This window comes from Eleutherodactylus coqui, chromosome 6 (genome assembly GCF_035609145.1).
Source record: "Eleutherodactylus coqui strain aEleCoq1 chromosome 6, aEleCoq1.hap1, whole genome shotgun sequence".
In the NCBI taxonomy this organism is placed as follows: domain Eukaryota; kingdom Metazoa; phylum Chordata; class Amphibia; order Anura; family Eleutherodactylidae; genus Eleutherodactylus; species Eleutherodactylus coqui.
This window is the reverse complement of record NC_089842.1, coordinates 108,207,574-108,684,651: the sequence shown is the minus strand read 5'-3', so window position 1 is coordinate 108,684,651 and position 477,078 is coordinate 108,207,574. Positions and strand designations below refer to the sequence as shown.

The following is a 477,078-nucleotide window of genomic DNA, read 5'->3' as shown; positions in this document are numbered from 1 at the left end:
CTCCCTGTATTCTCAGCCTCTGTAGGCTGCCTGCACAGCTCTGTGAAATGTATCAGTGCTATAGAAAGAACTGCAAACCTCCCACTGCACCTTCTAGGGAGACAGAAGCCTGGACAGGACTCAAGAACTGGGTGATTCCAGTTTGGCTGTGGCCCCTCTGCCTCCTCCCCTGTCCTGCACACACCTGGGTGATGTCAGCACTATTACAGTCACTGGGCTGAACCAGCAGAGGAGCCGGAGACACAGGAAGTGAGTGCAGGGAGGAGAATGGAGAGTGCAGGCTGAGGACAGAGAAAACTGCAGCACATAAGATAACATGGAGGCCCCCAGGAGCCACAGGCATTGCTGCTAGCCCCAGCCAGGTAAGGGGAGGGGGTCTTGGCTATATACATCCCACTCTACTGCAGGGAACTTTCTGGCACACAGATGTCAGTTTCTAAGCTCCACTCCCTCCAGTCCTGGGAGTGATAAGTATCTGCAGCTCTCACTGCTCTCTTATTACTTGTTCTAATGCACACTTACAGCAACAATGATGAGGTTAGTAGTTCCCTCTTGGCTTCACAATCTTGCATTTTACCTGTATAGCAGAATGTTGCATTGTCCGACCACTTTTGAAGCGCTTGTTTTAAATACTCTGTAACTTTGTTGCAGAACTGAGATACAATGTCACTGAGCGGAATGATACTTTGTTGCTGATCTTATCAGTCACAGTGAAGCCATGGAGTACATTACTATTGGTGCTGCAGCAGAATTCTGCCATAAGTTCCATCTTCTCTTTAGACAAACTTACTATTGATTTGTGCCAAAAAGGAACAGATGGTGAAGTCTCACAAGACACTTTTCAAAAGTATCTAGAAAATGAGGTGGGGTTTAGTGGTTTACAGAGAAGATCTATCAACTGAGACGTTGCGCAAAACGTTAAGGCTTTTTAAAATGTTACTCCAGTAAATGGGTGGCATACAATGTATAGAGACATCTCTAGACTTATTTAGAAATGGGCCAATCTTATCATCATCATGTAATAATAAGATTAATTTGGTGTATTTTGTACTGGAGAGAGGGGAAAAAAAGCATACAGCAGCATGACAACTCCTGATGATAAATCTCTTAACATTCCACCCCCAAAACAAAGAAATAATTTTCAAATTAGATGTCAGAAAAGTGGTGCTTTGTATGTCACAAAAAGTGACCAGTTTGCACTGGCGTAAGTGACCAGTTTGCTAATTATATAGAATTTGCAATGTATTTAATGCTGTGGTGTAGCATGTCAATGCATCCAAAGACCATGGCTAATCAACTCACTCATGGTTGTGCCCTCTTGCCATGTATGACCACCATAAGGAAGCAGATGAAAGTACAGTTTGTTTATGATGCTATTGATGGCTGTGACCTTGATACTAATCTGTCCAGGGTACTACAGCGCCATATCGCGCATGAGTATTCATACCGTTTCATGGCGTTCAGGGGTGGAGCCTACTTTTGAAAGCTATAAGAACTGGTACTTGTGGGTTATCTTCACAATGTTTTGGAGTTCCCACGTGTACGCTATCTTGCAGGCTATTGTCGTGTTCATACCACCTAACTAGTTATAAATATTTATGTTTTAGTGAAACAAACAGTTTAAAGTCTCGTGTCCGCGGGTGGGTCGGATTCCGTGTTTTTGGAGCCCACAGTGGAATCCCACCCTGCTCACGGCCAAGGACCCTGCATACCTGTGCGGGTAAGTGGCGACGTCCACGCGTACTTCAGTACTTCCGGGTTTTCTGTACCGCTCACCGTCAAACGTGCGCAGAACGGATTTATTTTTATTTTAAATTTCCTGTTTTCCCACGGATTGCCAGTGTCAGCTACGGAAGGGCCGCAGATCGGACAGCTTCCATTGACTTCAATGCGGGAACTGCACAGAAATAGAGCATGCTGCGATTTGTTTTCCGGACCAAAAGGTCTGCAGTTCAAATCTGCATGCTTTAATTAATTTGCGGACGCACATGCTTCCCTATGGGCGGTTTGATTTGCGGATCTCCCACGCGGGTTCAACAGTGCGGATTTCGCAAATCAATCCGCCTGTGGACATTGGGCTTTAGAAATAGTAGTTTGTTTTTTTTTTGCACACACGTATATTGGTGACCAAATTGTAAAATTTAATTTTAAAAAGTGGTGACCAATAACCTACAAGTACCGAAAAACTAAATCCATTGTAAAATCATGAACTCCTAGTAGACAAGGCTTTCAGAACATGCTGAGAATTGTAGTTTTGCAACAGCTAAGGGCCCACAAGTTGTATACCCCTGCGCTAGTAGGAGCAGTGCACCATCTTTTGCTGTCAAATGTAAGATAAATCCAGTAATTCCAATGAGGTGACACATTTGGAAACTTCAGCGCTCGCACCGTGGAATAGGTGGAAATAGAGTATACTGAAGAGACTAAAGTTATATCACTTACTTCACTTATATTTTTATTTTATTTTATTTTATTAAAATCGTGGAACCTGTTCATCATTGTTGATCGGTACCATATTTGATACGCCTATTTGGATTAGGAGGCGCCTACCCTAAAGGCGCCTCCTTGAAGTAAGTGATATAACTTTAGTCTCTTCAGTATACTCTATTTCCACCTATTCCACGGTGCGAGCGCTGAGGTTTTTTTCTTTTTTTTTCTTTTATTTCATTTATATCTTCCTCCTTCATGCCATGATTGGAGTTTCCCTCTAGCCGCTCTCTCCTATGAGATTGTTTACAGCACCTAGGAATATTCGTCTTCACCTGGCAATCAAGACCCCTCACCTACTACACTTTTCAGTATCCTTCCAGTGAGCACCAAATCCTTACTCATCACATTTGGAAACTTGTGCGATTTGACTTTCAAACTGTAACAGTAAAAGCAACACAAACTTTATTTAATAAACATGTTTTTATTGGTATTGGTGCTCTACATTGGATGGCTGTTAGCTGAATGTTGGAATATTCTCCTTCTGACTGCACCTTTAAACATGCACATTTATCTTCATTTAGAGATAAGTCGCTGCCAGACTTCTATGGAACTATGTATTCACAGGACCAGTCAGCAGAAGGGGGAGCCTATTCCAATAGACCTCTTCTTTGCTGTTATGTGGATATGTCATCCTCTCTTCCAGATATGAAGGCAGAGACCCAGAATAATAATAATAATAATCTTTATTTGTATAGCGCCAACTTATTCCGCAGCGCTTAACCCAGAAAGGAGCTTCCCCAGCCCAACATTGCATAGTATGGGATGATTGGCCGCTGGGTTCACTTGTGATTGTTACAAAGTCCCAGCTTGCATGTAGAGACACTGCACCAGGTTTATTGTGTCACAGTAAGGGGATTTCTAGACTTCCAGTACTAGTCACTGGGGAGGGGGTTCATGCATGCTATTATATCCGTCTTTGTTTTGCAATGTCATAAATGCCCTCATACAGTATCATGTTGCATTGTCCACATATGAATTGCAAGTTTGCACAGAAAGGGTGTAGCCCTGATATAAAGACTCTAGTTTGTAATCTGAGATCCTGGTTTAAGGTCCTGAGTCATAAGGAAACAAGTTATATAGCCAGGCAGAAGTAAAGGGCCTATAGGAATAGGGGAGCAAAAATTAATGTACTGATCCTAAGTATATGGGACCAGTGAGAACTGTGATGTTAGAACTACTCGGTGTTGAACTGAAATTCCTTTGATGCACTGGAGATGTAGAGCCCATCCTCCATCTATACAGAACATATGCATGTCCCCTGTAATTGCACTGTAATCTATACTATGGTCCACACAGGATGTGTTGTCAATAAGATCTAACAGGTTATTTGTAAATCATCCTATAAGAAATAGACCCTACTGATCCAAAGTCACCCTGAAATTGGGTTTTCTGCTGGACCTTTGGGGTCCATTGTGTCAGAGCTTGTGTCTATAGGAGGATCCTCTGGTGGGCCATTCTGACCCTGTATATAATGCTTCTCCATAGTCGTGTGTCTAACAATTTATGAAAAATTGAGGTGTTTTTGAAAATTGGTGACCATTGGGAACAGGGCTTTTGTGTATGTACTTTGAGGGATTTTAAGTACCTATAAGATTATAGTAGCGTCAGAGGAGTCTGCCATGGCTTGTTCCCCACGCTAAGCATGCATGTTTATGGGGAATCTATCAATACTCTTTTGTTAACTTTATCACATTTATAGGTTTTGCTTCACTTGGGGGTGGTTATTGATAAGATCAAAGGGTGCATAGTTTGAAATTAAGTCTTAAAATATTGGTAGAAGACTTTTTTTTGTTTGTTTTTTAATCTTCCAACACCCCCTCCCCCATCCATTATCCCATAAACCTTGTAGCCATGGCCTAACAGATTGTTCTGCAATGAAAATCAATGCAGTTATGGAGTTGAACTTGGAACACACTCCGAATTCTTCTCACTTTATCTTCCTTGTTGGTATTTTATCACTTTAGAACTAAGCAGCGGGATAACCGTCCACTCTTCGGGACTTATTGCTCTCTGGTCTGTAGCTTCACTTTCATTTGAGGTTTATGATGTTGCTCTGTGTAATACTTCACGCTCAGAGCTGATTTCTCCCCCCACCCCCTTACTACATTGCTGACCTGTGTTCTTTCCAAAGTTATTCGGGTATACAAATAATGAGTTGGTTCTATTTTGTAGAGACAACGTTTTGAGATGTCTCACCGGTACTCCGATCCATCAGTGGGGGAGAAATCTTTCCTTCTCTTGGAGAAAAACCAATACCTGGACCTCAACTCCACTTCAAATTCTTCGCTTCAAAAAAAGCCTGAGAACACCATGGAAAACGCATCTTATGTTCCTGATCAGGGTCCCTCCCCAGTGCAGGCACATCGGATTATCCTGAGCACTGAGAGTCCTGCTGCACAAAAGCTTGGAACCCAACAAATGATCCCAAGAGGCTTGGCTATTGCCTCTAAAACCAAAGTCCCAAGACATCACAGCTTTGCTGCAACAACCTCCAGCAAAGAACTTGCCCGCAATGACCCTAAAAGGATATCTACTCCTGACCTCTGTATAGACTCCCCAGAAGATGAGACTGAGGGTGAGGGTACACTGAAAAGAAACTTAAGGAACCAGTCTTACCGGGTGGCTATGAGAGCGTTTAAGGATGATGAGTATGAGACTGCAAAGCCAGTCTGTTCCTTAATGCCAGTTTCAGAAGATCCAAATTCACCACCTCCAAAGAGCCCTGGAAGATCAAAGGTGTGTGTTTTTATAGTAATGTATATATTGAATATGCTGCGCATTCACATGGTATATGAGGTGTTGTGTCTTCAACTTGTTTCCTATCTGTATCCGTGTATAATCCACTAAATATTATCTCCCTCTCCCAACCTCAAACCCCCACCCCCTCCCCAAAAAAAAGAAAAAATTAAATCAAAGTGAAAGACTAACTATAGACCCAATCAGTAAATTGATCAGATCAGAACCTAAAGCAACTTTTATTGTAACTAAAGATAAAAACAGAGTAAGTAGCCAAAAAAGATACTTTCAACCTGAAAACACTATTGTTCCCACCATATAGAATAAGGTGCGTACTATGTGTTTTCTCAAAAAGGGGATTGCAAGGGCGCTCACATGACGATAATAAATAAATGTGCAGGAGCAACACCACACGTGATACAGGTAACTGTCCAAGCAGAAGGATGTATCCCAAAAAAAAAATTATTGCACACCCCAATAAATTGGGCATTGTGCAATAAGTAGTCCTTCTCAGAAAAAAAAGGACCTTTGAACAAAATGGGATAATAAACATTAACAGAAAGCAGGATCTAATGGAACTACCCAGGCAATTCTGGCCCAATGGGGTATCAATAAATACCAGTTTCTATATAGAACCCTATAAATTGGAACAGAGCCTGTTGCCCCACCAGCCAGACTCAAACTATCTTGGTTTGCTGAAGATGTCCCTTAGAACCAGGGATATAGTTGTGTCCCATTGGGCCAGAATCGCCTGGGTGGTTCTACTAGATCCTGCTTTCCACTAGTTTTTATTATCCCCCTTTTTTTGAGGGCTATTTCAGATGACCATATATCGGCTGGGTATTCAGTCCGGCCGATATACGGCATCTCTCTCGGCAAAGGGAGGAGGCTGGAAGAGCCGGGAGCAGTGCTCTGAGCTCCACCCCTCTGCACTATATGCAATGAGAGGAGGTGGGATGGGGGTGGGGCTAAGTGCCGTGAATTAGCTCCACCCCTGTCCCGCCTCTCCTCACTGCAAATAGTGCAGAGGGGCAGAGAGGGGGTGGAGAGGAGGCAGAGAGGGTCGGGAGCTCAGAGCACTACTCCCGGCTCTTCCAGGCTCCTCCCCCTGCAGAGAGAGACGCCGTATATCGGCCGGCGTGAATACTCGGCTGATATACGGTCGTCTGAAATAGCCCTAAGGTCCTAATTTTAGCTGGGAAGGGTTTATTGCACAATGGCCAAATTTATTGGGCTGTGCAAAAAAATTTTCTTCTGCTTTGACAGTTATAATCAGGTGTGGTGCCTATGAGGTGGGTTGTGGACTCATATCTTCCCTGTTCCACATCTATTTATCATACCTATGATGAACATCCTTGCAATCCCTTTTTGAGAAGACTCATTGTTGGCACTTTATTCTATATGGTGGGACCAGCAAGGTTTTCATGTTGAAAGTATCTATGTATCTTTTTGGCTGCTTGCTCTTTATCTATAGTTGTAATAAGGTTTATGTTTTAGCTTCTACTCTGATTGCTTTTGTCCTTTAATTTAGAACCTGTTCTGCCTTTTCTGAGTCACAGCCAATAAATTGGGATCACTGCCCTGCGTCATACAAAACACCCCAAAGGTTGAAACCTTATCCACTTCTCCCTTTTTGAGGCCATATCTTCCACCGCCCCTAGCTCTTTCATCAGCCTGCATTGTACAGTCAGCAATTCTAGGTGGTATAGAAGGTATTCATGGATTTGAGGAACAGGGTTGCTGATGATCGAGGGTCCTCTCTGAGTCAGGGACTTTTTGTTATGGCCAACTTCCTCTCCAGAGTAGGACCATGATTTAAAAAAAAAAATCTATACAGACATTTAGAGAGATTTAAATAGTCAAACTTAAAGGAAGTTTTTTGAAATTAGACAAACAATGGCTGCTTTCTTCACGCTATACAGCCCCACTTGACAATGAGTTGTGTCTGATATTGTAGCTCATCTACATTGCATTGAATAGGCCTGAGCTACCATATTATAAACAACTTTTGGACAGTCTGGGGGCTGTTTCTGATGGAAAGCAGCAACTTTTTTTTGCATCTTGGACATCGAACTTTAGGTCATTACATGAAGGGTCACATAGGTGTAGGCGCCTGGGATTGTCACCACTCCTTTACCTGTAGAAAAGAGAGGGGGGGAGGGTATACGTCTTCCACTTATTTTTTTGAAGCTTGTGGTTGTCCCTGCTTATTTTATGACTGCTCTGACCTTGTGTTGACAATGACTAGTAGTCCGCTGTACATGGTGCTGGTGCAAGGTCTATTGAAGGGGTTATTTTACCCTAAAACACGCAGTCTGTTTAATAAAGATACTTGTATGTACTATATCCTGGAAGACTACATTCTCCTGCTATTGGGCAGTGCTTTCCACACCGCTCATTCGAGTTTTTGCTTTTAAAAGGAGTGGTGTAGCAGCCGTAAGAACCCATGGAAGCGCAGAGCAACTCTCATGGTAAGTGACAGGTGCAACCTCGCAAATTGTGTATAGGTGGAGAAGGTTGTACTAGAGAGTAGATTTACAACGACCCATAGCTGTGCAGAAGAATGGTCTCACTTTGGCCAAGCATAACTTTATGCCAGACTACTCTAACTTCCTGGGTGGATCAGGAAAATGCGTTAGATATCTTACTTGAGCAAAGCATTTGGCAAAGCATCATAAACCATCCTTAATTTAAAAATGACCAAATATGGGATTAAAAAGGCAACTGTTAGGTAGATTCACAGCCGGCTGACTGATCGTACTCAAAGAGTGGTCATAAATGGCTGCACATCCAAGTGGAAGAATGTATCAGGTGGGGTACCACAAGACTCTATCCTAAGCCGTGTGGTGTTCAACATAAATGATCTAGATCAGTGTCCTTCCCCCCACCCCCCCCCCCCCCAAACTCCAGTCCTCAGGGACCCCAACAGGTCATGTTTTCAGGATTTCCTCAGTGTTGCACAGGTGATGTAATTATTGTCGGTGCCTCAGACATTGCCACAGGTGTTCTTACTATAGGAGATCCTGAAAACATGACCTGTTGGTGGTCCCTGAGGACTGGAGTTGTGGATCCCTGATCTAGATGATAGAATTGAGGGGAAACATGAACCAGTGACTCAAAGCTAAGAGGAATAGATATAGAAGGTATCCATAGATTTGAAGAACCAGGAAAGAGAGAATTAAAAATAAATAAAATAAAAAATGTAGACAAACTAGAACAGTGGGCTGTGACTGATTAGTGATATTTAACAGGAAGAAATGCAAAGTCCTACATCTGGGCAAGAACAACAAAAAAAGCACATGCACAATAGTTAGCATTTGGTGAAGGACATGTGAAAAAAGATTTAGGTATACTAATAGATCACAGACTGAACATGACTGAACAGTGTGGTGCAGCAGTAAAAAAAAGCAAACCCAATTCTGGGATGTATTAATAGAAGCATAGTCTAGCTCATATGAGGTAATTATCCTATTCCCCCTTCTCTTCCTTAGTATTCTAGATGAGGTCTAATTATGTCCAGTTCTGGGCACCCCAATTGAAAAAAAAGACCTTGATAAACTGAAACAAGTTCAGAGAGGAATTACAAGGATGGTGAGCGATTTGCAAATCATGCCCTATGAGGAAGGGTTAACTGATCTGGGGATGTTTAGCTTGCAAAAAAGAAGGCTGAGAGGAGACTTAATAGCTGTCTACAAATATCTGAAGAGCTGTCACAGTGCAGAGGGATCAGCCCTATTCTCATTTGTACAAGGAAAGACTAGAAGCAATGGGATGAAACTGAAAAGGAGGAGACACAGATTAGATATTAGAAAAAACTTTCTGACACTGAGGCTGATCAATGAGTGGAACAGGTTACCACAGGAGGTGGTGAGTTCTCCTTCAATGGATGTCGTCAAACAAAGGCTGAACAGACCTCTGTCTGAGATGATTTAGTGAGTCCTGCACTGAGCAGGGGGTTGGACCAGATGACCCTGGAGGTCCCTTCCAACTCTACAATGCTATGATTTTATGATTCTATGTCCTGGTAGGATCTCCAGCAAAGGTTCAGAGCCCTGGCCATTCTTCTAATTATTTATTTTTGATAAATATTTGCTTAAAGTATTTTTTTGTGAAGTTTAATTGTGTGCAGTTTTCTGTGATTTACTATGCTAATAAAGAAAATCCTGAAAGCTTGATTTTTCACACTAACCATTAAGCCTAATAGTAGTCTGATACTTCCTGTCCTGTAGAGAATTTATAATCACAGGCAAGATTACTATGAAAGGTAACACACACACATATACACAGGATCCACCATATACAATAAGTGATGGTCATATCTTACCTCCTTCCCCCTCCCTGCACAGTGACTGCTGCAGGAAACATGGAACATGTCCACAATACTCTCCCATAGAAGTCAGTCCCTTTCAGTGTAGTTGTTATGTTGCTGCTGTAAATAGTGACTTGGGGAAAATGACTGCACCCATAATTGTGTGCCAAAATGAGTAAAAAATCTACAATCTGAAAACAAAAGCAAATAAGCAAAAAAAATCATGTTTTAAAAAATATATGATGTATTTCCTTTAAATACTGCTCAGGAAGGTTATGCCACTAGTTAATAAAGCTTCTTGTTCAACTGGCATTCTGTGGACCCCTCTTGCATGTGGTCCTCTCCCCATTACAGGTGGAGCAGGGTCTCCTCCATGCTGTATGTAAATGATGAGCATTCATAGGAATAAATAACTGTATGGTGATTTACCCCTTGTAGATCATGGGCTCCTGTCCATTCAGTGAAGCTTCTTCCCTGCTTCTTAGTCCTGAGCCAAATCCTATTAGAAATATTTAGATTATTTGAAGTGCTTGGAAGTTCAGAAATCCAAACTTGTAAAATCAGAGAAGTAACTGCAGCGATAAATCGGCTACACTTGTGGGTCCCGAGGCTCATGTACACAGCAGAGCCTGCACGGTATTATGTCAAGAGCCTGACTCCATACTATATGTCTGTAGGCTCTGTGCTGGCATATGGTACCTCAGTGCAGCAGCCCAATACAGAGATATACTCCTCCTGTATGTAATATGGCTGTGACATTGACATTGTGTGTTGCTAGCAGCTTTAGGTCGCCTGCAGACGGGAGGAAATTCCGTGGCGGGATTCCCCGCAGAATTTCCGCCCCTGGACGCCTGCATAGGATTGCATTACAGCACACGCAGCAAACAAACCGCGACATGCTCTAATTCTGTGCGGGGCTCGCAGAGCCCCGCCCAGAAACGTAGCTCACCGGCCGCCAGCTCCGCTCTGCGCATGCGTCGGCTGCCCGGCAGCCGGCACATGAAAGAGCCGGAGTTGCGGGAGCCAGTAAGTCCGCGGTGCTCTCTACAGACACTTGGGTCGGGTCCCGCTGCGAGAATTCTCCGACCATTCCATGTTATAGCCACAACATCGAACCCCTGCAGTTCTGCTGAACAGAACTTGGATTACCATAGAACCCTACAATGGCCAAAGTTCAGCTCGCGAGTCCATGTTCTGTAGCTATAGGGGCACAACCATCTACTGGCAGTTGTGTTAAAATTCATTAAAGCTGCAGTATGAGTAGTTGGGTTACTAACAGTTCCTGGAAGCACATGGGCAGATTTGAGTTGCGGAATCCGTAATCGGCACCCACGTGGATGGTCCACTGTTAAAGTTTCCCCATAGGAAAGCATGAGCTTCCGCCTCTCCATGCACACATGCAGATCTGAATTGCGAATTCAAATAATAAATCACATCATGCTTCATTTTTAGCGCGGAAGAGCTCCATTCATCTCTGTGAAAGCGTTCGATCCGCAGTTACATTGTGGATGCATTGCGGATTTGTAAGCTAATTCTTTTCAGCTTGCTGGGAGACAAGGCAGGGAGGTGTGGGAAGGCACCAATGGGCTTACGATGATTTTTTTTTTTTTAATAATTATTTTTTTTTTCCATTACTCACGCGGATGATCTGCTGTATGTCCGTGCAGAAAAACTCTCGAATCCGAGATTGTCTGCAAGCATTTTAAATTTCCACAATAAATTGCAGGTCTTCCGTGGCTGAATTCCAGACATGCCGTGTGCAGGCGGCCTAAAATGAAGTTCAACACCCATTCAGAGTCGCATAGAAAGCATTTAGTGAGGGGAGCATGATAGTTTCCCGTAAGGTCTACATTCACTCTGTGCAGATTAGTGCATAGCATAGTATATAACAGCGAACATCAATTCATGTGCATATAGCAAAGCTGAGTTTGTCACTTGGGATTATTTTCTGTGCTACCACAATATGATATCTGTGGCTTTGGAGAGGGCCGCCCTAAGACTTTCAAATTCCCTCCTTCCTTTAACACATAATTAAATGCAAAAAAATCTGTCTGCCTGCAGACACCACTAGAGGGAGCTCACCTTAACAATTGCACAATTGAATATGTTAAGGGTTTTTTCAACACTAAACTATTGATGATCTATCTTCTAGATAGGTAATCAGTAGTTGTCCAGTGAAGGTCCACTGCACAAGATCACCACAATCTGCTAATTGAAGTGGCAGCAGTGCAGCCTCTTCAATCAGCGCAGATCCTGAACGCCAGACCCATGCCAATCAACTGTTGATGACCTATAATGATGATGGCTATCAATAGTTTAGTGCTTAACACAGTTTGAGATTTAACGAGTAATTTTATGTTCCACCCAGGAGATAGTAGGTAATATGTAAAACTGTATAAGCTCCACCCCTTAAAAAAAAACCCCACAGTACTTTTGGCAGGTATGTTGCATATTGCAGATGCCATGAAGAAAGCAATCAATTCCTTATCTGTGTTTTATTCTACAGAAAACCTTCGCGAAGAAGAGATTTCAGAGAAACCTGGCCGGCTCCTTTAAAGACGGTGAGTGAAAATGTAATTCTCTATTAGTAATTAAGCTGAAATCTAATAAATTTAGTAAATTAAATCTTTAATATAGCAGAAGATTAATGGATGAGGAGTGATCAGTGTGAGGAAACACAATTAAGTTATATGGGAGTTGGTATAAATAATGCAGCGAGTCATTAACACTGCTGAATATTTCATATAGTGAGAGACTGAATATATGGTCAGCGTACAGATAATTACAGAGATTTGTGATCATGTCGGAGATGATTCAGTGAGATTGTATATCCAGGAACTACTAGAATGTAGCTACTATAATACTGTCCCCCATGTACAAAGAATATAACTACTACAGGGTGGGCCATGGAAAAGTAGCCCACCTCTGACACCGTAGCAATCAATCGCAGTGTAGCTTTCATTTTATCTCAAACATTAGAAATGAAAGCTGTACTGTGATTGGGTGCCATTGTCAAGAAATACAGATTTTTCTATTGGCTTTCATAAGTGTGGTGCTCTGTGGCCATCACTGTCTATTATTACCCATTGCCCACTTCCACCATGTACTGTACAAGAATATAGCTACTACTGAACTGCCCCATGTACAAGAATGTAACTACAAGGCTTCATCCCGTAGGCAAACTATTGTCAATCTTCAACTTCCTTCATTAGAACCTTAGCATAGCTTTCACTTTACATCTAGAAGGATCTAGAATCTATTGCCCTTGCTGATAAGCTGGTCAAGATTTTTTATATACTTTATGCAGTGCCCCAGACCCAGGAGAGGGTAAGCAGCAAGGGTTAATCGAAATGGTAGTCTTGGTGGCTCTGCTCTTTCTCCTGAAAAGGTGGTAAAGGAGATCTGGGTATGGCATAACTGCAGTTGCAATATCTTGGCAGTTCTTATTGTGTGCTACCCACGGAGTTGGGTAGGGTAAAATGTTAGTTTGTCATGACGCCAGCTCATGCACAGGTAGGCACCCTTTCCGAGCAAAAAAAATATAAAAAATTGGAGAAATAAACAAAAATGGGGCAGTAGTCCTTGCTCTCCTGCAGTGTTGTGTGGTACCTCAGTGCTGATGACTTGTAAGATGAAATCCATTTAACACTTTGAGATAAAGACAGTTCCTGTCTTGGTAGCCGTTACAGCATTTGCATTACATTTGCATGAAGTAGATCATCACCGGCATTATTAGAACACAAACTCCACATGCATCATTCACTATAGCTTTAGTTGGCTGGCTTGGACGAGAAACGGTTGACTTGGTAATGGCTTGTTACTTTGCACTGACTGACTTCTGTTTCTTTCTACTGGTCTTTTCTCCTCTTCCCAGTCTCTCCCTCTCCTCTGTTCCAGAATAACTTGGCTTGGTACTCTCACTTTAGATGTCACTGCACTGACTTTTCCCCTTTACTCTTTGGTCTCCTTCAGTTGCCTCTCAACTGGACTGGTAAGACTACTAAAATAGACTTGGAAGGTTAAGTGAAGATGTTCTCCTGGTTCCCCCTCCCCGGCCTCGCCCATTGCTTTCAATGAGGCCAGCAAAGCATCATACAGCAGGTGAGGTGCATGCCAGAGCCATTTGATGATCCTCCACTTTGACTAAAAGTCGAAGGATCACTACTTTCCAGAAAAAAAGCACAAAAACCGCCTCGCATCCGCAGGGAAATTGCACCTTCCCGAGCGCAATATCGTGCTAAGTTTTACGGTTCAAAATCGTGCTTGCCCTTATGAAATTAGGCTTAAGGTGCAATCGCCCTCCATTCCGCTAACTAGGTGGGTGGGGAACTCTTCTCCCCTTAGGCGTGTCCAGAGCTTGGTATTCAAGTGGTTAATACTTCCTATGGGCCCTGGAGTAAACTTTGGACCTGAGCCTGTGACTTCGCTCCCCAACTTGTTTGGATTAGATAAGTAATAAAGTTAATAGAATGACATCCTCTAGTTGGAGTCATTCACTTTCACTTTTCTTACCTATCCAGCCTGGACTGCCTTGGTGACTTCCTTCTGTGGTGACTCATCTCTGCAGAAATTGGCAGAGACATTTTTGGGTCTTTGCACTTTCAGCATATTCCCAACTTTTCTCCAAATCTACACAAACACTTCATCCACATAGCCCTAGATCGTACTAGAGTGCGCCTCTTGAAGTAGTCATACCGACATATAGTAATAATACGGGTCTCCCTATTAAGCCTCATTATAGTACTGGTGCCCCCTTTGTGCCAACTAAAATACAAACCACATCCAGATGCTCACCGAATCCTTTTCCTGCAGAATAATAAGGGCTCGTTCACGTGAGCATATGCGGGTTTCAGTTGCGTAATATGCAGCATATTTGCGGAATTGAACCTTGCATATCCCCTGTGTATTTTGGCCCTTTGGCATGTAGTTGTGTGCGTAAAATATAACTTATTTACTTACGCACAGTAAAAAAATGCTGACAGGCCCACTGTTGCATAAATACAGAGATTACACACGTTTCCTGTATATCCACTGCATATTTACACAAGTCCATTTACTTCAATGGCCTCTATCGTTACCTAATAGGACATGATGCATATTTTTTCACGCAACCAAAAAATGCGTGAAAATGCCCTCATCTGAATGTTCCAATGGGGATTCAGCACAGCGTAATACGCTGTGTATATACACCCATGTGAACAAGCCTTAAGCTTGGCAGAGATGGCGCGATGCAGTGATGTTGTCACGCTGCCTTCACCTTCCGGGCAAGAAGCTGGCGCTCTTCAACAGCTGAATTTTCAACTGGATCTGCATTCCAAAGACATGGATCCAGTTAAAAGCGTTGTTCACCCGGGGATGTGGGCGGCCACTTTCCCCACCCGTCATGGTCACATCCCTCTGACCATGATGGCTATGACCTTGTATACAGTTCCCCATACATTATAATGGGATGATGGAACAATACCTCTGTAGCACCACTTATTGCAAGGCAGAAGTCAGTGTCGGCCTTTTTAAAACAAGCCATCAAAATTACAGGGAATGTGAGCCAAAGACAGAAGAACCATACACAGGCAGCTGTTTTGGGGAGATTGCCCATCATCAGTGTACATTAGTTTTCTGGCTTGGCTAGTGAGAGGCCTATAAATGTGGCTCAAGAAGGATATCATTTGTCCTTTAAAGAGAGCACCTAAAAACAACTTTCTGTGCATGGATATTATGGCTTTGGCTCACAATTCCCAGTCATTGCTCCTAAGGCCTACTGCACACTGCGGCCTTGGGAGCAGCGGCATCTGCGCGAACCTGGTTGCTTTTGGTTTCATCTGTATGGCGGATGGTCCACACGGCGCGCCGTCGAGCATGCACAGTAGATTTTCTTTTTAAACTACTGTATTTCCTAGCGATGACACGGAATCTGTGTCATCGGACCCATATATTCTGTGATAGCCGTGATACATGTATGAACTACTGATCCCGCACAAAATTGTGTGGTGTAGAGTTTAAGGATTATCCTATAGAAGATTTTGCGGAACTTCACAGCTTGTATTTCCATCTTCCTGTAGTAACTTGTAGCTGTAACACTGGTGCTGAACATGTCTATACAGGGAGGACAGAGCCGCATCAGGTAGAGCTACAGATCCTGCTCTCCCAGCCACATTCCTTTGTGGGATTATGTCTGTATTCAAACTGTTCCTGCTGTAGACAGTGACAGTCAGAAAGCGGGGAGGAGCAATCTGTGTCTTGTCAGTGTTGTGACCCCCAGATGTCCACAATCCAAGACTTCCCTCCACAAGGCCCCATAGACGGCGGCTCCATGTGCAGCATTGCTTGTGGAAAAACATCCATCAAACCCTTTCATTTCTGTTCTCCTAGGAGAAATTGTATTCTGCATCCTGAGCCTCCTGGTTCATGATTAGAATTCTAGAACTACAGTGAAGACTGACAAATAAGTGAGATGTAGTAGGAGAGGGGAAGTTGATTGTTCTACAAAGCAATGTAAATGTTCATGCTATGCAGGGTGTGTGGAAAGCTGGGTACTAACCGTGCTTGGTAAAATAAGTCTCTAGTTTCTAATACTGTAGCTGTGTAGGAGATAAAATCCAGTAAAGAATATTTAGAAATTGGCGAGAAAAACGGAACCCCTTGGAACGAGGCTCTTGTATTTCCAGGGTTTGGTGGTTTCACACCTGCATTGGGGATGCCGATTTCCTGCTCCGTTTAGGGACCAAACTGCATCGGATGGACCTCGTTGACTATAACTGCGTCCGGTACTGTTGTTCCTTGTCGATACTGGAAACTAGGGGTGTGACAGCACTTAGCAGGAGGGAACACCCCTGTCAGGCCCCTATCTTCCGATCGGGTAGTACTGTGGCAGTGAGGACATTGCTCCCGTGTAGCCTGCGGCCACTGCTGAAGCCAGGACCGCTGTCACTCAGCTCCGCGCTGCTCTTATCAGCGGACTGCCACCTCCACTCCCATTCCCCCCTCAGTGTGCTCCGGGCTCCTCTCCGCCGCACTGCCAATCTGGGCTCCCGTTCCCCCTGCGCCCACTGCAGCAGCGAGCGCTGTCACTGCGGTCCCCGCTGCTCTCCTCGCTGTACTCTCATCTCCACTACTGGTCCCCCTGCGCTGGAGACCACTAAGTATCCTCCACGCTCCTGTCCCCGCAGCACATGTGGTTACCCCTGCTGCAGCGAGCGGGACAAGAGCTGTTGTCCGAGATGATGGTAGGCTGCCAGGGACGGGTCGCCTAGTATGCAGCGTTAGGGTTAGTTTAAGTGTTAGCCTTTTACATCTAATAATGTAAGCCCAACACTTAAACTAACCCTAACCCTCCATCCAAGGCAAACCCTAGTCTTCACACTGCTAGGACCTTGCTCCAGGCAGTCAATCAGTTATGTTTGGGTGTATACAGCCAATCACTAGGTCTCTACCCATACTTGTGGTGGAGACAAGATACACCAGTACCACGGGATCCATTTGGTTTCCGCCCAGCTGCCCAACCTTTTGATGGAAGAAAAAGCACTGTGTGCGTGTAGCACTTTTTTTTCTGGCATTTTGAGCCGGATCTGTGATGGAACCTTCAGTTAGAGGTTCCAATGCAGATGTTAATCTGACCTTATCACATACCTTGCCCATTGATCTAACTCTGCAGTAGGGTGTTTTTCAGAGAAGGTTGTTGTAGAAAAGATGCATCCTGCAGAGCAGATCACACACCCTGGAATGTTTACTGGAGCTAATTCCTGCCTCCTTCAGCCAAGTGTTGTACTTCACAGCACGTTACAGGATTTGTAGCATGTGGTGACCTCTTCGAACGAGGGGGGAAAAGCTTCATTTTTCTAATTCAAACTGCTTTAAAAACACAAGTTTATTACAGTCTTGATTTTTAGATGCATAATGCTTTAGAGTCCTTTCTTAATATATCTCTAGGAGCTCCTATTTCTGCTGCAGAGCCCAAGATGGTTAAATGGCCATATTCTGTCTGCCATGATCCACCACTGCTTTATAGGGATTGACATTGGGTTCATGCTGCTGGTACCACAGACAGCATGAGCTCAGGACAAGGATGCCTGTTGCCCCCATGGGTGCTTTATTCTGAAACACTGCAGCGTTTTAGAATAAATACACTTTGAAGTTTGACTCTGGAAAGAAGTTCCGAGTCACATGAGCAGGCCATGCCTGTCTCCTGCTGCTGCAGAGTCACATGAGCAGGCCATGCCTGTCTCCTGCTGCTGCAGAGTCACATGAGCAGGCCATGCCTGTCTCCTGCTGCTGCAGAGTCACATGAGCAGGCCATGCCTGTCTCCTGCTGCTGCAGAGTCACATGAGCAGGCCATGCCTGTCTCCTGCTGCTGCAGAGTCACATGAGCAGGCCATGCCTGTCTCCTGCTGCTGCAGAGTCACATGAGCAGGCCATGCCTGTCTCCTGCTGCTGCAGAGTCACATGAGCAGGCCATGCCTGTCTCCTGCTGCTGCAGAGTCACATGAGCAGGCCATGCCTGTCTCCTGCTGCTGCAGAGTCACATGAGCAGGCCATGCCTGTCTCCTGCTGCTGCAGAGTCACATGAGCAGGCCATGCCTGTCTCCTGCTGCTGCAGAGTCACATGAGCAGGCCATGCCTGTCTCCTGCTGCTGCAGAGTCACATGAGCAGGCCATGCCTGTCCCCTGCTGCTGCAGAGTCACATGAGCAGGCCATGCCTGTCCCCTGCTGCTGCAGAGTCACATGAGCAGGCCATGCCTGTCCCCTGCTGCTGCAGAGTCACATGAGCAGGCCATGCCTTTCCCCTGCTGCTGCAGAGTGTTAGCCACCTCCCTATACACAATAGAGCAGAGAGCTGTCAGTCTTCATGTAGAAGGCGGGAAGAGACCAGCGTGGCTCAGCTAAGAGTCAGGCTTCAAAGTGTATCCCTTTTAAAGCTATATTCAGATTTCCTTAAAACTTTTTTAATGTGTCTGTTCCATCAGAGGAACAAAAAGAATGCTGTGCCAGATATGTCATATAAGGGACACAAACCGCAACCGGCAGCATCTATCGACTGTAATGGATTCTGTTGGGTTTTCGTTATATAATGAGAAAAAAAGTGTGTTGCTGTAATTTTTTTTTCTTGCATTTACAGCGGATTGCCATCTTTATCACCAAAAAACAGTGTCCTGTGTGTTTTTATTTATTTATTTATTTTTATGGCTTCAGAGGTGGGGATTAATAGTGTCTGATTTGACAGTTGTGACCCTATAAAGCTAACCTATCTACATAGGTATCATATCTCAATAGAAAAAATGTCCGTTGTAGAGCATGCTTTGCAGAAATCATGCGCAAACTGTATTTTCTTGATGTCTCCTTGTAGCTGCACATGTATGACTGCTGAATGAGCGTCCCTGGCGCTCTACTGCCATGCTTGCTAAAACTACCAACTGTATTTTACCTAATTCTGACACTACTGACGTTCCTAGTGCTGGGAAGCTTTGCAAAGGAGGAGAATCCAATCCAAACTGCAAGTGATCGGTTTGCACGAACGCAGTTTTATCATGCCAAAATACTGGCATTTGCTATTGCCAATTTAAAAAAAAAAACATTTTGCAATTTTATATATATTTTTTTAATTTGTATCATAGTACAACTATTGGCTTAGGCAGTGTTGTACCAGAAACCCTGGACGGAATTCAGAACAGAGGACTAAGGGGGCCTTCACGCTGGCGATAAAATTGCGTGATTTTCAGGTGATGCAAGAGTGAGTGAAAACGCATGATTATGAAACCAATGATTTTCAATGGTTTCCTTCACATTTGCGAAGTTTTTACTGTTGTGAGGAAAAAAATGGTGACATGCTCTATCTTTCTGCATTTTATTTTTTTTGCAGGTCTTTTTTGTTTTTTTTGTCTCCCACGTTTCCCTTTTGGAGCTTCCTTTTATCGCACCACAAAGCAGGAACTTATAATTTTCATGCGATGCATTTTTAATAGAGATGAGCGAACGTGTTCTTCCAAACTTGATATTCGTGCGAATATTAGGGTGTTCGGGATGTTCGTTATTCGTAACGAACACCATGCGGTGTTCTGGTTATTTTCACTTCCTTCCCTGAGACGTTAGCGCGCTTTTCTGGCCAATTGAAAGACAGGGAAGGCATTACAACTTCCCCCTGTGACGTTCAAGCCCTATACCACCCCCCTGCTGTGAGTGGCTGGGAAGATCAGGTGTCACCCGAACATAAAAGTCGGCCCCTCCCGCGGTTCGCCTCAGATGCGGTGTGAGTTAGATGAGGGACAGTGCTGTTTGTACCGGAGCTGCTGTAGGGAAAGAATTGGTAGTTAGTGTAGGCTTCAAGACCCCCCAAAGGTCCTTATTAGGGCCACTGATAGCTGTGTGTTGGCTGCTGTTAGCAGTGGCAATTTTTTTTTTCTCAAAATCGCCTCTGCAGAGCGTTGCACCCGGCATTAGGGACAGAAGTGCTGCATAGGCAGGGAGAGTGTTAGGAGTGAGTGTAGCCTTCAAGAACCTCAACGGTCCTTTCTAGGGCCATATTTATCCGTGTGCAGTACTGTCCAGGCTGCTGTTAGCTGTGCTGCATTTTTTTTTGCTTCTCAAAATCGCTTCTGCAGAGCATTGCACCCTCCATTGATACTGCAGGGAAAGAATTGTATAGGCAGGGCCACAACACAGTTATTATTCATTGAATATACGCAGTGCTGCCTTTTGCTTGTAAAACAAGTGAAAATAATTCTATTTGTCCAGCCTCTGTCCGTCCTAAGGGCGGTGGACACGTGTCGGCTGCGTGTGACACCTTTAAAAATCATACGCACCCAGCTACGTTTTACTCCTGGCCTCGCCATTTGCTTTCCTTAATTGGGAAAAAAAATACCTGCTCTGCCACAGTTAATAACTCTGCTACCCTCACGTTCTGTGACACATTAGCAGGGACACAGCACAGTTATTAAACTTCTCATGTTCATAGAATATACGCAGTGCTGCCTTTTGGTGCCAAAAAACGGAAAATAATTCTATTTGTCCGGCCTCTGTCCGTCCTAAGGGCTGTGGACACGTGTCGGCTGCGTGTGACACCTTTAAAAATCATACGCACCCAGCTACGTTTTACTCCTGGCTTCGCCATTTGCTTTCCTTAATTGGGAAAAAAAATACCTGCTCTGCCACAGTTAATAACTCTGCTACCCTCACGTTCTGTGACACATTAGCAGGAAAACAGCACAGTTATTAAACTTAGATTATTCATTCACTAGAGGCAGTGGGGCCTATCGTTTTCAAAAAAGGTAAAAAATTATATTTGGCCTGCAGTCTTGCGCCAATTTATTTCCTGCCTGTGAAATCAAATCACTGGTAATACAGCATGCTGAGGGGTAGGGGTAGGCCTAGAGGACGTGGACGCGGCCGAGGACGCGGAGGGCCAAGTCAGGGTGTGGGCACAGGCCAAGCTCCTGATCCAGGTGTGTCGCAGCCGACTGCTGCGCGATTAGGAGAGAGGCACGTTTCTGGCGTCCCCACATTCATCGCCCAATTAATGGGTCCACGCGGGAGACGGTTATTAGAAAATGAGCAGTGTGAGCTGGTCCTGTCCTGGATGGCAGAAAGTGCTTCGAGCAACCTATCGTCTACCCGCAGTTCTGCGCCGTCCACTGCTGCCAATCCGAATCCTCTGTCTGCTGCTCCTCCTTCCTCCCAGCCTCCTCACTCCACTACAATAACACCTGCTCAGGAGCGGGAGCACTCCCAGGAACTGTTCTCGGGCCCCTGCTTAGATTGGGCAGCAGCGGTTCCTCTCCCACCAGAGGAGTTTATCGTCACTGATGCCCAACCATTCGAAAGTTCCCGGGGTCCGGGGGAAGAGGCTGGGGACTTCCGCCAACTGTCTCAACAACTTTCTGTGGGTGAGGAGGACGATGACGATAAGACACAGTTGTCTTGCAGTGAGGTAGTAGTAAGGGCAGTAAGTCCGAGGGAGCAGCGCACAGAGGATTCGGAGGAAGAGCAGCAGGACGATGAGGTGACTGACCCCACCTGGTGTGCAACGCTTTCTCAGGAGGACAGGTCTTCAGAGGGGGAGTCAAGGGCATCAGCAGGGCAGGTTGCAAGAGGCAGTGCGGTGGCCAGGGGTAGAGGCAGGGCCAGACCGAATAATCCACCAACTGTTTCCCAAAGGGCCCCCTCGCGCCATGCCACCCTGCAGAGGCCGAGGTGCTCTAAGGTCTGGCAGTTTTTCACAGAGACGCCTGACGACCGACGAACAGTGGTGTGCAACCTTTGTCGCGCAAAGCTCAGCCGGGGAGCCAACACCAACAGCCTCACCACCACCACCATGCGCAGACATATGATGGCCAAGCACCCCGCAAGGTGGGACGAAGGCCGTTCAGTGCCTCCGGTTTGCACCCCTGCCTCTCCCCCTGTGCCCCAACCTGCCACTGAGATGCAACCCCCCTCTCAGGACACAGGCACTACCGTCTCCTGGCCTGCACCCACACCCTCACCTCCGCTGTCCTCAGCCCCATCCAGCAGTGTAGTTCAGCGCACCGTCCAGCCGTCGCTTGCGCAACTGTTGGAGCGCAAGCGCAAGTACGCCGCCACGCACCCGCACGCTCAAACGTTAACCGTCCGCATAGCAAAATTCATCAGCCTTGAGATGCTGCCGTATAGGGTTGTGGAAACGGAGTCCTTCAAAAGTATCAAGGAGGCGGCGGCCCCGCGCTACTCAGTTCCCAGTCGCCACTACTTTTCCCGATGTGCCGTCCCAGCCCTGCACGACCACGTCTCCCGCAACATTGTACGCGCCCTCACCAACGCGGTTACTGCCACGGTCCACTTAACTACGGACACGTGGACAAGCACAGGCGGGCAGGGCCACTACATCTCCCTGACGGCACATTGGGTGAATTTAGTGGAGGCTGGGACAGAGTCAGAGCCCGGGACCGCTCACATCCTACCCACCCCCAGAATTGCGGGCCCCAGCTCGGTGGTGGTATCTGCGGAGGTGTATGCTTCCTTCACTAAAGCACCCTCCTCCTCCTCCTCCTCCTCCTCCTCCTCCTCCTCCTCCTCCTCCTCCTCCTCCTCCTCTGTCTCGCAATCAAGATGTGTTAGCAGCAGCATGTCGCCAGCAGTCGGTGTCGCGCGGTGTGGCAGCACAGCGGTGGGCAAGCGTCAGCAGGCCGTGCTGAAACTACTCAGCTTAGGCGATAAGAGGCACACGGCCCACGAACTGCTGCAGGGTCTGACACAGCAGACCGACCGCTGGCTTGCGCCGCTGAGCCTCCAACCGGGCATGGTCGTGTGTGACAACGGCCGTAACCTGGTGGCGGCTCTGCAGCTCGGCAGCCTCACGCACGTGCCATGCCTGGCCCACGTCTTTAATTTGGTGGTTCAGCGCTTTCTGAAAAGCTACCCACGCTTGTCAGACCTGCTCGTAAAGGCGCGCCGGCTCTGTGCACATTTTCGCAAGTCCTACACGGACGCTGCCACCCTGCGCACCCTGCGACATCACTTTAAGCTGCCAGTGCACCGACTGCTGTGCGACGTGCCCACACGGTGGAACTCTACGCTCCACATGTTGGCCAGGCTCTATGAACAGCGTAGAGCTATAGTCGAATACCAACTCCAACATGGGCGGCGCAGTGGGAGTCAGCCTCCTCAATTCCTTTCAGAAGAGTGGGCCTGGTTGGCAGACATCTGCCATGTCCTTGGTAATTTTGAGGAGTCTACCCAGGTGGTGAGCGGCGATGCTACAATCATTAGCGTCACCATTCCTCTGCTATGCATCTTGAGAAATTCCCTGCAAACCATAAAGGCAGCTGCTTTGCGCTCGGAAACGGGGGCGGGGGAAGACAGTATGCCGCTGGATAGTCAGACAGGAGGGTGCCCTATTTCTCAGCGCGTACAGGAGGAGGAGGAGCATGAGGAGGATGAGGAGGAGGGGGAAGAGACAGCTTGGGCCGCTGCTGACGGTACACCGGCTGATTGCCTGTCATCCTTTCAGCGTGTATGGCCTGAGGAGGAGGAGGAGGATCCTGAAAGTGATCTTCCTAGTGACGACAGCCATGTGTTGCGTACAGGTACCCTGGCACACATGGCTGACTTCATGTTAGGATGCCTTTCTCGTGACCCTCGCGTTGCACGCATTCTGGCCACGACGGATTACTGGGTGTACACACTGCTCGATCCACGGTATAAGGAGAACCTGCCCACTCTGATTCCCGAAGAGGAAAGGGGTTCGAGAGTGTTGCTATACCACAGGACCCTTGCGGACAAGCTGATGGTAAAATTCCCAGCCGACAGCGCTAGTGGCAGAAGGCGCAGTACCGAGGGCAAGGTAGCAGGGGATGTGCGTAGATCGAGCAGCATGTACATCCCAGGCAGTGCAACAGTCTTTAAGGGCCTGGCCAGCTTTATGGCTCCCCACCAAGACTGTGTCACCGCTCCCCAGTCACGGCTGAGTCGGCGGGAGCACTGTAAAAGGATGGTGAGGGAGTACGTAGTGGATCGCACGACCATCCTTGGTGACGCCTCTGCCCCCTACAACTACTGGGTGTCGAAGCTGGACACGTGGCCTGAACTAGCGCTGTATGCCCTGGAGGTGCTTGCTTGTCCTGCGGCTAGCGTCTTGTCGGAGAGGGTGTTTAGTGCGGCTGGGGGAATCATCACAGATAAGCGTAGCCGCTTGTCAACCGACAGTGCCGACAGGCTAACACTCATCAAGATGAACAAAGGCTGGATTTCCCCAGACTTCTGTTCTCCACCAGCGGACAGCAGCAATACGTAAGCAATACGTAGGCTGCACCCGCGGATGGAAGCTACGTTCTCTCTCACCATCCAAAACGGGGACATTTCTGCTTCATCAATCTGTGTCTAATATTCCTCCTCCTGCTCCTCCTGCTCCTCCTCCTGAAACCTCACGTAATCACGCTGAACGGGCAATTTTTCTTAGGGCCACAAGGCTCACTCAAATAATTTTTCTGAACAATTTTTATAAGTTTCAATGCGCTTAAAAGCGTTGGAACTTTAACATGAACCAATTTTTCGTTACACTGGGCTGCCTCCAGGCCTAGTTACCACTTAAGCCACATTAACCAAAGCGATTCACCTGCCATCTTGGTTGGGCATGGCCAATTTTTACTGAGGTACATTAGTACTGTTGGTACACCAAATTTTTGGGGCCCTCACCTACAGTGTAATCATAGCAATTTGTATGTTCTTCGCCTGCACTCATGGTACAGAAAGGTGTGTGGGGTTGGCCTACACTTTAGCTACATAAATGTAACTTGGGCCTTGGCTATACTAAGGCTACTGACATGGAACGAAGACTGCGCTCTCGCTATACTGCTTCGGAATTGTTACTGGGGCCTGTCTTGAGTGCTACTATTGCTGACATGGAACGAAGACTGCGCTCCCGCTATACTGCTTCGGAATTGTTACTGGGGCCTGTCTTGAGTGCTACTATTGCTGACATGGAACGAAGACTGCGCTCCCGCTATACTGCTTCGGAATTGTTACTGGGGCCTGTCTTGAGTGCTACTATTGCTGACATGGAACGAAGACTGCGCTCCCGCTATACTGCTTCGGAATTGTTACTGGGGCCTGTCTTGAGTGCTACTATTGCTGACATGGAACGAAGACTGCGCTCCCCCTATAATGCTGCTAGTGATATGTTAGTGGGGCCTGTCCTAATGCTACGGCTGAAATGTTACGAATTCTGGCCTCTGCCTATACCGCTGCTAATGGTATGTCTCTGGGGTGTGGAAACAGAGGCTTCCCAAAGACATGATAGCGGCGAGGCCATTTCCCACCAACGCGGTTACTGTAAAGGTGCATATAACCACGGACACGTGGAGAGGACACGTAGTGCCTCAAAAACATCCCCCTCCTCCTCCAACAGGGAAAACATTCTTGGCAAATGCCTTTACATTGGTTCGTCTGGTGGCAGTCCAAGAATTTCACCTTTACCGACACAACGAGAGCCCCCACACATCCCCCCGCCACGGCCCACTTAATCCTGGCCGCATTCCGAAAACCAACAAAATACAACCGTGCTACTAGGTCCTCAGTCACCACCACATTACCACCAACGCGGTTACTGTTAAGGTACATATTACCAGTCTGACTGGGGCATGCAGACACCTTGACAGAATGAATAGTGTGTGGCACATAGGTTCCCCATTGCTATGCCCACGTGTGCAGCTCCTGATGGCGGTGGCACAGGATTCTATTTCTCATTGCTTCTGTACAGCATTGTGGGCTATCGCCCCGCCCCTTTTAAAGAGGGCCGCTGACTAGCCATGCCAACCCTCTGCAGTGTGTGCCTGCGGTTCCTCCTCATGGCAGACGCACTTCTAAATAGACATGAGTGTGGCGTGGCATGAGGGCAGCTGAAGGCTGCGCAGGGACACTTTTGTGTGCGCTGTGGGGGGGAGGGGGGGCGGTTGGTCAGCATGTAACCCAGGAGAAGTGGCAGCGGAGTGTCATCCAGGCAGTGATTGTGCTTTGTTGTAGCTAGTGTGGTGCTTAGCAAAGGTATGCCATGCTAATGAGGGCTTTTCAGAAGTAAAAGTTGTTGGGAGGGGGGGGGCCCACTCTTGCCGGTATTGTGGCTTAATAGTGGGACCTGTGAACTTGAGATGCAGCCCAACATGTAGCCCCTCGCCTGCCCTATCCGTTTCTGTGTCATTCCCATCACTTTCTTGAATTGCCCAGATTTTCACACATGAAAACTTTAGCGAGCATCGGCGAAATACAAAAATGCTCTGGTCGCCCATTGACTTCAATGGGGTTCGTTGTTCGAAACGAACCCTCGAGCATCGCGGGAAGTTCATTCCGAATAACGAACACCCGAACATTTTGATGTTCGCTCATCTCTAATTTTTAACATTAGAAAATGCTATTGACTTTCACAGCAAAATCAGAAATGGCAGTGATGTTTTTGCGAAAAACAGCTCTGATACTCAAAAATCACAGGAAAAAAGTCATAATTTTTGAACGGCGAGATCGTGTTTGTCAGTGTGTAAGCTCCATCAAGCATACCTGATTTGTCAGGTGACTTTTCTTCACAAGCTGCCATGTGTACAGGAGCAACTGCACTATAGCTGGCCGTTATACAATTTATCCTATTTTCTACCAGTTTTCTACTATGCAGGCTGTATATCTAATTGTCGGTTTTCCCTACAATGATAGGTACTTGGATGTGAATTGAGAAATTAACCAAAGCCAGCATGGGTTTGTAACAAACAAGTAATGCCAGTCAAATCTAATTTCCTTCTATGACAGAATCACTGACTGGGAAATGCAGTGGATATAGTATATCTTGACTTTAGTAAAGCATTTGACAAAGTATCTCATGCCATAATTACAGAAGAATGACCAAATATGGAATTGACAAGACAACAGTTAGGTGGATTCACAACTGGTTGAGTAATTGTACTCAGAGAGTGGTCATAAATGGAAGCTAGGGGATTGACAGGGGGAACGCCCTCTCACACCCCTAGCTCCCTGTTGGGTGACGTCATAAAGGTCCTACCACCACAGTGTGTATTGATTGCTGGCTGCCGTCGACTGTTAGGGATGGTGTTCCTTTTAGGCTTAGATTAGTTATAAATAATTGCATGTTACAAGATGAAAATATTAAAAAGTAATAATCTAAGCCTAAAAGGAACATCATCCTTAACCGTCCATGGCAGGCAGCAATCAATACACACGATGCTGCTTTACATGTAGCACTGCCGTGGAGATACAGCCGCCACCGTGCAGGACTCTAGGGATCTCGGGATCCGCCAAGAGGAGGCGGCACGGGAGCTGTCACGTCGGCTGTGAGCGGGGAGATGCAACAGCTTTCTGCATCAGCCGACTGAAACAGCAGCTGCACCGTCCGAGTGAAACAGCAGCAGCGGGGAGTGAAGAGCAGCATGTGCTAGCGTAGCGCCAAAAAGCAAACTGCTGGAGCGGCGATTACAGCCGCCCCCAGGACAGGCCAGCCACGTGGAGTTGTTTAGGAGCGTGGACGCCACATGCTATGCAGGGGAGCAGTATTACCAGCCGGGAAAACGCCTGCAGGGACCACAATTCACAGCAGGGGAGCCGGGAGCGGAGAGCTGTATGAACAGGTGGGGAGCCAGTAGCGGACAACAGCAGCAGTGGGACAGCATGGGAGCTAAAAACAGCCGGGTATGCAGTAGAGAAAGGGAGACCTGCAGTGCTGATTACAGGGCCGGGGCTGACACAGGGGACAGGATAATTTAACTTAGCTGGCAGGACCTGATGGCGAGCCTTCTCTCCAGCCAGTTACCTTCTGGGGGCGTTCCTAGGCAGTCTGGTCTCCACCAGGACTTCCTGGTGGCGTCAAGATACACTAATACCTGGTGGCACATCCAAGTGGAAGAATGTATCAAGTGGGGTACCACAAGGCTCTGTCCTAGGCCCAGTGTTTAACATTTTTATAAATGTTCTGGAGGAGGGTATTGAAGGGAAACCAATCAAATTTGCCAATGACTCGTAACTTGAAGGAATAGTTAACAGTAGAGGGGAGAGAGAATTCAAAAATCTGTGACTGAGGTTATGAATGGAACCTCCCATGCTGATATAAATGAGCCTAAGCAGTAAAATACTTCTAGCTGCAGCACCATCTTTCTCTCTACTTCTCTCTCCCCTACCCTCTCCATAGACTTCTATGGGCAAAATGTAATCTGATCTGTTGGTTCCTTTGAAGTAAGATCACCATTTAGAAGGAGGGGGAAGCACGATTGGAGGAAGAAGCATTTTTCACTAAAGACCTATATTACAGCATTTCTTGTATCCAGCTGTACTACTGATTTATGCTGTATATTTTTTTACGCATACTGATCTATTGAACTTTATTAGGTCACCTAAGACCCTGGAAAACGTGTAAGGTTTTTGTGTTGTAACTGTAACCTGGAACCCTATAGCGTGAGACACATGGACTGTTTCACTTGCTTTCTCACAACTTTATCATCATCCACCTAGGTCACAAGGTTGCAGAACAGGTTTTTCTCGTCAGAGTTTAATTATATATCTCGCAGTTCTCAGAATAGGAGTTTATCGGTGTATTTTGTATTTTCAACTTGCTTTCTATTAGAGTACTTTGCAATAGCTAATAAGGAAGAAATAAGTTATGAGTGTAGGTGGTGAATGATGATGAATACAGTCATTGCTAACTCTGAATCACCCTATGGATCAACTCTCGCCATTTTCATATCATGTACAGCTTTTTTTTTTTTTTTAACTGGCAAATTGTCATGCTAGTGTCTGCCGTGATTATGGCTAACCAGCGAGTTCTTTGACGGCCTCTTCTTCGAGAACCACTGACAAATCCCTGCAGAATATCTTTCTCCAGTCCATTTACTGGCACGATATGTCCAAAATAAAGTTTTTATTTTGAAATCTTCGCCTTCTAGGGATGTTTTTGACACAATCTACTACTTCCTTGTTAGTGTAGGTAGATACTTTTCCATAAACTGTTATTTCCAGGTTAAGAAACAATGGCATAGCTCTTTGATTGGTGGTAGTCCAATCTGGTGCCCCACTAGTCCTTAGAATGAGGAGGGCACAGTGCTGCCTTAGAACTGTGTCCCCTTCATAGTGGGTGGCCAGATCCACCTCTATGCAGGAAAAAGCAACTTTGTGGCTACCAGAATCACTACCAGAGGTCAGACCCCCACCAATCCTACCGTAATGCAATATCCTTGTGATAGGCCTTCACTTTTTAAGATGGGAATAGCCATCTTAAGGGTTGTTCCAACAAACAAGATGTCTCGTCTGTGGGAGTTTTGGAACTTGTTTGTCTTGGAGGAATGGGTCCAGGCCTTAATTTTAGTGGAGGAAAGTTATGGAAATGTTCAGGTAGTATCGTGAATGATGTAGTCTACTGGCAGTAAGATGACAGGCTGAACGTCTCTTTTGTGGGCACTTGTCTAAAAAGCAGGTTAATATACTGTAATGTGTCATCAGCACAGACTCCATGCCAACACAATGCAGTATCTAACCTTGTCCTGGCAATCAGTGCGTCTTATGGATATACTGTATGCTAAAACAATTTCAGCAATGTAACTTCACCAAAACTTTTACATTGCCATGATTGCAGCACAGCCACTTTCACACGGGAGCGAGAGTCATTTAATGAATAGAGGTGGGGTGTGCTGGAGATCTCCTCTGGTCGCCCATCTCCATTCTCTGTGAACAGGCAGTCATTTGAAGATGAACTGCCTATTTACACGGAGTGAGAGCTTGCTTACTAATCTTTCTGTATTTCAGCAATTTTTATTTTATTTTTTAAGCTTTCATATACATCTTTATTTGTATAACGGTGTCAATTTCTTGAGTCCAAGATGTTAAATTCAGCACTTGGCTAGAATTTTACTTTGGCGATTGAAAAATATGAGCTACTATGTGGGGGAATGTTAGATCAAACCATGGAGCAAAGCACAGAAGAGGAGAATGTGGTGCTGGGCGCTCTCCGGAGGCTTTCTCTGTCTGGTTCATCCTTCACAAGCAGAGACAATGTGACTGTTAAACTCCTGTCGTCTTTCAACAGAACTGTTGAGGACCACTGTGAAAAGAGTTTGCTGAGTGTTTCCATATTCCTCAATGGTCTTTTCTCTCCAGACCCCAGGTTGTACCAGGAGTACAGAGAAAGGGGGCTCAACTCCAACAACCAGGAGTCCGATGATGATCTTCTGGAGGAGAACTCCACCCAAGCTGAGCCCCAACCTGATGACGGCATCGTGGTTAAGAGTTATCGACCTGCTCAGCTCATCTGGAGCCAACTGCCACAGGTAGGAGCAATGTCCTCTATTTGCATACAAATAAAAGTTAAAACAATTATGGGAAGGGACCTTCACTGATCAGAAGCACCGTTGATGAAAGATGTGGCTTCTAACTGGGCAGAGCTGCTAAATAGTGTTTGCTGAAAATATTGTCTTTAGTAGATGGTACAAGTAGATCACTGCTCTGCCCTTCTGGGTTGTAGATTTGTAGTTGGAGCTTTTGACCTCAGATGCTCTTTGGCACTGAAATCTCATACAAGCCTGTACCATAGTGTCGTTGCTTCCAATTGCAGTTTATTATAAACCTTAAAGGAATTGTTCACCTTGGATAATTCCTTTCTATATTACCTGTTGGACCACACATAGTTCCTTAAGAGGCTCTGATTGTAGCATACCAAGCATGCCCTTGTATTACATAGATATTCATTGACCACACCATTACGATCTGCTCGTTATTAGGGACTGTAGAACTAAGTAGACAGAAGTGGCAAACAATCGTTTGTTTTTTAAAGCTTGGCCATATGCATTTTAGCTCCTGTTGTCCATCGCAGTCCTTCAAACTAGCTATGAGTGTTCAGTGACACCGGCCAATAGGCAGAACCTCTTTCTGGGAACATCCTTTCGTACATGAAAGATCTTTTATCCAACTACCGACGAAAAATTAAAGTGTGACCAACCTCTATCCAGACGACTGTCATTCCTCAGCCAGAACTATCACTTGTTAAAATTCAGCCAGCAAATGATCGTTTTAGCTGAAATTGTCCATTTCTATTAACTCTATTCTGTGTACGGGTTCCCCTGTATTTGCAGAAGGCAAGCGGACAGCTCAATTCTATCTGCAGTGAGCAGGCTTGGTATTACAGGTAAAGTTCTCATTCACTTCAATGATAACTTTGCCTGTAATGCCAAGCCTGACCATTGCATTGGCAATGGAGCTATTTGCTTCCAGCAGAAATCTGGTTGATGCATGAGCACACCAATCCAGTAAACAGCTCATCGGTGGGGATCCCAGGTTCCTGATCTACTATTAATGGCCTATCTAATGCTTCAGCTTTTTCCCTTGTTTCACTATGTTTGAGTGGCAACCTGGTTTGCAGCACCTGCACTAATCGTTTTATTTTCACAATCAGAGCCTATACCCTAAGCTAATGTCCAGGGCCCGGACCTTTTTGGACCTTGGGGGCAGAAAAGTTCTGCAATTGATGGTTGTTGCAATTCTTCTCCATTTTCAAAATGTCTGCAAATAAGGAAGATGGAACAATACCTCTGCAGCGCCACCTTTTGGAAGGCAATATTCCTGCAAATCAATGTCAGCCCCCCTTTTACAGGTCTTATAGAACCCCAAAACAGCTGCATGTTTGTGTGGTTTTGTGGCTTTTGGTTTTCAATTCCCAGTCATTGTTATAAAGGGAAAGTAAAAAATGCTTCTGCCTTCTCTCCTGGGGGCTCGTCAGTCTCTGTTGCTTGGGAAGCGGCTTAAACCTGCACCCTAAATATAAACTTGCACAAGTTTTAAGTACCAGGACCACCTATTGTAAATATACAGTGGACACTCCTTAAGCAGGTAATCCATGAAGCCACACTTTACCACTTCTCGTCTGGGGCATGTGAGACCTTTTTTTAAAATAACTTGTTTGACACCTCATTTTTCTAGTAAGGAAACCACATCTTACAAGCTCCATATAGTGACTAATGAACCTGTGTACATATTACTTTAGTAGTAATTCTGTTCTAGTCATTGTGTAACCTCCTGAAGATGAGTGACTGTGCCTTGTTTTACAATCCTACAATATGTCAGGACAAGTCTTATAATTGATAGTAAGACAATGGGTCGGTGTGTAAGATCACCTTGGTTATTACAATCCTACCCTTTGTCATCCGGCTTGCTGAATATCATGGCTGGACTGTTACTTACAGCTTATTTATATATTGCATCACATCTACAGGTGTCCTTATATTCGACACCTGAAGATCTGAAGATTCTTGCTTTAGCTCCTGCCTGGCTCACAATAACGAGTGCTGACACTTTTGTACTAAATTCCAGATCTAACTACAACTGGTGGACTTTAGGCATGTTAAATATTAATTTAGGGGGGGGGGGGGGGGGATTTGGTCTTGAAGGTCACTGCAACTGGTCATGGAAAATATTCTCATTCACTAGCAATAAGCCTTGGTCCTATTGTCTATGAATTGAAATGCAATATATTTGCACAAAAAAGTTCCAGAACTCATTGTACGATGAATAAGCATATGGTGTTTTCTGATGGCCTATCGCTGGGATAGGCAATTAATTTCTGATCATGGGGGTTTGACTGTCAGCACCCCTTTCCCCACCAATTGGCTGAACTTCATTGTTTACCATGTACATCATCATACATTTGGTTGTGCCTATCTGGTAAATAATGATGGGAACTGTGCCCCTTCGTTCAGCTTATCATCTTTGGTGTTGGAATTGGACCCCCAACAAACAGATGTTGATGACCTCTCCAGAGAATGGGCTATCAATACTGCAAGCCTAAAATGCTGTTTTGATGGACAACTGTGGGTTTCAATGTACAATATAAAACATTTCTTGCATTTCTACCAAAATTTGGGGGCATCTAGTAATGTGAACTTGTCATGCAGATTTTTTTTAAGCACCTTGTCAGCAGGAAGGATATAAACTACTGAACCAAAAATTATGTTTTTCATGTTTTTATAGGTACAAGAATCTGGAATTCTAGATAAAATCTCACCAGAGGAACGCAAGAGACAAGAGGTAGAACATTTTACTGTTATGTAAATTTATTAAGGCTGGGTTCACATAGCCTTTGTGTATATCCAGCCTTTCAGTCCTATTGTTCCTTCTGGAACACCAAAAAATGGTATCCAGATGGAAGCCTGGATGGAACCGTAGACTTTTATTACCAAAACCTAGTCAACTGCTATTCGGTCCGGCGCAAATGCTGAAAACTAACAGAAACCTGTTGTAATTAAGGCCAAAACTTGCAACTTTGGTCTCTGTTTTAGTAATGAAACTTATGATTCAGAACCACAGGATAGAAAAGCTGGATACACCGACTGTGCAAACCCAAGCTGACATCCAGTTTTGGTGGAGGCAGGCATGTGTCTGTTCTGTGGATCAGGAGAGGATCTGAGATACCCATACCAACGCACTCTGGGGAAGCTGAATTGGACAGAACAAATCTGACCTGCTTTATCTATGCAGGGTCTTAGTCTCCAGAGTTATTGCATAACTACATGTTGAGGCATACTAGAAGTTGTAGTTTCTCAACAGCCGGAGGGCTACAAAATCAACACCATTGACCTTGTTACCAGCCATACCCATTAAATGTAGCTGTTGATGAGGCAAGCAATCTCCAACTTCCTTGTGGGTTAAGGTTGTATTCAGACTAGTATGGGGAGGGATATGTACTCCCATAAGTATCTCTCAACTGGAGGCATGTTAAAGCATCAGTTGGAATCTAGAACCTCTTACTCCCCTGTTTTGAACTCTTGCATTCTAAGCCCCATTGAAGCTTTGTCTTTATTTTGATAAGTTTCCTAAAACCTACAATGGAATAGACAAACAGTTGTTTAAGGGTGGGATGCAATGTTTGCTCAGACTTTGCCCTGTATTTACCGTACTTTGTATTCTCTTTGCAGGCCATATTTGAAATAATCACCTCAGAATATTCTTATCAGCATAGTCTTGACATCCTTTTCCGACTCTTCAAAAAGTCTGAGGAGCTGAAGCAGACCATCAATGGAACAGACCACCATCATCTCTTCTCCAACATCGCAGATATCCTTGAAGTCAGCAAAAGGTAATCAAACTCCACTGGTATGGTAATATATTTTTCTTATTGTGAAACCGAACCACAGCCAGCAGTGATCATTCATTTTTGAACAATTGTACGAATTTTACCAAAGTAAGAGGTTCTTCAATTTAGCTGCCCACCATTCTTGGACAGGTCATTCCAAAATTTAACTCTAGCCCAAGGATGTCCAGACCGAACTCATTACGGACATCTTAAAGTGAAACGTCAGATGAAAATCTTACATTTTCTGGGTAGTGTTGAACCAGACCTCTCAAACTAAAGACTACTTTTCTTGGGTCCCGTGGTTCAGAGATGTATAGGCTTTTCAATGGATTTCATAACTTTTTAATGACCTTCTAAAAAGCAAATTGGGATCTACATACAAAAGGAATGTGCCTTCCAGTCCAGACTATTTCTTGTGCAGATTTCTGTGTTCCTCTTGATGGTCCTGCAAAGATCCAGGACCCCCAATATCTCCACATTGAGCGCCCATGCTCTATACAGAACATACGCATGTCTGATGTGTAATAAGAAAATTGGCACTTTAGAAATAGACCCTAGTACAAGTGATCCTAATGGTAGGGTGTCTTCAGCTAGGCCTTTCTTAGTAGGGGTTTTATCAGCGCTTGGATGGTCTCTGGTACTTTTGTGGGTCAGTCTGACCCCCTTTGAATTAAAATTGATATTTACATTAGAGGTGAGAATACTTGGCAGCAATTCAACCCCTTTCTGTATAAAATCCTTCTACTTTCAGGCTTATGAACCAAAATGTATGGGAGTTGTTCCTCTGCTGCTCACTGCAGCCAGCCCTCCACATCTCAGTGCGTCCGAGCTCTTGTTATAGCATGTAGTAGTAGGAATAAAATGAATTGAAAAGAAAAATAAAATCCTAATTCTATACGGAAATTGTCTCCTGGCCAACAGTTTCAATGGGATCCAGAGAGGAGGCAGTTTAATCCCAGTAGTGGCCCCAGCCCTGCTAATTGAAGCATCTACAGAGGTCAGAAGTGCTACAGGGACCCCATCACACAATAAAAGATTAAACTGACAACAGGAAGTTATGCAAACCCAGATGGGAGGAAGCTGTCTGCGTATTCTATAAAATCCGTAACCATCAGACTGACCTAATAATTGAGGGGGCCAAAACTTTTATCCTGTGTGCTATATTGGGTTAATAAGTCATACATAGTAACTCAATAGGTCTTTGGATGACAGTATTGTTTAGATAGGAATATTTTAACCATAAATGGTCGAATGACAACTTAAACTCTGCTTCATATATATATTAGATCACAACTGGCATGTTTCTGTGCTTGGAGCCAGATCTCTACAGTTTGTAGACGTAGGCATCGTCTATCTGCACTCTGCGGTCATTCTTTACATATGTAGCAGGGTTGAGTATGCCATTCAGCTGAAGTCGTTGTAATGTTAAGCGTTATCTGTGGTTTACATAGGACCGCAGGTGAAGTGCATGATGCACAAATGATGCAGTGAAGGGGGTGTTCAATGACAAAGTCCATTCTGCTACATCATATAATGTCCCGTAAAAGTGCAGTTCTCTTAGAAGATGTGACAGGCGGCATAAGCTATCCTGCCCCAGCCGTATTTACAGTATATATCTACTCCCAATCCCTGGACTGATGGTCTCCTCCTGGCTGTTGCTCTCCAACCCCAGAATTAATGTCTAGGTACAAGGCTTGGATCATTATAAATCTATATCTAACAACTTCTATAGATTTATGGACTGGCTGCTCCACTGATAATTCAGAATTTACAGGGTTAACATTCTTCTGCAGATGTAGCAGAGCTGGATTTGATACATAATTTTCCATTTTGTGCTTTGTAACTAAACCACAACTAAAATGTTAGTAAATTGAACAAAATGAGCCCCTTGGCCCGGCTCCCTCTGTATAATGGATGATGTGTGGTATCTGGCATTGGGTTGCAGAAAGCTTTTTAATTAAACAAGTAACCAGCAAACTTATGTCTGCACCATGAGATGGTCCCAATTCAGAAGGTACAGAGTGAAGGTATAGAGGTCTATATTGCACCTCACATTGGAGAAGGTGATCGATGTGTCCAGGCAAATCTGATGCGTTCTGCCTCTGGTGAAGCATGATACAGGGAAAGGATCTAAGAAAATCCTAGTCATCCGCCCTCAGGCATAAAACCGTTATTAGTTCTGCATGAAGTGATTGGGATTTCTGGATTTGACTTTTTTTTTTCTCCCTTTTCAGATTTTTTGAAGATCTGGAGAAACGTCACAAGGATAATCCCTTCATCCATGACATCAGTGACATTGTGGAGGACCATGCTTCGAACAATTTCCAACCATATGTCATCTACTGCTCCAATGAAGTGTACCAGCAGCGGACTCTGCAGAGGCTGTTGTAAGTTCAGGAAAACTTCTGGGTTTTGGGGGAGGTGGAGTCACAACAACCAATCAGAAACTGGCTTAGGTTTTGTAAAGCATGTTGAAGAGGTGATCTGACAGGTTTAGAGATGAGCGAGCACCAAAATGCTCGGGTGCTCGTTACTCGGGACGAACTTTTCGCGATGCTCGAGGGTTCGTTTCGAATAACGAACCCCATTGAAGTCAATGGGCGACCAGAACATTTTTGTATATCGCCGATGCTCGCTAAGGTTTTCATGTGTGAAAATCTGGGCAATTCAAGAAAGTGATGGGAACGACACAGCAACGGATAGGGCAGGCGAGGGGCTACGTGTTGGGCTGCATCTCAAGTTCACAGGTCCCACTATTAAGCCACAATAGCGGCAAGAGTGGGGCCCCCCCCTCCCAAAAACTTTTACTTCTAAAAAGCCCTCATTAGCATGGCATACCTTTGCTAAGCACCACACTAGCTACAACAAAGCACAATCACTGCCTGGATGACACTCCGCTGCCACTTCTCCTGGGTTACATGCTGCCCAACCGCCCCCCCTCCCCCCCCACAGCGCACACCAAAGTGTCCCTGCGCAGCCTTCAGCTGCCCTCATGCCACACCACCCTCATGTCTATTTAGAAGTGCGTCTGCCATGAGGAGGAACCGCAGGCACACACTGCAGAGGGTTGGCACGGCTAGGCAGCGACCCTCTTTAAAAGGGGCGGGGCGATAGCCCACAATGCTGTACAGAAGCAATGAGAAATAGAATCCTGTGCCACCGCCATCAGGAGCTGCACACGTGGGCATAGCAATGGGGAACCTATGTGCCACACACTATTCATTCTGTCAAGGTGTCTCTGCATGCCCCAGTCAGACCGGGCTTTTTAATTCATAGACACAGGCAGGTACAACTCCCTATTGTGAAGTCCCTGTCGACCCACAGCATGGGTGGCTCCCTGGAACCCACCGGCGGTACACAAAAATATCCCATTGCATTGCCCAACACAGCTGAGGTAGTAATGTCGTGCTTAATGCAGATGGGCTTCGGCCCACACTGCATGCCCCAGTCTGACTGGGGTTCTTTACAAGTGGAAACAGATGCATTTATAATTCCCTGTGGACCCACAGCATGGGTGGGTGCCAGGAAGCCACCGGCGGTACATAGAAATATCCCATTGCATGAGAAATAGAATCCTGTGCCACCGCCATCAGGAGCTGCACACGTGGGCATAGCAATGGGGAACCTATGTGCCACACACTATTCATTCTGTCAAGGTGTCTGCATGCCCCAATCAGACTGGTAATATGTACCTTAACAGTAACCGCGTTGGTGGTAATGTGGTGGTGACTGCGGACCTAGTAGCGCGGTTTTATTTTGTTGGTTTTCGGAACGTGGCCAGGATTAAGTGGGCCGTGGCGGGGGGATGGTGGGGGGGCTCTCTTGTAGTGTCGGTAAAGGTGAAATTCTTGGACTGCCACCAGACAAACCAATGCAAAGGCATTTGCCAAGAATGTTTTCCCTGTTGGAGGAGGAGGGGGATGTTTTTGAGGCACTACGTGTCCTCTCCACGTGTCCGTGGTTATATGCACCTTAACAGTAACCGCGTTGGTGGGAAATGGCCTCGCCGCCATCATGTCTTTGGGAAGCCTCTGTTTCCACACCCCAGAGACATACCATTAGCAGCGGTATAGGCAGAGCCCATAATTCATAACATTTCAGCCGTAGCATTAGGACAGGCCCCACTAACCTATCACTAGCAGCATTATAGGGGGAGCACAGTCTTCGTTCCATGTCAGCAATAGTAGCACTCAAGACAGGCCCCAGTAACCATTCCGAAGCAGCAGTATAGCGGGAGCGCAGTCTTCGTTCCATGTCAGCAATAGTAGCACTCAAGACAGGCCCCAGTAACAATTCCGAAGCAGCAGTATAGTGGGAGCGCAGTCTTAGTTCCATTTCAGTAGCTGCAGTATAGCCAAGGCCCAAGTTACATTTATGTAGCTAAAGTGTAGGCCAACCCCACACACACTTCTGTACCATGAGTGCAGGCGAAGAACATACAAATTGCTATGATTACACTGTAGGTGAGGGCCCCAAAACATTGGTGTACCAACAGTACTAATGTACCTCAGTAAAAATTGGCCATGCCCAACCAAGATGGCAGGTGAAACCCATTAATCGCTTTGGTTAATGTGGCTTAAGTGGTAACTAGGCCTGGAGGCAGCCCAGTTTAACTAAAAATTGGTTCAAGTTAAAGTTTCAACGCTTTTAAGAGCATTGAAACATATAAAAATTGTTTAGAAAAATTAGATGAGTGAGCCTTGTGGCCCTAAGAAAAATTGCCCGTTCAGCGTGATTACGTGAGGTTTCAGGAGGAGGAGCAGGAGGAGGAGGAGGAATATTAGACACAGATTGATGAAGCAGAAATGTCCCCGTTTTGGATGGTGAGAGAGAACGTAGCTTCCATCCGCGGGTGCAGCCTACGTATTGCTTAGGTATCGCTGCTGTCCGCTGGTGGAGAAGAGAAGTCTGGGGAAATCCAGGCTTTGTTCATCTTGATGAGTGTTAGCCTGTCGGCACTGTCGGTTGACAGGCGGGTACGCTTATCTGTGATGATTCCCCCAGCCGCACTAAACACCCTCTCCGACAAGACGCTAGCCGCAGGACAAGCAAGCACCTCCAGGGCATACAGCGCGAGTTCAGGCCACGTGTCCAGCTTCGACACCCAGTAGTTGTAGGTGGCAGAGGCGTCACGGAGGACGGTCGTGCGATCCGCTATGTACTCCCTCACCATCCTTTTACAGTGCTCCCGCCGACTCAGCCTCGACTGGGGAGCGGTGACACAGTCTTGGTGGGGAGCCATAAAGCTGTCCAGGCCCTTAAAGACTGTTGCACTGCCTGGGCTGTACATGCTGCTCGATCTCCGCACCTCCCCTGCTACCTGGCCCTCGGAACTGCGCCTTCTGCCACTAGCGCTGTCGGATGGGAATTTTACCATCAGCTTTTCCGCCAGGGTCCTGTGGTATAGCAACACTCTCGAACCCCTTTCCTCTTCGGGAATGAGACTGGGAAGGTTCTCCTTATAGCGTGGGTCGAGCAGTGTGTACACCCAGTAATCCGTAGTGGCCAGAATGCGTGCAACGCGAGGGTCACGAGAAAGGCATCCTAACATGAAGTCAGCCATGTGTGCCAGGGTACCCGTACGCAACACATGGCTGTCTTCACTAGGAAGATCACTTTCAGGATCCTCCTCCTCCTCATCCTCCTCAGGCCATACACGCTGAAATGATGACAGGCAAGCAGCAGGGGCACTGTCAGCAGTGGGCCAAGCTGTCTCTTCCCCCTCCTCCTCATCCTCCTCATGCTCCTCCTCCTCCTCCTCCTGAATGCGCTGAGATATAGACAGGAGGGTGCTCTGACTATCCAGCGACATACTGTCTTCCCCCGCCTCCGTTTCGGAGCGCAAAGCGGCTGCCTTTATGGTTTGCAGGGAACTTCTCAAGATGCATAGCAGAGGAATGGTGACGCTAATGATTGCAGCATCGCCGCTCACCACCTGGGTAGACTGCTCAAAGTTTCGAAGGATCTGGCAGATGTCTGCCAACCAGGCCCACAACATGTGGAGTGTAGAGTTCCACCGTGTGGGCACGTCGCACAGCAGTCGGTGCACTGGCAGATTAAAGCGATGTTGCAGGGTGCGCAGGGTGGCAGCGTCCGTGTGGGACTTGCGGAAATGCGCGCAGAGCCGGCGCACCTTTACGAGCAGGTCTGACAAGCGTGGGTAGCTTTTCAGAAAGCGCTGAACCACCAAATTAAAGACGTGGGCCAGGCATGGCACGTGCGTGAGGCTGCCGAGCTGCAGAGCCGCCACCAGGTTACGACCGTTGTCACACACGACCATGCCCAGTTGGAGGCTCAGCGGCGCAAGCCAGCGGTCGGTCTGCTCTGTCAGTCCCTGCAGCAGTTCGTGGGCCGTGTGCCTCCTATCTCCTAAGCTGAGTAGTTTCAGCACGGCCTGCTGACGCTTGCCCACCGCTGTGCTGCCATGCTGCGCGACACCGACTGCTGGCGACGTCCTGCTGCTGCTGACACATCTAGATTGCGAGACAGAGGTTGAGGAGGAGGAGGAGGAGGAGGGTGCTTTAGTGGAGGAAGCATACACCGCCGAACATACCACCACCGAGCTGTGGCCCGCAATTCTGGGGGTGGGTAGGACGTGAGCGGTCCCAGGCTCTGACTCTGTCCCAGCCTCCACTAAATTCACCCAATGTGCCGTCAGGGAGATGTAGTGGCCCTGCCCGCCTGTGCTTGTCCACGTGTCCGTAGTTAAGTGGACCTTGCCACTAACCGCATTTGTGAGGGCGCGTACAATGTTGCGGGAGACGTGGTTGTGCAGGGCTGGGACGGCACATCGGGAAAAGTAGTGGCGACTGGGAACTGAGTAGCGCGGGGCCGCCACCGCCATCATAGCTTTGAAAGCCTCCGTTTCCACAACCCTATACGGCAGCATCTCAAGGCTGATAAATTTGGCTATGTTGACGGTTAACGATTGAGCGTGCGGGTGCGTGGCGGCGTACTTTCGCTTGCGCTCCAACACTTGCGCTAGCGACGGCTGGACTGTGCGGTGCGAGACATTGGTGGATGGGGCCGAGGACAGCGGAGGTGAGGGTGTGGGTGCAGGCCATGAGACGGTAGTGCCTGTGTCCTGAGAGGGGGGTTGGATCTCAGTGGCAGGTTGGGGCACAGGGGGAGAGGCAGCGGTGCAAACCGGAGGCGGTGAACGGCCTTCGTCCCACCTTGTGGGGTGCTTGGCGATCATATGTCTGCGCATGCTGGTGGTGGTGAGGCTGTTGGTGGTGGCTCCCCGGCTGATCTTGGCGCGACAAAGGTTGCACACCACTGTTCGTCGGTCGTCAGGCGTCTCGGTGAAAAACTGCCAGACCTTAGAGCACCTCGGCCTCTGCAGGGTGGCATGGCGCGAGGGTGCGCTTTGGGAAACAGTTGGTGGATTATTCGGTCTGGCCCTGCCTCCACCCCTGGCCACCGCACTGCCTCTTGCAACCTGCCCTGCTGCTGCCCTTGCCTGCCCCTCTGAAGACCTGTCCTGAGTAGGCGTTGCACACCAGGTGGGGTCAGTCACCTCATCGTCCTGCTGCTCTTCCTCCGAATCCTCTGTGCGCTCCTCCCTCGGACTTACTGCCCTTACTACTACCTCACTGCAAGACAACTGTGTCTCATCGTCATCGTCCTCCTCACCCACAGAAAGTTCTTGAGACAGTTGGCGGAAGTCCCCAGCCTCATCCCCCGGACCCCGGGAACTTTCCAATGGTTGTGCATCAGTGACGATAAACTCCTCTGGTGGGAGAAGAACCACTGCTGCCCAATCTGAGCAGGGGCCCGAGTTCCTGGGAGTGTTCCCGCTCCTGAGCATGTGTCATTGTAGTGGAGTGAGGAGGCTGGGAGGAAGGAGGAGCAGCAGACAGAGGATTCGGATTTGCAGCAGTGGACAGCGCAGAACTGTGGCTGGACGATAGGTTGCTCGAAGCACTTTCTGCCATCCAGGACAGGACCTGCTCACACTGCTCATTTTCTTATAAAGGTCTCCCGCGTGGACCCATTAATTGGGCGATGAATGTGGGGACGCCAGAAACGTGCCTCTCTCCTAATCGCGCAGCAGTCGGCTGCGACACACCTGGATCAGGAGCTCGGCCTGTGCCCACACCCTCACTTGGGCCTACGCGTCCTCGGCCGCGTCCACGTCCTCTAGGCCTACCCCTACCCCTCAGCATGCTGTATTACCAGTGATTTGATTTCACAGGCAGGAAAGAAATTGGCGCAAGCCTGCAGGCCAAATATAATTTTTTAACTTTTTTTAAAAAGGAAAGGCCCACTGCCTCTAGTGAATGAATAATAAGTTTAATAACTGTGTTGCGGCCCTGCAAAAGTGTCACAGAACTTTACTGTTGCAGAGTTATTAACTGTGGCAGAGCAGGTATTTCCCAGGCAGGAAAGAAATTGGCGCAAGGCTGCACTCAACCGTAGCTGGTTGCGTCTGATTTTTTTACGTTCTCCACGCAGCACACACGTACCCAGAGCCCTTAGGACTGACAGAGGCAGGGCAAATATACTTTTTTCCCTTTTGTTAAAAAAGAAAAGGCCCACTGCGTCTATTCAATGACTAATAACTGTGTTGTGGCCCTGCTTACACAATTCTGTGCCTGTAGTATCAATGCAGGGTGCAATGCTCTGCACCGCCGATTTTGAGAAAAAAAAAAAAAGCAACACAGCTAACAGCAGCCTGCACAGTACTCCACACAGTTAAATGTGGCCCTAGAAAGGACCGTTGAGGTTCTTGAAGGCTACACTCCTAACACTCTCCCTGCCTAAGCACCACTTCTGTCCCTAATACCGGGTGCAATGCTCTGCACTGCCGATTTTGAGAAGAAAAAAAAATTTCTCCACTGCTAACAGCAGCCTGCACACACGTAGATGTGGCCCTAAGAAGGACCGTTGGGGTTCTTGAAGCCTACACTCACTACAAACACTCTCCCTACAGCAACTCCAATAGAACAGCACTTTCCCTCACTAACTCACACGGCATCTGAGGCGAGCCGCGGGAGGGGCCGACTTTTATACTCGGGTGACATCTGATCGCCCCAGCCACTCACAGCAGGGGGGTGGTATAGGGCTTGAACGTCACAGGGGGAAGTTGTAATGCCTTCCCTGTCTTTCAATTGGCCAGAAAAGCGCGCTAACGTCTCAGAGAGGAAACTGAAAGTAACCGGAACACCGCGTGGTACTCGTCACGAGTAACGAGCATCCCGAACACCCTAATATTCGCACGAATATCAAGCTCGGACGAGTACGTTCGCTCATCTCTAGACAGGTTGCTTACAGGGATTCTTCAAAGATACATAAAGTCTGTTCAATGGGGGGCTCAGCGATGAGAACTGGGGCCCTGTTTCTCTGGTCATCCTCGCTGTGGGCACGCTGCACCCCCTGCAGTGAGGAGGAGATTAACAGAAGCTTGCGTGGTGGCATTCTAACAATTTCAGTGGGAATGGGTAATAGCATATCTTGGTACAACCCCTAGTTATGCGGCACTAGTCCAGGGCCCAGAGCACATGACCACTCAGCTACCCGCAGGCTTCAGCAGCTATGGAAGAATCACTGCTGAAGCCTGTGAGTGGCTGTGTGCTCACATGCACAATGAATGGCACATGACCACTTGATGCTGCTTACAGGTTCCTTGCATCGGGCTGCAGCGCTACCAGATAAGTGAGTTCGTTTTCTCCATTTTAACTTTTTTTTTTTTGTTTAATGTACCAGAAAACCCCTTTAATGTTTTGGAGTGCAGCTTTCCTTTTAAGTAAAGAATTCTAGTCCTCCTGTTCTAGTTTTGCAGGTGGTTTTACAACTGTTACAGGCAAATCTCTTCTCTACTTTTAGCTTGTTCTCAATAATAACAGATTGTTGATGGTGACCGGTCAGACGTTACTACTAGCGTTGGTGCATTAGCTTATCAAGGGGAACTGCTGCCATCTGCTGCACGAAACTGGAAATGGGTTTCTGAATGTAGAGCAGCCGATCTAATAGAAGTTGTTCAAATTATACAGGTCATATGAAGGAACAAATGTGGGAGCCCAATAGTTAATAAGGCACATTTGCTTTACTTGCAGGTGCTGTGTATGATCCTAAAATTGTCCTCTAACCCCCTCTTTCCCCATCCATCCTCTCCACACACACACACACACCCCGCCCCCCTTGCTTTACAGCTCCTTCTGAAGAGACACTCGTTGACACCTTTGGGGCAACGTTTTGTTATTGGCTAAACTTAGCCCCTCAATCCCCCTAGTGATTTCTGACAACACTTCAAAAACTGTTCGAAACGCCATGGTAAAAAAAAGCCTGTGTGCTACTTGCCTAGCACGGTCTGGGTCCCTCCTGCTGGTCTGGGGAGTTCTGGCAGCTTGCTTGCAGTCGCCAACAGAACATTGCTTCCTGGAAACGGAGTTCATAAACCCCACCTCCAGGAAGCGATGGTTTAGATTGGCTGAGCCACAGCGCTCGATGAACAAATCACAGCCATCGCATTGAATGGCTGTGATGGGTTCATCGAGCGCTGTGTTGATTGGTTTAGCCACAGTGCTCGAGAACCAATCAGAGCTATCGCTTCCTGGAGGTGGGGTTTACAAACTCTGTTACCAGAAAGCAATGTTCTGTTGGCTGCTGAGGAATGCAAACATCTGCCAGAACTCAGCAGTATTGTTTGTTTTTTTTCCCCCCTCATGTAGTGTAGCTAAGGTTCATTTTCGGAGTAGGGCTTATATTTCAAGCCTCCCCCGAAAATCAGGGTAGATCTTATTTTTGGGGTACACAGTAGAACTCTCTGCTACTCATTTCAGAACCACGAATGTCCCCTTCAAAGAAACACTGAAACAGATTGAAATAAAGCCAGAATGTGGAGGTCTCCCCACGTTTTCTTTCTTGATCCTTCCCATGCAGAGAGTTACTCGGCTCCCCCTACTGATGGATGTGAGTATGGCATCTGTGTAATACAAATTACTGTGTTTATCGATAACCTTCAGTCTAAAGCTGCCTATCCACGGGCGGGTTTTCATTGCGTTCCCCACGGCGATAATCCGGCCACGGGTAATGCAGTTAAAGCTCTCCAGAATCATTGCGATTCTTTGCTCGCGGCCTGCAAATCGCAGCATTTGCGGTGATTCTCTGCAGTCAGTCTATCTATCAGATAGGCTGACAGCGGAGATCTGTCTGCTGGCTCCTGCTCCCGGGCGGCATCCCGCGGCGGCGATCTGCCGCAGGATACCACAACGCCTGTGGACAGGCAGCCTTAGGCCTCCCTCACACACAGCATCGGCAAAGCACCACGATTTGGACCGCCTTTTACAGATGCTGGTTGCTGAGCCCGACAGTGTTTTTTAATGCACCCCATCATTGTGATGGTTGATGAGGTGCGTTTAAAAAGCGCGAAAACGCCGCGTTCGAATGCATGTCTGTGAAGCCCCATTCAAATCAATGGGAGCATTATACCTTGATTACCGCGGCGTTCAGAATGCCGTGGTAATCGCGGTAGAAAGTGAATGTATGGGAGGGGCCTAATTTTAAAAAAAAAAACCTCTTAATCCCATATATAGTACTTTGTGTTCTGTTCTTATCAGAACATTTTTATCAACAATTGTAAATAATAGAGTTTTGGGCTTGTTTCTTTCCAGACTATTTGTCAGAAAACAGATCCCTATTCTCCTGAGTATGAAGCTTGTACTAGAGCATTGAAAGCCATCAGTAAGGTAAGTAGTTCTGGATTTTAAGCTTGTCTGTACTTCCATGTGGCTTTTCGAAATAAGTTGAGGTGTGTGTTCATAAGGAGTAACCCAATCGGGCCATTACATGACATGTATATGGCATTTATCACCAGTTTCCCCCTCTGCAGGCTGTATCTCTAATCCGCCGTTTTTCCTGAACTGGTAGGTGGAGACTAGTTGCCATGTTTTCCATACATTGCACACATAGAAGAGCAGGATATTCTCTTCACTCTCTCTCTGTAGTACACCCTCATATACAACAGCAGCATGGAAAACTGTGTACAGAAGTGTAGCTGTGAACCTTTCTGCCTCTTTCTCCCTCGTGCATCAGCCTCCTCCATCCTCTCCTTTCCATGGGCTTCTATAGGCAGCACGAGACATATCCTTCACCCCCACCCAATATCCCCCAGCACACACACACTCGCTTGTAAGGGGGTAGAATGCTTACGGTGCAATGGTATGTTCTATTTCCATGTTACACTGGCAGTGCATGTGTGAGTCTGGTGGGCAACTAGTATGGCACATCTCGCCCTGTTAGGGAGGTGCCTATAGGTGATACAAATAGAGGGGTGCGGCATGCAAGTATAGCAGTTGTGGCCTCTGTGGCTAAGTGTGCTGCTGTTGAGTGTGGAAGCATTTACAAGAGGTCTGTAAAGGAGTTGGTTCCAGCCAAAAAAAGTTAGTTGCAAGAAAGTAATGGAGCCTCCTGACTGTGGAGTTGAACGTATGACCCTACAGACTTAGTGTATATTCCCGTGTGCTGATGACTATGAGTTGAAGCCACTCGCGGCCTTCTTTGTTCTTTGAGACTAGAACTTGATCCCACAAGGTTTGTAAAGCAGAGACTATTGGCAAGATTGAAAACCCTGTTGCCAATTTCTAAATATTGTATTGTCACTGTTGGTTTACTGTAACATGTTCTGACTCTTGACCTACCTGCCTGAGGGGTCCCCCACGCATCCTGCAATCCATCTCGCTATCTCTTTTGCTAAAGACTGGATTTCATGTGACAGGCAGTGGACAGTAAAGCAGAAGGAAGGGAGACCCCTAGTGGCCAGCACTTTACAGGGATTTTTCAGCTCCAAAGGTTTTTAGGTAAATAAAGTAAATTGTAGTTTTGCTAGTTATCTCAAAGTGCAATTGCCATTTTAAAGATTCTCCATTGAAGTGATTATGGTTGGACTGTTATATCAGACTCTGCTCATGGACAAGAGTGGCGCTGTTGTAGCTGTAAGAGTATTTTATTTTTGTTTGTTTCGTACAGCCCTTTAAACCCAATGGGTCATTTTAATGTAAAACTATTTCAGAGCTACATTAGGAGTTAGCAGTAGTGGAAGTGCTTTAGTTGGAACCCCCACTGATTACTTTCAGATCTCCATAGGTCCTTTTTTTGTTTTCGTGATCAGCTGGTGTCGCATGTAATGGAACATTCGTGCCATCTTATGACATAACTAGTCTCCATGACCAAGGGATCGGTTTTGAATCTGGGGTTCTTCTGGGGCATTTCACCTGCAATTAAAAGCCAACTATTGTTCCAGTGTATTGTATCTGTATCTTCTAATGAAATTATGCTGTTAAGTCATAGACTAGAGAAAACACGGCTGTCTTTTTTTTTTTCCTCCATAAACCAGCACCGCACCTGTCCATAGGTGATATGTGGTATTGCATCTCAGCCCTGTTCACTTAAAGGGTGCTGAGCTGAAGTACCAGATACAGCCCGTAGACAGGTGTGGTGCACTTCTTGTACAACCTCTTTAACTCCAGTGTGAGGGGCTTGGGCTTTACTTTTACCTGCAGAGTCACATTTACTTGGACATGTTGATTTGGGTGAATGGACCCTTAGCTCGGACATGAGGATTAATATCTGACTAGCTCTGTTGGGGAATATTCTTTAGAATCTTGCATCTTTCTTGGAAGGCTACTTGGGTTTTAGACGAGAAATGATATCCTCCTTGTCTTATAGTTGGTCAAACTGTGCAATGAGGGGGCCCGGAAGATGGAGAGGACGGAGCAGATGTACACTTTGCAAACACAGCTAGAGTTTGGAAAAATCAAGGTAAGAGAAATGTCTGAGGAGGGTTCAAAGTGATCATAAGACACTACACGATGATCTGCAAGCACCGCTCATGTGGGCAGCACACTAACAAGTTCTGCAAAAGTATTATGATCTCATTAAACTGTTGCTGGAGTCCAGGTTTAGAGACACCGTGTTGTCCAATATTAGAGAATCACGTGTGCCATTGCCGACCAGCCTCATTCACTTCAATAGGGCCGAGCTGCAATATGCATGGACACTTGTGGTGCTTCTGGAAGTTTTTCTACTCCTGGTGGATCCCATTATGGTGTGTTAATGTACACAAAAAAATACCTAATAAAAGGTGGGGTGTATCGCTGACCATAAGAGTGGCAGAGGCAGCAACTATGCTGGAGGGTCAGAACGTTTCAGGTCTTGCTGGAGCCGTAATTTTATATAGACCATCTCTTCTTTTTCATAGCCCTTTCCTCTGATTTCTGCATCTCGCTGGCTTCTGAAGAGAGGAGAGCTCATGTTGGTGGAAGAGGCCGGAATATTCCGAAAAGGCTTTGGGAGAACCTACTGCTATCTCTTTCTATTTAATGATGTTCTCATAATAACAAAAAAGAAAAGGTAATTGGAAGATAATGATTATAAGGAGGAATCTGCTGCAATTTTCAGATGAATGTTCCCACTGCTTTCCAGAAATGCATCTAATAAGCTAAATAACCAAAAGCGTTATCTCACTATATTAAGGGCCGGCTCCTGGTGACTAGAAACCCTTAAAGGGGTTGTCCCGCGCCGAAACGGGTTTTTTTTTTTTCAAACCCCCCCCCCCCCGTTCGGCGCGAGACAACCCCGATGCAGGGACGTACAGAAAGCTTACCGGAGCGCTTACCTTAATCCCCGCGCTCCGGTGACTTCTATACTTACCTGTGAAGATGGCCGCCGGAATCCTCTTCCTCCGTGGACCGCAGCTCTTCTATGCGGTCCATTGCCGATTCCAGCCTCCTGATTGGCTGGAATCGGCACGTGACGGGGCGGAGCTACACGGAGTCGGCATCCTGCACGAAAGGCTCCATAGAAGAAAGCAGAAGACCCGGACTGCGCAAGCGCGGCTAATTTGGCCATCGGAGGGCGAAAATTAGTCGGCACCATGGAGACGAGGACGCCAGCAATGGAGCAGGTAAGTAAAAAACTTTTTATAACTTCTGTATGGCTCATAATTAATGCACAATGTATATTACAAAGTGCATTAATATGGCCATACAGAAGTGTATAGACCCACTTGCTGCCGCGGGACAACCCCTTTAAGTCTCAACTGCACTGAACTTCCTGTCTATGCCATCTTGGCCTTAACAGACATATAGAATGTTTACCCAGATCTTGTGGGGTCTGGTTTTTAATTCAATGTATGTTGTCTCTCTATCATTTTTTTTTTATAGACTCTTAATAGGCTTGTTCTAAGTGGCACAATGCAAGCTTATCTAGATCCATGAGGCCAGAACAAGATGAAAACTTTTCTTCCACTTGGTTGGTTGAGTTTACCAGCTTATAATATCAATGGGGTTGCCTCACACAGACAACCTACTTTTTAAAAAGCTGTTGGTCTGATGCTCAGCTGTTCATCGTCCTTCTGACTTTTCTAACCCCCTAATCAGCTGTTCCTGGGAAAAAGCCTTCTCTGACTAAACCTTTGCCCCACAGCAGCTGTCATGGCCAGAGGCGTAACTTGAAGCTTCTGGGCTCCAATACAAAATCTGAATTGGGTCCTCAACTATAATGCTTTATTCATCGTACTGGGCTCCCTATATGGAGAAGAGAAGCCTTATGGACCCCTAAGGCTCCTGGGCCCGGGTGTAACCGCATCCCCTGCACCCCCTATATTTCCACTACTGGTCATGGCCATCTATGTAATGTAGATCTCTCAAAGAAAGAACTATTCTTGCAGCTCCTAGAGGGTTGTTCTAATCCTCATTAAGGCAAATGCAAAAAGGTTGTAGTTACAATATAATCCCTTTTAACCTAATAAACTTCTGTATGAGAGCAGAAAACATCTTGTACATCTTAAGTCATACATTGTAAGGGTCAATAAACTTTCATCTTGTGGTTACCATCGAAATGCCTACAGAAATGTTCTAGTCAGTTCCTGTATATATTCTATTCTGAATGTGTACTCTCCAGTGAGGAAAGCTACACGGTGACGGACTATGTGAAGACTGATCAGTATGCAGTTGATTTGAATGACAATGAAGACAACCAGATCTCTGGATCCACAAAGACTGGAGCCATTGGTAACCGAAGTCCGACTGGGCTTTTTCCATTCAGGATTACAATGAGGAAGAACAGTGAAGGGCGACAAGAGCAGATTACCCTGGCAGCTGACACCATGTAAGTGCTTTGGAGGGGGAGGAAGACATCTGAAATACATACCTATAATAGAACTAACCATTTATAGTTTACTAGCTGACCCGTCGCGCGTTTCTGCGAAGACAGACAGACATTCATTCGTTTTTATATATCTAGATAACAACCAATCACAGCGCAGCTTTCATGTTACCTCAGTGGTATAATATATAACAACCAATCACAGCGCAGCTTTCATGTTACCTTAGCAGTATAAAATATAACAACCAATCATAGCGCAGCTTTCATGTTACCTCAGCAGTAAGAGAAATAACAACCAATCACAGCGCAACTTTTATTCTGCCTCAGCAATATAAAAAATAGCAACCAATCACAGCGCAGCTTTCATGTTACCTCTGCGGTATTATATATAGCAACCAATCACAGCGCAGCTTTCATGTTACCTCAGTGGTATAATATATAACAACGAATCACAGCGCAGCTTTCATGTTACCTCTGCGGTATTATATATAGCAACCAATCACAGCGCAGCTTTCATGTTACCTCAGTGGTATAATATATAACAACGAATCACAGCGCAGCTTTCATGTTACCTCTGCGGTATTATATATAGCAACCAATCACAGCGCAGCTTTCATGTTACCTCAGTGGTATAATATATAACAACGAATCGCAGCACAGCTTTCATGCAACCTCAGCAGTATAAGAAGTAGCAACCAATCACAGCACAGCTTTCATGTTACCTCAGCAGTATAAGAAATAGCAACCAATCACAGCACGGCTTTCATGTTACCTCAGCAGTATAAGAAATAGCAACCAATCACAGCACGGCTTTCATGTTACCTCAGCAGTATAAAAAATAGCAACCAATCACAGCACAGCTTTCATGTAACCTCAGTAGTATAAGAAGTAGCCACCAATCACAGCACGGCTTTCATGTTACCTCAGCAGTATAAAAAATAGCAACCAATCACAGCACAGCTTTCATGTAACCTCAGTAGTATAAGAAGTAGCCACCAATCACAGCACGGCTTTCATGTTACCTCAGCAGTATAAAAAATAGCAACCAATCACAGCACAGCTTTCATTTTACCTCAGCATTCTCAATATCCAGCAATTGTCTTGTGATACGTTCGGCGGATGCATCATTTTCTGGTTGAACACTCATCCCGTTGCTCGTAATGTCTTTTGCTTTCGTGCTTGAGATGGAAATCAAACGATCTTTGTCTGGGGGGCATAACTGTCGACGACGCTCGCACGCGCGCCACCTATCGTAGGATAGATGTACTATGCCAGTAACCTTCCCAGGAGTGTACTCAACAACTTCCCAAAGTCTCATGGCAATTGGATGAATGGTGTAGTAATGCATAAAGGACAGACAGACAGACAGACAGACAGACAGACATTCATTTATATATATCAGGAAGTGAGAGAATTAGATTCCGTACGTAAAATTTGGACGCTAATTCTTTTGCGCATAGAATTGAATAATCGAGTTGGGACCCATTAGCTTTTCCTATTTATGACCTATTCAATGCTTGTGCCAAATTTCAAGTTTCTATGACATTGGGAAGCGAGAAAATTAGATTCCGTACTTAAAATTTGGATGCTAATTCTTTGGCGCTTAGAATTGAATAATCGAGTTGGGACCCATTACCTTTTCCTATTTATGACATAATCAATGCTCGTGCCAAATTTCATGTTTCTACAACATCGGGAAGTGAGAGAATTAGTGACAATGATGGAAATCGAACGATCTACGTGGGGGGGGGGGTCGTAACTGTCGACGACGCACGCGCGCCATTTATCATAGCATAAATGTACTATGCCTATAATCTTCCCAGGAGTGTACTCAACAACTTCCCAAAGTTTCATGGCGATCGGATGAATGGTGTAGTAGCGCATAAAGGACAAACAGACAGACAGACACATACGCATACATTCAATTTTATATATATATAGATAAAGTGTGCTCTCCATTAGTATGTATCAGTGATCTTTAATTTGTGGCTCTTCAGCTGTTGTGCAAATGCAAGTGCCTGAAGGCTTTAGGGGCATACTGTAAATTTGCTTCATAATGGCTGCAGAGAGGTTAGAGATCACTGGTATCAAGATAAGGCCATATTCACATGGCCGAGAGCAAGTTGCGTCTGAGATTCTTGGGTGCAACTTGCATTACTTGTCCTAGTCTCCTGCCAGACTTGTATGAAAATAGGACATGCAGCATTTTTTTCCACTAAACTGGGATGATTGGTCCAAGTAAAAAATGACTCATGTGAGTCAACCCATTTGAATGAATGGGTTCATTTTCTGTGTGTATTCTGTCTGCCTTGACAGGAACAGAACTCGAATAAGAATATTGGTCGTGTGAATACGGCCTTAAGGTATTGGTAATACTAATACAAGAGTCGGTTAACTTGTTCTACAACCTCCAACCCCCATGCATATTAAAGTCAGGATTTCCACTTGCCTTCCTTTTGAGTTGTTGACACAAGTGGCCTTTTCGATCAAGCATCAGGCTGATCATATGGGACCTTCTTACCAAGGTTCACTAACTGTCGCTGCCTTGTGGGTAATCCTCACCTACCTCCTTTTTAGTTAACATGATCTATTCTTTTGCAGAAGTGACCGAACAAGATGGATCACGGCACTTGAGGTAAAGGAAGAGAATAAGCGCTACAGTAGATCCAAGACAGCAGGTAAGAGTACAACATTATAGCAACAAGAGGTTTTGTTCTGATACGGATCTCCAGATCCCCTACATAGACCTAAAGGGGCTTCCCGGGCATTTACTATTGATTTAGCTGTCCTCAGGATAGGTCATTAATGGTTGATTAACGGGGAGGGGGGTCCTCTGCTCAGGACTCCCACCATTCAGCTGATCCTCTGGCTTGTTATCAGTGCAAGCTGGACTTCCATATTGGTGGTCAGAGCCAGCAGTGTAATAGAAGGCTTTGCTTCTGTTGGCTTCACTCCCTTTGAAATCAATAGGAGTGAAGCCTTTCTATTGCACTTTCAGCTCTGACTACCAATGCAGACTTCTGCTTCAGTTCATCGGTGGGGATCCTGATTGACTGATCAATAGGAAGTGCCCGGAAAACTCCTGTAAGAATTTTGGCAGTCCGCAGTCATTACTAAGGAGCTTACTGAAGATGGGTTCATGTATTTGCTCAATGAGAGCTGCATAAATCCAAATGCAAGGACCTCCCCATAATGGCGACTGTGGGCAGACAGAAATGCGTCGCTTAAAAATGTATCTCTTCGTTGTCTTTTCTGACCGCAAAAAATTAAGTTCTTTGGTGTTAACGCCAACGTGGTATCACTACCAAATTTTTGCTTTGTTGTGCTTTGCTCTTATACTTTCCCTGGTGACACAAACTTTCCAAGTTGATAAGTCACCATCAGTCTTGAAGTAATTCATTGATTCTTTGGTTTTCTTAAAGTACCTTTTTAGAAAGGGTCTCTGGGATTTTTTCATCTGCATATGTGCATTTGTTTATTTATTAACCCTATTTAGCAATCCAATTCTATATTCATGGTTTCCTAGGGGGCTTTCTCTTTCTGCCATTATACAATGGCGCCATCTGCTGGCTAGAGCCAGTACTGCAATATGTGACATGCCAGAGAGGCCCCAACAACAAAGCAGCTGGCCATATATAGTAAGAATACCTTGCTGGACATCTTCCAACATGAGAGCTGCACAGGCTTCAATCACAATGTAGGAAGATGTCAGACGATGGATTGGAAAGGGTTAAAGATGGAGTTAAATAGTTCCTGGTTCATCATTGGGATTTCCAGATTGGGCACCAAATAAACGCCTGTCAGTAAGCAGATTTATTACTGCTCAGGATTTCTATAGCTCGATAACACATGTACATTTAGGCCTTTTTTACATTAGCGAGTGACATATATCTTGTAAAGAACTGACCAACTCCATTGTGCGTGCATGTTTGTGCACTTCACTTTTGTATTCGTTAGTTTCTGCATTTTTAGCATACAAGTGTCATCCATGTTCATTTTTCATACATGTGGGAAAAAAGGAAGGTGACCAAATTGATGTCCTTTTAAAATTCCCACTGAAGTCGATGGGTGAGCATGTAAAAAAAACAAAACCCTTGGTTGCCATGTGAGTGCATTTTTTTTAATGCACCCATTACCTTAAATGGACAATTCTGGTCCGAGAATCGTACCAGAAAAGGACATGCTGCAACTTTGGACCTCACCAGTCATAATCAGTAGAATCCATCTGATCAGAAGAGTGGGGGTACCAAAGGTTCCCATATGAATGGAGCAGAAGCTATACATGTGCACCTGCGTTCACTATAATTGGAGAGCCAGAAATTGCTAAGTGGAAGCACTCGGCAATCTCCGGCACTCCCATTGAAATGTGTCATGCCAATGTGCAATATCTTCTCCATTCATGTGGGGTCTCTGTGGTTAGAACCAAAGTTATTATCCTATCCGGAAGGGGAATATATATCTATGTCTCGGCACAACCCCTTTAATGACATTTATCGAAAGGATGGCCACGTGTATGTGGTGGTAGTTGGAGCAGCATAAGGGGTTAAGGTTTGCTTCTGTTCCATTAGGTTTCCATTTAAATTGAACGAAAGGCTCTGCAGACTGCGCCATTTGTTCCAATAGAATACCTAGGGCTAGTTTCACATGGGCAATCACGATTTTGTCATGAGAAAATCGAGGCAAATTTGCATCTTTGTCCCTGCGTTTTTTAGTGTTGGGTGTGTTTTGTTTTTTTTTTCTCATATCACTGCCACCTGCGTTAATATCACGCAAGAAAATCACGTTTTTTAACTTGAAAGTCAATAGGACTTCCCAGTGCTAAAATCGCATTGCAACGCAAGTTTGTTGCGATGCAATAAAAAGGAGGCTCCACAGGGAAAGATGGGAGATAAAAAAACAAAAAACTCAGAAAGATAGGACATGCTATGATTTTTTTTTTCACTCAACATCGCATTAATGAAAACATGGCATATGGGAAGGCAAGCATTGTACATCATTTGATTCATAATCTTTTTTACTGACTCGCATCAGGCAAAAATCACGTGATTTTTCACGCCCATGTGAAATCACCCTAAGGGTGCCTGTCCACTGGTGTGATTTCGCCGTAGGTAAACTGCCAGCGTATCACGCTGGCTGAAGCTCTCCATAGCATTGCTATGGAAAGTGCCGTCACCCCTATCCACGAGTGGAGAATCATTGTGATTCTCCGCTTGCGGCGGGCAATTCACAGCATGCTGCGAATTGCCCTGGTTCTACACAGTCATTCTATCTATTAGAATAGACTGACCGATGGAGATTTGTCTGCGGCTCCTGCCCCCCTGGCGACGGCTCCGCTGCGGGATACCCCAACGCCCGTGGGGCTTTGATTTCAATGGGTTTAAAAAAAACGAAACAAAAATCAAATTCAATGGGAGACAAAAAATGGAAACGTTGAATTCCATTTCTGTTCTCCAAAAAAGCAGAACAGAGATGCAAAGCCCTAATGGAGCCCCTTAATCATCATTGGCTCTTAGGATCTGAATTTTTACTTCTAAATGATGGAAAAGGGGGTTACCTTTTCAGCCAGCCTTCTTTTTTTTTCACCTTTTTTTTTTAAGCAAGCTTTTTCAGCCTTGTGTCTAGAAGGTAAGACTGATAACTATGTGGGGATGAATCCTCTGTCGAGCCTGGTGGAGATGGGTCCAAATGCTCAGCTCAACCTCCATGAAGCTTTTATTTAAGTGACAGATCTGTCACCAGCAGCTTGTTGATAGTTTCCAAACTGATAGTTCTTTAAAACAAACCATAAAGAAGTCCCATGCTACCTGCTCCTGCCTTATAATCGAGCAGGACCGTCTAGTAGAACATCATTCAATGTAAGGTTCCTTCTCTCAAGAGCCCAAACTTTGTTTGTTAAATACTCTGGATGAACTGTAAATGATTGACAGACCACTAAGCCTTCTCTTCTCTTTCAGAGCTGCGTCAAGTAGAAATCACAAAGGCTTACATGGCAAAACAAGCTGATGAAGTCTCGCTCCAGCAAGCTGATGTGGTTTTGGTCCTTCAGGAGGAAGAGGGTATGTGTGGTAGGCCATATGTCCTCGGGAGGCTGTTCTCTCTTCACACTCCTTTGGTTGTATTGATCCAATTAGTAGTTAGGACACATTATAATGCAGTTGCTTCAAGTTCTAGAGATTTCTATGGAGTGAAGGAAAATGTTCTTGTTTTTTATAAACTCTGGGGCCTTCAGATGAGCAGCTTATAATCCTGGTAAACCTCATTCTTTAGGTACTGTTATGTGCATGTAGTACTGTAACATGCTGTTCTTCGGGGTTGTGGACTTTGTAGTACATGGTGTGGTGAATTGGCAGATCGCAACACGGGGCAGCATTGCCATGCTCTCTCAGAATAGCTGGGCAACAGGAATGATGGTTTCCTGACTGCATACTTGGTAGAAGGAGGTGTCAGAGGGGGTCCAAAAAGAGCTGGACATAGACCTGTCATTGATATGCTGAAGCATTGCCCTACAATGCTGGAAAGTGGGAGCACAGGTGGTGTCAGACAGGAACTATGTCGTGAAATGGCATGAAGTGCCTGCACAATTTGTCATTGGCCTGAAATGGCAACGTGCTTCAGCTTACATGCTGAGGAGTGTGTTTGTGTGCTAAAGCGGGAGTAGGCAATGGTGAAACTCACGCTGAAGTTGCATAATAAGTCCTTGTATAGAAGTTCCAGAGCGGCACTATGCAGCATGGTCAGTGTATCATCATACAATCATAGATTGGTAGAGTTGGAAGGGACCTCCGGGGTCATCTGGTCCAACCCCCTGCACAGTGCAGGATTCACTAAATCATCCCAGACAGATGTCTGTCCACCCTTTGTTTGAACATTTCTATTGAAGGAGAACTCGCCACCTCCCGTGGTAACCTGTTCCACTCATTGATCACCCTCACTGTCCGAAAGTTTTTTTCTAATATCTAATCTGTGTCTCCTCCCTTTCAGTTGCATCCCATTGCTTCTAGTCTTTCCTTGTACAAATGAAAATAGGGCTGATCCCTCTGTACTGTGACACCCCTTCAGATATTTGTAGACCGCTATTAAGTCTACTCTCAGCCTTCTTTTTTGCCAGCTAAACATTCCCAGATCCTTTAACCGTTCCTCATAGGACATGATTTGCAGACCACTCTCCATCTTGGTAACGCTTCTCTGAGCTTGCTCCAATTTATCTATGTCTTTTTTAAAGTGCGGTGCCCAGAACTGGGGACAGTGTTCCAGGTGAGGTCTGTCTAAGGAAGAGTAGAGGGGATAATTACCTCACGCGATCTAGACTCTATGCTCCTTTTAATACATTCTAGAATTATGTTTGCCTTTTTTGCTGCTGCATCACATTGTTGACTCATGTTCAGTCTATGATCTATTAGTATACCCAAGTCTTTTTCACATGTGCTGCTGCTTAGCTCAATGCCTCCCATTCTATATGTGCTTTCTTCATTTTTCTTGCCCAGATGTAAGACTTTTCATTTCTCCTTGTTCATGCTTGCCCGCTCGCAGCTGTGGATATTTAGAGAAGGAATTCTGTAAAAGTTAGTTGCCTGGAATTGTTAAGCAGATTTATACGAAGTGGCTGGTATGACCCTGTGAGACTTACCTAGGTGGGTCAGGCTGTGGCAAAGCGTAGCCTTTCCCTTCAGAAACGCACAGCAGGACTGAAGGATGAGTGAAAGCAGTCAGTCACTTTTGGATGCAACCTGACTCTCGAGACTCTGTGGAAGACTGCGTAGTCCCCTGGTCCTGGTAGAAGTCTAATTCTAAGTGGTCCTCTAACTTTTGTAACCTTGTAAGTGTTTTGAACCACTGAGTGGTCTGAATCCACCAAGTATATATTATTCTACATTTTGTACAACTGTTGTGGAACAGTCATCTATTCAACCATTACATTCTGCGATCCTAAAAATTAGCATCCCTTAGAAGTTGACGTTTGGCCATGGCATCGAGGTGGGTCATCTTCAGAGCCCATACTTTGTAATATATAGTGTATGCACTACTCCCAGATCTGACCTGTGTTGAGTTTCAGAGTTGTTTTAAAGTTGACTATCTCCAGCTTCTCCCTTATTGTGCTGTCACTCAGCTGATGTAATCTTTTTTTGTTTCTGTCAGGTTGGTATCTGGGGGAGAGGCTACGAGATGGAGAAAGGGGATGGTTTACGCAGAGTTGTGCCAAAGAAATCACTAACCAGATGGCAGTGGAGCGTAATGTTAAACGAATGGAGAGATTGAGGATCGAAACGGATGTGTAGATGGAGGAGTTGTACTTTCATATGAACCTCACCACGGACTTCTCAACACTCCAGAGTAGAACCGAGACTCCAGCTGCCATGGAAGAATTGTATTCACAATTTCTGGTGGAATATTCCAGTTCCCAGGACTCTGCTCAGATTTCAAGTTTTCACATTTAATTTTATACATGAAGAATCCTAAGACTGATCGTGGTGCTCTATCCAAATCTCTCTGAGGACACTCTGGTGAATACAATCCTATATTACGGACTTCTGGAATTTTAATTGTCTTTATATCTGCTGTGCACATTTTATTGTATATTTTGAAGGGAACTTTTTGCATTATTTTTTTCTAGATTTTCTTCCTCATTTTTAATGTAGAAATGTATAACTTTCCTTGTTGACAGACGCTGACACTTGGGCCTCGCGCACAAGCTGCACAGATCTGGCTGCCAGTTAAGGGCTCCAATACTCTGCCTCAGATTTCACAAAATTCTATTATAGTCCTTATGGAGATACTCTTCCTATAGAACACGATTTGTTTGCACAAGGTCTAACTCTTGTAATGTATATAGTTGACATGGGTTTAATAGAACCACTATTGAGTAAGCACAGACTGTGTGCAGGTACTAGTAAAATGGTAATTGGCTGCTTCATCGCAGATGACCTGTACTCAATCAGGTGATCGAATGTTAGGTTTATTCCAGTGGGGAGGATCATAGTGTGACCTCTTATGTCACCTTGCTTAAAGAAGCCAAGCATCACATTTTATACTTCTCTTGGGCTTATTAATTAGGAATTTGCCACTCTGATACTTGATAGGAATGAAACTATAAGTGTGAAATATCTAAACAATTGGGGTGTTGGCTCCTAATAAACTGTTGACACATGATTGTATTATGCCTAATGCCAGGTCTATTCTAGAGGTCCAAATGTTTTATGGATGTGCATATTTAACTTGAAGTCATCATTTTAGCATCACAACGTCCACCTTTTTTATATCGTTTTTGCCTGCACGGACACAAATCATGAAAGTTATGCACCCATTATAGCTGTACTGTGGCTGTAGGTGGAGGGAAGAGTTGTATGTAGTAACACTTCTCTATCTGACTAGAGACGTCCAACACAATAAACTGATCTACTTCTTTTTGCATTGGGTGAACCAGACCCACATAAAACGCCTGCACCATATTTTAGGTCCAAGCTTATGTGATGACTAATTTCTTAATCCCTTTATAGCAGTCACAGACCTGTATATTTGATATAGCACCCTCTCATAGACACTAATATTACAATTTATGTTTGCAGCTACCACTAAGGAATTGCTCTGCATATTGTATAATTTGAGTTCAATGTATAAATCTATATAATAAGCTGCACCAAATAAAAGCTCAATACCACTCCTCATTATTAAACTGCCTGGTCAAGTTTAGGCTGATGACAATGGAGTTTGCTAAGGTCCCTGATTTCATAACTTGAGCCTCGTCCTCCTTTTTCTTTTTTTTTAATGTACAATGTGAATTAAATGTCTATAAAATCCTAATAAACACCATCTAGAACCCTGTGTGACGCATCTACTGAAATGGCATGGATGATATTTATTGTGGTGGAGCTGGACATGTGTATCTATAGCGAACTACTTCCATATATGTATCTGTATGATCTTGTGTACACCCATCTCAGTATCTGGCCAAGATCCACGGGCTCCTATGATTTCTGAAAGGGATTATAATTAGCAGGAAACTAATTACTGACACCACAGTTGCCACAAGAAAATCATGAACTCCTCTCTAAGTATTGCAGGTGTATTCTAAAAAAGCCTGGGTCTCTGAGCTGTATAAAGAGTATCGGGATTCCAGGGAGGAAATCCTCCATGGCTAAAGGAATGCTACTTACATTTCTGCAAACAGTTAATTCTTCTAATACTAATAATACACTCAGCAGATTGTTGTTTCCCCCATCCACCTCTGACCAAGAAATTGTAGTGCCTAAAAGTGAACACCAGGTGGCAGTATGATTCCATTTTTAAATGTTTCTCTTTGTGTATGTTGCATCACACAAGTGTATTTGTACAGTTACATATTTGTGCCTCTTACCACAATACTGCTATTAGGAATGATTTCTGAGACTTGTTACACTTTGTTAGTAACAGACTGTATTTACCTCCTCTTCTTAGCAAAGATCTGCTGTGAGGTCTTCACTCCCCGCAGTATATGAAGGCGAGCACCATAGTTAATGTTAAGTGTAAACTTAATGCAACCTTTCCATATGGATACAAAGAAACTCGCTCTGTCTGCCCACGATACAGGCATGTATACATGATATTAAATTGTTATAAATGTGTGCTCCGTACAGCTATGAAGATGAGATGTGTAGTACCTGAATGTAACCACAAGGAGGCGGCTTGGTACAATTTGTGAAATGTAGGATAATAAATAAAAATGTGTGCTGGAATCAGACAGGGCCCTCTCTGATATAAACTCCCCCTAATGGAGCATATGGAAGTGTCTGTCTTGTCTTTATGGGACTTGTTAAAGAGGCAAGCACCGTGATTAGATGACCCCCATGGGTCTGACTTCTCTCCCCCCTAGAGATGATGATCGGTGCTCAGCTGTTATCGCTGAGAGACGCCATGGCCAGCCACGTGTTTACAGCATGGCGCAGGGTGTGGGTCCTCAGTGCGGACCCTTATCCACTCTCGATGTACGGATACTGGGATAAATATTCCTTTCCCCTCGTCATGCTGACAGCATACACCTGGAGGTTGTCCGCTGGACACCTGTTGGGACAGGAAGCGAAAATACAAAAGGCAACTCCCACCACCGGCTCACCAGTGTCTTCCTGTCCCTACAGGACAGTCCAAGCGGAGCCTCGAGGTGTATGCCAGAGGTGAACAAGGAAGAAACTCCCAGCAGCCTGCCTGCCCGCCCGCGGGGGGGGGGGGGGGGGGCGTCCTCTCTATCGGGCTGGCAGGTTCTGCGCGGGTGAGACCCTACGTGGGGATCCTCACCCGCAGGATAGCATCCAGCACGTATTCCCCATGAGGGAAGAAACTCCCCAGGGCACTGCCCAGAGGGTAGCTGACTGGTGGAGGGACCCCGGCAAAAAGACTGCCTCTACTCACCCCGTCTGCAGCCCCAGTCTGGCAGCTGTGTGTAGGATCCCTGACAGCGTCATCGGCACTGAGGCAGCGGGTAAGCGCTTCTCTCCGGCACTGAGGTATGACAGCGGGGACGGCACGGCCGCGCGCGATCTACAGCAGCATGTGATGTTCCTACCTGGTGTGTGGCCGGCGTGTAACAGTGCATTCCCTGGGTCCCGCGTGGCGTCGTGACGTCAGCGCGGCCGCGTCACGTGGGGGGCAGGGCCTCGTTCGGGGGCGTGTCGGCGCCAAATTTGAAAGTTTAAAAGGCTGGATTGTCTTTTCATGGCACCTGTCTGCACCTTATGCTGGGAAGTTACAGGATGTCAGCCAGGGAGGACACAGAGAGCAGTCTACCTGTAAGTAGACTTTCTTATATGCTTTTTGCTGGGGTGAAGAAGGAAAGATAAGGCGCTGGAAGTTTTTTCTTTTGCTATCTCCGTTTTCCTAGGAAAGAGATGCGCAGAAGAGTAGAGAGGCGGTCTGTTTACGTCGGCTAGAAGAAAGCCATACAAAACCGCTGTGTACAGATTGTATGGCGAAAGTGATCCGTGAAGAGGTCTCCTCTGCCATGGCGGACATCCGGTCCGTAATCCGCGAGGAAATTGAAGCCTCTCTTTCCTCTCTCCCCCTTCCGTCCCGCACGAAAAGGGCAAGGCGGATGCGTATGGAGGAGTCTGACTCCGAGGAAGGACTCTTAGAAGACTCCCCCTCGGAATACATGCCACCAATGGAAGACGTGAAAAAATACTTCTTCTCATGGGTGGACCTAGGTCATCTGGTAAATGCAGTCAGACGAACCATGCAGGTGGAGGAAGAGGTTCCGCAGCAGCCATCAGTTCAAGATTTCGGGAACTCCAGCCTCAGCCTAAACCAACTATTCCAGTTAATTACATTCTGAAACAGTTAATCCTGACAGAATGGAAGCAAACGGAACAAAAATTCTTTCTGTCAAAGGAATTCAGGGATCGTATGGTCTTCACTCCGGACGATGTCGAGTTCCTAGAAACCACCCCCAAGGTGGACCTGGCCGTGGCCAGGGTTTCAAAAAAAAGCAGCCCTCCCCTTTTGAGGACGTCTCACAATTGCAGGATCCACTTGATACCAAGGTGGACTTAGTGATGAAAAAAGCTTGGGAGATTGCAGCCCTGACCATTAAGGCTAATATTACGGCCACGTCGGTGGCAAGGTCCATGACAGTCTGGCTGGACCAACTCCAGACGTTGATCACCCAGAGGGGTTCCAGGGAAGACATCTCCAGCTGCCTTCCCCTCCTCCAACAAGCATCCGGGTTCCTAGCAGATGCTTCAATGGAGTCGGTAAGGCTCGGTGCCCGTTCAGCGGCTCTCTCTAATACAGCCAGGAAAGCCGTCTGGGTCAAGGCCTGGGCGGGCGACAACGCATCGAAAAAGAGCCTTTTCAAGGACTTAGAATCTTTGGACCTTCCCTGGATACCCTCTTGGAAAAGGCATCAGACCAGAGCCAGGGACTACCCACAGAGAAGTCCTTCACGCGGGCTCCCTCCTACCCTCCATCCTTTATTCCCCCCAGGACATACAAGGGAAAAGGAAAAACTGGATGCTGGTCTTACCCCAAGGGAGGAAAGGGTGAGATACCGCCCTCAAAAACCCTACAGGTCAGGGGTAGACTGATGGGGTTCGCCCTCAAATGGAAGGAGGTGACCTCCAACCCCTGGGCCCTACGCCTAGTTACGGAGGGCTATAAAATTGAATTCTCCTCCTCCCCTCCTAGGAGGTTTGTAGTTACCCCCTGCCAGTCATCCTCGTCTTCTCAGGCCCTCCAGCTGGGAGTACAGGAGCTGTTATCCTTAGGGGCGATTGTTCAGGTTCCCACAGAAGAGCAGTACAGGGGTTGCTCTTCCCCCCCCCCCCCCCCCTGTTTCTCGTTAAAAAGCCCAATGGGTCTTATAGAACTATTATTAATTTAAAATTTCTAAATAGGTCCATCTCATACAAAAGATTCAAAACGGAATCAGTACGGTCGGCGATCCCCTTAATCGCACCGGATAGCGTCATAGCCACCATAGACTTAAAGGACGCCTACTACCACGTCCCCATCCACGCAGATTTCCAGCAGTTCCTGCGGTTCGCTCTGGTGGTTAATGGATCAGTCTTGCACTTCCAGTTTACGTGCTTGCCGTTTGGGATTTCTTCCGCACCTCGGGTGTTTTCTAAACTAGTGTTGGAGATGTTGGCGGCACTAAGGACAAACAAAGTGTTGATCGTCCCGTACCTGGATGATTTCCTTATGATAGGGTCAGCCTTAGAGCTTCGGTCCCATATTGATCTCGCTCTCCACCTATTTGAATCATTGGGCTGGATCATCAACACTGCCAAGTCTAGTCTCCTTCCCGAACAAAAGAAAAAATTCCTCGGGGTTATCTTGGACTCTCACCGCCAGTGCTCGTCCCTCACCCTAGAGAGGCAGAAGGCAATATTAGAAGAGTGTCAGGCACTTTTTCTCTCCACTAAAATCTCCCTTAGGAGAGGCATGAGGGTCCTTGGCCTCATGACATCCTGTATAGGGGTAGTCCCTTGGGCCCAATTACACTGTAGAACCCTCCAGGACTTCATCCTGAGTAACTGGGATAAGTTACGCACCTCCCTGGATCAGTCAGTTCTCCTTACCTCCAAGATAGAGATCTTTGGAATGGTGGATGTCCACTTCCAACCTCGCCAGAGCCACAGTTTGGTATCCCGCGTCCCCAGTTTCTATTTTTACTGACGCAAGTGCAACTGGCTGGGGGGGCCCCATTCAGGCTGTCATTACGTCCAAGGGGGTTGGAACTGGGAGGAAGCTATCCAGTCCTCGAACTATAAGGAACTTTGCGCTGTATGGAAGGCTGTCCATGGCTTCGAGACAGAGGTCAGGGGTAGACACACAAAGATCTTTTCAGATAATGTAACAACTGTGTCCCTCATTCGCCACCAGGGATCCATGCGAAACCCCCGACTTCAAGACCTGGTGGCGAAAGTTCTCGAATGGATAGAACAGCGGACACCATCCGTCACAGCGTTCCACGTAAGGGGCCCAGAGAACTCCATGCCGGATCCTCTCAGCTGCAGGAAAATAGATCCGGGAGAGTGGACTCTACATCCACATGCATTTCAGTGGATCATAGAGGAATGGGGGACACCGCAGGTGGACTTGTTCGCCTCACGGGAGAACACCAAATGTCCCCGGTTTTTCTCCAGGGGAGCAGACGAGGGTTCCCTGGGAATAGATGCGCTGTCCCAGGTCTGGGATTGGGACCTCGCATACGCCTTTCCACCCATCCCCCTGATCCCATTGGTCCTGAGAAAGATCCAGGGGTCCCCAGGCTCTGTCATCCTGGTGGCTCCATTCTGGTCCAAAAGACCCTGGTTTCCGCTCCTGGCTGCTCTCTCGACACAGGACCCTCTACATCTTCCACAGAGAGACGACCTCCTACAACAAGATCCTCTGCTATGCCCAGGGGTCTGGAAGTTCAGGCTGGCGGCCTGGAAGCTGAGCGGGTAAAGTACCTGAGCCAGGGGCTATCAGGAAGGGTAATAACTACCTTAAGCGAGAGCCTCTACCAGTCATATACGCTAGGGTCTTGGATACCTTTTCTAGGTGTTGGGTTATAGTATCCATGATCTCCAACAACCTAACATTAGCCAGATATTAGAGTTCCTACAAGATGGGCTAGATATGGGGCTAAGACCTAGTACCCTTAAGGTCCAGGTGGCCGCTCTTGGAGTCTTCTTTGACTCCCCCTTGCGAGACCATAGGTTAATTAGGAAATATATCAAAGGGGCAGTCAGACTTCACTCCTTGGTGAGGGAAACCATGCCTCCCTGGGATCTTAACCTAGTCTTACAGGCACTCTGCGCACACCCCTTTGAGCCCCCTGGAGGACCTATCGGTTAGGATTCTTTCCTATAAGGTAGCCTTCCTAGTCGCTATCACCTCCGCCAGACGGATTGGGGAAATCCAGTCCCTCTCTATCAGGACTCCGTATATGACTATCTTCCCAGATAAAATAGAGTTCAAACCTGACCCCTTCTTCCAACCTAAAGTCCTCACGGACTTTCACAGGGAACAATGTATATTCCTTCCCTCCTTCTGCCAGGAACCCCGTAACACCACGGAACAGAAGTTCCATAACCTAGATGTTAGACGAGCAGTCTTGAAGTACTTGGAGGTAACGCGTCCCTTCAGAAAGTCTAATAACCTGTTTACTCAATTTCAGGGTCCGGGCAGAGGAGGGGCCGCTACTAAAGACTCCTTAGCACGATGGGTCAGACGGGCTATAGAAGAAGCATACCAATCCCAGGGGATTTCCCTACCGGACAACGTTAAGGCCCATTCCACAAGGTCGAATACCCATACATTCACAAAACACTACCGCCTGTATTTAGGGGCCAGCCGAGATATGGCCTTCGGGCGTAAAGTGCTACAAGCGGTGGTCCCCCCCCCCTCCCTAAAAAAGCCCTCAGAAATATTGGCACTTCTCCAGGTGTATGCTGTCAGGATGACGAGGGGAAGATAGGAATTAGGTCCTACCTGTTAATTCCCTTTCTTGATGTCATCCTGACAGCATAGGGGCTTTTCCCTCCCCTTGAGTTATTTTTACGTGAAGTAACGTACTGTATTATGATTTCTGTATTCAAAAATATTGGTTGAGCAAAGCCGGGTCACTGTAGTCATTTAGTACACACTGGTGAGCCAGTGGTGGAAGTTGCCTTTTGTGTTTTTGCTTCCTGTCCCAACAGGTGTCCAGCGGACAACCTCCAGGTGTATGCTGTCAGGATGACTTCAAGAAAAGGAATTAACAGGTAAACCTAATTCCTGTCTTTAAAAAGGGGTTGTCTCCTCCTGATGACCCCGTTCGTATGCCCTAATAGTATACTATTTCAGTTTTCACAGTGACCATTAGATGTCGGCATAAAGGCAGCTTCACACGGGTGTAAGTGTAATTGCGCACACCTTAGCGCAACTTTTTTGCACTATGAACAAAGTTTTGGGTTTTGTGTAGAGATGAGCGAACGTGTTCTTCCGAGCTTGATATTCGTGCGAATATTAGGGTGTTCGTGATGTTCGTTATTCGTAACGAACACCATGCGGTGTTCGGGTTACTTTCACTTCCTTCCCTGAGACGTTAGCGCGCTTTTCTGGCCAATTGAAAGACAGGGAAGGCATTACAACTTCCCCCTGCGTCGTTCAAGCCCTATACCACCCCCCTGCAGTGAGTGGCTGGGAAGATCAGGTGTCCGCCTAATATAAAAGTCGGCCCCTCCCGTGGCTCGCCTCAGATGCCTGGTGAGTTAGATGAGGGACAGTGCTGTTTGTACCGGAGCTGCTGTAGGGAAAGAATTGGTAGTTAGTGTAGGCTTCAAGACCCCCCAAAGGTCCTTATTAGGGCCACTGATAGCTGTGTGTTGGCTGCTGTTAGCAGTGGCAATTTTTTTTTCCTCAAAATCGACTCTGCAGAGCGTTGCACCCGGCATTAGGGACAGAAGTGCTGCATAGGCAGGGAGAGTGTTAGGAGTGAGTGTAGCCTTCAAGAACCTCAACGGTCCTTTCTAGGGCCATATTTAACCGTGTGCAGTACTGTCCAGGCTGCTGTTAGCTGTGCTGCATTTTTTTTTACTTCTCAAAATCGCCTCTACAGAGCATTGCACCCTCCATTGATACTGCAGGGAAAGAATTGTGTAGGCAGGGCCACAACACAGTTATTATTCATTGAATATACGCAGTGCTGCCTTTTGGTGCAAAAAAACGGAAAATATTTCTATTTGTCCTGCCTCTGTCCGTCCTAAGGGCGGTGGACACGTGTCGGCTGCGTGTGCAACCTTTAAAAATCAGACGCACCCAGCTACGTTTTACTCCTGGCTTCGCCATTTGCTTTCCTTAATTGGGAAAAAAAATACCTGCTCTGCCACAGTTAATAACTCTGCTACCCTCACGTTCTGTGACACATTAGCAGGAAAACAGCACAGTTATTAAACTTAGATTATACATTCACTAGAGGCAGTGGGGCCTTTCGTTTTCAAAAAAGGGAAAAAATTATATTTGGCCTGCAGTCTTGCGCCAATTTATTAGCTGCCTGTGAAATCAAATCACTGGTAATACAGCATGCTGAGGGGTAGGGGTAGGCCTAGAGGACGTGGACGCGGCCGAGGACGCGGAGGGCCAAGTCAGGGTGTGGGCACAGGCCGAGCTCCTGATCCAGGTGTGTCGCAGCCGACTGCTGCGCGATTAGAAGAGAGGCACGTTTCTGGCGTCCCCACATTCATCGCCCAATTAATGGGTCCACGCGGGAGACGGTTATTAGAAAATGAGCAGTGTGAGCAGGTCCTGTCCTGGATGGCAGAAAGTGCTTCGAGCAACCTATCGTCAACCCGCAGTTCTGCGCCGTCCACTGCTGCAAATCCGAATCCTCTGTCTGCTGCTCCTCCTTCCTCCCAGCCTCCTCACTCCACTACAATGACACCTGCTCAGGAGCGGGAACACTCCCAGGAACTGTTCTCGGGCCCCTGCTTAGATTGGGCAGCAGCGGTTCCTCTCCCACCAGAGGAGTTTATCGTCACTGATGGCCAACCATTCGAAAGTTCCCGGGGTCCGGGGGAAGAGACTGGGGACTTCCGCCAACTGTCTCAACAACTTTCTGTGGGTGAGGAGGACGATGACGATCAGACACAGTTGTCTTGCAGTGAGGTAGTAGTAAGGGCAGTAAGTCCGAGGGAGCAGCGCACAGAGGATTCGGAGGAAGAGCAGCAGGACGATGAGGTGACTGACCCCACCTGGTGTGCAACGCTTACTCAGGAGGACAGGTCTTCAGAGGGGGAGTCAAGGGCATCAGCAGGGCAGGTTGCAAGAGGCAGTGCGGTGGCCAGGGGTAGAGGCAGGGCCAGACCGAATAATCCACCAAGTGTTTCCCAAAGCGCCCCCTCGCGCCATGCCACCCTGCAGAGGCCGAGGTGCTCTAAGGTCTGGCAGTTTTTCACAGAGACGCCTGACGACCGACGAACAGTGGTGTGCAACCTTTGTCGCGCAAAGCTCAGCCGGGGAGCAAACACCAACAGCCTCACCACCACCACCATGCGCAGACATATGATGGCCAAGCACCCCACAAGGTGGGACGAAGGCCGTTCAGCGCCTCCGGTTTGCACCCCTGCCTCTCCCCCTGTGCCCCAACCTGCCACTGAGATGCAACCCCCCTCTCAGGACACAGGCACTACCGTCTCCTGGCCTGCACCCACACCCTCACCTCCGCTGTCCTCGGCCCCATCCAGCAGTGTAGTTCAGCGCACCGTCCAGCCGTCGCTTGCGCAAATGTTGGAGCGCAAGCGCAAGTACGCCGCCACGCACCCGCACGCTCAAACGTTAACCGTCCGCATAGCAAAATTCATCAGCCTTGAGATGCTGCCGTATAGGGTTGTGGAAACGGAGTCCTTCAAAAGTATCATGGAGGTGGCGGCCCCGCGCTACTCAGTTCCCAGTCGCCACTACTTTTCCCGATGTGCTGTCCCAGCCCTGCACGACCACGTCTCCCGCAACATTGTACGCGCCCTCACCAACGCGGTTACTGCCACGGTCCACTTAACTACGGACACGTGGACAAGCACAGGCGGGCAGGGCCACTACATCTCCCTGACGGCACATTGGGTGAATTTAGTGGAGGCTGGGACAGAGTCAGAGCCCGGGACCGCTCACGTCCTACCCACCCCCAGAATTGCGGGCCCCAGCTCGGTGGTGGTATCTGCGGAGGTGTATGCTTCCTCCACTAAAGCACCCTCCTCCTCCTCCTCCTCTGTCTCGCAATCAAGATGTGTTAGCAGCAGCAGGACGTCGCCAGCAGTCGGTGTCGCGCGGTGTGGCAGCACAGCTGTGGGCAAGCGTCAGCAGGCCGTGCTGAAACTACTCAGCTTAGGCGATAAGAGGCACACGGCCCACGAACTGCTGCAGGGTCTGACACAGCAGACCGACCGCTGGCTTGCGCCGCTGAGCCTCCAACCGGGCATGGTCGTGTGTGACAACGGCCGTAACCTGGTGGCAGCTCTGCAGCTCGGCAGCCTCACGCACGTGCCATGCCTGGCCCACGTCTTTAATTTGGTGGTTCAGCGCTTTCTGAAAAGCTACCCACGCTTGTCAGACCTGCTCGTAAAGGCGCGCCGGCTCTGCGCACATTTTCGCAAGTCCCACACGGACGCTGCCACCCTGCGCACCCTGCAACATCACTTTAAGCTGCCAGTGCACCGACTGCTGTGCGACGTGCCCACACGGTGGAACTCTACGCTCCACATGTTGGCCAGGCTCTATGAACAGCGAAGAGCTATAGTTGAATACCAACTCCAACATGGGCGGCGCAGTGGGAGTCAGCCTCCTCAATTCCTTTCAGAAGAGTGGGCCTGGTTGGCAGACATCTGCCATGTCCTTGGTAATTTTGAGGAGTCTACCCAGGTGGTGAGCGCGATGCTACAATCATTAGCGTCACCATTCCTCTGCTATGCATCTTGAGAAATTCCCTGCAAACCATAAAGGCAGCTGCTTTGCGCTCGGAAACGGGGGCGGGGGAAGACAGTATGCCGCTGGATAGTCAGGGCACCCTCCTGTCTATTTCTCAGCGCGTACAGGAGGAGGAGGAGGAGCATGAGGAGGATGAGGAGGAGGGGGAAGAGACAGCTTGGCCCGCTGCTGACGGTACACCGGCTGATTGCCTGTCATCCTTTCAGCGTGTATGGCCTGAGGAGGAGGAGGAGGAGGAGGAGGAGGATCCTGAAAGTGATCTTCCTAGTGAAGACAGCCATGTGTTGTGTACAGGTACCCTGGCACACATGGCTGACTTCATGTTAGGATGCCTTTCTCGTGACCCTCGCGTTGCACGCATTCTGGCCACGACGGATTACTGGGTGTACACACTGCTCGATCCACGGTATAAGGAGAACCTGCCCACTCTGATTCCCGAAGAGGAAAGGGGTTCGAGAGTGTTGCTATACCACAGGACCCTTGCGGACAAGCTGATGGTAAAATTCCCAGCCGACAGCGCTAGTGGCAGAAGGCGCAGTACCGAGGGCAAGGTAGCAGGGGATGTGCGTAGATCGAGCAGCATGTACATCCCAGGCAGTGCAACAGTCTTTAAGGGCCTGGCCAGCTTTATGGCTCCCCACCAAGACTGTGTCACCGCTCCCCAGTCACGGCTGAGTCGGCGGGAGCACTGTAAAAGGATGGTGAGGGAGTACGTAGCGGATCGCACGACCATCCTCGGTGACGCCTCTGCCCCCTACAACTACTGGGTGTCGAAGCTGGACACGTGGCCTGAACTAGCGCTGTATGCCCTGGAGGTGCTTGCTTGTCCTGCGGCTAGCGTCTTGTCGGAGAGGGTGTTTAGTGCGGCTGGGGGAATCATCACAGATAAGCGTAGCCGCTTGTCAACCGACAGTGCCGACAGGCTAACACTCATCAAGATGAACAAAGGCTGGATTTCCCCAGACTTCTGTTCTCCACCAGCGGACAGCAGCGATACGTAAGCAATACGTAGGCTGCACCCGCGGATGGAAGCTACGTTCTCTCTCACCATCCAAAACGGGGACATTTCTGCTTCATCAATCTGTGTCTAATATTCCTCCTCCTCCTCCTCCTGCTCCTGCTCCTCCTCCTGAAACCTCACGTAATCACGCTGAACGGGCAATTTTTCTTAGGGCCACAAGGCTCACTCAAATAATTTTTCTGAACAATTTTTATAAGTTTCAATGCGCTTAAAAGCGTTGGAACTTTAACTTGAACCAATTTTTCGTTACACTGGGCTGCCTCCAGGCCTAGTTACCACTTAAGCCACATTAACCAAAGCGATTCACCTGCCATCTTGGTTGGGCATGGCCAATTTTTACTGAGGTACATTAGTACTGTTGGTACACCAAATTTTTGGGGCCCTCACCTACAGTGTAATCATAGCAATTTGTATGTTCTTCGCCTGCACTCATGGTACAGAAAGGTGTGTGGGGTTGGCCTACACTTTAGCTACATAAATGTAACTTGGGCCTTGGCTATACTAAGGCTACTGAAATGGAACTAAGACTGCGCTCCCGCTATACTGCTGCTTCGGAATTGTTACTGGGGCCTGTCTTGAGTGCTACTATTGCTGACATGGAACGAAGACTGCGCTCCCGCTATACTGCTGCTTCGGAATTGTTACTGGGGCCTGTCTTGAGTGCTACTATTGCTGACATGGAACGAAGACTGCGCTCCCGCTATACTGCTGCTTCGGAATTGTTACTGGGGCCTGTCTTGAGTGCTACTATTGCTGACATGGAACGAAGACTGCGCTCCCGCTATACTGCTGCTTCGGAATTGTTACTGGGGCCTGTCTTGAGTGCTACTATTGCTGACATGGAACGAAGACTGCGCTCCTCCTATAATGCTGCTAGTGATATGTTAGTGGGGCCTGTCCTAATGCTACGGCTGAAATGTTACGAATTCTGGCCTCTGCCTATACCGCTGCTAATGGTATGTCTCTGGGGTGTGGAAACAGAGGCTTTCCAAAGACATGATGGCGGCGAGGCCATTTCCCACCAACGCGGTTACTGTAAAGGTGCATATAACCACGGACACGTGGAGAGGACACGTAGTGCCTCAAAAACATCCCCCTCCTCCTCCAACAGGGAAAACATTCTTGGCAAATGTCTTTGCATTGGTTCGTCTGGTGGCAGTCCAAGAATTTCACCTTTACCGACACAACGAGAGCCCCCCCACCATCCCCCCGCCACGGCCCACTTAATCCTGGCCGCATTCCGAAAACCAACAAAATACAACCGTGCTACTAGGTCCGCAGTCACCACCACATTACCACCAATGCGGTTACTGTTAAGGTACATATTACCAGTCTGACTGGGGCATGCAGACACCTTGACAGAATGAATAGTGTGTGGCACATAGGTTCCCCATTGCTATGCCCACGTGTGCAGCTCCTGATGGCGGTGGCACAGGATTCTATTTCTCATTGCTTCTGTACAGCATTGTGGGCTATCGCCCCGCCCCTTTTAAAGAGGGTCGCTGCCTAGCCGTGCCAACCCTCTGCAGTGTGTGCCTGCGGTTCCTCCTCATGGCAGACGCACTTCTAAATAGACATGAGTGTGGCGTGGCATGAGGGCAGCTGAAGGCTGCGCAGGGACACTTTGGTGTGCGCTGTGGGGGGGAGGGGGGGCGGTTGGTCAGCATGTAACCCAGGAGAAGTGGCAGCGGAGTGTCATCCAGGCAGTGATTGTGCTTTGTTGTAGCTAGTGTGGTGCTTAGCAAAGGTATGCCATGCTAATGAGGGCTTTTCAGAAGTAAAAGTTGTTGGGAGGGGGGGGGGCCACTCTTGCCGCTATTGTGGCTTAATAGTGGGACCTGGGAACTTGAGATGCAGCCCAACATGTAGCCCCTCGCCTGCCCTATCCGTTTCTGTGTCATTCCCATCACTTTCTTGAATTGCCCAGATTTTCACACATGAAAACCTTAGCGAGCATCGGCGAAATACAAAAATGCTCTGGTCGCCCATTGACTTCAATGGGGTTCGTTGTTCGAAACGAACCCTCGAACATCGCGGGAAGTTCGTTCCGAATAACGAACACCCGAACATTTTGGTGTTCGCTCATCTCTAGTTTTGTGTTGTTTTTTTTTTTTTTTTTATACGTCGGCATATTTTGCTTTTTCAGCCCACAGATCATGTTCAGTGGTGTGCGGCAACCAATTTGAAATGGCTAATTTAGTTCCAGATGTGTTCTTTTTCCAGTGCAATTAGTGTTTCATGCTTTTTTGCGTATTGTGCGTATTTTGTGAGATAAAGAAGTGTATGTTCAATATTTTTTTTTTTTTTTTTTTTTAGTGTGGCCAAAAATGCACGCACAAAATATGTGCATGTGACTAAACCTATTGAAATCAATGGGTTCTGTTCACTTGCGTATTGCATGCGCAAATTTTGCACGCTAATACGTTCATGTGAAGCCATCCTTAGTCTACACTGCAGACAGGAAAGAATCACAGGGCCTCAGCTTTAGGCCAAATGCACACAGCCGGGTCGCATTCCGCATGCAGGACCCCATAGCAGAATCCGACCCGGTGCCTGGCAGGTGAACCCTGCGGATCCTTGCTTACCTGTCCGCAGTGTTCTTCATCTGTAATGCAGATGTGCAGTACAGATGATGCCGCTCTGTCGCTAGGCGATGACGTGGATTCCGCAGCCCCTCAATGGAAGCCATCTGTGCCAAAATAACGCATGCTGCAATTTTCCCTTCGCGAGCGGAAAATCGTTATTTTTTTCCACTCGTGCAGGAAAAAGCAATTTTTCTGTAGCGTACTATGGGCAGTATGTGCTGCGGAATCCAGGGAGAAACGCTCACTCCAGATTCTGCAATGCAAATCCACCTGCATGCATTGGGCCTTTGGTACCGATTCATGGGTACGCAGCCTGTTTGTGGCCATGGCGGCCAATACCTGCCCAATCATGCCAAATGTATCAGCAAGATAACGCTTCCACTGGTGGCCGCAGCTGAGCGAGGTCTCTGCACATGGGAACGCGGCTTTATGCACCCCGGTGCTGGTAGCTCAGTGGGAAGGATTACATAACATGATGGTTTATTACATAAAATGGTTGTTATTAAGATCACGTTGCATTCCAAATAATTGCATCATTCCAAACAAGTGAAAAAGTATAAATTATGTAATGACCTTGGGATTGATAAATACAGTACCTACATACATACACTTCATTCTCTTGTGCGCGGGGCGGTGGTGACCTAGACTTTATACACGGCTTCCTAAATATACATCAAGGGCTTCCTCTCAACACCTAGATCCTTTACCAACTATAAATGCATATTCAGTACATTCATTTAATACTAAGTAAGACAAGAAGTTGATGCGTTTCTGCAAAATCTCATTAGTGACCTTGTAGGACTCGATTTTGTGACCATTATAATCAGCTGAACCCTAAAACACAAATTAGTAATAGTGACCCCTGCTGGCCGGCGGTGGCATATATAATCTTTTTCAACTATGTTTTTACGTTTTAGGCCTATTGAGTTCACGCGAGATGACACAGTATTGTGATATTGTACAATGTAGGCCCAGTGGTTTGCCTTTTTATAGAGCAGTATTTTCAATTAGGCATCCCTGTCCCAGGTCCATGTTGGCCATGGTTTGGGCAGCTTGAACCTGGTGCCAGCATCCCTTCATTACCCCCTTGTATGTTTTATTCTGAAATCCTGTGGTGTTAGAATAAATCCACCTTGACGTTCGCCACATGGCCGAGTACCGAGTTGGACCACACCAACCGGCTGACAGCTCATACCCTATACATAACACGGGAGAGCACTGTCGCTCTACATGCTGCGGCCTATCTTCCATGACACAAAGCTTCGCTACCAAGTCCAACTTCAAAGTGTGTTTTTTCTGAAATGTGCAGTATTTGCCAAATCGGGCAAACTAATATCCGTGCATGATCATCAAATCGCTAGTCCTGCTCACAAAGCTGACTATGTTAATGTATCGCTGTATGCTGTCCATGAATTGTAGCACTAGTGCAAATATCCATCCTGATATCAAGGGGCCCAATACACATTGCAGAGCTCTTAGGGTATTCTATCCTCCTACCATGGAACATCTTTAGAGCGTGCCATGATTATTTGTGTTGGACATATATGGCGTAAGAGGTTATACACGTATGGTCGCCATATTACAGTGCCATGCAACACAGAACCGTGAGCCTCAGGCTTTACTACCTTGTACCTTTCCTATAGTGATGCTGTAAGCAGCACTTTGAAAAACTCCATATAGATGTTACCCCTGCTCAGATTTCAACTCCAGTACTGAAAGGCAGCAGTGCTAAAAACTGAGCCACCATGTTTGTGCCTCCTTCAGAGGAGGAGAACAAGAAAACCAAATATAAAAACTCCATACAGATGTTGTCCTGGTTTAGATTTGTTTCTAGGCCTCCAGCGCTGAAAGGCAACAATGCCCACTGAGCCATCCCATTTCTTTCTTTATTTTGGTCAGATTTGCACCTAGGACCCCACGACTGCAAGGCTAACAGTACTAATAAGTGAACAGCCATGTTTGTTCTTCATCCTTCTCCCAGAGAAGGAAGCTCAGTGGCTTGAACTGTTCCCTTGCAGTGCTTCGGCTTCTAGGTTCATATCTGACTATGGATGACATCTGCATGGAGTTTGTATGTACGGTACTTATTCTTTTTCTCCTCTGGAGAAGAAAGATCAAACATGGTGCCTAAGTTGTTGGTGCTGCTGCCTTGCAGTATTGGAGTTCTAGGTTCAAATCTGACCAAGGGTAAACATCCATGTGGGGTTTTTCAAAGTTCATCTAATGATGTTGTCCATTGTAAGATTTGAACCTAGGACACCAGCACTGCAAGGCAACAATGCTGATCCACATTCATTGGAGAGTTACCACCTCAGAGCAGAAAAAACACCTCTTTTTTAGCGGCTGCACAAGAAAACAGATTTGTTTTAACCCCTTAAGGACCAAGTACTGTAACTATATGACACTTGGTCCTGGGTTTTAATGCCCACCAATAGCAAAAAATATGGCGCAAGATTAAAGCCTCTGCTCCTGCAATCAAGCCGGAACAGGTCCGGTCCATAGCTGTAAGACATAGCTGAGACCCCCGAGGAGAATGGAGAAGCTGTTTTTAACCACTTCTGCTTTTCCCTTTCCCGGGTACATAATGCTCTTCCACTATGCGATCCGGTGATCACGTGACCGCCAGAAGCTTCCTGTTACAGCAGAACTGCAGGGTCAGGGCGGACCCAGATCAGCTCTGCCAGTGACTATTGCCACTACAGGGGCTCCAACAGATGCTCCAACTACAGTGGAAAAGTATGAAATTTTTAAAAAAGACAATATGAATGACCGACAGTGGTCTTATATGATGTCATGTTGGGTGGTGGTGGTGGGAGGGGGTCATAAATGGTTGCAAAAATACGTTTAAAAAAAAACTACAGAATAAAATAAAAATGTATATTCAAAGAAAGTGACCCAAAACGGATGCCAACAAAAACCAATCGCCGTATGAGCCCTGTAGTCCAAGACTATACAAATTAGGTATCAAAATGTCCAAAACAAAATGAGGAACACATTCCCATACTTTTTTAGCGTAAATATACGAATTTAAAAAAATATATAAATGTTAAATTTTAAAAAGTCAGTGAAAAATATAGAAAAAATAGCCCTATATGTTATGGGGAGCTGAATAAAAAAAAAGTGTCTGGTCATTTTAGGTATTAAACAGCCTGGTCCTTAAAGGGTTAAATGCTGAAACGCAAACATTGGGGAAAGGATTTTTTTTCTTTTTTTTACCAGTTTTATAAATCCACCAAAACATGCAAGAATGCTTCCATCACACTTCCGTTTTGGTGATTTCCCTTTTTTGTAAAACGAGATCAGTAAAAACAACGCTAGTGTGAATGCAGCTGAAGATCCATTAAATAGTGAAAACGCTCAGCGACTGTCACATCCTGTACCTAGCAGTCTGTATGAAGCTGAAGCAGCCTTATTGGCCAGCCAGGGGTCACTAGATAAGCCGAGCCAGCGGTGCTCTGCGGGGGCCGGCTTCTCTGTTTAACTGTTTCTGATCAATGAAGCCCAGTTTTTTTTCTTCAAGTACTGAGGGAAAAGCTCTTGTGTTAAAGCACCAAGTTTTCTGGACATTTTCCTCTTGTAAATTCTGAATAAGACCATCCAGTTCTAAAATAGATTAACCCCTCACACACACACAAACCATTATTCTTGCTACTCCGAGATGTTGGCTGTGGCCTTCACCACCACAGAACAGACCTTAGCAAAAAGCAACTATCTCTGTGCCCCCCCCAATGTAGTCACCACTGCTGCTGGCACATAAACTGGTCAAGACTGTAGGAACGTTATCTCCCTAGTGCTAGTAGGGCAAGACATGTATTGCCATATTCTGCATTTAGAAGCCTGGGGCAGCTGGTTCTAACCAAATTTCCTGGAGTCCTGAACTGTAAGTCTGCCTGGCTACTTGTACATCCCGTGTTCCCACATTGCTGCATAATTGGGAATACTGAACCATTTGGGGTTTTTGGAAAAGTCATGACAACCTCTCTCAGGCTGTAATGACAATCGTGTTGCCACCCACTTTTTCCATAAACATATTATGACTAATGAAAATGTAGTATGGTTCGATGAACATATTTGTACATGGAAAGATATCAAAACCTCAGATGTGATGTTTCTTTGATATTGCAAGATGTTATTGGTACCACATATGGTCGCCAGACGTATGTGACCCTTTGGTTGAGTCTTCAATAATCCATTTCATAAATAAGTCAACATAAATAGACTCCAACTAGGGATCAGGCAAACAAGTCATGAGCGGTCATGGCCAAGACGTTAATTAGATCATATAACCATAAAGTCAGGAGGTTTCCAAGGAACTGTTGGCTCATATTCAAAAATTGCAGCAAATTCAAGATAAATGAGGAATTATGTATCTTATAGCCGGTGAGTTTATGATGGCTTGTCTTGGAGCAGAAGACAGCAAGAGTAGACCATTGTTCCACAAAAGAACCTTGTGGTGGTCATCTTATGGCAAATGGACCAAACCATGAAATGTGAGTCGTCTTCATGATCTCCATGTTGGAGGGTGGTCAGGACGTCTTGTATGTTCAGCCCAGGCTTTGCCAAATGTTGAATCTTCCACAAGTCTTCATTCTAGAAACTCTCTCTCTCTCTCTCTCTCTCAAGTATGGACATAAATGAACACTGTCCCATATTAATAGTGGTTTTATGGTGGCACCTGCAATGGATTTTACTCCTAGAACAAGTCTATGGCCCACGTTTGATTGAATGTGTTAAATATCTAACTGAAGATCCATGTGATGGTCGAGGCTGCGCATCTGCAAGTCAAAGGTGAGAGAGTACATTAATATCAGTAAGTGGTAAACTCGCCTATGATTAATGTAGAAGATCTGGGCCAAGCCTAAACTATGAAACACAAGTGGTGGAATGGGACTCGAAATTGCAAAACCTTATCCTACATGATGCGATACTACACTACTGTCTTGGGCAGAAGCTTCAGAGGCAGGGACAATGTATTCACACGGGTAAAGAATTGGTTGAGCAACAAAACAGTTGGGCATGCTGCATACACAAAAGGGGCTAGTAGGACCCTATAGGTAGTAATGACCTTGCGGATGGGATTGAAAGTACAGTTAGAATTTTTTCCGCTCTCCAACTTTGTAGAATTCTTACAACTCAGCATGGCTGTAAAATGTTACAGAAGGATAAGCTGTCAGCATTGATAAGAACAGAGATGAATTTTAATATCAAGTGTAAAACGATGTGCCTAACCAGCAGGAATCTTATTACTGCATAGAGAGTAAATGGCATAGAACGAGGGGACAACCGAGGAAGAGGAGGGTGCGGGCATTCTGGTTACAAATAAACTAAGCAGCAGTACTCCTTGTCAAGCAGCAACTCCAAAAGCAAATAAGAGTTTGCTGCATATATAAGGAGATACGAGACTCATGATCCCAATGTAATAGTACCGCTCTCTAAATCCCTTTTTAAGACCACAGCTTGTGTTTAGGATTCAGTTTTGGGCTCCATACTCTAAAATGGATATAAGAGAGCTGGAGAGGGTTCAAAGGCAGTCAACTAGATTTATGAGATTGGAGGTGTCTCTTACAAGCAGTGGCTAGAAAAACTGGGCTGCTTCAGCTTGGAAAAGAGACTCTTTAGAGATGATCTCATTTACTCCAGTCAGTGCTAAGAACTAGCACGGCATTTATTCCTCCCAAGGACTGTACAAAGAACCAGCGAACATTCATTATGTGTGGAGGAAAGGTGATTTAGGCATCTATATAGGAAAGGATTCTTTACAGTAAGGGCTCTTTCAGACGAGCATATTATGTGAGCTTCTTTTGTGCACGTAATACGCAATATCAATCTCCCATTAACTTTCAATTGTGCCTCTTGTACAAAATGCGTGTGCAAAAAAACAATCGTGGCATGTACTATCTAGGCGCATAATATGTGCGCATACACCCCAAGATAGTGTATAGGAGATTGGCGGCACACAGCAAGTACGCTCGCCACTGTATACTTGCTGCAATTCATTAGAAGTACAGATGTAGCTGAGCTTCCATCCACAACCTAATGCTTATATCACGCAGTCTATCTTTTGAGCCAGAGCCAAAAGTGGATCCAACAGGAAGAATAGTCCTTCCTCTAATATTTCCCATGCCTTGCAAATCCACTCCTGGCTTTGGCTCAACAGCTGCATGTGTGATTCCAGCTAAAGATGTTGGACGTTCTTCAAATTGGACTTGTAATTAAACCCAGACCTTGGAAGAGGTGAAGGGGACAAGTCGTCTTTGAATTTGTTTTAGCAACTTCCTTTAAAATGAGGAAAACTGGCTTTTATCTCATTGGGGTTTTTCTTTTGCCCTCCTCTGGATTAATATGGAAGGTGTGGTAATAGGCTGAAAAAAGACATGTCCATATAGTTCAGCCTAAGGGCTCATTCACACGGGGACCTACGTATGCAAAAAACTTGCGGTTATTAGAACCAATGGTTTCCTATGGGAACGTTCAGATAAAGGAACTTTAGACGCGCAAAAAACATCTGAACGTTCCCATAGGAACCCACTGGTTCTAATAACCGCAAGTTTTTTTTAGACTTGTGACTTTTGCGTGCGTAGGTTCCCGTGTGAATGAGTCCTAACATGTTATGTTAACTTCTGCCCTGTGACTGCCATCTTTATATGTTGCACAAAACCCATTGGGTCTTCTAGAGAGGTAGTACTCCCAGTGAGGTGCTCCCATAGTGGTTGGTCCGGCCCAGCGAAGGACACTTATTATAAGGCCTTTCTATGGCTGCAGCAATCTGTGGGGGAGCAATATAACAGACTCCTTTTTGGAATTAAAGACATTCTGTCCGTAGTAGTGCCTAATCTACCTAGGGGCTGGGAGCAGGCAGGCACCATACCTTTACTACAGCTTCATTAATAAAAAATGTAACACTTATTTACTGGGATGTGTCCCCCTCCGCCACAAGTGCTCATTGGGCAGGACGTATTCCTCCTGAAGTGCTTTCCATTCTGCCCAATCAGATGCTTTCCAGCAATGAATGACAACACTAATATCCAATTAGGATCCTGCTACAGCTGTCAATCATTACTGTGGAGTATACGCTTGGACAAAGAGGAAGACGTCCCACCTCAGAGTGACTCTCGCTGATGGCTATAGTAAATGTATGATGCCGCCCCTACATAGATCTGTCCGCAGTGTTGGCCATGCAAAACTGCTGATGGGGTCCCATTTTTATTTATTATTTATATTATACAGAGTTCGGACACAAGTTTTTAGCCATCTTTTTCTACATTGGTCTGACCATAGATGAGACTCCAGTAGAAAAAAGTTTGAGAAGCCCTGTCCTCGGGTACCAGGTGGACCTGCAGCTTCTGTACCCCTATCGCTATACCACTGCGACCCTGCAAGTCAACTTTTTGTTCTTGTTGTAGGAAAACCTCTTGGCCCTGTACCCATTATGTATGACAGTGTGCAGAGGATGAGCAAAACCCAGAAAAAAGTTTGTTAGGACTTACTGAGAAGTGGCTGGAGCTGAGCCGAGATAAGCGGGGGAGGGCCTCCTGCAAATACAGCCAGGTAAAACCGGTTAGAGAATGGAAATGCAGTCAGTGATGGTAAGGAAAGGCTTTCCACCGATCTGTTTGCCAAGAGATGTGCAGATAAAATGTGTCAAACCTACTGCTGTATGAATATACCCCACATCTCTCCGCTACCTTACCCGAACCTACAGTAGCTTCAGAGGTGCTGCTAGTAATATATTCGGAATTTAGACTTGTATATTTTTTCAAGATCTCTACTTGCTGTCAGTGACTAGAGAAATGTTTGTGTGTCATGGGAAAAAAAAAACTGTTCCAAGTTTGTTAGTCACCATGTACCAGCACCTGGAAGTCCAGGATGTTAAGGACTTGCTCATATATGCGTATAGGGGCTGCATATTACATAACATGCGTAGTTATTGCATATTTGAAACCCCTATAGTCTATAATGCTTCTGCTGCATTCTATGTTCATGAGCATGAAAAGACTGCATGTCTGAATGCCCCAATGTAAATCAATGGACTTTCAGGACTGCATAATACGCAGTCTGCATATGCCCGTACGAATGAGCCCTAAGGTTGGTGTCACATGGGCGTAAGCACACTTGCGTGTTTTTACTGCACTTTTTGTGTGCATTAAAATAAAAAAAATAAAAAACAGCACACAAGCATGCTCCATGCATTGAAATAGGCAATTAGTTCCATTTCCAGCACATTTGCACATGGAAATGGCACATATTGAACATACTGCATATTTTTTGCACAAATGAAATGTGTATTGCACGGGCAAAACGCTGCATAAATATGACCGCTGTAGACTAGACACAGCGGTAGCATAACTTGCTCTTAGGCCTGTGTCACATGGATTGCCCACACTGATGCATTGTAAAAAAAACTTTCCAAGTAACTAGCTGTGGGTAGTTTTTATCCTTAAAAAAGAAAAAAAAAAAACCACATTTACTGACAGCAAGCAGAGATCTTGAAAATGGGGAATAACTGAAACGCAACATTCCCCCTTCAATCACCCTAGGAGACCCCATCCTGTAGTGGGGAAATGGGAACGTGTAATTTAAAGAACCTTAGCACCAATACAAAATCAGTATGATAAATTGGAGGTGGGGCCTGTTACAGGAATGGTCTCATGTGGCAGAGGACCCTTTAAATCTCCTCAGACCCCCGCCCTGGAACAACTGTTACTGCATCCCCTCTATAGTATGCAGTGTACAATTTGGCCTCCTGGGAATATTTCAGAAGATTCTTACCTTCCTGGCAGGTGGCTCCTACAAAGTGGTTGAGACAGATACAGCCTCCGGTCAGGGCATTGCACTGTGCGTTCCAGCCGCATTCACAGCTCAGGCTGCAGTTGGGTCCATAGTGATTTATTCTACAGTCTGTGGAAGACAAGTAGCTCAGTGCCATCTAGTATGGGGACTGCTTATTTAAAGGGGATGTGCAGAATTATAAAAACACAGCTGCTATCCTCCAGAAAAAGCCCCACACCTGCCTATAGAGTTCATCCTGTATTACAGCTCGGTCCTAATGCAGGCAATGGTGCTGAGCTGCAACGCCCTGCAGAACTTGTGGCTAAAGGCCCTTTTAGATGGGACGAGTGTCGGGCAAACGATGCCTGACATTCGTCCCCACACATACTAGCTCCCATGCTGCTACACAGGAGCTAGTATCGTTGGCTCACAACTTGGCGGCTGGGGGAGATTTCGCTCTCCCCCACCCCTCTCCCTTGCCTTAGCATAGTGGCCATAAACGGCTGCTATTTACATAGAATGCTCATCATTCAGCTCCTCATCCATCATTTATGCTACATATACGATGGACGATGAGCTGATCGTTCAGTGTAAATAGCAGCCATTCAGTACTGAACGTCCACTATGTTAAGGCAATGGAGAGGGGTGGGGGAGCGCGAGGAGAGAAATCTCCTGCTTTATGTTTGCATACATTAAATGTATGTCTTTCTTCTTTTTATTCTTTTCTTCTGCAAAAAAAAAAAAAAGCAAAGGAAGTTGTATTTCTCCCCCATGGCCTCAGACTGCTTCCTTTGGTTCAACAAACAATGAGACAAAGGGTTCATTTGCATAAAAATAAGTATACCTTATTCCAAATGTGTGGTTGTATTTAAAGCCGCCTTTACATGTAGTGTAATAGCAGCGGTCTTTCTGCAGCAGAAAATGTACAGCAATTATGCTGCGAATCTACAGGGGCCAAATCTCCGGCATTTTGGTGCAGATTTGACAGCATTATTCATTGTGGACCTGCTGCGGAATTTAACCCTTGTATTTCAAGAATGCTACAGCATAAATGCTGCAGGTTTGTTGCACAAATGTTTTGCACCATGTGACAGTATTTTTATAAAAATCCTCTTCACATGGCTTGTACTGTAAATAATGTACTATGGAATTTCTCCAGCATATGTGTAAAAGGTAGACTAGCTAATAATTGCATGCATTGAGGCTTATTTCCTAAGGACTCATTCACCCAAGCGTATATACCTCACTTATTGACCCATGTTGTATTTGTATGCGTGTAATATCTGTAAATAGAACACATTGATTTGAATGGGTTCATTCACATTTACGGCGTATTTCAGTCACCTAAAAAACTGCACACAAAAACACGCAATTGCCTGTGTATGCTGCACTTTTATGTGAATAAAACTGGCAATATGCCCCTGTGAATATACCCGAATGCTGTCTAAAAACCTCTAGTCTTAGGGTGCATTCAGACGACCGTATATCGGCTGGGTTTTCACGCCCGCCAATATACGGTGTCTCTCTCTGCAGGGGGAGGCGGCTGGAAGAGCCGGGAGCAGTGCTCTGTGCTCCCGCCCCCTGCACTATTTTCAATGCGGAGAGGCGGGACGGGGGTGGAGCTAAATTCTGGAACTTAGCCCCGCCCCCGTTCTGCCTCCTCTCATTGCAAATAGTGCAGAGGGGGTGGAGAGGAGGCAGAGAGGGGGCGGGAGCTCAGTGCACTGCTCCCGACTCTTCCAGCCTCCTCCCCCTGCAGAGAGAGACGCCGTATATCGGCTGGGCGTGAAAACAGAGCCGATATATGGTCGTCTGAATGCACCCTAAGCCTGGAATGCCTTAAAATGCATCAGATTTATCATGGTCGCTCTGATGAATGACAAATCTGTTGCATTTTAAAGATTTCCGTTTAAGTTTGCACAATTTTTGGCATAAACTAAGCCGATTAAAAGCTGGACTAAAGTCTTGGTGCAGTTTAGACCGTGCTTCCTTTTTTTTTTTTTTTTATGAAGGAACGCTCCTTTGTTGGACTCAAAAAAAAAAATTGCCTGCAAGTGTCTAAAACACATTAAATGTTGTGCAAAACATGTTGCACAGTTTTTTCTGGTGTAATTTGCACCATAAGTCCCACTGCGGCAGATTTACTATTCAAACTACAACAGTTTTATGGCTCAAATTGCTCCAGAAAACTGTAAATGTGGCACAAAGCATGCAAGACAAATGCTTTTGGGCAGTTTTTTTTAACTAGTCAAAAAACGGGCATGAGTTAGTTTGACTAGAGATGAGCGAGCACCAAAATGCTCGGGTGCTCGTTACTCGAGTCGAACTTTCAGTGATGCTCAAGAGTTCGTTTCGAGTAACGAACCCCATTGAAGTCAATGGGCGACCAGAACATTTTTGTATTTCGCCGATGCTCACTAAGGTTTTCATTTGTGAAAACCTGGGAAATTCAAGAAAGTGATGGGAACGACACAGCAACGGATAGGGCAGGCGAGGGGCTACATGTTGGGCTGCATCTCAAGTTCCCAGGTCCCACTATTAAGCCACAATAGTGGCAAGAGTGAGACCCCCCCCTCACTGTCAGCATAAAGATCGTTCTCCTCTGCCATAGCTGTAACAGCTGTGGCAGAGAAGAACGATGTTAGCCCATTGAATTCAATGGAGCCGGCAATACAGCCGACTCCATTGAAAGCAATGGGCTGCCGGCGATCGTGGGATGAATTGTCGGGAAGGGCTTAAATATATAAGCCCTTCCCTGCAATTCATCCAGAAATGTGTAAAAATAAAAAAAATATATATTCACCATGTCCCGGCAGAACGATGTTAGCCCATTGAATTCAATGGAGCCCTCAATACAGCCGGCTCCATTGAAAGCAATGGGCTGCCGGCGATCGCGGGATGAATTGTCGGGAAGGGGCTAGACTGCTGCCTCTCATTGGCTCAGTGGGACCAATCAGATTGGTCCCTGCGCTGAGCCAATGAGAGGCAGCAGTCACTTACCCATTCATGAATGGGTGTGTGAGGGAGATCTGCCTCTGATTGGTCAGGCTGTGACCAATTAGAGGCAGCTCATTCAGCAGGCGGGGATTTTAAAGCCGTATTGCCGGCTCCATTGAATTCAATGGTCAGTGCTCGTTTAATCGAGACGAGTACCGCGTGGTGCTCGTCTCGAGTAACGAGCATCTCGAGCACCCTTATACTCGAACGAGCATCAAGCTCGGATGAGTATGCTCGCTCATCTCTATTTATGACAAAACTTTGGTGCAATTTAAGCCACATGCATTTTTCACTAAGTCAACTAATTTGCGATAGTCATAAACTTACATTTTTTACAATTTTAAAACAGATTTGAATCTGGCACATTTTAAGTCTGTCTTAGTAATGCTGTCTAAAAGTTACGCAGTGCAAACTAAGTGTGCCCCACTGTGAACAGGGCCTTAATGACAATGTCCCAATCCTCTTAGAAGATACATTTTTCCTTCTAAGGTTTCAGGAACATTTCTTGAGACCAAAATGGCAGTTGGTAAGACGTTACGATGCCCAGATGGAGCTGTGAATTGTCTAATGTACAAATTAGCCAATCATTTTGCATAATCATGCCATAGATGCAAATATGTCTCACATCACAGAGTGCAGCAATTTGTTACTATCCAGCATGCTGGGACTTGTAGTTTAACATGAGCTAGAGAGCCACAAGTTGCAGAACGTTGGCCTATACAATGTCCTCCAAGCTAAGCCCCTGCTCCCAACCCGTAAGTTGTAGTTGTGACAAATTTTCAAGGACACTGGCATAGTACATTGATAGTACCTAGATCACAGGTTCCTCCCGTCTTCCCAGGTGGACAAAAGCAAAGTCCAGTCACCGGGTCACAAGGTCCGTTCCCATCACACTCGCAAATCTTCTCGCAGTTCTCGCCAAATGTGCCTGAGCGGCAGCCTGGAAGACAGAAGGTCCTGAAGTTGGAAGGGTAGAGCTGGGACAACACCAGGCTGGCTGGATGCTTAGTCTCCTACTTTACTATTAAAGGAGCAGTCGGACAGGGGCGATATTTGTGTTGTTACAACCCCCCTTACCATGTACTGCACTCTGCTGCGCTGCATTGTGACAAATGTACTATTGTGCTGAATTGAAAGATATATTTGCAAAATAGTGAAAAAGTACAACTGCCGTACAGACGCTGCACCAGCCGTCTCAGTACTATGCTGGTTTTTAAGCTGCAGGACTTCATATCATACTGCTGAATGCAGCTCTGGATGCAACTAGAGTATAAGATGTTTTAATTATCAGAATAGTGAGAGACAAGTATTTAAACTATATACATCTCCCTGTATATAGGAATAAGCAGCATGCTGGAATAACCGGGGTTTCTCCTGTATAGAATTATATATGTACAGCTGGAATAAGTTCTCACATATACCAACTATACATATATAATTATATATAGTACATACCTGACTACACTGCATGGTCAGCTCCCCTCCTCCACTATCTGACACCACCGGCCCGACCAATCACACGGCCGACAGCACACTGACTGCAGTTGTGACGAATCACAACTGCAGTCTCATTGGCAGGGGGGAGCGCCTGCAGGAAAAGTCCGCAGTGTAGAATTGGCTGGCAGCTGCCCCAGGTAATGTGCCTCCCCAAAAGTCACACACAGCCAGCACACAGAGGTGAAGCAGCATATGACGGGCCCATTAGCCGCCATTCGCTATACAAGGGTCAAATATTACTGCCACACCATAAGCACTGTCACAATAGTGACTAAATAATCTTACTATACAGGTACTGACCAATGATATTACAAATAATACCACTAGACAAGGTCCCAATAATGCCCCAATGAAAAGGCTTGTAGAGCGAGAAAAAATGGTAAAGCCAAACAATGTAGATTAAGTGGGGCTGTGGGCGCAGGTGTAAATGTGCCCTAATCCATAAAAATGGGGGAAAAAACAATAATAGTCCTATAACTATTACACTAGCCCTACAACGATAGTCATATATAAAATTCTGGTATACTATTACAATATTATTTCTTTTACCCCTTTTGGAAGATTTTGTAAGCTTTCTTGTTTCTGTAACATATAAGTTTGTGTTTTACATCTTGTCATTTTGTAGTTTAAGTCCCGCATCTAACACCGACCTGTTTCACATCTCTCTCCAAAGAAACCAGCAGGGCAGCGGCAGGTCCCCGCCACTGGGTCACATGATGCTCCGTTTTCACAATTGCACATTTCCTGGCATTTATTTCCATGGAAACCACAGGGACAAACTGCAGGAAACAAAGTAGCAAAAGTGAGTTTCACTCAAGTATCTATTGTGTTTGAGGAACTCCTCCTTGACTTTAGAGGAGTTCCTTTGTTTTTTTTTTTTCTCTTTTGCCAAAATTCTTTTTATTGAAGGAAACATTGGATGCAAACAGAGTTCTACATTTCAGAGCAAAGTTTTATAGAGAAACGCACAATAAAACTATATTGGTAGGAATTGGTAACAAGTTTGCAGATTAGTGAAAACAGTGTAATCTCACTGCTTGTTCCTTCTGTTATTTGCAAATCATTCCATAAGAAATAGCCACTAGTGACAAGTGATTGGCTCCAAGTCACCTTCAAATGGGGTTGTCTTCTGCTGATTCTTTGGAACCCAATATTTTGTCAGAGCTTGGACCTAGGGAGTACTCTATTGGGCCAGTCTCACTTTGTTTGCCCTTGAGTTTAGTTTCTATTCTCATCTTTGCTCCTCTCAAGACTTTTTAATCAAAATTGATGTAAAAGAATAAGTGAAGCAGTTTTCCATAGCAACCACTGGGGTTGCTATGGACAACTTCTCGATATAAACATCGAAGGGACCTCCTGAAGAAAGAGAGCTGAAATTTTGTTTGCAATGAGCAACTGTTCCACTTTTGATACATTGATTCTATAGGTGTTGTAAGGTATATTGTATAGTCCATTTAAAGGGGCATCCCAGTCATATGAATTTATCATATATCCACAGCCTATGCCAAAAATGTTGGAACCCCCAAATATCAGAACAAGGGTCCTTTTGTACTCTGATCCACTGTAAATCAAATATAACAATGTATATGACTGGACTAGCCCTTTAAGTGCTTTCAGATTAATTTCCATTTTAGATTGCCATTACTAAATGGAATCCTGTGTGAGAAGATAAGATTAGAGACTTGATGGACAAATGAATGGGATTGTAAGATTCACAGGTTGTAGCTCCTATTATAACAAAACCAAGCTTTGTAAGAAAAGCCACAGAGATGGCAGTGCATCTCCCACTAGGGACAGGGAGGGAATGTCACGGCACTCGGCACCTCCACACCCTCCTCTTATCACATATTTCCTCCTCCTGATGGACAGGCATATCAGGGCAGCTTACTGTGTTGGCACGCGTTTCCATAGAACCCTCTCGAGCATTGACATGTCCCAGTTACTTTGTCGCACGTCCCATTGTTCAGGCAAGAACATTCCATCCGACAGCCGGCTCCGTATTTCCCAGGAGGACATTCTGTAATAATTGACAGCAATTATCAATCAAGGAGTTTACAGAATACTTACACTCAATTGTCCTGCTGTAAATACCTATGCAAGAATCGTCATACTGGAGACAAACTGATGTGGTGAATGGACAGGACTGGATGCAGAATAGGAAATGTTAAAATGATGAATAATTAAAAAATACATTAATGTTATGAAATCATTTCACTTGTCAGAGCAGCAGTCTGTAATTCAGAGCTGTTCTTCCTACTATAACTGAGATCAAGGAGTTGCATTGCCAAGCACTGTGTTACCCAACCTACATACTGTGTATATAGGTAAAGGTAAAATCCCCTGGTGCAAGCCCTGATACATGACTGACACCTAGGGTCACTTCACATGGTAACCCTTTCTTAGCAGACTATTTTTGCAGGGTGCTTTGCAATTGTCTTCCCCAGTCCTTTTTTTAACCTCCCCCAGCAAGCTGGACACTCATTTTACTGATCTCAGAAGGATGTAAGGCTGAGTTAACCTTGAGCCGGCTACCTGAACCATGCGAGGATTGAGCCCACAACCTTTAAGTCATGAGCTAGAGTTTAGGACTGCATTTCTGCAGCCATAACACTCTGCGCCACATAGGGCTCATCACCCCTGTAGCTATGTGGATTAGTACACACAAATGCTGCAGTAGGAATGTCCATGGGTAACTATGTACCAATAGGTTTTACAGGAAAGGCATTGCAACTACTTTTACAAGGGTTGTCAAGTGTCCTTTAAATCAGTGTGATGGAAATGCACAGTATACTTAGTTTTAAGATCTCTGCTTGCTGTCATTGATTGTGAATATTCACTGTTTAAAAGACTTTCAGCCTGTGTATGTCCAGTAAAGTGCTTGTAACTGTACCAGTACTGAGGTATGCAGGCGAGAACCACACAACAAAGTCAAGCAGTCTTTACCGTAGTTTTCAGCTAGGTAACGCATACAAGTGAAACTCACTGAAATCATGAGCTACATCTCTACAAGCCATGTGGTTGGAAACCATGGTAAAAACACTCATCCATGTGATACACGGCCATAACATGTATGGGAACCAGGCAGGGTCAGAGCTGAGAGTTTGTTTTACTTGTAAACACTCTGGACTACAGATGGATACAATGTATCAGTGTGGGTAAATGTAACAAGCTGAGTGCCGGAGAGAGACTAGTGCTGGATTCTGGAGACTACATACACTTGTAACAGACTGGCGATTGGGATACCTTTTCGGTCTGAAAGTGTTTTAAAGCCTTGTTCATACAGGAATTGTAGATCCAAATCCACACTGGATTTTTCCAACATGGTGGCAGAAAACCAAGGCTGAGCCTCCAATATCTGCATAGAAACTTATACAGCTCTGCACACAGATTTGGCGCCTGTCAATGGGGTAAATGCACGAGGCCTCCTGCAAAAGTTTCCGCATCAAGAATTGACAGGTCAATTTTTTTTTCGCAATGTGGATTTTAAGATCCGTGTTGTACGAACTACTGTATGAACTTCATAGCATTCAAACAGAATGCTAAAATGGCGCAGATTTAGGTGTGGGATCTGCACAATATTACACCATATGAATGGCACCTAAGACAAGGAATACAATTAAAATGCTTTGATTTATAGACAGCAAGAAGAGCTGCTGAAGAGAGTAAGTGAATGTGTTAGCACAAAGTGTTACGCCCCTCTTACACAGCATTATTATGGTGCAACTAGTTTGTAAGATCAAGCAGTTTGCACAATAATTGTACAATGTGAATGCATGCAGTTGAAGACCAATTGATTAGATCTTCCGTGAAGACCTAAACCGCGTTGTTGGTGTGCCGCTGCATTGTTCTGTGTAAACAGGCCGTCATTCATCTATGAACGATGGCCTTTTACTGTGAATGGAGGCGGGTGGGCTGGAATGATCCCTGGCACACTTAACCTCCAACTACTGAGCTACTCGTCCCAGTAAAAAGAATCCCAGTATGTCTGATTTTCAGATAAAAAAAGCACATGTCAAAGTCCAGTGTTCAGCATACAGGTGAGATGCCGAACTGCTGTCCATGCGCGTGTATAGTCCTAAGGCCACTCTCACGCAACGCTTTCCGCGGCAAACGCTGTACAACGCCTCTATTGATATCAATAGGGCTTTGTAGACTAGCGTTCGCACACAGCGTTTTTAACACCATGATTTTCAAGTGGTGTCTGCTCTATTTTCGTTTATTTTTAAGTGCTTTTTAATGCACCTAATAACACATTACAATGATCGGGAGCGTTAAAAAATGCTGTACAGAATGCATTCGAAAATGCCGTTCAAAATCGCAGTAAAAGGTCGCGTTTGAAACGCAGCGGTTTACTAACAACGTGTGTGAGAGTGGCCTGAGGCTACATTCATATGGGTAAATGCGATATCGGGCAGGTTTTGGGCTTGCCAACATGCGTTTTTCACAGCAATGCATAGCGTGCTTGATTCAAATGCGCATCGCATCCCTTCTGTGAAATTGTGATCTGCACGCTCATAAAAGGATCACAAGCGTTTCCCATTGATTTTAATGGATGACATCACATTGCACTTGAATGCACATCGCACGGCATGCGAGTACCATGTGATGTCTTTTAAGGGGGGGGGGGAGTAAATCGCTAGTGTGAATAATACATTTCTTATTCGCACATCACATAAAACTCACACAAGAATATCACTCGTGTGAATAAGCCTTTAGATTACCTTCAAATGGGCAAACAGAATATTAGGCTGAGGAACCCGGCCCGATATCGCAATTGTGAACGTACTGTGAGGGTATATGTATATATTGCCATATGTTTTTTATGTTTTATACCTATATGCAAGTTCTATTCAATTCCAAATGAGAAAAAACTTAATCTGTCGCCTTACATCAGATATTCCAAAGGCCTTGCGAGACAAAGACAAAATGTATCTTAAAACCCAGCAAAGGAAGAACCAGACACAAGGACGCGTACTTGGCTGTTTTTCCAGAGGCGCCGTAGCAAGATAACGACTGTTCAACTATGCATCTGAACTTTCACTGTCTCAGGCCGGAAATCCGGACTTCCCATATATGGTTATGCTGTGAATTTTAGCCAATGAGCCCATCACCCATTCCTGGTGATGAGACAAAAGGGTATAAGAGCTCATGTAATCGGTAATAAAGGAACGCAGTCATGTCCCCGTGTGAGGAACTATACCAGACTTCCGTGTGTGGTGTCTCTTCTTACCGCCGGCAGCGGAGCAAGTGGGGTGGGCCTGATTGGTGCTGTACTTAGAATTACCCTGACAGTACGCTTTACCTGCAGATGCGAGGCATTTTTCATGCAAAAATGCCTCACATTGCTTTTGTGAAATTCCGATCCTGCAGGGCTTGTTTCATGCGCATCAGAGGATCGGCAAGAGTTTCCCATTGATTTTAATGTGAAACATCACATTGCATGGCATGGCATAATGTGATTGTTCTTAAGAGAAACCAAGTAATCTTGTAGATTTGATACCTTGGCATGCGATGCGTTTTACTATCCGATTGAAAACAATGGGCGATTCATTCCGAGGGACGCAAAAAAAATGGACATGCAGCGATTTCTTAATTTATTTTCCTTTTTTTACTTCACTTAACAGAATGGAGTTCATATATGTACAAGTTTTGTGCGCCTCGCATCGCACAAACTTCGCGTGAGATTCACACTTATGTGACTGCAGCCGTAGGTTGGATTCAAAATCCGTATATCGGCTCTGTTTTCACGCTGAGCCGATATACGTCATCCTCATCTGCAGGGGAGGGGAGGATGGAAGAGCCAGGAGCAGGAACTGAGCTCCCGCCCCCTCTCTGCCTCCTCTCCACCCCTCTGCACTATTTGCAAAGAAAGGAGGCGTGGCGGGGGCGGGGCTAAGTTCCACAAATTAACCCCACCCCCATCCCGCCTCTCCCCATTGCAAATAGTGCAGAGGGGCGGAGAGGGGGCGGGAGCTCAGAGCACTGCTCCTGGCTCTTCCAGCCTCCCCCCTTGCAGATGAGGACGACGTATATCGGCTCGGTGTGAAAACTGAGCCGATATACGTTCATGTGAATCCAGCCTTAGTCAGATGATATAAAGGGGCAGAAAAGCTAACATAGATAATGATTCTGCTTCTGTTATAAAGGTATCACCTCTAGAATATTTTTGTCTTTTTTATACAAGAGTATTTAACATTACAGAGATCTCTCTGGCCAACATGGTATGTGAGGCCGAAAAAAGACATATGTCCATTCACTTCAGCCTGTTACCCCCCCCCCCCCCCGCCCCCCTTCAATGTTGATCCAGAGGAAGGCCAAATATACAAAAAACAGTTAGATGACAATTTTCCACATTTATGGGGAAAAAATTCCTTCCTGGCTCCAATCTACCAATAATGTCTGGATCAACAATCCTTTTGAAGCTATTAATAATTATAACATGTAACATTGTATCGCCTAAAAAAGACACCCAGGCCCCTTTTAAACTCTTATCAAATTTGCCATCACCACGTCCTCAGGCAGAGAGTTCCATAGTCTCACTGCTCTAACAGTAAAGAACCCCCTTTGCTACAATGCTATTTTATGCTCTACATGTTATATTTCTATATACTGCTTATTAATCAGTGTTAAAGTGCAGCACATACTGTACCTTCTTCACATGTGACGCCCGTCCACCCCAGGCCACAGCTGCATGTCCCATTTGCTGGGTGACACAATCCACCATTCTTACAGGAGCAAGTCTGCTGGCAGTTTTTCCCAAAATAATTTTTGGTGCAAACTGAAATATAAAAAAGCAGCAATGCATCAGAGGGCCAGACATAGCGACAACATCAATCATGAAGCAAATGATGAATTAGTGTATTATGGACATCATCATATTTATTTTTCAACTTCTTGTTAAAGGAATTGCCATGTTTCCTATTAGGATATATAAAGCATATAGAACTGGGGTGCCCCCTACCTGTGAGCCCAACTGAAGATTTGCTACCAAGAGTCTTGCTAAACTACAGATACCTATTTAATTCCAAAGGAAACTACTATAATCAGCTCACTAATGGGTATGGGGTGCGGTAACCTGTCGAATAGGAAGGAGTTGTGTAAAGTGGCCACCCCAAGTTTTCTATATAACATGCTTGGTAGCAGCAGTCTGTTTATATCCATACCACGTTCACAGTTCTGTCCTCTTCTTCCAGGCGCACAGACACAGTTTCCAGTCACATGATCACAAGAACCATTAGGACCACAGCGACAAACATGGGAGCATCCATTTCCAAATCTCCCCAGAGGACACACTATAAAAGAACTCAATCATCAATTACTGTATATAATGTGACAATGTTAGTGTATGAGTATATATACCATTCCATCCCCAGGGCTGATGCTTACCAGTGCTGCAATCAGCGCCCAGATACCCTGGTGGACAGTAACACGCTCCTGTTGTGGCTTCGCAATGGCCTCCATTCTTACATTTGCATTCATGTTCACAGCTTCGGCCATAATATCCACTGCTACATTCTGTAATGTGAATATGTATAGAGTTCAGTGCGGGGGCCTGGTCGATAGGAACATAGCCTTTTATATAGGCTTGTTGGACAACAGGTTCATAGCAACCAGTCTGTCTCAGGTTACATAAATCTCCAACACAAGGATAAATTCACATTGATTTGAGGGCACAGATGAAACAAAAAAAAGACTCAATAGGATCTGCAAAAGATCCTGAAAACAATGAGGACAGTCCTATTTAGTCAGCAATGTTAAAGGAGTTGTTTTATGACTGCCAATGGTGGCCAACTTCTGGGACCCTTACTGTTGTCGAGAACCAGGTACTTACTTAGCTGACATGTGTTTCCGTAATAACCTGGGGCACAGATGCACTCCCCAGTCACTGGGTGGCAGTCTTGATGCTGACCAGGACACTGACATATTTTGCCACAGTTCAAGCCATATGTTCCTGGAACACAAGCTGGGGAGGAAAAACAAAAACTTAAGTAAAGTGAAAGGTCAGATAAAAAAAATACAGCTAATTAATACATTTGAGAACCTTGCTATTCAAAGACAAAAATTTCAGAAGGAAAGTAGAGGAGCAAGAGACACCGATCACAAACGAAAATGTTTCTACACAAATGCCCAGAGCATGGGAAACAAACAAGGAGAATTGGAGCTCCTAACACAGGAAGAGAAATATGATGTTGTAGGCATCACGGAAACTTGGTGGAATGATACACACGATTGGAATACAAGGCTTGAAGGATACAACTTATTTATAAGAAACAGACCTAAAAAAAAGGGGAGGAGGTATTGCGTTGTACGTTAGGAAAACATTCATCTCCACAGAGATTCAAGCTTCAGAGCATGGTAGATCTCTAGAAACTATTTGGGTAAGAATACAAGGAGAGAACAACAGAAAGGACCCCATTGTAGGCATTTACTATAGGCCGCCTGGATAAGCAGAAGATATTGTTGAACTCTTTCTACATCAGATAGCCAAGCTCTCAAAAAAGCATGAGATAGGGATCATGGGAGATTTTAACTATCCAGACATTTGTTGGGAATCTCTCTCAGGTAAAAATAAATTCAACAAATTCTTATTCATTCTTGCTGACAACTTTATCTTCCAAAAGGTAGAAGAGAAAACAAGGGGATCTGCTATCTTGGACCTAATTCTTACCAACAGGGAGGAAATGGTTGAGAAAGTAAGGGTGGCTGGGACCTTAGGAGGCAGTGATCATGCTATCCTTGAATTTTGGATAACAAGAAGAAGGAAGACTTGAGAAGACTCAGACCTCAAGGTTGGATTTCGGAATGGTAGATTTTAATGAACTCAGAAAGAGGATAGGAAGAATCCAATGGCTGGATGTTCTTAAGGACAGAAATGTCCAAGAAGGTTGGGAAATATTGCGAAATGAGATTCTCAAAGCACAATCGTTAACAATCCCTAAAAGAAGGAAGAATGGGAAGCATTTAAAGAGACCAGGATGGATGAACTCAGAACTTGTACACATGTTAAAAAGGAAGAAAATATGTTTATCAAATGGATAGAGGGGAGAATATCTAAAGAAGAATATAATGCGGTCTGCAGAAACTGTAGGGCAAGTGTCAGAAAAGCTAAATCTAATAATGAATTGAGGCTTGCAACAGAGGCCAAAAGCAATAAAAAATAATTTGGAGGTATGTCAAAAGCAAAAGAAAAGTCACAGATGCTATTGGATGCTTACAAGATGAAAATGGTGAATTGGTTAAGAATGATGTTGAGAGGCTGAACTTTTAAATTCCTATTTTGTATCTGTTTTCTCTCAAAAAGTAGATGTAACATAAACTGATCTTCCAATTGCTATTGGGAGGATAAAAGAATGCAGGCTATGTATAGGCAGAGAGATGGTGAGGGAACACATAGCTAACTTAAATGAATTAAAGTCTAAAGGTGCAGATAAATTACATCCTGGGATACTAAAGGAAGCAGCGGAGGTAATTGCTGAACCACTTGCCATAATCTTTGAAAATTCCTGGAAAACAGGAGAAGTCCCAGAAAAGAGCAAATGTCCCCATCTTCAAAAAAGGGAAGAAGATGGATCCAGGAAACTACAGCCCTGGGAGCCTGACTTCTATACCGGGAAAGATATTTGAACAAATTATTAAACAGCATGTATGCAAGTACTTGGATAAATAATGGAGTAATTAACCAGAGCCAGCATGGGTTTGTAACAAACAAGTCATGCCAGACGAGACTAATTTCCTTCTATGACAGAATCATCAACTGAGTTGATCAATGAAATGCGGTGGATATAGTATATCTTGATTTTATGGTTCAAAAGTTTTTTATTTTGTCTGTTATGCAGATATGAAAATTACAAAATTGTGGTGTCATTTTCATCAAACATTCTTACATTAACCTCAATTGTCTTCCTTTGTCTAGTTTTCTGTCTTATTCTTTGAAACAGACTTTTTTTTTTTTTTTAAATATAAGTATGAACTCTGATGCTATCAACATTTATAGCTTATAACTTCTCAGATTAATTTCTGGTATCTCTAGCTTCAGTTACTGATTGGTTAAACTGAGAAAAAGAAAACTTAAACATATCTAATATAACAGCTTCTTATGAAGAAAGATTGAGGAAAGAAGGGGGGGGAAGTAAAGAGGGCTGGAATGTTGAGAGTGGGGGGGGGGGGAGGCTTGGTCAGGGGCGAGAGGAGAGAAGAGGGGGGGGGGGAAGTCATCTCGTATCTTGATTTGAGGGTTACGTTTTCAGGGTCTGGTAGTATCCGAAGGGTCATTGGTTGTGTTTGTGTTGGGGAGTGACCCCCTTTCAAGCCATGGGCCTAAGTCTTGGGAGAAACGGAACTGATTCCATAGCGTCCAGGTGGCTTGGAAATTCTCTAGTTTCATCTCGTCTCTGGCACAAAGCTCCTCCATATATTTTATGTGATCTAACTCCTCCAACCACATTAGCCTGGAGGGGGGAGTTGATGACTTCCATTTTTTTGGGATTACCAGGCGCATTGCTTGAATGAAAAATCTCAATAGAGAACCTTTTGCTTGCTTCTGGGAGCCCGGGAACATTGAAAGTAATGCAATCTCAGGAGTCAGCTGTATTTGATTCCTACTAATTGCAGTGTAGAGGGAGTTGATCTCCCGCCAAAGAGGACAGATCAGTGGACAACCCCACCAGATGTGTGTGAGTGTTCCAGTTCCCGTCGTGCATCTCCAGCAGGTATCCGGATACTGGGGGAATATTCTCGCCAATCTCGCAGGTGTCTGGTACCAACGTGTTAAGATTTTATAGTTTAATTCTTGTAGTTTGCTGGACATGTTTATTTTGTGGGTTAATGTATAGGCCTTTGCCCATGACTCCTCTGAGGGTATGGTGTTCAGTTCCCCCTCCCACTCCCGCTCCAGCGCTCTGTTACAATGTCGTGTGTCTTCGGTTAGGAGCATCCGATATAGATTTGAGATTTTATGTTGATCTGTGGGGGTTGAGGTGCATAAATTCTCAAAGGGGGTAGTGGGCCGCCTCAGCTCTTGCATATCCCCCAGTGAGCCAATATAGTGGCCCAGTTGTAGGTACTGAAACCACGCTCCGGGATGGGGCCGCCTCCCTCCCAGGATCTCGCTTAATGGTTTAAGGCCAGTGCTAGAAATCACGTCTCGTACCCTAGGGATTGTGTCTATGGTCGTGTCAGTCACCTCAAAGCCTCGCAAAAATGGGGGAGCTTCTGGGTTTCCTATCAAGGGTGTGAGTGGGCCCGGTCTATGGATCAGATCTGTCTTAGTCGCAGGGCCCATCCAGGCTGTCACCATATCTTCAATGAATGGGGACAATCCCAGTCCTCTGTGTTTCCCCCTACCGGGTAGCCATATGATCCCTCTACCCTGGCCGAGTGTCATGTCTTGTTCCATTTCCACCCATATCTTCTGTGCTCTACCGTGGAGAAGATCAAGAATGCGCTTAGATAACGTCGCCCTATAGTACAGGGCTATGTTCGGGACTCCCATGCCTCCTAGTTCTCTCGGGCTGGTTAGGGCTTTCCATTTGCGTCTAGGTTTGGTGCCTCCCCATATAAAACTCATGATTACCTTTCTAACCCGTGCCAGGAAGGAGCCCGGTATAGTGATTGGGACCGTCTGGAGGATATACAGAAACCTCGGAAGCGCATTCATTTTTACTGTGCTGATCCTTCCGAACCAAGATAACGGGACTCCCTTCCACCTAGTAAAGTCAGACTCTAGTTTAGTTATGAGGGGTATGTAATTTTTTGCAAAAAGTTTGTCTGGATCTGTGGTAAGTACTGTTCCTAGATACCCCATCTCCTCCGATTTCCATTGGAACGGGAGGGATGGCTTTAGGGTCTCGACTTCTATGTTTGGTAGGGTTACATTGAGAATCAGTGATTTGCTTATATATCTTGATTTTAGTAAAGCATTTGACAAAGTATCTCATGCCATACTTATTGAAAAAAATGACCAAATATGGGATTGACAACGCAACTGTTATGTGGATTCCCAACTGGCTGAGTGATCGTACTCAAAGAGTGGTCATAAATGGCTGCACATCCAAGTGGAAGAATGTATCAAGTGGGGTACCACAAGGCTTTGTCCTAGGCCCAGTGTGGTTCAACATATTTTTAAATGATCTGGAGAAGGGAATTTACGAGAAACTCATCAAATTTGCCGATAACACAAAGATAGGAGGGATAGCTAACACTAGAGAAGAGAGGGAGAGCATTCAAAAAGATCTAGAAAAGCTTGAACAGTGGGCGGCAAACTAAAAGAATGGTATTTAAGAAGGAGAAACGTAAAGTCCTACATCTGGGCAAGAAAAATGAAAAAAAAGCACAAACAGAATGGGAGCAATTGGGCTAAGCAGCAACACATGTGAAAAAGACTTGGATATACTAATGGATCATAGACTGAACACGAGTCAACAATATGATGCAGTAGCCAAAAAGTCAAACACAATTCTTGGATGTATTAAGAAAAGCATAGAGTCTAGACCACTTGAGGTAATTATTGCCCATTACTCTTTTTCAGTCAGACCTCATCTGGAAGACGGTGTCCATTTCTGGGCACCCCATTTGAAAAAAGACATAGACAAACTGTAGTAAGTTCAGAGAAGAGTTACTAAGATGGTGAGCGGTCTGCAAATCATTGCCTATGAGGAACTGTTAAAGGATCTGGGAATGTTCAGCTTGCAAAAAAGAAGGCTGAAAGAAGACTTAATAGTTGCCTACAAATATCTGAAGGGCTGTCAGAGTGCAGAGGGATCAGCCCCATTCTCATTTGTACAAGGAAAGACTAGAAGCAGTGGGATGAAATAGAAAGGGAGGAGACACATTAAATATTAAAAAAACATTCTGACAGTGAGGGTGATCAATGAGTGGAACAGGTTGCCACGGGAGGTGGTGAGTTCTCCTTCAATGGAAGTGTTCAAACAAAGGCTGGACTAATATCTGTCTGGGATGATTTAGTGAATCATGCATTGAGCAGGGGGTTGGAACTGATGACCCTGGAGGTCCCTTCCAACTCTACCATTCTATGATTCAGAGTGGAGTCACATAGAGGAAGACTGATAATATCTATTTTTCTAATGACAGTATCATACAACAGAAAGTCCTTGTGACAGCATGTCAGGTGCAAAAGTTAAAGGCAATACTTTATTCTTCCTTCACATACAATGTTTCAACTTGATGGGTCTTTATGCTTGATGAAGAGCTACGAGGACGGAGCGTTATATATGAAGAAAGAATCAAGTTTTAATTTTAACTTTTGCACCTGACATGTTGCCATAAGGACATTCTTTAACTGATACAGATCTGTGAATTCTGGATCCTGGGGGCTTTGTATTGGGTGTCCACTGTGCTGTGCTTTTGATTAACACTGATCTTTCTAGAATCGTAGAAAAAATCTCCGAGCAGCTGCTACACCTGGACTATAGTCAGTTGATCTGGTCATTTACTAAAAATCATTACACCATAGCAACTAACCATAACTGTAAACTATGTCAATGAAGATGAATATCATCTATTCAGTTACATGCATACAACATAATGGGCACTTCATGTAAGACACACAGTAATAACAGTGGATTGAAAATTCGGCTTTTAACTCTTTCACACTTACTTTGGTCACATCCATTGCCTATAAATCCTGGTGGACAGCCACACTCCCCGCTGATGTGATTACATGGAATTCCGTGGGGGCAATTACAAAGCTTTGAACAGTTATCACCATATGAGTGCGGGAGACAAGCTAAAGAAAAATAAAACATAATGCAAAGCACTGTGCGTGAATTAGGGCAGTATTATAGTAGTTATATTCTTGTACATAGGGGGCAGTATTATAGTAGTTATATTCTTGTACATACGAGGCAGTTTTATAGTAGTTATATTCTTGTACATAGGAGGCAGTATTATAGTAGTTATATTCTTGTACATAGGGGACAATATTATAATAGTTATATTCCTGTACATAGGGGGCAGTATTATAATAGTTATATTCTTGTACATAGGGAACAATACTCTAGTAGTTATATTCTTGTACATAGGGGGCAGTATTATAGTAGTTATATTCTTGTACATAGTAGGGCAGTGTTATAGTAGTTATATTCTTTTACATAGGGGACAGTACTCTAGTAGTTATATTCTTGTACATACGAGTCAGTATTATAGTAGTTATATTCTTGTACATAGAGGGGGAGTATTATAGTAGTCATATTCTTGTACATAGGGGGCAGTATTATAGTAGTTATACTCTCGTACATAGGAGGTAGTATTATAGTAGTTCTATTCTAGTTTATAGGGGGCAATATTATTAGTAGTTATATTCTTGCACATAGAAGGCAGTATAAGAGTCGTTATATTCTTGTACATAGGGGGCAGTATTATAGTAGTTATATTCTTGTACATAGGAGGCAGTATTATAGTAGTTATATTCTTGTACATAGGAGGCAGTATTATAGTCGTTATATTCTTGTACATATGGGCAGTATTATAGTAGTTATATTCTTGTACATAGGGGGTAGTATTATAAAAGTTATATTTTTGTACATAGGGGGTAGTATTATAGTAGTAATATTCTTGTACATAGGGGGTAGTATTATAGAAGTTATATTCTTGTACATAGGGGGCAGTATTATAGTTTTTCCATTCTAGTTTATAAGGGGCAATATTATAGTAGTTATATTCTTGTACATAGGAGGCAGTATTATAGTACTTGTATTCTAGTACATAGGAGGCAGTATTATAGTAGTTATATTTTTGTACATAGGAGGCAGTATTATAGTAGTTATATTCTTGTATATATGGGCAGTATTATAGTAGTTATATTCTTGTACATAGGGGGTAGTATTATAGAAGTTATATTCTTGTACATAGGGGGTAGTATTATAGTAGTAATATTCTTGTACATAGGGGGTAGTATTATAGAAGTTATATTCTTGTACATAGGGGGCAGTATTATAGTTTTTCCATTCTAGTTTATAAGGGGCAATATTATAGTAGTTATATTCTTGTACATAGGAGGCAGTATTATAGTACTTGTATTCTAGTACATAGGAGGCAGTATTATAGTAGTTATATGTTTGTACATAGGAGGCAGTATTATAGAAGTTATATTCTTGTACATAGGGAGCAGTATTATAGTAGTTATATTCTTGTACATAGGGGGCAGTATTATAGAAGTTATATTCTTGTACATAGGGGGTAGTATTATAGTAGTTATATTCTTGTACATAGGGGGTAGTATTATAGAAGTTATATTCTTGTATATAGGGGATAGTATTATAGTTTTTCCATTCTAGTTTAGAAGGGGCAATATTATAGTAGTTATATTCTTGTTCCTAGGCCATGCAAAGGTAATTACTCAGCAGAGGGTGACAGAGAACATAGGAGAAAGCGGCTCCTAGGGTAAAGCGAATATATTGATTCATATTCGCTTAACCCTGAGAGTTAAACATCTAAAATCTTTTGCATAGTATATTTTTTCTTATCATGTTTTTCTTGTAGCTCAGTTTGCTGAACTTACGCTTATCACAATGTTTTCCTCTCCACCCTGTGGGGCAATCACAGGCACCAGTACTGTGGTGACAGGCATTACCATATCGGCATTCACATTTTTCCAGGCACTGGACTCCAAATGTCCCTCCTGGACAGGCTGCAATATAAAATGGGATCCATTATATTTCCTATTAATTAATTGTAGGTACGTAGCAATGCAGCAGGAATCACAGGAAGGAGTGAGAATTGTATCATACATATATGTCACTGCCTATGATTGTATTATCTCCAGGATATTCTTTACTGTTGGCTGACTTAACGGTGTTCTGAAACCTATGATCAGTACCTCCAGCTTAGCTGCACAGTTTATTGGAGGCCTCTGCCTTTCTCCTTGCAGCTCTGCTTGTTCTGATTAGCTTCTGTATCTAAGCACAAGCCCACCTAGAAGTCACCATAAAAGCACCCGATTTCCATTAAAAAAATAAGAGGATTGCAAAGTTCAAGCAACCAAACCACCAGGAAGACAAAGTATATTATCAAGTATCTCTCCCAGACTTCTATACGGCAAATCCTTCTTGGCAGATTGGTCATTTAAGACTACAGGGAAGCTGAGTAACAACCTCTTCGAGATTGGTGCCAGCAGCCATGTTGGTTGTTACGCAAGAAAAGAGCATTTGAAGAAAAGTTTTTGCAAACCTGTCACATTGAAAATGTAGTCCTACCTGCACATAAGCACAAGTAGTCTGAAAAGTCAGTGACCATTTAACTTTCCTATGTTTTGCTTAAAAAGGGTTGTCCCATCTGGACAATCTCTAAATGAGAACTTGCTGATGATCAGTTTATTGCCATGGCATCATCTGCTGAAGCCCCTGGCAATCAGCTGTCATTGTGGGAAACTGCAGACAACCAGACATTTTTCCTGCAGTGACCACAGGTATTCCATGGCAGCCATTCAAATCTAAAGGAGACCAAGTTATACATAATCACAGAGTCCTCCAGGGTGAAAGCTGCTCTTTGTAGTGTCTCGGGCTAAGACTCAGGGGTCCTGAGTAACGGATGCCCCCCCTCCATGACATCCATATGCCCTAGTAAGGGGGTTGCATTAGCGTTACCGCTTTTGCAATAATGTGGAGCCCTGCTAGATTTGAAGCCCTACATAATTGCCCAATGACTACAGTCCAAACAGAGCTGGTTTAAAGAAAAAATATGAAGCCCCTGGTTGAAATAAAACCTTGGCTTCATTTTCTTTGCCCTTTTGAATTTTGAAGCCTTATACAATTAGCTGCTTTGCCTCCTCCTCCATAAAGCAGTTTTCCAGGACTTTGATATTGATTCATGGAAATCGAAGTGGATTATAATACAATGGACAGCCATTAGCCAACATGCCAAGAGTTGGATCTCCACCGATTGGATATCAATAACATTTCCTGATGATAGGCCATCAATATGAAACCTCTTTAACACCCTGGTTCTACACCCCTGATCAGTATGTAACTCATACGGCAGCCATTGTGACCCAGCTGGTCGTGTATCCTGAACTGTAAATCAACCTAGCCATATATCCATAACCCTCCTCTACAAAGAGGTTATCACTCGTGACTGATTCTCTCATTTTGTACACATCTTTAATTTTCTCCACATTTCATGCCTTCACCTACCTGTCTGACAAGAGTCTCCAATCCACCCCGCTGGACACATACAAGCGCCTGTGCCGCGATCACATAGTCCCCCATTTTGACAAGTGCAGTTTTGCAGGCAGTTTCCTCCATATTTTCCTGGAGAACATTCTAAACCAGAAAGACCAAACATAAATGCCACTTTATGTAGCACCTGTGTATTTCCCCAGCAGTGGGATGACTGCAGTGAATGTGCATGGGGAATAACTCACCAAGTTCACACGCCAATCCTGTCCAACCTTTAGCACAAACACAGCGGCCTGTGACGTGATCGCACGTTCCTCCGTTTCTACAGATACATTGCTGCTGGCACTTTTCTCCATAGAAGCCATCTTGACAAACTAGACAAATGTAATCACTATAAAATTAATTTCAAATTAGCTTACAACTATGGAAATACCTATTGCATGTCAAGTAGGTAATGCTGCCACTCTTATGGGAAATCCTACTGGGTATGTTGCAGAGTCGCACTGTCCTTGGTTATTTACACCAAGTGCTCTTTTCCATCATAGAGGAACTGTGCTGCTGTTACATCACAACTGTACACTTCGGAGGAGGTTTAACCATTAACCACTTCAGTACTCTATACTACCAGGAATATTATGTGGACACTGAATACATTGCTAGCAATTTAAAGCATTATGTGAGTACTGTGTTGTGTTGTACTATTAGGCGTCATGTCCACCGGCGGATAAGGACATTACTGACCAGACCGGATGCGTGTGGGTCGTCCTTCGTCTCCTCCGTGCATGTGTTCGGGCACGCCGGCCGCACATGCGCATTGGAGATTTTTTTTTTTTTTTTAAAGCTCCTGCTTTCCTGCGGGACCCACAGCACACCCGGAGTGACAGTTCCTTGATGTGCCACAGATCAGACGGCTTCCATTGACATTGAGTTATTAGGTTCAATAGAACCTAATAGCTGCAGAATAACGTGGTAGAAATCTGTCCATGGGCATTAGCCCTAAGAAAGGACTGACTGCATCTGAAATGCAATAAAGGTCACACTCCAAGGATGTTGCCATCTACTGATCTTTCTTCCTAATTTCATACAAGCCCTTTAAGGACAGACATTTTTTTTCATGCTTCCCAACTTACCTTGCTGGCACGATTTCCCGGTCCATCCTGCTGCACAAATACACTCCCCGCTAACATGGTTGCACCTGGCACCATTATAACATTGACACGTCTTTTTACAACCTCTTCCATACGTGTTGCCTTCACATTCTACAGAACAGAACATGAAATATATTAGAACATTATCAAATCGTCTGAAACTTTCCAATATTTTCAGCATTTTCTCACAAAATAAAAAGCCACACTGAATTTAAAGGGAACCTGTTATCATCTATAAACTAAGTTATGGTGCTCATAGGACAGGTTCAAAGGAGTCCGTGAACATGCGTTGCATATTTATCTGGTTCACTGTTCCCACATTGTCCCCCATGGGCATCGGCATGCGGACATTGCAGGAGACTCATCGCTGTAGGCTGTATGCATGGACTCCCATAGAGAACAATGTATGTGTACATTTCATTACTCTGTAGTTCTTTTCCTAGAATAGTAGTCTATTGTGTCTATGATCACAAGGTGTACTGTTGTTTTAAAAGGCGGGTGCAGGGTGGGGGAGTTCAGTGATCCTAGAATGACAGGAAATGACTGAGGTTCTGCCCCCCGCCCATCTCCCCCTCCTACAGAAGGCCTAAAAGCAACTGTAATGCCCCTTTTACACTAAACGGGAACCCTTACAATTGTCATTTACCTGAGCACACGAGCTGGTGACATCATCACCAGCTCGTGACATCATCACTAGCTCGTTCGGGCAGCCTGTTTAGACAAGGAAAGCATCATTGGGAATCATGAACTCTTGTTCCTTGTCCTGCCTCCAGCACTGCCATCTCCACCCAGTTGGCCCATACCCTCCTACACAAGTCTGCAGAGATGAATCCACTGCACTGTTCACATGCTGACTTCCATGGGTGACAGGGTGGGAACAGCGAGCCGGGTAAGCATGCAAAGCACATCACGGACTCCTCGGGACCTGTCCTATGAACACTAGAATTTAGTTAGAGATGAGCGAGTATACTCGCTAAGGCTAACTACTCGAGCGAGTAGTGCCTTAGCAGAGTATCCTATCGCTCGTCTCTAAAGATTCGGGGGGCGGGGAGCGGCGGGGAGGAACGGAGGGGAAATCTCTCCCTCTCTCCCCCCCCCCCCCCCGCTCACCGCCGCAACTCACCTGTCACCCGCGCCGGCAGCCGAATCTTTACAGACGAGCGGGAGGATACTCGGCTAACGCACTACTCACTCGAGTAGTTAGCCTTAGCGAGTATATTCGCTCATCTCTAAATTTAGTTTATTGTGCTTATAGGTAATGGCAGGTTCCCTTTAAGCTTTTGAGTTGCCCTCCTCTATTAAATTGTGAAAACCTCTATTTCTTAGACTGGATTCACGCAGCCATATCTGGGCTGGTATAAGTTAGCTAACAATACAACATGCTAAACAACTCACTTTGGTTGCATGTTGCTCCTAGCCAACCATCCTGGCATGTGCAGGTCCCAGTAATAGCATTACAGTTGGCACCATTGGAACACTGGCATCTGTTGGCACAGTCAGTGCCATAGAATCCTTCTGGACATGCTGAAATAGGGTTAAAAGACAAATGTGAATTCACGCCTCTCATATCAATACAGTTTATGGACAGGTCTGCTTTAGATAACTCTGCTTCATATGCGCTATAAGAGCAGGTGATCATGTAAAAATGATAAAATGCTTTCATCAGAAGCATTTATCATTTTCAGTGAGCGCCATGCAATCTAATGGTTCCCTACAGTTCACAGAGACCCCTCCACATTTAGCTGGTTTACATGACGCGAATCAGAAAAAAGCATCTTATGTCCAAGGACCCACTTACAGAGCCCACCAGTTACCCATATGAATAGTCCCATTAATTTACAAAATCTGCTCTACAGGAATTTAAGATATGAGATAGCAGCAGCTCAGGCCTCCAAAGGCCCATCTTAATACAGAAGAACACTTAAAAGCTATGAACACCTTTTTTTGTGGGGAAAAGATGGGGGGGGAGGGGAGCAATTCTTTTTCACTTAAAATGCATATACTTTGACAATAATTTTTCAACATAGGTACAAATTAACAAATTGCACCACTTCTGCAGCTTCTACATATCCCTGTACAAGTGTATATAGACAGTACAGTAAGTCTCAACGGGATATCTGTTAGGGAGGCTGCACCGACGGCTTTACCTTCAGACCTTATCATACTTCTCCTCTCCTGCACTTCCTATCAGCTAATATATGAACACAAAGAAAGATACAACTTTGCTGTGGTCAAAACTTAGCGGATAAGGTGCAGCAGAGTAGAGGGCAGAGGAAAGCTAAGCAATCAGTCCAGCATCACTGACAGATCTATTAGGAGTTAGACTGCACTGTGTGTATATACGGATATATAGAAGCTGCAGAAGACAAATGTAAAATAATTATCAGCCCAAAATATATGCATTAAAGTGAGAAAAATCGTCCCTTCTCCAAGCTGTCCATAGCCTTTAACCCCTGTCCTGATCAGTTTTAGGAGAGAAGGGAATTCCCCCTTTCAAGGCTCTTTCTTGGCTCTTCCCATTCCTTTCTTAATTGCCAATATGTGCCCATTTGTAAGGGTGATGGTGATGAGCTGCCCCTTGCCTTACCTGGTGCTTGGTAGCAACTACAAAGACTTCCTCTGTGGCAGCCCTATTCCTCAACATATGGTTGCAGCACACTGAACTGTATACTCACAATGGAGCAGCTTCAGGGCAATGATGCAAAGCTTAGCAGGATGAGGACTCTTCATCCAAAAAGCATCCAGTAAATTACCATATTTTTGCAAGCAGCATCTGGGGTGTAATCCATCACAGGAACCACATCTTCTTATCAATCCTTCTTTATTGTATCATTATTGCATACAACAGGGACGTTTTGACTGTATCACACCAGTCTATCTCTGTAACAGCAGTCTCCAACATAAGGAGCTTCAAATGTTGCCCTGCTACACTTTCCATCTTGCAACGGTCCAACTGCGCGTTGAAGTTTATAAACCGTTGGAGAGAACTGCTCTGAAGCATGGACACCATTACACTTTCTTTGAATTCATCTCCTCTAGTAAGACTAATGGAAGCTGTGGTCTCCAACTGCTGCCAAACTGCAGCTCTTGGTATGTACTGGGCATGCTAGAAGTTCCAGTTCTGCAACAAGTTGGAGAGCTACAGGTTGCAGACCATAGAATTAGACACATGTTGTGCTTTTTAGGTTGCATCCACATGGGTGACTTTATTATACGATTTTGTCGCAATGCGACAGCGCTACAAATCGCATGTATGTAGAGCCCATGCTTTCCTATATTCTTCCACATGAGCGATGTTTTGTAGCTTGCAACATTTTGCAAATTTTTGAAGCCCTTGTTTCCCTATGAAGCCTTCCTTTCTGTTGCATCGCATGAAAACGCGGTTTTAGTGCGATGCAACTTTTACAGGAGGAAATCCTACTGTAAAAGCCCTAAACTAAGCCCTAGCTGCATCAAAAAAAAAAGGAAAAAAAAGCGCTGGCTCTGATTGGTTCATGAGCGCTGTGGCTCAGCCAATCTCAGACAGCCTTTCCTGGAGGCGGGGATTTTAGTCCTCCAATCCAGTAAGGGTTGGCAGAAGATTGAACACGAGTGCTGGAGCTGAAGAGGAGAAGACACATGGGGAGATGGCTGCGCCTCCTAGGTGGTATATTAGTGCAGCTAGGGATTATTTTCAGGGTAGGGCTTATACTTCAAGCACCACCTGAAAATCCTCGCAGATGGTGCTACAAAGTTGTGAGACTTTGTTGCGACACAAAATCACGTTATCATCACGAGAAAACACAGCAATATCGCATGAACCACTGATGCAATATTGCTGTGATTTTCTCACGTCCAAATCGTGTCGCTTGTGTAGATGCGGCCTTATGTGCATGGCATCACTGAGAAACATAATGATTGCTTAAATAGCAAAAAGCCAAAGAACAGTGGAATCTTTATCTATTTTCCCCGTGTGACTAACTTAGTTCTCAGCATCTGTCACTCGGCCCGAGGCAACCACTAGAAGCCAGAAGTCTTAATAAACTACTGAGATCCCCCATTTTACGATCTGAACCATGAAAAACAAGCTCATATAGAATTAACCATTCACATATTTACCAATTTCACAGTAGGTCCCTCGCCAGCCGGGGGCACATGTGCAGGCTCCACTCACGTGATCGCAGAGGGCACCGTTTTCACACTGACACTGGTGCCTACAGTCTGAACCATACCAGCCAGCCGGGCACTCTGTTTGCACAAAGAAACATTTCTGATTATTTGACTTTATAGACCCAGCCCTGGTGGGCTTATGTAATGTTATTGTCAGGACTGTAGGGCTGCACTATCCCATAGCCAAAGCAGGCACTTGCCTAAGGCGGCAGTTTCCTGGGGCAGCACATAAATAGGATTTTGTACTTGAAAAGAATTGGAGGTTCAGGAAGGAATGGGGTAATTAAGAATAATAATGCTAGGGGCATAAGTATCAGGGCCATTGGGAGATCTGCATTAAACACTATGGGTTGACTCTCCCAAACAATGAAACCATACCTCGCTCAATAAGTTAGGACACTCTTAAGGGACAAGATCTCTGAGACTAGGAGAATGCTCCCCCCATGTATCCAGTGGGGAGAGGGGGTGTAAGATAAATTCCTTGGTGGGGTTTGGCGAATTCCATGGTTTTCAATGGAGGGGCGTCAGGGTGGGTCTTGTAGTCTCAAGAGTCCAGTTGTGGACAAATGACATTGGTGAGCCTTGCTGTTGGGATCTGGTGGGACTTTGACAGCTAGTAAGTTAGATAAATGCTGTGGACTTACTTTGATCGCACTGCCTTCCGGTGTACCCAGATTCGCAGACACATTCCCCTGTCAGAGGGTTGCAGCCCCAGTCACTGTTGCTACAGTCACAGCTATTGACACAATTTGCTCCCCAAAAACCGCTGTCACAAGCTGTAAAGCAAAGACGTGTTATAAGCCTTGGACCATCTCATTTACAGAGCATCTGCTAATCCAGAAAAGAAAGATTCCAATAGTTTGGCACTGAAAGACATACCTTGGGATTTCCAGAATACGGAAATGGTGCAGTATAGAATTCACTTAAAAAGGCCATACTAAGGGGGATTTTAATTGTGGAATCTACGATTGCTGCTTGCATGGAATATCCGCGGTAAAATTTGGGCATTGAAAGGCATGGACTTTCGCTTTTTCGTTTATACTTGCGGATACGAAATGCGTATTCCGTGAGCAGAAGAAAACTCGTAGCATGCTTTATTTTAGTGCGGATTCCGCACTGACAGCCCCCATTGAAATCAATGGATGTGTGTGTTCCGTTTCCCATACGCAATTAACAATGCATATAAGCGGCGGAAACTTCAAAGGACAAGTTGACTGAATGGGAGAGGGGAAAATGGCGAAGATTTCAAATGATATTTATATGTAAACACTCAGCGTTTGAAAACATAAAAGTTGTTAATTCATTCATTCGCTCTAACGCAGGAGTCGCGTCATCGCTATGGCTACGGTGGGGTACCCTCTCAACTGCGCATGTGCCAGCCAGCACATTGACAGCACAGGAGTAGGCGGAGAAGACACCGGACAGGTAAGCAGGAATCTGGCATGCGAGGTCCGACCCGCCCGTGTGCAGGAGGCCCAAATAAGATAATTTCTTGCAGAAAGTTATCACAATCAGGTTAAGGCCCCATGTACACGGCAGAGGCGAATTTCCGCCATGGATGACCTGCGATTCATTGCAGAAAGTAAATTTTTGCGGGCGATCGCGGATTTGATGGTTTTCCCGCGACGATGCACAGCAGATTGTTCGTGCAGAAAAAAACAAAACAAAGCCCAATGGTGTCTTCCCCACCTCCCAGTCTGGTATCCAAACAACCTGAGAAGTATCCGCCTACAAATCCGCAATGTAATTGCAGATCGAACGCTTCCATAGAGATCAATAAAGCCCGTCCGCGTGGAATCCGCACAAAAAATGGAGCATGCTGTGATTTATTTTCCATTCGCGGAATCCGCAAATCTAATCTGCATGACAGCGTGGAGCTGAGGATGCTCCCTGCTTTCCTACGGGGGACTTGAACAGCAGATCATCTCCCACGCGGGTGCCGATCGCGGATTCTGCAATTCAAATCCGCTCGTGTGCATTTGGATCAATCAGCAGCATTTTGCCTTTCTGCATGCTGCTGGGAACAGGTGTCTGTGGCCCCTTGTACCCGGAAGGGCTTATTCAGACAAGTAATATTCTCGTGCAGGTTTTGTGCAATGCGATGCACATAAAACCTGCGCAAATATGAAATCCATTGTTTTGCATGGACTCACACTAGAGATTCCGCATTGCAGCATGTTCTATCTTTGGGCGTTCCCTTGGAATGCCTTGACCCTTCTTTTCAATGGGTCCTTAAAAGCCATGGCATGGCGCCCACATGCCGCACGATGTGATGTTTCCTATTGAGGATCGAAATTTCACAGCAGGGACGTAATGTGTTTTTTTTAAAAATCAAAAACGTTTTGCATCGACGTGAAAAACGTACATTGGCAAGCGTGATATTGGGCAGACTTTCTCGATCCGTGCATGTGGCCTTTTCAGTGATTTCTGAATGGACTTTATCCCCTTTTCAGTGATTTGGTGCAGTGCGGAGTTCCCATGTATTCTATATACCTTTCCTGCAGTTGTGTCCTGTAAATCCAGGTGGGCAAGTACATCTGCCGGTCAGAGGGTCACACTGGCTATCATCCTGACAGAGGCACCGTGACTGGCAGCCATGCCCAAACCAACCAGTGGGGCACCCTGCAGATAAAAAAAAAAAAGTTAAAGCATACAGGCAACCAAAAGAACACAGAGGCTGATATAAGCAATGCTACATTGCCCATAGCCCATGCCACACAGCTTTCCACAGACCTGGAGTGGCATGGACGGTAAATCTGCATTTTTATCCCCTTCCCACCCACCACTCTTTTCCATTAGGAGGATCTGGATGAACACAAATTAAATCACTTACTGTCCCTGCAGCGGTCTCCAGTGTAGCCCGGCTCACACACGCACTTCCCTGTGGTGGGGTCACAGCTGCCATTATTGTCACATCGGGGGCAGATCTCCTGGCAGCCAACCCCCCAACGTCCTATAAAGCAATCTGCAACAGACGCACAAAAATGGGAAAGACTTAGCAGTCCGGACCACAAGGCACTCGTTAACCCCTCGGCTCACACGGGGGCCAAAGCACAGCCGAGTCCTGCCAACTGCAGCTCGTTAGGGTTGTAGTAGTGGCCTGAGAGGGGTGCAGGGACCATAAGACCATGAGGCTTAGCTTCAGGGGGCTGCATTCAGAACCTGAATCACATTCATTGCTGGTTAGAGGGACACCTTAAAGGGGTTTACAGGATTACAAATACACAGCTGCTTCTTCCAAAAGCAGCACCACACCGACTCACAGGCTGTGTGCGGTACTGCAGCTCAGTACCATTCATTTCAGTGGCGCTCAGCTGCAATATCACACACAACCAATAGAGAGGTGTGGCACTGTTTCTGGAACAACGCAGCCAATACAGTGCAACTTGTGTAAAAGCGAAGCTTGAAAACTGACTGACCATATAGCCACAAACCAATTTGAAAACAAATAATGCTGGTATTTGGAAACCATCAATAAGCAGGCTAAGGCCAGTCTCACATGACTGGATTTGAATTGCGGATTCCGCGAGCGGTAATACGCGGGTCAAGTGGATGCATTGATTTACGCAGTACCGATCACATTAGTGTGTCAGAATTGCGTAATCCGCAAGCGGAAATTAAAATGCAGCATGTTCTATTTTACTGTGGATATCCGCAACATAGAGCCCGTTGTTCTCTATGGCCACAGATATACCTGCAGCCCATATACAATTATATTGCGTATGGGCCATGGGTATCCACATAATCGCTAAGCAACAGCACGGGAGATATAGACAAACAAGAAAAGAAGGTGTACTGCGCATGACCGCCTGTGGGAGTACAATTTCGTGGCTGTAAGCAGGATCACAGCCGTAAGCTGCTGTTGGTCTACGCAAGCGGATTCTGCTTCTGGCCGTGTGGGCCCGGCCTAACACTAGGGTCACAGCACGCAAATGCTGCAGAATTTCCGTGCTGACCCTCCTTACGCAAATTGCACGTACATTTTAAAATTGAGACCAAGCAGCAAAGTGGCCGAGATTTGCAAAAATCTCGATCACACGCTGCGGACCAGCCACGCGGAAACTGACATGCGATGCGGAATTCAAATCACTGTATGTCAATTTTGGCGCTGCTTCCGCTGCTGACTCTCTTCTCTCTATGGGGAGAGATTTCTGCAGCGGAATTCAGCTTGAAAAGCTGCCTTCCGCTGCAGAAATCTTGTGGAATTTCCATGCGGTCCCGTGGGACCCCATCCTAAATGCTGCTAACACATCTGTTCATTATATGCTGTGTCTCCCTACATACTGTATTTCTAGGATGCATGGTCACCATATGAATTGTGTTTGGGTCCGATTAGCTCAGGATTTGTATAAGATTATAACATGACCGCTTTCTTCCAAAAACAGCACCACCTTTGTCCACAGGCTGCATCTGGCATTACATCCAGGCCCATGAGCTTAAATGCAATACCCAATGACGGAGTTGGCTTTGCACTGGCAGTTGGTATTCTGACTTTGCTGCAGCCGTATTCCTCTGGGCATTGTGACTGCTACAAGATGTTACCAGAATATTTATCATGATATAAATAATGCACTGGAGTCTCCGCATCACATTAATAAGGATCTGTGTTCTCTACAAAACCTGAACTCTCCCTTCATTCCACAACAGTGGCAATATAATAACAGGGATGCAACCTGTCTGCGCCAATAAATCACTTTTAGGAGCTCAGACACGGCCGCTCCTGCTGCTAATTCTCTGATAAAATGGGGGAGATGATAGAAGTGCCAAAAAAGAAATAACCACATATATCTGCAAAATGCGGGGAAGGGAGATTGTCTGCCTCGTGGCTGAGCACCAGTAATTTGCTATTTTCCGCTATATATTTTTGCTTGTGTTTATTGGAACGATATACACTTATACTGTAGGTAAAGTTCCCGTAAAACGTACCCGACAGTCGCTAAGAAGCATGATGTAGGGGCATGTAACACACACTGACTCCATTAAATAAGGATACTGGCTTTGTTTTGGGCAGAAGAGGGTAGTAAATGCTATATTTTGATATTATGGAAAGTAGGGCGAAAAAGGGTAGTGGAAACAGTCAACATGTAGGTCAACTGTTGTTTCCATATCTCACAAGAGGTTGTGTGTGCCTCTGCTACTTTGAGGGCTGTGACTCTAGTTATTTACTATCCACAGTAATATTGCTCATTAACTCAGGAGTATTGTGCCACCACCAGTGTAACTATAGGGGATGCAGGGGATACGGTTGCACCCGGGCCCAGGAGCCTTAGAGGGCCCATAAGGCCTCTCTTCTCCATATAGGGAGCCCAGTACTATGAATAAACCATTATAGTTGGGGGTCCTGTTACAGGTTTTGCATTGGGGCCCAGGAGCTTCAAGTAACGCTTCTGCGTTAAGGAGTTAAGAGAAGTTGGGGGGCCCCAAGTTAAACTTTTGCACCTGGGCCCATGAGCCGTTAGCTACTCCCCTGCCTGCCACATACAGTATATTCATAGGTTAATGAAATGTAAAGCGGAGGCAAACTTGGAAGCCCATTTAGTAAATCAATGTAAGTTAAAGCAGGACCACAAGAGGCCAATTACAAAGATACGCAAGTAAGAGAGAGCCAGCCTGAGGTTTAGAAAACCCATTTTCCTACCCCCTATAAGGGAAATCTGAGTTAGTAGAGGGCTCTTCTGTTCAGGATCTTCATGTCTTGGCCTGAATGCAGAACAGTTATCAAAGAGTGTCTCTTGCCCTGCAGGATCTGTCCTGTCCTATATTACAGAGACAACCTATTTGAATGGCCACACTGTAATGCATCATTTACCCTGTGGAGGCACTGCAGGGAAACAGAACACTTAGGCTATGTCCACATGTGGCAGATTTGTAGGCGGATTTTCCTTGCAGACCCTCTGCATAGTAAATCTGCAGCATTTACAATAGCAGCAAAGTGGATGTGATTCTCAAAATTTCATCCACACACTGCGGGAAAGAAATCCACACAAAACCTGTGCAGGAATTGACATGCCGTATGAAATTTAAATCCACCGCATGTTAATTATAGCATCACATACACTGGGGAATCCACTTCTTCTACATGAGGGGGTAAATTCTGTACCAAAATCAGTGCTAAAATACGCACCAAATGGTTTTTGATCCAGAATTTTTGTTGCAGATTTGCTGCAGAAACAGCAGAATGTAAGCAGTGGACATCCCACAGCAAATCCATCCCATGTGGACATCGCCTTCTGCCAGGTTTTCTCATAGACTACAGCTGATTTCTGGGGGTCCCAACAAGGGGGCAATTTAATGATCCTCATTGTCAAGAAGCCCTTAAATCCAGTAGGAATCCTTTAAAGCAGAGAACCCCTTTAAAGTGGTTTCCAAGTTACAAACTATTGGATAGGTCACCAATAGAAGATCTGCGAGTGTCTGCCACCTGGGACCTCCTCTGATCAGCTATTCGCCTGGCCAATGTGCCCATGCACTGAGCTAATTTTTGCAGGAAGCAATCAGCTCCGTTCCCACCGCAGTGGCCAAGCTTGATATTACAGGAAAAGTTCCCACTGAAGTGAGAGAACTTTGCCTGTAATGCCAAGCCTGGCCATTGCAGTGGGAACAGAGCTGCTTGCCTTCTGCAGACTTTGGGTCAGTGTACGACTGCGCAGGCCCAGTGAACAGCTAAATAGCGGTGATCCTGGGTGGCAGACCCCTGCTGATCTCGTATTGATGGCCTATCCAGTGGATAGGTCATCAGTAGTTTATAACTGGACAACCCCTTTAATAGTTTCCAGGATAAATGTAAGGTGAATGGGGGGATGTGTGTGAAGAGGGGTTCCCCCCTACAATCAGTGCCTCACCATCCAGAAGAGAACCCCCTGTGGTAGGGAACAGTGTAGGGGCTAGGACTGGCCACCAAGCTCTCAATGGCCATCTTGGCCTTAAAGGAAATTAGGGGTGCACCATTAGTGTGTAGTGGCGGCAGCAGAGAAGAGAGAGTAGCGGGGACATTGCTGCTGTAGTCTGTTAGAGGTTGACCAGGGTGCTGTCCCCAGGCTGAGGGAGCAGCACAAGAATATGTAGAGCAGAGGCTGAAATAGGACAACGAAAGAACCCTATGTCCAAGGGGCTGAAAGACACAGACCATGTAGAAGGAGTGGGAGGTTCCCCTCCTACATGGGACTCAGTCCTGGAAAAGTACAGCGACATGGGCCCAAGCCGAAATAAAGGAAAAAATGCCAGACACGCGAGACCGGTCTCATATGACAAAGTGTGCACATGCTGGAGACACTTGACTGACTGACGGATATGATTAGTTGTCATGGGTTGATATGTAATGTCAATGATATGTACTATTTATATAGCGGTTAATGACAGCCATGTAATAGGATGGTAAAGCAGTTCACAGACCCACTATGCGCACAACAACGTTATGTGATGCACCACATTTAGTACGCCTGTATTTGTTGTATTGTACGCACCTACGGTGCAATGAGACCGCTTCCGGGGCCCAATGCAAAATCTGTAATAGGCCACCACCTAAGGAGTCGTTTGAAACAATAGTGTCTTCTTATGAGGCAGTGGGGCTGTTAGACCACCTCAGACACCAGGGCTCATACATCTGTATTCTCTATAGTGTTATTTGTCCATTGCTTACCTTCGGAGCAGTCCAAGCCAGTTTTACCAGCTGGGCAAATGCAAGTTCCATCAACATGGTTACATGGAGCTCCTCCACATGTACAGGACTCTACACAGTTCAGCCCATATGTCCCTACAGGGCATTCTGTATGCAGGACAGAAATAATATAGTCATAATATACTAGTATATTAAGCAGGCTGAGCAGTCTACAAAAACACCAGCATGTACTCGAATGTCTCGGAGAACACAAGGTTGGGTCCATGAGCTACACATCAGGATACATGGCATGTTTTGTTATCCTATTAAACCTATTGTAATGTCAATTAGTCTGGACTTCCAGGCCATAAGTTGTATCCACAAGAGAATCACATACATCTGACAGTTGCACAATTAAGCCATAAAGACTCGGTCAGCTCACCCTTACTACATGATAAATAAAGTATAGATCTAGATCAATTGTCTGTTCTATGTAAGCACAGCGCTAAAGCATTTTAATCGAAATTGCATTACTGAGGTCTGAATACAATCAATGGTCCCCGATTGTGCCATAAAAGTGAAGTGTCCACAGAACTTCAGTAGAAAACTTTTCTTATGCTTGTATTCAATATACTGTTCTTTTTTGCCAAGCTGCAAGGCAACAAGGGTGCAGTGATGCATCCTCAAACTTTCACTTCCAGGGCTACTTCTGTGCCTCTCCCCGACTCTGGATTTCTCTAGGACAGGTCAACCCTACCCCCCCCCCCCCCCACACACACACACACCTTCTCCACCTCTTAATAAACCTATTAACGTGATCATTTAATCTGCCTTAACCTACAGAAACAAGCCCTTTAAAGAAGTATTGTTGTCTCAGCCAATGATGGCCAAGGTGAGAATAGCATCCTGTATGCCATGAACAGGAGCATAGAAGCAGATGAGCAGGCGATCCTCCACAGTTTCCATAACTTCAATTCACTTTTATGGGGGGTATGAAGACAGCTCACGTCTGACCACCCACAGCCACTGTATACACTTGGGACAGGGTCATGGGAATTCAGCTCTAAAGATAAGGGCAGGTCCCAGAGGTGGGACCCATAACTATCAGATCTCTATAGCGTATTTTGTAGATAAGCCATAAAAGTCTGAGATGGTAATACTCCTTTAAAGCCACTTACATTAGCCAAGATTATCAAACATAGATCAGCTAATCATCTCTAAGCCGGATTCTTCCTGTGCTGATATCAGAGCTCCTTGGCAGTGATGATGCCAGGCATGCCAAATGCATTTGGGCAGAGAGCCTCTTTAACGTTTGCAGTATTACTGAATCAAGCATCAGCACACATTTACTATTACATACGGAAAACCATTCCCTGCCCTTGTCCTTCTGTTACCTTGATCACAATTCTCTCCATAGTATCCCTGCGGACATTGTTTCAGACACTTCCCATTTGCGTGGTCACATGATATACCTTGCTGGCAGGTACATATACTTCTGCAGCCAACTCCATAAAATCCTGAGTCACATTCTATGAAAGGAAAGATGCCATTCAGTTATCAGCCATGTCCTATCATGTATCTATCTATCTATCTATCTATCTAAATGCGCGTGTGAGTATATATGCATATTATATATAAAATCACAGTTGCTATACAATTGCATAATGATAGAAGGGCATGAATGCATTTTCCACCTGATCGATAATTCCTGCAATCACAAGCGTATTATCACAGTGTATTATGTGTGTAATACGCAGTACACAGCAAACACACATGCATATTTGTTGTGTATGTTAAATCCCCACAGGCTATATTGGCATGTTACATGGACCAAAATAATATGTTGCCTTTTTTTTCAGCTACATAGCACGTGCGTAAAAAAACGCAAGTGTGAGTGGCCCAATAGAAATCAATGGGATTTTAGCACTGCTTATTACACACATGAAAAATATGCATGTAATATGCACTGACAATACGCCCATGCGACCACTTAAAATCAAGGAACCATTTTATTCCTTATTTTGAAACAAAGTTGTTGCCTGGCATAAAGTGATTGGCGCCTTTTATTTGATACATACTCAGCTCGCAGGATGCTCCCCGGTAGCCCGGCTTACAGGTACATATCCCATCCCTTCTGCCGCACTCCAATGTATTGCTCTGCACACAAGTGCATTCTTTAGAACAGCCGGGTCCATATGTCCACTTTGGGCAGGCTACAATATAGAAACAGTGAGAGATAAATTACTTATAACGGATGACATTTTCTGTATTCTACTAGAATCATCCATTTTATCTCACCTTCCTTCTTCCCACCACCTAGAGGCAGCAATTCTAAATAGGAAGGCATAAGAACCCCGCTATGAGGCGGACGCCAATTGTCGCATATTTGTAGAAAAAAGCCTTCCTGACTCCAAATACAGCACACAGAATAATCCCCAGGTTCACCATCCCATGTCCGGAAATATAGTATCTATAACTTGTAATATTACTTTAAAGAAAGGCGTCAGAGCTCCTCATGAATTGGTACAATGAATCAAACATCATGTGGTAGAGTTGAAAGGTCTCACTGCTTTCATAGTAAAGGATCCCGTCTATGATAATGGACCCTTCTTTCCTCTAGATGTAAGGTACGTCACCTTATAGTTTCAGGCTTGGGTGTAAAAAGATAAGAAAAATTTTGGACTGTCCATCCATACATATGTATAATATATATGAGGGTCCAGAAAGTCCTCAGAACCTTTCACTTTTTTACATTTTGTTATGCTGTAGCCTTCTGCACAAAAAACCCCCCAAAAAAACATTTTCCCCCATCATTCTGCACGCAGTACCCCATGATGATTAAGAACAGAATGTTAGAAATCTTTGTAAATTTAAAAAAAATAAAAAACTAATATTTAGCATTGACATAAGTATTCAGACCCTTTGGTATGACACTTGAAATTTATCCTATTTATCTTGACCATCTCTGAGATGTTTCTACACCTTGGTCGTAGTCCACTTGTGGTAAATTCAGTTGATTGAACATAATTTTAGGAGCCATCCCCCTGTCTACATAAGGTCTCACAGCTTACAATGCATATCAGAGCCAAACCCAAGTCATGAGGTGGAAAGAACTGCAAGTAGAGCTCAGAGACAGGATTGTGTTGAGGTACAGATCAGGAGAAAGCTGCAAAAGCCATTTATGTTGCACTGAATGTTTCCAAGAGCACAGCGGCCTCCATAATTCTTACATGGAAGACGTTTGGAGCAACCAGGACTCTTCCTAGAGCTGGCTGACCCACTAAACCAAGTAATCAGGGTAGAAGGATATTGGTAAAAGGTGACCAAGAACCCAATGGTCACACTGGTTGAGCTCCAAAGATCCTGTGTGCAGACAGGAGAAACTTCCAGAAGGTCAACCATCACCTTAGCACTCCACCAATCTAGGCTCTATGGCAGAGTCGCCAGAAAGAAGCCTCTCCTCATTAAAAGACACATGAAAGCTCATCTGGAGTTTCCCAAAAAGCAAGTAAAGGACTCTCAGACTGTGAGAAACAAAATTCTTTGCTCTGATGACACCAAGATGGAACTTTTTGGCCTCAATTCTAAGTGTTACCGTGTTTCCCCAAAGATAAGACCAACGCAGATAATAAGCCCTACTCTGATTTTGGAGGGGGGCTTGAAGCATAAGCCCCCCCCCCCCCAAAAAAAAATAAAATAAATAAGCCCTAGCTACGCTACATTAAAAAAGGCAAAAACACAATACTCACTTAGCAGGCGGCATTCGGGTCCCTCATGCTGGCTTGCGGCACTCCAGCAGTCTTCCACGTAGTCTTTAGTGCTGAGAGAGCATTCTCTTCTTGGTAACGGGGTTGCATACCCTGCCTCTAGCAAGAGATTTCTGTGATTGGATCACGAATGCCATGGCTTAGCCAATCAGAGCCAGCACTCAATGAACCAATCACAGCCATTCAGTGAATGACATCATTGAATGGCTGTGATTGGTTTATCGAGCGCCTGCTCTAATTGGCTGAGGTGGTGTTCCTTAACCTGACAGAGCTAGAGAGGATTTGCAGAGAAGAATGGAAGAAAGTCCCCAAATCCAGATGTGAAAACCTTGTGGCATCATACCAAAGACAACTGGAGGTTGAAATCAATGCCAAAAGGTGGTTCAACTAAGTACTAAGTACAGGGTATGAATACTTTTTTAATCTGCACAATGCTACAACATAACAAAATGTAAAAAGGTGAAAGGATCTGAAGATTTTTGGACCCACTGTAATTGGATCGCCCCTAAGCAGAATGAGCATGTTATTGGGGAAGTCAGATATGAGCATGTTATTGGGGAAGTCAGATATGATTGGCTCTGCTCTGGTCTTTCTGCTTCATATTAAGGAATTGAAATAATAATCTTTATATATATAGTGCCAACATATTCTGCGGCACTTTACAAATCAGTGGGAACATAAACAGAGAAAATTAGACATAATATACAGCATTAACCCAATAAACAATTTGAATAGTAGGGGTGAGGGTCCTGCTCGCAAGAGCCTATAATATATGAAGAAATAGGGGTGACACAGAGGTAAAAAATGTTTGTTCTTCTGTAGTATACCTAATGCTGCATGAGCCGGCATCTGTGCATGTACACATATAAAGTACATTAGGGATGCAGGTGTACCATGGCCACAGGGTCCGACAGAGGATGGGCATGGACATGGCGAGCTCTGAAAGCCAGGCCTTCTTGAGATGTTGGAGGTGTCAGTGTGGACCAGCAATGGCCAGCATCCTATCTTGACCCTCCCACGGTTCTTAGGTCCAGCTGTCCAGTAAATATCAGAGGAGGGTCCAAGCTGGTGCATCGCTGCGGAATAATTCTTATTGTAACAGTGGGAGAACTGCTCTGACACAATAGAGCAGAGCAAATAAACAGTCAACTCAGTCTCTGTACTTGTTTTCTGCTTGAATCCGGGTCCTCCAGTTGAGCAGTAGTACTCCAGCTGGATGGCAGGGTTCACCCAGGCACATGCAGCAGGAAGGAATCCACCGTCAACTACTTTGGTCTTTCACCTACTTCTGCATTCTCACAAATAACCACCGGTGTGTCAGAAAATTACCGGTGTCACCGGAAACAAACACACCATCCATAGGAGCAACGTGGGATGCGGTCTCCTTAAGTGGAACAAATTTTCCATGGGTCAAAGTGGGGAAGAGGGGCGTGGTCAGGGGCGGGGCCTACACAAGGTATGATTTTACCTTCAGAGTTATAAAAAGGACAGGGCCGGTTCAAAAAAAAGGCAGGAAACAAATTCCGCAGCATTTCCGCATCCAAAAAACTGTCAAAATCTGTACCGTTAGTGTGGATTTTGACTGAAAATCAGCTGTGTATCTGGAGCTGATTTCATACTATGTGGCACTCCCCCTCACCTCCTCTATAGGCGTCCCACTGTCAGCGCTCCCTAGCTTCTGGTTACCAGTGGCCTGTGGCGGCATCACCTGACCAGCAGTGTTGCATCTGTCCAGAGGCCCCAGCAATATTAGTAAATTCCACAGAAGCCCCAGCAATAGTAGAGACCCCCAAAGAAGCCCCAGCAATAGTAGAGACCCCCACAAAAGCCCCAGCAATAGTACAGACCCCAATAGTGACCCATAGTATTAGTACTCTCCTATACCAGCCCAGTGATCCATATACTTACCCTCCTCCTGGTCTTCACAGAGCTGATGATCTTGCCAGCGCTGCTGCCGTTGGGCGGAGATGTGTGTGCACCTGCAGCAGTGCCTCCTTCCCTCTGCTCTTGTCTCCTCTCTAGCGGAAAGCAGAACCAAAGAGGAGGATCCCGAATATGCACACTGCTATTAGTGTGTGCATCCGGTCCGCAGCGCTGCAGAGTGATTACCAGGCAGGGAGCTGCAGCACCTCGCCCAGTAATCACTTTAATGGTGACCAGACGTTACCAGAAAGTGGGACAAAAGCAGGACAAATGCCTGTCCTGCTGGGGTCCCGGCGAAAGGTGGGACACAGGGTCCCAAAGCGGGACTTTCCTGCCTAAATCGGGACATCTGGTCACCTTAGCATGGCTTCTTCTTCCGCTCCCTGCTCGTCCAGGATTCCCCCCAGCACAAATCAAAAATGATAAAACATACAGCAAGCAGCAAGAAGAATTCTAGTAATGTAAGAGTAGACCAGAAAACACCCCTTACATGGGTCATATTTACAGCACTGAATATCATAGGTGCAATGGTGTGCATTCAATGTCCTCTTCCAGAAGCTTCATTAGATATAAGAATGTAACAACTTATTATTTTCGGCATCTTATATCATACCATCTTCATCTTACAGTGTTTCCTATAGAACCTCTGCATTACATATCAGTGCTGTGTAGTTGGGATTGGTAGAAGAAGAATTAACAAGATTTAAATGTGAGCTATCGTCAGACTACAGTACATACACTATGCAGGAAGCTGCCTCACCTAAATGGCAGTAACGTCCATAGAGGCCGGCCTCACACAAACAGGCTCCATGGATTTTGTGACAACGGCCCTTGTTGGCACAGTTACATTTTTTCTTACAGCTTTTCCCGTAATATCCTTTTGGGCAACCTATAAGAAAAATCAGATTGACATTTTAATAAACTAGAGGGAGCTTTGGGGCGGATTGTAATTTAGTTCACTATATGCAGCATATGCACTAAGCTATAATAGAAAAACATAATGGACAATATCAAGGACCCCATGTGGAGACCCTTACCATCTTCACAGAACTCCCCACTCACTCCTGGGGGACAGCGGCACTGGCCAGTAAAGACATCACACGTTCCTCCATTTTTACAGTTACATTTCTGGCTGCAATTCAGACCAAACGTTCCTTCTGGGCAAGCTACAAGAAAGAAGAGCAACCAGTATGAATGGCGGTACATGGACGCATCTGTAAGATATCAGTGGGCCATCTTGTAACGGTTTATTTTTAAGACCCTCAGTGCCAGAAAAGAATTAATTCATCAAAGTCCGATGTACACTGAACATGGCAGATGGAAATATTCATCATAAAGCAATAATGCCTTATACTACAATGAAGACGGGAGGACAAGGACTACAGAAGGGCAAAGGAAAAAATATGCTTAAAATGTATTCCTTTTTATTTTTCTATTGCCGTAGCTATGTGAGGTCTTGCTTTTTGGAGAAGGAGGGTATGTGCACCCAGGATTGGGCAGAGTAGCACTTCATTACAAAGAAGTATAAACCCACCCTGTTCATAGACCAGTTCACCAGAAAGTCCTGCAAAAATCAGTCATGAGTGTTGGCGAGTATGTCCTCAGGAACCCCCAGTGTACAAGGTTTCCAGGAGCTTTCAATGTAGCACTTAAAAAGGCTGTTGTTCATAGATGAACGACTGCCCGTTTACACAAGCCGTTTGCCGTTTGATGCCTCCAGAAACTGAAGGACAAACAATAAGCAAATGAATTACCATTCTTCATTCAGTCACTTGCAGCATTCACACTGACTGTCATCGGTCAGATTCCCGCGATCCAACAAGAATATGAATGATAATCTCTCCGCGTAAAAGGGCCCTTTAGGGAGTTGTTCCCAGTTATTGGTGCCGGGGAGAAGTAACTATCCTATGGACACGGTCGTATGTATGTACTGCATATAATCATATATGTATGTATAGCTGCTATACATTATACTGTATAACTTATACCAGCCATACAGAGCTATGCTACATGCACGTCACACACACACAACTCTGGTACATGCACGTCACAAACACACAGCTGCTGTACATGCATGTCATGCACAGAGCTCTGTAAAATGCAGGCATGTCTCACACACAGCTCTGTAAAATGCATGTCACACACACACAGCTCTGCTACATGTACATCACACACACATACACAGTTCTGCTACATGCATGTCATACACAGTTCTGCTACATGCACGTCACACACACAGCTCTGCTACATGCACACCACAAACACATAGCTCTGCTATATGTACATCACATACAGCTCTGCTACATACATTTTTCATCCCATACAACAGGGATCACAACTAGTATGGCTGGAGTCCTGCACACACTGATCACCCCCTGGTCATGTGACACCAGACTGCTCCCACACAGTTGACTGATCACATGATGGTGACATCATCACAAGTGCTGTAAGCACACGGCTGCTCTCTGGCTCTGCAGGATTTTAATAAAGTGAAAGACCTGTGATGATATCATCATGTGATCAGGGGCGGAGCTCAGAGCCCAAGTGACCGATCCCATGATGGTGGCATCTTCACATATAACTCATACGGTCACTCACTTACAGACAGCTGTTCATTAGTATTCTGTAGCCACATAGCCCAGGTGACTGATCACATGACGGTGACATCCTCACAGGTCCTGTAAGCACACAGCTGCAGTCAGGCTGTGCATGTTTTATGTTTAGGACCTTTGATGACATCACCTTCATGCGATCAGGGGCGGAGAATGTAACTCACACAGTCAGTCATGAATAGGTGATCATTAGTATTTTGATATATAGGAGATACTCAGTATATACCAGCATGCTCCATATCACTATATACAGGGAGATATATAACTTATACCAGCTGTACATATATAACTATATACCAAAAGATACCTAGGTTATACCAGCATAGTCTATATCACTATGTAAAGGCTCCTATGCCTTTGGCTATGCCCCTACTGCCACCCGACCCATTTCACAAAATCACCTGTACATGATATTAAGGTGCAGCACAGTACACCCAATATGCTACCGTATTAAGTCAGGGTGCAAATCGGTGACAATACACTATACAGAAGACAATCAATAAAATGTCCCTATCACACAGGCAATGGAATGGCCAGTAAAACCTGGATTACTTTCTAGCTCTGAGGAAACTGTTCACCATATAACAAATGCTGAAGAGGAACAATGACCCCCACTAGAATTTCATTTACTACATTATATAAGCAGCAACTAAACTGTGTACACTATTGCCAATAGTGACATTAAGCCTCAGTAATGCAGATATCTGCAAACAGTCAGGATGCTAACACTTAACATGTCATAATCTCCTTCATGCTAAACTAACCGTAAAGTTATTCTGCCAATTATTTAATGTAGGTGACAGATTTATAAACACGGCACTCAAGTTAGGGGTCACGAGCTAATCAAGGCAAACACTCGTCATGATAATAAGATTTATGAGCCATAACCAGTGAATAAAGGCTTGCATCCGAAACAGGCAAACAGACCCATCTCCATCATGTGAAAATGTTTTTGTATTTTTTTTTAATGGATTAATAAAGTTCCTGTTTTATATTTTCTGCTGCTGGAGTTTTTAGTTTTTTTTTATGTAGTAAGCAGTGTTCCAGGATCAAACCTATGTGGTAAGCTCAATTCTGGTCCTGTATCTTTGTAACAAGCTTGTGCAAGTGTGCATGTGTATGGCGGAGTCAGGAGAGACAGCTACTTGCCTAACAAGCATTTGGTTGACAGTTACCTAAACAGTTATCTAAGTTAGCAGCATTAAACTGACTCAATAGGGAGCATGAGAACTACGTTTTTTGATAAAGAGTTCCAAATCCCTTGCATAGAAAGTTAAAAATGATACAATTCCGTTTCCGTGCAGCCACCACTAGGGGGAGCTCACTATATACAGTTTTACTATTGAATTCAGTGTGTAATTAGTATGCAGTAAGCTCCCTCTAGTGGTGGCTGCAGGCAAGGAGAATTCTATCATTGAATTTGTCTATACAGGGAATTCGGAGCTCTGAATTTCACAGTCTACTATCCAGTTACCCTTAAATATGACACAAGGCTAAGCTCTGTCCAGACACGGATACTTCCAAATCTGCACAGAGCAATGTAGCAATGCAGAAGTCTTTTATTAGCAGATTTCTATATTCTGTAGAATGACTGCTGCGTCTGGATGGATCTTGGCTTGTGGACAGACATGGCCTTTGCATGTAAAGAAAAGATTAGATGAACAATAAAAAAATTCTTACTAAAATATTTTAGTAGAAACAGTTGACACAAATTCTTAAAAACCAGACATTGATACCACAGTACAAAGCGGCAGTACTTACATCCAGGACTCTGGTGTTTGGCACGGAGGAGATTTACATTGAACATAAACCAAAGTTTCACACAATATCTGCAACCACTGCTCCAAGCAGCAGAATATAATATCACTTCTATTTCTAAACATGGAAAGTGTCGAGACGCCAAAGTAATATACCAGTCGGAAGACAGGCCTGGATTCACAGATCTCTATGGCCAAACCAAAAGCAACAGACTGATACAATCCAGACTTCTAACAAAAGGTTCCATCAACGAGTGACTTGGCTTCTTCAGGATGAGACTGTGATGATGTGGCAACTTATTAGGGCTCTTTCACATCAGCATTAGGGTATACAGTGTTCCTGCACTGTTCAGGGAAAAGGAAAATGGCATTCCCTGCCGAACTGTTCTGTCTTAGGACAAAACTAAATGGCATCGAACAGCCCCCCATAGACTATAATGAGGTCAATTCAAATTCAGGCGAGCAGTCTGACATCTTGCCGGAGGTTCCGAACAGAACCTCCAACACTGATGTGAACAAGCCCTAACCACAACATATGAATTCAGCAGCAAGAAACACAGCAAAGTTAAAAAAATGTGTAACCACCACTATGTAACAATATAAAAAGCTATAGAGCAACTAGGACAATATGGTCTTTTTCTTACAAAACCAGTGCCATGCTGGTCCATGGGCCGCAACTGGCATTGCTGCTGAACGGCAGTCAATAAATGGGGCTGAGATGAAATACTACAACACAGTCTGGCGCTGTCCTGGGAACAAAACGAACATGTTTTCCGAGCCTCGTACAAACCTTTCAGTTTCTCAGTGATATAAACAGTTTGATATGTAGAAAGCAAAATGAGAAAAACATCCCCACTCATGGCTAAAGTACAGGGTGGGCCACAGAAAAGTATGTATATGTCCCTATGTCTAAACTACTGTCGTGACCAGAACCCTTCCTGTCCTCTGCTCCGTCCATTCAGCTCCACCATAGGGATACTGCGTGGATCCAAATCACCATTCACACACATTAATCTAGCCAGTGAGGATATGGATAGTGACTTGGATCAATACATTCCCTTACTATAGCAGACCCATAAAGTATTATTACAGACTAATACCACTGAACTTACTCTGATTGCAAATAAGTCCAGTCCAGCCCGCAGCACATATACAGCCGTCCTCCTCTGTGGTGCAGGTGGCGCCATTCTGACAGTCGTCACAGGTTAGCGTGCAGTCTGAGCCAAACGTACCATCGAAACACACTGCAAGTGCCAAACAAAGGAAGAATTAGCAACACTTTGGCATAACTGGATAGTATATGCCACAATATTTCAACTGCCAAGTCACACACTCTTAAAGGGATGCCAAAATCAGATATAGCTTTTTCATAATCTTTTGTGGAACACTTTTTTTTTACTTTTTAGGCAGGATTTTATTTTATTTTTTAATGTTAACCCATATGGAAATAAATGATGAAACAGAATATATGCTGACATCTAGAGGCTGGTCCTTTTTTTGGATTTTGCTATTAGTTCCATTTTCTTGAATAACCAACATTCCCTCCTAAAGCTAAATAGGAAATCTATAATATTCAGTTCATCACTTTGCAGTGTTATGACTACCATATGTACTAATATGTCAATGTAATTAGATAGATTATGTTACCATTTACTAACACTGTAATCCCCCAATGAGACAAGACCCCCGGTAGAAGCTAACTGGGGTGAATTCCAGTAATAACCAGTAAGTGGATACATTTTCATGGAGGGAAAGTATAATGCTGATTGATGTATAGTATAGCAAATTACGATGATCTGTATGCCTGGTTACCAAATGATTCAGACAGTGTGTGTTCTCCTCGCAATTCTGCTTCTTCTTCATCATAATCGTCATCAAATATCTGGGAGAATTCATCCCGCAATAAAGTCACCTGAGGAAGGGAGTGCTCCGTCGGGAGCCGCCGGGAATCCGTTTCCTCCATGCCTGGGAAAAGAGAGGGAGGTTCGGAAAACGTCAAATAAAATCCATTCAAGACATTAGTAAGAAGTAGAGGACAGATGAAAATAAATATAAATTCAAGATCAGACTACATTGGTTTTGTTTGCAATCCTTAACCCTTTCCAATTCACTGTCTGACATCTTCCTACATTCTGATTGAAGCTTGTACAGCCCCAATGTCAGAAGACGTCCGACAGGGTATTCTTACCATCTATTGCCAGCCACTCCACTGTCGGAGCCTCTTTAGCACACACACTGGTTTTAGCCAGCAGATGGCACTGTTGTATAACAGCAAAAAGAAAAAGCCTTTTAGGAAACCCTGCATCCAAAATTGGATTGGAAAGGGTTAATCATGGAAACACATAGGTCAGTTTAGGAGCTGCATACACAAAACAGGAGGAGATTTTTAATCAAGACTATTTTGCAAAGTTCAAATAGTTACATAGTATGCTAGGCTGAAAGAAGACAATGTACATTTAGTTCAGCCTGTTTCCACTCCCCCTTGTTGATCCAGAGGAAGGCAAAAAAAACCAATGAGGCGGAAGCCAAATTAGCCTATTGCATTACGCGAGCCAAGAAATGGATGCAAAGCGTAAGCCTTTAAAGTGATGAACACTCCAAACAAGCTTCCTATAGAGTACTTATAATGGTATGGTCCAAGTTGTGTATATTACCAGTACATCCTTTTCCATCTACATTCAGTCTGTATCCAGGATTGCAGCTACATTGGAAGGATCCAGGAAGATTCTCGCAAACTTGGTGGCATCCTCCGTTATTTAATAAGCATTCATTCACATCTATATGGAAATTAGTTGAGATTAGTTGAAGGATTTGTAACCGCCATCATACTCTATAACTGCTTTGGAGCTTATGGTGGGGGTGTTGCAGGGTTAGATACAATTAAAGGGTTGTACTAGGATCACAAATTAACTCCTAAGATAGGATAGAGGAGAACTTGTTGATCAGTAGGGGGTTTCACCTTTAAAACCTTGCCGATCTTGAGAACGAGGGACCTGTGTATCTCTCAGCCTGTCACTACAAGGGTGACATCACAATGGAGCACTGGCCAAACATGCGCGGCTACTGCGCCATTAGTTTCAATGGGGTTAATGGAAATTCCCAAGCGGTCGATGTTCGGCTATCTCCACAGTCCCATTGGAATTGAATGAAGCACTAGTGCATTTGTGTGACTGATGCTCCATTCAGTCTCCATCTCTCTGTGGGGGGTGAGCTGAGCTCACAATGAAGAGGACAGGGGATACGGGACCCCCATTCTCAGGATTCGTTGGACTCTCGGTGGTGAGACCCCCACCGATCAGCAAGTTATCCCCTTATCCTGTAATTTAGAGATAACCTGTGATCCTCCTGCAACCCCTTTAATCCCTTTACTCTTTCCCATGACAAGCAGATATCTGGGAAGAGCTCACCTCCTCCACAGGAACCTCAACATAGTATGGTGGACATGATCTAAGGGTCAACTATTTTTCTCTCTGACTAGTGGAGAGATAAAAAGCAAACAAGTGCTTGGAGCTCCCTGAAGGACAGGGCTGTTGATAAATGGACACAAAAAGATGGAGAAATTAAGGTTTTTGCTATGGACTGCCTCTCTACTACAGACATTGATGGATGGCCACATAATAATTTTGAAGTTAAACACCATAAAGCTTTTACCATCACATCCGCAGCCGTCAATGTTGAGCCGATAACCAGGATAACAGACGCACTCGTAGCCCCCGACATAATTAGAGCACTCTTGCTGACAGCAGGAAGCTCCGTTGGTGCACTCATTGGCATCTGTACAGATAACTGTCATGTTAGAAATTGCATCATTTACATACATATGTGCTACAGATAGGATGAGTTCCTCTTATAATGTATCATCCTTATAAGCTGCAGAGTTTAAGTTTACTGGCCTTTAAGACAGTCTTTGCTTTCTTTTTAGGGGGGGTCACATGGTACCCTATAGTGCCCACATAATGTTGCTTTAAGATGCCTGGGTGCCTTTCCATTGGTTTTGGCACAACAGGCCAGTCAGGGGTGCAAGCTTCTGGTTTCCAGGCTGCTTGTCCCTAAGGCTAGCCTTGCAGCCAGTTACCCATGCCAGCATTTATAGTCTAGGTCAAGAGCTTTTGGTCTTGTAGCGGTTTACACAGTCAATCGGCGTGACTACAAAAAACTTTCTGTCCTGAGATTTACCATAAATTTCAGAACAGATTGATTAGTTTACAGAGAAGTCTAGATAAAACAATCTGCACTCCAGGATGATATATATGTGTGCCTGCACTGATACATTGTAACAAATTATCAGGCCCGGAGGGAGATTTGTGTGATTGATGAGTAAACTCCCACAGGATTATCTAGACTAGACACAATTCTAGAAAACAAATTTTCCCACTTCCCAATCATTGGCAGTGAGCTGAGATCTTTAAAATGTGGAAAAGGAGAGATTTTTGCCAATGTATAATAGAAAGTTGCAGAGTTTCATTAGCATAAAACCAGAACATCCCCTTTAAGAGCGAGCAGCCAGATCTCCTCATCTGTGAAGCTCTCGGGGCTTGTTGCTCTGCAGTAGATTTGTAGACTCACATGACCTCCTGTTGGACAATCTTGGTTAAACAATTTAATTTAGCTGGTGGCAATATCTGTATCTGTCCAGCTGGTACGTGACTGGAGTGTGAAGCTGCACCAAGTGTTTGATCCTGGATGGAGCGAAGCATAAACTATCTCCATAAAGAGAAGCATCTGTGGACTATCAAGCAGATAAATAGTCTATGCGCTGCACCAACACCTGTGCTAAGCGGCATCTTGGCACCATCCAGGTGGATGTGTAATTGGCACCATTCATCATAAACCAGGGATTTCCAAGATGTGCGTCTGATCAGCTGCTGCACACTACAACTCTGAGCATGATGGGAGTTGTAGTTTCCCAACAGCCTGAGAGAGAGATAGCACCTATAAAGAAGTATATGCCAGTCCAAAAAGTATCAAAAAGTTTATCATAGACAAATGTTGGGGATCGCTGTTCTGGATGCTGGGGACTGTGAGAGGACAAACTGATTATTGGGAGATGGCAAGAGTCACATGACACAATGCCCCATTAGTCTTACTACAGCATTACCCACAAATGAGGCTAGGTGGGAACGCCGTTTCAGGCAGCACCCTCCTCTGACTACAGGGGGCAGCATTCTGGCACATATGCAGACCACCTCAGCACTTTCCCTCCTCCAATTTGGGAAGTAGGTGTGCCTTTACACTTTTTGCCAGTCAGCAAACACAGCGCATAGAAAACACATAAAAAACACCTTCTTACCCACACATGTTTTTCCATCCGAGTCCAGATCTAAGCCCCGTGGACAGACACACATGGGGCCAGTGCTGCTGTGGTGACATTCATGCGAACAGCCACCATTGTTGATCTCACAAATGTTAATAATTTCCATTTCTATCCCTAGAAGAAAAAAATATAGGAGATTGAAAAAAATATCAATGTGGAATTGTTCTGCCTTCCTGGTGCTGAACCTCATATGGAATCAGCGCAGTCGCAGTACGATCAAGAGAAACATGGCTGGCCATGTGATAAACATGCAATCTGGATGCTAAAAAGTGGCTGTAGTAAAACCTTGAGAAAATAGTCGCAGTGTTTTTTTAATGTCACTTTTTATCTTTTTCTCTATCTACAGCTGATTTAAAAATTCATAGCGCTGTCAGACAACTTTGCAACTGTCATCTAAGCTATCACAATGCACCTGTCTTTAGTAACAAGAGAACAAGATGTACCAGAAAACATCACATAACTCAAAATTATTACAAGATAAGGCCGGTTTCGCATCTGCGTCAGAATCTGCTGCTGGTGGTTCCTTCGCAGATCCGGCTGAAAATACCAGAAGAAAAACCACTGCATGCATCGCTTTTCTTCCATCCATTATAGTCAATGGGGTCTGTCCAGCGCTGTTCGGTTCTGTCCAGAGATGGAGTCATTCTGCTCCCCTTTCCGGTTCCCCGAATGGACCAGGAAAGCAGAATGCCCAATGCAGATGTGAAACCACCCTTAGAAAAGCAAAAGATTTACAAAGTTACCCAACAGTCTTCACAGATTTAAGGCCGTATATTACACGGACGATATTCTCACTCAAGTTTTAACCGTTGCGAGAAGCACAGAAGTCGGATGGAAATGCAACCAGTTATGGGTGTATCTACAGGTGCGATTTTTCTCTCGGAGCAATGCTGTTAGAAGGATCGCAGCATGTTCTATTTTTCTACGATTCCGCAGAAAACATACCTATTATTTGCAATGCGTAAGCTCAAAATCAAATTGCACTGGCATGTACCATGATGCGATGCGATGTGCTTTTCTCACAAAATGCATTGCACTTACAATGAAAATCGCGGGTTTTAGAGTACAATATCAATCCAAGTTTCTCAGACCGATGTCGCCCCCGACCTTGTAAATACAGAGTTACGGGTGAGATGTTGTAACCTTTGGTTTAAATGTAGAGTTCTCCTTTAAATCTATACATAGTTCTGAAAGTGAAGCTGCAATCCAACCAAAGATTCTGTAATTGTGTTTTTCTGGCAATAAAAGGCACCAAATATTTCACAGCCAAAACAGCAGATTTGATGCAGATGTTAGGAATGTTCCCCCCCGTGGAACACTTACTGTAGCACTGTTTCCCATCAGCTCCTAACTCATATCCAGGGCTGCAACCGCAGTGGAAGGAACCTCGAGTGTTGAGACAGCTGTGCGCACACATGGCCAAACCAGTCACGCATTCATTAATGTCTAGAAGAAGAAGCAGGGGATATTGGAGGGAGATTATTAAATGTGAAAACCAGGGGCTGAAGCATGGGAACATTCTGCCAAGAAGAAGAGTAATTGCCTCTTGCTACATTGTAGTGAGTTTCTTAATACCCGGTTCCACTTCACCTCCTCATACTATGAAGCTAAGCTATATATAAATGTACTATAAGGGACTACATACTATGGGGCCCATCCCTGAGCATCCCATGTCTAAGAGAACTAAATTTGTAGTAGAAAAGTAAGTGGGGAATTGTCCCGTGGGCAGTGATGTATTATAACATGGGCAGTTTGGGCAGCCAATTGGGGCCAAGGCTCTCGGAGGGACCAATGGCCTTCCAAGAATTTGTTGCATGTTGCGGTTTTGCAATGATGCCTGGCACAAATGTATGTGGCACCCACACAGATTAGGTCACATGACTATATCTGTGTAGGTCCTGAAGCCAGAGGGCAGAGCTGCAAGGAGACTTCACACAGAAGGAGCGTGAGCTGGCCTGGTGTCTGCAGATATTTTATGGCCCTCCCTGGGTTTCTGAATTTCAGGATCAGGTCTGTGGTTTGAATTCATTCGTGCTCCTATAGAGGCTGATGATTGCCACAGAATTACTCTGTAGTCAGAAGAATTTGTCATAACTCACGACCACAGATGAGGAGAGTATGAGCTGCTGTGGAAGGGTCTGGGATCTATATTTTGAGAGTCTGCATCAGTGAGAGTATGTATTAGTATATTTAGTGGTCTTGTTTATGGGTCTCTACTTGTTTTGGATGGGTCTAGTCTAGGGTTTGTATTTATTTCTGGGCCTGTACTCATTCTGGGTTTTGATCTGGGATCTGCATTTATTCTAGAGTATTGATTGAGGTCTGAATTTAGGGGTCTGGTCTGGGATCTATAATTCTCTTAGGGTCTGCTCAGGAGTCAATATTTGTGTTGCTATAGACACTGGTTGTGGCTATAGAAGCAAAATATGTCTCAGCAGTAAACTCTAGTTTTCAGGAGAATTCGTCATGGTGGTCTGGGTCAAATGGGGAGAAAAAGGAAAGAGAATACCAACAGACAGAGAAGACATCACATCTGAGCCACTGGATTCACAGCCAGTAGGCTCTCCTGCCTGTTTTAGTAAATTCTTCTTTTTCACAAAAAGTCTCTGTGTAGCAACTGCCTAATTGATACCTAGGTATTACAATTCCTTTTGTCATTAGGATGTGTCCCTACACAGCATGATACTATTAGCCATTATTGGACATTGTCAATGTGTAGAGACCCAGGCCTTTCAAAAAAGAAATGGTGACACCAAGTTGTCAATGCTAGTTTGTCACCTTAATGGGGGTCTCAATTTGATCTTCGTCATGGGGCCCCTCTCTTGTATGGTTATGCGAAAAAATAGACTAATTGGCCATCATGGGTCTCTGTGCTTTCAGGGAATACACAGATAGCACATGGCCCAAAAATACAGCAAGCAGCGTGAATGGGGCCTTAAACTACTAATTAATTAATAGTATTTTTATGTGAATAATAATATTAATGGGGCTACCACAAATAGTATTTTCTAATCCTACAATGGCTACTACTGATAATAGCAACAAAGATAAGAATTGTACAATTCCTAGTGATAATAACTGACGTTCTGCTACTAACACTAATAATATTATCACCAATAGTAAGTCTACTACTAGAGATGAGCATACTCGCTAAGGGCAATTACTCGATCGAGCATTGTACTTAGCTAGTACCTGCCCGCTCGGAAGAAAAGATTCGTCTGCCGGCTGCGAGCGGTGGGGGAGAGCGGGGAGGAAAGGAGGGGAGATCTCTCTCTCTCTCTCTCCCCCTGCTCACTGCCGCAACTCACCTCTCACCCACGCCGGCAGCCGAACCTTTTCTTCTGAGCGGGGAGATACTCGATCGAGTAATTGTCCTTAGCGAGTATGCTCGCTCATCTCTATCTACTACCTTATACTATGGATAATGGTAATGCAACAAATACAACTAGTAATAATCCCAAAAATAGTAACTGTACTACTCCCAAAAATGCTAATATTGTTATCATTCAGGCCAGCAACATAATTGCGTATTTCGGCTCTGTGTTTGTAATATGGAAGTCTGTCCCAAGTTGATTGTGGGTCACTTGAGATCCGCAGTCTGGCCAGAATGCACTTCTGTACTACGGACACAAACACAGATCTGATATACACAAGTGTGTTCCGGCCTAATAGTAATACTACTAGTAATAATTCTAATAGTAAATACCAATTTCGTATGTTCATGATGTACAACAGATCAATGAGGAGAGTGGATGTGGATATTGATGTGGGTGTTGATTTTGATGTATATAATGTTCCTATGACAACACTGAATTATTAGTGTACAGGTTGAAAGTGTTGTCATAGGGATAGTGCAGTAGAGGAGCTGTAGACTTTTTCACGTTCCACTGACACTAATGTTCCACCTAGGTTGTGTTCACACATGGTGTTTTTTAAAAACCACATGCTATTTTTTGATGCACTTTTAAATTGCAGAACAATCACAGTCTTACACATCTCTTCAGGTAATTGCATTTAATTTGGCTGAGCTGAATGCACGACAGATAGAAAAGATAGAAAGCATTTCACAGCCCATCCTCTCTGGGGCCCCAGGGACCATTTGGTTTACAGATCCAGATTTTACATTGCAATCCTATTGATAAAGCGTACTGCACCTTCACATGTCCTTCCATCGGCTGCCAGTCTGTACCCGGGGTGGCATGAGCATTTCCCCTGTCCTCCATCATTGGTACACTGGTGCATGCAGCCTCCGTTCCTGGTTGAACATGGGTTGCTCACTGTGGAAACACATTGAACCAATTATAGAGGAATTTTCTACAGATCTTTCTACTACTGAACTTTACGTTGTCTTGCAAAACCGGTGGTGGGGAGGGGGAGAGAAGGAATATTCAGAGTAATTAGAAGTAACAAGAGATAACAGGGAAATGTGCTACTGATAAGAAGCGGAAACATGAAGAATTGCTTACTGCTCAATCTCATTTCCTATCAAAGATGCAAAAAAAAAATTCCAAATATAAACATCACAGCATAATGTAGACCTCTTAAAATAACTGTAAAACTCTCCATCCAGTTCTTCCTGGCTCAGTCCTGCAAAGCATTCAGAATAATTAGTTACAATAAGGTACCCAGCGATCACCCATGGGCACTAAGGTACCCAGCGATCACCTTTGGGCACTGATGTACCCAGCGATCCCCCATGGGCACTAAGGTACCCAGCGATCCCCCACAGACACTGAGGTATGCAGAGATTACCCATGGACCTTGAGGTACGCAGCGATCACCCATGGGCACTAAGGTACCCAGCGATCACCCACGGGCACTGAGTTACCCAGCGATCATCCAGGGACACTAAGGTATGCAGCAATCACCCATAGGCACTGAGGTACCCAGCGATCACCCATGGGCACTGAGGTATCCAGCAAACACCCACGGACACTGAGGTACCCAGCAAACACCCACGGACACTGAGGTACGCAGCAATCACCCATGGACACTGAGGTGCTGTCATGTTGTGCTTCTGTGACGTGTAGTTCTAAGGGTTTCCAGGAGCACACTTCCACAGGTGGTACTAGTCATTTATTCCTTTTGCCATTTTCCTCATTCCCTCTCAGAAGTGTTTGCAGTCATGCATGTTTTGCTTGCTTGCATGAGGCTCTAGGTAGGAGTCTTTGTTGGTGTGAACAGCGACATGTTGAGTATCTGTGTAGGTGACCAGACATGAGGTGTGAACAGTTACCTGTTCAGGGTGGATGTCCCTTGTCTGTCGCTGTGTGTGAACGGTGTCTTGTCTTTTACCATCTAGGCTAAGCTAGGCCCCTAGGTTTCAGCACAGGACCATCCCTATTGGGACGATCGCCGTGCTTGCAGGCAGGACTCTATGGGGTTTAAGTTGTCTTCTTAGAGTAGGGACTCAAGAGACAACAAGGACCCTTGTCGTGGGCTCGTGACCTTAAGTATCTTTGCCAAAATACGAAACAATACCTTGTACGTACTTTAGCTATTCCATCTGCTTATGTGTGTTGGTATTCTAAGTGTTTTGGTGTTTGTCAGTCATTGTTGGATGTCTACTCGCAAGTACCGTTTGCAGTTCAGTTTCTTATGGTGTTCAGTGTGTATGCACGTTTCTCTATCCCAATCCTTTCCCTCCACTCCTTGTTTGGGTTATGTCCGTGAAGTCCATTGTTGCCTCAGCTTGCATAGATGTAACAGGTAGCCAGCATGCACTCACGGAGGCCGAGGTAGTCAGCGCGCACCCACGGAGGCCGAGGCAGCCAGCGCGCACCCACAGAGGCCGAGGCAGCCAGCGCGCACCCACGGAGGCCGAGGTAGCCAGCTCGCACCCACGGAGGCCGAGGTAGCCAGCTCGCACCCACGGAGGCCGAGGTAGCCAGCTCGCACCCACGGAGGCCGAGGTAGCCAGCTCGCACCCACGGAGGCCGAGGTAGCCAGCTCGCACCCACGGAGGCCGAGGTAGCCAGCTCGCACCCACGGAGGCCGAGGTAGCCAGCTCGCACCCACGGAGGCCGAGGTAGCCAGCTCGCACCCACGGAGGCCGAGGTAGCCAGCGCACACCCACGGAGGCAGAGGTAGCCAGCGCGCACCCACGGGCACTGAGTTGCCCAGCGATCACCCACAGGCACTGAGGTACCCAGCGATCACCCACGGGCACTGAGGTACCCAGGGGTCACATCTATAAAATAATAAAAGGAACTTACAGCCAAAAAAATTCAGGCTCCCTGTAAACACTGCAGTTCAGCACTGACATAACCTGAGACCGTGGTAATATGCGTGTGGTAGACGTAGTAGAACACCCATTGTATGTATTCAGTATGCCTCCATCTGGTCTGCTGCCATGACACCTGCAAACCCCCAAAATAATCTGAATATCGAATCACACATCATTACTGTCACTTACATTCACAGTGTTTGCCATCTTCCTTCAGCTGGTAATTGTGTCGGCACCGACACTGATAATGCGCCACAGTGATCTGGACACAATCGTGCTCACAACCGCCATTTGCCAGGGAGCAGGAGTAGAGAGCTAAGATGTAAGAAAAAAGGGAAGAAATCAGAAATACATTATAAACATTAAGGGTTGCAACCTACAGCATTGTTCAGTCTGATCAGCCTGTTTTTATGAATAGAATGTCAGAATTGTAGCTAATGGTGACTCTAAGGCCGGCGCCACACGGATGCATTTGCGCATGCAAAATTTATGCACGCAACATGCAAAGAATAGAATGGGTTCGTTCACATGCACGTATTTTCTTGTGCATTTTGGCTGCGCAAAGAAAAAATAGGCAGTATATTCTACTGTCCTCCGCATTTGCGCACAAAAGGTCCCCATAGAAATCAATGGGTGGTGCACAAATGCTCGTGCAATACGCTAGGAGATGCGTAATGTGCTTCAGAATTCTGCTGGAGGAAGAACACATCTGGAACGCATTAGACTAATTAGTCATTTAAAACAGGCGCAAAATCTAGAGTAAAATATACCGATGTGCATGCAAAAAAGCATAATTCGTTCTGCAAAAATGCTGCGCAAATGCGCATGCGCCCGTGTGATACCAGCCTTACATACACAGAGCAGTAGAAGAGAAAGTTGGGTAACTGCAGATTTATATACAATCCAGGGAATTAGGAGTAAGAAGCCCTATGGGCAATATAATGGCTGCCACTAGTGGCCTTCACTCAGCAGCCAGCCCAATGTCATATCTGTATCCCGCAACTATTACTCTTAGTATTGGACCTTCTGAGCCTATTAGGCCCAGATACAATCTTGAACACTTTAGTCACTGTAAGGCCTCTTTCACACAACTGTATGCGTTTTTATGCTCAGCCGTACGCTGCTAAAAAAAAAAATTGCATGAAAGAGAGATGAGCCGCGATCAAGTCCTGATTTTAATTAGCGTTTTCTTGTACATTCACACGGGCGTCGTATCGGCGAAAAAAAACATTGCAGCGTGGAAATCCCTCGATTAGCAGAAATCCTCTGAATGGCTGCTAATGCTTAAGTAAAGCCAGCTGTAATCTTTTCCCAGCGTTGGACTACCCTGGTAAATTTCCTCCCCTCCCTTTCTTATCCTCTCCCATAGAAGGCAATAGGAGCTGCCAGCATATGTTGGCAAAATATAGGGCAAGACCTATCCTCTCACACATCGTATAAAATTGGTCGCCGTTGTGTTATTTTTCCTGGCGCAATGCTTTTTACGCACCTAATAATCGCTCATCTGAATGAATACGTTGGACTCCAATGCTTTGGATGGTCACGATTTTTTTGGACACAGCTAAATTAGCTGGGAATTTCCAAATTATCATGTAGTTTTGAGAAATAAATGGCAGTTGGATTATGGTAGTATTTCTGGATTATAGAATGCTGGATTAATGGAATTGTACTGCAAATGTATTTTAGGTGTGTGTATTTTAGATAACATTCTTACGAAGCTGTCAATAGTGGCATAGCCATAAGGGTGCAGATGTGACTGGGCCCTGGTGCCGGAGGGGGTCCGAAGGCTTCTCTGCCACATGAGATGGCAGCAGTATTACAAAATGCACATGGTAAATTGGGTCCCATTACAGACTTTACGTTGGAGTACAGAAGCTTTAAAGTGCAACAAAACTTTTTAAAAACTTCTGACATACGGTATCAGTGACATGTCAGAAGTTTTGATTGGTGGGTCTGGATGCTGAGACCCCCCACGATCACTAGTAAGAACGGGCGGAAGCGCTCATCTTTGCTGTACTTGTTCAGCTGTTTCCATCATTGATTGCGAAGGTGTACGACCTGCATAGAGAGTCTATGGAGTCCGTGTACTGCTCATGATGACAGACCAAAGGGCACAGCGCTCAGATGACTGCTTCTGCCTGATTATTGGTGGGGGTCTCGGCACCCTGAGCTCCCCTACATATTAAAACTTCTGACCTGTCACTATGACATGTCATACGTTTAAAAAAAGTTTAGCTACACTCTAAGGCTGGTGGCACACAAACTGTTTTTGCTGTGGAATCCGCGGTCGGCGTCCGCATCGCGGATCCGTAGCAAATACCACTCAGAGCATGCAATGTAAAATCGATTTTTTTTCCTACACACTCATAGAATCAAATTGTGATTTCCGCTAGTGGAGGAAAAGTCGCAGAACACTCTATTTTCTTGCAGTTTCCGCGTGGACGATGGCGTGGCACAGGAAAAAAAATGAGCATTGCGCATATCCAACGGCGATCCATCTGGACCATCTGCAGTACGAATAATTCAGGTCAGCCGAGAACAGGGTCAGATTTCGCTGTGGGCTCCCGAATGCTGAATCCGACCCATTTGTGTGCCGCTGGCCTACGTTCTCGTGGTTTCACACCTGGGCCCGGGATTCCACTATCCTGCTCCGAGCAAGAAAAGGGAATTCCCGCGGCCGAATGGCTTTGTCTCAGGATGGAACTGAACAGAGTAGGAGGGACCCCTTGCAGCGCTTTTTCTTCCGGTATTTGGAGACAGATCTACAACGTTACCTCCGCAGATGTGAAAACGGCCTTACATCCCGGACTATTACCATAAAAATGAAATATGTATTTACCCCCCATGCATTCTGGGGTCCTATGTGACCCTGGCAAGGATTAGAACATGTGAATATAACGCGTTCAGCGATGAATAATCTGTATATTTATTGTACTTGTGGTGCCAACTCACGCTGAGGCAGAGCGTGGCACAATGCAGACCCCGATGAATAGATCCCACTGTTTAATCCTATTGCATATTCACTGTGTACACAAGAAGTTGTTGTGGTTCCTGCGGAGTGTTGTGCCGGCACAACTTCTGATATTGTTGGAGCGCTTAAGAATATAAATGTTAGTTTTGTTGATTATAACAAATCCAATACATGTCTGCGAGCAGAATTCTGCGCTGTGATAAGACCAGCGGGATTATGAATTCTTAAAGACGTCTCTCTGAGTAACTCATTTACTGCCAAGGATGGGCCTATTGAAAGCTGGGAATGTCTCAAGGGATACTGTATCTTGACAGCTCTTATGATTAACCTTGGAACGCCTAAGGTGAGTGAGTCTCTCAGAATCATGCCATAATGTTTTTGAGAATTTGCGGTATTTCCTTTTAGCGTTCTGTAATATCCCCTTCACTATTCCTCCTTCATACTCTTCCATATATAACATGATTTTGCATTTTCTTTCGAGATTATGTATAAATGCGATGACTTAATTTTGTTACATAGATACCTAGTCTGACACACTCAAGTTATTTCGCGGGTCACTTGTTCTTCCCGCCTTCATGCCTCGCTGGGGATAGCAAATATTGTTTCAGAGTGGTTTGGGGTAGATCTCACCACAATTGATGTTCCTCTTTCTCATGCTATCTGTTCAGATAGGACAATTGGCCAGGTGTTCCTTAAAATGCACTTTTTGGCGTGGGTATTGTTTCCTCTTGTTATGAAATCAGCGACTTGTACTCTTACACCCAATAACACGTTGTCCAAACAAGAGCAAGGAAGACGAGATTGCAGTTATCATAAGAGATATGTGGAGCATCAGTCCTCAGATAGTGGTAGTCGGTGAACAAGCTTGTGTCTTCAGAATGGTTTCCCTGCTGCTAGTGTTTCGGCATGTTGAAAAGAAAACCGAGTGACGCAAAAATAACTTGTTTTTTGTGGAAGAAGACAACAGTGACCTACAGTCTAGCGACGATGAATTCAACCCCAAGCCAAATGACAGTGAAGAGGATCACATTGCGAGTGAAGTCCCAGATGAGCAAAGTGCTGAAAACATTGATGACAATTTTTGAAGGTAACAACCACCGGCTGCTGAAAATTCCTGCTATGTAGGTCAAGTTGGCTTTCTGTGAAGCAGAAATCCACCGGCACCATGCAAAGTGAGACGATACAATATTATCAAGTCACAAACAGACAAGGTAAATCTGCTACCTTTGAATATATTGGAGAGTTCAGTGGGTGCTTTTGATTTGTACATCTGTGATATTATTGATACAATTGTTGAGTACACCAATTTGGAAGCAGAGAGAATTTCATAGAGAAAAAAAATCATTGTTCACAAGGCAATAATGGGATTCAGTAGAAATTAGAGCTTTGATTGGACTGCTGATCACTGCAGGTCACCTGAGAAGAAGTTTCTTGAACGTCCGTATTCTGTGGAACAAGAAGTATGGTCCACCAATTTCCAGCTCCACAATGAGTAAGGGAAGATTTGAATACCCAATGAACTTTTTGAGATTTGATGACATCATAAATCACTCCTGCAGTCATACCGATTCTGCTGTCACATGGCCAAATATGCAAATAAGGGAGATGGAATAAATCCTCCACAGTGCCACCTATTGAAAGGCAGCATTCCTTCAAGTCAAAGTCAGACTTTTTATACAAGCCTAGTATAAAAAGGATTTATTCCATCTCCCTTATTTGCATATTACCCAGAGGAGCGTGCTTGGCCATTTGAGTCTCCTCACTTAGTTTATAGTAGATAGTTGCTCTCCCTAAGGAGAAAAGAGCGTTTCTGATGGCCAAATATCTGACCATTGTCTATGTGTATAGCATCGCTCACTCTCCACCTCGCCATACCATGCACATCTCCAGCCCCTTTACCTTCTGTACCACCCCATCACTTGTAGTATGTAAGCTCATTGGAGCAGGACCCTCACCCCCATTGTTTCCATCAACTGATTACTATGTAACCGTGGTTCTGTAATTTTTGTACTTTTTGTCTTTCTGTATTCCCCCTGTCTATGTAAGTGCTGCGGAATATGTTGGCGCTATACAAATAAAGATTATTATTATTAAGAAGTGTTCAAAGGGCTATAGGCAACTTTCTACCTTTTCGTGAAATATGGGACCAAATAAATCACAATCTTCAAAAATACTACTTTCCAGGTGTAAATCTGACTACTGTTGAGCAATTAGTCCCGTTCCGAGGTCGCTAGTGCCTTCACCAGTACATGAGTTCAAAGTCAGCAAAATACGGAATAAGGACCTTCTGGATATGTGACTCCACTTTAATATACTGACAGGCTTGCTCTACTTGGGTAATGAAGGCAACGTGAGGGGAACAAATATTGCATTCAAGGTGGTGAATGAATTGGCAATAAGGTATTTCGGCACCCATGAAAATATTACCGTGGGCAATCTTTTTTTCAACAATGGAACTCGCTGACCACTTGTTGAAGAACGGGCTAGCGCTGGTTGGCACAGTGCATCAAAACAAGAGGCTCATTCCAAAGGAATCTCTTCCCAGTAAACAAGGGTCGGTAAAGTTATTTTTTCAGTTTCGGGAGAGACCAGTCCTTAGTGCCCTGTGTAGTCTTATTGGTGACATATCCTGACTGGAATGCGAATAAAAAGAAAACCAGAAGACAAATGTTCCTTACTGATCTACCTAAAGATTTGGTCCAGGAACATATCTTGTATAAGAAAAAAAAAATAATAAAGAGTTTCAATGATAACTTATAATATGTGTTAGTGATATTCTCAACCATTTAATGGTGAAATGGCAGAAAGTAACAAATCGTTGACAAAGTGGTCCTCTGAAACCGCATTCATAGTGAAACGTGCGATACCATAGAATCATAGAATGGTAGAGTTGGAAGGAACTCCCAGGGTTATCGGGTCCAACCCCCTGCTCAGTGAAGGATTCATTACATTATCCCAGACAGATATTTGTCACAGCCATGCTGTGAGTCTAACGGACTTAGGTTGGGGATCCACGTAAGACAAAAACCATAGGAGTTCCAGGGTTAAAGGAAACCGGTCACCTCCGAACAGCACAATAAACGGGAAGCTGGGATATATTCTTTTATACTCTCCCGATGCCCCGCTGTCTCTATGGCGAAATCCATGTGGCAAACAAAAATCTGACTCTTTTCAGATTGACATGCATACATTCTCCTATAGAAGAGCACATGCACAGCATTCTGAAAAGAGTCCCATTTTTGGGCGGTGCACGGACTTCACCGCGGAGACAGCGGGGGATTGGGAGTGTGGGTGAGTATAAAATAGATCATCGGGCTACCTGTCACCTCCCTGAATGGTACCACAACTTAGTTTATAGTGTACTGTTCAGAGGTGACAGGTTCCCTTTAAGCATGTAGTTAAGGGGTGCGCCCCTGGTGGCCATTGACATACAGGTAGAATGCGCTCTGCCCTGTTTTCTTGCTTAATGGTCATTGCTAAACTACATTATTACTTGCTAAATTCAGAAATGTGTCATGTTTCATCCATAAACTGACCCGAAAAGGTCTTGTACCGTCCTCTTCCTCCCACTTTGTAATATACTTTGTTTCAACTCTTCACCACTTTGAAGATTCCTGCCTGCTGTCAGTGAATGGAAATATTATTGTTTATATGGAAGGTTGAAAACCTGTGCTGACCAAATACTTCTCCCAACTGATGACTTGCTGCAATTGTATCCAGTCTAGAAATTGCTCTGTGAGATGAACCCATCAGCAGCAAAAATCCCTCTTGTACAGTATTATTAGCCTGTCACAATACATCAGCTTGGAGAACAAGCTGCCTGCTTCTTACAGGATTGTATAGACTGGAAACAATTGGCGCAAACAGTCAGCTGTGAGAGGTATTAGGCCAAAACAGGTTTTCTTCCAATTAACAAAGGTTGTTTCCATTCACTGACAGCAAGCAGAGATGTTGCAAATATTTGATGCACAAAGTAAATTACTTTTTCATTATGTGGTGTCTAAGCATGTCTTGTATGTGGTCGGACAATTCTTTTAAATCCTACATATTGTGAACGAGACAATCATGTAATGGAGCACCCCCTTCCATTCACTTTGTCAACCTTTGAACTCCAATATAGTTTACAAACCTACATTGCATTGCTAATCTTGCACTGATCCTGACTTATACTTCTGTATTTTACTCCAGAGCTGCACTCACTATTCTGCTTGTGTAGTCACTGTGTAAGTACAGTACTTATCTTGTATTTACCCTGAGTTACATCTTGCATTATACTCCAGAGCTGCACTCACTATTCTGCTTGTGGAGTCACTGTGTAAGTACAATTCAGTACTTATCTTGTATTTATTCTGAGTTACATCCTGCATTATACTGCAGAGCTGCACTCACTATTCTGAAGGCTTCAGAGCTGAAATCTTCAAGTATTGCCTGCTCTCCCAATGGCTACTCTGTGCTTGTTCTGACGATTTAAATTCTGGCAAGTTTTATCATTTTTCTAGGCACTGTATAGTAATCTGTAATAGTGAAAAGTAACTATCCTCCAGCACTAACGCGCTACAGCTAAGTTGTTAGGAATGTGTCTAGTAGTTGCTATTGGAAACAGTCAGCAAGCTTGCCATCAGAGCGTCAACTATGCTCATTGGTGGAGCTATTCATACATTTTCACCTACATTCACCAACCGGCTCGGTTATCGCTTGGAGACATCATATGTCTCCACCACATCCCAATGGGTAACTTATTATGGTTGGAGGTCCAATGACATTCTCTGCAGCCCTTACATTACACAGATCTACCATTCCGGATCCTAGCAAAGCTGAGTGACAACGGCCGTGACATTCTTAGGTTCATCTAAAGTGATGTTCTTCAGTAGTTTCTCCTGTTCTATTCCAACATTCTTGGCATCAGGCAACAGTCCGCACTGTCCACAGCCATTATCTTCTGTTGTCTTGCATGCAGCGACCCAAAACAAACCCGCTAAAGGTGCTAAGCTGCAAACTGACTGTTATTATGTATTATTACTGAACAGCTGCATTCCACACTGGAACAGCTAATAGGAACCAGAAGTTGAATTTGGGCACATCACTCTGTGAACTAAATATATTCATGCTGGCCGAGTGCCACCTCCAGCCCCTTTACCCGATAGTACCTCTTCTGGCTCCAGATCCACAATGTTAGCAATTTCTAGAAGTAAACTTGAGTCAATCTCAATTGTTTATCATAGTGAAAACTGATTGAAATCCACTCGCATTACTTCCATCCTCTCTAAAAAGTCGGGACACTCCGTGGGGGTCAGTAACCAGCTGCAAGACTTACAGTAGAACATTAGTGAAGAACAATCAGTGTTCTGTCAGGGTCAAACTACAACCACCATCATCCTTAGCCAGGGAGTACACAAGGAAGGGGGTTCTCATGGCCAGTGAACAAGGCGTGCTCCTCTTGGTGCTATTGATGTGAGTGATCCATAGAAGTCAATGGAGAGCCCAACAATATAGAAAGAGGCTCTCATGGCCAGCGAACAAGGGGTGATACTCCTGGTGCTATTAATGTGAGTGATCCATGGAAGTCAATGGAGAGCCCAACAACATGGAAAGGGGCTCTCATGGCCAGCGAGCAAGGGGTGCTCCTCCTGGTGCTATTGATGTGAGTGATCTATAGAAGTCAATGGAGAGCCCAACAGCAGGAAAAGTGGTTCTCATGGCCAGTGAACAAGGGGTGCTCCTCCTGGTGCTATTGATAGGAATGATTTCTAGAAGTCAATGGAGAGCCCAACAGCATAAGCAAAGCCACAGCCCTCAAAGAGTCCCTTGACTCTCTTCCATAGTATCATCAAGGTGCACATTCCCTGTTAGGGTGATCATAGACATTTGTTGGTAGATTCAATGATTTCCGATGGCATCGTCAGGCAATCAGATGTAAATGGAAAACCATGGATCACAGGCAAGGCTCTACTTTTCAATGAGGAGCCAAGGGACTGTGGCAAGTGGTGTAAGAGGACTATGTTTGTTGGATCAATACAGTGGTCAACTATATCTGCTCATACCTATAAAAGCTCCCCAATATCTGACCAGTGGTGTTACTTTGGAGGCCATGTTTTAAAAATCTCATGCTCCCTTGTCCTTGGATGGCAGTGAGACGTGACTCACCTCTATTCCTAAATGTAGGCAAAAACCAGCTATTAGGGTAGTAGCCATTAAGTACCTCCCACCATCCACAGTGTTAACTCAACACATTCCTACTGGATATGAGGCATGGTACAAGATTCTCTTGCCCATCCATACCACAGTCATCATTGCAATTTAGGGACCTGTTAGATAAGGGCTTCAGCTTCAATCTCAACTAAGTGCAAATCATTACTGTACAATTCAGTAATTCCCTTCCTTACAGCTAACGAGAACTTCACGATTCTTGTTTGCCTGAGTGAATGAGCTGGTGATGTCATGAGCTGGTGATGTCATCACCAGCTCGTTCAAGATCAGGCAGCCTGTTGAGACAGGGAAAGCATCATTAGGAATCATGAACTTCTTGTTCACTTCTACTTCAATGTTTTACATTCCTGTGTGAAATACTGAAGATGAGTGTTTAAATGTAACGAGAAGCCAACGAGCCGATGATGCTTTTTATGTTGGCTGAAACTGAACGATGATCCAGAAGCGCACAATACTCATTCATCATTGGCTCACTTTTAAACTGAAAAATTATCATTCACTTTTGTTGGTTTTAACGATTTTTGGAAGGCTAGTCGTCCGTCTAAACGCACCTTACATAAAATACCAAATTGCTCTTGTATCTACCACGGATCCCCCGATGCTCGAATACAATGGCATTCCTTTTGCTGATGTGATTTGGGACCTTGTGCAGACATTTATCTACTGAGAATGAAACCAAGTGTATACAAGCTGCAGCTGTTTTCTTTATTAAATCATTTGTTTGGGACGGGATTCACTTTGGGCTGTTGCCCTTTCCAGGGGAAATAGACAGACATGCGTGTATAATTTGGTTGTAGATGGGTTGCCAGAAGTGTAAAAAACACACACCCTATCCCTGCCAAAATGTTCGTAAAAGAACAACTCCAACTGAAAGGCATCATGTCCCCTGCTTAATCCCTTGCTTTATGAGCGGACCGAGGAAACAAGAAAATCAAGCGAGATACCCTTGTTTTAGTGGCAGACATACTGCCACCTCTGCACAGAAAAGTGCAGTTGGCGCGATCAATACATGATGCCAACACTTGTTGACGTGAATGTGGGAAACACATGCAGGTCTCCACAAGAACATAGACTGCATTACCTGTATTTCTGTGCAACATACTTGGCCCCCTGTTTAGCAAACAGCAAAGTCAAATAACCATTCATTCAGGAGTATTTCCTAGTCAGGGTTCCACAAAACTTTGGGTGTCCCCCTGGCAAACAGAGCTAGCAAACTGATTTTGGTAGGAGTTTCTCAGAAGATGACTAATTTTGGGGGGCATATTAGCACCCAGGGGCGTAACTATAGAGGGTGCAGGGGATACAGTTGCACCCGGTCCCAGGAGCCTTAGGGGGCCCATAAGGCCTCTCTTTTCCATATAGGGAGCCCAGTACTATGAATAAAGCGTTATAGTTGGGGGCCCTGTTACAGGTTTTGCACTGGGGCCCAGAAGCTTCAAGTTATGCCTCTGTGCAGCATGGTTTAGGTATGGGTACAGATAGAGGGGGGGGGGCAGCTCACCTTTTGCATCAGGGCCCCTAAGCCTTTAGTTATGCCCCTGTTAGCACCCCTTAGTCATTCATAAGAAACCAACTCATCATTGAGTTATATAGGAGCTGTATAACTCAGTGAGCTCCCTCTAGTGGTAGCTGTGGGTAGACATAATTTTATTATTTAACCAGGGGATTGTATGAAGGGAGCAGAGGATTTGGAGCTCAGTGTAGAATCTTTTTAGACTAATGCTGCCTGTCCACGGGCGATTTTTCACTGCATTTCCCACGGCGATAATTGGGCCGCGGGGAACGCAGAGAACGCAGTGAACGCTTTCCATAGGCTACTATGGAAAGCGCAGCCCTGCTGTCCACAAGTGGAGAATCATAGCGATTCTCCACTCGCGGAATTTAAATCGCAGCATGCGGTGAGCCTATCTGTCAGACAGGCTCAGCGTGAAGAGTCGTCAGCTCTCCCCTGCTCCCTGCCGGCGGCTCCCGTGGCGGAGATTTGCCGTGGGATATCGCTACGCCTATGGACAGGAACCCTAAGTAGAATTAAGTTAAAGGGACATGTTTCAGTGTAGATCCCCACCATTAAACACTCTGCTATTATAATCCAAGATGGAGATTAAAGAAACCAACTCCGACCACCAGAGATATTAGTAATAAGCCCATAGCTATCATAGACAACCATAGAGAAAAGAGATCAATATTAACTCTTTCAATACCTTAGACCACCAAGCCCTGCACAAACCTTAATCTAGCTCTGACTAACAGACCGGATCCATATTGCCACCAGCATTACTTTTTACTGCACAGTATGGGAAGCGGCCAACTAAAGACTCTTGTTTAGTTATTTGGAGACTCAGCAAAACCCGATATATTTATTGGCGTCTTTCTATTAAACGCTTCCTGCTTCTGATAAACACTCGAAGACTAAAATAAACGCTTCCTGCTTCTGATAAACACTCAAAGACTAAAATAAAGAACTTGCGAAACATGTGAGTAGCCGCCTAAACAGAGACACGTATCAGAGCTATTGTCCCGATACCTGATGTGGTTGCAAACTTCCCTCCCTGAAACGCGTCCCGCCACTTGTCACCTCATCATAGCGTACCAATCTTATAAATGAGGTGGGAGGCAGCGCTGGAGCAGAGATACTCACAATTAATGTCGTATCTCGCCCAGGACCTGATGTTTTACTTTCCTCCTCTCTAAATATTACAAGGAGTCGATGCAAATTTCAGCCGTATGACTTCATCCCTGATTTATCTTGTCACTGTAAGTAGAGAATATTTAGGCGTTGTCCTCTCGGGACTGTTGGGTCAACATACAAGTCTGCATGCTCACAGAGAACATTAAACCTCATATGCTTGGTCCATGCCTTGGGCAACCCAAATTGCTGAACTGTCCCTTGCCGAAGTCTGCATTGGGACTGGATGGCACATAAGTCGCTCATGCAAATCCATATCTTCTCACTTTACGAAATGAATCATAGGACTATTAGGGTTATACAGAAATATGGATGTGGCAAAGAATTCATACTAGTTTCTTGAGTGGTCCCATAAGTTTTATCAATATTTCAATCCCAAAAAGTGAACCTTTTAAGCCCCACCAACATTTCACTTCAGATCACAAAATCAAGACTGTTGGCCATGTGCATGTGAGCAAGCCACCATAGTAAATACATCCACAGTGCCCTCATAGCTTGATGCGAGCCACTTCAGGACTCCCCGTTTCTTAGTCATAGGGACTTAGGGCCCATTCACATGGGCATATTGTACAGTATGTTCGTATTCCTGTACATTCGTATTTTTGGCGGACATAATACGGACACAGCATATGACATCACTGATTTGCATTGTTGCATTCAAAGGACCATTTTTTCATGGATCGATCGATGGCTTAAAAACAAAGGCAGCATGTCCTATTTCTATCCGGATTTACGAACTAAATTCACCCATTGAAGTCTATGGAATTGCGTAAGAATGCAACAAATATGCAGTTGCATGCGTATTCACTTGCCAGGAGACAGTGAGCTAAAAAAGTGATATCAAATGCGCTTTCTTGCGTTTTTTTTTTTTTTGCACATGTAAAAAATGCGATGCAATGCAGACGTAAAAAGCGAGCACACATCGAAAACGGATGCAACATGCATATATACACAGTGAAAACGGTGCGCTTTTCACAGACCAAGACTGCATACGCCTGTGTGAAGGAGCCCTTATAGGAGAAGTAAGTCAGTCCCTGGCATTCACTACCAGCAAGCAGAGATTGTGAAAATGGTGGGGAATTGAAACGTAAAGTACAGTAAAAAGTTAAAGATGATGATGGAATGTTATCCAACAAGACTAGGATGTGGCAAGCTGGAGGCACGTGTCACTTCCAGCTCAGTATGGAACATGTTATACATGGCGCTGTGGTTTATGATGGTGAAGAACAGCGGCCATGTTTAAAGAGGGAGATAAAGATTGGAATTTCAGTGAAATCGAGTTCATGTCCGTCTATAAATGACTGTTAGTCTCAGCCATTAGTCATATGTACATCTGGAAAAAATAGGTGACAACCAATAAAGCTGCCATGCAAGAATACGCTATGTATATGGACTGTGTGCAGGCATATCATGCACAGTGATGTAGTCACACTATTATGAGTGATGGATTTTTCACTATATGTTCATTCTATGCAGTGTGAGCTCATCACATATGCCATCCGATTACGTCAGGGATGCACAACCTGCGGCCCACGATACCATTTACTGCGGCCCCCAACCATCTGGTTATACACATGCTTGTATGTCACTGGTTGCTGCACAAATCAGGTCAGAGAGAAGAAGAGAGGCACATATCACAGGGGCAGGGATGGGTAAATACTAATGGTGCCCTCTACAGCCATATTTAGGCCCTTATATGTTGGTGGTATGGGAGTCTCCTGACCACCATGTGGCACTTCTGAAAGAAGTAGAAGAGGTAGCCATACAGAATGCAGCTAACTTCACTGTAAGTTATGGAAGTAGTAAGCAATCAGTTGTACCAGGAACTCACATAAACTATAACGGAGAGAGGAACGTGCAGGGTCTCTCCCTTTCCGAAGTGCGAATAGCAGAATCCATTCTCATGATAGGTGGGAGTCCTGAAAGTATAGCTGACACCTGCAACACCCCAGAGGAGTACCCCGGCCATTTGACAAACGTGGGGAGCTGGGAGGGTTAAGTGCTGGCTTGTCACAGTGGCAACTACCAGGCTCCTTTCCCAGAGGGATGACATGTAGCGAAGGCCAGAGCTGAATTGCAGGCTACCGTTGACACCCCTAGGATAGGGAATGCCAATAAACAGGATGAGTGGGGTAGTAGTTGGCATGGGTGACGCCACCGTTCCTACACACCGGTATGTTGCACGGCGGAGAATAAACACAGACACTGATTTCCTCTGTACCTTGGGTCCCTGGGAATGGTTAGGGCCCGGTATGAACTTTACTTGGAATAATTTTGGCAAAACAATTATTACACAGCAATTCAGGTACGATTCTTCACAGTGCAAGTAAGAAAGGAAGTTCAGAGGTCAGGGAGGATACACAAGATGAATACGGTCCTGCAGTCTGCGTTATCTGTCAGGTACCGCTCTTGGACTGGGAGCACTCCGGAGGAGGAAAGGGTAGGGGTCACTCCACAGACACTCTGGTAGTATTATTTACTTTAAGGATTTGTACCCCACCCTGGAGATGTGTGGGTGTGACTTAGGAAAGTACTTCTACATGGTGATCCTGACTTTGAACAGCAGCATAGGAAAACTTGTGAGTTTGAATTAGTACCTCTGCACTGGGTCTTGTCAAGAAAAGTGATTACTTACAAAAGCTCTCTCTTAGGCTTGGGGCTCACTCCACTCACATTCAAAATGCAGTCGCTATGGGATATCTCTCCTTCTCCTCCATCTTCACCACAAGGAAGCTGAAGGTGCTTCCATGTGGCTCTGTGTTAGGTGGTAGACCGGTTGGAAACCTCTCAAGATGGAAATCACAGATTTAAGACGGAACTCCTTTCCTGCTCTCAAGCCCTCCTATTTACACCTTCACTCATACCACATGACCTGATAGACTAATACATCTACATGCAGGCAATGATTTTATTGAAGTTAACCTCTCAAGCGCCGCAGCTGTGCAACACCCATATTGGAAATGATATGACAGCGCATCTACATAATACAAACATGTATGACATTTATGGAGGGGACCAGGATGATATTCTGGGACACTAAATGCCTATCAAATATTTATGGCATAGATTTTCAATATGTTATAAATGTCTCACATGGTAATACCCTTTACATTTTATTGCAGCCCTTGAGAATTGGTTTAATCCAACAACGGTGCCCTCAGACCACAAAAGCACATGCATCCCTGTGTTATATCCTGAGTCCAGCAAGAACCCAGAGCTTTAGGCCTCCTTCCCACGAACGGATTTACGCCGCGTAAATTCGCGGCAAAAATCCGCTGCGTTGCCCCATGCTATTAGGTTCTATTGAACCTAATAGCTCAATGCTCACGATGCGGAATTCCACCGCGGAATTTCGCACCGTGAAATCTCCCGTCCTCACCCGCAGCATGCTCTATTTGCCGCGGGTGTACGCGCTGACGGCTTCCATTGCAGTCAATGGAAGCCGTCCGTTCACGCTATCTCCCGCTGTAACCAGCGGAAGATAGCGTAAAAAAACGCTTTCCCGCCTACCGCCGCCGCGTCATATGACGCGGCCGACGCGTCACGTGACACGGCCGGCCGCGTCATGTGACGCGGTGGGCGTGTCACATGACGCGACGGCGGTGGGCGGGGAAGCGTCTTCACGCTATCTTCCGCTGGTAAGTATGGGGTCTCTGGGGGGCGCCGTGACGGGCTTCACTGCGGAATATTACGCGGCGGAGCCCGTCACGCTCGTGTGAAGCCGGCCTTATGCTACATCTCTGTCCACGTCTGTTATATCCATGCACCTACATTCTATTTGTAAATACTTTTACATATTGGCAAGAATCCTGCACTTCCTCACACTGCAGTTACCAGTTTGCCCTGCAGGTGTCACTGTTGTAATTGGAAATCATTAATAAGATACTATTTTTTTTTCTACAGCTAAACATCTCCAGCCATGTACTGCACAGGTGTGAATAGACCCCTAATAATGCCTTTATCCAAAAGATAAATTCCTGTAATCAGTGAAAATGGACAGATACAAATATGCAATTAGCGGAGATGTTTACTGCCAGCTTGCAGCATGGCTCCAGCGATTTGAATGGTAATTGACCATAATCCTGTGTAGCTATTAATGCCAGAGAGGAATTTCAGCATCTCTTGTCTATGTGTCAAAAAACACCCCTAAACATGAAAGAAATTACATACAGTTAAAAAAGAAAGTGCATGACTTCTCTGGAAGAGAGTGCAAAAGAATGCAAGGGTGCAAGAGAGTGCAATGTGTGAGAGCGTCCTGGTCATTCCCCAGATCCTGGAAGGAGTTCAGTAAGACAGATGCCATTGACAAGGAATGACACACTAAAGGAATGACATCTGTCAGTGCAGTGTCTGCCAAGCCAGGCCTCAGCAGATTGCCGCACACTCCGAGGTTGAAGGGACTCATTTCATAATGACAGCAACAAAGCAACACTGAGCAAATGTAATGTGATGATTTCATGAGCATGCTTGCCAGCACAATTAGGAGAGTTGTGTTGCTATTTTTGCACGCCTGGCTGGCTGATCACTCAGTGTGCTGTCTGGCAAACTATTCTTGCAGCAGATTCAGCACTAGAGGGCGCTGGTGTCCCTTAAAGGGCAATTCCAGTCGCAACTTATACTACCATGGGGATAGGTGCACACTAGAGTATTCTGGGGCCGTGGGCTGTCTGTTTAATTCCATGGACAGCATACAGCCCATTGGGGCTGTATAAATGGCCGCTTTTCACACTGACACATGGACCATGTGCAAAAACTCATGGCAGGTCCTATAACTGTCAGTTTTACAGATGAGAAATAGGACATGCCAATGTCTCATGGGCGCAACTCACAATTAGGGCTAGTCTACATATAGCCTAAATGTTAGACATATGTTTTTTGCCTTTCTCTGTATCAACAATAAGCTGAAATGGATGGACATTTTTTTTTCGGCCTTACATACTAGGTTAGTATGTAAAAATTAAAGGGTATGCTTAAAAAAGCCATTATAAAGGGCACTTCTGGCTTCTTGTACCTATTACACCCTTTTTCAAAGAATATTGAGGAAACAATGGTCTACATTCATTTCCAGAGATGTCCAGGAAATGCTTTTGTGCTAGGTTGCTCCAGCTATTCATAATAGTCAGGACCCCAACTGCACTTTTCTAGGGCCCAATAAGTTGCAAAGGACAACAGGAATAGGTTGTAAGGGGTGAAGGAATAGCCTTCCTCCGTCAACAGCAAGGCTCTGTTCACATCAGCGCTGCAGGGTCTGTTCAGGCCTCTGTCACTAATTCCCCTGAGAGTTCGAGAAGAAATAACACAGCATACAGCACTATTCCATCTGGCGTGGTCAGCGGGTCCTGTTCAGCGCCAGCAGGTGCCGAATCCAGCACTTACGGTTTTTCACGCTGTTTGGTTCCTATAACGGCTCCTAGAGGGCTGTCTGTCGCACAAGTGTCAATGAGCCCTCATTTGGGGGATTATAGTAGGTAATTGTTCAAAACTGTTTATTAAGAGGTACGGTCATGGTTTGGAGTATCTGTTGGTGTGAAAGTTTCTGGTGTGGTACGGAGACCACAGGAGAGCTTGGAATATCCTGTCGCCAGACTTGAGAAGACTAACATTCACAGTGACTAATTGGCATGTGGTAGAGCCTCCCCTATGGGAAGAGTCCGTAGGAAGGGTATCAAATGCATGTTATGGCACAAATAGGGTTCGTGAAATTGACTGCAGTGGCGGATGGCCTGGAAAGTTGGGTGAACCCAGAGACAATCTGAAGTTAGACAGAGCTGCGATCCTGGAGCTTCATGGTTGCGGAGAGAGGGCATCTCCGACTGGTGTGACCTGAACAAAATGCACAAAAACCACCCCCTTCTCATGGTTGAAAGGCTGTGTAGTGGTGTAGTTGACCGTGTGTAAGACTACACCTAAGTATTAGTCCTGGAATCAGGAAGGAATTTTTTCCCTCAAATGGGTAAAATTTGCTTCTACCTCATTGGGGTTTTTTGCCTTCCTCTGGATCAACATTAGGGGGAATAATAGGCTGAACTGGATGGACATTTGTCTTTTTTCGGCCTTACATACTATGTTACTATATAGCGTTCCTGTGGTTCTTAAAGAAGAGGAACTGTTATTTGTACCTGGTACCTGACGAACTAAGAAAAAAGTTTTGCTTGACCGCGGTTTGTGTCCCATGTCTTTTATCACAGAACCAAGGTTTACCCCCAACGAGTGGTGCTCCTATCACTCCCCTTATTGTATGTATCTGTGTAGCATATTGCGACTTATGAGGGCTGTTGGGTTCTTTTTGAAACACTATGGAGCAGTATAGAGAGATAGGAGTAGTGGTGGTAGTACCTGTTCCTGCCTAATCACGATCTATTCTTACTACAACTATTTCTTTAAGTACCCCAGGTAGTTGAGTACTTCCCTAGGTACTAGAAGGAGAAGTGGGCATCCCAGCAGCGCTATGATTGGTTCTACCATTAAAATCTGTTGGGCATCACCATTGGTATCAGACAGGAATTAACACGAATTCATATCTTGCTCATGGAGGAGAATAGATATTCCCATTACTATGGCAGTTCTCAGGTGCTCAATGTCGCCCCCTCCTGTTGAGTGCAGAAAGTGACAACTGTTCTGAGCACATATCTGGTTCTGAAAAAGTTGATTATGTCAAGGATTCCTTTTTATTTGCCTATTAGAGCTTCCCAGAATTGACCAGAGGGCCACAGATGGACAGTGTCTCCTTTAGAATATAAGAGGGGCCAAAACGTTCATACAAAGAGAGAACATTTTTGCTGAGGACATTAACAATGACGCTCATGAATGTAGTTATGAACTGGCCATGATATACAGTAAATTAGGACGGCGCTTGAGCATTTTTGCAGGGTAAAACTTGTCGGGATTCCAAACAGTATGGGAAAATGAGCCCAGCTTGGTGCCAAAGGGATGAAAAGAGATTAGAAGCAAGAATGTAACAGTGGATAGTGATTACTTACTAATGCATGACCTGCTATCTGAATGGAGACGGAAGCCTGCTTTGCACTCGCAGTGATATGACCCCGGGGTGTTGACACACCGCTGTTGGCATCCTCCATTATGGACTTGGCATTCATCGACATCTAAAAAGAGAAGCAGAATGGTCTGGTGATAACTGAGGACACTGGACTGAAATTAATATACAAATCTAATAACCGTCTCTGAGCACGATTGTCCGAAAATAAAAGGAAACCATAAAAGAGGTAAAAGTTATTGAGCCAAATAGCGGGAGTTGCGGGCCAGAATGCATAGATTTGTTTTTTGGTAATGATCTTCCTAAATAAAAGACTCTATAGGGCTACAAAAAGGAAAATTATTTTTAATATAGCATAAAACTCAAATATCCCCTCCAGCAGATGGGACATTCTGGCTATTGTCCTTCCCCTCGTTAACCGTTATTTATTCAACACCAATTTTTACCTTGATTAGAGTCTGTGTCCAACCCCAAAAAATCTTATTCGCAAATGTGTGGTGTACAATGCTAAGGTCTTCAAAGTTTTCCAGACTCCTTTTTACTATATTGTAATAGTAGATTGATTCTAACTAGAGATGAGCGAGCATACTCGCTAAGCACAATTACTCGATCGAGCATTGTCCTTAGTGAGTACCTGCCCGCTCGGAAGAAAAGGTTCGGCTGCCGGCGGCGGGTGAGAGATCAGTTGCGACAGTGAGCGGGGGGAGCGGGGGGGGGAGAGAGAGAGAGATCTCCCCTCCGTTCCTCCCCGCTCTCCCCCACTGCTCCCCGCCGCCGGACCTTTTCTTCTGAGCGGGCAGGTACTCGCTAAGGGCAATGCTCGATTGAGTAATTGCCCTTAGCGAGTATGCTCGCTCATCTCTAATTCTAACCCAAATTTGTCTCATGACACTGTAATGGTTCAGGACCGTGATGCAATACTTCTCTTGTTTAGCCATTATCCAGCATGGGTAAGATAGGACAGCTTCCAACAGTGTAGGGGAAGGGATAATAATCACATGGGTGCCTATAGGGTGGTCATAGATTGGCTAATGTAGCCAAAAGACCAACCTCCAGTACCTGAAAAATCAAAAACACAACTTCTAATAGATGTAAAGCTCATAGAGACAGATATAGGGCATTCATCGGATTCCTTTGAAACACAAAGTCAGTGGGTGCAATAATACCAATTAAATATTTCCCCGACCCCTGCATCCATTAGAGCGGTCTTAAGCAAGTGTGTAAAGCCACATGGTTGGTTGAATGGTTATAGAGGTTAACCAGAGCGGTTTCAAGGCTCCTTTAAAATATGCTATACAGTTAGTCAACTGATCCAATCAGAGAAGAGCTTCTTACATTCCGCCCATGAGGAGCCTGTAAGTTACTCAGAGGGCTGTATTGGTCTCACTATCCTAATGTGTCCACTACATATGGTTAGGATGACAAACATCAGGTTATAAGTGAATTCCTGTGAATTATTACAATATTTGGCCACTTGCCACTTGTACAAGTAATTTATACACTATATAGCTGATCACCAGGAAAACCTTTTAGTAGCTGATCAGTTCAACTGCAGTATCTTTGAAGAAAAAGGTAATACCTGGGGTCCATTAAAATCACTGGACTATCCATATAATGTAAAGATGCCGTTATGGTCCTTCACTCAGGCCAATGGAGCTAGGTCCCAATAGGGTGACCCATATGTATTACTTCCATAGGCCATACTGTAGAATATATAAAGGGGTTGTCTAAGTAAGGAGTTGTACAAGAAGGACCACCCATTTAATGACCCATCAAAACTATAACAATCGACCAAAATGAGCACATTAATTTCCAATGGCTTTAGACACAGTTGCAGTAATTTAGTGTTAACGAACATCATATATGTCCGGCCAAAAGATCATGGATAGAACGGACAGAAAAGTTTCATTCTCTGTAGAAGAATTTTAGGGTGATCGTTAAGGTGAAGTAAGATCACATGTTGTGCAATTTTATGAAGACAGCGTGTCTCTGGCAGTCGCGGAATTTACTTCCTGTTGTCCTGGTTACATAAGGAAATGTACAAAGTTTATATTGCTTTCTTTCGAGTCTTCTACATAGTTCTTTAAGACCCCATCTTGTATCCATTTTCAATGCCTATCTAAGATAATATCTTCAATGCTCCTGGAATGTTCTCAGGAAGCGAAGCCTGGACAACAGCCAATGTGTTCTTCAGAAATGCCAGACAGCAGGGGAAATAAGCAGAAGTTGCTATATGATAGACTGTTATCGGAGTGGGGTTGTCTGGTCTTCTCCAAAGCTGTGAGTCCCAGCATTTGTCAGGCCGCCGACTAGCAGATATTGCTTATATCTGACAGTCTAGTATGTCAGAAGCATGTAATGCAACAGAGCCAAGTTTGTGATAAGGCACACTTCTGTGAATTTCCATATAATAGCAGATAAGCCTAATGAGTAAATGAGTTATCTTAGACCAGCTGCACACAACTGGATTTTAGTTGCGGCTGAAAAAACAGAACATTCGCATTGTGATTTCCACGAGTGGATTTAAAATCGCAACATGTTCTATTTTTGTGCAGAATCTGCACAGATGGCTTCCATTGAAGTCAATGTAAGCCATCCAACCCGCAGCCCATCTGCAATCGACATTGGGTGAGGGCTGCAGTGAGGCACTGCGGATTGCAAGGTGAGAGGAGAAGTAGGCCACAATCAGCCGTGGGTACCCGCGTCATCGTCTAGCAAAAGCATGGGAAAAACTAAAATTTTGAAAAAAATCTGTACTGTGCATGACCAATGGTGAGCATCTACGGTCATCTGCAATACAAAAAGAGTAGGTACGCAGAGTCGCCGGACGGGGTCAGAACCGGATTCTACTGCAACCTCCAGCATGCAGGATCTGATTCATTTGTGTGAGGCCAGCCTTAGTTGTAAATAGTTGCATAACATATACACATTATATTTTATATATATATATGTATGTATATATATATATATATATATATATATATATATTGTATTGGCTGCTAAGGGTATGTTCAACATGTAGAAGAAATGCTGCAGATTTTTTGCTGTGGAAAGTTCCGCAACAAAGTCCGCAACATTCCTGCTCCACCATTGGTGCAGACTTTGACTCCAAATCAGCTGTGGAGTGAGGGCTGAAATTTAGCTCCACCCCTGTCCCGCACGCTCTAATTGCAAATAGTGCCGAGGGGGCGGGAGCTCAGTTCCTGCTCCCCGCTCTTCCATCCTCCTCCCCCTGCAAAGAGGGACACCGTATATCGGCCGGGCGTGAATACCCGGCCCATATACGGTCGTCTGAATAAGCCCTTTGACTGTGTTTTTGATACAGAAAGGCTACAGATTTTGCTGCAGAATTTTCCACAGCGTAAAATCTGCAGCATTTCCACTATGTGTGAACATACCCTAAAGGCCCATTTAGACACAATTATCGCTCAAAATTAGCTCAAAAGTCGTCTTTTGAGCGATAATCGTTGCGTGTAAATGTGCCCATCTTTCACTTTTCTGCCGAACAATGGATTTCAGTCTGGCATGTAATCCATTGTTCGACAGAACAGTTGATAAGAAGGACCGCATGCTGTGTTCTGCCCGGGGAGCGCTGATTACATTGTCTCAGCTGTCAGCCTCCCAGAAGAACAAAGGGAATGTATTCAGCGAACAGTGGGTGGTCTCTTCCCTGAATACAGCTCCTGGCTGCTCACATGCTACTAATAGGCATTAGTACCAAGTAGTAGTTTTTGCAAAATGATCTCTCAAAAGCCATCTTTTGAGTGATCATCTTTGTGTCTAAATGCATCTTAAGGGGCTTCTTATCTGGGCAAATCTTGGCCTAATCTTATGAGCACTGATCGACAGACGATGTGAATCGGCATCTACAATTCTTTTCTATGAGTGGGGAATCACTAGTATAGGAACAAGCAATCACTACTATGATCGCTGTTCCCATAGAGCCGCCTGTGCATCTTCCCTTTCATACAGACAGATGTACAGCAGACCAGAGAGCATTTATAAAAAGCCACAATCATTTGCTCATTCGTTATCTTATCCTTGTCCCTTTTCCATGGCCCGACAATCAGAGAAACTAACATTTGGATGAACATTGATACCTGATAATCAGGATGTATGAAAGGACCTTCAGACAGTGTCCTTCCCCATGCTTTACACTGCAGCTCTGCTTGTTTAGATTGGCTGCTGTGTATCATTATATGCTCGGCAGGAAGTTAGTAATTATAGAACTTCTTTTCACTATGCAAAGAACAAAATCATTATAAACGACACAAAACTACCGTATACCTGCAGGTGAGAAAGATGCAAACTTCTGCACAAAGAGAATGACCCTCAATAAAGATGGAGTCTCCCGTACCCCCGCAGATAAACATAATCATTTGGGCATTATATATCATTTGCCAACAAAATAAATACTGACCATTCATTCTCTGCCATAGTAATAATCCAGCAGGCTGGTATGGCCATCTGTATCACTGGATCACACATTTATGACTACTCTGCAGTACATAACCAATCATCCTTATCTCATGCATTGGGTTTTATGAGATTGTTAATATGGGGCCAGTTTTAGGCAGAATGTGGCCCTGGGAAAAATTAAAAGTGGAGCCCCAAACCCTGCAATATTGTACCAAAAATACAGGGACATTCATTCATTTGAGAAACTGTATAAAGAGCTGCAGCGGTGACCGGTAGCGCTCCCAGGGCATTGCTGGAGTCTTAAGGGATTGGGTGCACAACTCCCACGGACTAGGTCTTGTCCCAACACCATAAAAAAAAAAAAAAAAATATATATATATATATATATATATATATATATATATATGTATATACACACACACATATATATATCTCAAACAATACTGCTACATCAGACCAAATATTACCACCATACACTGATGAACTATGATGGTATAAATGGGTATTATTTCACTAAGAAATACTCTAAGGGGCCTTTTAGACGGGCCGATATATGGTTCAGATTCCAGCGGGTTCTACCCGCTCGTTCGATGGTTCAGTTTCTGCAGGCATAAAACTGAACGACGATCACCTCGTATAAACAGGCAGTCTTTCATCTATGAATGACTGCCTGTTTACTTTGAATGTAGGCAGGCAGGCTGAACATCCCCGGTGCTCTCTGCTCCATTCACTAGGGATGATTGTACTTCTATAAAAGCACAGGAACAATCATTGCTGGGACGACCTGTTGGGCATCTGTACCCCACAAGTCACCCTGTGTAAAAGGGCCCTAAGACACAGTTACTAGGTTCAGAAGTAAGAAAATAGCAGTTTTAGCCTGCTGTTACCAGATAGATAAGAAGGCAGAACATAATAGGTCATATGACTAATTATACCATAATGGACAACCTCCTGTATGATGTAGTCTGGTCCTTGTAGTGATTGAGGGCAATGTCCTGTTCACTCCATGATGATTGCTAATACTCTTTTGCCACTCAATTAAGTTTTACTTTACAGAAGGCCATAAATAAACTATACAGCAGTGAACGGAGAGAGAACACTGCAGAACACGGCCGGGTCGGAGTCCGACTGTGAGATTCCGCAGCAGAATCTGCCTCTGTGCCCCGGCATTGACCCCCGCGTACTTATCTTGGTTTCTTCTCTCTGCTGTACGGGTGTACAGGCTGGTGCACCGCCAAACATGCAGAGAGTCACACCGGTGATGACGCAGATGCATCGCGACTCCACGCGGGACGGACAATCTCCATTGCCTGTGCGAGGCTCGCAGTAGAATAGGACATGCTGCGATTTTTCCCCAAGAGCGGAAAATTGCAATTGATTTCCACTCCTATGTATGGAAAAGTGTTTTGCTTAGCATGTCTATGGGGAGTATTTGCTGTCAGATTTGGGGGTGAATGCTCACTCTGGATCCCACAGTGCAAATACGCCCGTGTGCATTGGGTCTAAGAGTCTTAGACATTAACCCATGTTGTAATTCTTCATCTCTCAGGTTGGTTTCATTGTGCCATTTTCACCTGCTGCGAGAGCAGAATATGAAACCAATGACTTACAATGGTCTCATTCCCATCTGCGATGTTGAGGGGATACAAAATTGTGGCTTACTCTATCTTTCTGCGATGTGCGTTTTTTTTTTTTAATCTTCCATGTATTCCTATGGAGGCTTTTTTGTAGCGTTGCGATTCAATTTTAACATTTCAAAGTCCCATTGACTTTTGCGATAAAAAATTGTGCGAATTTATCGCAGGCAGCAGCAATGCGATGCGAGATTATTCTCCAAAAAAAGGATTGCTGATGCTCACAAATTGCAGTGAATAAAGATCCGATTTTACCTCAATTTTCTCACGGCAAAATCATGATGGCCCTGTGGAATTAGCCTCAACTGGTACCACTGCCTTAATGTGGAACTCGGAGTAAACTTTCAGGTGCTCTGCCAGATTACTCCGTAGTGTTACTAAACAAAATCCACACTACAAAAAGCAGTAACACCAGTGATGTCACTGTACAAGGCCCATGTAATATCCCCACACATAACCACAACTGTTACCACCAAGTAGTGACTGGATAATATTTTTACTATCATGTTACTGAACAAAAACCACTATACAAGGACCAATTACACCATGCAAGGCTCAAAAAAGCATGACCGCTACCATTACCACCATGTACTGACTCAACAGTTTTATCATTATGTTACTAACTGAAAACCACAATAGAAAGACCAATATTACCAATAATAATACTAGGCAAGGCCCAAATATTGTAATAGCGGCACACCACAACCACTACATAATGACCCAATAATATTACTGACAGAAAACCATTACACAAAGCCTAATATTACCCCCATATAGTGGTGGATACCAGTTTTTCACAGGTGTTCTATATAGTATAATACCACTGTACAATATAGTAGGGCCTCTATTATATAATAATGCCACCAACTATATAATACTGCCCCACTAGCAAATACAGGGTGGTTTAAAAAGAATGATGGAAACGTAAAGCTGATTTCTTCATTCATGAACTGACAACGGCCAGAATGACATGAAAGGACAAAAGCACTCTTTATGTTTTTAATACACCTTCCAAATGTTTGATGTGGATGCCATTGGTGACATGGTAATTATCCGTTCAGTCGCATCTGACCCTCGGTCACTTTTTTGGATCAATGTTCTCCACGCATTCCTGTCTTGCAGTTCCGCGATTGACATATTCACGGTGGCCTTGATTGTATCTAGCCATCTTGTTCTTTGTCGTCTTCTCTTTCCACTAACCTTGCCAAGCATCAGTACTATTTCCAGTGAGTTGGCCTGCATCACATGGCCAAAAAAAGAGAGCCGCTGTTTGATGATTTTTGCCCTCTAGTGATGTTTTCGGTTTGACATGATCTAACACTACCTTGTTCGTTGTCATGGCGGCCCAAGGTATCCGTAGCATTCTCCTCCAGCACCATAGTTCAAACACATCAATTTTCCTTCTGTCTGTTTTCCTGAGTATCCAACTTTTGCAACCATATGTTGTTATGGGAAAAACGATTGCATTGACCAGTCTGGTTTTTGTTGCAATGCTAATATCCTTACTTTTCCAGATCTTTTCCATTCCTTGCATTGCAATCCTACTAGAGATGAGCGAGCATACTCGACCGAGCTTGATGCTCGTTCGAGTATTAGGGTGATCGAGATGCTCGTTACTCGAGACGAGCACCACACGGTGCTCCTCTCGATTAAACGAGCACTGACCATTGAATTCAATGGAGCCGGCAATACAGCCGTCTCCATTGAAAGCAATGGGCTGCCGGCTAGCGCGGGATGAATTTTTGGGAAGGGCTTAAAAATATAAGCCCTTACCTGAAAATCATCCTAAAATGTGTAAAAAGTAAAAAAAAAAATATATACTCACCTTGTCCCGGCAGAACGATGTTAGCCCATTGAATTCAATGGAGCCGGCAATACAGCCGGCTCCATTGAAAGCAATGGGCTGCCGGCGATCGCACAATGAATTTTCGGGAAGGGCTTAAATATATAAGCCCTTCCCTGCAATTCATCCAGAAATGTATAAAAATAAAAAATATATATATATACTCACCTGGACCCGGCAGACGGAGTTCAGCTGCGGCCAGCTGGCAGTTCTCCTGAACTGCTCTGAACAGCTGTGAGTAGTATTCAGGAGCCGGGGATTTAAAATCCCCGCCTGCTGAATGAGCTGCCTCTGATTGGTCACAGCCTGACCAATCAGAAGAAGATCTCACTCACACCCATTCATGAATTCATGAATGGGTGAGTGAATGCTGCCTCTGATTGGCTCAGCGCAGCTCTCAGCTGAATGACAGCAGTTCAGCACCACAGTGCAGGGGAAAGCAGGAGAAGACACGGCTCGGAAGCTGAAGGGAGGTGAGTATCTATTTTTTTTGTTTTTTAAATCACTTTTAATTCATTTCCAGGGAATGGCTTATATGTAAAGCCCTTCCCTGGAAAAGAATTCAGGTGTGCCAGCGGACCATTGTCTTCAATGGAGTCGCCGGCAGCAGCAGCGGCTCCATTGAAGAGAATGCCTGCATTTTTATTTTTTTTTACACTAAAATCTTTCTTTTTCAGGTAAGGGCTTATATTTTTAAGCCCTTCCCGAAAATTCATCCCGCGCTCGCCGGCAGCCCATTGCTTTCAATGGAGCCGGCTGTATTGCGGCTCCTTTGAATTCAATGGGCTAACATCGTTCTTCTCTGCCACAGTTGTTACAGCTGTGGCAGAGGAGAACGATCTTTATGCTGACAGTGCGGGGGGGGGGGGTCTCACTCTTGCCACTATTGTGGCTTAATAGTGAGACCTCGGAGCCCGAAATGCAGCCCTGCATGTTGCTCCTCGCCTGCCCTATCCATTTCTGTGTTTTTTACATGACTTTGGTGATTTGCTCAGATTTTCACAAATGAAAACCTTAGCGGAGCACCAGTCATATACAAAAATGCTCGAGTCGCCCATTGACTTCAATGGGGTTTGTTACTCGAAACGAACTCTCGAGCATCACTGAAAGTTCGACTCGAGTAACGAGCACTCGAGCATTTTGGTGCTTGCTCATCTCTAAATCCTACCAAGTGTAATCTGTCTATTGATCTCAGGTCCAGATTGCCCATTGCAATTGATTTTGGATCCAAGGAAGAATAAATCTTGGACCGTCTTGACTTCTTCGTTGTTAATTTTTATGTTTACTGTACTGCCGCTTACTGTGGTCATGACTTCCGTTTTCTTGCTGTTGAGGTACAGTCCCATGTGTTCGCTTTCCTTTTGCACTCGTTGGATAAGGTATTCCAGGTCCCTTTCACTTTCCACAAGCAGGGTGGTGTCATCCGCATATCGGAGGTTGTTGACATTTCTGCCACCGATTTTGACTCCGATTCCTGATTCATCCAGATAGCATCGCCTCATGATTGTTTCTGTGTACAGATTGAGAAGGACTGGTGATAGAATGCAGCCGTGCCGTTCGCCTTTCTCAATTCTGTACAGATCTGTGTTTCCATTAGCTGTCCTGACTGTTGCTTCTTGGTTTTTGTAAAGCGACCTTATCAGCTGTTCAATATGTTCTGGGACGCCCATTTGCTTCAGACACTTCCAAAGCTTGTCATGTTCGACACAGTCAAAAGCTTGGCTCGACAAAGCTTTGGTGACATGCTGGATGTCAGGTGGGTAGTCCTGTTCTGTCCAAATGTGCCCCGACATATCGTCTATTATCGATTCCACTGTAGTAAAGGCATGTTATTTTAGGCCATCTTGTGTCACCAATGGCGCCCGCATTGAACATCTGTAAGATGCATTTTAGCTGCTGTATGTCAATTCATGTGTGAACAATCAGTTTTACTTTTACACCATTCTTTTTGAATCACACAACAGCTCCCTTTATGCAATAATGACCCCGACGGTATAAATACCCCTATTATGTAATAATGTCCCCAGCAATACAATAGTAGCCCCATTAAACAAGCAATTTTCAGCTAAAGTCATCCCAAGTAAAAGCGAGACTCAAGAAATCGCTCATTAGTCACTAGTTGCTTTGTTTCAGGCCACTGCACTGCAATGAAGGGATTAGTGAGCGACTTCAGAATAAACAGGTAGTTGCACATCTATGAATGACTACCTGTTCACGGTGAATGGAGATGGGCAGCCGGCTTGAAAAGATGTCCGATGCGCTTCGCCTCCATTTCCTGAACGACTCTCATTCCAATGTAAAAATACAGGGGCAATAGTCTTTTGGACTGCTTTCGGGTGCCTAAAACCACCCTAAAGCGCCTTCACACTGGCGTTAAAATCACGCAATTTTAGCGCAATGCGAGAATGAGTGAAAATACAGAATTATGAAACCAATGATTCTCAATGGTTTCCTTCACATTTGGGATGTTTTGACTCTTGCAATATTGCGATTAAAAGAAAATTGCGGCACATCCTATCGCGGTTTGCGTTTTTTTTATCTTCCATGTTTCCCTATGAAGCCGCCTTTTTATCGCATCGCAAAGCAAAAACTTGCGATCTTTATGCAATGCGTTTTTTAACATTAGAAGGCCTATTGACGTTTGCACAAAACAATTGAAGCAAAATCGTGCGATAAAAAAAGCGCAAGAAAATTCCAAGTGTCAGTGATGTTCTTGCGAGAAAAAGCAGCATTGACGCTTGAAAGTCGCGCAGGGAGGGAAAAACAAAATCACAATTTTGCCGCGATTTTCTCACTGCGATATCACGATCGCCAGTGTGAAGGAGCCCCAAGATCTGTGTTAATATCATGCTGTAGGGTGAAACAGCGTTATAAGGGCAAGATGGGGGTTGTAGTCTCATAATAGAGGAGACCTGTTTTTTTGCAACATTTTTCATACGCTGTTTTTATATTTGCACCCCGTCATTCTGCAGCTCACGACATGCACAGTTAGTAAATGTTCCCTTCTTATAACAATTAGGGGATCGTGCAAAGAGCCTCACATGAAGCTTAGAAAGCAAAACAAATGATTTTTTTTTCCAAACCCAAATTCCTTTCTAATTAATCTGTCAGTGCCTTGCACATTTGTAACATGTCAGGGAATGTTTAATGACTGGAAACCTAAATCCCATTGATTGTACGTTTAGCTTACCACCAAACATCTGCCAAGGTAAAAATAAAACTCAGCCCATGAAGTGAGCGGCGCATTTCCCTCCCTTGACTGCAGGGGGCAGCATTTAGCAAAAGGTTTTGCTGCTACAACTACTTCTAAGGAAAACCTAGACAGATGGGAAATAATGCAGTTCTTGAAAACTGCGCCAAACCCTAGAAATAACCAAGTTTACAGCTGCCAGGTCTCCAACTCAGGAAAACGGAGGGTTTTAAACTTCCATAAATCCGCACACTTGGTGTCTCTAATGGAGATGCCCCCCAAGGTACATATACAGTAATCTGTGTTCAGGACTACACTTGGTGCCCACATCAGCATTTTTATCATCGCATGCAGCGTTAGGAGTTCATTGGGCACGGTTTGAATCGGAACCAGCATATAATCCTCAGATTTCTTTATGGACTCTGTGATGTGAATGAAGCCAAACTCTGCCAGCTTCCTACATGTGTAGAAGTGGCTTAGGGCTAATATACTTATGGGTTTAGGCTTGTGAAAGAGTTAATCGTATTACTTGGGGTGGTCTGGGGCAGCGAAGGGGTTATTATTAGAGATGAGCGAGCGTACTCGGAAAAGCACTACTCGCTCGAGTAATTTGCTTTATCCGAGTATCGCTGTGCTCGTCCCTGAAGATTCGGGTGCCGCTGCGGCTGACAGGTGAGTCACAGCGGGGAGCAGGGGAGAGCGGGCGGGAGAGAGGGAGAGAAAGATCTCCCCTCCGTTCCTCCCCGCTCTCCCCTGCAGCTCCCCGCTCCGTGCCGGCACCCGAATCTTCAGGGACGAGCACAGCGATACTCGGATAAAGCAAATTACTCGAGCGAGTAGTGCTTTTCCGAGTACGCTCGCTCATCTCTAGTTATTATATCATTTCAAAGTTGTGTAGGGTGGTGAAGAGGTTAATGCTTGCATCCCTGATCGCCTATGTTCATTTTATTTTGGTTAAGCTGCATTAATTAAAACTTTGTTCTGATTAATTTCATAATATATATCTTTATAATGGCCAGAGCTCTGTTTTCCTATTACATAGCCCCTACATAGAGATAGAAGAATGATAAAATTTTGACTTCTCACAGCTGCCACTAGGGGGATCTTAAAGGGGTTCTCCAAATTAGATGTATATTATTTTAATTAGTGCTCCTTATAAAAAAAAGCATATTAAAACATCCTATACTCTCCCCTCCCGGCTCCCTTACAGCTCCAATCTCCCCTGCGATTCTGTATTTAAAAGCTGCAGTCAGCTGGGACATCAGATGGGACATTACAGGCTGCTGCAGCCAGTCAGTCAGTGCTTGAACGCTTAGGGTCGGTGATCGGCTGCAGCAGCCTGTGACGTCCCATAAACAGGCAGGCAGACTATACCCTGGCATGGAAAAAGGATCTACGGTGCTGGAGCTGCAGGGAACCGGAGTAGGCAAGTACTGTATAGGATGTTTTATTATTTTCAGGTATGAAGGGCGGGGGAGGGGTGGTAGGAATCTAAGAAAAAAAACCTCTGAGTACGCCTTTAATTTACATACACTTGTGTAGTCAACATAGAACACGGTAGTTGTATAATTCTGTATGCAGCAGGCTCCCCCTAGTGGCAGCTGTAGGCAGGAAGAATATTATCATTTAACTCTAAATCTGTTGGCTCTTCCAAGCAAAGATATAGAAACATCCATGCATGATATGGCTTTACTGTAGGTGCACCTTAACTGTGCTGTATACATCCACATCAGCTGGGTAAAGGTACAACATCTGCATAAGGTCTTATTCTCTGGAGTGCTGCACTGTCTGCCACTTCTATATGGATTCTACATTATACCTTCACCTAAAGCTGCTTCCTTAGAGGATGGGAGAGTGGAAGCAGCTGGCTCGTCTGTGTCAAGGGATCTTCACAGCTGTCCACTTAGTAGAATGTGTACTTATGTCTCACATCCTGTGTGATATACAGTATTCCACATGCTGGACCATGTCCGACTGACTATAGATTATGTCATAGTAACACAGTATGTAAGGCTGAAGTAAGACATATGTCCATCTAAGTTCAGCCTATATGTCATGTAGAGCATTCTGCTGCAGGAGCATAACTAGCGTTCTATGGGTCCTTGGGCAAAGTTTAGATCAAAGACAACATAGGTATAAAACAATTTTCTATGTAAGCTACTAAATAATAGTCATAGAAGTAAGAAATATCTCCATACTGTTATTGAACAAAACTCAGTATACAGTACCAAGGCCAATATTACCAATAATACCATCACACCATGACCATTACTGTTTCCACTATATAGTGACTGAATACCACCACTATACAAAGACCAATATTACCACCATCCAGTGACCATAGAGTGTTAGCAGTTCTACACTCTGCAGACCCCATAAGTGATTACAGTACACTTATATCCAGCAGCACACCAAAGTCCAAGTAATGGGGGAGACTAGAAAGTGCGCGCTCACCAGGGATCCGGACCGCTCAAATCCTCATCATCAAACAGGCAGAGAATTGTAGAAGAGCAGCGCAGAACAGGAATCTTCAAAAGGCTTCTGTTAATATCCAAACCGCCTCTTTATTGGATTTCCACTGGTTACAAAGTAAATTGACTTGCAACGTTTCGTCCGACACAGCAGACTTTGTCAAGCTCCCAAACCACATCTTTATTGGATTTCCACTTGACAAAGTCCGCTGTGACGGACAAAACGTCGCAAGTGATTTGACTTTGTAACCAGTGGAAATCCAATAAAGAGGCGGTTTGGATATTAATAGAAGCCTTTTGAAGATTCCTGTTCTGTGCTGCACATCTACAATTCTTTGCACTTATATCCTGTGATCACAGGTGACATCTTCTCTGATTGGAATTCTTCACTTTCCTTTTTTTCTCCATTTAGCCCAGACTACCATGATGACTTCACGCAGAGGAGCAGCTTTTGCTGTCCCTGAGCTACCTATGACCCGGAGAGGACACTGTTGTTACGGGAGAATTCCTTTCACAATGGTCTTTTACTCTGCAGAGTCAAAGAGTCCAGAAAACGATTTTCCTGACTCTGCGGAGCATCAATCTTGTCAGAAAAGTATGTCTGACCTCCACAAGCTCTGACGTAGTAATGTACTCTCAAGCAGGAGTAATGTGGCTTATCTCTGATCCACTTCCTATTCCAAAACCACAACCCAAGCATTTGTAGGTTATGGGAAAGCTGGTCATACCAATGACAATCACCAGGCAGAATAGGAAGGTGCAGCTATTTCTAAAAGACTAGCATGCCCATGTTCTTCTGTGGGTTGTGCCCCCAATAGGGCCATAAATGGAACCTGTCAGCAGAAAAGAACCATTTACATTATTTGCATTGAGGTTATTCCCTTCTTTCAGTTCGTTATAAACTCTATCACCTGTTTCTAGGAAAAATTGGATGACAACCAATATGGCTTTCTTAGACCCTTGAAGGGCAAATCTGCCTTGTTAGGCCAAGATTCAGGTCAAATCCAATTGCAATCCAAGACTCTAAAAAAAGGGAAGTGATGCCCCCTAACAGCAGCCTTGTGTTCATACCACCCGGCTTTCTTAGACTGCAAAATGGGAAGTTTTTACATTCAGCTTTACAAATAAAGTGACTTTGGTCCTGGACCAAGAATAATGGCCACACCACTTCTCTGGTTATCTGATGCACACTGTAAGCATCTGCAGTCTAAGGATACTTTTACACGGGACGACCTGTCGGGCGCAGATGCCCAACAAGTCGTTCCAGCAATGATCGTTCCTGTGCACCGCTAGAGAAGGGAGGCGGAGTAGGTCGGGGATTGTCCCAGCCTGCCCACCTCCATTTACAGTAAACAGGCAGTCATACATAAGTGACACTACATGCTGCTCTGACTTGGAGTGCAGCTCACATGGACCAACCAAAGCAGGTGTAATGTCTTAGACCAAATGATGCATACTAATGCACAGTGTGCACCAGGTAGGCAGAGAAGCAGTTGGGCCATGTTTCTTTGTCCATGGTCAAGTGATACACCCTATGTCAGATCTAATTGCTAATTGTAACCATATTGCAGGATGCCACCCATCGTTCCCAGAAACAGACAACTGAGAAATGTTGGGATTGTATTTACTGAGTATTTTTGTAATAATTATTTTAAGGAAATGCTCTTTATCACAAAAGTTATTATTCTAGAACCGAGAGGAAAGCCCCAGGAACTATGTTCACTGCTCCTCTACCTTTCTGCTTCACAAGGTACGAACTACTGTTCAGTGACTTAATGAATAGTAATTTCTATTCATTATGAATAATGGAGTTGATGTCTAATGCCAGTGATTGCACCCGCTGGGTATCAGCATGGGATCGTAGTTGGCTCATGCTTCAGGGACATCTTGGAATCTGCCAGTTCAATGTGTTTTCATTCTCTGCTGTTTCATATTGATTGATGAAGCTCCTTCAACTGTACAAAATGTAGCATGAATGCCTCACACATCTACAAGACTTGAGAATATCTACCATTATTTCTTAACAACAGCCAAAGATCCATTTTTCTTGATACAGAGTTCCAAATCCTGTGCATAGACAGTTACATGATAAAATTCTGGTTGCTTGAAGCCACCACTAGAGGGAGCTTACTGCATACTGGTTATACACTGAACTGCATAATAACGGTCTGCAGTAAGCTCCCCCTAGAGGTGTAGGCAGGTAGAATGAATTTCATTTCAACCTATATCTATTCAGTGGATTTAGAGCGTTGTATCAGAAAAAGAGCAGAGACTAATAGTTTAAGGTCACCTGCGTATGGAAGGATATTTACTGCAGAATCCACGGCAGGAGTCTTCACTGCAGATCCACAGCAAATACCAACCACAGCATGCTATGGGAAATTGTTTTTTCCTGCACACGAGTGGAAATCAATTGTAATTTCCGATTGCGGAGTAAAAATTGCAGCATGTCCTATTTTTGTGAGGATTCTGCATGGATGGCTTCCGTTGAAGTCAATAGAAGCTGTCCAACCCACAGCCCTTTGGCAATGACATTGCAGATAGATCGCGGGTACCCGCGTCATCGCCTAGCGACGACGAAGGAAAAAGTGCTGCATGCAACACACTGTGGAAGAACCTCCGGCCGAAGGCTTCAACGCAGATGTGAAACCACTCTAAGGCCTCCCTCACACAGGGCGTTTTATACAGCGTTTAGCGCTGCCTTTTCAGCCAGCGCTAAACGCTGTACAACACTCCCATTCATTTCAATGGGGCTGCTCACACAGGGCTGAAAACGTAGCGCCTCCCAACGCTGCGCTTTGACAGCGATGCATGTTCTATTTTGGGGCGTTTTCAGCCCTGCGTCACCCATTGAAATGAATGGGCAGCGGTTTTAGCACTGCTGAAAACGCGGCAACACTCGGTGCCGCGTTTTTAGCAGCGTTAAACGCTTGCCGATTTTCGGGGTGAGGGCTTGCAATAGAAGCCCTCACCCAGAAAATCAGTCCCAGCTAGGTAGAGAAAGAAAAGAAAGTAATACTCACCTAGCCGCTGTGGTCCGGGTCGCGGCCGCTGGTCTCTGCCGCTGATCCGGGCTTCCTCGGCACTCCCAAGTCTATTGCGGGAGGCCAGGTTTGAGAACCCCGGCTCCGGCAATAGAGTGCTGTGATTGGTTTTCGGCGCTTGCTCGATACCCAATCACATCCCTTCATTGACTGTCTCAGCCAATCAGAGCTTGCCGGCGCTGATTGGCTGAGACAGTCAATGAAGGGCTGTGATTGGGCATCGAGCAAGCGCCGACAACCAATCACAGCACTCTATTGCCGGAGCCGGGGTTCTCAAACCTGGCCTCCGGCAATAGATTTGGGAGTGCCGAGGAAACCCGGATCAGCTGCAGAGACCAGCGGCCGCGACCCGGACTGCAGCGGCCGCGACCCGGACTGCAGCGGCTAGGTGAGTATTGCTTTTTTTTTTCTTTTCAGCATTCTTGGCTGCGTTTTCAGCCGAGCTGAAAACACAGCCAAAACGCGGGCATAAAGTATGCTAGCACTGCTGAAACGGGGCGGAATCTGCAGCAAACGCAGCATTGCAAAACGGTACGTTTCTGCAAACGCCCTGTGTGAGGAAGGCCTAAGATCTGTATAAGCTCTAAAGATCTTTCTAGGCCCCAGGGTCCTGGTATCTCATACATTACTTTTTATCATGGAGGTAAGTACCAAATCTTTGTGTGCACTAATGAGAAATATTAGATCTACCCTTACACAGCTGAGTCACATTATTATGGCCACCTCCTACTTTCAATGTCGGCAACCCATGAAGGAGGTGGTATGTCGTTGGCTGGCTTGGTGGCTATCTAAGGCGTGCGATAGTCGGTCTGCTCGCATATTATTCGTTGTTGTCATAAGTAAAAGGGGTGATTTATTAGAGTTGCAAAAAGGGATGATTATTAGCTTTCTCAAACAGCGCAGTTTGTAAACCGCTCGCATGCCGCTATGGTGAAAATGTATCCTGAGTGGACAAATCGTACCATTGGGAATAACTGGCATGGAAACTGCGGAGCACCATGTGTCATTGATGTGAGAGGTGAACATCGGTTACGAAGATGCATAAGAGCCAACCGATATGCTAATGTAGAGCAGCTCATCATTAAAATAACCAGTGGGCTACCAGACCTGTGTCTAAAACAACAGATCAGCGAACCCTACTGTGTATGTGGCTCCAAAGCATATAGATGGTCATTGCACTAGTGATAACAAAGGTGCATCGGAAAAAAGGCTTCAATTTGCACAGAAATTTCTAAATAGGACCATCACTGAAGGGTTGCCTTCTCCGATGAGTAACGTTTTCTACCTCCACTAATTACCAAACCTTGAACCCAATTGAGCAGCTGTGGGACCACCTCAATCGTCTTGTTCGCTCTATGGATCCTCCCCCACCCCCACTTCAGTAACTGTGGGAAGCACTGCATGGCTCCAGATACCCGAGACAACCTACCAGCACCTGGAACCCTCTGCCTGAGGACGTGGTGATGGCAAAATCCATTGAGGAGTTTAACAGGCAACTACACATCTTTCTAGAGCACTATGATATTACCGAACATAGACATTAGGTGACCAGCAAGGTTGTTGTTCCGGGTGTTATATTCATGTTGGAACTATTAGAGGTTGATCCAGGGATTATTCTGACTGCCATTATGGAGTTGGGAAGAAATTTTTCCCCTGAATGGGCTATTGTCTTTTGCCTTTTGTTTTTTTTTGCCTTCCTCTGGATCAACAAGGGGGTTTAAACAGGCTGAACTAGATGGACACGTTCTTCATTCAGCCTAACATACTATGTTACTATGTATTGAGTCACTCCCAGCACATCCAGCTGCCGTACGTGCGGCTCACGGTAGTTACTCTGGTTATTAGCTGTTGGTCATAATAATGTGACTCAATTCTGCATTAAATAATAGTCATACTCATAAAAACAGAATAGAATTTCTAAATGACCGGTAAGGAGGTATATCACCACCTCTTGTACACAGGTGGAATTGCAGCAGCTGCAAAGACTTTTTTCTATACTCAGCTCTTTTTTTGTTTGACATTCTTTCAACAGGAATGAATATAATGTACATAGTTGTAAGATGAGGACTTACAGAAGTAACTGCCATCACAACAGGTTTATAGGGACAATATAAGTAGAAAGAAACATCTGAGCACCACAAAGGTAAAATAAATTAGAATGGAATTTACAATGATAAACTGAGTTTTCCTAGATGATCTAACACTAAGTAACTCATGCCTAATATTTAGAGAGTACTTAGGAATAAATGATAGATGCATCACATCACATACTGCAGTGCAGAGCCACAGTATAGCATCAGCACAGCCAACTATGTCAAAGTTATTTAAAGTTATTAAAAAGAAGTTATAACAAATGAATAGGAAAAGAAGTGTGAGATAAAATTAAAAGACAAAGATAAAATGAGTAAATATAGAATGAATTCAAAAAATGACTATAAAATACAAAAATACATTCATACAAAATGTACTAAAAAATAACTCAAAGTAAAATAAAATGTGGCGAAGAGCTGGGCTCATCCATACCTGGCCGTCCATTATTAGAGTGGCTAGCACTATATCCCTGGCTCCTTATGTAACATGGGTAGCAGTTGGAGTGAAGAAACCTGGAGTTGAATGTGGTACCCACATGGATGCAGCAACCGACTAGAACCATAGAAAGGATCCACAGTATATACTTCATGTTGCCGGATGATTTGGGATCCTGACTGGGAACATAACTTGCAGCCTACAGTATGTGATTCTCTCCTACACAGATGCAGACTTTCTTTTGGATTTTTTTTTACTGTATGTGTGTTCTGGAGTCCTGGGAAATCTCCATGTCCCTCCCACGAGTCCTTTTATGTTACCAAGTCCTGGCTCAGCTCCTGCAGGTATTGAACAGTCACCAGCAGTCTGCAGCCAAAGCCACAGCCAGGCAGCATGACATCACACTCCCCTAGAGCAAAGCAAGGGAAGCCAGGGTGTCACGAACAAGAAGGAGAGATTGCAGGATGATAGCTGCAGGACAGAGAGAAGGCAGCAGGACACCACCAGGCGGCACGGCTCTAAGATCTTATTTTTGTTGTTTTTCTGTACTATGGAAACTTCAGAATCCAAATCCAAACCACATTTTGTACAAATTAAGAAAATCAAAGATATTAGAAAAAAACATTATGCTACTGCCTAAAAGTATCTAAAAGAACTGTGTAATGTTATAGTGTGTGGTAAGTATATTTTTTCCACAGGGCTAGGAGTTAGACTGGGACAGCATTATATTAGTTGAATTCATGTACATAGGGGGCAGTATTACAGTAGTTATATTCTTGTATATAGGACCAGTATTATAGTAGTTATATTCTTGTACATAGGGGGCAGTATTATAGTAGTTATATTCTTGTACATAGAGAGCAGTATTATAGTAGTTATATTCCTGTACATAGGGGGCAGTATTATAGTAGCTATATTCTTGTATATAGGACCAGTATTATAGTAGTTATATTCTTGTACATAGGGGGCAGTATTATAGTAGTTATATTCTTGTACATAGGGGGCAGTATTATAGTAGTTATATTCTTGTACATAGGGGGCAGTATTATAGTAGTTATATTCTTGTACATAGGGGACAGTATTATAGTAGTTATATTCTTGTACATAGGGGGCAGTATTATAGTATTTATATTCTTGTACATAGGGGACAGTATTATAGTAGTTATATTCTTGTACATAGGAGGCAGTATTATAGTAGTTATATTCTTGTACATAGGGGGCAGTATTATAGTAGTTATATTCTTCTACATAGGGGGACAGTATTATAGTAGTTATATTCTTGTACATAGGGGACAGTATTATAGTAGTTATATTCTTCTACATAGGGGGACAGTATTATAGTAGTTATATTCTTGTACATAGGAGGCAGTATTATACTAGTTATATTCTTGTACATAGGGGGACAGTATTATAGTAGTTATATTCTTGTACATAGGAGGCAGTATTATAGTAGTTATATTCTTGTACATACGAGCAGTATTATAGTAGTTATATTCTTGTACATAGGAGGCACTATTATAGTAGTTATATTCTTGTACATAGGGAGCAGTATTATAGTAGTTATATTCTTGTACATAGGGAGCAATATTATAGTAGTTATATTCTTGTATATAGGGGACAGTATTATAGTAGTTATATTCTTGTACATAGGAGGCAGTATTATAGTAGTTATATTCTTGTACATAGGGAGCAATATTATAGTAGTTATATTCTTGTATATAGGGGACAGTATTATAGTAGTTATATTCTTGTACATAGGAGGCAGTATTATAGTAGTTATATTCTTGTACATAGGGGGCAGTATTATAGTAGTTATATTCTTGTACATAGGGAGCAGTATTATAGTAGTTATATTCTTGTATATAGGGGACAGTATTATAGTAGTTATATTCTTGTACATAGGGGGCAGTATTATAGTAGTTATATTTTTGTACATAGGAGCAATTTTATAGTAGTTATATTTTGTACATAGGGGGCATAATTATAGTACTTATATTCTTGTACATGGAAAGCAGTATTATAGTAGTTATATTATTGTACATATGGGGCAGTATTATAGTAGTTATATTCTTGTACATAGGGGGCAGTATTATAGTAGTTATATTATTGTACATAGGGGGCAGTATTATAGTAGTTATATTCTTGTACATAGTAAGCAGTATTATAGTAGTTATATTCTTGTACATAGGGGGCAGTATTATAGTAGTTATATTCTTGTACATAGGGGGCAGTATTATATTAGTTATATTCTTGTACATAGGGGACAGTATTATAGTAGTTATAGTCTTGTACATAGGAGCATTATTATAGTAGTTCTATTCTTGTACATAGGGGTCAGTATTATAGTAGTTAAATTCTTGTACATATGGGTCAGTATTATAGTAACTATGTTCTTGTACATAGGAGGCAGTATTATAGTAGTTATATTCTTGTACATAGGAGGCAGTATTATAGTAGTTATATTCTTGTACATAGGAGGTAGTATTGTAGTAGTTATATATGTTGGTGTACACAGGAGGCAGTATTATAGTAGTTATATTCTTGCACATAGAGGACAGTATTATAGTAGTTATATTCTTGTACATAGAGGACAGTATTATAGTAGTTATGTTCTTGTACATAGGGGTCAGTATTATAGTAGTTATATTCTTGTACATAGAGGGCAGTATTATAATAGTTATAATGGTGTACACAGGAGGCAGTATTATAGTAGTTATATTTGGTTCATAGGAGGCAGTATTATAGTAGTTATATTCATGTACATAGGAGACAGTATTATAGTAGTTATATTCATGTACATAGGAGGCAGTATTATAGTAGTTATATTCCTGTACATAGGAGGCAGTATTATAGTAGTTATATTCATGTACATAGGAGACAGTATTATAGTAGTTATGTTCTTGTACATAGGGGCAGTATTATAGTAGTTATATTCTTGTACATAGGAGACAGTATTATAGTAGTTATATTCTTGTACATAGGGGGCAGTGTTATAGTAGTTATAGTCTTGTACATAGGAGGCAGTATTATAGTAGTTATATTCATGTACATAGGGGACAGCATTATAGTAGTTATATTCTTGTACATAGGGGGCAGTATTATAGCCTTTTTCTTCTTGTCCATAACCAGCAGTACTATAGCAGTCATATTCTTATACATCGAAGTTAGTTTCTTGTACATAAGGCAATAATATCACACTACACAGCAGGGGGACAACAATGAGTAAAGGAAACATTTTATTTTAATCTAAGACTATAATACCTGCATTCCACTCCAAGAGTGATTCTCAAGAATCAAAAATAAGTGTTAAAACTATAAGAATATACACAGAATATATGTAAATCTCAGGTGCCTACAGAAGGTGCAAAAAAGAATATCAAGAATTCATTTATCAAAATTTCCTCGCAAGCAAGTGTTGTTATGCAAACTAAGCTCGGAGTGTCTCAATGGACAAGGGGAGATATTAACGTGCTCCAGATTCAAGACTCAAATCTGGTATTTAAGAAGCATAAAAATAGCATTTCTTGAGGAGAAAATAAAGAGTTGTTCACATGTAATTTCTGGAATCACTTAAAGTCATGACTGCGCCTTATCCCTTGGGAAGTGACAAAGATGTTTAAAGACATTGTGCACGCAGACTGAAGATGGCTGGATGCATGAGGTAGACCAACGTTAACGTGCAGGTAGACCTTCAGTGTGTATTTTACTGTATACAATATACTTAAAGGAATTGTTCATTTTTTACATAGTAATCATTACAGCTTGATATTTGATATACAGCTTAACTGAAGAAATTAAAGGGTTTTTCCACTGAAAGGAAATCAGATAGGAATGCTGGAATTTCCTGTTTAAGAGACTAGGTGAATAAGCCTTATGAGAACCGCTGTAGGGAAGAATACAGCAGTATCAGCATAAGGCCATTGCACAGATCCAGACAGCATTTGTATTGATAGATGATAATAGAATAGATATCGCTGGAAAATCGAGGCTTTACAAACACCACATTGGAATGCAGGTGTGAGAAGGCCCATTAAAATGAATGGACACGTTGTGCCGTGGTTAGCATGGCGCTCGGGACGCTGCACTAATCACGGTAAAAAGCAATGTGTGTGAGAGCGGCCTCAGGGTGGTTTCACATCTGCATCTGGATTCTGCTTTAGGGAGCAGGAAAGGGGAATCCCCATGATGAACGGTTCTGTCTCTTGACAAAACCGAACAGCGCCAGACGGACCCATTGACTATAATGGGGTCCCACTCACTTTCCTCCCAGCTGCCCCGCTTTTATATGGGTTAAAATAATAATCATCGCTGCATGCAAAACTTTTTCTTCTGGTATTTTCAGCCGGATCTGTAGTGGAACCTCCGGCTGGAGGTTCTGACGCAGATGTGAAACCGGCCTTACAAACTTAAAGGGGTTTTCCCACTACCTAAAACTGCTTTACAACCACCCTGTACTTCCTGGCTGCTGCTGACCAGGACATGTGACTGTTACAGCCAGCCAATCACTGACCACAATAATGACCTTCTATAGCTTATGATTGGCTGCAGCAGTCACATGTCCTGGTCAGCAGCAATCAAGAAGAACAGAGAGGTTGTGGAACAATTTTAGAACATGAGAAAATCCCTTTAAGGACCTTTTACATGGGCCCGATTCTTCGGGATGTTCATTCATCCAACAATAGGGCCGTGTAAAGGAACCAATAATCAGCTGACGAAGGGGTGAACATTTGTTTGCCGGGTGATCGTTCAGTTTCAGCGAACATATAAACTTTGGCTGATCGTCAGTACATCTCCCTATGTGAACAGGAAGATGTACAGGTAGTCTATGGAGATGAAAGAATGAACTGTAGTAGCAATCATTCATCCCCATAAACTGATTCCCAGCCCATTAAAGGATAACTAAAAAGAGGGCCAATCGGCATGGGTATCGATCGGTTGTTGGCCCATGTAAAAGGACCATTTGTCCCCAAATCAAATGATTGATAGGTCTCCTATAGATGTATTGCTGTGTATTATTATTTTTCCTTATTGAAAAAAAAAAAAACGCCCTTCTGCCACTTTGCATTGCAAAGAGTAAAATCTGCAGCAAGTCCACAACAAATCTGCATCTCAATAGGTATATAAGATATGCAGATTTGCGGTGAATTAGTCCGTGGCATAGAAATTCCGGCACTTGTGAATCCGCCCTTGCATTACAAAGTTGAGCAATCTTAAAATTCCAGTAGAAAGGACAAAATAATAAACATCAGAATATCACTGGATGAGCCCAATTTAGGCTCATTTAGAATGCAGCACACAATAAAATAAGCCGTGGAACGAGGAGCCCTGTTTCCGACAGTAACTGGAGCTAAATTGTTTATATTTCCGTACAATAATACACAGACAAAGCTCGGTCACGCTAATAACAGAGGAGAAATGCTAGCATCAGGGAAACGCAATGCAATTAAGAAAATTGATATTGGAAAAACATAATAGAGGGAAAGAGGCAAATTCGGAGTTTATCTCCATTAGTAAGGGAAATGTTAAACATCTACAGTACTTAGAAAAGCAACATAAAGCTTTAAAGGGGTGGTGCAGGCGCGCTGTCCCGCCTGATCTGACCTCGGACGTGAAGAGACACAACTCAACGCTGCTGGTAGGAAAACCATCCAATGCCCAGTGAGTACCGTCCATGGGTTTATTCTAATTAATGGGACCAGTGCATTATACCCGCTGGGTGCTGGACTGATGCATCGGCTATTGTCCTGTCCAGCATGCAGTTGCTTTTTTTATGCCCAATGCCAGATTGGGAGGGTAGAACCATTAGGCTATCTTTTTGCTTTTGGCAATTTTGGGGGAAATTATTATTTATTTAGCCAGGTATACCCTAGGGCTGCTCCCTTTCTCAAAGATGACTTTTGAGCGAATTTTCAGCAATAATCATTGTGACTAAATGGGCCTATACATGGTATTAAAATCACTGGTGTGAATACAGCCACACAAAATGTAAGCTTTACCATGAGGGATGTATTAGCATACACCGAAAAGTGGAGGCCTCATAGTAAAGATCAAAATAGGACCCTCTTTATGGTGCCATGTTTTGCCACCCAAGACAGAATGGCCTAGTGTTTGCTTTCCCCTCCACACTCCTCACCATCTTGTTATCCAACAATGTAGTTCCTCTGAAGAGTCAAGTCCTGCACAAGATCTCACCACCCAGCAGAATAGTGGATGGCACCAACCAGGGCTGGGCTCCGTCTTTCTTCAAGGGCCCCATAACAGCTGCATGGTTTGCTGGTACGGTGTACCCTCAGAAAGTAGTCCTATTACTTCTTCAGAACGCCTCAGGGGGCTAACAGAGATGTGGTAAAATATTGTGTAGACTGCCGGATAGGCAACTTAACTGGAACAGCTTTGATATGACATTGCTGTCATGCCTTTGGCAGTGTCTGTTCAGTAAAATTGTCTGTACTGTATAAGATATTGCTTTATTTCTGGCATTATTAGATGGACTTTCTGTTAGGGCTCCATCTAGTGGGCATTTATATACTGAGCCTCAGTCTATTTTGTCCTCTGAGGGATTCTGTATCTTTACCCATGACCTCGGTGACATCCTCAGCTCAGCCCACAGTAGCCATTTTCTGGCACATTCCCTCCATGTCTGGACTGCCTAGAGACCCTCTGCAAACCTTTATTATCCAGGCTCACAGCGGCATCGTCGGTATGTGATAACTTCTACCTGATGTCCTACTCTTAGCATCCAGTGTATATATGTTTCCAGTTCCATGATTATACCACTTCTATAGTTTCTAGTCTTGTGTGTGTTATTCAGATAGCAGAGCATGTGTCCTAGGGTTATCATCTCTCATGGCTGTATCACATGCTGCCTGTCTTTTCACATGTATGTAATGTATTCTCTGTCCTGCTATGTTAGTGTACATTCCTAAGTGCATTATTTTCTTTGTTCTACAGTTTTACCTCTACCTTGCAATAAAGTTGAAAGCGGACATTGCTCCATCGTCATTGTGTTGCAGGGAAGGTTATCTGCCTGTCTACTTATACTCCACTCATAGGGAGGACAGAACAGTAAAACGACGGCCGCTCACAGACTGGATACCAGTAAAACGACGGCCCCTCACAGACTGGATACCAGTAAAATGACGGCCCCTTCGCAGGCTGGATAGAGAAACAGGGACTTCTCACAGGCTGGATACAGGGCACCAGCGGTCTAGACAGCAGGATACTAAACCACCTTTTGTGCTATACGCAGAGATACTGCTACAGGACGCCCACTACAGCGGTAAGCGCGTAAGCTGGTCCGGAGCGTCACCATGTCAACGTTAGAGACTGGACTGTATGAGACAAGGTCTCACATCTCAGCTAGCTCCAGAAGCTCAAAAGGGTCAGTGAGTAGCTCTACAGTCGCCATTGCTCGTGAAAAAGCGGAAGCCGCCAAAATGCGAGTGCATTATGCTGAGCAAGAAAAGCAATTAAAAGTTGAGAAAGCACTCATGGAAGCAGCACTGGAAAAACTATCAGTAGAGAAAGAAGCTGCAGCTGCTGTGGCCGGAGCAGAGGCTTTGGAAGAAGCAGCCATCTACGCAAGTGAAAGATTCAGCAACATGTCTAGACACAGTTCTGGTCACCAAGACAATTTTCTGTGTACTTCAGACTATGTTCAGCTACATGCTAAGTTGGGTGATGACTCATGTTCAGATCCGGGAGAGGAGTCAAACCACCAAAAAGAGCTCCGCCAGCAACCGGTAACACAGCAAGTGACCTCAGCACACCAAATGCCCAACATCAAATTAGATAGCAGTTTGATATTCAATCGGCCCTTAGTACAACCTAAGCTTGAACCAACAAATGTTTGGAGTACCACCGTCGCCACCAATAAGAATGAACCTTTAGACGGTGACTATTATCATGGCAGCGTGTCAAAGAATCGCGGTAACTCACTAGGACCTCCACAAAGTAACTTACCTTCAGATCTACCACGCAGAGATCAAGGTATGACTGACCTCGTCAAATTCTTTGCACGACGTGAGCTAATAACTAAAGGACTCACAAAGTTTAATGACAGACCTGAAGGCTATAGAGCATGGCATTCATCATTCAGAAATATGACGAAAGATCTCGACCTGTCTGTAAGTGAAGAAGTCGACCTCCTAGTCAAATGGTTAGGCAACGAGTCAGCAGAACATGCAAAGCGAATTAGAGACATCAACATTAACTACCCAAACAGAGGACTAAAAATGATATGGGAAAGACTGGAGGAGTGTTATGGCTCACGAGAAGTGGTAGAAAATGCACTCTTCAAAAGGACTGAGGATTTTCCTAAGATTCCCAATAAAGGATTTCAGAAGCTGAGAGAATTAAGTGACCTGCTGATGGAACTCGAAGTTGCTAAAGGTGAGGGAGACTTGCAAGGTCTTGCATTTTTAGACACAGCATGTGGTGTCAACCCCATTGTACAGAAATTACCTTACAGTCTACAAGAAAGGTGGATTACTCAAGGCTCCAAGTACAAACAACAGCACAACGTCTCATTCCCTCCATTCTCCTTTTTTGTGGATTTCATACGCCAACAATCAAAGACTAGGAACGACCCAAGTTTTGACTTCTCAACATTTGAAACCGCTTACACCAGAACTAACAAACCTGCTTCACTTCGTAACCCGAAAGCTACACCTGTTGCAGTACACAAAACCAGCATATCTGCTGTGCATCCCTCAACCAGAGAGCCTTGCAAAGACTGCCCTCTACATAAGAAGCCTCACCCATTGCAGAAATGTAGAGGATTCAGGGAAAAACCTCTTAAGGACCGGAAAGCCTTTCTCAAGGAAAACCAAATTTGCTACAAGTGTTGTGCCTCAACATCTCATAGGGCGAAGGACTGTACAGCAAACATCGAGTGTTCAGAATGTCATAGTAAGGAGCATACCACGGCTTTACATCCCGAGCCCGCCCCATGGACTCTCATGCCTTCAGACCAGGCTACAGAGCATGGCGGGGAGGAGAAAGTCACAGTACTTCCTGAAGTGTCACCGCAGAGGGCCTCAGAGGTAAATCCTGCTCTAAGATTTATCTTGTTAAAGTTTATCCAATTGGACACAAAGAAATGGCTGTAAGGTTGTATACCATTCTCGACGATCAAAGCAACAGGTCCCTTGCCAGCTCTACTTTCTTCGACATCTTCAACATCGAAGGACATAGCTCTCCATATTCACTTAAGACTTGCACAGGCGTGACTGAAGAAGCCGGAAGAAGAGCTACTGGTTTTCAAATAGAATCCATGGATGGTGAAACATCCCTGCCTCTACCTAAACTGATAGAATGTAATCAAATTCCAAACAACAGAGAGGAGATTCCAACACCTGAAGCAGCATTATCACATAAGCACTTGAAGACCATGGCCCATCTCATCCCTGCTTTAGATCCTAAGGCTCAAATAGTGCTTCTGCTTGGAAGGGACATCATAAGAGTCCACAAGGTCAGAAAACAGGTAAATGGCCCTCACAATTCTGCATTTGCACAGAAACTAGACCTAGGATGGGTCATTGTAGGTGATGTCTGCCTAGGAAATGTCCACAAACCATCCACGATAAATTCCTATTGCACTAATACACTGGAAAATGGACGTCCATCCTTTTTCCAGCCTTGTCCTAACAGGTTCCTTATAAGAGACACACCTCACACCTAACAGTATTTCATACTCTGACTCTACGGAAATCGGGACCCATTTCTGTGACGAAGACAGAGACCACTTAGGATGCACAGTGTTCCAGAGGACAAAAGACGACCACAAAACCGCCCCCTCTATCGAAGATGAAGCCTTCTTGAACATGATGGAACAAGGCTTTTTCAAAATGAAACAAACAATTGGGTAGCACCACTTCCTTAATGGAATACCGAATGAAAGTACATGTTTTTGGCAACAGCCCATCTCCTGCAGTCGCCATCTATGGACTCAAAAGGTCTGCCCGAGAAGGTGAAGAATATGGACAAGATGGCAGGCAGTTTGTAGAAAGAGACTTTTATGTGGACGATGGCCTGAAATCACTTCCATCACCAGATGCAGCAATCGACCTACTCAAAAGAACCCAAAGTATGCTTGCTTGTTCGAACCTCAAACTCCATAAGATAGCTTCAAACAGCAAGGCTGTCATGAAAGCCTTTCCCACTCAAGATCACGCCAATGACCTGAAGGATCTAGACTTGGCAACGGCCACAATACCCTTGCAGCACAGCCTAGGACTCAACTGGGACCTCAACAATGACACCTTTACCTTTCAGGTGGATCAAAAGCCAAAACCATTCACACGACACGGTGTCCTATCTACGATCAACAGCATCTACGACCCGCTTGGGTTTGCAGCTCCCGTGACCATTCAAGGTAAGATGCTGCTCAGAGACTTGACTGCAGATACATGCGATTGGGACTCCCCACTTTCCCCAGAGAAGGAGACATTGTGGGTAAAGTGGAGAGACTCCCTGGTAGCGTTATCCGACCTACACGTTCCTATGCCGTATGCACACGTGCCTATTGCAGAGGTCAAGTCTAAAGAGCTGTGTGTATTTTGTGATGCCTCAGTGAAAGCAATTGCTGCAGTTGCCTACCTCAAAACGATTGACATTAAGGGCCAGACACATATTGGGTTTGTGATGGGAAAGGCAAAACTGGCACCATCCCCTGAGCCTACCATACCGAGGCTGGAGCTTTGTGCTGCCGTTCTGGCAGTAGAACTAGCTGAACTCATTGTGACAGAAATAGATATGACACTTGATGACACAGAATTTCATACAGATAGCAAAGTAGTGCTGGGCTACATTTACAATGAGTCTAGGAGATTCTATGTGTATGTGCATAACAGAGTCCATAGGATTAGAAAATCATCAAAACCTACTCCGGGGCACTATGTACCGACTGATCACAACCCAGCAGATCATGCTACAAGAGCTGTACCAGCACCACTCCTTAAAGACACCACATGGCTCACAGGGCCAACTTTCTTTTATAAACCAGTACTGGACACTCACAAGAAAAGCACCTATGAACTGCTAGACCCAGATTCCGATGCAGAGGTTCGCCCTCAAGTTTCCACGCTCATTACGACACTTTCTAGCAAACAGCTGGGATCTAAACATTTTAACAGGTTCTCAACTTGGAAGTCACTAAACCGCGCTGTAAGTTGCTTAATTCATATAGCCAGAACCTTCAGAGCCACACCAGCAAGATCAAGTCATTGCAGAGGTTGGCACCGCTGTCCAAAGGGCTATACAGTGGATGAACTTACACAGGCCAAGGATGTTATCATCCATTGTGTGCAACAAGAGATTTACGCAAAAGAACTAGAATCACTCCAAAATCAAAAGAATGTGCCTAAAGATAGTTCCCTCAGGAAACTTGACCCATATATAGATGCTAATGGACTGTTGAGAGTTGGAGGACGTGTCTCAAATGCACAGCTTGATAGTAATGAGTGCCATCCTATAATACTCCCTAACGATCATGTTGCGTCTCTACTTGTGCGGCATTACCATGAACAGACTAAACACCAGGGACGTTTGTTCACTGAAGGAGCTCTATGTACAGCTGGATTTTGGATATTTGGAGCCAAAAGGCTTGTGAGTAATGTCATTTTCAGATGTGTTACATGCCGGAAACTCCGCAGAAAATGGCTAATCTCCCTTCTGACCGACTCAGCACTGAACCACCATTCACAAATGTTGGGCTCGACGTGTTTGGCCCATGGTCCGTCACCACGCAGCGCACTAGAGGAGGCGAAGCAAACAGCAAACGCTGGGCTGTCCTATTCACTTGTATGAGCATCAGGGCAGTGGATATAGAAGTTATTGAGTCTTTGGACACATCCAGCTTCATAAATGCATTAAGACGCTTCATTTCTATAAGAGGTCCAGTCAAGCAAATCCGTTCTGATAGAGTTACCAATTTCATTGGAGCGTGTAAAGAGTTGAATATTCCCTCAAACATTGACAGCGACCATGTAGGAAGATATCTTGCGAACCAAGGTTGCACATGGTCATTTAACCCTCCACATTCTTCTCACATGGGCAGCTTATGGGAGCGTATGATCGGCATAGCACGTAGAATCCTTGATTCGATATTCCTCCACGAGGGCACTTCAAGGCTCACCCATGAGACCCTCACAACTCTTATGGCTGAAGTAGTAGCTATCATAAATGCGAGACCATTAATGCCAATATCCAGAGATCCAGATGACCCTCCTTTGCTTACCCCTTCTACTCTACTCACGCAAAAGTTCGATGCAATTACAGCTCCTGCTGGTGAGTTTGATTCTAAAGACTTGTACAAGTGTCAATGGAGACGGGTACAAAGCTTAGCAAATGTGTTTTGGGAAAAGTGGAGGAAACAATACATCTCGACTTTACAGACTAGGAATAAGTGGCATTCCAGTAAACCCAACATGGAAGTTGGCAACATTGTTCTTGTCAAGGACTCTCAGTCAAAAAGAAACGAATGGCCTATGGGACTCATAACCAAGGTTTTTCCTAGTGAAGACGGGAAAGTCAGAAAGGTGGAAGTCAAATTGTGCAAACAAAATGAGCCTAAACTCTTCTTCAGACCTGTTACTGAACTGATTTTATTACTCACAACGAAGAGGTCTTAATGTGGTAACCTTGGGTTACCAGACGGGGAGTGTCATGCCTTTGACAGTCTCTGTTCAGTAAGATTGTCTGTACTGTATGAGATATATGGTATTGCTTTATTTCTGGCATTACTAGATAGACTTTCTGTTAGGGTTCCATCTAGTGGACATTTATATACTGAGCCTCAGTCTATTTTGTCCTCTGAGGGATGCTGTACCTTTTACCCATGACCTCTGTGACATGCTCAGCCCACAGTAGCCATTTTCTGGCACATTCCCTCCATGTCTGGACTGCTCTAGAGACCCTCTGCAAACCTTTATTATCCAGACTCACAGCGGCATCGTCGGTATGTGATAACTTCTACCTGATGTCCTACTCTTAGCATCCTGTGTATATATGTTTCCAGTTCCATGATTATACCACTTCTATAGTTTCTAGTCTTGTGTGTGTTATTCAGATAGCAGAGCATGTGTCCTAGGGTTATCATCTCTCATGACTGTATTACATGCTTCCTGTCTTTTCACATATATGTAATGTATTCTATGTCCTGCTATGTTAGTGTACATTCCTAAGTGCATTATTTTCTTTGTTCTACAGTTTTACCTCTACCTTGCAATAAAGTTGAAAGCGGACATTGCTCCATTGTCATTGTGTTGCAGGGAAGGTTATCTGCCTGTCTACTTATACTCCACTCATAGGGAGGACAGAACAATTGCACCAAACCAGTTCCTGACATGTAGTGAAGAGCTGCAGTCCTTGGACCTGTGTGCAGTTCCATAATTGTTTCTTGGACTTTTAGGCCATGCCCAAATAACTAAGAAATACCCATTTACGGTAAAACATCACCCTTTCTCCTTTTAGGTTCAGGTCCATTTAGATTCTGCAAGTTAGTAATTGAATTTCATAAGTACAGACACTTCTAGAGTATGCAGACTTTCCCAAACCATCCTGTGATACCGGCAATGCTATATTTCATTTGAATATGTAATCTCAAAATCACAAACTCTGCATGATGTCTCGCTTACATGACACGACAAGCCGTAAATACTGGTTTTGGTTTTATCACACAGACTTCTGTTCAAACAAAATATTTAACAATGGAAGAAGTAAGCGCATCTGGCAAGGAGGTGAGGCAACGAGAACTGCCAGAACGTGTGGGATGCAGGCATAAGGCTGTCGCACCTCCCAGAAGAGACACTCCTTGAATAGACAGGAATAACTCTACAGAAGGCTTCATCTTTTGAAAAGTTGTCTTAAAGAGGCACTAAATCGAAAGTCTATTTTCTGTTCTTAGGTTGAAAGTAATGTATTGTACTCCATTTGGAGTCTGGCTTTAGTGCTTTTCAATGGAAGCTTAGAAAACTCAAAGGCTTGTTCACACCACACATCTCTTGTCAGGACCCGTGAGTCTGTTCCTCTTCCTTTGATTACCAGTATTGTAGTACCTATGGACAGGGGCAGGCAAGAGTTGACTGAAGTAAAAATGGGGTAAAGAATGGGCCGTAGCCTGGTTTAACCCAGGAAGGATCCAGAATTGTAATCTGAGACTTCTTAGTCTCAATGTGAAATCTGTAACCGGCTGCCATCTTCCATGTGCCATATGTAATACTTGTGTCTTCTTACCATAAGTAGCAGAAGGGCCTTGGAGTCCTTAGGCACCAGGTCTGGGTGCGAGTGCTACTTCTGCACCCCCAATTGCTATACCCCGCCATAGAGGAATTATAAGCTCACACCAGTCTTCTCAAGACATTGGAAGGACTATCCCAAACTGGGGGAACAGTGCAATCCACCAGGAGGTTCAGAAAACTGATTTCTTTCTATGGTGTCCCTACCGTTGTGCCTTATGCGTGGTGACAGTCAAGAGCTTCACATAGTTAGGCTATGTTCACATTTGCAGCGGAGGCTTCTGCACAGATTCGGAGCAAGATGCTGGATAAAACAATGCAGCATGCTACGCTACGTTATATGGGAGAATGCCGGAGGGCATGCCAGAAGCCCAATATACCCCACCACAGTGAATGGGGTCTGTCAGGTCTGGGAAATGCAAGATCCAACATTTTTGTTTTTACTGTTATTCGGCTCCTAGGATGGAGTTAGAAAAAGGGGAACTCAAAAACGCTGATGTGAATCCAGTCTTAAAGGGGTGCTATGGTTTTATGCAATTAGAGCTTAAAGGGGTTGTACCAAGATTACAAGTTATCTGCAGTCTCACTGGAGTCTAAATGGAACATCAGTGCGCTTGCGCAACCAGCGCTCCAGTCTCCTCCTCAATGCAAGCATGCAGTAACTCCGCATTGGGGAGCGGAGGGGACATGGTACGCTTGTGCTCGAGATCGACAGAGGTCTCAGTGGTGAGACCCCCACCAATCAACAAATGGGTAACATGTAATTTTGGTACAACCCCTTTAATCACTTTATAATAAAAAGTTCTGCAACATTTTACTAAACTTTGTCTCTCAGTTCCATCTCACTATCAATATTTCTGCTTGCTGTCTGTGAAGGGGATTTTTGTTTGCAACGAGAGGCTGAAGATCTGTACAGACCTAATACTTTTCACAGCTGAGCAGGTGCTACACTTTTGGTGGGTATAGAGAATCCTCTAGGAGCAACTAAATAGCATGAGTTCCAGACTGATACACTGTAGTAAACCATCAGACAGGAGAGGGATCGTGCTGCTGATGTGTTTAGCTCACAGACAAATGGAACAAACCCTCAGCTGTGACGAGCATTGGGTCTGTACAAGGTTTCAGCCTCTGGATGAAAGCAGGAATGTTTTAATTCAGTGACCACTGAAGCACAAAGCACATTGCTGGACTTTCTACAACGATTAAGCTGTATTTACATAAAGCCCCTTTGATAACGCTCCACAGTTAATAATGGAAACGAGAACACAGAATCACTAGATTAACACTGCGGGCAGACACATGGGACAAGTCAACAGCGAACACCGGACAACGCTCACTGGAAGGGCTCACTCACACGGGCGTATTGGGGCGGCTTCACATAAGCGTAAGTGCAAAAAGACTCGCAGCAGTGCAACATATGTGCGCTGTGAACGAGGCTGGACGAGGTAGATTTGCACATGGATCGGTCCAGATGTGTTCTTTTCCCCGCGGTTTTGCGGAAGCATTTCATGCATCCTCTTATGCATTTGTGCACCTCCCATAAACCTCTATGGGGCCTTTGGTGCGCAAATGCGCAGAAAAATAGAGCACACTGCGTGCACACATTTAGCAAAATAGAGTAATGAGAATGAACCCATTGAAATTAATGGGTTCTATTCTCTGCACTTTGCCCTCGCAAATACGCTCGTATAAAATCGCCCCTTATACGCATTTTTTTTTTACGTGCATAATATGCAGTGCTGAAACCCCTGCGGTATGCAAACATGCTTTGTTCACACGCATGAAAAAAGTTGCATTGTGTCCTATTTTGGACCATAATAAAGACCAAAATAGCCCATGTAAGTTTATGGGAGGGGTATAAATACGCAGTGAATATGCATGTATTGCGCAGTGTGTATCCATGGCATATTTGGACAGGAAGGAAAGAGAAAACTCCTGCACCTTCCTTCGCTTTTCTCCGTATGTAAAGGCGCAGTGATCATTGTGTATTTACGTATGTCAAGAAGCTGAAGTATGCAGGGAATATGCGTATTTCGGTGCTATGTGACCCTCATACAATCCGATCGTGTGCGCGAGCACTAAGAAAACAGCCCCAATCTAAATAACACAAGTAACTACTGAAGGCCGAGAACCTTAATCAAAAGGAGCCGGAGAATTACAGAACTTGAAGCTATGCGGAGAACCTGTTTATGTTTCCTTTCCTCGTGCTGGAAAATTTATAAAAAGTGATGTAAAATCTATTTTTGGAGTTGAAATCGTAATTGTTCCCAATACAAGAAATGTCTCCTAAAGCAGCAGAAAACCACACGAAGCCCCTGCCCTGCCAAGCACAATGCTGAGGTCTGCAGACGTGGATCCAGCATGAATTCCATCGCCCCTCCATGATAATCATTCCACGAGTCAAATAAAGCGCTAATACAAAACAGAGTTACTGGATCAGGATGGACATACAGATGTAGCAGAGCCGAATGTGTCATTTAAAGAGAAACAGCACCACTTACTTACTACAGACTCACTTTTTGGTCTGCACTAAGCATCAAGCAGAGGCCCAGAAGCACAGTTTAGAAGTAGGCCCTTTATGGAAATCAGAATGTAAAAGAACTTGCAATACCGCTTTTTACCAGTAACTCAGTGACATGTGCTGTCCATAGGTTTGAATGCAACAGCGCCACCTGCCACGAAATAACATTGAAACTGTGGTCTTTCCTTTGAATTAGCTTAGATCTCTTGTCATTAGTCCTAGTGGGCTACAACTAATGATGTTTCAGGTCGTTACAACGTTCTAAAGCTTCTACACAGTCTTTCCCTGGGTAGCAGTCAATATGACCGATCTATCAGCAGCCACACAGGTTGCCAAAAATTCATCCAGAACTTCTAATTGGTATAACTGTCTCATTAATTTAAAAAAAACAAGCAAAAGGACAAAAACTTAAAGCAAGGATGAGATCTCAGTGCCACACAATTAAACAGAGGATAGAATTCCCTGTGGGGGGGCACTTTCCTAGTCAGGGACATAAAATAGAAGATATGAAAGTCATTATACTGAAAGGCAATTTCAAATCACAAAGCCATAGAAGAGTTTGGGAATATAAATTTATAACAACTTTTGACACTTTCAACAGAGGGTTAAATTGTTCAAGAGGGTTTATGCAGGACTGGGAAGTATGAGACATCTATTGCACTGATAACGCTACTGGCCTGGTGATGCCCTAACACTAATTCAGGGAGCATAAAACCTCTACATCTTTACCACTGGGCTATTTAAAGGTGTTTTCTATTTCTGCTGTAGTTTTCTTTTAAGTGTAAATAATCACATCATGTCTGTGCCTTGTCATATGTATGTGTGTATATATATGCATGCCTCTTCGTATCTATTTAATTTAAGCCTGAAGCAGAACCCTGCGTTGGTTTGAAAGCTCGCTATAACATCATGTATTTTTGTTAGCCATTAAAAGATATAATTTCTACAAGAATTCTTGGTTTCTCTTGCTGGGAATAATCACATTTTGTCTTATTAATTTGCAGAATCTTGTCACCGAACGGCCGTACAATTAAGTTTTTGCCTTTCAGGAGCCTGGAAAAGATGGTTGCTCACACAATGTATATCAGTTTTAGCAGAAATCTCTCCGTAATGCCAGTAGCAGTACCACAGGGAGCACTCAGGCATTACATGGTGCCCACGGAGATTAAGGCCCTGTCCATACAATGCATAGATGTGCTGGTCCCTGCAGGGTCAGAGATACTATTTGTGGGGCTCTGTGCTCCAGATAGTTGATTGAAGTCCCCTTTATCTCTCATACTCCTTATTGACATTCATTTGGTAGTTGAAGTAGGGGGAAAATGGATGTGATTGTAAGGTCAGACTACGCGGTTTGATTGTAGTCTAATACTGTTGAGACACATAGGTCTCACTAAGAGCTGCATACACAAAAATCAAGATTTTTTAACCACTTCAGGACTGCCGTATGACTGTAGTTCTGAAGTGTGTATGAGGCTACAAATAGCATGTATGTGAAGCCCATGCTTTCCTATGGGCTACTTCACACGTGCAATGTTTTGTAGCATGCAATTTTCGTGTGGTGCGATGCAACTTTGGCAGTAGGAAATCCTACTGTCAAAGCCATAACCTAAGTCCTAGCTGCAGGAGAAAAAAAAAAACATACATCACCTTAGAAGCGCTCTCCGGCTCTGCTGCATTTTCTCCCCGGGTCCCCGGAACTATTCTTCTTCTTCTCTACTGGCCGGGGATTGAAAAATCCCCATCTCCTGGAAGCACTGCCTCTGACTGGCTGATGCTTAGCCAATCACAGCCAGCGCTCGATGAACCAAACACAGCCATTTATCAAGCACTGGCTCTGATTGACTAAGCTTCAGCCAATCACAGCCAGCGCTTCCAGGAGGTGGGGATTTTTCAATCCCCGGGCAGAAGAGATGAAAAAGAACAGTGCCGGGGACTGGGGAGAAGATGCAGCGGAGCCGGACAGCGCTTCTAAGGTGATGTATACTGTTTTCTTTTTTCTGCAGCTTATATTACTGCATCTGTAAAAGTCACCAGAAGACAACGCAACAGAGACACATGGCGCATGTGGGAGATTTCAGCACTGCAAGTGCTGACATTGGAAGGAAAGGGGGTGGCAGCGAGAAGCGGTTCAGGCCAGGCTTTACCACTGACATCTTGAATTGGAGCTGTAATGGCGCCACCTCTTTGACTCAGGGTGGCACATTTGCATAACGAGCACGCTGCAATAAAAGTAACAGTTTGACTTTTCAGCAAATCACTCAGTTCTGCTAAAAACATGTATGTTATCCTGCTGCTAGGCCGATTTACACTGTGGGACCAGGTCACATGCCTGTTTTCTGCTGTTCCTTTAAGTGGTTATCAATGACCTGTAATAGTTGATTCCCATAAGCACATCCTGAGCCGCTGATGACCTTGGATTGCTAAAAATGATGAAGGCAGATTTATAGAGCTTTCTTCCTTGTGGTGAGCTACTGTACTCCTCATAAGCATGAAGCAAACGGGTCCGACGTCTGCATGTTAGCTGAAAAGAATCCAAAGTCATGTTAAGAATGCGGATCCCTCCACTTACGGAGACGGGGAAATGATAGGAATGGGGCAATGACAGCAGGGCCGACTGTTCTAACATGTTCACGCAGAGACACAAGAAAAGGGAATTCCTTTAGCTACAAAATTTCCATACTGAACTATTTACATTGGGCTTTACCTAATGGTATGTGTCATTCCGTGGAGCTACCAACTTCACATGCAACCTTTCTCCTTTATTGTTCCAATGGCAGGAAGAATCATGTTGATATCGTGGTGACTTTGCATATGGCATAAAATAACAGTAATTAGAATATTAAAGAAATATTTATACAAGCAAAGTATACAATGTCAGAGACTTAGATGGGGACGGGCTCTGCCTCAGCCCAGCCTCTTCACTTGCTGACTGTTGCCGAGTATTTTGTAAAGTGATGCTTCTTATTTGATTAACATGGGCTTTAAAGTTAGAAAATGTTAAGATATAGCAACTTTTTAATAAATTGCTGCTTTCAATCATTTTTAGCTTTTTTTTTTTTGTACTTTGTACAGTAGAGAGTAATGTGTTGGAAACTATCAGCAAGCAGAGTATATACTGTTTACAGATCTTAGGATTGGTTTATTTTTCAACAAATTTTATTTTGAGTGAACACGCAACCTCAAATACATCTGCGCGGTCAGATTACCGTAGAAATAAGCTGGAATTGGGTATTCACATGTTAAAGGGAACCTGTCATACCGTATAAGCACCATAAAACTAAATTTTGGTGCTTACAGGCCAGGGGCTGAGAAGTCCGGGGGTGTACTCTTTACACTTCCCCATTTCCATGCTGTCACTATCAGCGAGACTTTAGTCAGTGAGTGCGCACTCCCATTGTTTTCTATGTAAAACTCACTAACCGGTGCTGACTTCCCAGAATGACAACATGAGAACAGGGAGTCTGGTGAGTATAAAAAGTACACCCCAGAACTCCTCAGAACCCCTGTCCTATAAGCGCCATAGCTTAGTTTATGATGCTTATAGTATGTGGCAGATTCACTTTAATGAGGTGGACTTCAGAATTCTAAGACTTATTCACATAGCTGCAATATGGATCTGCTCATACACTGCTAGCTTGAAGTGAAGAATGATGTGCATCATGGAGCCTAGCAAACACCCATGAGGCCCTTGTGGGCAGATGTACAGGGTCAGTGAATAGAATTTGCCATGTGTAAAATCTTAATGACCCATCAGGCTCACAGAAGGACACCTTCATGAACTCAAAGTGCAGAATACATAGTAACATATTATGTAAGGCCAAAAAAAGACACCCGTCCATCCAGTTCAGCCAATGACATCCCCAGTTTTGATCCAGAGGAAGGCAAAAAAACACACCAAATGAGGTAGAAGCCAGTTTTCCTCAATAAAAGGTAAAAAATTCCTTCCTTGCTACAATCTGGCAATTGGAATAATCCCTGGATCAACAACCCTTCTGAAGTTATTAATGGTTATAACGTATTATATTGTATCGCTCAAGAAAGACAGACTAAGTAAAAATAGTAAAATTAATGGATCAGTCAACAGCAGCTTGTAGATGGTTTCTATGCATAGGAGATTTTTACACTACAGGAAGTATAAATGAACTGATAAATAATAAAAATGTAGCAAACATATATTACAAATGAGATTTTCATTTGTTGACTAAAGGGCCATGTATTTATCAAAGGCGAAATTTCTGTGATATCCTTAAGGTCCATTTACACGGGACGAATGTTTGGCAAACGATGCCCGGCACTCGTTCCTGCACGCTGCTGCATGGGAGCTAGAATCACTGGCTCACAGCAGCGCGGCTGGAGGAGATTTCTCTCCTAACGCTCTCCCGCCCCTCTCCATTCACTTTACACAGCAGCCGTTCAGTACTAAACGGCTGCTCTTTACACTCATCGCTGATCTTCAGGATTTTATGCTGCATAAATGATGAATGATGGGCAGATCGTTGATCATTCAGTGTAAATAGCAGACGTTCAGTACTGAACAGCTGCTATGTTAAGTCAATGGACAGGGGCGGGGAGCGAGAGAAGAGAAAGCTCCTACATCCACCCTGCTGTGAGCCAGTGATACTAGCTGCCGTGCAGCAGCACGAGAGCAAGTATGTGCGGGGACGAGTGTCTGGCATTGTTTGCCCAATATTCGTCCTGTGTGAATGGGCCTTTATAGTCATACGCCTGTCCCCCAAGTTTCTTAGAGAGTTCAAGGCCTTCTGCTTAAAGCCAACTCTTTATATCCTCATAACTATAATGCCATGTTCACATGAGGTCATGTTTCTCACCTTGACAGGTTTTTCCATCTTCTTTCAGACTTTGACCTTCAGGACACTTGCAGTAAAAGCTTCCGATGGTGTTACAACATTGCACTTCACATCCGCCATTACTACTTTCACATTCATTGACATCTGGAACATAAAATAGGAGCAGCATTTTACTCCAGTTATTAGACATGACATTTTTTGGTTGAAGCAGAAATTACCCTGGAGAATATATATATATATATATATATATATATATATATATATATATATATATACACACACACACTGTAGAAATTTCCTGCAAACTAATTTGCATCAAAATCTGCAATGAAATCTTCACATGACTTTGTTGCAGATTAAGCAGTTGATCTCACTTACTGCATTGCAATGAATGAAATCGACAGCATTTCAGTGACTGGTATAACGAGAAAAAAAAAGGTTTGGTACGGTGTTAGCCAGTAGGGAAAAATGTGATTGTTCTCAGTGAGAGAAACCAAGTAATCTTGTAGATATGAAAACAAAAAACAAAAACACTTGATGTTATAGCCAGCTTTCAGATCTCTCAAGATCCTTCCTCAGGTGTAATGAAAGAGATCTGGATGGGGAACATATATATATACAAATGTACACATATGAAAAGGCACAGACATAGTGAGACTAATTTGCTATTAAAACAATACCAGACGAGATAAGCAGAGAAGTAAATGCTTAATTAGTCCCCTGGTATGTGACAGTTTTATGATCTCTAAACTGGTGTTGGGGTGTCTGTATGTTATCTCTCCATCACAGGCCTGTGACTGACACATTCCTTACCAGGGAACTAATTAAGTGTCTACTTCTCTGCTCATCGTGTCTAGTATTGTATTAAGTGCAAATTAGTCTTGCTGTGCCTGTGTCTTTTCATGTATATATATATATATATATATATATATACACACACTACCATTCAAAAGTTTGGGGTCACATTGAAATGTCCTTATTTTTGAAGGAAAAGCACTGTACTTTTCAATGAAGATAACTTTAAACTAGTCCTAACTTTAAACAAATGCACTCTATACATTGCTAATGTGGTAAATGACTATTCAAGCTGCAAATGCCTGGTTTTTTGTGCAAAATCTACAAAGGTGAATAGAGGCCCATTTCCAGCAACTATCACTCCAGTGTTCTAATGGTACAATGTGTTTGCTCATTGGCTCAGAAGGCTAATTGATGATTAGAAAACCCTTGTGCAATCATGTTCACACATCTGAAAACAGTCTAGCTCGTTACAGAAGCTACAAAACTGACCTTCCTGTGAGCAGATTGAGTTTCTGGAGCATCACATTTGTGGGGTCATCTGAAACTCGACAGTCTGTTCTTGTTCTTAGAAATGAAGGCTATTCCATGCGAGAAATTGCTAAGAAATTGAAGATTTCCTACAACGGTGTGTACTACTCCCTTCAGAGGACAGCACAAACAGGCTCTAACCAGAGTAGAAAAAGAAGTGGGAGGCCGCGTTGCACAACTAAGCAAGAAGATAAGCACATTAGAGTCTCTAGTTTGAGAAACAGACGCCTCACAGGTACCCAACTGGCATCTTCATTAAATAGTACCCGCAAAACACCAGTGTCAACATCTACAGTGAAGAGGCGGCTGCGGGATTTTGGGCTTCAGGGCAGAGTGGCAAAGAAAAAGCCATATCTGAGACTGGCCAATAAAAGAAAAAGATTAAGATGGGCAAAAGAACACAGACATTGGACAGAGGAAGACTAGAAAAAAGTGTTGTGGACGGATGAATCCAAGTTTGAGGTGTTTGGATCACAAAGAAGAACGTTTGTGAGACGCAGAACAAATGAAAAGATGCTGGAAGAATGCCTGACGCCATCTGTTAAGCATGGTGGAGGTAATGTGATGGTCTGGGGTTGCTTTGGTGCTGGTAAGGTGGGAGATTTGTACAGGGTAAAAGGGATTCTGAATAAGGAAGGCTATCACTCCATTTTGCAACGCCATGCCATACCCAGTGGACAGCGCTTGATTGGAACCAATTTCATCCTACAACAGGACAATGACCCTAAACACACCTCCAAATTGTGCAAGAACTATTTACAGCAGAAGCAGGCAGCTGGTATTCTATCGGTAATGGAGTGGCCAGCGCAGTCACCAGATCTGAACCCCATTGAGCTGTTGTGGGAGCAGCTTGACCGTATGGTACGCCAGAAGTGCCCATCCAACCAATCCAACTTGTGGGAGATGCTTCTAGAAGCGTGGGGTGCAATTTCACAAGCTTACCTCAACAAATTAACAGCTAGAATGTCAAAGGTGTGCAATGCTGTAATTGCTGCAAAAGGAGGATTCTTTGACGAAAGCAAAGTTTGATGTAAAAACAATGTTATTTCAAATACAAATCATTATTTCTAACCTTGTCAATGTCTTGACTCTATTTTCTATTCATTTCACAACGCATGGTGGTGAATAAGTGTGACTTTTCATGGAAAACACAAAATTGTTTGGGTGACCCCAAACTTTTGAACGGTAGTGTATATATATATATATATATATATATATATACATACATACACACACACACACACATGAAAAAGCACAGACATAGCAAGATATATATGTGCCCCATCCAGATATGTTTCATTGTGCCTGAGGTAGGATCCTGTAAGGTCCAAAAGCTTGCATTAACATCATGTACTTTTGTTAATCATTAAAAGGTATCATATCTACAAAATTACTTGGTTTCTCTTACTGAGGACAATCACAATAGTGACTGCTATTATATGAGGAAGGTTTAAAAATCCACAGCATGAGTGGAAATCCACTGTAGATTTCTTCCACTATGAACAAATGAAGTTTCTTAAAACCTCATTCACTAACATTATATTATAGTTTTGTTGCAGAATTTCTGTGTGCATTCTGCAGCCAAAATTCCATGGTAAATCCACAATGAGTGAACACACCCAAAGACATCTTCCATTATAGGGACCTTTCCAGAGCAATCCCTTCAAAACTTATCTAGGATGACCATAAATGACACAGAAATGTACCTTATTCTGCACAGCACACCCTCACCCCATCCCCTCTCTTCTAAAGCACTGCCAGCATGTCTGTTTTTATTACTGTAGCTCTTGCAATCTATTCATGAACCAAGAAGCTCCTGTTGGACAAAGCTCTGAGTCATTCCAGATATGAGAGTGTTTGAGACTCCACTGCACTATATAGAATTGTCTGGATACCAAATATAATATAAATGTTAAGATCCACATCTGCAATCTATGGGGTCTTTTGCAATAACTATTTCAATCCTAAAAGCTATTGTCTTTAGAATGGAACATGTTTGATACAAGATTACTCTCAGCTTAAATTCTCTTAGGACCTTACAAAATCTGTGTCATATCTGGGACGCATGATACATACAATAGAAACAGCTGACTTTTCATATGACCCAGCTGCTAAGAGGTTGAAATTTTGAAAACATTTCTGTGCAGAACATCTGGCCCGTCAAAAAAGCTTTAATCATCTGCCTGTTGGTTTAGAGCAACGGAAGTAAGGTGACTCCAGATATAGAACATGACATCATATATTTGGACATAGCCTGGCCACAACCACCGATCAATCCGCCTCTGCAGACACATTGTTGCACTCCTATAAGGCTTTGCAACATGTCCCAAGTGTTCAGTCCTGCCTCTACTGCGTGAGATCCAATTGGCTTTTTGTTACCTTTCCAACAATCTGCTCAGCAATTAAAAAACATAAAAAACATCATTGTAACCTAATGTACAAGAATAAAACCACTATTATAAACTGTCCCCTATGTACAAGAATATAATTAAAAATTATAGTCTTGTACATAGGAGAAGTATTCTACCATAATTTTGCCTTCTATGTACAAAAATAGAAGTACTAAAATACCGTCCCCTATGTACAACTATATATAACAACTATAATACTGCCTCCTAGGTACAAGAATGTAACTACTATAATACTGCCTCCTATCTACAAGAATATAAGTACTATAATACTGCCCCTATGTACAAGAATATAACTACTATAATACTGCCCCCTATATACAAGAATATAACAACTATAATACTGCCTCCTAGGTACAAGAATGTAACTACTATAATACTGCCTCCTATCTACAAGAATATAAGTACTATAATACTGCCCCTATATACAAGAATATAACTACTATAATACTGCCCCAATGTACAAGAATATAACTACTATAATGCTGCCTCCTATGTACTAGATTATATCTACTATAATACTGCCCCCTATGTACAAGAATATAACTACTATAATACTGCCCTCTATGTACAAGAATATAACTACTATAATGCTGCCCCGATGTACAAGAATATAACTACTATAATACTTCCTCCTATGTACAAGAATATAACTACTATAATATTGCCTCCTATGTACAAGAATATAACTACTATAATACTGCCCCCTATGTACAAGAATATAACTACTATAATACTGCCCTCTATGTACAAGAATATAACTACTATAATACTGCCCCGATGTAAAAGAATATAACTACTATAATACTGCCTCCTATGTACAAGATTATATCTACTATAATACTGCTCCTATGTACAAGAATATAACTACTATAATACTGCCCTCTATGTACAAGAATATAACTACTATAATGCAGCCCCGATGTACAAGAATATAACTACTATAATACTTCCTCCTATGTACAAGAATATAACTACTATAATACTGCCCCTATGTACAAGAATATATCTACTATAATACTGTCTCCTATGTACAAGAATATAACTGCTATAATACTGCCTCCTATGTACAAGAATATATCTACTATAATACTGCCTCCTATGTACAAGAATATAACTACTATAATACTGCCCCCTATGTACAAGAATATAACTACTATAATACTGTCTCCTATGTACAAGAATATAACTACTATAATACTGCCTGCTATGTACAAGAATATAACTACTATAATATTGCTCCTATGTACAAGAATATAACTACTATAATACTGTCTCCTATGTACAAGAATATAACTACTATAATACTGCCTCTATGTACAAGAATATAACTACTATAGTACTGCCTCCTATGTACACAAGTATAACTACTATAATACTGTCCCCTATGTACAAGAATATAACTACTATAATACTGCCTCTATGTACAAGAATATAACTACTATAGTACTGCCTCCTATGTACACAAGTATAACTACTATAATACTGTCCCCTATGTACAAGAAGATGCTTGAGAATGGCGTTTAATACGCCAAAACGCGTCGCAGCAAGGATTCTGCAAGTATTTTGTCATTTTATGAGGCTCTCTATATGATAAGCAGCACAGGTCTATAGTTTTTTTCTTTTATCTTCTCTTTGATATTATCCGACCTCTTATTGAGGAACGGAGTTTTGTTATGACCTGCAGCTCTCCAGTGAGCTGGATCTTCTCGTTATCGATTTTGGTGTTTTTTGGATAAAGAAACTGCTATGAGCTTACCAGGGTATTGGGGTGCTGACATGACCACCTTAGGGTGACATGTCACACACCAGGTGAGTTATCACACTACTACTATTGTGATTACTTTTAAGGTGCTTGGCGCTCTCCTTGACTTTGATCTATGTACAAGAATATAACTACTATAATACTGCCCTCTATGTAAAAGAATATAACTACTATAATACTACCTCCTATGTACAAGAATATAACTACTATAATACTGCCTCCTATGTACAAGAATATAACTACTATGATACTGCCCCCTATGTACAAGAATATAACTACTATAATACTGCCCCCTATCTACAAGAATATAACTACTATAATACTGCCCTCTATGTACGAGAATATAGCTACTATAATACTGCTCCCTATGTACAAGAATATAACTACTATAATACTGCCCTCTATGTACGAGAATATAGCTACTATAATACTGCTCCCTATGTACAAGAATATAACTACTATAATACTGCTCCCTATGTACAAGAATAAAACTACTATAATACTACCTCCTATGTACAAGAATATAACTAGTATAATACTGCCCTCCCATATACAAGAATATAACTACTATAATACTGCCCTCCCATATACAAGAATATAACTACTATAATACTGCCCCCCCCATATACAAGAATATAACTACTATAATACTGCCCCCTACGTACAAGAATATAACTACTATAATACTGCCCCCTATGTACAAGAATATAACTACTATAATATTGCCCCCATGTACAAGAATATAACTACTATAATACTGCCCCCTATGTACAAGAATATAACTAGTATAATACTTCCTCCTATGTACAAGAATATAACTACTATAATACTGCCCCCTATGTACAAGAATATAACTAGTATAATACTACCTCCTATGTACAAGAATATAACTACTATAATACTGCCTCCTATGTACAAGAATATAACTACTATGATACTGCCCCCTATGTACAAGAATATAACTACTATAACACTGCCCCCTATCTACAAGAATATAACTACTATAATACTGCCCTCTATGTACAAGAATATAGCTACTATAATACTGCTCCCTATGTACAAGAATATAACTACTATAATACTGCCCCCTATGTACAAGAATATAACTACTATAATACTACCTCCTATGTACAAGAATATAACTACTATAATACTGCCCTCTATGTACAAGAATATAACTACTATAATACTGTCCCTATGTACAAGAATATAACTACTATGATACTGCCCCCTATGTACAAGAATATAACTACTATAATACTGCTCCCTGTGTACAAGAATATAACTACTACAATACTGCCTGCTGTGTACAAGAATAGAACTACTATGATACTGCCCTCTATGTACAAGAATATAACTACTATAATACTGCCTCCTATGTACAAGAGTATAACTACTATAATACTGCCCTCTATTTACAAGAATATAACTACTATAATACTGCCCCTATGTACAAGAATATAACTACTATAATACTGCTTGCTGTGTACAAGAATATAACTACTATAATACTGCCCCCTATATACGAGAATATAACTACTATAATACTGCTCCCTATGTACAATAATATAACTACTATAATACTGCCTGCTGTGTACAAGAATATAACTACTGTAATACTGCCTCCTATGTACAAGAATATAACTACTATAATACTGCCCTCTATGTACAAGAATATAACTACTATAATACTGCCCTCTATGTACAAGAATATAACTACTATAATACTGCCCTGTATGTACAAGAATATAACTACTATAATACTGCTTCCTATATACAAGAATATAACTACTATAATACTGCCACCTATGTACAAGAATATAACTACTATAATACTGCCTGCTGTGTACAAGAATTTAACTACTATGATACTGCCTCCTATGTACAAGAATATAACTACTGTAATACTGCCCTCTATGTACAAGAATATAACTACTATAATACTGCCCCTATGTACAAGAATATAACTACTATAATACTGTCTCCTATGTACAAGAATATAACTACTATAATACTGTCTCCTATGTACAAGAATATAACTACTATAGTACTGCTCCCTATGTACAGGAATATAACTACTGTAATACTGGCCCCTATGTACAAGGATATAACTACTATAATACTACCTCCTATGCACAAGAATATAACTACTATAATACTGCCCCCTATGTACAAGAACATAACTACTATAATACTGCCTCCTATGTACAAGAATATAACTACTATAATACTGCCTGCTGTGTACAAGAATATAACTACTATAATACTGCCCCCTATATACAAGAATATAACTACTATAATACTGCCTCCTATGTACAAGAATATAACTACTATAATACTACCCCCTATGTACAAGAATATAACTACTATAATACTGCCTCCTATGTACAAGAATATAACTACTATAATACTGCTCCTATGTACAAGAATATAACTACTATAATACTGTCCCCTATGTACAAGAATATAACTACTATAATACTGTCCCCTATGTACAAGAATATAACTACTATAATACTGTCCATTGTAGAAAGGAAGTACAACAGGTGGGAAATTTTTTCAGGTCATTAAACTTCTATAAAGTTTTGTCTGATGCAGCTTTAGTGGATAATAATTTACCATGCAGCAATTAGTAGAACTTTTTTACTTCTTTGAGACATTCATGTTGATGTTATTACTATCTTTTTGCTAATAACCTATTAACTTCCTCGTCTATATTTTTAGAGCCTGCAAGCAGTTCAGTAAATGGAAACAACTTTGGGCCATACTTGGAGTCTCTCTCATTACTTTCCAAACAAAAATTACTCAGTAAAGTAGTTTGGACGCTCTTTTGTATTGGAGGTAATTATCGCTGGGCTGGCGATTGTTCATTCATGAGAGAGTAAGTGTGCCCCACAAGTGACCCCCAAACATTTTAATTCCTCGGAGAATGTCTTTATTAGACCCAGGCACGTTAATATCTTGTAACGAGTCCATTTCAGTGATGGATGGACAGATCTAATTAACACACTGAATACCTATAAAGATGTTAGGTGGGGGTTCCTTTACTTACTTTACTTGAAAACTATAAGAGATTAATGGCTGAAAGCAGCAGAAGTGGAGAGGTTATTGTCATTTTTGTGGTTTGGTCTCAAGACAGAATAGTTAGACCCCACATGGTCTGCTAAAAAGGGGAAGCGGTTGACAAATTGAGGCACACATTTTAAGAGAGATTAACACTTTCCAATCCACTGTCTGACGTCTAAAGATATTCTGATTGACGTCTGTACAGCTCCGATGGCCTCTCTGTTGTCGAGGGCCTGTCCAGCATGTCACATACCGAGGTATTGGCTCCAGCCAGCAGATGGCACCACGAGAAAGCCCCCTAGGAAACCCTGAATCCAAACTTGGATTGCAAAGGCTTAAAGGGGTTGTCCCGCGAAAGTGGGGTTCAGCACTTCTGTATGGCCATATTAATGCACTTTGTAATGTACATCGTGCATTAATTATGAGCCATACAGAAGTTATTCACTTACCTGCTCTGTTGCTAGCGTCCTCGTCTCCATGGAGCCGTCTAATTTCAGCGTCTAATCGCCCGATTAGACGCGCTTGCGCAGTCCGGTCTTCTCCCTTCTGAATGGGGCCGCTCGTGCCGGAGAGCTGCTCCACGTAGCTCCGCCCCGTCACGTGTGCCGATTCCAGCCAATCAGGAGGCTGGAATCGGCAATGGAACGCACAGAGCCCACGGTGCACCATGGGAGAAGACCTGCGGTCCACCGTGGGTGAAGATCCCGGCGGCCATCTTCGCAAGGTAAGTAAGAAGTCACCGGAGCGCGGGGATTCGGGTAAGTACTATCCGTTTGTTTTTTTTTTAAACCCCTGCATCGGGTTTGTCTCGCGCCGAACGGGGGGGCTATTGAAAAAAAAAAAACCCGTTTCGGCGCGGGACAACCCCTTTAAACCTCAAATATTTTGGTTTAGAGGAGTCAAACCTAACATACTTTGATCACCATATAAAGAGATAAATTTTAGTCTCCTGATCAGTGTTTGGGGGTTAAAAGGGGTATTTCCTGTTTTGAATATCCACAGAATATGCCATAAATTTCTGATATCGGGGACCCACACCTATCCAGAAAACTGACCTAGTTGGTGTAGTGGCTGCTTTCAGCTGCACCCAGGCAGGAGATAAATTTAGAGGTAGCTACACATGTGAAATAGCTGAGCAGGAGGGTCCGCTGTCTGTCTGCATAGGTCTCAGAGATAGAACCTGCATCTAACTGACATTTATAGTATTGTAGGTGCAATTTTAAGGTGCTCTAATCAACATGCAATGGAAGCCTTAAAATGATCGGTCCACTTTGGAGAACCTTCCCTACTATTGGCACTTCCCATAAGGCAAATCACCAGATAAAGTTTTGTCCAGAGACTTAACAAGATGGAAATGCTGGGATTTCACCAATGAAGCTTGCAGAATTCATGCTGTAACTCGGGATCAGTAGGAGACAAATAACGTAATGTGTTCACAAAGTGTCAGAACTTTTTATGTAGATTTATCCTGCTGAGTATGCTGATTGCTCTTCAAGGTCAGCTGTGCCTATGGACAACACTAGTGACAACGGCAGTGTACCGTATATTCTCTACACTTGGCTCTCCTGTCAGGGATGTTTGCTTAAAACCAGAATGGGAAGAGGGGGCAGAGTTTACTTTGGGCCAAAGGTTTCTTGGACAGAAACGGAGGTCTGACTGCGCTGTTCATTCACTCTCCAGGACTTGTCAGAAAGCTGGAAGTATGCTGACCTCATATGTAGATGTCGACAGTTCCAAGTTGTGAAGTCAAGAGCTCTAATTGTTACATGGGCCGCAGAGACGCTGCGAAGAACAAGGAGTACAGAGATAAGAGACGGAAAGGTAGTGACAATAAATAAAAGTATAAAGGGGTCATTTAAATTTAGAAAATGTACTTTACCCACCCCTATTTTGGAATTCTGTTAATGGAATGGAGTCAGCTAATCAGGAGGGCTGTGGAGTCGCTAAGGCAAACTTCCGACTCCAACTTCTCTATTTTTCCACACTCTGACTCCAGCTCCAAGTCCTTCAGAAATGTCACATGTATAACAATTGGTAATAGCAAATTTTATGCAGTAAAATGGAAACATCAGGCTTAAAGTGACCCTGCAGTCCCAAACAAACTAAAATATCCGCCTCACTTCTCTGACTATGTTAGGCGCACTGGGCATTGATAATGCTTGGCAGTTTAATGTACCTCTGATTTTTCAGTGCTGCTCATATGAGCAACACTGGCCAATCAAAAAGCACGTAGTGACTTAGACTACCAATGTACTACCAATGTACGGTGTGCATCAGGTAGTCAGAGAACCAATGCGGCCATCTTGGTTTGTCCAGGACCCAGAGGGTCGCTTTGATTAATATACATTTAATATTTTAAATTTGAAGCCAGAGTTGGTATATTTCTACTGAGTTTTTACAAGACTGACAAAAACTCAATGACTCCAACTCCATATCCCTGCTGTTAACCCCTTTCTCACATCCATTGTTCATGTACAGCAGATGCTAGGTGTCACTGTATAGAGTGCAATCAGGAGCTGAGGCAGCTTTATACGTTGCAGGTGTCGATTGTCTTTGACAAGCTGACATCTGGCTGCAATGGTGGGGGGCAGCGTTAACTCCAGTCCCCTATGTTAATCCTTTAGATGCCACTGCTGTCCATTCTAATAGTGGCATTTATATGGCTAGATAGAGGGACAGGCTCTTTATTTCACCTAAGCGGCCTACATACAACAAGATCGAAGACTGCTGTTTGGTTACCACAGCAGCCCGGAGCCTTATGAAGGCCCCCAGGCCTTCCATAGATTTCCTTCCATTAAGTTATGCATGTGGAAGTACTTAACAGAATGGCTGTAAATGTATGATATAATGAATTGAGGCTTACAAGAGAGGACAAAAGCAATAAAAAAAGGATTTGGGGGGTATATCAAAAGAAAAGTTAAAGATACTATAGGATATTTACAGGATGAAAATGGTGAATTGGTTAAAAAGTTGAGAAGACCGAACTTTTAAATTCTTATTTTGTATCTGTTTTTTCTCAGAAAGTAGATGGAACATCAACTGATCTTCCTTGTGCTATTGGGGGAATAAAAGAATGCAGGCTATCTATAAACAGAGAGATGGTGAGGGAACACTTAGCTAACTTAAATAAATTCAAGTCTCAAGGTCCAGATGAATTACATCATAGGATACTAAAGGAAGCAGTGGAGGTAATTGCTGAACTACTCACTGCAATCTTTTAAAATTCCTGGAGAAGTCCCAGAAGTTTGGAAAAGTTCAAAAAAGGGAAGAAGGTGGACCCAGGAAACTACAGACCTGTGATCCTTACTTATATACCAGGAAAGATCTTTGAACAAATTATTAAACAGCATGTATGCAAGTACTTGGATGAAAATGGAGTAATTAACCAGAGCCAGTATGGATTCGTAATAAACAAGTCATGCCAGACGAATCTAATTTCCTTCTATGACAGAATCACTGACTGGGTTGATTAGGAAAATGCAGTAGATATAGTATATCTTGACTTCAGCAAAACATTTGACAAAATATCTCATACCAAACTTATTGAAAAAAATACCACATATGGGATGGACAAGGCAACTGTTAGGTGGTTTCACAAATAACGTAATGAATGTACTCATAAATGGCTATAAATCCAATTGAAAGAATGTGACAAGTGGGGCACTACAAGGATCTGTCCTAGGCCCAGTGTTGTTCAACATTTCTATAAATGCTCTAGATGATAGAATTGAAGAAAAACTGATCAAATTTGCCGACAACACAAAGCTAGGAGGGATGATTAATACTAGAGAAGAGAGACAGTCAGATAGAGGATTCAAAAAGATCTAGATAAGCTTGAACAGTGGGCGGCGACTAATGGAATGGCATTTAACAGGTAGAAATGCAAAGTCCTACATCTGGGCAAGAATATCTAAAAAAGCAAATACAGAATGGGAGGAATTGGGCTAAGCAGTACATGTGAAAAAGACTTGGGTGTACTAATAGATTACAGACTTCACATGAGTCAACAGTGTGATGCAGCAGCAAAAAAAGGCAAATACAATTCTGGGATATATTAAGAGGAGCATGGGGTCTTGATCACATGAAGCAATTATCCTCCTCTACTCTTATTTGGTCAGACCTCATACTGTGTCCAACTCTGAGCACCCCAATTAAAAAAAAAAAAAGACATAGACAAACTGGAGGAAGTTTAGGGAGGAGCTATTAGGATGGTGAGCAGTCTGCAAACCATGTCCTATGAGGAACGGTTAAAGGAAATGGAGGAGACACAAATTAGATATTAGAAAAAACTTTGTGATCGTGAGGGTGATCAATGAGTGGAACAGGTTACCATGAGAGGTGGACAGACATCTGTCTGGGAGGATTTGGTGATCCTGCATTGAGCAAGGGGTTGGACCCGATGATCCTGGAGGTCCATTCGAAATCTACCATTCTATGAAAAATTTTGATCTTGCAGTACTGTCCCACTGATCACTACTGTCAGTGGCAGGCTTTTATGGCTGACAACAGAACAGAACAGATTTTATTCTTCTGCCCTAAGATGCTTTTACACAAAATGATTATCATGAAAAAAAAAAATTGCTGTATCGTTCGAATTTAAACGATTATAATTCAGTGTAAACACGGCCAATGATTCAATTTGTTCATTTTATGCAAACATGAAAATTATCGTTGGCTCGTTCGCTAGTCATTCACTTTAAACACTGATCATTCAGTCGTTCTCATTCACTGGTACAGTGAACTGAATGTCTGAACGATACTGTAAAAAAACCAAAAAAATTAAGCGATTTATCTTTGTGTTTAAACTGACTACCTGAGTGAACAACCAAAATGTGTCATCATTTACTTGTTCGCACGATTTCTTGCTCCATGTAAAAGCACTCTTAGTAAGGCCTCCTGCAGACAGCCCTGCTATGTGCTGGCTGCCGCCCAGCCGACACATGCGCAGAGCAGAGCTGGCGCGTCAGCGATGACGTTTCTGTGCAGGCCTCGGCGAGGTTCGCACAGAAATAGGACATGCCGCGATTTGTTTACCGTGCGAGTTTTCACACGGTTAAATCGGGGCTATCTGCACAGGATTGCATTATCTAATGCAATCCTATGGCAGCATGCACGGGCGAAAAATTCTGCGGGAAATCCTGCCGCGGAATTTCCAGCCATGTGCAGGGGGCCTAAATGGAAAGATTCTTAGTACATTAGTACATCATTAAAACGTAAATGAAATAAAGCTGCTTTCACAGCATAAAAGCGCCGCCTACTGGTACAATCAGATATCTGATTTTAGCTACTTTGTCTTAGAAACCGACTGTAAAAGTTCAAATACCCCACGTTACAGTACAAAAAGTTTATTATCAGCAACTTTTGAAATTTGAAGACGTGACCCATGAAAGTTTTGCCACCATGAACTTCTGTGGATTGCTGGCTTTAAACTGGTTCAGCATAACCTGAAGCTATCTAGAGCAACAGAAGCAATACAGAGGGTTCCAGGAAACGAATGGATGGCTTTAGGGCACTTTTGCACGGGCGAGGGCAATATCAGGCCATGATTCACAGCCCAAAGACAGGCGTTTTCACATGGAAACAGCCTGCATCCCTGCATGGCTGAAGGAATTCCCCGGCGTGGCTGTCACTGCCGCAGCAGGGGATCGCGATCTTCTCCCATTGATTTCAATGAGGCCGGCGCTGCTGCTGCCAGCCCCATTAAAAACACGTGGAAACCCCTGGATGCGACAGATTTGCATCCCTGCTGGGCTGACGGAAATCTCCTGCTACAGCTGATACAGCCACGGCAGGAGATTGCAATGTTCTCCCATTGATTTCAATGGGGCCGATATCGCAGATTTATTTAATCGCAACTTGGCTTGAGTGAAAACACTGCAAATGAAAATGACACCATTGAAAATGATTAGTTTCATAATCTTGCGTTTTTACTCACTCTCGTATCGCGCCAGTGTGAAGCTGGCCTTAGAAATGTAGGATTCCACATATTAACATCAGAAAAGAGCTGCATATGACAGGGTGTCAGGCAGGCATATACAAAGAACTAACAGGGCCCCATAGCAAATCTCAGAATTGCTCCCCCACCCACCCAAAATACAAACATATTGCAGACAATGCAACTATAAGACACAAGTCATGTCTGTACACTCTGCTCATCCTTTTGCTACTTATAATACCCCCTCTCAGTATTCTAACTAAGGAAGAGTGAACCCCTCCGTGGCTCCACAAAGTGATAGTGCCCCCTCTGTGGCTCCACAAAACGATAGTGCCCCCTCTGTGGCTCCACAAAATGATAGTGCCCCCTCCATTGCTCCACAAAGCGATAGTGCCCCCTCTGTGACTCCACAAAGCGATAGTGCCCCCTCTGTGACTCCACAAAATGATAGTGCCTCCTCTGTGGCTCCACAAAATGACAATACCTCCTTTGTGGCTCCACAAAATGATAGTGCCCCCACTGTGGCTCTACAAAGTGGTAGTGCCCCCTCTGTGATCTCTGCACTCCACAGCACCTCAGTCCCAATACTCTCACTAGCAGCAGAAAAATCATCATAAGTGAAGCCACTGCTGAATGCTGGGCTGCTCTGTGTATAGCAAATCCCTAAAAAACATTGAAAAGTTGAGCTCTGCGATGTCCAACAATAAAGTGATTTAAGGGCGTCCCAGACCATTGGCAGCCTGACACTGAGGCCAGAATGTGAGGTGTATGAAGACAAGTAGGAGGAAACAAAGTTTAAGGTGGAAAGAGCAAGTTCCCATGTAGTCGAGTAGAGAGTATTTCAGGAAATGAATGGGGGTCAGTGACCTACCCACTCATAGTATTGCTAATGAGGACAGGGCTGCATGTAGCAGAGAAGAGAAAAGATAGAAAACAATGAAACACATCACTGCCTAAGACCATTTTATTCCTGCTGATAGATTTTACAAGACAACGAGGCTAAAGCCGGGTCTTCCTGTAGCACAGAGTATTTAAGGACAGAGCAGTACTGATCTTCTGGGGGACCTGGCCAATCATATGAGGACAGGGCTGTGTTGGACCGGGCCTGTGCCATCATGTAAGGGATATAATAGAGACAAGAAGGAAGTCACAAAGGCATTGAGGCAGGAAGGAACAAACTCCCCTAAAATCCCAGGATACAAACATACATGGTCCCTGTCTGCTACTCCTACACTATGTGTAACACTTGTTAAATATATGAATTACCCCAAATAGTCCCTGACAGCCAGCAGAGATATCCAGTCGTCTGGTCACATAATCACTGCAATGAGAGGCTGCGTTGAGCTGTAATTGCACGACTAGTAATTACACTCAAATTAAACAATACAGCAATTCCATAGCTTCTGCGCCATCCTGCAATTTAGCAATTTAAGATTTCTACACAGACTATAATAATGGAAAGCGGCAGTCCAGCACAGACAGTGATTGCCCTTCATTTTATGGGAGGTTTATCTGCTAGAAATAAAATGTGTTGGAATTAAATAATTACAGGATGACATTGTGCGCGGGTGACATTTCCAGACTGACGCTTGTATTAGAACACAGTTATTAAAGAGAAGAGGCCATGTTCACTTGGGTTACAACTATATTCAGTGCATCACTTCAGTAGGAACAATGGGATTGCTAGCATGGGAGGCGCTTTAGGCATCATCTCAGTAATGGCAATATTTCCTAGTCGATTGAAATTTTCCTAACGTTTACAAATGCAACACACACAAGGCTCCGCTTTTACTTGCAAGGTCCACTGCATCCATGCTATAAAAGAAGTGGCCATGGATTATTATGGGGCCCCTGCTCTATTCAGAGAGAGAGAGACAGGTGATAGTGTCAAAATTTGTGTCTTCTCATAGAGGCTTGTTCATTTCAAGCTTTCTCTATAAGATAGATAGATAGATACACATAGATATGAGATATATAGATGAGAGAGATATATAGATATGAGATAGATAGATATGAGATAGATACATGATAGATAGATAGATAGATAGATAGATAGATAGATAGATAGATATGAGATAGATAGATAGGATAGATAGATAGATAGATAGATATGAGGGAGATAGATATGAGCGAGAGAGATAGATAGAGAGATAGGGAGAAAGGAGATAGATATGAGAGAGAGAGAGATAGGGAGAAAGGAGAGAGATAGATATGAGAGAGAGAGAGAGATAGAGAGAAAGGAGAGAGATAGATATGAGATAGAGAGATATGAAATAGATAGAAAGAAAGATATGAGCCAGATAGATATGAGCGAGAGATAGGAGATAGATAGATAGATAGATAGATAGATAGATAGATATTAGATAGATAGATATGAGATAGATAGATATGAGATAGATAGATATGAGATAGATAGATATGAGATAGATAGATATGAGATAGATAGATATGAGATAGATAGATAGATAGATATGAGATAGATAGATAGATAGATATGAGAGAGATAGATATGAGATAGATAGATATTAGATAGATAGATAGATATGAGATAGATATGAGCGAGATAGATATGAGCGAGAGAGATATGAGCGAGATAGATATGAGCGAGATAGATATGAGCGAGAGAGATATGAGCGAGAGAGATATGAGCGAGAGAGATAGATAGAGAGATAGGGGAGAGATAGAGAGAAAGGAGAGAGATAGATATGAGAGAGAGAGAGAAAGGAGAGAGATAAATATGAGATAGATAGATAGATAGATAGATATGAGATAGATAGATAGATATGAGATAGATAGAAAGAAAGATATGAGATAGATAGCTAGATATGAGCGAGAGAGAGAGATAGACAGACAGATAGATAGATATGAGATAGATAGAGTTGTTGGAATCGAATGAAACTTTCTCTGTGTGATTGTAACACTGATATAAGTAGGTGATTAGAACATCAGAGCAAAAAGATAATTTATTGTAGAAAATTGATCCCTTGAGGGGAGGCTCTAGTACCCTGTTGTACCGCCTCTAGCTTGGCTACAAGATGTGATACGGGTTGGCATGGATGCTCTAGTACCTTGTTGTACCGCCTCTAGCTTGGATACAAGATGTGATATAGGTGGGGATGGAAGCTCTAGTACCCTTTGTACCACCTCTAGCTTAGATACAAGATATTATACGAGTGGGCAAGGAGGCTTTAGCACCCTGTTGGGCTGTCTCTAAATTGGATACAAGATGTGATACAAGCAGGCATGGAGGCTCTAGTACCCTGTTGTACCGCCTCTAGCTTGGCTACAAGATGTGATACGGGTGGGCATGGATGCTCTAGTACCTTGTTGTACCGCCTCTAGCTTGGATACAAGATGTGATATAGGTGGGGATGGAAGCTCTAGTACCCTTTGTACCACCTCTAGCTTAGATACAAGATATGATACGAGTGGGCAAGGAGGCTTTAGCACCCTGTTGGGCTGCCTCTAAATTGGATACAAGATGTGATACAAGCAGGCATGGAGGCTCTAGTAGCCTGTTGTACTGCCTCTAGCTTGGCTACAAGATGTGATACGGGTGGGCACGGAGGCTCTAGCACCCTGTTGGGCTGCCTCTAGCTTGGATGCCAGATGTGTAATGGGTGGGCATGGAGGCTCTAGATCCCTGTTGTACCACCTCTAGCTTGAATGTGACAGGCAGGCATGGAAGCTCTAGTACCGTGTTGTACCACTTCTGGCTTGTATGCAAAATATGGGCTGCCTGTAGCTTGGATACAAAATGTGATAGTGGTGGGCATGGAGGCTCTTGTATATTGCTATACCTCCTCTAGCTGGGATACAAGATGCGATACAGGTGGGCGTGGAGGCATGCAGGTTCTGTATGGTATACTGCAGTATATCACTCCACATTTTCTGTAACTGAACCTGTAGATTGTGTAGGCTGTCGAAGTTGGTGTCCCAGATGGTCCCATACATGTTCTATTGCTGTTAAATTTTGTGACTGGGCAGCCATGGAAGTGTGACAATGTTGTGGAGGTATTCCTGTGACCCCCATGTGTGTGCGGGCGAACATTATCCTACTGGAGAATATCTCTTGGAAGCCGCCATGAGAGGAACCCATGTGGCTGCAAGATGCCCTGACCATATCGCTGAGCTGTCATAGTCCCTTGTACTATTACTAGGGGTGACTGTCGTATAAGATGCCCCCCAGACTATCACACCAACAGTGTGGACAGTGTGCGGCTTCACAGAAAAGGCAGGATTGAGGCGTTCAGCCCTAAGGTCTCCAGATATGAATACGGCCGTTGTCAGCACCCAAACTAATCCACTCTGTAGCAGTCCAGTTTCACAACATCACTGCAAATGGAGGTGATGGTGGGTGGGTGTTGTGTTAAAGGTGGTATACATAATGGGTGCTATGATATATAATGTCCTTCAACCAAGCACCTGGAAATGGTTCGGACAGACACGGGCCCTGCAAGGATGGCAGACAACAAAACAGTTGAAGCTGCTCATACTTGTCGAAGGATCAGACAATCTACTGATGGTGTGCCAAGGGCGTCCTGAGCCCGGTTGCCTTGTGCATGCCCTTATGCATCCACTGGTCCCAACACCTCCCCACAGCCTGGTCAGAATGGTCCAGGTGGTGGACAATTTGTCAATACAATCATCCAGTTTCTTGCATTCCAATAATGCGCCTCCGCTCAAACTCTGTTAACGGGGTGAAATCTCAAAATCTATCTTAGTGGTCAACAAGCTGTACACAAGTGGAAAAAGAGGTTACTACACACAAGGAGCCTCTGAGAACCTTTTTATAGGCCAAGGATGGAACCACTTTTAGGGCCTCAGGTGACAAGATCGTCCATCTAATCACACCACAACTCTCATCATCTGCACATCTGCCTGAGATGTAACTGCAGGACGAGTTTTGCAGAAAAATGACAACTCCTTCTAGGGCTTGATTTTTATGACAAAAAGTATAGAAAGAGTTTCTTTGTCGAAATGAGAAAAATATGGCATAATGCTGTTATTTTCCTTAATTACAATCACCTTGTGCCACTAATCTCCTGCAGTTCCACCATTCTACCACTAGAGGTCACTAGCAGCAAGTCAGCAACTGAGTGAGTAGTTTGGACATGACCCAATGCATATGTGATATTGGCATTAGACACAATATAGTCCTTATGTCGGTCTGCAGGTCTGTGTTGTAGACATATGTCTGGAGTCATGTGAGATTTACATTCCTGAAATCAAAATGTACAACTTTAATGTCAGCCAAAATAACAGAGGTTCTGTGTGTTTCTATAGAGAGGTTTCCTGGGGTTTTCATCCAAGTCTGCAGTATGTGTAGGATTGAAGTTAGATCCGTTCCTGTGAGCTTCTATATTCCATAGAGTTACCAAGTCAGTATATTATAGGAAAATTACATCCATTTAAGTGGATTCTCAACTATTGAGGCTCATAGAGGGTGTCTGGTTTCAGCCAAAAACGGGGAAAGGGTAAGAAATTACATAAAACAAACATTACCGATTAAATTCATTGCCACCACTCTGTTCCCCCTGCCAATATATAAATTCACTCAAGCTTTTTGACTGGTGCCAATGCCAACCAGAAGAAGTGTGTCTATATCTCTGCAGTATAAGGCGATAGCCACACTGTCTTTTCTTGCATCTATCTCAAGTATAGACTTCAGAGTATGCAGGACTGTGGGTCTCCGGGCCCAAACTCTGCGCATCACATGTGCATCTCATGCTCAGAGTTCGGGTCCGGAGACCTGCGGGCTGGGGCACACTTCCAAGTCCGTACGTGAAACGAAGGCAAAAAAAGTATGGTTAGCCTCATGTAACTCGGGATCAATACAAGAAACGTAATGTAATGTAAGTACAGTAAAGAATACTACTGGATGGAATATACATTTCACTCAGGTGCATAAACTAGGTGAAATGAGAAGTGCAGAGAATAGTTTGTTCAACAAAGTAAGTTTGCTGAGCCATTATTTAAAGGGGTTGTCCCGAGGCAGCAAGTGGGTCTATACACTTCTGTATGGCCATAATAATGCACTTTGTAATGTACATTGTGCATTAATTATGAGCCATACAGAAGTTATAAAAAGTTTTTTACTTACCTGCTCCGTTGCTAGCGTCCTCGTTCCCATGGAGCCGACTAATTTTTGGCCTCCGATGGCCAAATTAGCCGCGCTTGCGCAGTCCGGGTCTTCAGCAGTCTTCTATGGAGCCGCTCGTGCCAGAGAGCGGCTCCGTGTAGCTCCGCCCCGTCACGTGCCGATTCCAGCCAATCAGGAGGCTGGAATCGGCAGTGGACCGCACAGAAGAGCTGCGGTCCACGAAGACGGAGGATCCCGGCGGCCATCTTCAGCGGTAAGTATTGAAGTCACCGGACCGCCGGGATTCAGGTAAGCGCTGTGCGGGTGGTTTTTTTAACCCCTGCATCGGGGTTGTCTCGCGCCGAACGGGGGGGGGGGTTAAAAAAAAAAAAACCCGTTTCGGCGCGGGACATCTCCTTTAAGTATGTTACGGGCTGGATTTTATTAGAGTAGTGGGTTGATAGTGGGACCCATCATGCCCCCTCCCAGTCCAATATGGTTCCCAGTCAGCTCAGCTGTCTCCTCTGAGCCAGTTCAAGGGACACGAAAGACTGCAATGCCAGGCAGTCTGGGTTGGACTCTGCGATACACACAGGTCCACTGGAGAATTCTGATAACTGCTGCATGTTATTACTATGTGACCAAAGCACTGTCTAGTTAGTGTCCAGACGGCCAGGTCTTTTATTTTTTTTTACTGCATAGAGTCTATGTGCTGCAAATGATTGCGTTTTCACAAATCTTCCATTAGGCCACCTGCAGACAGCCGGGTCGGATCCCACTGCGAGAATTCTCACAGCGGGATGCAGACCTGCGCCCCTGCACAGCCCTGCAGTTCACCCACTCACGGCGTCTCCTCTGCTCTGTGATGTGACGGCTTCCGCCCAGCCGGCGCGTCACCAGTGCCACTTCTGTGTGGGCCGCGAGACCCGCACAGAAATAGAACATGCCGCAATTTGTTTTCCGCTCGTGCTTTCACGCGGACAAATCGCGGCTGTGTGCATAGGATTGCATTATCTAATGCAATCCTATGCAAGCGGGCACGAGCGGAAATTCTGCGGGAAATCCCAAAGCAAAATTTCCGCCTGTGTGCAGGGGGCCATACTGATATAAATAAAGCCATATGGACTTTTAACTGGACTGTTTGAGTGATTATGTCCTTGCCAACCCCCACCTCCAAGACTTACAGTACACAATAACTCCACTAGAAGAATAGTGAGTACAGCTCTGCAGCATAATACAGGATGTAACTCAGCATTAGCATAGGACTGTATATACATACAGTGAACTCAGCAGCAGAATAGTGAGTGCAGCTCTGAAGTACAGTATAATACATGATATAACTCAGGATCAGTACAAGATAGGTAAAGTTAAGTTACATAGTAACATAGCAAGTTAGGCTGAATGAAGACAATGTCCTTCTAGTTCAGTCTATTTCCACCCCCTAGTTGATTCAGAGGAAGGCAAAAAACCCAAGAAGCAGAAGCCAATTAGCCCATTTGGGGGAAAATTCCTTTTTAGGAATTATTCCATGTTCCATAATTTAGAAGATAACTCAACTTTTTGATATACATACCTATAAACATCAAAAGTAATATTCCAAGGTGGATGGACATAAAATCATACCAGGTTAACAAATGGATTTGTAAATACTTTTCAATCATTTGATACCTTTCTCAGAGATTAGAAACAAGAATCTGCTTAGTTTCCAAAAACAGTGGCACTCTTCTCTCTGCTTTGTCTCTAGTATTACAGCTGTGGCCCACTGAAGGCAATGACACTGACTTGCAGTACAAGATACTGCCTGTGGACAAGGGGGCAGTGTCTCTGTGAAAAAAAAAAATATCAGATCTTTTTTTCTCATGTCAAACTCTGTTAAAGAGGAATACAAGTTGCGGTTTTACAACAGTCTGTGTCTGCTCCATGGACATCCTACATTGTGCCGTTAATAGCAACAGGCATTATGATATAAGAAGCGATTCTAATACTGACTATATAGGGTCACTGCTATATATGCACTAAGCACAGATCTGACATTTTCCTCTATTTATACCAATTTTCTACAGTGCACTTCTGTATAAAATTGTGTCATTTCCTAATGCTGCCTGAAAATTGTGCCTCGTGATGTAAATCTCATACGCAGCGCTTGTGTTCACCGTTCCTAAATCCAGAATATTTTCTGGTTTCTAAATCTGTATTCTCATCTGGTTTTAATAAAGGCGATTTCAGTTCCAGTACAGCTCAGTGCACAGAGGGCAATTAATCTCCTATTTAATGTATATATCCTTACGGCCGGCCGTGTAATGTGCCGCTGACATTTGATCGTAACCTTTTTACCATACTGCATGTGTGTGCGCAGAAGTGGGGGGTCTCCAGGGACTCGGAATCAAAATGCCGATGAATTTCATTCTACTGAGGGGTGAAGAAGAAATGCTACACTGTTAGGAGAGAAATATACAACTCGTGTTTAACAAGAAGGGCTCTGTACATGGCATACGTTCAGTGCATGTGTGTGGGAAAGCTCCTGATGTATATGCCAAACGTTTCCATAGACCCTCTTTCACTGATACCCAAATAAGTGTCCTTTGGTCTACTTTTTTACTGTACAGAAAAGTATACAGTTGTCATGTCTTCTGTGAGAAAGCTAAAGCTTGGGTGTAAGGAAATGGAGAAGTACATCCGTCCCTCCACCACAGTGTCACGGACAGCTGAAGCAGCCATACCGGCCAAGCCTATGCCCCCTTAGTCATGCAGCGGTGATGTGGCTAGCAAGGCACTATTTGTCAAGATATAGCCACACATCGGGAAAGAATGAGGGGCTAAGCACCGCCCCCTATAGTAGCGAGTTGACCTTTCTAGACGCATACAAAAGTCAAGGAGCTGAGCCACAAGGTGAGTGGTGTGTGACGCAGCAGCAGAGCAGAAATAGCTCTTAAAGTGGCGGAGGCCATGTCAAGGACAGCAGCAGTTTCCCCATATTGGGGAGAGTGGCTGAGAGGCCTGCAAACGGTCTGCACAGATGGAATTGGAGTAGTGGCCATGACCACAGGTGCCGAGCAGCCCTGCAGCATGCGAGAGGAGAGGGAGTCCCCCTCCCCAGCATTAGCAGGGGGCAGAAATAGAGTGGACCTTTAAAGGTTATAAGTGTACCTGTGTCCCCGGGACTGTTAGATATAAATCCCTGGCCACCCTGGGGGAGGGGGAAGTTATGGATCCTATGAGACTACCCAGAGGGTTCACGCTAGCAAGCAGAATTGAGCTATGACACCATAGTTTAGTGCAAGGGCTTGCGTAGCTAGTTGATGGGATGGTGCAATGCTGAATGCCTATGATAATGTTAATAGAGTGTCATGGGTTATGTATATGTTGGTTGTAATGGCTCAGCAAGGCACCTGATATAGATAGCAGCATTGCATATCGAAAGTCATAAGTGACACTGTGATAAAGGTGTGTGGAGACCTCTGTAGAAATGACATCAGGTGTTCAGTGTGGTATAGACGCAGTTAGAGGTCAGGCTATAGATGTTGTGGAAGATCAGCCTAAAAGCGGTTGTACCAGAAGAAAACTGAATGGAGCACTGATTCCGCAAGCACACCAGTGCTTCATTCACTTCAGATGGGACTGCCGATTACCCCAGCAGCGCGCCCACTCGGGTATTTCCGTCACTCCCATTGAAATGAATGGAGCGCTGACTGTGCATGATCCATGGATAGGGGATAACTTGATATTCTGGCACAACCGGTGGTGCCTGGCTATGTATCTCACTTGCCTCAAGTCATAACAGTAAAAGATGCTCTACTAAGTACTAAAGACGCTTGTCATGAAGGGGCTGAATAATCCTGAGACTGCAGTAGTCATTGAAAGTGGCACTTTGTGTTCAATTTAGAGAAAACACTTGTTATATTAGTCGTGCTCCACTATTTCAAATTGTTCTTGGTTGGTTTTTTTGCAAACAGCTGAAAGTTTGCAAATTTAGCAAATCGAATTTGCAGTAGGAGTTGGATAAGTTTGATTGTGACTGCAGTTGACGTGCTTTTCCATGTAGTGCCATCCTATTTAAAAATAAAGTATAACACACGGTATACTTGTTTTAACACGGGAGCCTACGGGCCAATATGCCAATGTATGCCTATACAGAAGCATTCTTTGGAGCTTTTCATTAGAGGTGTACATGGGGAAATCCTCCCAATGGTAGATAGATATTAAACTGTATAATATATACTGAAACTGAACATAAAAAGTTCTTAGAATGTGCAGATTAAATAGTTTTTGCTTTCTGCTCCCAGCGGCATAGAACTATGGCATGAAGGTGACAGGTGGCCCTGAGCCTTCTGCGACCAGTTCCTGTGAAGCCCATTTTCCCAGTGTTACAGCCAGGTGATGTCAGATAAAGCACCTCTGCTGTTCCTGACAGATTTACTACCTTGGCAAGGACTATAGACTGAGCAGGTTCTGGCTTTTATTGTTTTCCCAATAAAAAAAAGCCAAATCCACAAATCATCAGGCATAGAGAGCTGAGACCACAGAGCCCTATGATGTCCTTCATTAGGTGTCGTGCCAGCAATGCCAGCTCTAGACTAAAAGTGATCCATACAGTTATTGCTGCACAGTACATGCATTGGCACACAGGACAGTGGAACAACTGCCTGGAAGGGGTGAACAGTCCTCCTGCTAACAGTCAGCAAGTACTAGAAACACCATACAGACTTTCTTCACATCTGTGTCACAGCCTCCATTAGGGGCTTCTGTCGCAGATTCGGGTACAATTGATGAATGACAGATACCATATCGGAACCCAACGGACCCTTCTATAAGGCAGTGGGGTCCATCAGACGCAGATGAAGTTCGTCATCTGATCCTGCACAAAGTTGTTTCCATTTGTAACGGAAATCATAATGCAGATATCAACAGAGTCTAATATGATTATATGTACAGCAGTTCAAGGAATGTATCCGTGCATCCCAAACCTTAAAGGGGTTGTGCAGGAATGGCTGCTGTCAATGCAGCCTGTAAAACCCCATCCTAGGATAGGAATATTAATGTGCAGACTGGAGGTCTAATAATTCTCATGGTTCAGAGTTTGCTACAATGTATTCCAGTCTAGACTCCATTCTGATACATCTGTAGCGGCACTGATACATTATAGTAAACTACTGGGATAGGAAAGAGTATTCAGCTCATCTGAAAGATATAGGATTTAGGCACTGATGTGAGTACAACGCTGCAGCTTATGTTGGTGCCATATAAATAATGGGGTGTACATAAACAGTGCATTCAGCTGCTTGGTATCTCAGTGACACGAAGTGAACTTGAGTCAACTTTTGTCCTCTTAAGTAGCAGCTTTCTAACTTCTCACACAGTAAACTGAGCACTTTGCGCACACAACACTTGGCAGCGCTGAGAAAAACTCATTTCCGTACACAAAAGGTGACACTAAAGATTCTGCCACTTTGATGTTTGCTTAATTTTTTTTTCCAATTTCAAAATGTGTCACATTCCTGAGAGTCGGCTGCGATCCATTCAGCCCGGGACATTCTCACTGGTTTTATCATTCGTTTGGGAAAAGCTGGAGATATTAGTCGTCTCGTTCAGATATCATAAATCACGGCACATCAAAGGCCCACTCTTAAATAACTCGACAAGTTGCTTGGCAGGTCATGTCAGGAATATTAAAATAGCGCTGGGAATCTGGCAGAGGATTGGCTGCCGCGGAGTGTAATAATCTGTTTACTACCCAAGAACAATGTTATACAACAAACGCTTATAAACAGCTTATGGAAACTGGTTTAAAAGCCCAGCTGTGGCCAAAAAGAAGTATGCAGCAATGTGCAGTCTCATCCTTATGTGATCAAGGCTTCTTCTGCCTTAAGTGGCCATATATATTAGATGTATGTCAGCTGAACCACTGGTGTAACTATAGCGGATGCAGGGATGCGGTTGCACCTGGGCCCAGGAGCCTTAGGGGGCCCATAAGGCCTCTCTTCTCCATATAGGGAGCCCAGTACTATGAATAAAGCATTATAGTTGGGGGCCATTACAGGTTTTGCATTGAGACCCAGAAGCTTCCAGTTATGTCTCTGAGCTGAACCCACCAATTTCTGCAAGAATAGCCAATCATCTAATGTGTATGGGGGCCCCCTGACTCTCCCTTGAAGAAACTGGATTCTTAGAGTATGTTCACACGGTGCAGAAATGCTGTGGAATGTCTGCTGTGGAAAATTCCACAGAATTTCTTCCCTATGTAAACATACCCCAACGGTTCATTCCTGGGGAGATAAGCTGCAGTCAGAGGTGTTTGACAGCAGCTTTCTCACCTCTCTAGACTCACAGGAGATGTATCCTGGCCAAGCCAAATGTGCTTGTATATTGGGGGGAAAGGGGTGTTCTGGTTAGATAGCTGTCAGCCGAATAAACATTTGTCGGGCAGACATCTAATATGTATGGACAGCCTTAAGTTACTGGTTCAGGAAATAGCTATCTGAGAGCGACAATTGTCACTCGCATAAGCTCTTATGGGGATGGGGTGTTCTGTCTCACTTACTGTAGGGTCCTCCTGTTTTCGTCTATAAACTTTCCCTAGCAGTCAATAACACTAAGAGAATCATACCATCTCATCATTCTTTGAACTCTCCCTAATAGTCAATCATAGTACTTTTTGGAAATGGGAAGATGGAACAAGGCTTGTTCAAAAAGTCTGACTTTGATCTGCATGAATGCTACCTTCCAATAGATGGCGCTGCAGAGGTATTGTTCCATTTTCCCATTTGCATATTTCCCAGAGGAGCATTGATGGCTAATATGTCTCCTCACACCTTCTAGATGCTCTCCCTAAGGAGGAACAATACCCTTCCTGACCCCCATTCTTTTTGGAGAGATGTGTTTTACTGATCTATTCCTGCAGTGTTTGAAAAGTAATGTGGTATTACTAGGGTATTCACCCCACACTAGTTTGGATGACAGGTATTTCCCCCAACTCTTCTATAATCTTCCATTCTTGGCCTGATTTATTTGAACGAAGAGAGGGGCTTAAATGTTTATCTGAATGAAGAGAGGGGCTTATCTCTTGCAGAAGTAAAGAATTAGAGAAACAGAAAAACTGAAATCCAACATGCCCCCCCCCCCCCCAAAAAAAAAAAGAAAAATCTGGTGCTAGGAATTTCCTATAAAAACACTATAAGATCATCTTTTATCTTTTGTGTATGTCCAGCTGCATTTATAGCAAATAAGGAGAGATGATAAAGGACACTGCTCTCTCCTGGTTCTCCTCCTACCTATCTGATCGCTCTTTCAGTGTCTCCTTTGCTGGCTCTACCTCCCCTCCTCTTCCCCTTGCTGTTGGGGTCCCCCAGGGCTCGGTCCTCGGCCCCCTTCTCTTCTCTATCTACACAGCCCCTATTGGACAAACCATCAGGAGTTTTGGCCTCCAATACCACCTGTATGCTGATGACACCCAGCTATACACCTCCTTCCATGACATCTCTGCACCCTTCCTCCAAAACATCACTGACTGTCTGTCCGCTGTCTCTAACACTATGTCCTCTCTCTACCTAAAACTAAACCTCTCTAAAACTGACTTACTGGTATTTCCACCCTCCGCTAACCGACCTCATCCTGACATCTCCATCTCAGTGTGTGGTGTCACCATAACTCCTAGACAACATGCCCGCTGCCTTGGAGTCATATTTGACTCTGATCTCTCTTTTACCCCCTACATCCAATCTCTGGCCCGAACATGTCAGCTGCACCTCAAGAACATCGCAAGAATCCGCTCTTTTCTCAGTGTGGACACGCTAAAAACGCTTACTGTTGCCCTCATCCACTCCCGGCTCGATTATTGCAACTCGTTGCTGATCGGCCTCCCCTGCACCAGACTCTACCCCATCCAATCCATCCTGAATGCGGCAGCCAGGCTCATCTTCCTGTCCAGCCGCTACTCGGACGCCTCTGCCCTGTGCCAGTCACTGCACTGGCTGCCCGTAAAATACAGAATTCAATTCAAACTCGCTACCTTCATCCACAAAGCCCTCCACAGTGCAGCGCCACCCTATATCGCCTCCGTCATCTCAATCCATCACCCAGCCCGGGCTCTCCGCTCTGCTAATGAAACCAGACTGAGCGCCCCTTTAATTCGAACTTCTCATTCCCGCCTCCAAGACTTCTCCAAAGCAGCACCGGTCCTCTGGAACGCACTACCAAAGGCTACCCGAGCAATCCAGGACTTGCAGAACTTCAGGCGTGCTCTAAAAACGCACCTCTTCAGGGAGGCATACCGCATTCCCTAAACAAACCCCTCTGTACTCCGCCTGATAACCTTGCTCTCTGTCCTAGTGACTGCAATCCCTGCTAGCCATCATAAACCGCTCCTGCAGTCATACTGTTTCTGCCGTCACACAGCTAAATGTCTGACCATTGTCTATGTGTATAACATCGCTCACTGTTCCACCCCGCCATACCGTGCACATCTCCAGCCCTTTACCTTCTGTATCACCCCACTATTCGTAGTATGTAAGCTTGTTGGAGCAGGACCCTCACCCCTATTGTTTCCATTAACTGATTACTATATGTAACCGTGGTTATGTAATGTTTGTATTTCGTCTTTCTGTATTCCCCCTGTCTATGTAAGCGCTGCGGAATATGCTGGTGCTATACAAATAAAGTTTTTTATTATTATTATTATTATTAGATGATACCCTTCCCAACTCACGCCATAGGCCTCTCACTAGCCAAGTCAGAAACCTACTGCACACTCATAAAGGGGCAAACACCCCGAAACAGCTGTCTGTGTGTGGTTTTCTGGCTTTTCAATTCCCAATCATTGTTTAAAGAGTCTGACAATGATTTGCAGGAATGCTGCCATCCAATAGGTGGCACTGCAGAGGTATTGTTCCATCTGCCTTATTTGCGAGTAAGGTAAAAAGATGCTGGGAAGTGCATCCCAAAAATGACATCAGTGAGAAAGTAAGTAGCTAGTTTCTCCTACTACTACTAATGTTCAAGGGGCTGCACATAATTCACTGGGAAAGTATGTGGTGATGATGAGAATACCCATTGCAATAGAACACTTGCTGGCAAGGAGCATGAAAACTTCTGTTTCCGACCACTAACACCTCCAACTTGCTTTATGACAGCTATACAGAGGTAGAACAGTCCAACTCCTGCCTCTTTCCTTCAGTCAGTTGTTAACATAGTCTAAGCCTTAACAGGGACCAAGGAGGAGCAAATAAAATGAATGCATCATGAAAACTGAGAATATAGTAGACTTCCCATTTAGACTGCAGTTAAAATAAAGTGGCCTTAAAGAACAGAATATCTTGGTATATATTGGTCAAATTACTCTTTCTAGGTTTAGGTACAGCTCTTAAACTGAGACCAACTCCATAGTACAATTGAGCGGAAATTACTAAAATATAGAATTGGCCTGGCATCAGGACATCTGCGCAAGTGACAGGGCCAACTGAACTGGGCAAGAGGTGGGTCCATAACTATTTAGGTATACACAAAGTGCATCTGTCGAGCCAAAGGTGAGGTGGAGGAACTCCACTGTGAGCCTGTGACACAACGGGCCCGCATACTGCTGGAAAGGACAGTGCAGACTTTACAAGACTAGAGAGGCAGCCATTTTGAACTAATAATTAAAACTGCATTATATTTCACTAGCAATCAGTTATAAGTATGGAACTTTGTTTGTGCTCTTCCTCACACTAAAAGCACACATGTAAGAAGTACAAACAGAGTTGAAAATGCTATTCATCAGTTGTCAGGGAGCAAAGTGCGGCCCTGCCTGAGGAATCAATCAGTCTCCAACATCAAACTGAAAATAATGGGATTTCTGAAGGTCATTAATGAAAATTCATTCTTGACTAGAGAGCCACAAATTGCCAATTACCCTGTCTCATTTGTAATAAACACACTAAAACATGGGGCATCGCTGGAAAAAGAAAGCTGGCATTTAATTCAGACATCAGGCAGGCAAGAAGCGCCAACATGTTAAGAAATATAAAGCCACAGGAAGAGCCACCACTGAGAACACTTGTTTCTTCACTATAAAGTTTTCTTCTTAGTATATAAGAACCTGTTGCAAAATTTAAAGGGCCACTCCGGTGATTTTTATTTTAATTCATGATGTAGCTATCTCCCAATATATATATATATTTAAGTGGGCTAGTGTTACCTTGGTTAGTTATTGCTTGGTCATGGGATCTCAGTTCTGACCAGCTCATATTTACTTGGGGTTTTGTGTTCATTTTCTAGTAAAATTCTCAGTGTGTGATGCTGTTACATATACCTACCACAGAAACTGCTTACAGGGGGCATAGGCACTCCTACCACAGTTACAGATGATATTAACACAGTTCCTACCACACAGTTATAATAAAGGAGATCACAGCTCATCCTCCTGACTGTATACTTAGGGTTTGTAGCTGATTTAGGTGAATATAGAAGGTAATGATAATTAAACTGTCACCCCAGCAGGCAAAAATGGTATAACCTCAGACATATATCATGGGAAATATGTGGAACTAGAGTAAAAAATCTTAGCCTCATGAGGCTGCAATGCAGGGAAGTGGTTGGAATACACAGAGGAGACCTCCAGCGTGTGACAGGCAATCAGGTGATAGGGCAGGGGTGGAAATACGTGTTTACGCTGGAGTGGCCCTTCAATAAATTAGTCCAGGAAATTCATCGGGGATTATTTTACAAAGGAAAGACATACTGCTAATCCAGGGTTGTGGGTAATTCCTTAGCTTGTTGGGGGCAAGAATATTAAGAGGCCAGTCTTGGCTACCAATTTTAGCAAGAATGGTCTTATCCCTACATACATATCTCAGGCAAAAAAACCCCGCAATCTTCCCCATTTAAGGGAAAAACAAATGCGAGGTAGAAGCTAATCTTCCCCATTTGGAGTCAGGAAGGAATTGTTTCCCTTAATCTACCAATCAGAATAATCCCCAGATCACCGACCCTTCTGAAGTAATTAATGATCATAACATATAATATTATATCGCTCAAGAAAGGCACCCAGGCCCCTCTTGAATTCTTTAATTGAGTTCACCATCACCACATCCTTAGGCTGCATTCCCACGAACGTATATCGGCTCGGTTTTCATGCCGAGCCGATATACGTTGTCCTCGTGCAGGGGGGGGGGGGGATGGAAGAGCCAGGAGCAGGAACTGAGCTCCCGCCCCCTCTCTGTCTTCTCTCCGCCCCTCTGCACTATTTGCAATGAAAGAAGGCAAGACGGGGCGGGGCTAAATTCCACGAATTAGCCCCGCCCCATCCCGCCTCTCCCCATTGCAAATAGTGTAGAGGGGTGGAGAGGAGGCAGAGAGGGGGTGGGAGCTCAGTTCCTGCTCCTGGCTCTTCCATCGTCCCCCCCTGCACATGAGGACAACGTATATCGGCCCGGTGTGAAAACCGAGCCGATATACGTTCGTGGGAATGCAGCCCACGGCAGAGAATTTCACAGTCTACTGCTCTTTCCTCTAGACGTAGAGGGTTCCCCCTTGTTACAGTCACGGTCCTGGGTATAAACAGACTATGGAACAGAGTAGCACTAGAGGAAACTTGCTAGGCAGTTGTACCAAAATTCCCATTTTATGTGCACATCTTATAAATTGGCGCAATTTGGCTATTTTTCTTGTCTCAAAAGGAGAATTTTCCAATGATACCGACACATCTCCCTTGCTGAGCTGAAATGTTGTGCAGCTCTTAATAAGCAAGTTACAATAGATTGCTTATTATCTCAAAGAATCACATTGGGTTGTATATAGTAAAAATGTAACATAAAATCTGACCTTGTGGTCAATAGCAACCAGCGCTCAGCTGAAAAGAAAATTATTGGGCTGCCAAGAATGCTGATACAATACGGCTCTGCATAGATGATAGTACATTATAGCGCAGACTAAGGCTGCTTTTACATCTGCACTGGGGGATTCCATTTTCCTTCTCCATTTGAGGCGCAGGAAAGGCAAACTCCTTGGCCAAAAAGATCTGTCTTATGACTGAATCGAGCAGCGCAGAATAAACTCTATTGACTATAATGGGGTCTGTTCTGTTTCCGCTCAGCTGCCCAGCATTTTAGTGGAAGAAAAAGTGCTACATGCAGCATTATTTCAGGTATTTTGTGCAGGATCTGCAACAGAACCTTTGGCCGGAGGTACCAGCGTGGATGTAAAAACACCCTAACTGTTGCTGAGAAAAAATACTAGTAATTATTAGGAAATTATAGTAGCAGTGTTTCTAGTGGCACCATGCGCCACACAGCTGTGCTACATGGCACATCCATTATGATCCCCACACATCACACATTCAGCTCTACTACATCCATCCTGATTCCCACACATACATACACAACTCTACTACATCCATCCTGACCCCACACATTACACACACAGCTCAACTAAATCCATCCTGATCTCACACATTACACACAGCTCTACTAAATCTGTCCTGACCCCACACATTACACACACAGCTCTACTACATGCATCCTGATTCACACACACAACACATTACACACACAGCTCTGCTACAAAACCCTTCTAATCCCACACATTACACACACAGCACATTCCACTCGCAGCTCTACTACATGCATCCTGATTCACACACATAGCACATAACACTCACAGCTCTACTACATGCATCCTGACTCACACACATCACACACACAGCTGTGGTACATCAATGCTGATTTTCAGACATCACCACCTCAGCAGACTCGTGGATACAGCAATTAGCCCCTGGTCATCTGATCCCTGACTCCACCCACACAGGTGATCACATGATGGTGACATCGTCACAGGCCCTGGTAGCTGCTGCTGGCTTATCGAGTACTTTCTACCAAACTGCAGAATGGCTCCTCCCACAGCAATGACATCACTGCAGGTCCTTCAGCCCACCGGATCTCTGTGATGGCGGTAGGTCGGTGTCTTCTGTCAGGACCATTAAGTTGTGTCTGAGATAACAATGGCTTAGTTGTATTCTCATTTTGTTATTTTTGTCCTCCCTTTCCAAGAGCCCTAACTGTGTTGTTCTTCTGTCGGTCAGGCTCTGTGTTTTATATATGTTTTAGGTCCTGTGATGACATCACCAGGGGTGGAGCATGAGAAGCACTCACATACATACATACATTTAACGGACAAGTGGTTGTTAATAGTTTGATACTGTTGGTCATCTGAAAAGACAACACAAGCTAAAACTGCCTATTGTCTTTCACAAGTCTTATCTGTATTCCAGTATACGGAAGAATAGCTGAGGGCCTGGAAAGTCTTGTGCCCCAGGTGATGCCTGCCAGGAAGTCAACCTTGGTCTCATAAGACCATAACACGTTCTCCCACACACTTTTGGCAGACTTGATGTAGGTTTTGGCAAGTCGTAGCTATTCTACCTTGATAAGAGGATGTAGATACTGGAATAGGGCAGCAAACTGAATCTTGATCCATGGTGATGAAAAGGACAGTATATTCCCTTTGTCATTCCAATCACTTTATTATGTCACTGGAAATTAATTTCATCATTCACTTTCCTTCCAGGGTTGCACAGATCCATCAGAGATCTGGTGAGCCCTGGCTCTGATGCAATAATGGGCCCTGATGGGCCAGAAGAAGAAACCTCATTTGATGTTGACTTTGGAGCCAATTACTTGCACTAGATTTGTGGCTTTTATAGGGTGCAGTCAGCATTAAAATAATATCTTTGCACAAAGAGACAGTAGATATCTGAGCATAGAGTTGGACAGGCCCACCAGAGTAGCAGAAGATCCTCCATTGTGCTATTCTCACACCATATTAGGCCCTAGAGGTCCATCAGTAGACAACTCTATTTGAAAGTCACTTTGAAGCCAATGACTTGCCACTAGGGTCTATTTCTTATGGAGTAATTCACAAATAACCTATTGGATCTCATTGATGATACTGTATGTCTTGTGTGTATAATAATAGTACAAAGATTACAGTGTAATTATGGAATGTGTACCAGTTACGTATCGATGAAGGGAAAACCTAGAATCAGGACCTCTAGGTGGCACAAGGTATTTCAGCCGACGCTGTTGCTTGTGATCCTTGAAACCAAGTATGGGTCGCCTCTGTCATTCTCCAGGCCTAACCCAGACTTGGCTTCGAAGGTCAAACAAGATTAAATCTTCCTTGTGCCATAGTGATAAACGCTTCTGCCGGTCTTTAGAACTCTTCATGTTAATACACTGTTTTATCTGATGCATAATTGCAAGGGAAATGTGCTGTTAATTAGATGAATGAAGCACAGCAGGATTAGGAAATGTGGAGCTTCCTGGCTGCTGCTGACGAGGCCAAGTCCTTGGGCGTGTAACGAGAAAAAAGGGTAACACATACTGAGAAATGTCATCTTCCAGCCTGAAACATCATCATAGAGGAAATGTGAAGATCCACAGATACGTTTGCTTCCAAAATTGTCCTATACACCATTCACAATCAGAGCTGCACTCAAAATTCTACTGGTTTCATTTGGAAATAGATTTTTTTCTGTGCCCTGCTGTCAGTCATGTGACCTAACAGCTAAGCTTTGTTCAGCTGTCATTGGAGTTCTATCGGTGCGCTGCTACATTGACTGTGAAAGAAGACTGAAATAACGTAAAATGCCCCAAAAATCAGTGCAGGATAAGTGAAGCAAACTACAGGGTTTTACCATTTAACTCTGGCTGTATGAAGATGAACAGAGGATTTTGGGCTTTAGCCGCTACATAGATGTAAGGTTGAGTCTGCACAAATTTTGTCTGAAAACAATACTGTGTTGATAACGAGGGGCTTTGGCTATGCTGGTTTTGTATCCTTTCCTATGACTATCCAATAATCAGGCACCAATCATACCCCATAGATTCTGGATTAAAGATATGTTAATATATACACATATAAAAGTATTAGCGTTAGCATCGGCCTAGCAATAGCTATAAATCATTGCCCTACTATGCTGTAATTAACCTGTGCGGTATCCTGACCACCCACCAGGGCACGCATGTCATGGACAAAAGCCTCAATGACCCAGCTGTTCCTATAGTGCCCTCCGCTTGCCCTGGAATGTTTTCCCACGCAGCACATACCAGCCCATTGCCAAATTATCCAAAAATGTCTCTGGATTAAGAGGGGTCCCTGAAAGTGGCGTTAATCATTCTGTCTCAGAACCTCATGGGAAATATTTCGGGATTTTTGGGTCATGCTGGAGGGTAACATGTTTGTAAACATCATACAAAAGTTTATTAATTATAAGCCCTTTTGTAGCTGAGCTCCTAAGACGACACTATTTATTACCAGAGCAGCTGCTGGTCCCAGTAACATGTGATATAATAAACCAACCTATAATGGGCTTCACATGTGGACCAGTGATGGCGCCGCTACCAGGTAAGCCAAACCTGAACACAGATCACAAACATAAGTGGAGCCTCAAAATCTTTACTGCTGTGATTATCTATTATTCCAGCAGGAGTCCAACGCAAAGAGGGGATAATTTGTGTTGGCAAACAAGGAACGTAGGGTTCACCACTTATCATTTATAGTTGGTCTTGTAATTTGAGCCTATATAATACGGTCATACTGCCATACAGTGCCAAGGTAATACCACCATATAGTACCAACATAATAATGCCATATACAGCCAACATAATACTACAATATAGCCTTGAGTTATACTGCCAAATACGACCCACATAATACCACCATATAGTGCGCAAAAATACACAGCATACCCCTATTAAAATGTCAGATTCTTGTCATGTTAAAACAAATTACCAAAGATGAATCATTTTAGGTTCATCTCTACCTTCAATGTGACACAATCTGTATAATTCCACTGAAAAACAAACTGAAGAAGAAAAGGAAAACTAAAAAATAATGAGGTTTCATAAATATGCACACCATAAAACTATTACTTTCTTGATGTACCCTTTGACAACATTCAGCCTTTTTGGGTCGGTGTCTATCAGCATGGCACATCTTGACTTGGCAATCTTTGCCCACCCTTCCTTGCAAAAGCACTCCAAATCTAGAAGGCATTTTGTGTGTAGCGCCCTCTTCAGGTCAGCCTACCGATCTTCAATGGGATTTAGGCTCTGGCTCGGCTATTACAAAACTGTAATCTTCTTCGGGCAAAGCCATTCTTCTGATGATTTGGAGGTATGCTTTGGGTCGTTGCTGTGCTGAAAGGGGAAATTCCTCTTCAGATTTTGTGCAAAATGGGCAAATATATCAAACTGTTAATAGTTCCCTTCACTCTGACCAAAGCTCCAGTTCCAGCAACAGAAAAACAGCCCCAAAGCATAATGCTGCCTCCACCATCTTCACTGCGGGTATGGGGTTCTTTTGGTGATGCGCAGTGTTGGCTTTGCACCAAACATACGTTTTGGAATTAATGCCAAAAAGTCTAACCTTGGTCTCCTCAGACCAGAACACGTTCTCCCACATACTTTTGGCAGACTTGATGGAGGTTTTCACAAATATACCCGGGCTTGGATGTTTTCCTTGTTAGAAAAGGCTTCCATCTTCCCCCCTTCCCCACAGCCCAGATATATAAAGAATACGGGAGATGGTTGTCACATGCACCACACAACCAGCACTTGCCAGAAATTCCTGCAGCTCCTTTAATGTTGCTGTCGGCCTCTTGGCAGCCTCCCAAACCAATATTCTTCAAGTCTTTTCAACAATTTATGAGACACGTCCAGTTCTTGGTAATGTCAGTGTTGTGCAAAATGTAATCCACTTCCTGATGACCGTCTTCCATGTGTTCCATGGTAGGTGTAATGCCTTGGACATGTTTTGGTCCCCTTCTCCTGACTGATTCCTTTTATCAATTGGATCTCTTTGATGTGTGGAAAGATCTTTACAGATCATGGCTTTTACTGAAAAAAGTTACTAATAAAATGTAAACAAGTTACTAATAATAACGCATCCCCAAATATAAGAGGGTGTGAACATTTTGGCAACCACGTTATTTTAGTTTTGTTGTTTTTAGTTTTCTACCCATAATTCATCTTTGTCGTAATTTTTAACATGATAAAAACATAGAAATTTAGCAAAGATGTGCAGACATTTTTTTATATCCACAATTGCACAGATAATACAACCATGTATATCCAAAATACCACCACCATACATGATGGTGGTTTTAGTTTGCTCCTGGGTTTCCGTCCTCCTGGCTGCCCAACAAAACAAGGGCCCTGGACGAATACCCAGTTCTCCAAACCCTAAAACCTGCCCAGGTTATGTGATGCTTTATAGCCAATCACATTAACTGAAGGGTATTTTGTTCTTTGTCTGGGCGTTGAGCTTAAAGTGGTTGTCCTATCAGAATGTGTCACTCCTTGCGAACAGCTTATTGCCATGGGTCCCACTCCCAGTACCTCTTGCTGAAGGAAGGGGCAAAATAAGACAGCCATTCAGATGAATTGTCATCTGTAATAAAAGAATTGTTCAAAGTCTGCCAGAACAGGAGCCACTCTTACAAAGCAGCTCTCTGAACCAGCTCACAATTGGGGGGGGGGGGGGTCCCTGAGTGGTGAAATCCACTCTATGATGTTCATATGGCCTATTAGGGCATATGCACAGGCTCATGTCCATGGCACAACCACCTTTAAATGACTACATTTAAATTAACTTTGGTTGCTGCTCTAACGTCTAATTGACTAAGATGCCAAGTGGCTCACTTTATGTTTTGGATGGAAATTGCCTTTAAGGATAGATGAGATCTATATATGTAATATGGGAACACTTTATAGACCCTACAAAAGGAGAACAATACAAATAGTAAAATATTTACTGTCTGCAAATCCCATGTATAGAATATACTGGATCAATCAGCAAGTGGCCAGACAGCTCTGCAGCTTAGTCTAATAAATCTCTTCTCCACCTGCCTAGGGAATGTCAGATTTACACTTTACTGCCCACAAGGTTATAGTCATCCGGTCAGAACGGACCACAAAAAGTGTGAAAGAGGCGGAAAAAGTTCTAAAAATTATAAAGTTGATGTGATGAGCCAGCTGTAGAGAAAGCAGCAGACAAGGTCAGTGCATTCACTCACAGGAATGTAACCCGCTGTGAACGGAAACAGGCAAAAGACTCTTCTCAAAACGTCAACATGGTGACATTGGAAAAATTTAAGAAAATTCCTGACACATGGAGTCTTTTTGTCAACTTTCAGCTACATCTACTCCTGGGAATTCTGGGTGACTGCTCCAACAGAGGTTGTGGCCCAGTTTCCCCAGACTTGGCCTATACCTATGAAGCCTATATCTATGTATGTACCTATGAGGTGCATAGATACATTTCTACAAACAGAGCTTTAGCATTCAAAAGACCGGGAAGTGACTTGGTGAGTGACAGCAATCTTAGGAAAGAAGATTGCATTGAGGTCTCCAATGTAAGAACCCTACCAAACTACAAAACACCAGCGATTGTCCGCTGCCTCTAATACTATGTCATCTCTCGATCTAAAAACTTACCCTCTCAAAAACCGAACTTCTTTCCACCATTTACTGAACAACCTAAACCTGATGTCTCCATCTCAGTTTCTGGTACCACCATAACTCCTTGGCAGCACGCCCACGGTCTTTGGATCATATTGGACTCCGACAGCCTTCTGGTGATCAGGGGGCGCCATGATAACACCCCCTCTACCACCCTATGGCAGCTGTTACCCACTCTCTTCAATGCTCCCTTTCCTAATCACATGTGGAAGCTCTCCTCCTCGGCTCTACACGGTCCCACTGCTGTATGAAGGGGTGGAAGTGCAGCTGCATGAAAAGGAGAGGGAGTCTATAGAGGGGTTGACAATGGTGGATAATATGTCTCTTTTTAAGGTGGTGCCTTCATCCGGAGGCTTCCAGGGGGCCTATGGCCATGCAAGACACACACTGACAGTGCCACAAGCATGGCATATACAGAGTGTGGCACATGGGCATGGCAAGAGCAGTGGAGCAGCTGTGTAGTATGACAGCTGATCCTTCATGTCAGTGCGGGGAGGCGGGCTGACCGGGAGGAAGATTAGAAATGGAGAAGCAGGACATCAGAGGTGGGGGAAAAAAAAGAGTGTGGGAGGACCCCAAAGAAGACTGCAGTAGAGAACTGTTAGTTATGGTAAGTACATATGTACTTTGTGTGTATGAATATATGTGTATACCAGTATGCCTGTGTACGTAAATGTGAATAAAGCAGAGTGCTTCTGTCAGCTCCAGTTCCTATGATCCCGTGCAATATATCTGAAGTTATTTTTTATGTGGACATATACATCGCTATTTTAATGAAATTTATAGATGATTTAGAAAGAAAATGTATTTTATTATATCGTGATGCTGGATTCTTTGTGTTTATTCAGTGTAAATGTATGCATAATTATGTGTTTACATGTATATTCATGTATGTGTAAAAGCACACTTCAGCGTATACATGTATGTGTTCTGGTATAGTATTCTGGCGCTGTATTTATGCAGGAAGCTTGGGTCTACTAGTATACCTATGCAGTAAGCTTGGTTCTGTTACCCTATCTGTGCAGTAAGCTTGGTTCCCGTACCATATCCATGTATGGTTCTGTTATGTCTATGTAGTAATCATGGTTCTGGTACCAAATCTATATATAGTAAACTTGTTACTGGTACCATATCCATGCAGTAAGTTTGATGGTATTATCATATTAATGTAGTAATAATGGTTCTATTATATTATCCATGGAGTAAGAGTCAAATAATTTAAAAACTTTAGAATGGTTGGGTGGGGTACAATCTTCATAGGGTGGGGGCCACCAAAATAATTTTTGCACAGGATGATATCTGAAGAAGGGCAACCCTGCCTGCACCCCAAAAACATCTCCTGAATCTGCCCGTTACGCACTATGGAGACATCAAAAACGCTTACTTTCACCCTTATCCATTCTTGGCTTGACTACTACAACTCTCTACTGATCAGTCTTTCCCTCTACAATTGCTGCGAGGCTTATCTTTTTGTACAGCTGCTACACTGATCCCCCACCCTGTGCCAGTCACTACACTGATCCCCCACCCTGTGCCAGTCACTACACTGATCCCCCACCCTGTGCCAGTCACTACACTGATCCCCCAACCCTGTGCCCAGTCACTACACTGGTTGCCAGTCAAATATAGACTACAACCTAAACGCCTCACTCTCATCCATAAGGCTCTCCACAATGCTGCACCACCCTATATATCCTCCCTCTTCTCTGTCCACTGCCCTACCCATGCTCTTTGGTCTGCTAATGACCTTAGACTAAATTCCTCTAATCTGGACCTCCCACTCTCATCTCCAAGATTTCTCCAGAGCCGCAGCAGTTCTCTGGAATGCGCTACTCCAATCAGACTAATTCCCAATGCCCACAGTTTTAAGCATACCCTAAAATTCCCTAATCTAAACTCTCCTCTATCTATCCTGCTACCTCACTCCTCCTTGGAAACCTGACCCCCTTCTTCCCATGGCATCCTCCAGACACCCCACTACATCTCTTATAGGCTTATTCACAAACATGGCTGGTGACCCGCTCACACAGCTCTATGTATGTACAAATACACATATATCATCCTATGTCTATGCTTCCTTATAATCTGTAAGCACTTGTAAGGTCCTCACCCCTATTGTTCAAGCCTCTCGTCAGTGTAATACTGTATGTCATAACTCATTTTAGGTATGTTTCGCCCAATTTCCAAAGTGCTGAGGAATATCTAAGTACTATACAAATAAAGAGACCAAGACCCCTGTGAGTTAGCCTAGTGAGGTGGAAGGAGTGAGGCTTATCTGATGGTTATGAGGTTGTCCTGAATTAGAAAAACGTTAAAACATAATTGCCTTCTTCTAGAAACAGCATAAAATGTGTACTTACTGTAGGTTACGTTTGGTATTGCAGCTTAGCCCCCTTTACTTCATTGAAGCGGAGCTGCAATACCAGACACAACCAATGGGCTGATATAGCGCGTTTTTTATAAGTAAGCAAAGTTTTCTAAGCCTAGACAACACCTGACTTTTAAAGTTTTGAGCAGGATCAGGCCGGGATTGCACAGTAAGTGCTGTGTACATTGGGGAATTTGTTTTCGTAAAGTGTACTTGTGTGAGTCACGAAATGCGTGTGGTTTTGTTGAGTCTGGTTAACATCTGGCTACTGTTATCATCTCGGAAAGATCTGCTTCTCATTGAAGTTTTTTTTTTTATTTAATGTTGAATCTGTCACATAACAAATGGTACTGAAGTATTTTCATTGTCAACCTCAGATGTCACCAATAACAAGAAATGGAGGCACTGCCGTCCTCAAGGACTACTAGTGAGAATGCTACTTGGTGACACATTGCATATAAATGGATTGAGAAAGGACATCTGCCCCAGATATGTCAATCACAACATTCACCCTTCAGAGCCTGGAAGGAACCCCCGAATTACAGTGACTGAGAGGCACAAAGCAACCTTGCACCATTTTGTGTTTAATAAGACCCTCATGGTTAGGTTAGGTGCTAAATTTAAGGATGCGCCAAATGCTCCGCCAATAGAAATATATTACGTTGTGATATTTTTGCAGCTTACTGTGACTCATCAGTCAGAATCTCTAGAGTAAAAAAGGTTCACTAGTTGGTTTCCATAAAAGTTGCATGAGGGTTCCATGATTTTGCAGTTCAAATTGTGGCCCAGCCCTCCGATGGCCTGGGACAAAGCAGCAGACTGAGGTCAGGGGAGCTAACCACATATTCACATTTTGCACTAGATCAATACATCTTTCTATCCTCATCACCAGATGATTTCCTGCATGGGATGCAGATAGTCTTGATTCAGCATTCTTGGCAGAGTAAGTGAATAGCATTCATTCCTGCGAGGGGGAAAGCAGACATCCCACTTGCATAGCTTTAAAATAAATCACAGTGAAAGGGATTGACAAAGAAGATATAGTAAAAATGCTACCTGCCCTCATTTCTTGGTATTCCAAAACAAAATACATTTCAAGGATTAACTTTCTATTTAAAAGATTATTTAAAAAAAAGGTCAGCTATTTTTCCAACAACAGCGCCACTCTTGTCCAAAGGCGAGTATTGCGGATCCATTAAAGTGGTACTCCTACATTAGCATTTGCTTGCTGAGAAACTCATGGCTGGTTTCCTGACCACATCGTTGGGTGTTACAGAAACAGCCAAGCGTGGCAGCCCTACACCATTTCTGTGGATGGGGGTTACGAAAACAGCACAGCGAAATATGCAGATTCCATAAGATGGGAACAGTATGCTGTACTATGCAGTTTACATTACTGCCACTCATTGCAATGCTCGGCTGCATCGGTAACACCAGGCAAAGTAGTCTGGAAACCAGCCGCGGGTTTCCCATCTCAGTCAGTAAGTGCTAAGATGGGAGTACCAGTTTAACCATAACACTTGGGTAGCTACTTGATGCCCCAAGAAAGAGAAATTAGGGTCAGCATATCTGCACCCATTGGGAATTCCTGACAACAGGAGAAAGTTTACAGGTTATCAAGCTTTCATAGCCAAATACACAGAGGGAAGATCATTAGCCGGTGGGGCTTGCTCAAGTTCATTTGTATTTTACCATTCAGAAAATTCACTAGATAAGTAAGGGCTGGCTTTATAGAATTAGGGCCCTGAGAAGGAAGAAAAGTTTGGTCCTTCATTTGCCATTTCTAAAGGGAACCTGTCTGCTTAATCATGTCCTATCTGCAGGCAGCATGTTGTAGACCAGGAGCAGCTGAGGAGACTCATATATAATTTTATAGGGGAAACATTCAGTATAACTTGCATTTTATTCATTTAGAACCCCACTCATTCTGGGCTTAGAGGTCCAGTGGGCGGGGCTATCAGTGATGGACAGCTATGTCTGTATATACATTATTGCTTCAACAAGTTGCAGAAAAAAATCTGCTGCAGAAATTGAAATGTTGCAGTTTGTGAAGCGGATTTTGCACTGTGGATCTGCTGTAGACAGTCTGCAGCAAATGTCGCCCCTAGTGAACATAGCTTAAGGAGGAAACTTACAAAACATTTTAAGCTAGTTTCTGGCGTAAAAAAGCCACAAAATGTTACACATGGCTTACTTGTGCAAAAATTTTGCTACTTTTAACGGCCTACGCCACTGTTGACCAATTTCCCAAAACGAGGCAGCTGCTTGTTGAGAAGGGGTGTGGCTGACCCAGACTGAGACATACATTTCTGTGTAGGCACATGTAGGTGCCGAGATGTACCTAATATATAAAGAGGCACGTGCCTCTTCATATATTAGGGACATCATGTGCTGCGGGAAATAATATTAAGACTGGCTTTTGAATTTCCCTCATGGTGTCCAAATATTCGCATCATACAGTATCTAAATCCTACTCCTATAGTGTCCAAATAACACTACTATACATTTCCCATACAACACTGCCCTTCAGTAACCAAAACTACTTTTCAATGTCCAAATAATATAGTCATACAACGCCTAAATAGTGTAAGGATTGGGACGCATTCAAATGGCCAAGACAAGTTGCACCCAACTCTCATCGGACAGCACACAGACACCCTGTTCACTGGCGTAACTAAAGAGAATGCGGTTGCACCCGGGCCCAGGAGCCTTAGGCCTCATGTCCACGGGGAAAATCAGATCCGCTGCAGATTCTACATGTAGAATCTGCAGCGGGTCCCTCCTGCCCCGCGGACATGAGCGCCGAAAATAGCAATTTAAAAGCATTTACCTTTCCGTAGCGGACGGCGAAGATCAGCTGTTCCTCACGGCCGGATCTTCATTTTCGGCCGGCGGATGAATTCCTGACGCCGGCGGCACATCGCCGGCACGTCGTCGACGTGCCGCGCGCATGCGCCGGGCACATCCGCCGAGCCGAAGCAAGGGAGATGCAGCCGTGAGGAAGAGCAGAGCTTCGCGGCCCGCTGCGGGTGAGTAAATGCTTTAAATTCCTATTTTAGGTCTCCCGCGGATCCGGACGGCTTCCATAGGCTTCAATAGAAGCCCGCGGGAGACCCGCATGAAAATGGAGCATGGTCCAGATTTTTTCATGCTCCATTTTTTTTAAAATCACTTTTATTGACGATCCGCGGGTATTTATGTACCCGCGGGTGGTCAATGCATCCCTATGGGGCGCGGATCCGCGCGCGGGAGATCCGCTGCGGATTTTAAATGTCATTTTGCCCGTGGACATGAGCCCTTAGGGGGCCCATAAGGACTCTCTTCTCTATAAAGGAAACCCAGTACTATGAATAAAGCATTATAGTTGGGGGCCCTGTTACAGATTATGCATTGGGGCCCAGAAGCTTCAAGTTACGCCTCTGTGTTAAGGGGTTAAGAGAAGTTGGGAGGCCCCAAGATAAACATTTCACCCGGGCCCATGAGCCTTTAGCTACGCCCCTGATCCTGTCTATCTGCTGTCCAATGTGCGGGAGTGATGGCATTGCATGTTTTACTCTTTGCCATGAATGGGGGCAGAATAGGACATACTGTGATCTTTATACATAGTCCATGAAAAAAAAAAAAAGGTCTATGTAGCCCTATTCAGTTTAATGGGTCCGAGCTCTGTCCGAATTTGCTTAGTTACAAACTCGGATACAACTGGGATATAAAAAATCATCTGTGTGAATTGGCGCTCAAAGGATAGGTCATCAATAGTAGATCAGCTGGGGTTCGCCGTGAAGGACCCCAACCAATCAACTGATCGGGTGTCCGCTACACCAACACAGTGTACATAGCAAAAGCAGATTGGTCCAACCCCAGTGTAGTGGCCAATGCTGATAATTGTAGGCACAGCTCTTAATGATTTTTATTACCAGCGCCGGTCACTACACAGGGTCTGAAGCGATCTATTTTGACACTGTCTACAAATCAATTAAAAATTGTCTAGAAAACCCCTTTAATGTTAAAGTCCTTGCTGGTCCAAGGCAATGCAAGTTTACCTGTATATGCTCCAACCCCAGCTAGGTCCAGTCCTTAGATGCTCAATGGAAAATTGTCCAGTTACCAGTTAGTCATCCCCATAACTGATCCTTGCTACTTGTTGTATGCATCTAATAGACTATCAACTCTATAGGATTTGTATTCAATGCCACTAACATATCAGGATACCTCATCAATATAACATATCACTCATTAGTTGCAGCATCATGTCAGACCACACAGCATTATCTATGAAAACGGGAAGCAAAGGGCAAAATAAAGAAATAGTTCCATAAAGTTCTCATATAATAGCACCACAGTGCTTACATAACCAAATGATCCCACTACATGTCAGTAGTACTGCAATAGGTCGATCTTGCTGGGATTTCCTGTTCTGAGTGAGACAGACAGAGCTGCTTCCTTTCATGACGAGTCAAAGAACTGCGAGTGAAAACACTAGTAAGTCAAAACATGAAATCTGACAATTCTCGCATGGGAATTTTTCATATGAATACTTTTTCTTTGGAGATTCTTTACATTTACAACCTCTTTATGGTTAATGGATTTAATTTATTTTTATGGGAGGACGAGGGCATTTTTCTTTTTGATTTAGATGACCGATTAATAATCTGATACAATTTGTGCTTTAGTTATCTAATCTTTTTGACTGAGTGTAAACATTTTTTTAAATACTTTTCCGCATGGCGAGCACAAGATATTCGCAGGCAGATGTTTCAGATATTTACTGATGTGGAATATATTTGAGTTAAAAAGATAATAGGAGATATTTTTGTACGCGTTCTGCTCATTGAAGAGCAAATCTGTCCCAAAAATAAACATAGCACGTTGTCAATGTTCTTATTCCAGACAAAATGAGCTTGTTGCACAAAAGATTCTCTGACGCATTGTTCAACTTATCTGTTCCACTGTTTAAACATTATGTGCATTCTCCAACACTCAGTGTAATAGTAAGATACAGTCTGGATATAAGATGTGTGGGGTCAGTGAGTTAGGCCAGGCTCACATGTACGGGTCGGATTCCGTATGTGGCAGAAGACCTGTGATACATCGCGGAAAGTAATTGTGAATGGTCGAGGAAGATTGTGGATGCGATGGTTTTGATGTACGGAATGCATAGCGATCTCTCGCTCCTCTCCAGCCGAAATTCCAGCTATTCTATCTATTTTCCTATGAAGTAGCAAGTGTTTCCTCCGCTCAGACCAATGTTAATTGCATATGGGTGACGGAACAATCACATTGATTGACTTCAATGGAGGCCGTCCATATGGAATCCGCACTAAAATAGAGTATACTGCGATTCTTTTTCCTCTCATGGCATCTGCAATTTCTACCTACATGTCTGAGCGAACCGGCAAAGGTTTATGCCTTTCAATGCCCGCATATTACCACATATTATCCACATGGACGCTGATCGCGGAATCTGCTATTCAAATCCACCCGTATGAGCCCAGGTTCACATCTGCTTTGTCCCTCCTGATTTTTTTGCTCCATCATGGGAACAAGAAACCAAAAATGCCGGAGTGCTTAATCCGTCACACGGTGCACACCAATGGACCCCAATAATGGAGTTCAGCTATGATGAGCTATTGTCTCTAGCAAATATGATGGAGTCTACAATGAAGGCTACACAGATGAGAACAGAGCCTTAAAAGGATAGTGCTTTAAAACACACAGTTGCTATCTTTCAGAAATAGCACAACACCTACAGTATCAATTGGTTGGGTGTAGTATTAGAACTATAGGCTACAAATGCCTGGGAAACACTGACTCTTGCTCACAGAAGTAGCAAAAAGTTTGGGGATGCAGACTTTTAGGAACAAATACCTAAAGGTTTGGACAGACCATAAACAGAACACCAGACAACTAGTTCTAGTCCCAGACACGGGAGGCCAGAGAAGTCTGGAACATAAACTACTCTTATCTAGAACTCGTAATTCTCCAGCCCTACATGCTAGGTGAAGGATTCTCTCCAGTACATTGTACCAGCATTATCTATTATTTTAAAGGAATGGTTTAAAATACACAAAACAATTAAATAAACTGATGGCATTAAGAAATAAAAAAGAAAGAAAACAGCAAATAAAAAGCAAATTATATCTTGTATGAAGAGCCCGCACCTGGCATTTGTCAGCGATTGTTACAGGATGCCGCACGTAGTGCAAAATTTAATCTTTAGTAGAAAAAACTGGAATGTTGAACTTTCACATGTTATAAGTTCCAGACTCTTCTGCTGAGAAGCCAGTGAATAAATATGAAACCCTTGTGTTTGTTGCATATGTCTATAATTTCAGAACATATTAAGTATTGCTGCCAGATTCACTTATTCTGCTTGATGAAGGGTCTTAGAAATAAACAAAGAAAATTCCTTCCATAAGGATATCAGCTTATGCCAGTCTGGTTCATATTTCGGATTGTCTTAGGCAACGTTGACAACCATATGATGATACCCTTGAATGGTTGCCCTACCAGGACAATGCCTTTCTATTGTATATGTAGTATTAATGTGGGGAATGCACTCCATATCGGCCTGCCTACAATTGATTAAGCCACGCCTCTATGGGTGTGATTTCCGCTACTAGCAAGCAACCCTGCCTCCAATTTGCCATGCTTCTCATCCTGGGTGCTATTTTTTGCAGCTCCTCTGCTCTTTGGGGTCCTGAACCAGATTGGGCGCTCTCCCTCTCGGTGGCAGTTGCAGACCTTACAAAAGCTTCCAGTTCCATTGTGGAGATGCTGAGCAGGACATACAGTGACAAAGGTGTCTGATGCCGAGGAATTGTTCCTAATAGAATGCACATGTGGTTGGACCTCCAAACAGCAATAGTCCTCAAGGTCGCACAGTAATACGCCATCATCTCCTTCCTCTGTCTCACCTTCACCCGTAGCATCCTACTAAATCCCCACTATGGACAACTCCCGCTCTGAGGACAAACTATCAAATTCTGACTCTTCCAAAGTATCCACTATGGTTAATACTATCATGCAAATAGTAAAAGAGACCTTCCATGTGCAAGACTAGGATTCCTCCACAATCTCCTTCCAATGTCTTAGACATTCACACAAAACATGAGGAATTTGAGCAGGTCGTGACCAAAAAATGGTCAACCCTGAATAAACATTTTCTCAAGCCTAAGCCCTTGAACGTTATGCATCCGTTCCCTGAGGAACCAGTTAAAAAGTGGTCCTCTTCACCATTGATGGATGCCCCAGTATCTCGCCTGTCCAAACGCACTACCCTGCCCCTGGCAGATCCTTTAGGGACCAGAATGATAGATGGCTGAAATTCTTTGCCAAGTCATGTTTTGAGGTAACCAGGTTAGCCCTTCATCCACTCTTCTCTTCATCATGGGTCAATAGGGCCACGTTTAAATGGGCAAAACAATTGCACCAAGAAGTCCTCAATGGTGACCCACAGGAGGATTTAGCTGAGTTGGCTCTTCAGTTCTCCCAGGCAGGCAAATTTATCTACAAGGCCTCCCTGAATGCCGCCAGACTACTAGCTTGCTCCTATGTGCTTACCATGGCAATCTGCCGCTAATGTGTAGGTCCACTAACTTCACTTGAAAAACGTCTGTTATAGGACTTCCCTTTACAGGAACTCACCTCTTCAGCATCTGCCTAGACAAAATAATCTTCTGTAAAACAGGTCATCTTGTCAGCACACTGCTAAGAAGAAAAAGACAGTCTTTCGTTCCTTTCATAGCCTCAGCCCTCCAGATGGTGCTGTACACTCTCAGATGATTTGGGTGGATCATCAATTGTCCAAAGTTAAATCTGATCCTGTCACGGCAGCTCACTTTTCTCGACCTGTCCTTTGACACGGTTCAAGCGAAGGTTCAACTCTAGCTCTTCTCCAGCAACGTGTTAGTTTTCTGTGATCATGAATTCGCATCTCCATCTGCCAGGGTATGCTGGGGTTAGGCTTATGGTAGCTGCACTCTAGGCAGTACCATACACACAGTTTTACACTTGCCCACTTCAACAAGCCATTGTAGCTTGCTGGAACATATTACACGAGTCCCTGGATTGGCCCTTGATTCTACCTCAGTTAGACCATTGTTCCCTTCTCTGGTTGCTGATTTCATATAACCTCTCCCAGGTGAGGTCCTTTCTCCCCCTCTGATGGAGGGTGATAACAACAGAAAACAGCGTCTCAGATGGGGGGGGGGATCTTAAGCAGCCTAACAGTGCAAGGATAATGGTCCAACTCAGAATTGTCCTTTCACATCAACATACTGGAACTCAAAGCCATATGCCTATGTCTGACCCATTGGTCCCAGATACTGGCTGGTCATCCATTCTGTGTCCAGATGGACAACATGACACGTTGCATACATAAGACACCAGGGCAGCACAACAAGTGCAACCAAGATGAGGGAGGCTGCCAAAATCCTCCACTGGGCGAAGAAACACATCCCAGCCATCTTACTCTGGAAGTGAAAATTGAGATGGCGAACTTCCTCACCAGAGAAACAGTAGACCTAGTAGAGTGAGCACTACATGAGAAAGTCTTCACGGACATATGCGTATCCCGGCTCAACAGTCGTCTGCCACTCTTCATCTCACAAACTCACGATCCTCAAGCATAGGTGGACGCTTTAGTGATCCCATGGAACCAGTTCTTATTCCAATACACCTTTCCACCAATGCCTCTGATCCCACGACTCCTCAAAGAAGCCAAGATGGAGGGCGTCCCCATAATCCTGATAGCATCAGACTGGTCACGTCGTCATTGTGTCAGATCGAGTTTGACTTTGCTGGTTGGTTTGGATTTTTTTTCCATTTGCCTCCTCTAACACTGATGGGAGTTGTTATGGATGCGTTTTGCTGTTGGAGTACTCCTGAGGGTTTTTATTTCCACCTTGCCTTGGCTCTGTGCTGTTCAATTTATGCACTCTCCTTCAACTGGTGTAGGTGAACATTGCTGGATCAGGGTTCTGTAATTCCTCGAGCAACTGGGTTCTACGATTCTCCCAGCAACTCATAAGATAAGTACTGTTGTTTATTTTGTGGAGTTTATTTATGTACACAGTGTTATTCATTTGTTATAGGTTGCAGGGTTATGGTCCATTTAGACGGGACAAATGCCTGGCAAATGATGCCCGACACTTGTCCCTGTGTGTCCTCGCTCCCGTGCTATTGCGCCCTTATTAGGGCGGGTCATTCCCTATTAAGTAGGGACTGTTACCTTCTAGTGCCCAGTAGGGAAAGTTCTCCTTTACTTTAGTTTTCCTTACCTCCTATAACTTGTTTTCTTGGTACTGTGGTGTGAACAGTGCCAGAGTAATTATTTTTAGTTTACAGTTATAGCATGTTAGAAGCAGACGTGACAGAAATCCTTGGTACACCGATCTCTCATGTCCCTACTGGTCGACATACCCTGGCCCCTGCCACTTAGACAAGATCTGCTGCAGCAGGGCCCAGCTCTTCACTCACATTTTCATATACTACATTTGACAGTGTGGCTGTTAAATCTACAGTCTTGAAAGTGCAGGGATTTGCGTACCCCATTGTATGGACTATGCCCAGGCACAGGAAACCTTCCTCTCACATCTACCATAGGGTGTGGAAGTTCTTTGCATATGCAAACAACATCATCTGCAACCCATGCATTTTTCTGTTCCCAGAACCCTTTTCTTTTTTACAATCAGGCATAAATATGGGCTTGAGCCTCAGCTCGTTAAAGGGTCAAGTTTCTATGCTGTTAATCAGTGTCTAATACTCTCCCTCATTATCACCTTCCGTCAGCACTTTGGAATCTCAATCTGGTCCTAGATGCTTTACAATTTCCCTTTGAGCCAATGCATGAGATTTCCCTCCGTCTGCTTTCTTAGAAGTCTGCCTTCCTGGTAGCCATCACTTCCATCCGTTGCGTCTCTGAGCTTCTGTTGGACGCTGGATTCTGCAGGCAGCAGTACCCTAATCACATCAGAGATATTTTGCCCACCCCTAGAGACTGCTTTTGAACGCCCCAAGGTCTTCGCTGTGTCTCCCAATGACATAACTGAGAAAATAGGATTTTTTTGTCACTGACTGTAGGATCCTTTTCTCAGTTGGTTATTAGGGGACACAGCACCCACCTATTGTTCGGGAAAACCGGATGTTTCTCTGTTCTGAGCTTCCCCCTTCACTATTTGTATGTTGTTTCAGGTTCTATATTCAGTTAGCCTATGAGGGGTATAGCTGATTTGAGGAGTCAACCCCTCGTTTCTTTAGTGTCTGCCTCCTGGCACCAGCTATACCAAAGGTGTTTGCTATGAATATCCGAGAAAATGATTTTACGGCGAATAACAAAAAAATCTTGCTTTTAACAAGTTCACCCACAATGTAAAAAATCTACAGTGGATTATAGGCATGCTGTGGGCTTTCACCAGAGATTTCATTTCTTGCAATGCAATAAGTGAAATGTGGGGCTATATCTGCACCAGTATCCTCATGTAACATATGTGGATTTCAATGTGAATTTTAGTAAATAAACAACTAAACAATGGATTTACTAAATTCATGGTAATTCGGATACAAAAGGTCTTCATTGGCTGATGAATCACCTTGAATTCTAAGATGGCCTCTCCCTAGCATGGGAGGGAGTTTATCAAACTATTTGTTTTACTGCAATCATACCAACTAGAACATGGCGGGGTTTCACTAGTGGCCCATGTCCATGTCAAAATTTACATTATAGCTTCATTTGTCCTCATTTATCTTATGAACCTAGAATACCATAAAACCAGATATCACTAGAGATAGGCCAGTACTGCAGGAACATTCAGAATATGATCAGTCCTGCAAAGACCACCACCCTAGCTTCATCTCATCAACAACTGCCAGGAGTCTCACAGTAGAGCATGCATAACTTCACAGGATGCAGAAAACTCCATTCTAGGACAATTAAATTTCAGTACTATCGTCAGGTATAACTGGTGCCAATCAAGTATCACCGGTAGCAACCAGATCATACATAAAATACTCTTGCAACTTTGATTTAATTCCCCTACAGTTTAGGACAAGCTCTGTGCATTATCCAGAAAAATGACATTACAGTTTTGGATAGACAGAGCTTGTTCTACTTTAAATGGCTGGAGCTCTGGAACTATCAGTGCTACTTACAGGCTTTTGAAGCTTTTTGACTCTTGGCTTTAAAGGTACACCAAATGTACATCAGTAGCACTTATAAACTGGAGCTACAGCTGTATGAAGTAGGGTTGGGAATACTAAATTACAGCTGTCACTTTTCAGTCAGTGTGTGCAGAGAGGGATGGGGATGAGTAGGCAGCAGAGATGATCTGTGGTGATTCTCATCTATATCTCCCTATCCAAGAAGAGGGGTAACATGAAATTGTGTTCGTGTTAGCAGCCCCCCCATGAATCAGAGAGCATATTACAAACACGTAGATAAGCTTTTACATACATACAAACATACTTTTATACCTTCAGCATACTTTCATACCTTAAGAGTGTAATCCATTTAAAGGGACAGGCAACTTATTTATAAATGAGTGTACTCAGTTTACTCCTCTTGCAAGCTTGCAGTAAAACAAGGGATGGGAAGGAGGAGCCAGGTAGGACCAGCGGTAAGCCCTCTTGCACACAGGTGGTAGAGTGCGATGGCATAAACCAGAAATGACAAAGGGTGCCATTCTGTTCTCTTCCTATGCGGACCCATTTACTATCTGACCAGCACCATATGTTCTGGGAGCAGTAGCTCATCAACAGCTTCTTTATATTCCTAATTCTATTTCTTTCTATTACCATTGCTATCCTGGCCACCTACTTCATCCATCACCCTCCGTGCCCTGCACACCACCATCTTTTTACTAAATCAAATGGCAGGATTGAAGTGCTGTTAACCTTGTCTAAATCATTCTCTTTTCATATTCCACACTTGAAAAATAAGCCATTTCAGAGCCATGACAACTCCCGATCCGGGAGCTTAATACATAACCCTCTGCAAAATTGTGACCGGCGGCGCAGTAAATGAATACTTCCCTGTCAGAGCACTTGGCGCATCACTGTTATGCCAGGTCAGGGGCCTATTTCAAAACTTGGCAACTCTGAAAACTCAGGCAAAAAAAAGGAAAGAATACTTTCATCTATTTCAGCAGAGAAACCAATAGATTTATTAGACAATTCTGCCCTAAATGGATGGAGGCTCAGACAGATAAAGGTGAAACGCGTTCATAAATCTAAAACGCCACTGGGAATGTAATAACCATTTAGAGTTGATTCTGAGCGTGGCCTAAAGCAACTTGTGCTGTTTAATGAGATTCGAGGGCCTCCGGTGAGTGATAGATGTAAGGGGAGCAGAGAGACGAGGTGAAAATCCATCACAACACTGGAAAGCCTCCTGCGCCAGGGCTGCCGGAGCAAAGTCCTCATGTCATGCGCTATATATACATGAGGTGCTCGTCAGTCATAGGAACTACGGCGCTCGGTTAGAATATGCACAGCCATTCTTAGCCTTTTCACGCGTTTTATTCTGTGTGTCCTCCAGCCATAACATCTGACATGCAGAATCTACTGCTCCCCGGACAGTACTGCGAGCCGATAAAACATGCATATGATAGAATAGTAAAGCACAATGATGCAATATGGCACATACTGGAACAGGAACATACGGCTGTTGAATTCTGCATGAGCTGATAATATGAATACATGAGGAGGAAGCAGATGATGCAGCTCCAAAAATCCTGATACCAAAGTTTGGCAGCCTTGGTTGGACCATGCTAGAAGCCTCCAACAAAGTTAAAGGTCTTAACACCCATCCCCTCCTCCTCTTATTCTCTTCTAATTTCTCCACCATAAACCCACCATAGTCCTCCTCACCAGGGATTAAGCAGATGTAACCCTTCTACCTTCCCCCACGGCACCGGTTGGGAGCGACCAGTCCTTCGTTTCTTTAGTTCTTTATTTTTCTATGTTGACCCTTTTGGCTTATTTGATACTACACTGCATACGCATTGTATGGATATAGTTTTCAGAGATTTAGTCTGCTAGGAGGATTTTAAGTTGTTTTTATAAGCTATATATACATTTTTTAAATTCTTAGCATTTTGTACCCATTGATCTGTATTAACGGGCCCAGACAAAAAGCCTGCCATAACCACTCTCAAAAAACAAACCAATATCACTACAATAATGATATATAGTAGTTGGAACCAATAACTAAGCACTTACCACTGCAGAAGGATACCACTTGAAACATATATATTTTTATTTAGAACTATTTAAAAAACATTACTAGCCCCAATTTACACAAACACAATGATAAAAAACAACTAAATATGCATGGAGTCTTCACGTCAAGGGTTATATAGCAGGTATTACTGCAGTACTCACGGTTTGTTGATTCAAATTCTTAGGTCTGTGGTACAGCATACATAGATTGTTTTCCAAGGATAGTCAACCAAAGGGGCAAAGTTTTGATAATACTCTGTCCCGACATAAGGCCCTACGATCACTCCACCTAATACTATGCTCACTCCTGCAACTCTCCCCTCACCTCCGCCGGCCCCCGAATCTTTTGGCACGAGTGGGCATGTACTCGAAAATGGCGATACTCGTTCGAGTAATTTGCCTTAGGCTCATCTCTATTCATAATGACCCAAACAATGAAAGTATTTAATTTATCTTGCAAGGTGAACACTAGAGATGAGCGAGCATGCTCGGTAAAGGCAGTTACTCGAGCAAGCATCGCTCTTCTCGAGTAACTACATACTCATCCGAGAAAATGCAGGAGGGGGGGGGGGGAGAGATCTGTCTGCAATTGAAAAGTCACATGTACGTCAATCTGGTACAACTGCTATTTTTTCAGCAAAAAACAAGACCTCACACATAGCTGCGTTGCCAGAAAAATAAAAATGTAGATCTAATTGTGTTTGGGTTTTTTTTGTGCTGAAGTAGTATCAATACCGGTATCGCAATAAGATCCAGGTAAGAAAACTATCATGTTCCTTATACAGAATACTGAGATACAACTTGTTTCACAAGAGACAGGCCCCCAAAGGCTATTTCAATGAGTTATGGCTCTTGCAATGCAACAATGAAAATCACTTGGTCCTTAAAGCACAAAATAGGTCAGACACTAAGGGGTAAATAAGTGCTGTTATTGTACTGTATGTGGTAAAGGGGCAATTGGGCCTGCAAGGTCCAAGAACCTCTGAAACCAGTGCGAAAAAAAGGGACTAAAGGGTCTAAAATAATTGGGGTGCTATATAAATCATGGCTACCAGATGACAATACAGCTCCAAATTAACTGATATATCATGTAGTTTGTGGACTAGGAAGGTAAGGATCATATATGCTAGATTTTTAAAACGATTTTCTATATACATAAAAGAAACAAGGTTTTTGTAAAAATGATTCACTTGATTGTCCTATGATCGCTCCTAGGTATCAGATTTACCAATCCAGTGTCTTTGGTCTCTCCTAACCGTGACCAGAAGGAGCACTCAATGAACGACAACTTCACCTGAACAGTGGTGGACCGGGGTATCTTGAGGCCACAACAAGAATTGATTCTGATGTGTAGTAAAACAGTTAAGCCTGCCCCTTTACTAAGTTCCTCCACCTCTAACTTAAAGGGGTTATCTAGGAAAGGAAATACCCTATCCAGTTTAGGTCCTGCAGGGCCAACACTAGGACATGAGGTATGAAGTCTACCAGTGATGTTAACGCAGGTGGCTGGCTGACTGGATCATTTCGATAAGGAAGCCCCCTTCTGTCAAGGCTAATTCGGAGACAGATGAGCAAGTCAGCCAGTCCACTGCCAACACATCACTGACAACAGGAAAGGAAGACTCCATACCACAAGATCAGGTGTCAGAATTGAGTCAGATGTGGAGGTGCTTGCACCATTGGATGTGAACTAGATTGGTTACTTTCCTTTCCGGATAACCCCATTTAACGATTTCCAATTCAATTTGTATCCTGGTTTTTCTAGGGGGCTTACTCTTTTTCTGCCGTTATACAACGGCGCTATATGCTGGCTAAAGCCAGTACTGCATGAGGTGACTCGTTGGACAGGCTCCGAGAGGCTGGCAATATACAGTAAGAGAGCCCCGACGGATGTTTTCCAACATTGGCGCTGTACAGCCATAATTCATAATGTCTTCAGACGTCAGACAGTGGATTGGAAAGGGTTAAAGGTGTGAAGGTACCTGCTTGTTATATTTTTCCTATTTATTACTAGGCCCATTGACCCCTTTAAGGGGCTGTCCATGATTTCAAAAACAGCACTACATCTGTGCACAGTCTGTGTGTACTATTGTACCTCAGTTAGTTTTCCAGGAGTAAAAAAAACATCTTCTGCCCAAGGAATGTAGTAAAATAAAGAAATATGGCATAGTTACCTCCTTCAGTGACCTTTAGTCCAGCGCAACTGCCGATCCCAGTTTTGAACCATGAGGATGCTGGCATAGGTCATGTACAGTTCATTATGTACATGACCACTAAGCCAATCATAGGCTTCAAGAGTCATGTGCCATCCATGGCATTGTGACCACTGAAGCCTGTGATTGGCTTGAACGGCAGGTGACCACTTCCAGCTTCTTCTGGATTTGGCATTAAGGTGACTTGGCTCCTGTGCTGGATCGGGAGCTCGTTTTTTTAGGTTATAACATTCCATGTCCCGTAGATTTTCTTTCTTTGACTCCTGTAAAGCCCTTTTAAGTAAATCACATCCTCAAGCAATGCTCATGGCAAAAATGGTGGTGGCTTTCTAGGGGTGTGTGATTTATATGAAAGGACATGTGTAACAAACAGCCGGTGTAGTACTTCAGGATACAGTAACCGCGTACAAAACAGCGGCTCTAATCTCAAATAGAGTAATAGAAAAGGCTATAAAATTTATCCCTATCTTCCAGTGATTCAGTGAATGCATTACATATATCTTACTGACATGAGCTATTGCTGTTTTTAATACAGGAAATAAAAAGTATACACTGATTCCTTGCTAATCATAATCCTGGACAGGATGATGTTGTATATGTTACAGGCAATGTGTTCCTGATGCCCCATTAATGTAAATGTCCCAGTTCTTGCCGCAAAGCACGGTTCCCGCTGCTCTCGTTTCTAACTCCATAAATTAGCCATGTTAATAATATTCATGTTCAGTGCAGAGGATTTGCCTAATGACAGATAAGCACACGATGCCAGGGTCACTCCGTATCTCATTAGCACAGTATTATGTAATGTGCGCATCAACTTTCTCGCTTCTAGCTTTTAAGAGTATGTCGCCACTAAATAAAGGTGGTTTCTGGTCCTACATAAATAAAGCTCAGTAGTTGGATACTGAAACGCTCGGTAATTTTGTAATGAACTTTGTATATCCATTCCCTTACATTTTTAAGATCTCTACTTGATGTCAATGCTTGGACACAGGACCGGCATTAGCAATGACCCAGTGCCCTCTGCCTTCAGCGCTGTCACTGTTCATCTATGGAATAGTCGGAGCTTGGTAGAGCCATCGGGCAGTACAGCAGATGAACCACTGATGAAGACATGGGGACGAGTCAAGCGGGGCACGGAGAGGTGAGAGTCAGGTAATAGGTTTCTTTCGAATACACGCAGAAGAGAGAATCAGGTAATAGGTCTCTTTCGACTACATGCAGAAGAGAGAGTCAGGTAATAGGTCTCTTCCGACTAAATGCAGAAGAGCAGTCAGTTAATAGGTCTCTTCTGACTACATGCAGAAGAGAGAGTCAGGTAATAGGTCTCTTCCGACTACGTGCAAAAGAGAGAGTCAGGTAATAGGTCTTTTCCGACTACATGCAGAAGGGAGAGTCAGGTAATAGGTCTCTTCCGACTACATGCAGAAGAGAGAGTCAGGTAATAGGTCTCTTTCGACTACATGCAGAAGAGAGAGTCAGGTAATAGGTCTCTTTCGACTACATGCAGAAGAGAGAGTCAGGTAATAGGTCTCTTCTGACTACATGCAGAAGAGAGAGTCAGGTAATAGGTCTCTTCTGACTACATGCAGAAGAGAGAGTCAGGTAATAGGTCTCTTCCAACTACATGCAGAAGAGAGAGTCAGATAATAGGTCTCTTCCGACTACACGGAGAAGAGAGAATCAGGTAACAGGTCTCTTCCAATTTTGACATTATGGGGCTTAAGGTGATGGTATAGGGACTCCGGGGAGCAGTGTTTCATACTCACAGCGTCACCACACAATGGGAGCTTGACACTTTCAGAGTGTGCATCTCCCATTTATCTCTATGGGAGATGTGCATGCAGAAAGAGTCGAGCGGCCAGTATGTGGACTTTGGGGGACACAGCACGTGAACACTCGGGACACCCAGTGAGTAATTAAACATACCTCCCCAAACTCCACATTCCCTGACCTTTGAGCCCCATAATATAGTTTATGGGGATCAAACATGATGTTACTGTCCTTGCCAACTATATGCTGTTTTTGCTGAATCTCGATTTCTTTTTGTTGTTTTTTTTCTGCCTTTACACTGGTTAGTGATTGTATTCACAAAGCCTGGTTTTGATATTGTATTCATGTTTTAACCTTGGTTCTTGAATTGTGTCTATGTAGTAAGCTTGATTCTGGTACTACATCTATGTAGCAAGCTTGGTTTTGCTATCATATCTATGTAGTAAGTTAGTTCTGGTACCACATATAAGTAGTAAGCTTGGTTCTGGTACCTTTTCTATATAACAAAAGTTCTTTTACTAGTAGCAGCAAGACTCCCACACAATACCTCAGAGCTGCCAAACATGCACCCCCCCCCCCCCTCCCTATACTAAACTTACTTCAGTCAACTAGATGTCTTCCACCTCATAGGAGCCACCTCCTTACACCCGGGACACACAATGTCATAAACGCAACACTCTACTTGAGGTTTCATATACTGTACTTTAAAACATTTTCTCTCTTCTTTATATTCTGTGGTCTTGCTATGACTTTACATACCCATTACATCATTAACATAAACAATATTAATCTTACTGGCTATAAAGGGTTAAACACTATCACTTGAAAATAGACACTTTTCTCACCGGTTTGCGGCAACTCAGCTTGCATGAACTTCACTAACACTGTTCATATATATCTAGGCTTGATTTTGTTTATTGTCCCAGAATACTATCAGTAGTTCAAGCCTCCATTAACCCACTACTGTCTGAATTGTTAAAGGGGTTGTTCCACTGATAGCTGTTTTACTGCAGGAATCACACAGCATACATTTTGCAGTGGCCAAGGCTGATACTGCAGTCAGAGTTCCATTCACTTCAATAGGACTCAGCCTGCAGTACCAACCTGGGCTACAACAGTATGTACGGCACTGTCTGCTTCCTGCTGTAAAACTGTTAAAGGCGGGACAACCCTATTAATGTCTGCATTGACACTAACTTCACATCAGGCCTGCTGGCTAATCATTTAGTAACTCTCCAAGTGTGTACACTGATATTTAACGAGGCTGAGCCTCACTTACAACCTGATGCAAGAGTCCTCCAAAATCCAGATGGTGATCCTGCCATCGGAACCACAACAATGACTCCCTCTCTTGAGCAGCTTGTTGTTCCTTTGGCCCCCACAGTCTTCAGGGCCCTTTTGTTGTCTTTCTTCAAACTCAGTTATCAGCCCCTTTCACAGCCAGTGTTTGGCCCCCGGTCATCAGACCCTCTCAGTCTTCCCACTTTGGGCCCCTGGTCATTAGGCTCCTTTAGGGACCTCCTGCATTGATTCCCTCCTTCTGGCTTCCTCTTTACTGCTGCTGGAACGCACACTGATGTGCTCTGCTGTAGCTGTTTTACACAGCTCATAGTCCTTTTATAGAACAGGCGCTAGAGGCACCCAGAGCTTTCTTGAAGGTTCGGGCAATGGGTGGGGCTTAGGCGGGACCTAGCATTTTTCATTTTCCCTATTGAGGGCTGATCTTTGTGGTGTTCCTATATGCCTTCAAGCTCACCGATCCCTGCCGTTGGTCTGGGGTAGGGACTTGCTATTTGTATAGTGCCAACTTATTCCGTAGCGCTTCCAGGTAATTTTTGTTTATTACCCCCCTTATTTTATTGACCTAGGAAGGATGGAAGGCTGAGTCAATCTTGAGCCGGTACCTGAACCATGTTGTGAGTAAGAGCTTAGGACTGCATTATGCTGCCTTAACACTTTGCACTACACAAGGCTCCTATTCCGGGGCCTCTCTTCTACACAGTGAACTCAAACTAACGCTCGACAAGTCCTCCTGCTCTCCTCTTACCCCTTCCCGTCCAGTTCTCGGACCAGAGGGGGTAAGGCTTATCACACTGAACTCAGGCCACTGTCAGCTGAAAGGGGATGTGGGGTACCGCTCACCCCGCTTACATAAGCATCATAGAGTGCTTCACTCCCACTGAAATCAACGGCAGCATTGCCTCCTAGTACAATTCTGTGTCTGACTATAGTGTCAGAGGCTTTAGCTCTGAAGTGTAATAGATGGCTTTAGCTCCCACTGATTTCAATGAACATTAAGCCCTCTATGAGTCTTTTGCTTCTGAACCCAATGACGACGTTCATCCCTGCTGCACTGACAGCGGGCCGGATGATCAGCTGATTACCAGGTGGCGAGTCTCTGGTGAATAACTATTGATGACCTATCTTGAGTATAGCTTATCAATACAATTTGCCTTGAAAACCAATTTAAGTGAATGAAAACATTGGATTTTCATACCCAAAGGCTCTAAAGCGCACAGATCTCACAGCTGAGAGATTGCTATAATTGTATGTAGCCTAGACTATATTATGTGATCCAAACAGCCAGGGCCCCAGGCGGATATATTTTCCTGCACTGATACACCAACAACTGAGGACTGGATTGAGAATGGTGTTGATGGGTTATTTAGTGCACAGAGGATTATCTAGAGTGGATATAACTGTAGCAACTCATTTAAGAGAAGTATTAGATTTTAATTGTGTTTTTGCATTGAAAACCACTGCTATTACTGATGTTACTGTGCATTGTATAGGATTATGTTACACTCTTTACTTTGTATTTTACGATTTGATTTTTTTGCACTCCATAAAGACTAGCCATCATTTTGCATATAAAGTGGGAGCTAGTAAACCATTACATCAAGGTCGTCATCTATTTCCTGCGTTAGTTGATGACACCAAGAGAAGAAGGTAGACTATTCTACCAAAAGTATTTGGACACCCCTATCAGTAGAATAGATTGTGTGTTATTAGCATGTCACGTGTCCTCTAACCATGCTACATAAGATGCATAGTTTGTGATTGGAATCGCACGCTATCGCTTAAACAGGTTATGTCGCTGTATCACGAAGTGCAATGCACCAGCCCGTCTACAATGGTGCAAGAAGCGTCAACAGTTGAGCAATAGAAAAACTTTTATGGAGAACCAAATCATGCTGCTCTATCTTTAAATCAGATGGCCGTACCTGGTGTGGGGAATCCCTGGGGAACACACTGTTGTGGCAGCAGAGGTTCTGTTATGGTCTGGGGATGCTTTACGTGGCATAGTCTCAGTCCATTGATTGTAGTTGCAAAAACCATGAATACGGAGGTGTACCCTGACATTCTAGACAATAATGTGCTGCTGACAATGTGGCAATACTCTGGGAATGGTCAGCCATACTTCCAACAAGACAATGTGCCTTGTTACAAATCCAACGCTGTTTTACATTGCTTTGAGGATAAGAATATTCCACGATTGGACTGGCCTACACAGCCCTGACCTGAAACCTGTTGAACATCTTTGGAACGATCTGGAATATCGGGTCAGGAAATATGAATCAGCGTCCATCTTCTTTGAGAGAATTCACCAGACATTTGCAGGAAGAATGGAGGGAAATACTAGCTGAAGTGAATGACACGTTAGTAGAAAGTATGCAATGTCATTGGGGCCAACGGAGGCCCACTAAGTATTAACATACGTTAATAAATATTACTTTTGACCCTTACTCAGGTGTCCAATTACTTTTGGTAGGATAGTATACAGTAAGATTGGCACTTTGTCTTATTGTCGTGAGCTGATGTGATTGTGGACACTGCGGTGCCAGCACCATTGTGCTGCAGTATCCTTAGGTGGGGCTTGAGAGAGAGAACCGCTGAGCGACTGAGCAGAGAGACAGTGAGTTACAATGTTCCCATTTGCTGACAGCAAGCAGAGATCTTGAAAACAGTGAAGAACTGAAGCATAAAGTACAGTATATTAGAAAGTTGCAGAAATTTCCATTAAACAATGATTACACTTTATTTACAGGAAATTGGGAAACATCTGGCACTGTGGTAATAACCTGCACTACACAGATGGCAGCACATTGACTAAATGTGAATACAGCCGATGGCTTATATATGAAGACAGAACTACAGATCCTAGTGAGGGACCAAATATTAAACTTCCCATTTATTAGAAAAAAAATATAAGATTAAGAAAAAGAAAGCGTCCAACTAACGGCACGAAGCAGACACATAAAAAAAAGCTATAAATCATATATATTAATTAAGTAGAACCTGAGTCGGGACACTAATTATCCTTAATATAATTACAGCATAATACATGGTACACAATAAAAATCACATTGTTAATACAACTACAGGCTTAAAATGAGATGCGGTTATCAGTCGTCCCCAGCACCTTAGAAAGTATTAATCACGCCGCAACTAAAGGAACATTATTTGTACTTTCTGCATTCTATTGTTGAATTAAAGGGACAGTACTAGAATAGAATCTTTTTTTTGACACTTCAGACTTCTTGGTCGGGATCTAATGACTGGAAACCTCATCAATCAAGAGGAAGATTTGTTCTTAAATTCAAGCTATTGCTCTATTGCAATGGAGGGAATTTATAGACAGGTCATTGGGAATATTCACATGGGAGAACGCCATATCAGCCCGAGGTTTCATTGCTCTTGTAAACCTGCGATTTTTCTTGAGACTGCAATGTGCTTTGAGAGAAAAATGCATTGCACCACGGCACATGCACTTTTTAATATGCATGAAAATCGCATGTTTCAATAGGAAAAATTAAAAAAATCGCATTGCCCATACATGAAAAATCACATCTGATTGCAAACGCTACGTCTTTTTTTTTTTGCTCCCATAGAAAATAATGGGTGATATCACTGCCCCCCACCTCCCCACCATCCAAAAAAAGAAACATTCTTCAATTTTATCCCACAACTGCATAGAAGCCACATGTTTTTCTCATCCTTGGAAAATACCACCCACTGGCGTAACTATAGTGGATGCAGGGGACGCGGTTGCTCCCGGGCCCAGGAGCCTTAGGGGGCCCATAAGGCATCTCTTCTCCATATAGGAATCCCAGTACTATGAATAAAGCATTATAGTCAGGGCCCTGTTACAGGTTTTGCTTTGGGGCCCAGAAGCTTCAAGTTACGTACTTCTGCATTAAGGGATTAAGAGAAGTTGGGGGGCCTCAAGATAAACGTTTGCACCCAGGCCCATGAACCTTTAGCTATGCCCCTGATACCACCTTAATCTTGTCAATGGATCGTGCCTAACCTCAGTCCACCTGCTGCATCTGATGTTTCAGTCGCTGCAATGCATCTAAAATGAAGAGTGAAACATCTTTGCAAAAAATCTCGAAAAATCTACCACCGTTTTCTACATCCACTTAAGGATGTTCATAACATTTTCTGGGCGGATTCCACCTATAAAACAGCTTGGGATTCCGCTGCCATTCAGCCATGGATAAGGGTGCGTTTATATCCCCGTTATTGGGCAAAATCTGCGTACAGAATTCCACCACATTTCCACGCAAATAGCCGTAAAGAAGTGACATATCACTTATCCATCGAAACGCGTTAGAATTCTCACACATGGATTATGCCCATTGCCAGGGCTAAATCAACACGCGAATCAGTGGCAAAAACAGCAGCAGAATAGCCACAGATATCAGCCTTGGTTTTTATAGATGACATCCATGCTGAAAATTGCGCAGTGGATTCCACTGTGTGCACATACTCTTACTCATCAGAGCTATGTGTCTCCGTGTTTAAAGACTACAAAGAAATTCAGTATAGTCTGATCCGGTAATCATGTGTTAAGGCCCATTTAGACACAACAATCGCTCAAGAGCCGTCTTTTGAAAGAAAATCATTGCATGTAAATGTGCCCATCTTTTAGTTTTCTGCGGAACAATGGACTTCAGTTCAGCTTGAATCAGAAAAGCTGATAAAACAGACCACATGCTGTGCTCTGCTCCAGGACCGCTGATAACAGCTGATTGCATTGTCTCAGCTGTTTTCATCTGTCAGTCCCGCCAACGGAACAAAAGAGAATTTATTCAGAGAACATAATAAATTCAGCTCCCGGCGGCTCACATGCTGCTAATTGGTACTAAGAGGCCTTAGTACCAATTAGTAGATTAGGTGTCTGAATGCACCTTTACTCTTTTGAACTGGACCCCTTTTCCTGCTGATTTACAGAAAGCAGAAAGGGAGGCAGATAGAGGATCTGTCTATGTAAAATTTTTGATAGTATGCAACCTTGGAGAAAACGAGTCTGTGTATGAGCTGTAGACATAGACGCTTGGAGATTTTTAATCAAGTCTATTTGAAATATGGCTTCATTTATTATTTTTGTTAAATTGTAGCCGTATAAAGAAAAAATGGACATACCCTGTAAATCCTATTTATTTTAATGGGCCACACATTGGATGGAAAAGTGCACCTACTTTATCACCGCTAGCCAAGACTTCAGTTGGCATGATCAATACAGGTTCAAGATGAATCATAGAGTGGTAGAGTTGGATGGGACCTTCAGGGTCATCGGGTCCAACCCCACTGCTCAATGCAGGATCATTCTCTGTCCAGCCTTAGTTTGAACACTTCCATTGAAGGAGAACTCACCACCTCCAGTGGTAACCTGTTCCCCTCATTCATCAACCTCACTGTCAGAAAGTTTTTTTTTTAATATCTAATCTGAGTCTCCTCTCCTTCTGTTTCAGATGCTGGATCAGAAGGCTTAACATGTTGTTATAGTATAGTATATTGTGGGACTGTCACTTTAAGAGTGGAAGTTCCATAATTAGATGAATTCAGGGTTCCCTGGTTTATGTAAATAAACTTAGTACATCAAAGTTTACAATCCAAGGGCAGTTTCCAGTTAATGTGTCTAGGTGGACGGGTCTATTCATCTATCTCCTGTTTATCAATCATCCCATTGAAGAACACTACAGTCAGCAGCTTGCCAGCCTGCAATAACTGATAAGAGGGAACAATAGACTGCAAAGCAAATGGTGCTATGATAAATAGTAGCTACAAAGATTAAAAATTTTATTTTCCAGGAAAGCCTAAAATCCCCTCAACCTGTAAACTGAGGCCAAATAAGACCCATCAAATCTTACAATACACTAAACCTTGCATGATGCTCATGCTCTGCTCCTCAGCCGCACGGACCTGGAACCCGCACACAGGACACATGCTTTCATTGTGAAGTCTGATCCATGGCCCTGTTTCCATTCGTTCTTTTGGTCACTCACCAGATGGCAGGGTGGCAGGATGGCAGGGGTGCGCTTGTGATGTCCAACAATGGTTCGGAAAATTACAGAAAGCTTTGATTTTCTTTTTTGTTACAGAACTGAAACATTCAATTTCAAAAAAGTGACAGTAACCAATTCTGAAGCGCAACTTTTAAGTGATAAGTGACCATTTTCTTAGGGGTATATTCACATGATGTGATCAAATTGTGTTTTTTGCCACAATATCACAATTGCAATTTGACTGCACCATGTGAATAAGCCCGTAGGCGTATTTGCGCTGCATTTTTGCTGAATGGACATTGTGTATTTGCATGCGCAACTGCATTTTGACAGTATTTTTTGCAATTCATGTAAATTTGCACGTGCGTAAAAAACGCAACGATGCTCTCAGCCATTGAAATGGACAATTAACTCAATGAGTTCCATATGTTCTTTTTCTCTGTGCATTAAAATCAATGGGTTCTATTTTCTACGTAATACACATGCAAATGGTATAGTTCATACCAAAATAGGATTGCCCCACTGGAAGGTAAGGAGATGCACTATAAGGCATTATGCACAGTGACTAGTCCAAATATTGTATCATTACCAGGACAGGACTTCATATAGTTGATATTGATGCAACAGATTTCTGGCAGTGGATGCAGTCAATGGGATCTACCAATATCCAATGGCTATTGCCACTGCTTGACTATCCCGACATCACCTCTCCAAACTTATATATCTACTGAATAAGAGGCAACAGAGTTGTTCATTAGCCACTTATCTCCCTCCCTCAATAGAAAGAACATACCTGTTCAGACAAAAGCAATCTTATACCAATTGGTCAGTGTAAAAGGGTTTTCTAGTCAAAGATGTTCTGCTCTATTAAAGGGAACCTGTCATTAGAATTCAACTATAAACTACCACCAAAGCGCCAGCAATCACATTATACACACCCCAGCCATTTATTGTAAAAAAAACCCCAGAAGAATCCTACTTAGTGCAAAAACTTACTTTTAATATTGTGGTACCACATATGCTAGTTGACACACCTCGAGTCACAGAGGAGAGCCACTGAAGCTCCAAGTCACAGAATCATCGCATTATACATACCCACTCTGCTTGCCACTGACGTCACTGAAGTCACGGTGAATTCCCACATGCATGCTGTACAGCCCTCTGCACCAATCAGAAATGGACATGCACATTGGAGTTAAGGAGCCTACATCTTGGCTTCAGTGGTGCATTGTAGTCACAGGCACTGCACTTGCTGTAGGAGTATCCATCTGAGACCAATGTGCTCATCCAGAGGCGTAACTTGAAGCTCCTGGGCCCCGATGCAAAACTTATAACAGGGCTCCCAACTATAATGCTTTATTCATAGTACTGGGCTCCCTATATGGAGAAGAGAGGCCTTATGGGCCCCCTAAGGCTCCTGGGCTTGGGTGCAACCGCATCCTCTGCATCCTCTATAGTTACGCCCCTGTGATCATCTCAGGTGGATCCTCCCAAAACAAGTGTAGTGCCTGTGAGTTCCGGGCATCATACTCTACCTAACTTGGCATCTGGCGCATGCACAATGCCCAATGAATTCAAGATGTAGACACCTCGACTTCAGTGCACATGTCTATTTCCAAAGGAGGGTGGCGTGCCACACAACACATGTGCAGGATATCACTGCGACTTGTGCTGACATCAGTGGGGGAGGCATCCAGACAGTAAAGGGGGTATGCCTAATGTGAAGACATGATGACTCAGGGCTCCAGTGGCCTGTCTCTGTGACTCGGACATATCAATTACCATAATAGTACCACTATATAAAAGTAAGTTTTTGGAGTAAAGGGCCATTTACACAGGACAATTCGTTCGAACTATTGAATTTGTGAAAAAACCATCACATCAGCATGCACAGCCATCATGCACTACTTGTTTGCAGTTCTCTGGTCGCTCACTTTCAACCAGTATGAACATTATCGCTGGATCACGGGTTTCTCGCTGAGTGTAAACGTTTCCCGCTTAGCGCTTTACATAGAACATGAAGCGCTGAGCGAGGAGTCAGGCAGAAGCCGGCAAAAACCCAGCGGTGATCTGCCTGTGTAAGCGCTCTGCACGAGCGCTAAAAACCTACGGTGACGTCAGCGCTTGTGCAGTCGTTAAACTAACCATCGTCCCGACTAAATGGGACTTAAGGAGCATTCTTCTGTTGATACATACATATGGATTGGGTGTGTTAAATGTGATTGCTAGTGCTCTGAGGGCAGTTTATAGTCGAAAATCACATGATAAGTTCCCTTTAACACTTGCCAATATTCCTATTAGGACACAGATGACGGTCCCCTTCTTCGGACATCCCCCCCATGCATCAGACTTGCTCTGGATGACTTGGTGTATCTATATCTTACATAGTTACCCACTGACTTCATCTTTACTACATTCTCCCTGAAGTGTTACGGCAGCTATACCTCCTTATTTCCACTACTCTATAGTTTATAGTATAGAGGAAAGGTTTGCTCAGCCAGGAGAACCCCATCTCTCATGATAACCACCCAACAACAGTGAGCTGACTACCATGAGACGAATTATCGATACTTACCATACAACAGAGGGAGATTCAAAAAAAAAAAAAAGTTACTCTAAGTTGAAAACTCTTTTAGGTGTGTTCATACATTGTGGAAATGCTGCAGAAAAAACACAGAGCAAATGTAGGGGGAAACAGTAGTGCATCCAAATTACTGCTCTTTTTGGGCTTTGAAGTCCGGTGGGCGGAACTACAGTACATAGTGATTGACAATTATGTAAGTATGCAAAGTCATACAGGGAAGGCTGTCACTCACTGGATGGCTCCGCCCACTGGACTCCTGAGCTCAGAATGAGCAGGAATTTAAATGAATAAAATACAAGTTAAACAATCATTTTCCACAAAACTACAGTATATATCAATCTGCTCAGCTGCGTCTGCTCTAAACTATGCTGTCATCAGGTAAGAATGCATGCACAGTATGACAGGTCCCCTTCAAGACTCCATGTATCGTCATAAACTAAGGCTGGGCTCACACGAACGGGTTGGATTCTGTATGCAGATTACCACAGCGGAAGACTTTCGATCATTCGTGGAAAGTAATTGCGAATGACTGTGGATGTGAGCGTTTTTCCACGCGGATGTATGCTATGCACAGTGTTACGGCTTTTCCTTTGAAGTTGCAAGTATTTCCACAGCTCATACACAATGTTAATTGAGTATGGGCGACAGAACAGTCGTATCTATTGACTTAAATGGGGGCTGTCCGCACAGAATCAGCTCTAAAATAGAGCATGTAGCGAATTTTCTTCCACTTATGGAATTTGTACCCATGAGCATGAATGAAAAATCAAAAATACACGCTATCAATGGCCGCGTTTTGCATCTTCCGCGGACGGCGATCGCAGATTCTGCAATTAAAATCTGTTCATGTGAGACTTCCCTTAGAGTCTGAAAGTTTAAAGTGTGCATAGGATCGGTTGCTGCATTAAGAAAATCAATTTAATAATTTCTATTCAATTACAAGAACGGAGAATTCTTCTTGCTCCTAATTGCACGTCTTCTCACCAATTAGCCCTGACAAAACCTACACAAGGAGCAGACAGTAAGAGATTTATGTCATATTTCTAGGGGGAATCATGTGTGATCATTGGCCTTTAGCTGCAATACCTGTCAGATTAGTCTGAATTACATCCCCCTCCGCTTTTACTCCAGCATTCCTATACACACAGATAACAACCCAGAGGATCTGCTCCAGAGACAAGTGGTGAACCTCTTACTTAATTCTGCACCTGCTGCAATCAAGACGGTTCTTGGCAGGAGCACCAAGACTGTAGACTGGAGCCTAGAAATCTACCGGTAAACACATCAATGTCCAGTATATACTATGTAATGTATAGCTTTACTATATCAAGTGATGTCAGAACAGGTTAATACAGTTGGAATATTGCAAATATAAGGATGGAGCAGTAAGCCCATGCATGATTTACCTCTTAAATCTATATCCAGATCATATGCTCTTGGGGGCCAGTAATTGACCATGATGATGAAGGATTGTAATCAACACTTAAGAAACTTGGGTTAATTCTCTAGTAATTCTGAAATGTTCTGTCTTGACCTCTTTTTGAGAGTTGTTGAGGACACAGTTGACAAGAAGAGCATTAAGCTCTGCAAAAGTTAAACAGTTGATGTGAAATATTAAGCTGAACCTCTACAAGTTTGTTGCCCAAGCAGGGGTGTACAGAAAGGTTGGGATCAGAGGCCTATGCGAAAATCATAGGGTCCCATAGTAAAACCCTCTAGGCTCCATTCCCCACTAAAATCTCCACCTGTATGACTGCTAATGTCCACTGTACTATTTTTAAAGAGGACTTCTCATGTCCCCATGTCAGTAGAGCCGGCTGCACAGCTTTATAGCTCTGGGCCCCAATGATTGTCCATATGGGGGAACAGGGTTGATTTTAAACAAAAGGAGGCCATGCTGGAGTTAGCAGGGCTGTGGCTGCAGAGCTGTGTGTCCGGCCTCACTTACATGAGGACATGAAATATCCTTTTTAAAGCAACCCTCTAGTTCCGCATAAACAAGGAGTTGGTTGAGGGAGCCAGGCAAGACAAGTCTTAAAGATTTTGTGCCTGCTAGAGATGGCCAGTGGCATGAGAAATGGGGCAGCATGTAACTAAGAAGCACGGCCTCATAACGTGACAGACCCCACATCACTGAGAAAACAATGCTGCAGACACTACAGCTAGAGACACTGCTACAGATAGTCCACATTATACTGCAATGCTGTGCATTGGGGCACTCCCAACAGACAGAAGCGCAGAACTGCCAGTTAAAATACACAAACTAGAACCAATGACAGAGAAATACATATTCATCCACCAGTTACGGACAAGATTTGGGACATTTGCATTGCCTTCAGACTGTGTGCAGACGATCTCTACTGCTGGGTTGAGATGTTTGGTGGCACTACTAGGTGTTCTATAACTAAAGTGTATTGCTGACTTTTGTGATTTGTAATAGGTGGTTGTAATATTCTGCGCACATCAGAGTTGCACATATCCTTTGGTAGAGTTTGTGAGGTTATTCAACAGTTCTGGAATATCTGCATACCGCTTATCTATTAATGGAAGCTCCTATTTCCAATTTATTCTCTAAGTTTGATATAATAAATACAAGGGTGAGTCTTATCAATGTTCTCCGTTGTAGGTCGCTGTCTCCCCAGTCACTGCTGTGCTGGTTTGAACGTGTTATGTCAGTTCATTTGTGACTGCAGTGCAAGAAAAAATGGCTGCCCCATGTGTGATTTGCACGAAAGAAGAGCAGGGTGCAGCGATTCGTTTTTTGAGAGTGAGAGTAAATGGCAGAGTATAAAATGGAAACATCCTCAATAACCGACCAGGAAAAAATTCAAATGTCAACTAAGAGCTGGGGAATTCAGGTTTACAGTTTTCTGGGATTCTAAAGGGCCAGTATTAGAATGTTATCAGGAAAAAAATTATTTAGAGGTGTTACAGCATCCTCTATCCCCTATGTCCTGATGTTGCCCTATCGGTCTATGACCTGTTTGGTCCCCTTAAGGAAGCCTTAAGAGGATGAAGATTCATGTCTGATGAAGAGATGAAGGCAGCGGTGCATTCATGGCTTTCAGCTCAGTCTAAAACATTTTTAATGAGGGAATATGGACAGATGGATAAAATATATTCACAAACCGGGAGATTATGTAAAAAAAATAATGTAATTGTCTTTGTCTTTTCTGAAAGTTGATAATTTTTGACTAGCCCTTAGGTGTATGGATAGATATATATATATATATATATATATTTGTAAGCCCAGTGTCCGCATCATACTAATGTACAGTGTGCATCAAGTAGTAACAGTGATAGTAGTGGTTTGGCCATCTTTGTTTGTCCAGGGCCTGAGTGTCGCTTTCAGTCATAAATTCTTTACTGATTATTTTAAACTTCATTTATCTTCAGAAGTGAGTTGTGTTTTTTCTGTGTTGATAAGTTGCTTAATTTTTGCTGCATACAGGCAGCACTAGAGGGAGCTAACTGCATAAGCCATTATTAAACCTACTATAGAACTCGATGGGAGCTGCAGAAGTCAGTGTGAATTAACTGCTGGCAGATCATTGAAGACCATCCCCTGCCATGGGCCCTAAAGAATTAGTTTGCCCTGCCGCTATGATAGATACGCCACAGATGGGGACATAGAAACACCAAAATGAGACCACTATCTTTGCGCTGGCTCGTGTCCTCCAAGATCAGCCTTTAGTACTTCTTAAGTCGGTTTTTCAGCTCTTCCAAATTGATGATCTACTCACAGGATAGGTCATCAATAGCTGATCGGCAGGGCGGAGGTCTGCCTCCTGGGAACATAGCTGATCAGCCATACTCAAGGCCAGCTGTCACCCTGTATGGAGCTGAAAGCAGATACCGTGTTTCCCCAAAAATAAGACATTGTTTATATTAATTTTTGCCTCAAAAGAAGCACAGTGTCTTATTTTCAGAGTGTCTCATACTTACCCAGCTGCCGGCGCCTGTGTACCTTGCACTGGTCCCCGCACTGGATTCTCTTCTCCAGGTAACGGGGCTTTGAATACCCTGCCTCCGGTAAGCACTGTGATTGGTTTATCGAGCGCCGGCTCTGATTGGCTGGTATTCGATCCAATCACAGCGCAATCCGGCACAGTGGCAGGCTGCAGTCCTCAGCGCTGACAGGATTCTCTTCTGATGACGGGTCTTTTAATACCCTACCTCCGGTAAGAGAACACTGTGATTGGATCAAGCAGCAGCCAATCAGAGCCGGTGCTCAATGAACTAATCACAGCCATTCAGTGATATCATGCATTGAATGGCTGTGAATGATCGAGTTCCGGCTTTGATTGGCTGGTGCTCGATCCAATCACAGCGCTCTCTTACCGGAGGCGGGGAATTCACAGCCCTGTCATCAGAAGAGAATCCTGTCAGCGCTGAGGACTGCAGCCTGCCACAGCGCCAGAGACCAGCACAAGGCACACAGACGTCGGCGGCTAGATGAGTATTTTTTTTAACCTAGTGTAGCTAGGGCTTATTTTCGGGGGAAGGGCTTATCTTTAAAGCCTCCACACCTTCCACCCCACACACGAGAAAATAGGGGTAGGGCTTATTATCGGGATAGGGCTTATTTTCGGGTAAACACGGTAGCTCTGTACAGTACATTCTGCAGTGGCCCAGCGTGATATTGCAGGCACAGCTCCCATTCACTTCAATGGGAGCTATGCCTGCAATACCACACCAGGCCACTGCACATTGTATGGAACTGTAATCTTACTTGTCCATACAGGGTGACAGCTTGCCTGGCAAGCAGCTGATTATCTGATGTCTTGGAATCAACTGTTGATGACCTATCCTGCGGAAAGGTCCTTAGTTTTTAAGAGCTGCAAACCCCCTTTAAGATATTCTACAACTTACCTTAATGTAAAGAATCCCTCCCTATATTGATAACAGAATAGCTTTTCCAAAGGTAGCAGTCATGCCCTATTGTCAAGAGCTCCAGAGCGTACTGGGCAAGTCAAACGTCAAGAGCCACTCAAATATATTTGGACCCTACGGGATCATGCATATGGCGCTAGTACAGATCTGTGTAACACTAAATAGTTCTATAGCCTATATAACCTTACTGTATAGCCCTTACAGTTTAGCTTTCTCCCCTAGAAGCTTTGAAGGGGTCTGTACTCCTCAATCATCATGTAATATCTGAAGGCTTAGTGGGATAGAGTACTATATGTCGTATCATCACCCACTATCTCAGACAGTGGGTCTCCAGCGGATGTGCAGCTACAATTACTACCACCGCCTGTGGCTGTCATGTCATATTGGGAGTTGTAGTTTCTCCATCACAGCTGGAGAGCCACCAAATCAAGCTGAACGAGGACTGTTTACAGATATATGTCTTGCAGATGAGTTTGGAACAGACTCCCTTCAGTGCAAGGCTGATGTCCTAGAGCTTAAGAAACAGATGAAATGTACACGACAGACAATGAAAAGACAAGGTTGATATTTATTGCGTGAAATTGACTGCAATCACCTTCCACATAGCAACAAAAAAGACAAGTTTAACATTTTTGGGGAAAAATCCAAAATACATCAACCGTCCGTACGTCTCTGCTGTCACTTGGCAAACGGCTGGGGCTCTAGAGGAAACTGGAGCAAGGTCTATGTGCATTGAAATGACTAGTTACAGCTGCTCTACCAGCCATTCCAAGGAAAATGTGTTCCACATTTACCCAATGAGGATGACTGACGCTCATCATCTGTTCCCCGTGAAAACATTTGAGCCGTAATGTCCTCATTAACCTCTATGGAGCATCACAGTCTTACCAATTACACCGAGTTCTTTTGTTTTATGCTTTTTATGCTTCTGACAAAAGTGCAAACCTGTATGGCTATTTGGAAATTAGAGCTAGATGTCTAACTGCAAGAAATAATCCTGCGTTCTTAAAGGGAATGCTTCACAGCAGCACAAAGGGTTGTTTCATCACAGAAACCCCCTTTTAGTTTAGCTTCAGCTCCTAGCAAACCGGAAAACACCTGAAAAAGCCCAAGGAGCCAAAGAAAGACCTCTCAAAAAAGTTACTTTAAGAAGTTGACTCATCTGGTCAATACTTTTACTAAATGAAGACCTGCAGATGATCATACAGTGACATCCCCATCCATCAGCTGTCATGAACGCAGGAAGCTGTGGGTCGCAACGTGGTATGACATGGCAGCAATTCAAAAGAATAGATGATCATGTGATACATGACTCTGCTTGGGTCTCAGGGACTTCATTCTGCCTAATAGAGGCAAGCCAAGTAGGGAAATCCACCCCATAATTGGACATATGGAGAAGAGTTGTCTTAACGGGACAAACTCTTTACGAGGCCAGTTGTATTATAAATAGCATGTAGAGGTTGGGGGCCGTAGAACAGATTTTGTATTAGGGTAAGGTGACCAAATGTCCCGATTTAGGCAGGACAGTCTTGCTTTGGGACCCTGTGTCCCGCTGTCCCCAGGGTACCTAAGCAGGGCAGACGTCCTGAAAGTGGGACAGACGTCCCCAGCGGACAACGGGACACAGGGTCCCAAAGCGGCACTGTCCCACCTAAATTGGAATATCTCGGACGTCTGTGCTACTTTTGGGAAGCCGATTCACCATGAAAGTGATTACCAGCTGGGGTGCAGCAGCTCCCCATCTGGTAATCACTCAGTAGCACTGCTATGGATGCACAAACTGACAGCAGTGTGTGTACCCGGGATCTTCCTCCCCTGACCTTTGTTCCATGGTTTAGCAGAAGGAGAGGACAAGTGAGGGGAAATCTGAGTGCACACACTTCTGCCCACAGCAGAACCAAGGAGAAGAGCAGTGGCGCTTTGAAGACCAGGAGGAGGTAAGTATATCGGTTTCAGGGGGGCTCTATTACTACTGGAGCCACCAATATGGTGGACGCTATTACTATTGGGCCAATAGTACTACTGGGGCCAAGATAGGGAACACTAGTACTACTGGTGCCGCCAGTATAGGGACACTATTACTACACGGGGCAGATTTGCCCCTCAATTTACAGAAGCTGTAGCAGCTGTTGAAAAAAATCTGCATAATGACTGTGTGACAATTGACATACAGTGTGGAATTTAATTCTGCAGCATGTCAATTTTATAGCTTTTTCCGCTGTGCAATTCACCTCTCCTCAATAAGGTGTCGAATTCCACACAAAATATGTGATAAAACCTGCATCAAAACCCAAACAAAATGGTGTGGGTATTGAGGCAGACATTCCACTGCTGATCTGCTATAGAATGTCCGCTGCTAGGAAACAACCCCAGGGCGTCCCTCCCTGTCTTTTTTTTTTTTTTTTTAAGCGGTCCTGTCCTTTTTATAACGACGGAGGTAAAAATCATACGTTAAGATAAGCCCCGCCCCCCCCCCCCCCGACTACACACCTATAACCTTCTTTGACCATGGAAAATCTGGTCACCTTATATTAGGGTCAAGCACCTCTGCAGTATGCCATCTACGAAAAGTCACCCTGTCCATCGGAAAGTGCCAGAGTTTTTGTGTTGAAAGCTCAAAATCAAGTAAATATATAGCAGCGTTAATGCTGCAAATTGCAAAGTGCAGTTAAGAGTTTGAGGTCTCTGAAATAAAATTTCCATGATGGATAGATCAGAAATTTTGCAAAACGACTTGATAAGCACAAAATGATATTTAAGTGGCTAATTGCAAGACTTAACTCACTCCCCATTAATGAATGCAGCTACTCTATGCGAGGAAGCTAATGCTTATTTTACAGTTCATTTTAAACCGCTATTTTAAGCGTGGTGCGCCGGTGAAATAAATCAGAAAAAATTGAGATAAAGTGAATTTCATACCCATGTGTTACACAAGCACCAACTGCTAAAAGCATTTTTTTCCTGAGCCTTTGGGTGCAATGAACCTGCAGTTATGTCATCGCACAGCAAACAAGCAAAGGCTCCTTTGAGAAATGTCAAGGAAAAGAAATTAAGAGGAGTATGAAAAGGTTGAACCGAGAATGAATGCTACATACCGTCAAAATCTCTAGGCTATTTATTTTTCACTTGTATGTACCCAGCGGAGGCGCTAGGGGAATTATTTAGGTAGGAAAAAAATCAAAGGCACGGCATCGTTTCCAAATGATGAAGCCGTGTACTATATAGGAAGCCGAGATGGCACTATCAATATCACAACTTGGGTAGACATTAATGGGAGTCTTATTGAGGTAGAGGCTCATTGCCAGACGTCTCTGAGAGACAGAAGAGTGAAGAGTTTAAAAAGTGTTCAACTAAAAGTGAAGTCTGACAGCAATGGAAAATAAATGTTTAGAAGACGAGTCTAACAGCAGCTCTGGGAGAATAGAAGACATGGCCGTATACTATGAATTCATATTAGATGCAGCCTTAGATCAGAAGGTGCAGTCCTGCCTGGCTCGCCAATACTAAGCAAACTCTATATAAAATATATCAAAGTTTTGGTTAATTTTGGAATATTTTAAGTACGGTTCTGGTCAACAAATGAAAGCCTGCTATTGAAAGACCTAGAACCAAATACTATATGTAATAGGTCCCAAGAACCATCAGATCCATAAGAGTTGGTAGACAGAAGATACCTGGAGCACCATAGGATACTTATGAAGGGGAACCGCACAGACACAATTGAATTCAGTGGCTACTGAGACCAAGAGAACCAGATAATAGAACCAGGGCATGTGCCTCTGATGTTAGCAACATCTTTGACAAGATACTTAGGCCACAACCAGAGCTGGTCCTACTGAGAAGATGTGATGACGTCCACTGAATCATAGTATAAGGACGCAACGTCATCATGTGCCATAAGTCATTGCTTGGTCCTCAAAAAGGGAAGAATAAAACAAGGATATATCTATCCCTGGTATTCCCTATGGGTTATGGATGCCACGGTTGGCATCCATCACTGGCCTTCATTGAATGACCTGAGCGTATAAGCCCAACATTGGACGTGGGCACAATGTATACAATGCATAACACTGATAGAAGTCATTTCCATTTGAGTGATGATCTATTATGATGAATCAGGGTTTTTATGAACTTTTTTGAACAACCAAGAAGGCCAACAAAGATATTTGCATGTTGGATGATGAGTAGCACATTCTTAATAGCACTGGGGTCAAAATATAGGGACATCTAAGACCATTTAATTTCTTACGTATTCTAATTATCCGAGGGTGCATACATAATGCACTTACTGTAGTGCACACAAACTCATAAAAAAGAAAATGAAATCCAATCCCAGTCGAACATCTCCAATTCATAAAAGGAAAACATCCTCTCTGGCTAAATCATCTAGATGTCATCAGGTTTATATTTGTGAAAATACACCATGCAACTTCCTATAAGGGGATTATGCTCAACGCATTTCGGAGCTGCTGTACGGCAGCATGATGATTCTGTCTTTATTGCTAATTAAATGGCTCACATTAAAACTTGAAAAGGGTAATTTAGATGGCTCCCCATAGATAATAAAATCACTTGCGCAGCGTCTGCTCTCTGCTGACAGTTGCAATTGATGCTAAGTGCACTTCATTTAAATAGATCAAAGGAGCGTCAACCTCAGACCGGAGTAATCACGAAATACAGTGATTTTATGTCTATCGTTCTCCATTCTAAACCCCTGTCTATCAGGGAAAACTCCATTTAGAGTCTTAAAAACAGGAAGTACCCTCAGAATTGAGCCGAGGCCTCTACTCCGAGTCAGGATACAAACCAACCCCCCCATAAAAAATGATAATCTCTTTCGCTCAAAAATAGCAAATTTCCTAGAAGAAATTTGTAAAAGATTCTGCAAAGTAAAAAAATCATAATTGTGGTATTTCGAGGGGAGCCTGTTATACAGCCGACAAGTGCTTTGTTGTAGGAAAGGTCATTGACGGTTTTACCTATTTGTGAAGCCCATTCATCACAACCCATAACAATGTTGTCTGTCTAATGGCAGACATTCTCATATTGCTAAGGCAAACCAATCAAGAAGTTGACTGGTAAAAATGACATTGCTAGATACTGCAAAATGAGTTGTTTTAAAGAGGTCATTAGTCAGAGGTGCGAGGCTTCCTATCCCAGGACTCAATTACAGGTCTGAAACCATTATACACGGGGTAATAAATAGATATGTTACAGTCTGATGTCAGAGGGTTTTGAGAGAGATGCACATTTCTCATGGTTTCTCGTCAATGGTAAAAGGGGATCATCTTAAAGGGGACATCTCAGCTTTACTGACATATCCCTTTTAGCAAAAACATGATACCCCCCAAAAGTAATCATTCTGGAGGGTCTTTCCCCAGTACTCTGCTTTCTGATGTTCCTCTGTTGTTCCTCCTGAAAATCAAATTGAAGCGGAAAATGATATCATCAAGTTGTCCCTAGAAAGGCAGTTGCAGACTCTGTAGAGACATAGCCTACTGACAAAGGTACTGGTAACAGCAAGTTGTCATATTAGTCATACATTTCCAAGAGGAATAACAGAGGAATGACGCAAGGCAGGGTTCTGAAAAGAGATGCTCCAAAATTGCTATTCTATTTCTTTGGGAATACAAGTATTTTAAAAATGAGAGATTTCAGGAGAGTGAACAGGTCCACATTACGGGAACACTCCTGCATAAAAATGAGATCCATCCATTATTTAGCAATCTGTAGAGCTTCATTCACTTAAAGGGGTTTTGTCACTAAATAAAAAAATTCTAACAGCTGGACAGCTTCCATGGCCCCACCATCAGCTCCTAATATAGAAGTCCAGAGGATGTCAGGTGACCATTGCGGCCAATCAGAGGCCACAGCAAGATCATCCTGAACTCCTGGCATCATGGCGCCCAGGCTGTGAGCACTAATGCCAAGAGTTTGGACAGTAACACTACAGCCTTTGATTGACCTGTATAAAGGGTTGGACATTGATTTGCTGGAAGGCTGCCATCCAATAGGTGGCACTGCTAAGGTATTGTACCATCTTCCTTATTTGCATATATTTCCCAGAGGAGCATGCATGGCCTTATAAGTCTCCTTACCTTCTAGATGCTCTCCTTAAGGAGAGATGATACCCTTTTCATCCCAGAATTAGAAAAACATGGCTGCCTACTTCCAAAACATTATCACACTGCAGGTTGTGGGTGGTATTGCAGTTCAACCTCATTCACTACAATGGAATTGAGCTGCAATACCAGACACAACTCATGAACAAGTAAAGCATTGTTTCTGGAAGAAAGTCGCAATGTTTGTCTAATCTCGTATAACCCCTTTAACCTTCACCAGCTTCCAACAGAGACTACCCTCTCCAGAACAACTGCATTGTTAGCAAGAAAGGATCATAGAAAAGTGAGAGACGGAGGGGGCCCAAAAACCCCACCGCTACATAAGGCACTAGCATTAAAAAGGTCATACAGTAGGTGGGGGTCCTGGTGAACTTTACTCTGCCGCAGGATATTTGATTCCTTTTTGAACACTTCTTTTTCTATGTCCGGCCTTAGGCTAGGACAATTGCCCCTTTAGGTTGCCTGGCTAGATGAGCTTCTGACTCCATGTTCAACATTTCATAGAATTACAAGGCAATGCCTATTCCCCTCTGAGGTTCCAAGACATCATTGCCAGCCCAATCAGCCCCCCAGCAACACAATCTCTAGGTTCTGCAACTGCATTCATGTTACATGCTTGATTGTGGTTTTGTATCTATGCACTGAGGTTGGTTTGTGCTGTATTTATAAGTTTGGTTGTGGTGCGGTATTCATGCTATGAGATTGGATCTGGTACTGTATTTAGGTTATGAGCTTGGTTCTGGTACAGTATTTATTCACTGAACTGTACTGGTGTGAGTAATCTGCTATGTTGCCGCTTTCTATCAACCATAATACAGGCAGATTGCGTACCAGTGCAATATATTTATAATTTTTTTCTTATGATGTGGGGGCGCCCAAAAAATTCTGCACAGGGTACCATCTAAACCTAAGGGTGCCTACCCACTAGTGATATTGTTTCTTGCAATGCGAGGCCAATGATTATGAAACCAATGATTTTCAATGGTTTCATACTCATTTGCGATTTTCATTCTTAAGTCTCGCAGCACAGAGAAAAAAAATCTGTGATATCGCTTAGTGTCTTCCATGGGGCTGGCGGCAGCCCCATTGATAACATAGGGAGTATATTGCAGACTTCTACCACAGCTGTGACAGCTATGGAAGAGGATTCCTTCCTCCCTGTGGGGACTGCAGGGATGAAGGAGACCTCTGCCACAGCTGTAAAAACTGTGGCAGAAGTCCGTGATGCTATTCCACTGCTTTCAATTGAATGACAGCTGAGCACTGCCTGTGATTGGTCACAGAGCTGAGCAAATCACAGGCAGCGCTCAGCCATTCATCAATGAATGGCTGAGCGCTGCCTGTGATTGGCTGAGTGCTCAGCCAATGAGACCAGCACTTTCTGGGGGCGAGGATTTTTCAATACCCAGCCTCCAGAACACAGAAGAAGACTGCTGTGTCAGAGAGAAGAGACAGACGGCTCTTCTAAGTGAGTATAATTTTTTTTAAACTTTTTTTTTACAGCTAGGGATGATCTTTAGTGAAGAGCTTATATTTCAAGCCCTTCCACAAAAATCATCACTGCGGGGGTTGCCTGCAACTCACTGCTTTCAATGGGGCCACAGGGGATGATGGAATCCTCTGCTACAGCTGTGACAGCTGTGGCAGAAGTCCGCCATGTACTCCCTATGTTTTCAATGGGGCTGGCGCTGCTGCCGCCAGCCCCATTGAAAACAATGAGCAATATCGCAGCGTTTTCTCTGTGCTGTGAGGTACTCGATCTCAAATCGGTAGAAAAAAGTCTCACTAGCGGGTAGACATCCTAAGTGTTTTTTTCTTTATTGAATTCAGTAGGGAAAAACTTCCACAAAAATGGGGCATTGCAATTTCTACCTTTAAAGCCAAAGGTGATAGGGTATTAAATTTGCATTCGTTGTGCAATTCAATCCACGGGCTGCATGGCAAATATAGCTGCCATACTCTAGTCTTGCCGTTCCATGTAGAGCATAATTATATCCAATGCAATGGACATCACTCTTGCACATAAAGAAAGCCTCTCTTGGAACACTACTTCCTCTGCTTGGTACATTTTTATTTCAGTGACCTGCACCAATAGTCATAATGGATATTGACGTTCTAGGACGCTCTGGTGCTGGTAGCAGAACTGTCTCTGGTAATATAATATAAATGTTCCTTAATACGGTCATCATTTCCCACTGCGCTCACGCCATGGTCATATTATCAGCAGGGGTTAACTGCCGGGAGCAGTCAATAATGTCTTTCAGTTGCACTTGACATAGCTCTTTTGAGATGAATTTGCCGAGTCAAATGATGTGTAACATTTTTGTATCATAGAGGCTCGCAGGTCTGGGAGTCTTCTAAGAGCAGAAACTGCTGATTCTGAGAATAATGACTGTGACCTCAGAGCGGGGAATCCTGGTTCAAGTACCATTGGCAACTCCTGGTGACCCCTCGTGAGTTATTTTATCAATGTTAAGCCTTCGGGCTTAGTGGAAGCTTGTCTGGGCACAGACCCAATCCATGTATGAACTACCGCTGTGACCGGAGGCTTGTCAAAGAGAGAACTGCAATAGGATCTATGAGGACCCCAGGACATGAGAACTCACTCATCACCTATAGACTGCTAGAAAAAAACTATGGGGGTTACAGCATTAAGGGACATTAAATATTGTAAACTAAGTAAAAAATGAGACAATTGGTCAATCCACAAAAGAATAATGTGACAGGGAGCCAGTCTCGTGGGGGAAGGGGGTATATTGTTATTTTTTTGTACAGCCAATAAGTTAGTAAAACGTTTTTACGTAAGATTAGTGAGTATGCTCGTATCAACTGTACAAGTCTGCGACAGGTGGAGAAACGAACGAAGATCCACTCACCCTTCTGATTGAATCATACACTTCTATAGAGACCTCTGTACAGAAGTAATGTAAGGAAATTGGATACCAATTAGTGGTATTCGGGCTGTTTCTGTGCCAGTTTGTGGTGGCATAGAAACAGCCCAAATACCACTAATTGGTGCCTACATGTTCCAAGCCTCCCATTGATTGCAGCCCCTGCTGCCTATATTCTGGCTGTACTGTTTGAGAGGTCCTCTGCCTCGAAACACATTTTATAGTGTTTTATACAATAAAGAGCATTAAACTTCATTAATCAGTCAAAAGTATTTTTATTGGAAGGCTGCACCATGCACCAGGATTTTCCTCTTTATCCAGCTGCCTTACACCAGACTCTACGCCCAACCATCAGGGCGAGGCATTCACCTGGTTTGCAGCATCTCTGTTCAACCTTCATTGTAACTGTATGCTCACGATTTCATTCGAACCCTTCCAAACCTCCTGGGACCATCTCAGAAGTTCTCCACCTACCTTTCCTTCTTCATCTAGCTCTCTGCACAGACGTGCTAGTGCTCTCCTCAGCTTAAAGCCAGCAAAAGGGGACATCCCACCACAGCAGTTAGATGGTCTTTGATATTTATGGCATTTCCTATGATTAGCAGCTTGTGGTCATAATACACCTAAGGCTTTACTTTGATCTCACCTTGAAATACTAGCAATATATGTGACAAAATCAGCTCTTCTAATGCAAATACATAACATATCTCTATCTGTGACCATAAGGCGTCATGCACTGGGCCTCTACGGCAGCATTTGGACTCCACATAGCACATGTATCAAACTCAACTGAATACCCTTTCTGTTTTCCACTTGTGTATGGCATGGGCAGAAGTAATTGCTATGTTATAGACTCTATAATATAGCAATAACCTCAGCGCATGACTCAAAGAGCAAATCGAACCATACACAGGCGGAAGAACAGAAATGATATTAAGCCCACGGGCCATCAGTTTGATATCTCTGCTCTACATACAGTTCTACATTACAGAGCAAATAGCACTTCCTATGAAGCCATATGGTTTCTCCATGCGGCACTGTATTATGGCAGTATCCTCCAATAGAAGCATCTAGGGGAGAATACATTAGAAGTACAGCAGTCAATGGAACATGCCATCATTTTAAAGGAGTTTTCATATAGAGGACCAAGTCAACCTGGGTCGTCCTGCATTAAAGCTTATCAACAGAAATGGCACACTGACCCTAAAGCATTACGGTCTCAGATAGAAGTGAAACTTTATTTACTCAGCCAAACTGTCAGCTCAGTGGCAGCTTTTAAGTGAATGTCTAACCATAAATATTTTTTTTATGTAGATCCAATATTCTGTGCTGATTAATATCTTAATATATCCTGATCGTGACACCAGCTATCATTTTCTGATACACAGCATCACATCCCCTACACAGACATAGAAAAAAACCCTAATATTCCGGCTACTTATGTAGTATACAGAAGTTGATGTGTGGAAGCTCCTGGATGTCTCTGAATGATCTATGTTGTCTTGTTGTCATATTCGACTCTCCTTTACCCCCTATATCCAATCTGTGGCCCAAACATGTCAGCTGCACCCCAAGAACATCGCAAAAACCGCCTCTTTTCACACCAAGGACTCGCTAAAAACGCTCACTGTTGCCCTCATCCACTCTTGCCTCAATTATTGCAATTCGTTGCTGATTGGCCTCCCCTGTGCCAGGCTCTCCCCCCTCTACTCCATGCTAAAAATGGCAGCCAGGCTCATCTTCCTGTCCAGCCGCTACTTGGACGCCTCTGCCCTGTGCCAGTCACTGCACTGGCTGCCCGTCAAATACAGAATTAAATTTAAACTCACTACCTTCATCTATAAAGCTCTCCACAGTGCCGCGCCCCCTATATTGCCTCCCTCATCTCAATCCACCACCCAGCCCGGGCCCTCGGCTCTGCTAATGAAATCAGAGTGCCACATTAATTCAAACCTCTCATTCCCGCCTCCACGACTTCTCCAGAGCAGCACCAGTCCTCTGGGATGCACTACCCAAAACTATCCGCGCAATCTCTGATTCACAAAACTTCAGGCATGCTCTAAAAACGCACCTCTTCAGGGAGGCATACCATATCCCCTAAATCAAACCCCTCTGTACTCTGTCTGATAACATGCTCCCTGTCCTACCGGCTGCAACCCCTGCTAGCCACCATCAACCGCCCCTAGCAGTCACACCAATTCAGCCACCATACGGCTTAATGTCTGACCATTGCTTATGTGTATAGCATCCCTCACTCTCCACCTCGCCATACCGTGCACATCTCCAGCCTCTTCACCTTCTGTATCACCCCATTATTTGTAGTATGTAAGCTCGTTGGAGCAGGATCCTCACCCCTACTGTTTCCATCAATTGATTACTACATAACTGTGGTTTTTGTATTTTTGTACCTTGTCTTTCTGCTCCCCCTGTTTTCTAAGTGCTGCGAAATATGTTTGGTGCTATATAAATAAAGATTATTATTATTGTGCTTATGTGTATTTTTAATGTGTTCCATGTGATGTATATTGCATAGCTGCAATACTGAATGGGTTACTGTCTGGGTTATGTCTGGAAAAGTATCTCTTTGCATGTTGTGTGACCTCGTTATATATATATATATATATATATATATATATATATATACACATACACACACATATACATACATACATACAAATATACACACACATATACATATATGTGTGGATGCAAGGTGCATGAGTGAGGAGATTGAGTTGTTGGAGTCCATCTTGGTCCTATATCCTGTCTGTCCTGAGAGGAGCTGGTCTGCTCAAAGACACCTTCAGTCTGTGTGTAGCAAATATGGAAGAGGATGAAAAGATAGCGGACGAGTGTTGTGGACCCCTTCTTCCCTTCCTGGAAGATTAAGAGAGTAAGAAGCCGTATGAAGTGTGAGTTCCCACTGTGCTGGACTGTGTTGGATTTGTTCAAGTTGTGTTCAAGTAAACGGCTTCCCTGACCATTCCGGGCTCTGCCTTTAACCCTCAACTCTGTGCGTGTGGACTCTTTATTCCATCAACGTGAATACACCGTGGAGGAAGGAACGGTGGCATCACACGTGACACACAGACTAAGGTAAACAACAAGTAGGCTCACCTATTTATTAGCCTGTTCTCGGCCCCTTGGACGTGTCCCTGGTTACCCTCCGGGTGGGAGACTGTAGAGCTACCGTGACAAGACCTCCCTCTTGCAGTCACCACTAGAGGGAGCTTAGGAGCACACTGCATACTGATACTCATTACACTCCAGGGACATAGCTGGGGAGGGCAATTGGGGCATGTCTCCCAGGTGCAGCGTGTGAGGAAGGGGGAGCAATAACCAACTTTGCTTTGTAGAAGTTATGTAAGTACAGGCATGTAACCACAAAATAAATAAATAAAAATAAATCTTGTTATTTGTATAGCGCCAATTTATTCCGCAGCACTTACAGGTAATTTATTTATTACCCTCCACCAAGCTGGGTACTCATTTTACTGACCTCAGAAGGATGGAAGGCTGAGTCAACCTTGAGCCAGCTACCTCAACCTTGCAGGGATTGAACTTGCAACCCTCAGGTGATGAGTGAGAGCTTAGGACTGCATTTCTGCTTCCTTAACACTGCGCCACACGACCTTTACCCCAGGTGAATGAAAGCCTATCTACAGTTCTATTGAAATTAATAAGTACACATTATATTAAGCCCCCTCTAGTAGTGACTAAAGGCATTAGGCACATTATGTATTAGGGGTTTTCTGTGACTTACTACTGATGACTTATCCTCTCGATCCAGAGGCGTAACTTGAAGCTTCTGGGCCTCAATGCTAATTTCTTTTCAAAATCCCCCCCCCCCCAACCCCCAATTATAATGCTTTAGTCACATTACTGGGCTCCCTGTATGGAGAAGAGAGGCCTTATGGGCCCGGGTGCAACCGCTTTTTCTGGATCCCCTACAGTTATGCCTTTGTCTCGATCCAGTGCAGACAGAGATGGACTTGATGAAATATGATCATCAATAGTAAAAGTCCTGGACAATTCCTTAAACCCCTTAAGGTCACAGGACGTAAGCTTACGTCATGGGTGCATGGTACTTGCACAATGTAAGTTTGTGTCCTGTGTTCAAAGTGTCGCTGTGGTGGCAATCGAGGCATTGCTGTAGTGATGGCTTATGCTGACATAGATTTATGAAGAGAAGGACACCATAATTGAGCCCCCAAAATGCCCCCCTCCCCAATTTGGGAATTACGGTAAAAATTGTATGGGAATTGGTGCCCCCGCTACCGGACCAGGGTTACACCTCTACCTGGGTAATTTTTACACCACTGTTTCCCCATTCCACAGCCTTGCTTCCAAGAGAAATGCAGCATTTGGCACTGTTAGAAAATATTAGAAAAGCCTCCCTAAGTCGCTGCTTGGGTAAATTCTCAGAAGGGGTGAGACCCGAGCACTATGCAGCGACGCAACCCGGGCCGTGCATAAAAGATTGGTGCTAAATATACCACACATCCCTGGAATTTCAATCTCATTATTGTGTTGAATCACCATTATATGTTTTACCCTGATGTACTTCGCACAGCTCATTCATAAAGCCACATGCCAAGTCTTTCCCTTCCGAGCCCTGCCATGTGCCTAAACAACAGTTTACATAAGCATATGGGGCATTTCCGTGTTCGGGAGAAATTGGGCAACACGTTGTGAGCTGCTTTTTTTCTTATCGTCCCTGGGGGAAAAAAATAAAATCTAGGGCTAAACCTACATATTACTGGAGAAATTGGAGGCTATCTAAAGGCTCAGGGGCCCGGACGCAAAAGTTACACACAATTAAAAAAAACATACAGGTTTTTGATGCATTTTTTATTTGTGCGTAAAGTGTGAAATCATATACAGGAAATACCCAGGTTATACCAGCATGCTCAATATCACTATATACAGGAAGATGTATATACTTCTGTATACAGCGATATTGACCTTACTGGTGTAAGACCAGTTTCACATTCTGTGTTGGAACTATCCAGAGATTCCGTCACAGATCCAGCTCAAAATACCGGAGAAAATGGTGCTGCACGCAGGACTTTTTCTTCCATTCAAAAGCCGGGCAGCTGGGCAGAAAGCAGACGGACCCCATTATAGTCAATGGAGTCCTTCCGGCGCTGTTCAGTTCTGTCCAGAGACGGACCCATTTGGCCATGGGGATTACCCTTTCCTGGAGCAGAAAAGCAGAATCCCCAGGGCAGGTAAGAAACCACCCTTATCTGGATATCTCCTGTATATAATTATATATCATATTTTTCGCTTTATAAGACGCACTTATAAGTGGGGGGGAAAGTCAGTGCTTCTTATAAAGCGAAGGTGCCAGAATTCAAGCTGGCCGTCGCAATCGGGTGTTTGTTCGCACACAAACTCACGATCAGTTAGGATTTCTTTCTCCTCTGCTCTGCCACCCGTATGTACCTCATATTGGCGGTGAGCACAGCGGGAACTGCTCCTGCTCCCCCTGCCTCCCCCAATCAGCTTCTTCCCTTCCTCCCGCCATATATGAGCGCCGCTGTTACATAACTCCGCTGCTCCTTCTATGGGAGACAAAGGAAAGGTGTACAAGTGGCCCTCCAGTTCTGTCCCCTACGCTGTCACCTAAAGCCCCTGGGTGAGGTCAAATTTTTTTCTATTTTCCTCCTCTGAAATCTAGGTGTGTCTTATGATCAGGTGCGCCTTATAAAGCGAAATATACAGTATATACAGCTGCTATAAGATATACAACCTGTATATAGTGATATTGAGCATGCTGGTATGTAGTAGGCTGCTCTCACATGAACTTCTGTTAAAAAGTCGTCTTTCAAACACAGCATTTTAGCACATTTTCGAACGGCATTTCATACGCGTTTGAAAGTATCTGACAGAGCTTTATAACGCACCCCAGCATTGTAATGGGTGATGAGGTGCATTAAAATGCACTGAAATAGAGCAGACCGCGTCATTTCGTGGCATTTCTAGCGTTCAAACGCTAGTCTGCGAAGCCCCATTGAAATAAATGGAGGTGTTGTACAGCGTTTAGCGCGCCTTATGAAACCCTGCAGTAAACACTGTAAAAAGGTTGTGTGAGAGAATGGCCTTAGTTATACCAGCAGAACATATATAATTATATACAGGAGATCTCCAGGTTACACCACAATGCTCCTTATCACTGTATACAGGAGATGTATATAATGTTATGACCATGTTGGTATAACCTGGAGATCTCCTGTATTTAATATATGTTCTGCTGGTATAACTTTTACCAGCTATACATATTTGAGTACATACAGTACTTACCACCACATTTACTCCTACTGTCCTCCCGAGACTGTCACTGCACCACCAGCCAGACCAATCACGTGGCCAGCAGTGCACTGACATTCTGCAGTTATGGCCAATCACAACTGCAGCCTCTCAGTGGAAGGGAGGAGCACGTGCCTGGGGAGTCTGCAGCCTGTAATTGGCTGCTGACTCCCCCGGTAACGGTCCTCCCCTCCCTGAATGCCGCTTTATAGATATTTATAAATTTGTCAACGCAGAGTTTTGGACCTAACAATGACATGATAATAAATTATGGAGATTCCCTTTTAGCTGAACTACTGAATTAGTAAGACAGACTGATTGTGAAGGGACACAATGCTAGTTTTTATATTAGGTTGTCTGGAGATAGCAACCTCTGTCTCCGATTACTCTGGTCTCGAGTTTACAGCTAATCTGGTATTAATGTGCAGGCCTAGGATGACATATTGGTCATATCAACCAGATTACATAAATGTAAGCAGAGAGCCCCTTTAAAATGTGAAACTAAAACGAGAGAACACATTGGAATAAATCTGTTTAATCAAAAGAAAGAAAAAGCTGAAACTTTACAAAGAGGCTCTTTAATTAAATGTTCGCAATCACAACCTGCCCTGATACATTATAATATCTGCCCGCGAATTTATAACCAATATCTTTAAGAGCTTCCCGGATGAAAAAAACGCCATAAAACCAATGTGGACATAGCCGAAGATTGTGATAATGCTGAATGAAAGGCGAGTAACTTGTTCAGCTCAAACTTGACAGATGAGTTTCTAAAATGGTCAATTATCTGCGAAAATATATACCTGCTCATTAACAACGTATTTAAAAATGGAACGAGCCTCCGTCTCTGGAGCATTGCATTCCATATTTTACAACACTAATACCAGGAGACGTAATTACATCCACCGCTGACACACTGCTTAATCAACCAGTGCAAATAAAATGTAAAACGTCTGACCTGCTGGTATTAATCATATGGCACCCTCCAAAAACGTAATATTGGTCGTGCTGGCCTGTCATTTGTCTATGTGCAAAAACTAAAAAAATGATTTATAGGGAATAGGACTATTATATATATTTAGAGGAGTGAGGGGCCCTATAGTCCCCCCTCGATTATCCTCTAACACGAATACACATATTTGTTTAATTAAGTTCCTTAATCCAACTGTCTAGAAGTACCAGAAATCAGACATTTGTTCTGATTGCATCATAACTCGAAGCAGTACAAAATCTGTAATAGACCCCACCTACCATGCGCCATTATTCCTTATTCACAGGATAGGAGATGACTTAATGATCACTGGGGGTCTGATTGTTCGTAAAAATTTTAAATGTGTGGTTAAATGGAAAATAATGCTATTTTTGTCAATGTTTTAACAGAATTCAAAGGGAGGTAAAAATGGCGTGTTAACTTTACTCTGTTGGTCAGTATGAGTACAGCGATACCAAATTTATACAGTCCTTATTATGTTTTACTACCTTAAAAAAATAAAACACTTTAATAAAAAATTGATGTTGTCATCATTTTTAGAGACCTGTCAAAATAATGCAATATTTTAACAGGTCGGCCATTACAGCAATACTAATTATGTTTTTTTGTTTTGTTTTGTTTTTCTTTTTAATGTGAAAAATGGGGAAAGTTTTTTTTTTAAACTTACATTTTAGGGTAATATTTAAAAAAAGTCTTAAAAAACATTTTTTTTTTCTGTAAGTGTTCACTAGGGAACTTACATAGTAACATAGTATGTAAGGCCAAATGAAGACAATGTCCATCTAGTCCAGCCTGTTTATCCTCCTGTGTTTTTGATCCAGAGGAAGGCAAAAAAAAACAAGAGGCAGGAGCCAATTAGCCCATTTGGGAGAAAATTCCTTCCTGACTCCCTGATGGCAATCAGACTGTTCCCTGGATCAACCCCTAATAGTTCCTACCTGCCTGTATACCCGGATTAACAATTAACCTAAGATTTATATCCTGTAATATCCTTCCACTCTAAAAAGACATCAAGTCCCTTTCAAACTCCTCTATGGATTTTGTCATCACCACGTCCTCAGGCAGAGAGTTCCACAGTCTAACTGCTCTTACAGTAAAGAACCCCCTTCTGTGCTGGTGATGAAACCTGCTTTCCTCTAAATGTAACGGATGCCCTCTTCTTACCGTTGCAGTCCTGGGTATAAACAGATCCTGGGAGAGATCCTTGTATTGTCCCCTCATGTACTTATACATATTTGATCGCCCCTTGTCTGTCTTTTTTCCAGGGTAAATAATCCCAATTTTGATAGCCTCTCTGGGTATTCCAGTCCCTTCATTCCATGTATTAGTTTAGTTGCCCTTCTTTGAACCCCCTCCAGCACTGTAACATCTTTCCTGAGCACCGGTGACCAGAACTGTACACAGTATTCCATGTAGGGCCTGACAAGTGCCTTATATAGTGGGAGGATAATGTTCTCGTCCCTCTCCCCTATACCTGTTTTAATGCACCCCAAGACTTTATTAGCTTTTGCAGCAGCTGACTGGCATTGGTTACTCCAGTTTAATCTACATAGACTTGATCTTGTAATAGTCTATTTGCTTGTACTATATATGCCACAGGATTGCAATATATTGTGCATTTAATATCAGCATATTTAGCCCTGCCTATGGCTGAAATCTATGGCAGGAAAGCCTTCACTAGACTCCGGTGGTGCAACTGGGAGACAGGGATATCCTCTCCCCGTCTAGCCATTTAAATGCTATGGTCAGCATGTATATCTGATGCCCGCCATTGTGGTGGGTGTCAGCTGTGTTTAACTGCCGGCACCTACCACATATAGAGCTGAGCCCACTCCACACTCCCTTTAGCCACCACACGTGTATGGAGGATGTCAGGAAGCAGTTAACAATTCTCAGCTGCTCATGTTGACCCAGTCGCACTTGTTGTCCAGTCGTAAACTTTGTCTGATATTTTCCGAGATGGATTTACTGTATATACTTTGTAACCAAATATTTAATGTCAAAGAAAGAGAAATTGAATCAATTAAATTGGAAAATGTTATGACATTTTTCTTTTTTCAATATTGACAGCTCAGAAACAAATCCTAGGCTAAGGTGAATGTCACACTGGTTTTCTATTCGAAGACCCATATCTAAGCCATTCAATACCGAAACAGGCGACAATCCCTGCCCTTGGGTATATGCTTAGGTTTAAAAAAAAAAAAAAAAGATAAATTCCTTTGGGACGATTAGGTGAAGTTGTTGTAGGGCGCATTGTAATTCTTCCCTTTTACAAGAAAAATGAGCTTTGTCAAGATGAAAACTAAAGGGTCTAGTGAACAGCTAATAAGCCACTTACAAAAATACCTGAAAACCGAGCAATGTCAACCTGCAAGGTCAAGCTCGTAGTCTAAAGAATGAAACATTAGCAAGGATGACAATGAAACAGGCAAGTGGACTGTAAATGAGCGGGTAACGTTTCATTGTCTCCTCATTTCAAGGTATTAAACAATAGAACATTTCCTTTAAGTGGAAACGGCTACACATTCCAAATGGGGATTTGCAGAAAAATTAAAAAATGAATTTCCAGTTAGATGATATAAGACCACAGGGAGACATTTTATTGGAATTTAAATACAACTTATCACAGAGATAAATGATGAATATTTCAAGAAGGAAGCAACCATGACTCAAAGTCACATTTACCCAATGCTAGACTTTTTTTTTAAAGAGACAGTCCAGGGAGATAGTGTATCAATTCATGGGCACATGTGAGAGGTAAAAATATGTAGGATATAGTGCTGTGTTAAATAAATTACAGATGTTTCACATATTACAAAAACAAAGCTGCTTACTTCCAAAAACCGGTTGTGAGGGGTATTGCATATAAACCCCATTCACTTCAATGGAGCGGAGCTACAATACCAGACACAAACCATGGTCAGGTGTGGTGCCGTTTTCGGAGGAAAGTAGAATGTTCTTGTGATGTTGTACAACCCTTTAATTACAAAGCTGCTGTACTGTATTCAAAATAGTATTGTGTAGAGCGATGAAAGGGTACTTTTTTGGCTACAGTATGACTTGTGCTTGAGGTTGCCCTTGGTATGTATCCTGTGCACAAGATATTTGAATAGTGTCCCTCCCTTTTCTTAAATGGTCTCTCCAAGATCAGGACATAGGGTCAAATGCCAGAGCAATCTTTTTATATTACTAGTGGGGCTTTGACAACTTACAGTATGTCAAGCTTCACAGTGGGAACATATAGCGTTACATTCACCTGGGAAGGTGATGCCGAACTCCACATTTCATGGTTATCTTCTTAAACAGTAACTTTGCAAACTTTTTTTATTTGCTGCTTTTTAGCAATGCTTTTTTTTTTACTTTTCAGTCTTTTTTAGGTGTATGACCTGTGACATGAAACTGTCTTCCACATCCTCACCTTTGTGGCAGAGTTTGGCTGTTACTCATTAAGCCTCCTACACAGCCGTTTCTGTTTCAGTTAATGACTGTTTAAACCTACATATGAAAATGATGATAATTATAATAACCTCAATTTGGATGTTCCGACACCAAATACTGGAAGAAATAGCGCTGCATGCAGAGCTTTTTCTTCCGGTACGATGCTGAGCAGCTGATTGGAAACCAAAGTGACCCTATTATAGTCAATGGGGTCTGTCCAGTGCTGTTCAGTTGCATCATAAGATGGATCCATAAGGCCAGGGAATTCCCATTTCTTGCTCTCCAAAGGAAGGAAAACGGAACCCCCATCGCACATGTGAAAGCAGCCTTAATCATACACCTACAAAATCCCTGACTTTGTGCAAGTGAACCTAGAAGAATGTATGCTACTCTGAAAGCAAAATGGGTCACACCAAATATTGATTTTATTTTGATTTCTCTTTTGTTCATCCACTTTGCAAAAATAAACAATTAACACTTCTATTTTTGAAAGCATTATTACTTTGCAGCATTTATTCCCACCTGCTTAAAACATTCGCACAGTATTGTAATTTTCTATTTATATTTTTTAGTTCCTTTCAAAGTTCAGCTGGTTGCCCTTGGAAATAGACAACCGCTTAGCTGCACTGCCTTACTGGATACCTAACTGTATAATAGTCATCTAAGCTTCCTGTCATTTGACTAAATAAGAAAGCATCTTGTAACCCAGACTGGATTATGACATAAGGAAAAAGGTCGCATCTTTGTTTTCCCCAAGTAGTCTCAGCTGTTTACTTTATGATAGTATTATGTTGGCACTGTATGGCAGTGCATTGAAACCTCTTGGAGACTACCACCAAAAATTGCAGGAAAAAGTGGTCTACAGTGGTAGCTCTCTCAAAGACAGACAGTATGCATGGCATACATTATGACTGAGAATATCATAGGAAATGTAAGCAAAGTGCTAACGGCCACTTGTCAGTGAGTGTGTGAGTGCTTCACATGCACCGCCCCCTTAGTCACATGACAGTGTTGTCATCGCAGGTCCTAAAGGATAAATAAAACACAGACTGACAGCAGCCATGTACTCACAGGACCTGTGATGATGTCAGCATCATGTGTTCCATCACATGGTCCACTAATCACATGACAGTGATGTCATCACAAGTCCTTCACATTATTAAAAACCTGCAGAGCCGGACAGCTACCATGTGCTGGCAGGAAACCCCCATGGCCTCAGTTGCTATGGATACAGCAGTACTCAGTCTGCCAGTTTGTACCTGCTTATGAGACAGCTGGACACCTGTGTGGAGACTCCAATAAAGGACACCTCACAAATGTCCATATACATAGCTGGCGGTGCCTACTGACCAACAACATTGAAGCATAGTCCTTCACCACTATCTTTACATCTCCTGAACGTGATCTCATGTCATCTCAAGTGCTAATGCCGCCAACACCGGTCCAGCCTTCATCTAATAGTGAACCGTTGTGCAAGTGTTGTAACAAACCATCGCTGTTGTGCAAACATGTCACAACAGAGGGTTCAACGCCGCCGTGAAGCTAATGCAGCTTACATGACACAGTGACAAGCCACCATTTAACCTCAGCCACCGGCTGAAGTTTGTAAATCTCGTGCAGCAGAAAAAGCTACAAGTGAACATGTCTCCTCAGCGAGCAATTGAACTATTTGCACGGAAATATTTTGACCAACTCCAATCCCTTCCACTATATATTACATTAGTAAGTGGCACCACCAGAAACACTGGTACTATAAATAATTCTAATACCTAGTCTACTATATATAAGGGGGTAGTCAGGTGATGTTTCAGTGTATTACATAGGCAATGTGTGCCGGTATTATCTAAGCACTATATAATACAATACACCAATACTATATTACAGTATTGGTCAAATCATATTATTGCAGTAACATTTCATCCTTTAGAAACAACAATTCTTGCTCTGGTCCTGCATGCAACTCAAAATGATATTCAAGAGTGGTGCTATATACTACTAAATGGAGTTACCTGCTAATATAGGCATATGGAAATCTGTCAGTGCCGTTCAGCTCTCAGCTGTCTTGCTACATTGTGTAAAAAGACTGTACCAATCTCTCAGTCCATTGGCTTCTAAAGCCATCAGTACCATATTCTTCCCCACCATAATCTGCAGTCAGAAGAACATCAGTGGCCTAATGCAGTGGAACATAGCACCATTATTTGCTCTATGTGTGGGTCACTCAGCTGTAAGATTTGCATAGATTAAACCATTCTATGAAAATTAGCAACAAGTGAAATATACATATAGATTACGGTAATGATGTCCTCGGCCCGCGTCCCCCATCCATCACATTAATTACTACCCAATGGAACTCAGTGAGAAATTTGTCTTGGCTCAATATGTGATCATTTCAGCGTAGAAAGAGAACTAATACGAGACTATAACAATGGCATCAAAAGCCAGCGAGGACACGACAGGAGTCTAGTGGTAAAGTTCTGCTGAAAAATAAACAAAGGGTTTCTTTTCCCAGAGACCATAAAAAAAAGGATTCATCTTACTGATCGAATTTGCAGTACACAGAAAAAACTTAATAAATTTGGGCTGATCGAGCCAGAGCTTGTCTCATCACTGCTCACGACAGGGGGCCTGCAGATAGTGGGGAATGGAGAGTAAGTATATTGTTACACAATGCTAAGAATTATGGTCAGACAGGGTATTTAGCGATACACAATAATGTACCAGGAGCACCAAAATAACTAGACCACTTTCTTAAAGGGCCAGTAGTAACCCAAATCTAAAGCTATGGGTCTTTCATTGATATACCACTAATATTTTGTAGAGACACAAACAATTTATTTATTTCCACAGTTGCTAGACTCCAGAGGAAGTTTACAGTTTACAAACCACACTTACTAGGATGAGGGCATTTCCAATCAATTTTCAATATATTAGATGCATACTCGCTAGGAGCAAAGGTCTTACAAATAAATTCTCTAACATAAGAAACACATCACACTAGCAGCACCAATGAGCTTCACCATGTAAGGAATACTGTACAAGGGACAGTGAAATAAAGTAACTTCCCTGTATCAGACACACACCAAGACTCCTGTGCTTCTACTGGATTGAAGTTAGAGGACTATGGGCTTCAGTTGAGCCTTGGGTTTGTGGGGGAGGTACTGTATCCATGCTAGAGATGAAGAGGGGTGAGCGGTGCCCTGCTCCCCTCTTATGGATTATAGTGGTTCACAGTTGATCTGGAGCTAAATCCCATCCACTGCCACGATCAGCCACTTGGTGGCATCCTGGATGGATCTCTAGATGTAATTTATACCATGCAGTTGAAGTTGGCCACAAGAAAGAGCTCCAACTCAAGCAGAGGTCTTTGCTAATAGAAGTGAATGAAACTACCAAGAGACTTATGGGAAGCTTCCAGAAAAAGGCTCTGATTGGCTGTGTAGCCCCAAGGGACTCAGTGGAGGAAGGGTCAGCAGTAGAGATGAGCGAGCACCCAAATGCTCGGGTCCGCGTTATTCGAGTCGAGCTTTTCGTAAAATTCGAGAGCTCTACTCGAGTAACGAACCCCATTGACTACAATGGGAGACTCGAGCATTTTTGTATGTGGAACGCCGGGTGCCGAGCTCTTTTTTTGTTTTTTTCTTGGTTCGTGTTTTCTCCCTCTCCCCCTTTCCCCCTCCCCCTCCCCGCCAGACCACAAATTTTTAAATGATGCGTGCTGCGTCGCTGCAGGGAGGGGCCAAAACAGGCACGTCACTGCGGGGAGGAGCCAAAAGTTGGGGCGGGGTCGAATGCGATTTGATGCTCGTTCGAGTAAGGAGCACCATCGAGTACGCTAATACTCGAACGAGCATCCAGCTCGCCAGAGTATGTTCGCTCAACTCTAGTCAGCAGGCATCTTGGGACTGCTACTGAGCACAAGTTCAGAGGGAATAAGAGCAGCACAAGAGAGAGTACTGGAGCCAGACAGCTGAAGTGGTTGAAGACATTTAGAGAGTGTGAAGAAGCCACGTCAGCTTGTGTAGCCATATCCCATAACTGGGTAGTTTACTTGAAACAAAAAGTAAAACAAGGGCTCATACAGATTCAAAAGACAGCAAAGCGCCTCCTGTTGTTGCAGAAATGGTTGAGTTTCCTGTTCCCATTTTTTAGCAATCTAACAAACAAAACATAAAAATGAGGAGATTCTTTTCTCAAATATAAGTCCATATAGCCATTTTTTTTAATCAGAAAGCGCAGTGCAGAGATAATGAACCTGAAACCTGCGAGTAATTTCATACATCAGAGTATAAATAGCAGTAATAATTGCAGCATATCATGTGGAAATACTGCATTTTTGGGCCATGTAAGCCTTCTTTACACACCACACATTTCAGTAAATGCAATTATTTTTTTGCTGTATCTCCCAAATGCTTACTATAGTAAAACGTGAGTTTGTCTACAGAAATGCGAGACTTCTAGTGAGAGGCAGCCATTGGGCAGTACCCAAACTGCCAAATATTGAGAGAGGCCCATAGATCCCACTTCCGTATTACTGTGTACAAGGAGAAATCTATCAATTAGCAGTGTGGGGGGTGAAGCCTGCATATCATGAATGCATTGGACACTCCCCTCATACCGCTAGCTGACAGCGGTTAGTATTTACCCGTTCTTATTCTGTTAAAGGGGTTGTCCCGCGGCAGCAAGTGGGTCTATACACTTCTGTATGGCCATAATAATGCACTTTGTAATGTACATTGTGCATTAATTATGAGCCATACAGAAGTTATAAGAAGTTTTATACTTACCTGCTCCGTTGCTGGCGTCCTCGTTCCCATGGAGCCGACTAATTTTCGCCCTCCGATGGCCAAATTAGCCGCGCTTGCGCAGTCCGGGTCTTCTGCAGTCTTCTATGGGGCCGCTCGTGTAGAATGCCGGCTCCGTGTAGCTCCGCCCCGTCACGTGCCGATTCCAGCCAATCAGGAGGCTGGAATCGGCAATGGACCGCACAGAAGCCCTGCGGTCCACGGAGACAGAGGATCCCGGCGGCCATCTTCAGCAGGTAAGTATGAAGACGCCGGACCGCCGGGATTCAGGTAAGCGCTGTGCGGGTTGTTTTTTTAACCCCTGCATCGGGGTTGTCTCGCGCCGAACGGGGGGGGGGGGGGGGGAGTTTAAAAAAAAAAAACCCGTTTCGGCGCGGGACAACCCCTTTAAAGGGGTTGCCTCGCGGCGAAAGTGAAAAAAAATTTTTTTCACTTACCCCCGCATTCTGCCCTGTTAAAAAGAAAGCATAGGTTAGTTTTTAAAAAGCACATTGCACTTACCTGCATCAGCGTTCTGCAGCTTCTTCTATTCTTCTTTTAAAGATGGCGCCGCTGGTCTTCTCCCACGGTGGACCGCGGGTCTTCTCCAATGGTGCACCGTGGATTTTCTTCTCCTTCCTTGCGTTCCATTGCCGATTCCAGCCTCCTGATTGGCTGGAATCGGCACACGTGACGGGGCGGAGCTACGATGACGACGCGGTGAGCAGCTCTCCGGCACGAGCGGCCCCATTCACCAGGCAGAAGACCGCACAGCGCAAGCGCGTCTAAAAAAGCAAGAAGCCAGCGAAATTAGACGGAGCCATGGAGAGGGGGACGCCAGCAACGGAGCAGGTAAGTGAATAACTTCTGTATGGCTCATATTTAATGCACGATGTATATTACAAAGTGCATTAATATGGCCATACAGAAGTGCTGAACCCGACTTGCTTTCACGAGACAACCCCTTTAAGTACATGAACGTTACAGATGCGCAGGTTGGGTATCAAGTGGGCTCAGGAGCTCAGGAGCTGACCCCGCTGCATATTCAGTGGGTGCCAGCTGCTTAAAGCAGCTGACAGCTCCAATTATAACTGTTTGACAGCTTACATGCAATGTCAGTCGTGAGTGTGGCATGTCAACTGACAGCCAACTCACCATCTGGCACCACCCTGTGATGCAATTGCGAGGTGCTGATGGCTGTATCATCATAACAGTACTGACCCGTAGAATAAAGTTACAGGTCATTTTTACTGCTCTTTGAATGTCAAATGCAAAAAAAACCCTGAAAAAATGACAATTTTTTGATTTTGTGCATTCTAAGTTTAACTAATCCAGCAAAAAAAAAACAAACACATAAATGTTGTATGGTGGCAAAATAGTGGCACAAACGGGGGAAAAAATACTGTATTGGGCAACATGCGGCTACTATTACTTTATGGGGTTCCAAAGGGTACACTAGTACTATATATGGTTATAAAGGGGACACTATTACTATATGGGGGGAAAAAGAGTACTACTATGATGCAATTGCAAAAGGGCAGCATTTCGAAATGCATCCCTGCTCTCTTCTGGAAAAAAAAATTAAAAATTTTGTGACGTCAGATTCCTGGACATGTGCAGTGCATACCCGTGCCGCTTTACGCATACACCCATGGACATGAGCCCTTAATTGAACATAATTTTCATGCCTCATGGTGAACGCTGTAAACAAAAACAAAAATAAATAAACATCAAAATTGAAGATTTTGTCTAGCTTACCTTTAGCACTGAGTCATGACTGACTCTTAGGGTGATGTCACATCATGACGTTTTCTTGGCGGACTATTTTTGCAGGGTGGTTTGCCATTGCCTTCCCCGGGCATCTTTTACCCCCAGCAAGCTGGGTACTCATTTTACCGACCTCATGGGGCTCTTTGCATAAGGTGGAGCCTGTGGACTTGGAGCCCTCCATTATGGAATCAGAAGTGGTTATGGCCATAAACAAAGCACCAGGCATAGATAACATACCGGCAGAGCTATTGCTGCCAGTACCAGTGAAAACCATCACAGGGCTGTGCCAGACAGTATGGGCACCCACACAATGGTCACAGGACTGGAAAAGATTTGTCTTCATCCCTCTGCCAAAGGAGACTCCCAGAATTGCTCCAACTACTGACAATAGCCCTCATTCTGCATGCAAGCAAGATTCTTCTCAAAATTATACAGGAAAGACTGAGATCAGTAGTTGAAGCGGCACTTCCTGATGTGCAAGCAGGATTGCGGCGAGGACGCGGCACTAGCAATCATATTGCAAACCTGTGATGGACCATGGAAAAAGTTCAAGAATGCCAAAAGAATATCTACAAGTGCTTCATCAAGGCCTTTGACTGCGTCGACCATGACAAGCTATGGCAAGCCCTACAAGAGCTGGGCATATCAGCACATCTAGTCCAGCTGATAAAATCACTTTATACCAATCAGGAAGCCACTGTGAGAACACAGTATGGGGACACAGATTGGCTTGGGATCGTCAAAGGCGTCCGACAGGGCTACATCCTCTCCCTTCTTGTTTAACCTATATGCGGAAGTGATCGTGTGGAAAATGGACCTAGCCGGAATTGAAACCAGAGTGAGAATAGGTGGCAGAAACATCAACAATCTGCTGATGACACAACTCTGCTTGCAGAAACAGAAGCAGGTCTGAAGCAGCTGATATGGAAGATTAAAACTGAAAGTGAAAAAATAGGCCTCTACCTGAATTTAAAGAAGACCGAAATTTTAAAAACTGCAAAAAATGGCCAAATTCAAATCAAAATTGACAACGAGACCATAGAATATATGCGAGACTTCATCTTCCTTGGCTAAAAAATTGACCAGGCTGGAGAATCTATGCCAGAGATAAAACGTAGGATAGCATTGGGTCGAATGGGATATCGGCATAGCAACTAAACGCAGGATAGCGCAAACCATCGTATTCCCCATAGCCATGTACGGATGTGAAAGCTGGACTGTGGAAAAAGCTGATGGAAGGAGAATTGATGCGCTGAGCTGTGGTGCTGGTGAAAGCTGCTGCGTATGCCCTGGACGGCAAGTGTAAGGCCTCATGTCCACGGGGAAAATCAGACCCGCCGCGGATTCTCCATGCAGAATCCCGCAGCGGCTCTCTCCTTTCCCGGGGACAGAAGGCTGAAAATAAGATTAAACTCACCTGTCCGGACGCTGCAGATCTTCCCTCTGTCGCGGCCAGATCTTCTTTCTTCGGCCCGGCGGATGTGCTCGGCACACCGGCAGCGTGCCGCGCACATGCACCGGGCACATCCGCTGTGCCGAAGAAAGAAGATCTGGCTGCGACGGAGGGAAGATTCGCAGCGTCCGGACAGGTAAGTTTTAATTCAGGTACGGGTGTTCGGCAAATCCAAACGGCTTCCATAGGCTTCAACAGAAGCCTGCGGGAGCCGTCCCCGCGGGAGACCCGCACGAAAATGGAGCATGTCGCGTTTTTTTTCCCGCACGCGGATCCGCGCCTGAAGGGAAAAATGACATCCGCAGATATTTAACTACCTGCGGGTGTCCAATGCATCCCTATGGGGCGCGAATCCGCGTGCGGGAAAACCGCAGCGGATTTTAAATATTAATTATCCCGTGGACATGAGGCCTAACAAACAGAGAAGTCCTGAATCATAGAAGACCTGATATATCACTGGAGGGCAAGATGACTGGACTCAGACTCATGGATTTTGGCCATGTAATGTGAGCAGAGTTGCTAGAAAGATCTATAATGCTTGGACAGATCAGTGGCAAAAGAGGACCCGGCCGCCAAAGAACATGATGGCTGATACTGTCAGAGCTGATACTGGCATGGATATCACACAACTGACAGAAGAAGTGCAAAACCAAAAAACATGGAGGGAGCTCATCTGTAGGGTCGCCAAGGGTCGTGAACAACTAAACGGCTAGCAACAACAAGAACAACCTTAGAAAAAATTGAATAAAAATTGATCAAAACGTTATAAGCAGCCAAAAATGGAATCAATAAACACTAGAGTTCATCCTGCAAAAAACAAGTACTCATAAAGCTGTGTCGATGAAAAAATAAAAATTTATGGAATGAGGCGACTCAAAAGCAAATCTTTAAAAAGAAAAAAGTGTTTTTAGTGTACAAAACACATATAGACTTGGTATCACCAGAATTGTGCTGACCAAGAGAATATTATTATATTATTTACTCTGGATGCTTAACGCTGTAAAAGTGAAATCCAAAAGACAATGACAGAATTTACTTTTTTTCCCCAATGCCTCTAAAAATGTTTTTATAAAAGTTACCATAATATGTATTCCAAATTGATACCATTAAAAAAATACAACTTGTCCCACACAAAAAAAGCCCTCATATGGCCATGTTGACGGAAAAATTAAAAAGTGATGGCAAAGGTGGCAATGAAAACTGAAAAATTAGTTGATAAAGCGCAAAATGGCTTTGGCAGTAAGGGGTTAAAGACTAGCAATATTACTTGGAACCATGCATTCAAACAACAAGATAGGAGGGGAGAGGCTGGTCCAAAATTTGCCCTAGGGGTCTTAGGACTCTAGTTACACCCCTTGCAAGGATATATGGAATTTGCTGCTGGAGGATCAAATGCAGTCCCTGGAATAGTCATCAGTTGGCAGCTGGATACAGCAGCAATGACAGGACTGGAACAAGTTCAGATGTGGAACAGGGCCATGGTAACAAGACTGGAATGTGGTCAGAGAACTGGAACATGGAGCAGGATTATGATCATAGGACTATAACGTGGAGCAGGTCTGGAACATCGGCAGATGTGGAGCCTAAAACCAGGAATACCGATCATTCAGACAGAAACATGGCTAGGGACTGGAACCAAGAGGAACAACAGCAGCAGGATGTGGCCTTAGACAGAGACATCAGGACCAGTTGCCAGGAGCAGACCTCAGACTGGACCAGGAGATGCCATCAACAGATCAGAGGAATGAGAACCAGGAACAGGCTAGACTTGTAGATGTCAGAAGCAATATCCAAGAACAAGTCAGGGTCATAGGCAGGAGATACCAGTAGCAGTGTCCAAGAGCGAGAGGTTGTCAGGAACAGTGCCAAAGTTCCTCACCAAGAGGGCAGTCAGGATGCGACAGCCCAAGGAATGAGCCAGGATCACACCAGAGGTTAGTACCAACAGTTGCACTACAGGTACCAAGTGTAGATTCAAAGCTTATAGGCAGAAAAATAGTAACCGACAAAAGGATGCAGGAGGAGGAAGTTGTGGTAGAAAGTGGTGAATACCACAACAGCACTGTACGTGACCCACCAAGACACAAGTAGGAACACAGTCGAGAAATGATTGAGTTCCCAGCGTTAACCCTATGGTAATAGACTCATAGCTTTGTGCAGAGTCCACAGTGCGACCTCTAGGTCTTGTTCCAAGCACTATGTGAGTCACTGATCAGAATTTCTCTTACTCGGATATTTCTTTGTCAGCTCAGGAAACACCTGTAGAGAACACCCAGGGCAGGTTGTGTCACTGCCTGCAATGATAAAAAGTTGAATTATGCATAAAGTGGCAGCTTCTCAGTCCAGCCCTTGACTTTTCTAAATGTCACAGCGTGAACTTAATAAGAATATTTTAAGCTCTGGAAATTTCAGAATTTTCATTGGTATCCTCTGTTGAAAAAACTAATTGCCAAAAATGCATCAATGAAGTCAAGAAAAGTTTGCATACCAGGAACTAAAATCCTAAGTACCGTACAACAGGGTAGCTTAAACCCACCAGAGGAGATGGTTTGGAGTGCCCATAGGTTATAGAGATGTGTTGTGAGATGACCAAAAGGACAGCCTGAAAACCAAGAAATAGAACGTTGTCCATTGTAAAGTTCATGCACCTTGTTCCTGAGATTTAAAAACTAAAAATAAATCTTGTTATTTGTACAGCACCAACTTATTCCGCAGCGCTTTCAAGTAAATTATTACCCCCAACCAAGCTGGGTACTTATTTTTCTGACCTCAGAAAGATGGAAGACGGAGTCAACCTTGAGTCAGCTAACTGAACCATGCAGGGATTGAATTCGGAAAGATGGAAGGCTGAGTCAACCTTGAGTTGGCCACCTGAACCATGCGGCAATTGAACTCACAACCTTCAGGTCGTGAGCGAGAGCTTATGACTGCATTTCTATTGCTTTAGTACTCTGCACCACACAAGGCTCATGATTTCCCTTTCACCAACTGTAAACAGCGATGGCATGAGCTGAGCTACAGTATACTATATACCAGGCACAGCTGTATGGACATGAACACTGCATGGACAAAGACCCCTTCTTTCTGCTGATTATGGGGTCCTCAGGTTGGACCACTAACACATAAATGGCACCTCTTTAGGGTGGTTTCACAGGTGTTTCTTGCAGCATGTTTCCCAGCATTATGTTTCTGCACAAACCGACGCAGACAGATGTTTGCTGTAGATAGTGATGACACACTACAAATAGTGGGGGAGGTTGGTGTGGCTTTTTTCGCTTGCCTTGCATTTTTTTGTTCTATGGCCATGGAAAAATACCATACCTAGAGCATGCTGTGTTTTGAATAAAAACACCTTGTTCACAAGAATATATAAGCCTGAAAAAATGAATATCAAAAATGTTTAGATTAAAAAAAGGCATTAAAAAAAAAAGCTTGAGAAAAAAAAAACATTAAATTTTAGCTACAAGAGAAAAAAAAGGCAATAAAAACCGCTGAAGGAAACCTTATGGTATATGTTGGCAAGAGCAGGCAAATAAGGGAGACTGAACAATATCTCTGCAGCGCCACCTATTGGATGGCAGCATTCCTTCAAATCAATACCTGACCCTTTATACAGGTCTGTAGAGCAATGATTGGGAATGGAAAACCAAGCCAGAATCCATACACAAAAAGCTGTTTCAGGGTCTTTGCCTTATAAGTCTCCTCACTCACCTTCTTGGTGCTCTCCCTATGGAGAGATGTTACCTCTTGCGACTTACGTCACAGGTCTCTCACTAGCCAAGCCAGGATCCTACTGCACACCGAAGAGGCAAAACCCCCAAAACAGCTGTCTGTGTGTGGATTCTGGCTTGGTTTTTAATTCCAATAATTGCTGTACAGACCTGTATAAAGGGTTAAACATTGATTAGAAGCAATGCTGCCATCCACCAGGTGGCGCTGCAGAGGTATTGTTCCATCTCCCTTATTTGCATATTACCCAGAGGAGCATGGACCTTATAAAAGTCTCCTCACTCACTTTCTTGGTGCTCTCCCTAAGGAGAGATGTTACTCCTCTTGACAAGAGGTGGTAAATACTGCTGATTTTCCACTTGAAGTGAACGGGAGAGAGCACTGCTGAACTGACAGCATTATGAGATTTTCAGCCGGCTGACAGCAAATCTTATCAGCAGATCAACAGCCCCGAGCAGCGAACCCGATGATCTATTATAAATAATAATTATTTATATCGCACCAACATATTCTGTAGCACTTTACAAATTAGAGAGTACAAGTAGAGACAAAGTTGGATATTACATACAGTATACAACTAATAACCAAATTAAATAACAGGGGGCGAAGGCCCTGCTCGCAAGAGCTTATAATCTGTCAGCAAAAAGGGCTGATAAGGGAGAAGTGCTTGTTATGTACAATGGTCCGGCCAGCTTATATATATCGGGTAGCATACATAAAGCTGTGTAAACCGGTCACCAGCCAATATCTACATATGTACATACAGTGGGTGAACAAAAATATGGAAACACCATACGAAATGCATGGGATTTTAATCATTAGCACTGAGCTGCCCTTTTGACCACTGCTTCACTGACAGCTTTCTTGCCAAATTTGTGTTCACGTCACCACTTGCCCTGCTCTGGGTAGTTTTAGGAGCCAGCTGGTACCCTGATTCCCCGAAAATAAGACTTGGCTGAGCAGTGCTCAAGAACCAATCACAGCCATCGCTTCCTGGAGGTGAGATTTATAAATCGCGTACCCCGGAAGCAATCTTTTGTGGGCGGCCGAGGACTGCAGCAAGCATGCTGGAGCTCCAGAGAACAGTGGGAGGACCCGGACCGAGCCTGCTAGGCAAGTATAATAATACATCCCCCAAAAATAAGACCCTGTGCATCTTATGGAGCAAAAATTTATATAAGACAGAGTCTGATTTTCGGGGTGTAGTGGAAATCCAATATATCTATATTTTGGATAGTGGACAATGGACCTGTTTTTATATGTTTAGCATTCTGTATACAAAATGACAGTACTTTTCCATTGTTGTCTGTTTTCCTACGAATATAGATAAATACTCTTTCATGTATCCAATAGATCTACTTCCTCATATCATGAAACTTTCCGCTTACTAAACTCTGTAAACAAAGCTAGCAGTTAGTAACTCTAGAAGAAGTAAAATCAGACATAAATAACCGCAGTCTGAAGCAGCTACCGCAATAATAACCCAAGCAGTTTTACTAGAAACTTATGCAAATAACACGGGAAATTTATGCAATTAATAGTTCAAGTTGTAATATCCAATCATATCGGAGGAACCACGCGTGGGTCCAAGACAACCCACTCATCTCGTCCTGCTACCACATGATGGCCAATGGCAGATGACTGGAGGATGGAAGAATTTCAAGATGCTTATCCAATAATTAAACAATACGTTGTATCTATGTAATCTTTGAACTGCCCAGATGGGCAGATATGTTAAACTCTTTAAAAGAGGCTGCGCGCCCACAAATAAAGCAGAATTGAGGAAGCTTATACATGCTGAACCTGTGTCAGTGTGAAATCTTCTTATGCGCATAATCAATTCATAATTAATCTGGAAGGGTGTAAACATTCCCAATTGAGTAGGCCATGGACGTAAAAAGGAAATCCACGACAGGGGGAAACACAGTAACAGCAGCTAAGTGGCTCACACCCCTAACCAATGGAACCTTGTTGCTAAGGCAGGTGTTAACATCTGTGTCACATTACCATCACTTAAAATTGGTCTCTACTAGAGATGAGCGAACGCGTTCGTCCGAGCTTGATATTCGTGCGAATATTAGGGTGTTCGGGATGTTCGTTATTCGTGACGAACACCATGCGGTGTTCTGGTTACTTTCACTTCCTTCCCTGAGACGTTAGCGCGCTTTTCTGGCCAATTGAAAGACAGGGAAGGCATTACAACTTCCCCCTGCAACGTTTAAGCCCTATACCACCCCCCTGCTGTGAGTGGCTGGCGAGATCAGGTGTTCGCCTAATATAAAAGTCGGCCCCTCCCGCGGCTCGCCTCAGATGCGGTGTGAGTTAGATGAGGGACAGTGCTGTTTATACCGGAGCTGCTGTAGGGAAAGAATTGGTAGTTAGTGTAGGCTTCAAGACCCCCCAAAGGTCCTTATTAGGGCCACTGATAGCTGTGTGTTGGCTGCTGTTAGCAGTGGGATTTTTTTTTTTCTCAAAGTCGCCTCTGCAGACCGTTGCACCTGGCATTAGGGACAGAAGTGCTGCATAGGCAGGGAGAGTGTTAGGAGTGAGTGTAGCCTTCAAGAACCTCAACGGTCCTTTCTAGGGCCATATTTATCCGTGTGCAGTACTGTCCAGGCTGCTGTTGGCTGTGCTGCATTTTTTTTGGGCTTCTCAAAATCGCCTCTGCAGAGCATTCCACCCTCCATTGATACTGCAGGGAAAGAATTGTATAGGCAGGGCCACAACACAGTTATTATTCATAGAATATACGCAGTGCTGCCTGTTGGTGGGAAAAACCTGAAAACAAATCTATTTGTCCAGCCTCTGTCCGTCCTAACGCCTGTGGACACGTGTGAGCTGCGTGAAAAACATTGCTAAATCATACGCACCCAGCTACGCTTTACTGCTGGCTTCGCCATTTGCTTTCCTTAATTGGGAAAAAAAATACCTGCTCTGCCACAGTTAATAACTCTGCTACCCTCACGTTCTGTGACACATAAGCAGGGACACAGCGCAGTTATTAAACTTCTCAGGTTCATTGAATATACGCAGTGCTGCCTGTTGGTGGGAAAAAACTGAAAAGAAATCTATTTGTCCAGCCTGTGTCCGTCCTTACGCCTGTGGAGACGTGTGAGCTGCGTGAAAAACATTGCTAAATCATACGCAGCCAGCTACGGTTTACTGCTGGGTTCGCCATTTGCTTTCCTTAATTGGGAAAAAAAATACCTGCTCTCCAAGAGTTATAATAACTCTGCTACCCTCACGTTCTGTGACACATAAGCAGGGACACAGCGCAGTTATTAAACTTCGCAGGTTCATTGAATATACGCAGTGCTGCCTGTTGGTGGGAAAAAACTGAAAAGAAATCTATTTGTCCAGCCTGTGTCCGTCCTTACGCCTGTGGAGACGTGTGAGCTGCGTGAAAAACATTGCTAAATCATACGCAGCCAGCTACGGTTTACTGCTGGGTTCGCCATTTGCTTTCCTTAATTGGGAAAAAAAATACCTGCTCTCCAAGAGTTATAATAACTCTGCTACCCTCACGTTCTGTGACACATAAGCAGGGACACAGCGCAGTTATTAAACTTCGCAGGTTCATTGAATATACGCAGTGCTGCCTGTTGGTGGGAAAAAACTGAAAAGAAATCTATTTGTCCAGCCTGTGTCCGTCCTTACGCCTGTGGAGACGTGTGAGCTGCGTGAAAAACATTGCTAAATCATACGCAGCCAGCTACGCTTTACTGCTGGCTTCGCCATTTGCTTTCCTTAATTGGGAAAAAAAATACCTGCTCTGCCACAGTTAATAACTCTGCTACCCTCACGTTCTGTGACACATAAGCAGGGACACAGCGCAGTTATTAAACTTCGCAGGTTCATTGAATATACGCAGTGCTGCCTGTTGGTGGGAAAAAACTGAAAAGAAATCTATTTGTCCAGCCTGTGTCCGTCCTTACGCCTGTGGAGACGTGTGAGCTGCGTGAAAAACATTGCTAAATCATACGCAGCCAGCTACGCTTTACTGCTGGCTTCGCCATTTGCTTTCCTTAATTGGGAAAAAAAATACCTGCTCTGCCACAGTTAATAACTCTGCTACCCTCACGTTCTGTGACACATAAGCAGGGACACAGCGCAGTTATTAAACTTCGCAGGTTCATTGAATATACGCAGTGCTGCCTGTTGGTGGGAAAAAACTGAAAAGAAATCTATTTGTCCAGCCTCTGTCCGTCCTTACGCCTGTGGAGACGTGTGAGCTGCGTGAAAAACATTGCTAAATCATACGCAGCCAGCTACGCTTTACTGCTGGCTTCGCCATTTGCTTTCCTTAATTGGGAAAAAAAATACCTGCTCTCCAAGAGTTATAATAACTCTGCTACCCTCACGTTCTGTGACACATAAGCAGGGACACAGCGCAGTTATTAAACTTCGCAGGTTCATTGAATATACGCAGTGCTGCCTGTTGGTGGGAAAAAACTGAAAAGAAATCTATTTGTCCAGCCTGTGTCCGTCCTTACGCCTGTGGAGACGTGTGAGCTGCGTGAAAAACATTGCTAAATCATACGCAGCCAGCTACGCTTTACTGCTGGCTTCGCCATTTGCTTTCCTTAATTGGGAAAAAAAATACCTGCTCTGCCACAGTTAATAACTCTGCTACCCTCACGTTCTGTGACACATAAGCAGGGACACAGCGCAGTTATTAAACTTCGCAGGTTCATTGAATATACGCAGTGCTGCCTGTTGGTGGGAAAAAACTGAAAAGAAATCTATTTGTCCAGCCTGTGTCCGTCCTTACGCCTGTGGAGACGTGTGAGCTGCGTGAAAAACATTGCTAAATCATACGCAGCCAGCTACGCTTTACTGCTGGCTTCGCCATTTGCTTTCCTTAATTGGGAAAAAAAATACCTGCTCTGCCACAGTTAATAACTCTGCTACCCTCACGTTCTGTGACACATAAGCAGGGACACAGCGCAGTTATTAAACTTCGCAGGTTCATTGAATATACGCAGTGCTGCCTGTTGGTGGGAAAAAACTGAAAAGAAATCTATTTGTCCAGCCTGTGTCCGTCCTTACGCCTGTGGAGACGTGTGAGCTGCGTGAAAAACATTGCTAAATCATACGCAGCCAGCTACGCTTTACTGCTGGCTTCGCCATTTGCTTTCCTTAATTGGGAAAAAAAATACCTGCTCTGCCACAGTTAATAACTCTGCTACCCTCACGTTCTGTGACACATAAGCAGGGACACAGCGCAGTTATTAAACTTCGCAGGTTCATTGAATATACGCAGTGCTGCCTGTTGGTGGGAAAAAACTGAAAAGAAATCTATTTGTCCAGCCTGTGTCCGTCCTTACGCCTGTGGAGACGTGTGAGCTGCGTGAAAAACATTGCTAAATCATACGCAGCCAGCTACGCTTTACTGCTGGCTTCGCCATTTGCTTTCCTTAATTGGGAAAAAAAATACCTGCTCTGCCACAGTTAATAACTCTGCTACCCTCACGTTCTGTGACACATAAGCAGGGACACAGCGCAGTTATTAAACTTCGCAGGTTCATTGAATATACGCAGTGCTGCCTGTTGGTGGGAAAAAACTGAAAAGAAATCTATTTGTCCAGCCTGTGTCCGTCCTTACGCCTGTGGAGACGTGTGAGCTGCGTGAAAAACATTGCTAAATCATACGCAGCCAGCTACGCTTTACTGCTGGCTTCGCCATTTGCTTTCCTTAATTGGGAAAAAAAATACCTGCTCTGCCACAGTTAATAACTCTGCTACCCTCACGTTCTGTGACACATAAGCAGGGACACAGCGCAGTTATTAAACTTAGATAATTCATTCACTAGAGGCAGTGGGGCCTTTCGTTTTCCAAAAAGGGCAAAAATTATATTTGGCCTGCAGTCTTGCGCCAATTTATTTCCTGCCTGGGAAATCTAATCACTGGTAATACAGCATGCTGAGGGGTAGGGGTAAGCCTAGAGGACGTGGACGTGGACGTGGCCGAGGACGCGGAGGGCCAAGTGAGGGTGTGGGCACAGGCCAAGCTCCTGATCCAGGTGTGTCGCAGCTGTCTGCTGCGCGATTAGGAGAGAGGCACGTTTCTGGCGTCCCCACATTCATCGCCCAATTAATGGGTCCACGCGGGAGACGGTTATTAGAAAATGAGCAGTGTGAGCAGGTCCTGTCCTGGATGGCAGAAAGTGCTTCGAGCAACCTATCGTCTACCCGCAGTTCTGCGCCGTCCACTGCTGCCAATCCGAATCCTCTGTCTGCTGCTCCTCCTTCCTCCCAGCCTCCTCACTCCACTACAATGACACCTGCTCAGGAGCGGGAACACTCCCAGGAACTGTTCTCGGGCCCCTGCTTAGATTGGGCAGCAGCGGTTCCTCTCCCACCAGAGGAGTTTATCGTCACTGATGCCCAACCATTCGAAAGTTCCCGGGGTCCGGGGGAAGAGGCTGGGGACTTCCGCCAACTGTCTCAACAACTTTCTGTGGGTGAGGAGGACGATGACGATCAGACACAGTTGTCTTGCAGTGAGGTAGTAGTAAGGGCAGTAAGTCCCAGGGAGCAGCGCACAGAGGATTCGGAGGAAGAGCAGCAGGACGATGAGGTGACTGACCCCACCTGGTGTGCAACGCTTACTCAGGAGGACAGGTCTTCAGAGGGGGAGTCAAGGGCATCAGCAGGGCAGGTTGCAAGAGGCAGTGCGGTGGCCAGGGCCAGGGGTAGAGGCAGGGCCAGACCGAATAATCCACCAAGTGTTTCCCAAAGCGCCCCCCCGCGCCATGCCACCCTGCAGAGGCCGAGGTGCTCTAAGGTCTGGCAGTTTTTCACAGAGACGCCTGACGACCGACGAACAGTGGTGTGCAACCTTTGTTGCGCAAAGCTCAGCCGGGGAGCCAACACCAACAGCCTCACCACCACCACCATGCGCAGACATATGATGGCCAAGCACCCCACAAGGTGGGACGAAGGCCGTTCACCGCCTCCGGTTTGCACCCCTGCCTCTCCCCCTGTGCCCCAACCTGCCACTGAGATGCAACCCCCCTCTCAGGACACAGGCACTACCGCCTCATGGCCTGCACCCACACCCTCATCTCCGCTGTCCTCGGCCCCATCCAGCAGTGTAGTTCAGCGCACCGTTCAGCCGTCGCTTGCGCAAGTGTTCGAGCGCAAGCGCAAGTACGCCGCCACGCACCCGCACGCTCAAACGTTAACCGTCCGCATCGCAAAATTCATCAGCCTTGAGATGCTGCCGTATAGGGTTGTGGAAACGGAGTCCTTCAAAAGTATCATGGAGGCGGCGGCCCCGCGCTACTCAGTTCCCAGTCGCCACTACTTTTCCCGATGTGCCGTCCCAGCCCTGCACGACCACGTCTCCCGCAACATTGTGCGCGCCCTCACCAACGCGGTTACTGCCACGGTCCACTTAACTACGGACACGTGGACAAGCACAGGCGGGCAGGGCCACTACATCTCCCTGACGGCACATTGGGTGAATTTAGTGGAGGCTGGGACAGAGTCAGAGCCTGGGACCGCTCACGTCCTACCCACCCCCAGAATTGCGGGCCCCAGCTCGGTGGTGGTATCTGCGGAGGTGTATGCTTCCTCCACTAAAGCACCCTCCTCCTCCTCCTCCTCCTCTGTCTCACAATCAAGATGTGTTAGCAGCAGCATGTCGCCAGCAGTCGGTGTCGCGCGGTGTGGCAGCACAGCGGTGGGCAAGCGTCAGCAGGCCGTGCTGAAACTACTCAGCTTAGGCGATAAGAGGCACACGGCCCACGAACTGCTGCAGGGTCTGACACAGCAGACCGACCGCTGGCTTGCGCCGCTGAGCCTCCAACCGGGCATGGTCGTGTGTGACAACGGCCGTAACCTGGTGGCGGCTCTGCAGCTCGGCAGCCTCACGCACGTGCCATGCCTGGCCCACGTCTTTAATTTGGTGGTTCAGCGGTTTCTGAAAAGCTACCCACGCTTGTCAGACCTGCTCGTAAAGGCGCGCCGGCTCTGCGCACATTTCCGCAAGTCCCACACGGACGCTGCCACCCTGCGCACCCTGCAACATCACTTTAAGCTGCCAGTGCACCGACTGCTGTGCGACGTGCCCACACGGTGGAACTCTACGCTCCACATGTTGGCCAGGCTCTATGAACAGCGTAGAGCTATAGTCGAATACCAACTCCAACATGGGCGGCGCAGTGGGAGTCAGCCTCCTCAATTCCTTTCAGAAGAGTGGGCCTGGTTGGCAGACATCTGCCATGTCCTTGGTAATTTTGAGGAGTCTACCCAGGTGGTGAGCGGCGATGCTACAATCATTAGCGTCACCATTCCTCTGCTATGCATCTTGAGAAATTCCCTGCAAACCATAAAGGCAGCTGCTTTGCGCTCGGAAACGGGGGCGGGGGAAGACAGTATGCCGCTGGATAGTCAGGGCACCCTCCTGTCTATTTCACAGCGCGTACAGGAGGAGGAGGAGGATGAGGAGGAGGGGGAAGAGACAGCTTGGCCCGCTGCTGACGGTACACCGGCTGATTGCCTGTCATCCTTTCAGCGTGTATGGCCTGAGGAGGAGGAGGAGGAGGAGGATCCTGAAAGTGATCTTCCTAGTGAAGACAGCCATGTGTTGCGTACAGGTACCCTGGCACACATGGCTGACTTCATGTTAGGATGCCTTTCTCGTGACCCTCGCGTTGCACGCATTCTGGCCACTACGGATTACTGGGTGTACACACTGCTCGATCCACGGTATAAGGAGAACCTGCCCACTCTGATTCCCGAAGAGGAAAGGGGTTCGAGAGTGTTGCTATACCACAGGACCCTTGCGGACAAGCTGATGGTAAAATTCCCAGCCGACAGCGCTAGTGGCAGAAGGCGCAGTTCCGAGGGCCATGTTGCAGGGGATGTGCGTAGATCGAGCAGCATGTACATCCCAGGCAGTGCAACAGTCGTTAAGGGCCTGGCCAGCTTTATGGCTCCCCACCAAGACTGTGTCACCGCTCCCCAGTCACGGCTGAGTCGGCGGGAGCACTGCAAAAGGATGGTGAGGGAGTACGTAGCGGATCGCACGACCATCCTTGGTGACGCCTCTGCCCCCTACAACTACTGGGTGTCGAAGCTGGACACGTGGCCTGAACTAGCCCTGTATGCCCTTGAGGTGCTTGCTTGTCCTGCGGCTAGCGTGTTGTCGGAGAGGGTGTTTAGTGCGGCTGGGGGAATCATCACCGATAAGCGTAGCCGCTTGTCAACCGACAGTGCCGACAGGCTAACACTCATCAAGATGAACAAAGGCTGGATTTCGCCAGACTTCTGTTCTCCACCAGCGGACAGCAGCGATACGTAAGCAATACGTAGGCTGCACCCGCGGATGGAAGCTACGTTCTCTCTCACCATCCAAAACGGGGACATTTGTGCTTCATCAATCTGTGTCTAATATTCCTCCTCCTCCTCCTCCTGCTCCTCCTCCTGAAACCTCACGTAATCACGCTGAACGGGCAATTTTTCTTAGGGCCACAAGGCTCACTCAAATAATTTTTCAGAACAATTTTTATAAGTTTCAATTAGCTTAAAAGCGTTGGAACTTTAACTTGAACCAATTTTTCGTTACACTGGGCTGCCTCCAGGCCTAGTTACCACTTAAGCCACATTAACCAAAGCGATTAATGGGTTTCACCTGCCCTCTTGGCTGGCCATGGCCAATTTTTGGGATGTACATTAGTACTGTTGATACAGCAATTTTTGTGGGCCCTCGCCTACAGTGTAATCAAATTAATTTTTAGCCCACCTGCATTACAGCTGACGTTACCTCAGCTGTGTTGGGCAATGCAATGGGATATTTCTATGTACCGCCGGTGGCTTCCTGGCACCCACCCAGGCAGTGGGTCCACAGGGAGTTAAACCTACATGTGTCCACTTGTAAAGAACCCCAGTCTGACTGGGGCATGCAGTGTGGGCCGAAGCCCACCTGTATTACGCACGACATTACTACCTCAGCTGTGTTGGGCAATGCAATGGGATATTTTTATGTACCGCCGGTGGGTTCCAGGGAGCCACCCATGCTGTAGGTGCACACTGAGTTTTTAATACATCTGTACACTTCTAAAGAACCCGTCTGACTGGGGCATGCAGTGTGGGCCGAAGCCCACCTGTATTACGCACGACATTACTACCTCAGCTGTGTTGGGCAATGCAATGGGATATTTCTATGTACCGCCGGTGGCTTCCTGGCACCCACCCAGGCAGTGGGTCCACAGGGAGTTAAACCTACATGTGTCCACTTGTAAAGAACCCCAGTCTGACTGGGGCATGCAGTGTGGGCCGAAGCCCACCTGTATTACGCACGACATTACTACCTCAGCTGTGTTGGGCAATGCAATGGGATATTTTTGTGTACCGCCGGTGGGTTCCAGGGAGCCACCCATGCTGTAGGTGCACACTGAGTTTTTAATACATCTGTACACTTCTAAAGAACCCGTCTGACTGGGGCATGCAGTGTGGGCCGAAGCCCACCTGTATTACGCACGACATTACTACCTCAGCTGTGTTGGGCAATGCAATGGGATATTTCTATGTACCGCCGGTGGCTTCCTGGCACCCACCCAGGCAGTGGGTCCACAGGGAGTTAAACCTACATGTGTCCACTTGTAAAGAACCCCAGTCTGACTGGGGCATGCAGTGTGGGCCGAAGCCCACCTGCATTAAGCACGACATTACTACCTCAGCTGTGTTGGGCAATGCAATGGGATATTTCTGTGTACCGCCGGTGGGTTCCAGGGAGCCACCCATGCTGTGGGTCGACAGGGACTTCACAATAGGGAGTTGTACCTGCCTGTGTCTATGAATTAAAAAGCCCGGTCTGACTGGGGCATGCAGACACCTTGACAGAATGAATAGTGTGTGGCACATAGGTTCCCCATTGCTATGCCCACGTGTGCAGCTCCTGATGGCGGTGGCACAGGATTCTATTTCTCATTGCTTCTGTACAGCATTGTGGGCTATCGCTCCGCCACTTTTAAAGAGGGTCGCTGCCTAGCCGTGCCAACCTCTGCAGTGTATGCCTGAGGTCCCTCGTCATGGCAGACGCAATTCTAAATAGACATGAGCGTGGTGTGGCATGAGGGCAGCTGAAGGCTGCGCAGGGACACTTTGGTGTGCGCTGTGGGGGGGAGGGGGTGCGGTTGGGCAGCATGTAACTCAGGAGAAGTGGCAGTGGAGTGTCATGCAGGCAGTGATTGTGCTTTGTTGGAGGTAGTGTGGTGCTTAGCAAAGGTATGCCATGCTAATGAGGGCTTTTCAGAAGTAAAAGTTGTTGGGAGGGGGGGGGGCCCACTCTTGCCGCTATTGTGGCTTAATAGTGGGACCTGTGAACTTAGGATGCAGCCCAACATGTAGCCCCTCGCCTGCCCTATCCGTCACTGTGTCATTCCCATCACTTTCCTGAATTGCCCAGATTTTCACACATGAAAACCTTAGCGAGCATCGGCGAAATACAAAAATGTTCTGGTCGCCCATTGACTTCAATGGGGTTCGTTGTTCGAAACGAACCCTCGAGCATCACGGGAAGTTCGTTACGAATAACGAACACCCGAACATTTTGGTGTTCGCTCATCTCTAGTCTCTACATAACATATTGAAATATGATTTATATTCCCATATAATATAAGGCATGCATTTTTTACGGTGTTTCCATATTTTTGTCCACCCGCTGCAAGTGCATTAGCATGCATGAGGTGAGGAGAACACTGATCAGGTTTGGATGGAAAGTGTAGAAATTAGATAGACGGGGAAGAGTTAGATTAGGGGATGCGATAAACTTCCCTATAGAGTCTTAACTAAAAAAAGAAAATCCATTTACCATAAGGGTGGTGTTAAATGTACTTTCCCATGACTGTTTATCTAGTAATTCAGAATACTTCATGATACAGCACTGACCAGGTCCCACAGATGCTGGATTAAAGGAATTTTACTGTAGCTCTAAAGGTAGAGCTCTTCTAATGGTAATTTTGAAGTACTATATTTTAAATAATCTGGAATGCTTGGTAATCTTGTATCCACAGTGGGTCCTTGACTATAGGAGTTACAATGTATCCTCAATTCTTTACAGTATTTTATGTTTCACTCTGATGTCTATGACATTTCCTAATTGAATACATCAGTCCTTTTCAAATAAGTATGTTTATACTTCTCATCCCAGTCCATTACATGCTATTATCTGGATCCCACACAGATGCTTTGTCCTCTAATTGTCTGATATTTGCTTATATCCTCATTTTTGGCTGCTGCAATTAGCCGGTATTCAATACAGAACAGCAGGAGCATGCAGACAATACTAATCAGAGCAGTCAGGTAAAGTGACCCACGTAGTCACCACTCATGATAAACGTCCAATATATTGACTTTGCTCTTATTAATAGTGGCGGCACAGGCCGGGGAGGTTCAAGTTTTATTAAGGAACATCTGCTGGAAGTAACAAAAGGTCTATCTGCATGGCACCTCTTATACAGGGAAAAGGATCACTTAAAGGGGTTGTCCCGCGCCGAAACGGGGTTTTTTTTTTTTCAACCCCCCCCCCGTTCGGCGCGAGACAACCCCGATGCAGGGACCTAAAGAAAGCTTACCGGAGCGCTTACCTTAATCCCTGCGCTCCGGTGACTTCTATACTTACCGGTGAAGATGGCCGCCGGGATCCTCTTCCTCCGTGGACCGCAGCTCTTCTGTGCGGTCCATTGCCGATTCCAGCCTCCTGATTGGCTGGAATCGGCACGTGACGGGGCGGAGCTACACGGAGTCGGCATTCTGCACGAGCGGCTTCATTGAAGAGAGCAGAAGACCCGGACTGCGCAAGCGCGGCTAATTTGGCCATCGGAGGGCGAAAATTAGTCGGCTCCATGGGAACGAGGACGCTAGCAACGGAGCAGGTAAGTAAAAAACTTTTTATAACTTCTGTATGGCTCATAATTAATGCACAATGTACATTACAAAGTGCATTAATATGGCCATACAGAAGTGTATAGACCCACTTGCTGCCGCGGGACAACCCCTTTAAGCCCCTATATATATGGAATAAATGCAATTCGAAACCAGTCATGACATCAGATAGAAATGGACTCCTGGAGCTTATTTACATTGGAAAAGTAATTTTATTGCAATGTAAGAAGTGAAAATCAGAAATTTTCTTGACATGTGAATTAAGTCCAATGGAATATATCTGGAAGGGAAGAGGAATTTATAACACCTTTTGCTTCTAACTTTTAATTAAATATACATTCTTAACTCGTCCTTGTCAAGGCTCACCGGCTTACCAGGGTTACATCATAGCATCAGCTCTGGCCCATGTGATCCTAATGCCGGCGAGTACTCATGGTTATTTCAGCACTGAACATACCTCCAGTCTAAAAGTGTACCTGGTCCTGTCAGAGGCTCACAGCCAAAGTCCAGTGTCTAAGTTCAAATAAGTCTGTCTGGAGCTACATATATTATTCTTCTGGTCCTTATTTTGGTGTAAAATCTATCTGTTGCCATCTATGGATGGTCAGGGTCAACTACTATAATACTGCCCCCTATGTACAAGAATCTAATTACCATAATACTACCTACTATGCACAAGAAAATAACTACTATAATACTGCTCCCTACGTACAAGAATATAACTACTATAATACTGCCCCCCTATGTACAAGAATATAACTACTATAATACTGCCCCCTATGTACAAGAATATAACTACTATAATACTGTCCCCTATGTACAAGAATCTAATTACCATAATACTACCTACTATGCACAAGAAAATAACTACTATAATACTGCTCCCTACGTACAAGAATATAACTACTATAATACTGCCCCCCTATGTACAAGAATATAACCACTATAATACTGCCCCCTATGTACAAGAATATAACTACTATAATACTTCCCCTATGTACAAGAATATGACTACTATAATACTGTCTCCTATGTACAAGAATATGACTACTATAATACTGTCTCCTATGTACAAGAATATAACTACTATAATACTGCCTCCTATGTACAAGAATATAACTACTATAATACTGCTCCCTATGTACAAGAATATAACTACTATAGTACTGCCCCTATTCACAAGAATATAACTACTATAATACTGCCCCCTATGTACAAGAATATAACTACTATAATACTGCCCCCTATGTACAAGAATATAACTACTATAATACTGCCTCCTATGTACAAGAATATAACTACTATAATACTGCCCCTATGTACAAGATGTTAGGTGCACTATTCAGATACAATCTTCTGCTTATGTGTCTGGCAAATATGGGTGTCGGCCCATTCCCTCTGTTTCCTGAGCTCATATTCACTCTTCTCCAGCACTCCTAGGGTTAATAGTTTCTGGTCCTTTTCTAATCACTGTCCTATATAGCTTCCCTGGGCCTTTCAGACCTTGCTGCAGTGTTGATGAGAGTTTGTTAACTTCACTTCCTGTTCAGCAGCTGCTTCGGCAGTTACCTTTGCTACCTTGCATTCTGCTTGTGTTCTGTGTTTTTCGTTCATGTACTCTGTAGTCTGTTGATCCCGTTGTCCACTCTGTTTATATTTGTCTGCTTGTTCCTCCTTTCTTTCTTTACTCCCGGGTGTTGTTCTATCTTTGTCTTATAGGTGTTTTGGCCCGCCAGAGTAAGTCAGCGCCTAGAGGAAGACTGTGGGGTCGTCCTTATCAGGACAAGTGCTCCGCTTGTAGGCAGGGGTCTTCCTCTTCCTGTTATCAGTTCAGGGCAAGATACCTTCCCTAGTTTCTATCTATATACGGAGCTGTTCATCTGGTATCTTACCTCCCACGCTGTTAGCCATGCTGGAGCAGATCCTCACCTACCCGGTAGGTTGACACAGTGGTTCCACATCCACAGTCCTTACACAAAAATAAAATTACTATAATACGGCCTCCTATGTACAAGAATATAACTGCTATAATACTGCTCCCCTATGTACAAGAATATAACTACTATAATACTGTCCTCTGTGTACAAGAATATAACTACTATAATACGGCCTCCCATGTACAAGAATATAACTACTATAATACTGCCTCCCATGTACAAGAATATAACTACTATAATATTACTGTTACAGTACTAGTGGGGTGCATAGGTACGCATAGCGTGGGGCTCCCTGACTCTCACCCATGCCAATGTCCCTTCCCGGAGATAGCCCCGAAGGTGGACATGTCCAGGCCACCAACTCTGACCCTACGCTGCCTAGTGGCAAGACAGGAAGGAACCGCCGTACCTATGCTGGTAACTACTCACTAGTACTGACAGGCTAGGCAGATGGAATAACCAACAGGAAAGAACACCACAGAACACAGGCAGAGCTGGTTCGGGACAGGGTAACTTCTACTGGAGCAGGACCAAGGTCAAACACACAGAGAACGAAACGAATAACTGGCAACTGCTATCAGCAGCTGCCAGACTATATTCAGGAGTCTCCGACCCTAGGGCGGAGACCAATCAAGCCGGCTGACCGGAGCTCCTAGCCAGCCACTACGGCTCACAGAAATAGAGCGCGCGTGCTTGTCATAGCAAGCGGCCGCGTGTGCCACATGCCGAGACCGCACACAGGAGCATGGCGCCGCTGCTCACCAACCCAAACAAGGGCGCAACGTCATCCCAGGACGCCGTGGCGAACCGCACCACTGCCACCCAGGGTCCCTGACCGGCCTCATGGTAACAATTACCTTCTATGTACAAGAATATAACTACTATAATACTGCCCCTATGTATAAGAATATAACTACTATAATACTGCCCCTATGTAGAAGAATAAAACTACTACCCTGTTTCCCCGAAAATAAGACGCGTCTTATATTAATTTTTGCTCCGAAATATGCGCTACGTCTTATTTTTAGGGGGTGTCTTATTTCGCCGTGGCAAATCCGTCTGTGGCCGCTAATCCCTCAAATGGCCAGCTTTGTGGACGAAATTTCTCAGAAATCTCGTCCACATGGGACAGCAAATCTGCCACGGCAAAGCTGGGAGAAGCCGGTGTTGTGGTGCGGATTCACCGGCCACAGAAATGGAAAAGCGTGCAGCCAGGTCGCTTAAAAACAAGCGGCTGAGTGCCGTGGGTTTTGAAGCAGCGCTTTCCCGGCGGAAATCTCGCTGTTTATCGCTGTGGCCAAACTGCGAGATTTCCGCTGGAAATACGCTCTGTGAGAACCCAGCCTTAAGAATCACACACAGGTTGCCTGACTCACACACAGAGCCATAAAAAAACAAGGGCTGTAAAGTACCTGTCTGCAGACAGAAGTTCCTGTACCACTTGTAAGCAGGGATGGTATTGCAGCTTCCGGCCACCAGGGGGAGCTCATCACAGCAGACATGTACAGCAGGAACAGAACGTACAGTATGGACTTTTCCAGCCAGCAAGGGGAGCTCACAACAGCACACTCATACAGCACAGCAGGGACAGGATAACAGCAGACTGTCTGCAGATCTACCTATACATCTGGAGGTAGGAGACAATGGGGATGGCAGCAGGGGACAGGCCTCTTGACTTGCCTGCACACTTTACTATGCTTTACTATCGGGGGGGTGCCTTATATTTAGGACTTCTGCAAATTTCAGGGGGTGTCTTATTTTCAGGGGGTGCCTTATTTTTGGGGAAACACGATATAATACTGTACTCTATGTACAAGAATAAAACTAATATTATACTGCTTCTATGTACAAGAATATAACTACTATAATACTGCCCCCTGTGTACAAGAATATAACTACTATAATTCTGCTCCTATCTACAAAAATATAACTACTATAATACTGCTCCTATGTACAAGAATATAACTACTAGAATACTGCCCCTATGTACAAATATATAACTACTATAATACTGTCCCCTGTGTACAAGAATATAACTACTATAATACTCCCTCCTATGTACAATAATCTATCTACCATAATACTGCTCCTATGTACAAGAATATAACTACTATAATACTGCTCCTATGTACAAGAATATAACTGCTATAATACTGCCTCCTATGTACAAGAATATAACTACTATGATACTGCCCCCTATGTACAAGAATATAACTACTATGATACTGCCCCCTATGTACAAGAATATAACTACTATAATACTGCTCCCTATGTACAAGAATATAACTACTATTATACTGCCTCCTATGTACAAGAATATAACTACTACAGTACTGCCTCCTATGTACAAGAATATAACTACTATAATACTGTCCCTATGTACAAGAATATAACTACAATAGTACTGTCCCCTATGTACAGGAATATAACTACTATAATACTGCCCCTATGTACAAGAATATAACTACTATAATACGGCCCCCTATCTACAAGAATATAACTACTATAATACTGCCCCTATGTACAAGAATATAACTACTATAATACTGCCTCCTATGTACAAGAATATAACTACTATAATACTGCCCCCTATGTACAAGAATATATCTATTATAATACTACCCCCTATGTACAATAATATAACTACTATAATACTGCTCCCTATGTACAAGAATATAACTACTACAATACTGCTCCCTATGTACAAGAATATAACTACTACAATACTGCCCCCTATGTACAAGAATATAACTACAATAATACTGCCACCTATATACAAGAATATAACTACCATAATACTGCCTCCTATGTACAAGAATATAACTACTATAATACTGCCTCCTATGTACAAGAATATATCTACTATAATACTGCTCCCTATGTACAAGAATATAACTACTATGATACTGCCCCCTATGTACAAGAATATAACTACTATAATACTGCTCCCTATGTACAAGAATATAACTACTATTATACTGCCTCCTATGTACAAGAATATAACTACTACAGTACTGCCTCCTATGTACAAGAATATAACTACTATAATACTGTCCCTATGTACAAGAATATAACTACAATAGTACTGTCCCCTATGTACAGGAATATAACTACTATAATACTGCCCCTATGTACAAGAATATAACTACTATAATACGGCCCCCTATCTACAAGAATATAACTACTATAATACTGCCCCTATGTACAAGAATATAACTACTATAATACTGCCTCCTATGTACAAGAATATAACTACTATAATACTGCCCCCTATGTACAAGAATATATCTATTATAATACTACCCCCTATGTACAATAATATAACTACTATAATACTGCTCCCTATGTACAAGAATATAACTACTACAATACTGCTCCCTATGTACAAGAATATAACTACTACAATACTGCCCCCTATGTACAAGAATATAACTACAATAATACTGCCACCTATATACAAGAATATAACTACCATAATACTGCCTCCTATGTACAAGAATATAACTACTATAATACTGCCTCCTATGTACAAGAATATATCTACTATAATACTGCTCCTATGTACAAGAATATAACTACAATAATACTGCCACCTATATACAAGAATATAACTACCATAATACTCCCCTCTCTGTACCCAATTATGTACCTATGTGGTTTAGTACATAAGGTAGGGGGGTCTCTTTTACTTAAGCCCCAGCCTCTCTTTAGACAGGAATGTTCGGGATTTGTTCTCGCTCAGCCAGCAATAAAAACATGACAGATCTCCATGGCCAGGCACCTGTGCAAAGAAATATTCTGCTGAGTCGGGAATATTCTGATTTGTGAGCATTTTTTAGGCCAACTATTTGTTTTGTAAATTAAATCCTTCAGGGTTGAATCCGCCAAGAGAAGAAAAGATCACAGCATCAAAAACATGGGCAAAACTTGAATAATCTGGCTCAGGAAGCTGCCAGATGAAGCAGAAAACTCTGCAGCACTGTGAACGAGAGATTAATAAAGTGTTGAGCGTCAGATCCAGTGACACATCCTGCGGGGGTCACCTGTCAGCACCAGCTCCTACATACAGAAAAAAGGGTAAGGGGGATTCGGATTTAGCTATAAGACTGAATCCAGAAGATGAGAAGACACAGGATGACACAAACATCGGAGGGAACTCATCAAAACTGGTGTAAAAAAAAGGCGGGAAAAGGCAAACCTTGTTTTTTTTTACCAAAATCCATACATTCACTCCAGCTTGGAGACTATTGATCTTCCCTTGCTCCGATAGCTGGAGCAGCAGGTTACAGGAGAAGACCACATGTAGAACAGTTTGCAGTTCATGATTGACCTGCAGATTGCCGTGCAGCTCGTCTGATCAGATGTGAAAAGCGGAGAGATCAAAGATGCAACGTCTACAGGGAGATTCGCAGCCTTTGTGGCATCAGAAAATTAGGAGAACATCCATGTCTTTACGCAGTGGCCAAGTCTCTCTGCACCCAAGGAAATTGCACCTCTAGCCAACCCCCAGCAGCACTTCACTTTGGCAGCCGGTTTGTTTAAAGCATACAGATGTAGCAAGAATTAATTTCATGGTTAAAGGCCCATTTAGACCCAATGACTCTCGCTCAAAAATTGCTCAAATCGCTGTCTTTTGAGCGAGAATCTTTGTGTCTAACTGCATCGATATCGTACAGCTTTCGTTAACGAGTCATTCATCGTTCTCTTTCAGGAAGCTGAGAGAGAACGATGCGCCTTATCAGTGCCGCACACTGAGTTCTCAGCAGAATACCACTGATACTATTGTTTCAGCTGGTATCCTACTCAGAGAACACAGCAGAAGTATGCAGAAGACAAGCGGTCCAGCTGTGTTCTGTATACCCCGCTCGGAACGCTCAGCTGTATACCAGCTGTGCGCTCCATGAACACAGCAGGAGAATGCAGAAGACAGCGCTCCAGCTGTGTTCTACATACCCCACTGGTATACAGCTGAGCGCTTCAAGAAGACAATAGCTGTATACAGAAGACTAGCGGCCTTGCTTGTCTTCTGCATACCCCATTCTGTGCTCTCAACTGTACACCAGCTGAGCGCTCCGAGAAGACAACAGCTGTATACAGAAGATAGTGGTCCCGCTTGTCTTCTGCATACAGCGTGAGCCTTCATTTACACACTTACACAAAGTGAACGCTCAAAACTGTCACTCAAACTGCCGTTTGAGCGAATTTTGAGCGATCATCTTGCCGTGTAAATGCACACAACGATTATCACTCAAAAGATGTCCTTTGAGCGAGAATCGTTGTGTCTAAATGGGCCTTAACGCATTACGATAACTATAGTACAGGGTGCCCTAATTATGGAGACACCTGAACAAATAGAAACCTGTGGTTAGGAATGCTGTCCTGTGTGTGGCATGTTGCTAAAGGGACGGGGGCACATCTGGGAGTGGCGGTGTCCAACGTGGCAGCCATTTTGAAAGTTGTCATCTTGGAACCAAGTCAATACTTGCAAATGGAAGAGGGTGCATGTGATACATGTATCTGGTAGAGAATTGGATAAGGCATCCAAATCAGTGCTTAACGATCATGCACCTTTATTCCTGGCAATGTTACTCATTTGTCTGTGACATGGAACTCTATGGTGATCCACTAAAGAAAGTTTAATGTATAAGGGTGAAGTCATAATGGTCAATTAATAGGCAAAGGTCAAAATGAAAAATATATAAACTGGGGTTTTCTCGCAATGCCTAAAGAGACCAATTGTTTAGGCATCCTCCATGCGAGGGGATGTCTAATATAGCAGGTAATGACTGGTGATTGGTGGGGGACAAGATTAGGGAGTGCGGCCTCATCCATAAAGAAAGGGGACGGAAGCAAGCAAGCCCTATGGGCAGAGGCCTGAGGGCAAGCAGAGGGCAGAGGAGTGGTGTGCAAGGTGTGTAAGTTGGTGGAGTCTGACTGCAACCCCAGAAGCAGGTGAGCATATGTGATGAGCCGTGACAACACTATTCACTTGCAGTGTAAGGCCTCCATCACACAGGTGTTTGCAGAAATGCAGCTTTTTCAATGCTGCATTTACTGCGGTTTCAGCAGCCTTGTCATGCATTCTTGACGTTTTGGCTGCGTTTTCGGCACAGCTGAAAACGCAGCCAAGGATGCTGAAAAAAATATATGTCAATAGTCACCTAGCTGGCGCCGTCTAGGTCCCTGTCACTGCTCTCCGAAGCTCCCACCACTTGTCATCACCAATAGAGAATCTTTTGCTAGTGACAGGGATTGAAGACTCCACCTCCAGCAAGAGATTGCTCTGATTGGCTGAGCCTGCTGAGTGTCAGCGGGCTCAGCCAATCACAGCTAGTACTGGATGCACCAACCACAGCCATGCATTGAATGGATGTGATTGGTTCCTTGAGCACTAGTTGAGCCAATCAGAGCCAGCGCACAAGGATGAACCAATCAGAGCAATCTCTTGCTGGAGGCGAGCTCTTCAAATCCCGTCACTAGCAAAAAATGCCCTGTCGGAAATGACAAGTGGCTGGCAGCCTGCCTGGAGCTCCAGATAGCAACTGGAGAGCCCGGACGGCGGCAGCAGGTAAGTATTCATCTTTTTAGGTCATGCAGCTAGTGCTTGCGTTTAGCACTGCCAAAAATGTGGTACCAAGTTGTGCCACGCTTTCAGCAGCTCTGAAACCGCTGCCCATTCATTTCGATGGGTGACACAAGGCCGAAACCGGTAGAACATGCATCGCTGTCAAAGCGCCGCGTTAAAGACGCTGCGTTTTGACGCTTGTGTGAGCAGCCCCATTGAAATGAATGGGAGCGTTGTACAGCATATAGCGCAGCGCTGAAAAGGCAGCACTAAATGCTGTTCAAAAATCGCCTGTGTGAGGGAGGCCTAAGAAATCCACAGCGGAATACAGTAATGATGCGGATTTAGAAATCCACAGTGTTCTATGATGGCAAACTTGATGAAAGAGTTTAAGAAGGGCCTGGATGCCTTTCTTGAATGATACAATATGACATTAGTAACTTTCGAAGGGTCGGTGATCCAGGGATTATTTTGATTGCCAGATTGGAGTCATTAAGGATTTTTTTCCCTTAAATGGGGAAAATTGCCTTCCTTTGGATCAACATTGGGGAGTAACAGGCTGAACTGGATGGACATATGTCTTTTTTTGTCCTAACACGCTATGTTACTATATGAGTTGCCGAAATGCTGCGGAGTTTCACCACAGAATTCATTCTTTGCAATGTACTGAGTAAATTCCACTGGCAAAATCCAAACAAGAATTTTTTTGCAGAATTTTTTCACAATGTGTCGCCATACCCTAATGGTTGCATGGCTCTCTTAGGACTGGCAAGATCCTTCTACTTGTAACAATGTGAATGGTGCTACTCTCCTGTGTCGGAGGGTACATTTCCTAGAGCTTTTACTACTTTTTGCTCATTCCATTTTTTGACGCTGCTAGTCTGAAGAATGTCTGGGATCAGACCAAAAGGTTAATTTGATATTTGTGGACCGTCTTTGGTACTTGATCATTACTTTCTCAGTGCTGGGTTCTCCTTGTAAGGAATGCTTCAATGGGTGATAAAGGCGAAATCCCATTAAGTAACACATGTGCTTGGTGACAACTCTTATGCAAGTTGTACCAGTGGCTACCCAACTTTCCCAAAAACAGATATAACCAAAGTATGGATTAAACGAGCATTAATAGGATTCATATGGGAAGACAGCTCAATGACTAGTATTTACAGTTGAGTTTTTAATAATTATTTTAGGCATACATATTCATACAATTGTATTTTTTGTAGAGTTCTTGCAAAATAGTGAGTAGAAAACCTTTGACATGTTCCGACTTTAGGCAAAATGGTCAACACAGGCCAAGAATACGCGAGTGTGACCACACCAGTATCTCAGATTTTTAGCATTTCTAGAGACCTGTTCACAAAGTGTCCTGTAGATGGCGATGTTACGCTCTGTGACAATCTGATAACGGATCCTGTGAAATATCACGGATTCACTTGCCTGGCCATTATACTGTCAATTTACCTTTGGATATGGCTGAATGAAATCCATGTCACACGAAGAAAACTATCGTAGTACGCCGGAGACAAGGTGATCAAAGTAAAGGAGTCCACATGAAGCTTTATCTGCTTGTATACCTAACGGGCACAACACCAAAAACTAATCCCACCCAGGAAATAGATATACACCGATGCAAATCACTGTAAGGTAAAGAGAGCCGTGTGGAAAGAGTATATTGTGCTATGTGATTAGTGAGTGCAGCTTCGGAGTATAATACCACCTTCACATGTGGCATATTTTCTGTGGGTTTTCCATATTGGGAACCCTGCAGCAAATCCACAAATAAATAGTGCAAATTTTACAGTGTTTTTAATTGCAGATCTCTTGCGGGATTTAAGCCTTGAATTTCAAGGGTTGAATTCCGCAGAAGTAGTTTAGAATTTACCACCCTGTTGGGCTGGTGTACAGCTAGTGTAGAAGATGTGATACAGGTGGGCATGGAGGCTCTAGCACCCTGTTAGGCCTCCTCTAGCTTGGATACAAAATGTGATACACGTGGGCATGAAGGCTCTAGTACCCTGTTAGGCCTCCTCTAGCTTGGATACAAGATGTGATACAGGCAGGCATGAAGGCTCTAGTAGCCTGTTGTACTACCTCTAGCTTGGATACACAATGTGACATGGGCAGGCAAAGATCCTCTAGTACCCTGTTGGGCCTCCTCTAGCTTGGATACAAGATGTGATACGGGCGGGCATGAAGGCTCTAGTACCCTGTTAGGCCTCCTCTAGCTTTGATACAAGATGTGACACGGGCGGGCATGGAGGCTCTAGTACCCTGTTGGGCCTCCTCTAGCTTGGATACAAGATGTGATACGGGCGGGCATGAAGGCTCTAGTACCCTGTTAGGCCTCCTCTAGCTTTGATACAAGATGTGACACGGGCGGGCATGGAGGCTCTAGTACCCTGTTGGGCCTCCTCTAGCTTGGATACAAGATGTGATATGGGCGGGCATGAAGGCTCTAGTACCCTGTTAGGCCTCTTCTAGCTTTGATACAAGATGTGACACGGGCGGGCATGGAGGCTCTAGTACCCTGTTGGGCCTCCTCTAGCTTGGATACAAGATGTGATACGGGTGGACATGGAGGCTCTAGTACCCTGTTGGACTGCTTGTAGCTGGTATACAAGATGTAACACAGGTGGGTATGGAGGCTCTAGTACCCTCTTGGGCCTCCTCTAGCTTGGATACAAGATGCGACATGGGCAGGCATGGAGGCTCTAGTACCCTGTTGGGCTTCCTCTAGCTTGGATACAAGATGTGATATGGATGGGCATGGAGGCATACAGCTTCCTCATTCACAACACCACTGCAAATAGAGGTGATGGTGGGTGTCAAAGTCGGTACATGTTATGAGCGCAGTGAGACCAATGTCCTTCAGCCAAGTGCCTGGAATTGTTTCTGACAGACATAGGGGTCTGTAATGATGGTGCCACCTATCTCTGGATGGTGGACAACAAAACATTTAGGAGCTGCTCATTCTTGTCAGACGATCAGACGCTCCTCTCTACTGGTGGTCTGTTGAGGATGTCCTGAGCCGGTCACCTTGTGTGCCCTCAGGCATCCACTGGTCCCAACACCTCCTATCAGTCTGGTCAGAACAGCCCAGGTGGCGGGAAATTCGTCAATACGACCATCCAGCCTCTGAACATTCCAATCATAGAGTTTGAGAGGGTCAAATTAACTGTGTGAAATCTCTCCAATTGTGTCGTAGAGGCACCTGGTGGTCAACAAGCTCCACACAAGGGGAAGAAGAAGTCACTATATACAAGGAGCCTCTGAGAGCCTAGTTTATAGGACAAGAGTGGAACCACTTTTAGGAACTCAGGTGACAAGATTGTTCATCTAATCACACCACAACTCTCATCATCTGCATATCTGCCTGAGATGTAACTGCTGGACGAGTTTTGCAGATAAACGACGACTCCTTCTAGGGGCTTGATTTTTTATTTTTTTTTTACAAAAAGTCTACTTGATGGTTCTGACATGTCTAAAATCCTTGTCTTTCAGTTGTTTCAAATTTCCACTGTATTTGAAAGAAATATCCCAGACTAGAATGGCAGTAAAATGAAGAATAAAGATCGTGCTGTGTGTTCTGCCTGTTCCATTTAACTGGGATGCAGGAATCCAGCACCTTCTAGTGTTATTGTGCCTCCTCATAGAGAACCACCGGCATTTTACAGCTCGAGAAACAACTAGTAATAAAATGTAAGCGGGGGTTGTGTTGCCATGCTGGGTAGAGAATGTAATAGAAAGAACTTTACAACCTGCTATTTGTACCAGTACAGGTGGCATCAGATCCGATTTAGAAAATTAAAAGGAACCAGTCCCCTGCTGCAATAATCTGTGCTTGCTGAATAGATAAAGAAATTCTACATGCATCTGAATTGCAGGATAGAGGCTACTAGATAGAGCCTATTATATCGTAATCTGGCGGGATGATGATGATTATGGCTTTAAAAACACAACAATTAATTATTTAAAGGGCCAGTCCATAATGGATTGTAACATCAGCGACTTGATAAGCATTCCCGAATGACAATTTAACAAATAGGTTTGAAAATTGAACCCTTATAGTTTAATTCTACAGACAACTCCCACTATGCATTAGGATCGGGAACACATTTTTTGTTCTGCCTATTCTGTAAGGAACGTGCTGCATTGCTCATTGTCACCCCCTGCCTTGTAAAACACTTTGTATTGCCAGCAAAGTGTGGGAAGGCCACTGTAAGATGAACTTATTTAATAAGCTGCCAAGCTACAACTGCAGCAAACCTAAAGCTGTGAAAAGTATTAGACTGTCCATGCTTACAGATGTGACCATCTACTGACAGCAAGCAGAGATCTTGAATAGGATGAGAAATTGAAGCACAAAATGTATTTGAACGTTACAAACTTTTTCATTATATTCATTTAGTTTTACATAAAATCGCTTAATCTGTAACAATTTAGAAAGAAATGCTGAGACCTGTAGTTCCACGTGTTCAGACTCAGACTCTGTCAAATTCCAAATCACATACCAATAGTGACTTCCAGTGTAAGACTTTACTACATGGCAGTCTGTTCCATCAGTGAGAACATGTCACTGTGAAAACAATTAACGTTCCTTCCATGAGATGTAGCATAAAAGTAAGAAGCAGCAATCTGAATCAGCGATTGTAAGAAGGTGGAAGAATCCAGTAAGTGATTTTGTGTCTGTGATTCAGATGAAGAGCTTACAAGGAGCAGCTCCGTGAAAGTAATGTTCCCATTAATAAAAGTCTGTGCGCTCGTTCCACTCAGCTTTTCATTGCCTACGTTCCACAGCTAATCTCCCAGGTAGACTAACTCCTCATTGCGGCAGCTATTGTCCTGCGGGAGGTCATTCTGATTCTGTTCTACGAAATTTAGTAGTAGTGGAACATTTTATTCCATAATATTGTAGAACATGAGATTAAAGGCAATGTTCATCTGTCACATACGCACTTTTCCAGCCCATGACATAGGTGCAGCTACAAGAGCTTAATCTAGGTTTACTCAATATTATGCTCAAGTTCTACTCAGGTTGCAAACTGGGAATAAATCACACCCCAACACAGCTCATACACCCCCAAATAAATGCTGCCACCACTTCTGGTACCAGAAAGGGTCAGAAGTGCCAAATATGCTTCAGCAGTCCAAGGGTTGGCACTATGGAAGGCTGTAGGTTCAGAACAACAGGGACGAAGCTTCTTAAAGTTTTAAGATTTAATACAAAATAATGCAGTGCTTACAAGAAGATAAAACAAAAGGACATACAAATAAAAGCAAATAGGTATAAAGTAAAAGGGTGAAAATGCAGAAGACCTAAACTTACAGTCTGCAGTCTTTGTTTCCCAAAGGCTAGAAAGAACAAGGGGAAACATCTCAGTGTTGGCTGGCCTCTCAAAGTGTGCAAATATTTCTATTGTCAAACATATGTTTTATATTTCTAGTCCTTAACACCACAGGGTGTACATTTACATCCTGGGTGTGCGGGGTTCATATGGAGCTGGATCGTCAACTAATCCCAATCCATACGAGGTGGGTGCCAGCTGTCTAATAGGAGACACTCGCTCGCAACAGCCATGTTCAGCACTAATGCTGATTGTGCTTGTTAACCCTCTAAATGCCCCAATTGCTGTTCAGGAGTTCTGAATGGCCCCCCACATGATGCAATTGCGGGGTGCTGTTTGGTTGCCATGGCATCCAGGGGCCCTTTGAAGGTTCCCAGTGCTGTCATGAATACATTTGGTATATTGTAATGCTGTGGAATGACGCTTTCTAAATGTACAAGAAGGGCAACTAAAAAAAACAAACAGATAAGTGCATAATTTTTTTCTGCAGGGACTTCGTAAGATACATAACTCAGGCTCCAGAACTGCCCAATAGTATATTAGGCAAATTCCTTGTTTAAGACTGAACAGTAAGGTAATGAAGGGGTAAATACAATTATTCAACAGTCTATCTGCCTTTTCTTTTTAAACTTGTCACAGAGCAGATTTGGGTGATAAGTGATCTTGGACAGTTCAAAGACCTTTCAGGATAAAACCAAGTTAACCCCGTGGATACCAAATATATAATCAGGTTACCTTTTCACCACATTATAATACTTCGGAGCTGTACTCACTATTCTGCTAGTGAAATTACTGTGTGCATACATTACTTAGCTTGTACTGATTTTGAGTTGCAGCTTGTATTATGCATTATTAGAGTTGCACTCAAGATTCTGCCGGTTGTTATTGAAAACAATCAGCAGGCTTATTGGAAGACGGACCCCTAGTTTAGTTGGGTTTGTATAATCCAGGGTGCAGCTAGGTTTTCCAAGATCTGATTACTCCATAGTGCTTGGTGTAAAAATGACACAGTCCATATGATATTCATCAGAACAAGCCCCATGCGCACTGAGCAGGAAGGTTATGATGGGAATTCCACCTCTAGAACCTGAAGCTTTGGACTTTAAACCTAGAACAGGAAATATCTGTTGTCATCCTGCAACACTCTTTATACAAGCTCCTGGAATGGTCATGTAGACACTGGGCAGAGCAACCTTCTCCACGCAAACCTCTTTATAGTCAACTGGAATATTAAAGGGATATGGCTTGCTAAAAGGGTCAGGGCTAAGTTTTGCTTATTGAAGACCCGGCAATTACATGTACATAAATCCCAGAATCAATAGTTAAAGGGATTGTACAGAATTAAACATAGTTTATATTTCTTCTAAAAAGAGAACCACGCCTCTAATGGGTTGAGTGCGGTATTGCAGCTCAAAGCCATTCATTTCAATAGGGCTGAGTTGCAATACCAGACACAATCTGTGGACAGGCATAGTGGCAGAGCTGTGATGGATCAGGTATAACAATTCCTGATTATCTGGCCTTTGTAGGTTCTAAATGTAAAGCCGGAGGAAGAGGTGAACAGCAGCCTCACAGTAAAAGCAACATTAAAGGTCTTGAGAAATTAAAACAAAGGGCAGCGCCACAGAAGTATAAATTAAAATAAAAAAGAAACTCCAGAGTGAATGCGACTTACCTGATGTGACGGATCTACCCTGGGTAAGGGCAGACCACCACACCTGAAGTGCAAAGTGGTTTATCAGCAGAATAAATTAGGTAGGTCAAGAAAATCCTTCATTGCTTAGGAATCCATGGATAGAGAGTGTCAGGCATAACTTGAAGCTTCTGGACCCTAACGCAAAACCTGTAACAGGGCCCCCAACTGTAATGCTTCATTCATAGTACTGGGCTTACTATATGGAGAAGAGAGGCCTTATGGGCCCCTAAGGCTCCTGGGCCCGGGTGCAACCGCATCCCCTGCACCCTCTATAGTTACGCCCCTGGTCCGCAGGATATTTGAAATTATATCTCTGTTGCGTATGGAATTAGAATCAGAAGTAGAAAATAACACATCTGGGCTTGAAAAAGGAGGCATTAGGTTCCTCCAAAACATGTTGTACCTCTACAACTGTAATCTTTTTTTATTTTTATGTTTCTTATTATATACTATTAGAGGATTTATAGTAAATTAGTCCTCACTGTGGATCTGGACTCTTGAGACGTCATGGACAGATTGGTGGATCTAGAGAAAGGGGGTGTTCTCGTTGGAGACCCCATTGTAAAGTGTACTAAATTTTAATTTCTAATAGTTGTAAACCTTGGAGCGCCAGGTCTTATTTTCTTTTTCCGATTTTAATACTTAAGAGTTCTTGGCGGTACAAATGGAATATTCAGGAAACAAATGAAAACATTTGTGCCATTTAGCTAATAGAAGTGATGAAAGAATTTCTCATAGTTATATCCAGTGTATTCATGAGGTGAGGGGAGGGCTCACAGTTATTCCCTGCCCCTGAGGCCAATGATTGACATTGCTATATGGTATTACCATGTACACTCTGCAGCCTTGAAGGTGGGGAGTGGAGGGGCAGCACACTCCTCATAAATACATGATACTAAGAGCCTGCTGTATTCTTTCATTACAATTAGCCAAACAGCATAAAATTAGGAGTATGGACCAGTAGCATTGTTATGTTGACCATACATAGGACAGAATATTAAGATATTAATATTAAGAATAGTTCGCTTGAAGATGCCTGATGACCGGACTTGTATAATATACAACACAGAAGGCCCTAGGATGATTTAGTGAATCCTGCAGTTAGCATGGAGTTGGACCAGATGACCCTGGAGGTCCCTTCCAACTCTACCAGTCTATGATTCTATGTGTCCTGTATTCGTGTAATAAATGGCTGAAGGGGTCTTGGTAGATTAGACTGCTAAAAAAGAAATCCCCAGATAGTTGAAATAGCGGCAGATCAACAGAGGAGCCACTTCCCCGCAGTAGCAGCGAAACAGATTATTGCTTAATCACTTGCAAAATGTCTTAATTTCCTCTACCCCAGGGCACCGAAGCTGATGGATACAGAAAGGAAAACATTTTGTGCCAAGAAATAGTGATTCTCCCCCCTTTGAGTATTTTCGTAATCTGTTTACACGGATCTCGTCTTGAGAGCTCCCACGCGCACTGTTAGTCCTCGATTTAATATTACCAACAAACACACCATCTGGAAGGAGATGACTTGAGTCACATCTGGAGTCGTTAATATACAGTAATGGCCACCTTTAATGGACGGTTCATGCCATGCCAGAAGCACAATACAGGACTGTAAATCTACACCATTATGGTACAACCGGATGGGAAGGCTGCCACATGATACACTCATTGTAAACACCTAGGAGGAGTTGTCGGAATCTAATGAAATTTTCTGACAATCTGTGCTATTGTCAAGTAATTACAGTATCAGAGCAAAAGGATAGTTTATTGTGGAAAACTCAACACCTGAAGGGAAGCTCTAGTACCCTGTTGTACCGCCTCTAGCTTGGATACAAGATGTGATACAGGTGGGTAAGGAGGCTCTAGTATCCTGTTGTACCACCTCTAGCTTGGATACAAGATGTGATATGTGTGGGCATGGAAGCTCTAGTATTCCGTTGTACCTCCTCTAGCTTGGATACAAGATGTGATAAAGGTGGGCATGGAGGCTCTAGTACCCTGTTGTACCGCCTCTAGCTTGGATACAAGATGTGATACAGGTGGGTAAGGAGGCTCTAGTATCCTGTTGTACCGCCTCTAGCTTGGATACACGATGTGATATGTGTGGGCATGGAAGCTCTAGCACCCTGTTGTACCACCTCTAGCTTGGATACAAGATGTGATACAGGCAGGCATGGAGGCTTTAGTACCTTGTTGTACTGCCTCTAGCTTGGATACAAGATGTGATACAGGTGGGCATGGAGGCTCTAGTACCCTGTTGTACCATCTCTAGCTTGGATACAAGATGTGATATGGGAAGGCATGGAGGCTTTAGTACCCTCTTGCACTGCCTCTAGCTTGGATGTTCTGCATGTTATCCTGCAGCATAGAGCGGTCCACACTTGCTATAATTCGACCTCCAGATTGTACAAACTCATAGGCTGTCAAAGTTAGCATCCCAGATGGTCCCATACATATTCTACTGGTGATAAATCTGGTGACCAGACAGGCCAAGGATGTCTGACAATGTTGGAGACATTCCTGTGACCCCCTTGTGTGTGCGTCCGGGCATTATCCTGTTGGTAAATGCCTCTTGGAAGCCGCCATGAGAGGAACACATGTGGTTGCAGGATGTCCTGAACATATCGCTGAGCTGTCATTGTCCTGCATACCCCTACTGGGGGTGACCATTTGCAGCAAAGGCAGGATTGAGGCGCTGACCCCCTAGGTCTCCAGATGCGAACACGGCCATCATCAGTGCCTAAACTAACCCTGGATTAATTGCTGAAGACAACCACTCCATAGCAGTGCAGTTTTGTTGTTCATGACGCCATTACAAATTGAGGCGATGGTGGGTGTCAAAGGTAGTACATGTAATGGGTGTCATGAGATCAAATGTCCTTGACCCAAGCACCTGGAAATGGTTCTAACAGACACAGGGGTGTAACAATGGCGCCGCCTGTCTCTGGATGGTGGACAATGAAACAATTGAAGCTGCTCATGCTTGTCAGACCATCAGACAATCCTCTATACTGGTGGTCTGTGTGGGCGTCCTGAGCCCGGTCGCCTTGTTTGTGTGCCCTCACTCATGCACTTGTCGGTCCTCACACCTCCTGACAGTCTGGTCAGAATGGCCCAGGTAGCGGGCAATACGACTTGCCATCCAGCTTTTCACATTCCAATTATGCGCCCCATTCAAATTCTGTTAGCAGGATGAAATCTCTTTGATTACATCATAGAGGCGTCTAGTGGTCAACAAGCTCTACACAAGGGGAAAAAGAGTCCACTATACACAAGTAACCTCTGAGAGCCTTTTTATAAGTCAAAGGTATAACTAATTTAGGGCCTCAGGTGAGAAGACCGTTCATCTAATCACACCCCAAATCTAATTGTTTGCATATCTGCCTGCGATGTAACTGCATGCCGAGTTTTGCAGCAAAAACGACAACTCCTTCTTGGGGCTTGATTGATTTTGACAAAGAGTGTAGATTAAAGGTGTTGTACAGGATTAGAAAAATATGGCTGCTTTCTTCCAAAACCAACAAGTGGGTGTGTGGCATTGCAGCTGAGTCACATTTATTTTAATGGACCTAAGGTGCACTGCCAAAAACAACCATGGATAAGTGTTACACAGTTTCTGTAAGGAAATCTCTGAAAAGTACAGAAGTGATTTAGAAGCTTTACCACGTGCCCTGTATTTCACTAAAAACAAAACAGGCGGCCCTATAGCAAAACTCTAAAGGGACCCTACGAGCAGTGATTGGTTATAACTATCATGGTCACTTCTCTGACCATTCCATTACTTTGAATTTCAATCCTCTGCATTTCATGATCCACTGCCTGCTCTGCATCTCCGTCTGCCCCTCACCGCTGACGTTCCATTAGTAGTGGATAGTAGCCCGCTCCATTGCTGGGCTCCATAATAGCTGTTATCCTGGTTGTCACGCTCATGCGTCTGACTGTTACTATTTCCAAGAAAACAATTTAACAAAACGTGCTTAAAGGACATATCTACCCAAACAGTAAAACATGCTCCCCGTGTGTTGTTCTCCAAAGTTTTAAAAGAGGTATTCAGTAGAGTAAGACTTTTTCCAAGTTTTCACCCATCCGATGAACCTCCAATCCAGAGAATGGGGGACTCTTGCCCCACTATTTCTCAATGAATCCCTATAATGTTACAGCAAATGCGTGACCAGCAGCCCATTTACTGCTACGTTATGGAGATAAGTATAAGCGATTCCGCATTGAGAAATAGGGAAGCTATGGGTCCTCCGTTCTCGAGATCAATGGAGGTCCCAGTGATTAGACCTCAACAGACCCATCAGTTTTCAACCATCCAGCCGATGGGTGAAAACTTGGAAAATGTCTTACACCCTGGAATACCCCTTTAAAATGGGTTTCATATGACTTAAAATTGCTTCACAACCACTCTGTCCTCCTTATTTGCTGCAACCAATCACTGTACATGACCTTCAATAGCCAGTGATTGGTTGCAGCAATCACATGGGATGGTCAGCAGCAGCCAAGGAGGACAGATGTGTGAAAACTCTGGGCTTTCACTCTTGTTGACCTATCCTCAGGACAGGTCATCAATAGTTGATCAGCGGGGTCTGCCACTTGGAATCTCTGCCAATCAGCTGATCCAATTGCTAGACAGATTATGTTGTAGGATTCATGCAACAGTATAACACAGATTGAGCAATTGACTACAAACATCACAAACTCAAGTAGATTTGAGATGGTCAGAACAGAGATCATATGACCATCTTAGGAAATAGTTTCAGATAGAGTTTACTGCACGCTGTGTTAATATAGCGTTCAATGTATAAACAATATGCGGGGAGCTTCCACTAGCTAGCTATATTAATAAATTAGTCAGCACATAATTTTGGATATTTTCTTTTGAAATGTGGAGATTCTCTTTAGGGTATTTCATGAAACTATTATCAAGGACCTGGAAATCTGATTTCCATAAGACCTGCCCCTGAGGTGCCTCTTCCTCCTCTTCTTCCAGACAATTTTCAATTCTATGCAATGTATTAATTTTTGCCATTGCTTAAACAAGACTTGATTTGTCGCAATGTACCCGACAAGGAGGTACTGGTTCCTGTGAGGGAAACTGGCACATTTCTTGAAGATGGCCATAAATTATCTTTGAATGTAGACGAATGCAAATAACCATGTCCCGTCTTCATACCCATTTGATACAATCAAATTGAAATGTAAATTGAAGAAGGCAAAAAATATAATTGTTTGTCAAGTTGCCTTCTCTATCGGGAATATAATCTGCCGGTTTTTCATTGATTTTATAACAGAAGCACTAAAAATAATTTGAATTCCGAAATAAACTGTGTAAAAGGAGCATTGTGCTGTGTGATAGTAGTTAAGTGAGTCCGATTAACCCTTAGTACTACTCTAGGCATTGATCGCATGATGGCACAGTCTATCATTATACATATGTTTACAAACATCTAGCATATATTTTAGAATTCCATTAATCTGGCATGACCTTGAAAATGGAGGGCCTGTTGAGGTCTGGAGCATTGGAAATGTAGTTTAGGGATCTCTTATAATATAGAAAGATCTTCAGTATTCAACGTCAACAAAAACAAGGACATTTTTTTGTCTCAAAGCTGCAACACTTGTCCCAACCTGATGGCGGCGCGGTTTGTAAATTGTACAATATATAAAAGAAAGCAAATTCTCTTTTTTACATTTGGCCCAGGTGTTTCTGGCCAAACACGAGGGTATCTCTCTCTCCCTCTCTCTCGCCCCCCGCTCCCCCCTGCTCACTCCCGAAACTCACCGCTCTCCCCCGCCAGCACCCGAATCTTTTGAGACGAGCGGGCAGGTACTCGCATAAGGCGCTACTCGCTCGAGTAGTTTGCCTTAGCGAGTACGCTCGCTCATCTCTAACCATGACCCATCCGTCAGCAAAGAATTGTCCCTGGATTAAGCATTGGGACCCATCATGCCAAATATCTCCTGGCACCTACCATATTGACAGCGAGGTCCCTGGAAGCCTGCAGGACAAAGACACCGCTGGGAAGATCCTTCAACGCAATTTCCTCCATTAAAACAAACTCCAGAATTGCAGACGGCTGAAAACAAAGAACAGAATAAAGTTTTGGTTCTTAAATTATAATATGATCGCATAATATGTATAACAGTTTTTTCAATAACTACAACGGAAAAGAAGAAGACAGTAGTAAAGGCTTTACAATGAACAAGATCATTTTAGATAAGCCAACAAGCAACATCGGACTATTTTTGAGTTCCCATATATATTGTCAGAAGAACACTTTAAATCGATGGTTGAAGTGGTTTTCTGTGTATATGCAAGTAAAGCTTTAGGAATTTATACTAAAATTACAAGTTATCCCCCATTCACAGGATAGGGAATAATTTGCTGATCGGTGGGGGTCTCACCACTGAAACCCCCACCGATCCCAAAAACAGGGCTCCCGTGTCCTCCTGTCCTCTTCACTGCAGGCTTTACTGCACCCCCCGCAGTGAGGAGGAGATTGAATGGAGCAATGGTCATATGCAATCGCATGCAGCTCCATTCATTTTCAATGGGACTGCTAGGGACAGCTGAGTGCACAGATATTTCCATCAGCCCCATTGAAATGAATGGAGCGCCAACTGCACATGCTCGGCCAATGCTCCATTCACTGTTATATCATTGCGGGTGATGAGAACAGGGTGACATGAAATCCCTGTTTTCAGGATCACTGCAGGTCTCGGCGGTGAGACCCCTACCAATCAGTAGGTTATCCCCCATTTTATGGATAGGATATAACTTGTAATACTGGCATAACCCATAATCATTGTATAATGCAATGTTATATCACTTTCTAATACACTTTGTGTTATAATTATTCACCATTTACAAAACCTCTGCTTGCTGTCAGTAAATGGAAACAATCCCATTTACATGCCAAGGTGTTCAAGCTCAGCTGATAATGTCCTGCTAACACAGGTGCAGGATTTGTTACAGTGTATCAGACTACTCTAGACATCTACCGTATTTCAATAGGGTATCATTATGTGAAATTTATGAAGAATAAATATATACGTTACATACAGTAGGTTAAGAAATGGGTCCGTCAAGTCTAACCTATAATTCTTCTGTGTTGATCCAGAGCAAGGCAAAACCCTTTATGATGCAGATGAAAACTGCCCCATATTAGGAAAAATTCCTTTCAGACTCCAAATCTGGTAAATCAGAATAAATCCCTGGATCATCATCCCATCTCCAGAAATCTAGCACCCATAACGTGTCCTATTACTGTCAAAAAGGCACCCAAGTCCCTCTTGAACTTGCACAATGAATCCACTATCATCCAGTAACATCTGGTGGCTTCTAGAGGAGAACATAGCACTACATGGCGGCACGTTTCAGTAACATGAAACTAAATAGATTATGTGCACAAAAGTTTGCCGCCTTCTAGAGGTTGATCTCTTGCCAAAAAGTGGGATTACCCTTTAATTATTCTTATAGATTCTGGAACAGGGGGAGGGGCTATAACAAATTTTTATGTTGGAGTGGTCTTATGAACACCCGGTAAACCAGGAATAACATGGGATTAGGTGGTTTACGTATAATTGTGTTGGAGCTCATCATCATTGCTGTGTTGTCTGGCAGGTAGAGTAGTTAAAGGGGTTGTCCCGCGCCGAAACGGGTTTTTTTTTTTTTCAACCCCCCCCCCGTTCGGCGCGAGACAACCCCGATGCAGGGACGTACAGACAGCTTACCGGAGCGCTTACCTTGATCCCCGCGCTCCGGTGACTTCTATACTTACCTGTGAAGATGGCCGCCGGGAACCTCTTGCTTCGTGGACCGCAGCTCTTCTGTGCGGTCCACTGCCGATTCCAGCCTCCTGATTGGCTGGAATCGGCACGTGACGGGGCGGAGCTACACGGAGCCGCTCTCTGTCACGAGCGGCTCCATAGAAGAACACAGAAGACCCGGACTGCGCAAGCGCGGCTAATTTGGCCATCGGAGGCCAAAAATTAGTCGGCTCCATGGAGACGAGGACGCCAGCAACGGAGCAGGTAAGTAAAAAACTTTTTATAACTTCTGTATGGCTCATAATTAATGCACAATGTACATTACAAAGTGCATTATTATGGCCATACAGAAGTGTATAGACCCACTTGCTGCCTCGGGACAACCCCTTTAAAGTATTTTTTAAGGAGAGATGTGTAGACTCCATGAGAAGGAACCCATCCTGCAATGTATCTAACAAATCCTCTCCATCATCTGGCAGCCAACGCAATGCCCGGGAGACAGATTGCAGAATCTATGAGACGGTCTAATCCCCAGGACGTATCAGCTTGCATTACGACAATGGATGCTGTGTGCTGTTCCACTGGCAGGCTCCAAGAATTACCAGTGGATGCTTTCATTATTCTAGTTTTGCTTTCTAAATTAAACTAGATCATTTACCGTATATACCGGCGTATAAGGCGACGGGGCGTATAAGACGACCCCCCAACTGTCACCTTATACGCCGGTATACAGTGGAGAAAAAAAAATAAATTCATTACTCACCTCCCACGGTGTTCTGTCGCGCTCCGGCAGGATGTCGCTCGCTCCTCGTCCCCGGCGCAGCATAGCTTTCTGAATGCGGGGCTTGAAATCCCCGCTTCCAGAAAGCTAATACACACGCCGGCAGCCATGACATCATTGAATGGCTGTGATTGGCTAAGGCGCACGTGGCTTCAGCCAATCACACTATTCAATGACATCATTGAATGGGTGTGATTGCTAACACGTGCGCCTTCAGCCAATCACAGCCATTCAATGCTGTCATGGCTGCCGGCGTGTGTATTAGCTTTCTGGAAGCGGGGATTTCAAGCCCCGCATTCAGAAAGCTATGCTGCGCCGGGGACGAGGAGCGAGCGACAGCCTGCCGGAGCGAGTGACATCCTGCCGGAGCGCGACAGAACGCCGGGGGAGGTGAGTAATAAATTATTTTTTTTTACACTTTTTTTTTTTTTGTATTACCGGCGCATAAGACGACCCCCGACTGCAGAGCAGATTTTTCGGGGTTCAAAAGTCGTCTTATACGCCGGTATATACGGTAGGTTTTATTTTATTTTTTTGCAGCCCATACATTTCCTTAGCCACTAGTCAGAAACAAAGATACAAATACACTCATTGTCAAAAAACAATCTCTCCCAAAGAAGGAGTTGTCACAAACGAATTAAACTGCAAAAGTGTCTTGTCATTCTGTTATGTGTATTGCACAGCTGCAGCAAGTGAGGAGTTAAGTGTTTGCATGAGCCTGGGAGATGCTTGCAATGTATCAATTTGTCTTGTCACGTGGTAGGAGTGAGGACATAAATAAGAGTGTCTGAGAGCGGGAAAGGAAGATTCTCCTGGGTTCCTGTGAGAGAGTGCCAGCCACATGGGGGTACCTTCAAGTCTCATGTGGTGAGGAATGGAGAAGGGAGAGCAGTTTTTGTTTGCCTGTGTTACAGCAACCATGGCATAGTGAGTCCCTAGAGAGAGAGAGCATGAGCAAGAGAAGGTGAATCTAGCAAGGCCTAGTGCAGAGGTTCTCTTTATTCATCTTTTCCTACGCGGCCGTCCTGAAGTCTGGGATCACCGTGTAGAGGTACACCCATTTGCTTTTCAAATCCGGACGTCCTGAAGTCTGGGATCAACAGGTGGAGGTACTCTCAAATCTGTCTAATATCTGCACTGCAAATCATTGTCATTTGTGCCTTGTATACAAGAAGTTGTTCCAGTAAAGTTTTTGTCAGGCCCTGACCATTCCCAGGGACCTGAGGTACGTTACTCTTGTCTGCGGCTCCATTATTTACCACCAAGGGTCATACCGGTGGGTAACGGAATGGTTGTGTCACCCGTGACATATGCTATTCCTGTTATATAGTTTATTGTGCATCCCTATCCTAGGGGTGTCCAGAAGAAGCCAGCGCTGTTCTGTCCGAGGCTACGTGTGTCCCTCCTGGGAGGGAGCCTGGTAAGTGCCACCGTGACAAGCGACCACTCTACCCATCCAGCTCCTCAACGTGTGCCTTGTGTCTGGGACGCTGCAATTGTAATGTTGTTAAAAGGGATTACAATATCAGAGCCAAAGGATAATTTATTGTGGTACACTGAACACTTGAAGTAAGTCTCTAGTACCCTGTTGTATCACCTCTAGCTTGGATACAGGATGTGATATGGGTGGGCATGGAGGCTCTAGTACCCTGTTGTACCACCTCTAGTTTGGATACAATATATGATACTGGCGGGCATGGAGGCTCTAGTACCCTGTTGTACTGCTTCTAGCTTGGATACAAGATGTGATACAGGTGGGCATGGAGGCTCTAGTACCTTGGTGTACTGCCTCTAGCTTGGATGCAAAATGTGATACGGGAGGGCATAGAGGATCTGGTACCATGTTGTTTTGCCTCCAGCTTGGATACAAGATGTGATAAGGGTGGGTGGAATGTACTCAACATATGGCTGAGCTGTCATTGTCCATAGTACCACTACTATGGGTAACTGACAGTTGCATGTGATGCCCCCAGACCTTCACACCAGCAGGGGTCAGTGTGCCACTCCACAGCAAAGGCAGGATTGAGATGCTCACCCCGAGGTCTCCATACACAAAAACGACTGTCCTCACTGCCCAAATTAAACCTGGATTCGTCGCTGAAGACAACCCGGTTCCACTTCGTAGCAGTCCAGTTTTGCTATTCATGACACCACTGCAAACAGAAGCAATAGTGAATGGGTGTCAAAGGCAGTTCATGTAATGGGTCCCATGAGACCAAATGTCTTTCAGCCAGGCACCTGGAAATGGTTCTGACAGAGACAGGGGCTTGTAATAATGGCGCCACCTGTCTCTGGATGGCGGACAACAAAGTAGGTAGAGCTGCTCATGATTGTCACACAATGAAGATGATCCTCTCTACTGGCGGACTGTCATAGTTGTCCTGAGCCCGGTCGCCTTGTTTGTGCCCTCACGCATCCACTGGACCCAAGATCACCTAATAGTCTGGTCAGAATGCCCCAGGTAGCGGTCAATTTGTAGATGCAACCAACCAGCTTCTTGCATTCCAATAATGCACCCCTTTTCAGACTCTGTTAACTGGGCGAAATCTTATTGATTGTCAACATAGAGGCGTCTAGTGGTCAACAAACTCTACACAAGTGGCTAAAGAAGTCCACCACACACAAGTAGCCTCTGAGAGCCTTTTTATAGGCCACGCGTGGAACCACTTTTAGGGCCTCAGGTGCCAAGACCATTCATCTAATCACCCCACATCTCCAATCCTTTGTATATCTGCCTGAGATGTAACTGCATGCCGAGTTTTGCAGCAAAACGATAACTCCTTCTAGGTGCTTGAGATTATATATATATATATATACTCTTCTTTTTCCAAAAAGTATACACATGACCCCCTATCTATATACTATTGATGAACATCTCAATCTAAAACTATAGCCATTTATATGGAGAGCCCTCCCCATCATAAGGATAGGCACAGATTCATCACTCATTATGCTAAGGGTCAGCTGGTGTGGGGTAAAGCCACTATCATTGTAGAGGTGGACATGCACTGCAATGACCTAGCCGTTTGGTGGATGTTTCTGAGTGTGCTGAATGCCAGCAGGAGACTTACTGACCGAATTATAAAATATGGCAAAGTAGGAATAATGGTCAGTGGCTGTTCTTCATATTTTGGACCCAAAAATACAGACATGCTAGAAAGGCACAGTCTTATGGAACTTTGGAAGTCATAAGTTTGAAGAGTCCCGGATTCTGCAGAGCCACTAAGAAGACCCCAAATGACAATGTTCCTCCATGTGACAAGAAGGTACAGAGGCATCTACTGGACAGCACCCCATATGTGAACTTTCTAGACCACTATGAGCATGGCAGTGTTGACTGAGGAATAATGGAGGTAACTGCAGTTCCTATACAATATCATATAGCCCATTTAAATCAGTCACCGAATTTATAGGTGTAAAGATAAAACAGAGCTGAATTTGTCATTTGGACCAACTGAAATGATGATGCATTATCTATTGAGCTAGGAACACAAAATAAAAACTGTACTACAATGACATACTCAACTGTACTGCATCTGTATATGTCCAGATCTGGTGAATACCACTGCTATACTGTACACTACTGACCCAGTAAGACATAAGGTAGAGGTTATATAGATTGTAAGGATGCATGGGCGTAACTATAGAGGATGCAGGGGATGTGGTTGCACCCGGGCCCATGAGCCTTAGGGGGCCCATAAGGCCTCTCTTCTCCATATAGGGAGCCTAGTACTATGAGTAAAGCATTATAGTTGGGGGCCCTGTTACAAATTTTGCCATGGGGCCCAGAAGCTTCAAGTTACGCCTCTGTTGGGATGTCAGGGTCCACAAAAAGCAGAGTAGCCCACTGGAGTGAAATTTGGTGGGACATTTGCCTCCACACCTGGGTGCTATGGGGGTTGCCATTAAACTACTCTGCCTTGGTCGGGGTATTTAGATGTAGTACAGTGCACTGAATTTTTTTTTATGAAGGACAGTTTAGTAATGCCTCTGATATGAACCCCCCGACAAAAAAAGCTAGGAGACCTCAATTCATTTCCTTCTACCCAGTCAGACCTATTTTAACGTAGTTGTGTAATAAAGTGCAGCTCCCAATTCCTGCTTGCTCTAGTCTCACAGCTCTGATACGGAACATGCCTTCTGCATTGACTATTTCCATACCTGATGCAGACCGTCACTTGGGGTAATTTAACAAATGGATGCACAAATTAAATTGCAGATGTCTGGCTTATTTCTGAACCCGTGCACATCTCTCAGTTCATAAAGAAGCTGAGCTCTGCGATTTAATATCAGGGTCTGCCTGACGACAAGATAACGGAAAGTGAAAAAAAATCAATTCACGACACTAAAGGGAAAATGCATTTATCGCTAACTATAATTTGGAATTCTGAATTCATCTAAATGTCTTAAAAAAGGACACTCAGGGCATATCAATCAGAGAAGGTGGAAGCCGGAACGCAAGAACAAGCTGATCCCTGTCCTAACCTTCAGTGAACAGGTCTCCCCACTCATGAAGCAGAACAGTGATCATGGAGGAGATCGTTTTCTGGAACCCCACTAGAGAACAGCAGCGCCCAGAGACCTGTAAATGACCAAACTCAGCTTCACTGCTCCCTCTGGGATGTCTTCTTGGTTGCATCATCTTCTCTATGGCAATAAGTGCCGATCAATGATATAATCTTTATGAAATTATAACCAGGGGTCACAGTGTCTTTTTTTTTTTTCTTCAAAAAAGTAAGTTTTTTGTCACTGGAAAAAAACACTATGTCCAGAGGTTAGCTGTAGATCAGCAGAGAATTATGAAACGCACAAGCAGCAGTGCTTTTTTGTTTTGTTGCGCTCTCACTTTAGGGTTTGTAGCATTTTTTGCAAACCACAGAATAATCTAAGCATGGCTTTTTTTTTTGCAGTATTCTCCCAATGTGAAAAAAATGCCAGTAAAAAATGCTGCATGTGACAAAAAAGCCACCAAAAATACAAAGTCAATTGTAAGAAAAAAAGACTTTGTATGGCTTTTCTTTCAAGCTAAAAAAATGACTATGGGTGGAAGTCATAAAGTAGTCCGGGTTCATCGGAAGAGGCAGGCCACCTGCTGCCTGACACATTTATATAATATACGCCAGGAACTGGCATAAGGTATAGCGCAAATCTACACCGGGTCATAGCTGCCATAGATTTGACTCTCTAGCACACAGTCAGCCTATGAAACACTGGTGCTAGGTAAAGGTACCTCAATGTATGAAGGAGGTCTAACTCAAGCCTTCTATATCTGAAGTTTAGTGCCACACTCGGGCCATCACTCATTAGCTGTACCTTGGCTGTTATGTAATCTCCATCACTTGTGGTTCACTTTCCCACAGATATGTCCTCGACTATTTCTGCATCCTTTAATAATTTCATTTTTTATTCCAATCTACCTTCTGACTTGTCCATGGACTGGAGCAGATGACTGTTGGACCGATGGAGATGTCCTCTAGGTTATGCTTCTATTTCTGGTCTAGTTTTTGCCTTGCCCTTTGGTCCAACAGCCATTCACTCTTGTCCTTGGCTACAATTCTGGGTCAACCTTTGGTACCCCTGTGATCACTCTAACTTTCGAGGTTATTGTTTGGTGTCCACTGAGTACTCTGGCATCCACCACCAGGGAATAACCTTGAGTGAAGTTCAAACCTCTGTACTGGGATTAGAGGAAATAACCTGAGCTTCCTTAGACTCTGCTCCCCAGATTAGCTTGCAGATGGTCTTAAATTAGAGGCTTTATTACTTGTATTGAAACACGAGAAGAGACCAGGTAGATTTTACATTTGGTGTCCATTTAACGAACCCAATCCTTGTATTTGAATTCTTTCTCTCTATTAGAACGGCCAGAATATCAAAAGGTTCATCTCATCCCTGTGACCAGAATATCGTTAAGAGTTTAGCATAACTTGGACTTCCAGGAGTCACTTACATGAAGAAACTTTTTCCATAAAACAATGAATCATACTTTTTACCTTATCTCCTAAATTGTTTTGCCTCTTGAAAGATTATAGTTTGCAATTCCCCGTCCAGTACAAACAGTATCTCTGTAATGGGATTTTCGAATTTGATAAATACTTTTTAGCCTTTGGCCGCAATTTCACAAGCGGCAGTTGCTGTGTTTTTAAACGTTCCGCAGATGTTCGCTTGCCACATGGAGAAATGATGGTGACTGCCTGAACTTCTTCATCATTAAGTCTCCATACAGTAGGTTATATCAGCAGCACTTGTCAGGAGCTTCATGAAATACATCATGGACACGAGGGTCCATTTGAAAGTAAGATCTATGGAAGGTGGACATCTGGATCTTACATCATGTCTTTTTGTCAGGTCTTGTGAATGGCCAAGCAGTGTTCAGCTCCTGATACACAACTATACTATGTTTTATAACCAGATTTATAGCTCCTGGGCTCCAAAACTCTAAACCTCTACAAGGGCACCCATGCGTCCTGCATATAGATGTGGGAGAGAGGTGGGTAATCACTATAGTAGTTTGACTGGACAACTAGGCATGGACTGGCCCACCAGAGAACAAGATCTGACATCTGCAACAACGGGGCCCTTGAGGTCCGGCAAAATTTAAGATACAATTAAAGGGGGTGCCACCGCTCTATATAGCTGGAGGTTTAACCCTCTTACTTTTTTATTTTAGATAGAAACTTTTTGGCAATATAAAGCATGGATGAGCCGGGTCCACCCAAGAGCGGCTTTCTTTTCTTACTCATAGAGGGAAGGGGGGCTTCAGCAGAGGACCACTCTCTTTGACATTGATATGCCCTCCTAATATATGAGAAGACATATTTACACCACATTAGCATACATTCCCAATGAATTGGGCTGTAGGGGGTAAGGAGTCAAGCAGACCCATCATCTATTCATAGCAGGCCACTATTATGCATTCAATGCACTTAAAGGGGTTGTACCAAAATATAAAGTTATTCTCTATCCACCGGACCCCCACAGATCCCGAGAATAGGGGTCTCAATGATCCCTGCATGAATGAGTTTCAAGTGATGCCACCATACATTGATAAGCGCTCATACTCAGCCATTTCTAGCACAACCACTGAAATTAATGGAGCATGTGCGGTTACATTGTTCTTGTAGGGACACCCATTACATAGATCCGTAGGGGTCCCAGCAGTCAGTATCCTATAGACACGGAATAACTTCATATTTTGGTATAGCCCTTCTAAGGATATCAGGACTATATATAGTAAAAAAATGAATGTTAGTAGCAACAAGTTAATGAAGGTATAAGATAAAAATGGATTTTTATATTTCCCGGCTACAGTATAATCTGACGGTCAATTAAAGGTGGAGCCTCATGACTAACATCATTGTAAAGCTGACTGAATAGCGAAACTTCCAGACCACAGAATAGCAAACAGTTTGATGTGTCACACAGTCTTAGTTTTAAAAACGCAATATTTTTGCATTTTTGGCACTGCAAAAATGCTGCAAGTAGATGTTAGTTTTAGTTCTATAAGAAAACATGACAAGTCACGTTTTTTATTGGCGTTTTGCTTGCTTTTGCTGTTTTTTGGTGGTGCATGGCGTTTTTACTAAATCACAGCATGCATGGATGGTCTGCTGTTTTGTCTAGCATTTTACCATAAGCTCTTCTATAGGAAAAAATGGCACTTTAAAAAAATATAAAATGGTAAAAAAAAATGCTAGCATCATCCGAAAATTTTTTTCTGGTTTTTCCCAGAAAAAAAGACAGAAAAAAAAACTGAAGGAGACCTAAAAGAATTTGACTGTAATATATGCCGTTACCAACTGCAGCAGAGTATTTGGCTCCTTACACGCTACTTCTCACATGCTCTGACCATAATTATTTTTCCTTACTCATATTCAGCCCCCAAAACCATAAACCGCCGTCTATTTTTATAGCGAGAAAAAAAATGTGGTTGCCAATTGTATAAAATACTTTTAAGAAAACCGGAGAACAAGACAATAAGCTGCCAAAGGAACCAGAATATAATTCCCCTTCTTGGCTCAAGATGGAGTGAGGTCTATGAATTCTTACAGGTCATGGAAAAGTTCTCAAGTTCTGGAAACCAAAGAGTGAAGAAGTGAGAGACGTTCTACTGTATGTCTGTGAACTATGAACAAGCTCAAGAAAGATGAAGAGAAGATAGGAGCCTTGATCCCTACTATCCTTGGCAACAGGAGTGCGGTCCCCCGAAAACTGTGCGAACCCCATCCATTAGGAAATTAGCAGTGACCTCAGTTCTCAAGCCCCCACGGATAAATGTCTTGAGTCAGTTCATAAAGTGTTTTTGAGGGTGCATTTCCCCTTTAAAAGAGACAACAAACCAAAAGCCTGTCTCCCATCCATTTAATATGTAGTCAGGTTACGCAGTCAAAGATCACAGTGTAACCCTGTGATCTCCTAATACAATAGAAGTCCATGAAGGTCATGTGGTGACATGCAAGTCACCATGGCTCGCAGATCACAAAAGTTCAACATTGCTGGATTTTTTGCAATCTGCGGTTCACGGCAACTTGCGAATCGCAATGTGAGCTGCATTGACTTTTATTAGACTACGACAGTGATTCCAAACCGGGGTAACAGGGCACCCTGACGCGCCGTGGAAAACCGAGAGGGTTGTCACAGGCAACCCAGAGGTAATTCTGCCTATAAGCCAGTTATTCTTCTTTACCAGCCATATTAATGGCCAGTATAAACCAACTAGGATTCTGCAGGCTGTGGAACCGTGGGCCAGGCAGCATCCCTACAAGCCTGCTGACTGTTTCCAATTCACTCATTACAGATGTTCCTGAATGTTCAGCTGACTCCTCTCCCCAGATCTGTATGTGCTCCGTAGGTATACCTATTAGCAGTAGCATCGAATCAGGGGGAGGAGTCAGCTGATCACTTCAGCATGGCATTAGGGGCATCTGTAATAAGTCAGTTGGAACAGTTCAGCAAGCTGGTAGGTATTCTGCTCGGCTGGAGCACAGAATGGGACAGCATTTGTTGGAAGCATCCGAGTCTGCCACTATGGGACTTCTGAGGCCAAAAGAACTTATGGGGACATCTGAGACTGGGACTATGGGGCTTCTGAGGACAAAAGAACTAATGGGGACATCTGAGACTGGGACTATGGGGCTTCTGAGGCCAAAAGAACTTATGGGGGCATCTGAGGCTGGGACTATGGGGCTTCTGAGGCCAAAACAATCTTATGGGGGCATCTGAGACTAGTACTATGGGGCTTCTGAGGCCAAAAGAACGTATGGGGGCATCTGAGACTGGGACTATGGGGCTTGTGAAGCCAAAAGAACTTATGGGGGCATCTGAGACTGGGACTATGGGGCTTCTGAGGCCAAAATAACTAATGGGGACATCTGAGACTGGGACTATGGGGCTTCTGAGGCCAAAAGAACTTATGGGGGCATCTGAGACTGGGACTATGGGGCTTCTGAGGTAAAAAAAAACAAAAAAAAAAAAACTTATGGCGGCATCTGAGACTGGGACTTTGGGTAAATCTCAGGCAGGCACTGTGGGGAAATCTGGGGTTTGGGCCTTTTAGGGGCATCTATCGCAGGCAGCATGGGAGCATATGAAAGAGAAGATGTGAGTGTCTGTGGCAGGCACTATGGATGCACCGAGGGCTGAGGGCCAGGGTCCTTCGTGGGGCATCTATGACACGGTATTAATACAGGAGGCACAAAGGGGTGTAGTACTACTACTGGGGACACTGAAAGGGGCACAGTTACTACTGGGTCCACTGGAATAACGGAGGTAAAATCATATATTTTAATAAGCTACACACCTGGCCACACCCCCTTTTTGGTAAGGGTGTCAGGTGGTAAAACTTTTTTTCCCAGGAATGCCCCAAGGTTGAAAACATTGGGAAACGCTGAATTAGGAGATTGCAGTGCTACACTGTGAACTTTGGCTGCATGACCTATGTAATGAAGGGATACTGGTAGATTGTCACCCATCTTTGCATGTCAATCTGCCACCTTTCTGGTTGTGGGAAAGTTGAGTAGATCTAGGCAGATGGTAAAGTGTATTTTCTGTCAAGCAGGGCTCATCAATATTTATGCCACTATCTTTCACACCTGTACCAGAGGGGACTTTGATCCAATTTGCTCCTTTTGGGATCAGCAAGAAAATTCTTTATTGTAAGGATAACAAAATTTGCCCTTTGCAGGAGACTCCTTTGTCTGCTTATCCCTCCATTATGCATCCTCCAGACGTGCTGACTGCGACTTCCCTACACTGAGATGGGACAAAGAAATAATCTATAACTGGGATTATGGGTCATTCGAAGGTCCCAGCTCAACAGCAATTATATTTTCAAAACCGTACGCGTACCACTGATGCAGTGCATCCACCCCCGTCGCTGTGTGATCCTCAGAACCCACGGAATCACATACATGCAAAGCTAATCATCTGTTGCATATCATGTTTGGTAGCTATGTGTAGGTAAAATCATGATATGAAATATGGCGATCATAGCTTCCCTACTGGAGTAACTCCTGAGAAATATGGTCAAAGTATTAAACTGAGTTTCCATCCGGAAGATCTGCCAGATGGTTAGCCAGCTCTTTGATAGTATCACATGGGAACAGTGGAGGTGTGACTCAAACAAGGCTTTAAAAACTAAAAGGGTCCCCCCCAAAAAAAATATCAGACCCAGGAGTGAAATCTAATGCAGTCCTGATCTACCAGAGGAAAAGCCAAACTTCACTTGCCAGAAAGGCACGCTTGTATCTTTATTGGAGGAAACAGTGCAAATTCTTCAGGAGAGAAAAGCTACATTGAAAGTCATTAAGATGAGGATATCCTTGACAGAGCAGAAGTAACTTCAGAATATTGAAGAAAAATACATTTTTAGTGTACCTGAAGATGTAAAGGAATGGAAACATGTGACCCAAAGCAGCAGAAGGATCAGGAGACAGTCCCCCATACTGCTCGGGAACCAGTACAGGTTCTCACATAGGAGAGCAATGAAGAGGTACAGCAGGAAATGACTAGTAAGCACTCATAAACCTCTAGGATAGAGACAAAGAAGTGGTGTTATAAATAAGAAAAGCAGAGTGGTGGTTGTGGGGGATTCCCTAATGAGAGGAACAGAGGCCGCTGTCTGTAGACCTGGCACCTCACGAGAGGTGTGTCGTCTTCCAGGTGCACAAATCAAAGATGTGTCTGATAGGCTGTCAAGACTCTTTAGTTCTACAAACCATTACCCATTCTTACTAATACAGGTAGAGACAAATAAAACCGCAAAAGGGACCTTCCAACTATCTGCAGAGACTTTGAAGATCTTTGCAGGAAAGGGAAGAAACTGGGATTGCAGGTAGTATCCTCATACATCCTCCCAGTAGATGGCCATAGAATAAGGGGATGGAACAGGATTTTAGATGTGAATAATAGGCAACTTTGATAGTGCCGTCAGCAAGGATTTGGATTTATGGATTATGGAGTGAATTACCTATTCAATGGACTGCTTGCTACAGACTGGTTGAACCTTACAAAGCCATGAAACCATATATTTGGCAGGTGCCTTGCTACACTCATCAGGGGAGCTTTAAACTAGAACAATATGGGAAGGGAAGTGAAAGGCCAGGCAAAAATATACAGCTAATGAATACATTAGAGAACTTTGCTATTAGACCTTAGTCAGACGGGCGTTTTTTTGCGCGATTTGCGGATCCCATGACGGATGCGCATCCGCAAATCGCGTGACCGGGGCCCCAAAATCGCTCCGAAAATCTGCTCCTAGCCATGTTTCATTAGAAACGGGCCGGAGCTGTCCAGCGCATTGCATTCAATGGAGCCAGCAATACAGCTGGCTCCATTGAAAGCAATGCGCTGCTGGCGAGTGTGGGATGAATTGTCGGGAAGGGCTTAAATATATAAGCCCTTCCCTGCAATTTATCCACAAATGTGTTAAAATAAAAAAAATATATATACTCACCTTGTCCCGGCAGCCGGAGTTCAGCGCGGCCGGCCTGCAGTGAGTGTGAAGGGGGTGTGAGTCAGACCTGCCTCTGATTGGCTCACAAGGTGAGTATATATATATTTTTTATTTTAACACATTTCTGGATGAATTGCAGGGAAGGGCTTATATATTTAAGCCTTTCCCGACAATTCATCCCGCGCACGCCGGCAGCCCATTGCTTTCAATGGAGCCGGCTGTATTGCCGGCTCCATTGAATTCAATGGGCAAACATCGTTCTTCTCTGCCACAGCTGTTACAGCTGTGGCAGAGAAGAATGATTTGTCTTCTATATGTTCTCAATGGGGTCGGCGCTGCTGCCGCCGGCCCCATTGAGCACATATAGAGAAGAGAACAGGAATCGCAGATCGCAGATAGGTGCGATCTGCGATTTCTGTTCTATAATTTATCGGACGAGCGCATAAAAAGCGCTCATGTGTCCGATACCATTGCAAAGCAATGGTTTTTAAAAAATCGCCGGACGCATGCGCATGCGCAAATCGGGCGAAAAAACACCCGTCTGACTAAGGCCTTAGAAGTGGAAAGAAAGAATAAAGACAAAAAATTCAGAAGGCAAGTAGAGGAGCAAGAGACACTGATCACAAACTAAAATGTTTTTACATAAATGCCCAGAGCATGGAAAACAAACAAGGAGAATTGGGGCTCCTAACAGAAGAAGAGAAATATGATGTAATAGGCATCACAGAAACCTGGTGGGATGATACACACGATTGGAATACACGGCTTGAAGGATACAACTTATTTATAAGAAACAGAACAAAAAAAGGGGAGGTGGTATTGTGCTGTATGTAAGAAAAACATTAATCTCCACAGAGGTTCAAGCTTCAGAGCATGGGAGTTCTGTAGAAACTGTTTAGGTAAGAATACAAGGAGAGAACAACAGAAAGGACACCATTGTAGGCATTTACTATAGGCCACCTGGACAAGTAGAAGATATTGATGAACCCTTTCTACATCAGATGGCCATGTTCTCAAAAAAGCATGACAAAGTGATCATGGGAGATTTTACCTATCCAGACATTTGTTGGGAATCGCTCTCAGGTAAAAATAATGGAGCCAATTAATTCTTATCCACTCTTGCTGACAACTTTATCTTCCAAAAGGTAGAAGAGAAAACAAGGGGATCTGTTATCTTGGACCTAATTCTTACCAACAGGGAGGGAATAGTTGAGGAAATACGCGTGGCTGGGACCTTAGGAGGCAGTGATCATGCTATCCTTGAATTTTGGATAAGAAGGGGAGGAAGACCTAAGAAGACTCAAACCTTAGGGCCGGCTGTCCATGGGCGATGCGGTTTCCCGCGGTGAAGCTCCGCTGTGGGAGCCGCCGCCTGGGAGCAGAAGCCGCCGCTGAATCTCTGCCAATCAGCCCTATCTAATAGATAGGCTGACCGCGGAGAATCAGGGGAATTCGCAGCATGCTGCAAACTGCCCGCCGCGAGCGGAAAATCACAATGATTCTCCGCTCATGTACAGGTGCCGGCGCTTTCCATAGCAACGCTATGGGAAGCGTCAGCCGGCTTGATTCGCCGGCGGTTTACAGCTGGCAAATATACTGTCGTGGACAGGGGACCTAAGGTTGGATATCAGAAAGGCAGATTATAAATGACTCAGAAAAATGGTATGAAGGATCCATTGGCTGGATGTTCTTAAGGGTAGAAATTTTCAACAAGGTTAGGAAATATTGCAAAATAAGATTCTCAAAGCACAATCATTAACAATCCCTAAAAGAAGAAAGAATGGGAAGCATTTAAAGAGATCAGAATCGATGAACACAGAACTTAAATACATGCTAAAAAGGAAGAAAAAAGGTTTATCAAATTGAAAGAATATAATACGGTCTGCAGAAACTGATCTTTAAAAATTCCTGGAGAACAGGAGAAATCCCACAAAATTGGAGAAGGGGAAATGTTGCCCCTATGTCCAAAAAAAAGGAAGAAGGTGGACCTAGGAAAATACGAGGCCTGTGAGCCCGACTTCCATACCGGGAAAGATCTTTGAACAAATTATTAAACAGCATATATGCAAGTACTTGAATGAGAATGGAGTAATTAACCAGAGCCAGTATGGGTTTGTAACAGTCAATCTAATTTTCCTTTTATAACAGAATCACCGACTGGGTTGATCAGGGAAATGCAGTGGATATTATATAACTTGACTTTAGTAAAGTATTTGACAAAGTATCTCATACCAAACTTATTGGAAAAAATGACCAGATATGGGATTGACAAGGCAACTGTTCGGTGGCTGAGTGATCGTACTCAAAGAGTGGTCATAAATGGCTGCACATCCAAGGGGAAGAATGTATCAAGTGGGGTACCACAAGGCTCTGTCCTAGTCACAGTGTTGCTCAACGTTTTTAGAAATGATCTAGAAGAGAGAATTGAGGGGAAAGTGATCAAATTTGCCAAAGACATAAATCTAGGAGGGATAGCTAACACTAGATAAGAGAGAGAGAGAATTTTAAAAAAATCTAAAAAAGCTTGAAAAGCTTGAACGGTCTACAAATATCTGAAGGGTTGTCACAGTACAGAGGGATCAGCCCTATTGTCGTTTGCACAAGGGAAGAGCAGAAGCAATGGGATGAAACTGAAAGGGAGGAGACATAGATTAGATATTAGAAAAACTTTCTGACAGTGAGGGTGATCAATGAGTGGAACAGGTTACCACGGGAGGTGGTGAGTTTTCCTTCAATGGAAGTCTTCAAGCAAAGGTTGGACAGATCATAGACTTCCAACTCTAGGATTCTATGTGTGTTATTTGTGTGTTGGCTGCGGAGACCAAGGGGGCTAACCTATCAGTCAGAAATGTTCAGTGATGGCGGCGAAGTTCCGTGATGTTGGGCATTCTAGGCTGCACAGAGTGTGATTTGGGCACCATCTTGCACAGCTGCAGGATCCTGGGAGCTGGAAATAAGTTGACCCTGTGGTCTGCCCCTGGATGCCATACATTGCAGGTTGATGACAGTCGAACCCATAAAACCCTATTACCATGACAACCTGTGTTATGGCCAAATTTGCCGTATAACAATAGCCTTTGGGCCTATCCACACAGATGCATTAGGTCTGTATTTTGCATAAGGACACAATGAATTAAATTGGTGTATTCAGACATGCATTCTTTTATGTGAACCCCTGTTGTGAGTAGAAAAAAAAAAGCACCCGTATTGACAGGATTTTTTTTTATACACACACTTTGTTTCCTGTAGATTCTGATAAAACTGGCATCACTTGGTCCTTTTTTTTGCACACATGAAAGACGCATTCAACATGGATGCAACACATAAAAACAAACCTAAAACACACATTTTAACCCCTTAAGGACCAAACACGATAAATATACGGCCCTTGGTCCTGGGTTTTAATCCCCATTGATAGCAAAAATATGGCACAGAATTAAAGCCTCTGCTCCTGCAATGCAAGAGCAGGTCGGGTTCTTGGCTGTTAGTCATAGCCGAGAACCCAGAGGAGAAGGGAGAAGCAGTTTTTAACCACTTCTGCTTTTTCCTTTCTCAGGTACATAGCACCCAATGACCACTATGTACTAAAGGGTGAAAGTCTTTCTTCCACTATGCGACCTGGCAATCACATGACAGCTGAGAGCCCCCTGGTAGAACCTGGTCAGCTGTGCCAGAGACTATTGTCCCTGCAGGGGGAATTGTTGCTGTATGCACCCTGTAATCCAAAACTATGAAACAAAAGGAGGAACCCATCCTCATAGTAAATTTGCACTAAAATAATGAAAAGTACAACTCTAAATGTTAAAAAAAAAATCTTTTTACCTTTTTACCCCCAATAAAACAAAAAAAAGGGGAAAAATTGGTGAAGAAAGATGTAAAAGTATAGCCATATATGTAACGGATAAAAAAATGCAGCAAAACTAATTTTGTTAGCTGGAGGAAAAATAAAAAAAAGGACAATAAAACCACCACATGGGGAAAATCCCTAAAAAGTGTCTGGTCCTTAAGGTACAAAACAGCCTGGTCCTTAACCCCTTAACGACCAATGACGTACCTGGTACGTCATGGAGCGTCGGGGTATGTATGAAGAGAGGTTGCGTGGCAACCTCTCTTCATACAGTGCGGGCATCAGCTGTTTATAACAGCTGACACCCGCGGGCAATAGCCGCGAGCGGCCGCGCGGCCGATCGCGGCTATTAACCATTTAAACGCCGCTGTCAATTCTGACAGCGGCATTTAAATCCCCCGAACGATGTTCGGGGGTCCCGCGCGGCCCCCCCGCGGTGAGATCGGGGGAGCCTTGCACGTATCATGGCAGCCGGGGGCCTAATGAAAGGCCCCAGGGCTGCCTTAGCAGACTGCCTATCAAGCCGTCCCCGTGGGGTGGCTTCATAGGCTGCCTGTCAAAAAGCAGTATGACGTAATGCTATAGCATTACGTCATACTGCAGGAGCGATCAAAGCATCGCATCTTAAAGTCCCCCAGGGGGACTTCAAAGTAAAGTAAAAAAAAGAATCAATAAAGTTTTTTTTTAATTGAAAAAAAAAAAAAGTTGTAAAAGTTTAAATCACCCCCCTTTTGCCATATCTTTAATTAAAAAATCTAAATAATAAATTAAAAATATGTATTTGATATCGCCGCGTCCGTAAAAGTCCGATCTATCAAAGTAGCACATAATTTTTCCCGCACGGTGAACGTCGTCCGAAACAAAAAATGAAGAACGCCAGAAATGCACTTTTTTAGTTACCCTGCCTCCAAGAAAAAACGCAATAAAAAGCGATCAAAAAGTCATATGTATTCCAAAATGGTACTATCAGAAACTACAGGACATCCCGCAAAAAATGAGACCTTGCTCAACTACGTCGACGGAAAAATAAAAAAGTTATCGCGCGCACAAAATGACGACAGAAAATAATTGAAAAAAATTTTATGTCTTTAAAAAAAAAAAAGAGGAGTATAGTAAAAAAAAAACTAAACAAGTTTGGCATCGTAGTAATCGTACCGACCCATAGAATAAAGTTATCATGTCGTTTTTGTTGCCATTTGTGCGCCGTAGAAGCAAGACGTACTAAAAGATGGCAAAATGTCGTTTTTTTTCCATTTTACTCCACTTAGAATTTTTTAAAAGTTTTTCAGTACATTATATGGTACTTTAAATAGCACCATTGAAAAATACAACTCATCCCGCAAAAAACAAGCCCTCATACAGTGACGTGGATGGATAAATAAAGGAGTTATGATTTTTTTAAAGGGGGGAGGAAAAAACGAAAATGGAAAACGAAAAATGGCCGCGTCATTAAGGGGTTAAAGGGTTAAGCGGTGCATTTTTCACAGACCAAAATTGCAATGGCCATGTGAATGAGACCCTAGAGTCAATACAACGCACAAGGTTTACCCTCATTTCTGTAAACACTAGATGACTAGAGCAGACGTTTCCTCCAGTCTATGTGACCTTGGTTAAGTATGTGAACCTGAGCTGTATGGCAGATGCACATGTTAACATGGCCGGAGGCCACATGGAAGCATCCCATTGGCTCCGATTAACTTAGCCTTGTTTATAGGAGGAAATCACACTAATGTGAGGCAAGCGAAAACAAAACCTAGAACATTTGATGTGAGACATCAGGATTGTCGCGAGTCACAGTCTCCACGCAGGAGCAACGAACAAATGACAGGCGCCACACCCACGCCATTTACATCCAATGCTCTCAGGTTCTCTCCAATGACTTGGCAAACTCCAGATGAAGCCCAGTCCTATCTACATGGAAAGTTTTACAACTATGTGCATTAATTTCTTACCACTTTCAAAATCTCAGCTTGCTGCCAGTGAATGGAAACATTCATTATTTACCAACAAAGGCTAAAAGCCCATCCTGACCTGAGCATGCACAGCTGAAACATTTGTTACACTGTATCAGTCGTGGTAATTCAATAATTACAGTAGCAGCAGAACTCTTTCTTGTCTTTCCTGTACACGTCCGATAACGAGTTGCACTCAAGATTCTTGGTTGCAACTCGCATCGCACACCACACAGACACCTCGTCCGTGCGAGATACTGCACATTGCAAATCCCATTCTCGCGTGTGAATCGCATGAAAATAGGAACCGCTTTAGTTTTTCCAACAGTGTGAGAGGAAAACTATTTGTGCAAATTAACCATGAGAAATAATAGGTTCATACAATGCACAAGTTCTGCGCATCCTGCAATCTCACAAAGATTGGGCTGCCGTGTACAGGAGCCTATTAGACCCTATTGAAGCTGGAATGCCCTATAAATCTTGACATTATGTAAACTAATGCACCTTGCGTTTCAATTCTGCTGCAAATTCTCAGCTTGCTGTCAGTGAATGTAAATGTTTTTGCTTACACCCAAAGGATTCTTTCATATGGGCGTTGCATTTTCGGCAAAGACATAGGACAAGCCCTATCTTTTCCGGCCGCACGTGAGGCGGCCGACTCGAATACGGTCGCCGGAAAATCACCCATCTTAACGTATGCTGCGGGATCCAATGGTTAAGATGGTCGCAATGTTCAGCCAATGTTTAATTGCGGCAAAATAGTCATGATAAAACTCCCGTGTGAAAGAGGGCAAAGACTGAAAACATTTAATCACAACTAAGGGTGGACACCCACTGGCGATACGATATCCTTGCGATGCGAGAGTGAGTGAAAACACATAATCAGAGGCAGTGCCCAGCCGTCATTGAATGACAGCTAAGTGCTGCCTCTGATTGGCTGAGAACTCATATTTCAAGCCCTTCCTCGAAAATTATCGCTGCAAACCCACTGCTTTCAAGAAGCTGCAGCAGTGCTGGCCCCATTGAAAGAAATGGGATAGCATCATGGACTTCTGCCACAGCTGTGGCAGAGGATTCCTTTGGTATTATTGTATCTTGACGCCACCAGCAAGTGGTGGCGGAACCAAGATTGACAGGGGGGTAACGTCCCCTGTACGTGATAGGCTGGAGAGGTGGCTGGGTTGCAGGTCCTGGCGGCCCACTAACGTTAGCCTACAGCACCATGGATTTCTATAGGAGAGGTGCAAGGGGCTTTACCATTACCGGCACCACCCGCTATTCAGCCTATCGGGAACTAGGGGTGTGATAGGGGCATTTCTCCTGTCAAACCCCTAGCTTCTGGGGGCGTCAAGGTACATTAATACCCATTCCTTCATCCGCACAGTCCCCACAGGGATGAAGGAATCCCCTGCCCTAGCTGTCACAGCTGTGTCAGGGGAGTGCAATGCACTCCCTATGTTTTCAATGGGGTTAGAGCTGCTGCTGCTGGCCCCATTGAAAACAATCAGCGATATAGCAAATTCTTTTTTGTGATGGGAGATTAGAGTGAAAACATCGCTAATGAGAATAAAACCATTGAAAATCAGTGGTTTCATCATACGTTTTCACTCACTCCAATAAGCGCTGGCTCTGAATAGTTCTCAAGTTCCGCGGCTCAGCCAATCAATGCAGCACTTGATGAACCAATCAAAGCCATCGCATTAAATGGCTGTGATTGGTTCCCTGAGCGCTGCATTGATTGGTTCTCAAGCGCCACGGCTCAGCCAATCAGAGGCAGCACTTCCTGAAGGTAGGATTTATGAACCCCCTAACCAGGAAGTGTCGGTTAAAGGCTGCAAACAAGTGCAGCGGGAACTGCTGGAGGAGAAGTGCAGTGGAGCGGACAGCGCCTGTTAGGTAAGGTTTTGTTTTTTTTAAATTGCAGCTAGGGCCTATTTTCCGAGTAAGGCCTTATATTTTAAGCACCCCTCCCCCGTGTGAAAATCCAGGCAAAAGAGTGCAACAAAATCGTGATATTGCTGTGAAAAAACGCATCAAATCGCACAGAAATCGCCGGGACACAGCTGCAATGTCACTGTTGCCCATGTGAAAGAAGAGATATTGAAGATTTCTGCAGAATGTCTTTCGTATTCTGACACTCAAAAAAACATTTTATTTTACATTTAATTTTTACTTTAATTTACGGTTTTCTTTAATCTGGGGAATCATCAGAATTCATGCAACATCTCAAATCAATTATTCTTCACTAGAAGGCAATAGCGCAGGGAGACGATTGAGTCTCGGAGAACGTAGCTGCAGGTGCGGCTCCTCCTTAAAGGACAGGATCGTCCTTAATACAATTGTCATGGTGATTCTGGAGCTTGAAAATACTAATCAACACAGCAACAAATAGAAATACGAAAAATCCTACAAAGTCCCTTATCTGTGCGCTGCCGTGAATGTGCAATTAATTGGAACATTGTCGCAGTTGAAACCCTAATGCAGATGAGTTTTCTCGTTTACTTAAAGCAACTACAGATGCAGCATTGTTTATTATGGATTCATACTTGTGTTTAATTTCAAAAATATTTTCATCTTTTGTAGAAAAAGAAAAATGTATATTTTAAATGCCGCCCCCCCACCCACTATACAAAATTGCTCATTCTAAACCCCTGATTCATGAATAGGATGCTAAAACAACAGTGAAGACTGACAACTACAGAAGCAAAAAAGCGGAAGAGGGGGCTTGATGGCCTAATATTCTGCTTTCACATTAACATATTTTGGTAGGATTGTTCCATCAAGTGTATACTGCTTCCAGATGGGATGCACTCCTGATTTGGATATAAGGCTAATTTGACATCCATGATTTTCTCGCGATGCGACAGTGCTACAAATCGCATGGATGTAAAGTCTGTGGTTTCCAATGGATTCCTTCACATTAGCAATGTTTTCATGGATGCGATGTTGCGAGAGAGAAAAAAACGCATCATGCTCTATACTGCCGTGATTTGCGATGTTTTGCAGCTCATTTTTCCCAATAGACCCTTCTTGTTTATCGCATCGCTTCTCACAAACCAGCAATCTCTGTGAGATGCGATTCCCTAACCCTAAAGTAAGCCCTTGCGGCATTCCTAGAAAAAAAAAAGGAATAATTACCTAGCAGCCTTGGTTCGGGTCCTCCTCCTGCTGTCCAGGGGTCCTGCCTGCTGTCCAGAGTGCTGCTAGGTATCCTGCAGTCCTCGTTTGCCCACAGAAGATCACTTACTGGTTGTGAGATTCAAAAATCCAACCTCCAGGAAGCGATGGCTCTGATTGGTTCATCCAGTGCTACTCAGCCAATCAATGCAGCGCTCAATGAACCAATGCATGATTGGTTCATCCAGCTCTGCATCGATTGGCTGAGCAGAGTTTGAAAAACCAATGTTGAGGAGGCGGGCTTTATGAATTAGCCAATCAATGCTGCAGCTCAGCCAGTTCATAGATTCAACCTTCACAACGTGATTAGTTCTTCAAATCAGAGCCATTCCTTTCTGGAGGCGGGATTTATGAATCCTGCAACCAGGAAGTAATCTTCTGTGGGCAAATGAGGACTACAGGATGCCTGGCGGAGTTCCGGAGAGCAGTGAGAGGACCTAGACCGCGCTTGCTAGGTAAATATTCCCCTTTTTCAGGGAATTCAGCTTGCCCTTATTTTAGGAGGGAGGGGCTTAACCTTCTCGCGATAAAATGGCGTGCGTTTATTGCTGGCAGCAGTGAAGCAATGCTCGATTTTTCACAAGAAAAATGCATTACTGACGCTACAAAATCGCAGGAACACAGCTGCGCTATCACCGCGATTTTGTAGCGCCAATATGGCTGTCACCCGTGTGAAAGAGGTCTAAAGGTCTGCTGCATCGTCACTTAGTAAACGTACCCTTTACATTTCAACTGCTCACAATTTTTTTACATTTCTGCTTGCAGTCAGTGAATGGGAACATTTTTGTTTCCATCAATAAGCTGAAAAGACCTAACATTTCTCACAGTTGAGGATTTGTTACAATTGTATCCAATCAAGTGAGCTCAACAGTCTGGATATAGGAGTCTTTCACATGGGCAGAATTTGGCAGCAGGACATACCACAACATGCAGCTAAAGCGGTCGCAGAATAATTCTGCGCAGCTACATGCGATTTTGATATAAGATTGCTGACAAAATAAAAAGCCATTTTCAATCCCATATCAGAATCCGCATGGAACCATATGCATCGTGGTGCGGCATTTTCCACGTTGCGGTGCATTTTACGGCCAACTTCTGCCCACGTGAAAGGTCCCTTAAGATTCAGAGACGTAATCTGAATCTTGGGCCTCAATGCAAAATCAGTAACGGGTCCACAAAGCTACCAGAAGTGCCTCTTCAGACTGATACATTTTACGTACACCGCTACATTGTAGCAAATGATCAGGACAGGAGAGGGAAGTGTGCGGCTGATGTACTTCGTTGACAAGAGGATCGTCTAGACTGGATACAACTGTAACGAGCATTCAGCTCTTGAGACATTCTTTAGAGCAATTACACACGAAAATTAGTAGCACTTTCTTCACACACTGAAAAGCCTCCCAATAAATCAAAAGGTCACAATAATCACTTCCTATTTCCTACGCTGCAAACCATAATTACCAATCAGTGGATTAAAGTGCAGAGCTCCTCTTTAATTTCTAGCTTGGCCATTATACTGACAAATGGCCGCAGTGTTATTAGCTCAATGGAGTTGCGCTGTACCATCTGCTGTCTTTAAAGCGCCCTGCATTTCTGACACCGATACTATGAAGCATTGCAATGAGCCGTGAGGCTGATGGCTCAATACGACGATTGCCATATAAAAGTAACGCGCACAGCACGCGGCTCAGGCAGGGCTAATCCGATCACCATTTAGAGCCCAAGTGCGGAGTCACCAATCAATGTCTAATCCTGCTCTCGGGCCAGATGAGTCAGTCCATCGTTCTTCCAACACTTCGGTGTACTCTGCTGAGAGGCAGCAATCCCGAAGGAGGGGGGGCAAGAGAGAACAGCAACTCTGTATAATGCACTTATTACATTGCTGTCTGCCCCAAGGTTATCCAAATATATTCCAGTGTCCTAGTGATGGTTGTGTTCTTATATCCGGAGAACTCTACCGTAATGAGGATTTCCACCGTTTAACACCTTGTTGTCCACAATTTGCAGCTCATTACTGGCAATCGGAGCTGATCCAGCTGATTCCATATTCCCTGTGGAAATAACACAATACTGTCTGCCTAGGGATGGAAAAACAAAAAAGTGAGAAGTGGCCATGTTCTCAAGGGGTCAGTGCATACACAGTATGTAGTCAGCTCCTAAGCTCCCTCCAGTAGTTTTAGCTGGCAGTCAAAAAGTTATCATTGAACTTTATGGGGACTTCTATATTTATATGAGAAGTGCCAATCAACAAGTTCGGAGCTTGTCTACCTGCCCTTCACCTGGGACAATTCTGACTCTACGTGGGACAAACAATTGCTTATATGATTGTCCACTCCTGTTAGGGTACTTTCAGATGGAGCAGAAATGCTGCAAAATTTCTACAGAAAAAGTTCCACCATAAATTCTGCAACATTTCCACATAAAATACTGCATCAAAATTCGCACTATTGGCGACTCAGAAATGGCATCACCTGACCAGCGGCTCGGCGTCCACTAGAGGATGCCAGGTGACGGATGCGATGTATTGGTAGGCGATAGCTGCTAAAATTATATGCACACTCACAGCTGATTCCTGGTCAAAATCTGCACCAATGGTGTGGATTTTGATGCATTTTTTTATGCGTAAATGCTGCAGAAATTCCGCTGTGGAAATCCTGCAATATTTTCGCTATGTGTGAACATACCCTTAGTGTTTTATTATCCTCGCCAGCACATCCCTCGTTTACACAGGGAGATATGCTGCCAACAAGGGTAATTTTTGGTGCTGCATGAGAGATCTGATCACCTGACAACTAAGCGTTCGCTCGTTCGCTGGGTATTGGCAGCATCTTTGCACTGCGCAGTGATCTGGCAAATGAATGTTCCTAGGAATATGTTTCTGCCTGTGGAAAAGGCCATTATGCTAATGTGGTGATTCAGCCCTTTATTAGAAAAATGAAGTGTTGACTACTATAGAAATATATTCAGAAATTATTCAGTACAGAATTTTGGACTTACTTAGATTAATATAAAGTGGTGGATATTCACTCTAAGGGTATTGTAGTGTTACTATTTTTTTACTCAAAGCGAATCTGATTTTTTAGAATTAGTCATCATGTGTGCACATGACAAACACCACTATTTGTTGCCATTATATGACTTGTATATGGCATTTATCACCAGTTTTCCTCTCTGCCAGCGATATATCCAATTTTCAGTTGTCCCTGAGCTGGTGGGTGGAGACTGCTGCTATTATGGCTCCCATACACTTTGCACAGAGAAAGCAGAATACAGTATCATCTTCTTTACTGTTCTACAGCACACTGTCATAATAAAAAGCATCATGGAGGCCACTACAGCAGCACTTAGTACTATAGATGCGATTTCAGTAGCTATTAGACAGTAAACACTTACCATTTAGCTGTTGGATGGTCTGCAAGAGTTTTTCCCCTTCTTCCACACTCCCCTCTCCATAGACTTCTATCACCCTACTACACTCCTATTTGTTACATCTGTTGCTAGAGGTGGACTTCACATAACAGGCAGTGAACACAAAATTAGAAGGAAGGAAGACCCATAGCACTTTAGAGGAGTTTCAGCACAAAACTGTCTTTAGATAAATAAAATGATTAGGACTTTTGCTAGTTCTCAAATTGCCTGTCACACCAGCACACATTGTATGTCATTAATCCATTTAGGGGTCAACAGCTAACCATTTTGAGTCCAGCTGCTAAACCCCTAGTAAATATCTCATTTTGGCCATACATTTTCCCTACAGCAAAAATGTAGTATTATATGACCCCCATTCAAAAATATGGAAGACCATGTAAGAGGTGTTTAGTCCACTAGAGTAAGGACCTTCTCTATGGTGTCCAAATGTTCTAGGCCAAATGAGGAAAAAGCTGTCTCAAGAAGACCACCTATGAATACACTTTACAAAGGAACCCTCTAAAAATACTTTTAATTAGTTATTAAGAAAACTATAAGCTCAAATTACTCAATTACATCTCCTACTGGTTCAATGTCTGCACATTATGGAGATCATCAAAGCGAACTGAAGCTAAGCAAAGGGAGCACGTCTGATCGACAAACTTGTTGAATGTGTCCAACGTTTTGAGTTCCTATATCAGACAGGGCCCTTATTTAGGCTCCAGGACCTCAGTGCCTCTCATAGCAGCATATAATAGTGATGTCTCCAAAGATGGTTCTCTCTTCCCTATAGGCTTCCACTTCCATATTCTTACTGATCTTATTTCTATTCCTTCACAGATTGAAGGAAGAACCAACTTCAACGTTGCAACGCATTAAGATTCATCCGCTCCTGGAATGTTACAGTCAAGGTCTTTGAACTTAATGAAATTAAACACTTTCAGCATCGACGCTGATAAAGGCGAGCGGCGGTCATAGCGCTCGCTCTTATTATTCACTGTTCTGCTCTGACTGAGGCTTTAAAATCAAATCCCATTCCCATCTCTCACATTTGAAATTCGTTGTAACTAGCAGACAAGAACATTAAAACGGAGCCAATAGACATTCCTGTGAAGCTGTGTCGAAGCCTCAGGCAACGTTACCCTTTGACTCATGTTTGATCCTCTTGCAATGCCTTTTATCCCCACTCCAAAGTGCTAAAAACATTGTCTCAAGCTGTTTACCAAAGAGGCTCCTTCTTCTTCTACCTGTGAGTTATTTGTGCCCCCTCCCACTCCCACCGGCTACTCAGATCTTAATAGAAAAGAGGATAATGGGTGTATGTTAACCCAGTGGGCCGATAGACATTAGGAGCAGCAGGCGCTCCATCTACCCTGGGCTACGACTGAGAGCAACATCTCCCTGCATTGCAAAAGCACGGAATCCTCATACAGTATAATAAAGTGCATTGTCACAGTCCAGGGAGCTGGAACTCTGTCAATGCTCCATTGCGACCAGCTGGAATGTTAATGGGTGGAAACAGTAGCAAAAGAAGAGGGTTTGTCAGCCCCCCTAATAGTGTAAATCCCAACTTGGCTCTAGTTCAGCCAGACCTAGCTAGTATCCTGCGTTGTACAGGATTAGAAAAACATGGCTCCTCTCCTTTAGAAAAAGCACCACACTGGTTAATAGGCTGTGTGTGGTATGTTCCATTGCAGTGAATGGGGACTGAACTACAATACCACCCACAACTTGTGAAAAAAGGTGGCATTATTTTTGGAAAAGCAGCCATTTTTGCGAGAGGGAAGATAGAGAAAAGAAAGACAGAGAAGACAAAATGAGAACAGAGAGACAGAGCGAAAGAGGAGGTAAGAAGCAGAGACTGTGCAGTCAAAGGCTCTAGTAGGTGTTTTATTTCACCCTGGTATTGAATTCACAGTTACACTGCTCAGTACTGCTGTATAATGTGCTTCGTGTCTCTGTGTCTATGGGTGAGCTACAGCAAAATAGGGGAGCAGGATCTCCTCTTCTCTATGTGTACAGTATATGGAAGGCAGCATAGCAGCTAGTCTTTACCTACCAGCACAGCGATAGTGCCTCCCCGTGGCCCCACTATGTAATAGTCCACCCACTCTATGGTCACACTAAGTAATAGTTATCCTGCTGTGGCTCCACTTCACATCAACACCCTCTCTATGGCCCTAATAAGTAATAGTGACCCCACTGTGGCCCCAATTCGTAATAGGATCCCTGTTGTAGTCCCAATGAGTATCAAGACTATTCTGTAGCCCCAACTAATAATAGCATCTCTCCTGTGGCCTTCATAAGTAATGATGGACATTTTATGGTCCCAATTAGTAAGAGGATATGCCTTTGTGAGCCCCTCAATTAATATAAGACCCTGAAATCCAGCTGTTTGTAGAGTCTTCACTAGCTTCTTAACACTCTGGACTGTCCCGGCCCGATCCCAAAGCCCAGCTCCATGAGTGACAGAGTCAGGAGGAGCATCAGTGAGGTTGTTCTGCGGGAGAATTGCATGCGGCATCAGACATAAAGCCCAAACATTTGCTAGTGGCCCAGCCCGAGGGGCTAATGCCCACCCCTACACAGCCCACCCTGTACCACAGTTATTTAAAATGCATTTCCCACTAAGCTCACGATGTAAAGCAAAAACAGTGTGGTACCGTGTTAGCCAGAAAAGTTTATGATGTTAAAGGGAACTTATCACGTTCCCACAGAAACATAAAGTTATAGGCTGTTAAGGACTATGGCAGGGAGCCAGGTGATGCATTTTTATACTCCTCCGTGATCCAGCGCTGTCGCTGAAGATCGTGTGGCACAGGAAGATCTGACTACTTTCAGAGTCCCGTGTGCATGCTCTCCTATACAAATACATCACCTGGCTCCCGTTACCTCCCCTAATGGCACCATAACTTAGCTTATGGTGTGTAGGGACATGACAAGTTCCCTTTAAATACTCCTAGATTAAAAAAGGCTAAAATGTATTACAGAGGTCAAACTTTTATTAGTCAATCAGAAAAATTATATATGCGAGCTATCGAGGCCAAGTAGCCATGAAAGCTTGCGTCTATAATGTTTCTGGTTGCCAATAAAAGTTTGACCTCTGTAATACATTTTAGCTTTTATATACAGTATTTGTCACCGTGACAGAAAGGAAAACCCTGTGTGTCAACAAGCCTATCACCGAGGGAATCACTAAAATATAACTTTTATTAGGTAAAGATAAAAATAAAAATGTATAAAAGGCGTGGACTCTTATTCCAGTTACACTCCTACTGGGCAAGTAGATATTCTAACAGTAGTAAGTCCATATAAGTATATACCAGATGATGCGCTAGGTTCTAACTCCACAACCACAATGACCCCATCTATATTGTTGGTGCATGGGTCGAGATATATATTATGGTTGTGTACAGCTCCACGTGTATAAATGGCCACAAGGGCTAACAAAGCACAATGTAGGTTATATTTTCTGTATTTATACATTGGAGCCGATAAATGGGTAAAGGCCAGAATAATAAATGTAACCCCCGTCTGGCAGAGTATTGAGGCATATATTAATGCCCAGGAAATATAGCATCAATCAGGTATATACTATGTGGTATATCCCCTATTATGGTGGATAATACCCTGATGCGATAACCAGCTATAGTAAACACGGTCACTAATTTCATCTATATAGTGACTCGCTTGACTGACGTCATTTAGCGTGTTTATCTAGTTTATATAAAAGCTGGCAAATAGACTGCAGCGCTGAGTGGTCTGTAACTCGGAGTTAAATGGTGCAAGGACATATTACAGCACCAAACGTTCCTTTTATTTTACCACATTCCCATTAGGGACAGACACAGCGGACAGTCTTAGACCAGGGTCATTAACTCATAAGACCCTGTCACATGGACTAAACACTGCTGAGTGCAGCTAATAAAAACAGCTGATCACTGCTTCACTAGAGATGAATGCCGCTGTTTGTGAGATTTTATAATCACTAGCAGCTACGAGCAGCTGAACTGAAGAGGGTTCAATAAGATATATAATGAACCCTCTTTGTCAGTAACTGCTGCATTCACTATCACCATTTAAGCATAGATAGCCCGATATACAATGATGTGGACATCTGTGGCATGTCAAGCACAACAATAAGGCTATCTTAGGCTGGCTAACACCATCTACGCGTTTCCACGGTCCTTAATGCAGTGACCGCATCATCAGGCTTCTTTATCCTCAGCAGCACTTATCTCTGCCGCGCGCAGCGGTTCCGGGGTGCCGGGCGCCGACTCTGCTATACCTCCTAAGGTTGGCAGTGGTTGGCGTCCCGGACCCGTCGGGGCTACTGCACATGTGCGGGAATCCCGTTCCATCACGGGTTTTCGCTGAGGCACAGTTTAGTGTTGGTTGATGCTCATTGGAGCACTGGGGACGAGCCCTCCTGCTGGGAGGCGTGGCTTGTACTTTAAAAAGCCTCTGCTCTGGGCAACATACCATTGCTGCTCATTTTCACACAGCCGTTCAGGCTGTTCGGTTCTATAACCTAGATTCACCATCCTGATGATGCGGTCACTGCATTAAGGACCGTGGAAACGCGTAGATGGTGTTAGCCAGCCTAAGATAGCCTTATTGTTGTGCTTGACATGCCACAGATGTCCACATCATTGTATATCGGGCTATCTATGCTTAAATGGTGATAGTGAATGCAGCAGTTACTGACAAAGAGGGTTCATTATATATCTTATTGAACCCTCTTCAGTTTAGCTGCTCGTAGCTGCTAGTGATTATAAAATCTCACAAACAGCGGCATTCATCTCTAGTGAAGCAGTGATCAGCTGTTTTTATTAGCTGCACTCAGCAGTGTTTAGTCCATGTGACAGGGTCTTATGAGTTAATGACCCTGGTCTAAGACTGTCCGCTGTGTCTGTCCCTAATGGGAATGTGGTAAAATAAAAGGAACGTTTGGTGCTGTAATATGTCCTTGCACCATTTAACTCCTAGTTACAGACCACTCAGCGCTGCAGTCTATTTGCCAGCTTTTATATAAACTAGATAAACACGCTAAATGACGTCAGTCAAGCGAGTCACTATATAGATAAAATTAGTGACCGTGTTTACTATAGCTGGTTATCGCATCAGGGTATTATCCACCATAATAGGGGATATACCACATAGTATATACCTGATTGATGCTATATTTCCTGGGCATTAATATATGCCTCAATACTCTGCCAGACGGGGGTTACATTTATTATTCTGGCCTTTACCCATTTATCGGCTCCAATGTATAAATACAGAAAATATAACCTACATTGTGCTTTGTTAGCCCTTGTGGCCATTTATACACGTGGAGCTGTACACAACCATAATATATATCTCGACCCATGCACCAACAATATAGATGGGGTCATTGTGGTTGTGGAGTTAGAACCTAGCGCATCATCTGGTATATACTTATATGGACTTACTACTGTTAGAATATCTACTTGTCCAGTAGGAGTGTAACTGGAATAAGAGTCCACGCCTTTTATACATTTTTATTTTTATCTTTACCTAATAAAAGTTATATTTTAGTGATTCCCTCGGTGATAAGCTTTTATATACAAGAGTAATTGATACCTCTAAAACCATAATATTTTCAGCAAATAGAAGTCCTGCACGTCTGCCTTGGTATCTCCCATTATATCCTTCTGGCCATATGGCCACTATTACAGTTCTTTAAAGAGTCACTTACCCTTTCTAGTCTGCAAACAGCAGACCTGTCTACAGTGAGACATATATAAAATTAGTGAGTAGCAAAGATAAAAACGGAGGTTAGAGCAAGACCCAATGAGAGTGGTGGAATGATTCTGGAGTAAAAACTGTTTCAAATGATGGAGGTGCTGCCAACCAGATAACCCTCCACCAAGGTGGGTGTGAGTATAGCAACAGAGAATGTGGTAAAATACTGGTGGAGAGGGCGCAACACTCTAAGCTTGTTGAAAGTGAAGGTCCAAGATACGATTCTGCCAGATACACATGGTTAAACCTTTAATCCAGTCTTCATGAGTGTGCTGTAGAACTACAGGTGATATTTCTTCACAGCACTGTAGGATTCACCATTTCAGGTGAACCACATTGTATATTTTTTATAGATACACAAAGGATTTTAGATGGCCCCAGAGGAAAACAAAGGCATTAAGTCTGGCAACCTTGTCAACTATTCTACCAGACTTCTATGCCGAATCCAGTGCCCAGGGAATTACACAAACAGCCATCCGCGTACATCCACAGCAAAGTGCAGAGGAGCGCCATCCTGTTGAAATTAACATGGGAACTCACTGTTCTTGCTGAGCACAGATGGGAATATGGTATCCTGTAACATCAGGAGGTATTTACCACCATTACGTGATCTAGCAATGAAAAAAATGCCCTGGATGTCAGACACAATTTACAAACTTTGCCATTGTGTAACTCCTAAACACGTTAGGGCAAAACTGACACCTGCAGTGTGTTCGTAACTAAATTCTAGCCCAGAATGATATATCACATTCCCATTTGAAAAGCCTAAGCTGAATTTAATATGGGAGGGTTAAAAATGGTCACCGGAAACGTCTCCCCCACGAAAAAAAATACAACCTCACTCCCAATTATACTTTCATGCATTGGAAGTCAATTTTCTCATTATTACACCAGTTAAAAGGGTGTGTCCAGACTTTTGCCTCACCTGTATTTTCAATATTAACAGCTTGACAAAACGGAACTTTGGAAATTCATAGCTGCCCACGTAAAAGACATATCCCTTGTCCCGGTACTGTGGAATAACTTGGTAGATTCTGCCTTTTAGAAATTTGGGAAAGCTTAGTGGCAAGTCGTTAGAAACTTGCAATGGTGGCCATATTAGGTTTCAAGAAAATCGTAAAATTCAAGAAGGGATTAATATCATTTTCTGTAATTGTGCCATACAGTAAACACATAACAGTGCAATAATAACACTTCCATATTGTTCTCATATAATAAGAAAGTGCATTCCTAAATAAATGTGAACCCTGGTAGCATGAATCGTGGGAGAGGGGGATAATCCACAGCAAACAAACTTTGTACACTTCATCTTGCTGTCAACAAATGGAAACATTTACATTTAGAGGTTAGATTAAAGGGACACTCTGGCAAAATCACATTTTTCCATGCCTGCCTCTTTCACCTGATTACCTATCACACTGTGGAGGTCTCCTGCAGTTACCTCCATGCAGTTCAGCCTCCAGTCTGATGATTGTCCTGCACCATGTTGAGAGTGAGATTTCTTGCTTTGCGTTTTACATAAATCCCATGATGCATCGGTGCAGCATTAGCTAAGGGACCTTTTACACGGGACGATCTGTTGCAGGCAGATGTCCAACAGGTCGGCCAAGCGGTAATCATTCCTGTGCTTTTACATAGGGACAAGCATCTCCCAGTGAATGGAGACAGGGGGGGCCGGGGATTGTTTCGGCCCACCCGCTTCCATTCATGGTAAGCAGGCAGTCATTCACAAGAGTTCGAGAGAACATGAGGCTGGACAGAAGATATCAACTAAACTTACTGAATGCGGACGGAGACCATCCTGTGCCTCTAGGCCGGTATTAGTGGCAGCAGCTGGCCAGCAGAGGAGCCGAGTGTCTCTAAGACATGTTAATCAGCATCTTGGACTCCATGCAGGCCGCTAGTAAAGGCTGTGGACCTGATTAGTCAAGAGCAAACCACATATGAATGCATCCAGTGTGTAACCCCCCACCCTGGCCTACTAACATCAGACAGCATTGGATTGTACCCCCTTGTGACCCCCTGGTCCTATGAGCTTACACTTATGTCTAATTCAGCAGCAGTAATATGATATTAATATATATATTTTGAATTAGCACAATTCCCCCCCCCCCCCCCGCCCGCTTCCCAACACCACAGACTCATTATCCTCATGGCCAAGAACCATTTCTGTCAACTTTCCTGCATTCATAATAAACAGGAAATTATTCATAAAAGTGAATGACTGCCTGTTTTCACAGGTCAATCTGTCAGTCAGTTTTCTGCATGCAGAAACTGAACATTGAATGAGAAGCGAACAAATTCTTACTCATTCAGTCGGGGCATGCAATTACACTGAACGATTTATAGGGACAAGGTTATACCTTTGCCTGCTGGGGGGGACAGTTTAGTTTTTACTTTCTATATTCACCTAAATAAGCTACAGAGCATAAGTATACAGTCAGGAGGATGAGCTGTGATCTCCTCTATTATAACTGTGTGACAGGAGTCGTGTGATTAGTAACTGACAGAAGAGTGGCCTTTAAGAGCTAGTAATTCTGGTGTTAATACCATGTGAAAAGGGTGTGAACTGTAATAATCTACCAGCAGAAGGTCTCGGTCACAAAGTATGAAACAGAAGAGTTGCCATTCACTGACAGCAAGTAGAGATCTTGAAAATATCAAGCAATTAAAACACAAACTATATTAGAAAGTGCATTACCCTATTTATGCAAAATCAGAAAACCCCTTAAATCTGTAGGGAGTCAATACTTCACCCCTTCCTGTCTAACCACAGTGTCCCATTACCCTACAAATACCAGCTTGAATACTGGTATATGCATCTATTATTGTACCATATTTGGTCACAATTAAAGATGGTAACTTGTGTTCCCTTTAACTGGATTTGCCTTTATTATAAAGGGATAATGGGAGTTATCAGTGTGCATGGCCAGAAGCAGCGACAGTCAGGCCCCTCACATGAGACACTTGCTTCATGTTCAGATTACCAGTACATTCAGGATCACACATCTCACTAATGCTCCTGACGTCACTTCACCAATTAGTTAATCCCAAAATGGTTTTTAACAAAAAGCAGCTCGAGGACACAAAAGTACAAAACAGAATTGAAACAAAAGTTTGAATCAAATTAGAAAAAAACTTGTATTTTCATACAGACGCTCGGCCGGGTTACAAAGTAATGGAACTTCTGTAATTAGTCTTCAAGCAAGTGTTATGTGAAGCAGTAAATGTTAAGACTTTTTTAAAGGACAGAGAAGACTTTATGGAGATGTATTACTTGTCACCTTACTCATTAGCCAAAAGGCAGGAAAAAGGTTTTTGTCCCGGGTGATAGTAGTTTATAAGGCCTCCTGCTCACAGGCAGATATTTGCTGTGGAATGTGTGGCAGGCGTCTGCACCACGGGTCCGCAGCAAATACCGCCCATAGCATGCTATGGAAAATCGATTTTTCCTGCTCACGAGCGGAAGCAAATTGCGGTTTCTGCAAGCGGAGGAAAAGTCACAGCATGCTCCATTTTTGCATGGATTATGCATGAACGGATTCCATTGAAGGTAAGCTGGTGTCACCAGCCAGGCACCAAGTCGAACTCCGCTACGGGAGTCCAGCATGCAGGGTCCGATGCGCCTGTGTCCAGGTGGCCTAAGGCAGAGGCCAACTATTGCAACAATGTTTCAAGCTAGAATTTTTTTAAAGATTTTTTTCAATAATAAAATTTTCCAAATCTAAAAAAAGTGTTCAAACAAAAGAAATTTCAAATGTTTTTTGTATCAGAGAGGTCACGGGTGTTGGACAACACCATCCCCAATTACCTTTTCTGAAATTGGTTGTTGGGCATGGATAATTTTGATGTTTGACCGCAATATCTCTTCCTGCCTCTTGGGTGGGAATAAGTACAACCAGGGTTGGATGAGCTGATATGGTTGGGTTACGCTGGTACACAGGCACCATATCGGTATATGATTCGTCAAAGTCTTTGGTAATAATCTATTGGAAGGAATGGCAAGGATTTGGAAGAGCAAAGATATTAGCATTGCTACAAAGGTCTGAATGGTAGATGTCAACAGTTGTTCCCAATCTCCATATATGCATGCGAAGGTTGGACACTCGAGAAAGCAGATAGAAGGAAAATTGATGCTTTTGAACTATGGTATAAGCCAATTCTCTAGAAACAAGATCAATGCTCGGCACAGCTGGTGGGTCACGAAGAGGAAGACAATAAAGAACACGCCGGCTGGATGCAATCTAGGCAGATACAAACACTTACATGGAAGAACTGAAGAAAGGAGTCAAAGATAGGAAAGCATGGAGAATGACGATCCATAAAGTGACCTAAGGTATGGATCCTCATATTTCTTCTACTGGATTCTCTTGGCTACCATCTAGAGTTTGGAAACATTCAGCTACAAATTTTGGATGATGGGATTAAAGCCCTTTTACAGGACCCAATATCAGGCATGAACATTCGCAAAATCATTGCCCAGTTGGGCTGTGTAAAAGATATAATATTTGCTCATGCTTTGGTTGAGCATTGTTTTTTAGCAGGCATATAATATGTTCACTGGTCAGTTGTACATCTTCTCCTGTGTGAAAAGGAGATGTACAGCCAGCCCATGGACATCAACAATAGTAGTGATGATTGTTCGTCCCCATACCAGTGATTCTCAACCCGTCTAAAAGGAATGTGAACTAGTGGTGACCTACATGCTTGGCCACGGAGTTTGGTCCTTTTTTGTTAAGATTTTCGATCCTCTAGATCATTCTTCAAATGATAAACTGATGAAAACAGCTTGCACTAAACTAAAAGTAGAGTTGATGAACTAAAACTATTTTCTTTCTTTGCTCAAAATAAGCAGCGCCGGAATTATAATGCAGTTCCATAGATACAAGATATTGTTCAGTCAACTGTTATCAGAAACAGAGGCGTAACATGAAGCTTCTGGGCCCCAATGCAAAACCTGTAACAGGGCTCCCAACTATAATGCTTTATTCATAGTACTGGGCTCCCTATATGGAGAAGAAAGACCTTATGGGCCGTCTAAGGGTCCTGGGCCTGGGTGTAACCACATCCCCTGCATTCCCTATAGTTACACCAGTGATCAGAAATGTAAAAAAAATCTGCACTGTTTAATTGCTATTTGGAGCTTACATGAGGTTTATTTACACCCATAAAAAAGGTGGAGAGCTATAAAAACTGTCTAAAAGACTATCTTTGTCACCCATAGCAACCAATCACAGAGCAGCTTTTGTTTTTCAAAAATGCTACAAGAAATGAAAGCTGTGCTGTGATTGGTTGCTGTCAGCGACAGAGTTTTTATTGTAGACAGTTTCCATACTTCACTTAAGAAGTAAAGACTTCTTTGTGAATGAAGAAGAAAAGAAGACAAGTAAACTTTTGGATGTAAAGGGAGAAGAAAACTTAAGAAAGTCAAGTTTTTGCCAAATTGCTTAGCCACTTATGCAAATTCGAACAGTAAAACCCATTCTGATTATGTCATCTTCCTTTTAGATTTTTCCTTCTCTATGTAGTCTCTCTTTTTTATACTTCTGCAGGAATCAACAGCTGCAAAATAGCAACATAAATATTGCAAAATGAATATTTCCGTGCCACCGCTGAAGGCCATCAGGTTGTTTACTTTACTTAATTTCTTGTGCTGGTTTTCGATGCCTCAGCATGTGTCTGACTTAACAGTGCCTCTACCCCAGTCAGTGAATACATCCGCACCAGCAGAACCAGCACATTCATCTAGTGCATAGTATACTGTCAAACTAAGCCATAACACGGACCCAAGAGCTTCCATTCTAGAAGGTGAGGTTTAATAATACCGCCTCTTCAAGCCTTTACACTGAAGGAGAATCAAATGATTCTCTTTTGCCCAAGCGGATGAGTCCGTGACGTCATCACCAGCTCCCGTTCGTGCTAGGGCAGCATATTTAGTAGACTGCATGATTCTGGTTGACTTATCGTTCAGTGTTTCACATTCCTATGTAAAGTATTTAAACTTTACGATAAGTGGACGAGCCAGCGCTGATTCTTATGTCGGCTGAAACTGAGCGGCAAATGAGAAGCGCACAGTTCTGATTTATTGTTCAGTCATTGGCTCGCGTTTAAACTGAACAATTATTGTCCAGTTTCACTCGTTTTAATGATTTTCTAAACAATAATCATTCCATGTAAACGGAGCATAAGGGCCCATGTGGTATGGATCTGTATTACAGTGTCCTCAGCCTGCAGGACGATCATCCTTAAATTCCATGTGTTCCGACAGCTGCTCCATTCATTTAGGTGTTCTCACCTTAGAGACTTTGTTTGCCCCTCCATGTATAGACGTAATTCCACCCACTTTCCTCAGTTCCATGTATCTTCTCATAGCTTGTGCTCATACTGCCTAGAACTTCTACATACAGAAGATACTTTTTTTATTCTAGGTATACAGTATAGTCACATCTGAACACCATCATGCAGTCTACAAACAACTAGAGACACTGTACGTATAGATTATTTATCCTGATTCAGAGTTAGATCATGTATTATACTCCAGAGCTGCACTCACTATTCTGTTGCTGGAATCACTGTGTATACAATATTTCATATCTTGTACTGATTCCAAGTTAAGGGCCTTTTACGTGGCCTGACAATTGGGCACGGATATTCACCTGAACGTTCGAGCCAAGTAAATGCACCAATGATCAGCTGACGAACATGCAGACATTGGTTGATTGGTTCATTTATGCAAGCTGCTCACTGTCAGCTGCATGTCTTCCTGTGTAAACACAGGTAGTATAGCTATATGCAAATCAGCTGCCCATATCACCATAATGAACAAGTGCTGATCGAAATGCTCATTGCCGGTCACGCTTGTTGCATAGGCAGATGATCTGCCCAGGTAATAGGACCTTTACATCCTGCATTATGCTCTAGAGCTGCACTTACTATTCTACTGGTGGTGTCACTGTGTACACAGACTACATTACTAACCTTATACGGATCCTGAGCTATAGCCAGGATTATACTCCAGAGCTGCATTCACAATTATGCAGGCTTCAGAGCATTCCCTGCTTCACCACTTTCTGCACAGAATTTACTCCAGTAATTTTCATTCTGGGAAGTGTCATCTTTACACCAGGCTCTGATGTGGGAAAACATACTATGCCCTGCGTTATAGGAGCTCAACTCAGTAGTTAGAGGTGTGGTTGTAAATAGAGATGAGCGAACACCAAAATGTTCGGGTGTTCGTTATTCGGAACGAACTTCCCGCGATGCTCGAGGGTTCGTTTCGAACAACGAACCCCATTGAAGTCAATGGGCGACCAGAGCATTTTTGTATTTCGCCGATGCTCGCTAAGGTTTTCATGTGTGAAAATCTGGGCAATTCAAGAAAGTGATGGGAATGACACAGAAACGGATAGGGCAGGCGAGGGGCTACATGTTGGGCTGCATCTCAAGTTCACAGGTCCCACTATTAAGCCACAATACCGGCAAGAGTGGGCTCCCCCCCCCCCTCCCAACAACTTTTACTTCTGAAAAGCCCTCATTAGCATGGCATACCTTTGCTAAGCACCACACTAGCTGCAACAAAGCACAATCACTGCCTGGATGACACTCCGCTGCCACTTCTCCTGGGTTACATGCTGACCAACCGCCCCCCCTCCCCCCCACAGCGCACACCAAAGTGTCCCTGCGCAGCCTTCAGCTGCCCTCATGCCACGCCACACTCATGTCTATTTAGAAGTGCGTCTGCCATGAGGAGGAACCGCAGGCACACACTGCAGAGGGTTGGCATGGCTAGGCAGCGGCCCTCTTTAAAAGGGGCGGGGCGATAGCCCACAATGCTGTACAGAAGCAATGAGAAATAGAATCCTGTGCCACTGCCATCAGGAGCTGCACACGTGGGCATAGCAATGGGGAACCTATGTGCCACACACTATTCATTCTGTCAAGGTGTCTGCATGCCCCAGTCAGACTGGTAATATGTACCTTAACAGTAACTGCGTTGGTGGTAATGTGGTGGTGACTGAGGACCTAGTAGCACGGTTGTATTTTGTTGGTTTTCGGAATGCGGCCAGGATTAAGTGGGCCGTGGCGGGGGGATGGTGTGGGGGCTCTCGTTGTGTCGGTAAAGGTGAAATTCTTGGACTGCCACCAGACGAACCAATGCAAAGACATTTGCCAAGAATGTTTTCCCTGTTGGAGGAGGAGGGGGATGTTTTTGAGGCACTACGTGTCCTCTCCACGTGTCCGTGGTTATATGCACCTTTACAGTAACCGCGTTGGTGGGAAATGGCCTCGCCGCCATCATGTCTTTGGGAAGCCTCTGTTTCCACACCCCAGAGACATACCATTAGCAGCGGTATAGGCAGAGGCCAGAATTCGTAACATTTCAGCCGTAGCATTAGGACAGGCCCCACTAACATATCACTAGCAGCAGTATAGCGGGAGCGCAGTCTTCGTTCCATGTCAGCAATAGTAGCACTCAAGACAGGCCCCAGTAACAATTCCGAAGCAGCAGTATAGCGGGAGCGCAGTCTTCGTTCCATGTCAGCAATAGTAGCACTCAAGACAGGCCCCAGTAACAATTCCGAAGCAGCAGTATAGCGGGAGCGCAGTCTTAGTTCCATTTCAGTAGCCTTAGTATAGCCAAGGCCCAAGTTACATTTATGTAGCTAAAGTGTAGGCCAACCCCACACACCTTTCTGTACCATGAGTGCAGGCAAAGAACATACAAATTGCTATGATTACACTGTAGGTGAGGGCCCCAAAAATTTGGTGTACCAACAGTACTAATGTACCTCAGTAAAAATTGGCCATGCCCAACCAAGATGGCAGGTGAATCGCTTTGGTTAATGTGGCTTAAGTGGTAACTAGGCCTGGAGGCAGCCCAGTGTAACGAAAAATTGGTTCAAGTTAAAGTTCCAACGCTTTTAAGCGCATTGAAACTTATAAAAATTGTTCAGAAAAATTATTTGAGTGAGCCTTGTGGCCCTAAAAAAAATTGCCCGTTCAGCGTGATTACGTGAGGTTTCAGGAGGAGGAGCAGGAGGAGGAGGAGGAATATTAGACACAGATTGATGAAGCAGAAATGTCCCCGTTTTGGATGGTGAGAGAGAACGTAGCTTCCATCCGCGGGTGCAGCCTACGTATTGCTTACGTATTGCTGCTGTCCGCTGGTGGAGAACAGAAGTCTGGGGAAATCCAGCCTTTGTTCATCTTGATGAGTGTTAGCCTGTCGGCACTGTCGGTTGACAAGCGGCTACGCTTATCTGTGATGATTCCCCCAGCCGCACTAAACACCCTCTCCGACAAGACGCTAGCCGCAGGACAAGCAAGCACCTCCAGGGCATACAGCGCTAGTTCAGGCCACGTGTCCAGCTTCGACACCCAGTAGTTGTAGGGGGCAGAGGCGTCACCAAGGATGGTCGTGCGATCCGCTACGTACTCCCTCACCATCCTTTTACAGTGCTCCCGCCGACTCAGCCGTGACTGGGGAGCGGTGACACAGTCTTGGTGGGGAGCCATAAAGCTGGCCAGGCCCTTAAAGACTGTTGCACTGCCTGGGATGTACATGCTGCTCGATCTACGCACATCCCCTGCTACCTTGCCCTCGGTACTGCGCCTTCTGCCACTAGCGCTGTCGGCTGGGAATTTTACCATCAGCTTGTCCGCAAGGGTCCTGTGGTATAGCAACACTCTTGAACCCCTTTCCTCTTCGGGAATCAGAGTGGGCAGGTTCTCCTTATACCGTGGATCGAGCAGTATGTACACCCAGTAATCCGTCGTGGCCAGAATGCGTGCAACGCGAGGGTCACGAGAAAGGCATCCTAACATGAAGTCAGCCATGTGTGCCAGGGTACCTGTACGCAACACATGGCTGTCTTCACTAGGAAGATCACTTTCAGGATCCTCCTCCTCCTCCTCCTCCTCCTCAGGCCATACACGCTGAAAGGATGACAGGCAATCAGCCGGTGTACTGTCAGCAGCGGCCCAAGCTGTCTCTTCCCCCTCCTCCTCATCCTCCTCATGCTCCTCCTCCTCCTCCTGTACGCGCTGAGAAATAGACAGGAGGGTGCCCTGACTATCCAGCGGCATACTGTCTTCCCCCGCCCCCGTTTCCGAGCGCAAAGCAGCTGCCTTTATGGTTTGCAGGGAATTTCTCAAGATGCATAGCAGAGGAATGGTGACGCTAATGATTGTAGCATCGCCGCTCACCACCTGGGTAGACTCCTCAAAATTACCAAGGACATGGCAGATGTCTGCCAACCAGGCCCACTCTTCTGAAAGGAATTGAGGAGGCTGACTCCCACTGCGCCGCCCATGTTGGAGTTGGTATTCGACTATAGCTCTACGTTGTTCATAGAGCCTGGCCAACATGTGGAGCGTAGAGTTCCACCGTGTGGACACGTCGCACAGCAGTCGGTGCACTGGCAGCTTAAAGTGATGTTGCAGGGTGCGCAGGGTGGCAGCGTCCGTGTGGGACTTGCGAAAATGTGCGCAGAGCCGGCGCGCCTTTACGAGCAGGTCTGACAAGCGTGGGTAGCTTTTCAGAAAGCGCTGAACCACCAAATTAAAGACGTGGGCCAGGCATGGCACGTGCGTGAGGCTGCCGAGCTGCAGAGCCGCCACCAGGTTACGGCCGTTGTCACACACGACCATGCCCGGTTGGAGGCTCAGCGGCGCAAGCCAGCGGTCGGTCTGCTGTGTCAGACCCTGCAGCAGTTCGTGGGCCGTGTGCCTCTTATCGCCTAAGCTGAGTAGTTTCAGCACGGCCTGCTGACGCTTGCCCACCGCTGTGCTGCCACACCGCGCGACACCGACTGCTGGCGACATGCTGCTGCTAACACATCTTGATTGCGAGACAGAGGAGGAGGAGGAGGAGGGTGCTTTAGTGGAGGAAGCATACACCTCCGCAGATACCACCACAGAGCTGGGGCCCGCAATTCTGGGGATGGGTAGGACGTGAGCGGTCCCGGGCTCTGACTCTGTCCCAGCCTCCACTAAATTCACCCAATGTGCCGTCAGGGAGATGTAGTGGCCCTGCCCGCCTGTGCTTGTCCACGTGTCCGTAGTTAAGTGGACCGTGGCAGTAACCGCATTGGTGAGGGCGCGTACAATGTTGCGGGAGACGTGGTCGTGCAGGGCTGGGACGGCACATCGGGAAAAGTAGTGGCGACTGGGAACTGAGTAGCGCGGGGCCGCCGCCTCCATGATACTTTTGAAGGACTCCGTTTCCACAACCCTATACGGCAGCATCTCAAGGCTGATGAATTTTGCTATGCGGACGGTTAACGTTTGAGCGTGCGGGTGCGTGGCGGCGTACTTGCGCTTGCGCTCCAACAGTTGCGCAAGCGACGGCTGGACGGTGCGCTGAGCTACACTGCTGGATGGGGCCGAAGACAGCGGAGGTGAGGGTGTGGGTGCAGGCCAGGAGACGGTAGTGCCTGTGTCCTGAGAGGGGGGTTGCATCTCAGTGGCAGGTTGGGGCACAGGGGGAGAGGCAGGGGTGCAAACCGGAGGCGCTGAACGGCCTTCGTCCCACCTTGCGGGGTGCTTGGCCATCATATGTCTGCGCATGGTGGTGGTGGTGAGGCTGTTGGTGTTGGCTCCCCGGCTGAGCTTTGCGCGACAAAGGTTGCACACCACTGTTCGTCGGTCGTCAGGCGTCTCTGTGAAAAACTGCCAGACCTTAGAGCACCTCGGCCTCTGCAGGGTGGCATGGCGCGAGGGGGCCCTTTGGGAAACAGTTGGTGGATTATTCGGTCTGGCCCTGCCTCTACCCCTGGCCACCACACTGCCTCTTGCAACCTGCCCTGCTGATGCCCTTGACTCCCCCTCTGAAGACCTGTCCTCCTGAGTAAGCGTTGCACACCAGGTGGGGTCAGTCACCTCATCGTCCTGCTGCTCTTCCTCCGAATCCTCTGTGCGCTGCTCCCTCGGACTTACTGCCCTTACTACTACCTCACTGCAAGACAACTGTGTCTGATCGTCATCGTCCTCCTCACCCACAGAAAGTTGTTGAGACAGTTGGCGGAAGTCCCCAGCCTCTTCCCCCGGACCCCGGGAACTTTCGAATGGTTGGGCATCAGTGACGATAAACTCCTCTGGTGGGAGAGGAACCGCTGCTGCCCAATCTAAGCAGGGGCCCGAGAACAGTTCCTGGGAGTGCTCCAGCTCCTGAGCAGGTGTTATTGTAGTGGAGTGAGGAGGCTGGGAGGAAGGAGGAGCAGCAGACAGAGGATTCGGATTGGCAGCAGTGGACGGCGCAGAACTGCGGGTAGACGATAGGTTGCTCGAAGCACTTTCTGCCATCCAGGACAGGACCTGCTCACACTGCTCATTTTCTAATAACCGTCTCCCGCGTGGACCCATTAATTGGGCGATGAATGTGGGGACGCCAGAAACGTGCCTCTCTCCTAATCGCGCAGCAGTCGGCTGCGACACACCTGGATCAGGAGCTTGGCCTGTGCCCACACCCTGACTTGGCCCTCCGCGTCCTCGGCCGCGTCCACGTCCTCTAGGCCTACCCCTACCCCTCAGCATGCTGTATTACCAGTGATTTGATTTCACAGGCAGGAAATAAATTGGCGCAAGACTGCAGGCCAAATATAATTTTTTCCCTTTTTTGAAAACGAAAGGCCCCACTGCCTCTAGTGAATGAATAATCTAAGTTTAATAACTGTGCTGTTTTCCTGCTAATGTGTTACAGAACGTGAGGGTAGCAGAGTTATTAACTGTGGCAGAGCAGGTATTTTTTTTCCCAATTAAGGAAAGCAAATGGCGAAGCCAGGAGTAAAACGTAGCTGGGTGCGTATGATTTTTAAAGGTGTCACACGCAGCCGACACGTGTCCACCGCCCTTAGGACGGACAGAGGCCGGACAAATAGAATTATTTTCCGTTTTTTGGCACCAAAAGGCAGCACTGCGTATATTCTATGAACATGAGAAGTTTAATAACTGTGCTGTGTCCCTGCTAATGTGTCACAGAACGTGAGGGTAGCAGAGTTATTAACTGTGGCAGAGCAGGTATTTTTTTTCCCAATTAAGGAAAGCAAATGGCGAAGCCAGGAGTAAAACGAAGCTGGGTGCGTATGATTTTGAAAGGTGTCACACGCAGCCGACACGTGTCCACCGCCCTTAGGACGGACAGAGGCCGGACAAATAGAATTATTTTCCGTTTTTTGGCACCAAAAGGCAGCACTGCGTATATTCTATGAACATGAGAAGTTTAATAACTGTGCTGTGTCCCTGCTAATGTGTCACAGAACGTGAGGGTAGCAGAGTTATTAACTGTGGCAGAGCAGGTATTTTTTTTCCCAATTAAGGAAAGCAAATGGCGAAGCCAGGAGTAAAACGTAGCTGGGTGCGTATGATTTTTAAAGGTGTCACACGCAGCCGACACGTGTCCACCGCCCTTAGGACGGACAGAGGCCAGACAAATAGAATTATTTTCCGTTTTTTGGCACCAAAAGGCAGCACTGCGTATATTCTATGAACATGAGAAGTTTAATAACTGTGCTGTGTCCCTGCTAATGTGTCACAGAACGTGAGGGTAGCAGAGTTATTAACTGTGGCAGAGCAGGTATTTTTTTTCCCAATTAAGGAAAGCAAATGGCGAAGCCAGGAGTAAAACGTAGCTGGGTGCGTATGATTTTTAAAGGTGTCACACGCAGCCGACACGTGTCCACCGCCCTTAGGACGGACAGAGGCCGGACAAATAGAATTATTTTCACTTGTTTTACAAGCAAAAGGCAGCACTGCATATATTCTATGAATAATAACTGTGTTGTGGCCCTGCCTATACAATTCTTTCCCTGCAGTATCAATGGAGGGTGTAATGCTCTGCAGAAGCGATTTTGAGAAGCAAAAAAAAATGCAGCACAGCTAACAGCAGCCTGGACAGTACTGCACACGGATAAATATGGCCCTAGAAAGGACCGTTGAGGTTCTTGAAGGCTACACTCACTCCTAACACTCTCCCTGCCTATGCAGCACTTCTGTCCCTAATGCCAGGTGCAACGGTCTGCAGAGGCGATTTTGAGAAAAAAAAAATTGCCACTGCTAACAGCAGCCAACACACAGCTATCAGTGGCCCTAATAAGGACCTTTGGGGGGTCTTGAAGCCTACACTAACTACCAATTCTTTCCCTACAGCAGCTCCGGTACAAACAGCACTTTCCCTCATCTAAATCACACGGCATCTGAGGCGAACCGCGGGAGGGGCCGACTTTTATGTTCGGGTGACACCTGATCTTCCCAGCCACTCACAGCAGGGGGGTGGTATAGGGCTTGAACGTCACAGGGGGAAGTTGTAATGCCTTCCCTGTCTTTCAATTGGCCAGAAAAGCGCGCTAACGTCTCAGGGAAGGAAGTGAAAATAACCAGAACACCGCATGGTGTTCGTTACGAATAACGAACATCCCGAACACCCTAATATTCGCACGAATATCAAGCTCGGAAGAACACGTTCGCTCATCTCTAGTTGTAAACAAACTTGCTGACTGTTTCCAATGGTAAGCAGCACAATTATGAATGTACCTCCAGGTTATTAGGAAGGTAGGTACCATATAAAGTGTGGTGAAGTGTAACAAGTTTTAATTGATATAAACATAAAAAAATAGAAAAGAAGGTAGAAAAGATATGTAGCTCACTGTCTGATTCCAATACAGCCTTCATCCCGGGAGACCATGTTGATGCATGGACAGGCACTGAGCCAACTCTCAGGTGAAACATGAAGGAATAGCAAATGTTAAGTCCGCCACCAGAAAAATAATAAAATAGTTAAAAATCCAATCTATTGATATATATTAAAAATTCACAAATGCTAACATGATGGTTCCAGCTTACACTTATCGAACCACGCAAAAAAAAAAAAAACGGGTTCTCATTCAGTGTAAACGATTAAAGCCAATGATTAAACAATGAATGAAAATTCGTTCACTTATCGTTCATTGCATACAAACATGAAAATCACCGTTCGCTAATCATTCGATTTAAATACCGATTGTTCAGTCGTTCTTATTCACTGGCACAGTAACTCTGAATGACTGAACGACTTAGCAAGTGAACGAGCAAACAATTTATCTGCCTGTGTAAACAGGCTGCGTGAGCGAACTCTGACATTGTTCGCTCGTGTGAATGATAAATCGTTAGGTGTAAAAGCACCTTAAGTCATAGCCAGATTTCAGTTCTTTGGAAAGGTATATCCTTCACCCCCTCACTGGCATTTACACATTTTGATTGCATGAGGGATATTTTACCTCTTTGCTCATAAACTAGCACTATACAAATGCCACCTATATAAAAGGTGACCACTATGGTTTCCCTTTGGATGATCAGAAAATTTTGGACATATTGGAAGATCTCCTGGTAGAAAATGAGAGGACTGAGCAATGGGGCAAGGGCTCCCCTTACATCCATAAAACCTAAATTCATGAATACACCATCACTTTCCCAATTTACTAACATCGATCACTTTACTGAATTAGTTACTGATTAAATAAAAAAATAAAAAAACACATAAAGAAAAGAATGCATCAAATTTACCTCAGAAGTGAGCAACAAGCCCTGAAGGAATTGAGTAAACATTATTATACCGTGTTTTCCTGAAAATAAGACCTACCACGATGAGCCATACCCTGATTTTTAGAGGAGAAGTGGGGGGAGGGGGGCTTGAAATAAAAGCCCTATCCCAAGAATAAGCCCTAACTACACTACATATAAAGACAATACTCACCTAGCAGTTGCTGTTCGGGTCCCTCACGCTGGGCTCCAGCGCTCCTGCAGTCTTTCGTGTTGTTGGTGATGGGACTTGAATACCCCGCCTCTAGTAAGCGATTGCTCTGATTGGTTCAGGAGCACTGCCTGAACCAATCAGAGCCAGTGCTTGATGAACCGATCACGCCATTCATTGGATTAAATAATTGAATGGCTGGGATTAATCCATCGAGCGCTGGCTTTGATTGGCTGAGGCGGTGCTTCTGAACCAATCAGAGCAATCGCTTGCTGGAGGTCGGGTATTCAAGCCCCATAACCAGCAAGAGATGCTTCACCGGCATTGAGGACTACGCGAAAGTTTGCATGATTACTGCAGCCCAGCGGGAGGGACCCAAATGGCAACTGCTAGGTGAGTATAGGACACCCCCCGAAAATAAGACCCTGTGCCTCTTTTGGGGCAAATATGAATAAAACACAGGGTCTTATTTTTGGGGAAACACGGTATTATTATTATAAACCATCCGATGAAGGTGGGAACATAGCAATCATGGACAAACTTGACTATAATATTACAGTTACTTGTCTTTTTCATGATGCTCAGACATATGAGACTTTACCTAGGCATCAAAATGGAGAATATGTAGAGAGACTCCATTTCATCTTAGCACGGGCTAGAGAAGACAATGTTTTTTCACTTGATGAATTTTTTTCACCAGTTTCAGGGCACCGCAATGGGTACACCTTGTGCACCTTCATATACAAACTTTTTTTAGGGTGGTGGGAGTCTACAGTAGCTTTCTCTGATGAGTACGATCGTTTCACACAATGCATTCTCTTCTGGGTCAGGTTTATAGATGACATCTTGATTTTCCGGGATGAAAGAGGGAGTCTCTTTGAGAAAATCATTAATGTTTTGAATTCCAATAAAATAGTGATTAAATTCATCTTTGATTTACAATCTAAAAAGATACATTTTTTTGCATCTTGCTTTTTTATTAGACCAACATGGTCAAATGCAAATGGAAATCTACCGTAAACCAACGGCCACTAATCACTTTCTGTCCCGACGGAGTTGTCATTCCCCATTATTGAAAAAGTGCATTCAGACTGGTCAATATCTAATGGAAAATTGAATTGTTCAAATAAGACCTCTTTTCAGCATCATGGAAAATTTAAAATGAGATGTTAATCTTCTAAATATCTCTAAAATGTATATAATATGGCAAAATCGGAAACACAAACAGCCCTATTGACATCGAGGCGAATTGTTGATAAGAGTATGACAATATGTATTAGCTGCATTGGTACATTCAATGGATATTCAACTAAATCCTTAAAAAATAATGGTTGACCTTTACAGCAGATCCCGATTTGAGGCGTGTCTTAACGAACCATTCAAGTATCACATATGGGAAAGGCCCAAATCCCAGGGATATGTTAGTATATAGTCACTTTGAAAATCATAAGAACCCAGAAACAAACAGGCTTCATATTACAGGCAGTTTCCCTTGGGGCAATTATATAATTTGCCCTTATGTTGTTAAATCGTGCGCCTTCATAAATCCATCAAAAAAAGTTTATATATGATATGATGATTTACCAATTGTAAGAGTATAGGAGTAGCATGTGTAGCTCAATGTCCATGACCTAAGGTCTATGTTAGTAAAACGATACAACAATTCAGAAGATGTATTGTAAAACATCTATTCAAACCTCGGCCAATACTCTTTTGACACAGCATTAGAGATGAGTGAGCATACTCGTCCGAGCTTGATGCTCGTTCGAGTATTAGGGTGCTCGAGATGCTCGTTACTTGAGACGAGCACCAGTACTCGTCTCGATAAAACGAGCACTGACCATTGAATTCAATGGAGCCGGCAATACAGCCGGCTCCATAGAAAGCAATGGGCTGCCGGCGATCGCGGGATGAATTGTCGGGAAGGGCTGAGAGCTGAAATGTCATTCAGCTGAGAGCTGCCCCTGAGCCAATCAGAGGCAGCACTCACTCACCCATTCATGAATTCATGAATGGGTGTGAGTGAGACCTGCCTCTGATTGGCTCAGCGCTGAGCCAATCAGGGGCAGGTCTGACTCACACCCCCTTCACACCCACTGCAGGCCAGCCGCGCTGAACTCCGTCTGCCGGGACAAGGTGAGTATATATATTTTTTTTATTTTTACACATTTCTGGATGATTTGCAGGGAAGGGCTTATATATTTAAGCCCTTCCCGACAATTCATCCTGCGATCGCCAGCAGCCCATTGTTTTCAATGGAGCCGGCTGTATTGAGGGCTCCATTGAATTCAATGGGCTAACATCGTTCTGCCGGGACAAGGTGAGTATATATTTTTTTATTTTTACACATTTCTGGATGAATTGCAGGGAAGGGCTTATATATTTAAGCCCTTCCCGACAATTCATCCCGCGATCGCCGGCAGCCCATTGCTTTCAATGGAGCCGGCTGTATTGCCGGCTCCATTGAATTCAATGGGCTAACATCGTTCTTCACTGCCACAGCTGTTACAGCTGTGGCAGAGGAGAACGATCTTTACCTGACAGTGGGGGGTGGGGGGGGTCTCACTCTTGCCACTATTGTGGCTTAATAGTGGGACCTGGGAACTTGAGATGCAGCCCAACATGTAGCCCCTCGCCTGCCCTATCCGTTTCTGTGTCATTCCCATCACTTTCTTGAATTGCCCAGGTTTTCACAAATGAAAACCTTAGCGAGCATCGGCGATATACAAAAATGCTCGAGTCCCCCATTGACTTCAATGGGGTTCGTTACTTGAAACGAACTCTCGAGCATCACTGAAAGTTCGACTCGAGTAACGAGCACTCGCTCGCTCATCTCTACACAGCATGTAAATTACACATATCAAGGGAATGTAAACTGCCTAAGATACTGGGGCCTTTATCCAACCACGTTGGGTCCCCGTGGAGGAAATTTAGTTTTTTAGATGAAACAGTATGAGTCCATATGGCCTTAATGAAGGCTTTTGTTTTTTAGCAGTAATTTGCTATAACAACAACAGGCTTTAAAAGAAAAAAAAGTTTCATTATTAGCCCCGCTCCCCTGATGAAACATGTTGGGAAGGGGTAGGGCTTTTATGATTTTTAAATGCAGTTAACCTCCAGCAGGAACCTGATGATATACTTTAGGGTCTTCTCTCTGCAACTGAAGCCCACTTCTCCCGCCTCGCTCCCACCGATAGATACAATCTATTGATTTGAATGTTGCAATGTAATTGAGTGAATTAACTTATAAGCAAGTACTGTTCTACTCCTTTTGACTGGTTATCAGGTCATTTTTGTACACCCTGCAGAGGTGAATTGTGATTGTAAATGCCCTAATAGTTGTTTTTAGACAAACTAATAAACTTTATATGTTTTAATTGATTAAAATTGGCCTTTTGGCAAGAGGCATTTTCTTTGACAAGATTTAGTTGATGACCGCATAGAGGTATTACACTATTCTGCACACTTCTATATAACCATATGTATATAAACATCTGCGATATGATAAAGGTCTGCTTACTAACATACATAAAACATTTTACAGGTAATTTTCCTGTCAATTCTAATAACTGGATGCCTACCAAGACAAGCCGCCCCCGCCACTACTTAGCATGTCTATGGTAATGTATTTTACAGCTTGTATGGACATCTCCAACGGACGTGTCATGTCCTAATCGTGTTCTGTAATATTCCTCCCCCTACATCTTGAAAAGCGTTTTGTGGACCGTGCAGTATTGAGTTGGATAGGCAGCTCTGCCAGATTTAGTTGCTGAACCCTTGTGACATCTGAACTTCGGATACACAACTTCCAAAATAACAACTCAATATTCTTATGTTATCTGCCTCAGCATTTTTACTTTCTTGTAGATGTCTCTGCCAAGATATTTATCACTAAAATAACACAGCCTCTCAGGCGAATGCATCCTCTCTGCAAACTGCTACTGCGTGGGGGACCTGGAGAATCAGAGCCCCTAGGAATTCCAGCATTATTACACACTAGTTGTACTAGAACAAGAAGACTTGTGTTTACCTATAAAACAGAGCAAAGATCATTGATTAATCCCCCAGCTGGAGGTGCACTGTAGATTCCTGGGTGCATGAGAAGAAGTGTTTATGAGCTCCATAGGCAGAGGTTTAAAGGGGTTTTCTGGGTACTATTAATGACCCATCCTCAAGATAGGTCATCAGTTATTGATTGCCAGGGATCCGCTGGTCGGGATTCCTGGTCATCTGCCGATCATCCAATCCGCTGTCAGTGCAGCAGGGCCAGGGATCCCTGTCAATCAGCTGATTGCCCGCGGCAATTGTCAGTGCAGTGGGGCCAGACAATGTCATTGGAGTTGGAGCAGTAATTCTCAAAAGGTGGCTTTGCTCCCATTAAGGTTAATGGGAGCAAAACCACCTCCGAAAATTCCTGCTCCAACTCCAAAGACAACGTCTGGCCCCACTGCACTGACAATTGCCCCGGGCAATCAGCTGATTGACAGGGATCCCAGAGATCAGTTGCCGATGACCTATCCTGCGGATAGATCATCAATTGTTTTCGCCCAGATTACGCTTAAAATATTACATTCTGGCTATTTGCAACCGCCACTAGGAGGAGCTCAGGAACTTTACTGCATCCTGCTTAGGGCTCGTTCACACGGGCATATTCAGTTTCATTCAATGAAATACACAGCGGTTTAATGGACTGAAACTGTGCGTATTCTCTGCATATTGCATTATTGTTCATTGTATTTTCATGTGCACAAAAAACACTGCAATAAGGCCCCATTGATTTCATTCATAATATGCAGTGAATACACACGCATCATGCATATTAACTGCATTTTTACACACTCCCATTGACTTTAATGAGCTATTTTGGTTATAAAATAGAACGTGCTCCGATTTTATTTTGCATGTCTGAATACTCCAATGCAAATTAATAGGGTTTCAGCTTCCCATATTACGTGCGTAATAAGAAGTGTAAATATGCCTGTGTGAATGAGTCCTTATACACTAAGTAATAAGTAATGCAAGTACACAGAAGGCTCCCTCTAGTGGTGATTGCAGTTATCTTTTAACAATACAGGGACCTTATGTCTGTGTAGGGGACATGTCCAACCACTATAATAGATTATCAAATTAATCAACAGAGAATTTTGCAGCTAAAAACAACATGGTATGAAAAGGTGAGAATCACTTATAAAAGCGTTACAATACTCATTATTAGTGGAACCCCTAGTACCACAAATATGATCCTGAATCTAAAGAACTAGTCTGCTTTCAACTGTAACACTTTAGAGGGGTTAGGAACATTCCCAGTCAGATCCCCTGGTCATTGCCCCCAGGGAAGTCACTAAATTGTAGTGAATGCCCCCAAATGTCAGGATGGAACACAGAGATTAATACAAAGTTGGAAGTCACAGGATGGCCAAAGATCAATATTGTGCCAGGAGGGCGGTTAGAGCCATTCAAAAGTACTAGGGATGATCCAAAGTTAATCCAGAAGGTAGAACCAAGCTTAGTATCAGGTGGTCTGCATAAAAGATACACCACAATCCAAAGGAAGGAGCAAGAGAGACGTGCTGGTCAGAAGGAAGGTTTTTGACTTCTATCATTGCTAGAGCAAAGAGATGGCAGTAGGAGAGCAGAAATATGAACAGAAACTATTGGGGTCTATGTTTCACGGTTGACGACAAAACGTCTACATTTGATTGCTAACAATCCCATGTCTTACCTTACTTTCCCTGCAGTTAATTCTCTGGTTGCCAGCTATATTGATTTCTCCTGAAACCAAGTAGGTGTAGAAATGAACTACTCCCTTCCCCTTAGAAGACAACATTGAACTTTACCTCTTAGAGCCTATTCACATGGCCACATTTTACATAGATCAATGATCTCTGTGAAAAAAAATCGTTCCTTGTCCCATTCTCATCCGTTTTCATGGATGAGAGTAGGGTATGTGGTGTATGGGCCTCTAAGAAAAGTCAGCCGGCACACAGATGACGTCCCCGTGCTGTACAATTTATTATGTGTTTGAATTCTCGAACACTGCAATGGCCCTGCGAATAATCATAGAATGGTAGAGTTGGAGGGATCTCCAGGGTCATCGGGTCCAACCCCCTGCTCAATGCAGGATCACTAAATCATCCTAGACAGATGTCTGTCCAGCCTCTCTTTGAAGACTTCCATGGAAGAGAAGTCTTCCTAGCATTCCTTGTTTAACAGCTTGCAATCATGTTGGCTACAAGGCTCTGGTTTTCCTGACATATCCCTACTTTTGTGATCTGTTGACAATGCTAGTTTATATTAACACAATTCCACACTTTGCATTGAAGAAGGGAGAGGAGGGGAATGCGGCTGCAGTTTCTCATTCAGTGTTTCAATGAAATGGCATAAAGAAAGAAGCAGTAGCCAAGACATGTGATTGGCTCAGTGCACATAGCACAGCTCTGACATCACACGGACATCCATGGCTACACTATATATAATGTTCATCTACAGCTGTCGTAGGAACCATAGGTATCTATTAGCATGCTGCACAACAAGTAATTGAACTAGGAGGTGTAATTTAAATGATTTAACTCTTTGCAATCCAATTTTGGTTTCAGGATTTCCTAGGGGGCTTTCTCTTTCTGCCTTTTTTCAATGGCGCCATCTGCTGGCTAGAGCCAGTACTGTGGTATTGGACATGCTGGAGAGGCCCCTGACAACAGAGCAGCCAGTTATATACAGAAAGAATAGCCTGTCAGACATCTTCTGACATCGGAGCTGTACAGCCTTCAATCAGAATGTCTTCAGATGTCAGACAGTGGATTGGAAAGGGTTAATAATATCCATCACTTGGATCCCTATGCAAAATTTGTTCAATGACCCTCAAACAATCATAATGCTGTATACTGCAAGTACTCAGTTGCACAATCGCTCATCCACAGGTACCTGGGCCCAAACTATTCAACTGAACCTCAGAAATTCTCAGATCATTACAGCTTCAAGGGCATAGCTAAATATTGATGCAACCCAAAAAAAACGTTGCTGTATATAGTGAGTCTACTATCATCTCCAGCTGGATGGCATATTGTTAACAGCAGTTATAAACGTTCTTCAAAGAATTTGACATTGGCAAAGAATTTTACCTTTTTTTTTCTTCCAACCGAACCAGGTAGAAAAATGCAATATTTTAATTGCATCAACTCTCGACAGATTTATGTTTCTGTAAACCGTCCCACATGAATTATACCCTTACCCCATCCAGCTTAAGAAGCCATAAATCATCTTATGTCTCCGCTATGAATTCCTCAAACACATATAAGCATATTTTAATATTAATCTTCAGCTTTCCGTGATATTTAAATGTTATAGAAGTCGCCTCCAAAAGTTCAGTGAGAACAAATATTAAACACTCTGACACGAAAAGGCAGAAGGGATCTGTGGAGCAGAGATTATAAATGAAAACGACTCAGCAAACAAAAAGAAGAGAAAAAAAAAGTTGGGGCCAATATGTTATGGTGGAGGTCCAATCAACAAATCTAGGTGGAGGTCCAAGAAGGTCTGAGTCACTGATCACTCACCAATCAACAAAAGGAAGATGGAAGTCCAAACCCCTTAAGCCTCTGAAACTCTTGCACTGATGATCTAACTTAAGGATAGGTGGACAATGCAAATTAGTGTAAAGACCCTTTGAGAATACGGGCAATTTCTTCAGGAGACTAAATGGTAAAAAATAAAATAGACAACACCATAAAAGTATGCACATAATAGTGAAATAATTCATGGAATAATGCTCCCTGGGAGTTTGGGCAAAACTATCCGGGGTCCACCTTCACACCAAAACCCCTTCACAGCTCCAAGACCACATCACCGCTCCAGATTTCACACCCTAAACTATACATCTACATAGGAGGGTGCTAATGTACCCCACAGGCCTCCTGGATCTCAGTATATAGAATGGTAGAAACGGTGGCTTCTCTGAAAACCCGAACCAAGAACTAAGGGTGTATTGAGACCTAGCAGCTGTGCTGCCAATTTGGTGTATGTCTGAGAAAAAGCAAAAAACAGAAACAGATTTATTGTGAATTGCTGTGGTACCATAGCTGGAAGAAGTCACCGAGACCTCAAATCTCTAGTAATTCACAGGAAAGCAATGTACATTTTTTTAACAGCATGGCAAGAACAAGAGTACAACCGCTACATCTAAACATACCCTCAGGTTATAAAAATATAACTTGGACAGTAAAAGGTTAAGCATTGTGAGGGGCAGATATAAGTTTGAAGTGTGCATCTCTTGATCTTCCTACCCCCAAGGAAGCAGAGGAGACTTGAATAGTAAGTTTTTAGGGTTTTTTTGTTTTTACTCCGTTTTGTTCTGTAACAGTTTTTTTCATCTTATTTTGTCTATTAGAAGTTTTGTAAGGCCTGAACATTTATAGATTCAAGCTTAAAACTTTAATAAGTTTGGCTCTTGTATGTTTAAAGAATCCATATAATCTCAGAGTGCTTTAAAAAAAGCTGTCGTATATTGATTTGAAGGAATGCTGCCATCCAATAGGTGGCACTGCAGAGGTATATTGTTCCATCTTCTTTATTTGCATAGAGTACTTTAAAGGGGTTGTCCCGCGGCAGCAAGTGGGGTTATACACTTCTGTATGGCCATATTAATGCACTTTGTAATATACATCGTGCATTAAATATGAGCCATACAGAAGTTATATACTCACCTTCCCTGCGCTGGCGTCCCCGTCTCCATGGTGCCGTCTAATTTCAGCGTCTAATCACCCGATTAGACGCACTTGCGCAGAAGGGTCTTCTCCCTTCTGGTCGGTCCGGGCACGAGCGGCGTTCTGGCTCCGCCCCCTTCTACGTGCCATCGCGTAGCTCCGCCCCGTCACGTGTGCCGATTCCAGCCAATCAGGAGGCTGGAATCGGCAATGGACCGCACTGAGCCCACGGTGCACCATGGGAGAAGACCCGCGGTGCATCATGGGTGAAGATCCCGGCGGCCATCTTGGAGGAAGAGAAGGAAGAAGTTGCTGACAGGGGATTCGGGTAAGTAAATTTTTTTTTTTTAATTTCAACACATCCCTTGGGTTTGTCCTGCGCTGAACGGGGGGCCTATGCAAAAAAAAAAAACGTTTCGGCGCGGGACAAGCCCTTTAACTCTTGGACCAGAAGGCAATAGATGTATGTTGGATACCTATCAGCTAAAAACTTGGTAGGTGGCAGCAGTATGTATCTGAGGGGCATTGACTGTTTTGGAGTGTGATGTATGCTCAATTTGCTACTTGAGAGGAAAGTGAGTGCAAGACAAGTGAAAATAAATTAAACCCTTACAGTTCTGCCAAAATCATATGCTGCAAAAGGAAGGTATATAAAACCACAGCTTTAAATGAATCCTTAGAAGGAAAATGTGATTTTCTGGCTTCACACAGAGTGGATGAAAGAAGACATCTATTATTTTACCTTTGCATACTGTGTTCTCTGTAGAAATACTGTGGCAATTTAAGGTGTGAACGTGTCATTTACATGAGCTGAGCTATACTTACAGTGCTGACAGCCTGCCTCCCCATTCAGCTGAGACCATCCAGGACAGCACTTATTTACAGTCCGATACTCTCGGTTGTACACCTGACGATATGTGGTGTAATACGCTGTTCTGAAATGACAACAACAAAGCAAAAGGTTACACTCATGCAGGGCAGAACTGTTGCAGCAGACCTCCAATAACTTCAAATATGCATCACAGAAATTGCATCACAAGAGACGTCTTTAGAAGCAGTCGTCTGGTTTAGAAAACTTTTTTCTTTTTTAATAACCGGGTTTGGGATCTCTATCAGTTATTGGAACAAATAACCAGCACACCGGTGCATTACAAGGTCACCCCACTGACTTCAGTAGGCATCATACATCGCTTCATGTCCCCTGTGATAGCACTGCAGTGTAATTAAGCATTTGCTGCCGGGTTCCCCTGTAAATTACAGCTGATCACCGAAGGTCTCCAAGGTCGAAAAACCCAAGATCTCCTCATTTTTGGTTTATGATCGATGAGCATCTTTATACCATACGGCTCCCTCATACTAGGTCCAGGAAATGTTGAAAATACAATAAACTGTGAGAATATGTACGAGTATTTGTGGTTCTCCCTTTCTCATGTTCACTTTACCAAACCTCCATGATGTAGCCCCAACTTAACATGGCCTTAAACCACAGTAGCACAAAGCCATGTATGAGGTTGGTTTAAGTGGTCTACAGTCCATTGACCCATCCTATGGTCTACAGCAGTGGTTTTCAAACTGAGGGCCCACTACTTGTTGGTGAAGCACAGCTGATAAGGCAGTTCTGAGATAAGTGATTATAAAGCTGCATAGCACCTTCTTTGACTGCCCCAATCTCTGGTTCAGCAACATATGTGACTATTTTTGCACATACTACCGAGTTCAGGATACATATTTTTCTTGGTTATGTATTGCCAATATTTTCCACACTGCTGTACAGATACTATATTTTCATTACTCACATTGGTCTCTACCCCTTATCCAGAGGTGTAACTTGGAGCTCCTGGGCCCCAATGCAAAACCTGTAATGGGGCCCCCAACTATAATACTTTATTCATAGTATTGGGCTCCCTATATGGAGAAGAGGAGCCTTATGGGCCCCCTAAGGCTCCTGGGCCTGGGTGCAACCACATCCCCTGCACCCTCTATAGTTACGCCCCTGCCCTCACCTTAAACACATGTGGTAATTTTATATGAAAGCAATTTAACCTATCAGTATATTTTTGAAGTGTGCGATGAAACCCATGCAAACACAAGGAGAACATACAAACTCCATGCAGATGTTGCCCTTGATTAAACTTTTAACCAGGATTTCATCACTGCAAGGGAACAATTGAAACCAATGATGCACCATGCTCCCAGGACAGAAAAGTTTCGATCAACTGATATAATTCTAAAATATTTTGGTATGGACTATGACCAATATTGAGGACCCAGCAGAAAAGAATTAAGAAACTGTGGTCTACAGTACACTTTAAAAAAAGTTTAGAGTTATGTACATAATGGTCTGCAGTCCCATGATTAAGCGTATTATGGTGTACAAATAGCTGCATTTATAAATAATTGAAACTTTCAATGGCGAAGAACATCTCCGCATTATCTTTATGTGCTGATGTCTATATTCATTCTATTAACGGTCAATGCATAAAATGAATATCCAGCTGACGAATTATGGTTCCATTTCTACAGGAAAAGCAAAAAACTATATAAGAATGGAGAAGTCATTGACACTATGCCGGCTTTCCTCACACCCATCTGCCAGATTCTTATTTTAGCTTCATTAAGCAGTTATATGCGAAGCAATATTTCATAGCACATTGTGAACGATGTCCTCATTTGTTGAGTGCTATATTCTGAGATGTTTTCATGAGCTAATAAGCAGCCTCATTGCTTTACAATTTACTCCAGCCTGGGCTTAATGATTAGGGTCAAATGCATTCATTTTACCTGGAATTGCTGCTTTGAATTCGCAAAAATTATTAAAAAAAAGCTTTCCATGCTGTCAGATACTGTCAACAATTACCAACGGGAAGATATCAGAGGTCCAAACAAATGCTTGGTTGCTAGGGCACAGATGTTTAAATACCGCACCACCTGCTTTCCCTCATTGATTGCTCTATCTCGGATATTAAAACATATAAGGGACATAACACCCTCTTCAGCTATCAGCTCATAATAGTTTTTGAAGATTAGGACCTCTCTTCAGTTGACACATTGACTCAATAGAACAATATCGCTATGGCATTTCCATGAGTACCTTGCAATATTCAGTGGATTAAAAGAGACAAACTCCCCATGGCCTGTGCACAACACTTGGCTTAGGTTTAGAGTCATTTTAGGAGTCATTTAATAGACCTTGGACGAAGACCAATGAGAATGAACAGGCCGGGGTAATGAGGCACTGGCATTGGTTAACATTGTAGAAACTTACTCTAACAAATTCACAAATCAGTATCTTAAAGTGGCTTAGTATGTTTGGCTGTGAAAGCAGACGGTGAAAGGGGAGTTTTCCAAGGCTTGGAAAATGGTTTCTGTAGTTTCATATACAAGGACCTTGAGACGATGATGAACAAGGCAGAAGTGGTTCCCTCAGCCAATGGCCCTTATGATACTTCTTTATGATATCTTCGATCAACCAAGTACGGAAGTAATAGAGTGCAGCCATTTTTGATGAATTACAGAACATTGTAGTTTATGAATTTACTATTTAAACCAGCATTTTTTATAAAGTCAGTCTTTAGAAATGTATATAAATAGGAAAAAAAATGTTCTAATAGGTTCCCAGGGGTGGAAAAACTAATCTCCTACATATTTATAATGGCCAAGTCATAGAGATCATCACTTATTAACCTAAAACTCTCACAGATGATAAAATGTTGAATTCTAAAACATCTCAGCACACAAGTAATCCCAATTTATGGGGATTTGGTCTTCTTGGAGTGCTTACATGAAAGTTTATTGAGGTATTGCCTCCTACCTCTTATTCCTTTTTTATAGACCCATATGAGATTCCATACACTACTGAAACTATTATTCCATTTCACACTTTTCCATTGGCTCTCGTCAAATAGCTAAATATGGAATACTTTAGCCCCAATGCAACTATCAGGCTAGTAATCCCACCATATATGGTGACCTAAAGCCACCTTAGCATATGGTAACCATTCAACCCCTAGCTACTATATAAAGCATGGCTAGGTCTACAACATAAATCTTGGAGCCACAATAACTGTCCCATACATGGCTAGCTACCGAGAACTTGTACTAATAATAATAACCACCTTTATTTATAAAGCACATGTATATTACATCACTTAATACTGAGTTCTGTCTCTATTGGGGCTCATCTATATTCACCTATTAGTATATGATTAACATTATGCAGAGAAAAGTGTCAACATATTAAAAAGGTCTTCCTGCAATTAAGTGAAAAAGCAAATGAACCATGGTGAGGAGACAAAAAGGGCCATGTGGCTCCTGGAACAAGGGGGAAGAGCTTGTGCTTTTATGTCGAGGGATAGGGAAAATGGCTTTGATCAAATGTTTGGCAATGATCAGATGTCTGTACGGTAAAAAAATAGCGGGCGTTTCATCAGGAAAAAGTAGACAATAGATTGATGAAGGATAAAGTGGACGAGCTGGTGAAGGAGTATAAAAAGGAGAGCTCGAGTGTTTACAGCAGCTACTTGTGAGCCAACCAGTGGAATCCCAATGTTATCAACCCTGGGAAATGAGTTGTTGTTGTGAATGTGTAATGCTTGTCCGTAAGGTTGGATTGTGACACTAGACCTGCCCAGAGACTGGGACCATATCATAGATTTTATGGCAGGGTTGCAGCAGGTTCTGGGATCAGTTGAGCCTGGGTAGTCATGAAGGTTGTTTTAGGAGGCCAATGGCTTAATGGATGGATGAAGAATAGGGGCAGGTGTATCCCAGTTTACTAAGTGTACTGTCTTCGTATGTATGTCTTAACTATAGAGTGGCACATACCACAAATGTTGCTTTATAAAATGTTTGTGCGTTTATGGTGTGTATGGAAGTGAGAGTGTTTAACATGTGCACACATTTTAGAATGTAGACTTTGTCTCAGTTGGGAACTTAAGATTTTTCCCTAACCATATATGTGAGGAGGACATCTCACAACATGAGAAAATTGTTCTAAAGGTGATTGTCCAGATTTTCAGCACTTGAAAAACATGTCAAAAATCAGTGTGGCCTAAGGAACTTTTGCAGGATGTGTCCTTTTGAAGACCATCAAAAAGATATGGTCCAGAGATCTGGGTCTTTCGAAGAGCCTAGGTTGTCTGAGGCATATTCATTTTTTGAGAACTAGTCTCTGATCAGGAGTCTGTCAAAGAATCTTTGAATTATCTAGCAATTTCTAGAAAACCATGTCCTCGATCTGAGTCCATGTAAACTATGTTTATGAAATACTATATCCAATTCCATAATTTAGAACATGACCTGTGGCTCTTCATCTATTGTAAAACTCTGGCAAGATGTGACAGCCCCTGAGGGTAAGGACGTGTCAGAAGTTATAGCTTTGTAACAACTGAAGAGGAACTCAGATAGTAGACTAATGATCTAGATATCTTGAGGAACCTAGAACCTAACAAATCACTTGAGGTTTTCTAGTCTCTTGTAGTCTTACCCATTACCTTGATCTCATAAAGATCCAGACCACTATCCAAGTACAACAAAAACTCATTCTTAATATCTGTACAAACAACTACAAACACCAAATTAGCTTCCAAACACAATCATCTCTTAAATCACTAAAAATAACTTTGAAATATTCAAGTTACTCTCTTAACGTAGGTATTAACTTCAATGTCTTTGTACCTGGCTTCCTTTAAAGACATTCTTAAAGAGCCTTGTATTAATTGCATTTATTAAGAGGCAGCCAAAAAGGGCTTTTGGTGGAATTGTACTCTACAAAGGGCTTCAAACAATTAAATCACTGTTTCTTATTAATGAGCAAGTAACTTGCCACTGCTGCATTGCTACTTTCAGCTTTTGAAGTCCTGGCAAACAATCCTTCCATGCTACTTAGTCCCTTTGTTCATAGCATAGGCACTGTGAATAATCGTAGTTGCTCCTTTTTGTATTACAGTAACTTATACATTGCTTCTCATAATTACTGGAAATTACAGTTTAAAGCGAGTTCATTGAACCTGACACTCCTGTTCCTTGGTTGTGTGGGATTTATGTCCGGAATTTCTCTCCCTCCTCAGCCATGTAATAAAAACAAAAATTAAGATGTGCCTTTAATGTTAGCTTTGCCATCTTGTTGGTGTGAATCCACTTTACTATGTGAGGGAGTATACCAGTTATAGGAAATGAACACTACTTCATTATTTGCCATCGACTTCATAGTAATAGGTCTTTTAGGGATGCAGTCCCTTATGCTTCTATAGGGTTTGCCTCTTTTTTAGCTCTGGTCTATGACTGTAACTCAGCTGCATTGATTAATGGGAATCTGATGTACAATAGATGTAAAGGTCAGCGCAAGAACAAACTCATGCAGGCGATTATGGGACACCCACTCCAAACTTCAAATGCATGCAAAAATGATCCCGGCATCACAGAAGAGGTTCAGTGGAACATTGCTGCTTTATTCAAGTAATCCCATATTCATAAAACTTGATAAAGGCAATCCTGCCAAAGCGTCACACTGTACTGGCCCTTTATGTATCTGGCACCTCTTCCGTGATGCTGTGATCTTTTTTGCATATGTGGGATTCTGAGGTAGCTTGAAATACTCCTTGTGTCCCATGAGAGACTCAGATTTTTGTTCTATATATCCTCCATGCTATACACTGCAACTCTGCTTGTTTTAAAGTTGAAGCTCCCCAAGAAGTTTGTGCATTAAGTGCTGATTTGCATTGAAGCAAGGGAAGAACAATAATTTAATATAAATGAGCCTACATGCTTTTTCTTGCACTACACTTTGACCCCTTTGCTGTAACTTTGGTGGCTGATGTTGGTGTCATTAGATGACACACATGCTCACCGGTGCTGTAAAATCATCAAATGTGAGTTTAACACATTCAGGGACTGTCAGGCAGGTTGAAAGTTACCATGTTAAGTCTATGGGTGGCGCTGCTGTGCTTTAGGCATGCGATGGAATGAGTGAAGCATTGCAAAGCAACACAGCATACACTGCTAAGCTTCACCATACACTGCCCAACCAAGAGCGATAGAGAGACAGCAAGAGAGAGAGCGATAGAGAGAGACAGTCAGGGAGAGCCATCAATAGAGAGACAGAGTGAGAGAGTGATAGAGACAGATAGTGCGATAGAAAGACAGTGAGAGAAAGAGCGATAGAAACAGAAAGAAAGCCGTAGAGAGACAGACAGAGCAAGTGATAGACAGAACGAGAGCGGCAGAGACAGAACGAGAGCGGCAGAGACAGAACGAGAGCGGCAGAGACAGAACGAGAGCGGCAGAGACAGAACGAGAGCGGCAGAGACAGAACGAGAGCGGCAGAGACAGAACGAGAGCGGCAGAGACAGAACGAGAGCGGCAGAGACAGAACGAGAGCGGCAGAGACAGAACGAGAGCGATAGAAAAACAGACAGAGGGATAGTAAAGAAACAGAGAGAAGGCAATAGAGACAGAAAGAGAGAACGATTGAGACAGAGAAACAGACAGAGCGATAAAGAGACAGAGAAACACAGAGATAGAGTGATAGACAGAGCGATAGAGAGACAAATAAAGAGAGATAGCAATAGAGAGACAGAGAGAAAGAGCAAGAAACAGACAGAACGAGAGCGATAGACAGAAAGAACGAGCGCAATATCTAGACACTGTAAATAATCACCTAACCAAGCAGATTTAGAAGTTCCCAACCACCACTTTTGAAACATTTTATGTTCGCATAGCGAACATTGGGTCAGCCTAGTAAACTAAATGTAAGGCTGCCTGTCTACGTTTGCGGAATCCCGCGGCGGATCTGTGGTGCGGAGATCCGCCGCGGGAGCCGCCCTCCGGGAGCAGGAGCCTGCAGACAGATCTCCGCAGTGAGCCTATCTGACAGATTGGCTGACCGTGGAGAATCGCGGCAATTCGCAGCATGCTGTGAACTGCTGTCCGCGAGCAGAGAATCACAATGGTTTTCCGCTCGTAGACAGGGGGGAGGGCTGTGCTTTCCATAGCAACGCTATAAAAAGCGTGCATTGCATTCCCCACGGCGGGATTATCACCGCTGGGAACGCAATGTAGAAATGCCCCTGAACAGGCAGCCTAAGGAACATGTAAGGCATTGCTCAAATACGCTACTGAGTTCTGTAAGGAGCCTCCATTACAGATCCCACTGGACAAAAAGGGCTCAGTGTGCCGTGCTATTTTTTCTAGTAAAATGCCAGACACCATGATGAAAACCCAATGGACCCCATTATGAGCATTGGGAGCTATTGCTGTCTGGCATATGACTCCTGCTTCTCCCTTCAGAGGAGGAGAAGAAAGAGAAGAATAAACACAATGAGAATATGCAACCTTTATGTAGATGTTGTCCATAGTCAGATTTGAACCTAGAACTCAAACATTGCAAGCCAACAGTGCTAAGGACTGTTCTTACTTCTTTCTTATCTGCAGAAGGAGAACAATAAACACTAAGAGAACATACAAAGTCCATGCAGATGTTGTCTTTGGTCACATTTGAACTTTGGACCCCAGCTTGCAAGGCAACAGTGGTTATGACTAAGCCATTATGTTTTTATTTCTTCTTCTCCTTATTCTTTCTTCTTTAGAGAAGGAAAAGAAGAAAGTGAAGGAAAGCCGGTGAAGGAGAGGAGAAGAAGGAGAATAAGAGGATGTTATTCTCCTCCTTTTTCTTCTGCTGCTTCGGAGAGGGAAGAAGCTTGACGGCTCAGTGTCTAGCACTGTTGCCTTACAACACTGGGGCTCTAGGTTCACATCTGACTATGGACAACATCTACATAAAGGTTGCATATTCTCATTGTGTTTATTCCTCTCTTTCTTCTCCTCTGAAGAAGAAGGGAGAAGCAGGAGTGGGAAGGAGGAAAAAGCTTGATGGCTCAGTGACCAGCCTTGTTGCTTTCAAATATTGGGATATTAGGTTCATGTATAACTATGGAGAATGTCTGAATGGTGGATTTATGTTCTCATTGTGTTTACTCTTCTCCAGTGTAAAAAAATGAAATGGAGACGGAAAATACAGAAATGGATTGAAACTGAAGACGTTCTTCTTCAATGCATTTCTATGGGCTTGAAAATGGGAACATCAAAACCAAAATAAAACCGCTAATGTAAATGAGTACTATTACATACAAAAGCAAATAAAACATAAATAAAATCTCCAAGAACGAACAACTACCGAAAATATATCGCTAAAGACTAAAACCCCAGTGTAGAAGTATCGTTGTAGACCGTAATGAAAACAAAGCAGGTTCTATGCACATGTCCATGAATGAGGGCACATCGCACTAAACTTTGCACTGTATGCAAATGTTTTTTAAGAAATTGGCAAGTGCCCCCATTCCTAGCTTGGTACTCTAGAAGTATCCTGCTCTGGTAGGAGGCATGTGCTTATTTCAGGCAATATCACCATTCTTCTAGTTTACATGCTCCATATTCTATAGATCTGCTTGCCTTGATCCTCTACCTGGGGCGGCACTCAATTCCTCTGCAGCATTTCTTGACAAATTCTCTTTATCTTGGCATCTGTACAAGAAGCTCTTAGTGTTTATCAGTTTCAATTTCAAGTTCTGATTTAATGATTTTTTTCCCCATGTGATGAGACAGCAGAAAGTGGAATGAAAACAAGCGATAGGTAAACCGGTACCAGGCAGAGGCAAAGCCCTAGTATGGATTCTTCTTCATACAAGTGCAAACAATCGTGGCATGTGCAATAATATACACAGGCCACATGTATATGGGATCTTCCGATAAACAGACATCAAATTACATTTTGCCCAGGATCTTGCATTCTGCAATAAAGGCATGAATAATTTCTTGCGAGGGGGATTAGCCTTTCTGAAAGGTTCTTACAGGGAAACGGCTGTAATATTAGGCAGCAGTGAGGAGCACTAAGGTGAAATGCGCAATCACTCACACTCGGAAAGGTACTGCCCCCCTTAAAAGGATATATATGCCTGTCTTAATGGGCCCTTACAATATAAGATTTACTTCTAAATCCAACAAGAACAATCCATCAATAAAGCAAGATTTTGTATTTACCTATGAAACAAAGAAATGGCCCAAAAAGTTATATCCAGTACCTACCTCCGCTCGTAACCAACACACCAAATCTGTCCCGCACACCCTTGTTTCCAAACTTTCACCATCCGACTGTAGGCCTCAACCACTGGCTGTTTATGAGCAACTATGGACAGTTCTCTTTCTGGACACACATTTGGCCTGCAAAAAAAATTAGAAATTCTGAGATGTTAAAAAACAAATGTTTTATTTATGCCCTTTTCTTTTTTTTTTACTTAAAAAAACCCTGAAATATTGCAGTTTGGCCAGTAAAGTACATATAATACTTTGACATTTCTAGTTTTGTGCAGCTCATTTTCCAGCTTTGCTGTATAGATAGAGTCAGAGTCAGCAGTGTCATCTCATTATCATTAAATGGCAGAGACTCATTGTGTTAATGGAGACCTAGGTAAAAAGGATAAAAACATTATACACTGTAAACAAAGATAAAGTTCTGTACATAGCTTTCCTGACACTCTATAATCTTTGGGGAAGGAGGTACTCCAAATCCTCCTAAAATGACTGTCACATAGTGATAACTACAATGTGCTACAATGCTCTAAATGGAGTTATCCTAATGTGTTAAATGTCAAGTTAGCATTTCTACATTTTAAAAACAGGACGAACGTACATACATGAGACATGCCCTTTAAGATGTATCTCAATGGGAGGCTGAAGGGAAGTAAAACTGAGAAGGACATCAGATACATCCCACAGTCATGCCAAGTATAAGTGGGTGCGGACAGTATTATCAATCTGTAACTTTGTTTCCTGTAGGAATCAGTCTGTGGAGTCCGATTTAGATATAGAAATTACAGGAGAAGGACACATAAAACAAAGATTTATTTAATCCAGGGTGGCAACCAGGAAACGGGAGCGCACGTCTCCGCATATTTACAGCAGTATTTAAAAGGGGTTTTCCAGTTTGTGTGTGTAACAATTAATCCTTATAGTGAAAAGTTCTGCAACTTTCTAATACACTTTGTGCTTCAAACTGCTTGCTGGCTGTGACTGGAAATGCTCAATTTAGTGGTGAAACACTCACCGGGTTAGTCTTGACCTAGTCCTGTTCACATAACTAAAGGGATCAAGTTTCTGATACATTGTAGCAAGTATTGCACCCAGAGGCGCAACTTGAAGCTCCTGGGCCCCAAAGTAAAACCTGTAACAGGGCCCCCAACTATAATGCTTTATTCATAGTACTGGGCTCCCTATATGGAGAGGAGAGGCCTTATGGACCCCTAAGGCTCCTGGGCACGGGTGCAACCGCATCCCCTGCATCCTCTATAGTTACTCCAGTGATTGCACCTAAGTAAATGGTGTCTTTGCACTGTTTTTCGGTGCATGGCAGAATAAGATTTCCTTTATGACTTCAGGCTATTGAATATCAGCATGCCATTATTGCGGCACCCAAAAAGATATTTAGTCAGCTACCCTTATGTATACAGTCATTAGCATAGTAATATACAGTACATGTTTATATCTAAGATTACAGCACATTCTTATCAATCAATCCCGTAAATTTGTATGTGGCAAGTTTGACTATGTGGCCTCCCAGAGTTTAGAGTTCAGCAAACTTTTTCAACTTCCATTTTCCTGCAATTAACACTTACATTACTTTGGTAGGTAAAAAAAATTGCATTGTAGGGACTCGACTGCTGGAACACTTACCGATCCCAAGAATCAAGTCCAATTTTTCGAAGTAGTTGACTAGACATTAGAGATGAGCGAGCATACTTGCTAAGGACAATTGCTTGATCGAGCGTTGTCCTTAGCGAGTACCTGCCCGCTCGGAAGAAAAGGTTCAGCTGCCGGCGCGGGTGAGAGGTGAGTTGCGGCAGTGAGCATGGGGGAGCGGGGGTGTGGGGGGTAGAGAGGGAGAGCGAGATCCCTCCTCCGCTCCTCCCCGCTCTCCACCACCACTGCCTGCCCGCCGGCGGCAGCCAAATCTTTTCTTCCGAGTGGGCAGGTACTCGCCAAGGACAATGCTCGATCAAGCAATTGTCCTTAGCGAGTATGCTCGCTCATCTCTACTAGACATGCCATCATAATAGTCTTTTGGAGATAAAGATATGAACAGTGGCGTAACTGGATATTTTTGGACCTCAATAGGCCCAAAACTACCATGTGTCCTATATAGTATTGGTGTCTTCTACACCAGGGCCCAGGTGCAACTGCTATCTCTGCACTCCCTAGTTATGGAATTGAGCACATATCCCTCATGCACTATAACTTTCCACTGGGAATAAAGGACTGTGGAGGCACATTTTTAGGACTTTTGGGGTCTCATTGATCAGAACAATATGCCATAAATCCAAACTATGAAAGAGCCCTGTTCATTTCTTAGGATAATATACAATGGAAGAAAAAAAGTTAATCTTCCATAGAACCAATTAAAGTCAACAGATGGCACTACCGAGAAAAGGCCTTGTACAATGTGATTTGTAGACTAGTCTAGGGAAGAGTTCTATGCTTGTAAGGGTTTGCTATTATGCCTTTATAGTCTACATAGATGTAGAATGTTATTTGGCTGATATTTTAAACTAAACTCAATTTCCCTGGACTATTTCTTTGCAAAGACTTAATTGATTGCTTTCCTTACTCTATGTGTATATCATAAAACTAAAGCAATTACATGAAGCAATGGAAATATTACTGCCTACACACCATTATTTATTTTCTATAGCAGGAATTTATTGCAAATAGTTGAGATAATTCTTCCATTCTTTGGAAAATTGCCACAGGATCATTAATGCCTCCTACACTGTATCTACCAGGATTAAGATCTCACCCAACGCTGATGGGAAAATAAATTGTTCGCTACATCCTCCTTTAACAGCATAGGGGTGAAATGCCACTGATAAGTAAGAGCTTGAAAATTCATAAATCAGCGCAGCTTCTACTAAAGAAAGGAGGCTGCAGCTCAGTGTACGAGCCGCTGAGGGCCGAGGGTCTGCTGCTTTATATTATTTCTATTCTTTTCTTTTCGGACAATATAGTACAACATTTAAAGGGCACCTACCAGCCGTTCTATGCTGTCCAGCTCTTTTTTAAATTTTTTTTTTATGAAACGTCACAGCATTTTAGAGAAAAACATTGTCTGTGATGAGTGACCATGTCGAGATTGCATGCTGCACATGGTTTGGGAAGCAAGAAACTAATCGCAGGTTCCCTTTAAAGAAGCTGTCATCTTGGACAATTTTGGGGGTACGGCTTATATTTCAAGACCCCATCCCTCTTCCCCCAAAAAAATCCCCACAAAAGAGCACTACAAAGTCGTGCGGCTTTGTAGTGCCACAAAATTGCAATATCGCTGGGAGAAAACACGGTTATATCACACAGAACACAGCTGCGATATCGCTGTGATTTTCTTGGGGTGAGATCGCTGTCGCCCGTGTGAAACAGGCCTAAAATAACTTTTATTAATATTAAATTACAATAAAACATGTGACCACCAATAATATTCGTGACTTCATTTATCTAATATGACAGTGTTCTGCATCCTATCCCGTAGCACACATCCAAGGGAATGGTGTCGAAACGAGAAAAACAACCAATCTGGATGGAAAAAAGATTGGAAAGATTTCTCTTTCTGGACGCACCCCTAAAGGTTGTTGAAACCGCCCTTACAAATGTGTCTAATGACCGGATAACGGCCGAGTCAAGGGGCGACTACTCCCTACTAATCCTTTTTGACCTGTCCGCTGCGAATGACACTGTTGACCATGACCTCCTTCTCACTATGCTCTGCTCGATCAGCCTAAAAGACACTGCTCTCTCTTGGTTCTCCTCCTATCACTCTGTCCGCTCTTTCAGCGTCTCTTTCGCTGGCTCTACCTCCTCTTCACTTCCTTTCACTGTCTGGCTCCCCCAGGGCTTGGTCCTTGGCCCCCTTCTCTCCTCTATACAGCCCCAATCGGGCTGGCTTTTCGCAGATTTGGCCTACAACATCACCTCTATGCCAATGACACCCAGCTATACACCTCTTCCTGTGACATCTCTGCACCTTTCCTCCAAAACATCTCTGGCTCTCTGTCCGCTGTCTCAAACAACATGTCCTCCCTTTTTCTCAAACTCAATCTCTCAAAAACTGACTTATTCATTTTTCCACCCTCTACCAGCCAACCTCCCCCCAACATCTCCATATGAATAGCTGTCACTACCACATCCCCCAGACAGCATGCCTGCTGCCTAGGGGTCACATTGGACTCGAAGCTCTCCTTCATCCCACACATCCAATCTCTGACCCGAACCTGCTACCTGTACTTCATGAACATTGCAAAAATCTATCCCTTCCTGACCACGGACACGCTAAAGACTCCCATCGTTACCCTCATCCATTCCAGACTTGATAACTGCAACTCACTGCTCATTGGCCTTCCCCGCACCAGAATCTCCCCTCTCCCATCCATACTAAATGCGGCAGCAAGACTCATCTTCCTGTCCAGCCATTTCTCAGACGCCCCCACACTATGCCAGTCGCTGCATTGGCTGCCCATGTATTACAGAACTCAATTTAAACTCATCACCCTCACTCATAGAGCTCTCTATGGCGCCGCGCCACCATACATCACCTCCCTCCTGTCCATACATCACCCAGCCCGCGTGCTGCGTTCTGCCAGCATGGTCAGACTAGACGCCCCCCTGATACGAACCTCCCATGCTTGCCTCCAGGACTTCACCAGAGCAACACTGACCCTATGGAACACTCTACCCCAAGACATCCCTGATGCACAGAATTTCAGACGTGCCCTAAAAACTCACCTTTTCAAAGACGCATACCAACTCCCCTGATTTTAGTCTTCGGGCCTCAAATTATGCCCATCATGTTCACTCCTTGCCCCCATACCTTCTATACCACCCCACCTTGTCCTGACGAAGCCCCCCATGCATCAAATGTGCTGTGGAATAAGTTGGCGCTATACAAATAAAGTTTATTATTATTATAAGTAAGTCACGCAACTGAACAGTTACTTTAACCAACCAGTTGCTGGTGTGTTACCACTATTGTTGGAACATAAATCTTTTCAACAACAGTGAAATTAGTCGAGTGGACCCCATACCGATATGTGGGGTAACACTAGAAGACTGACGAGTTGGTATAAGTAGTGCTATTTCATGCAGAAGAGATTGACACAATTAGTCATTTTTCTCGGTTGGACACCGTTCCCTTGGATGTGTTTTATGGGATAGATTGACAAGCTATATGTAGTGGGAATTATGATACATATTTAGCGACAATTGTGTCAATCCCTTCTGCATAAAAAGCTGTATTACGCCATACTTGTGAACTGAGCCTGTGTGTGGAGATAGAGTCATACTTGCAAAATTAGTAAGTCAGTGAGGCAGACAATTTCTCAATAACGAATAACAGTTTTACTAATCCGCCAACAATGGGTAAGCAGCCACACCAACGATACACTTAGCAACTTCACAGCCAGAAAGGCAGTCTTTAAATGCATTGCAGTACTGTAACATGTATAACCACTTGTGCGGCACGGAGGGGGGCGGTGATTCCCCTTGTCATAGGTGTTCAGATTTCCTCCAGATTGAGCAGTGTTTCATCAGGCACATCCTTTACCCAGACCAGATTGTTATCTGCCAGAGGATCCAGCTCATAGCCCAACTCTTACTCTCACCCACCCAAGGCACACTCAACCTGTCATAATGCAACTGTAGTGGTGAGACCCCAGGCACACTCGACCCACCACTCCAACTGTGCAGTTGCTTTACTGGACCCTAGCTTGAGACACTCACTGAACTATAGGACCCTGGTGGTTCATGGGTTAAAACCCTACACCAGCCACGAACATGGAGTGCAGAGGGCCCTATGCAAAGAATGTGCCTGGGCCACCCCCCAGAAAAAAAATTATAAAAACAAGCACACACTATAAGACACCTTGAGGGGCAGGCTTACATACAATAGAGCTCAGCCTTCGTATGCATCTAAATAATGCAGTCACCATATTATAGTCAGATACCAGTTCTATATAATAATAGTGGTTACAGTGCAGTTACCTCCAGTGATCACAGGAGTTGTCGTTTTTGCACAGACTTCCCATCCTGCCACTATCCTCTCCTCTCCTCTCATTGCCCCCATAGAGTAACAGTGTCCCCTCCTCTTGGTGTCCCAGCAAAATAATAGTGCCTTCATGTGGCACCTCAAGGTAACAGTGCCCCCTCCATGACCTTGCAAAGTAAAAGTGCACCCTCTGTGGCCCTACGACATAATAGTGTCCCTTTCTCTTGGTGTCCTTGCCCTCTGTGGCCCCAGTTAGCAAAGGTGTCTGCTTTATGGCCCCAGTTTGTAAGGGTGCTCTCCTCAGTGGCCCAACTTAGTAAGGATGACCCCACATAGTAAGGGTGCCTCCCCACACTGTACTGAGAGCTGAAGACAGTGGAAGAGTTACGCCATGTATACCAAAACAGACTGGGGGGTATCTGCAAGGACTATGTGTTAGCAACAGTGACTGTCTGAAGAACTGGAGGTTAGAGAGCAGCAAACTAATGGTGAAACAGTGGAGCCACACTTGGTCCCAGCTCCCTTCTTCTGGGCTCCTGTGCAGCCGAACAGGCTACATAGACAGTATGTCCACCCTTGCCCTACACACTATCCAACTCATTTTGCAGGAATTTGGTCCCTTTCAGTTTTATTTACCATGCTCATATGAGGACGTGCAACCCTCATGCTAACAACGTTACCTGCCATATCATTACTCTACAAACAAGGCATCTGGGCTCTTCCTCCTCAGCATCATATTGGAATGAGCTATAAAACATTCGAACTGGGAAAAATCACCATTACTGTATAATGGAAACTCAGCAACCATGAAAATGGAAGATACAGTACATCATATAAAAAACTGGTCTTTCTGGTCTTCTGTGTCAAAACCACATGCAGGGCAAGTCACATACTGACATGGCAATAATACTCCGCAATCAACAACAGCATTTCAAGAATTCTGAGGTGAGCATCGCCACGCATTACAGCAGCGCAGAATATTTCAGAAGAAGACTATGCTATCCTGTGGGCCACACTGACCACCGATATGATGGTGCCAGTGTAGCCAACCTCTATACCATGCTTCTAAGTGGGAGGTGACAGACTGATCGTGGAAGGACTTGGGTCGCTCAGCAGCACAGAGTGTTTTAAGAGACAGTTGTATTTCTCTTATGGGAAGTCTAACTAATTATATGATAAAGGGATGTAATATAACAAGTGATTATTTCCATTCAGTTACACTATGTACACACACATCTGTCCCCCCCACCCCCCATTATATCTACTCCAATAACGTCATTCTCACATCTTAAGCTAAAAAATTTTATCATCACTAAAACAATTGGAAAACATAATTACCAGCAATCAGGAGTCGCCTGCAGCCGCCAGTCGAGTTGTTTCATATATTAAGAAAAAAAAAACCTACTTATGTGAAGTTGCTCCAAAGTTAATGCCATATTCTGCGACTTAAGAAGTTGTGCTGAGCATCTTTTGAAGATTCTGTTTCTTCCCCAGGATGGCACAAATTACATGCGCTCTACTCAAATTCAATTTATAATTTTAATGGTATCCCGCAGAGAGAGGTTAACGTAACGACTGGCGGGGTCTTCGGCTCGTACAAGCAATTACAGCCCACAGCTCTCAGAAGAGTTTTAAATTATGGTACAAGTAAAAAAAACATGTTGTTTTATTGGACTTTACTATCTGATTAATTCCCAAATAGTATAAAAACTCTAAATATGTTTATCTAACCACCACAAGGACAGTCCTGGTAAGCTGATACATTGTTGCCTTGTGTAGGGCCTGAGGGGGCAAAGCATGACAAGGATTCATATGCCAGTTTAGTAATGCTCCGCCCCCTTATGACCTGCATTAGGCCCCCTGTCCTTAGTTTTACCAGGGTATTCCTACGTAGTATACATGATGGACATCCAACTCATGCTTCTTCATGGAAACCACAAGGAGGAAACAAAGAGGATTACTACCCCAGAATCCCACAGCAAAACAGACTCTGATGCTCCTGCCTTTAAGGCGTTGTACCAAATTTAAAGTTATTCCCTTGATCGGTAGGGGTCTTACCACTAAGACCCTGCAGATCTTGAGAACAGGGGTCCCGTGTCCTCCTCACTACAGGGTTACTGAACCCCCCACAGTAAGGAGAATACTGAATGAAGCGCTGGTTGTGCAAGACACCAGTGTTCCATTCACTTTCAATGGGACTGCCGAGACACCCAATCTGCAGCCACTCCCGTATTTCTCTCAGCCCCATTGAAATGAATGAAGTGCCAACTGCCACGCATGTGCAGCCAGCGCTCCCTTCATGTGGGAGAGAGAAGTGACCCGACGCAGTGACAGTGCAACGCAGGTATCCCGTTCTCAAGATCAGCGTGGGTCTCAGCGGTGAGACCCTTGCCAATCAGTAACCTATTCCCTATCCTGTGGATAGGAGGGAACTTGTAATTCTGGTACAACCCCTTCAATTATCAGGCTCTACTCTTCATACATAGCTTAAAGAGCCACGGAAGTGAACTTTTTTTCATTCACTATAACTATTCCCCCAGTAGAAGTCAGCTAGTATCATCTTGTTTAGTAATTCCCTTCTGTATGAAAATACCTGTAGCCCTCCTCTTCAGGTGCGTCATGTGATCTCATTCTGACCACCTGAGATTTACTTGGCTTTATGTCCTCTCAAGAAGTCAGTTTTTCAGACACTAGAATTCCTGTTTGATATTACACGGACTCTTCAAAAGAAGGGGGACATATACTCCCATCACAGTCACTGCAGATTAGAGGCTCCCTTCACAGTTACAATGCAGAAGCTAACAACTCATCCTTCTGACTGTATGGGAGATGGGGGAAAACAAGTCAACACAAAGACCCAAAGTGATGGTTAGATATAAATGGTTGCTATGAGATTCAGTGTCCCTATGCTAAAAAAAAAAAAAAAGCTGCCCTGGCCCAGCAGGAGGACAGGAAGGGTTGTCATGGGGACACTGATGCTTTTTTCTAACAGTGGCAGTTCTCTGCAGTTCCTCTACTTGGGGAAATAGGAGATGCACACAGTCAGAAGCCTTGTCTGACCACAAATATTAGCCAGGCTCCTACCAGCTGATGATGAAGCTTCTTGGCACAGCAGTGGCATCGGCCGTCTCTATGGCAACAACAACTGTTTTGATCAATGCCCTATAACAAACTAGAAAGGATATTTTTGGCAGTATCTTTTGTAGTGCAGAAAACAAGCATCGCAGGACGCGGAGTCCGAGGGTTCATTTTCTCCATACTTTAGATGTACAGAGCGCTAAACTTTGCTTGTTTTTTTTTTTTAGGACTTCTTGGAAAATCAAATCTCTCTTCTGATTTCTTTATTTTTTAGACCTTCAGGGGGAAACAGCAGGGACCATTCTAACCTGCAGGGGTTGCTATTTTCATAGTCACTTCTTGCACAAATCCCCTCCTGTGCCTATAAGTCTCCTGCCAAGAGCAGACCTGACATGTAGTTGCTAATGTAGAGGAATGGAAGGGGTAAAAGAGCACCGCCAAGATGAGAGGCCTGCAAGGAACATGCCGAGGTACAATGACTTTCTTCAGATGCCCTTAGCAGCCATTACATATCGCAAGCCCATAACGATGAGCATTTCCAGGGAAGGAAAGAATTCTCGCTTTATACATTTCTATCTCCATGTAACCTTAATCCGTGGAGGAAAGAAAAAAGAAAAAGCTTGAAAAATGACTAAAAATGGAAACTCGACACAATGTTAGAAGATTCAGTCATTCTTTTTTCAGGTCATCATTCCACGTTCTTCCTAGGTTTTTTCAATCCTACACTTATCTATTAGGACATCACAGAACCATATTTTTTTATAAATGTTTTTATTAAAATCAAGTCAGAATATACATCCAGCATTACAATAATATCTCAGACATTATTAAGGTTTTCACTGTTCAGGATCTGAACCGAGATACATTATATTGTAACATAGACCATCTGTGTTTGTCCATGAGCAGATAAAAATATGGACGTCATCCCAACTTAGATTTCTCATTTTACATAACCAAAGAAAAAAAAACAAAAAAAAAAAACAACAAGGGAAAAAAAAGGGAAAACAGAAACAAAAACTAGACCTGCCAGAGTCACATATTTATACATTGCCTCTTTTCCCTGTATGAGTTTAGCTAGCAAAACGAGCCCATTCTCAGACTGTTGCCATTGCGTCTATTTTAGGGATGAGCGAGTATACTCGCTAAGGCACTACTTGCTCAAGTAATGTGCCTTAGCCGAGTATCTCCCTGCTCGTCCCGAAAGATTCAGGTGCCGCGGGGGAGAGCAGGGAGGAGCGGAGGGGAGATCTCTCTCTCCCTCTCTCCCGCCCGCTCCCCCCCGCTCCCTGCCGCAACTCACCTGTCAGCTGCGGCGGCTCCCGAATCTTTCGGGACGAGCGGGGAGATACTCGGCTAAGGCACATTACTTGAGCAAGTAGTGCCTTAGCGAGTATACTCGCTCATCCCTAGTCTATTTGTTTAAAACAGACTCTTATCCTATTTAATGGAGACTTGCCAATGAATATGGAGGCCCCCCACGGCAACGGCACAACCAATAGAACACCCTAGACAGGGATATGCCCCACTGCCACCTGCTCCTGGAACCAGCAGGTATGGTGAAAGCAATTTCTCAGCCTTTCTCTTACCCTCTGCGGCAACAACTGGACAAAACTCCCCCAGGGCTCAAAAAAGGACAGCACCATTTTTTCCCTGAAAAGCGATGTCGCATCCCCATATAATATATATTTCCAGGTGAATAACCCTTTAATCATGTTGATTAGTTGTTTGCTGCACAGCATGTTTTTAATGTTTCTACACCGATTTTGTTGGAAGTGCCAATAAACTAAATATGTTTCATTTTTTTGACAATTTACATATTCATTGCTGTGAGTAGTTGTCATACGGGCCCCAGTACACTACTTTGCCCGGGGGCCCATAATGCTATTAAGACGATACTGATGAGACCTAATGCTCAAAGTCTTTTCCATGCTGCTTGGAGATTCCCATTTTCATACCTTAGAAATTAAAGTCAGGAATTTGTTTTGAGAATCCATAGTCGTCACAGCTCACAAACATTAGCTTATGTTATCACCGGAAATGTCTCTGGCCAGAAATTCAGATGAAATTTCTCTTGATCTGTATAAAGGCTATGCACACCTTTGTACTTCTTTCTTTTAATTAATGTGTTTTTCAAAATGAAGACTTTTTGCAATTAAAGGAAGAGATCAGGAGGACAAGAGCAGAGAACGCTACTATTACAGAGGGCTGTTATTCACAAAAAAAAAAACAAGGAAAAAAAAAAGGGGGGGGGGGGAACAGAAACAAAAACTAGACCTGCCAGAGTCACATATATATACACATCGCCTCTAGCAAAACGAGCCTGTTTTCAGAAACTGTTGCCATTGCGTCTATTTGTTTAAAACAGACTCTTATCCTATTTAATGGAGACTTGCCAATGAATATGGAGGCCCCCCACGGCAATGGCACGACCAGTAAAACACCCTAGACAGGGATATGCCCCACTGCCACCTGCTTCTGAAACCAGCATGTATGGTGAAAGCAATTTCTCAGCCTTTCTCTTACCCTCTGCGGCAACAACTGGACAAAACTGGATAGAACAGCCTTTAGTCCCGCCGCCGCCACAAAGTGCAAGAGCTTGCGAACTCCTCTTCAGCAGTGATATACCTTAGGGTCCAGATATCTAAAAATCGCCCACATGGGCTTCTGAGGGCAGAAATTTGTCAGGTGCGAGTTGGTGTATTCACGGACTCAGGACCAAAAAGCTTGTATCAAAGGGCATGTCCACAAGCACTGATATAAATTAGCATTCAGTGTTTTACACTTAAAACAGTTTGGGCTGAATATATTCCCATATGGTATCCTCTGACAGGGGTTAGATAAGATCTATGGACGACCTTTAGCCTCATTTCCAGGAATCTTGCCGAGGGTAGGAATTTATAAGCCGACGACATAGACTCCATAATCACTGTGGGTGTGAAATTTGGGTACAGAACCATTATTTACTGTATTCTTATAGTCCCGCTGTACAATTTAAAGTGATCCTAAATGTAGGGAAAATTAAATGGTTGAATGGCCACTTTATTAGAGACTCCATCTGGTAGGGCGTTGGACCTTCTTTGGCATTTAGAACCGCAGCAATTCATTGCGGCATGGATTTGATTAGGTGTTTAAATGGTTCTACAGGAATATTGCCGACAGGAGAGCTCCTTGTAGTTGCTGCAGATTAGATGGAGGTACTGCTATGCTCTGAACAGCTGACAGGAAGGGTTCATCAATTCATGCTGCTTGTGCCAAATTCTGACCCTCCCAGGGATCCAAAACAAAACTTGGAATTTAGTGACCAGGCAAAGTTTTTTGTTTTTTTCTACTGCTTAGTAATCCAATTTTTTGCCTTTTTTTGTGGCAGCGTATGAGCTTTGTGCTAGGGTGGAGTCAGATGATGATTTAGGGTGCGTTCACACATAGCAAAATGCTACAAATCATCCTCTGAAATGGAAAATTCAGCGGCAAAATTTGCATTTCCACGTCAAACTCTGCATCATGGGCGCGGATTTTCACTGGTATTCATCTTGAAAGTGCAACGAACGCCACTCCTCTCACCTGGTACCGAGCCCTCACTGCAGCGCACATCCCTCACCCAGCAAGCGCTACTAAGCACCACGAAGAAAGTGATGTGGAAGTGGGTGCAAGTGGGGTCACCATGCGACCAGCAACAGCAATGTTTAGTAGCACCAGACAGGTGAGGGCTGTGCGCTGCAGTGAGGGCTCAGTATGAATGAGAGGAGCCAGGTCATAGGCCTTAATCAGCTGCGGATCGGCAGCTCAATACCAGTCCAAGTCTGCACCAATGGTGCTAAATTGTACGGTTTAGGAGTTGAAAATGCTGCAAAACTATATGTGAACACACCCTTGAAGTGTTTTGATGCAACTTATGGCTCATTTACACGGGCGGATTTTCACCGCGCATTACGCATGCGTAATATGCGGTGAATAGAGTCAATGAATGTAAATAGATTTTCATTGATCCATTCACACTTGTGTCTAGTAATTGTGTATGTCACACGCATAAGAAAAATCACAGCATGTCCTATTTTATCGCGTATTATGTGTGTTTAAAAGCCCTATTATTCTCTATGGGCGAATATGGTACTCAATGCATACGCAATGCCGAAACGCAAGTAGCAGCATAGCAGTTGTGTTTTTCACACATGTGGCTAGGAAACATGCTAAGGAGTTAAAAAAAACAGAATCATCATCATTCCAGGCTTTTTTCCTGCCTGTGTTTTTGTCGCATGTAACATATGCACACAAAAAAAACTGCTTATGCGTTTTTTTGCAGGCAAAATTGAACAATATGCAGAGTTTTACGCATACGGTCATTTGAACGAGCCTTTAGTGTGAACACTGTATATGAATTGAAAGAGTACGGAGAAGCTGTCAAGTACAAGACAAGGAGGGGTCTGTGGGGGGTAAGTTGGCCACTACAAGCAATTGTTGCTGAAAAGACGGCACCCCTGTGAACCCTGATGACTGATGATGAGCGGTCACGGACTGCTTCCAGCGCCTAGGTCCGGACAACAAACTGCTGAATTATCTTGTTCTTCCGGGCAGACTGCTCTGGAACCGCAGAAGGCCCTGTGTACCCTGCAGGTGATTTCAGACCACATCCAGCGTCTTCCTTCATTGTTAACTCTGCCTGTCCATGGGACCGAAGAGCAGAGACTGAGCGAATGCTGAGCCAGCAGTGGCCCCATGTGCCTATCTACAAAGTGCTGTAATTTGCCTTGTAAGCTTAACAAGCTGTAACCACAAAGATGTGTGCCCAACTGAGACTGCAACTATCAAGCTGTGTGCCCAGACTGTAACCAAGGCTGTTCCTAACCATCAAGCTCTGTGCTCCAGCCGGAGTAAAGTTCTGTTCAACTGAAACACTATTAATGCCTCATGCACATAACATATTACAGATGCATATTGTATGGACAGTAATAAAGCATCCAATAAAAATCTATGGCCTACCGATTTCATATGGAGGCACTCAGACCCAAAGACTTGAGGCATATTTGACCTCATTCCGTATTATGGAGGTATTCTCCTCCATACAGAGCCACTATACAATAGTAGCACCCAGTTTCTACGGCTCCATGCTATGGATCCATTGGGACTCTGTGTGTCTATCTACAGGCTTCATCTATGTGGCTTTGCAGTATACATAAAGCCTAGTGCCATCTTAATGCGTGGGCCTGATGGGCACTTGCCTGGGGGCACCACAAGCATTGGGGCCCCGTACTATTTTATGTATGCTAACATTTCAATGCACCTTGCATCATATATGATAATGTTGTACGGTGGGATATGAACTTGGCTCCAATCTGTCTAGGCCATGTGTGAAGACTTTAATTCTGTCATTTTCTGTTTCACTTTCAAATTACCCAGAATTCCGTTTGTAAATTATCCGTAATTTCTATAATAAAAAGTGAGATTTCCTGCTGAATTGATGTGTGAATCATCTCGTGAAGCGCAGTACATCATCTCATTACTTTCTAGTGTAAAGTAGCCTGGCCCTATGAACAAAGAGACGTCTACATTGGAAGAGGTAAATGGACCCTAGAAACTTAGCCTTCCGGTTCTCCAGTCTAGGTCGCCGGTTACTAACTCGCTCGTCCTCCTGAGTTTTCTGCCGCATCCCCATATAATATATATTTCCAGGTGAATAACCCTTTAATCATGTTGATTAGTTGTTTGCTGCACAGCATGTTTTTAATGTTTCTACACCGATTTTGTTGGAAGTGCTAATAAACTAAATATGTTTCATTTTTTTGACAATTTACATATTTATTGCTGTGAGTAGTTGTCATACGGGCCCCAGTACACTACTTTGCCCGGGGGCCCATAATGCTATTAAGACGATACTGATGAGACCTAATGCTCAAAGTCTTTTCCATGCTGCTTGGAGATTCCCATTTTCATACCTTAGAAATTAAAGTCAGGAATTTGTTTTGAGAATCTATAGTTGTCGCAGCTCACAAACATTAGCTTATGTTATCACTGGAAATGTTCCTGGCCAGAAATTCAGGTGAAATTCCCCTTGATCTGTATTAAGGCTATGCACACCTTTGCACTTCTTTCTTTTAATCAATGTGTTTTTCTAAATGAAGACTTTTTGCAATTGGTGGAAGAGATCAGGAGGACAAGAGCAGAGAACGCTACTATTACAGAGGGCTGTTATTTACCTTGGGTGAATTTTCCGCTCTTAAGAGCAGTGAGAGGGGAAAGGGACCAGCAGCTGAAAGAGGAGAGATCAGCTGTGTAGTATGAAGTGGGCATGGTTATGCTACACAGCTTCTGACAGAGGAGGAGCACAGCTTGTGCATATTCATGGAAAGATCAGCTGATCAGTGCTGGGAATGCCCCCGAGCCAGAAACTTAAATATAGGAGAGCCTGCAAGCCAAAGAAACAGAAGATCATTTTTTTCATGCACAGAGGTCATAAATGGCCTTTAATTTCCAGCATGCATTGAAAACCTACAAATTTAAGAATGACTGACAAACATGAAACTCCTTCCATGGCACAGGCTCCAGGAAGATGAGACATAGGGAGCTGTTAGGTGCTGGGCTCCTTACAATATGGAACTGACTAAAGGCCCCTTTACACGCAATTATCGCTTAAATGTCTGAACTACTGAGCAAATTGTTGACATTTTTGCATAAAATATCTCACACCTAATCTCTATTTTCCCTCATTGGCTAAAGTAAACTCAGTAGCAGATGTTTGCTCAGCTAGTCATATGTTTATATGAGGGATTATCTGGCCAGCAGATTCCATTGTCTTCTCCTGCCATGAGTAAACATTGCACTCATTGTGTCTCCAAGGACAACTAAACAATCGTTAAGCCGCTGCAAAGACTCAATAAACTGCATTAAAATAGAATGAATTCTGAGCGGCTTGAGAATGGTTTTTACACTGGCTAAAAACCAGCGCTGAACGACAATTAAATGAATAGTGCACAATTACCCGTGTTTACATGTAACAATCACTCACTTTCAGCTGCTTGAACGAATTTTGAGCGGTAATCGTTGCATGTAAAAGGGCCTTTAGTTGCCCGTTTACCAGGGGTTTTCATCACCTTAACAAGGGTCAAGGAGACAAATTTAAATGATATTGACTCTGCAAAGCAACTTTTATATAAGTCTGGAAAAACATCCCCAGTAACCACAGTGTCCCCTCCATGTAACCGGCAGCACGTGGATAGCTCCATCACTTCTACATTGTGAAGACCATATCAAATAGCTCCCCATATCTCAGCTTACATGACCCAGGTGAGTGTGATTAGATAAAGTGTAGTCACATACAGTTAGGCTTTATATACTGTTACTTTACTCAATATTTTATCCATAAATCATCATTTTCTACTTCAGTATTTAAGGAGGCATCTGAATATTCCCTAAATAACAAGTTTATTCCTAAGCATATATTTAGGAAAGTGTCATACTCATTATCTTTTCTAATGGCTGATCATTAAACTTCAGTTAATAGGTCACCAGGGACCAAAGGAACATTCAGGTAACACATGAAAGCTAAAAGGTCTTCTTTAAAGGCCTTTATTATATTGCTTTTTATGACAGGAATGGGGTTTAAATACCGCCCTGCGCCAGTTATAAAGGGAGTTAATTAGAGGAGGCAAGTGCCATAAAACAAAATGTGAGCTGTAATTTTATCTCTGAATAACTTAAAACACATTTAAAGAAGATTTTATTTTAAATATTATCCTCATCTTACATTATAAAAAGAGTGGATTTATAAAACAGCACTTCCATCACTTCACAGACATAGCCAGGACAGAACTTTAGGAGCGCTGAAGGATAACAAGATCCCAATAAACTACATGAAAGGGCACATACTCTAACATCTCAATACCACAATCCCTTTCAATGTGCCCATGGGGCATATAGATATCAGAAATGGGGCTCCATCTCTAGCCGCCCCCTCCATGAGCTAACAAGATGGTTCTTACTCTAGTGGACCCAGTCCTTACCTGGAACGGCCATCATTTAATAACACTATCATATAATATTATGGTTGTAGTTGGAAGCTGTAGTTTTTAAAAAAAAAAAACATCGGTCCCTCACCTGTTGATATTGTGAAAGAACTACAACACTCAGCATGCCCGACAGCTGCACATCTTCAGGGCATGCTGGGAATTGTAGTTTTCAAAAAAATCTTGTAAGCCCATTAAAGTGGACCTCCAAGCATATTCTCCCACTAGCCAATCTGACATCAGGTGTAGAGAGAGGTGGCGGCACGTTGGGAGCTTGTCATGGTAACCATATTACGCCCGGCAAATATCATGTTTTAGTCTTATGCTAATTGATAGGACCTGTGTTCAACACTGATGGAGCCTCGTAAGATTGCATGGGCAACTGTATCATCCAGTATGCAGCCACTTCCAATGTCAGTTTGGGAGGGAGAGGATGCCTGGAAGTACACTAAGGGCAAGTCCACAACAAAATCCGTATATGGAACATATGGATTTGGGTGCAGATTCACCATGGAAGTTCATCCCTGCTGCATTACAAAGGGTTAAAATTGATACATTGCGATTTTTTTCCCTTTCCATGCAGTTATTCATTTTTCTGCTTTAATAGCATTAATAACATGGAGTGCGTTTTAATGACTTTTCATTCAAACCACAAATTCAAAGGGGACATTTTTGAATTACAATAATAAGGGAACCTTTCAGGACAATATCACAATGACCACACAGAAAAAATATCAAACAATGGAGAAGACTCAAAAACATCAACATGCAAGAGCACACACAAGCAGGGGAGGGTACACTGCGAATTGTAAGATATACATTGCAGGTCCACTTCCGCTAGAACTGTAATCCTGTGGACTCTACTTGCCCAAAAATGCAAATAAAATCTGCAGCAATTCCGTGCCATGTGGATTTACCCATAGGGCTCTTTCACACGGGCGCTGCGATTTTCAGCCGCCCGTGTAATGGCCGTAGCGCGACCAAAGATCGAATAAATGATTGGCAGCCACGACCAAGCCAAGGCTGCATCTCCTGTTTATGTACCCGTTCAGACCGGAATACTGTCGGGCGAAGGAAGAGAGTTTAGCTCTGCTAAACTCCTTCCCCCTCTCCGCCCCTAGCCGACTGCCTGCAATAAGAGGGGGCACGGCAGGAGCAAGTGTGCTAATCTCCTGCCCTATCCCGCCCCCTCCCTTTGCCAACAGCCGGCAAGGGGCGGAGAGCGGAAGGGAAGGGGATTTAGCAGAGATGCTGCTAAACTCCCACCTTTTTTGGCAGCTCCCATAGGAGTCTATGGGACTGTCCGCCGTATTGTGACCGGAAGATAGTTGCCGAACTATTTTTTCGGGCTGGCATAAAAACAACTGACTGGAATGCGGACCGTATGCGCTATCTTTTCTGGCCCGCCGTTTTTACGCAACTCAAAAACGGCCATCTGAACTGAGGCATTGGAAAGCAATGCATCGGATGGGTAGCGTATATCCACTGGCTGTGAAACCGCGGTCGATATATGCCCCTGTGAATGAAGCCTTAGGCCGGGCTCACACGAGCGTATGTTGCAGAGTGCAGGCTGAGAAATATACGTGTGTGGCACATAGTCAGTATGCAATGACACTATGTATTGGTTGCGCGCAGCTTATCGCCATGTACTATCTTGGCATGTATGCTCACATAATACGTGCCAAGATAGGATGTGCTGCACTTATTCTTGCGTGCGTAGTTTGTACAGTTGTACGAGAGTCAACATGGCCACCTACGGGAGATTAGTACAAAGTATTAAGCGTGGAAGACCCGTGCACAGAATATGTTGTACCGACATGCTTGAGTAAGCCGGGCACTATGCACTGCATGGGATTTTCTGTAGCTCGGTGGGGACTGTGCGTGGTTACAGGGTCTTGCTTAATAAAAAAAAAACAAAAAACTTGCTACACGTGTCACCTACAGTATCCCGTTTTTCACTCCTGAAGTTGGGAGGTGTACCGTACGGCACTTTTAATTAGTAACTATATGGTATAATATGCTGTATGACAGCACACATCAATATAGCGCTACTTAAAAAGTAGGTGATGATAATAAATTTCTGAGCTTGTTGGCGCCCTGAAGTTATCCAGTCCTTTCTGAAGAGTTTTTTCCATCAGTACCACCTCGTCCAGATGCACTATTAGGCCATATCAACGTCAGACGGAGAGATGTCCCGCTCAAGACTGGATTAGCCAGAGAAATAAAGCCATTACCTAGGGCAATCTATTTGAATGGCTATCATATAATACCACACATTACCCTTTCTGTGCCATATGGGTGCCAGCACTTCACATCATGGGTTAATTTATAAAAGCTTGTTGAGCGGCGGATTACTGCCCTGTTTACATGTGGTAATGATTGGGTGAAAAAGCATCTTAACGAACGCTCGTTCACAATCATTGATCATGTAAAAGGGCCTTTGCCAGTCAGCATTTATTTTTCAGCACTAAAAGTACCTTTACACCAGCCGATAGTCGGCCAAATAGTTATTGGCGACTGGCAGCCTGTGTACACGGCCCCCCAGCAAGGCAGAGAATGAAAAGTCACTCAGTAGTCACTAGTCGTTCCATTTCAGCTGGCTGAAATAGGTCAGGAAAGGTATCCTTTCTCCTTAAGGAGAACACCTAGAAGGTGTGTGAGGAGACACCTACTGGTAGAAGGTGAGTGAGGAGGCAATTAGGTGAAGGTGAGTGTTGAAAACCCTGAAACAGCTGTATGGATTCTGGCTTGCTTTTCAATTCCCAGTCATTGTTACAAGGCTTGTATAAAGAGTCTAACATTGGCTTGCAGAAATGTTGTCTTCCAATAGGTGGTGCTGCTAAGGTATTATTCCATCTTCCTTATTTGCAGCTGAAATGGAATGACTACTGAGTGGCTTCTTACTTAGTGTAAATAGCAGTCACTTAAGCTCTGAAAAACTCCCGTTTACTGTGAATGGAGGTGGGCGGACGGAAGAGATCTTCGGCCACTTGGCTTCCACTATCTGACAGACCATCACTCCCGTATAAAAGCACATAAGCAATAGTTGCTGCTTGGCAGTTGTTCCATGTAAAGGTACCATAAGGTATTGAGTTCAACTCCAACCAGTGCTAACATCTACATGGAGTTGGTATGTTCCCTGGGTTCCTTAACTTGCAAATTCAACAGAATGATAGAATAATTCACTTTTTAGTACGGTACCTGAGTGATTGAGATAGGTAAATTAGATTGTGAGCCCTATGCACCAAACATACAAACTTATGGCAACTATAATACTGCCCCCTCTACGCACAAGATTGCAACTACTATAATACTACCTCTTGTGTACAAGAATATAACTATATAATACTGCCTCCTATGTACAAGTATATAGATACTAGAATACTGCCCCCTATGTACAAGAATATAACTACTATAATACTGCCTCCTATGTACAAAAATATAACTACTATAATACTGCCTCCTATGTACAAGTATATAACTACTATAATACTGCCTCCTATGTACAAGAATATAACTACTATAATACTGCCCCGTATGTACAAGTATATAACTACTATAATACTGCCCCCTATGTACAAGAATATAACTACTATAATACTGCTCCCTATGTACAAGAATATAACTTCTATAATACTGCCTCCTATGTACAAGAATATAACTACTATAATACTGCCTCCTATGTACAAGAATATAACTACTATAATTCTGCCTCCTACGTACAAGAATATAACTACTATAATACTGCTTATGTACAAGAATATAACTACTATAATACTGTCGCATATGTACAAGAATATAACTACTATAATACTGCTCCCTATGTACAAGTAGATAACTACTATAAAACTGCTCCATATGTACAAGAATATAACTTCTATAATACTGCTCCCTATGTACAAGAATATAACTACTAGAATACTGCCTCCTATGTACGAGAATATAACTACTATAATACTGCCTCCTATGTACAAGAATATAACTACTATAATACTGTCTATGTACAAGAATATAACTACTATAATACTGCCCTTATGTACAAGAATATAACTACTATATTACTGCTCCTATGAACAAGAATATAACTACTATAATACTGATCCTATGTACAATAATATAACTACTATAATACTGCTCTCTATGTACAAGAATATAACTACTATAATACTGCCACATATGTACAAGAATATAACTACTATAATACTGCTCCCTATGTACAAGAATATAGCTACTATAATACTGCCCCCTATGTACAAGAATATAACTGCTATAATAGTGCCTCCTATGTACAAGAATATAACTACTATAATACTGCCCCCTATGTACAAGAATATAACTACTATAATACTGCCCCCTATGTACAAGAATATAACTACTATAATAGTGCCTCCTATGCACAAGAATATAACTACTATAATACTGACTCCTATGTACAAGAATATAACCACTATAATACTGTCCCCATGTACAAGAATACAACTACTATAATACTGCCGCCTATGTACAAGAATATAACTACTATAATACTGCTCCTAAGTACAAGAATATAACTACTATAATACTGCTCCCTATGTACAAAAATATAACTACTATAATACTGCCCCCCTATGTACAAGAATATAACTACTATAATACTGCTTATGTACAAGAATATAACTACTATAATACTGACTCCTATGTACAAGAATATAACCACTATAATACTGTCCCCATGTACAAGAATACAACTACTATAATACTGCCGCCTATGTACAAGAATATAACTACTATAATACTGCTCCTAAGTACAAGAATATAACTACTATAATACTGTTCCCTATGTACAAGAATATAACTACTATAATACTGCCCCCCTATGTACAAGAATATAACTACTATAATACTGCCCCCCTATGTACAAGAATATAGCTATTATAATACTGCCCTCTATGTACAAGAATATAACTACTATAATACTGCCCCTATGTACAAGAATATAACTACTATAATGCTGCCTCCTATGTACAAGAATATAGCTATTATAATACTGCCGCCTATGTACAAGAATATAGCTATTATAATACTGCCCTCTATGTACAAGAATATAACTACTATAATACTGCCCCCTATGTACAAGAATATATCTACTATAATACTGCCCTCTATGTACAAGAATATAACTACTATAATACTGCCTCCTATGTACATGAATATAACTACTATAATACTGCTCCTATGTACAAGAATATAACTACTATAATACTGCTCCTATGTACAAGAATATAACTACTATAATACTGCCTCCTATGTACAAGAATATAACTACTATAATACTGCCTCCTATGTACAAGAATATAACTACTATAATACTGCCTCCTATGTACAAGAATATAACTACTATAATACTGTCTTCTTATGTACAAGAATATAACTACTATAATACTGCCCCCTATGTACAAGAATATAACTACTATAATACTGCCCCCTATGTACAAGACTATAACTACTATAATACTGCCTCTATGTACAAGAATATAACTACTATAATACTGCTGCTATGTACAAGAATATAACTACTATAATACTGCCTCTATGTACAAGACTATAACTACTATAATACTGCCTTCTATGTACAAGAATATAACTACTATAATACTGTCTATGTACAAGAATATAACTACTATAATACTGCCTCCTATGTACAAGAATATAACTACTATAATACTGCCCCCTATGTACAAGAATATAACTACTATAATACTGCCTCTATGTACAAGACTATAACTACTATAATACTGCCTTCTATGTACAAGAATATAACTACTATAATACTGTCTATGTACAAGAATATAACTACTGTAATACTGCCTCCTATGTACAAGAATATAACTACTATAATACTGTCCTCCTATGTACAAGAATATAACTACTATAATACTGCTGCTATGTACAAGAATATAACTACTATAATACTGCTCCTATGTACAAGAATATAACTACTATAATACTGCCTTCTATGTACAAGAATATAACTACTATAATACTGCTATGTATGTAACTACTGGGGAACTGCAGCACAGTTGTATTCAAATGAGCAGTGCCAGCTACAGTTCATTGCACATCTGAACTAGGTCTGTAGCAGCTTCATTCTCGGGATCAGTGGGCGTCCTTGAGGACGGACCTGCACAAATCACCAAGTGATGGCATGCCTTAACAATACCCCATCACTTTATGAGATGGTAATACCTCTTTAAATGTTTTGCGATAAAGGAATGAGCAGAATAAATGGAGCAGCCACCTGAACAGCTCTGTATCGGGTGATCAGTGATGACCACCAGGTAATTACTATATAGAAGTCGAGTCCAAAACCATTCAGACGTCGCCCCAGTCCTGGCTGTAGCCCAAGCAAACACAGTGAACCAGAACACCCAGTCTGACTGGCTGCCAGGCACACGGGAGACATCTGTGCAGTGGACAGAACCATGGTGGCACAGCGCCCTGCAGCAAATTACCTTCTCTGTGATTCTTTTAAAAAAAAAACTATAAAAAATGATGTTTGCACATCTCAATTCAAAAATGAAACCTTCTTAAGAGGAACATAACGTCTACAATATTGCATCAATAGGAGTAACAAGCTGAAGTCACTTGCAGCTTGTAACAAGCACATCATGGTGCTGGCTTGGGTATCATTAATGCACTGAGCATCAAAAACTCGGGACCATCTGAAGCATCAAATTCCAATGTATTGATCCAGATGAGTCCTTTTTAGACGTGTAAAAAAAAAAAAAGAAAAAGGAATTGCAGCAGTTAAAAATAGGAAATTGGCAACAGAAAGTGGCAACCAATTTTATACAGCATGTGAAAAATAGGTCTTGCCCTATCTTTTCCCGAGATATGCTGGCAGCTCCCATAGACTTCCATAGAAGCTGAAAAAAGGGAGGGGGAGAGTTTAACGGAGTCCAATGCTGGGAAAAGATTACGGCTGGCTCTATTTAAGCACTAGAAATCATTCTGAGGATTTCTGCCGACTGAGGGATTTTCACACTGCTGTGTTTTTTTTCACCGATATGCCGCAGCTGCCTGTGTGAATGGACGAGAAAACACTAATTAAGATTGGGACTTGAGCCTCTTGCGATTTTCTCACGCAATAGACAATCATCCGGCCATTTAAAAGCAACTACTGATGACTTAGCCAAAGGATAGGTTATCTGTTGATACAAGACTAGACAACCCCTTTAATGAGTGCTGATCGATATACTATATTATTGGCCACTGTTCATTAAAATAGGCCAAAATCGGCCCACGTAAAAAAGCTCAAATTAAACAGATCACGTTTATATGCTGATAAACTTCCAATTTAACAGCAAGCACCCACTGATCTGCTAGGTGTCTGTTTTTTCAGCTATATTAACCCCGGACTAACTAATCCAAATGAGCCATGCAGAATAGTATGTTTTGGAGTCTGTCACTGTTCCCTGACCTCACACTAATTTTCATATAAGGGAGATGGAATAATACCTCCACAGTGCCACCTACTGGAAGGTAGCATTTAGAGATGAGTGAGTATACTCGCTAAGGCTAACTACTCGAGCAAGTAGTGCCTTAGCCGAGTATCCTCCTGCTCGTCTCTAAAGAGTCGGGGGCCGGCGGGGGGCGGGGAGATCTCTCTCTTCCCCCCGGTCCCCCCTGCTCACCGCCACAACTCACCTGTCACCCGGCAGCCGAATCTTTACAGACGAGCGGGAGGATACTCGGCTAAGGCACTACTCACTCGAGTAGTTAGCCTTAGCGAGTATACTCGCTCATCTCTAGTAGCATTCCTTCAAGCCAAAGTCAGACTCTTTATACAAGCCTTGTAACAATGACTGGGAATCAAAAGCAAAGCCAGACTCCATGCACAAACAGCTGTTTCAGGGTATTTGCCCCTCATTAGTGTACAGTAGCAGTCTGGCTTTGCTAGTGAGAGGCCTGGGACAGGGGTCCGAAACGCTATCTTTTCCCCTTAGGGAGAGCACCTAGATGGCAAGTGAGGAGACTCAAAAGGCCATTCATGCTCCTCTGGATAATATGTAAATAAGGGAGATGTAACAGAACACATATTAAAAAAATCTTAAGGCAAAAAAAAAAAAAAAAAGAAGATTGGGACTTGTTTGCGGCTATTCTTCTTTCATCCGATTTTTAGGTGCGATTGGCCAGGCGTAAAAATGCATACGGTCATGTGAAAGAGGCCTTCTAGTGATGAAGCATCAGCAACAGTCAGGCGAGGGAATGTAGAGCCGGTGCAGTATATTCCTTCATCCAAACCATCCTGTTCTAGGAAGTGATCTTCTCTCCATACTGATGGAACCAGGAGCTCTTTGGAGGAAGTCCCGATTAATGTTGCACACAGGGTTCGAGAGAACATGGACAGAAGATATCAACTAAACTTACTGGATGCGGATGGAGACCATCCTGTGCCTCTAGGCCGGTATTAGTGGCAGCAGCTGGCCAGCGGAGGAGCCAAGTGTCTGTAAGACATGTTAATCAGCATCTTGGACTCCATGCAGGCCGCTAGTATAGGCTGTGGACCTGATTAGTCAAGAGCAAACCACATGAATGCATCCAGTGTGTAACCCCCCACCCTGGCCTACTAACATGAGACAGCGTTAGATTGTACCCCCTTATGACCCCCTGGTCCTATGAGCTTACACTTATGTCTAATTCAGCAGCAATAACATGACATACATATTCAGAATTAACACAATCCCCCCGCCCCCCAACACCACGGACTCATTAACAAGCATCTATGTTGCATAATTAATTCTAATTAGCTCAGAATAATTTTCCTGATTAATTACCATTGATATTGTAGCCGAGCTAATGTCTCTAGATATGAATTTAATAAAGCTTACTGACGCTCAGTATTTCCGACTGGCATTTTCAGTGATGTTGGTTTAACCCAATGCCCATCCATGCCGTTACATACAGACATAAGTGTTTGTAGCAATTAGTCAGATGTCTGCCAGCGCCATACTATGGCTGCCAGTAGAGGGTGTAATGCTGGGTTTACACGTAAAGATAAACTGAAGGAAAGCAAGCAATGTGTATATAGCGACTCGTAAGGCTTCGCACAATCGCCTTAACACATACAAATAATAATGCATTTGTATTCGTTTTTGCGTTCACTTATAGTTTCTGCCTTGGCAGCGGTTACCCTTCAGTTTACACTCTAATCTTCGAACGATTTGTTGTTTTTCTACTTGTACTGCTCAATTTGTTCACCGAGCAATAATAAATTTAATATTGCAATGAAAGATGTGATCAACTGCAAATGAGTGAATTCTCATTGGTCGTTTGCTTGCTGGGCACGTTCACACCGCACGTCATTAAGACTGGCGTTGTGCTATGCGACAGTCAATCTATTCAAATCATGCAACTTTCCTATCACTTTTCAATGGGAATCCCATGAATGTAAAGGCTATGAACGCTGCTTACAGGAGAAACAAAATGTTTTCCCTTGGTGGTTACCTATAGGTAAAAAAGTTACACTAAGGCCGATTGCACACAACTAGGTCAAATTCCACATGCAGGATCCCGCAGTGGAATCCGATCTGGTGCCCAGCTGGTGACCCCTGTAGACTCCCTGCATACCTGTCCGCAGTGTCTATCTGTAATGCGGATGTGCCAGCTGGCACATGCGCATTATACATGACACCGCAGTGACGTGGATTCCGCAGCCCGTCCACAGCGACAGCTGCGGATGGCTTCCATTGACTTCAATGGAATCCGTCTGCACGGAAATCACACTAAAATAGGACATGCTGCGATTTTTCCTCCGCGAATGGAAAATCACCATTGATTTCCGCTCGTGGACATGGAGAAGCATTTTTGCATAGGATGTCTATGGGCAATATTTGCTGCAGAATCCGGAGGCAGACGCCAATGTGCATTGGGCTAAAAGGGGGTGCACTAGAATTAACTTATCACCTATCTATAGGACAGATGATAAAAATCAGATCAGTAGGGGTCTCAGTGCTAAGACCCCCGCTGATCCCAAGATCAAGAGTCTCGTGTTTCCTCATCTTATCATAACTGCAGGTTCGCTGCACCCACCCGCAGTAACATCATATTGAATGGGGCAGAGCGATGGCCAAGCATGAGCAGCTGCCACTCCATTCATCTCAATAGGGCTGACAGAAATAGCCAAGAACTTTTTCTTAGCCATCTCCGGCAGTCCCACTGAAGATGAATGGAGTGGCACAGCACATGCGTGGTAAATCTCCTCCTCACTGCAGGGGGTGCATAATCGTTGTGTCTAAATGGGCCTCGTCCAAATGCCAATATGCACATGCATGCTTGGACAAGCCTGTATAAGTATTGAACAGGGGAGTTAGGCTGTATTTAAATAGCAAAAAAAAATTACAGTATGTCCTATTTTGGGGCGATTCTGTTCAAGAATTGCCCTTTATTTGCTATTTTCATAGTTTTTTTTTTTGTTTGTTTTTTTTTAACAAGCACCAGAATAACATATACAGCAATGGATTACGCTGACAGCGAAGAACCAGTATGGGGGACGAACAATCACATGAACTATCACTTGGCCCACATACTGTCTAACTTGGCCTATGTGATGGCCATCCTATCGTAATCGCATTGGTAAGTGTAAGAAGGCCCTAAGACACGACCAGACATCTCATGCTCAGCAAGTTTCATTACGGCAATGCTGCAGGGTCAGTTACGGATTTAGTAGCACCCGTCAAAACCATTCGTCCTTTCTTGTAATGCACAGACAAGTTGTGTCCCGCAGAGTCTCTTGCTCTGGGGGACCCATCACATTTATGGAATCCAGTGCACTGCTTATGAGTGACATACAATTGTGCAAAGCATGTGCCATTGCTCTATATAACCAGACATGAGCCTAAGGGGTCATATCTCGCTGCCACCTACAAAGAGGTGATCAATGTCATGTTAACTCTTTAGGGAATTTCCATTAACCAGCTCCCTCTAGCAATAAGGTCTACTCCACAGGTACTAAATTCATCAAAGTGCACTTAATGCTGCTAATGAAGTTCAGTTAAATGACAATTAAAACTAATGAAAAGAAATAAACCTGCACACAAAAGCTTATTACACTGTAGCAGCAACAGTTTGCAGCATGTTTAGCGAGTAAAGATAGAGGATTCTCCTGGCAACTCTCATCGAATACCTATAAATGCAGTAGATTACCTGGTACAGAGTCTCAGCGCACTATGAAGCATGCTTCATAATTCATAAGGGAAGGTCAAGTAGACGCTACATGAGCTTCGCCTTATCCTACCACCCTGCATCATGGCCTAATAGTGCATGGAGCAGCAACAATGTGTCAAACTTGGAAAAAGTTGGAACAATTGTTCTAGTTTATCAGGTTTTTATAAAAACTCTCCTCATCTGATTCTGGGAGTAGGTAACCACCAAGATGGGTGCCATAACAGCTCTATAGGGGCAACAGACAGCTTTCCCGGGCTTCTGAGTGGGAAATATAAGTGTATTGTATTAGTGGAACTAGGCTGTAGCTTGGTGAAATAATGCAGATACTATACATAAATCAAAAATGAAGAAGTAACGAGTAACCTAAGGGGTTTTGTCTGGAATATTCCGCTCTGAGGCAGTGAATAGCGCATTCCATGTATATTTTTGCCATGAATCATGTAATAATAGATAAACTTGGTATTGGTAAATAGAACCCTCGGACAGCTCTCTGGCGGTCAGCGTTATCAGCTGCTGACAACAAGGTGCTTCAACAAGTGCCAGCTTGTCAGGAGGCATTAAATCATCAATTTCACATTTTAAAGTGGCGGTGTTGGGCAATAGATAGAACAGTTCAGTCTGCATTCTCTACTTAAGATCATCTCTACCTGGATAACCTCAATCACATAGTTTGAACCATAAGATTTTGCTAAATAAGAACCAAAATGAGTAAAAAAAAAAAAAACTTTAACCAAATTGATAAGAACGTTCTTGATTGCAAGGAAACAGTTTTTAAAACCACTGCAGCCCTGGAGTTTACTATGACCCAATGGGCCCAGCAGGAAAAAGGCAAGACAAGCAAAGCTCAGTATGACTAGTGGATGGGGATGCACCAATAAGTATTCGAACTAGGGCTGGATAAAGTTACTCATCATTATTTGACATTAGTAGTTCACCATATGGCTTCAAGAAGAACCAACCAACTGCTGTAGGCACAGCTCACAAATGCTCACGGAGCCTTTAGCATTTGGTTGGTTCTTCTTGAGTACTAGTCCCGATCCTGAGTCTACGGAGAGGCTCGCCAGCTGTACATGGAAAACTTTTTCGCTCTTCTTCGTACTGGATCTATCATTTTATGGGGCCCCTTTCTTCATATGCTCTGACTCCCCCCATGCCAGAACAGGGAAGAGCTGTATTACTTTGCTCACCTTATTATCTCTTGAGGTAGAGCATGGCAGACCCTTGGGGCAGTTCACTCAACCTTATTTGCTGCTGTTGTGATGCATACAAAGAATGAGTCCTATAAAGCTCATCCTGCCTATAGGGAAGAGGATGGGGCTCACAAGCTGGTAACTCTCCCCATAAGTCCCATATAAGCCTCAGAGGTGCCCTCTGTTTGTGGGACACTGTGGATGTCACAGTTATGAGGGCAGTTTAGTCGTCAGTGATCAAGCGCACTGTAGCCTCACTGTTAGGGGGTACGGTGATTGACTTGTGTTCTGCTGGGATCTCTGTGGAAGCTACCGATATCGGGATACTATGGCTAGCATTGCTATGGAGGCATCTTGGCTGTCAAGGTTATGGAGGCACTGTAGCGGTCACCGTTAGTGGGTGTTGTAATAGGCTGTATTCTGCTTAGGACACTGTGGTGGCATCTGAAAGGGGGCGAGTATCCAAATGTTACCAGTCCATCAGGTAAATATCATCATACATTGTGATTCTAATGACAGGTCTGCAGTGTATAAAATAACTGTTCCTTACAGACTGGGTACGGTAGGTCAGTCCCAAGGACATTGGAGAATGAGGGTGGCAGCAAGTGATGCTTCCCCTGCCGATTCTTGAAAGAGTATCAACCGATGCCAATGTCATGATAGTAACACACAGTACCAGGCTGATAGTCACTAAATGTGTCAGTCTAAATGCTAGGCAAATGTTACCCCTCGGTCATACCAGCCATTAGGTGAGAGCACAACGCATTTTAATTTGTGTCTATACATATATTTTATGTCTATATATATCATACTTTTTGTATAAGGCACAGTATTTTGTATACCTTCTGTAGTATACTACATACCCTATACAAAAATTAAAGGGTGGCACAATCTTGCCTGTTGGCTCCTCCTAGGACAAAAATACTCAGAAATAACAAGTTAGCAATTAAGCCTTGGCCGCCATTTTCTTAAGGGAACCTGGGGCAGTAAGTGCTGACAGTCAATATGGCTGCATGTGAGAGAATCTTCTTATGCATCAGTGGTCAGTGACTACGTTACCGTAGGTCTCTGCTATAACACTGCAACCTACTGGATACCGCTTAATCATGTAGCTCTAATCCTTTTGTGTATGCGGTAGTGTTAAAGTAATTCAGTATTTAATCCTTACTCACTTTTTATAGACGGTAGTATACCTTTAAATTGGGCATTTTTAACCCCTTAGTGTTTTGCACTTTAAAAGACCAGGCAATTTCTTTCCTTTCTACATTGTTATGTTCCATGATCCATAACATTTTTAATGTCGCACTAATGGAGCTATGTGAGTTAAATATTATGCAAACTTTATTCTTTGGGTCAATAAGATTATGGAAATACCATATTATGTATATATTTGTTCTTATTACTTTGGCATAATAAAAGCCCTATTTGCATCACCACCTTCCTCAACCCGTAACATTATTATTTTGTTGCCAAATAAACTGGGGCAGGGGTGGCCTTGCATTTTTTAGAGGAGCTGTAGGTTTGCTTTCGTACAATTTTGGGGTACATGCAAATTTGATCACTTTTTATTGCATTTTCTGGAGGCACGTTAATTAAAAATATATAATTTTTGCCTTTTTTTATTTTTTATGCTTTTTACTGTGTAGACATATTTTTATATTACAGATTATTACAAATTTGGTGATATATAATATGTTTAATTTTGAATTTCTTTATACAATAAATGAGGTTTGTAGGAAAAAGTGCTTTTTTTTTTTTCTTTTCTCTTTTTCAAATAACCTTTAATTAAGTTTATTGCACACTTTTTTTTTTAAATACTTTTTATGTCCCTCCAAGGGACTTGAAGATGAGATTGTTTGCTGAAAAGCACACTATGATGCACTACATAAATAGCGTAGTTTAGTGTACCAGCGATCGATTGTCTGGCATGCTTGGCAGATCTGGAGGCCTTAATAAGGCTTCTGATTGCCATGGGAATCCACTGGAACCCCGCGATCACATTGCAAGGTGCTGATAGACGATATAAGGAACTACCTCCCCCTGTCACCCGCTTACATGTTGTGATCGCTATTGATCATGGCATATAAGGGGTAAACAGTCATGAATGGAGGTTTCTCTCCTCTCAGCTGTTAGAGCAGGGTCTCATATGACACCAAGGACTCGGTAGGTCCCTGCACGATTCCCGCGCCGACCTTAGATCAGGCTGTCGTAAAACATGGCCACCTAGTCTAAGGCACCTTAGTGACCACCGTAAAAACCTGTATAGCTGGTCACTAATGGTTAAGAAACCAATTGGAGAACATTTACAACCACTAAGTAGAATATTCATTTTTTTGTATTCTAAGCCAAATGCTCTTTAAAAGGTTTTTCATTACCTATTCAGAGGCATTCTCCGTAATTCCCATATATTTCAATGGGGATCCCCCGTTAAAGACCTTCATCTACTAGCCAGAGTGGAGACCATCTCTCCCTCTAGAGAACCCAGTATGTCTGTGCACTACACGGAGAAGCAAGTGATCACAACAGAAACCATATGTAATGTTTCACTTCTCCTGTAGGGGCACTACAAAAGTACTGGACACTTGCTGCCTAGTTTCAACACAGATTACAGCTCATTGCTGAGGATTTGATTGGGGGAAATAACCTATGATCAGCTCATTAATGGGGGCTCTTCTATCAAAAAAGAGGGGTTGTGTACAGCAGGTGAGTTGATATAAAGTGAAAGTGTCCTGATAACAGGTTTTCATTAATGAGCTGAATTGCCATGGAAACAGAAAAAAAGATCAGAACATGTTCCAGTTGAATTATAATTAAAATTAAAGCAAAATTGAAAAAAAAATATTCCTATATCAATCAGTAACATTTAGGACAGAAATAATTGAGAGAACCTTGTGTTTCTGACAGATAAATTACTCGGCTCCTGCCCATAACCCTCCGTTTGTCCCACAGGATAGAACCAAATTTCACAGTGAGATGACTAATAGAGCACTATCGTCTGAACAGAATATATCAAAGCAACGCAACGAAGTACATACTCATTAGAAAGCTTTAATCCATGTCTTCAGCAGAGGAAACACAGTGGAGCCCAGTGAGGACAAAATAGAGTTCTCAGCCAAAACATGGGTGAAATTTCATAATTTTAGGTTTTACTTTTTTGTTATTTTTTTATGCTTTTTCCTACTTTAATTCACCTGTATAATTTTATCTAGTTATTACAATCTCCTATTTTCCCCATGGTTGGGTTAATTTTATGGCCATGGTGATGGAAGATGAGCAGCTGCCGGACACCTCCATAAAATGAGCCATGGATGTGTCTGGCATCTCCCTGCTTAGTTAAGGCCGTGTACACATTAGCATGATTGCTTTAGTTTATAATCAAAGCCATTTCACCGTGACAAATCCTTTTTCCAGTCAATCCAAACTCACTCTGGAGGACTCTGTGTGCTGTAATGGGGTCACCAAGTTCCGTCACTTTATTAAAAAAAAAAAAATTATATATATACACTACCGTTCAAAAGTTTGGGGTCACATTGAAATGTCCTTATTTTTGAAGGAAAAGCACTGTACTTTTCAATGAAGATAACTTTAAACTAGTCCTAACTTTAAACAAATGCACTCTATACATTGCTAATGGGGTAAATGACTATTCTAGCTGCAAATGCCTGTTTTTTTGTGCAAAATCTACAAAGGTGAATAGAGGCCCATTTCCAGCAACTATCACTCCAGTGTTCTAATGGTACAATGTGTTTGCTCATTGGCTCAGAAGGCTAATTGATGATTAGAAAACCCTTGTGCAATCATGTTCACACATCTGAAAACAGTCTAGCTCGTTACAGAAGCTACAAAACTGACCTTCCTGTGAGCAGATTGAGTTTCTGGAGCATCACATTTGTGGGGTCAATTAAACGCTCAAAATGGCCAGAAAAAGAGAACTTTCATCTGAAACTCGACAGTCTATTCTTGTTCTTAGAAATGAAGGCTATTCCATGCGAGAAATTGCTAAGAAATTGAAGATTTCCTACAACGGTGTGTACTACTCCCTTCAGAGGACAGCACAAACAGGCTCTAACCAGAGTAGAAAAAGAAGTGGGAGGCCGCGTTGCACAACTAAGCAAGAAGATAAGCACATTAGAGTCTCTAGTTTGAGAAACAGACGCCTCACAGGTACCCAACTGGCATCTTCATTAAATAGTACCCGCAAAACACCAGTGTCAACATCTACAGTGAAGAGGCCGCTGCGGGATTTTGGGCTTTAGGGCAGAGTGGCAAAGAAAAAGCCATATCTGAGACTGGCCAATAAAAGAAAAAGATTAAGATGGGCAAAATAACACAGACATTGGAGAGAGGAAGACTGGAAAAAAGTGTTGTGGACGGATGAATCCAAGTTTGAGGTGTTTGGATCACAAAGAAGAACGTTTGTGAGACGCAGAACAAATGAAAAGATGCTGGAAGAATGCCTGACGCCATCTGTTAAGCATGGTGGAGGTAATGTGATGGTCTGGGGTTGCTTTGGTGCTGGTAAGGTGGGAGATTTGTACAGGGTAAAAGGGATTCTGAATAAGGAAGGCTATCACTCCATTTTGCAACGCCATGCCATACCCAGTGGACAGCGCTTGATTGGAACCAATTTCATCCTACAACAGGACAATGACCCTAAACACACCTCCAAATTGTGCAAGAACTATTTACAGCAGAAGCAGGCAGCTGGTATTCTATCGGTAATGGAGTGGCCAGCGCAGTCACCAGATCTGAACCCCATTGAGATGTTGTGGGAGCAGCTTGACCGTATGGTACGCCAGAAGTGCCCATCTAACCAATCCAACTTGTGGGAGATGCTTCTAGAAGCGTGGGGTGCAATTTCTCAAGCTTAGCTCAACAAATTAACAGCTAGAATGTCAAAGGTGTGCAATGCTGTAATTGCTGCAAAAGGAGGATTCTTTGACGAAAGCAAAGTTTGATGTAAAAACAATGTTATTTCAAATACAAATCATTATTTCTAACCTTGTCAATGTCTTGACTCTATTTTCTATTCATTTCACAACGCATGGTGGTAAATAAGTGTGACTTTTCATGGAAAACACAAAATTGTTTGGGTGACCCCAAACTTTTGAACGGTAGTGTATATAAAATGGGTGAGAGAATTCCCGACCTAAACCAGTCCCGTCCATAATAACCCCCCTCCACTCCTAATGGCATGAACGTTTTTTTTTTTTTTACATATTTGTGACCATACCAAAATTCTGCACACCACTGCTAACAATGGTAAATGGCACATTCTTGTCTATAGGCAGCTATTATGGCAGGGGATGCAATATATGACAAATACATGAGACAATACATTAGAACACAATTACATTGACTATTGGAGACTGCACTAGTATAAAATATACCTTCTGTATCATCAGAAGCTCAGACTGCAGTTTCCCGCCTCTCATGCTTTACACTGCAGCTCTGCTTATTCAGACTGGCTACTTTGTAAAAGTGCAACTGGATTTTAGTGTATGAGAGCGGATTATTATTACATCAAATAGAGGATTATAGACAATCAGAAATGGGGGAGCCAGGAAAAGTGTCCCTAACTGGAAGGCAACCAGAAGAGCTCCAATATAAGTTGTCACCCAGTTTTTCCAATCTTCTGAATGCCAAATATTCCTAATTATCTACAAAAATAAGATTTATGTAAACTAAAAGGCCTATTAAACTTTTTACAGAGTTTTTTTTTTAATTTTAGGACAAAAATGCTAATTAGGTAATATTGCAATTTACAATGTTCCATGCGTGGAAGTGATTGCAGTCACTTGCGGGCCACATAGCCGAGGAACCCAAAAAGGTTTTTCTGCCCCATAAGAAAGGAACTAGAACTATTATTGTAGTTGGGGTCCTTGCTACAGAATTTGCATTGGGGCCAAGAACCTTAAATTTATGCCGACGCGTGCTGATGTATGCCATGTTGTAGAATGTTTTTTTGACTCTGTAAGATATTGGGGTTCATGTATGATTTCAATCTCTACCCCCTCTCCCCTCCTCCTCCCCAATTCCTTATAGTTATGTTCTAAAATGTATTCAGCAATGGTCTGTGACTCGTGTTATCAGGAATGGTTTGTTGTCCTGTTCTTGAAAAACGACCAACTCTAAGTCATTTTGCAGGACATTATCAGTAGGAAGCTCTAGGTGTGAAGTGTGCTGTGGTGTGATTAGCACGGGGCAGTCCAGCAGGCGGGTCACATGTGGAGTACTACAGCAAGCATACATATTGTGAGCACTCAATCACAAGAAGCAGCCACAAAAGCTTCAGAATCCCATTAGGTACAACATATAAGGCTGCTATTACACAAGCAGTAGAGGTTGCCGTTAGCACTTGCGTTTTCCTGACAATTGCCGGGCTGAACCTAAGCGCAGTTGCAGTCCAGAAATTAGTGCTATTACACAAGTGTTAATAGTGCTCATGTAATAGCAGCCTAAGGAATGCTTTTACATTCCGATGAGAAAAATTTGGAAAATTTAAAGGGAAATTGCCTCCTGATTTGTCCTTTAAGCTATCTATGGCTGATTTCCAGAATCAAAGCTCTCCACTATACCCCCTGGGAACAGCTCAGAGATTTTAGTCACTGAAAATCCAACATAAGCTTTAACCCTTTCCAATCCAATTTTCAATTCAGGGTTTCCTAAAAGGCTTTCTCTTTTTGCTGTTACACAACGGTGCCATCTGCTGTCTAAAGACAGTGTGTGTGCGCCAGAGAGGCTCCGACAGCAGAGTGGCTGGCAATAGATGGTAAGAATACCCTGCCGGATGTCTTCTGACATTGGAGCTGTACAAGCTTCAATCAGAATCTAGAAACCAAGTGTAAGGGACAGCGCTACAGCTCAAAAAACCCACAGAGGTATAGCCAAATTTGAAGAAAAAGCAGGACTTACCTGTTGCCAGTGGGATAACCCAGGGGAGGGTCAATCACCAACACCTCCATGTCCTGGTCAGCGTGTAGAAATTCCACAAAATGGATGGTCCACGGGTATAGTCGACTTATAGACAGGGGAGCTTGCCCAGCCAGTTGTACCCCTGGGTGGGGTCGGACCATGAAACAAATCGTCAGTAGAAAAAAGGAAGGCTCGGCGCTCAAAGCAGGAACCGGCTGGTCACGATACGCAGAAGTGGTCCGCACACATCCCGGACACCCCTGACTATCGACCGTTGGCTTGTTGAGAATGTAAATCCCTGTTTTTACTTATATTCAATGATGTAATCTATGTTTATTGTACTTGAAAAAGTTGCGCTGTTGGCAACGAAATGCGTTGTACAAGATTTTATAATATTAAAGATTATTAATTTGATCTTTAGCTTCCCATTGGGTTTTTTCCTGCTTTGAGCGCCGAGCCTTCCTTTTTTCTTCTGACGATCAATCAGATTGTAGGAAGACATCAGACAGTGAATTGGAAAGGGTTAAAGAGAACCTGTCACGTACCCCCTGGTTCCCTCTGTGAGAGCATTCAGTAGTGTCAGACACTAGATGGTAATACCCCAATATTTTCACCATTGCTCCCAATAACTGGAAGGGTGATTCTATCTGGAAATCGGATTGAAATAGCACCCATTCATTGGTGTGGAGATACGCACATGGGCTTTTTTTTTAGCTAGAAGAACAGTGCAAGTTTCAGACGAGAATACTGCAACTTTTTTTTTCAGTCTGTGTGCAAATACCCTAAGGCCCCTTTTAAATCGTGCAAATTGCTCGTTAAATAGAGCGCTCTGCATGCTAACTGTGCCACGTGAACACATGTAGTGAAAGATCAATCAGTGATAAATCCCTGATCAGATCCTTCACACAGACCATAAAATGATTGTTGGTCTGCCGCTGCATCGTTCAGATTAAACAGGCAGATGGTCATCTATGAACGACTGCCTGTTTACTGTGAAAGGAGGTGGGAGGGGTGGATGATCTACAGCCCTCTCCGTCTTCATTCACTGAGCGATGATCCTCCCGTGTACTCTCGGTCTTCTTACAAATCTATCAGCGATCAATAAACACTACATTGCACAATTTATGTGAGGTTAACACAAGGTGACCCTATACTGTGACTGTTACAAAAAAGTGCACATACTAGATTCCTAGGGGCAACCCTTTGGCTTTTGTTCCTATTTTCTAAGGAGTAGCAGAGGTGAATCCGTCATTTGTTACAGTGATAACTATTTAAGATAATGTTGTAATATTTACCTGCCATATATAAACAAACGTGTTTCTTCTAAATCAGACAAACTCAGCTCTGCTACATTGTAGGCATATTGGTAAGTCTGTAAGGTTATCACAGCAAGCATTTTTATGCCATCACAAATCCTCAATGTAAGCAAGTGGTAATCCAATCCCCGAAACTGCCTAAGGTGAAGTTGCACGCATCTGTCTGCTACCTAGTAAAATATTCCACCTTCCCCACTGCTCAGGGGCTCAGGAGAATTCTCTGCTCACTACAAAGGATTCTTCTCTAAGAACTCCCCGTACATATTACTAGACAGAGACACACTAACCAGAGTTTCCAGCAAAGAGGAAATCATTTATCAAACAGCAGACAAGGTGTATCCAGCAGCAGGAGCACAATAAAGCACTTAATGTCATCCTGCCACACTGTATTTTGATTTGTAGATGTAGCAGAGCTGACTTTGTCACTGGACTTGCACTGATTATGCATGGTCATCTAAATCAGTAGATTTAACTGCAGTCTTATGCAAAACATACATCTAGTAGGGATGAAGTTGTCATTGGACTTGCATTGGTGTTGCATGGTGATCCCAACTTACTGAGTAAAGGTCATGCATTAGATTTACCTGCAGTCCTATGCAAAAGCTGCAAATATAGATGTAGCAGAGCTGATTTCTCAGTAAGGGTCCATTTACTGCATGCATATGTGCGTAAGATTTTTTTTTCCTTTGCACATGTATTCACTGAGTTTTTTACATGCGCAGAAAAATGCAAGGACCAATTGATGTCACTTTTTTTTTTTTACACTGTCTACTGACTTCATGCACAAAAATGTAGCAAATGCTCATGCGTTTTGACTACATTTTTTTACGTTCCTATAAACTTTGATGGGTGATTTTGGTCCATAATACGAACCAAAATAGGACAAGCTGCAATTTTTTTTAATGCGCGTGAAAAATACATGTCAAAATACAAGAATTGTGTTCTTTTGCTATTCGCATTACATCCATAAAAAATATGGATATAATACGAACACAAAATACACTCATGTGAATGAGCCCTAAGATAAGTTTCCTATAGAAGAAACCACAGGTGCTCCATTGCAATACCCTGGTAGCAACAGATAGCGATGCAGCAGAGCTAAAATGGTAACTATGTTTTTTGGTTGCACTATAATTACTCACTTGCAACTCTATGGGAAGCCACAGTCAACATATGTTATATCATAATGAATTAAATGAATATCTCGGCTCTGTAACATATAGTCATATCAAGAGGACTCGTTCCATATTCAAACTCAGTTGACTACATCTACAACATAATCTATCAGGACAATGTAGTGTACAGCATACCAAATGATAAACTGAGCTCTATTACATCTACAACATCATCTGATATCATGATAACATAAGCCAATTGACAAACTGAACTCTATTACATCTATAAAAATGTGATATCTAGATAACTTTGGCCAAATGACAAACTCAGCTCTGCTACATCTGTAACAAATCTTCACCCCCAAGACAAATGTGTTTGCAGACTCAACTTTGCCACATCTGTAATAGATTGTGATTTGCAATTTGCAGCCTTGTAATAAATGGTAAACTCAGCACTGCTACATCTCCATTCAATATCCCTACTTACATGTAGGACTGCAGCTTGGTCCCATCTGTTGCTGAGCACCTCTCCGCTGAATCAAACATCAGCAGCAATCCCAACATACGTAGCAGAGCCGAAAGCAGAAGCCCCTTGGTGGCAAATGAAGTCATTATTCCTTCCTTCTTGGACTGTGAAGGTGATAGGCTGCAGATTCCTTGAAGGGTTTGCAATCCGGTCACAACCACATTATCTTCCACAGGATGGGGCAGTGTCAGGCATCAGGGTCTTTGCCTCCATTGTAGTCTGTAAAGTTACAAGTTAACACAATGAGTCCTGGCAGCTGTTTCTAATTGTATCAAATCCACAAGAATTGGGGGGGGGGGGGTATTATTTCTTTAGGGAGCCTTTCCTGAAGGAGGTGCTGGTGGTTGGTGTGGATTTTGGAGATGTACAAGTTCCAGCTTCTCATTCCAATAAGCACAGTAGACCCCCCTCCTTTCCTTTACTCCAACAGGAGCCTGTAAGCAAGGAGGGGAGGGGATTCTCCAGACAGGTCGCCTCCCTCTGGACAAATTACAAAAGATGTTCCTTTTTTTTTCTTCACAGCCTTCCCCACTCAGAACTGACTTCAATCAATGAAGAGATGCATGTAGATGTTGGTGACATCTCCTCCTCAGCTTGGATCAGTCTGTGTCTCGGTTCTGCCTGCAGATGGAGATGGGGGAGATGTTCCCGATGCTTCATGTTATCCATACAGTACAGGAATCCGGGGAGCTTGTGCATCCTCCATCTGACACTTTCTCCTCCTGGTTAGGGAATGCTTTGGATAGACCCTGCCGTCTTCTTGCTCCAACACCTTTATCTCGAAAGAAGGGGGGCTGCCAAATTAGTAGCAGAGAAAAAACAAACAAGGGGAAAGAAGTGACAGAGTGAATATGATGGGACTTGTTCTATATAAATAAATAAACCTCGTTAGTTATGTAGCGCCAAATTATTCCGCAGCACGTAATTTATTTATTGCCCCTCACCAAGCTGGGTACTCATTTTGCCGACCTCCGAAAGATGAAAGGCTGAGTCGACCTTGAACCGGCTACCTGAACCAAGCAGTGATTGAACTCGCAACCGTCAGGTCGTGAGCGAGAGTTTAGGACTGCATTTCTGCTGCCTCATCAAATAGACGCAAATGGAAAGACATTGGTCATATTGAATTACTTGTTAAGTTATAAGTTGACTAAACCCAGTTCCAGGTGTAGTAGAGCCAAGTTTGTCATTTGGCACAATGTTCTGTGCTATCAGATGTGTCATCTGTGTTCTTCTATAAAGCACCACATGAACTCAGTGAGTTATTCTTAATTACAAAGAAAAGTATTGGATGCCAGCCTCAGCTCTATTACATCTGTACGTTGTGGTCACTTTGTTGGTACTAGGTTTTGATATTTGCTCATACGGCTCATAAATAAGATTTTTTTTCATCACCCTCTTTTTTAACTATAGATTATGAAGAGTCAGTCACAGATAACCCTCCTAACAACACAGCAAACACAGGTGCCCCCTATAACAGTACGCCAGCTACGGATGCCCCGCACAACCGTGTGACAACCAGGTGCCCCCCATAACTGTTCACCAGCTGTAGATGTCCACCATAACCGTGTCTCAGACGCAGGTGACATCCATAACAGGTGCCTCCCATAGCAGTGGGTCAAACATATGTGCCCCCCATAACAGTGCAGATAATGCTGATGCCCCCATAACAGTGCACCAGCTGCAGGTGTTCCCCATAGCACTGTCACCCAGAGACTTCCCCTTAATAACGTAGCAGCCACAGATGTCCCGATGACAGTGTCAGTCACACATGCTCCCCATCAGGGATGTAACTATAGAGGATGCAGGGGACACGGTTGCACCCGGGCCCAGGAGCCTTAGGGGGCCCATAAGGCCTCTCTTCTCCATTTAGGGAGCCCAGTACTATGAATAAAGCATTATAGTTGGGGGCGCTGTTACAGGTTTTGCATTGGGGCCCAGGAGCTTCAAGCTACGCCTCTGCTCCCCCATAACAGTGTGTCAGCGACAAATGCCCCTCAAAGTGCCACAGCCAGATGTATACCTGCAGTTCCAGCTAGGAAGGTGTGTGTATATGGTTCAAAAATGAAGCACCTAGAAGGAGTTGCTGTTTTTCTGCAAAACTCAGCATGTAGTTACATCTCAAGCAGATATGCAAATGCAGTTGTGGTGTGATTAGATAAACTGTCTTGTCACCTGAGGCCCCAAAAGTGGTCCCACCCGTGGCCTATAAAAAGGCTCTCAGAGACTACTTGTGTGTAGTGGCCTCATTTTCCCCTTGTGTAGAGCTTGTTGACCACTAGACGCCTCTATGATGCAGAGAAGAGATTTCACCTCGTTACCAGAGTCTGAGAGGGGCGCATTATTGGGATGTGAGAAGCTGGATGGTCATATTGACAAATTGGCCACCACCTGGGCCTTTCTGACCAGACTGTTAGGAGGTTTGGGAGCAGTGGATGCCTGATGGCACACAAGGCGACCGGGCTCAGGATGCCCTCGACAGACAATCAGTAGTCTGACCCTCCGACAAGCACGAGCTGCTCCAATTGTTTAGTTTTCTGCTGTCCAGAGGTGACACCATCGTTACACCCGTATCACATCTTTCATCCAAGCTAGAGGTAGTTCAACAGGGTACAAGAGCCTCCATGCTTGCCTGTATGACATCTTGTATCCAAGCTAGACGCGGTACAAACGGGTACTAGAGCCTCCATGCCCACCCGTATCACATCTTGTATCCAAGCTAGAGACAGTACAACAGGGTACTAGAGCCTCCATGCCCACCCATGTCACATCTTGTATACAAGCTAGAGGTGGTACAATAGGGTCCTAGAGCCTCCATGTCCACCCATATCACATCTTGTATCCAAGCTAGAGGCAGTACAGCAGGGTACTAGAGCCTCCATACCTGCCCACTTGTATCACATCTTGTATCCAAGCTAGAGGCAGTACAACAGGGTACTAGAGCCTCAATGCCCACCCATATCACATCCTGAATCGAAGCTACAGGCGGTACAACAGGGTCCTAGAGCCTCCTTGCCCACCCGTATCACATCTTGTATCCAAGCTAGAGGCGGTACAACAGGGTACTAGAGCCTCAATGCTGTATCACATCTTGTATCCACGATAGAGGTGGTACAACAGGGTCCTAGAGCCTCCATGCCCACCCATGTCACATCTTGTATACAAGCTAGAGGCGGTACAACAGAGTACTAGAGCCTCCATGCCTGTCTGTATCACATCTTTCATCCAAGCTAGAGGTAGTTCAACAGGGTACTAGAGCATCCATGCTTGCCTGTATCACATCTTGTATCCAAGCTAGAGGCGGTACAACAGGGTACTAGAGCCTCCATGCCTGCCCATATCACATCTTGTATCCAAACTACAGGCAGTACAACAGGGTACTAGAGCCTCCATGCCTGCCTGTATCACATCTTGTATCCAAGCTAGAGGCGGTACAACAGGGTACTAGAGCCTCCATGCCTGCCCATATCACATCTTGTATCCAAACTACAGGCAGTACAACAGGGTACTAGAGCCTCCATGCCTGCCTGTATCACATCTTCTAGCCAAACTAGAGGCTGTATAACAGGGTACTAGAGCCTCCATGCCTGCTTGTATCACATATTGTATCTAAGCTAGAGGCAGTACAACAGGGTACTAGAGCCTCCATGCCTGCCTGTATCACATCTTGTATACAAGCTAGAGGCAGTACAACAGGGTACTAGAGCCTCTCTTCAAGGGGTCAGTTTTATGCAACAAATTCTCCTTTTACTCCGATATTGTAATCACTTATATCGACATTACAATCACACACAGTTTCATTCAATTCTGACAACTCCTTCTAGGGAAAGGATTTTATTGATAGCCTTGATAGGAGTATATATTGATAGTCTCTGTATATTCGTGGTTCATCTAGTAGAGACTGCATTGAAAACCGGGAAAACTGATTAACTCAGACCATTGGACCAGTTGTGACGTGTGTGTGTGTGTGTGTGTGTTCAGGCTGAGCTTCAGTCCTGTCTCAGGCTAACCCTCTCTCCAAATATGTGGTCAGCAAGGAGATACAAAGTGGCAAAAACAACGGTCCAGCAATAAATTCTAACCACACACACTGAACATACAAGAGACTACAATTATATGCATATTAGCACACAGCAATAGGATGGATGATAAATGTTAGATTAGTAGGGGTCCAACTGCTGGGATGGCGACTGATTGCCGGAGCAGGAGACCTCAGTCACCATCATTCCAACACCTCACTATTCATGATCTATGCTTTCTGTCAGTGAACCTGCCCTGACCTAATATATCTCAAAGCTGACAATTTGCTACAATTGGATCTAGCCTAGACCGTCCTCTGTGAGCTAAACACACCAGCAACACAAATCTCTACTGTCCTGATAGCTTGTTACAATGTACAACCCTGAACTGCATACAATTGTATCAAATCTTCAGCTTGGGAGGCATTAGATCTGCATATGTATTTTATGTGTACCTTTAGTTCAGGGACAGCTGGTAACTAAGGGCCATCCGATGGATCATAATTGAATAGCTAAAATATAAGGCCCTGTTCATTTAGCAGAACTTGTCGCAAATTTGCAGTAGATGCAACATTAAATTCATGACAGATTTGCAAAAATACGTATGCCATGCATTTGTATGGAAATGCCAAAGTCTATAAGGTGCAGATTTTTTTTTCATGCGCAAATTTGAATTTGTTTAAAAAAAAACCAAAAGATATTATTTCTTCATGCAGAATCTACGTCGTTTTCTGCACGCGGATTAGCCCCTCTAAATGAGGCTATGTGTATGCAGATGCGCGGCTGCATTAATGCAAACCCACAGCGGAAATCCCTAACACGCAGATTTCTGCCGCAGTTTTCACTGAAATCCATGTTACATTAATTTAACATGGTAGAAATCCGGGCTGGTCCAAGGTGTATGTGGAATATTGGGAGGGAGAATCACAGTAGCCCCTTGTTCAGCTCACCTTCAAAATGCTAATTGTGATTGCACAAATTGTAATTGGCCCAAATCCCCCTGTCTTCTTTTGATCAATATACTTACCTTACCAAATTTACTAAAACTGAAATTCCTTTAATCTAGTATTCATCGCATTTCAGTAAAACAAAAATGCGATGGGACTAAGAATTACATAGAGCCATGCCAGGGACCAAGAATGATGGGACCATTTAGAGCTGGCATACTTTAGCCCTTTCCAATCCACTGTCTGACCTCTGAAGACATTATGATTTAAGGCTGTACAGCTCCGATGTTGGAAGACATCTGTCGGGGTTCTCTTACTGTATATTGCCAGCCTCTCTGCTGTTAGAGCCTATCCAACATGTCACCTCATGCAGTACTGGCTTTAGCCAGCATATAGCGCCGTTTTATAATGGCAGAAAAATAGTAAGCCCCCTAGGAAAACGAGGATACAAATTGGATTGGCAAGGGTTAATATAGTGCAGTCCTGTACTGCAGTGCTATTTTACTCCTCTTTTTAGATGACATGAACAGTCACTCACTGTTAGTGAATATTGGGTATACACAGATAGAAGATCACTGCAGTATGCTATATAAACTATAGTATTAAAGTTACGTTACATTTTTTCGTACATTTATGTTAGGCTACATTCACATATTGTTGGGAACCCCATGCAGAGCTTCCATCCCATCCGGATGGCTACAAATTGTGTCCAGACTGCTAAAATGCCAGAATACAACAGAAACCTGCTAATACAGAAGCCAACACTGCAAGCTTTGGCTTCTGTATTAGCAGGTTTCCATTCTATTCTTTCATTTTGGCCAGACAGAATAGAGACCACACTATTCTGTCCAGTCAAAATACTGGAATTAAACGGAAACCTGCGAAAATGGTGACCAAAGCTTGCAGCTATGGAATTATCCAAACTTCAATCTGGACTCTGTTTTCAGCCATCCAGATGGAGACCTCAGATGGAACACCTGAATGGAGTTTCAAACACTGTGAATGAGGTAAAGGTGAAGCCTTACACAAACTGTAAGATTAGGTAGAGGGATAGCCAATACTTTAAATCCACAGGAAATCCAGGAGAAGTTTAGAATCCAGTATTTCCCTCCCACTTCAGTCAGGAATTCTGTACACCCTCCTTCTGTTCAACAGGTTTTTTTTTTTTAGACATAAGCACCAACCCCCTCCCCAATCAATAAATCCAGAACCAAGCTTATCAACTGTAAAGCCTCCCAGTAGTACAATCCTCAACTCTCCCAATACAACCAATTTTGAAAGTTCTAACCTCAATCTATACCCCAACCACTGGGACGAACCAAGATTACCCAATTTTGTCCACTGGTATCTTCTACTCCCAACAACAACAAAAGGACAAATTGAGAAGAGGAGGTAAAAGGGCATGGAAACACCTCAATAAAACGCCAAGCAAAACAACCCTCTGAGTGAGTTATGCGGAGGCATGAGGATATGGAATTGTTATAATCTGTCACAATATATCCCAAAGAACAAAGAAATCGAAGGATTGAGTAAAGAACTCTCCTTCAGCCCCTCCACAGGCCCTTACTTATTTGTTGATTTGAATCTATTAGAAAACTTACCCTGTGTAGATACTTTTCCCTAAAGAAAATTTAGGAGACCCTCAACCAGGTCGCCATCCTCACTGATGAATCCATCCTAAGAGGAGTGACCCCTGTATGTTGAGTTTGAGGATGTGGTGGGTTCACTGCTCCAAGAACCAATTACTACAAATTTGAAACCCTCTACTAACTTCTATTCAGTGGAAAATAAGGGTCACCTTGTTGAAACCTTCCATAACAGAGTTCTTGATGATTTCAGGTGAAAACACAGATTCCACCATAACCTAAATAGAGATCAGATGAATATTATCAAACAATTGACAGTGAGTAGGAATATTCTTATAAATAGTGCAGATAAGGGTGAGGAAACAATTATTATGAACAGGGATTTCTCGGACTTCGAGGTTTTGAGAATCTTGGGTGACCTCGAATATTACAAGAAGCTGGATAATAAGCCAACTTTGACTATTAAAAAGTCCCTTGAGGAATTTATAGAACATGCATGGCCCACAGTTGCCTTACAAGAAATTAAAAAGATTTTATTTGTATCACAAATCCAGAGATTCTTTACTCCTAATTTTCTTCCCAAGATTTACAAGAGTTGTTTCCAATACAAGCAACCTTTCAAAATATATAGATCGCCACCTTTAAAGATTTGTAGCATACCTGCCGGCATATCTAGGGGACATGGCCAATCATTTATCGTTTACTGGGAATGTTGTATGGAACGACTCCTCTGTTTGAGCTTCCCTGGATGTCAAGTCCTTATATAATAATATTCCTCATACAATGGGCACCAATGCGGTCAAACATTTTTTTGGCTGAAGGGTACCACCGTGGGGACAAAATTCAACCCAAGTTATGTAAACATATATGGGGGTGCTTGAGCGAAGAATTACAGATGCATGCATTATCTTTTCCAAGATATCTATTGACAATGTTTTAATTATCTTAGAATAAGGACCAAAAAACACTGTTCAAACATTCAAAACGGTTTCTAACAACATAACTTATCCTGACACTTCTCAAGCCACTATAACAGAGTTGCTCCTAGTGTCTAATGGCTTTATGAGGTTTTGGAGAAAATTTATTGGGGACTAAGGATGAGCGAGTATACTCGCTAAGGCACTACTCGTCCGAGTAATGTGCCTTAGACGACTATCTCCCTGCTCGTCCTTAAAGATTCGGGGACCGCTGCAGCTGACAGGTAAGTCGCGACAGGGAGCAGGGGAGCGTGGGCGGGAGAGAGGGAGAGAGAGATCTCCTCCCCCCGTTCCTCCCCGCTCTCCCCCGCAGCTCCCCGCTCCGCAGGGGTCCCCAAATCTTTAAGGACGAGCGGGGAGATACTCGGCTAAGGCACATTACTCGGACGAGTAGTGCCTTAGCGAGTATACTCGCTCATCCTTAATGGGGACCCTTACTTCCACCTACACCCATTCGTTTCCATCTCCAAATAACTCCCCACCCCTTCTTGCCACTGCGAACTTGCTGCACCCACTGCAGCACCACCAGAGTGAATGGAGCAGGGTTCGCGCATGCATGGTGCCGCTCCATTTATTTCAATAGGGCTGATGAAAACAGCAGAAATCAAGCGCTCAGCTATCTCCGGCAGTCCCATTGAAGATGAATGCCTGCTCAACTGCAACTCCATTCAATCTCCTCTTCACTGCGGGGATGCAGTGATTCCACAACAAAGAAAGGGGGACATGGGAGACCCACTCTCAGGATCGTTTGGGATCTCAATGGGGATACCCCCACTGATCAGACATTCATCACCTATCCTATGAAGAGGTGATAAAAGTCGATTGTGGTAAAACCCCTTTAAGATTTCATTATTTCATTAACTGAGCTACTATCAGTCAGTTGTTCTTCACAAATCAAGACGTATTAATGTCTGTAATCACGTCCTGCGTGCTAATATGGCTGCCAGTGACAAGATGATGATGATAACTCTGTTGAACATTAAGATGCCTCCCCCCTCCTCCTGTCACTCAGCGGGCTCCAGCATGTAATTGTCAATATTTCTTATTGGAAGCATCAATGTCAACAGGAATCTGGGAGAAGTGACATCACTCTCCCTTCTAGAAGACACAAGGCAAAGAATTCTTGGTCAGCAGGGGGTGCAAGAATTTGACAAATGATCAGGGATGGGGCACAATTTCTCAGATTATTAACAAAAACTAGTCAATACAAAGTGTAGTGAAATTCCTTTAATCTGACATCAGGTAATCTGACATCAGGTAATCTGACATCAGGTAATCTGACATCAGGTAATCTGACACTTATTCCCAACGCAGAAATAAGCAGTTTGTTATAGTATTTTTGGGTGTTTTTTCAAATGCTATATACTATTAAAAGAGTATATATTTTTTCCCATGAACATCCAATAATCCAGAATATTTGATAATATCAAGTCCAACTCATGCCAGATTAAAGGAATTTTACTGAACAGGTGTTCAGAGACTGCCTGTTTTGTCTTTATTATGACTCATTACTCTTCGATCAGACTTTCCATTAAAGGGAACCTGTCCACAAGATTATGCCGCCCTAACTTTGAGTCCCACTATCCTAAGGAAGTGTTTCACTCTAAAGTGCTGCTGCATTGTAGAGAATACATACTTTCTAACACTTTCTCAGAGCCAGCATTATGTGCCCGAGTCTGCCACTAAAGGCCCAATTACACGCAACGATTATTGCTAGAAATTCATTCAAACTATGGCATATGAGTGATAATTGTTGCATGTAAATGCTGCCATCATTCACTCTTCAGCTGAAGGATGATTTTAAGGCTGGAGAGAGAGATAATAGGGACCACACGCTGTGTTCTGCACAGGAGTAGGAGATTTTATTGTATTCTGACAACAGCCTGTGCGAGAACAATGGAGCTGTGTACAGAGCTCAGACCACATGCTGTGCCCTGCAAACAGCTCCTAAGGGGCCCTTTTATATGTAAATGAAGATTATAAAGCGCTAATGGAAATGAGTGTCCATTAACACTTTATACAAAATGATCACAAAAAATTTCAATTTTTTGAAAACCTTAACTCATGCTGACCATAATTAGGTCAACATGATCTTGCTGATAGTTTGCAATTAAAAAGGTGTTATCTCATGATAACAACCCCAGGCCAACTGTCTTATCAGGAATGTCTATGGGAGAGTATGCACACAGTCTTGGAAGAAGACGCTGATTTCTTGGGGACACAGCACTAAAAACGAGGGACCCAGTGAGCTTAAAAAGCAGGTGTCCTCACCTATGAGCCCCAGAACATAGTTTATTGGGCTTAAAGGTGACAAAAGACGCCTTTTAAATAAGCACAGTACTTGCAACAAAATGCCACTTCTCCCTCCTGCCTTATGCACTCATTGTTTACTCTGAAATATTGCTAAAATCTGTCTCAAGATGGATCGGCTCACTGAATGATCAGGTTACATGCTGCCCAGAGAAGTCTATAGAGAGGTGGAAGGGAAAACAGCTGCAGAGAAGGAGAGAGACAAAGAGATACTACTAATGACTAAGTATTTTATCTCACTCCAGTGCACAAATCACATCTACACTGCTCAGTACTGCTGTATGATGTCCTCTATGCTGTTGTTGATGTTTCTGGGGGTTGTGCTACAGAAAAATACGTAAGTGGGATCTCCTCTACGTGTGGCATGTTTGGCCGATATCATCCCGGGCAGTCTCCGCCTACTAACTCAGGGAAAAATGCAGGATTCAAATTGTGTAATGGCCTGAATTAGTTATTCCTCATGTACACACACGTGCCAACTTATTTTGAAAAGTCACTAAGTATCAGGCATGCTTTAACGAGACGACCAGCTTCTATTTACTGATTTCTTTGGTTTTTGTAGACCTTTTTTAATCTAATCAAGCAGTTTTATAACTTAATAAATCACAAACAATATAACATACAGTATGTACTGACATAGGATGTAGACAGGCATGTTGGGAGTGATATAAACTTTATCTTTTGAGCTCAGCCAAAGTAAGTGCTGCCATTAGATGCACTGCTCAGATACATTAGAGGGTCCGGGATAAAGGACCCTTCATTGAACAATAGGCCTGGTCTTGCATCTGGTGCACTCAGTATGTTAATAAAGAAGATTGCACACCTCACTATTCCATTTACTGATTTTCCCTATGAAATAGGGAAATGCCAAGAATTCATCAGTCCAATTTAGCAGGTACCTGGAGTAATCATAAATAGCATTAAGTTGCATCCTGCCACCTTGACGTGTCCCTGTTTTTATGCATATGTTATCATTAATGTGGGAGAAAGTAATCTCTTTGGAATATAAATTCACCCTTTTTTGCATGCTCAATAATATTCAGTGCCATCAATCATGTATGTGAGCTGCATGATAGTTCATGGCTAATAATATAGTATTTAAAGGGACAGCACTGGAAAGAAAATCACTTTCCGTTATGCTCTTCATTTCTATCATGGCTTCCATTAAAAAAAAATACAAGTCTTTTTTTTTTTTCTTCTAACATGACAAATTTAATGGTTTCTCTGCAGTTTAGATTTTCACCAGTAGTGCATAAATATATCCACAAGGGGCACTGTTCTATTGGATATTTTCTATATTCCTGCCATAGTAGTAAGGCTGTTTGTTTTTCTTAATCAAGGCGAACTTGTGAGAATCATAATAAAAACTGGGCTACATGGAGACTCTAGGCGCACAACTATTGTAATATTTAGGCTTATGAGCATAAACCCAATATTACAGGAGTATATAACATTGGCATCAAATTACCAGTGTTGGAGCTTTAATACTGAAAAGGTGTTAAAACATGCCTATCAATAAAGGTACTTATATGAATTGAGAACAATTGAACAAACAAGCTGGTGATATGCCCTTCCTCCAGCACTATGTTTTGCAACCAGAAACCCCAAGGCCAGTTGAATAGTATTAGCCAAGCACTTATCAGTGCATAAGACAACTGAGCCTCATAGAGGTCAATGACCTCCTAGACATCAGGGCTTCCCAACTATATGCTATTCCCCATCTTCCGAAAATCACTGACAGCCAATGCTAAAATATAAAGATTTAAAGTTAATAATCATATAGATGGAGATACTAAAACATCTGTCTAACAACCAGAAGCAACATACCAAAAATTAGACCCCAAAGTGCTCCTAAATTATAAAAACATATGAAGTATATATATTTAAGGGGAGAGAGGGGTAATAGGAGTATCCAAAAACATCCCCTTATAGTACAATTACCAAGGAAAAATACCTGGTAACCCCTATACTGATACCTGAGCCTACGCAGGGCAATCGCCCTGGAAAGAGCGGCCCCGAACAGGAACCTATCATGTTCCCGAGATGACCCTAAATAGATAATTGGTATTCTAACAGTGGAATTATTAGACTGGACAATAACAGCTATATCTCTGGGGCAAGATATTTCACCAAGGATAATCATCCAAATATAGCCTAATAAAATCTAGGAATTCACATATTCATATAAATATTAGGTAAAATGATAAAACAGGCACTTCATGTTTTCTGATATAATCAGAAAATACAATAAGCAAACACATGACATCACAAACACAAAGAGACCAACGGTCCACAAAGTGCCAAGTACTAAAGCAGGTACTGCAACTAATGCAAAATCACCTATGTGGATACTCCAAAGTCCCTACAAAATACCAGAACTCCAAACATAATCAGGGTAGAGAAATGTACAGTGTGCAATGGAAAACTATCCCGGCACCATACTATGTATATTGTGACATCGTATGGTTAATCATGTGACCTGCTGGAGTGCAGAGTGCTCATGCTCCAGCAGATGCAATGATGAACAAACTGAGCGCTGGCAGCCAGATAACACATCATGTGACCAGAATGTGTGAAACAGATGCAACCTAGTTATTGTGAATTATTGGTCCATTAATAGCAACAAGCTGAACATTAACGTCACTTGTTAAGAGAAAATAAATCTGCATTGAATCAACAAAATACTTAACTCCTACATGCTTCTATCATCAGTCCATTACTTACTCTTAGACTTGGGTCATCGCACACCTTTGGGTGCATTGGATGACAATAGAATGCCATCATTGGCGATCACAGGCAGCGGTATTGGCATCGTCCCATGGAAGGTTCACAGTATGCTAGTCCTCTATAAATGAGCATCGCCAGATGATTTTTTGCCTTCGCCACCAGCACTTCCAATTTTTTTGGATTCCATTAAAATCATCGGTCTATACATGCTTCTAAATAATCATCAGACAGAAAACTGTCTTCTGGCTGCTACATCTGTGCTGATTCTGCATCCATTTCAATGCTGAATCTCTATCTGTGCAGGATAAATTGGATCAGAGCTCTTGCATTTGGCGCTGCCACTTTAATGCTCTGCTTTCAACCCTGCTTTTAGATGGAGCATAGTTAGTGCACTCTACGTATGCTCTGTGGAGTGTGCTCCAGGAATGATAAACAGCCAGAGCATGTGCTCCAGGAATACTCCTGACAATGATGGACAGGCATAGTAACGTAGTATGTAGAGCTCAAAGAAGTCATATGTCCATCCAGTTCAGCCTATTACCCCCCAATGTTGATCCAGTCCGAGCGTGTTTTCATCAATCCCAGCATGCTTGGAGTGCAATGATGAATACATCTGCTCTTATGAAAGCGGTCTAAAAGAAAATCTGTCTTTGTTGCCCATAGCAACCAATCACAGTGCAGCTTTCATTCAACCTCGGCAGTTTATGAAAGCCGCACTGTGATTGGTTACTATGAGCAACAAAACTAGATTGACAACTTTCATAAGAGTGTAGTGGCGGACTACTTTTCCATGGCCTAGCCTGTACAACCAAATAAAAAAAAATGTATGAGGTTACATATCATGCTAGGGTTCATCAGGGAACCAATCAAATGAAGATGGAATAAAACAAATGCATACAAGGAAACATGCAAATCAATACTTAGCATTTAAAATGGAAAGGAGCTTAGGTCGCCTATAATCCCAAAGAGATGCTGATGAAGTTATTGCCCCGTGAACCGCTGTCCCCTTCTAATATACATCTCAGATTCAAAGGTTCTACTTCCTGTAATATTGGAGGGATCACCCTTACCGCATATCATATATGACCAACGCTAATACAACTTGTAAACCACCTTATGGAACTCGAACTCCCACTAGAAATAAGAAGGGCTTCTTGCAAATTACCTTCACTCTGAGGATGAGAAGGTATTGGCACCACATACACTTCATTGCAGGCTGTTTGAAGCATATACTGTATATGTCTAGCGCTTGCTTGACTGCTCTATGTATGGAGGAGTATTCCAATAGAAATGACCTTAGCTTTAAAGAAAGACTAATGAGCTGAATATAGAAGACACATCTATGGAATACATGCGCCTTATTGATCTTCCCTGCAAGGTCAATGTGATATATCCCAGTATATAGATGAATCATACATGACTTCACACACCGATGCCACTCAAAGATCCTATATATAAGGTCATAAATATCTGCTCAATGGGGGTTTGCCACTCAGGCGCACAGCTGTTTTAAGAGACCACAGTGCTCGGGTACACAGTGGCATTTTCACTGCATACCAGGTGAAGCATTGTACATTTTGTAGCCTGGTATAAATCCTCTCCGCTGGATGTGCTCAGACCACATCACGAATGAACGTGATATTGAAAGGTATCAGTCAGAAGGGGAGCAAAGAAATCTCCAGTGCATTACATCCACCATGGAACACAGTGAAGACGGTGATCAAGTGGATTAAATTTTGCACAACAGTGACATTACCAAGAACTGGATGTCCCTCAAAAATTTATGAAAATACTAGAGGAACATTAGTCTGAGAGGCTGCCAAGAGGCCGACAGCAACATTAAAGGAGCTGCAGGAATTTATGGCAAGTGCTGGTTGTGCAATGTATGTGACAACCATCTCCCGTATTCTTCATATATCTGGGCTGTGGGGTGTGAGGGCAAGGCAGAAGCCTTTTCTAACAAAGTAAAACATCCAAGCTATGTTTTGCCAAAACCTACATCTGCCAACCAAGTCTTCCAAAAGTATGTGGGAGAACGTGTTCTGGTCTGAGGAGACCAAAGTTGGACTTTTTGGCTGTAATTCCAAAAGGTATGTTTGGCACAAAGCCAACACTGCGCATCAACAGAAGAACCCCATACCCACAGTGAAGATGGTGGAGGCAACATTAAGCTTTGGGGCTGTTTTTCTAATGCTGGAACTAAGGCTTTAGTCACGGTGGAGGGAGCTATGAACAGTTACAAATATCAGTCCATTTTGGCACAAAACCTTCAGGCCTCTGCTAAAATCTGAAGAGGAATTTCACCTTTCAGCACAACAGCGACCCAAAGCAGACCTCTAAATCAGCAAAAGAATGGCTTCACTAGAAGACGATCAAGGTTTTGGTATGGCCAGCCAGAGCCCAGACCTGAATGCCATTAAAGATCTGTGGTTGATCTGAAGAGGGCGCTACACACGAGATGCTCTCGCAATCTGACAGCTTTGGAGCACTTTTGCTAGGAAAAGTGGGCAAAGATTGCCAAGTCAGGATGTGCCATGCTGATACACACCGAACCAAAAAGACTGAATGCTGTCATAAGGTCAAAGAGTTCATCAACAAAGTATAAGTTCCAGGGTGTGCTTATTTATGCATCCACATTATTATTATTCCACCCTAAATAATTTCAGTTTGTTTTCCAATAGGATTGTACAGAAAACACATTGAAGATGAAAATAAGGCTGAAATGATTCAACTTTGTTGGATTTTTTTAACGTGACAAAACATGGCATTTTAATAGTGTTGTGTAGACTTTTCATACCCTCTGTATATAATGCAGCTGGTGAAAGGATTCTGTCAATCTGTTATTCAAATCAGTACACTATGACTGCAGCGCCATGACTCACATTAACCAGCAAGGCACCTTCAGGCAAACTTTATCATCAGGGAGGTGGTAGCAAATTCATCAAACATGTACAAGGAGCGCATACTAAGGCCACTTTCACACATGCCACTTTTTAATTGGCGCGATATCCTGAGTGCTGCTCTAATCACAGTACAACGCTTCTATTGATTGTCAAACGCTGTGACATGCGTTCCAAACCGCCGCTTGAAATCGCAGTGAGAGGTCATGATTTCGAGTGGCGCTTAATTGAACGCATGTGTGAGAGTGACCTAAACGTTAGCCATAGGCATCACCAACATGACAAATCACAGAGCCATCGTACAGTAAACATAATCCTATTCCCAAACCACAAGGTGAAGTACTTCAACAGCACCACATATTCCTCTTGTGGCAACATTTGGTACTATTTTTTTGCTTTGAGAAATTAAACCCCATCCCCACCGAGTGAACGCACCAATTTTTATTGGGTTCTGCGCCATAGCATTTTTACTGGAGACCCCTGAACATCTCACCCTGTAGTTTAATTAGTATTAAAAATATGGCATAGGCTTTGTTTCAGTTCTTTCCCAGCAGTTATATGACAACTCGCCTGGGTGACCACCACCAGCTACTTGTACAGAAGTGATCACAGCAAATTAAGCTACCTTGACACTTGCCAACTGCTGGGCACCCAACACACGTCCCACTAGGTTTCCAGCGATTGTTCGGGCAATTTTGCTTTGTAAAGCTACCTTTATATAAGCTGTATGACAGTAAGCCTACTCTAGTGGTTGCTGGAAGCCAGAAATTGCACTTCAGGCCCACCAACAGTAAATACACCGTAAATCCAGATTTGTGAGCCATTCTGTAGAAATGACACATTTACGCCCATTCTTTATTTGCCCGTGGTGGTCGCCCACAGCAAACCAAACACCCAGATCCTGATATTCTTAACAAACGCGAGTGCTGGTGCCATCATTGCGACCTCATTGGTTTGGGTCCCAATTCTGTGATCACCATGGCAACCAATTTTCGAACGTAGAGGAAAAATCTGTTGTAGCAACAAATTTTACTGGGTTCTGTGCTGTGAAAAATCCTCTCTGCTCATGAGCGAGATTAGAGGAGGAAGAGAAGATTTTACATGGCAGAGACGTAGATTTGAGTGAAATTAATTTTTAAGCCCTTTCTGCCTGCTTCACATAAATTGGTTATTGGTGGATTCCTCACTATTTTATGCGCTCTGTTTGATGGCACTGCCCGCTCCTGTGCACAGCACCATCGGCTGGTTTGAGAAGTCAAGAAAGATCAACCCTGTACTGTGAATGTGAAGAAAGTTATAATTTTCATGTCTGCAAAACTCCTGGAGAGAAAACTCACAAGAAAGTAAAATATAGGTCTTGTGTTTTTAGCACTGTGTTGGCATTATACATGACACATATATTTGGATTTGCACAGGACGATTAGTGATACATTTTGGGGTTAAATATTACAGATAGAACCAACTACTTTAGAAAAGAACATTAAAATAATTAGAAAAACATCTGTGTATTTTCTCTGTTTCTGCCCATTTTTCACTACCCAAGATCTATTAAATAATAAGATGTCCATTACAATTTCTATGAATTAGACAGCTTTGTTCTTCTTGCGATAGAACCCCCAAAAAACTATTCAGCTACACCAATTCTCACCTGCACACAGAAAGACTAGAAGCAATGGGATGAAACCGAAAGGCATGAGACACGAATTAGATATTAGAAAAAACTTTCTGACAGTGAGGGTGATCAATGAGTGGAACAGGTTACCACAGGGGGTGGTGCGTTCTCCTTCAATGGAAGTGTTCAAACAAAGGCTGGACAAATATCTGTCTGGGATGATTTAGTGAATCCTGCACTGAGCATGGGGTTGGACCCGATGACCCTAGAGGTCCCTTTCAACCCTACCATTCTATGATTCTAAGTAAGAAAATTAAGAATGCCTTTTAACCCCTTAAGGACCAAGCATGCTTCATATACAATGCTTGGTCCTAAACTTTAATCCCAACCAACAGAAGCAGGAGCAGGTCGGGTCCTCAGCTGTAAGACACAGCAGAGGACCAGTTTTTAACAGCTTCTCCTTTCCAAGTTACATAGCGCTCAATGTGCTAAAAAGAAAAAGTATGATTTGCACTATGCGACTCAGCGATCTCGTGACTGCCAGGTCCCCCCTGTTGCAGCAGAGCTGCAGGGTCCTAGCAGACCTTGATCAACTTTGTTAGTGACTATTGTTGATTGACTGCTTGCTAGAGACGGGTTGTATCTTACGGAAACAGGTAAGCATACATTTGGTGGACGCTTCACTCATCAGGAGAGCTTTAAACTAGAGCAGTATGGGAAGGGAAGTGAAAGGTCAGGTAAAAATATACAGCTAATTAATACATTTGAGAACCTCGCTATTAGAAGTGGAAAGAAAGAACAAAGGCAAAAAATTCAGAAGGAAAATAGAGGAACAAGAGACACCAATCACAAACTAAAATGTTTCTACACAAATGCCCAGAGCATGGGAAACAAACAAGGAGAATTGGAGCTCCTAACACAGGAATAGAAATATGATGTCATAGACATCACGGAAACTTGGTAGAATGATACACATGATTGGAATACCAGGCTTGAAGGAAATAGACCAAAAAAAGGGGATGAGGTGTTGCATTGCATGTTAGAAAAACATTCATCTCCACTGGGATTCAAGCTTCAGAGCATGGTAGTTCTGTAGAAACAGTTTCGGTAAGAATACAAGGAGAGAACAGAAAGGACACCATTGTAGGCATTTACTATAGGCCACCTGGACAAGCAGAAGATATTGATGAACTCCTTCTACATCAGATGGCCAAGCTCTCAAAAAAGCCCAACATAGTGATTATGGGAGATTTTAACTATCCAGACATTTGTTGGGAATCTCTTTCAGGTAAAAGTAATGGAGCCAACAAATTCTTATCAGCTCTTGCTGACAACTTTATCTTCCAAAAGGTGGAAGATAAAACAAGGGGATCTGCTATTTTGGACCCAATTCTTACCAACAGGGAGGGAATGGTTGAGGAAGTAAGGGTGGCTGGGACATTAGGAGGCAGTCATCATGCTATCCTTGAATTTTGGATAAAAAGGGGAGGAAGACCTGAGAAAACTCAGACATTAAGGTTGGATTTCAGAAAAGCAGATTTTAATGAACCCAGAAAGAGGATAGGAAGAATCCAATGGCTGGATGTTCTTAAGGACAGAAACGTACAAGAAGGTTGGGAAATATTGCAAAATGAGATTTTCAAAGCACAATCGTTAACAATCCCTAAAAGAAGGAAGAATGGGAAGCATTTAAAGAGATCAGGATGGATGAACACAGATCTTGCACACATGGTAAAAGCAAAGAAAAAAATGTTTATCAAATGGAAAGAGGGGGAAATATCTAAAGAAGAATATAATGGGGTGTGCAGAAACTGTAGGGCAAGTGTCAGAAAAGCTAAAGCTAATAATGAAATGAGGATTTCAACAGAGACCATAAGCAATAAAAAAGGATTTTGGGGGTATGTAAAAGGCAAAAGAAAAGTCAAAGATGCTATTGGAAGCTTACAAGATGAAAACGGTGAATTGGTTAAGAATGATGTTGAGAAAACCGAACTTTTAAATTCCTATTGTATCTGTTTTCTTTTAAAAAGTAGATGAAGCATCAACTGATCTTCCCTGTGTTATTGGGGGAATAAAAGAATGCAGACTATCTATAAGCAGAGAGATGGTGAGGAAATGCATAGCTAACTTAAATTAATTCAAAACTCAAGGTCCAGATGAATTACATCCTAGAATACAGAAAGAAGCAGTGAGGGATTAGCTGAACCACTCGCCATAATCATTGCTAATTCCTGGAGAACAGAAGAAGTCCCAGAAGATTGGAAAAGGGCAAATATTGTCCCTATCTTCAAAAAAGGCAAGAAGGTGGATCCAGGAAACTACAGGCCTGTGAGACTGACTTCTATACCAGGAAAGATCTTTGAACAAATTATTAAACAGCATGTATGCAAGTACTTGGATAAAAATGGAGTAATTAACCAGAGCCAGCATGGGTTTGTAACAAACAAATCATGCCAGACGAATCCAATTTACTTATGTGACAGAATCACCAACTGGGTTGACCAGGGAAATGCGGTCGATTTAGTATATCTTGACTTTAGACAAACTCATACCATACTTATTGAAAAAATGACCAAATATGGGATTGACAAGGCAACTGTTCGGTGGATTCACAACTGACTGAGTGATCATACTCAAAGAGTGGTCATAAATGGCTGCACATCCAAGTGGAAGAATGTATCAAGTGGGGAACCACAAGGCTCTGCCCTAGGCCCAGTGTTGTTCAACATTTTTAAAAATGATCTGGAGGAGGGAATTGATCGGAAACTCATCAAATTTGCTGATGACACCGAGCTAGGAAGGACAGCTAACACTAGTGAAGAGAGAAAGAGTTTTCAAAAAGATCTAGAAAAGTGTGAACAGTGGGCGGCAACAGAATGGTAATTAACAAGGAGAAACAAAGTCCTACATCTGGGCAAAAAAATTTAAAAAAGCACATACAGAATGGGAGGAATTGGGCTAAGCAGTAGCACATGTGAAAAAGACTTGGATATACTAATAGATCATAGACTGAACATGAGTCAACAATGTGATGTAGCAGCCAAAAAGGCAAACAATTCTGAGATGTATTAAGAGAAGTATAGAGAATAGATCACATGAGGTAATTATCCCCCTCTACTCTTCCTTAGGCCTCGGTAAGACGAGCGTGTATTTTGACGCATCCATGCTGCGCAAAAAAATGCGCTGCACGGATGTGCAAAATACGCATGACCGAAGCTCCATGCCCATTGCTTTCAATGGGGCTGGCACTACAGCAGCCGCCCCATTGAAATCAACAGGATGTAGGCAACCACCGCAGTGAAGCAATGGGATGAAACTGAAAGGGAGGAGACACAAATTAGATATTAGACAAAACTTTGACAGTGAGGGTGATCAATGAGTGGAACAGATTACCACAGGAGGTGGTGAGTTCTTCTTCAATGGAAGTCTTCAGAGGCTGGACGGACATCTGTCTTGGATGATTTAGTGAATTCTGCACTGTGCAGGGGGTTGAAGCAGATGACCCTGAAAGTCCCCTCCAACTCTACCATTCTAGGATACTATGTGAGAATCATCCATTAGTAGTTCCTGGAAGAAGAAGACAGCGCAAGAGGGGAGGAGAGAATTGTTCATTTGTAGTTCTAGTAGTTGGTGGAAGCATTCTTATGGGAAGACCGTCGTTACCATTTGCTTGTTTGAGCAATTATTCGGCTGACAGTAGTCCCATTCAAAGGTACTTTAAGCAACAGTTGTTGCGTGTAGACACAGCCACCAACTAGGTGACGACGAGCAAGAATTCTTCACAATTCACTTTGCTTCAGCTCACCTAAAAATAGTCGCTGGTTGATTATTGGCTAGTGTAACCAGGCAATTATTTGTCTTTCAGCTTCTAGCCAATAACTTTGCAGGGAAGTGTGCGCTTCATGGATGGTGAAATTGAACAAGTGAATAAGTGTAAAAGCCGGCAGACAACAGTTGTTCATATGTTTTAGAGACTATTTCAAGCAACTATTTAGAATGTAGTTGTCTCAAGGAAAGCCACCCTAACTCGAAGGGCTCACACTCACACACACGAAACATTGTGCCATTGATTCCCATTGTGCCACTCACACCTCCATTTCTTTCTTGTGCGTAGTGCAGGCGTGAAAAAAAAAAAAAGCAGCATACCCTATTTTGCTGTGTAATATGCACCAATGAAGGCTATGGGGATTTAACAGACACAGCCAACGTGCATGTAGATACACACATAATACACAGGGCACGTACAGTCATATGTCTGAGCCCTACGTCCATGCAGGCTATTTGGAATTCTGCATCATTAAAAAAACACCAGTAAAATGGTAGAAATGATTAAAAATACAAAAAAGACAAGTTTTTATTTTTTCCTGACTTCACTATTAAGATCCACACGGAACTATTAGCGGAATACAGTTTTTCCCTATTAAATTGAACGTATTCAATTATAAAACTTGTCAATCACTTCCATTCAAGCATAAGTGGATAAAACTGTTGTATCCTTGTGTGGAAAAAAATGAAATGGATTTCCGTTTGTTATGTTGTGAATAGCAGCGTGTAATTTCTTGAAATGGATGTAATAGACCTGCGTCTACTCCCACCCGATACATGATGAGTGCTACTACTAAAATTAAAGTACCTTTATTCCGGAACCTACAAAATGGAACTTGTCAACATGTCAAAATGCAGGAGCCTCTAATGATGTGTTGTAGTTAATGCGGGTACATTTTTTCTCTACTCTTTTTCAAGGGAAGTGTTGGAACACGTCTTAATATGTTCTGGGGAATCGTCTTCTCTCTGGTTAAAAAAAAAAAAAAAAAAAAACACACAAAAAGAAAATATACGGCATTTTTTTGGCCCTGGGCTGATGGTTTTTCCCCAGCAACATTTTTTTAGTTTTTTTTTTTTTTTGTAGAAAGTACACCTAAACTACCATGTACTCTACTGAAATGTATCATTTCCATACATGCCTTCCATGTCCTTCAAATCTCCTACAACCCCTCTTATAGAAGCCACTGGATTCATCATTCATTATGTTTTGGAAGCACGGGTGGGAAACCCTGAAGCACAACCGTATCAGATGCCATGTAGAAAATCGTTCTACCATAATGCGCTACTAATGTGTGATCTAAAGGTTTGTTAAATTAAATGTCCACTTATTTTATTACACTTGCATACTGGATGTGGGAAACCCACTTGTGATGTGATAGAGCAGCGTACCTGAGAAAAACCCCATCTGTGATGTCACAGCAGCATGCAGTACAAGGGAAATCCACCTGTGATGTCACGGCAGCTTACATGAGGGAGCCCCACTTGTGATGTCACAGAAGCGTACCTAAAGATAATCTACGGTTATGTAACAGGAGCATTTCTGAGAAAAGCCGACTTGTGATGTCACCGCAGCTTACCTGAGGAAAAGCCATGTGTGATGTCAAAGCAGCGTACCTGAAGGAAGCTCAGTAGTAATAGCAGAGCAGTTAAAAGGGTTGTCTGACTTAATTCTTTTATATTGTTCCCCCCCACCCCCGTGCCCAAAACTACATAAAAGCAATATACTCACCACAGCACAGGAGCACCGTTTCAGCATCTGACAAGTGACATCACTGGGTCTTCGGACCTGGTACTAGAAGCCCCAGGCAAGTCTACGGGACGTCACTGATGACATCCCTGTTCAGCGTCCTATTGGCTGAAGTGGACGCATGGGTAAACAACCACATGATCACTGCAGCTGAAGTAAACAGAAGACCAGAGTGGCAGCAGGGGAACGAGATTGAATTTTGCTTTTTACTATGAAGTTTGTTCCCCCACTGCAACCAATGATTTTTTTTTATTGGAAAAAGCCTTTAACTAAAATACCCTTATAATGTCAAAGGGGCTAACAAACACTCATGTGATCATCACGGTAACTTACCCAGGGGCAGCAACCAACAACAGTGTGCAAGAACAGTACAGCTCCATTATTTACAACTGCCAGTCTGATGAGGAAGGAGCAGCAGCCACAAGTAATAGTGAGGCGACGATAGGAAGCAGCGTCATCCCTTATACAATACGATCTTATATACAGTGGATATAAAAAGTCTACACACCACTATTAAAATGCCAAGTTTTATAATGTTAAAAAAAATGTCAGACAAAGGTGATTAATTTTTAAATTTATTTCCCCCATTATCAGTCCACTGAAAAACAAAAGTGAACTCTATTAGGGCTCAGTCAGACAAGCGTGTATTTTGGCGCATCTGTGCTGCCCAAAAAAATGCGCTGCATAGATGTGCAAAATGCGTGTGACCTAAGCTCCATGCTCATTGCTTTCAATGGGGTCAGCGCTGCAGACGCCGGCCCCATTGAAAGTAATGGGATGCAGGAAACCCCTGCAGTGATTTTCGGGAAAAGGCTTGAAATATAAGCCCTTCCCTGAAAATCATCCCTGGCTGGTGTAAAAAATATATATACACATCACCTACGCCGCTGTAGGGGCTCGGAGCATTTTGTCGCTTGGTCCCTGGCAGTGTTCTGAAGCTCTTTCAGCAGGCAGGGATTTAAAAATCCCCACCTCCTGAAAGCGCTGAGTCTGCTTGGCTGAGCGCTCAGTCAATCACAGGCAGTGCTCAGCCATTCATTGAATGAATGGCTGAGCGCTGCCTCCGATTGGCTGAGAGCCCCGACAGGTGATGTATATATATTTTTTACACAAGCTAGGGATGATTTTCAGGGAAGGGCTTATATTTCAAGCCCTTCTCCGAAAATCACTGCGGGGGTTTCCTGCATCCCATTGCTTTCAATGGGGCAGCTGCAGCACCGGCCCCATTGAAAGCAATCGGAGAAGATTGCGATCCTCTGCCACAGCTGTCTGAGGGGATTCCTTCATCCCCACGGGGAGTGCTGTCACAATGTTCAGTGATGAGTGGACTCCCCGCAGGGATATTTTATGCGCAGCACGGATCTTTCCAGCACACGGAAGTCCTATTTTTTTGCAGGTGTGAGTATTTTGCGCTTGTAAAAGATGGACATCTGAACACTACGTAGGGAACCAATGGTTCTATTAGACACGCTCTTTTTTTGCACAAAGAAAACCACTCGACTTCGCCCTTAGGGCTTAGTCAGACGGGCGTTTTTTGCCGCGATTTGCGCATGCGCATGCGTCCGGCGATTTTTTAAAACCATTGCTTTGCAATGGTATCGGACACATGAGCGCTTTTTATGCGCTCGTCCGAAAAATTATAGAACAAAAAATCGCAGATCGCACCTATCTGCGATCTGCGATTCCTGTTCGCTTCTGTATATGCGCTCAATGGGGCCGGCGGCAGCAGCGCCGACCCCATTGAGAACATATAGAAGACAAATCATTCTTCTCTGCCACAGCTGTAACAGCTGTGGCAGAGAAGAACGATGTTTGCCCATTGAATTCAATGGAGCGGCAATACAGCCGCTCCATTGAAAGCAATGGGCTGCCGGCGTGCGCGGGGTTAATTGTCGGGAAGGGGTTAAATATATAAACCCTTCCCTGCAATTCATGCTAAAATGTGTTAAAATAAAAAAAAATTGTATACTCACCTTTCCGCTGCAGCCGGAGTCCAGCAGCGGCCGCTGTCAGTTCTCCTGAACTGCTTCTCGGCACTATTCAGCCGGCGGGGCTTTAAAATCCCCGCCTGCTGAATGATCTGCTCTGATTGGTCACAGCCTGACCAATCAGAGGCCGGTTTCACTCACACACCCATTCATGAATTCATGAATGGGTGAGTGACTGCTGCCTCTCAGCGCTGAGCCAATCAGGGGCAGGTCTGACTCACATCCATTCATGAATTCATGAATGGGTGTGAGTGAGGCATGCCTCTGATTGGCTCAGCGCTGAGCCAATCAGGGGGCAGGTCTGACTCACACCCCCTTCACACCCACTGCAGGACGGCTGCCCGGAGCTGCAGGCAGAAGGTGAGAATGCAATTTTTTTTTATTTTAACACATTTTAGGATGGATTGCAGGTAAGGGCTTATATATTTAAGCCCTTACCGACAATTCATCCCGGGCTCGCCCGCAGCGCATTGCTTTCAATGGAGACGGCGCTATTGCCGTCTCCATTGAATGCAATGCGCTGGACAGCTCCGGCCCGTTTCTAATGAAACGCGGCTAGGAGCAGATTTTCGGGCGATTTGCGGGCGACTTGCGCGCAGCGGTCACGCGATTTGCGGATGCGCATCCGTCATGCGATCCGCAAATCGCGGCAAAAAACGCCCATCTGACTAAGGCCTTAGGGTGGAAAAATAAAAACAAAATAAAAACCCACTGTACACTAGGGAGCACTATTTTATTTATATAATATATATATATAGAAGTTCTGCATGTATTATCCTAGTAATCATAGCTGTTGTGGTTAAAGTCCCCTACAGGGACATTAAAATGTAAATAAATTTAATTTTAAAAAAAGTGTAAAAGAAAAAAAGTTAAAAAAGCAAAAACTTTTTTGCGCACTTTACCCTGTTTTTATAGAAAAAAAAAGTTAAAAATCCCACATATTTGGGGTATCATCTTATCCGTAATGACCTGACCAATAATACGAACATACTACTTATCCCTCATGGCAAAAATTGTAAAAACAAAAAAAAAAAACCCCCAACCTAAAAACTGAGGCAAAATGCTTCGTTTGTTTTGCCTCCCAAAAAAACGCAATAAAAGGGATTTTTTAAAAAGCCGTACATACCCCAAAATGGTGCCAATAAAAACTACAGCTCATCACGCAAAAAACAAGCACTCAAGAGCTCCGACCGTGGAGAACTACAATGGGTAGGAGATTTTGAATGCAACGATGTAGAAAAATACATTTCCAAAAAAAGTTTTTTTTTACTGCAAAAAAAAAAATTATAATAATTCTGGTATCGTCATACTCGTACTGACCCACAGAAAAAAAATGGATCATTTTATTAAGGCTGGGCTCACATGGGTAGATTCCAATTGTGGAATCCGCAAATCTGCGTCCACACAGAGGGTCCACGGCAAATCGCAGGCATTGAAAAGCATGTACCTTCGTTTTTTCGCTCACACTCACGGAAATAAATTGTGTACTCCATGAGTGGAGGAAAAGTTGCAACATGCTCTATATTCTGCCGTAGACTCCACAAGGATGGCTTCCACTTTACTCAATGGAAGCCGTCCGAGGCACAGCCCATGCACAATTAAAATTGCTTTTAGCCTGTGGATACACGTGTCAATCGCTTAGTGATGGCACAGGAAATACAAATAAAACTGTCCTGCGCATGACCGAAGGCAAGCCGTCGCGATAATCTGCAATACATGAAAATAAGGTACACAGGGTCGCCGGCCAGGCTGACAGCCGGAATCCGCTACAGACCTCCCACATGCGGAATCCGGCCCATGCGTGTGAGCCCGGCCTTATGCTGCATGATGAACGCTGCAAAATAATAAAAACAATGGCAGGATTGATAAGTTTTCTCTACCCGCTCTCTCTTAAATAAAAACAAAAAGAAAATAGTTTGACAATACCTTATATGCACCCAAAAATGGAACCTTGAAAAACTACAGTCCGTCACGCAAAAAACAAGCACTCATACGGCCATGACGATGGGAAAATAAAAAAGTTATTGCTTTTGAAAAGTGGCGATGAAAATCCCCCCAAAATCGTTGCGTCCTTATGCCCAAAATAGGCCGTGTCCTTAAAGCCGGGCTCACACGTAATACGCGCCAAGATAGGACATGCTAAGATTCTTCTTGCTCAGGTACTTCGCCCAAGTGATGTGAGCAGCAACATGGCCACCTATGGCAGATTGCTGCAGTGTGTTCCATGCACAAGACCTGTGCACTGCATATGCTGTACTGACACGCTCCTGTGGGCCGGGCCCAAGGGGTTCGTTACCAGCAGGTTCTCAGATTTTCCATCTTGGATTTTTCAGAGCTATAATTTTTTATATTCCTGTTGACCTAGCCATATGAGGGCTTGTTTTTTTTTCCAGGATAAGACATATTTTTAATAGCACTATTTAATGTAATATATAAAATGTATGAAAAACCTTTTTAAAATTTTAAGTAGGATAGAAGAAAAACTACTATAGCACCAATGTTTGGATTTTGTTTTTACGATGCTCATAATGCAGCACAAATGACATTAACTTTATTTTATTTTGTTTTTTTTATAGATTACTAATATACAAAAAAATAGATGGACCTTTTTTGCTTTTTGTCGCCATATTCTGAGACACATACATTTGTAAACTGTTCAGTGGATGGGTCTGTGTGAAGGCTTGTTTTTACAGGGTGACTAGTATTTGGGTTTTTTTGTACTACAGTATTTTAGAATATTTTTGGATCAATTTTTATAAATTTTTTTTAGCAGATAGGGGTGCCCAAAAAATGAACTCAGTTTTTTTTTCCCCTCTTATGTCATTTACCATCTAGGATAACTAATGATATATTTTAATAGTTTTGACTTTCACAGACACTGCAATACCAGTTATGTTTATTTTACTTTTTAGATTAGAAATGGAAAACAGGATTTTAAACTTTTATATTTTTTTTTACTTTACTTTTTAAAATTTAAACTTTTTTTTAGTCTCCCTATTGGACTTGAACTTGTAATGGCTTGATTGCTTTTACCATATGCTGTAGTACTTCAGTATTGCAGTAAACCATAGTTTTAAATGATAGTCTATTAAACCTTAGCACAGGCAAAGCAAAAAAGACTGCCACACATGGCAGTCTCAGGAACCTTCACTAGGCTCTACACTGTCATGTGAACTGATCGACACATCGTAATTGTATCGCAGCGAGACGAATGGATGCTGTAGGATTTCCAGCCTTCAGCTAGCTACTTGGAATTGTTGTTAACGGTGACAGTGGTATCTAAACAGTTAAACTTAAAGGGGCTGTGTCAAGATGTATAGTTACCCTCCGTCCATAAGATAGCAGATAACTTTATGATGAGTTGGGGTCTAATTGCTAGGACCCACACAGATGCAGACAGCAGGGATCCTGACGGTTCCCACCTGAATGGAGCGGAGGATGTGCATATGCAGCGCTGCTCCATCCATTTCAGGGACTGCGTTGAAGATTGCGGAGTGCCCATACCTGGCAATTTCTAGCACTGGCATTGAAACTAATGGAGCGGCAACATGCAAGCGAGTCCTACGGTTCATGTGGGTACCTCAGTTCTTTGGATAGGTGGAGTCCCAACGTTCAGACACCTACTGATCAAAGGTATCCTCTATCCTGTCTATAAGGGATAACTTTATATCGTGACACATCCCCTTTAATACATAGGAAAACACATACCAACGTGAACTTGAAAAATGCAAACAGGAACCTTTGGGTGCCAGCAATGCCCTACACATCACGTAAGTGATCTGATATTTACAAGATTTGTTCTGGACACTAGAAAGCAGCATGTATTCTAGCTATAGGCCTGAGGAAAAAGCCTAAGTAGGTTTGAAAGCTCGCTATGACATCATGTATTTTTGTTAGCCATTAAAAGCTATCATATCTACAAGGTTATGTGGTTTCTCTTACTGAGAACAGTCACCTTTAGTTATAAATTTGGCTTTTTCTTTTTTCAAGGAGCTATCCCACAAAAAAAATTCAATGTAAATCCAGCCCAAAATTATAAAACATTTTTTGTATATAAAATTAAAAAATATTTATATCCCCAGGAATAATGTTAGCGCCACCTGCTGTTTCTACTGAAGAGACTTTCTGTTTCCAGTCCACCTCAGTAAATGTTCCAAAGTGGTCACACCTACTCAGTCTTCCTTCTGTGCAGTAACGCTGTCTCGCGCTTATCCCTTGCTCTACATTTTCTCTGACATCAGAGAAGACGCAGCAACTTCAGAAATAGCCGCTCACCACACCAGGGTTCTTCCACATACCCAATGGAGTTGGGAAAGAAGTAAACTGAGGAGGTGGTGCGATTCTAACAGTTCTGGAATATCTGGGAGTAGAATTTTTATTTATTTATTTTTTTGAAATACCCACAATTCATAATTATGGGTTGTCTCTAACAATAAATAATATTTTTCAAGGGACAGAGCCTTAAAATACAAAGCCCGAGTTCATTAAGGCTCTTTTACATGCAAAGATAATCTCTAAAACGGCCAAACGACTTGGCAACATTTATGCATAAAATTACTCATACAGATATTTCTCTCATTCAGGTAAACTTTGTAGAAGGAGAATTAGTTTTTTGCTCAGGTGGGCATGTGTTTATGCAAGGGATTATCTGGCTGGCAGGATTCTATTGTCTTCTCTTTAGCAGAGTAAACAATGAACTCATCGTGTATGCAAGGCAAACGCAATGAGTACATTGTTTAGTCATCAAGCCACTCAAAATACTGGACAATTTTCATTCAAATTGAGTGAATTTTGAATGGCCTGATGACTATTTTTATGCCGGCTAAAAACCAGCGCTAAACGACAAGTGAACGAATAGTGCATGACTGCCACGTTTACATGTAACGATTAGCACTTTTGGCCGCTTGAACAAATTTTGAGCGATAATTCTTGCGTGTGGAAGGGCCTTTAGCTTACATGCGTAATGTATGTGTATAGAAGAGGGTGCAGTACATAGAAGACATCTCAACTAATATTCCGTGTACAATGGAAGATGCAAGATATATAGCAATAGTAATAACGAAGTAATCTAGAGAGTAGTGAGGATAAAAGTTGCCGACAATCATGTTACAGTATGGTTTGACTGGGCCCCTATATCCACCATGTAGGATGAGCTGCTGATATTGGTCACATATAAGGGTGTAAATCAGTGGAAATATATGATATAAAGCAGTGATCACAAAGGGCAGAAGTACTTCAGGATTTGCCACTCATCCAGTTTAAGATCACCACAGTCAGCCTAGGACCGTCATCTATGAACTATGGCCCGCTTACTGTGAATGGAGACAGGTGGGCCCACCCGAGTCTATTTACTCAGCGTTCCTCGCTCTTGTATGGAGGCAGTGATTATGCTGGGGGAGGGGGGGGGGGGGGGGTTTCGTCCCATGTAAAAGGGCCCTTAGCATTCATTTGGCTGCTATTTGTAAGTAACCATATACTACCCCTTTTCATAATAGTCTGGCTACCCTCTAAATTTCAGTTCGATCAGCTTATTTAGTTACTACTACTTTATAGACACGGTCATATTAAGGGCACCCATACAAATCTATGCATCTGTACTATACCCCTATGCATGCATCACTTATATCACATATTTACAATTAGGGCATCTATGCTTTTATTATAAATATAAAACTATTATTTCACTCATAATGAACCTGCCTGTATTGCATTGCAGCCTTATGCCAGCAGCGATCAACACAGATGCTCTAGTACTATATAGGACTTCAGTTTAGTTGCCGTTTGCTGCCATCTGGTGGTCATTAGGTGCTACAATTTAACAAGTCAAGATGTAGGCATTAGGTATGACTATTGTATCATCCAATTTCATTGAGTAAATACAGCCAATGTACATGAAGTAAATTAGCAGGTGGTATAATGGGCACTACCAATTATCTCCCTAGTACCCAATGTTTAAACAAGTACGCTCTTCATCTGCAAAGATCCCATCATGAAATGCCCTCATCAGCATATTTATATTCTTAAACTTTGACAACTCAGATATTTGCTTCCGTAACTCCATGGCGTGCAACAGAGTACTACAGCCAACAAGACTTTACCTGCTGTTGGTGTAACACAGCAGCTAGGACTGGAAAAGGGCCTACCCCACCAAAGGTCACCATCCTGTGGCTCGCCAACTACAATTCCCAGCAAGCCCACACAGCCTGCAGCTATGCTGAGCATACTAGGCTCTTTTAATGCAGCCAAAAAAGAGAATTTAGAGTGCCTGTCAAGCTTGTTATAGGAGGTTACTATATAAGACACCGCTGATGCCGAGTTTTGGGCCATATTGTTTCTATGGTTTGATTCAGTATTTTCATGTTAAAAGCAGCTTAACTGCTGCTAGGAGAGTAAACCCATGAGTCCTGCTACCCCCACCCATACATGGGGAAAGCCAGGGAATCCTGCTCCCCCACCCATACATAGAGAAAGCCAGGGAATCCTGCTCCTCCACCCATACATAGAGAAAGCCAGGGAATCCTGCTCCCCCACCCATACATGGAGAAAGCCAGGGAATCCTGCTCCCCCACCCATACATAGAGAAAGCCAGGGAATCCTGCTCCCCCACCCATACATAGAGAAAGCCAGGGAATCCTGCTCCCCCACCCATACATAGAGAAAGCCAGGGAATCCTGCTCCCCCACCCATACATGGAGAAAGCCAGGGAATCCTGCTCCTCCACCCATACATAGAGAAAGCCAGGGAATCCTGCTCCCCCACCCATACATGGAGAAAGCCAGGGAATCCTGCTCCCCCACCCATACATGGAGAAAGCCAGGGAATCCTCCTCCCCCATCCATACATAGAGAAAGCCAGGGAATCCTGCTCCCCCACCCATACATAGAGAAAGCCAGGGAATCCTGCTCCCCCACCCATACATAGAGAAAGCCAGGGAATCCTGCTCCCCCACCCATACATGGAGAAAGCCAGGGAATCCTGCTCCTCCACCCATACATAGAGAAAGCCAGGGAATCCTGCTCCCCCACCCATAGGCTTCTTTCCCACAAGCATATATCAGCCGGCCGTTTTCACGGCTGATTTACCAATGTATCAGATCACATGGCCGTATTCCTGAGACATAAAAGTGCTCGGCCGGCCAATATAGCGCCGGGCGTTTTTAGGTCGGACCCAAAAGATAGTCCTGGAACCATCTTTTGGGCCGGAATACATGGGCCGCTGCATGGGCTCCTATGGGAGCCCATGGCAGCGGCCGCAGGTGGGAGGGAGCTTAGCTTCGCCCACATCCTACCCCTTGTCCACAGCCAGCAATGGGAAGAGGCGGGATGGGCCGGCGCTTAGCTCCGCCCCAATCCCCTCCCATTGCAAAGAACAAGCAGGGAGGAGAGAACAGGTGAGCCCACAATGGGGAGGGAGGGAAAAGGGGTGACGGCATGGTAGTCTCGGCGTATATTCGCCGGGACCTATGCCATCTGAACGGACGCACAAACTCTTAATTTGTGCGCCCGTTCACCAGTTTTAGCTCTACCAACATATCTGGACCGACCGTGAAAACGGCGTCCGACATACGCTCATGGGAAATAAGTCATACATAGATAAAGCTGTGAGCCCTTCTCCCCACACCCATACATAGAGAAAGCCTGCGAGTCCTGCTTCCCCCACCCATACATAGAGAAACCTGTGAGTCTTGCTTCCTCCGCCCATACGTAGAGAAAGCCTGTGAGTCCTGCTTTCACCCACCTATACATAGAGAAAGCCTGCGAGTCCTGCTTTCACCCCCTATACATGGAGAAAGCCTGTGAGTCCTGCTTTCACCCCCTATACATAGAGAAAGCCTGAGTCCTGCTTTCACCCACCTATACATAGAGAAAGCCTGTGAGTCCTGCTTCCACCCCCCATACATAGAGAAAGCCTGTGAGTCCTGCTTCCACCACCCATACATAGAGAAAGCCTGTGAGTCCTGCTTTCACCCCCCATACATAGAAAAAGCCTGTGAGTCCTGCTTTCACCCCCCCCCCCCCCCCCATACATAGAGAAAGCCTGTGAGTCCTGCTTTCACCCCCCATACATAGAGAAAGCCTGAGAGTCCTGCTTCCTCCGCCCATACATAGAGAAAGACAGATTTTCTGGTATGAATCTGAATACAGGGAGAGCAGTCAATAAAAATTATGTGGACAGGAGAGAAAAAAGGAATGGTGGGCTCACTATCCTGGCAGCACTTAAACAGCTGTGACATGAAAATACGGAATTAAATCATAAAAACACACTGTATATCCCCAAGCTCAGCGTTTCATCCTCTATCCTATGCTGCCCTCCAATAGTAACATCACTTTAAATTCCCCTATAGTTCTGTACAGAGGGTTTACCATTCAGAGACGGACATAGGCAGATCTGCTTAATAATGCAGATTCATGTGTGCCATTCTTCACTGTAGTGCCGGCATTCTATT

At 43.7% G+C, this 477,078-nt stretch overlaps 2 protein-coding genes across 6 annotated transcripts; one reads left to right on the top strand and one right to left on the bottom strand.

Moving 5' to 3' along the window:
• The first annotated feature begins 205 nt into the window (after positions 1–205).
• On the top strand, positions 206–60,028 carry ARHGEF16 (Rho guanine nucleotide exchange factor 16). Of its 2 annotated transcripts, XM_066607376.1 has the most exons (16): positions 206–362; positions 1,608–1,720; positions 4,663–5,226; positions 12,042–12,096; positions 30,139–30,308; positions 33,001–33,057; positions 33,945–34,105; positions 36,337–36,489; positions 44,887–45,016; positions 45,718–45,792; positions 47,771–47,863; positions 48,303–48,454; positions 50,006–50,212; positions 52,811–52,887; positions 56,164–56,265; positions 58,346–60,028. In XM_066607376.1, exons 3-16 carry the CDS (start codon positions 4,678–4,680, stop codon positions 58,483–58,485), a joined length of 2,121 nt encoding a protein of 706 aa, XP_066463473.1. In that variant the 5' UTR covers positions 206–362; positions 1,608–1,720; positions 4,663–4,677; the 3' UTR covers positions 58,486–60,028. The 2 variants fall into 2 exon arrangements, with proteins under 2 accessions (XP_066463473.1, XP_066463472.1); XM_066607375.1 differs by lacking the exon at positions 1,608–1,720 and having other exon boundaries at positions 208–362.
• Positions 60,029–74,205: 14,177 nt separating this feature from the next.
• MEGF6 (multiple EGF like domains 6) lies at positions 74,206–444,287 on the bottom strand. Of its 4 annotated transcripts, XM_066607377.1 has the most exons (39): positions 443,959–444,287; positions 404,661–404,795; positions 395,406–395,515; positions 337,470–337,574; positions 198,187–198,309; positions 157,459–157,581; positions 138,804–138,929; positions 136,543–136,665; positions 133,712–133,834; positions 132,365–132,502; positions 130,726–130,848; positions 129,729–129,851; positions 128,887–129,039; positions 128,187–128,318; positions 123,743–123,871; positions 123,466–123,594; positions 119,094–119,228; positions 118,410–118,544; positions 117,058–117,183; positions 112,252–112,383; positions 111,912–112,040; positions 110,063–110,194; positions 109,368–109,496; positions 106,665–106,793; positions 105,252–105,380; positions 104,367–104,495; positions 104,137–104,265; positions 102,507–102,635; positions 100,605–100,733; positions 94,821–94,952; positions 94,376–94,504; positions 94,153–94,281; positions 93,639–93,767; positions 88,878–89,006; positions 87,640–87,768; positions 86,304–86,432; positions 82,496–82,624; positions 81,214–81,258; positions 74,206–78,501 (listed from the first exon to the last, which is right to left on the bottom strand). In XM_066607377.1, exons 1-39 carry the CDS (start codon positions 444,081–444,083, stop codon positions 78,431–78,433), a joined length of 4,863 nt encoding a protein of 1,620 aa, XP_066463474.1. In that variant the 5' UTR covers positions 444,084–444,287; the 3' UTR covers positions 74,206–78,430. The 4 variants fall into 4 exon arrangements, with proteins under 4 accessions (XP_066463474.1, XP_066463476.1, XP_066463475.1 ...); XM_066607379.1 differs by lacking the exon at positions 198,187–198,309; XM_066607378.1 differs by lacking the exon at positions 404,661–404,795.
• Between the last annotated feature and the right edge of the window lie 32,791 nt (positions 444,288–477,078).

Excerpts from the sequence above, each read along its gene's own strand:
- ARHGEF16 (XM_066607376.1), top strand. The coding sequence starts at position 4,678 with ATGTCTCACCGGTACTCCGATCCATCAGTGGGGGAGAAATCTTTCCTT. Across the intron at positions 12,097-30,138 it reads GGCCGGCTCCTTTAAAGACG|ACCCCAGGTTGTACCAGGAG; the intron begins GTGAGTGAAAAT and ends TTTTCTCTCCAG. Across the intron at positions 52,888-56,163 it reads CAGTAGATCCAAGACAGCAG|AGCTGCGTCAAGTAGAAATC; the intron begins GTAAGAGTACAA and ends CTTCTCTTTCAG.
- MEGF6 (XM_066607377.1), bottom strand. The coding sequence starts at position 444,083 with ATGACTTCATTTGCCACCAAGGGGCTTCTGCTTTCGGCTCTGCTACGT. Across the intron at positions 130,849-132,364 it reads GGATGGAAAAACATGTGTGG|ATGCCAATGAGTGCACCAAC; the intron begins GTAAGAAGGTGT and ends TTATCTGTACAG. Across the intron at positions 112,384-117,057 it reads TGGCTTGGACTGCTCCGAAG|ATTGCTTTATAGGACGTTGG; the intron begins GTAAGCAATGGA and ends CGTCTGTTGCAG.